Raw genomic sequence first — 576,716 nt, 5'->3', positions numbered from 1 at the left:
TTCTGACCCCTGCAAAAGGGTCTCAGTCCCCATCCAGGTGGCTTAGCACAGTTCCTGGCTGCAACCGATGGCTGTGCTGCAGTACCCAGTCTCCCACCTGGAGCCTGTATTTGAAGTCTCCACAGTTGCTAGACCAGCGTGGTTACTATGGAGAGCAAGCACAAGTGAACAGGGCCAGCACAGGGTCCCCTGCAAAGGGGTGTCTTTGTTAGGCTGGATAATATTATCTCCAGATTGGGAGAAACCAGGCACTTTTCCAAAATAACCAATCAACTTTCCAAGTTTTTACGAGATTCCGATAGGTCCGCCCTCTGGTCCAATGACCCCTTTCCCAGGTTAAACTGGCAGGCCTTTATGGTCACACACCTACCCCTGCGCCATTTTGACTTCTATCACATATGTGCTTATATCCCCTTGTTCTCCCAAACAATCATGTACCAGAGGGAAGGATTTGAATCCTTAAAATGACAGTGTTGTGATCCCTGGAGTGTGTGAAGCTGTGGCTTCCTCGTGGAACAAGAAGGCATATGCTCCTTGGTTGATTAGTCTCAAAAATGTCTTTCTCCCTTTGCTTCCTTACTTCTTAATAACTAGTTAACTACCTACAGGAACACTATGGGGCAGAAATTGTGCAATGTATGTTGTTACACACCATTGTAAAAAAATATCAGTTAAGCACGTATGCCACATTAGGCTTAAGTGCAGACATGTAAAAAGGAACAAAATAATCATGGTTAGGTTGCTGTCTCATCAGTTAGCATGTCTCATCATTCACAGTGAGCAAACAGCTGTTTGGCTTTGTTCTTACCTTGCAAGTCTACTCAGATTCCTATAATGACCACTAGAAAAATTCTTAAAAAGAAACATTCATTGGGTTGAAATGTTTTATAATTAAAAGCATGGCTATAATTTTTAGTCCATTTGAGTAAAGATTCCAAGTCAGATCATTCCGTCATCCAAATAGTCTATAACATCATTGATAGGAAATATCAGCCACTAAATTAACAGCAATATTTCTTAGTTTTGCAAACTATTTTAAGTAGGATAGACTTCTGTGGATGAACATAGGCCATATACTAAGTCTGGCAAGTTCGGGGGAAGCTTGCATGGCAGCCTTACAGACTCAGAGTCCTACGTAACCATAAGTAATGGTCTAAAATGGCCACTTTTTAACTAAAAGCAGTTAATGGTGGGTAGTCATATCCTAGCCTCTCAGTCTTCGTGGACAATGGTTCACCATCACCCCGACTAAGCCTTTTTCTTTTTGCATCTGGATAACATACCTGATAAAATATAACTTTACAAAAACAAAGTAATTTCCCTTTATCCCGATCCCTCCAAGAATGGACACCAGACCAGAGACACAAATCCCTTAATTGCCATTGTTATGTTAATTGCTGATGGTTAGCTACCCTGTAACCACCTGTGTAAAAGAAGTATGTGTCCATCATTTTACTTTTTATCCGACCCCAGAGGATTCCCCGCTTTACTTTCTTCTGCCTCCCTAACAATCACCAGTGGATTCATGTAACTCACTTACATCTTCTCTTTGGATTGTAATATACAAAATAAGATGCATAACAGCCACTCTCTGGAGCTTTTTCTCAATCCACGGAGGTCCTACTTCCCAGCAACTGTCACCGGTTTGGCTCAAAGCAACTTATAGGAATTCTCTACAGCTTTGAACGTCTGTTACACTGACACTTTTCACGTGGCATAAAAGAAGTGTACTTTTTCTTTATAATCTGCATGGAAGATGAAAGGATTGCCTATAATTTGAATTTAACTTTAAAAAAAGAGTAAGTTGATCAGGAAAGTTGAACAGCCTGGAAATTGTGCACACACACACACACAGACACACACACAACAATAGATACAATGCAGGTGTATGTATATAGCAATTTAAAAGGAGTCATCGTGTTTACAGAGCATATTTTAGGGAATCACGGCATGTCAGATAACTTTCTCACTTTTCATTCGTGTACAAATGTACCAGGATTACTTAACCCTGCAGGCCTGAAACATCTGTCTGACTTTCACAGTCATGTTCTATAACCCAAACTTTACCTCTTTCTTTGTCCATGTATTTTAATAAGTCCTGGAGCTTAGTACATGGTTATTCTGTGTGAAAACTATTATTTTATTATTCATATTGAACAACTAAAATGAAAATGCAGTACTATAATAATCACACATAAATTCCAATATCCAAAGAGGAAGTTGTATGTTTGAAACACTTGTTCCAACTGTGCATCACAGTCATTTTGGGTGGTTATGCATCACGGAAACCTTTGGAACATTTCAGCTTTTTTTTTCAAAGCCAGCCCCCAAACTTAACTGAAAGCTCAGACAGTGAAGGACATCTAATTAAAATGTATGATATTCTCATTGATGCTCTGGTATTCATATTAATTTAGAAAACAACATCAGTTCCAGGATACTTTTAAAATTCTATTCCATAAAGTTTATTCAGGATAATTTTACCTACCTGTGCTCCATCCAGTGAGGCAAGCTTTCAGTCGATGTCACATTTAAACCTGTTGGTTTCCAAAATGTGAAAGAAGGTGTGTCATTATCTGAGAGGGGAGCCATATTATTTTAAATGGAACTTACAGGTATTTTTAAGCAAAAATTACTAAATATCAGAGAAGTAAAATATGTTTTCTTTTCAAAAGATAAGGATTAATGGAAGTTCTTCTATATACCTGACATCTTTCAGAATGACTTTGCACTTCATTAATTTGATAAAATATAATCAAAATAAACTACTTAGTATGCATTCTATTTTTAAATAAATTGTGGTACCTACCTTCACAAATGACTTTCTTCCTGTTGTCTATCAACTTCACCTGCCTTCTCTGTGGGGATGTTCCTAAATTCACTTTAAATATAGAGGTGAGAACAGTGACTGAAAAGATAACAAAAATGTATTGTCACTGCTGCTGTGTTTACAGTACACCTGCATGGCGACTAAGTCAAACATTTTTCGTCTCAAAAACAAAGCCAGATGAACTTGAAGTACTTGTCTGTTTTAAGCATTGAGCCATTAAATTTTTAATGACTTTAAGGTTTTAAATTATAAACAACTTTTTCTAGTTTTTTTTAAGATTCCTGCAAAAAGTGGATGGATGTAAGAAAGAACTACAAAGAAGAAAACAGGAAAGTAAATCCTCTGATTTTGGACGTTGTGCTGATATTCCTCAAGTAGCACCAGGTGATACCAAAATGATACATAAGTCTGTGCAAAGGCTTTGACAGTGACTGAATAAAAGAGAAAACAATCTTCAACTTCTAGTGATTAAACACCTTAATTGATCTCGAGGTCATCTTCATGATTGCAATTTCAAGAACAAAGTTGCATATTACACTACTCACTCAAAAGCATTGAAAAGGGATGGCAACAAATTTTAAATCTATTTTCTAATAGAACTATCTGAATTTTTAATTTAAAGGGGTAGAGTGAGGTACACAAACCCCTGTCAGGTAATTTAGTAGAGAGAATTTAACTTGGAAAATTAATTCCAAAAATTTCAGAAGAGAAAAATGACATTATCCCAATGACAATTAGGAGATAATGGCGAAACCTTCATTTTAATAGCTACAGGAGGCTGTTGTCATTTTTAGAGCTGAAGAAAAAAGGAGGAAGTGGTTTTACCAGCCTCAAAAATTTATTGTAAGGATTTAGCCCTTCTAGTGAATGGTGGCACCAAACCAAAGTGAGTTCTGGCTGCCCATTGCCACCAGAAAGCAAACTCCAGCAGCAGAGACTGGTAAAAAAAAAAAAAAAGGAAAAAAAGGTTTTTATTCCAAAGCAGAATGATCTGGGACAATGGGGCCTTCCCATGGCAAAGTTCATCTCCCCCACCAAACGCAAGCAAGACCCAGCTGCTCCCACTGAGACCCAAACCAAAAGTGGTGCCCAGAATTCCTGCTCGATTTTCAAGTACAATCCTTTGGAGCCCAAGGCAGCTTCTAAGTGGTGATCCAGGTAGCTTAGCTTGTTTCCAGCTGCTGTCTAGCTTCAGGCTTCCTCCAGGACGCTGCATGTGGAGCAGGTACTACTATTGGCCATACAGTTTCTTGGGCTATGAGATCCCATACTCCTGGGCCAGAGAGTGTGGAGGCACCAGTGAATACTTCATGAGCTCAGCAAAAGAGAGAGACTCTATCCTGATACTCTATCCACGGGCCATGGGCACGTGGAAAAGACAGGCCTACTAGTATACTATCCAAGTGCAGATATGAAGCCAAAGCCATGAGTAAGAGTGAGATCTCTTTGTTCCAAGTGTGGGATGGACCAGGTGCTTTCTCAGAACAACCAATTAACTTCCTAAACTTTGGGGTACTTTTGGTGGGTCCACCTTTCTTTTCCTATCATCTAATTATCTTGCTAGCCCTGCACATGCTCAGTGTAAGGACTTTCTTCTGCCACCATCTTGCCTAGGGCTCAGGGGACCATGTATTCTGTTACCCTGACAATGTAACCTGCCTTACAGGAGTGCTGTGAAACTCAGTGTCCTTGTTATGGCTCTGGGTGGTAGGAGAAGTTATTATCTGGTTGTATGCCACACCCCATTCAACTCCCAATTGTCTGGACAGCCTGTCTATTGGTATTGGGACCACAGCAGATGTGTCTGTCATGATCTGGGACCATAGAAGCAAAGTCGGTGTGGCAGGAGCAAGGGTATAAGAAAGATATAGTGTCTGCCACATATGCTGACCAAAGAAGAATTTTCTTCTATCCTGAAATCTTCTCCTAGTGTCTCCTATTGACTGAACCAGAGTCAGTAGTCACGGAAACATAGGAAATGTGTACAGGCCCCTTTTACGCTAGGAAGAGCAAGCTCAAGGCTGTAAATGGCACTGGAAGCAAATGAATAANCCTGCCTTACAGGAGTGCTGTGAAACTCAGTGTCCTTGTTATGGCTCTGGGTGGTAGGAGAAGTTATTATCTGGTTGTATGCCACACCCCATTCAACTCCCAATTGTCTGGACAGCCTGTCTATTGGTATTGGGACCACAGCAGATGTGCCTGTCATGATCTGGGACCATAGAAGCAAAGTCGGTGTGGCAGGAGCAAGGGTATAAGAAAGATGTAGTGTCTGCCACATATGCTGACCAAAGAAGAATTTTCTTCTATCCTGAAATCTTTTCCTAGTGTCTCCTATTGACTGAACCAGAGTCAGTAGTCACGGAAACATAGGAAATGTGTACGGGCCCCTTTTACGCTAGGAAGAGCAAGCTCAAGGCTGTAAATGGCACTGGAAGCAAATGAATAACATAGTACTCTTGTATAAGCTTTGGTCTATTTACGTCTCTTGTAATTTTTAAAGCCTCTAATTCTTCCTACTTCTAATAGTCAATAAATTATTTAAGTCTCATCAGCAAGACCTGCAAGTACTTTAGCAGTCTAATGCCAACCTAATTTTCTAAACTGATCTGCCACTCGGCAAATTCCAGTCTTACAGAGGTAAATAAACTAAAAGCGATTCTTTACCCCACAAAGTAACTTCAGGTCTCTACACCTTCACGTTCTTGCTCTACCTCCAATGCCTTTGCTGCCCTTCCCAACCCCAGTGTTTTTCTATCCAGTGATTCTTGATGCCTTGGGATGTTAATTCAAATGTATTGTTTCTGTGCATAGTTTTTGATATACAGTTAGAGTGAATTACTTTTTGTGATTCACGATATTATTAGTGAAACATTGATAATATATATTATTAGTGGCATTTTTGTTTCCATTTTTTAAAAATGAACTCCTTCAGGACAGAGAACTAGGTAACAAGCATAGCAAATTGGTTATTGTCAGTTCTCAGTAAATGTTAAATAAATGAATAAATTATGTTTTCCCAGAAGCTAATAAATTATATTTGTCTAAGAAAATCTCCACTGTATTAAGCATTGTTACGGCTTTCCCATTGTACTTCCAGAATTGATGCTGTGCGATACCTAAGGTTAACAGTGAAATATAAAAATGAAAATATTTAATTTCCTCACTAGCAACCTCATATTACTATTTCTCAAGCTTTCTTTTCAAAATGACACTTTTCACTTTTGTCCAATAATATAATATTTGGGAGTTTACATGGTTGGTTATAATATCATTATGTCATTTGAAAACTGGTCAATAATCAATTATCTCTGCAGGAATTAAAGAAAAGTGATCATAGACTTTGAGCGTTATCAATGAGAGCCATTACTTCTTCGCTACTCACACTCATTCTTTCTGTGCCCAGTCCTTAAATTCAGAAGTCCTATGTACTATGTGAACCCAATTCTCTAGTCCTAAATATCTAAGTTGTTAATAAACTCTTAACTAAAACTAGAAGAAAATATCTCTTAAAAATGTCTGCATTAGTTCTCTTTCTAATAATATATTTACATTTCAGGCAAGAAGAGGGATGAATAGCAAGTACCAATGCCTTTTTCTAAAAGCAGGTTTTTTTTAATAACCCCCTGTTAGATTTCACTTCTTGTTTCACCATACAGAAATGTGTTATTTGGCGATCCTTACATAAAAGGAAGTGAGAAATTATGTTCTTGACTTTTCAATCTCTATAGCAGAGGAAAGAAATGGAGAAAATAATTGAGACTGTATTGTGAATAAGCTGTTTCATAGCATCTAACTGAACAACTTGGGGGTTTCAAATTAAGAAACAGGCAGTAGGCAATGAGATCTATTCCCCAAGCCACATGCAAGCCACATTCTCCAGTGAAGAAATTAAGAATTTTTCAGAGTAAAATGGATTATACAGATGAGAAAAAAGACAGTATAAAGGAAAAATACCGTGTGGCCCCAGAGTAAAGAGTTAAGGAGGACATCTGTCTGGTGTCATTTCATTTGCTAAGTAGCCCAGCAATTATTTACATAAGACTCCCATGATTCATTAGTTTCCTAAAAAAATGGCTTTACTTAAGATGGCTTGAGGTTTTTTTCCTTCAACCAAATTTCCTGATTTATATAGGAGTCAAGATGGAGAGTCACGTAAGTGGAAAGTCTGCCAACATCTGCTCTAGTTCTTTAGTTTATGCTCCCACCCTCTTAGATTCCATGAACTTGCAAGAAAATCCATTCTGTGCATAGATTTTTTTTTCATTCTCTGATTTTATCCATGCAAAATTATTAGCAATCTAGTGAAGAACACTTTTAAAGGAAAGCTTTCTTTAACTTTCTAAACATTACCTAATCATTTAGCATTTAATGGGAATCAGTCGGAAGCAAAATTAAGAAGAATGAAATGCAATGAAACATCTGCATTTATTTTGGTTACCTCATGATACAGTCAGTACTTTATCTACTTTAATTCTTAGTAGTGTCTATATAGTTTCATTTCTTAATATTAAGATCTGTGAAAATGAAATTAGAGATTATCACTAATCATTCTCCTAATAGGATTTCTTCTTTTACTTGCTATGCTTCATTTCTGTTTGCTATTGGACCCAAATCTCTGGAATATTAAAGACTCTAACAGAGGTAGACCTTAACACAAACAGTACTTGATGGATTTTGTTCTCCTCATGGAGTTTCTTTTATCCTCTTATGCTTCTTAGAACACTCTTCCTAAAGTAACATGTTGACTTTAGGAATAATACATCTTTTTGAAAGAAGGCATTTGATTGCTGGGGATAAAAAAAAACAGAAAGTAAACTTTAAGTATATATTAATATATATTAATAAATATCTATATTTAACAAATATATAATAGAATTGTGGAATGACTGAAAATGGATACAAGAAGAACTTTTTATTAATAATTAACATAATTCAATACTTCGTGAAGGGTACTATTGAAAGAGCAATTTTCATTTTGTAGAAGCTCTGCTTATTTTGTTTTTACATTGTATGTAAAAATAAATACCCACATGCAATTTCAGATACTAAATACCCACATGCAATTTCTGTTTAAATTTTTCCCATTAATCATGTGCCCTATGGATATGTCTTTCATATCTGTATATATAATACATAATGCATGTCATACATACTCACACATATGCTTATTTGGTTAAAACATTTTAAGTAAAGCAAATTTACTATAAAGTTCATCTTTACTTCAACTTGTAGTCATGAAACAATTTACACTTAAATACACAGATTCCATTTATATTCAGACTATAATAAAAACTCTCAACACTAACAGATGATAATATACTCAGAGCATCCTTAGATTTTGGATTGTGTTCATCCATTGGAAACATGGAAAACCATGACATTTTCTTGACTGTTTTTATGATAATGAAAATGTTACTTGAGGGTGGATACATGAATATTCAAATAAAGACTATTTTGTAACTAGATCATATGGCTAGTATTTGGCGAGTGGGACGAAGTGGAGATGGTGTAGGCAACTATATTTTTCAATTCTTAAAACAAACAAACAGAAAAAGCATTGTCTTGTTGTTTAATCTATTTCTGCTGGAAGAAATACAGATATAGTGATGAGTCATTTTGAACCATTGAAATAAAAAGACACAACTTATGAATGGATAGCAAAGATAAGCAAGAGGACACTGGATCTTTAACATGCGACAGCTGTGATTCTAGATTTTAGCTGCTAATGCATTGAACATTATCCGAGAGAGAAATGAACGATTTAAAACACTTTGTTGGTGGGTATTTTTTCAGCAGCCAAAATGGTACCCTAAATATTCAGTCACCACTATTACATCAATAAATCTATGGTAATGTATTACATATGAAAGGATTTCAGTGAAGATGTTTGCATATGTTTGTAAATTTTACTAGAAAATTCAGTGTTGTGGCTTTGAAGCTAGCATGGAGAGCAAAGGAAACTTTCAGTCTCTGATTACATAATTGGAAGGACTCTCACTTATATTTTCATTACATTTTCAGTGTTTTCAACATCATATATCAAAATATGAAAATTACTTTGTAGTTCTGTTTTTTAAATTTTTGAATGGCTTTGAAACAAAGCAATAATGATCTGACATCTCATTGAATGTTGCATGGGTAAGTTTCTGAAATCAGCCATTCATCCAGGAGTAAATTACATATTTATCCATATACAGATATAGATATATACAAATATAAACTACATACAGGGCCTGGCACAAATAACGCCTTTTTAATTACAAAATCTTTTATTAAGACATCTTAAGCATGTAATTCTGTAATATAATAATATCTCACTCAAGCACACTATGTGACATTTTAGGTGAAAGAGTTAAATTTTTGTCCATCTCCTGTGAGACATTCACATACCCCACTAACTACACTTAAACAAGTGTTATTCCTGTTGGTCCTTGTATGTATGTGTATATATATATTTTTTAATGTAAAAAACACAATTAAATCACATTTTATTAAATCCTTACAATAACTGCCATTTAGTTAGTGATTTTTGTGTTTTGTAAAGGAGAAATAAAGGCTCATGCAGGTGTGGCAATTTGTCTTAAATTACCACACTAGTATTAGATAGAAGATAAACAAAAAACATTATATTGTTTTTCACTCCTACAGCACATGATAGTTTTTTTTAAAAAAAACACTATAGTATCTGAAATGTATTTAATGGCTTCAATGCATTTAAAAACAAAAGTTCACATTATTTCTCAGTGTCCTTTATCCTAATTGATAATGGCCAGATGATTTATAAATTATGCATTTGGTTCACTAAGTGCCTTTCCAACATGCCATTATCAGGTTATTTAAAGAGAAAGGCTTCAAGGATGGAGTCAGGAACATCCGAAACTACACTATTTGATGTTGTTGCTGAGAAAATTGATTAGATATCAAAATTCCACCGATATTGTATCTAAAAATTAGATTTAAAAAATATGGTTCATTTACACAATGGAATTCTATACGGCAGAAAGAAAGAAGGAGCTCCTACTCTTTCCAACAGCATGGATGGAACTGGAAAGCATTATGCTGAGTGAAATAAGCCAGGCAGTGAAAGACAAATACCACATGATCTCACCTTTAACAGGAACCTAAACAAGAAAACAAACAAGCAAGCAAAATATAACCAAAACACTGAAATAAAGAACAGGCTGAAAGGGACCAGAGGAGAGCGGGGAGGGAATTTCAGGGGAAAAGGGGAAGGATTCTCACAAACAAGTATAAAGGACACACGGACAAAAACTAAGGGGGGTGGAAATGGGAGGCAGGGAGGGAGCACTGGGGGCAGGGCTGGGATGGGAGTAAAAGACAGAAAACTGTACTTGAATAATTATTAAATTTAAAAAAGGAAAAAAATAAAAAAATAAAAATTAACATTCAAGTGGAAACAGTGCAAATTTCAGGGTTCATGAGGAAATTTTTGTGTTCATTATAAATGGAAAGGAGACTCAGATATACAAGGTAGCATAATTAACAAAACTTCACATTATTCTAATTAATAGTTTGATCACATCCTAACATATAAACACCACAGTTTGAAAAACATTATTTCAACATTTAAAAAAATGAAACAAAAAACAAATATTGCATTTCAAACAGTGTACTTCCTGGTGTTGCTTTTGAATACACATATGAAAAATTAGTAATTTTAAATTAGAAGGATACTAACACCAGTGCTCTCAGGTGGCAAATTCAAGAGACACTTTTCCTTTGTGTTTTTTTCCCCAGTGTCCAGGATTTTGAATTCAAATATTAATCTTTCATTTGACATCTGTTTATTTGGATCCTGCTATACAGAGGTTGGCAAAAATAGGTTTACAGTGTGAGTAAGCAAAACAGAATTTATTGTTGTATTATTATTTATTGTATTCTTTTCCATATGAACAACTTAAACCTTCCTTTGCTTGCCCCCTATGTACTTACCCCCTGTTGTTAGGAATTAAAATGTAAATTGGGAAAGACATTGTTCCCACTTTTTTAAGTTGAGCTCATTGGGATAACATTGATAATAAGATATGTTTCAATTATATGATACATGATCTGCATATTGTTTTGTGTGTGCATCACTGAAAGTCAATACTTCTTCCATCACCATATCTCAAATATTTGATCTTCTTTACCCTTCACTGCCCCCCTACCCACCATTCCTCTGGTAAACATCATCCTGTTGTCTGTCCATAATTTTTTATTTGTCTTATTTGTTCATTTGTTACTTTCAGTTTTATATCCTACATGTGAGTGAAATCTTGTGAAGGTTCTTGACTTTTCCTTTCTGATTTATTTCACTTAACATGATATTCTCAAGTTTCGTCTATGTTCTCACAAAGGACGGTATTTCATCTTTTCTTCTGCCTGCTTGTTCCTACTCTTAATGATGCTTATCACTTACTTGATAAAAGAGACAGGTTTGCAAACACTTAGGGTAAATATATAAAAACTATTTGGAACAAAGACACTTTGAGATGCAGTTTCCTATATGAAGAAAATACATTAAGATGTTATGAGAGTGAAAGATGATGAAATGAACTTATTTAAGACTGATGGGGAAATCTTGGAAAGCCATTGTGAGAAGGTGGCAACTGAAGAAGTTGGTCATGTGAGATGCTGGAGAAGAAATTTCTAAGGAAACTAAATAACTTACCCTGGAGCCAGCTTTGCACATTTCATGAACTGAAAGGTGGCCTATGTGACTGACATATATGAGAGAGCAATAGAGCCGTGCTGTGGAGGTCCGAGTGGTAAGCAGGGGCCTGATTATTTAGAGCCTTGCAGGCCCTGGAAAATATCACCAGTTGTATTCTAAAAATAATTGGATATAATTGGAAAAATTAGATTAGAGGAATAATTCAAGAAAATATAGGTTTAAAGTAAATTGTGGAGAAGGTAATTAAATATTCACATAAATAATCTTAAAGATTTCATGTGAAGACAGGAAATGGGCACATAAACTATAGTGCATTTCAAGAAAGATGTAGCAATCTTTTATTTGGTCTGCTGTACTAACCTTCAATTGTTAATATATGATTCATGTTCAAATACCATGGTGACAAGGGGAAAAATATACTTTTGTGTATTTTTTAGAATTTGAGAAGTATTAAGTCAAGTCTGCTATCTGACTTAGTCTTACTAGTTAAGGGTTGCTGATTTCAGAGCCAGAGTTTAAAAATGAAATAGGTTTTTGTCAGGAAGGAAGAATTTATACCATCTTCAATAACATGAAATTCTACAGAACGTCTACTGGTAGTATTATGGTTAATGATTTGCACAATGCCTGCCCTGTGTCATTTCTTCATCTTAGGATAAGAAACACAAAACTCTGAAAGTTTTTTTTTATTCCAAAGTATGCATCTAATAAGTGAGAGGTAGATATCTCATTTTCTCCTTTCTGTTTTTTAACTATGTTGGCCAAAATGTTTACTTTTATGAGTTATAATTTGATGTTCAGAATGTAATGCCAATGTGAATTCAGCAACAAGCATTAAATGCTTTAAAGTAAGCATGCATTTTTCCTTCAAAGTATTACTTCTAGGAATTTATTCTTAGGAAGTAATTGGATATTTAAAGTACGAAACAATCTAATTGTCCAGTGGTGCCCTATCCAGTCATTGTTTATAAGAATCAAGTTGCATACTTATTGATAAAAAATGTATCCTTGCCATGTAGCTATGTGTAAAAGAATAGAAAAAAACACTAAAATAATTCATACTAAAAAAGCTATTTTAAAATCGAATTTTTGTGTATCCTTGTTTGAGGGAATGCATTTTATTTGTCCCCCAATTTCAAACCTTTAAAGAATATTAGAATAACAAGCATCAAAACTCCCTTATCTTACTTGATTGTTAGAATTCCATTTTTACTCCATTTTGTTGCTTGGATTATCAGGGGATTTTTCAGTAGTGCTTAAAAGATACACATATGGCCCTAGCTGGTGTAGCTCAGTGGATTGAACACAGGCCTGTGAAGCAAAGGGTCACTGGTTCGATTCCCAGTCAGGGCACATGCCTGGGTTGCAGGCCAGGTCCCCAGTAGGGGACACATAAAAGGCAACCACATGTTGATGTTTGTTTCCCTCTCTTTCTCCTTCCCATCTCCTGTCTCTAAAAATAAATAGATATTTTTTTAAAAAGATACACATATGTATTTCAACATTTATTTTAGGTAGTAATTTTGCTTTATTCTGATGCTCCATCACTCTTCGGCCACTGTCTTCTGTTTTTGACAGATACCTACACAACTTGTCTGCACAATTTTATCCCTACTGTTAAAACTGTTCTCCGCTTCACTATCTTTCCTCACCTGGGCTATGCTGACAGCTTTCTAATGACCACTCTGTGTGTAGTAGAATTTTCCCACAGCTACCATGATTTTCATAACTACAAAGTTCAGCACGTGACTTCTTAATGTCCCTAAAAGAACTGTTACATATTTTAACATTAGTTTCCATGTCCTCCATAACTTCCACTTAACCCATTATAATTTTCTTTGGAGTTCTATCACACCCTTCTACAGCTCACAACTCAGCCATGCTGGTCTTGAAGTGTTTTGAAAGCCCTCTTTCTATCCCTGGAAAGATTGTTAGTTCATTGTTATTGTACATCCCATTCCAAGGCATCAAGTCCTAGGAAGTGGGATGCAGACTGGGTGAAGCAGAAAGAAAAGTACTCACAGATTATCATCTGCCTGGTAGACATGGCAATGACTTAAGAGCTGGGGCCAGTAGGATTTAAAGTTGTTTCACGTATCTGTGATCAAATCATGCACAGAAACATACTTTAGAGACTTTGATCCTTTATAGACTTAACACTCCATTTACGGTTACACTCTCTTGTTTTAACATTGTCATAACTTTGGTTCTGTTTCCAGTCCAAGCTCTATTTGCTTTTGCTTCTACATTTTGTGTACATTTTCTTAGCTCTTTTTAATAACTCATCTCAATTTTTTCCTAAGAAAATATTTATATTTTATAAGCATTCAGATCACATGTTATAATTTCTCAAGTCTTTTTTTAAAGCTATTGGTTTTTTTAAAAGATTTTATTTATTTATCTTCAGAGGGGAAAGGAAAGAGTGAAGGAGAGAAACATCAATGTATGGTTGCTTCTCATGAGTCCCCTGCTGGGAACTGGCCTGCAACCCAGGCATGTGCCCCGACTGGGAATCAAACCAAGATCGTGTGGTTTGCAGGCCCACTCTCAATCCACTGAGCTATACCACCCAAGGCAATTTCTCAAGTCTTTATGAAGTAAATATTGCTTTGAAAAATCCCAGAACCAAGGTTAAGTTTAGAAAATGCCAACTTGGTCCTTAAGAAACAACATCATATCTAATATTATGAATAACAACTCCTCTTTCTTACATCTGATTTTTCTAATAATGGATAATGTTAAGCAAAAATATAAACTCCCTTAGCTCAACTAAATATATCCCTAGCAAAAGGTAAAATAACTGAACCAAATAATCTATAAAAGATAACAGACTACATTAAGCAGATATTGTACCCTATTCATCATCAGCATACCTGACTCTGAAAGATTTTTTATACCTAATAGCATTGTAATTTAAGTCTCTTGACCTTGCATATTGCTTATCTAACACACTTTTATCTTATTACATAATTGATTTATTCTACTCTTATGTGGCATTCCTTTCCCTGATAAGTATTTTGACTATCTCTAAACCATCAATATGGGCATAGTCCCAGTTATTTTTATTCCCAGTTTACTTTTTAGCTATTTAATATGGACTAGTCAGTGTTATATATTATTTAATTATTGTTCATTTTAGTTAATACTTTATTATTGTTATATGTGTATGCTATTGATAAAGTATATAAATAAAATACTGCACCCTTGAATAATTAAGAATAAGACAGGATAGCAAAATGATACTTTCAATTAATAATATTTAAGGTTGACAGATAAAGTGGAATAAAGTGGAAAGTGATCTAAATCAACCTTGGAAACAATGGGATTCTTTAAAAAGAAATAACACTAAAAGGAATATTTGGTGAGAATTTGACATTATTGAGGGCATATAAAGTTTCATGTTTCATGATCACAATTACCCCAAAATTACATTTAGCTGGTTATAGGTATAATTAAAGATGGAGTAAGTAAGGTGTAATGAAATATAAATGTAAGAAATCATTAAAGGATTTTGGAGAGAGGCATGATAGGATTTATAATAGGAAGTTTAGAAAAACAGTGAATGGTGAATCATGAGGAAGCCACTACAGTAACAAGACCTTTAGGGAACCACTTTAGTAATTCAGAAGAGAAGGAATCCAGGTCTTCAGGGAAGTACAGAGGAGGCTTCCATTTGAAGAAAATTTATGAAGTTGAATTGAAGGCAGTAAGACTCCGAGTTCCTAATTAGACATAAAAAAGAGACATAGATAGAGATAGAGAAATACAGAGAAGAAGAAATAGAGGCAAAAAGATGGATAATAGATACTATCTATCTATAATAGATAGTAGATAGATAGATAGATAGATAGACAGATAGATAGATAAAGAGACAGAGAAAATCTGAGACTCCATACAGCATGAACTATTACATGGAATGTGGTTTCATTCAATGAATGACATTCCTTTAGACATCTTTCTACAAGAGGTCCATAAGTACATCTGTTGAATGTCCATAAGTACAGCCTTAGATAAACTCTATCTTTATTGTTTTGGGGAAATACACAAATCTATCTCCTTTGGCCTACAATAAAGTGTTATCCTTTCTAAAAATGTCCTTGAAGTATAATTTCATTTAGAATGTTATTCAATAAACAAATATGGATTCAATACTAAATGGCAGAAACTAAGTTTGACTATGAAGATACAATGATAGGTAAGAGAAATATAGTTCGTATCTTCTTTCAGATTTTTCACAGGTCATAAGCACATAAACATACAAGCATAGTCAATTTGTATGCAACTTGAAGAAAGTAAAGAGTATATTCTGTAGAGAATGAGTTTCAAGAATATGAAATATAGGAGTGAGAGATACTTCACAGGCTGTTCATAGAATACTTTTCAAAAGAGAAGATATAAAAGAGACTAGGAAAGGGGGAGGTGCTATATGTTTTCTTTAGGAACAAAAATGAAACCTCATCCAAAATTTGGTTCAGTTTTCAAGACTGATGAGGCCACACACACACCAAACGGTATGAAAGAATTTATGAGGTACCTGACAAGCCTCCCCAAGAGCAGAGCAGGCCTCCAAGTTCCAACAATGTCTTGAGAAAACGAGGAAAGGAAACTAATTTGGAGTTTTATTGTGGTCAGTGGGTGGGGCCATGTAAATGTCCCTCTGAAAGGACTTAACAGTGGTTTGAAACTCCTGTTGACCCCAAGGGAGAGAGAACCTGGGCTTTTTATCAGCTATCAGCTTGTCCAGAAGAGAAAGGGGTAGAGATGAGGCTGAAAGGTTGTGTGAAGACAAATATTAGAAAACATAAACTCTTTTACAGAAGGCTACCTTTAGACAAGGTTGGAGGATGGCTGAGAATAGGGTTGAATTAATTCCAAGAAGAAAAAATAAGCATGTCGACCTTACGGTCTGAGATGGTCACCAGGATCAATGCATGATGCTGATGGAGGGCAGTAAATAAATGTGAAAACATCTATCATTTCCTCCAAATAGTTCTGTATTTTCTTTCCAACATCTTAACTAGGATGTCATTCAGAATAATGTAACCAGGACAGACACCAGCTCTAGGGCAGGATCCTATAGGCTCCCTCATGAGCCATGAATTAACTATGGCCAGATCCCAAAGAAGTCACTGAGGTCTTGCGGAGAGATGAGAGCAGCAGGCACGTGGGTAGCTCAGCAGCTCCTTCCCAATGCATGCAAAGTATTTCTTTCAAAACAACACGTTGTATCATCTGTAAAGCCAGAATTATTCATGACAGAATGAGAAGAGGTTCTATTTAGGACTTGTGTCCTATGCTTCTATGCGTTCCCTAATCTCACTTGGTATGAGATAAATTTAAGAAGTTCCAACAATACACTATAGCCTTCAGAGAATGAAAAGTAGACTGAGGGCAATAGGTAAATAGTTGTAGACCCATTTTCCTCTTAGAGTTAAGCAACTTACCTAATACAATGCAATAATATAGTATACTTACATTTCTTTCTTGCAATACATTTCTAAATATGAAAGAATACATTGGTGAATACAGTAGACAGAAGGCTTCCTTTTAATAATATCATTATAGTATAAGGCCATTCACATTGTATTAGTTGTAACCCATGGAGTTTTCCAGTAGCTCCTCAGAGTATGGTCCATGACTTGTTTGTACTCATTGGAAAACAGAGTTTTCATTGGTATACAGACTGTATTAAAGAACTTGATGTTAAACCTACTTTCTATTAGAAACAAACGCGAAGTTCTACTCTGGATGCTACTTCACCAATACCAGCTTCAACACAGATGACTAAACAAAACATTAGAGCAAAACAGCCATTATCAATGTCCTAACACATTTCATTCATACCGCAATATCCCTCGCAATGTTTACTTCCACTTGAACCATAAGCTTAAGAATAATTGCAGTTCTGATGTTATTCAGGAAATAGCAGTTCAGAACCTATAATGCAGAAGTTCATGTTTTGTTGCCATGTAAATATTACACTTAAAACTATGCTGTCTCTACTTTTGCCCATCTACTAACATTCTCCTTGGTAGAAGTAACCTGAATTTTAACTTCCAGTGGATTTCCAATCCTATATACTCTACCATGAAACTAAGCCTGGATAAAAAGTTTTACACAGACTTAGAGCTTGTTGTAGCACATTTTATTTCAGAAGCTATCCAATATTTTTCAAAACATCTTTTATCGTCTGTAAAGTCAGAATTATTTGTGACATAATGAGAAGAGGTTGTATTTAGGAATCATGTCCTGTGCTGATATGTGTTCCCTAATCTCACTTAGGATGAATTAGAGGTTCCAACAATGCACTGTAGCAGCATCCAGTGAATGAAGCAGGCTGAGAACAACAGGTGAACAGTCGAAGGCATGTTTTCCTCTTAGACTTAAGCAGCATACCAACTACAAGTCATGTAATACAGTAGTACACTTCAATATATTTTGCCCTGGCTGGTGTAGCTCAGTGGATTGAGCACAGACCTGTGAACCAAAGGATCACGGTTCGATTCCCAGTCAGGGCACATGCCTGGGTTGTAGGCCAGTTCCCAGCAGGGGACACACAAGAGGCAACCATATATTGATATTTCTCTCCCTCTCTCCTCCTCTAAAGATCTTGAAAAACAACAACAAAAAAATTGTTTTCTACAAGTAAAGGAGCTGAAAGTTGAAACTTATTAAAAGTCAGAATGAAAACACAAATTTCAAATGATAACATTTCTTAAATTAAGTGTAACTATAAAGTATAAAAATGTAAGATATTTAATATATAACTTGCATCCCCTTAGCTCTAAAAACATACATGATACTATATGGGGATATGATTAACCCATAAGAAGCTTGTGTAAATTTTAAAAAGATTTCCACTGGGTACAAACATCCTCATTTCTATTCTCCTGGTTGGATGAGGAACACAAGCTGTATTTCAGCTCCTATATGCTGCTCTTTGAGTGCTGTGTGTGGTGCAGAGCTTGAAACAGTGTATAGGCTGACATTAATGCTATAATTCTTGAAAGACAATAATCTAAATGTTATATTTTTTCTAAAATTATGGAAGAAAAAAGTAGTTGTGTTGCACATAAAATCAATGAGTTACTATATAGATATATTATAGTTTCTAACTTTAATGAAATTAGAAGAATATTTGAATATTTTAGAATATTAATATCCAATTTTGTAAAGTCTCCTGTGAAGAAAAACAGAAGAAAGTCATTGTCTTATGATATGAAGAAAAGAATTGGTGAGGAAAACATCTTTCATGTCTTATTCTTTTCATTTATTGATTGATGGTGAAATTATCTCCAAGAAAGGAAGGACTCACTCTTTTGAATATTTGCTTTAAAATATTACCAGAAAAGTCTTCATTGCATTTTTTCATACTTGATGGACACAAAGCAATGACATGCATATATGTATAAACAAATTCACCAGCTGAATGAATTTTCATTTCCCTGAAGAAACATGACAGGAAATAAGTTGGAATTTCTTTTTCTTTGCTACTTTTTTTTTCCTATGAAAATACTAATTATCTTCAGTAGGTGCTCTGGTAATACATTATTTAATCTTTCTTTGTTGAAATAACCCAAATGCTGTCAGGCTACTCAAAATGGTTTTGTCAACTTAAAAAAGCCAGTTTTTCTATCAAATGTGGGTGGAGGAGTTGATAAAAATTACCTGACATAATTCACTGGTAAATAATAATTCAGTTTGCCTTATTAAAACATTTTTTTCATTTTGTAGTTGTGATTAAGTTCCAGCTTTTTCTTTTGCATTTTATAATGTTCTGGGAGTATATTAGCAAAATTACCAAGCTACTTTTTTCACCCATTGAAAGACTATTTTACCTAAAGCAAAAAGTAAAAATCATTTTCATGGTTGATTTTTCACAGTGACTCACAAAGACAGACATTTTACTACAACTGCATAGCATATTTATATTAAGGAACTCTTCTTATCTAAGAATTGGCTTTCTATTTTTTTCTCCAATAGTTTCTGTGACTCCTTTAGCTGTCTGTATTTTAGCAAAAATGGTTATGACTAAAGAAACATAGGGATTAAGGCATGCATTATAAGCCATTTGAAAGGAAAAAGCAGATGTCTTTTAGTACAACTGTTTGCCCAGAATGTGTAAATAACTGAAGAGTTTTAGTTAAAAAATACTGACTTATCCTAAAAGTCCACCTTCATAAATCTTCTCTGCTTAAGATTTTGAAAAACTTCTGGAAAGAACATTGTAATAACTGCGCTGAGACTATTTTATTTTATTATTTAGCAAAATAATTTAATTGGTCAAATGTTCTTTTAACAGAATAGAAACACATAAACATAGATATACATATTTGAATATAGTTTCTCAAGATACATTTACAAAGAATTTGTAGTAAAAAAGGACTGGCTCATCATAACTGCTTTTTGAAAGTATTTCTAATGTTGAAATTTTTCATTGATAAATAGCAGGCTTGATGCATTTCTTTGTGTGAACATGTTACAAAAGGTTAGATTGTATCTGATAAAAACATATAACTCATCTGAAGAATTTTTCTAAATCGGTTGCTTTATAAGGTGTTTGCTGCACTGGCTGGTGTAGCTCAGTGTATTCAGCGCCAGCCTGCAAACCAGGAGCTCACTGGGTTGATTCTCAGTCAGGGCACATGCCTGGGTTTCAAGTTGGGTCCCCAAGAGGGGGCTCATGAGAGGCAACTGTGCATTGATGTTTCTGTCCCGCTCTTTCTCCTTCCCTTCCCCTCTCTGAAAATAAATAAATGCAACATTTAAAAATAGATATTTGCTCAATAAATTTTTACATGCTCTAATCTTAAACAACTGTATATAACTGTCATTACCCATGTATAGTTATAAATATATAACTACATATGTACAAAGTGTAAACTCCTAAATGAAAATAGTTGTGTTAAATATTTTACAGTAGCATTCATTTATGGAATAATGAAAATCTAAAAATAATGAAAATAAGGAAGAAATAAGTACATTTGTTTATTATTTAAAATAGTAATTTTGAATGTGGGGCAGGGAAGGGGAGAGCAATAGGGGAAAATAGGGACAACTGTAATTGAACATTTGTTTAAGCACCATATACAAAGTTGTTTTTGAAAATAATAAAGTTGCTTCAATTTAAATTTAAGAGAAATGTCACATATTTTATATGAAAATATACATATAGTAAAGCCTTTCTATATAAAATGTTAAAATAAAAACAATTATTTTTTCTCTTTCAATGAAAATTATACTTTCCTGAGTCTCAAAAAAGAGATGCAATGAACTTAAGCAAAACAAAATGTAATAAGAAGATTGCATTTATTTTATTGGAGTTTCTCCTTCACTAAGTCATCCTTTTTTAATTTATCGAGTATTAAATCTACATCATTAGCCGTGAATTTGAAAGGCAGAAGAGAATAAATACAGAAGAATAAAAACTAAAAAACTAGAAAGGGAATGGACATTATAAAGAAGTGCTTGGATATTTAGGCCAAGTTGGGCCTAGATATATTTTGGTTACAAAAATCACAGTTACAGTCTTATCTACCTTCAAAACTATCGTATCATTCCCGTCTTCTTTTGGCATTTTAGTTAAGTAGGGCTTGGGTAGCTCTTACTTTAGCTCCAACAGCCATGCTGATGATTTGTTCCTATGGCAGATGGCAGATGCTATCCTTGTCCCCTGTTTGACTCACACTTTTCTCGCTGTGCAACTTCCAAATGCCTAGAGCCTTTTGTTTCTGGAACCGTTGCAAACTGAAGTGCCAGCCTGCAGTGCCAAGGAATGAACACCGTCAGCAGCCTCTACCAATAATCTTTCATCTGTGTGTCAATAGATTCCATGGATCCGTAACATCAAATAAGGTCATTCTGACTTGCCTTCTTTGGAATTGTTTCCACAAACTGTCTGTGGGGTTAAGGTCCTTGTTCTTAATCAGTACACATGAGCCTAAGATGACGGTGCCTAGCAGCCACCAGAAACACAGGGATGCAGTCAATTATTTCACAACATACAATGTTGGTCGTGTACTTTTGAATACTTCATCGGGTTCGCAAATCCATTCGTGTTAAATCGACTCATTTTAATTCAACAGAGTGCCGCTGCTGCAAAGAGCTCACTGCTGCGTCAGGTACGGAGAGCGGTCCAAGGCCTTCCTGGCCACCCTTCGTGCTCCAGTTTTCTAAAACGATTACCCTTCTGTGAGCGTTCATGAAGACAAGCCCTATTCCGGGACATAAACCTCGCCTTAACCAATTGAAAACAGCAGACGTGATACAAAATATGCCCTGAGACCACTACGGAACTGCACTAGAAATCAATAACAAAAGAAAGCTAGAAAATTCCCTAATATGTGGTGATTAAATAATAAACTTTTATTTAACATGTGTATCGAAAAGGAAATTTTAGGAAAAGTCTTTAAAAACACTTAGAACTAAGTGGAAATGAAAATATAGCTTACCAATGTCTGTGGGATGAAACAAAAGCAGTGCTTAGAAGAAAATTACAGCACCGAATGTATCTATTAGAAAAAGGAAATCTAAAATCAATAATCTCAGAATCCATCTTGGAATAGAAAAAGAAGAGCAAGTTACATTCAAAGTAAGTAAAAGAAAATATATGTATATATACACACATATATCCTAAGTAATTATATATATATATATATATATATATATATATATATTGATTATATGTGTGTGTATATAAAATTGCCCTGAGTTCCCAGCTCAGAGTCCCTAAAACACTTGAAATTTCCTAACTGACAAGATCTCTAAGAGCATCTTTATTCTAATATCAATGTTTAGTCTTAACCCTGGTCTCTGACACAGAGCTCTTACATCCCTTGGCATTTTGTGGGTAATAGGAATGTCCATTCAACTGAGGTGACTCTTGATGAGCTTCCAGATGGATTCAATAGCAAGACCAAGGTGTGATTAGAAGTTTAGAACTTTGAGCTCTACTCCATGTCCTAGGGGAAGAAGAGAGGACCTAGAAATGGAGTTAATGATCAATTGTGCATACATAATTAAACTTTCATAAAAGTCCCCAAAATACAGGGTTTAGAGAGCTCCGGGGTTGGTGAACACATTCATGTGCCAGAAAAGTGGTAGACCCAGCTCCATGGGGTCAAAAGATCAAAAGTCCCTGTGCTCAACACAGTTCCAGAGCTTGCCCTATGTATCTCTTTACCTGTTCATTTATATATTTATCATATTTTACTACATAATAAACCAGTGAACATAAATTGTGTGTGCATATATATATATATATATGTGTGTGTGTGTGTGTGTGTGTGTGTGTGTGTGTAAATATAAACTGGTTTACATAAGTGTTTCCCTGAGTTCCGTGAGCTGTCTTACCAAATGATCAAACCCAAGCAAGAGATCATGGGGACTTGTGATTTATAATTGGAAGGTCAGAAGCACTTGTAACAATCTAGAACTAAGACTGGCTTTTGGGTGTGAAGATCAGTCTTGTGAGACTGAGCCCTTAACTGGTGGGGTCTACATGAACTTCAGTTAGTTCATAACTGAACTGAAATGTAAGACAACCAGGTGGCCTCTCGGAGAATGTATGGTGTGGGGGAAAAGTCCCACACATCTTGTGTCTGCAGTGCTGTGTGTGTGGGAGTAGGGTGTGAACACAAAGAAACAAGGGATTTTTTGAGGCAGGACAATGGTTACAAATATAAGACTGTTGATAGAAGTAGTTTCATTAGGACTGGTATTTAAATGATTTATAAGCCTTGAGTAGAAACTACACTTGCTCATAACACTATCCTTAAAATCATAGAGACATACATTGGTTCAAATAGGGTTTAAAGAAATTTGGACCAGGTGGACAAGAGAATGGGAGTAAATGTGTGTACTATTCCAGAAGCAATCTGCATCATTTATAAGGGGCATAGTTAAAAGGTTTGGGGAACCACATTTATGCTTTGTGTTAACAGTCACACCCTATTTGCAGATCATAATGTATTGCCAAGTCTCCCAGAACTGCTTACTTCCAAAATCAACAGGGCATAGTGTAATAAGTACCAAACTATTATTGAGAAGAATCCCTCTTCCATATGTTCAACATATCACCAAATAAAATTGTGTTTTTTATATAATTTATATATAAAGGGGAAAGCACAAAATGCATACAAAAATACAACGAGACAATTGTATGTTCACTTATTTCTTCATGAGATACATTTTTGAACATAAATATGGACTAGATAATATAAAGAATAGGATATATATTTTGTAAGCGACATTAAATTATAATCCTCATTTTTGTGCATACATTAAAACAGACATCAAGTCTTAATGGTGAAAGAGCAAAATGAAAACATTAAAACCATGTCTAAAATAAAAACGAAGAAAGGGAGAAATAATACATAATTGTCGAAGATAATATGAGTAAAAAGCATTGCCTGTTGGGTGTCAAGCAGCAAGCAGATTTCATAGTCGGCAGATTTTCGCCCAGTACTAGAAGACAAAAGGAAGCAAGTAGAAAAAGGTGGGACGATGTTCCCGAGAAGCAGAGATTCTCCACTTTTAATTAAAATTCATTTCTTTGCTCCTACAGCTGTCCTCATTTCGATCTGATCTGATATACTTCTCTTTCCAGCACAGCTACTTAGCACACGCGTCTAAGCTTTTCAAAAAGATAGAAGCATTCAACCTGGAACCATCAGTGCTTAGCACTGTAGTGTTAAATTTTCCTAATTCGAGTTTAATGAATGCATGCATTTAGGGAACTCAAAGACCTTTTAAATAATTAAAACCTCACTAGGAAGTTACATTTGGGGGCTAAAATATCATGTAGTGAATTCCTGATCATGTATAGATAGCTTTTGAAATATTCACTACTTTAAGTTTCACTCTAATTTGCTCTTAACACTGTTTCACATTGAGCAAAATTATATTTTACTTTATTTCAGAAGAGGCAAGAAGTGCATTATGAAGGAGCAGGGCAGGCTTACTGCAGATGTATGAGATGTATTAAACTTTTAGCAACAAATTCCTGAGGTGCTTTTTATACTCCTCCTGTTTGATTTAAGAAAACAGTTGCCCAGGGTGAGCAGTTACTTGCCCAAGGTCACACAGTAAGTAAACGGCAAACAACATTCCCATTTCTCCAAAGAGTCTTCTTTTCATATATCACAGTAACTGGTAAAGAATAGCAGAGTGGGAAAATGACTTTTTCTAAGTCATGGGAGTATTTTGTGTCACTTTGTATGACAAATTGTCAGCCATATTTTCCAACTCAGAGTCATAAGGAATAAAGATAAGCCTCTAAAATAGCACCAAATAGCAGAAGAACATGAAATTTCTTGTGCTCAATTCCCAAGTCTATCAATCATGAGTTGTGTAACCTTATATAGGTCATGTTAACTTCTCTAAGCCACCGAACTCTCATCTATAAAATGGAGATTTAAAAAATCATATTCGTAGTGTTGTTCTGAAGATTAAATAAAACAATATTTTAACATGCCTGTTAGTTTTCGGTACATAGAAACCTTCCCTGGGCATAACTGATGTCCTCTTTTGCTTTTTGCCTGTTTCTCTAACCCCTGAATACATATTCTATCATTGAACAAAAGGTCACAAGTATTTGTGCCACATACCATATCTAGATGCTTGATATACCTTGATCTACAAAGGACAGAACCTTAACCCTGAATCTTTAGAAAACAGAGCCTAAAGCACGTGAAACGGTTGATGATTTATTTAGGGGATGAAAATCTAGGAAATCAGGATAAGAAATGATAGAGAGTGAACTAAAGAAAGATGCAAACAAGTGTGTATGGACCAAGTCTTTTGCTGGCTGCTATCTTACAGACAGTTTATAATGGACTTGCTTCTGGAGGTGGCTCAGCAGGTGTGCCGCTTGGTCTGTAGGAGGTACATCTCTGGACAGGCTGAAGGTAAAGCTATGGCCCAGAATGGTCAGTCAGAGAAAATAAAAGTTACGTGCCAATTTTCTTTCTAACTTCTTTTTTCATTGGCCAAAGTTTACCCTACTGGGAAATTCCTCACATTCCGTTCTGAAAGGCAATACCTACTGACTCTGTGGTTCCACGGAAGGATCCCAGATCTCAGCTCTGTGTTGCGCTGCTTTAGTCCGAGGTATCAGGTGGGCGAGCAGTCAGAAACTCCATGCTTTCACTGGCTGACCAGCTCTGCAGAAATGGCCTCAGGGAAAGGCTGTAGACTCTTCTGGAAAGTGAATCGCTGACCCTCAGAAATGGCGACAGATTACAGGGGATGAAAATAAACTATGTGGTTGTATCACGGGCATCAAGAGAGAAAAATGCTTAGAAAAGAAGAAAATAGTAAGATGTGCCCATTGCTGCCAAGAGAGTTAAAGCCAGAAAACTTTCACTGGATTGAATAACAGAGACAGGCGGGTTCATATTTGAAAAAGCACATGTTTTGGCGGTGTCCAAAAGACAAATTAGAGTGGAAAAGCAACACAAACAGTCTCCCTCTATTTAATATTCAATGCCAGACAAGAAACACAAAAAGCAGTATCACATCATGAGGGACTGGAGGGCCAGCAACAGAAAATACAAATGGTATTTTGGTGTAGCCAAAATATTGAAGCATCTCCTGCGAGACTGAAAACATTCCAGCTTGGGTTGAAGAAACACTGCAATAGAAGCCATTAATTGCAGAATATGTGGAATACAGTAATAAGAGTATTTCTAGTCTTATCATAGCAATACGTACTATAAGACTAGCAATACTGTTATTCCTGAGAGCAGCAATACTTGAAGCAAAGGGACAGAATTATTGGTAAAAACCTTAAAGACATAAAAAATACAAGGGACAAATAATTCCCTGTCGGTCTGTCTCTATCTCACTCTCTTTCTCCCTTGGTCTCTCTCAAGTCACGAGAGAGAAACAGTTGCCAACAGTGAGAGTCTGCAGTCGTGAAAAACACAAGAATCAGACCTAGAGTGAAAAATGAAAATGTATACAAGTTAAAAAAAGTTAATTTAAGAACCAATAATAAATGCTTAATATAAAAATTGACATATTGAAAGTCAGTATCTTTCCAAACAATAGAGTAGAAATATATGATTAATAAAAGCAATGAGTACAAAAGAAGGCCAAAAAGGAATAAAAAACAATAAAGAAAAGGCAGGAAAAATAAAGCACATACTAAAGAATGGAGATATATGTATATATCTAAAATAGATTTTAATAGATTATATATTATACAAATAAATTTGTTAATAATCATGATAAATATAAGACTTTGAACATTTTTGTTAGAAAACAGAAATTATCAGACTGTACTGAAAAAATCTGAAGCTATTTATGAAATGCAGACATAAAAGAGGACAGAAAGTTTAATGTGAACAAAAGATAGAACCAGCAAATGATATTCAATAGAGATGTAAGTCAAACAAAATAACTTTGTTGTTAAATATATTATTAGGGATTAAAAAAGACTTTCACAATAAAAATTGAAATATCCAAAGTGAAGTTAAAAAGCCAGGTAAAGAAATTAAATTAAAATACCTATAAGTTAAACATGACCTAAGTGAGAGATTTTATCTGTCGACCAGTGGAACGAAGAACTTTATTAAATCCCAGTTTCAGATAAATAAATAACTTTTTGCACCTGTGCGCTTGCAACTTGACATTTATACTTACTTATTCAGATGGATACAATCTTATCATTCACATTTAATGCATAAACAAAACAAGGTCCACCGTGACTTACTAACTTCTCACGACTGCAAAGCTTGAAAGCTCTATGGCCAGAATTAAAATGGTTCTGGAGGATTCCTGGGCCTACGCTTTAAAAAGCTGTGTCCTCTCAGAAGTTATTCATTTTCTTAGTGAAACTAGCTGATTTTGGGGGGGGGGGATCATTCTGTCAGCAGAATTATGTTAATAAACACTCATATAAAATGTACATATATACACATGCATAATTTGAGGGTTTTTTAAATAAGTGCTTCATATATTTTCTCACTTGTAGTTCTTTTCTTTTTTAATCGTTGTTCACTTACAGTTGCCCCCATTTTCCCCTCATTACTCTCCCCTGCCCCGCCCATTCCCACCTCCCACACTCAGTCCTCTCCCACTTTGGCTTTGAGCATGGATGTTCCTTGACTTGACCCTTCTTCCCCTTCTTTCCCCTGTTTTTACCCTCCCTCTCCCTTCTGGCTACTGTCAGTTTGTTCCTCGTTTCTATGTCTCTGATTCTATTTTGCTTGCTTATTTATTTTGTTGATTAGGTTCCACTTATAGGTTTGTTAAAAATAAATAACCAAAACAAATTTTAAATATGTTTTTGAAATGTATTAGAAATTAATTTATTATCAGATTAAAATAAATAAATCGATATATCCTTTGCCCAAAATATTATCTAATGTTTACCTCTGTGGGACTTTGAGACAGTAGTTTTAGAAATCTTAGAATTAGAGCCCTGGCTGGTGTAGCTCAGTGGATTGAGTGAAGGCCTGTGAACCACACGATCGCAGTTCGATTCCCAGTCAGGGCACATGCCTGGGTTGCAGGCCAGTTCCCAGCAGGGGACTCACCAGAGGCAACCATACATTGATATTTCTCTCCTTCCTTTCCTCTCTAAAGATAAATAAATAAAATAATAAAAAATAAAAACCTCTCTTGAGTCTAAAATGATAGGCCAAAACCAATATTCAAAACATTTTTTTTAAAAAAAGAAATCTTAGGGCCCTGGCTGGTGTAGCTCAGTGGATTGAGCGCGGGCCTGCGAACCAGATGATCGCGGTTCAATTCCCAGTCAGGGCACATGCTTGGGTTGCAGGCCAGTTTCCGGCAGGGGCCAGTTCCCTGCAGAGGATGCGCGAGAAGCAACCATACATTGATGTTTCTTTCCTCTCTCCTTCCCTTCCCCTCTAAAAAGATAAATAAATAAAATATTTTTTAAAAAAAGAAAAAAAAGAAATCTTAGAATTAGGGAGCCCAATAGAATGTTGTAGTTATCCACAGGTTACTCTTGGCTCCAAATGCACTTGCTTGGCCTGCTCTACCATAAGAAGCTTTATTGGAAGCACAGTGGGAACTTTTATCAGCAGGGAGCACTGGGCAGACAGTGCAGTTGTAAGAGGCTCCTCTTCCTACATCTATTTTGTTCCTATTTTTGTTTCTTTTTGCTGCTGCCCTGCCCCTGTACCAGAGACTTTCTTGAAGCCCAGAGCACTTAGTTTCTCAACAAGCTTGCAGCCCCTGCCCTGGTCTAATGGCCACCTTTTGGTTTCCTTCCTGAAACAGGTACAGGTATCCATGATCTCACACTATCCTAGCAGCCATCTGATTCCCGAAGGTCCAACTCCACCTCCGACTTCGCTTGACAGCCTCACTCAGCCTATACCCTTGGAGGTATAAAGGTACCTTATGCAAAGCGACCAATAGCACACTGGGCACCCTAGACTCCTGATACTCCAACTTCCTCCTGAGCTCCTCTCTCTCTCCACTCGCCTGCACCCCTTATGGGGTGTTTCCGGTTTGCAGGGAGACTGTGAAGAACTCTTGCGGGGGCTGCAGCTACACTTCTCCAGAGGAGATGTGTATGCCAGCCTTGGGGAGGAAACACACTCGCCCAACTTTGTCCTTGCTTCCTCGTGTACTCTGAAATTCTCTTTAGCTCTTTATCATCGCTTTGCTCTTATTGGTAACAGTTGTTTATATTAAACTTTTCCTGTTTCAATTATACTGTGGTTCCTGCCTCCTGATTAGATACCGACTGATACAAGGAATATCAAGTAAATGTGGAGGAAATGGAGAATTGGATGTAGTTATAATGAGTTGTGTTGATTGCAATTCAACAGGGTAACAATGGGGATAATTTCTGAGACTGCGATTAAGGAAACTACAGAAATATTGTTAGAATACTTATTTCATTGCCTAATAAAGAAGCAGCTTGATAAATACTTGACTGCCTGGCTGAATAACTAAGTTAATGAGGTATATAATGGCAGCCACCACAGTCCTTGTTCCAGCCTCATTTTCTAGTTTGAAGCTGTTAATGTATGCCAAAATGATTACTATCTTACGTTAATCACATTCCCAATACATCTGTGTCTAAAGAGACTTGAATTTATTTACAACAAAAACATAACTTTCCAGGATGGCATCATGTTTTTGACAACTTATCAAATACATGTTAAGTATAGGTTTAATTAGTTTATCTGTGTGTCTACCAGCTTTGAAACTACAGAGAATTTCCAGGTAAAATTTTGCTCCTTGCTTTCTGTTTTGCTAAGCTCTATTGATTATCCTGTTCTTTTATAGTTTTCTTTCTTCAGAGGACAATGTAATTACTTAGGTATGCAGTTATTTATTATGTTTAGCCTCTAGATCGGATCGATTAGAAACTGGGTGATTCTCCATATCTTCAACTATTTACAAATTGTTCCTTTGGTGGGATGATTATTACAGATGGTTGATTGCATTTATTACATATATTCACTTGTAGTGTATATATTAGTTTCTAGGGCTGCTAAAATAATTTACAACAAAGTGGGTCGTTTAAAGCAATGAGTATCTATTCTCTCACAGTTGTGGAGGCCAGAAATCTGAAATCAGGGTGTCAGCAGGGCCATGAGTCCTCTGAAATGTCTGTGGGAGAATTCTTCCCTGCCTCTTCCAGCTTCCGGTGACTCCAAATATTTCTCAGCATCCCTAAGCTTGTAGCTGCATAGTTCCACCTCTGCCAATTTCTTCACATGCCTTCCTCCTGGGGTGTATATGTGTTCCCCCCTCTTCCTCTAAAGACACCAGTCTCTGAATTTAAGTCCTATCTGACTTCAGTGTGACCTCATCTTAACAAACAATATCTGAAAACACCCCATTTCCAAATAATCTCACATTCTGAGAATTCCCGAAGGACCTAACTTTTTGAGGTACCATTCAACCCTCCACTGCAGGGATATTTAATTCCAAGATTGGAGATAGTTTCTAGGATGGTTTCTGAAAAAATACACACATACCAGAGATAATCCATTTTGGTTATTTAGCCCGCTTTTATATTGGGAAGGTATTCAGCACTCTTATACACTAAACCCTTAAAATGGAGAGAAAAATAAATGGGTTGGCTACAGTGAACACCATTCACCCAAGTTCCCAACCCCTCATTTGCTTCAGTCTCTTTTATTTTTATTTATTTTTTAAAATATATTTTATTGATTATACCATTACAGTTGTTCTATTCCCCTCTTCATTCCCCTCCACCCTGCACACTCCCTCCCCCACCATTCTCCCCTCCTTAGTTTATAACCACGTGTCTCAAGTTCTTTGGATTCTATATTTCCCTCACTATTTTTGCCCTCCCCCTATCTATTTTCTACCTACCATCTATGCTATTTTCTGTGCCTTCTCCCCCCTTCTCCCCCTCCCACCCCCCTGTTTCTAACCCTCCATGTGTTCTTCATTTCTATGGTTCCACTCCTGATCTAGCTGTCCTCTTGGTTTGCTTTTGTTTTAGGTGTGGTTGTTAATAACTGTGTGTTTGCTGTCCTTTCACTGTTCATATTTTTCATCTTCTTTTTCTTAGATAAGTCCCTTTAGCATTTCATATAATAAGGGCTTGGTGATGATGAACTCCTTGAACTTGACCTTATCTGAGAAGCACTTTATCTGTCCTTCCATTCTAAATGAAAGTTTTGCTGGATAAAGCAATCTTGGCTGTAGGTCTTTGGATTTCATGACTTGGAATAGTTCTTTCCAGCCCCTTCTTGCCTGTAAGGTCTCTTTTGAGAAATCTGCTGACAGTCTGATGGGTACTCCTTTGTAGGTGACTGTCCCCTTATCCCTTGATGCTTCTAGGATTCTCTCCTTCATTTTGGTCTTGGCTAATGTAATTATGATGTGCCTTGGTGTGTTCCTTCTTGGGCCCAACTTCTTTGGCACTCTCTGAGCTTCCTGTATTTCCTGGAAGTCTATTTCCTTTGCCAGACTGGGGAAGCTCTCCTTTATTATTTGTTCAAATACGTTTTCCACTCATGGCTGTTTCTTTCCCCCTTCTGGTACCCCTATAATTCGGATGTTGGAACGTTTGTTCTTCCTTCTGGTCCATTCCATTGGTTTGAGTCCCAGTTTCCTTTCCATCACTATTGGTTTCCTGTGCATCTCCCTTCATTTCAATTAGTTTAGCCTTCATATGTTCCTCTAATTTGTGACTATGTTCCTCTAATTTGTGACTATAATCTACCAGTTCTGTGAGCATCCTGATAAATAGTGTCTTGAATTGTGCTTCTGACAGGCTGGCAATTTCTCGGTCTCTTAGAGTTATTGGCTCTGGGACTTTGAGTTCTTCTTTCACCGTCTTTTGGGCTGTTTGTGCCTGTTTCATAGCAGGATCAGAGCCCTAAAGTGTTCACTAGAACAGGGCATCTAAGTCGCTGGGTTGTGACGCTGTATGTGGGGGCGGGGTCAAAGAGGGACTATGGCGTCCTGTCCGCCGCCTGCTGCCACGGCCCTCACCGGTGCCGCAGTTGCTGCCATCACCTGGCCCACGGGTTTCATCCCACTGCATGCGAGTATGCCACCGCCGTCAGCCCTCGCCCCCTGGGGCCTGCGTGGTCTGTCTCACTGTGTGCAAATAAGCGCCCGTGGTCAGTCTGTCCCGAACCCCAACTGGTTCCGGGCTTCCTGCCGCGTGGGTCGGGGGACCTGTCCTGCCCGACCCTGCTGGCTGCTGGCTCCGCACCTCTTACCGTCCCCGTTGAACGGTTGGATGTAGTCGGACTTCCATATAATTCAATTTTCTGTGCTTTGGTTGTGTCTTTGTTTCTCCAAATCTTTGTTGTATTCAAACTTGGTTGTGGGAGAAGGCACAGTGTTTCCACCTGTGCCTCCATCTTGGCAGAATGCTTCAGTCTCTTTTAAAAAGGATGTTGCTTTATTTAGAGCCTTGATACAGGTGGGCTAAATGCTGCCATGGTTCCTATGGGAATCAGGGTATATTATGCTAATAAAGAAATAAGTAGTGTGGTTTTTAGATAATAAGAACATGGACAAAAGCCCTGGCTGGTGTGGCTCAGTGGATTGAGCACGGGCCTGCGAACCACTCGGTCGTGGTTCGATTCCCAGTCAGGGCACATGCCTGGATTGCGGGCCAGTTCCCAGCGGGGGATTCATGGGAGGCAGCCATACATTGATATTTCTCTCCTTCTTTCCTTCCCTTCCCCTCTAAAGATAAATAAATAAAATCTTAAAAAAAAAGAACATGGACAAAAATAAAAAAGGGAACGGAGATAAAAATTTCAGAGTTATGCTCATTGAGAAAAGCAGTATTTGCTTAAAGGAGGAGAGACAGTTATCACAAAATGAGAGTGCTAGGTACGTTTTCAGGAGAGAAAAGCAGCCAGTGTCAATGGCCTGAGACCGGTGTTTCTAGGCTAGCACAGGGGTCACAGTGACTGCAGCAGAGTGAGCAAGGTGGCCACACAGAGTTCTGAGGTGGCTGTGGGGTCAGGGAGCATCTTCAGCACAATAAGGACTTTTCCCTTCCATCTGAGTAAGATCAGGTCACTGGAGGTTTTTGTCAAGAAAAGTGAGGTGGTGTCACTTATATATTTCAAGATTACTAACGTTGCTGTGTTGTAAACAGTCTGGGTGCAGGGGAACAAAAATAGAAGTGGAGATATTAAAGAGAAAGCTCTTTGCAATGATGCAAGGGAGAGATGATAATGGCACTGGTCAGGATATGAGGAGTGGACGTAGTGCGGTTTAATAGCACTTTATTTTTTAATTTAGTTTTTATTGTATTTTCCCATTAGCATTTAGTCCCCTTATACTCTCTCCCCCCCCACAGTCACCACACTGTTGTCCAGGTCCATGAGTCCTTTTTCCTTTTTGCTCAATCCCTCCACTTCTTAACCACCCCCTCAAGTGGCTGTCATCTGCTCTTCCTCTATGCACTCTATCTTTATATATCCATGGGAGAAACTCACTGATTTTGTAATCCATAGATATTTCCATAAACTGTCTCTTGTCAAATTCAGCAATTCCCTGTACATCACTAAATCGGATGGTCAAATCCCAGTGCCTATTACACAGGTTCTGCTTCCTGATTAAACAGTAGGCTATCCATACAGGGTGGTGGAGAAGCCGGCAGACACAAATGTTGGGTGAGGGTAACCAGGAATTCAGGTTCAGCCATGTCTCTCTAACCTAGGAAAAACGGATAGCCCTCCTGCATGGACATATCATGTAGATGGTCAAATATATAATTCCAGAACAGAGGGAGAAGACTGAACCTAGAAAAATAAATGTTGGAGAGGTATGGTTGGTGCTTTTCACAAAGATGCAGAATGAGGTCAGCCAGGAAGTGAGTACATTTAAAGAAGCAAAGGAGGCATTTGATGTTAAAGAGTTAGAAGGAAGAGGAAGGTGCAGCATGAAGAATGCAAAGGGGAAGCCCCTAGGAAGGAAAAAATATTAAAAAGAAAGTGATGCCCTGGGAGCCAAATAAAGTCACTGTTCCAAAGATACGGGAGTAAACAGTGAGCTGTGGTAAACACTGCTGCTGGGTCAGGCGAGGTGAGACTGAGAATCGGCCAATGGCTTTAGCATTTGGAGGTCATTGGTGATTTTGACCAGAGGCTGTTTACTTAGGTAAACGTGTACAAATCACAAAATCTGTATGTGTCTCTGATTGGATGTATAAATGATAACATGAAGTGACCCATGTATCTCATTTGGCTGTGATGCAAATAGGAGATGATTTACGCCAGAAGTGCCTTAAAACTGGTCAAAGAATGCATACATGTAAAGCACTGTCTTTTATTATTTTTAATCATTGACATTCCATGAATCCATTCTCCTTGTCCATTAACTCTATTGAGTTAATTGAACCATTCCAAGAACCATTTGCTGGGTTATTTTTCTTTTCTTTTTTTTTAACTTCTTTATATCTAGATGCTTTCACTTTAAGTCTTAAAAGATAGACATTTTTTGAGGCAACGGATACTGGAAATTCTTTACTAACTCTTTCTTTTTTGAACCATGCCATATTTGTGTTTCCGCTAAAAGTTCCATTGCACTTAGGTTTAAATCTTGTTTTTACAGTATTCTAGTACATCAAAAAGGAGTTTCCAACACAAGGCAGTGAATAAACCATCTCTTAGAGAGTGATACAGGTTTGCATCATCTCGTAAATACAGATGTGAAGTGCATTTGGTGTGTGATCTATTTTCTTTGAGAATATAGGTTTATGTAGAGTGTGTAAGGACCCAATTTTGTCCCAGTTATTGAACATGTGGTCAGAGAATAAGACATTTAAAACTTTCTATGTCAAATCTTCATTTTTTCAGAGATGTAGTAATGCAGATGTTTCTCTATATTTCTTTACAGCTCTCGATTTTTATAGTTCATTTCTCAGAATGATGCCCAAAGATTATTTGCTTCCATATTTCTAGTCACTTCAATTCTTCCAGTTTTCCTGGATATCTCATTACAAATAAAGTTTTATGTGTACAACAACACCCCTTTTCCATAAAATCTTTAAATGTATCTCTTAGTCTTATTTAAAATCAGTGAAAAAAAACAGAGACTGTTCCTAAAATATGTTATTAAGGCATTCAGTGCACTGGTTGGGAAAACTATTAATATTATAATACTAACACTAAGGATTTAAAATAAAATCCAAATGTTTCATTGACATAGCATTTAATATCCAATTCTGAAAATGGTATTATTAATATTTGAGGCATGCTCAAAACTTATCAAAGTGAAGAATATAATAACTACACTTTGCATCATTACTGAAGGAATCAAATTTCTATGGTGTTTCAAAAATGGACAAAGTATTTTAAGAAATTATTTATTTTTTTTAAAGATTTTATTTATTTATCTTTAGAGGGGAAGGGAAGGAGAGAGGGAGAGAAACATCAATGTGTGGTTGTCTCTCGTGAGTCCCCTGCTGGGAACTGGCCTGCAACCCAGGCATGTGCCCTGACTGGGAATCGAACCACGATCGTGTGGGGTTCACAGGCCCGTGCTCAATCCATTGAGCTACACCAGCCAGGGCAAGAAAAATTATTGAAATAAGCTTGAACCAGCCATTATTATACCCCTATTATTAGATAAACAAATTTTCTAGATGTTATGATATAAAAAAAGTTGAATAAAGCACATACTCTACCTTCAGGTAATTAATAACATAAGAAAATATATAAAAATAGTATTATTTATGATTAATCTGATCCATGTATGGTGTTTTGCTAGATCCTGGGGATGTGATAATGGAGAAGACAATATGTCTTTCCTTCTAGAGTTTCCTTTAGGAGGAATCCAATGGGAGAAATAAATGAGTACTTAAATAATTACAATAACATCTGATAAGTGTTAGCAGTATGAATGAAAAGAGTATAATGGGAATTCAGAGAAAAGCCACTTAATTCAAATATATATATATATTCATATATTCATAAATATGAATATTCATACACACATGAGAGAAATGTGTTCTAATAAAAATGGCATTGAATTCCAAGACCAAAAGAAGAGAGAAGAGGGAGAAAAGGTAATTCAAATCTTTCAAGGCACATTTGCAGAAATAATGCTTTTCATCACATTTCAAAGGTGGTGTACATTATAAACCAAATTGTGTGACTCCTTAAATTCAAATGTTTAAGTCCTAATCCTCAATATCTCAGAAGGCAATTAAATTTGGAGATAGGGCCTTTGCAGAGGTGATCAAGGTTACATGAGTTCATTGTAGGTTAGGCCCTAATCCAATATCAGGGGAGTGCTTATAAGAAGAGATTAGGGCACAGATGCTGGAAGAGGAAAGAGCACACAAAAACAATGTGAGAAGTCAGCCATCTATAGGCCTAGAAGAGAGAGTCCTCAGAAGAAATAATCTCTGCCAACAACCTGACCTTGGACTGTCAGCCTCCAGAACTGTGAAAAAATAAACATCTCTTATTTAAGGCACCTGGTCTGTGGCTCTTTGTTACAGCAGCCCTAGTTTACTAATCCAGCATGTAACGACATCAAAGACATAAATTAGACATGCCACAGGGCATTTTCTGTAGCTATTTTACAAAAGTTCGATTTCATCATGATGTATAAGCGTTTTACATTGCTTTAATGAGTAAAACAAGGATTTATCAATGTCACTGTATCTGCAATACTTAATAAATTGACAGGAAACATGACGGAAGGTGGGATGATAGCTAGGAGGATGGTACAGGTATCTAGGTAGGAGGTGATATTAGATATAGTGAGGATAGGAAAAGAAGTGAACAGCTTCAAGAGATATCTGAGAGGAGTAATGGCCAGGATTTGATGGATTGTATCTGAGTAATGTGAAAATAGTCAAGTATGCCTCCCACAATTAGGAGGTGAAACACTGATTGGATAAAAATATCATTCACTGAGTGGATGATTATAAAAAGTTGTCATATGCAACTAACAACCTGTGCTCCAGGATGGAGGCACTTATTTTCTTAGATCTGGAGAACATTGGTAGCTGATGGCTTTCCTCTCAGTTACTTCTCAGAACTGCCCTCAGCTAAAAGGGTATTCTTCCTCAAATGTATACATTTTCCTAGGAAGCAGTCAGTCTCCAATGGCTGATTAATGCAGTGATGTAAGGTCTAGGCTGTTTTCCCTCAAGGAAGGCAACCCTGGGAGCCTCTGGATGCTGCAGAGACTGCTGGGTGTTTGATGGCCCATATTCTACCTACACTGTTCTTGAAGGTCATCTTTTTCCATTGACCAATTCTATTTCCCTTACTCTGGGTAGAGTTTATTTCTTAGACACTGTCTTGTTCATTTCTGCCTCTTCATTTTCTCTCAAGTTATATTTCCAACTGGCTTAATAATTTTGAACCAGAAGTTGTCTTAGGGAGGTTCTATATAGGATTTTCAGACCTTCATCATTTTCTCACTGGTTAATTGGCACTGAGGACCAGCATACTGGTGGTATGTGGAGCAGAGATGGCCACTGGATATAGCAGTGGTACAAATTTACTACTGAGGGATTCAGATGGATATCTAATGGAAGAAAATATACTGAATGGTACGGTAGCTTAGACATTGGCAAGTGGTGGTGGGAATTGATGATCAAATGGACCATGGGATTAGTTGCCCATAACTAAGTGCTATCAATATGTCAAAGAAAGACAAGGCTGCGATTGTTAATCACCAACCTAAGTGGCTGTGAAAGTCAGAATACCAATGCACTTTTAAAAAGACCTTTATCTTCTATATTCAAAGGACAGAAACTTAAACATCAAGCCCAGGAATTAATTGCAAGTGTAGAGTAATCCCAGGAAAGGTTGAATTTTCAATGTGAAAATCATGCAATTCTGAGGTCAAAACACTGATTGGAAAGACAATAGTTCTAATGGGGAACCTCTGAGTCAATGTACTTAAGATCCATGAGAACCAACACCTCCCAGAGCTCCCTGAGTCTAAAGAAGTAGCCCACTTCTCCAGTATATTTTATGATTAGCCTTGCTTATAGAATTATGGGGGTGGGGTGGGGGTGGGCAGGCTGCCTTCTTTGATAATACAATCCACTCATTCCACCAGGATCTGTCCAATCATCCTGAACACCAGATTCAAATGAGAATCAAACAGAATTAGTGCTGAATCTTCTAGAAAGATACCAATAAGAATCTTGTAGAAAAGCCGGAAGGTGAAAGACAAATACCATATGATCTCACCTTTAAGTGGAACTTAATCAACAAAACAAACAAGCAAGCAAAATATAACCAGAGACATTGAAATTAAGAACAAACTGACAGTAACCAGAGGGAGGTGGGAGGGGATAATGGGGGCAGGGAAGGGGGCAGGGTTTTCGAGGACATCTATAAAGGACACTTGGACAAAACCAAAGGGGGATGAGATCAAGGATGGGAGGTGGGGATGACTGGGGTGAGCAGGAGTTGGGGGGATGGAGCCAACAATAAAAAAAATAAAATGAAATAGAATTCAAGATAAAAAGCATCTTGCTGAAAATATGACAAGCTGGGTTGATTCATGAGTTCTAAGCAGATTCTTTGTTGAGGCACCAAGATCACCACCATTCAGGAATGAGGCAATGACTCATCCAGTTACCAGAATGCTACCAGCTGCTGAGTTATAACTGTGGCTTTTGTAAGGAATTGCTCTTGACCAAAGGAAATACCTCTCCTGAGGTTACTAATTCTCCTTCAAAGGTCAGCCCATATCTAGTAACAGGGGAATACCATGGTAAAAAGTTTCAATTCCCTTGTCTGAATTTCAAAAACCTAACAGGACTATTCCATCTCCAGAGTTTACTGTTACTGGCTAAAGCCTGTAATACAACTATGTCTTAGTTCAAATATTCTGTGCCAACTTCACTGCCTTTAATCTTTTATAGATATTTCCAAAGTACTTCCCTTGAAATTTCTTGCAGGTAAGTTCTTATGCAGGAGTCTATTTCCAGGGATACCTAAGATAGTAGTCATGAGGAAAAGCAAATTAAAAGATATGTATATGTATATGTATATGTGTATATATACACACACACACACACACACACACACACATATATATATATATATATATATATAGAGAGAGAGAGAGAGAGAGAGAGAGAGAGAGAGAGTTTAATTGATTTTTATAGTTATCTGAAATTTGCTGGAGCCTGTTAGATACATGAACTTGGAGCTTATTAAGGTGATCTATGCTAGAAATATATTTGAGAGTTAGACATAGAGACATAACTGGAGTCTCAGGAATGAAGGAGGTCACCCAGGGCAAGTCTTCAAGTGAGAAGAGAAGAAAGCCTAAGACAGAATACTGAAAACTAGCACATTTAGTAGGTGGTCAAAGTGTCAGAATCTAGCAAAGCAGAAGGAAACACTGAGGAAGCAAAAAAAATATTAAAGAAGAGAGAACTTCAATGAGTACAAGGGATACTAAGAAGTCAAGACAGCTAAGGTGTGAAAACATACCTGCACAAAAAGGTTAGAGCTGATGCTCTGGACAAGAACCAAATTGAGTGGTGAAGACAGAAGCCAGATGACAGTAGTTTAAACAGCATGTGTGGTAAAAATTGGGAGATGTTTGGTTTAGATATGTCTTCCAAAATGTTTAACCATGAAAGACAAGAGAGAGATGACTACAGTAAGATATGGGCTGAATGAGGTTTTTTTATTTTATTTTATGTTTGGTAATGGGAAAAGTTGTGAATGCATAAATCATACATTCATAAGAATGTAAATAGTTCTAAAATATTAGTTAAAATATGTAAAGAAATGGCTATGGTAGTTTGGATATATCCTCCCCTCCAATAAACTCTAACAGCTTTGAAAATAAAGTTCTGAAGTGGCAAACTATGTCTGGGCAGTCTGAATAATCTCTACTTCTTTTACTGTTTCTCTATTTAATGTCCAAGTTATGGCTTTATGGGAGCCAAAGAGCAAAAGTGACATTAGCATTTTGCTGGTTGTTAAAAGCTATGAGAATATACCAGTTAGAAAAATATATAAAAGTGAATACAAAAGTTAAATTTTTATGTTTAATAAATACACTATTTAATATTCTGTGTGTATTGAAGTTAGCAATTACAATACTCTTTTAAATTAACATAGACAGGAGATCTATGTACTAGCTTAATATATTTCATAATATATCTTTCAGTTTGTCTATAAATAGCTAGGAATGTTGCATTATGTTAAAAAGTTTTGGCCCTGACTGGTATGGTTCAGTGGGTTGAGCATTGGCCTGTGAAACAAAAGGATGGAGGTTCAATTCCCAGTCGGGGCACTTGCTGAGTTGTGGGCCAGGTCCCCAGTTGGGGGTATGCAAGAGGCAACTGATTGATGATTCTCTTGCACATTGATGTTTCTCTCCCTCTATTTCTCCCTCCCTTCCTCTCTCTCTCAAAAGAAATAAATACTAAAATATTTTTTAAAGTTTTGATGTTCACATATGAAGGAGGAAAAGAAGTTTAGCAATTTTAAAGACTTTATTCCATTAAATGTTTGACTACTTGAGCTATATTTGTTTTAAAGTCCTGAGATGTAGTTAGCAGCTACTTTACTTTAATGTCCTGGGCAAAGTGTTAGTACTTACATAGCTGTCAATTATTTGTATGTAGCTTTCTAACAGCTTATTTCATTTCTATTCGTTGCAGGAGCTAACTTACCAGCGAGCTAGTAAGAAATGCCTGCCCAAGTGGTGAGGGTGAGGAGGAGAAAAAAAAAGTACTCAGGCTGCCTGATGGAGTCTTTCCTAAGGGTGATGCATTCTATAAACACAAATGATATGTTTAATAAATACCAAATCACTGACTACAATATGAAAATCTGTAGATTGTCCTGAAGATGAAGACTTCATGGTGAATCGAAATAAAAGACTGTCAATGGTGTTAAAAAGTCACTTCCGAACAATACATCCTAAGTATTTAAACTTGTTTGGAAAATATTATTAAGACCTGAACAGACACCTCTCCAAAGAGGATATACAGAGGGCCCAGAGACATATGAAAGGATGCTCAGCATTACTAGCCATCAGAGAGTTGCAAATTAAAACCACAATAAGATATCACTTCACATTGGTCAGAATGGCCATTGTTAACAAATCAACAAAAAAAAAGTGCTGGCGAGGTTGTAGAGTAAAGGGAATCACTTTTCATGGGAATGCAGACTGGTATAGCCACTGTGGAAAACAGTATGAAATTTCCTCAGAAAACTAAAGATAGAACTGCCTTTTGATCCAGTAATTCCACTGCTGGGATTATACCCTCAAAATCCTGAAACACCAATTCAAAAGAATCTATGCACCTCAATGTTCATCAGAACATTATTTACAATAGCCAAGTGCTGGAAACAGCCTAAGTGCCCATCAATAAATGAGTGGATCAAAAAACTATGGCACATTTATACAATGGAATACTACACAGCAGAAAAAAGAAGAAACTCCTACCCTTCACAACAGCATGGATGGGACTAGAGAGCATTATGCTAAGTGAAATAAGCCAGGCAGTGAAAGACAAATACCATATGATCTCACCTCTAAGTGGAACCTAATTAACAAAACAAACAAATGAGCAAAACAGAACCAGACTTGGAATTAAAGAAGAAACTGACAGTGACCACAGGGGAGGGGTAAGGAAGATGGTAGGGGAAAGAAGGGGAAAGGGCAACCCAAGGAATATAAACAGAGGGCTCATAGGCATGGACAATGGGGTGGAGTTGACTGTAGGAGTGTGGGAAGGTGAGACAGGGGAAGGCAGTGGGAAAAAGGGTGGGCAGACTGTAACTGAAAAACAAAAAACAAAAAAATAAATAAAATAAAATAAAACCTAAAAAATAAGAACACTATAAATGAGAGACTACATATCCATTTAAAGTTCAGTTTAATAGTGTAAAATAAATGTGAGAACAAGGGAAAATCATGTCACTATTCCCTGTTTTGATTGATAAACTAAAGCAGTGATAGATTTCTGTGCACATTAAATTTTCTTATAAATACTACAAAAATAGTGAATTGTGGCCGCAACTCTTCCAGCTGCAGACAATTGTTGTGGAGGTATAAATTCTACTCAGTGGTAAGCATTCTATAGGTAACTTTGACTTTTAGCTTTTACTGAATAGATAGACAATCTAGACAAGTTGCATGCTATTCAATGCCCTTGACAATCTAAGAAAATTAATCCATCAGGTGACAGGTGCTGAAGCTGTAAACATGTACTTGGTCAAGGGAATACATACTGGACCGTGTGTAAGTTAGAAAAATCAAAGGCAGATGATCAAAATGGAGACACTCATGAAGGGAGAGATGGGGACCAGGGAAGACAAGAAAAAGAACCAGACAGCAAAGGGCATTTGGTCTTCAGAACTTCCATGGCTTCTTCCAATATTGAAACCCATTTTTTCATCTTTTCTTGAGTGATTAGGCATCTGTATCTTTTCATAAAATATTTTCTTATAGTCAGTCAAATTGAGAAATCCTATCATTTCAACCCAAAGTGCCCTAAAGAGAAAAAAATAGTAATTCTGTATAAAAGACAGATAAATATGAATTTGAAGTATATATCAGAAGAATAAAAGTAAACAGGATGGGAAAGCAGGAGGACAGGGCAAACTGAAGCTAGTAAATAATGAACTTTTTATAAATATGAGTTTAAAAGTAAGTCAAGAGTACTTACTTACTTTTAATTTAGTAAAAGTAAACAAAAGATATGTGAATTATGACCTCTATTAGCATATTTGGAAATATTTTCTTCCTTGAACTATACCTGTCCAGTGATGTGATGGAGATATTTTTCAATGTTGATTCAGAATTTTCAAATACTGCTGTTTATAATTCTTTGTATGATGATATAGGTCATGTTTCCAATTTTAAATAACTAAATATCAGAGTTTCTGTGCCTCTTTTACTAGAATAAACTACTAAAAATAAAGTCCAACATTTCTCACTGAAACTCAAAGGAAATATTCTTATGATCTTTGAGCACTTTTTATTTTTGAGGGGTCATTTCAGTAATTTATACTTTTGATCCTGGCCATTATATTTCTTCTCTGTTTACCACAGTGCAAAGATAATGGAATAGAGTACTATAGGATTGTAGGCTGTATAGGGAATATATTCTGAATGCTACTAGCTTTTGCTACATCTACTAGATGTATTCACACTTGGCACATGAAACTATGCTCGCGAAAATGATGACCTCAAAAGAGAAAGTAAGACATGAAACTCTTCCCCATGCAATGAAGATCAAAAAAGGCAGGGAGATATATACATACGTATTTTTGTTACACTGGATAATTGCACGGACACCTTCAATTCTCTAGCAACTGCGAGATCTCATTTTTGTTTCATTTTCTGAGACTACTCCTCTGTTCTGTGTTAAATCAGGACCTCCCGACACATGACATGTTTGCTGCATCGCATTTTGTAATATTGAAACATAACAAGTCAAGGGGTATTACATGCCCCAAAGTAAACCAAACAAAAGAGCGAGGAATAACAAGTTGGCTCCATGGCCCCAGAGGACATACTTCTTGGTGGTTGAAATATTAGTGACCGGTTCAGTGCACTTCAACTTGAAAAAAATGAAAGACTAATAATGCCGTTATCCTAGGTTCTGCTCCTACTTAAGGATTACCTTGGACTGCACAATAACAAGCAAAATGAGAAAGAAGAAAAATGTGGAAGAAAATGCCAAGTAATCTCACTATTGACACATTTTTTTCATAAACCTTAAAAAATCACAATCTAAATATTGGCCTGAGCTCATATTCTATTGTATAAGGCTGCATTACTAATATTTATAATCAATTTACCAACATGTGTTTAAAATATTATACATTCACTCACTCAAGCACTTAATGTGTGTTTGAATATGTAGATAAAAAGACCAACCCTAACTTGTCAGACCAGTGCGAGAAAAAGCTGTACAAAGAGAACCCAAATCCATCAAAGATTTCAACATAACTGTGTGTATGTGTGTGTGTGTGAGAGAGAGAGTGAGAGAGAGAGAGAGAAATGTTCCCAACACATTTAACAGGAAGACTATAATTTTCAATCCATTTACTTCTTTAGATCATTAATGCCTAACACTTAATATTTCACCTCAGTATGAGTCTCATGTGTTTTTCTCAATGAAACATTCATTTGCCCCTGATTGAAACATTCTTCATGTTAGGCATTGATTCTGTTATAAAGCTGAACCTGCCAATACAAGTAGTATTTTTCTGTGGCAAGATTTTGACCTCTTTATTGGACAAAACTGTTCAATCACCCATTTGTGCATTATTGCTTGAGAGTGTTATACTTTACCCAAGGTTAGGTCAACTACTGCAAGTTGGTTTTGCCATAATTCCATTCTAAACTTCCGGGAGGTATCTTGCTTTGCCTCTTAAAGTGATGAATGCCCTAATAGAGGTAGTGGAATTGACCAGTGTACTACAGAAGAGGAATATATTCTGAGTGCCATTATTTCTGATGGATTGCACTAACGCAAGACTTTCCTATGCAGAAAGCTTAAAAAACCGTGATGTCTGATCTGTGCTAGGGTATTAAGTAAGGAAGAGGTAGCAAAAGGGTTTTCCAAGCAGAAAGACAAACATAAGCAAAAGCGTTGAACCATGAAAGTGTATTCTGCCTAGAAACAAAGACAAGAATCACTTGGAAGACACATAACTGCCTCCTTGGGAGTCAGAGTACATGATTTTCCTCTCTGTCTGCCCTTCCTATTTATGACAGTTTTGTCAATATATTCACACTTTTCAATAAGCTCAATTGTGCACCTAGCGCCATGCTATAAGAAATTAAACCTATAAAGAACATTGCCTACTTCAAAACACCAATATTTCAGGTAATTATAATAAATATAATAGAAGTAATAGCAGAGATAGCTTCCAGGAGCAAAGGCACTCATCAGCAGCTAAACCAGCCTGGCAGAACAGGGTAGGATGAGTGGGGGAGGGAGCGGACAAGCAGGGCTTCATGGTGGAGAAGCCAAATGCCAGATTTATTTTAAAAGATCAGGAGGAAATTAAAAAGAAAAGACTAAATGAGAAAGCCCTTTTAATTAGAGAAATAAACAGAGATGCAGAGATTGTTGGTAAATCTAGAACAGAGTGTAAACCTAAGAGCAGTGAAAAATGTGTGGCTGAGATACTGTTAGTAGGCGGTACCAGGAAGGCTGTGAGGTCCATGTTAAAGAATTGCATTTTGATCCAGAGTAATATCAGCAGTGGTTGAAGGATTTTAAAACAGAAATGGCACAACCAGCCATTCATATGGACAGATTACGCCATAGGTCTGTTGGATTTGAGGATAGTGGATGATGGATTTGAGGATGCATTAGTAAAGGGAGGGGGACTAGGTCACACAGTACTTAACTGAGGACGGACGAGAAGCCTAATTAAGGCATTACTCTTAGGGATAGAGATTAGTGATTGCACTGATCATAAATACACTATCAGGCAAATATGCCTGACTTTGTGGTTGAGTGGTGGAGGAGCAGAGGGGGAGGAAACAAATTTGAATTCACTTTCACCTTTGCATCTCTGGTAAATTTGTGGACAGTGCTGTCAACAGAAAGAAAAAAGAAAAAGGAAGAGAATTATTATGCAACTTTCAGACTGAAAAAAAATCACCTTTATTGCATTTCAAAACACCATTAAAATTGCAAGAGGCATTACGTTCACAAGAACCAAAGCATGGAGAGAAAGAAAAAAAAAGTCAAGAAACATTGTAGCTGAATATTTTAAAGTAAGGGAAAGGGGTGGATATTTTAGCAGAATAGAGAAAGAAGAAACCTAAGTTTTAGGACAGGTAACAATATGCATAAAACTTGTCTAATTCTTCTGAATCTTTTAAGTGTTTAAGGTTTGAAGGGACTGGGGGAGGTGGTGGAGGACTAGGGACTGACATTGGAAGCAATGGATGAGCAACAATCTCTCTCTCTCACCCAGGGTCCTAGAGGAAGTTTATCCTCTGAAAATACTGGATTAGAGTGTGCCAGGCTCCAGGGCATCAGGCACAGGCGCAGACAGAGGTGAAGCAATAGACAGAAAAAAGAAGCATTAATGAAAATGTTCACTCTGGACCTCACAGTCCCCTATACACTTCCAGATCATTGCTGGACTCTGCTCCCAGAAAGCTTTCTAACATGGACATAAAACCTCTTACAACACACTGGTTGCAAATTCTTTCCAGGTTGGTTTGGGGGCTGGGGAACAAAAGAACTTTTCAGCAACAGAGGAAATATGTACCCATTAGAAAAGCCCATTCCTGTTTAAATAATTTTAGACTAAATTCTGTCAGCTAGAAGCTTCCATTGCCTATTCCCCTTCTGACTCTATATTAGTTCCCCAGGGCTGCTGTAAAAAAAAAAAAAATACTGCAAACCAGGTGGAGTAAAGCAACATCAACTTATTCTCTCAAAAATCTGGAGGCCAGCAGTCTGTAACCGAGGAGTTAACAGGGCCACACTTCCCAAAAGGCTTTGGGGAAATTCCTTTCTGGCCTGTTCCAGGTTCTCCTGGCTCCAGGCATTCCCTGGCTTCCGGTTGCATAACTCTAATCCCTGACCCTATCTTTACTTGACTTTCTTCCTAGTGCATCTGTCTTCTTTTCTTTTTTTCTCTCATAAAGACACTTGTCATTGGGTTTAGGGGCCACCCTAATCGAGGTGGTCCTCGTGCAGAGATTCTTGACTTAACTACATATCTAAGCAAAAAGACTTTTTTTCCCAAATGAGTTCACACACACACAGGTTCCAGTGGTTAGCAGGTGAGCATATAACTTTGGGAGCCATAATTCAACCACTACATACCCAGCACTTCCAGAGCAGAAAATGCTGCTGTCATTCTTAAATATGAACTGGTGGCCATGGAACACTTTGAAGCAAGTTGAAAAGGGGTGGATACAGGAGCGAGAAAAGCAGGAAATGAGAAGCTATGAGATGAGATCAATGTCTGTGCAGAGGAATTTTTGTTTCGTTTTGCACCATTTTGTTTTGTTCTAGAGAAAGAAGCAACTGTCTGATATTAGAGACATGGAGATGACAACTGATGGACATGCATGATGGTTTATGGACAGTAAGTGGGGAAACATGACTGCTTGTCTCACCATTTTTGCTGATGCAATGTGTCAACTGGATCCTCCAAAATGCAGACACTAAGAGAGAGTTAGGAGTGGAAGTGACTCATGGAGAGACAATGCCTATAAAACATGAATGGGGTAGGAATCAGGATTGGACAGAGAGCCTCAGAACATACTGCACGGTGTCTCCAGAGCCACGTAACAGTAATCTATAGTTTGGCAAAAATGCATCGGCAGTAGTACACCCACGGTGTTCAGTCGCTCAGAGCAGGTGGCCCAGGAAAAGTACAGTCTTCAGTTCGGACTCTGGGCTGTCAGCTCACGGCACTCCTTCAGCTCCTCCTTGGCTTCCATGTTTGGAGGAAGAGATACCTATTACAAGTGAAGAAGAGCAAGGATTTCTAAGAGCAGTTGTAACCCTAACCTAAATTTGCCCTATACTCTGACCCACTGACTTAATTTTCATAATCCTGGGCTACTTTTCCTTTGGGAGCATTACGTTTGGATATGGCATATAAAAACTCATGGGCATTTGTTATCGTTTTGTTTTCTTATACAATGTAACTTAGCAGTGTAAAAAAGATAGTATTTTGAAGGAAAGACTAAAGACCTCCAGTCCCCAGCAATGTTATCCCTGAATACTCAACCCACAGAATCTTTACTAACTGAGGGAAGAAAAAAACAGTGAAATTTCCAAGAAACCTGAGAAGAAATTCTAGAGAATACCGGGACAGCAAAAGAAACATGCAAATGTAACCAGAGATTACCAAGAATCTGATAGTAACCACAGTAAGCTGCAAAATGGGAAGGAAATACAACTGTATAGTCCATTCAGATTTTTAACTGAAAAACATTTGTAACAGAAATGAAAAACATATGGCTGACATGCCTGCTGGTGAGCTGAAGTTTTTGTTCTGCAACCAGTTATGGTAATAGCTTGCAGTACAGTCGCAGACTTTCACAGGTGTCAAATGTTGAAAACCAATGAGTTCTGTTGACAATGCAAACATAGTAAATCAATTATGAACATGACAAAAATATCTCGAGGTTAAAAAAAAAAGTGGGTCAAAAGAGCAGTATTTGTGTGTTTGCTGTTGTAAAATGTTCAGAGCCTTCAAATGCAAGGGGAAATGAATCCCTTATACTAGAAAACTTAACAAAAACTCTCACCGACAACTAAAGCAATCTAATGTAGCTTAACATTACTGGTAAAAATATTTTATGTACATATAAATCATATATGTATAAATGTGTGTACAAGTTCACACAGTTTTTTTCTTACATGAAATAGAAAAAATAATTAAAATTGACTAAACAGCATCCACATGCTATTGAGGATAAGTGTATAACTATGGAAAACAATTTTCCATAGTTATAACTATGGAAAAAATAAGTGTATAACTATGGAAAACAATTTTTAAAATGGCATTAAACCTTTCACAAGATAGGTGTTAATAGCGTTACTTAAAAGCTACTCCCTTTCTCTCGCAGTGTATCACTTCCAGTCCACCTGTGTGGCAACCCTCCAAAATGTAAATGATTCTGCAGAAACAATAGTGAGCACCTTCCCGGGGAGTGTGAGTGAGCTGCCAGAGACTCACACATGGAATCTAAAGGGGATTATTGGCTATAGAGATAATTATAAGTCTTTAATACCTGCCCTTTTGAGTCATCAAACTGTGTAACATTGTTCTTTATGCTTGCAAGTGAGAAGTAAGAAATAACTTGTCTAAACACGAACTTCTGCAGGAGAGACTCATAGAGACAGTTCTGGTCATCCCCAAATCCACTGCTTAAGCAAGAGCACTCCGGTTTCCCTCAAAGCTTGAACCTCAATCCCAGTTGACCCAGGGACAACAATATGGCAAGGAGGTTGTCACATCTTATAACGGCAGGCAGCTGCATGTCTTCTTCCCCCAAACATACCACATCGAGGAAGAGGTTTTCTGCTGCAGACCTCAGCCCCTACACTGAGCTGCCAGTAAGGCTCCCTAGATTCAAGCTTCTGAATCACTACAACGAGTTTACATGCGGGTCCCCCAGGCCCTGGAGTAGAAATCCACAGGGTATTATCTTTCTTTTTCAGAAAGAAAGAAATCCTTTCTTTCTGAAAGCATCACTGTGCTCCGCCTCCTTAACTTGCACTCCAGGTCCTGCGAGCTCACCTCGGACTTCTATCAGCTGCCCCAGAACAGAGCAAAAGCTTGCCTGTCACTTATCTGTATCCCCACAAGTTTTAACAATAAGTGTGGTTCCAGCAAGTCTGGTATATCTGTGTAACTATTTGTCTTTTTTTTAGCATGAGAGAAAGAAAAAATAATAATTTGGAAATTTGGACACACAGAGAAATCAGGGTCCACAGCTTGATTCCCTAATCAGAATTCCACCTAAGGACAATTTAGAATCTTAGCCAAATTCTGGCAGAATGAGAATGTTCTTTGTTCACCTGTCATGGAGCTCACAGTGCATTCACCTAAACAATAATATAAAAATATAAATAAAAATTCAAAAACATATGTGTTTACTGATATTCTGTTTCCTCAAAATGGTTTACTCCCAGCTACCATTTTTTGTTTATAAATAGAATAGGAGGAAGTTGAGGTTTTTCATATATTAACTTCCTTATTTAACATTTACCCCCTGGAAGGCAAAACTCTCTTACAAACATGTGATAAATGGGAAAAGGAGCAAAAGACATACTAGTATGAGGCTGAGAGTACGGCTATGCATGTAAACTCATCACATTTTGTTTTCTTTTCCCAAACTGCATTCTATGCAGAGTTGTTGAAAATAGAAAGCTAAGTGGATCTAAAAAACAGCATGTAACATTTGATTTATAATCAATATATGATATTTCTGACAAATTGAAAGAAATGTTCAGTTTAAAAAGTATTCATTGAATGTAGGATTCTAACGTAAGGTGCAAGCAAATCTTTAAACTCTTCATTAAAACAACTGAACCACTATATCTAATCTAACCAAAGTCTCCAATGAAATATTAAATAATATAATTTATTATTTAGGAATTACTGTACTGTACTGAAAATGGATTTAAATGACACCATTAAAATAATGTCACCAAAGAGAAGCACTATAAATGATCTTACTCTCAGTCCCTTCAAATACTTGAAATTAAGGTGGAATAAATCTTCACTTTGGGAAGATTTTCCAAATTAGGATTGATATTTTAGGAATCACTACTTTTGGATGCATTATATTTTGGGACACTCGATTTTCTAGGAGAAAAAGCAATTCTAGTCCCCACAATCAAAACCCTCTAACAGAATTCGGGTTTGCTGAAAAAGTACTGATTCCCAAGTAGTCACTCAGTAAGTGCTTGCTGAGTGAATTAAGTTAAGACTACGCAACATAGCTGGACGAGAAGTCATGACATCGTTAATAACTCTTAATACAATTCCTTCAAGAGAAACACAAATGATTATATAGTGTCAAATTTGTGCCATCACAACAGCCCAGGATGTTGTGATGCTACCCTCTCCACCTCCTATCCCTCCTCATCTCCACAAACACACCCTGCCCTGCCCTCTCTTTGTTGTGAGGGGCCGTCTTTATATAAGCGTCCTTCTAATCTGGATCTCATTAATGTATTCATTCTTCATAGTCATCCTTCAGGTTTCATTAGAGAAAACTTTCTTCCTCTAGGAAGAGCGGTACTGAGTCAAGTACTTCTCTTCCCTCGCTTCTTAGCATTAAACATTTTTCCATCTCCAACTTTCAGTTACATATTCATTTTTGTCATTTTTGAAGCATTGTTGCCTCTTCCCTAAACTGGAAGCTCTGAGAAAGTCAGTGGTATTTCAGTTTGTTCAAACTTGGACTGCTAGAGCACAGTATAGTATGCGTTCAGAGAACCAAAGAATATACGGCTGAATAGGAATGGACCACAATTTGGACCACAATTAATAGCCAATTAATTATTACAGATCAAATGATGTATCTGTAAAATTGGGCATGCTTATCTTATCTGATACAATTATGTTTATTTGTAATATGGCAAAGAGATGTTGAATGGGGTACATTCTGTCCAGCTTCAATCAGGACAATAATGGGGTAATAGGGTCCCTCCTGACTCTGCCACCAGCATATATATATATATATATATATATATATATATATATATATATATATGTGTGTGTGTGTGTGTATTCTGCATTCTGTTAGTGTTGTAACATGATACCTAGATACTAGGACTGGGGTAGGTGCAATGTACCTGTACAAACATTACAGTGAAAATGAGCATCTGTATATAGAATATATTACTTGAATTCCAAAGCAAAAGATTTAGTTGTCCTTGTACGGTGTTGGTTCACAGTTGTTCATATGAAAAATAATACAATAATTAATAAATAATAACGCAAAAAAAAACTCTGTGTTTTGCATACTCACAACTGTAAACCTACTTTTTCCTCACCCTTTATTTTGATCCAGTTAAAATTATTGTATTTCCATCAAGATGGGAACTTTAATTTTCATAAATAGCTAGAAGTACATTACCCTATCATGCTAATGTCCATGCACTTTTAGTGTCCCCATCAGTTTTAGCTTCACTGCAACCTTTATGGTGTACAAGAAACAAAAATAAAGTACATGTAAATAGAAAACAAAAACAAAAACAAGAAAACAACACAGTAGAAAAACAAAGGATAAAAAGAAAAGATAAATCTATATGGATTGACCTATTTTTTTTCTGGAAGAAACTCCTAAATATATTTAAATGTTTAAAAATTTCAAGTTATAAAATACAATTTAGAAAATAGTACTCTGGATTTTCTAAAGTTCTTAAGAGGACAAAATCAGTAAATTTTGTATGTAGGCTTTAAAATGCTAACATATAATTGAAAAAGCTGGTCTCTTACACTTGAGTAACTTTTACTATTGTATTTTCAACAAATATTTCCAAACAAGTTAAAAAATTTAGTCCATCTATTTCTTATGATTATGTATACATTGCATATCATGAGAATGATCCTTAGTAGATGATTTTATAAGGTGTAATGGATATCACATAACAATTAAAACATGCAATAAAATTTAAAAACACTGAAATCAAAACCAAGCTTGTTTGATAAAATAAAACACAACAAATAAGCACTATTAAAAGTAACTATATGCTATTTATTTAACTTGAAGTAAATCACACATAAAAATAAACACTGTAAAAAGTATGCATGATCAGTGATGACGGCCTACTTGACACCATTACAGTCCATCAGTCAAAGTTATTTTATACTCAAAACCATGTTAAATCAATTTTAGAAATAACTTATTCACTTATCTTGGCAACAACAAAAAAAATGTTTGTACTTACAAACCCAAAAGTAAAATTAAAAAAAAACTTGCACAGGAAATCAAAAGATATAGATGTATACACAACTGCAAAATACTTAAGGTTTTTCAAAAAAAAATTATATATTAAGGATTATTTTATAACAGTTGACTTCTAGCTTGACTAGCAATCTAACTTTGGACTGATTAAAAATAGAGTGGTCTAATATTTTGCTGTTAAGTTTAGGTAGACTTTCTTAATGAAAATATAATAAAAGCTGATCATTCATTCTCATACTTTAAAGTTTGAAATTAATTAGTCTAACGGAGTACTAATATTCAACCATAAACACATATTATTAATTTTATCAGAGGAAATAAAATTCAAAAACAAGGATTAACAGGATATTAAATAGCAAGAAAGGGAAAAGATGTATATTGACCTTAATCCCGTCTCTGATTCTGAGTTAATCTACCAGTTACAGTGTGAAGTCAATAATAAAATCATTCTAATTTATTCAGAGAAAAACTGACTTGTCAATTTTAGATTAATTTTATTGCTGTGGATGAACTCTGGTTTAAAATCTGAAGAAAAAAAATTCCTGGATGAAAGATTATGAAAAGTAGGGCTCCAACAAAAAGCACAGAGTCCCAGCACTTGCAATGCCAAATACAGTCTAATAAAAAACAAGTATTAGCCCTGGCTGGTGTAGCTCAGTGGATTGAGCGTGGGACTGCGAACCAAATAACCATGGTTCGATTCCCAGTCAGGGCACACGCCTGGGTTGCAGGCCAGTTCCTAGCACGGGACGCATGAGAAGCAACCATACATTGTTATTACTCTCCCTCTCTCCTTCCCTTCCCCTCTAAAGCTAAATAAAATCTAAAAAAAAAACAAACAAACGAGGTATTAGTATTTTAAAACCAGTATTAAAATACTAATGCTTTAATCAAGTATTAGTATTTACTATGTCTTTTTTGTTCCCCTTAAACACACAGTTTTGCATTTATACAGAGGAGTCTAATTCAGTAAGTCATTCACTTGAGCAAAATTAATATTTAAGGATGGATTGATTATGGAAAAAACTTATTATGAATCAAATGTCTGTGAGAAAATACTGTTTAGCACCCTGATGGGTTTGAACTTGATTAAAGCACCAGCAGAATATGAGTGTACATTTTCCTACAGATCAACCTAATATTGTGATAAATGTTTGAAAGTGGACTTTTCCTAGACAATTGTTCAATCCCATTTGAAAAAAAAGACGGTATTTGCCTCTTTTCCTTCAAACTTGTTATCTGAAAAAATGCTGTACAACAGAAGTTAAATCACTTATCTGACCTATTCCCTGGAGTAATTTTCTGTTTTGTTATTGGTTCATTCCTTAGCTGTTGCTCAGCTGTATACACAATCATTGATGTTCTAAATTAGAATCGTCATGTCCTCAAGATTTAAGTAGCATAATTTTGTACAATCAGTAGTCACCAATTCTCGTTTATTTAGAACTCCAGTTTTTACTCTTTTGATATATTTTGGAGCTCTCAGTGAATTGCCTTAATTTTTTTTAAGATTTTATTTATTTATTTTTAGAGGGGAAGGGAATGAAAGAGGGAGAGAAACATCAATGTGTGGTTGCCTCTGGTGTGTCCCCTGCCAGGAACTGGCCTGCAACCCAGGCATGTGCCCTGACTGGGAATCGAACCATGATCATCTGGTTCACAGGCCCACGCTCAATCCACTGATCCATGCCAGCCAGGGCTGCCTTAATTTTTTTATTAAATATTTGAATTAAATTTTTATTTAAAACCTTTCATCTTCTAGTCACCTTACAGCTTGACAAATATGAACTTCTTTTGTTTTGACCTCAAACAATTATTTTTTTAAAGATTTTATTTATTTATCTTTAGAGGGGAAGGGAAGGAGAGAAGGAGAGAAATATAAATGTATGGTTGCTTCTTCTGAGTCCCCTGCTTGGAACTGACCTGCAACCCAGGCATGTGCCCTGACTGGGAATCGAACCACGATCATGTGGTTCACAGGCTCTCGCTCAATCCACTGAGGTACACCAACCAGGGCTCAAACAATTATTTTTAATATTTTACCAATAAAACATTTTATCCTTTAATCACACATCATTTATATGAATATATGTTAAATTATATGGAATTAATTTGTGTATGTACAGAAATTGGAGTAATTTACAATGTAATTATTCTTTTACATGTATGTATGAATTTCCAGAGCAGAAAATAACCAGTTTATATAACTTTCAGCTTGAAGAAGTCAGATAAAGCTGTATCTTTATATATTTGTTCTGTATTGCTCTTCATGTTTTATCATTAATAGCCACTTTCTCAAACAGCATGTTATAGGAAACATTCTTAAAGAATCATTTAAACCCCCTGCTCTTTGGTTCCTGCTATAAATTGACTTTATACACAGCCGTCTATTGAAACCGTATAAAACAGTTTTGTGATTCTAAACCATAGAAATGTATGTGTTATTTTGCTAAAAGATGAACTTAAAACCTGGTGTGATGCTTTATTCACAGTATTTTCCATGAACATAATAGCAACATCACAAACCCCAGCTACAGTGCTTGGGTTAAGTGTTTGTATACCTCTTTCTCTCAGTATGTAATTTCTTCTTCTTTTATATTTCTTTAACTGACTCTCTTAGTCTGGCCTCATTATATCTTACTTTAGCAGTACTTCAAAATGCTGGCATTAGTGAAAAAGCTCTTAGCTCCGAGAGCAAGTGATAAAGGTATAAATTACATGGGTAGATGAAGAAAAGATTTGCCCTAAGAATTTAAACCCATTTTTGCCATCATGATTTGGACAAATTCATTCAGCAAGCTAATGAACTAGGAGAAGCGGGCTACATTTTAAACACATTGTTTGATAAAGAATGTTTTACTAAGCTTGGTTTTATCATTGGAGAGCTGTGGTCTCATACACCGTGCTAGGGAATTTTGATATGTTTAACTAACCTATCTTGTATTTTTGGAAAGAGTAACAAAAACAGTGAGAATTATCGAAAAAGCAGCTTGGTCCCTCTGTTGAGAAATCTGATCTATTTAACATGCTTTTGCATGGCTAATAGTATTTTTCTTTCTGTGTATCTCTTTGTACATAATTTGATTTATTCAAAACAATTTATTGTGGCCGACAGACTTTATGAGGAGAGCCTGCTGGAGAACTGAAACTAATAATGTGGAGAAAAATAATTGCTCTGGACTGACAGTGAGACAGAGGCTCAGCACCACGGTGAAGAACAGGTCCGATCGAGTGCTGGACCCCACGGGTTAATAACAGTGTGGATCAAACACAGGACAATGGGAAGGATTACACAAAGTCTTTACCAATCATTTCACGCAGGCCCAGAAAGGAGCTATTTAGGATTTTAAATATCATTTTACAGAAGCTCGGTGAAACAGCTGCTCCATGTCTTCTGTAGAGTCCAAAAGACAGAAACCATCTTCTTTCTGCAACAGGGAGATTTTTTAATCTTTTTTTGTTAAAATAAGACTATCTGACTTCATAGTAACGTGATATGCTACCATTCCTACTGAACTACTGTGACTATAATATAGGTATAAAATGTATAAGTAAGATGCATTTTAACCACAACACATTTTAATAGCATTAAATTTTTTCTAGTTCATTTCCAAGTAATTTATAGAACACATTTTTAAATTAGATTTTTTTACAGATTTTATTTATTTATTTCCAGAAAGAGGAGTGGGGAGGGAGAAAGAGAGGGAGAGAAACATCAATGTGTCTCTCCCATGCCCCCCACTGGGGACCTGGCCCGCAACCCAGCACGTGCCCTGACTGGGAATCCAGCCCGTGACCCTGTGGTTGATAGACGAGGGCTCATCTACTGAGCCACATCAGCCAGGGCGATTTGTGGAACATTTAAAAGACATACCTTCCACCTTCCCATTCCTAATGATTATGAAAATGATCAGTGAATGTAAGGAAAAGATGCCTTGTTTTTATCTCCAAGTAATAACAAATAATACCCAGTTTTAGTATTGCCTTCATTACATTAAGCATGTGGTGAGAAAATGCTGAGAACACATTATACTTAAAATGCCACAAAGAAACCTTTGATTTTTCTATTGTAGGAAGAAATAATTATTTGTTTTACAATTGTGTTAAGCTAATGCAACATTGTTCCTTTCTCATAACCTTTTTTTAAAATTTGGTTAAAAATAATAATAGTAGCTGATATTTACTGAACATGTACTTGTCCTGTAACAGAATTGTTTGTTCAGCTCTCCAATAAATCCATTCTCCTGTTCTTACCAACGAATAGGGTTACACCTAAGCTTACTAGCTGGAGAACTGATGTCTCAGCCCAATGTATGGGTGGATACAGTTTGTGTGAGTAGAGTTTCCCCAACAGAGAGAATGGCAGTGTGGCATTCAGGAGCCCACCTATGCGAGACTGTGGCCTCTCCCCTGAATTCTGTTTTCCCAGGCTTGCTGGGCCACACTCAGCACTGCGTGCCGATTGCTACACTGCATGGAAAACTGTTCTGTGAAAGGAATATGCTCTTTGTTTCTTTTTTATGGGGCAATATCGCCTTGATTTTAAAAATGTAATAGCTGACTGAACCTTTTGTTCCAGCTAATAAGTTAACCACACATCATATAACCTTCTATAAACTATAATTTAACCATCAAAATACTTCAATATGTGAGTACTTTTACTGTTACCCTTTTTAGAATAAAGAACCTTGGATTTGTTGAGATGAAGCAATTTGCTCCTGTTAACTCTGCTAATGCCATATCAACTCTAAAATGCACATTTTTTCATATAACATCTCTGATAACAAGATGCATCTTGAAATAATTGGTATCCTACAGGCCATTTACAGAAGTGGTGTGTGTGTATGCATCTATGGTATGACAAAACAACAATGCATATTTATTTTTTTAAATGAAGTCTTACATTTGATAAGTAAGCCTGGTTGCAGGTATTCCAAACCTGGGCAGGCCTTAAAGAAATGATTTCAACATAACACAGAGCAGTATTTAGGAAGAGTAGTTTTGAGTTTCCAAGTTGATTTGATTCTGTTCATTTTCAGTTTCCCATAGCTCTTCTAATTTTTATTTTAATGAGTAAATGACTTTTTAATCTTCCAGCATAAATAAACTACTCTCCTGAAATTTAGAAACACGGCAGGCGGGAAGGTAGCTGCACATTTTTAAAAATTCCTTGTTTCCTGGGATATGTCCTGCTGTGACAGAATTGACAAATAAGACAAAATGTACGTCTCAAAAGTACGATGTGTTTGAAAAAGAACCTCTGTCAAGCGGGCACAGCTCCCCAGCTAAGTTCCTGCCAAAGCAGTGATGCCTCCTTCTTTTTCTGCCCCACGTCCTCCAATGTCTCTCCCTCCCTCCAACTCCCTCTCTCTCTCCCCACTTTTATATTTCAGAGGGAGAGAGAAAAGATTCACTCTTTTTGTTTGAAAGATTTTGAAACAATCAGAGGTGATAAGAGTAGGCAATACGCTTTATATATTGAGTAGGTTAGGCAATCCTCGAAGAAAATGGTTTATGATTTTTGTCTCCGTACTCTAGACTTTGGTATAGAGCCTACTACCTACTAAGTCTTGAGAGTCTGCTAAATTTCACTGCATTTTGAAATATCTGATTTAATTCAGTAGTATTGATCATCTAGTAGGTACCAGTCCAAATTTCTGGCAGAAGGTGGGTACTTGCAATATCCTGGGGACCATTTGTAAAGTATTTGATCGTATGATCACTATTTTGTGCATTTCAAACTGATACAAAATAATATTAAATGTGGACTTCAATTAAAAAATAAAATTAAAAATAACAAAACTTTTCTGGCAAAGTTCAAGTATAAGGGACACAGACACACATACACATTAGAGTCTATCCTAAAGGTAACGGTTATTCTTATAATTATATTAAAGAAAAAAGACTAACATTCTCCATTGTATATTTCTCTTAGCGTTATTAATTTCCTTCATAAACTTGGACTGTGCTAATTAAAAAGCAAAACCCCTAATAATACATTTCATGTGACTCACACATATAGACACATGATTTCAAAATAGCCATTTTTTACTTCAGAACATCACTTCTAAAGACATTATCTTGAAAATACATTAAAAACCAGGTTTTAAACATAAGTGTTTACAACTGGATTTTATGAAGCAAAAAAAGGGAAACAATCTCTGATTATGTAAATAGAAGTAACTATTTACATAATAGTTACTAAAGGGGTAACTTTTATCACACAAAAAGTGTCACACTAAAGGGGTACTTGTGTTTAATTTTGGCAATGCTGTTTTTTTCTCTTAAATTTATTTTTTTGTGATCATAAAAGTCTGTTATGTATAGATCTTTCTACTGGAAATCATATAGAAATAATGAAATATGATATAATAATGTTTTTGAGGATTTATGAAAGCCCATTACAATGCAACACAATTTATAAGAATTATTACTTTATTACTCATTACAAGCCTATGAGCTATTGTGCTGTTCTTCCTATTTTGTTGCTGAGCAAACAGCCCAAATGGATGAAATTATAAAAATGCTACAAAGTGGAGAAACCAGGACTGGAACCCAAGTAAGCTCAGAACTCTGTCTTGACCAATAGATTACATTATTTCCCCTGATAAAGATGAACAATTAATGTCTCTATTTTCAAACAGTAGGAAAAACAGTATATACGTATGGGGCAGTAGTTACACAGTAGTTACACAGTAGTTACACAGACAGTAGTTACACAGTATATACATGTGTAACTACTGTCTCCTAGTGAAAGTAAGCATCAATTTTACCATCTCTTGATCAATTTGGACTGGAAAAGACAAAAGATTCCTTTCAGTCAGGCTAGGGGAGGGAAGGTGGGCTGACACAGAAAATGAAAGCTACTAAGTTAATAGGAAATGTATTTTCCAAGATCCTAAAGCAGCTTTAAATGCCCCGATGATCTCCTTTTTGAGTGTCTGCTGCTTTCTCACTAACTGCATTCTTTGCTGTTTGTATTTGTAACTAGAGATACCCGGTTATTATGTCATTTTCACTTTATGAGAACACAAAAATGTCCACTTAACCTCCACTTTTTTTTAACGTTGCCTCAAACCAGTGCCTACTTTTCCTTGACTTCTTGAAATCATTCCATGTGAAGCCAAACCTTACAAAGGACACTCCCCTGAAGTGTCATCTTCCTGCACCAAAAGCTCTCACTTAGATTATGGATTTGTCCTTGTGGTCTTTTGACCACACAGATACAAACTTTTCCCCATACGACAGACTGCCTTCAAACAAAGCAGAAGGTGGTAATGCTGTTAAACGAGTTGAAATGTTCGGTACTGGGAGCCCTGAAGGAGTGATCACATTTGAGCGAGAGGATCATGAGAGTTTATGTAGACTGCTTCCTGACGTAGGTTAAAGCCGACATCCAACTTAAGAGCCGAAAACCCGTTTGATTGTGTCAGTATATTTCAGAATCAATGAATAGTTTGAACTTGAAAAGGCCATTGTTGGAAAACATCAAAGCATTGTGGTTGGTTTGAGTTAGGTTTAAGGACACTAGACCTGGAAAGGAAAGGTGGAGCCACAACGTGGAATGTCTCAATTACTACAAAATAAAAGGTAGACAGAAGGTTAGTAGTTTATGAAGTTGGGCACAGAGGCCTTTCAAAAGTGTACAATGGGCAGAACTTTGGATTAGGACCAGAATGGATTGGACAGGTGGAGTGTAAGGGGGAGAACTTTCAGCCAGCTCTTGCAGTACGGTGAGTGAATGCGCAAGGAATGGGCCAGTGCCAGAATGGTAAAAGTAAGCAAATATATGTGTGTGACAATATTTGATAAAAAATAAAAGAGAAGGAACCCCCAAAATGTGCTAAGATTTTTAGTAGAAGACCAAGGTCAGAATTTGCCAATATTACCCAAGAGGGGAAAGTGATTATCTTGTTTGATACACTGGTTAGGAGCAAGCACTGTACTCAGAGCCAGGAGCTAACATCTGAATGTAAGTGTCTAGAAGAAGAGGAGAATGTCTAAATGAGAAAGGACAATTTGAAGGCGGGCTATATAAAAGTGATTTTGAAAGTATATCAACAGAGAATATTAACAAAAGAAATAGGATGAAATGAGAGGAATAAATATGTTTAGGGGCCACCGTTTAGGGGAAAATGAGTAACAAAAAAACTGGTGAATAACAGAATAAAAATGATATGATAAAGAACAAAAATATATATTGCCTATAAGGACTTTGAGGAAGAAAGAAGTTGAAAACAGTATTATATAGTGCATTTAGCATAGGGAAGAAGAAAATGAGATTTGTTGGTTATGAAATCACCGATGCCCCATTTAGAAAGCCCTAAGGTATCCTAAATTTTGTTCCAAATCTCTCTTTGCATTCTGCCTCCCCAGGAAAAAATGCCAACAAAGGATTGCCATATTTAAATATATAGAATTTGTCCCAAAGCATACCCCATCCACATTTTTCACTTATGTTCTTTAAGCACTGTAGTTCTTTGAAGTTAGAATTTCCTGTGAATAATGGCCCTGGAAGACTGTAACAATTCCGTGCAATATTAAATGAACACAGACATGTGTCAGAAATTAAAGACCAGTGGTGATTGGTAAGATCATGTGAAACAACTGCCTGCATTCAAAGCACTGTGCTATGCCCACTGGTGTATGAATTCACTACCTAAGGACAACAGATTTCCTATTTCAGCTTAAACTTTCGAGGTCATTTCAATCTAAAGAGTATGTATCATACAGTTAAAGACCATGGATGACCTCAGTGACTGTTTCATTTATAACCTCTCCTCAGCACACACATCTGATTTATTGTACCTTTATTGCTGCTCACTTACCATATAGGAGAAATGCCAAACAGGTTAATTTTTCCCATAAATGTGAGCACTTTTCTCTTTTGTCATATTTGCCAGTTTTTCTTATTCCTAATATAGGAATGCCATTTTTGACACACGAGCCATGAAACATTAGAAAACTTACCTTTTAGCTGCAGTCATTCTAGGAACTGCCGAGAGCCCCTCTAAGGACAATGCTGTGTCAATGACAGCAATCACGTCCTGCCTCTCGCAGACATTTGCTATTTAAGCCACAGCTTAGTTCTGAATGGTCTCTTGATTTTAAACTGCTTGTTGAAGGATTCACTGACTTCTCACATAAAAGCCAATTTTACTAATTTTTCCAGAGCTTTTGACATGTTTGAGAGAGTCAACTTCCTTTCACTTTAAACATCATTTTCACCAGGTAATCGTTACGCTATTAATTTAAGTGGGAAAATCCTCCTTGATGTTCTTTGTACACTTTTAAAAGTATTCTTCTGTAGCCTTGCCCTAAGCATGCTACACTCTACAGCATTCTCATTGCTGTATTCCTCAGTTGATCTGCAATACATTATAATCATCTTCGTTTATTTCCTGCTGGCTGCTCTTTTCTACTTCAAATACTTTCTTACAAGTCACTTATTGCTTACATTCTGAACTCTCTTATGGCAGCTGCATAATTGGCAAAAAAAAAAGTAAAACAAATAAAATAAAGTAAAGGCCCATAAGTTGGGTCCAGATTAATTTTCTATTACCTGAAAATGAATAACAATGGGAAAAATCTTATCTTCCAAAACACATATGAAGAAACTGCTCTTCTAAATATCTAATACATTTTTTTTTTAACTCTGTGATGAATTGTGGAGGAGACTGTTCTATGTGGTGTAGGCCCAGCTCCCACTTGGAAAGGCCAGTGGAAAGTGAGGACCAGTACACAGGATCCAGGCCCACAGATAGGTTCTACCACAGGGAATCAGGCCTGCATTATATGTAGGCTGCTTTGAGACGTGTTTTTTGGTAAAACTCCCTCACCCTGAGGCAGCAGGCATTTACTGCATAACTTTAAAGTAACTTCTTAAAACCTAAGCTAAACTTTCCAAGGATGAGTGTAACCAGTTCAACCCCTTTCCCTTTACATTTGCAAACATCCTTCTTTTTCACTGTAATTAGGAACATCCTCTTCTTTGTTTTCTATAAAAGGTAACCACCTAAAGTGAACCTGTGCATAGTAAGTGAGGACGATCTTCAATGTAGTATCCCCAGAAAAATAGTAAAAGCTTGCCAAGGCAAGGGTCTTGCCTTGCCTTGAGAGAGAAGCCATGCCATCCCTTTTCCTCCACAGGACTCCATGTGAATTTATCTCATCTCATCCAGAATACTGTGGACACTGCTGGCTGGCGTCCACATCAGAATTGTGTTACTCCCTCTCCATACAAAACTATTTTAAATATTAACAAGACAATGATTTTTTCCCTGTGCCTTTTCATTTTGTTTGCATCAAATTGTGCCTACTTCCCTGAACATACTACTGGGAATTTCCTTACATTTCTCTAGAAAGTTCTTCTCAAAGCTCCCATGACTGAATTTTTATATTTATATTCTGCTATGGATTGAATACTATCACCTTGGAATACTACCAGGATGATAGTATTAGGAGGAGGGGTTTTGAGGGGGCGATTAGGTCAGGAGAGTAGAGTCCTTACTAATGGGATTAGTGCTTTTATAAAAGAGACCCTGAAGAGATCTCTCCCCATCTCTTTTCACCAGTTAGGGATACACTGAGAAAATGCCTGTCTGCAACACTACAAAGGGCCTGCACACTGATCTCGCACTTCCAGGCTCCAGAACTGTGAGAAATAATTCGTTTATTTTAAGCATAAATTTGTTTTTATAAGCACCGATCTATATTTTGTTATAGCAGCCTAAGGCAGTAGGACATTTTCATAACTGTGTATCTAACATGCCAAGTCTCCAAGAAGACTTTCCAGCCTTCCAACCTTTGTTCTCAATCCTGTCATGAGTCCCTACTGTCTTTTTTTTTTTTAAGTTTCCATAGTATCCCTCTTGCATTAAGCACAAAGAACAACGTTATGAAAAACGTGAGTGGCCACACAAGGAACCCAGATATTTTAAAACAATATCCTGTCTCCCCCATCAATTCACAGTCCCTTAAATTGAGATTTATCTCTCCAACTATCAGTTTGCTGTCTGTACTTTTGCCCGAACTCACATTGTTATCGTGTCTAGTTTGCTATAAACATCGACGGTACCATTGAAGAATATTTTCAACATTTCTTCAGAAGGAAAGAAAATCTACTTTTTCTGCTCAATGCTCATACCACCCAGGGAGCATGATTTTTGTCATACCTGTTATTTGGAGAGCTGTATTCTCTCAGGATAATTGGTGTCCCTTGGGTAATTTCTACCTATAACCTCTCCCAACAATACATACTAAAAAAACAAAACAAAATACACACAGTGTTTTTGAACACCTGTATTCCTATAGAATCATATCACTTTCCTTACTACACTCATTCATGCCTTTTTCTTTTCAAATATTTTCCCAAACAACTAGTAAGGAGGACGTGGATGTCAAACACAGGTTTACTGTTTACTGGTGTGTCTGCCCTTTGGACGATAAACTTTGTGAGGGGTCAGTGAGTTGATTTGTCTTCATATGCCTCAGTAAAACTAGCAATAGGATTTCTGTATTGCTAATTATTCTTAATTTTTGTATTAATAAGTTGCACCTTTTCAAATCATTGTAGAGGCCTCTATGTTGCTGAAGAAACCAGGACAACATACGGTAAACTCTACTGCAGGCTGTATAAACATCCAGAATCTTTGGCTCCTAAGAAGAGGATTAACGAAGCACATTGATGACTGATCTCAACTGATAAGCTGGCAATGATGTGTTAACATACTGGAATTCAAAAATCCAGATTTTTTCTCCTTAACCTGCAATTTAAATCTTACCAATTTTACCAAGGATCTCTTACGTAATCTATTTATATCTGAAGTTACATTTTAATAAGAAAGAGGGACTACCACAGTAAATACCTGTCTGATGGTTTTATACTAATAGAGTCCAAGGTGTTGAACTTATAATTCAGTGATTCTACATACTGGTGAAAGCTATGGAGAATCCAAAATATCATGTGAGTTTTAATGAATGGGCTTGTTAAAGAACCGAGGTCCACGGGGGGCACAATATTTAATATTTGGCCAACCCAGGGATGCCAAAAAGTGTTACAGAACAACAGGGGCCCCTCCCAAGGACAGTATACTAATACCTACTGGGCTCGTCTGTCTGCCGCCAAAGGAAAGACACCTCTCAATGCCAGAGATTTGTGAAAAGGAAAGGAAAGGTTTATGTAAAGCTAAATAGATTTAAAGTGGTGATCCAATGTCCCCATAAAAATATCAAGGTCCTTTAGGATAACCACAGACACCCACAGCCCTTCCTTCCCCCTGCCCTAGTTTTGGGTACGTATCTCAGGAAAAGAAGTACATGTCTGTGTTTCAGGCTGCTGGCACCATCAGCTGTGTCACCATCCCGGCAGGATCTCTAATTACTCCAAAGCTATATGGCACCTTCTCATGGTCTATTGGCAAAGTCTCTCCTTTTTCCCAGGCCAGGCGGCCAAAGGGAGCACCCCAAAGCCGCGTGGGCCTCTTCTACCAAAGCTACAGGGGTCCGAACTCCACCCAAAGCATGTGGCTTTCTTGTTCACCTGACTGCAGGGGTCCCCACTCTAGCAAAGGCTCGTGGCCCCCCCTTCCACCTGGGCAAGAAGGGGTCCTCACTCTGCTAAAACCGTGTGGCTCCTCTCCAATGGCTGTCATGTCTGCATTTAAATCCCTGCACCAGTCCTCCTTTGCAGCCCCATTTCTGACTCCTCCCACAATTGGTTACACCTGCCAGGACTCCCACACCCTCCCAGCTTTACTGGGTTGCCATAGTGAGTCGGGGCAGGTGTGGCTCCTTGGTGAGGAACCAATCAACTCCAAGCCCTCACATAGGCACTGTAACCATGGATGAGAGTCATTCCCATCCCTCTGACTCAGAGCATAGCCACAGCTATTTAACATATCTATGAAACCAGTTAAAGGTTATAGATATGTTAAATGACTGTTCCAGAGGTTAGCTGAGAAACTTTTGCTATGTAAAATAGCTCTCAATGGCCCTGCTCCATTTGTCCCTTCCCCCAACTAACACCTGTGGGGGAGGGGGGTAAGAGGTGAGGATATCTTGTGTGTCTTTCTAATATTTCCTGAACACCTTGAGTTGTGGACCCCATTTCAAACTCTTTTTTGTGGGACCCCCTCTTGGCGCTCCCGTTACAGGCTTAGCCAAGTTAATCTTGTTTTGAAGTTCAAATTCAACAATTTTAGTATCTAACAATTAGAGACAGCTCTTCTTTTTAAGTAATATACAGAAAGAGTCAATCCCCGCTTTGGTAACATTTTGTATTTAAAAATATTAAACTGTAAATAACACTTTAAGGTCACTGATTTCTTGAGGTTCTTCCTTCCTTTCATTCATGTATATGAAAAACTCCAGATGATATAAATCCATCTATGAGTAAAAGGAGATAGGGATGGATTGACAGGCGATTAGCTCATTTCAGGGTAAACAAGTGGAACCTTCGCCCTTTAAGCCCAGTCTTAGCTGCTTTCTTAAACTGCTGAAGAAAAGATAGGATCATCGATTTCCATTCGCCCATTTCCTAATCTCCCTACCACTGGAGAAGGGTTCAGACTAAAACATGTCTGAGTATATTTGGTATTCATAAATGCTAATATGAGAATCACAACCAATAAACACTTGCAAATAGAAAGAAACAATATGAGATACCATAAGAAGATGAGTTCATTTTTTTAAAGGTACATTTAGATTTTCTTTATTCCTTTTTAACACACCAGTAAGGAATCTGGTAGACAGATGAAATCTCAGGTGTTTTCTGAGACTAAGGAAAATTCTACCAAAATAATTGTGGCCAATTTATCTAAACAAATAGTGACATCTTATACCTTACTGACACCTTGAAGTCAGAACCACATATCAACTAAACCTTCATAAAATTGAACTAAATCTCAGTGTTGTTCATTTGGCAACTCCTTCCATGCTTATGCTAATAGAAATTTAAAACGTTAGTAAATATTCAAAACAAAAAGACGTGATCTCATTTTTATACTTTATGTAATGACCATTATATAACATTTCTTCTTGGCATTCACTCATTTGTGATTTTTAAAAATATTTTATTTATTTATTTTCAGAGAGAGAGGAAGAGAAAAAGAAAGAGTGGGAGAGAAACATCAATGTGTGGTGGCCTCTCATGTGTCCCCTACTGGGGACCTGGCCCGCAACCCAGGCATGTGCCCTGACTGGGAATTGAACTGGTGACCCTTTGCTTCACAGGCCTGTGCTCAATCCACTGAGCTATACCAGCCAGGGCTGTGATTTTTCTAATTGAATAACTTCCCACATAGAGTAAATGGTTTTACGTAAACACTTCCCAACATTCTAAAAGATACTGTGGTGAAAAAGCAAGAAAAACACCAATAAAACTTTGATACTTAGAAAAAGTTTACCTAAATTGTTATATTTTTTTGCTCTATGTCTTTTCTTTGATAAGTTTTAGGAGCAATTTGATTACCTGTATACCATATTGTTTTTTCTCTTGTTCTGAACAGGGTCAAGGTTGGAAGCAGGCCATGGAAGAGTTCATGAGAGTACAGGTGCGTGCAGCTAATATCTAGTGTGAGCCATGAGCTTATCCCTTCTTACCAGCCGATGTGCTAGGCAATGTTCTAAGTGTATCATGCACATTTCCGCATTTCCTCTTGATCTGGAACTGTAGAGTACAAGTGCTTATCCTCATTTTACAATCGAAGAGACTGAATAGAAGAAAAATTAAGACATGTTCCCAGAGGTATACGCAGACATAAGGTAGTATGAAACCAGAGTCTATTATAACAGCCACACTATCCATTTGGCAGAGTTAAACAAACACACAAAAACCCCAAAACCTCCCCCAGGAAAGTTTGCATTGTTGAAGTTGATACTAAATGTTTCTGTGAATTCTCAGGACATTTACAGACCTCTGGTTATTTAAACTTATATACATTAAAAAACAATATTTGACATAGTTATTGTCAAACTATTTAGTCATACTACTTAATATTGTATAATGTTTAACTGTAATTTTACTTAGTGTATACTACTATTTATAAGTGCAAATGAGTGTATAGCATAGTATTTATATATTAAAATATTTATTATATAAATAATATAGAATTACATTTTATACAAACCCATCCTAATATATAGAAAATATAAGCTGTGCATAGGTGTAATTACAGTAGTGTAAATATGAGAATAATGCATAAATTAATTATTGATTTAGACATCTAATGGTTGCATTTTTTTACCTTTTTAAAGATTTTATTTATTTATTTTTAGAAAACAGGGAAGGGAGAAAAAAGACAGGCAGAGAAACATCAATGTGTGGTTGCCGTTCCCATAGCACCTATGGGAGACCTGGCCCACAACCCAAGCAGGTTTCCTGCCTGGGGATCAAATCGGTGGCCCTTTGGTTTGCAGGCTGGAATCAATCCACTGAGCTATACCAGCCAGGGCTGCATTTTGATTTTATGTGATAACATTTATCTGTTAATAAAGTTCTTTGAAAAATGTTGAAATCATTATGAATATCTATTTTGTGTTGTGATTATTCTATACATTCATAATTAACTTCCTTTCATTTTAATTTGATACTATAAAGGGTCAGGCAGAAGTAATGCCTGCTTGAGTGTGGTTGGTAGGGTAATAATATGGGTATAATAATTTATAGTTTTAATTTGAACATTTCATCTAAAATGTCTTATGGCTTGCTTGAGTGTGATATTGTTATGTTGTTACAGAATTGCATGCTTATCGATTTGTAATAAAAAAGGGCCATTATTGGCCCTGGTTGGTATAGCTCAATGGATTGAGTGCAGGCCTATAAACCAAAGGGTCACCAGTTCTATTCCCAGTCAGGGCACACGCCTGGGATGTTGGCCAGGTCCCCAGTTGGGGGCATCTGAGGGGCAACCTCACATTGATGTTTCTCTCCATCTCTTTCATCTTACCTTTCCCTCTCTCTAAAAAAGAATCAATAAAATCTTACCAAAAAAAAGAACCATTATTTATGCCAGAACCTGTATATAATAGCAGCATAGCTTAAGTAAATGGCATTTTATAAGACATAATTTTAATGAGGAATCATTGTCATCATGACCAATAGAAGTAGATGATTATCATTTTTAACTTTCCTATTCACAAAGTTCACACTTGATCTTTTGTTTTTAAGATAGTTTAAAATATTTATGTTGGAAAGTAAAGAAAAAGACATTTAAATAATGAATACTGGAAAGTCTATGTTACAAAAATATTGTGTAAATGAGTCATTTACAATATTGTGTAAATATCCTTGGGAAAGTGTACATTTTCCTACTTTTCAGTTTTTAGAATGGTTTATTTTTGCAGAATTTTCCTTCTCAAGATATTTCCTCTCAGCTCAAAACAAAGTAAGCCATTTAGCCTGTGTTCATCATAGATGAAATAATTGATGCTGTCGCAGATTTCTGTGCGTTCCTCTAACTTATCCTAATTTCATTTTATATTGCATTTGTAAGATAAATACAGAGTTAAAATAAGTGTATATATACAAAGCAAATGTTTTCAACTTATAAATAATTCCAATAAATATTTTATTACTAAACATTTTTATTTAAATTAGTATTGAGGAAAGGAGGACAAGAATAAAATGAATCAAATTATTTTCTTACATGTATTAAAATTTTAAGAGTGAGAACTATATTAATTCTATTTTCTGCCATTATAGAGTACTGTATATATTATCTAATTGTTTTGTCTAGTTAATATTTTGTAGAGTTTATAGATCAAGATTTAGAAAATCTAAATCATTACCTTAAAACAATACAGCCCTTAATCTATATTTCAAACTTTATATAAAGTTGCACACATATTAAGTGGCATTTTGAGTATACACTGGAAATTATTCCTAAAGGAATATGTTAAATTAGCATTGCATGGTAATCAAACCACCCATTACCCTAACTGCATTAAATATGTTTTAGCTTTAAAACCTAATAAAAATAAGTAAATATTAGGTATGCATAATTTGACAATTTAAGTCCACAGATTTGGAAATGTATACACATTGAGTAAATGGAAAACTGTGATTCAGCCCCAGACTGTGATCTCTCAGCCTCTGAAACCAATATCATTTTCTTTTGCCTATACTGAGTATATGATTCTATAATATTCATTTCTGAATTTATCTCTCTGCCTCTTCATGTAATGCCACCTTCTCCGGCTTGCACATAATTTTTTGTCCTGTTTAGTCCATTCTGATCCTCCTCCATTTTTCTTCTGTTTTGCACTTATTTTTCATCCTCTCTATTTCATTTCCCTAATTTTTAAATATGAAACTAAGTATATTTTATAAAACAGTTACATGATTTATTAATTATAAAATGATAATTCTCATTTTTAAAAAATCTAATATAGGTCCATAACTTGTTTTCTTGTAAACCTATGGTTTATCACTTTCTGTTATTTATTCTTATAGGCTTTACAATAGATGAAATAAAAATGACTGAATTAGTGCATAAAAAGGAAATTGGAGATCATTAAGTCTCATCTATCTGCCCACATATTTCTCCCCTTAATTCTTTCATGACATTTTTAAGAATCTATAGTCTTTGTTAACAATTTCCAAGAAGTATAAATATAAGTTTATTTGTTATGCCCAAGAGAAGATTTTTGGAGATATTTGCAAATATCTATCAAAAACTAAATTATTTTAATAAGAGTCCATTGGTTTTCAGGGAGGATATACGTCTCACAGGTGTGAGTCATTCTGAGATGAAAAAGGACAAGGGGTTATTAGGCAAGGGCACCTGTTCCCTTTCTTGTAGTAAATAAGAAATAAATGCACGAAAATTAAGGAGAAAAAGAGAACTTGTCCTATGCTTCCTATCATCTTTATCACCTCTTATCAATTTGATAACATAAGATACAATTACGACTCTTTATTCTTTTTTTCTCAGTTAAGAGTGAAGTCTCTGGGTTTGAACACTGAGTGATTTTCTAATTTTCTGATAGTAGGCACTTTGTTTAAACTATTTGTATTTCATTGTTACCTTCTGAAAAATGGGGCTATCACCGGTATCCACCTCTAAGTTTCTGTGTGTGTGAAGTTCAAACATATAAATATGTGGAAGATGCATTAAAAAGTATATGAAATAGAGTAAGTACTCCATAAATACAACCTATGTTTAATGCTGCTATAGTGTACCTATGATCTGTGAGCATTCTTAGGAGCATATTACTATTATGCACATTTCCCTTTTATTGTAGTTGTTGTACAAAATTAGTTAAGATATATTCAATTATAAAAATGCTATTTTTATGTATTTCAATGTAACTTTATTCCTGCCTTTGTTTGTTTGTTTTCATCTCCTGTATTTCTAAAGGGCAGTTCCCCTGCTTCACCACAAAAATAATGGAAATTGACTTTCACTCATTAAACTTTCAGCCTTATTTCAGTCACCACCATATTGTCAGGCATTTCGCCCAGAGTCAAAATCAGACTAGAAAAGCATTGCACTTAATGTTCATAACAGTCTGAGAGCTGAAATACCACTGTATTTAGTAAGAAATTGTCAAATATTCTACTTTCAATGCAGTAAAAGACGTTTAAATAGTTAAAATAGAATATAACAAATAATCTAGCTATTTGAGAATGTATTGTGTTTCATTTTCACAAGAAATATATATTTGGAAATTTATAGTTTTGTTCTTTGACAATCAAAGCATAAATAGTAATACCTTTTTTAAACCAGTAATATTCACATCCAAAACACAACCATATTTACTTTAGATGTGATTTTTATAAATTTTTATTTTGCAATTAATCATTTTTAGTAAATCTACTGATGTCTACGAGATGTACATAAAAATTTCATATAACCTTCACCCACATAACTTAAATAAATAAACAAATAACGTGATGTTCCTTTCCCCTGACATGACTAAATATTAAATTACAGAATAAATATTCAATTCTAGAGAAGGGACAACTATAATGACAGAGGAGTGGTGGTCAAGAGCTGAGGGTGATGAGAGAGGAAAGCTACAAAAAAGGGCACAAGACAACATTTTGTGATTAATAAAATATATTGTATATTATGATTTAATTGTGCTGGTAATTATTATATATATATATATGATACACATATACATAGTTATAAAAATATGTATATGAACAATTTAATTAATTTTAACATATATATGACCAAAAATAATTTATTTGTAAAAAGTTAAATGTTTAACTTAAATGTTTAAACTCCACTCACTTTCAAAGTACTCTCCATTTGATGTAATACACCTATCAGTGTATTTTCCCATTGCTCAAAGCAGTTTTTTAACTCATTGATTTTAATAGCTTTTAGTGTTTCTGCCATTTTTTGGTTTCACTTCTTGGGGCAAGATCAGGTGAATAGGGAGGTGGGGCACAGGGGTCATGATGTTTTTGGTCAAAAACTGCTGAACACGTAGCATGGTGTGAGTAGGTAAGCTCATAAATCATGAATTATGAAATGGGCAAATGAGTTGAAAGTCTTTAAATAAAATTAACTGAAGCTGAATGCAGCCTCTCACAACAATACCAACTGGTACATGGATACAGATGGGTTCCTAGAACACTCACCGAGCAGGAGAAGCATGTACTATAGAGGCCCGCCCTCCAGAAGCTGTTTGAAGAAAAAAATTATATGTATGCCTGTATGTCAAAATTCATTAAAGTGTATACTTAAAATCAGTGAGAGGTAACATTTTGTGTGTATAGTTATTAGCCTCAAAAAAGGCTAATAACAAAAATCATAATGTCCACTACGCAATTATTTAAAGGAGAACCTGCTCTGCTCAAAGTCCTGTGGAGGATTCAATCTTAGGTGATCAAGTTCTTAGTACAAGTTCTTAGCACAAGTTCTTGCCAAAATTTGCAGACAGACAATTCATGTAGTACAAAGACCTTTATGTTGACCTATCTATTCCAAGCTAGTAGTTTAAATCAGATTATTTTCAACTCTCAAATCTGGCTAGCAAGGGAATAACAATTTAAATTCAAAAGCAGGCCAGAGTCAGAGTGGCTGAGATGGAACTTTAAACTTTTGTTAATCTCCATAAAGGTTATTTCTGAAATTCTTGGAACTGCTTTAAACACACATCAATGTCTAGGTTCCTTGAAACTTTCCACTCCTATGATTCCTGTTCTTCATTTTCTTGTCTTTGTTTCCTCCACCTTATCCAAAACATATCCTTGAACAAATTCTGTTTCCTCTTACTTGAGGTGGCAAAAATAAATTTACCTTTTTGCAACAACAAAAAAAGGGGGGGTGGTTTAAAAGAATTTGGATTATAGGGGGCCCGGCACAAATAATGTCCTTTTTCTATTACATAAAAATATTTTGTTACAAAATCATAAGCATGTAATTCTGTAACATAACAAAATCACAGTAAAGCACATCTTTTGACATTTTAGGTGAAACGTTCGAATTGCTTTCCACCTCGTGAGAGATATTCACATGCCCTACCAACCACACTCAAGCAGTTGTTACTTGTGCTGGACCCTACATACTTATTATACAATCTAGTGTTCATGTCAATTGTTACCTAGATAAATCCATCCTAATACTAGTCTTGGACAATGTTTTGGAGATTATTTTGGGATGGTATGAATAATTTGATAATATTGTACTGCCTGGTTTTATCTCATAGAACACATTTTCTAAGAAGCTAGTGGTACCAATTCTACAAAGCAGGGACAATTTCTATGCCTCTGGAAATTCATTATATGACCACTGAGAACAGCTCAGAGGTATTCCATTTGTTGATCTGCAATTTCCTCTCCCATATTAAATAAAATATAATTCTCTGATATTAGTCATTTATAATAGTTGAACAATGACAAAACTTATGTTCTAATTATGTGCTAAGTTTTACAAAATTTACTGCTTTCCATGCTTTACAGATTAACTTATTTAATTTCCCAACAGTCCCTATAACACTTAGGGAAACTATGGAAAAAGGAAGTTCATTGACTTGTCAGAGAACTACCCCAAAGAAAATAGTGCAACCGGTATTATTCTAAAGCAAGATGTAGAATTCCAGAGTCCAGAGAAATGTACAGTATTTCCGAAAGTGAATGTGATTTAAATGAAAAAGTAAAGTATAATATGACATATATTTCTATAAAATAAATTAGTATTTGAGTCAACACTTTTAGAGTTTAGCTGCTTATTTGTTACAAAGCACATATAAATTTATTGTTGGATTAACATGTACATGCCCATAAACACATTTCCTCTCCCACATTTACTGATTTTTAGGGACATCTATTGAGATCTCTAAAGATCAACAGTGGTTTTCTTCAAAAAGAGAAAAAGAGAAAAATCGAGACAGTAAGATACAGGTAAGACAGTAATTTTTATTAAATAGTCTATATTTAAAAGGAATAAGAGCAGAAGAAATTTTAAGTAAAAATTTATTTTCTTCTTCAAAAACATTTGTGTACTTTATATGTTGAACATTCCCGAGGACACACAAACACCAGCTAGGATTTATTTCATTCTGAGACACTTTTTAGTTGCACATTTATGCTGTTCATTTCCAGTATGATTTTAAACTTTGTGTTTTCACTCTTAAATAAAAATTCTTCCTACTCTTTTTGATATGCTGTTCCCCTTTTATTCAAACTATAGTGAATACTTCCTCCCTGGTCTCCTTCACCTTTTTTTATTCTCCCAAAGGCATGTCCTTGAAATGTAATACACGACTTTAATACATGCTTTTTTCCCATAAACCATCAAATTTAAAATCCTTTGTACTTACGATCTGATTTCTCTGATTCCTTCGCACTTTAAACAATTACTGTATGGTTACGAAACATACATTTAAAATAATTTCTTTTTGTTGAATTTTCCAGTTTAGAGAATGTAATTGACCTCTCGCAACCAGGAAATCTTTTCAGTTTATTTTTAGCTGTATTTGTCACCTCTAGCTGTCAAGGAACTTACAAATTTCCCTGGAGAAGGCAGTTAAACAGTGTCAGTGAGTGTTGCGTTTCAAGCACAAAATTTCACAGCATTGGAACCGGTGCTGCGAGCGTAGTGCTAGCATAGGTCCACATGCAGATGGGGACCAACACTGCCTTTACTCTGCTCTCACTCGAAGAGAAAGCTGTTAGCCAACTATGATCCATATCATATAAATATGACCTCATCTTTTATTAAATGTAATTATGACCAATATTTATGGATAATACAAAACAACACGCCCTGGCTGGTGTAGCTCAGTGGATTGAGCGCAGGCCTGCAAACCACACGATTGCGGTTCGATTCCCAGTCAGGGCACATGCCTGGGTTGCAGGCCAGTTCCCAGCAGGGGACTCACAAGAGGCAACCATACATTGACATTTCTCTCCTTCTCTCCTTCTCTCCTTCCTTTCCCCTAAAGTAGAAAAAAATTAGGTCAACATGTAATGTAGACACTTTGTATTTCAAGTAGAATACTGAAGTAAAAAGAATGAAGTAACCTTAATTTTTAAAAAAGTGAACTAAAAATAATTTATTTATTTGGTACATAAATATTCATAAGCAGCCTTATTCATAACAGCCAGAACATTTCCTTCATTGGAAAACAACCCAAGTAAATATTAAGAAGAGTAGATAAATAAGCTATTATTTGTTTGCACAGTAAAACACAACTCATTAATATAAAAGAATGGACAATTGATACCATGCAGCAACCTGAGTGACTCTAAAAGACAAATGATTTAATCTGTAAAAATATTTAAATATCTTTCTCTTTTCACATAAGACTAAATACTGCTAAATTAATTTTTAGAACATCGTTTTAAAGACATTCTCTCATAATTTATTCATAGCGACTCAATTTCGTAAAAATTACAAAGGCGAACAACATAGAGTTTTCGGCTGCTCTTCTTCATACACTAGCATTAATTGAGCATAAAGTTGGTAGCAGTCAAACACTGAAGTGGGATGGAACCAAGGCAGTGGCCCACATTATTTTAATGAACAATGATGTGTGAAATGAATCACAGCGCTGTCAACAAGATAATGGTGAATTATAGCCTATTTGTGGATGAAAGGCTGCGTGACAAGCCCATGGACTAGTGTGCAGACGATGCCTGTTGAGGCTTACATTTGAAAAAAGGCAAAAATAAAGGAAGCTCATCGATTTCAGGACATGCCCATGAAACAAAAAAGTCACTGAAGTCCGGTGCTGAGGGTCTGAGATGAAATGAATGTTTTATCAATTTTCTATTGCTGCTGTAACAAATTCACCATAAGCAGCAGCTTATCACAACACATTTGTATTGTTGTACATGGCTAGAGTTCAGAAATTAGATATAGGTGTGGCCAAAGCTGCATTTTATTCTGGAGTCTCTAGGGGAGAATTCACGTCTTTTTATTAGGACGGCCAACAAAAGTCAGTTTCTCATGGGCTAGAGGTCAGCTTTTGCTCGCTGTCTGTCAGCTGAGGGCAGCTGCCGGCTCAGAGAGGCTGCCTCTGTTCTCTGAAGCATGGCTCCCTTCCTCCATCATGATAAGATGAGTCCCTCTCATGCATTGAATCTGCCCCTCCCTCCCATCTCTCTGACTAATTGAGGGAAGTTCTGCTTGTAAAGGCTCATGTAATTTAGTTCTGTGCCAACAAGGATCTCAAGTTCCCCTCCCCTTAATCCCACCTACAAAGACTCTTTACCCATGAAAGGTAGCAAATTCACAGGTTTCAGGTATTAGAACATGGGCATCTATGGGGGCAGATGAGCATAACTCTCTGCCTATCATCACTGTTGGCATCGATTACTTTACCCACCGTATTAATAGGCAAGGACTTCCAGAACAAAATACTATAGACCAGCTGGCTTAAGCAATAGAAATTTATTTTTCTTACTTCACGGTTCTAGGGGCTAATGGGGATACAAGTCCAAGATCAAGGTGTTGGCAGGTTTGGTTTCTTCTGAGAATTCTCTCCTTGGCTTGCTGTGTCCTTACATGGTCTTTTTCTGCATGTCACCTGTTTGGTATCTTCTTTTGTGTGTCCACATTTTCTTTCCTTTGGATTAGGGCCCACCCTAAAGGTCTCCTTTTATTTGAACCACACCTCCAACCACCCTGTCTTTAAATAAAGTCACTAGTTACTGAGGATCAGGACTCAAGTGTTTAAAGTTGCGGGAGACACAATTCAATCCATAATGGACAGCGATTTTAGCATTTGTGCAAGCCAGAAGTAGTCTAAAAAGCTACTTCTCCAAAGAGTGATTGAGGAAACCTGTATTAGATAAACCAAGTAAATGAAGGATACCCAAGCAATTATAATATGACAAGAACCCCAATCCAGTATACCACATATACAGTACAGACTAATTTTCCCAATATGCCATTTTACCTATTCATACTGTCATATAATTTTAATACATATGAGATCTGTCCAGAAGTTACCCAGCTATGTAATAGGAAAAATAGAGACATTTATTGAAGAAGATACAAGATACAAGAAACAGTGTATGCAGGATATGATACCTCAGTGCCCTTCAAAGTGGGCATCTTGGAACCTCACCCAGTTCTCCCAGTCACCATCAGCTGCCCTGTCATATATTCCTGAATGTCATCGATGGTCTGAAATCTCTTCCCTTTCAAAGGTGACTTTAGTTTGGGGAAAGTTCAGAAGTCTCAGGGCACAGAATCTGAGTTGTAGTGGGTCTGAGTCACCTGTGTGATTTGATGTTTTGTCAGAAAACTCTGCACTAGATGTGATGCATGAGTGGGTATGTTGTCCTGATGAAGCTGCCAGTCACTTAGAGTTTTGGCCTTCTGAATCTTCAGAGTAATTGCCACAGAGGGAAGTTCAAACTTAACCCAAAATTTGATGCAGATTCATTGCTCTACTGTCTCAGTCATTTTGAATGTGACAACCCCACAGTAAACACGCTCACTCCACAGAGTTTATCACTCCCACTGACTAGTACAGTGAAGTCATCGTTGTTTACCCTTGCACATTCTATTCCACTCTCCTTGGATTACATTAATGTCATGCAAACCATTCTTGTTCTGATAACAATGGCTGGGCTTTTTCTGAATAGACCTCATATATTACCAGATTTTAATAGCAGGGCTTGATTTTGCAAAATAAAAACATGAAAAACAGTAATGTATTACTACATACTGTGGCTTCTAAATATTAAATATTTTTAACAATTTATGTTCGTTACTGCTCTTCTTTCTCTTTTGTAACCAAGGGCATTTTTATCAGGCCTCAGGAAAGACACCACCTCTTTACAGATATTCTAACATACAGTCATGAAATGACTCTAGTTCTGACTTTAAATAGCTTTCAGTGAATTGACAAGGAAGCTGGAAATCCCAGGCACTGTGGTTATATGCTATGATTCGGGGTAGTCCAGGCTTCACTCAAGAGGCACAGCCAGCAAAGAGAATAGTACATTTGAGGGGTACAATTGAGACAGAGTATTGGAGAAGAGAACAGTAAGTTTTTCAGGTGAAGGAATAGAGGTGAATGGAGAGATGATGGAGAAAGTGAGAATTTTGCAACTTTAAGGCTTGGGAGAGAGAGAGAGACAGAACTTTGCTAATTCAAAGAATTGAAATGGAATTGTGCTCAGAGTCTGGAGCACCAGTAGTGGATTTGAAAGGCAGGAAGGAGAACGATGGCTGGCAGATGGATTCATTAGTAGACAGGTATGAAGCTAGATACACAAGCAAGGTCCTCAGGATGGATGGCCCAGCATGCTCTAAAAAAAAAAAAAGTCACTAAAACTTCATCTGGAAAGCAAATGGGAGATCCTGAAGAACTATACATAGATAAATAGAACGATCATATTTACACTTTGTCAAACAAGTCAAGTTTATGGGAGAAGGATAAATAGAAGTGGAATCTGAGAGCAGGAAACAAATAAAAAAGCTTCAGCAATAATACAAAATAATTAACATATTATTACGCCAATTATTTTAGTGGGTGCTTAAGTAATGCAGGTCTTTCCAACTTAACTTTTTAAATAGTTATCCCTTGTAGCCTTATTGTGCTAAAGAGGAAATACAGAGGATTTAAGTCATTTTCCCCAAATAAAATGTCTATTAAGTGATAGATGTATGATTTGAGCTCTGGCGATTTGATTTCTGAGCTCATTCTCTTAAATGATAGTACACAACACATTCTTAACAAAGGTGAGATAATGGAATACAAAAAAGTCCAAAGGACTCAAGACATGGATTGAATCCAAAAAACCTGTAGACAAACTGAATTTAGAAAGTGGAGGAGAGGAAAAGGTGTGACACACAATTATTTGGCTCAAAAAAAAAAATCTTTACAGAAATCTGTGTTTCAATAGCAATTTGTGTATCCTTTAATTGCAAATGCTTTCATATTCATTTTTAATTTGAGGGTTTGCTTTATCCCTTCTGTACCTGACTTCAAATCCTTTGTGGGTAAGGATTAAGTTTTATTTTTCTTTGTAAACTCCAAAAAGCTAGCTTCTAACATAGTTCTTTGCATTGTGGGGAAGGAACAAGATTTCCTCTACCCTCCAGATCCTTTTGGCTAGCCTAATCAAATAGAAATGAAACAGATTAGCTAGAGAAAATAACCAAGTTTAATACATACACATGTATGGGGACCACAACATGGGAGAGTTAGAGACACCCACTGCCTACATGTACAAGAGTTTCAGAGATAGAAAAGGAACAGAGAGTGCATGAGATCCTGAGCTAGGGATGAAGTAAGGTGTCTTGTGAGTTTCCAAGGGTCTTTGAAGGATAAGAGTAGATGTTAGTACTAGAAGATTGTCTTGCCCTACAGCTAGGTCAAAAAAGGTGATCTCTGACAATCTCTTATTATAGACAACCTGCCCTTAATTCAAGGTTTTCTAGGTAGATAAGGGAGGGGCATAAGTTTCTCTTGAGCCAGAGGCTAAAGTTGACTTCAGTTCAAAATTATCTGTATACTATAGAGTCATATTTTGGGGTGACTCATTTGAACCACCATAAAATAGAGTGGGAATACAATAATTTTCTTAATGAGAAAATAGCCTGAAGTCTTTGATTTTGAGGACTAAAACAACATTGTTTACTCAGAAAGAAAGAAAATTTAGTAAATTTAACGATTAAACTTTGAGCAAAACAGAAATTTAGCAGGGTTATTCAGGACTAATATATTCCTTGATCAAAAAAACAAATGCAGCAAAAAGAAACAAAAAACCCCTCCAGGAGCTGCCTTTTTCTCATCTTTTCTTGTGCTGGTTAGTTAGGAGTCACAAATATACTTTCTCTGGGCTGGTTTTTTCTGTGTAACGGGTATAGTGACCCTGTGGGAGAAATAAAGTGATCCTGCTGACAAATGACCCCTCCATATCTTATGGTAAAAATAAATTTCCCAAAGAAAGAAGAATCATGTTCTTTCTTTTAAAAGGAAGGAAAAAGATGTATATAAAAATGAATATGTTAGCTAAAAAGGATTGTTACCTACACCTACTATAATAATAAGTGAGAAGACATATGCATTATTCCTTGATAGATATTTTTATTTCATAAAGAAATAAGAGCTTAAACAAATCTCTTGTTAAGTACTTATTAAAAAATCACTGAAGGAACAAATATTCAAAAATGAAAAATTAATTTGACATTCACCAAAATGTCAGGGGATTATCTTGTCACCTCACCTAGTTGACAAACTTGTTTAGACACTTAAGAATATATTTGCAGATAATTTATTCCAAAATATACATCATGATGTATATTTTATATCATATTTTACTTGAAAATAGATTTTCTACTATCATCTTGCTCCTCTATGGACATAATGGCCAATTTAGAGCACCTGTTCTTAAATATTTTTAGTTCCAGATGGTCTGTTCTAAGTTTTATGGGAATAAATTTTAGATCTTAAACTGCACGTGTTGAAGTACTTAACTAAAATCAAAAAATTTTTGAGGGAAAATATGATATATGTTGTCCAACTACATGAACTCCTATGTCCTATTTCCCTGTAAAAATGAACTTGCCACTGCTTGGAAGGAGAATTCAGGTCAAAGTCCTAAATTTTCAGGACAGTATATCAATAATACTCCCTAGATATTTCTTCCATAAAGCACATGAGTTATCCTTTACTCACCAAGATAGATATTGACTCATCAAGCTCTAGGAAAGGATTTAGCCATGACCTTGTATTTTCTAATGCTTGCTTGACACATTTAAGATCTTAAAGAAACTCTATTTCTTTAAACTTTCAAATTCTAGCTCTTGATTAGGCTGGATTATTGGATTATTATTGTGTTTTTATGTGTCTCTATAGAAACATACTCATTGAGTGATGGTTAATGTCATATTTTTAACTTTTAAAGAGACACACGGAACTAAAATATTTGCCAAATTTGTCATATATGACCAAATATAGCTTTTATGAATGTCAAATTGATACAGTTCTTCCAGAAATAATTTCTAGTTGAAAAGGCTTAGCTTTCCTAATGTAATTGACTTCTTTAACGAGACAGTTCAAACTCTGAAATTCAGTTATGCTTCTCTTACTTATTTTTCACAATGATTGTAAAGTTAACCTTAACAATCTTATACTATGAAATTTTCAAATAAATAGTTTTTCTAATTAGTTTATTTCAAATGCACATATATTATTTACAATATTTTATTTATTTACTTTCAGAGAGCTGGGAAAGGGAGGGAGAAAGAGAGGGAGAGAACATCAATGTGTGGTTGCCTCTTGCACACCCCCTACTGGGGGCTCAGCCTGCAAACCAAGCATGTGCCCCGACTGGGAATCAAACTGACAACCTCTTGGTTCTCAGGCCCATACACAGTCCATTGAGCTACATCAGACAGGGCTCAAATGCATATATGTTTTTTAAATTAGTTTTTTCCAAAAAATATATGTTTGAACTTGTAATGGTTAATTTAATGTGTCAGTCTGGCTGGGGTAAGGAATACCCAGATAGCTGGTAATTTAGCAGGGTTATTCAGGACAAATATATTCCTTGATCAAAAAAACAAATGCAACAAAAAGAAACAAAAAAACCCTCCAAAACCTTATGGTGTATGGGTGAGCCTGTTACTAAAAGAGATGAACAATTGGTTTACTAGACCGAGTAGAGATTCACCATTCCCAGTGTGGGATATATGCACATGAATGTGTGTATGTCCGTATATGTATACAAGTGTGTGTGCATGTGTGCATGTTTATATGTGTGTGTGTGCATATATATATGCACACACATATATGAATATATATGCACATATGTATATATGAATATTAGGCATACAAGCTTATATATATAATTTAATAATATATACACACAAATAATATTCATATACATGTATACATAGATACACATACACAATATATGTATGCATATATAATATATATTGTATATTTATCATTATATTTCATCAAAATATATGTATGCATACATGTATTATTTAATTTAATGTGTTAAATTAAATACTATATTAATGTAATATGTATTATTTGATATAGTATTTAGTTTAATGTGTTAAAGTAAATAATCTATATTAATTTAATGAATTTAAATTTTAAACATTTTATTATATCAATATGTATATAAATATAATATATATTATTAAATTATGTGTGTGCATTATTTAATTATATATGCATATATCCATATATTAACATGTATGCATATCACATATGCACACATTATAATATATTGCTTACATATAATATATGCAAGTGTGTGCATATATATACACACATATGAACATATGCCCACATGCTTACATCATATTGGTTCTGGTTCTCTAAAAAGTAGTGACTAATACAGAACATTTTCTAATTATTATCATTGTTGTTTGTGTCAAATGGGGTGTACTTTGTAGTTAGGCACTATGCATGCATTATCTTATTTAATTCTAAAAACAAAACTGTGAAATTGGTATCAGATACTTCATGGATGTTATAATAGACTTAGAGGCATTAAATAAATTGCCAAACATCACTAGTAAATTTCAGATCCTATTTTGAATACAAGTCATGCCAAACTTAGAAGTGTATGACTACTATACCTCTAAAGTATTAGAAGTTAAGGATGAGATTGAATGCTATGACTGAAGACCCAAAAGCCTTAAACACTACCCTGTCAATCATTCCATTCCTCCAGCTGAGGACTGAAGATACAGCAACAGAAACAGGTCAAATACCGCTTTACAAGAACTTAGTCCACCAATGAAAAGCTCATTTAAGCAAGATTTAGGTTTAAGTTCAAGTGGGGTCCCTCAATGTGTATCTAAATCATAGTGTCTGAATGCATAGTCTATTTAAAGAGAGTTAATCATATCAAAACAAATTTAAACACACAATAACAACAGCTACACTTGGCAAAGGAAAAATGAGGAATGTATGGATTTGAAGTTTTTAATATACAGTTAAGGTCTTTGGCACTAATTAATCATATTAGTAAGTTCTCTTCCCTTGAGGCCTAGAAGAAGAGATGGCTAGAATGATGTGTTAGAGGAAAAACCAGAAAGTTTCTCCTTCCTTATATTAAACAGACATGGGTGTTGATTATTATTTGATTATTAACCAGTTACTCACTAATAATATTATCCTTGGACAAGTTACTTTATTTTATTATTTGTTTCATTAATTCACATGAATCTATCATGATAACAAAGATTTAACTTTAGGATTAATGAGTATGAAACTTCAGTACCTAGCAATACTAATTGGTTAATAAATATTAACTTCCTCTTATTCTTTTGATCTTTTCACCAGTCAGACGATAATGTTATCATCTACTAGTACCTAATATTAACCTAATTTTTTTTCATTTTCAGAAAAGAAACATAATGTTTCTTTTTTATGAAAGAAATCTGAATCAAAGACAAGCCATTATATTACATTATTAATCAACTATGTTCTTGTGTGAATAGCTTCTGCATCACAAACATTTCCTCATAAAAGCACAGGTCACTGTTCCAGTACATCCCATCCCCCTTAGCGTCACTACTCCCAACTGGGATGGGCTTCACAGGCTTGCATGCAGAAGAACCCTGTCCGTGGCCTAATGCTCTGCTGTTGATGTCTTGACATTCCTAATTTTCGAACAAGGGGTCTGCATTTACATGCAGCCCTGGGCATCGCAAACGATGGAGATGGCACTCTCCCGCTTACTCTTTCAGCATTCCTTGAAATCAAATTCATCAAAACCCAGTTAACTCTGTTCCAGAAAGAAATTGAGAACCCCAGAATCTCACAAACTTAGAAGTATTCATTAACATTGCATACATTTTTAACTGCTCTGTGCCCCTAAGCCAAGGAGTGTTCTCCCAAAATCTAGGCTTCAGAATGTATTTGGTTATTGACTGAAGAAAATGTTCCCCCCAGCAGTGCCTTTATTCACAGCCTGCATACCTCCTCCCTCTGCGCCCTAGGCTTCCTCAGGCCCCTCAGTCAGTTGCTGTTGTGTGGTCTGTAGGTAAAGCCAGGGAAAGTGAGCAATCACTGTGAATTGTTTTCCTGTATTTGTATTGCTTTTCTTTTATCGACAACCTTTCCGGCTTTTTTATGGGATTTATTGAAAAATGTTTAACTCTCCTCCTAGTGATTAAGGACAAATCTATAACTTGTTACATCAGGAAGTTTAATTCTTCCAGTCATTCACTTAGTAATAGTTACTGAATCACTATGCTTAACCTAGAATTCTTTTAGGCATAAGGGATGGAACAGTGGGGAAGCTACAAAACCCTCTCTTTGCGGAGGCTTAAAAACTAGTGGCCATTTCTACCTTTTCAGTAACTAACTCACTTGATATCAGAACCACAAGAAAAAGACAAACATAGCATTGGTACTTGTCCTTCTAAATATAATAAATGTTCCTGTTTTCCATGGGCAAAATTTTAAGATATATTTATCTATTTAGCTGAAATAAAATTATGATGTCACCAATTTTAGGAATGATAAAATGTTCCCTTGAAGTTGAATTGCTTTTTAATGAATCGATTCATTTATTTATTTTACAGTATTTGTTGTACACTTTCAGTGTCCATGAAAGGTACTAAATGTCAATTGAATTTACAACTGAAAACAAATCTGTTGGGAAATACAGCTATGATTAAATCAGTCATCAGCTTAGGTTAGACAGTCTTTTGAGATTTAATAAAATTTATCTGAGTTTCCTAAGATATACTCTATAAAAAATTCAATACCTTTGCCAAATACTCTGTGAGTTACTTCTTCCTTAAATTTTTGTTCTCAGGTCTGCCTCCAGTTCTTTCTGCTGATTCATGCAACTCACTTTTACAACTGTTTCCTCTTCGAGTCTTACTGATTCAGTTGTGAAATACAACTCTCATCAGTGGACACGGCATATATCTTCGATTTGAAAACAGCAACTCACTGGTACTGCACAACTTACAACTAGGTATCAAATATTTTATTATTATTTAGCAAGAATGTTATTCTTTACCAAGAATTGTTCTATATCAATTATTTCGGCCACGCTAAAAATTAAATATTTTTTCTGATCAAATCCCTACATAAAGTCTAGTGCCAGACAATAATTTCATTTCATTTTTGTATTTTCTCCTCTCTGAGTGTTTAATCCAGCCCCCAAATGCCTACTCATTTCTTATCAATATAGTTTTAGATGACTTATACTTTATCATCTTATAATAATCAAACTCAAGCCATTTTACACCAAAAAGTGGAATTTTCTTTCTAAGATATAATCTATAAAAGGTTAAAATAACATGTTCAAAAAGTTCTATAAGCAATCGAACAATATAAGCAATATAATACAGGGTGGGACAAAAGTAGGTTTACGGTGGTGAGAATGTGAAACATAGTTTATTCTTGTATTATTGTTACCGAACAAGGGTCCGAGGGGGGGGGGGCAATACTTGGCCCACCAAGGGATGCCAAAAACTGCTACAGAAAACAGGGGCCCCTCCCAAGGACGATACACTAATATCTATAGGGCTCTTCTGTCCGCCGCCAAGTGGAAAGACATCTCTCAATGCCAGAGATTTGTGAAAAGGAAACAAAATGTTTATTTAATGCTATTCAGGCCTAATGCCTTCCTTAAAATATTAAAGTCTTTAAGGGTATACACCTACACACACACACAGCGCTCCCTTCTCCCACTATCCCAACTCCGGGTACCATAAATCAGGAAAAAAGCACACGTCCGTTTTTCAGGTCGCTGGCACTGTGAGCTGTGTCGCCTGCCTGTCCAGGCAGGATCTCCAATTAATCCAAAGTCATGCTACACCTCCCACTGGCAAGAGTTCTTTGCACCAAGTTCCAGTCAAAGTCTCTCCTGGTTTCCAGGCCACTCAGCCAAAGGGAGCACGCCAAAGCTGCGTGGGCCTCTTCTACCAAAGCCGCACTTCACCAAAAGCGAGTCTTTCTTCTTCACCTGGCCGCAGGGATCACCATTCTGGCAAAGCTGCGTGGTCTTCCCTTTCACCTGGCCAAGAGGAGGTCTGCACTCTGCTGAAACCGCATGGCTCTCCCTCCTAATGGCTACAGGGGTCTACATCTTTCCAAAACAGTGTGGCTCTCCCCCTCACCTGGCCAAGAGGGGGTCTTCACTCTGCTAAAGCCACATGCCTCTCACACAGGCACTCTCAGAGAAGCAGCCCCAGTTCCCGCCTGGTTAGCCGCCACTCCTCCCTGGCCCAAAACTTGGCCACAGCTCTTTAACATATCTATGAAACCAGTTAAAGGTTATAGATATGTTAAATGACCATTCCAGAGGTTAGCTGCAAAACTGTTGCTATGCAAAACAGCTCTCAATGGCCCTGCTCCATTTGTCCCTTCCCCCAACTGATACCTGGGGGGTGGGTGGTGAGGACATCTAATATTTCCTCCAATATTCCTGTACACTTTGAGTTCTGGACACCATTCCAAATCTTTTCTGCCCCCCCCCCCTTTGGCTACACCCTGTATCATTATTTTTTATTAGTTTAATTGTATTTTCCATATGAATAACTGTAAACTTACATTTTCCCCACTCTGTGTGACACAATATAATATGAGTGAACAAAGAAAGAGAAGTATAGAGTACAGTGTAATACACAGGAGCATTGGGGGGAATTAGGATGACACGGTTTCTGAATTAAAGTAGCACTTGAAAGGAGAAGAAATAAAAGTGTGTTATGCACAGACAGTCCATGATTTAAGACAGTTTTGAGACTATCAAAAGACTTCCAATTTTTGACTTTGTGGTGGTAGAAAAGTGACAAACATTCAGTAGATGCCTTATCTCCAGTTTTGAATGGTGACCAAGCAGTATACAACTGTGTCATGACGCTGGGCAGGGGCAGCTCCAGTCAGCCACCTGAGGGCAACTGGCCAATACTCTGCAGTGTACTGTGCTTTGATCATTTGTGTTTCAGTTCAATGCTTCAAACACTCTTTAGGACCAGGCTGCTGTCAGCCATGTATATTAATGAGAAGTAGCCATACAGCCATTCTGTTTTACATTTTCAGTACAGTATTTAATAAATTACATGAGGTATCCAATAGTTTATGATACACGGAGCCTTGTATTAGATGATGTTGCCCAACTGTGGGAACAAATGTGAGAATTCTGAGCACTGCTGGACACAGGTGAGGCTAAGCAATGATATTCAATAGATTAGGTATATTAAGTGCATTCTAAACTTATGACATTTCCAACTTACAGTGGATTTATAGGAAGGTATCCCTAGCATAAATCAAGAAGCATATGTATAGTTAAGGAAAGCATTAAACATGCAAAGCTAAAGTTGATTAGGTATACTTGGGGAAATGGCTGGGATTCAGTATGCCTTGTATGTGGAATGTGGAATACAAGAAAAAGGGTGCAGATAGGAGGCAAAATAGAACAAAAATATGATCACTATGGATATACACTGTTGCTATTAAAGGGTTTGGGCTTTTCCTAAAAATAAAAACATTGGAAGGGTTTTAAACAAATGATACTTTTCTACTTCAGAAAACTGAGTGTGGCTACAATACAAAAAATGGATCAGAGGCAACAAATTTGAAAATTCGGAAACTAGTTAGGAAGTATTGTGGGAACCCAGATGATAAATAATTATGGTTTAAAACAGGCTGATAGCATTGGCAATGGAGAAAAAGAAAGAAGTATAAGAGAGTTTGCTATGAGCCAATATTTATTGAATTTTGAAATTCACTGCACATCGGACAAATTAGTTGATTTATATTTTAGGCATTAAAGGCAAAGTTGGTTTGGCTAAACTGTCTGTTATTTAAGTGTGTTTTATTCCCTGGCCCCAAGGTTTGATCTATGATTGAGAAATGATAGGAAATGAGCAATTTCTCTTATAGTTTGAAATGCGATTTCCTTAGAAAAAAGGCTAATAAAGAAAAACAAAAAAGTTAAACAAGACTCCCTCTAAAGTGTCCTTCATGACAGTCCCATAGCCTGGTGCTTCTCAAATTTCAACGTGCATACAAATGGCCAGAGAGTTTGGTAAGTTGCCAGTTTCAATTCCATAGCTTTGGGAGGAGCATTTCTAATAAGTTTCAATATGATATTTTTCATTTTTAGGAATGTTATTGCTGACATTCTCACCTGTGGACTACCAAGGACCTACCTTATACCTGAAAACAATTCCTAGTTAAGCCAAGTTCACTGATAATCTTGGCATTATGACAAATAAGAGAGTACTGTTGTATCCAGATTGAGGTTAAATGAATACTTATCTTCATGTTTTATTATATACTTTTGCTGATCTCCTAATCAGAGAGCCCACTTAAGTTCAAGTTTTCCCTGAAAAGTGAAGGGTAAATGGGGGTCTATTCTTTCCGTAAAAGTCCTTGAATTAATTTGGGATGACTGATTGATCTTTATATAATTCTCAATACCTTCCGGTGACCAAAATAAGCACCATTTAGTCAAGCTTAAAAGTGACAGTACAATATGACTATATCTTCAAGTGAATTTCTTTTACAATTAATAAAAATACAGATGATTTATAAGAGTTTAACTTCAAATTCAGAAGAGCTGTTCCTATTGTTAAATATAGTTAGAAATGTAAATTGAAAGTCAAACCACAGTGTGCGATTGTTACAAAGACTCACAGACTCACTAATGCTTTTGAATACTTTAACTTTGAGTATAACTTTTATTTTTAATAGTCTTCACTGTCTTTCTCTTATTTTTTGTGTAGTGTTCTTTTGAAACATAAGAAAAAAATACAAGACAAATGTTATTCTTTAAACTTGTTTCTGGCCATAATTTCAAAGGAAAATAAATATTTGGTTTAGTCAGAATATGTGAGTTATTACCAGTGGTGAGGTCACAAATATAAGTGAACTGGAAGGATTCCACATGTCACAAAATCATTTAGGAAGAGTTAGAAAATTACTAGCCATGTAGTGTGAGAAATATTCTTGCAATTTGGTGTATTTGTTTTATACTCAGATTACACTAATTATTTGTAAACTATAAACATTTTTTCTCTTTTCGTTGCTCATTTTCTTATTTCTCTATGCAATGAAAGCAGACACATGAATGAATATAATATGATTTTCCTAAGTATTTGTTCATTAGCAACAATGAGGATTCTGATTTTTCTCTTATAATTGTAAAATTATTGGTTTGATACAAATAACACTTTCCAGAAAGGAGAAATTTCCCTCTACTCTTGTAGGCTCTTCAGTTGGTCTAACAATCAAATTAACATGACAGATTAAGAGGAGAAAAAACAATTTAGCTTTGTACAAATGAGGAACCTCCCTCAGACAGTGAGGCGACAGGCAGTTGGGGAGTTGAGGCACATATGACAGGCCTCCAGGAGGCCAAGAGAAGAGGATAGGGACCTGAGACTTCAAGGGTGGAGAAGACAGTGAACAGGGAGGTGAGAGGAAAAAACTCGGATACTTGAATGTGTGCCATGCCAGGCAGAGAAGTCTTTTTGAGGGAAAAAAAAAGTTATCTTTGAAAATGACTTTCTTGCTTGTACAATCTCCCCATCTAAATTATTTTAGGTATCTAAAGAGAAAAAGTAAAGGGAAACATTTCCGAATATTCTGTTGGTTCACAATAAACAGCTGAAAATCATCCTCATGGCAAGGAGACACATTTTGAAATGGCAAAATTTTGCTCCCGTACATTCACAGTGACCACACTAAGAAAGTGACAATGTAGATTTATCATCTAGTGAAACATTGTGTTCAGGCAAAATTGCTGTAAGGAAAAAGACTAAAAACAAACAAACAAACAAAAACAGCCCCGGCTGGTGTGATTTAGTGGGTTGAGCGCTGGCTTGTAAACTGAAAGTTCAGGTTGCCTGTTCAATTCCCAGTCAGAGCATGTGCCTGGGTTGCACGTCAGGTCGCCTGATGGTGACGTGTAAGAGGTAATTGATAGATGTTTCGCTCCCTTTTTCTCCCTCCTTCCCCATCTCTCTAGAAATGAATAAATAAAGCATTTAAAAAACAAAACAGAAGAAGTAACTGAATAATTGTATTGCCTTTGCACTTCCAAGATTTTTCTAAAATTCCCTGTTGTTATTCTATATTATCAGAAAACATGTCTGTTTAGTTGGCATTGAATTTTCTTTTTTTTGGCATTGAATTTTCAAATACTCAAATTATTAATATTAACTTAGTAAGCAGAGGGTTATTACTTCGTATGAAGTAGCTAAGTCCATTTACACAAATAAAATCCATTTAAAAGTCAGCATGTCCTTTTAGTGTTTTGTTTCCTACACAAACCTTCAATGGCAGTAAACTCACCTCTTATGAAATAAGTAACTTTTTCTAACTTGATGGCTGCATGAGGCAATGCTTAATTTTTTTAAATTGATTTATCTTTAGAGGGTCAGGGAAGGAGAGAGGGAGAGAAATATCCATGTATGGTTGCCTCTTGTGCGTCCCCTGCTGGGAACTGGCCTGCAACCGGGTATGTGCCCTGACTGGGAATCGAACCTTGATTCTTTGGTTTGCAGGCCTGGGCTCAATCCACTGAGCTACACCAGCCAGGGCCTAAAATTATTGTTTTAAAGAAGAGAATCAGTGGCCTTCCTAAGTCTACAGACCTCTCACACAGAGGTGCTGGGAGGAGGGAGCACCTGGAAGGCACCTGGAAGCTCCAGGATCACTCTTTCTCATCATTTGTCCTGTGCATGTCTTTTAATTTGCTTGTTCCTGAGTTGTATCCTTGATAATAAATCAGAACATGTGTATAAAGTGAACCATGGGGTGTATTGATTTTAGACAGTTTTCCAATTAGAAAAATAGGTGTTGTTGGCATGGCAGCACAGATGGTAAAATAGAAATGAGAAGAGTAACACAGCCCTCGTGCAAAGGTGACATCCAAACTTGTGAAGCATTCGTATTTCTCTTCTGTGCTAAAAATTAAAGTAACTAAGTTATCTTTTTAAAAAAGACTGAACTGAATGACTTCTTGTTAGATTTAAATAAAGGAGATATAAATAAAATGAAAATAATGTAATTCTATTACATAAATTTATATTCTAAAAAATCTTGCCTTGATATACAGCCAAATGTTAATTTTTAACTAATGTGCTTTTGCCTCTTTTTCACTTTGGAACTCAGTTTATAAAAAGCACCTTTAAAAAAGCTCTTTCATAATTCACAACATTATCCAGATTACCTAATTTGCATTGGCCAAATTCATGGTAGAATTGTTTAATTTTTAGTTTCATTTTGTCTGGGTAGACTTCATACTGATATTGACATCTGATATAATTATAGCATTTATTATACTTGGCTTCAAATAAAAGTAAATCCAGATTTTACATAAGGAGAGACTTTATTCAAAAAACCAAGACAATAGGGGGAACATTCAAAGCTCAGCACAAATCTGAAAGTGTCTCAAAATAAAACAGCAAAATGCTTTTCTTTTTGGAGAAAGACAAGCAGAGCTTAGCAGAAACTTATGAGGGGAAGTTGAACAAGCCAGGAGAAGTGAATAAGAGTATAATAGAATCCACCTGACAGGAAATGTGTCTGTTGGGTCAACTGATTTGGGATAGCTGACAAGGTGGGCGTATTCTGCACCTCTGTCCTTGCCCAGGTCTGGGGATAAGCTAATTTCAGGGGCCTGTGGGAAAGAAAGAAGTCTGAACACAGTTTGGTCAAGGCAAAATAGAGGGTAAGGAATTGCAAAGTCTTGGCCAGGAACTATAACAGTATAAATGGTGTAAGTATATAACCTGATGCCCTAGTATTTGACTTCACTTACAATTAATTAATTCAATAGGTTAATATGTAGTTGTGGTATCCCAGAAAGATATTTGATTTTTATCCTCCTTCCTAGCACCTGAAAATGGAATTCATAAAAACCTTGGAATTTCCTGGGTAATAAGTATGATAGCTTTTTGTTTCAATGAATCAACCCTTTGTGAATGGGACCCTAGATAGCTTCAGGATGGGGGCTGCTTGGCAGCAAGATCGCATCTTAACTAGAAGCCCAGAATTTTTTGCCCCACCCCCAACTTTTAATGAGCATGGAAGGGCTAGTGATCGAATTAATCACCGATAGTCAATAAAATCTCCATAGAACAAAATGTAAGTGATGGGGTTCAGGAGCGATCTAGTTCATGAAGCCACAGAGCTGCTGGGAGGATGGAGCACCTGAAGAGCGCATGGAAGCTCCACGGTCACTCCTTCCCCTTGGTGCCCTGTGCATGTCTTTCATTTTGCTTGTTCCTGGGTAGTGTCTTTTATAATAAACCAGCAAATGTGTACAAAGTGTTTTTCTGAGTTCTGTGAGTTATTACCAATGAAAGGGTAGTAGATCTAACGTCCAGAGAACTTGACTTGTTGGATACCAAAGAAAATGCAAAATAATAAAGAGCATGCCGAACATACAGTCTTCAGGTTATAATAATTTGTAAAAAGTGAAATGAAAGGCGATGCTGAGTTGGACCTTGATGCTGGATAGAGCTCAGATTTCAGGCAATCTGACTTTCAGCCACTAATCTCAAAGACCCTTAAAAGGAAAAACTGTGCCAGGACAACAGAAAGTAACTAAAAATGTCTGGTGGCCAAGAAGATAGTCAATGAGGCAGAAAGGCAAAACCAAGAATCATCTGAATCCAGGGGTATGTAGACAGGGGATGTCTCATTTTGTGGGTCAGTATTGCCAGGTTCCCAAAGCATCTTCATTGAAATGGATTAAGAGTGACTAAATTAGGGTCAGTATCTTTGTAAGAGCTTCAGCACGGAAGGGCGGTTTGGGGGTTGCCACAGGACCCACAGTCAGCTCCTTCGGGAAAAATCACAGATGACGACCTATGATCCAGACATACAACAGGTTAAACCCTGACATGATCACTGGCCCGCAGCGTCCACAGCATTATGGGTGAGATACAAAACAAATTCACACAGACTACCGAGTCCTGTGGAGGAAAAGGGATGGCAGGGCTACTCTCTCAAGAGGAGAGCGCCCCCACCCTTTCTGGGACAGGGTTTTATTGGGTTCAATTAGCACAGGATTACCAGTAAAGTTCACTAATCATTGTCAGGCAGTAAGGATCAAACAATAGACAGCACACAAAGAACTAAGAGGGCCTATTCTGAGTCAGGATCTATTAGCTAAAGGGCTACAAAACTTTGGGAAACAAACTCATTTCCTGCTCAGACCCTTATTGTTTACTTGAGAACATTCTTAGCAAAGCAGGTTTCACAGGATTTTACGTATTCTTTCTTAGACCTGATCACCCTGGAAACCCGCCCTTCCCAGCACAGGGCTGCACCACCCTTTGTCATTGTTCCAGGCTTGTGTCAGGCAGGGGAAGTAAGGTAGCCAAGAGATTAGGAGACTTCTCGAAGACAGAATGAGGACTCAGGCTATGTCAAAGCCAAAGGGTGAGGCTCCATCACTCCCTTTTGCTATAGTCCCCCAAGTCCTTCCCTGGGGCCTCCTCATGATCGTGCCTGTCTTAGGTCGTTCCCCCCTTGGGGAATCTTACCCATCATTGGCTAACTGATCAAGCATTGGGGCCCAGTTATGGATGAAGTACAGCAGCAGAAGTGGTGCTCCTGCCAGGGAGATAAGCTTTGTCTCCTTAGTGGCTATGGTCTGCAGTTCACTCACTCGCCTTAGCCATGGGGTGGGGTTACAGCTCCTGAAACCAGGCAGGATGGTTCCCAGCAATACCCAAGGAAAGAAATGACCTGATGTTCTAAAGAGAAACTACTATAGTCACTGTTTACCCTGAGAAGGGAGCTGTTCAAGTCCTTCTATGAAAGCCAAGTGGAAAACCCCCAGATGAAAGAGCTGATATGTCTCACATGCAAGCCCTCTGGGGTTGGCTTTATGATAATGCAGTTATTCATCCACTGAATATGCCTGTTACACAGGGTTTGGTACATTTTATGATTAATATGACCCCTTTTTCAAGGGCATCCCGTGTAACCTTATTGCTATAAAACTGAGCAAAAGTTCAGAAATTTATTTAATTTGCTGTATCAGCTTCCCCTCATGGGTCTCACAGAAGCTGAGAAAACATTAATTTAATTAATGAGAGGCAAAGGGGAGAGTCAAGGAACTTGTCCTATCTATGTGGAAATCTTTAGATAGTTATTTAAAAATGAGATAAATAAAATGGATATTGATGGTGTTGAAACAGAGGTCTTCATATCGCTTTTGAAGGTCAAGAGGAAAGCAGGCCCCTGCAGGTCTCCTAACATCTAAAGGCCCCAAACAAGTTCATCCTATTTCACCCTGTTAGGAGTAATGCTTTTGGGGAGATAGAAACATCAGAAAAGTTGTTTATTGAGGGCAAGAGGATGCAAACAATATAAAAACTAAAAGCTCATGTGGCTTTAATTGGCTTCTTTTTCTTTTATCGAATGGGGTGAGATTTTATTTGCTCATGAAATTGTTATCCTGGGGGAAGGTGTGGGGCAGAGATTCCTTAAACTGGCCCATTGGGGGAAATCTTATTACGGCAGGAGAACTGCTCAGTGCTGCCCACTTCTTCCCCTTCTGCTCCACGTGTCCTACCAACTAGTCATTTCCTGCGATGGTGAGCTCGTCAATCAGGGAAGAGAAACTCTGGGAGCCCATTCTGCTGCCTTGGAACTGATCCAGGCCCCTCACTGTTTTATCCATGGCCAGAGGGTCTTTTTGATGTTTGAGGAAGAACCATGTGATGAACTCTCAATAGAGGCTACAATTAGTGATGTGGAAAGATTGATGTGATTAAGGTGAAAATTTAGATGATAGTTCCTTTGAATGGGCTCCATTTGAAGGGTTTTCATCTTTTTCATGAACATATTATCGATGGACACTATGTCTGGCTAAAGCCGTGTCCCCTTCCTAGTGTTATAAAGCAGAAGGTGAGTATATCAGCCCTTCAAGTGATATGCTAAGTGGAAAACAATAAAACTGCCTAAGCCCCAACAGTATAGAATGAAGTGCCAGTACACAGCTGGAGTGCTGCTATAAACATGGTCTCTGTGTGATATCTCTATGTGGAGGGTGTATGAAGTCTTATGTCAAAAGCCTGTGAGTGACTCCCAGCGATGGTCACTGAGAGTCTGGTTATGTCCATTTAAGGGACACTCATTAGCTTATTACCAGCTGTGTTATAACTGCCCCTGTGATTGAAGAGCACAAAATAATCTCAAAACCCGAAGTATCCAAGACATACTGGATAATGTTGGATAAATTTTCATATGCAAAGGGCGGTGCCCAGAAAAGTTCCATAATAAAATAAAAATTGTATCCGTAAGACCTTTATACTAGGGGAGTCCAAGGAAAATGTACTGTGAGTTGGGGCCTCTTTTCCTCTATGACAGACTCGGTGACTGTGTGAAGAGTTGATGGACTATATGATCCCTTGGTGAGTGCCCTGTAAACAACAATCAATTGGCCAAAGGAGTTGCTTGGTTTGTGGATGGTAGTTCCAAGATTTGGAAGGCTACTACTTGGAGAGAAGAAGGTAAAAACAAGTCAGCTCAGTGAGAAGAATTGCTTGTTGTCTGCCACAATGTTTCCATTTTTCCTAATTTGTTGATGCAGGCCATGTAGTCAGACAGAAGGGCAGTGGCAAACTAGCCTATCTAATGCACAAACTAAAATAAAAAGCAAAATAGAGACAGAAACATAGACTGAGAGCAGGATGACAACTACCAGCAGAGCTGGGTAGGGAATGGAGGGATTGAAGAAAAAGGAAAAAGGACTCATAAATATGGACAGCGGTATGGTGATTGCAGGGGAAGAGGGGCTATGAGGGAACTAAATGGTAATGGAAAGAATACAATAAAAAATAAAACAATAACAACAAAAGGAGGTTACTGTGGGGGTGACTTTCCTCACAAGTCCCCCCAGCCGCCATGGATGAAAATAATCATGACTGAGACATGATGCGATCTGCTTGGGGAGAAGTGGCCAGTTTCTCAGGGGAAAAAGGCGTTGAGCTCCCTCCTCTAGGGTCTTTCATTGGGTTGTAATACACAGGAATACAGGGGGGCAAGGATCAAACAGTAGATAACATTTCAAAGAAATCTGAGGGCTTAGTATGAGTCGGAGTCTGTCAGGAACAGAGTTTTAGAGTTTCCTGCTCGAACCCTTAACATCTAAATGAAAGCACTCTTAGCAGAGCCAACTTCACAGGTTTATCAGGAAGTCCTTGTGATGCCAGATTTTTCCCCAAGACACGCTCTAGCAAGGCAAGGAGCTGCGCCTCTCCCCATCAGGTATTCAGGCTTAAGGGGATTAGAGTCAGGAAGCACTTCTTCCAGAGAACATGGGGACTCAGGCTATGTCAAAGCTGGGGGTGCGAGAGTCCATTCCTCTTTGTCCTTCCATGAAGGCCTCCCAAGTGATGGAGTCTGGCTTAGGTTGCCCCTCACTGTGAGGGGTCTTACCCATCATTGACTTCCGAACAAGCTTTGGGGGCAGGGAGAGGAAACTGAGGCAGCATTTGCTACCAGACACAAGCTTTGTTTCCTGTGGCTCACACTCCAGAGGTCACTGACTCCTCCTTAGCCACAGGGAGTAGAGTTACTTACTCTGAGGGAGTAAGAGCTACTTACTCTGAGTGTGTGAAAAGCTAGCAAGATAATTGCAGAATGAAAAAAATTCCTTCACCCACCTTCCATTACCAGATTGGGAGCAGGGCCAGAGGAAGGCGGCACAGGAGCCTAAGAAGTCAGAATGGTGCAGGGGAAGGTGCTGGGCCAAAGAGACCTGTCAGTCCAGCCCAGGGAAAGAAGGGATTGGTTGGGAGTTTGACCCACCTAAAGTTCGTGAAAGTTTGGGAAGTTGATTGGTCGTTATGGGAGAGCTCCTGGTCCATCCCAAACCCAAGCTAATAGAATCCCAGTGGAGTAAAAAGCATTCTCTGTCTCTCTTTTGCTAGTGACCTCGAGTTGAAAGGTGCACTCACCTGTTCTCTCCATGGGCCGTGTGGCTTTAGCAGCCATGGCATCCAGGAGGGAGCCTCTCTCTCTCTTGCCTGCCTGGCGATGCTCTCACTGGTGCATTCATGTAATTTCTTGTTTAGGAAATCATGACCATGAAGCCTGGGAAGTCACATGGCCCATGGTCATGTGGGCTTTACACACAGGCTCCAGGAGGGAGCCTGAAATGTACAGCAGCCAGGAGCAAACTAAACTACCTGGATGGAGACTAAGACTGATTAGCAGCTGCCTGTGGGATCCCATGGTCTGCATTTTAAAATGGAGCTTTCTCTTGGTATTGCTGAGGACAGCTGGGCTTTTTTTCATGGCAGAAAGAAGGGGAGATGGGCTTTGAAACAGGAGTCTGCCATTCTCCCAGGTCACACAGCACCTGAATAAAACCTTTTCCATTGCACCAGCATCTGCCTCACGGATTTTTCTTGTATGGTGACAGGCAGCCAGACCTCTGATTTTTGTTCAGTTATAGCATGCTCACTTGTGGTCACCACTTGGGTCCATGGAACAAGTGGACATGGTTAGAGGGCTGCAGAAATGCAGACATGGACTGAATCAGTGCATATTCACCCTTTTGCACCCTCTGAGGCGCACAATGACAATGAGAACTGTTCTGTGTGCCAGTGAAAAGATCATGGACTGCAGATGGCTAAGCAACAGATTCTCTGGGGTCAAGGATGGCAAGTCACATTGATGTCACTGGCCTGCAGGGGCTACAGAGAAGTCCTAATGTTACCGAACAAGGGTCCAAGGGGGGAGGGGAATACCTGGCCCACCGAGGGATGCCAAAAACTGCTTCAGAAAACAGAGACCCCTCCCAAGGACGGTATACTAATATCTATTGGGCTCTTCTGTCCGCCGCCAAGTGGAAAGACATCTCTCAATGCCAGAGATTTGTGAAAAGGAAACAAAATGGTTATTTAATGCTATTCAGGCCTAGTGCCTTCATTAAAATATCAAAGTCTTTAAGGGTATACACCAACACACACCCACACACAGCGCTCCCTTCTTCCACTGGCCCAACTCTGGGTACCGTAAATCAGGAAAAGAGCACATGTCTGTTTTTCAGGTCGCTGGCACTGTGGGCTGTGTCGCCTATCCAGGCAGGATCTCCAATTAATCCAAAGTCATGAGGCACCTTCCACTGGCAAGAGTTCTTTGTACCAAGTTCCAGTCAAAGTCTCTCCTGGTTTCCAGGCCACTCAGCCAAAGGGAGCACCCCAAAGCCGCAATCTACCAAAAGCGAGTCTTTCTTCTTCACCTGGCCGCAGGGATCTCCTTTCTGGCAAAGCTGCGTGGTCTTCCCTTTCACCTGGCCAAGAGGGGGTCCTCACTCTGCTAAAGCCACATGGCTCTCTCACAGGCACTCTCTCAGAGAAGCAGCCCCCATCCCATCCTGGGTAGCAGCCACTCACTTCTCCCTCACCCAAAACTTGGCCACAGCTATTTAACATATCTATGAAACCAGTTAAAGGTTATAGATATGTTAAATGACCATTCCAGAGGTTAACTGCAAAACTGTTGCTATGCAAAACAGCTCTCAATGGCCCTGCTCCATTTGTCCCTTCCCCCAATTGACACCTGGGTAGGGTGAAGACTTCTTAATAATTTTTCCTCCAATATTCCTATACACTTTGAGTTCTGGACACCATTCCAAATATTTTCTGGGCCCCCCCTTGGCTGCACCCTGTATCACTAATAGAACTTGACCCTGACTCTGGGCTGAACTTTGCTGACCTGGCTATAGAGTCAGATACTGTATTCTCTCAAAGAATGGGAACAAAAGATGCTGTACCAGTTTGAACCAGAGTCACATTTCTTCAGACCAAGAAACACAATTTATAGCACATGGTATCCAATAATGGGCATCAAGTTATCTTCCTTAGAGTAATAGTTTGACAGAGAATTGGAACAGTCAACAGAAATGTTGATTGTTTTAAATGGGGCTAGATATGGACCTTCGTTCTGTACTCCCATTTAACATGAGGGTGCTTAAAGAAGTGTCCCCAGTAGACAGGTTACTGTTTTTGTGGTGGATCTTGGGAACAGAGGACCAAGGAAGGCGATGTTCTGACTGTGTAGTTCTTTCTAAGCAGGGAGGATGCTGGTGTGGTGACTTTTTTCTTCCCCAAATCACCTCTACTTCCTTTTTCCTACCAGATGTAGGGGCATCACAACCAGGGCTGAAATGATAAGTGTTGGAAGCAGAGATAATTCTTAAGTAGGAATGCATAACTGTGTCTTTTTTTCTTTTTTTAAATTTATTTAATTATTTTTCAAGTACAGTTTTCTATTACTCCCATCCCGTCCCACCCCTTCGTGCTCCCCGCTCCCATTTCCACTCTTCTTAATTGTTGTCCATGTGTCCCTTATATTTGTTCCTCTAAATCTCTTCGCTATATACTGTGTCTTTTAAACCTTTCTCTGGGAATTCCTAAGAACATGACGAGACAGAAAGTGTCTATAGCCCACAGGGCAAGATTGGGGTTAACAGTGAATGCAACTATATTGCCTAGGAGTAAAAATAGCTGACTAGTTCTGTTTGTCCATAATCCCACCCAATGTGAATAGGAGTGGATAAGGGACAGTACTTGACTGATGAGTATTACTGCCTATAATGTAGATTAGTACAGTGGTAAACCCTAATGTCCCTTGCAAAAACAAAAAAAAAATTAGGCATACATGGAGAGGAGGAATGGTACCCAAGGATAAACCAATGAAGGAATTCCAGTATTACACTGTTAAACAGAAAAGCAGGCCCCAAATGGCGTCACTTGTGCTAGAGCCCTTGGCTTAATTGCAGCTTTGACCTTCACCAGAAATATAATCTTATTAATCAATCTGGACTTTTCTGATCAATTCTAAAGAGTTGATCTGTGACCTGGGCCCTCTCTATACCCCATAGGAAGAAGAGGCCATTTGCACAATAAAGCCCTTGCCCTTTGTCTCTCTTCCTTACCCCTGCCCCCCCCAAAAAATGATGCCCTGGGCCTGAAAATAATCCTTTTATTTTGACAATAGCTTCCTGCCCCACCCTTCTTCCTACAAAAACCTTCCATTCTATGCAACTCACCCAGAGAGCCTTTCTATTTGCTAGATGAGGTGTTATCAGATTCATGAACCCTTAATACAACCAATTACATCTTCAAATTTACTAGGTTGATTATTGTTTTTAATAACATTAACACCTGGAACTTGGCTTAAAGTGAAAGATATTGTCCCCAAGCTCAGTTAGCGCAGGTCCTTGTTCAATGACGTTTTGTTATAACATTGACAAGATGCCTTAGGAAGTTAACTCTTGTTTTTATTAATAAACCTATGATAAAAGTGGCTTGTTTTACCTTGTTTTCCTTTAAGTCACTGAACCAATCAACAATGTTAAGTGAGGACTTGCTGTACATCAGATGCCTGAAAGGGGGAAGCCATATATCACTGAGACCACTCCTGATTTTGGAGCCTGACAAGGTCTAATGGAAGCCTTCAAATTTGAGTGCCTTGCTCTAGGAAACATTTTCATATAATATGATATTGAACTAGACTAACTGTTTATGACTGAATGGAACTCTAGTAATGTCTCAACATTTCTTAACCATTAATTATTTTGCTTTATAAGGGATCCTTGTTCTAAAACAGGGAGTGACTTGTGGTACCACAGAAAGATATCTGATCCTCATCCTAGTTCTTGGCACAGAGCTCCTAAACCCTTTGGATTTCCAAAGTAACAGGAGAGTCTTTTGTTCTAATGGGGTGGTTTTTGTGCCCCTAGATATCTCTAGCTTCGGGATGGGAGCTGGTTACCTGAAAGATCACTTCTTGGTTGTAAGTTTGGAGATATCAGTTCTACTCCCTAACCTTTGAGAGTAGAGAGGGACTGGAGATTGAGTTAATCATCAATTACCAATGAAATCTCCACAAAAATCCCTAAAAGATAGAGTTTGGAAAGCTTTTTGGCCGAGGAACACATAAAGGTGCTGGAATGATATCGTGCCCAGGGAGAGGGTGGAAGATCTTCACCTTCAACCACCACTTCCCCAGATCTATGCATCTCTTGCATGTTGGCTGTTTCTGAGTTGTATCCTTTTTAACAAACCAGCCAACACAAATAAACTATTTTCTTAAGTTCTGTGAGCTGTTCTAGCAAATTTCAAACTTGCTGAGGGAGTTGTGGGGATGTCCTGATCTGCAGGTCAGATGTATGCATGACTCTGGACTTGCAAATGTCATCTGAAGTAGGAGCAGTGTTGAGAGACTGAGCCTTTTAACCTGTGGGATCTGATGCTAAATTCATGTAGATAGTGTCAGAAGTGACTTGAATTATTGAACATCCCGATGGTGTCAAAGAATTGAAGTGATTGGTGTAGGGGGATAAGCATTCAGTAGTGTAAGAGTCAGTCTGTATTAAAGTTAGATAAACCTTTTTCCCATTTACAAACACATCATTAATTCTGGCTCATTATATGAGTCTAATTGGTCATAAGAGGGATTGAATGAAGGAGACTGTTTAAAATTGTGAAAAAGTTATTCTCACCACTGAGAAGAAGAATTTAACAAAGTTCTACTGATGGGCTAGTAGTTTTAAATTTGATTGTAAAGGACAGCACATTATTTTCATCTTTCCAAGGACTCGGAGACTATCACTTAGGCAACTGATGCTTAACTAAACAATCCATTTTCAGTTGCTGCAATTTTTCTTCCTAACCCAGTGAGTTGATTCCATTAATCATCGCTGCTCTTCTCAGAACTCATTCCAAATCCCTGTGTGTGTACAGTATTAAGGTAAATAAAGCAGAAAGAAACAAATCTGGTGTCATCAGATTCACAAGCTCTAGGTAACATATTCATTCTTTTTCTTGACTTAGGAAGCCACAGCCATTTTATCGTTGATGATCAGGAGCTTTATGTTTTGCAGTTTAGCTCATAGCGAGTGTGGAATAAAAAGTACCATCTCTGTGGGCTCAGCTGTGGCTTCACAGAAATCCTAGTTCTCACCCTTCCATGATACCTGAGGGGAGCTCTTGTCTCAGAAGACCAGTCCTGACAAAGACAGTCTTGCCATCAATACCTCCAATGCATGAACTCAACTGTTCTCCAGAACACTGTGTTTTCTGTTTTCTTCCTTTATCTAATCTCAGGAATTAGGTTCTAAACCCTCCCCTCTAATTCTCTGGCTGGACTTCAAGCTCTTATATTTATATTCCTATTCTTAAATTTCAAGTTTTTTTTCCACAAAACAGACAAAAAAATTATAAGTTGTCAGACTGTTAAGCTCCATGCACTGTATAGTACCTGCTATGCATACATCTTTTCATTTAGTACTCAGTGCAAAAATATGGCGTCATTAATATTTTCCCACTTTTTCTGGAGAAGTTAAACAAAGTAACACCTATGATTAACAGCTACTAAGAACCAGCTGGACAACAGGATCGAATTGGATTGATTCTGTTCTTAGTAACCTACCACCCTGTAGCATTCTGTGAATGGATCACTTTCCAAGATGTTCTTAACCATCCATTAACTTCATATGGCTGTACCTCTTCACTTAGCATAATGTTTTCAAGTTTTATCCATGTCATAGCATGTGAAAGTACTTAATTTCTTTTTAGAAATAGTATTTAATAGTTAACTATCTACCATTATTTGCCTATCCATTTATGAGTTGATGATGGATATTTTATTAGGCATTTTGCTTATAGCTGATAACGTTGCCATGAATGTTTGTACCCTTTTTTATTTTTATTTTTGTTGCATGTGTTTAAGGGCGTGTTTTTATTTCTGTAGGGATCTTTATGTTTACCTCCATGCCAGTACACACTGATTGATGTGTTTGTTCTCATGCCAGTACGTACTGCCTTCATTACTATAGCTGTACAGTAAGAAATAAGAAATCCTCCACTTTTCCTTCTTTAAACATTGTTTTGACTTTTCTGCATTTTCATATGAATTTTAGAATCAGCCAATCAATTTTTGCAAAACAAAAATCTAGTTCGGTTTTTAATTGAGATTATGTTGAATATATTGACCATTTTGGAAAGTAGGTGGGCTAAGGCAGTTAAGTCTTTTGATCCGTGAAGACTGAAACTTTCCATTAATTTATAGCTGCTTTTATTTTAGCAATGACATTGTTTTCTAATTTTATTTCTAGATTGTTCGTTGTTAATGTGTAGGAATACTACTGAAATTTTTATATTGATCTGGTGGCCTACAAGGATTTTGTTGAACTCATTTACAATTATAATATTTTAATGAATACATTAGAAATTTATATATATATAACATCAATGTGGATGCCTCATATATTTTTATTGCCTAATTTCACTTTATAGAAACTCTAATTCAATGCTGAGTAAAAGTGGCAAGGGTGATTACCTTTGTCTGGTCCCTGATCTAATGGGAAGTAATGCAGGTTTTACAAATAAGAAAAATTTCGCTATGAAATTTTACAGATGAACTTATTTATCTAAGTTCCTTACTGTTTCTAATATGTTCAGTTGTTTTTATTATGAAAATCTGTTGGATTTTGTAAGCTTCTTTTTTCTGCTTCTATTGAGGTGATTGTTTTTGTCCTTCAGTCTAGTTACTCGGTGTATCATAGTGATTGATTTTGGATGTTAAACTATCTTGTAATCTGAAAATAAACCTCACTTGTTCAAGTTGTATAATTTTTTAAAAAAATTTTGATTAATTTAATTCATATTTGTTGAGGATTTTTTTATCTTATAAGGAATACTGGTCTTCTGATGTCTTTATCTACTTTTGGTTTCAGGATAGATTGGCCTTAAAGAATAAGTTAAAAAATGTTTCACCTTTTATTTTGTAGAAAATTTGTGAAGGGCAACTATTAATTATTGTATAAATACTTGGTTGAAATCCCTACGCAAGCCATGTGGGCCTGACCTTTTCTTTGTGGGAAAATTTTAAATTACTAATTTAATCACATTTACTTGTGATAGTTCTATTCATATTTTTAAGTTCTCCTTGAACAATTTAAACAGTTTGTATTATTATAAGACTTCATATGCAACTTCTAAGTTATTCAAGTCCTTGACATATAGTTGTTCATAATATTTTCTTATAATCTTTAATTTCTATATAAGTTATATTTATGTCCCCTCCTTCATACCCAATTTTAGTAATTTGAATAATCTTCCTTTTTTTCTTGGTTATAACTGTTTTTATACATGATTCTACAAGGGGAAAAACAGTAGGTCATGGTTCAAATGCCATATTCTCCTTCTATTAGTATTGAGATTGAGTTGACTTTCCCGAATGAGAATTTTTCCATTTGCTTTATGCCCTTAAAACATGTCAAGAGATTTTAAATTATTGTATTTTTAATTTTCTGCTGTTTAAAGCATTGTTTTGTGGGAAGTAGCATTCACTGAAATATTCACTCTGCCATTCCCAAAATACCACTCCCTTCATTGTAATTTATTTCATCAATTCTATATTGTTAACATTTTAAAACATATTAAAATTTATTTCTTATTTAAATTTTTTTGTTGAACTTAAAAAATTTTGCTATTGAAAAATGATAGTGGCATAATGAAATTCACTTACGAATCTGTCTACCAAAAACTAAGTACATGTAAATCTTGGAACAGATTTCCCAGAGTTTAATACTTATATCAAGGCTTTCTTTGAAATTAGTTAATATAGCATATCTTTCTTCATTTCGGTCTTAGTGAAGCATATAATTATTCAACTCTATAATAGAGAAAAATGCTAACATATTTTCTTCTACAATCATTGGGAAAAGTTAAGAATACAGTAGTAGAGCACATTAAAAGTGCTTTCTTTTAGTAGCTTTTAACTCATTAATAATCATTAGAATGGGGGCAAAAGTTTTTAATGGCTAATTTTATGTAAATATCATGTAACACATTGAAGAAAGTTTTTCGTGCGCATTAGCTATTTATACATTTATCTGGGCTCCAGACCAGTCGTGGAGCTTTTAGTTTGTTGCTGTCATTCTGCCCCGATTCCTCCTTTCATGGGTCTCTGTCTTGTTGAAACAGAATCACAGAAACTAAAAATGAAAAACAGTACTATCATCTCTTCCAACTGCTTCATTTTATAAATATAAAAACCTATGGTCTGGAGAGACAAATCAGTGTCTTATGGCTTGTAATGCCTGTGTGAAACTCGGACGCACTGAATACCTCCCCAGTGCACAGTCCCCCCTGCATGCAGCTTCTTCCAAAAAGCAGCACCGAAGGGAACTAAACTCAAGCCATCAGAATCATCACGGCACCTTTACTTCTTTTATTTCCCTATCACGCTGCTGTACCAAACGCAATATCCTGGAATGGAGGTAACGTCCAGAATGTGTTATTTCCATGTTGGACACTGCTTTTGCTCACATCTGAATGTTCCATATCTTTCTTGAAGATTATTTTCCACTAACTTTCCTTAAAGAGAGAGAGAGAGAGAAAGAGAGAGGAGAAAGTGAAGGAGGAAAAGGGAAGAGAATAAAAGCTTTGTTTTTCCTAGGACATATGTGATTCTGAATATGAATTGCAGGCAAAAGAGGGAGAAGTAAGTGTTCTCAAGTGAAGGGTATCTCCCAAAGGTCACAAGGTCAAGTAAAAAAACGGTAATGGGTAAGATTCACAGAGGACAAAATGTTTTAAATTGGGGGCATGCCAAAACTTTATGTTAGGATTACAATAAAAGTGTATCATTGTGACAAGTTAAATTTCTTTCCACAATTGGAAAGAAACTTAATACCTTTGATACAGAGAACTACTTTTCATTAGTGTTTCTAGTTTCTATAGTTTTATTCAACTATTTGGAATAATATACATGTTTTACATAATATAAAATATTTATATAGATAAAGACTATAAAAACAGATTGACGGTGGTACATATCATTCACTGAAAATTTAATTTCTTTTGGTATTTTTAAAGAGAAAAATTAAACAAATAATTGTTAAGCAATTTTCCATCTACTTTGGGGCCTTTCTTAATGTGAAATTGTGTGCCGCTTGTCTCCTTTCCAAAAATGTCGGCAGGAATCCTCGGTCAATTGTTGCAGTGATTAGATCTTAGTCTTGTGGCATATTGAAACACTTTAAACCTAGACGGAGGAACAGAAAGCTCTTTTAATTAAACAGATAACTCGCATACCACAAGGCATTCTTTTGTTTATGAACTTCAGAGAGAATTCTTTGCACATTACACAAGTCCACATTGTGAAGAACAAAGATGGAATTTCAAAGGCTTACCTTCTTTGTGATAGAAGAAAAATCATTTTCCTCTCCAGGTGAATATTTCTAAGAAAGATTAATAGGGAGAGAAAAATCATCTTCAGAAAAATCAGAGCTTTGAGCTGTGCTGTTTGTGTCTCGTGGCTTTATATGGCCCCTTTCTCAGTGGCCCATGTGTGGAAAAAGTATCTGCCTTTCTCCAAACTTTCCATTGCTAAAATTAATTGACAAACAGAGCCACGTCTGACCCTGCCATTTGCAGTTTCGTGGGCATACACATTATATGCATTGTACCTTGTGCTAAGATTTCCTTGCTGATTTCATTTTGCTGTTAAGAACATTTCCCCTTTCGCTGCCATTCCCTTTCATTCTTCACGAAGTCATTTTTGTTCCCCTATACACATGCTTTCAAATGCTTCTGAAGAACTGTATATGCCATGTCCCGTTTCCTTTCCTCGACATGACTTCCCCCAGACTCTACAGTCAGACCCAGACTTCCTTTTGACCATGCGCTTGTTTCCTTTGTCTGTGAAGATGGTTAACTGTTGTACCCTGTCATTCCACACTTCTGTATAACCTATTAAATATCAAGCTTCTCCCAAGAAATTTCTTCAACAACAATATTCTGTGTCAGCTCTTCTAAAATAATCACCAGTATGAGTGATCTCATGTCTGACATTTGCACTGTACAATGTTTGTCTATCAGGATTGAACTTTTAAAAATATACATTCTCTCTGTAGAGTGGAACTTACTGTAAAGTAAGCTGCTTAGCATTGTCTTTGCATTTTACTTTATAAATAACACTTGTAAACAATCATGAAGAGCATGTCTATAGACCAAGGACAATTTACAGGGTTTGGGAAGGACTTCAGTGCATAAATAATATTGTGAATATCTTATAAAATCAGCTTATGTGCTCTTATCATTTGTAAAATAGGATTCTAGTAATTCAAGGAATTCAATGAAATGTCGTATATGGTTCTAAAAATATTTCAAACTTAAATATTTCTCTGATATGTTTATTTGTGTAAAACAATTGAGAGTTAGAAATAAGTTCATTATTAGGATGTAGCAGACTTGTTGCTAAAAGAAAACAGGCTAAATAAGTAAGTAACTAGATACACAAAACTGAGTCACATTTGCAAAAGAGAAGTGAACACATTATATTATTGTAGGGCACAAGGTCTTAAAAGAAAGGGGCTGGAAGTGAAATAACATGTAGCAGGCTGTTTTTTCCTTGAGTGAATAAAATGATTTTCACAGGGGGCCTCGTTTTTCCTCATTTTAAGTGGTGATGGGCAATTGTCTCAGCAGCAGACACTTAAACCATAAAAAGGTTTTGAAACAAATCACTATAATAAGTAAAACATATAAATTTTTAAAAATATTTTTTGGTTAAATGATCCAGGCAAAGATTTGTAAAATAAGAAACAGAAGCTGGGGGAAAAAAAGACTAATATGCAAAGTAAACAGTTTATTTGCATAGTCAGGTCACATGGCATTCAGATGTGCAGAGAATAAGCACTTGATCTCAAAATTTTCTCTACTATTTGGCCCCTTCACACAACAAATCTTCTGGGTATAGATGAAATAATAGGAAAATAAATTTAGCAAAAACAAGTGAAAATCTAGTCAGACTCAATAATTTGAATGGGCTCTTGAAGTCAATGTCCTTGAGATCGTTCAAACTTAAATTGTCTCCATTTCCTGTTGCTGCTCTCACAGTTGGCACTAGGGATCTGAGGAAAAGGCTTACATGACTTTGAGGCATTAGGAGAAAGGGAATCCTCCTTTCTTATTCCCCAGGCTAGTCTTTGGATGTGTACTGTCAAATAAAAACAAATCTGGACTTCAGTAAGAAGGAACTTATTCCAAAGGATTATTGCCATATGAAGGGGGAAACTACTGTGATTGGGGACTACTGCAATATGGAAAATCTCCCAGAAGGTCTACAAAGGTATTGATACAGGGTGAAGCCAAAGGGGGAGCCCAGAAAAGATTTAGAATGGTGTCCAGAACTCAAAGTGTACAGGAATATTGGAGGAAATATTAAGATATCCTCACCCCACCCCCAAGGTGTCAGTTGGGGGAAGGGACACATAGACCAGGAACATGCAGGGCTGTTTTGTAAAGCCATAGCCCTGCAGCTAATCCATGGCCTGGTCATTTAACATATCTATAGCCTTTGGTGGGTCACTTGGATATGTTAAATGGCTATGGCCATGCTTGGAGCGAGGGGAATGAAGTCACTTCCCCCCAAGATGTGACTGGGGGGCAGATCCCCTGAATTACAGCGCCTGTGTGGGGGCTTGGAGGAGATTGGCTCTAGGACATGGGACCATACCTGCTCAGACTAACAATGGCAGCCCAGTAAACTTATAATAATACAGAAATACTGGCAGGTGTAACTGATCGTGGGAGGAGTCGGAAATAGGGGTACAGAGGAAGATGGGCACCGGGGGATTTAAACCCAGACACGGCAGCCATTAGGGAGAGAGACACGAGGTTTCAGCAGAGTGAGGACCCCCTGTAGCCATTAGGAGAGAGAGAGAGCCACACGGGTCTCAGCAGGGTGCAGACCCCCTCTTGGCCAGGTGAAAGGGAAGACCACGCAGCTTTGCCAGAATGGTGATCCCTGCGGCCAGGTGAAGAAGAAAGACGCGCTTTTGGTGAAGTGCGGCTTTGGTAGAAGAGGCCCACGCAGCTTTGGCATGCTCCCTTTGGCTGAGTGGCCTGGAAACCAGGAGAGACTTTTACTGGAACTTGGTGCAAAGAACTCTTGCCAGTGGGAGGTGTAGCATGACTTTGGATTAATTGGAGATCCTGGCTGGATAGGCAGGCGACACAGCTCACAGTGCCAGCGACCTGAAAACGGACGTGTGCTTTTTTCCTGATTTATGGTACCCGGAGTTGGGACAGTGGGAGAAGGGAGCGCTGTGTGTGTGTGTAGGTGTATACCCTTAAAGACTTTAATATTTTAAGGAAGGCATTAGGCCTGAATAGCATTAAATAAACATTTTGTTTCCTTTTCACAAATCTCTGGCATTGAGAGATGTGTTTCCAATTGGCGGCGGACAGAAGAGCCCTATAGATATTATGTATCGTCCTTGGGAGGGGCCCCTGTTTTCTGTAGCAGTTTTTGGCATCCCTTGGTGGGCCAAGTATTGCCCCCCCCTCAGACCCTTTGTTCAGTAACAGTATCAAATTGTTACAGGCTGTAGCTAAGAGGGAGACCCCCAAAAAAGACTTGGAATAGGGTCTGGGGTCCAGAACTCAAGCTGTCCAGGAAATATTAAGATGTCCTCACCATCCCCCCACCCACAGGTGTCAGTTGGGGGAGGGGACAAATGGAGCAGGGCATTGAGAATTGTTCTGCATAGCAAAAGTTTTGCGGATAAACTCTGGAATAGTCATTTAACACATCTATAACCTTTAACTGGTTTCATAGATAGGTTAAATAGCTGTGCCCATGCTTTAAGCCAAGGAGAAGGGAGTCACTTTCACCCAGGATGTAATTGAGAGGCAACACCCCCTGGTTCCAGTGCTTGTGTGAGAGCTTGGAGTTGATTGGCTCCACGCCATGGGGCCACACCTGGCCAGACTCACAATGGCAGTAAACTTGGAATAATACAGGGATGCTGGCAGGTGTAACCAATTGTAGGAGGAGTCGGAAATGGGGCTGCAAAGAAAAACTGGCGCGGGGATTTAAAAACTCAAATACCTCAGCCACTGAGGGAGAATCACGTGGCTTTGCCAGGGTGGGGATCCCTGCAGCTGGGGGTAGGGGGAACCACCATGGGGCTTTGCCAGAGTGGCAACCCTACCCTCTCTGCAGCTCTGGTGGAGAAAAGAACCACGGGGCTCTGGCAGAGTGCAGACCCCTGCAGCTCTGGTAAAAGAGGACCACACACTTTAGGGTGCTCCCTTTGGCCTTGTGGCCTGGGAAGCAGGAGAGACTTTGCCTGGAAGAAGGGTGAAAGAACTCTTTGCCAGTGGACCATGAGAAGGTGCCACATGGCTTTGGAGTAACAGAGATCCTGCCTGGATGGCAACACAGCTGACGGTGCCAGCAACCTGAAACACCTACGTGTGCTCTTTTCCTGAAATACAGTACCCCGAATTAGGGCAGGGGGGAAGGAAGTGCTGTGGGTGTCTGTGGTTATCCTAAAGGACTTTGATATTTTTATGGGGACCATGGGTCACTATTTTGTCTGTGTATCGCTTTAAATAAACCTTTCCTTTCCTTTTCACAAATCTCTGGCTTTGAGAGATGTCCTCTGGCAGCAGACAGACAAGCCCAGTAGGTATTAGTATACCGTCCTTGGGAGGGGCCCCTGTTCTGTAACAGTTTTTGGCATCTCTGGGTGGGCCAAATATTGCCCCACCCCGGACCTGTGTTCTGTAACAAAATGGCCTCAGAACAGGGCTTAGCGCTTTTCCTTTGCAGGGGAAAGTAAGCAAAGCCAGAGTCGGGGGGTGAGAAGTGGTGGTGTAAAAGGACAGTCGATCAGGAAATGTTTGCCCCTAGGTTAGCTGTTCCCAGAGAGGCTGTGAAGAAGAGATTCAGTATCTCAATAACCCAATATGTAACCACGGAGAAACTCCAAATTTTTAGTAAGACCTTTTCCTACTCCCTTTCCTTTTGATTCAAACTGGCCTCATCCAGCACCCCAACCTCACCTGCCGCCTTCTCCCTTGCATGACTACTCTCAATCATTGAACCTTGGTCAGCATTACCCAATCTTAGGAAGAAAGCCTTGGGTCTGTTGACCACAGAGACACATTTTAACCAAACTAAGAAGAACTTTTAAGCCTCAGCTGTGTTTCAGTTTCAGGCCCACAAAAGCAGTGAAACCAGAGGCAACACTCCCATGACTGACGTCAGACAAGATGCACTGATCAACGACCCCCTACCCTAGCACTGAGCAATCAGTAGGCGGCGTGACCCTGACCACAATCCTAACTTCCTTAGTCACCACAATGAATGATTTCCCCCTGTGTAACCTTCCCCTGGAAGCTGTGGGGGGAGCTGGGTCTTTGAGCAGCTTTTCAGCTATAGCTCCAGGCATGGGCCACTTTCTAAAAATAAGCCTTCACTTTCTTTGCTGACAACTGTTCTAGTCTTCTTGGGCTCTGATGCATATAGGCTAATGGACCCTTTGAGTTCAGTAACAGAAGTGTGTGAAAAAGTTCAGGAGGCCGGAGATGGAGAGAAAACTGACTAAAGTGTGACTAAGTTAGTGGGCATTTTGCCCAGATTGCTCAGTGGGGATAACCAATGCAACTGATATATATTTCTGGAGACAAAGAATGAGAATTTGGAGAGTCTTAGTTTACCATTGTCAGAGGAAAAGTGGGTTACCTGTGAGTCGTATTTAAGTCATACAGGGAAGAGCAGTTGTTTGCGGACAGACATTTTGGGGAACACAGAAAGGCTGGGAAATCTCTTCACTGTGGCAACGTTTTGGGAGCACAGACTGTGGTCAAATTCAACGTTATCACTACCAAGTAGAACTTTGCTGGCAAGCTCTGCAAAAAACCCCGGTTGGTGAATTTGTAGTCTCTTCTTTCTCAGCCCAGTCAGGGTAGACAGGCTGATGTCAGATACCTCAGTCTCCTATGCCCTCCCTTGCTGTGGAAATGCCACTGGGAGCGTGCTACCCTGGTGCTGGTACCAGTTCCAAGGTGGGGTGGGAGGGTTTTTTCATAGAGCTAAGCAATCATTGATATCTGCTGGGTGTCCTACAACTCAACTCAGTTCTGACACTGTCTACCTGGAGAGAGTGTCAAGTTTCATAGGTGAAGAGCTGAGTCCCACTGGACTATTTCTCTCTTCAGAGACTAATCAAGAGCCCAGATTGTTGCCTGCACTTCTGACCCACCAGCTACAGATTGAAGGTTCCAGGCCCCCGTCTTCAGGTTGATGAAATTGCTAGGTCAGCTCACAGAGCTTGGAGAAATATTTTACCACCTGGATCACCAGCTTGTTTATTGATTTAAAGCATATTTTATTGATTATGTTATTACCTGTTGTCCCATTTCTCCTCCCCTGTATTCCCCTCTGCCCTGCACCTCCCCTCCCACTAGCATTCCCCACCTTTTAGTTCATGTCCATGTGTCATACATATACGTTCTTTAGCTTCACAATTTCCTGTACTGTTCTTAACCTCTCCTTGTCTATTATCACTGGTTTACTTAAAAAGGACACAACTCAGAAATAGCCAGATGGGAGAGATATATAGGGCAAGGTATGGGGAAAGGGTGTGAAGCTTCTATGCTTGCTCCAAGCTCACCATTCTCCGCCCCCCCATCTCCACCTGTTCGCCAACCTGGAAGCTCTCTTAATTGTGTCCTTTTGGGTTTTTATGGAGGCTTCATACATAGGCAAAACTGATCTAATTATTGGCCATTTGCAATGGATTCAACTTCTAGCCTATCTCCTCTCCCGTGAGGTCAATGGGAGGGACTAAACATTCCAACCCTTTAATTACATGGTTGGCTCCCCTGACAATCAGCCCCCATCCTTGGGTAGCCTAGGTATTTGTCAAAGGTCACTGTATTAACATAACAGATACTTTGTTTATCTCATCACTTAGAAAATTGCAAGAGTTTGGGGTGTGCCAGAAATGAGGAAGACCAAATCTGTATTTTTTTTTATTGTAAATCACATTATCGCATTGACAAATGCATGCATTCACTCTTGGTCTAGATGGTTCTCTCCCCAGCAACAATGCCTCAAATATGCACACCATGAAGGAAAGAGACAAATCTTTTTTTTTTCCCCAAAGTGTTAACCTAGTTACTCTTACAAAGTATATATTTAGAAATACAGACTAAAAACAGATTTGATACCTATCAGCTTTAGGTAAAAAAGAAAAGTAAAGGAATACAAATAGTCTTCAGTGAAGAAAATTTATCAGATGAAAGGGAACTATATTTATTATACAGCAATAGTCAAAGAAATAATCAGACACTCATCTAGAAACAGCTTTAAGGTAGCCACGGTACAGAACTTGGAGGTAGCATGGAAACTGAGCCAACCTGACATCTTACTAATTAGGAAAAGATCTCTGTTGTAAAAAGCAGAGGAATTGACATGGGTGGCTGAGCTTCTTTATTTGATTCTTGTGAACCCAGGAGAACTACACGAGGTAATCTGCACAAAATTTACCAGAAACTAACAAAGCTGAGAATTACCAGGAACTGACAAAAGCAGAATGAGGGTGGAGGTTCAGCTATACCACTCTGTTTCCAGAAGTGTATTTAAAGAGGCTTAAGGAACAAGTTTCTTGTTGTTTCTTTTTGTTGTTGTTTTAAGTCTCATAGGATGGAGAAATTCAAAAGACAGCGAAGAGACTGTAGATACTTACCTATCTGTACAACAGAAATGGTTGACTGCACAACAGAAGGAAGCAGATTGAGAGTGCAATGTGTTTACACTTACTGGTCACTTGTGTGATAGGTGCTGGCATTTTTTCTTTTTTCCTTCACAATGGACCAGCGAGTATGGGGGAGGTAAAGGAGAAACAACATTACCTTCTAAACTTATGTAGTTTCATGAGAACTTATTGGGTGTCCATTGTGGTTTACAAACACATTGCCCACTAGGCTATAATGCCAAGCATCTTCTTTTAATTTTATTGAATGTATTAGGGTGACAGATTTTAGTAGAATTATATAGGTTTCAGGTGTACAATTTTGTAATACATCACCTGCATATTGCATTGTGTGGTCACCACCCCAAGTCAAGTCTCCTCCCATCTCCATCTCTTTACCCACTTCTGTCTCTCCCATCCCTCTTTCCCTCTGGCAAGCACCACACTGTTTTCTTTGTCTAGGAGGTTTTTAATTTTCTTAAGCCCTTTGCCCTTTTCACCCAGTCCCCCAACCCCCTCCTCTTGGATAATATGAGTCTGTTCCCTGTATCTATGAACCCATTTCTATTTTCTGTTAGTTTATTTTGTTCCAGTAGATTACACATATAAATGGAATCATATGGTACTTGTCTTTCCCTGACTGATCGGTTTTATTTAGCATAATATTCGCTAGGTCCATTCATGCTGTCCCAAAGGGTCAGATTTCCTTCTTTTTTTAACAATGGCAAATAGGATTCAATTTGTTATATCTAGCACATTCATTATAAAGAGATCTTCCTTCTTTCTAAAACAGTTACAGACCTTCTACTAAAATCTTCCCACATTGTCCGTAACTTTGGGGCTAATGTCTGGAGTCTGTGCTCTGCAATCCCAGTTGATTCATAGAGGTATTCTTCGGGAATCTTTTCATCGTCCTATATGGACACCCTCTGCATTTACCCACACACCTCAGCCGTACCAATTTCATTTAACTGCTTGACTCATGGCATGTGCTGTGGTGGCCAGTCCCCTTGTACAAGCTGTCCTCTAAGTTTGTAATGCCCTTTCTTCCATCTTTCCTTTGGCAATTCCCTGCTTGGAGTTTTTTGTTGTTGTTGTTATCTCTGAACCAATGGAAGTGTTTTCCTCAAGGCTCTAATTGGAGAATGGCATGTAATCCAGGCTCTAATTGGAGAATGGCATGTAATATGTGCCATATTAGTATATGTACCACACACAGTTGTAGGAGTGATCTTCTTAGTTGGGTTTCCCAGTAGCATGTGAGCTCCATTAGATCAGGGCCTTAATCTTGCCCATCTCTAAAACCCACTAACTATTCCACTACCTGATATAAAGTAAACCTTCAATTTTTCTGAAAAAATGAGTGCTGAATGGCATATGAGCCCTGAGTAAATGATGCCACTAGTGTGCACTGGAATGAAGATTCCAGGTGCATGTACTGGCTCCATTCTCTTAATACAAGTCTAGGGCTGCAATTTTCAACTGGTGTGCTGTATACATTTTTAAAACCTGAAATACCTGACTAGTCAGGGGCACTGACCTCTTTCCCTTACGCTGTCAAATTTTAAAAAATGACATCAGCCAACACAACAATGATTGTGTGAACGTCCTATTGTGAACCCTATATGTATAGTTCATAAAATAGAGTTGCATCTTATTGGTGAGGTTATGTGATAAGGTTGCCTCTGATTAGTTAATTCTTCGTACCAGAAATCCTTATATACATGTATAGGCATCTGATTTTTAAAAAAAAATCACTGTGGAGCAAAAAGTGTAGGCACTTTTTTTTGGTAAATCAATCAAAATTATACATCATTTTTCATATTGGCAAAAATATTTTTGGTATGTCACAGAATTTTGGTAATTAGTTCATATGTGCCATGAGATGAAAAGGTCAAAAATTATGGGTCCAGGGAAAGAGAAGGTTTTATCTCATATTCCCCTTGAGTTGAGAATATCCTGCTTGGGTGAATATACACTAAGCAGTTGCCTTGAGTGCAAGTACTTTTCTCGTTCCAGCCCAGGCCTTTCGTGTGCCCACTTCTCACCTCTCTGTCCTTCACTTGAACTTCGGGATAGACTATATCACAGTGCTACTCTTTCCCAAGGGGGGTTAATAAACATGAGGAGACCTATACTTCTTTTAATAGATTTTCCTCTTGTATCATTATTAGAAGGCTATATCAAGCTTTGATGAACTTATGATTACATTTAATTTAGAAAACGAAAGATGAAAGATGGAGAATATTGTTCAATGTTGTGAAATACAATTATTTATACATACATCTTTATAAAACAAAGAAATATATCCTGGAGGGTAACCTTGGGAGATGCAGTCCCTCCTGAGGGCATTCCCAGTTCTTCCCTGCACTTGCCTCCTTTTAGGACCATGCCTCATTCTGACATCTTACGCTACATGTAACATCAACTATGTGTCTCTTCACTCGTGGAAAAGCTACTTTCTAAACTTCTCTCTCTAGAAGTTCATCCACTACCTTGAGCCCTCAATCTAGCCATCAGCTGAGCTGTATACATGCTCCCTTCACCACTCGAAGCTTGAAATAATACATGGGTTTACCAGTCAAAAATGGATGAAATATTAATCAGTTTATATTAACCCCTTGCTAACATTCTTCAATAAATTCTGTTTTTACTTACGTAAATAGTCAGGGGTATCAAGGTACAACTCTGTTCTCATCCTGAATTTCTCATGTATCAGCAGCCACCCTGGTCTTGTTTTTGCTCATCAAACCTGTTAAATTCCTTCCAACCTTCGGGCTTTTGCACTCTCATTTCCTCTGCCTGGAACACTTTTCCTCATGGCCTTTATCTGTAGTTTCTCCTTTTGCATCAACTATCATCTCAAACGCTAACCTTTTGTGAGTCCTTTCCTGAACCTCTATCCTAAAAAAACACCTTAAGTAAAATGTGTGAGATTTACTCATGGCACTTGTCATGAATCCAAATGATCTTGCCTAAATAATGGCTTGCTTGTCATGCATTCTCTCCCCACAATTAGAATGTAAGACTCAAAGAACACAAAACTTGTCTCCCCTATTCACTGTTATATCCCACAGTATAAAAATGTCTTCTAGCCTGTTATAATTATTAAATGGATGCATGAGTGGATGAGGGAATGGTAGTCAAAGGAAATTCATAGCCTATGGACATTCTCATACTCACACTCTTTCTAGGAAGAAAGTAAAGCTTAATTCTATTTTTCTAGTAACAACGATAATAGTTCTTAAATAATAGCTCTTAAATTGATCAATCATAATTGTCACCTTTCCTATAACAATGAAGTAAGAATTATTTTGTGCTGTTAGATCAATGAGTAGGCCTATTTTTATGAGATTTAAAGGTGATGTGAAGAACATTTAATCAGAAAGTTGTATGAGAAGACTGAGTCACAGTGTTTAACTGAGATTTATAAAATCAAATCTTCTTGCTAAGGAGACTGTTCTTAAGATTTTAAATCTGTTAAGAATAGCAAGTCAGTTGACAAAAGAATTAAAGTGAAGCAAATTTTAAAGACCATCAAACATTCTTCTGTCACAGCCTGATGTAGGACATCTAAATGAGCGGCGGTTAATCGGAACCTATGGATGAAAGGCACAGGGTATCCGAACTACCAGCAGGTGTTCTGAGACATGGCTCCATTTAAAATGCAGTGTCCTGTAGACTTGAATAAATCCAAAACTAGTATAATGAAATTTAAGATTTGCATCTGGAACACAGAAAATGAACTTTTTAGTTGATCACATAATCTCAAAATAACATGACCACTTACAGAGCCAACTTTATCCATAGACACATGGATACACAATGCTATTTCTTAGTTTCCCCAGTGCCACAGGTTGCTAAACCTACCAAAGGAATAAATTAAAGCAGACATCCATAATGTGAGAAGCATTTCTCTTGCAATCTTTATGAAATTCTCCTGAGCAGGACAGTTTCATGAGTCTTTTTCTAGAAAAGCTGTCTGTATTGCCCAGGTTTGGCCTTTTACCAGGTTTTACCCAAAGATCTTCTCTGTGTCATTTCCTTCCTTTGACATAATATCTAGTGGCCAAATCACTATTGATTTTTGCTTGTTCCTTAGTAAAAAAAATCATGAATTTATATAAAGTGTCAGTGCACTTAAAAAAATATTTCATTTAAAAAACTTATTCTCTTTGCTACATGATGATTGAAATATATTTAAAAATTTTTTGAAGTAATTTTCAAGAAACCTCTGGAAAGGGGTCTAACTCAGCTCATAGGAAATGACCCTTTGCCCTTTAATTCCCTCCTTCTTCTGGCTCCATTTACAACCACTTGACTTTGCCCTTCAGCATACAAGTCAACTACTCCATTCTATACTATCTAACCTCCTGGAGAGAAGGCCCAGAATGATAATGATAAAACAGATACAAAGAAGAAGCCAGTGTCCTAGTGATGTGATAGAGTAGCTATGATGGCCCTGGATAAACTCTTTACTTCATTTAGGTGAGAAAGAACAAACTCCTGGGTTTTCAGTGTTTGTTTTGTTCTCTTTTTAATCCACTATCATTGCGTCTTTAATTTTGGCAGCCAAAAGAAAATCCTTATGGATATACAGATTTATTTCCATAGGCAATACGAGGTTGCCCTATGATGACACATAAAATTAATAAAACCATGAAGTCATAATGAGGAAATATAAATAATAAGAATGAGATAGTAGTGATATTTACAGATATATATAAGACTGAATATTAAAACATCAAGATTTAAATATAGTTGCTCTTTGAGCTTTGTGAAAATTAAGAAAACATGAACAATTTGATTAGCATTATTAAAATTTCACGATCAAAAAGAAAGCCTTATATCAAAAAAAAGATACAGTACTATTAAGTTCTATTTTATTGAGTGCTAAACTATTATATATAGTATTTACATTTCATTCAATTTTTATAGTAAATCCATGTGCCAGAGTCACTTCTATTTACATTTTGTAGTTGATACATAGAGAATTTGAAAGATTAGAGTCATTAATGAGTAGTTTTCCAAACCTATAATGAAAGCACTCATTTAAAAGTAAGATTATTTTTTTTTAATATTGGTTGTTTTAGTTTGTTGAAGGATTCCTAGCTGTATCTTTATTTGTCATGAGAATGGGGATAATTCATTACCTAAATTTTTATATTTTTGTGAAGATTAATATACTTAGTATAAGTGAGAGGCATATACTAAGCCATAATATTTTGTATATTATTATATTTATTATAATTATGTATATCATAAGAGCTTATTTCGTTAGAACTTACAATCTTGTTCTTTATTGCTACACCAAGTGGGTTGAATTTTAATCAGTGAAGCAGAATTTTATCATTGTAAAATTATTATTTATAGATGTTTATAAATCCAAAAGGTTTTGTTTTTACCTAATATGTAGATAAGTTCTATTACCATTCTTAATTTCCTCTAATTATATATGTGTATGGTATATAAGATAAAAATAAAGACCTAGTATTAACAGTATCCCAATAGATTTAATTAAAATTTTCATGTAATTGACATTTTAAACCTTTATTGTTTTCATCTTGCTCTTATGATAATGAAATGTGTGTCACTGAAATCATGAACGGAAGTGAGCCTGTAACATTCATAGGACACTTTTGATAAAATGAAAATGTTAGAAATATTTTTCTTCTTCCCAGTCATATGATTTGAAAAATTCTGCCTGGTCTTATATATGGCTCTGGCACAGGTTCTTTCCAGTGTTCTGTTTGTGTTTTAATGTGTCATTTACCAAAATGCTTTGCAAAAGGACATACTTTTGAAGATAACAGTGTATTCTTCTTTTGTTCTTTATTTTTTTAATTTAATCTTTATTGTTTTTAAAGTTCATAAACTTGTAGTTCACAGAATTGAATGAACACTTCCTGAAAAATGATTCCTGATTGCATCTCAGTGCTTATGAACCAAGACACCCTGTACAATTAAATAGATTATGTTCTTTACCTCGTTGGTGAATTGAAGCTGACATTTCATACGCATGTGCTTTGATGATTGTTCTGCCAAGATCTGTGCACTCAACAGCAGGAATATTTTAGGTTAAACACTTCAGTCAATGACAATGATAGTAGTATATTTTTCAGTAGAGGCAAAAACAGTATCATTTAAGGCCAATTTGAAATATTTCACAGTTATAGTTACACAACAAATATATCTTAAATGCAACTGTTCAAAATATACTGTGTTAGAAAATAATCCTAGGAAATTATGCTGGCCAGGATAATGAAATAACTCTTACCATTTTTCAAGATTTTGTAAGTTTTCTTTTATAATCTAAAGCAATCTTTAATATCAGTAGCAACATTGGAACATACCAATAGTCTTAATATAAAATAATCTGTCCTCATTTCCTTGTTTATTTAATAAAAGAAAGAAATTTTAGAAATATTTCAAAATGCATACTACTACTGTTGTGAAGATTTCTTGAGAATATAAAACCAAACAAATGGAGTTATTTTCTATTCAAGGGTAGTTTATTGCCAAGTGTATATTTTTGGTCAGCCAACATTTTTAGGCGGTGCTGACAGGCTTTGGGAAAGAAGGTGTGGTTATGTGAGAAGCAAAATGCAGAGGAAAGAGAAGTGGACAGTGTTGAGAGAGAAGATACGTCTTTAGTAATCCCTACAATTTCCAAATGCTCTATTAAACACTAAAATGTACTATCCTCCCTTTTACATTGTTCAAAATATATATATATGTACATATGAACAAACACATTGCTTTTAATTATTTTAACATTTAAATTGGTTATCAAATGAGACACCATTTTGAAACTAAAATACAATTACCACTAATTATTTTTAGGTTTACTTATACTTGCCCAAGATATATGTCTTAATACTTATCACTTTGGTGATATCATTTTTGGTATTGTTTTGCAAATCTTCAAAACACCGTGACATAAAGAAATAACAGGTAATCAGTATCGAATTTATTATTAGTGAGGTAATTCTAATCCTATTTCAGTACTAAATCTCCAAAATTCCACGTACATTTTACGTCTGCAGCACATCTCAGTTTGGGCGAGGCAACCCACACGAGCTCCATGGCTGCGTACTGCTACTGGCTGTAAGTCGTACTGTAAAAATTTAGACCATTTGTATTTAATGCACTTTTGTTAAGGAATAAATCTACTTTCTGTCTGATTACTCATTGTCCAGTCTTTGTTTTTTCTTCTTTAATCTATTCCTGCTGATTTTAGATAAATTTTAGTACAGCTTATGATTCCCAATAAACTTATTAGCAATCATCAATAGCGCTTAAGTGTCTGTTTTGGGGACTGCTTTAATGTTTACGGCACATATTTTTAAGTTTTCAATTCTAATTTCAAATATTATTACACTATTTCATGAATACTTATACAATAACCCTCTATAAACTCCTTTGTTATTTTTCATATTTTTTCTACACTTATGTCTATGTATACTATAATCCCCCAGAATACACCATTAATTTTGCTATAACAAAGAAAATAACATTTGACAAATTTATTTTAAAAGACAAGAATATTTCATATTTACCCACATGATTATCATTTCTGGTACATTTCATGCCTCTTTCTTGATAGATATTTTTCATTTTTAACCATATCTCTTCTACCTAAAGAACATTTTTTTCCAAAAAATTTTATAGGGCAAGCATACTAGTAATGAACTTTTTCCGTTTTTTTTCCCACTTTTAAGAATTTATTTTTCTTCATTTGGAAATACATATCTTGGCGGTCTGAAGAAATATTTTTTCTTTCAGCACTTCAATGATGTCTCCCTTATTTCCTTCCCTTCTATTATCTTCTGGATTACCTGCAAAATTCTGGATTCTTATAAGCAGTCTACTGTAATTCTTGTTGTGCCAAAAATACTGTGTGCCTTTTAAAATATTTTCCTGGTTGTATTTAATTTTTTAAAATCATTTGTTTTCAACATTACATGCTCATGGAATTTATGTGGTTACCTTCATGAAATTCTCATTTGGGTTCATTAATCTTGTATATTTATTTCTCTTTTTCATACTTTTTAAATTGTATTTGGAAAGTCTTCAGCCATTTTGACATCAGATGTGTTTTTCTCTTCCTGCTTCATTGCCTGCTAAGATTTCAATTACATATTCCAATTACTTTATGTACAGAAAGTATCCAGCCATGTAACATTAAAAATAGAGACATGTATTGAAGAAGTTATAGGATACAAGAAACATTGTACATAAGATAATGATGCCTCAGTCACCTTCAAATAAGCACATTGAGACCTCACACAGTTTTCCCAATTGCCATCAGCTGCCTTGTCATATTTTCCTCAATCTCATTGACTGAAATCTCTTCCCTTTGAAAGGTGATTTAATTTTGGAAAAAGCCAGAACTTGCAAGGTGCCAAATATGGGGTTGAGTTAACTGAGTGATTTAATGTTTCATGAAAAAATTCTGTGTGAGGTGTGATAGGTGAGCAGGTAGGTATGTTGTCGAGATGAAGCTTCCAATCATTTTTCCCATCACTGTGGCCTTCTAAAGTATCCAAATAGTTTCCATGGAGGAATGTTCAAGCTTAACACAAAATTTGGTGAAGATTCATTACTCCACTTGTGAAGTTATTTTGAATGTGATGAGCACAGAGTACAAAAGCTCACTGAAGGACATCTACTTCCCTCACTGTCTAGTACAGTGAAGTTGTCATTGTTCACATATGTGCATTTCAGTTCATTCTCCTGGGCTGCCAGGTTACATCAATTTTAAACCATCCTTATTATATTAACAATAGCTGGACTTTTTCTGGACAGACCACATATATTTAATCCTCACCTGAGGATGTGTTTATTGATTGAGAGAGAGAGAGAGAGAAACACTAATGTAAGAGAAAAATACCTATTAGTTGCATCTCATATGTCTTCCAACTAGGGGACTTGAACCTGCAACCTAGGTGTGTGCCCTGATGGGATATCACACTTGTAGCCCTTTGGTATACAGGATGATCCAACCAACTGAGCCACCTGGCCAAGACCAATTACACATATTTTATGTGGAATAAATTTTCCTATTAGTCACAGGGGTTCTGTGTTTTTTTTTCTACTTCTGTATTTTCTGTATAATTTTGAATAGCTATATCTCCAATTCATTGATCTCATTTTTGCCACAGTATCTGATTTGCTATTATTTCCACTCAGTATATTTTCTTTTATGATATTTTATGTCTTTTTCTGGGCATTCGATTTGGATTTTACTTTAATGTCTTCCATTTTTTTCTCATCAGGCTCACAGTTTTTTTCCCCTATCTACAGGAACATATTATGTTAATTGTGTTGATTGCAGTTGGTTTAACACACTTCTACACTAGCATATTATTGAGGAGAGCCTTCTGCAAATCTCTGGGTATCTTCTCAATTTAGCTTTGTCTTGATTCAGCTGCCTCCTTTCTTCATTTTGTCCCAGAGTTTCCAGTCACCTTGGTCTCTCTGATCTGTAACGCCTGTCGCTCAGCTCAGAGAGAATATCATCCCCTCCTTCACAGAGGCTTGTGAACTCTTTCCGGGAAGTCATTTGGGACGTTCACAGGTCTCCCTTCGTTCCGTCACCTTGTTCACGGATTATTGTTTTGCACTTCTTATCCAACATAGGGAAATTTTAGTTGCACACATTTTCCCTTATTTTTTGTTTGTTCAAGTCAGAAGGGTATGCCAATCCAGGTCATTTCTTAAAATTTATCTTGTTCTAACAATGTTTTTGTACATAATTGTTCCTCAGTTCCTGGGGTAGAGAAATCCCAATGAACAAATGCTAAAGTTTCTAATTTTCATGGCTGTTCACTGCTTTAAAAAAATCTATACATACTGGTATCATATGTGTCTAATAGTGTAAATTAGTGTGATATAAAATTAAATACCTCGGCCAAGTTCCCTAATCGTGATATGAAATTCACAATCTGTAAATTAAACACAAGATCTTCATTTCTGTAAATGTAGCTAGAAATCTAGTACTATTATATTTTTCCTTTTTTAATTTTTTTTTTAAGATTTTAAAATTTAGTTTTAGAGAGGAAGGGAGGGATAAAGAGGGAGAGAGACGTCAATGTATAGTTGCCTCTTATGTGCCCCCTACTGGGGACCTGGCTTGCACCCCGGGCATGTGCCCTGACTGGGAATCAAACCAGCAACCCCTTCCTCTGAAGGCTGGCACTCAAACCACTGAGCCTCACCAGCCAGGGTTAGTTCAAGTCATTTAAATGACTGTACTTATTCTATCAAAAATATGTTTTAAAAGGATAGAGAAATTAGAATTCAGTATTTTTTAATATGACATGATTTTTTTCTTCTATGTGCAATGCACAAAAGTCTCATTGCTACTTTATAAAATTTCAACCATTCCAGATTTAATTAATTTTAGGATGAATTTACCCTTGATTGCATTCACTTTCCTTCTGCACTTCTCTGCCAAGGATGAAGTAAAGTTAGCATTTTCAAGCTACACGAGACAAAATAACATATTCTGATGTCCACTTAAAATGAGTAAGTGCAAAATTTATAACTCATCGGGGAAAATTTAATACTCTTTTACCCTTTAGCAGTTAATGTAAGAGGATCACGGAAAACAATTTTCCAGCATTTCGTTTAATGAGTAGAAAATATTCCCTCACCATTTTCACCCATTCAAATATTTCATCAACTGCAGAGCAGTTGTTCATATATGTCAAATGCTTCTTTGGCATAATTGCTTAAAAAATTTCCAAGATTCCATGAAAATCTTAATTTACTATTAGTACTTAATAGTAAATAAGTATTACTATTCTTTTTTTAAGTATTACTATTCTTATTATTAATTACAAATACTTAGTTATCTATAAATACATATAATGGAATAACCATAGTGTTATTCTGTAAGGCCAGCAATTCTTTTTATCTGCTACACAGCAATATATTGCACTTAAATGTCTCCAGATTACTCCTGAATAAATGATTTCAGTTAAAAATTATCTTCTTAAACATTTGATAAAGCATTTTATATAACTTTATTAACCCAGTTCTAGCAAATTATGATTTATATGTAGTCATATCAGCCAGTATTTAATAATAAAAATATGGATGGTAAATAATAAGTTTAATTTAGTTCTTGTTTATCTACGTGGGTAGGAACCATGTCTTTTCTCTATTTCTGCATATAATTTACTACATAAAAAGCCTCACTCTATGCCACTTAAATGCGTTGAGTTGTCATAATTAAAACATAGTCAAAGTATTTTTATACTGTACTACTGCTACATTTTTAAAGATAAATACTATTGTTTCTTATTTTAATATTGAGAGAATGTATAGAGGAGTTTAGAGATAAGCTTCTGAGGATGAAAGTCAGAAACAGGACAAAGATAAATAAGTTTTACAGAACAAGTGTTGTGGCAGACTTCCTAACATGATGTCACTACATCACAAAGCACCATTGCTTTGCCAGAATCATGTTTTAACTCACGCAACTGTCCTGCAAACTCAGGAGCTGGCTCAGTTGGAGTGGCCTTTCCACTAAAATATAAAATGACACGAGGCATTGATAAGAAATCCAATCCCATGGAGAACTTTGTGAATTTTGTGGGCTTTTCTAAAGATGTTTGAGGGCAAAGCAGCTATGCACAAGCAGAACACACGGATAAATCTGCATAGATAGACCTTTGTGTTTTGCGACCATTCTTGGCAAAGTGTACCTGAGAGCTCTTCCCCAAAGGGACTACACTGAGTCTCCCACAAATTCATACATTGAAGCCCCAACTCCCAGTACATCAGAATGTGACTTTATTCAGAAATGTGATCTCTAAGGAGCTAATCAAGGTGAAGGGAAATCATTACAGTAGCTTCTAAGCCAATGCGACAGGCGCTGATTGGTATATTTATAAGAAATCAGGACTCTCACACACACAAGAAAGACCAAATGAAGATACAGAGAGAGGATGGCCATTTGCAGGCCGAAGAGAAAGGACCAGAAGAAAGCAACCCTGCCGACACTTGAACCTTGGACTCCTCACCTCCAGAGTTGTGAGAAAACAACCTGTTGCTTGAGTAACCCACTTTGTTGTGGCAACCCTAGGGAAGTAAGTGGCCACCGTACCCCATCCAGGACCCGTCGCTCTCTCTCCTGCCTCTTAGATATCACAAGTACATGACTCAAGGAACAGAAGGCTATTTTTCCTAGAGATCCATAACATGTTACCATTTTTAGTTTTTCTGTAGTAACTTGGAAATAGAACTGATAGAATCTGTGACAATTAAATGGAATCGTGAAACCTGTTTGATTAGCTCCTTGAATCTACAGGCCTGTATGTTTCTAACATGTATAATGTAAAGTTTATTTTCATTCTGTTTTTTGCTTTCATACTGAAACACAAATAAAACTTTAAGAGAAACTTGTATTTGTGTGCCTTTAGCTAATAAGAAAATACATGTGTGTTGAGATTGCCAGATGTGACTTTAAAACAAAATATTTCTAATAGAGCCATCATTCAAAATATCATCTAATAAAGTTTACACATGTTAAAACAGAAGAGCAGTCCCCTAAACATATTCTTAAATATATATCCTCTGAAAAGTTTTGTGATTTAGGATTATTTTCTACTAAACATACAGTAATGCTATTGCTTTTTTTAAAGACTGGAAATCCACAACCTGTTATATTCCAATTTTGTTTGTTTATGAGCAAGTATGTACATAAAATAATGCACAGATTTTAACAAATACAATGACAATGTTTTACTGATATCAGAGCCAAAATGAAAGCTTACCTTTTCTTAGTGATGTATGTTCCCACGGACTCCAGGGAACAGTTTTAATGCTTTCAGTCAGGTATCAGCCGTCTGTGCTATTTCCAAGCTTTCTAGTGACCTTCCCACTTTCTGTTTCAGCATCATTTGACTCCACATTCATACACACTCGAGTGCTCACTGACACCACACATGCACACACACACATGCACACACTAGCTGTAATAAAGATGGTTAAACTCACTAACCCTTCTAATGATATGTTGCCTCTGAAACACAAAGGAGAACAAGACTTTATAATTAATTTCCTAAGGAACAAAGCATACCTCCTCCTTTACATCCATTTTCTCTTTGTAAAGGCTGAATTTCATTATGAAATTGAGAATCCAGTTCCTAATTCTTGAGACAATATTTACTTAGGCATTTTTGCCTCACTGAAGTTGATGGTGAACTTCCTACACTGTTGCAAGGTGCTCTAATTTGAACCAATGAATGTTACTTTATAGGAAATACAGAGTGTATATATATACCTTATACACACATGTGTGTATACACACATGCACATAAACACACATACATATGTATAGAAACTTTTCTTCATTTTGCTTCCTAATCTTTCTTTCTTTCCTTGCTATTTAGTATAGAGTGCTATGTATGTGGGAGTTTCTACCCTATGATGTGTACATATAAAGGAGGTTCTATGAGAAATACTCAGAAGTGTATTCACTTACCTTAGTGAACAACACTTAAAGGTAGAAAGCCATGTTAGACTGGGGTTTGGTAACCACCTGATCTGGTTAGGAAGGGGGCATACGGCCTATCTTTGGTGGCCTGCAGTGTCTTAAATTCTCAGGCTGCTTATCCTGTTGGAATAATACTAAATGGCTCTTTAACATCATCTTCTACTTGTGATCATGTTCTTTACATTTAACAGTGGAGTGTTTGGTAATATGGTACATGGTGAGGCAGATCAATCTTGTTTTCCCAAATTTGTACTCATAAATGCCAGGGCTAACAAGCAAAAACAGGCTAAAAAGGTTACCTCAATCTTTCCTGAATTCACTGAAGAGGGTGTTGAATACCTCAATAGTTTCATATTAAGATAACTTCTCTTCTTTGAAGGGAGGACCTAAAAGGTTATGCCGATACTCATAAGTTTGTAATTGTGAAACAAAAGAGTGTAAGTTCACATTATACTACGTAAATCACATAAAAATAGTACATTTTAGTCAATTCTTCAATATTTTTCAAAACATATGTTTTCTTCTAATTGTAATTGATGTTTTTGTTTCCATTCCAATTGTAATTAGAAATTGCCTGCCAGTAGTCACCCAACAGATCTTTCCACTAGACAAGACAGAAGTAATAACAGAGGAAATGAACAGTATCATAAATCTAGTTAGTGACATTTCCTGTGGGATGATATAGAACTCACAGTTCTATTCAGATATTTTAAAAATATTAGGCTGAGGGAACCAAGTCAAAGTCAGCAAATGATTATCGATGATATCTTCTAGACTTCCTTAATTCTGTTGACAGGTGAAAACTGAAAAAGTAAAAGCTATATCCAATAAGAAAAAAGAACAAGGAAAAGATATATATCATGCAGCCCAAAATGACTGCCAATGTGAGACATCATTCTCACCTGGCTACACTGCAGTGTTGCACTGGGTAGCTAGGGAGGGAATCGAGGACACTTGGCAAGCTAAAGATAAGGAAATTCAATTTTCCAGTTAAGTAGACGAGAAGAAATGAGAGGTGCCTTGCTATTTGGATTAGAGTGATATACACGTTTTTTCCTATTCATAGGATGATATGGAATCTGCACAGTGTAGCGTGAGTCCTCTCCCAAGACCGCCATTAGCTAGTTGTATTTCTGTGAACAAAGCATTTCTGTAGACCTTGATCTCATCTTCCATAAAATGAGTGAGAGGTGGGCAACGGGCAGTCTTCCCATTCCATCCATCACACATACTTTGGCATACATGATGATCAGAAACAGTATGTATGGCATTGTCTACATTGAAAGGGAGGTAAGAGATTGCATGCTATGTACTGCTAACGACAAACAAATTTTTTTCTGTTTTTTTTTTGCTGATAAGGAGACTGTTTATTTATGTGTTTCTGTCCAGGAGGTGAGATACCCGATTTATTGATTTATCTACACATATTTATTGCATGTCTGACACTAGCTGCCTGATGCTGTCCCGGACATCAGGACACAGAAGTAAATAAAGCAAAGGTCCTGCCTTCATGCACCTCCTGTGACCTCTTCAGCATGGGTTGTCTCCATGGAATTCTGCTTAGTAAGATGAAAGTGGGGTCCTATGAGATTTATTCTGTCTTTGTTAAAACAAAGAAATGTTCAGCTGGAATTTTCCCTTCACCATTCTCTCTTCCAATCCTACCTAGGAAGCCAGTAAGTGCATGCATAGAGTTGTAAAAGTCACATTATAGCTTGGGGTAGATTGCTTTACCTTAAAATTATATAAACATAATTATATGCATATAAAGAAAAAAAATAATGATCAAAATATGTGTGTGTATTACTCAGCTAGGGCTACCATAACAGAATACCATAGACTGGTGGCTTAAACAGCAGAAATTATTTTCTCACAACTTTGGAGGTGAGGAGTCCAAGATGAAGGTGTCAGCAAGGCTGCCTTTTTGTGAGCGTCCTCTCCTTGCCTTGTAAATGTCTGTCTTCTTGCTGTGTGGCCTTTCCTGTGCGCGCATGTACTCCTGGTGTCTCTTCCTCTTCTCACAATGACACAAGTCCCTGTCGCATTAGGGCCCCCACCTTACGACCTTGTTTAACCTGAGTGACCCCCTTGAAGGCCCTATCTCCAAATACAGTCATATTGGGCATTAGGGCTTCAACTTATGAATTTCAGAGAGCCACAATTCTGTCCATAACTGTGGGACAATTATTTTTCTTCATGCTTGCTTGCACATGTTTTCCAAGATCACTTAAACAAGGCAACATCCTTCTACGTGCCAGTCCAGCATTTCAATCACTGACTGCCAGTCAAAATTGTAATCCCTTTTACTCCAGTTTACTCCATAGTTTAATTGGAGTAAAAATTGATGTATTATTTGATTATACATAGCCCGCTATCCTCAAAATTGTTGTTCATTTCTGCTTCTAAATCCCTACTAACCCTCAAAAGTTTTATCCTCTGCTCTTACGGCCAGGTTGCTAAACACTCCACAAAATTACTGCATGACAATAAAACTGCTGTGCCTTTCACGGAGCCCACCCATCCCCATGCACATGCGCACTGCAGTCTCACTCATTGATCAAGACCGGGGCAAGCCAAACCACTACTGTGATACATTTCCCAGCTAACCCCTAAGTAGAATTAGACCCTCCAGTCTTTCTGCCACCTCTGTGCCTAGTGGATGCTTCTATTATAGCGACTGTGATTTCAGTGCGTTTACATGTTTAAAAGTCCATGACCTCTAACAGAAAGTCATTTTGAAAATATGCTCTAAATTCAGCACGATATCCAGTACATTACTGAGCTCTCAAGAATGTTACGTGTTATGACTTACTTTGCCTCTCTCTATTCCAAAGACGCTCTTGTTCTGTGATATTGGAACAAGTCACTTCAACTCACTGAGCCTGAATTGCCTCATCTTGAGAATGGGATTATCACATATTCCTTGTAGGGCTAAATGAGAAATATGTAAGAAACTCTTGCATGTGTTTGGCAAAAGATAGATAAATGTTTGGTTAATTACTTGGATCTAAATATATACTTATTTTAGTTTTCTATTAAATCGTAGGCTAGAAAGAAAGAGATGTAAAGATGTCCCCTATTTGAATGGACAGGGGTGGACCCAGGTATTATGAGACCTGAATCTTCTACATTTTAGAATCTTAGTTTAAAAAGTACAAAATTAAGAATATAAGAATTAGATTAAAATGCAAGTCTTTATCTTGTGAGAATAAAGGGGCCTTAGTGAACTTCACATTAAAAAAACTGGTAATAATTACAAAATACAGAAATACATCCTTCTATTTTTGTTAACCGCCTGGCACCTACCTTCTGCTTCTAGTTCATACGCTGAGGTCTGTCCAGAAAGTATCCAGCCACACACTATGGCAAGTAGAGACATTCATTGAAGAAGATACAAAAAACATCATATGTAGGACAATGATGTCATTCAAAGTAGGTGCCTTTGAACCTTACCCAGTTCTCCCAGTGTCAATAGCAACTGCAGCATTATGTCCCTTCTGATCTGGGAGTAGAAGCCACAGAATTTTGCTACAAGGTGTTTTCATGCAAGATGCTGCATCAAAATCTTGGACACAGTTTTGGGGAGCTTCTAGGCTCACAACGTCTGTTGCAAACTTTTATTGATTGCAGCCCTTACATGTTCAACATTGTCAGGTATTCTAATGTTGCAGGATTTCTGGAATGTGGATCACTTTCAACAGATTCTCGACCATCTTTGAAGTGTTTTTGTCACAGTTTTATTTGCGCTTCACTCATTGCATCATCCCTGAAAGCCTTCTGAATCTTTGGAGTAGTTTCCTTGGAGGAATGTTCAAACTTAACACAAAATTGGATGCAGATTTGTTTTTTTTTATTTGCTCAGTCACTTTGGAGTCACTTTGAATGCAATGGCCACACAGTATATGTGCTCATTCAATAGCTTCTACTAACCCCATTGATTAGCAGAGTAAAGTCATCATTGTTTACACATGTGCATGTCAGGCCACTCTACTCGACTGTCAGGTGATACTGATGTTGTGTAAAGCATTCTCATTATGTTAACAACAGCTGGCTTTTTCTGGATAGACCTTATTTCTGGCTACAAATTCTGGTCTTTTTTATTTGATGAAGATTTTACTACAGCATTTTCTACAGATAAAATAAAAAAATTTAGTCTTATAATTGGTAAGATTAATGTTTTTAATGGACACATTTCATTTATCAATCTTTTATTGCTAATGACATGTAAAATTTGTGGATTGCTGTTAAATATAAGTGAAACTCCTATTGAGTTTTCTTCATCTATTAAATGAATGACTTGAGAGAATTTTCCACAGATTGACTTGTAGCTCCATGCACTTAAAATATTCCATGTTGCATCTCAGCTACCAACAAAAGACACATGCTCACAAAAATTCTCATGCTACATCTTTATGTCACATAGCAAAGGAGTTCACACTACGAGCAGCAGTAACAGCACCTGGGCATCTAATCGTACTTGAACTAAACATGAAAGTGAATGCTAGCACATTAAGCCTAAATGAAAGTACTCCTGTTTCAACTGACACTTATCCTAATCCCCAAAGTACTCATGGCCACTCTTTCATACCAATGCCAAAGGAACAAAAAATGAAGGCTGGAAGTCCAAGTGAAAAGATAGAATAGTGTTATCAAATTCTGTCCATAGTATCTAATTCGTGTAACTTTTACAAAGCATATGACCGTGTAAATACATTACACAGTCTTTTTCTGGGGACATGGAAGGGGCTGGTGCAAATGCCAGGAACTTACTGAGTTTCCTCATTATTGATTTCAAGGTAAATCTCCCTTGGGTTATAGTGCCGATTTCTTGAATAGGAGCACAAAGGCACAAACCATAGTTTCCAAAAGAAGATAGGATTTCAGTATTTTTCAAAGCATGGCTCAAGTAGGAAAAGAGAGAGGGGAATGACAGTAATAAAATCATGTATGAAAAAGCCACAGCAAGTACCTATGGGTATAGTGAATAGAAGAGTAGCTCGAGTAGCCATTGGAGGAATTGACAGGCTCGGACTGAGTGCTGAGGTCTAACTGCACAAAACTGAGAGGCAAGGGGTTTAGTCTTTGCCTAGCAAGGAATGAAAGATTTTCTACTGCGTCCCTATGGCTGGGATGATGCCCTTTGTTAGTTCGCCCACCTACAAAATACAATTGCTTCTAATGCGAATTAGATGATTGCTTCAATAGAATCAAATAGCAAGGAATCTATTTTTGTTAGTTTGTAAAAATGTTAACATATTTGCAGAAAACGTGAGAAACACTAATTTTCTTTATTTTAGCAAAATTTGATATAAATATTAACATAAATTTGTCTACATTTTAATTTACATTTAATATAACATTAAAATACAGAAATGCCCGCTCTGGACAGTGGCTCAGTTGATTGGAACATTGCTCCATGCATCAAAGTGTTGCGGGTTCGATTTCCTACCAAGGTATAGATCTAGGTTGTAGGTCTAATCCCTGGCCATTGTATGTAGGGGATGCAACAAATCGATGTTTCTCTCTCACACTGATGTGTCTCTCTCTTGATCTCTGTTTATCTTCTCTCTCTGAAATCAATAAACATACCCTCAGGTCAGGATTAAGATGTAAAATGAATTAAAAAACAGAGGAATGCCTAATTAAACAAAATGTTGAAAAAACTATAATTCTGGAGTAAAACTTGTATTTAAAAGCATTGAATGCATGAGGTTTGCTCGCATGTGAAATATGTAGTAATATCTATAAAGACACGGGATTGTCCTCTATTTTTTCCTATTTTCTCAATTTAATTTATCAAGTATGCTTACAGCAAGGAACACTAGGTACATTTCAAAAATAATGGCTCAGTAAAGTGAATTGAAACAAAGTTAGCTCTCCTAATTATTTTACTTCTATGTTTTTGCCAGCTTTATTTAGATATAATTTACAAAGACCAAAATAAACCTTAAGGGGACATTTCAATGAATTCCAATATACCTTCAGTCACATAACTACCACCACAATTGAAATATAGATTATCAGCTCATAACAGTCTCTTATGCTCTTTGCTATCAACTTACATGCATCCCCAACCTTTAGTCACTGGTAACCATGATGTGATTCCTGTTTTTATGACTGTGTCTTTTGCAATATATCAGATAAATGGAATCATACCTGGACAGTGATTTGATTTGTTTAGTATTTGTTTTGTATCTAGCTTATTCAAATTACTATAAAATTTAAATTAATCTTTGTCGATGCATACATAAATAATTTGTTTTTTTTATTGTTTAGTAGTATTCCACTGCATAGTTCTATCATGAATTGCTTACCCATTTTCTAGTTAAAGATAATATCATTATTGCCAGTTTGGGATTTTCATGAATAATGCTGCTATGAACATTTGATGTACAAATATTTGCATGGTCATGATTATTATTTCTTTTGGGTTTATAACTAGGAGTGTGATTTCCTGCAAAAAGATAGTATTTATATTTATAGGAAACAACTACGATGCTTTTTAAAATGGTTGTTCTATTTTGCATTGCCATCAACAATTTATAGAGTGCCAATAACTTTGTAACCATGCTTCTATTTTTGATTAGGTTTTCCAAAATGTCAGACTATTACTAGCTTTCTTTTAATTTGTAGAAGATTTAGATTTGCCAATTTAAAGACTGATTATTGAGCATATACACAATGAAGGAACACACAGTACTTGTGATAAAATAACCATTCTATAATTCTGGAATACCCCTCTTGGTAAAATAAAGAACATTTGCAGATAAAATTAAAAGTCAAAACCCACTGATTTTGAGTTAAATAAAAGGCCAGTTACCCTCAGTGGGCCTGTATTAATGAAAGGGACTCAGCACTGCCTGAAGTCAGGGTTTTTCTCCTTGTTGTTGGCTATGAGGAGAAGCACTCCTGTGAAGTAAACAGCCAAGTTGGGGAAGCCTTCACTGCAAAGAACCATGGGTGGCCAGAAACGAGGCCTTGGTCCAACAGCTAGAAGGAAGTGAAAAATGTCAGCAATGCGAGGGAGCACACAAATGGCTCCTTCCCCATCTAGCCAACCCACGGTTGCATGCCTGAGAGACTTGGAAGCATAGAGCTTGGTTAATCTGTATCTGGAATTCTGATCTACAAAGACTGGTACGGAATAAATGTGTGAGTTTTTCAAAAAATGTTTGTTCATTCATTCATCCATTCACTCATGCATGTATGCATTCACTTAAGAGAGGGGAAGGAAGGGAGAAAGAGGGGGAGAGAAACGTCGATCGGTTGCCTCTCTTGCCATGATGGGAAATTGAACTGGTGACCTTTTGCTCAGCAGGATGACACCCAACCTGACCTACCACTGGTAAGGGCTGAGGTTTGTTTTCTTTTCAACCATTATGTTTGTGGTGGCTTGTAAGACAGACTTACCATTACCCTTAGAATCTTTGAGATTTATCTGAGCATCTCAGTTCAACTGTACCACCAATGTGATTCTAAGGGCTCAGTATCTTATGTGTAGATGTTGTAACATACATGTTACAGTATGTGTCCTTGATGTTTATCCACAGGGGAACCCCATTTATCCTACATTTTTACTGCTAATCCTGGCCTTTTTTCTCTCTGTCTCCCTGCCTCTCCCTCTTGATATGTATTATCTTTTATCTGTAATCTAGTTAATGTGCAAATAATAGCAGAGCTATTGTATTAATATAACAATATATAATAATATAACAATGTATTAGGATATAAATAAACAAACAGCTATGTGATAATGAAACAAATCTTCAACTAGTTTCATTCTTCATCTTCAAAAGACAAGTATCCAAATAATAAAAATTCTATTTTTCAAATATCAAAAAATAAAAATGAGACTTTTGAATATTGTACCTGTGCTCAATTTTTCAGTAAATGGTACTATAAATTTAATAAAGCACAAGAAAAATCAACTTTCCAATTGCTTATGTCTGTAGTTACTCTGAACGCTCTGGTTTTAATCTGTATTTGCTTGTCTGTCCTCTGGAAACTTCTACAAATCTAGTCTAGCATGAGGGCTTGGGTTTGTATATTTTTGTATTGCTAATACATATCCTGAACCAAGACATCTTAACCATTTTACTCTTCATATTTGATATAAGGTATTTTATTCCCTGAATTGACTATGCTAATTCAAACTTCAAATATAGTGTCCCTAAATCTCAAATCACTAAGTAGAGTATGTTCAGTGGTATTATTTCACGAAAATTTCACTATTGATACTCCTTAGCAAATAGATCTCATCAGAATTGATCTTTCCCTTATGAAACCTTGAGTTCTGAAACAAAATATAAAGTTGAATAGAAATGTACTTTCTGTATACCTGCAGTGAATTCAAAGTATGTAAAATTTCAGAACTTAAAACATTCATAAATATCAAATATAATCTTAAACTTGTCTCCCTCTCTTTCTAAGTCTCTCTCTTTCTCTCTTTGATAAAAATAACATCCACAGAAGGAGATTCAGCAGGATGAAGCCAAGGCCAAGGCATAGAGAGTGTCATTTTTGTTCCTTTGCTATTTTAATAAGAAACATAATAAGACTAGAGCAGACTGTACATTTCAACTTTAGATTTTTTCAAAATCAAAATCTTTATAAAATAAAAATAGCATTTTGTTCAGATTAAGAATCAGTCACTTAGATGATTACATGTTGAAAGAAATGACACATATGAGTCATGCTACATGACAATTAAAATGTTTCTTCAGCTGCTGAAATGAATCTTAAACCACAGAGGGCTTGCACATTCAACAAAATGCTCTGCCTGAGCAATCCTGTCAAAAAGGATAATAATGTCTAACTGAACTCTGTAGGCTCCTTTATTAATAGAAGTCCCCCTATGATGGAGTAAGTTACAACCTTAATGTACAAATAATGAACCCCTATTTAAAAGAAGTGTATCATAAATCAAAATACTGTAGGAAAACCATAAACCTGTGGCAACATAATGGCCACCAGAGCTCAAGCTATATTAATCTTGTAGGGTACGATATCATTTCTGTAGGAGAGACAACTAAATATATCCCATATGAAAGTGAATATGAATGTGATAAAGGTTCTGGACTATTCATTTAAGTTAATGGAAGGTTCATATTGAGATACACCCTGAATAACTCCTCCTCTCCATCTGCCTTGAGCTCTGCTTCTGCTAAGACAAAGACTTGCTCAGACTTCGTTTTACACCTTCCATTTGTTTGAAATGTGCTCTGAAAGAAAGGAAGAAAGAAAGATAGAACACTAAAAGTAAACATAAATGATCTCACCTGAAAAATAATCTGTGCTTTCTTTTTTTTCAGCTAGTGCACTTGATAATTTTATTTAAACCTTCCTGATATGAAAGGTCTTCCCAGAAGGTATCCAGCCATGTAATATGAAAAGTAGAGACATTTATTGAAGAAGATAGAAGATACAAGAAACTTGGACATATGTACAATGCCTCAGTCCCCTTCAAACTAGGCACCTTGGGGGCCTCACAGAGTTCTCTCAATTGCCCTCAGCTGCCCAGTCATATTTTCCTGAATCTCGTTGACAGTTTGAGATCTCTTCCCTTTCAAAGGTGATTTTTATTTTGGGAAAAGCCAGAATTCCCAGGGCGCCATATCTGGGCTTTGCTGATTAGACAAGGGGGTGATTTGATCTTTTGTACAAAAACACTGCAGGAGACATGATGCATGAGTGGGTGCATTGTCATGATGAAGCTGCCAGTCTCCAGTTGCCCATAACTGTGGCCTTCTGAATCATCCAAAAAGCTTCCATGGAGGAATGTTCAAGATTAACACACAATATGATGCAGGTTCGTTGCTCTACTCACTTCAGTCACTTTGAATGTGATGACCACACATTACACATACTCACTTAACAGTGTCTATAGCCCCACTGACCAGCACAGTGAAATTATCATTCTTCGAACATGCATATTCCAGTCCACTCTCCTTGGCTGCCAGTTTACACCAAGGTTGTGCAAACCATTTAATTATAATAATAATGTCTGGAATTTTTTCCCACACAGACCTTGTATATATGTCTCTACTCATTGTTACATACTTTTTGTAGCCTTTTAGTACTGTTTGGCATTAAAAGTTATGCCATTTGGCCTGGCTGGTGTAGCTCAGTGGATTGAGCGTGGGCCTGCAAACCACACGATCGCGGTTCGATTCCCAGTCAGGCCACATGCCTGGGTTGCAAGCCAGTTCCCAGCAGGGGACTCACAAGAAGCAACCATACATTGATATTTCTCTCCTTCTCTTCCTCTCTAAAGATAAATAAATAAAATCTTTAAAAAAAAGTTATGCCTTTAATATGCTCCTTGAATATTTTTCTATTGCCAATTGTATATGGGAATTAAACTTTCCATATGAGTTAAGTTATAATGAGCAAAGAAAATATTTAACCCAAAATATCTTAGCATAGCATTTGTTTGGAAACTTTTTTCACTTATAGTTCAATGTAACAGACGTCATTTTACATTAATATACCCTTATATGACCTGATTTATAACTATTTTCTTTGAATAAGACTGATTCTAGTAGAACAAAAAATCCAAGTCATTTCATTGCATTATTTATGCTTGTTAAAATATTTTAATTCGCTTTCTTTTTCTAGAAATTTCTCGTGATGTGATCCGTGTACTTCAACATCACCCGCAAGATCCAATAGTCTCTCCCGCTTTTGGGGGGTGCATGTGTTCTTCACTGTAGCAATAATGTATTTTAATTATTTCACTATTTATTTGCCTATAATGAATGTATATTTTGTTCTGGAACCTCGTGCTTCTGTATTGAATACTTTTACACTATCAATTCAAATCCAACTCACTCGTTTCCAGATCCCCCCACCCCCCTGAGTCTCCCTTGGCAACTGAATCCAGTCTCCCTTGGTAACCGAATCCAGGATGCCATGTCTGTGTCCTTTCACTTTTCACCCCAGTGGTCCATTTTTCTAGGCTCATGCTTGTTGGCATCAGTTCACCTTGAATTCCACAGTGATATGGAATTCCAGAGGGTCTTTGGTTGTTCACAACTATCTGTTTTAATAGTTATGAAGCTAGTTCCAGCACGCCCCGAGATAATAAACCTATAAATCTTAACCCTTACTGTCTGCATTTGAATTCACTATAAAATCCCTAGTGTCCTGAGGTACAGCCAGGAGTAGGAGTAGGAAATGAGGGAACGGTCCTGCTTGGTTTTATGACACAGAGGTCTGAAGGAGGTGATGGATATTTTATGACCTAAATGTATAATAAAGAAACCTGCTATATCTAAGTTTAATATAAACAAACCAACAGGATAATTCCAAAGAGTGATAGCATCACAGAAGATGCAGTAGGGCCATGCAGAATGTGTAAGTACCCAGTTGAATCTTTGCCTAGGGTCACGAGAAGCCCATCCTAAAAATGGAACACCTGAGATTGCAATTAAATTTAAGAGAGTCAGGCATGCAAACAGATGGGAGATTTTTCAATCAGAGAACGAACTAGCAAAACAGAAGCTGAAATTACCTCTCTGCAAGAGAAAAACCAACTGAAAATGTTCCAGAAGAAAGAAATTACTTTTATTTTTGAGAGACAGAAAGAAAGTTATTCTAGCCCTGTCTGGTGTAGCTCAGTGGATTGAGCGCGGGCCTGCGACCCAGAGTATCGTGGTTCAATTCCCAGTCAGGGCACATGCCTGGGTTGCAGGCCAGTTCCCAGCAGGGGACGCATGAAAGGCAGCCATACATTGATATTTCTCTCCCTCTCTCCTTCCCTTCCCCTATATAGATAAATAAATAAAATCTTTAAAAAAAAGAAAGAAAGTTATTTTGGGTACAGCACCACTCATCAGGTAGGAAGTATAGACAGGCATAGCCAGATAAAATTCAAAAGCCAAAACTGTAGGCCATCGTAGGAAATTTTGTATTTACACTTTAAAAATTCTATATGATTATTGTATGGAAAGAAGATTGGATGAGACCAAGTGGAGGTAGAGATACTGTAAGTTGGTAGGATAGAGTTAGAATTTTCTAGAGGAGAACTGGCCATAGTTTAGGACAGAATTGTAGCCCCAGTGAGAATAAGAACTACTGAAAATAAAAGGATGCAGGCCTAAGAGTGTCTAAAAAATTACTTGTTCAAGGCATGAATAGTGGAATTATTATCTTAAATGGAGAAGATTTAAAAACAACAGATTTTTATCAGCGGAGGGAATCAGAGGCTTTGTTTTCTTTTAGGCCATGTTAATTTTGAGTGATGATTGCCACAGTTCTTGTGGTAGGAGCTCAATAATTTTATCTGAATAATAGAATAGTTCAATAAATCAATGTGATGCCTATAAAAACCCAGTTGGAGAGAGTATATATGTATGTATGTGTGTGTATGCGTGTGTGTGTATATGTATATGTGAATGAATGATGTTAATATATGCATTTTCTATAAAATGACAGAGATGCAATAAATGTTTCTAAGTAGAAATGGGTGGCACTTGTCAGACTAACAGGTCTGACTTCTTTGTTGTGCCCCCATCTGCCACACAACAGTGACAAAAGCTACAAAGAGCCCAACAGACTCTATCTGTTTTTTGGATTACTGACCGTGGCTTTCTGCCAAAAACAACAATTCAGTTCAGGGTATATATTCTAAACAATTTCAAAGTATCTGTCACTAAAATGCACTTAATTTAAAATATTTAGTGAAAAAAATGAAAATTAAATTTGCCTCCAAAATCATGTTAAAATATTGTCACAATATTTTAGCTAACATTCATATGTATAATTTAAATGTTGAGAGTAAAAATTACTCTCCTTGTTTATAAAAAAATACTGACAGGACTTGTTTAACAAAACCCCTCTTTAACATCACTAGGGGTTAAGAATTATGTTCAACTAATACATAAAGACAATGTAGGGATGTATACGTTTTTATCTAACTACTCTCCTATTGAATATTTAGGCTGTCACTTATATTTTTTTACTTAAAACTGTGGTTTTTACTTAAGCTGTGTTTAAATAAAAATACTCTAGTATTTTTTAAAATACTAGCATGGGTTTGCAGAAAATTAGACATGCTCTCATATTCTCCAGTTTTCTTTTTATTTCTTTAATTTCATTGTTTCTATATTATTTATTTAGTTAGTTATTATTTTGTTTGTTTATTTTTAGAGAGAAGGGAAGGGAAGGAGAAAGAGAGGGAGAGAAACATCAATGTGTGGTTACCTCTCATATGTCCTCTACTGGGAACCTGGCCTGCAACCTAGGCATGTGCCCTGACTGGGAATCAAACCAGCGACCATTTGCTTCACAGGCCGGTGCTCAATCCACTGAGCTACACCAGCCAGGGCTCATTTTTTTCTACATTATTTAAAAGTCAACCTCAACCTAATAAATCATTCTACACAAACTAGTAGTTGTGGCATTAGTGGTTCAGAGACGTAAGAAAGGATCAGGCTGAATTCCAGGTCAGAGTAATGTCTGTTGCTCTCATATTGGGTATAGCATCTAATTTATAGCTTCATGTTAGGAAATATACAGTTGATTGACAAGCAAATTGTAGACAAGACAAGACTGTATTATACGAAGGGCTGTGAGACATAGAAGAGTTCGGCTTTCAATCTCCTTCTACAACTTTATTAGAATTTAAAAACTCCCTGGGTCTCAATTTCCTCATGTGCATGAATAAACAGAACTATAATACTCCTTAGAAAATGGCATTAAGAAAACATGAAAGGAGAAGCAAATTTTCTACTAGAGAAAAGACATTCAGTAAAAGGCAAAAAATTATCATTCTGTGCTCATTTTATTCTGCCCAACATTTGGAGAAGTTTTAAAATCACTCCCAGAAATGACAGACTAAAATAAAATAAATATATACAGTTTTTAATGAATACGTATTACCTTTTTTACTAGAATTTTTGGACAGATGGATTCCTTAATATAGCAAATGATTATCTAAATTATTTGAGGTCCAAAAATATACAAGAGTAATAGAAAAAATCATATGTTTAGGACAAATTACACACTTGGTTCTTGCATATGTAGTGAGCTACTTGATGGTTTGGGAGCCTATGATACAGACTTTCTGTTTTAACCATCACTTTATAGTCACTTGAAGTGAAAACATAATAAAAATAAGGAGGGTAGTACAGTTAAGACTACACATCTTCAGTAATAAACCATAACTTTTTCTGAATTTTATTGTTTAAAAATGGCCAAATGTATAAAAACAGTACAAATTGCTTTGGAATATATACATGTTTAATATGGGGGGAGCAAAAGTTCACACTTTTTTGTTTATGCAAATCTATAATGAAGATGTGACATTTTCAAGAAGGAAAATGTAAGTAATTAGATAATATGTGTTATGCAGAGTTACTACCATGATTAATCTAATTAATTGATGTGTAATATAGTTGAGAGGAAAGAAATGCAGAGATACATCCCAATATTTATTTTTGGTCATTGTGCTCTAAAGGAAAAAAAAGGATAAAAGAAGAAGAGAAATTGTTATTTTACTTCCATTGTAATAACTGGAGACTATTGGAAACACTCATGTTATGTCATTAGAACTTTCCAAGTAATTATAGTATGAAATTAAGCCTATGGTTTAGTTTTAGTTCTTTTTAATTTTTTCAGATGTGATATATTTTATGCCAAGCAAAAGAAACTTGTTATAAATAATCACATAAGTGATTTTTGAATGCTCTCCATGACTCTCAGCAGAGGGCATTGAGGGGGTCTCTGTTTTCCATTTCAACTTATAATGAAATATTTTATCGAGTATCATACAAAATCATTTAAGCAACAATTAAACATCATAGTGTATAAAAATGTTGCAACAAAATTATCTTGAAAAACTAGCATTTTTTAATATCTATGGGAATCTATACAACATATTTACAGGAAAAACTGATAGTTCTATATAGAAAAAGTCAAATTAAAAAATTGAAAATACTCACATTGTAAGAAATCCATAAACTTAAATTGTGATTGGGAAAATAACAGGGAAAAAAATCAAAAAGGAAGAACTATTGTCATTTATGAAGGATAAAGAACTATTAGTAACGGATTCTTTGGCAATAGCTTACTTAGTTGATTTAACTCATCTTTTCTGGACATTTTAGGTTAATTTCTCTCCATACAAGAGTTCTATTATTGAGATTTATTTTGTCTATTAATGTTCTACTTGTCTATTGTGTAGTCACTCTTTTACATGTGGCCTATCAAATTGTATGTGTACAAAAACACACATTACAAAAACACAAGTGATAAAAATTAGCACTAACAAGATTACACAAAAAAAACAGCATAAATGGGAGTAAGTTTTAACTAGAGCATTTACTATGGCAAATGTTGTAATATATAAAATGAGAAACTCTTCTTATGAGAACCTGGAAAATCATACAGTTTGTAAATTCGATGTCAAGTCAATGAATAAAAACTGTTCCTGTCAAGCATGTTATTGAAAGTGACACTACCATACTATCAAGTAAGTGCCTTTGATTGATGGCATTGCCAAATAAATATCATAAAGAACAATGTAGCATTTGACATCTAATAACCTACTGTAAACTTGATTTAAAATTTTAGTTATTCAACTTTAGTTACTGGAATCTGGGAGATTAAAAAGGAGGTTCAAGTGACAGACTACTTTGCCATTTTTGTCAGTAGTGTACAAATATTGTAAATAATGATGAGATGTTCTCGAATACCGTCATTGTCACTATTAATTTATCCCCAAAATTAAATTTCCATGGACAATAAATCTAAATATATAAAAATCATTTCTTTTTCATTCTAATTTTGAATCATCTCATATATTTCTCCCAGAAAATTTTAAGTACCTTATGCTTTTCCTTAATAATTTAATTACCCACAGTGTTCAATAATTGAAGTCTCATATGTTTTATAAAAGTTTATCCCCTTTTATTCTGTTACAATGCACTTTGATTTAAGAACATATTTTAATTAGAGCAATTAAAGGTATAAATTAAATAAGAATACTCAAAAATCATGTAAATAAATCTTGAAGTGACTTTGATCAGCACCTTGCTTGATCTTCCCTCAGTTTTCCACTTTGTGATAATCTTTGATCTTTACATTAGGACAAATGTCATTGTATTTATAAAAGCACTTGAAATCCTTTGAGCTCAAAGTTGCTTTACAAATTAAATATTTTATCATCATTTTATGCACATTTCATGTATACATAACTCAAATGAAAGTCAGTAAAGGTTACATGTCTAAGAGATTTGTTCAGTCAGAATTTATTGACACTCTCAATGGCAGAATGGAAATTGTTACCATGTGTGACAGACTGTAGATTTGGTGAGTATGTCTGTGTGCCTGTATATCTGCCTTAAATTATGTTAAAATGCTGAAAATGCCCATTTTAAAATAACACCTGCTTTAAAAGACAAATTTTCACACAAAATTATATTTGAAATCTATATTTTTATTAGTAAACAAAATATACTGCAACATGGAAGAAAAAATAAAACTGAAATTATGTTTTCTTGCAATGCTAAATTGCCTAAAATTCAGAATATCTTTTGTATTTATTTCTATTCCTATAGATTTTGTTCAAACACAATGCAAGAAGCGTATGTTATACAAAAGTTTCCCCTGGTCCCCCCTCTTTTTAGCAAGCATTGAAAGCTTTTCTAAATGGTACCATGTAGAGGGAAAATAATTGAAATAGTTTTCTAAACACAAGAGTTATTAACACTTTTAGTAGCTAAGCTACTCTCATGGCTAATCATGAAAATTTTTATGCTGATTTTTACACATCCACATAATTTAATCGTGTTTTTTCACATTACTGGATAGTGCAATGAATGCGAATGCTCTTTGGTAGTTCATCCTACCTCTTACTTAAAAGTTATTAGAAATATTTAACTTCACCTGTGGCTTCCAGCAATATTGCACAGATAATTCTACTTGTCTTAAGAAGTTTGTGGAACAAGGTATATAAGGAGGTATAGATATATAAATGAAATTAGATATTTTATTTAACAATTCTTTTAAAAGTTCAGGTCAACTCAAATGTAAGAACTTAATGTTGTAACATATAAGCAAATAAACCAAACCAAAATACCCACATTCACTCCATATATGTTGGTCAACTGTCTTTCACCATTATTTTACTTGTTTTCTTTTATATCTCAGAAGTAAGAAAAAAACATATAAAGACAGGGATGGAGACACTACAAATAAAAATAGTTTAAGGTCTCCTTTGCTTCTTATTGCTCTTCCAATCCCACAGTATTAGCGTTAAAAGAGATTTTGGGGCATGCTTTATGGGGGAAAAACTAATTAAACCCTACATTTAACATTTAAAGAAGAGTATTTTATTCACCAACCTACCTCTCATCATTTATCCACATCTCTGTAAACCTGTTACAAACTCATAGGCATGAAAACTATCCCTCAATTAAACTTAAAAATAAAATTTAGCCCTGGCTGGTGTAGCTCAGTGGATAAAGCACAGGCCTGCGAACCAGAGGATCGCGGTTCGATTCCCAGTCAGGGCACATACCTGGGTTGCAGGCCGGTTCCCTGCAGGCCAACTCCCAGCAGGGGATGCACAAAAGGCAACCATACATTGATATTTCTCTCCCTCTCTCCTTTCCCTCTATAGATAAATAAATAAATAAAATAAAATAAATAAAATTTATTTATTAAAAGACATGAACTATTAAGCAAAGGAATAACAGCTGTAGACTCCAATTAGTTTTACAACAAATTTTAATGATGTCAACCAAATTATCCCTTAAATTACCATATTAAATACTTAAAAGATACCAAATAAGGAACATCTGAAAAGATTCTTAATCAATCCTTTTACTTTAAAAGATATTTAATCAATCAATCAAATCCTGTTAATATTGAAATGACAAGCTTAGGAATTTGAAAATGTGAGGAAACTGGTAAGATGGACATATTAACAAACTAATTATTATATTTGAAAGACTTTACATTAAATTACATTCTTACTCCATTCTGGTTACAGAATGGAAAGATTTTCCTCCTGAGGTTACAGAGGAGGAAACTGAGATACACAATAATATATGATTTTACCAGAGTCACAAAACAAAGAAAAGCTGGGCTTTGGAACCAAAGAGGTTAAATGTCAGATATTGCTTTTTGCTATTAGAATATACAACACAACCTCTGAAGAGTATTCTAGTAGAATGAAATCCACAAGAAGCTAAAAATATACAACACAAACCCTTAAGTGTATTCTGTAAGGATAAAATTCATAGGAGGCTAATGTTTCAAGACTGAAGACTGAGGAGTCCTATTCCTGGTAAAACAAACAAACAAACAAACAAAAAAAAACAACCACGCATAAATTTCTAGGCAAGTCACCTCACAGGGCACGTTGCCCTCCACACAGCAAACTGGGTACCCAACTGGACCACTGTGGTCTCTGACTGGAGTTTTAATCAAGAACTGAGAGCCCCCTGGCTGGTCATGTTCTTATGCTACATAACTTCAATCTCTTCTTTGGGACCCTTCAGCAAAGGTTTCCCGCAGGTTCCTCCAAAGAAGCCTTCTTATCAGAGGAAGAGGACAACATTTCTCCACTCTGACTCAGCCTGCAGTACTTCTCTTTCTTTTTATTTTATTTTTTTATTTAATTCTTATTCAAGTACAGTTTTCTGTTTTATATTCCCTGCCCTGCCCCTCCAGTGCTCCTCACCTGCCTCCCATTTCTGCCCCCCACCTTAATTATTGTCCATGTGTCCTTTATACTTGTTCATGTGAGTCCCTCCCCTTTTCTCCTATGATTCTCTCCCCTCTCCCCTCTGGACCCTGTCAGCCTGTTCCCTATTTGAGGGTCATTGGTCATATTTTGCTTGCTTGTTTGTTTTGCTGTTTAGATTCCTGTTAAAGGTGAGATCATATGGTATTTTTCTTTCAATGCCTGGCTTATTTCGCTCAACATAATGCTCTCCAGTTCCATCCATGATGTTGCAAAAGGTAGGAGCTCCTTCTTCCTTTCTGCAGCATTGAATTCCATTGTGTAAATGTACCATAGCTTTTTGATCCAGTCATTTACTGATGGGCATCTAGGTTGCTTCCAACTCTTGGCTATCGTGAATTGTGCTGCTATGAACATTGGGGTGCATAGGTTCTTTTGGATTGGTGTTTCAGGGTTCTTAGGATATACTCCTAATAGTGGAATTGCTGGGTCAAAAGTCACATTCATTTTTAGTTTTCTTAGAAAATTCCATACTGCTTTCCATAGTGGTTGTACCAGTCTGCAATCCCACCAACAGTGAACTAGGGTTCCCTTTTCCCCACAACCTCTCCAGCGCTTGTTGTTTGTTTCTTTGTTTATCATAGCCATTCTGACTGGTGTAAAGTGGTATTTCATTGTGGTTTTAATTTGCATCTCCCTGATAGCTAGAGATATCGAGCATCTTTTCATGTGTCTCTGGATCCTTTGTATGTCCTCCATGGAGAAATGTCTGTTCAAGTCCTTTGCCCATTTTTTAACTGGGTTGCTCATCTTCTTTGAGTGGAGTCGAGTGATTTCTTTTTATATTTTGGAGATTAAACCTTTGTCTGAGGTATCATTGGCAAATATGTTTTCCCAAACTGTTGCTTTTCTTTTTATCTTGATACTGTTTTCCTTAGCCATGCAGAAGCTGAGCCCAGAAATAAACCCAACTCTCTACAGTCAATTAATATTCGACAAAGGGGACAATAACATAAAATGGAGTAAAGACAGCCTCTTCAACAAATGGTGTTGGGAGAACTGGACAGCTACATGCAAAAAAAAAAAAATGAAACTCGAGCACCAACTTGCACCATACACCAAAATTAATTCAAGGTGGATAAAAGACTTAAATATAAGCCATGAAACCATTAAAGCCCTAGAGGAGAACATTGGAATGAAAATCTCAGATATTCCACGCAGCAAGATTTATACTGATATGTCCTCTAGAGCAAGGGACATAAAGGAAAGAATAAACAAATGGGATCTCATCAAAAGTACTTCTCTTATAGTACTTCCTCATGCATTCTTCAACATCTTGGGTTCATGAAATTGTAAGAAACTTTTGTATGGGGCTTTGTTGGCAGTGAGATGACTCCCATGTCTGTGCTGATGCACTCCACCCTCAACATGCCCTTCCTTGAGGTTAGAAATAAAGCAGGGAGGAGCCAATGATGTTGAGCTTCTTGCTTATACTATTGTAGTATGTGATGAAAGATGTGACTGTTACTTTGATTTTAGCTTACCATCTTGATGAAAAACTAACCCCAGCTCAGCGAAACTTCTGGCAAGAATGTGTACAATCACATCAAATTCTCAGAAAATTACAAAGGAAGATAATTTGAAGATACTAACTAGAGGGGAAAGTGGCATTAGCGGGATAAGACTAAAGAATGAAGAAAACTAAACCATAATGAGAAGGTCTGTGTTTGAAGTTAGTCTGGGAAGTTAACAATCAAACACTGGATTCAGATTACAGTGTAGGAAAAGATATTATTTAAGACAGTTAAAATAATACCTAGGAGAAGTTGTGGGATCAGTGATTTTTTTATTTTAAAATAAGGTGAGACTGAGGTGTTGTGATGTGAACTGCAAAGTAAGTTAAAAATTCTGAAAATAAAGAAACAACAATATTAGTGATAGTAGGGTTCTGAGGAGGTGGTAGGGGTCCAAGTGCAAAAACTGGCCTCAGGGACAATGTCTTGATTACAATAGATGAAAAAGGAATGGATGGATGCAGAGGTGGGTGAACTTGGAGGTGGATATTAGTAAATCCAGACTGTTCTTGTTCTGTAACTGACAATTTATTCCTTTGGATGCTGAAATAATTATTTTCTAAAAGAAATGTAGCTATTAGGGAGGGGGAGAGAGTGGGGGTGGTATGAGAAGCATGAAAGAACCAAGAAAAGTGTGTGTTCTCCACAAAGGCATAAACCTGATACTGAAGAAAGTAAAACACTCAACCCAGGGGAGGTGGGGAGAGGTCAATCGGCAACCGAAACAGCCACATCTCAGGTATTCCGTGCAGAAATATTTTCACTGATATGTCTCCTAGAGCAAGGGACATAAAGGAATGAATAAACAAATGGGATCTCATCACATTAAAAAGCTTCTGCACAGTTAAAGTAAACAGCATTAAAATGAGATACCTCAGACAAAGGTTTGATCTCCAAAATATATAAAGAACTCCCATGACTCTACTCCAGGAAAACAATCCAATTAAAAAATGGCAAAGGGCCCTGGCCGGTATAGCTGGTATAGTGGATTGAGCGCCGGCCAGAGAACCAAAGGGTTGCTGGTTGGATTCCCAGTCAGGGCACATGTCTGGGTTGCAGGCCAGGTCCCTAGTGGGGGACTCGTGAAAAGCAACCACACATTGATGTGCGTGTGTCTCTGCCTCTTTCTCCCTTCCTTCCCCTCTCTCTAAAACTAAATAAATAAAATCTATTAAAAATGGGCAAAGGACCTGAACAGACACTTCTCCAAGGAGGACATACAGAGGGCCCAGAGACATGTGAAAATATGTTCAGCATCACAAACCATCACAGAGATGCAAATTCAAGTGACAGTGAGATACCACTTCACACTGATGAAAATGACCATCCTAAACAAATCAACAAACAACAAGTGTTGGAGAGGATTTGGAGAAAAGGGAACCCTTGCCCACTGTTGGTGGGAATACAGACTGATGCAGCGACTGTGTAAAACAGTATGGAATTGTCTCAGAAAACTAAAAATGGAACTGCCTTTTGAACTGCAATTCTGCTGTTGAGATTATGCCCTAAGAATCCTGAAACACCAATCCAAAAGAACCTATGAACCCCAATGTCCATAGCAGCACAATTTACAATAGGCAAGAGCTGGAAGCAACCTAAGTACCCACTTGTAAATGAATAGATTAAAAAACTATGGTACATTTACAGGATGGAATACTACCCAGCAGACAGAAAAAGTTCCTACCCTTTGAGACAGCATGGATGGAACTGAAGAACGTTATGCTAAGTGAAATAAGCCAGGCAGTGAAAGGCAAATACCATATGACCTCACCTGTAAGTAGAACCTAATCCACAAAACAAACAAGCAAGCAAAATGTAACCAGAGACATTGAAATTAAGAACAAGCTGACAGTGACCAGAGGTGGGGTGGGAAGAATAGAGTGGGGAAGGGGAGAAGGGTTTTCAGGACCAACTATAAAAGACACATGGACGAAATCAAGGAGGGTGTGGCAGCAGGAGAGGGAGGTGGGAAAGGATGAGGTGGGGGGGGAGTGGTGCAGGGTTAATGCAACAACTGTACTTCAACAAAAATAAAGTAATTAAAAAAAAGAAACAGCTGATTCTGTTTCCCAAGACAGCATTAAAATCTTGAAATGCAGTAACTTGCTTCTATAAGTCTCTCATAGGGCAACAGTTCATTTTTCTTTATTCCTAACTAAATTCCAGGATTTCTGGTTCCTGGGATAATAGTCAAAGGAGAGTCTGAGTGGTCACTTCATTGTACACAGGTACCATTTAAAAACCTGACTAATAAAAGCTGAGATCCATACCCTTCTTCTCTAGATCAGTTCTATAACACATAAAACCAGGCTCATACTGTCCAAACAGGATGTCAGAGAATCACAAACAACTTAAAAACTTGAACTTACTCCTAGAAGAGACCATTAGGGGAACACAACAGAAGAGCCCAATTAGTTATTCTGCAATGATGTCCATTTGGGGCGAATTTCCATTTAAGAAACCCTTAAATCAGCTTTTCAGTTTTTCACCAGTATTTATGCATTTGAGGAAAGACTCTAATTCAAGATATGAGTATGGAGGTAAAAAGCTTAGATATATATTCAAACACAAACACACATACATGCACAAGGGTATGTATAAATTATAGTAATGAACAAAATGATATTTCAAAAAATGTTATGCCTCCTGAAATTTAGGAGAAGATAGTGCAAAACTGAAAAAACAAACAGATAATAAGAAAAAATAATGACCAGATAATAATAACAATTAGTAAAAGTAAGAGTTTCTGGTCTTTAGAAAGAAAAAGAACAGAGAAAAAAATGTTAAAACTCAGCAAAGAACTGGAAGATAGGAATACGTATCAGAAAATTAGAAAAGATAAAACTTTATAACTTAAATTTAACCAGCTAAACATTCATGATAAATGAAAAAGATTAAGAAAATTAGATGTCCAATGCTGTAGCTATATGTGTGTGTGTTAAGAGAAAATACAAAGGTAGGAAAAAATACTTTAAATTACCATCTATCATTACCATGAGATAAATCATAAGTAAGGATATGAAGTAATAACAATAATAATAAGATAGATACAAATAATACAAGAAGAAACTGTTTTGCATATTCAACTCTAAACCTAATTTTGCCAACCTCTGTATCCAGGAAATGAGAAAATAATTTGTGAGTTTTACAATCAAAGAGAAGGAAATACTGTAAGAGGAAAAATAACTTGGTGGGGAGGATATCGCCAGTTTTGGGGGGTCCTTGTGGCTTCCTGTTGTCATCTAGACAGCAGCGGATTTGTCAGCTTGCCAGAGCACCTATCCTAAACCACCCAACCTGAAATGAAGACTCTGATCTATTAAAAATCACATTAAAATTATTTACATCTCATTTATCAACATTATATTGATTACTACTACTACTATTTATTTTTATTACCTATTTTCACACTATAAAGTGTATGTCTATGATAACTGGAATGTTATTTGTTCTGTTAAACCATTTAGAAGAATTCTTAGCATATGAAAAGTTACTTAATTTTCAGTTGAATTTTTTGTTCACTTTTGGTTTGTTTCTTTTTCTGAAGTACTTCAGTTGTTTCCTTCAGCTACTTACATCTCTTTAAAAATACTCATCTAGAATTTGAGTGACTTTTGTTTTCTATTTAATATTGCAACACAATTTTCTCTTCTCTGCCAGTTTCAGACAAGCTAGGATTTACTATTTCAGTGTTAACATGTATTCCTAAAAGTCTGCAAATTTGGGAGCTGGCAAGAGTTGTAAGTGAAATTCAACTTAAGCAAGAACTTATTAATAATACCAGAGATGCAGGTAAAGTGCTGAATATAAATTCCCCAAAATTCTTGGAAGAAAACAAATGGAAATTATATTGAAATAGCAATGTATGTATCATTACTTCACTTTATAAAATAGTTTGTTTTATTATTTTGGAAAATAAATTCTTTCTGTGCAACATTTAGAATATCTTTGCATTCAATGCAGTCTAAAAGTTTTGCCCACAATTAATGTATACCTAATTTTTCTGAGAACAGATGGCAGAATTAAATAGCTTTTACCTATTCAGAATAAAAATGCAAGCTTTTAGTTGAAAAATCAGAGTGAGATATTTTAACAGGATAGCCACTTTTCTAAACCAAAATTTATTTTAATGCTAACTTTTAATACGTTTGTCCTCAATAATTTAAATATTTGAAGTAATGATGAACCTTGCTTCTTTTATAGTCATCTAATTTATCTAATCATCCATTCAATCCATCTTACAGTATTTCCAATATCCCAATTATTATGCATGATTATAAATGACACAAGTGTTTGAAAAAACTTTGATGCAGATGGTTAATATCTGTTAATGTGTAGGAATGTGCCTGTCATAAACCTATATCTTGAGAAGAAAAAACAATCAGTTCTTTTGCCTAAGAGACGTATTTTTGTCCCTTGGGTCCTAATCACAAACCTAGTAAACTCTAACTTCTAAAATATTTTCAAACTCTTGGGCTTATTTATGGCAGGCAGAGTAATGATCCCTTAATGGTGCTCACATCCTATTCCCAGAATCTTATGTAATGTATAAGGAGGAATTCGGCTTGCAAATCAATTTCCCTTGAGATGGATAGGTTATCCTAGGTTATCAAGTTGGGTCTAAGGTAATCACAGGAGACCTTACAAGTGGAAAAAAAAAAAAAAGGAAAGTCTGGAAGCCCTTTCCAAGAGCCAAGGAATGTGTGGAGTCTTGAAGCTATGAAACAGCAGGAAACAGATTCTCTCCTAAGTGTCTGCAGAATGAATGCAGCCTAAGGAATGCAACCTTAAGACTTCACACAGTTCTCCCAATCGCCATCAGCTGCTTTGTAGTATTTTTCTGAATCTCGTCGATGGCCCGACACCTCTTTCTTTTTAAAGGTGATTTTAGTTTTGGGAAAGGCCAGAAGTCCCAGGGCACCAAATCTGTGCTGTAATGGGGCTGAGTCACCGGGTGATTTGGTGTTTCACCAGTAAACATTGCATAAGATGTGATGCACGAGTGGGTGAAGATGCCAATCGCCAGTTTCCCATAGCTGCAGACTTCTAAGTTATCTGAATAGTTTCCAAGACAGAATGTTCAAGCTTAATGCAAAATTTGATGCAAATTGGTTGCTCTAGTAGCCCAGTCATTTTGAATGTAACAGCCACACAGTACATATGCTCACCCAACGGCATCAACCAACCCCAATAACTAGTACAGTAAAATTGGCATTGTTGATACAAGAACATTCCAGTCCACTCTCTTTGGGTACCAAGTTACATCAGTGTTGCACAAACCATTCTCGTTATATTAGCAATGGTTGAATTTTTTCCAGACTAGACATACACAGACACACACACATAGGTATTAGAGAACAAAGTCATTCAAGGTTCTCTCTGTATTTTACAATGACCGTTCTCCTAATGTACATAAAATATCATTATTATGCATTAACTCTTTAGTGTGCTTCAAGATGTTTAAAACAAGAATCTAGCCATATTCCTTAATTTACATATGGCTAAAGAGTATTATTGTTGAAAGAGTGATCTCAGCGCACAACCCAGATTCAGACGTGAACAGACTTATCCAAAAAAATCTTATGTAAATCTTTTCCTGCCATCTAAGAACAAACAAGATGTTATTTATTATTATATACACAATAAATCCAACAAAATTATATTGAAATTATTTCTTATTATTTAGGGGAAAATGCATCTCTGCTTTAAGGAAATTTGACTTATGTAAGAAAAATATTCCCTGAATGACGTAAAAAAATTGTATGTCATTTAAATATATTTGGAGCTATTCTCCAGATATTAAAATGTTATATAAAATGACATATATCTACATATATGTATGTGTACACTCACACACACACATACATATATATATATATAATATGAAATTAACAATGTGCCCTGGTCAGTATAGCTCAGTGGATTGAGTGCTGGCCTGTGAACTAAAGGGCTGATGGTTTGATTCCCATTCAGGGCACATGCCTGGGTTGTGCACAGGCCAGGTTGCCAGTACAGTGAGCCAGAAAGGCAACCGCACATTGCTATTTCTCTTTCTCTCTTTCTCCTTCTCTTCCCCTCTCCCTAAAAATAATCTTTCTAAGAAAACTAAAAATGAATATGCCTTTCGACCCAACAATTCCACTGTTAGGAATATATCCTAAGAACCCTGAAACAACAATCCAAAAGAACGTATGCACCCCACTGTTCATAGAGTACAGTTTACAATAGCCAAGAGTTAGAAACAACCTAGGCCCCATTAGTAAATGAATGGATCCAAAACCTATGGCACATTTACACAGTGGAATTCTATGAAGCAGAAAGAAAGAAGGAGCTCCTACCCTTTGCAACAGCATGGGTAGAACTGGAAAGCATTATGCTGAGTGAAATAAGCCAGGTGGTAAAAGACAAATACCATATGATCTCACCTTTAACAGGAAGCTAAACGACAAAACAAACGAGCAAGCAAAATGTAACCAAACACACTGAAATAGAGAACAAGCTGACAGGGACTGGCGGGAGGGGGGGGGCGGAGAGGGGAGGAAATTTTAGGGGAAAAATGAAGTTTTCACAGGAACAAGTGTAAAGGACACATGGACAAAAACTAAGGGGGGTGGAAACGGGAGGGAGGTGGGGAGCACTGAGGGGAGGGTGGGCTGGGATGGAAGTGAAAGACAGAAAACTGTACTTGAACAATAATTAAATAAATAGGAAAAATAATGTGTCAGATGCCAGATTCTGCAAGCTAAAATAACTTAGAAGACAAAAGTTAAATGTCATTAATTCCATAAAATATTCTGTTTAACTAATACACATAATTCAGAACTTCAAATCTCTCAAATCTCAGTATTTATTGTTTTTTGATTTTTCTCTGTATACAAGACACACATTATTTCTAATATATAATTCTTCCTTCTTGAATTTTTTACAGTAATGATTTTGGTTTTTATACTTCACAAATTCTCTGGTTAGATAACATGTTATTTCTTCTTTTCTATCTCCCACAACATGACTTCAAAAGAAATAACAAGTTTCAATGGAAAAAGGTAGTACAATTTAAGAGAGTAGGTGACCTTGAGCTTATCAGACTTCTTTCCTTTTGATGTCCTTTTAGTAGTTTTTCTAAAGTTTTTTTTCTTTCTCTAATTCAAGTTTAGTTTTTTTCTTTAATAATTTGTGTTAATATCAAGTACTACTTTTTTGAAAAAAAAATGAATTTGCTAAAATGAGGAATAACCGACGGCTACAATGTTATTAGTGCTTAATGACTTTCTTTTCACAATTATCACCATAGCTGAAAGGGGAAAAATGAATTATATTGATCACAATATTACTTAACCAGTAAAATGCAATGGTTTTATGGCACACTACAGTATTTAGCTAATGTTACTTTTTCAACACAATCCTTCTTTGTACTAATAACATGCCATACAAAATATACCAAAAGATGAAAAAAAAAGTCATATCCCTAGTAGTAAAAAAGAAGAAGAAGAAGAGACCCCTGTGTTTTGAAATGTTTCTCTCAGTTTAAGTGATAGTTCCCTCTGTGTCCTACGTGTAAACAGGGGGAACAACTTTCTGATAAAATGGATTTCCCAGGTTGGGTGTGCAATGTGAATGCTTGCAATCTTTCTGATTAACAATAGGCCTACTCCATTCATCATATTTATGAGCATATGTACAAATAATATATGCATATTATATATATCAATGGCTAAATACTAGTACTAAAATTGAATCAGATATCACTTCAAAGGCGGCACTATTCTTTGTACTTGCCTAACTACTTTTCATTAAACTGTTAGGCAGTGTAATGGATTGACAATATTTTGAGATGTAATTAGAGTTGGAGGAGGTGATGGGGGCAGGGTTGTCATGACAGGGTTGGTGTTCTTGTTAAAAAGAGACACTGGCAAGTTTGTTCTTTCTCTCTACCATGTCAGAAATAATGAGAAATCTTCAAGCCAGGAAGGGTACCCCTCAGAAATTGACCATGATGACATCATATCTCTGATCTCAAGACTGAAGAACTGTGAGAAATTACATCTTTATTTTTCAAGCCACTCAGTCTATGATATTTTATTAGGGCAGCCCAAGTTGACAAAGGCAGGAACTCAGAATTGTAGACATACCCACTCTCTGTACCACTAAATAGACTCCTTAGAAAAATTTGAAATTTGTTACTCTGCTTTGTTGTTTAAGGTTTACAGATGAAAAGAAACTCAGAGTACAATTTCATTTATCTTTATTTTCAACATCTTAAATATTTANCAGTCAGGGCACATGCCTGGGTTGTAGTCCAGTTCCCTGCAGGCCAACTCCCAGCAGGGGACTCACAAAAGGCAACCATACATTGATGTTTCCCTCCCTCTCTCCTTCCCCTCTAAAGATAAATAAATAAATAAAATCTTAAAAAAAAATAAATTAAAAAAAAAAAGAATTGTAGGCATACCCACTCTCTGTACCACTAAATAGACTCCTTAGAAAAATTTGGAATTTGCTACTCTGCTTTGTTGTTTAAGGTTTACAGATGAAAGGAAACTCAGAGTACAATTTCATTTATCTTTATTTTCAACATCTTAAATATTTATATAAAATGCCTTAAGGAAAGTGTTATAATAGAAAAACATCTAAATTTGATACAATATTAATTTTCTTCTTTTCTACATTTAATCAACATATAATAAATCAAAATAATTTTTGACATGTAAATATTTAGCACATGGTAGTTTTTATCACTCAATTTGATATACTTTTCAAGAAAAAGGCTATCTTTCTGGGAACTTTGCTCCACAAAACAGTTAAAAACTGTGCCAGATGCAGGGTTCAGAATATGTTCTTTCTTAGGAGTACCCAATAATTCATGGAAGGTTCTGGGTTTCTTCTTCAGTTACTATCCATAGTGACACTATATAATGTTGAATATCTTGCAATATAATCATAGATTAATAGGAATGAAATATGAATTAAACTAAAAGTAATAAAATACTTTTGGATTAAATGAGAATGGAAGTTTTGCTTCAAAACTTGGTAGTAAACTGAGCACAGATTTCCTGTTACAGATTTCCAAATACAAACACGAGCATTGTGTTCTTACACACGCACATTTTTAGCTTTTTCAGANTTTGATACAATATTAATTTTCTTCTTTTCTACATTTAATCAACATATAATAAATCAAAATAATTTTTGACATGTAAATATTTAGCACATGGTAGTTTTTATCACTCAATTTGATATACTTTTCAAGAAAAAGGCTATCTTTCTGGGAACTTTGCTCCACAAAACAGTTAAAAACTGTGCCAGATGCAGGGTTCAGAATATGTTCTTTCTTAGGAGTACCCAATAATTCATGGAAGGTTCTGGGTTTCTTCTTTAGTTACTATCCATAGTGACACTATACAATGTTGATTATCTTGCAATATAATCATATATTAATAAGAATGGAATATGAATTAAACTAAAAGTAATAAAATACTTTTGGATTACATGAGAATGGAAGCTTTTGCTTCAAAACTTGGTAGTAAACTGAGCACAGGTTTCCTGTTACAGATTTCCAAATACAAACACAAGCATTGTGTTCTTACACACGCACATTTTTAGCTTTTTCAGACTTTGGTTGGATAATTACTGAGTAAAATTTCCATAGCACAATTCTGTTCTTCAAAGTTTTACAGATGACCTGGGATAACTAAATAAATTCTAAACATACAAGTCACATATTAAAACAGTTTTTTTCTATATTTAAAGCCTATGTTCTTGCCCCCCATGTCCACATAATCACAGAAACATTCAATCATTTATTTTTACATAGAATGTGTTTTCTATACCTGTTTAAAATTTTTCTGTTTTGGTTGTGGAACATTTCCAATTTCTTGGTTTCTCTGAACTACCTTTGTGGAATTTCATGCAGATTGTGGATGTGTCTGTATTTAATTTGTGCTTTTCCTTATCTTTCTATACTTTGAAATAACATCACAGCAGTGAAATCTATCAAAACAGTGCTCACTCTTAGTTTTAAACTTATGCCTTATTTATGTAGGACATGCAAAAAGGAGTAAGAGTGTCATAGTGACTAATTATATACAAACAATACAGCTTAACCAGTAAAAAACTTCCAGTGGAGTTTATGTGCTACCCTCCACTTCAGTGACTATGATTGTCTTACCTCTCCCTCCCTAGAAGTAACTACTATATTTAGTTTCATTGTTATTAGATATCTTTATGTAGTTTTATTACATATATTTCCCTCTATAGTGATACAGAGACTTGTTTTTCATGAATTGAAACTGTATATATCCTTCTGGAACTTTTATCAAAGTTGTGTTTTTGAAAATCTTGTGTGGGAATACATTGAATGAATGTATTATATTTTGGGGGCAATTCTTCATTCCATTGATGGACATTTAGGTGTCATCCAATCATTCACTATTACAAGAGAGTTTACTATAAATATTCTAAAATATCCTTGTGCCCATGTGTAAAAGGAATGGTAGTTTGTAAACCTAAGAGTGAAATTTGTGGGATTTTCCTGACTTTTAATGAAGTGCTTCCAACTTTTCACCTTTATTTATAATTCTAGCTTTAGATTCTCTGATAAGATACTATTTTGCAGACTAAGAAAGTTCATTTCTTGTCTTAGTGACAAGAAATTTTTTAAGAAAAATATTAAATATTATCAAATACATTTCACCAACTTGTAAACAACATTAAAGCTGTTAATGTGCAATGCATTAAGCAATTGAATGCATTAAGCAACATCTGAATGCATTTCAGATGTTTAGCTGCCCTTACTTTCCTCCATTTGTGACAAATTCCATTTGTTTGTATTTTTCATATGTAATACTGAGCTTGATACGTTAAAGTTTACTTGTCATAATCACATTATTTGCCCAAGTGTTCCTTTTTTACATGCCATATTTTATACTAAGATTTGAACTCTCCTTTTTTTTAAGGAATAGATTTTTAAAAAGATTTTATTTATTTATCTTTAGAGGGGAAGGGAAGGAGAGAGGGAGAGAAATATCGATGTGTGGTTGCCTCTCATGTGTCCCCTGCTGGGAACTGGCCTGCAACCCAGGCATGTGCCCTTAATGGAAATCGAACTGTGATCCTTTGGTTTGCAGGCCCATGCTCAATCCACTGACCTACACCAGCCAGGGAAAATTTGAACTCTTAGATGAAATGCAGAAATATTTTGTAATTTTTACTTCAGTGGAAGAACTTGTGTTAGCTTGAAAATATCTAAGTGTTTGTTCTAAATAATGTGCTAAGCCATCTGGGCCCAGATAATTCTCTCTATATGTCGGGCATGGAGATGGAAGTAGATAGTTAATATTGTTATTTTTAATTATTTTAAATGAATTAAGATTATCTGTTACTATTTGAGTACATTTTGATAAATTACATTTCTTTAGGAAACTTAAGATTTCCTTAAACTTTCTAAATTATCGGCAAAATATTATAAAACATAGCATGAAATAAACATTTTAAGAGTCTAAGTTATAGTTTGCAGACAAACAGGTCACAGGCTTTTGAAGGATAGACTTCAATTTCTTTAGTAATACACCTCTGTCATAAACATAATAAGATAATTATCATTTTCCTCTTGTAAATTCCATATTTAAGAAACAACAGCTATTCTATACCTAACAGTGTTTAAGACTGAACATTGTGGTTTTTGTCTACTAGCTTTTATGCTCTTCCACACCCTGCCCCTCCGTGTAATGCTGGCTCTCCTGAGGATGTCTGCAATGATGACTTTGAGTAGGAAAGCAACACCCCTAACATGTCTTTGCAGCGTGGGGTCAGAATTTCTCTAACAATATTTGCATCTTGCTGATAATTTGAAGTCATGATTCTTTAATGCCAAAAATTGGAGTCATAAAACATTTGTTTTTTTATGGCTTTTTGGCAGGGGTCCTTACACCCCACTTTGAGAACCACACGATTATATGTAGTGTAGGACCCTGATACAAATAGGAAGAAGAATCTAACAATATTCAAATCTTGTCTACTATATTCGATAATGCTGTGAAATTAACATATTGAATGATAGCTTTAATAATATTTTGCCAAATTTAATGAGGATCACCATTGTATACTTTCTTGTGTGCATTCTTTTGTTGAGCTCTCTGTTTTCAGTGAAGAAAATAACAGTGGTCGTGAGAATGAGGATTGACAGTGAGGGGAAAATCAAAACCAAAATACAGTGGCTTAATGAGACAGCTTTTTGTTTTCTCACACAAAATTGAAGTCCAGCTTGTAGACAAGGCTCAGTGGATTAGTTCTACTTCAAGAAACCATCAGGCCCTAGTTCATAATGTTTCTCCACTGAACAGAGCCTTCCACCGAAGGATTACACATGGATTCCTACCCATTCCAGTTGTCAGAATGGGTAGAATATAAAAAAGAGATCATTTGCCTTTCTAATGACACTTTCAAAAAATTGAAAACAACACTTCTGCTTCTATGTAATTTGATTGTATTTAGTATTTAGCATTTGCAGAATTTCTGTCTTTATTCAGTGTTACCAAATTTGTAATACAATTTTGCATTCTATCAATGAGAGCAAAGGGATACAAACTTTTATAGGGATAAGTATCATTTCTTACACAAATATTAATTACTTCTCTTCATTGTTGTCCTACATTCTACGTTGTCACTTCAAAGTCTCCAAGGGGATTCTATTAATTTATATTGCTTGTTTCAGGAAATTCTTAGGTTCTCTTTGAATATGTCGTTTTCTATATTTTTAAAGTGACTATATCTGGAACACCAAAGAGTATTTGCTTTGTTTTTCCCTGGTTAGTTTCCCATCCAGAGATTTTTCTGAGCCATACATTTTTTTTGAAAATTTAACTCATAATCCTATCTCATGAGGACTGTGGAAAGGAAAGATTTAATGGTAGGATGAGTCAGACAATATTTCTTAGGGATATTGTTTTGCTAAAAACCAGAGCTTTTCAAGTCCACCTTTTTCCTGCTAGACTTGCTAAGTAATGATGTGGAAAGCTACTTCATGTGTATGCATTTTCACATGTATATATGTATTCAATAATTGTAAATCAAATATATTAATTCTTAATTTATTTTTGTTGGTTATTACTACAGGTATAACTTTATAGGTTTCTCAAACTAATATGTAAAGTTTTCTATTAGAAGGGGAAGAGACTAGTCAAAGATTATGTATGAATGACCCAGGGACATGGACCACAGTGTGGGAATTGAGTGTGGGAGTAGGAGAGGTGGGGTGGGCCAAGGAGGGGAAAGGGAGAAAAATGGGAACAACGATAATAATAAAAAATAAAAAATTCTATCAATTTTTGATTATGCCATAATCTCATTTCATTTTATCCTTCATTATTTTGTTGGAAGACTGCAAAGGTTTTTAAAGTTAACATGAAAACATAACCTTATGAGAATAAGCAGAAATACTAGACAAAATAACAGTTCTATGAGGACATTTTTACTGAGATAAAAGTACAAGAAATTAAGTTGCTAAGATAAAGTGAACATGAACATTTCAGATGCAAATCAGATCTAATTGTTTTGAAACCCAATTAAATTAAGATAAGGTAAATATTAATCAATCATCAAATATAAATATAATTATTAAAATTCATAATATATCCAGAATACACCAATTAAAATGTCATTACAAATTCTGTTAAGATAAACAATTAATTTATATTATTTAACTAAAATATATGTAAATCTTAATAAACCATTATAGTCAAATTACATATGGCTTATAATTGGTTTCCATTACTCAATATAATCTACATCATAAATATGTGACCATGTGTTTATTAAGAAATATTCAGAGGCAGCTACAAAGGAAGAAATAAGGTAGAGCTGAGTAAACTTACATCAAGATGTCAGGTAGAGATTTCCATTATCATTTTGTCTGGGGAAATAAATAAATCTATTTAACCATGTTTACTTAATGGCAAAGTATAAGAGTCTTTCATATCTTTATTGTCATTTGAATGATCTTATATTTTTGCATATGGCAATTATGTACCATATGAACACACTCAAATGTGTTTTTATAAGTTTTATGCTTAATTGTGGGAATGAGTGCTAATTGTGAGACTAACATGGGAGCTCATTTGGATGATTGAGTTGATTTGTTGACTCATTTATAGAAACATTCTTAAATCACTAAGATTTGAATCCATTATTAAATTCATGTAGTATGCAACAAAAAATTCCTATATTATTAGAAGTAAGAAATGAGAAAATTTAATGGAGTAACAGGCCACAGTAGGTATTAGAATTCTCCCCAAGGTGGTCTGCTTTCTGCAAGTTGGCATTATCTCCTGGATAAATGTCACTACGGAATTTTTACCTTCTTTAAGGAGAGTACCAAACCAGACCAAACCAAAAGAGCCACATATACAATGCTTGACTAATCCATAGTAGCAAAGTAATTAAGCATTATTCCTGAATAAAAGCTCATATTATTATTCTTCTTTATCACTCAAAGACTAAAATCTACACTATGGAATAAAATAGTCTCTTTATAATAGAAACCTGCCAATATAAAAATATTATGTTTATATTATATGTATATATTATACATTGTATTATAAATACTATACTATAGTATATACTATGTGTAATTGTGTTATTAATAAGCATCTATTTGAAAATACTTGCTTACATATCCAGATTTTTAGCAAAAATTTAACTTTTTCACTCAAATAGGTTTATCTTTACTAAATTCAGCTCTACTCCCAATGCAGTGGTGAAGAACATCCCAGATCTAGTTAAGAAATTTGGAAAGAAATATTCCATAAGAAATATTCATATGGAAATCCAAATTATACTTTGCAATGTCTGGAATTAAAATGCAGAATTAATCTCAATGGTAATATTATGGCCTTATTTTTATTTTCTGTTTCAAACTATATTTTATAAAGAAGTACATTGAATTATGTCTTTGTATATAAATGATATTAGTATCTATAATTATTGTTATATCTGATATTAATTTTATTATATCTGTATTACTTTTAAATATTCCTATTTTTAATTATTTCATTATCTCTTAGATAGAAAATTATTTTTCCTATCTCTTATTTTTCATCTATTTTAATTGTTTTTTGAAATATTTACCTTCATTTTCCTGAGCAAACAGTATTTTTCTCTCAGAGAAAATAGTAAAGCTTAGAAACCTATTTTCAGATTATGTCTGGTTGTAATTTATCAACTGTCATGGTCTGACACACCCTAGCAATTCTGCAGGTGTCCGGGGACCTGCTTGAGCATCTATAATAAAGAATGAAATGCCAATAACCAGGTGTTCTTCTGTCACTGTGGTTACTGTCACTCCCAAGAGTCTTAGAGTCTCCATTACATGACAAAGGTTAATTCAAGAACTAGTTCAGACATAATGGTTCTGACAAATTCCACACTGGCTAGACTCACTTGTTATAGATTTGATCACATTTTCAATAGAACAATGACTTCTCTGATAATAAAATCATTCAAAGAGAAAGAAATAGAGAGCAACTTTCTGGACATTTAAACATAAAAAATTATTAGAAGTATCTAAAAAATACATTTACTCTGATTTCTGTTCTCTTCTCTCATTCAGACCTTTGCATAAATATATGTGTTTATTTCTTTGTTTGTTTATTTATTTATAACAGTCTTAGGTACTAGCCATGGCAAAAACAAGGTAACCATTCCTATTGTTGATTTATTGGCAAATGTTTAAACATTAATAATTTATTTAATAATGTTTTGTTATAACACTCCTTTAAACTACTTCTGGTAATTGGTAATTATATTCTGTAAGGTGACCTTTAAGTTTAACAATATTAAAAAAAAGAAAGTCACAGCACATCATAAACATATTTTAGTTTTACTTAACAAAATATCACCATACTAAATTGCTTTTTCCAATGACAGTAATTAACCTCAGAGTGTTGCATTTTCAACACCTCACAGAAAAGTGTATAAACCATTTCATATTCTGTAAATACATTGTATTATTTAATTGCATAATCCTGTACTAACAGGGGTTCAATAGAAATTAATTTACTAAATCAATGCCTTTATGTGCTTATATAATGCAGCATAAAGCAGGTTTCCACTGTTGAGGTATTGAGTCCTGGAGAGAAAACCTGTGTTACATATGTATACTTAGCTTAGAAATTTCCTGCAGGCACAGATACTACATGTCACTTGATAAAAGTCAGAGCTATAGAAAACATGAAGAAGGAGAAATTGGAAGGATCAAGTGGTTTCAAAGTAGAAAAGTTTCACAAAGAGCCTCAAATCTCTACTACTGAATGCACTGCTTTGTGACTATTGTTGGCATATCTTGTTTTGACTGCTTAAGAACAAAAGCTTCTTTACTTCTCGTTGCTTCTGTTTCCATGAATAATGAGGGTTGTACTAAGCCACCTGCACAGCTTTCAGTGGGTGATGGTTAAGTGAATGGGACAGTAAGCGGAGGGAGATAACAAATTAGAAAACCAAAGAAGAATGGTATAAAAATACTTCACTATTGATTAAATGAAACTCAAATATTTACTCAGAACATTTGAATTTCTTATTATTTTGAATTAAAATATGTGCTATTTAACTACAATAATCCTAGTCAACTTGGAGTCGCCGAAATAGCTAGGAAAAAAAAAAGCATTGGAAAAGATGTGCACTTTCTGTACAAATAGTCAGTGCAGAAAAATACGTAATATGGTAGAGTGTCCAAATATGTGTGAAAAATCACTGACTTTAATTTTAAGTTGTGTTGTTAAGCAAAATTCTGAACAGGCATTTTAATTATCAGGAATTTTTAATAATGAAGTTTTCATAATATGTTTTCTAAATATATTATCCATTCAGAGCGAAACTGTGTCTACTTTTTCATACCTATATATTTCTTTAAAAGTTTCATTGTGAGTAAATCAGAATGCATTCATTCATAGATTATCTTTTTTCTTATTGCCTCCTATTCTGCTGGGGCCTCTTTTCCTTGGGACTTTGATATAAGGAACTAATTTAAAATAGAGAATTATTAGGTAAATATTATTAAAACATATTATGTCAATTTAAAAATATCCTGTTATATTCCCAAAAAGGAAATGCATATGTTATTAGTTGAAATCATGTCTTTAAAGATTTCTATTTATAGGCACTCATGGAATTGAATGACTTAAAATTGAAAATAAGCCCCTTATTCACGTTCCAGAATACTATCGAAAAAGGGTTGGCATAAAAATAAACAATAGTATCTTTCTGCTCCTTGATATTGCATCAACATTTATTTAAAATGATGTTCTCATTGTCTCATTTGCCCAGATGAACATATCTATGACTAAATTCAGACAATTTGCAAATCACATGTTTCACAAATACATACTTATTTTTTCGTGGCTAACATTTGAGCACCTGCTCTTGTTTTCAGTTACCTCAGAATGTTGAAGAAAATAGTGTTTACTCATTTTCCATGTTATTTTTGGTAATGCAATATACTTCTGTGTTTCTGTTTTTTCTTTAATTCTTCTTTTGTTATAGTAAGAACACAAGCTACAACCTGTACTCTTACATTTTTAAGTGTAATACATTGCTGTCTATAGGTACAGTGTTTTTCGGAAGATCTCTAAAACTTATTCATCTTGCTTAACTGAAACTTTATGCATATTGATTAATGACCCCATTTCCTCCTCCCCAAATTCCCTAACAATCATCATTCCACTTTTTTCATTAATGAATTTGATTATTTTATATAAGTGGAATTGTACAGTATTCATCTTTCTGTAACTGGTTTATTTCACTTAGCATAATGTCCTCAACATTCATCCATATTATCACATATTGAAGAGTTTCCTTCATTTTTTAAGGTTGACCAGTGTTGCATTTTTACAGTCTATACCACTTTTCCGTATCCATTCCCGTCGAAGGACATTCAGGTCATTGCGACATCTCAGCTCCTGTGAGCGGTGCTGCTGCAGGGGACAAGGTGGTGCTCTCATCTGTATGGTATCCTGATTTTAACTCCGCTGAACACATTCCAGGGGTGCTGGGCCATGTCAGTTCTGCCTTTAGTTTTGGGTGGAACCACATACTGTTTTCCATAGAGGCGGCACCATTTGTCCTTCCCACCAACAGGGTGGAAGCATTCAGATTTCTCCACATCTTCACCAATGCATGTTTTTTTTTCATTAATAATAACCATTCTGACTAGTGTGAGGCAGTATCTTATTGAGGACACCACAAAAAAAGGAAAACTACATGCCTGATGAATGTAGGTACAAAACCAATAACTTGACTGAAAAATGGGCTAAGCACTTGAATAGACATTTCTTCAATTTTTGACATTATATTTTCTGATTTATCAGTCAATTCCAAGGAAATATGTGTTAAAATGTCAACGTGATTTAGTTTTTTTTCATTACTTGGAATTCTGTTAACTATTTTACCATTTACTTTCAAGCTATGTTATCAGGCATATTCCCACTTGGAATGGCTACATATTCCTGTTAAATCAAATATTTTATCTATGAAGCGATTTATTTTACATATTTTATAATTTGTCTAATTTGTTTCATATCAACTTAACTGTGCCTGCTTTAGTTGATTTATTATTTTTAAATATATCTCTTAAGCAACATAGAGCTGGGTTGTTTTTTGATACTAGAAATTAAAAAGTAGTAATTTATCTTTCAATATATAAAAACAATTTATTTCATGGTATATTTCTTTTTAAAAATTTTTATTTATTTACCTTTTAGAGGGGAAGGGAAGGAGAGAGGGAGAGAAACATCAATGTATAGTTGCCTCTCGTGTGTCCCTTGACGGGGGGAACTGGCCTGCAACCCAGGCATGTGCCCTGACTGGGAATCGAACTGTGATAGTCTGGTTTTCAGCCCCGTGCTCAATCCACTGAGCTACACCAGCCAGGGCTCATGGTATATTTCTAATAAATTCAGTACCTCCTAGCTGAAGTGATTGTTTAATGTTCCCATTATCTCTTTAACGGTAGCTTCTTTCTGCATGCACTTTGTAATTTATAATTTGTCCATAATTTGTAAACACTTTTAAGGGAATTTTTTGAAATCTATTTTAGGTAAATTTTACTTTTGTTTCTCTCAGGAAAATAGAGGCATTATGTAATTGAGGCCTGTTTGTTTGTTTGTTTATTCATCTATATATTTACTTATTTTAGATCCAGCAGAGATTTTTAAAAAACATTTTTATTGTACCTTTTCCATTACCATTTACCTCCTTATGCTCTCCTCATCCCCCACCCCGCAATCACCAATGTGTTCCTTGTTTGTCCATGAGTCTGTCTTCCTTGTTGTTGACAAAGGTCTATTTAAAACAAATTATCCACTGAGGTTTCTTCTGAAAGCAGATGTATTATATAATCTAGTCACACACCTGTTTGAGCAGTCACATACTTACAAAGTTTAGAATTTTGTTTTCCCTTTCTTTTTCAAACTAAGACAGGCATTTTTCTCAGTACCTGCCACTGTGAGATGGATACTTTTATTCCCAGTTAGCGGGACCTTGGGTTTGTGTGCTATGTCCAAGTTCTAAGGCACAAAGGAATGTAGAAGCCCCAGGACCTGGGCTTTGGGTATGGCTAAATTACCTGATCTCTTTGAGTTTGTGCTTTCTCTGAACTTTTATCTTCTGAGGATTTTTCTTACTTTCTTGCCATCTCTGATAGATGCTTATATGTGTATTCATATCCATGCTGCCATCTCCAGTTTAATCACAAAGCATACATTTTCTAAGAAAGCATTCTCTTAGTACTAAATTTTCAGATGTATACATTCTACTCATGAAATCTTTAGGGGAATGCTTTCTTATTCTTATGCTACATTATATCTCTTTTAGTTTATTATCTATTGTTGTGGAACAAGGCATGAGTAGTTCCACAAAGTCAAGTTTCACTTTCCCATTAACTACTTATATTTACTTATATTTCCTATTAGCTACTTATATTTATTGAATCTCCTCCTCAGATTCAATGCTGGAACACAGAATCCTATTCTGAACAGTCACTTCAAATTCACATGGCTGGAATTTCTCTCACATATCTCTACCGTGTCAAGAGATATGCAATTACCTAGTTAGACTTGAACAAAAAATACAGATATATCCAGAGTATCCTGATCTTATGCCTTTATATTCAGTGTCTACACATGCCTAGCTAACACAACTTTCTTTCTATCAAAGAATTGATGTCCTGATATTGATTTTTAAATTACTTTTATTCCAGTGTGGAAAGCAAATTATTTTGGTTGGCATGTAGCATTTGTCCTTGAACTAAATTTAGTTTTTTTGCACAAGGATGGGTAGACTTTTACTCCAGTCTTCGGGATAGAGTATTTAAACTCCAAACCTTTATTTTAGAAACTTACATGCCTGACCACGTTTAAATGTTTTCCAGTTGATCTCGCAATTCCATTATAATGGCAATGAGCATTGTCACAGCAGCTACACCAAGTTTTTTCTCTGTTGCTGAAGAAACTATGGCCCGCTTACATTTTCCTTGGCCCTTTCTCCTTAACTGAGCCCTGCAGATTAGAAAACCTGGTAAGAAGGTTCTATAATGCTAAGTCATTGGAGAATTATTTCTCCTATTATTCTCTCACTTCTCATAGGCAATAAATTTACTGAACCAAAAAGAGATTTAAAAAGTTAGATTTCAGCTTTAAATTATGCCCTGAAAGTCACAGAGCAGTAAAACATACTTAAAGCTAGGAAGGTACTGAGGGAGTCATCATGATTTGATGTTGCTAAGAGCAACCAGGACATTAAAAAGGGGAATTAAGGTTAGTATACTTAATGTGCATAAAAATTAAGATCACAGTTAGAGAGAGAAAAATGTTGAAAAGAAGGATGAAGATGTATCGGTGAGGCTGCCCCCCTTTTTGCTGGCTAATTCTTCATCCATTTATGGGTGCTGTGCCCTAATGTTGTGCTATTTATCTTAACTCTGAGATAATGATCTTGGGAAAAGAATTGTAAATCTAAGGAAAATTTTTAACTTCTTCCCTCCAATGTTTATCTCTTCAGCAATCCTAATAAAATGTCATGCTAATAAAAATGTGTTTAAATAGTACAAAAACTGTTCTGCAAAGATTTCAAATATTTTTTGGCTGTAATATTTAATTAAATCATCCAAACATTGAATGACTTTCAAAATTTTGGTACTAAATTCTGTAGCATTTGTTGCTTTGTCTTGATCATCCACAATTTTACAGAGAGAGAATGCATCACGTTTAAAAAGCCCCCCAGTCTTAAGGAGTTACATTGGCTGCCCATGCACACGATACTCCAAGGGGTCCTATGTGAAATGGACTTCTTTTAATGGTTAATATCTTTGTAAGAAGCTTAAACTAGACACAAAAATATATTTTATACTCATGTTAAGTCTGTTTTTACTTTCTCTGAAAACAAAGAATGCTCTCTAAACCTCACATTCTACTCCTTTGTCCTGCTTCCAACTTGCATGAGAATATAGTTGGTAAAGTGGGCATTTTGGACTCAGGCATATCTAGAATTACATGTTAACTCTTCAACGAGCGCACTGCATGGTCTCCAATAGTTTTGTTAATATCACTAGGCCTCAGTTGATTATGTTTCATTAGTGTTCTGGAATGAAGTATTTAATATGCCTAGCATAGAGAAGGTGTCATATAGAGGTACCAGTATTAATACAAGCATTTTTCGTCTTCATTTGTCTAAAGTTATGCACAGGAGCTAAATTACCCATGAACTGCTCATAATATATGTGTGGATTGAAATGATTAGAAAATAATTAGGTATATTCTCTATATCGTCAATTAGAGGCCTGGTTCATCCACTGACCTCACTGCTAATAACTTTCAATATGTATGAACAAATTAGGCAGTATCATATAGAGATAACACCACTTTATATTCAATATTCCACTTAGAAAATATCAAAAGCATTTTTTCTTAACTAAAACATAGTATTTGATTTTCTGAATAGATGTAATAAATATAATTTGAAACTAAAATATTTTGAACAACTAATTGTGTTCGTGTGGTTTCAAGAACAGTGACTTATTAATGTCACTAATGAGTACTTCAGTATAAATATATAACTGTGGCATTTAGGAATTCCAGGATGGCACACTAATTCCCCAACAGAATCATGGCACAGAGTTTCCTTGTGAGAATCTGAACGCGCCTGGGGGTCCCAGCCATAGGAAGACATGACCGCAGCTCTAGGACACCACAATTAATGCCAACGTTTCTTTTCCAGTTTCAGCAAAACTATTTAATACCCATCAAATGGTAACTTACGTATCTCTACAGGGTACAGATTGTTTTGTATTCCATTGCTCTACTTGATAAGATCTAGTTTTACAGTGTGTCGGTGTAAACCCTTACTCTACCGCTTACTACCTGAGTGAACTTAGGCAAAGGACTTGAACTCTGTGTGCGTCAATCATCTCAACGTTGTAGTTGAGGTAGTAATAGTACCTCCTTGGAGAGATGTTGGGAGGATTAAATGAGGAACTATAGGTCAGAAAAATAAAAATGGAATGTAAGCCATGGAGGGAATTTGGGCATAGCTTACACTATAGAAAGGATTATTCACAAGAACTATTATGTCTTTCTCCCTGGACTTCAAACATTGTTTGATAAATTACTCAAAGTAAGAAATATATTTTACATCACGATACTGGAAAACCATTCATGTCTATGTATCCACATAAACAAAAGTATCATAAAACAATATTTTAATTCTATGTGATGCACATTGATGTTTTGATTATTCTGTTTTTGTTTATTCTGGTTTATATGACAAAAAATTATTGGCCATCATTCATTAATTAATGTTACAACCCCGGAATATGTTGTTACAACATATGTATTGAAAACAATAGTCTATGGGAACTTTAGATATATTAACTGCTTTTCACATGCTTTCTCTTATATTGTTTCCCTCTTCTCCCTGATCTCTCTTTTTCTCTCTCTTACCTCCAAAACCAGCTTCAAAGAAAAGAGCCTGTTAATTCTGGTGTTAATCAAGCAACCAACTGGCTATTTCTAACCCAGTTCCTGAAGAAGTGGTTGCCTCTCTCTTGTTATTATCACAAGGGAAATGAGATTCTGAAGATGAATGAAGGGTGATTGTCACAGTCTATCCTTAAGAGGCCATACCTCACACACGGGCTATATATTCAGACAACAACTTTCACTTATATACAAACACTCAAAAATGTCTAACCCAATGCAGCTGGCCCAGTAACAAACATGTAAGTGAGGATGTAGCTATTATGCTTATAATCATATTTATGATCTTATTACACAATATAAAATATGTTTTATAAATATGACTTCACATACAAAATATAATGGTGAACAGAAAAGCAAGGCTATCACAATAAAAATTCTAATTTAGAAAGGTTTACAACTAGAAGGTTGTATCATTGGTTCAGGTGATCATTGGTTCAGGTCGCGTACCTCATTCTACTGGACAGGAGTATTTATGTCTTAACACATCAGTGCTTCATTTACAAGCCTAATGATCTGCAGTCTGCCAAGTCACTGCTGATGTGAGATGACTATGCATCCCCATCCCACCTGATGGCACAGCTCTAACTGCCTTGAAACCTTATACCACTGAGCAAAGATGTCATTGGGGACAGGGAGCCATCTTATTAATGTCCAGCAGTAGAAATTTTGTAAGTCACGAAATTTTAATGTGAAGCCTACTCTTGGACTCTCTTTTTGCCATTGTTGTATAGGACTCAGTCTATGGTTTCACATTTGGTATTTGATTCTAATGAGTGAGAAACAGCGGATAAAACTAGTCAGTTGTGTTCCTTGTCAGCTATCTGATGGACTGTGGCTACAGAGGGGATTAATGTTATCTTTGGCAAACACAGCACCCACTGAAGTTTGTTAGAGAGGGTATAAAGAATTAGGTTCTATGATATACAAGGTGTGTCCAAAAGAAGCCCAGCCATTGTTAATATCACAAGAACAGTTTTTGTGACATTGATATAACCTGGCAGCCAAGGAAAGTGGACTGGAATGCTCATCGGTGAATAAGGACAACTTCATTATACTAATCAGTGGGGGCAGTAGATGCCATTGAATGAGCCTGTGTACCACGTGGCTTTGGCATTCGAAATGACTAAGCGAGTAGAGTAACAAATCTGAGTCAAATTTTGCATTAAGCTTGAACATTCCTCTGTGGAAAGTATTTGGATGATTCAGAAGGCCACAGCAATGGGCAACTGGTGACGGGAAGCTCTATCTAATAATGCAACTGCTCAGACACCATGTCTCTTGCAGAATATTTTGGTGAAACATCAAATAACCCAGATGACTCAGCTCCTCTACAGCCCTGATTCGGCACCCTATAATTTCTGGCTTTTCCCAAAATTAAAATCACCCCTGAAAGGGAAGTGATTTCATACCATTGGTGAGATTCAGGAAAATATGACAGGGCAGCTGATGGTGATTGGGAGAACTATGTGAGGTTGGTCCCAAGGTATCAGCTTTGAAGGGAACTGAGACATCATTGTCCTACGTACTATGTTTCTTGTATCTTGTATATTCTTTAATAAATGTCTCCATTTTTTCATATTGCATGGCCGGATATATTCTGGACAGGTTATAATAACCTGTCCAGAATTAAATATATATATATATAATTTTATTTATTTTAGACTAAAGGGAAGGGAGGGGGAAAGACAGGAAGGGAAATATCAATGTGAGAGAAAAACATTAACCTGCTGCCCCTTGTATGTGCCCCAACTGAGGACCAAACCTGCAACCAAGGCACATGGTCAGAAGTTGAACCGACGACCTTTTGCATTGCCGGATGACAACCAACATACTAAAAAACACTGGTCAGGACTTCATCGTGTTTTTCTTGTTATTTTAATTTCCCATCGGCTGCCAAGCTAATGTTGACATTTCTGACTTTCTTTTTTTTTTTCTGGTTTGACATCACTATGCCATGAGACAGAGAAGTTACTTTGGCAGTTTCAAATTGTAGATACTTAGGAGTGTTGAACCTCTGGCAAAAAGCAGAAAGGTTCCCTTTTTTTCACAACTGTGTACATGTGCCTTTGCTATTGTCTCAGACAGGGAAGCTTAAATTGAAGTTTCTCGCTTTAGCAGCACTGATATTTGTTTTGTTTAGCCCTTTACTGAGGAGTGAAGATAAATCATCAACACACACCATTACTTAATATTTTTTTGGAAAATCTTTTTTTTTTTCTAAAACATCCCCTATCCTCCCAGAGCCTCAACTGTGAATTCTAAGAAGCAAAAGTCGAGCCCTGGCTGGCATAGCTCAGTGGATTGAGCGCGAGCCTGCGAACCAGAGGATCGCGGTTCGATTCCCAGTCAGGGCACATGCCTGGGTTGCAGGCTGGTTCCCTGCAGGCCAACTCCCAGCAGGGGACGCACGAAAGGCAACCATACATTGATGTTTCTCTCCCTCTCTCCTTCCCCTCTAAAGATAAATAAATAAAAAATCTTAAAAGAAAAAAGCAAAAGTCAATATTTTAACCAACCAGTTAGGTAACATACAATAAGGTTATGCCTCGTAAACCTAGGGTTGCTAGGTAAAATAGTCAGTAGTCAAAATTTAATTGCAGATAAACAAAAGATCCCTTTTATTATATCTGTGTTCTAGAAAATATTTGGAACATAATTATACTAAAAATGTGTTTATAAAAATCTAAATGAAACTGGGTGTTGTTTGTGCTACTGCTATTCAAGCACAAAATTGAGGAATCCTTTCTCCCCGTCACACCATTTGGATTCTGACAGTTTCACATCCAAGATTTATCATTTGCAATTCTGAGTGCTGTGAGCTAATTACTGATCCATATACACACTCTGTATACACTCTCACAAAGTCCGGGGAGAGGATCCAAAATGCTCCAAGGATTCTAAGAACTGAAATTTGATAGAAGTGGTGATCTTCATCCATGAAGCCATCTTTTCTCTCCATCCTCTCTAGATGTGGGCACTGTTCTTTCAGGCTTTTCCACAAAAGTTGGAAGGACATGAATACAGGACATTTACCACAAGTTCCCACCCACATTTAATTTTGGATTTCATATTTCTGTTTGTACTTATTCTAATCAAATGCCCCTTAATATCAGTAATTCAATATAAGAGCAGGGTATCCTGGTCATCTTTTACAACATACGTGTACTTTTTTTTCAGAGCAATTTTTTATTTCTGAAACTTTTTGTTCATATGTTTGTCTGTCAATGGTCTTTCTGACTAGAGTTTGATAACAATAAGAATGATGTCCTCATAGTATGAAATCTGTCAACGTGTTTGAAACATGAACAATACAAAAATTTTTTCTCATAGGTTATCTACCACATACATATTTTTTACTCAAGCCAACTCCTAGCTTGATTTGTCTTGGGTTACAAATTGATTTTTTTGTCTACTCAAAAAATATGCTCTTTGCATAGAACATGACATCATAGCCACATAGACTGGAGGGTCCAATATTCATTGACATTCTCAGAAAGTCAATGTCCGATATATCCCCAACTCAACTACTAGATTTACTAGTGGCTTCATAGTTATGGAAATTATTTATAAATATTCTAATAATTTCTAAAAATCAAAAAAGGATTCCTGTGGTAAAAGTTCCACCTTCACAATGTGGTGCTTCTTGAGGTACATATGGAAGTTAGAAGAAACCAGAATATGTCACCCCAAAATATGTCTGACAGGAAAATTATTTTGAGCTGAAGGCAATTTAGAAACAGCAAACCCAGAAAAGAACTCCCTATTTTCTGCCTAAGGCCAGATACAATATCTCTTTTTACTGGAGGCAAACTCTTGTCAGGTCATAGAAGGGTGGGAATAAAGAAATCCTCAAACCTCACTCCAGTAGTTTCCTTCCATATATTTACCTTCCCACAGTTTGCTCTGCTTGAAACCATAGAACTGCTCAATTTGTGCTGCCATTTGCTACAGGTGTATTGTTTTTTCCTTAAAAGGCAGCAGGAAACCTAAGTTAGGTAAAGTTTTTCTTCCCTCTGGAAGGTGCTTTCTGCAATCTACAATAAGATAATTTATTTGCCTGTGACTTCTAGATCCAGTCACAATGTTTACAGCCACAATTCTTATATTTTCAACATATGATATTTCATTTGCACATACACTGTCACCGAAACCAAATACATATAAAACCAAGGCCATTATGCTCTTACCAAACTCCGGCCATGTACTATTAAGTTGACCTTCACAATCATATTTCTTTTAGGATATCACCAAATCCTTCAAAGTCTTTGTTCATAGATTTTCTATGTGTAATACATTCCTTTAATCAGCCCACCACAATTTAAATTATTTTCAATAGCTATAAATGGTGCCATAGCCTCTTTACAAGGTTTCCTGACTAATAGTCTATTTAATGTATATTAAATAAGAAGTAATAGTCAGCTAAGGGAAGTGTCCTTTTGATCCCATTACTCAGCTCCTTACAGCACTATCGTGTTGCCAAATGGCCACTTATATCAAATGAAAATTACTGACCATGGCCTTTAAAATATGACACCAATTAACACAGAGAGACCCTGTAATACACAGATATACTTTACTTGGATGAGCTCATTCCATTTCATCAGCTTATGTTCCATTGCAGTCCCAAATATCATTTTATAGTTTAGTGTGTGAACTATTAGCTTTAGTAAAATATACCAGGTGAATCTCTTTCTGTTCTTTGAGGTACATACAATGGGGGCATTAACATCAGAACTATATTAAAATCCTGGTTTTACCACTTCATAACTGCTTAGCAAGAAGTAAGGCTTTTAAACTTTTTGTTTCCTCATTACCATATATGTTTTACAATGTAGATGTTACTTATAACCAATGTAGAAAGATAATAATTAATGTGATGTACTTTTTTAAAACAATACTAGAGGGAAAATTCAGAGCTAAAGCAGTTCATAGAGCATGCATGGTACCTTATAAACAATAATTTATTTTTGTTTTTTTTTAGATTTTATTTACTTATTTTTAGAATGAGGGGAAGAGAGGGAAAAAAAGAGGGAGAGAAACATTAATGTGTGGTTCTGGGGACCTGGCCTGCAACCCACACATATGCCCTGATTGAAAATTGAACCGGTTACCTTTTGGTTTGCAGGTTGGTGCCTAATCCACTGAGCCACACCAGCCAGGGCTAAACAAGAATTTTTTAAAAAATGCAACGAAGTTCACAAAGGACCAAATAGGTCAGTTCTGAAAATAAATGTAAATGAGATTAAAATGTCTAATACTAACAATAGAATTTTTCAGGTTACATTAGAAATAAACCATCAAGAAAAAAAATAAGAAAATAATTTGCATTTTTCTAAAGGCTGTAAACTATAAACTAACACAAAGTGAACTAAATTTCTTGACAGTAAAATGAATCTCAGACTAATTAACAACAACATCCTGATAACCAGGAAACAATATGCTTATATCAAGCATTAGAACTCAAGATAAATAACATTAAATAAACAAATTTACTCAAGAAGACCAGCTAATAATTATGGATTATAACACAAAGAAAAAAATAGTATAAATATATATTTTAAATTATAATAGCCTACAAAATTAACTGGAACCGTTGTTTCAAAAATCCCTTTAGCTGTGAGCAGTCATGTGGGCAAAAGTGAATGATCTGAACCAAATGCAATATGATTAATGTCGTGGAATTATTAAGTTACTAGAACTATAAACCATACAGAAAACATGACACTCTTAAGTGTCTATGAGGTGGTTCCAACATCATAACTGTTTCAGATTTAAAACACAAACATATCTTTGGGTGAGGATTAAAAAATAAAATAAACAATAAAAATAAACAATAGACCAAGTAAAAGATATTTCAATTTTATATGACAATATCATATTAAAACATTACTACATAAAGTTCTGTGGTATAGTACAAGAATACTAATTACTAATGTGAAGACAGAAGATTGTGAAATGCATACTTTTTTGTTCTGAGTACTACAACTGAATTGTTTCCTGAAACTCAGGAACTTGAACCTTGAATTAGCACCCACTCCAGAGGACTGGGTGGGGAGAAAGAGATTGTTGACTCTGGATTAGTGAGAGATAAAGCCTTGGCCTTAATTACTGTTAGATAAAGACAAAGTGTTAAAATATTCTTAATATACTGTACTTTTAAGATATTAAAATATATACATATTAATCCAAATAGGTTGAAAGCATCTTTGGTCAAAATTATGCCCATTCTGGTCCAGTTATTAATATTTCTCAAGTAGTTTGTCTAAAAGTAGCCCCCATGTATTATCAGAATTAAACACTAAACTGATTTCTTGTCATGGGAAAAACCCAATTATAGTAATTTTTTGTATTTTCTTTTTCTATGCATAAACTCTATTTGGTAACCATGCCCTTTCTGAAAAGTTTCCAGAACAGATTCACAATAATTTTAACAAGTTTATCTTCCCTTTCATTCTTTTCAAACTGCAAATACTCAGCATTCATTACATGTATTGCTTCTGGGCTCTGCCTTGCAGATCTTTATTACCTTATATTTAAAAATAATCAATCGCAAGCTCATCATCTAATCTATGAGTATTATCACATTATGAGGATTTAAAAGGGCAAAAATATTTACATATTTAGAAAATGTGAAAAAAACTGTTCTACTTTCTGTGGAGAAAAGGGCTAACAAAATGGCATTGGTCCTATCAAGATAGCATAATATATAAAATAAAGAGAAGTCACTCATGCCAACCAAGATGGCTGCCAGTCACACATGACACTTTGGTTGAGGAGGGAGCAGACACATCTGGCAAGGAGACGCACTTAGGATATCTGCACACGTGGTCAGAGCAGACACATTTGGCAAGGAAAGACACATAAGATATCTGCACATGTAATCAGAACAGCCACGTCTGCAGAGTGAGACCTCCCATGTTCTCGGGGGTGTCAAGCAGAATAGCCATATACAGACCCATAAGCTCCTGGGCAAATTCCACACTTGGCATCAGGGGTGCCAAGACATTTGTCAAAAGACCCAGGAGGGTAAGATGCACCACTTTCAAGGAATAACCGAGGCAGGCTCAAGATCAGGGCTGAGTCAGCCAAGCTCCACACACATTACCACACTTATCTTCCTTGGTGTGGGCCACCAGAAACTTGCCCTGCTGTACTGAGGACTTTGTCTGCCCTGCTGGCCACCTGACTCTAGCGATCCTCCCTTATGAGACACCAATAGGTCTTGTCCACCATGCTGTCTCCCGGACCTGCAGGCTGAGACTCTGGGACTGGGCTCATTATCCCGCTCTGACTGTTGTGTGTGTTATATTTCTCTTAGATTGTTAAGAGTGTGAGTCAGGTATTAATGTATGCTGATATTCTACTTTAGGAAAATAGCATAGTTACTCTGTATGACTGTCTATTCCTTGGTACCAGGATGGCCAGCAGGCAGCTAGCCGAGCTCTTGCTTGGCTGACTTATAGGAAAGACTACATTATGAACATAAGCTCATGACAGTTTTTCTTCCCACTTGTAGACAAAGTTGAAAGTCGGTAAGACTGGACAAAATAAGAAAACGAAAGAGATAAAGAATAAAAATACAACAGAAGTTCATTTAAATGACCTCTATTTTGCCAACATACCACATAATAAAAAGCTACCCAGTCCTTCAGCCACATATTTATTGAAGTCTATAGCTGGTTTTATGCTTTAGGCTTGTGTAACTTCTGTCTCTCACATTCTGTTCTCTTTGTTTCAGTAGTATGTATATACCAAGTATCAGATGTGTTTAGCCCTAAATCTGTTTGCACCAGTTGTTTTGCTTTGTTTTGTTTTTTACTTACATAATGTATTTAAATGCTACTTGCACTTATGAAAATAGGAGGCCGAAAATAGAGTTGTTTCTATAAAACTAAGTTGCATGCTTTGAAAACAACTCTATGAAGGTGAATTTCTTGAAATATGTTTCCAAAGTAAGTGCGTCTGGATAATTATAAAAAAAAAAACTGGAGGAGAAATCACAGAATTTTAAAAGGGTTCTGCACACAAATTGCTTACAAAAATGTTTGTAATTGCTCGATGTGCTTTAAAGAGAAGAAAGTAGAAAATTGCAACGAGTGAATTATGAAAATGGTTTATTTAAATTTAAAGAAAGAAAGAACAGAAAAAGAAAGTACACGGGATTATCCATCATCTGACTTACAAGCAAAGCCCTTGACCTTAATTAATAATATATATACAACTATATATATAAGTATACACTTTCAAAGTTTAAATGAAATGTACAAATTTTATGCAACCTTATTTTAAGTTTTTTGTCAACTGAAATCATTTGGGGTAAGGGGCTTCTTCCATATTTTGCATGTTATTGAAAAAAAAAAACTAACTGCCCACTCCTTTTTCTGATAGAAAATGTCTCGGCACGGCCCATAATGCCCCCTCAGTGACTATGTGCCTCTCCAGCTAATTGGAAGAAGAGTGAATAGCCTAATCAAAGAGGCTAGCAAACACTAACCTGCTCTAAAAACCTCAAATAGAAAAATCAAATTTCAAGAAATGAAAAAACTGTAGCTGTTAATAGCGGGGATGGATGTAAATCAAAGTTCCCTGGAGGCACATTTAGGATCCAGATACCTGGAGCCTGTGTGTAAACGGAAATTTTGAGGGAAGAATCGTGCCTAGGCATTAGACTAGAAGGGATGTGCTGCTGAGAGAAGAGCAAAAGTATATGAAACGTAATACTTGTAGTGATTTAAAATGATACATCTTAGTCCCTTTAACAATGCCTCTCCCCTTGTGTTTTGAATAAGGAGCTCCATATTTATATTTTGCACTAGGCCCTGCAAATTATTTACCCAGACCTGGAAGTAATGATCCTGATCATTAATGTTTATACTCATCAGGTGTTAGTTTCTTTGGTAAGTGATTTCTTATGAGTTGGCTCATTTACTTCTTGAATTAACCCAATTTATGTTGCCATTTTATAGATAAAGAAGTTAAAATTGTAATGATTAACCAATTTCCCCAAGAATAAACGTAATTTTCAGTGACAGAATCTGTAAATAAATCTAGATGTATCTGATGTCCATAATTTAAATGGTTACCTCCTTAACCCCTGCCCAATCCCATCACTCACACACTACTCTTTTCAGCGATATGTTAATAAACATTTTTTCTGTAAGTAAAACTGCCTTACAATTATCGGAATTCTACAATACTGTAAAATTATTTAAAATTAAAAAAAATTTGTGTTTTGGTGTTCTCTGCATTAATATTAATACGAGCATTAACACAGAAAACTAAGAATTTCGCATATATTACTATGTGGGTATGTGAGTGTATGTGTGTATAAAATTGTGCACAGGAGTGTGTAAAACAATCCAATTTTTTATTTTATTTTTTAGTCTTTTAAAAAAGATTTTGTCCATGTACTTTTAGACAGAGGGGAAGGGTGGGAGAGAGGGAGAGAAACATCAAAATGTTCCTCTCACGTGCCCCCTACTGGGCACCTGGCCTGCAACCCTGGCCTGTGCCCTGACTGGGCATCGAACCAGTGACCCTTTGGTTCACAGGCCAACACACAATCTACTGGGCTACACCAGCCAGGACCCAGTGTTTTTTCGTATATTTAATTTATTATAAACATAACCCTGTTAACATTAACATTGGGTTTCTAATGTAAAAAACTGAAGTACTTATTTGGTAGCACTAAGCTACAGTACTCAATTTATATATGCATATAAATAATCAATTTTAATAATCAATTAATTTACCTATGCATCAAGTATATGTCCCTTGCCCCATATAGATTCAACAATTATTCATTATGGAGTATAGTCATGTCAAGTAAATTAAATATTATTAGTGATTACTTTTTAATTACAGCATATTTGTCGTTTATTTGTGAACTACTTATATTTATAGCATTAAGTTGAATCACCATTTATGTAAGTTTATTTAGTTAAGTAGTGGCTGTTTCATATGATTCAACATCTATCCTGCATATCAAATATGCCCATGTTACTAAATTCATTAATTTGCATCACTCCTTTTAAATAGGAGTGTCCTGTTTGTGTCCTGTTTGTTGTTACATCTCAGTCTTGATATCTGGCATAAAATACATTTTTTGCAGTCAAAATCGCAATCCTATTTTTATGTGGATTCACTCCTGTCATTTCCTTAAAATATTTATAAAAAGAGGACACTCGGAGGTAAATATAGAAAGAAGTGAATGCCACTTTAATTTTGAATTTTGATTTGAAAATTATGAAGTTCAAGACACATGCATGTATGCATATATACACTCACACACACTTTATATATATGTGTGTGTGTGTACATATATATATATATATATATAAATCTACATAAAGTCAAGTACTTTAAGACTCTCCAAGTAAAAGGTAACCTATGAATAAAAGCAGGAACAAATGTTCCACAATTTTATTGCAGAGTGATTGCTAAGATATGCAAATGAATTTCAACTATTATCATATCAGACACTGTACTTAACTCAGAAATTACTATTTCTCACTACAGATCTTTTCAATTTTTTGATTGCTATTTTCAGATGTCTATCTAGCTACAATGGTAAGTAAAATGGTATTCTTGCAATTTTATTTACTGTTATAAGCATATTTCATCTTGATCTCATAAATTGACCACCTCAGCTTCTCAAGTTGGACAATAAGTGAGAAATAGATGCCTCTAAATACTAAGAAATACAAGAAAGAAGTCATCCAGAAAACAACATATAAATATTGATGGGAGAATGGAGCACACAGCAAAACCCTTTAAAATAACAGGTTCTGCCTCAGTACCAAAAGCAGGCTATAATTATTTTCTTAAAGCATTTTCAGATATTGACATTCAACCAATGTGACTTTCTGAATATCTCATTTACATTGATGTAGTTGGAGAGACAATGCTATGTTTACTGAATCAAATTTTGTGTGTGTTACTTAAGAAAGCAGATTTCCAAAATTCATTTTTAAAGGAAAAAATCTGTACAACCGTTTGCCAGTGATAAAAAAAAATTGCTTCCTGTCCTGGCTGATGTAGCTCCGTGGATTGAGCATGGGCCTGTGAACCAGAGGATCACAGTTCAATTCCCAGTCAGGGCACATGCTTGGGTTGCAGGCCACTTCCCAGCAGGGGACACACGATACATTGCGTGTCCTCAGCAGAGGCAACCATACATTGATATTTCTCCCCCTCTCTCCTTTCCTTCCCCTCTAAAGATAAATAAATCAAATATTAAAAAAAAGATTTTTAAAAATTGCTTTCTAATGATTAATTCCAGGAACAACAGTAGATAAGAACAAGTGTGATGGAATGGCTTCATCCTGTATAAAAATGGAATTATTTTAAGAGCAAAGAATGAAAAATATCTATTCTAACAAATACAAATACAATATATTCTCTAATAATGTGCAAGTAGGTTTTCATTAATGCTGAACACTGGTATTTAAGTAGATGTTAAGTTACTCTATATTTTGTGTCATCATCTGTCAGCCTTATCACAGACATTTTATGTCTCCACGAGAAAATTATTTTATATATTTTAATTTGTGGTTTTCTATACTATAATAATAATATCAATACACTTTATAAAATTAGCCATGATTACTCATTATTATGGAGATAAATGAGTTGGACTTTGTGTATCTTGTTGCTCTGTTTCCCTTTTTGTTTTTATGCTGCTTCATTAATGGTAACAGCAAATAAAACATTTTTTAAAAAGAGGTTACTATGTTTTTCATCCAGGTTGTTTTTGCAGAGTACAGCATTGGAGGGTTCTCCGAGGGCTTGCACTCCCCTGGGACAAAACAGAACGGAAGACTTCAGCATCCCTTCTGACCACTGGGGACATCTGCAGGTTGGCTGCCAGGACCTGGTAGTCACTGAGGCTGACTCCAGCTGACTTAGCTTCCTGGAGTCCCTTAGCTGTCTTCTCCCTGGGGCTGGACCTGTACCTATGATGAGACTTGCCCTTACAGGCCTAAGTGGTCTCCTACTCCTTGCTTTCCAGTATGGGATGTCACAGGCCTCACCCAGGGGCCTGAAGATGCCACTGCACTGTGCCTGAGGCACTGACACTCAGGTTGCAACTTTTTTTCTTCTCTTTTATTGTATTTTTTCCATTACCGATTATGCCCCTTAGATCCCCCTCCATGTCGTATCACCACACATTATCCATTTCCATGAGTCATTTTTCTTCTACCCACCCCCAGACTTGTCAGCCTAATCTCCATCTATGAGTCTGTCTCGATTCTGCTTGTTAGTTCAAAATGTTCATATGAGTGAAATCATATGGTGTTTGTCTTTCTTTGACTGGCTTATTTCATTTCGCATGATGTTCTCCAGGTCCATCCACACTGTCACAAGAGGTAAACTTTTCTTCTTTTTATATAGCTGTGTGGCACTCATAGTGTAAATGTGCTACAGTTATTTTACTTAGTCATATACTGTTGGACACTCGGGTTGCTTCCCCACCTTGACCATTGTAAATGATGCTGCAGTGAACAGAGGGCTGCTTATGTTCTTTCACATTAGGGTTTCAGTTTTCTTTGGACTGGAATTGCTGGTTCATAAGGCAGTCCCATTTTTAATATTTTTGAGGTATCTCCACACTGCTTTCCACAGTGGCTGCACCATCTGTACTCCCACCACTATGCCTTAACTTGTTTTTTTGTTGGTTTATTGATAATATCCATTCTGACAGGCAATATCTCATTGTGGTTTTAATTTGCATTTCTCTGATGACTGGTGATGTTGAGTGTCATTTCATATACCTATCAGCCACCTGTATGTCCACTTTGAAGAAGTGTCTATTCAGGCTTTTGTCCATTTTTAAATTAGGTTAGTCATTTGTTTGTTTGCTTTTCGGTGTTGAGTTTATAAATTTTGGATTTTAACCCTTTATCATATGTATCAGCAAATATGTTCTCCCATTAGTGGGTTGTCTTTTTATTTTGTTGATAGTTTCCTTTGCTGTGCAAAACCTTTTAATGTAGTCCCATTTGTTGATTTTTTCTTTTGTTTCCCTTTTCTTTATATATTTCGAGAGATATATTATATATACTTTCTTTTAATCAAATATATCAGATAAAATATTGCTATAAGCAATTCCAAGATTTACTGCCTATGCTTTTTTCTATGATTTTTGTGATCTTGAGTCTAACATTTACATATTTATCCCATTTTGAATTTATTCTTGTGTGTGCCATAAGAAGGTAGTCCAGTTCATTTTTCTGCATTTTTAAGTGTCTGTCCAATTTTCCCAACACTGTTTATTGATTAAACTACCTTTAGCCCATTGCATGTACTTGTTTCTTCTATCAAATATTAATTGCTTATAAAATGTGGGTTTATTTCTGTTCTCTTTATTCTGTTCCATTTATCTATATGTCTGTTTTTATGCCAGTACTATGCTGTTTTGATTATAATGGCCTTATTATACAGTTTGATATTAGGTAGTGTGATTTCTCCAACATTGTTCTTTCTCAATATTGCTGTTGCTATTTGGGACCATTTGTGGTTCCATGCAAATTTTTGTCCTAGTTCTATGAAATACATCATTGGTATCATAATAAGAATCGCACTGAATCTACAGATTACTTTAGGTAGTATGGACATTTTAATTATGTTAATTCTTCATATCCATGAACACAGGTTGTGTTTCCACTTCTTCATATCTTCTTCACTTTCTGTCTTCAGTGTCTTATAATTTTCTGAGTACAGGTCTTTTCCATCAATGGTTAGATGAATTCCTAGGTATTGTATTCTTTTTGAAACAGTTGTGAATGACTTACTTTTCTTGATTTCCCTTTCTCATACTTCATTATTGGCATATAAAATGCAACTGTTTTCTGGTTATTAATTTTGTATCCTGCTACTTTATTGAATTCATGTATCAGTTCTGATAGTTTTTTGGTGGAATCTTTAGAGTTAACCTGCAAACACAGTTTTACTTTTTCTTTTCCAATTTGAATATCTTTTAATTCTTCTTCTTGTCTGATTGCTATTGCTAGGACTTCCAGTACTATTTTGAATAAGAAAGTGAAGGCAGGCATCAAAAATTCATGCACCATGATCAAGTGGGATTTATTCCAGGAATACAAGGTTGGTACAACATCCACAAATCAATAAATGTGATTCACCACATAAACAAAAGAGATGATAAAGAGTCACATGATCATGTCTATAAATGAAGGAAAAGCATTTAATAAAATTCAGCACCAATTTATGATAAAAATTCTCAGCAAAGTGAGAATAGAGGAAGCATACCTCAACATAATAAAGGCATGAGAAACCAGGTTGCAGGTTTCATTCACCATCATTGGGAATATGCTGCCCCCTCCTGTCCTAAATCCCAGCTTTGAACTGCCAGTGCCCTTCTCCAGGACCACACTGCTGCACCATGCACCTCTCCCTGGGTCCCACCATCACCAGCTCTGTGCTGCACGCATGGCTCTGCACCCTGCACTTGGGTCCTGAATCAAAAAGAGAAGAGCTAACAAACATTGGGGGGGGATGTAGACAAGGATACACTTGTCTACTGATGGATATATGAATAAAGAAAGTGTGCCTATATGTGAGTGCGTATGTGTGTGTGTGTTGTGTGCCTGTGTGTGTGTATGCATACATATATATACATATATACACACATATATACATATATATATATATATATATAGAGAGAGAGAGAGAAGACTTTTCTTACTGAGTCCATTTTACTAAAAAATACAAAACATAGTTAATATATCTTAGAATATTAGAAAAAATTTAAGAAAATTAAACATATTATATTGTATAATAGACTAGAATATTTGGAAATTACACTTTGTTCCCTTACAATACAGCATATCTCAAAAAAATTAAAAATATTTTTTCATGTATAACTCCTACAAATGATATTCTTTATTTGTTGAGGAAAAAGTGTGATTATCACAAGCATTCATTCACTCCTGAAATTTTCTGTACAGAAACCAAAAGTAAAATCAAGGGGTCTGTCAGCCCTTCAGCAGTTGAAAATATGTTAAATATTTGGAGGAATTCAGTCAATATCAATTATATAAAATATAATAAATATATAAAATATTTATGGATAAATATTTATGGATCAATGGAATATAAGGAAATATATATCATAGCATCTATTCCAGACATAAAAAAGAAGGAAATCTTGCCATTAGGAAAACACAGGTGAATCTGGAGAGCCTTATGCTACTTGAAGTGAGCCAAACGGAGAAATACAAGTATTGTATTATACTATTTATTGGTGAAAACGTCCTTAAAAAGCTAATCCAATAAAAAGAGAGCATGAAAATGTGGTTGCCAGGGGCCGGTTGGTGGTGGAGGAATTGAGGAGTTGTCTATGAAACAAGTTACGAGGACGTCCTGTAGAACATGGTGACTCTAACCGTATGGTGCTCCGCAGTTGACCCTTAGAGAGTGGATCCTGCGTTCTTACCACGCACACGCAAGTGTTAAGGATATAAAGAAATATATGTATTAATTAACTTGCTTGTGGTAATCACCACACATTGTATATTAAATTACCACATTTTATGCTTGCTTTAGTTATACGTAATTTAATTATTATTTCAATACAGCTGAAAATAAATTTTAAAAATCAGACTAAAATGTAAATCATGTGGAAACTAAATTATAAAGGTGAAGTCACGTTTCTTGAACTGCATATAGAAGTTTCTTATGGTGAATTTTGAAATATTTATAAATCAGACTAGATTATACTGAATGTGAATATTCTATTATTGTTCTCATGAATGTGGTTATTTTGCTTACTTTAAGCATTAATGCTATTAAAATGTATCCAAAGGAAAGATAGATAGGCACTAGATTGTGGTAGTCAAAGTTAATTAAGAAAATTACGTTTTACAAAAAGAATAGTCAACCAAATTCTTTTATTTTTAATATTTAGAAGCATTTATATTTCTTTTTTAATATTCTCTTTTATTTTTTAACATTTAGAAGTAAATTCTCTTTTATTTTTTAATATTTCTCTTTTATTTTTAATTATTTTTTAAAGATGTTATTTATTTATCTTTAGAGGGGAAGGGAAGGAGAGAAGGAGAGAAACATCAATGTATGGTTGCCTCTCGTGAGTCCCCCTCTGGGAACTGGCCCGCAACCCAGGCATGTGCCTGACCGGGAATCAAACCATGATTGTGTGGTTCACAGGCCCATGCTCAATCCACTGAGCTACACCAGCCAGGGCTCTCTTTTATTTTTTAATTCTTTTATTTTTTAATATTTAGAAGCATTTATATTTCATAATCACAGAATATGTGTTATAATAATTAGGACTACTCTCTAAATTATTGCAAATATGTATAAAGTGTATCTTGACTATATGTATAATTTATTGACTATCTCGATGTGTTTGGTACACATAATAATGCTTCAAGGTTACAATTTGTATTTTAGTGAAAATAATGTTAGTTATTTTAACATTGTAAGTGATCAGATACAATATCAATGATTAAAAACAACAAAAAAGGATGGTTCCTTGTGAACTTCACCATCCATTGGACAGCAAAGGAATGTCTGTACTGAACTGGCTGTTTCAGAGACCAAGGCACTTTCTGACATGCAAATTTGCATCTCTGAGGGTTTTTTTTAACATTCTGTAGGTATAGGGGATGGAACATTGCTGTCCAAAGCATTTACTATTTTGAATAAAACATAACATAAATTAATAAAAAACAATGCTGAGTTTCAAGTTAAAAATTCAAAATTAAATACATAATTTAGGGAAGATCAGTAGTGACATTTCACTGAAGATGCAAAGAAGGATGTGGCCTCCAATGGATAGGTGAGGGAATTGGCCTTCAGAAGGTTGAGATCGTCAATATGTGTTTGTATTTTGTAGTATTAAAATATCTGTAGCTTAATCTTATGATTCCTGTTTGACAAATAGGTGGCAAAGACATCTGTTAGAGTGAAGGAGACATGCAGTTATCAAAATCTGAAAAGAGCAGAAAAGATTAAAAGATTTTATAGAGAGCCCTGGGTACGTGGCTCAGTTAGTGGGAGTGTGGTCCAGTAAACTGAAAGGTGGTGGGTTCAATTCCTGGTAAGACACAGGCCTGGGTTGCAGGTTTGGTCCCCAGGTGGGGCATATGTGAGAGGTGACCAATGGATGTTTCCATCTCTCTTTTTCCCTTCCCTTCTTTCTAAAGTCAATGGGCATTTTCTTGAGTAAGGATGACAAATAAATTATGGAAAGTGAGATAAATGGGTGGTCCCTAGCACTGTCTTGTAAGTGAGGACAATACATTTCAGAGGGCAAATATGACCTCACGTTGAAATTATTAGCACTGTTCAGCTGCTTGGCTTAAAGGCATTCAGCATTATGATAGCTGCCATTCAAGGTTCCTATTTTGCTTCATAGCTTCAATAAAAATAACAAAGGAACAAAGGAGTTTAGGATGTTAGCAAGGATATTGTTGAAATCCTAGACCATGGAACTCATGCTGGATAATGTTAAGTTAAAAAAAAAAGAGGCAGATGGGAAGAAGTTCACAGAGGTTTCTGATGTTCACCAAGAGTTTCTGACCAAGGAGCTGGGCATTAAATGGGCCTGTGGTCACAGCTGGGAATCACTGAATTAGTGGTATCTACAATTGGACTATTTGCATTATAGGTAATGGGAAGGCCAAAGTTGAAATTGTAGAAGCGGATTGCTGAGTGAGAGTCTAAAAGGTCATGGCACATAAAAAATCATAAAACCAAGAACACGGTCATTTTCCTGGAATTTCTGAGTGACGAAACAGCATCCAGGGTTAGAGACAGTGATTGTGAACCAAGTGTCAAAGTGTTCAAGAAAAAATTGAAGTGATGGAAACAGAGAAACAGTGATGAGAGAGAGAATATTTTGAAAGCAAAATAGTCTTAAACAGGAGAACATCAACCTCCACCTCTGGCCCTGAGAGCAAATATACTGTACTTTTTTATTATATTCAAATGCTTAGACTCCTAGACATGGAACGAGTGGAATGGCCATTCGCAAATTCCTATTTGTGAGTTGATTTCCAGAAAAGTTACATTAATTTACATTTCTAGCACCTGTCAATGCCAATTTCACTTACTGGCGTTCTACATGACCATAGTTGAGCAATTTATCAGTTTGAAAGATGTAAAGATATCCTCCCTCCTTCTCTTACTTCTCTCTCTCATTTTTTATGATTAGTAGGCCTGAATATATCATAACATTTCAGGCATTTGTATATATTATTCCATATTAACTTAATTTTTTCATGTTTAATTTTGGTTTTATTTTTTATTTTTATGTTTTATTATCCATTTACAAGCCTTTTAAAATGTGTGAGCTAATTATTTATTATACCTATTTTTCAACTAATTCTGTCTTTTAACTTTTTCATATATCATTAAACAAAACACTTAATTTTCATACAAATATATCGATCACTTCAGTTAATATTGGAGACACATTACATATTCTGTGATCAATGGAACATTTTACTACCCTAATGAGAAACAAATATTATAATGACAGGCATTCAATAAAAAATGAAATACCTATTTAGAAAACTATAAGAAGTAGCGAGTATACAAAATAAATTTACATTTTCCTATTTCAAAATAAAGAAAGAAGGGAAAAGTAAAACAAGCAAACAGTTTTACACTGAAGTTAAAAAGGATCTGAGAGAACATCGAATGTCCAGTGAGATAATAAGGCAGCACTGTCTTGGGACTTAAACGAGGAGGCCTTGATTCTTGGACCAGGGCCTTAGAAACGTTGAACATGACCCATCGGTCCAAGTGGCCATTGCACTGAGGGGGTGGGCCCCTCTTCCAAATGGTGACTTGAGACTTTGGAATCCCCTGCCCAATAGACCAATCCTACTCTCTGGACCTCTGTCTTCTCTTCAGAGAGTCCCATGGTGTGTGTACTCTGGGGCCTAAGTGACCAAAGAGATCGTACCAGGAAGATATAGACCTTTCAGAGGTTGTGGACAGAGCCTGGCAATGTGGATTTTCTTGTCCAAATTCGTGCTCAGGAAAAGAGTCAGAGAGCAGGTTGGAGCAAGATGTAAGAAGTAAAGATGGGCCCTGGCTGGTGTGGCTCAGTGGATTGAGCACGGGCCTGTGAAGCAGAGGGTCGCTGGTTCTATTTCCAGTCAGGGCACATGCCTGAGTTGCATGCCAGGTCCCCAGTAGGGGACACATGAGAGGCAACCACACATTGATGTTTCTCTCTCATGCTTTCTCCTTCCCTTCCCCTCTCTCTAAAAATAAATAAAGAAAACATATTTTAAAAAAGAAGTAAAGATGGGCACCCCATGAATTGGAAACATTTCTTTATAATTTTGTTAGGCCCTAAAAACATTAGCAGTGGCCTGCACTTAAATTCAAGATTTCTATGTCATTAGCTGGATTCTGAATAGAGAAAGTGTTTTTACTGCTCTGGACCTTAGTTTCCTCACTTAAGAAAGGAAGAGGTTTAATTTGTGGTAATATTCCATAGTTGGCTAGCACTGCAAAAATGATAATACAGTAAGTCCTCACTAAATTTCATTAACAGATTCTTGGAAACTGTGGCTTTAAACAAAATGACGTGCAATGAGTCAGTTTTACCATACGCTCATTGATATAAACAAAAGTTGAATTCCTGTGGCTTATTTCCGGTCACAGAATCTTGTTTCATTGTTCATCCCATAACCATGAATCCCATCTGGGGTCTATTTAGTGCCACGCTGTTTTGCATTTCTGTGCTTTTTGTGGATAATTTCAGAATGCCCTCAGATGTAGTACCGAAGGGCTATCTAGTGCTGCCCTGCACTAGAAGACTGTGATGTGCTTTACAGAAAACATAGGTGTGGTAGACATGCCTCCCCTAGGCCCGAGTTACACTAAATTATCGGCTCAGTGTTAATGAATCCACAATATAACGGTATCTTTAAGTGGAACCATGCCTACACATATTGATAGATTTGATAATAATGCAACCAGACACCCCCAGGAACCTAACCCTGTTTCTTCCCTAGGAGCCATGGTTCTGCCTTTGCTCATTCAGAGTTTGAGTGGTTTATAGAATACAACTAACACAAGTGGCAAGAAATCTACTGTGCTTAGTAATAAAACACTATCTGTCTAACTATAACACCATGTTTACAATTTTCTTGAAGCTACTTGAGTTATACTATTAAATTTGTTTGTTTGTTTTCTTTTTTAAAATTTATTTAATTATTTTTCAAGTACAGCTTTCTGTCTATTACTCCCATCCCATCCTACCCACCCTTGCTCCCCATCTCCCTCCCATTTCCACCCTTCTTAAATTTTATTAATACAATCAAAGTGGAAATTTTGTTATAATTCCAAGGAGCATTTCCCAAAGGAAGGGGGTAATGTTTCCCACATGTGTGTCATGTATCTAAGCTGGAATGCGTGATAAGTGGTCCTGCAGCCATGTTGGGTGATGTGGTGACCTGAAATGAAAGGGGGATGCTGAGGAAGGTACAGTGGAGGCTGGGACACTAAGGCCTACAGACAGCCACACAGTGCCTTCCATTCCAGCCACGGAATGCCTACTACTTCAAAGTATGTATACTCGGAGACATAAACTGCTATTTTGTTTAATGCACTTTTAAAACTCAGCCTATATGGCCTGAATTTTCATTATAGCTGCTGATATAGAATATAAACTTGTCAATCAATTAAAATAATATCACTCTCTCTATTTGATTTTACTCTAGTATTACTTGGTTCTTATCTGTGGGCATGACCCATTTCTAGTTCCTGTTACGGTGACCACTCAGTATACCCTACATTGTTCTACATCTGCTTTTAAAAATTGCAAATTCCTTGTTTCAAGCATATTTTTGTACATTCAAATATTCTCTAATTGCTTGAATTGGTATATAATGCTATTTTTTATCTCAACTATTTTGTGTACGTTACTTACGTCTATATAAGTATCAATGTGTTGTAAAAATTTTAGGTGGAAATATATTTTAAACTTTCCTCTTAGGTGATGACTACCAGTTATTACTTAAATTACTAGAGATTAATTACATATACATACATATTTGTCCTTTGGATACTCAAATTGTATCTAACCCTTTCAAATTGTCACATCATGTGCCATTTGTATCAAATATTTGAATATACATATCAATATTTTTATATATAGTGATTAACAAAGTTATAAAAATTGACAATGTAACTAATAGTTCAAAATTTCCTGATTGATAATTATGCAATTAAATTAATATTATTTATTTTGTTATTTTAAATGCATATTTTATGTATTTATATATAATATTACTTACTTTTACTTTTTTGTGATATTAAGCATATCACAAAATTATGGTGCAAATGCTATCTAAGTCTTCATTAACGTGAGGGTATACAAACTGCCTAACCTGTAAATACTCATTTTAAAATAGACCAGGTATGATGATGTCAAATATGTATTGTTCAGATCTAGTCAATGACTGAAGTAATTCACGTATCAACTTGATTCTTCATCCTTTTTCTTTGTTACTTTTGTTCTCTAGTTATCATTGTGCTTATCTTTGTATTCCGGTGGGAGTTTCCTGCTGAGAAAGGGTGTCACGACTTATGCGCAGGCTTTTGACAGAAAGTTAGGATTTTGTAGCACATAAAAGCATGAACGCATTTTTCCTCAGTGCAGAGTTTACTTCCCTCATCTGATTTCATTGCAGAACAAGGAGGTGGTAAAACTGGGGAAAGCAGTGACCCACATAAACCTAATTCGAAATTACTCTGCATTTTTTTTTTCTTAGCGGAATCCAGGCCTTAATGTTATTTATTAAATACACTCAGCTGTAAAATTTAATTTGGTCATTTGCAGTCACTCTGTATCCTTAAGGTATAATTTCAACTAGAGTACTCTTTTCGAAACAAAATTGCTTGCTCATTGGCAAGCTTGTTCAGGAGTGTCAGGTACCTGCCCCACCCCCTTCATCGTTGTCTACCAAGTAGCATTATCTACACCCCACAAATGCTTGCCATATGTAAGAAACATATGGCAGAATTTTATAACTGTGCCAAATACGGGCAAGGCAGGTTTTCTTTGAAGAACAATTCTGCCCTGGCCTTGCTATGATATTACACGTGGTTTCTTATATAATTCTTGTCAGGAAATAGTAACATTCTATATAAGTGCTAGCAGTATTTGTTATAAACACTAAATTAATTACTCATTTTATCTCCTTCTTAAAACTAAGCACACACTAGTTATCTATAACTATTTAACTTTAATAAATGATTATTTTATTGCTTTAAAGACGTTTAAATTTTATGCTGGTTGGGTTGAAAAATGAATGTTTTGTATCTTGACTAAAGCAATTATTTCTACAATACGACTGTTTAAAATCACAATAATATTCTCCATCAAGAGAACTCTGTTCCACTCCATAAATAAATGTCTAGATTTGTAATATAAGCTGTTTTTTATAAGAACTCATTTTTCTTCTACATAATTTAGTTGTTATTCCACATTGCAAAAATGGAGATTCTGGAAATAGGAAAGAAAGAAGGAAATCATGGCCAGGAGGCAGCACTACATCTTCATCCTTTGTGAAACGTGCGCCTTTTCAGTGTTATAAAAAATGGAATAAATAATTGAAAAAGTAATTCGAATAAATGGTGGGTCATATAGTATTACTCTTCAGGGTCAGTTTTATTTAACCAAGTGACTTTTGTCATTTTGAATGATGCAGAAATTATAAGGCAGTGGAGGGGGAGGGCACTGTATGTAGCCTTTTCTATCAGGGCAAGCGCTGCCTGACTGACTCGCTGAGATTGTGATTAGGCAAGAAATAAGAGCATCGTGATTTTTCCTTTTTGCCTGAGTCTAAAGAAGAAAATAACAAGATGATTGCTTCTAGATGTGGTCAGTTAGTAATTAGTTAAATTTTTTAAAAGGGACTGTATCTGGCAAAGCAACTAACTGCACGTGCTTTCTTCCTCCGCCATGAGCGATAGTATGTGAACCTGCATGGCCCCCCATCACAGGTGGGGAACGCCTCTCATCCTACCGGAGTAATGTCGTCTGTCTGAATGCTACTCACCCTCACTGTCACAAACACTTCCTTTTGGGTAGATTCCCTTTCTTTCTTGTCCTTCATATGGGTGCCTTTCTTCCAGAGTTTACACACCTCCGATATTAAAACCGATAATCAGACAAACTAATTTTCTTTTTGGCTTTTCTCTCCATCTCCATCTTTTCCCATACGCTAGTCCATATGCTCTTCAAACTCAATAATGAAGTTATATCTATCAGGTTTTCAAAAAGTAGCCTCTCTTTTTATGTTGTATGTATTGATTGATTATAATACCAGTTATCCAATCCCCCAAGCCAGAGAGGGAAGGCTTTCCTACTGACTTTCATGAAGCATTCTCCAGAGTCAAAACCCCTGGATGTTTTTGTTCTCATGTATGTTAATCATGTGGATATCAGTATGTTTTCTTCTCTTCACTATCTCTAAAGTAAGCTGTCACTGAATTATTAACTTTCCTATATGAAATTATAAAGTGGAGAGAAAGATTTAGTTACAACCTCTGAGAATAAAACAAGATAAACCAACAAGGAGAAACATAGAACAATTTGAAATTAACATAATGTCCTACTTGAAACTGAAAGTCAGAAATGTGTAGCAGTGTAACGTTTTTCCCTAGAATATCTTAGTAATTTCATTTTTCCAAAACAAATTTGCCAACTGAGATACATTCAGTTCTGCTATAACGTGGTACCTGAATTGTTGAAAATCAGTATGCTATGGAAAATCACACAACAAAAAATTACAAGGTTTACAGGGGAAAATGAAGATAAAGGTCCAACGCTCCAAAATTTGCCTGTTACACTGAAAAAAAATCTGATAGTAGTGCAGGTTCACATTTGTCATATGGTAAAGAAATTAACACTGCAATCAATAGGTCAGTTTGCCTTGGAAAAGGCCTGAAGTTTGCTTGTAGAAGTAGGCACTGGGATGAATGTAGCTTTTGTGAAATAGTGAATGTGGAGTTATATAAAATTAGATGGAAAGTTATAAGCAGACATGGATGGGTATGTCTCATTATACATGGAGGAAGCAGATAGATGTCTGAGGTGTGTGCACACATGTATTTTTGTACATCTCTACATGAGCTGGTTCAGCTGGATGAAGTTTTTCTGTCCATCTCATGTTTTTGTTTTCTTTTCCTGACAAAATTATGCATAGCTACTTTGGACAGAGAAGAGAATGAGTCAAAAGTGATACCATCTTTTAGATTCTCAGAAGTTAAAAAAATGAGAAAAGATAAATATTTGTAAAGCAAGAGATAAGTAATTTTCTATCTACAGAAGGAAAAAAATGATAACAATGCCTCTCCCATGTTGCATGTAGACTATTTTGCAACTGGCAATTTAGCAAATTATAACCTTCAGAGACAGTCAATATATATGTATGACAAGAAAATGCAAACATTTGATAAGAAATAGAAAGATGAGGACTTTGGTTTCTTATTTTTCATGGAGGAACTTGGAGGTCTCCACTCTGTCTTAAGGAAACAGATTGCACAGACTAAGAAGCATACGGAATAGACTGAAAAATCAACACTTCTCATTGGATCTGTAAGAGAGGGGAGGACACAGGGCAAATCAGCACCTCCTCACACCCCTAGACTGGAGAAACAAACAGGCAAAAAGAGGGCATGTGGCTCATCAGAGCAGGGATTCAGGAGAAGAAACTGATGTGGGAAGCAGTAATGAAAGAGGGAAACCTAAAGTGCAATGGATGAATTACTAGACCTTCAGTATGGGCAGTTCTGAGAGTGAGAAACTCCACGGGCGTCCTGGCAAACAGGAGAACAATATCGTGGAATTATCTCCAGAAGCTCTTCTAGGCTTGCACATTAAATATCAGAGAAAAACTTCCTTAGGCTTCCAGCACGGGAAAGGAGAAAGGGAAAAGGAACATTTTTAAGAATCTGAGATCACTCTGTTCTTTAAAAAGCCTGCCTCCTCAGGGGGAAGTAGTTAGGCACAGTCTAACATTCAGGGATATATCAAAGCCTAACTGATCTGCTCTTATATGATCCAGCAATCATTCTCCTTGCTATCTACTCAAAGGAGTTAAAAAAGACAAAGGACCTGAATAGACACTTATCCAAGGAGGACATATAGATAGCCAGGGAACATGTGGAAAATGCTCAACATTACTAATCATCAGAGGTACAAATTAAAACCACAATGAGATACCATGTCATACTTTTCAGAATCAACAATATATATATGAATGGCTATCATCAATAACTCAACAGACAATAAGTGCTGACGAGGATGTGGAGAAAGGGGAACCCTTTGGCACTGTTGGTGGGAATACAAACTAGTATAGTCATTGTGGAAAGCAGTATAGAGACAACTCAAAAAATTAAAAATGGATCTGCTTTTTGACTTAGCTACCCCACTTCAGGGAATATATCCAAAGGAACCCAAAACACTAATTCAAAAGAATATAAGCACTCCTATGTTCATTGCAGCATTATTTACAATTGCCAAGATAGGGAAGCTCCCCAAGTGACCATCAGTAGATGAGGGGATAAAATAACTATGGGGCATTCACACAATGAAATACTACTCAGCCATAAAAAAAAGAAAAAAAATTTACCCTTTGTAGTAGTACGGATGGGCCTGGAGAACATTATGCTAAGTGAAACAAGCCAGTCAAAGGAAGACAAATATGATATGATTTCATACATATGTGAAAATCTAATGAAGAAACTGAACTTACAAGGAAACTGGGGGCTGACTCACAGATGGATAACAGGATGAGAATTGAAGTCTGGGGAGGTTGGTGGGTAGAGGGACTGAGCAAAACGGAAAAAGGACTCATGGACCTGGACAACAGTGCAGTGATTGCTGGGGAGAAGACAATATATGAGGACTAAATGGTAATGGGAAAAAAACACAATAAAGATTAATTTAAAAAAACTTATATTTACACAAAAGCCTTCACAAAGATGTTTATACCAGCTTTATTCCTAATTGCCAGAACTTGGAAGCAATCAAGATTTCCTTTAGTAGAAAAAAATGGATAAAGAACCTGAAACATTCACGTAATATGATATTATTCAGCACAAAAAAAGAATGAGCCATGAAAAGACATGGAGAAAAACGTAAATACATATTACAAAGTGAAAGAAACCAATCCTAAAAAGCTACATACTATATGGTTCTAACTCTATAATATTTTTAAATAGTACAAGTATGGAGAAAATGAAAAAGATCAGTGGTTGCTAAGGGTGAAGGTGGTAAGGGAGAGATGAGTAGGCAGAGCACAGAGAATTTTTAGGGTCATGAAAGTGTAATAGCCAATAAAAAAATTATAGTACTCTGACTAACCATGACATAGAATTAGAATAAAATGTACTAACAAACTGATAAAAAGGAGTCCCACACTGACGGTTTCCGTATAAGTGTGTTGCAGGCCTCAGCAGTTCCAGTTCCTGCTTGTACAATGAACAGCCTTGACCATGACCTCAGGTGATGCAGATCACCCAACTATAGAGATTCGGCTGGCACTGACAAGCTCCAGGAAGCTGACAGTAAAGGTCCTCACCAGGACCAGCCAGGACACTTCTGTGCATATCCACAGCCTCTCCCCCTGATCTCTTTTCCTACTTACCCTCTCCCTTCCTCTAAAAACCCCTGCCTGCACTGACATGTTAAAAACGGCTTTGGGACAACAGTCCCCCATCTCCTCAGGTGGCCAGCACCTGAATAGACCACTTTCCTTCTCACCAGCATCTGTCTAATGATTAGTTTGGCTTTCACTGTGGCAGTCAGCCAGACCTGGACTTCCTAATAAAAATACCATGTATGATATTATAATGATGAATATGTGTCATTGTGCTTTGCTTAAACTTATAAAATAACACCAAGTGTAAGCTCTAAGGTAAACTACAGACTTAGGGTGATTAGGCTGTCAACGTAATTTTTTTTGTACTGGGACTTTTACTGAGGCCCTCAGTATTCTGATCAGTGTATCATGTACTTAGACCTGGCAACAACATGAGGTAGATATTATCTCCATCTTACAAATAAAGACCCTGAGATTATTCAGCTTTAGAAGACCGCACAGCTAGAATGTAGTACAACGACCCAAGTCTCTTTCCCTAGTCCATTTCCCTTTGACATTGAAGAAAACCATTGCTTATAAGGGATAATTATGCTGATTTTTCAATCTGTATATATTTTTTGCTGCTGCTATGTTGTTTTGTTTATTTGTTATCCATATCCATGAGGCTTTTTTTTTCTATTTTGGTCAATCCCTCCCCCACCTAGCCTCCCCTTTCACTACTTGTCATCTTGCTCCCCATCCACGAGTCTGTCCCCATTTCCCTTGTTATTTCAGATCCCACTTCTGGGGATATATCCAAAGGAACCCACAATACCAATGTGAAAACATTAGCACCCCCATGTTCATTGCAGCATTATTTATCATTGCCAAGATATGGAAGCAGCACAAGTGTCCGCAGTAGATGAGTGGATAAAACCACTATGGGACATTTACACAGTAGAATATTACTTGGCCACAAACAAGAAGAACATCTTACCATTTGTGACAGTATGGGTGGATCTGGAGAATATTATGCTAAGTGAAATAAGCCAGTCAGAGAAAGACAGATACCATATGATTTCACTCATATGTGAAGTTTAATGCTGTCAATGAAACATCATTCTTGATTTAAAAATCTTTAATTTTTTTAAAGATTGTATTTATTTATTTTTAGAGAGAGAGGAAGGGAAGGAGAAAGAAAGGGAGAGAAAATCAATGTGTGGTTGCCTCTTGCATGTCCTCTGCTAGGGACCTGGCCTGCAACCCAGGCATGTGCCCTGACTAGGAATTGAACCTGCGACTTTTTTGGTTCATAGGTCCACGCTCAATCCACTGAGCTACACCAGCCAGGGCAAATATTCCAAAACTTTAAAAAATTATTTTAAAAAGTAAATGAATATAGGACATAGCTTTTAGAGAAAAGAGAGGGTAGGTTCATGGAAGAAAAAGCCCAAAGCACTCACAAAGACTAAAGATAGGAGTATAGGAGCAGAGTAAGTAAACTGACCAGCTTACTTCTTGAGTAATGATGTAGTTTAACAAAAATACATAGCCCAGAAGATTAACCTGTTAACAGGGATTCTGTCAGAATCAATCCTAACTGTCTATCTTCAATGAGTACAGGCACAATTTCCTGCAATCTGTAGTAATCTGTGTGGTCATGTGTGTAAATGTAAACACATGCGTGTTTAAAGCCCTGGGCTAGTATGCTTGTGAAAAATCAGCTTATTCAATTAACCACACACTACATACACACTGTCACCACTGAAATGATGAAAATGAGAAACTGGAATGAAAATTGTGAGATTATTCACTTTACACTTTCGTGAGAAGATTGTGTTTGCTTACTTTCAAGATTTCCTTCTTTTATCTCCATAAGAATTTGGATAATGTGCCTGACTTTTGGTGGAGCTCGAATACGGTAGCAATCCCTTGAATTCCTAATGATTAAGTGAACAAAAGCCAGGCTTCCTGACACGTGTGCGTAACTCCTGAGGGTAGTGGGTCACATAACTGCTGTAACTCAGAAACTTAAAAGGGTACATAGCTAACAGAAGTTCTTAGAAAACATTTATTGAATTAACAACAAGGATATAATACTAGACCTATCCATGATGTATTTTAGTCAGGTACCAGGTAACATTTTTAAGGGCATACTGTTGGAAGGCCCGATTTTCCATTTGTGTGCAGGATCTGAAAGGCCAGAAGCACTGTCTTCATAACGGGGGTGGGGGGGAACTAGAGCAGAATTAATTCCAGGAGAATGTGCTACATAATTTCTCCCACACTCAGAAGTATTATATATTTCACTTAGCAACTCCTTGACAAATATGGAACAACCTTAATTAATAGAGTATAAGAACTTTGAAACATTAGGATACAATTGCACATTAATGTAGTGATATATATATATATATATATATATATATATATATATATATATATACACACACACACAAAGGTTTTACTATTCAAAGAAGGAACCGTGTTAAAGTGGTAAGTGCTGGAAGGTCAGTTCTGTCCGTTTACTGCCCATCTCTGTTCATTCCAAAGCCCAGAGGAAAACAAAGAGAAAGATTTCAGAACACTTTCCAGAAGCAGTGAGGCACCCTTCAGGCTCTGCTCTTTGACGCTATGGTTAAATGCATAGCTAAGTGCTCTTCTCAGGCAGTGATTTCCCATCACTTCTCCAAACACTTCAGTTATATTTACCTTTCCATGAGATTAGAGTTTGGTTAGTACACTCTGGAGAACAAACTGAGAAATGTTGAACCATGTCTTGACACACAAACGGTATTACATAAACCTTGCAATGCGTGTGGTTCATTGGCTCCAAAAACTCAAGCCTCCGCTTAGGATCACTGTCGGAGCATGCAAGTCTATCCTGAAAAAGATTTTCATATCAAGAGCATTTGTAAATTCTGAAATATAATGATAAATTTACATCAGCAACTGTGTTGATTTTTGCTTTCTTAAAGTACATAATTCCTTTTATTTTCTATAAAAGAGCTAAGAAGTGAATGATAGTGTTTTTGTTTGGCTTGGTTTTGAGGGGAGGGAGCAAACCAGCTGAAAGGCCCCAAGTCAAGATTAGTAATTCCTGTGGATAATTGGGGATATATGTAACCCCCCCAAAATCGGGGATTAAATTTCTTTCTTTTTTTTTTTTAAAGATTTTATTTATTTATTTTTAGAGGGGAAGGAGAGAGGGAGAGAAACATCAATGTATGGTTGCCTTTTGTGCATCCCCTGCTGGTAGTTAGCCTGCAAGGAACCGGTTTGCAACCCAGGCATGTGCCCTGGCTGGGAATCGAACCGCGATCGTCTGGTTCGCAGGCCCGCGCTCAATCCACTGAGCTACGCCAGCCAGGGCCTCTTTTTCAGGTGTACACTGAAATCCTTCAGTGATACTCAAAATGTTTAAAACAATAACTTTAGCATTTTATGTAATATACAGAGTAGATAGTTATTTTTTTTAAATGCTAAACTTTCTGTACAATTTTGCAAGGCAATGTTAGTTGTGGTTATATACTGAATATGCAACTGTACAATTGATCATTTTAATCTAGTTTAGATGTTATATTTTATGTGTTTTAATAAGAAATATATTAATTACATTATGGAAATGGCCTATTATGAGAACTTCATCAGAAAGACTCAACTGGTGCCACTCTAATGAAGTAGCCTCTTTTAGTGGTGACTTAAACAAGAGACATGGTTACAGTTGTTTTCTGGGTCAGTCCTGTGGTTTGTGAGTCAGAGCTGAGAGAGCAGCTTCCATCTCCAGGTCCAAGGATTTGTAACCATTTCAACATCCGCCTGAGACTGGAGGAGAGAAAGGGCTAAAGAAATGCGCATGTGTTACTTTTAAGAACATGGACCAAGATGGCTCGTATCAGCACTCTGCACACACCTTCAGCCAGTATTTCCAGAGGAAATGAAATTAACCATTTCCACAGGATATTAAAATATATTCTTTAAAAAATTAAATGTATGGGTATACTAAATGTATATTAAATGTATATTAAATGTATACTGTATGGGTATATCTGTATGTATATTTATATTTATTTTTATACTTTCATCTTATTGGGCAAGGTGGGACCCTTTATGGTTATCATCAAGTACCAAGTTCAAGGTCAATTCCACAACTTTATGCTGAAAACAGTAAAGAATAAGAACCATTGAGGAAAATGAAAGTTTTCAAAACTGGATAAGTAAAAGAATTCACTGGGCCTCCATTATGCCCCAGAAATCTGTCCAGTGGCTAAGGAACTCCACTGTCTGTACAGCGTGGGTTCATGTTACTACAGGGATATCATTCCCCTTCAATTTCTTCTTTTTTCATGGAACATGGTGAGAAAGCAGAAATTCCCTGGGAGAATCCCAGGCAGTTTGATTCCAGACAAACCTGTATTTGGAATCTTACCTTTATTCACTAATCACACGCACACACAAAATGTCTGCTAATTAGCTCGACAACTTTTCTTCTTCCAGTACAATCAGTTGCCCCCTCTGAATAAAAAGCAACTGTACTCTACATGAAATAACTGCTAACCGACATATTAACATGTCGGTGTGGGTATGGAACACATACACATTCATCAGCACGTCTGTCTGAGGGAGTACTTAGGTCACAGCCTCATCTAGGTGTTATGAAAACATGAGAGCTTTAGGAAACAACAGTCAGTTCAATCAGGTAATTATCTATACCAGAAAGCTATAAACGAGATCCTCATGTAAAGAAACTTCGTAAGTTGCATCAAGGTAACCCTGCTTGTTATTTAGATGCTTAACTGGAACTGTTTGGGAGAATCTTTCTTCCTTATACTGTACCTTTGTTTTATTTCTCCATTACAACAATTTCATAGTGAACGTGCCTGCTTGTAAAGTAACTTTAGCAACTGTTTAAACGTATCTTCCAGGCTGAGGGTATTAAGTTTTATATAAGCTCTGTTTGAGATGTTCTGCCTTATTGCAGCTGTGTCCATGGACCCGATAGTGTTGATGTAAGCTGCAGGCTACTGCCATCATCTTTAGAACACCCAGCCAACTGCTTTTACGTCTTTAAGATGCTCCGACAGCTAAAATAACATTGGCAATAAGCACATCGGGAAATAAAGATGCATTTCAGGAATGGACTTCCCTAAAATCCTGCCTAGCTTATGGTTGAATAGGCCTGTAAGTGCCTTGTAGCTCCTGCAGATACACAAGAATGGGATTTCTGTGCAGATATTTATTCTTGGAGGAAGGTTATCTTCACTCAGGAAGGAGACTATGTGCTGATACAACCATATGTGTGATGTTTTCACTGTATAATTTCTATGGCAGCACTCAGACTGCTTTGATTCTTTTCGGAAGGAGGGGGAAATTCCTGGTTCATTTAAACAGCTTATAATTTAGTTAACAATTTTATGAGTTATTCTTCCTATAATTCACACGAAATCAAGGCTATATACATGTTTTGTATTTTTCTTTCTTTTTTTTACTTCCAAACCTTAAAATCCATACTATTAATTGAATCATAAATTCAAAATAATGAACGCATTCCAATTTAGAAAATAAATGCTTTTGGAATTTGAAAAGATGTGAACACAATACAATTATGGCAATATCCTGAAGCATCCAATTGAAATTTAGAAGACTGGAACAGGAGAACATTAGAACTGTTTGTGTGTGTGTGTGTGTGTTTTCACTTTATAGTCCTCCGCATTTACTGCGTGTTTTTTTTTTAATTCATGTTGATTTAATTTGTAACTGGGGTAGAATTAAGTAATAAAATTAGAATTCTTTATCTTTACATTTTTTACTATTTAGATTTTATCAAAAGAAACAAAAATTTGGAAGAACACTTTTGTATCTGACAAACACCCCAGAAGCAAACTGCAGTTTACTCTTTTGACAAAATGGGCACTAATAAGGACACTGACATAAAATAAATAATTCGTTTGAGAAAAGAGAGATGTTCCAATGTTCACAATTATACAGCAGTATTTGGTTGATGTGCTTATAGGTATGTGCTTTTAAAGTTCAATATTCTAGTTTTACCATCCTATTATACCAAAAATATTATTTCTGGGTTTTTTGGGGGGAGAGGGAGGAGAAATAAGGGTATATACTAAATAAAATTAAAGACATCATAAAAATATACATCTTGATTTATGGCTAAAAAAGCAATATTTCTAACAAATATTACATACATAGAATATAATCCTTAATGAAACATTTTAATATAATTGTCAAACAGTGAAGGTATATGTTATTAGGAAACAATACTTATCTTAAAATTAGTTTTATCATGAATCTAGATAAAGTTAAAATAGTTTCCAAAATTACACGTTTTTATTTAACTTTATATATACATTGTGGTCTTTCATGATATTTAGTGAAGACACAGACAAAAGAAAAAGGCTCTTAATATTCACATCGTGTATTAAATATATTTTTAATTTTATTTATTGATTTTTTTAAAAAATATTTTATTTATTTTTTAGAGGGGAAGGGAAGGAGAGAGGAAGGAAACATCAATGTATGGTTGCTTCTTGTGCATCCCCTGCAGGGAACTGACCCCTGCTGGGAACTGGGCTGCAACCCAAGCATGTGCCCTGACTGGGAATCGAACCGCGATCATGTGGTTCACAGGCCCGCGCTCAATCCACTGAGCTATGCCAGCCAGGGCATTATTTATTGATTTTTAGTGAGAGAGAAAGTGGAGGTAGAGAGAGACATCAATTTGTTGTTCCTCTTTTTTATGCATTCATTTGCTGATTCTTATATGTGCCCTGACCAGGGACAAAACCTGTAACCTTGGCAAATTGAGATGACATTCTTAACGAACTGAGCTACACGGCCAGGGTTACATGCTAAAACATAATTTTTATAATATTCAAATCAGAGGCACAAAAGAATACCATAAGGGGCCCTAGCTGGTGTGGCTCAGTGGATTGAGTGTCAGCTGGTGAACCAAAGGGTTGATGGTTCAGTTCTCAGTGAGGGCACATGCCTGGGTTGCAGGCCAGGTCCCCAGTTGGAGGCAAGAAAAAAGCAAACCACATACTGATATTTCTCTCCTCCTCTTTCTCCCTCCCTATCCCTCTCTCTAAAATAAATAAATAAATACTTAAAAAGTTATTACATAAGGGATAATTTAGGAAAGAAAATGATGGAATGAGCGCAAATAGAGGAATGGCATTTAATTTATGACTTGGTCTTGATAAAAAGCTATAAATAATTGAACATGACATTATTTGCTTTACTTTTTGACAAGTATTACTGAATACTCAGGACTGTATTATTTCAAATTTAACCAACATTTTCTCTTAATGTCAGTTTTTCATAGTCTTTTAAAAGAGTAAAACAAATGGAGTCAAGTAATCTGAATACAGTGGTAAATTCTTAACCATTTTTTTGCCATACATTGTATAAGACATTGAAAATAAAACTAAGAATAAAGTCCAGGACTTAAAAAAATATTTTAGAGTAAATAGTATTAGTGACAACAATATAAGCTAATTTTAATGCTAGAAAATATAAATGCACATTACATTTATTAGTTAGCTCTCCAACTTGTGAGAAGACACCATCAGTATATATTTTAAAGATGAGAACCCTTCATTGTTGAAGATTTTATGGAGCTGGAATGTAAAACTAGGGAGCCTTTAAATCTCTTTTAAATAACTCTCTAGGAAGCAAGTTAATTCACATAACAGCCCAGTTTTCTGAGCTAGGCTTTTATGTATATTCTTACCTGAAATTCTTTTCGGTAAATTTCAATGACTATTCATTTTCCCTATTTGAAAATGTAGAGTCAGGTCGTCCAAACCTCAAGATTATTTCTTCTAATTGATGCAATCAAAGGGGTTCAGAATACTATATAAAAACTGAAAACATTGGTACAATAAAGAGATTGAAATTTGGCATATGTAAAGCAAAGTGAAAAACAGGTGTGCAAAAAAGAGGACGAGACATGTGAAGGAAGAAGGTCTACTCGAGAGAGCCTTAAAATAAGAGAATTGGTAGAGTGATCGCAACACCCACAGACCTCATCCCTTATCACACAGCCTGGTCTACGAATGGCGGGTCTGACTTCTCCATGGTGGATATTTTCTTCAAGCATGGTTTCACCCCAAGCATGCTCAAAATACTTCTAGTGAGGGGTAGTGGACATGTCTATGTAGTCTTATAGATACAACTTCATCTAAGTAGGCTTCAGTTTTTTGGTTTGTTTTTAAATGGAGTCATCTTGGATCTTCTGTGCCAGCTGCTGTGCTAATAGATAAAGGTGAAGGAGATGAACCTCCAGGGTAAGCAGATGTGTCTTTCCACAGCTCCCCGAGCTCCCAGCACTTTGCCAAGCCAGGTGGTCTAGAGAAGGGCACATATGTCTATAAAGGTCCATTCCAGCCTCCTAAACTCTTTCTGGTTTATCCTCAATTCTAGTCAATGTCATGAACATTTCTTCAGTTGCCCAAATGAATCTGAGTCATGTCACTTTTCTCCTCCACCCCTCAGAGAACTGGCTAGACCCTTTTCAAACTGGGCAATGCCTATTTTTCCCTATGATTATTATTTCTTAGTTCGTGCATTTTCCATATCCCCACAATAATTGCAACATGCCCTTAAATGATATTTCTGCCCTATCCTCCTAGCATTCTATATGCCTGTCCACTCCATGAAAACACTTGCGTCTCTGAGTAATGCTGTTTTGGGATGTGTGAGACACACCTTTAGCCCAGTAGTACGCACTTTCTGAAGGAGGAAGCAGAGAGAAGCATATTTAAAAATTCCACAGAATGTATTATTAGGTGATCGTTTACTCAGTTGGAAAACAAAACCCAGACGTGTTTTTGGATAAGCAGATTCAGAAGAGGAAGACATTTCTAGCTCTTCTATCGTACACTTCAGTGTCTATTAATTTCTGAAACCAATCAACAGGAAAAATATAGCCAGGCCTTGAAGAAAGCACCAGAAGGTTGGTTTCTGCATTAATCCCAAACCAATGCCACACCCTCTTTTTTTGAGACACAGATTTAGACAAAATAGGTCCTAAATAGAAATAAATTTTATTTTAGAATTTTTTTTCACTGAAACAGTATTACATTTTTATAGACTTTGGTTGAGAAAATACAGTGTGCAATTTACTATAATAAAAATGGTAGTTTATTTGTATTGATATATATTTCTCTACGGGCAGCCTATGAGATCTCGAATCAAATGCATCATTAATAGAATCTGTATTCTATTTGGCAGCAATTTGTTACCTGTTTCTGTTGCTAAAGTTTATCTATGGAACTTGTTGACAAAATGAATATCAAAAGTACATTTACTTGAACAAAACAGATGTGGTTTTGGTACCAGCATCGGGGTGGGGGCGGGGGGGAACAGGAAACACTGAGGCAGCACATGTGAAGCCACGCCGCTACCTGACAATAGATTCCCCAGCCCCGGGCAAAGTCGTGCAGGAGGCCTTGCATGAAGTATGTGTGAGGCTATGAGCATGATGGACAAAGGGAAAAGCCTTCCTCTCCCCTTCTGGTTTCTGGGGAAGGGGAGACCAGAAGACACGGCAGCAAGTGCACCCTAAAGATCAACATGACCACAGAGGAGGTGCTGTTCTGTCACGCTAGCCTGGGAAAAAGATGGGACTGGCTGGGGTGTGTGCAGAGGTTTGGGATCTGAGATTTAAATGGAGAGAAGGCAGGAATGCCTGTCTTCTGGTGCCCATGTGCAGACCAGGGTGCTGGTGGAACCGTGGGCTCTGGAAACCTGGAGGGCAGGAAGCAGGCTCCAGGCCTCACAGCCAGCAGGACAGAGACCCCACACAGCTGGCTGCCAGGGTTGGCAGCAGCCTGGGCTCCCAGCATAGAAAGTGGTGGTAGCTACATGGCTTTGCTGGCCACACACACACACAGTACAGGAAGAAGCCTGAAGCTAGGCTGCAACTGGGAGCAAGCTGAGCTACCTGGATAGTTGTGCTGCAGCTGCCTGTGGTTCCCAACGAATGTTATGTTTAACTGGGACAGGGAGCTCTCTGTACAGCCTTGGAGCAGTTCAGTGGACAGTGGCAGGGTTTTCGTTGGAGTTTTCTGAAAGGGATGTTCTGAGGCAGAAGCTTACCATTCCTCCAAACTGCAGTTTTTTGACTAAAAGACCTATTTTCTTTTCCACCAAACCTCTGCCTCTGGGATTTGCCTGTGTGTGACAGACAGAAAACCCCAATTTCTGTACAGTAACAGAATTTGGGATTACTTTTATTACAATAATTCAATAATATTTTAACCAAACAACTAGTGGTATCCTATCACTTGCCGCCCACAGGCAATAACTCCAGAGACAGAGTCCAGTGAAAAGTAAATGGAAAAATTTTAATTTACTTAAATTATACACAGCAGATTTCTTGATGCCCACTTCTGCCCACCAGAGAAGCACGCAGGTGGCTGGTGGGTGGCCCTGGTGTCGGCCTCCTGCTGGGGCTTGGTATGTGGAAGAAGGATGTGGGGCTTGTCTCCAGGCTGCACTGCCTCCTGGGACCTGCCTCACAGGACCGACCAGCCCAAGCGTCCTCTTCCTCACACTCTTCCCTTCTTACCAATCTAGCACCCAGCACCTTCAGTGCTCCTGGTCAGCCTGAAGCCCTCACAGAGGGGTGCAAGGCCGGACACCCTCCAGCTGTGCTGGGGCCATAACCAACAGGCCCAAACTGGTGTAGGACATGGATAGGCGGCAGCCACCATAGCTTCCAGCCTGGAAAGAGGCACCAGGCTTGCCAGCCCAAACCCCCTAGAGCCCACCAGACTGAGTCTCTCCCTTCCCCTGCTACCTGAAACCTGTGGCACTCCCAGAGAGGTAAGTCCCACAGTACTACAGCAGGCTCACTGGGAATCCCTCCAGCTAGGTCTCTGGCTCAGGGACCTCAGCTCTCAGCTGTAGACCGACTAGCCAGGGCGTGAGGGACCAAAAGCTCACGGCATTTGTGTGCACTCTGCTGTTAAAGAACCCATGATAATACCCCCTGCGGTCAAAGTAGATGGGAGTGTATATCCAAACACCTTCCGGGCTTTTGGCACCAGCCCTACATGCTTCTTTTCTGCTGTGTCATGCACACAATGTCTGGGTCACCGACACATGAATGTTCCCTCTTAGGTGCTCCTCCACCCATCCCTAATTCCAGGGGGGAGTCCCTGCCATTACAATATTGTTACAGTTCAGTAATATTGTTAAATAGGGTATTTCCAACATCTATCAAATCTCTGTGTGATAGACTCAGCCTGCTATTTAATCTGTTTTTCTATTTCAGGGTAATTCTCCTCGACTTCCCCTTCCTAATTTACTTAATGAAATATGTAAATCTATAATGCACCATCATGACTTTCCTGACCAAGGAGAAACATGTTTCTAGAACAAAGCAGATCATTTTAACTCTCAAAGTCTTGTTTTTTTGCATTGCCACTGAAAAATGGCAGTTTTGTAGGAATTTTATGCACATCATATATTGAATCTTTTAACAGTAATAAATCACATAATACTAGTGCCCATCTAGTCCAATTCATTATTGTACAACTAAGAGGTACATCAGATCATTTTGAATTCTTCAAGATGCCAAAACTGTACATTACCTCTACTTAACAATTAGAACTGGTTTCAGTTCTGTTGGCTGGGACTGAGAAGAACGGAAGAAACAAGAACTCCAGGAATCAGCAGAGGATGGTGACTTGTGACGTGCAGGAACCACAATGGAAGGCTGCATTAATACAGTGTGAGGCCAATTGGGAAAATCAACTGATTTGGATAGAGTACCCACATTTCCAGACTTTGTATGAAGACTGATCTTTGAACTTTGTAGTAGAGTTCACTTATCGAGGGCCAAACTAATTTACGTCAAAGACAATATCATAAGGGAATCAAATGACTTGTTTCTAAGCATGTAAAGAGGACAAACGCCCACCAAGTGGACTTGTAAAATTAAAGAGGCGAAGACAAACCGGAAATCAGAGTCTTATTGTAACCCCACAGCAATTCCATTTTCTCAACTTGACATTTTTCTCTTTTCTGTCTGTCCACTCCGTGTCTCTTAATCATTAAGCCCTTAGGATATCAGGTTGTGGGTAACAAACTTTCTTTAGAACAAAGTCTGAGGTGTATTGTCCACAGAAACAGCTTCCCTTAGGCTAAAGATAACATCTTGACTTCAGTTGTGTTTCAGTTCCCCACCTGAGAGCAGAGCAGCTCTCGTGAAACTAGACAGAACAATGTCATGGTTGACATCAGGATTAGACACCAGGAGAGAGGAGTGATCACCCACTCCCTACCCTGACCCCACCAGTCAGTAGAGCCCAGGACCCCAAATCATTTAACTACCATACTTAATGATTTCTGTTATATAACTTATCTCTCAGGAGACACCAGGGAGCCAGGCCTTTGAGCATTAGTTTACCCATGAACCTGAGCTTAGTGCCATTTTTAAAAACTAATAAACTACTTTTTTTGCTACAAAATTCTGTTCACGTTTGATTGGGCTTTGATGCTTGTGGGGGAACAGACTTCTTTCGTCTGGTAGCATCATGAAGAAACATGCAATGAACATGTCTTTCCAGATCAGGTGCAAAATGCACAACAGATTTATTGCCCATGCGCTCATAAATCTGTACTCAGAATCTATTCAAGAAAAGAGAGCAAAGATGAATGTATAATTATGTTTCATTACTGGTGTTTTGGCGACAGGTGCTACACCCAGTTGTGGAACACTGAAGAATAGGAATTCCACATCATTTAGAGTAAAGGTAATGACTTTCAAAGGTCTATAGGCTGTACCTTTCCTATCTTAACTTCTGTAATGTTCTCCCCTCTATGTCAAGAACAACAGCCTCTTTGTTATTCTTCAATGTGCTAAAAACAGCTTGAACATGGACCTTTACACTATTGTTTCCTTTTTCTAGACTGAGTTACCAAATTATATGCATAGCTCACACCCTTACTTCCCTAAAGTTTCTGTTAAATATCACCCTCATAGTGATATCACTAATGATACCACTGGTTCTCAATGTAACCACAAATAAAGGAAGGATACTGATTCATATTAGATTTTATACAAATGAGGAAAAACAGATCTTTATTTAGTTAAGCAATTGAAATTTTAGGCTTGCACTAAATGTTCAACTAGTGTCTTTCTCCTCCTTCATCTTTTAATATAAAGTACAAAAATGGCTGAGTTCAACCACAATAAGAATTGATTTTGAGTCCAGCATCTCTAGTAGAATGAGTGTATACCTTTTCAAGATATTTAATTCATTTGAAAGACCTTTCCCTTTTCTGGGAAATGCAGGGTGATAAAATATTTGAAGGAATGTGCTTTCATAGACTTATAGACTAAGGTTTGATTCGTGGATCATATTTTTACTACCTCCTTCTCCTTAATAGTCAACATCTCTTGGTAGCTCAGTTGTCACATTTTTATAACCAGACTTAACCCTGGTGTCATAAGTGTTTAGTGGAAATGAAGTAAAATAATATCTACAAATTTGTTACTATGGTCCGGTGTACATAGGTATTTAAAATGTTTCCAAGGTGTTCTTTCATAAAATAAAGAAGTAATAGCAGTACCAAAATGACAATAACTATAATTGCTGAACTTACAAGTTGAGTGTTGTGAATAGCAATTCATGTGCATGAAAGTGTTACAGGAAAGAGGTCCGGGGTAGGGGGGCAATACTTGGCCCACCCAGGGATGCCAAAAACTGCTGCAGAACAGCAGGGGCCCCTCCCAAGGACTGTATACTAATACCTACTGGGCTTGTCTGTTCGCCACCAGAGGAAAGACAACTCTCAATGCCAGAGATTTGTGAAAAGGAAAGGAAAGGTTTGTTTAAAGCTATGCAGACTTAAAGTAGTGACCCAATGTCCCTATTAATATACCAAAGTCCTTTAGAATAACCACAGACTCCCACAGTGCTTCCTTCCCCCCCTGCCCTAATTCCAGGTACCATATTTCAGGAAAAGAAGCACACGTCTGTGTATCAGGCCGCTGGCATCATCAGCTATGCCGTCGTCCAGGCAGGATCTCTAATTAATCCAAAGCCATGTGGCAGCTTCTCATGGTCTACTGCCAAAGAGTTTTTTGTACTCATTTTTCCAGGCAAAGTCTCTCCTGCTTCTCAGGCCACATGGCCAAAGGGAGTACCCCAAAGCCGCATGGGCCTCTTCTAGCAAAGCTTCAGGGGTCCGCACTCTGCCCAAAGTGCATGGCTTTCTTCTTCACCTGGCTGCAGGGGTCTCCATTCTGGCAAAACTGCATGGGTCTCTCTTCACCTGGGTAAGACGGGGTCCTAACTCTGCCCAAACTTGTGTGGCTCTCCCCCCTCTCCTGGCTGCCATGTCTGCGTTTAAATCCCAGCACCAGTCCTCCTTTGCAGCCCCATTTCCGACTCCTCCCCAAATTGGTTACACCTGCCAGGACTCCCACATCCTCCCAGCTCTACTGGGCTGCCCTAGTGAGTTGGGGCAGGTGTGGCCCCGTGGTGTGGAGCCAATCAACTCCAAGCTCTCACACAGACCCTGTAAATCAAGGGACCAGCCCTCAGTTACATCCTGGGTAGAAGTCACCTCCATCCCCCTGGCTCAAAGCAAGGCCACAGCTATTTAACATATCTATGAAACCAGATAAAGGTTATAGATATGTTAAATGACCATTCCAAAGGTTAGCTGAGAAACTGTTGCTATGCAAAATAGCTTTCAATGGCCCTGCTTCATTTGTCTCTTCCCCCAACAGACAACTGTGTGGGAAGAGTAAGAGGTGAGGACATCTTATATGTCCTGGACACCTTGAGTTCTGGACCCTGTTCCAAATCTTTTTGGGGGGCACCCTCCTGGCTGCACTCTGTTACAAAAGCATCCTTAAATACATATAATTATGCATTTAGAAATATATCCTTTGAAATTTTGCCTGAAGGTTGTAACAAAACTTGGTCAATTGTTCTGGCCACTTATGTACATGCATTCTTGATAGCATTTGCTTCCTCCCAGATGTATTCATTATTTGGTATACATACATTATTTTCAGTTTGTTTATGGCAACCTAGAATTTTGAAGGACTACTCCCTGAATTATTTTGTATTATGTATGCTTGCATTGAAAAAACAGGATTCTATTCCCATGTCTTTATTCAACCAGAACACTCCTGATATATTTTGTGTCAGTATAAATTTTAATTTAAAAGGTCTTCAAGTTTAAAACCAAATTTGGGATATCACTTTCAGTAATGACAGAAAAGCTTATATAGACAAACTATCTCATAGATAACACCTATAACATTTGTATAAACTGTTATTTTAACAAAAAAGTTTTAATTAATTATTGACCTAATACAGGAATAATCTTGAGAAGGATGATAACCCCTGAGAGTTAAGAAGAACGCCTGGTGAAATTTACATGATCTCAGAGTTTTGCTGGAAGGTTCTCTCCAGTCTCTATGGTGTAGGAGGCAGGAGGTCAGCATACTGATTTTTGAGGCTGGGAAATTAAGGGGGAAAATTCTGGAAATGAAGAACCTGCACTTGGAAAATGGGGCAAATTCTGTATACAAAACCTGACAAAGGCATGCTTCAACATTGATCTAGTCAAGCATTAATGAGCTACCGCAGAGCCTAAGAATTAAAACAGCAAGAAGCTGGAAGGGTACAGATTTTTAATTGCTGTCCATTGTAAAGGAAACAAAGTTTGGAGTTGGAGTCAGACCAATTTAATCTCAGTGCTTGAGCAAATAATATATTTCAGAGAAATATAACTAGAACCAGAAACCTGTGATATATTTATATAGCCCAAAACATAATAAAACAATTACAAGATATGTGAAGAATTGAAAGCCAACAGAAATGACTCTCAAGAAGACATACATACTAAATTTATCAGAGAAGGGATTTAAACCAGCTATTATAAGAGGAGAGGGGAAAGAATCATAGGGGAAAAGGGAATGGACTCACATGAACAAGTATAAAGGACACATGGACAATAACTAAGGGTGGGGGTGGAAAGGGGAGGGAGGTGGGGAGCATGGGGTGGGGGGCGGGCAGGGTTGGGAATATAAGACAGAAACCTGTACGTGAACAAGAATTAAATAAAAATTATATTAAAAAAATAAAATAAACCAGCTATTATAAATATATCCAAGATCCAGAAACAGAATTTAGTCACAGTGATTGAACATTTGGGGAACATGAACAGTAAAATTAAAACTAGGGAAAGGGAAAAAAGCATTTTATGAAAACTAAATGAAACAATATAAAATAAAAAGACCCTCCCTAATGGGCTAGACAATAGGGAAAAAAAATCAGAGAGTTTAAAGGCAGATCAATAGAATTTATACACTATATAAAATAGAGAAGAAAATAAATAGAATTAACAGAAACTCAGTGTTCTATAAGGCTACAAGACAATATAAAAATAGAACTATACAATATGTAAGAAAGAGGGTAAATAAAAATTAAGAACTATTTAATATTTGGGGACTATATTGATTATTCTAAGATATTCATAAAAGAAAAGAAAAAATGCACATGGACTCAAGAATACTAAACTGCAAACAGGATAAGTACCTTTGCACCAAACCACATATGAGTCAAAATGACGACATCCAAAAGTAAAGAGAACATCTTAAAAGATACATGAAATTGTCATATCACCTAATATGAATAATGATATAAAAATAACTGATATCAGAGGCATTAGAGGCCATTCTCTAGTAAAAGCTACCAAGACTTTTTTGGACAAATGGCTGATTCCAGGACTGGTGCATGTAAAATAGTGGATATTATTCTTATACATTTTTTGGTCAGGAGTGTCAGAAATTCTCATGAAATGATGGGGAATTCTCAAAAGCATCAAAAAGTCAACTGGAAATGGGAGAGAGGTGGGGAGCCTTGCGGGGGTGGGCTTGGATGGGAGTAAAAGACAGAAAATTGTACTTGAACAACAATTAAAATAAATTTAAAAAAATAAATGAGCTGGGAAACAAACAAACGAAAAAGTCAACTGGAAGAGCACTGACTAGCCATACTAAGGAAAATTGAAAACCCCATTGAATAAAATACTGATAGATATCAGATGAGCTGATCTCAATATACATACATATACACATATACATATAAAGAATAAAAGTTTCTTTGTTGGCACCCAGAATGAGTCACCCCAGGACGTGGCTCCGTGGTATGCCAAACTAAAGACAACAACTTCAGCTGAGAAATTCCCCCCACCTATCAACACTAGTTGACAGTGTTTAAACGCCTATCAACTAGAAGATTTCAGGGAGAGGCCTTACCTTTAAGACATTTTCAGAGAGAACTTCTCTTGACCTGTCTATAGGGCTGGTCAAACTCCTGTTTACAAAAGATCTCTTCTTGTTATCCTAAATGACTTTGTGATGTCCCTACGGCACCTTACCTCATCCCTAGCTCAGGAGGTCTTATATACCCAGGTTTCCTTTAAACCTCTTGTACCTGTTGGGAGCAGTGCGGGGCCAATCTCTGACTCTCCAGGGTATGTGGGGTTCCCATACATATGTATGCATTAAGTTAGGTTATTTTTTCTTGCTAATTTGCCTCATGTTTATTACCTTATGCTACTGGCCAGAACAATCTTGAGGGGAGAAAAAAGTTTGTTCTTCCCCGACACTTCCTTACAGAAGAATTCAGCTAAAAATATATTTACAAATATAGTACAAAAAGCATAAATTCAGTAACAATGGAATTAAAAAATTATCAATGGTTATTAAGAGCAGTTGAGTGAAAATTTTGACAATGAACAAGACATTTACATAATTGTTAAAGATACACCACAAATTATTTAGTAACTATCAAGAGAAATATAGAAACTTTATAGTGGAGAAATAGGGTAGATACCATATCTACCAGCTCACTGATCTATTTAAATTTACTAATTTCAATTGGTAAATATGATGCATACTATTTGGTCTCTACAAGTAATCATGATATAACAAATGTCTTTATATGTATCTTTAAAATTTACATTTGTCTTCATTGAGCTGTAATATTCTCATAAATGTCACTACAAATATTATTACAGTAATCAAAGGAGAGATTATTTACCAAGGAAAAATGCTTCTTCCAAAGAGACTAGTTGCTAGAGAGTAATCCACCAATATATCTTCCAATAAAACTCCCAGCTTCATGAAGAGTTTAAAAAAAAAACTATTAATCTTTTTTTTTTAAGCAACCATGATTCTAGGTAAAAACAAGAAGCCTGGTATATTGAAAATAATCAGTGAATAAATGCAGGCTTTTTTTAGGTATTATATTTTTATTTATTAGTTAATTTATTTTATTTTATTCTTGTTCAAGTACAGTTTTCTGTCTTATACTTTTGTACATAAATAAAATGCTTATGTTTTTTGAAGAAGCATTAGATTTTTTCTGTTGGGTAGTTCATTAGGTAGAAATACATTTCTCCCATAACCCTTCCATTTTTTCCTTTGTGTGGGCATGTGCATTTACTTTTGCAACCTTTCATAGTACATCAAGAGAGTTGGAAGACTGACAGGGTTTTTATAAAGTGTCACAATAACAAGGCTGTATGGAAATGCCAATTTGTAGAACACGCAGGAGAACCCCAGGGCTCGATCATTTAATATAAGAGCAGTAATAAAACCAAGGGTTAGGTTTCAAGATGTTCTGTCATTTTTTTTAAAGTGGGAGCCCAATAAGCTTCTTAAGATATAATATCCCAAATATTATAGTGAATATGTTATTATTTCATTTAATAAATCCAATAACACCCTAAGTATTATGACACATAACTTTAAGATGACAAAACTGATATTCAAAACATTTAAGTATCACTGTCTGTGACAGAGAAGTCATGTAACCAAAGGATTCAAACTATGGCTGACTTTACTGGAAAGGTAGGCACCAACATACTGTACTATTTCTGACTTCCATATAAAATGGGTATATTCTCTATTGCCTCGCCTGTAAAAGAGGTTAGAGTAGACACTTTCTTGTTTTCATCAGTCAAATAAACATCTTCCTGCCTATCTCTAGAAGGGACATTTTCAACCTTCTTTATCTTGTGGCACATAAACTAATTACTACAATTCTGCAGCGCATCCCCAAAATATATTTTTTGCCGATTTGACAAAAATAGGTATAATTTTGATTTAATCTCACTGTTTGGTTATTGTTGTATTGGCTGTTGTTATTTTTGTTTTACTTGACAATCTAAGGGGAAAAAGGTGAGTGCACTTAACTATATAGTCAGGTATTGCATGTTTAAAACAAATTTGTGCCACACTGGTGGCAAATTGCTGCTCTAAAATATACCCCAGGTTGTAAGCAGTAGGGAATTTTTATCAGTGTTCTATTTCTCAAACTCTTGTTTTGCACAAATTCCATAAAACTCATTTTCTTCCTATGTCTAATTACTGTTCTTTTGATCTCTAGGTTTCTGAATATCACACTTAATCATTATATGAACAATGAATGTAGCGGTTAATGACAGAAGTTTTCATCAGGCACTTTGGTCAACAAAAGAAATAATTAAAATACTAATTTATATTGAATCTTTCTTCCAACACTTTTCCCTCTTTTATTTTACCTGGCAATTAAGGTTTAGATCACTGGCTTTTAGAGGTTGGAACAGCTGTGAAGTTAGAACACTGTGCCTTTCAGAAAATAACAGGGAAAACAACAGTGATAATGTTACATTAAACCTCAAGTGTCTGTGAAAGAAACTGAGCGCTGGAATTAGAAAAGGTAATAAGAGGGAAGTCAGTGAAATGATGGTCCTTAAAAGAAGAGGCAATACACATTCTGTTTTTCCTTTAAAAGATAAGAAGTAAAAGTAGCTATAAAATTTTAGTATCATTTTCTATCAAAGTTGCATGTTATATCATAGAGTAATCTAATCATCCTTAAACAGAAACAGAAACACAGCCCCTAGGCCACTGCAGCGGAAAAACCCTTGATTCACAGTTCTAAGAAGCAACCCACTTAAACTTCTTCAAGTCTTGCCTGCCTTACTTTTCCCCCAATTCACCTGCATATGTGGAAATGTCATACTTATCACTTGCTTTCTTAAATGTTCAATTTTTTAGCCCTCGCCGGTGTAGCTCAGTGGATTGAGCTTGGGCCTGTGGACCAAACAACTGTGGTTCAATTCCCAGTCAGGGCACATGCCTGGGTTTCAGGCCAGTTTCTAGCAACCATACATTGATAGTTCTCTCCCTCTCTCCTTCCCGTCCCCTCTAAAGATAAACAAATAAAATCTTTAAATAATAATAATAATTCATAAAAATGTTCAATTTTTCCATATTATCTACTTCCTAAAATGAATGTTGGCATTTATTACATTCCTGTAACTCAACTTTCACATGTACTTCTCTTTGTATATGAATATTCCAGAAAGGTTCTCTACAGCTTTAGTTTAAGCAATTCATCTTCAAGGTTCATGTCTTTATGTGTGCACTTTTATGAAAATGAAAGTTCAGTTTTTAATTTGCATTTTTTATAATTATGCTGTGGTCATATTCCCTTTCCTTTCCAACTTCTGTTCTTTTCCTGGAGTAAGCAAACTCCTCATTTAATTTTTTAGCTGTCTATGTCGTTTTTTTTGTGAATTCATCTCTAGTTTCTGGAGAAAAGTTCTCTAGTTTATAGACCACAGGGAGTCAGGTTAATTTCTTATTTTCTTCTCCTTGGATGGGATTTGCCTCAGAATTTTAAACACATTGTTATAAACTCTTGCTCTCCTATTGAGAAGCTCCGTGTTGTTCTACTAACTATTCTGTTGTGTGTAATCCCCCCACTGCCTTCCCATTCTCTCTGTAAAGGTATGATATCTCCCTTTCCCCTTTTTTTTTTCAAATTTCAAAAATGATATGCCTCAGTATGTCCTCGAGGAATTTTCCTGAATTATTTGTTTGATAATATTCCTCCCCATATTTTCACCATAGGATTTCAAGGTCTAAACTGTTATCAGGGTATTGGATTTTGTGAACTGAATCACTGAATTCTTAGTTGTTTTATATTGTATATCAAATTTTCCTTCTATTTACAAAACTGACTTGAGAGCGAGAGAGAGAATTTGTTGTACCACTTATTGATGGATTCACTGGTTACCTCTTGTACGTACCCTGACTGGGAATTGAATCCACAGCCTCGGTGTATAGGGACAACACTTTAACTGAACCAGCTGTACGGGGCCAAATTTTCCATCTTTTATAGTAAATTCCTTTACTAGACCATTCCTTTATCTTCAAATTCTATTGCATTTTTCTTTATTGCATTCTTACTTTAATTTCCACGAGTTTTTTTTAAAGTACTTTTTTAAAATGTATTTTTTAGATTTTATTTATTTATCTTTAGAGGGGAAGGGAGTGAGAGAAGGAGAGAAATATCAATGTGTAGTTGCCTCTTGTGAGTCCCCTGCTGGGAACCGGCCTGCAACCCAGGCATGTGCCCTGACTGGGAATCGAACTGCGATCATGTGGTTCGAAGGTCCGCACTCAATCCACTGAGCNTCCTATTGAGAAGCTCCGTGTTGTTCTACTAACTATTCTGTTGTGTGTAATCCCCCCACTGCCTTCCCATTCTCTCTGTAAAGGTATGATATCTCCCTTTCCCCTTTTTTTTTTCAAATTTCAAAAATGATATGCCTCAGTATGTCCTCGAGGAATTTTCCTGAATTATTTGTTTGATAATATTCCTCCCCATATTTTCACCATAGGATTTCAAGGTCTAAACTGTTATCAGGGTATTGGATTTTGTGAACTGAATCACTGAATTCTTAGTTGTTTTATATTGTATATCAAATTTTCCTTCTATTTACAAAACTGACTTGAGAGCGAGAGAGAGAATTTGTTGTACCACTTATTGATGGATTCACTGGCTACTTCTTGTACGTACCCTGACTGGGAATCGAATCCACAGCCTCGGTGTATAGGGACAACACTTTAACTGAACCAGCTGTACGGGGTCAAATTTTCCATCTTTTACAGTAAATTCCTTTACTAGACCGTTCCTTTATCTTCAAATTCTATTGCATTTTTCTTTATTGCATTCTTACTTTAATTTCCACGAGTTTTTTAATCCTCTAAATATTTCTATTATATTTGTTTCATAGATAAAATGTTCTCCCTAAATTGTAAAAGGAAAATGTTTTCATTAACGTTTTCTTATCCCTGTATTTTCTTAAATTTATTTGAGTTTATTTATTTTTATTTATTTTTCACTGCCTTTCAAATTCAGGCCTTCCTTGAAATGTAGAGTGAATACTGAGTGACTAATATTTCTGAATGTGCCAACAGTATACTGTAAGCTTCGCGGTGTGCAGAAATTAGCCAAGCGGTTACTCTCAGTGGAGGTGTATTATCTGGACCTTTTCAACTATTAGAAGGGAACTACAACTAAGAATAGATATGTTTCATGCATTGGGCTAGATGGCTTCATCAGAGACAAGTCTTTCGACTTCTTTACTTAGAAAAATGTGCTTGCTTGCAATAATTCTGGAATTTTATCTTTAGAAATATGTGTAAGTGCTTGGTTATATTTGGTGGACAGGGGGAGTCTAACTGCATTTTCATCCCATCATCCTGTTTCCACATAATTTCATCTGGCCACATCTCAAGATACCGCCATTTTCTGAATATTTCTGGGGTTCTTGGAAGATAAATACGCTTCCATGAAGGTTATGCATAAATTCTCTCTAGCACTTGTTCAGAAATAGTTACATATAATTTTGTATATCTTATAAATGTATTACTGTATATTTTATGTGTTTTCTATAAAATGTAATATACTGGAAGTAGTGTTTGAGGGCAAAAGGATATATACAGGAGAATTTAGAATTTTTTCTGAGAAATTGTAAGAGTGGCATTATCAATGAAATAAGGACATCTGTATTTAGTTCTAGTTTTGCTGGGCAGTGTCAGAGTTCAGTTTTGTATGTTGAAATTGCAGTGTCTGTCAGGTATACACAATTGATAGCCAGATGAAGTACTCCAGAGTTTGGAAGTGAGCTCTGAACTAGAGATTTATTCAGGGAATTACCAAAATCTGTATAGTATTAAAAGTATGAATTAGGAAAGGATCCTCTGATCTTCATAGAGGATATTTTCAAACTGTAGGTTCCAGAGAACTTCAATGTTAAGGGCAAAAGAAAAGAATCAACAAAAGAGCCTCAGGAGAAAAAACTGGTAGGTGTGAGGAAAAGAGAGAGTATATAGCCCTGGAAGCCTTGTGAAAACTGATCAATAAGGGAGAATTCACCTGTGTTAAGTAAGTTGAGGATGGAAAATTGAATTGTGGAGGTCGCTTTGATCTGGAGAGGATAACGCCAAGTTGAATGGTTAGGAACAAAAGCCTATGTGAGATAGTTTTAAGAAAGAGGGATTGTAGAGAAACTGGTATCAGAGAAGAGAAAATTTTCAGAAGCTTTTTTCTTGCTTTGGTTTTTGTTTGTTTGTTATTTGAGATACTCATAGATTCAAATTAACTTGTATAAAATACAGAAAAATTCTATATATGCTTCATTCAATATCCCCCATGACATCTTTCATAACTATAACACAATACTGTAAAGACAGTGACATTGGTAGATTTAAGATATAGAGTGATTCAATGAGAATTTCCTTTAAATCTCGAAAATTCTAGTTTCTGTTTTCTCAGGTAATTGCAACAGAGAACTGTAATATTTGCTATGGTTGAATCTACATAATCATATGATATTTTGAAAAAAAATAATGTGATAGGTTAAATATCCTAAAAGTTCTAAGTTGGATTTAAAAAGAGGAAGATTTAAAAAAATATAACCATTTGACTACTTTTTTTCCCCAAATTGGCTACTTTTTACTACAAAGAGGATATTACATTTAAAACATTCTTTAGGAAACTGAAATTAAAAAGTTGTTCAAAATGATCAACTGAAACATTGACTTATGAAATGCTGAAGTGGTGATTATTATGTATTAATTTAGTTTCCTAAATATTTTTGAGAAATTAAACTATGTTACAATTTTCAATTTTTGGTAATGCACTTTTGAAATTACTGTTGCAAGGGAATAAATGAGAAACAAATGAAGTAATTACTCTACAAGTATTTTCAGAAAACCTGAAAACCATTCCACCCCATTCTATTAAAATCACTGTAAATATTACAAATATAAGAAAAATTATCTTTGGTTCATGTGTTGGTAAATTTGATGAGTGGCCATTCATAATACTGGATAATGAGCAAATTATTTTCTTGGAAAGCAACTTAAAGACATTATGCACAATTGAAAATAATGTCAGTGTATGATTATAACAGCTATCTTATATTTACTTGTTCATGTAAACCACATTTATGGAGCTTTTATGGTATGTTTACCACAAAACAAATGCTGAAATACAAAGAAAATTAAGATATATACTTTGCTCTTGAAGTTTGTGGTCTAGTAAGAGAAATGGTCATGTTAACATATGATTCACAATAAATGTGCTGTAAACTATACAAGGCAGAAATAAAAGTCCAAAGACATACAGAACTGGGAGTGAATTGTAGTTGTGTCAAAGGTCACTGTGGAAGACACACAGCAATGTCGTCTTGTCTGGATATTGTTACTAAATTTCTGGTGAGTAGAGAGTCGTGAAAAAGCTAACCTGAATATATTATATAGAGGGTCTGATATTGTACAAGCACATTACAAGTGCACTTGCTATAAGTGTGTATGTGAGCTGTGCTATAAAGACCTGAGAGAAAGCTCTCATTGGCAGAGGAATCTCTTCGGTCAAAGAACGAGGCACCAACCAGAGGCCAGACAAAAAAGATAACAAGGAAAGATTCCAGAGATGTTTTTGAGGGAAGAGCCACAAAAGCCATGGACATGATGGAGTGGAAAAGATTGATGGGAGGAAAAGGGAAGGATAAATTCAGGTGTTTGGGTGGTTTGAGATCATTAAATGAAGGTGGTATTCAGAGTAAAAGAACAGGTTAAATTGAGTTTCAGAAAGTATATGTTTGCTATATCAGTGGGATTTGTGTTAGAGATATGCACAATATTCTGGGGATATCTGGAAGGTATTTAAGAAAAATATTAGCCCTGAGAATGTCAATTCAGTTGTTTTAATTTTCTGTTGCTGCATAATAAGTTAAAGCAACACCCATTTGTTATCTCAGGTTCTGTATGTCAGAAGTCAGTGACTGACCTAGTTGACTTCAAGTTCTCACCTGCAGTGAAATCAAGCTGTCAACCAAGTTTCATGCTCACCCGGAGGCTTAAGGAGGGAAGGACTCATTTCTAAGCTTTCTTTGATTGCTTGCAGAATTTCCTTGTAGCCGTAGGTCCTTGGTAGCTTGCTTTTTAAAGCTAGCAATAGTGAAAAAGTTTAATTGTCTTTGATTCTCTAATGGGAAAGGGCTTTGACCTACTTTTAAATCAGGTATGCATCGAATGATCTCCTTTTTGAGTAACTAAAAAATAACTTGGGAACTTAACTGCACCTGCAAACCCCTTCAACATTTTTTAAAATTAGAATTGAGTCACAAGTATTGCCTATAGTCAATGGGAAAACAGTTTTACTCACTGAGGTCGTTTTAATATGTGTCTTTTACAGTTATCTATGGTAATTTTTCCAGGCAAAATATGAAAAGCAAGAGTAGTTGGAATCACATAAATGAAAATGCTCTCCATAAGTGAGCACCATGAAAATAAGACAGTCTAAAGTGATTACATAGCATTATATATTAATAATATATTAACAAAGTTATACCTTTTAGAACTAACTAACCATCTATATATATAATCACATTTATTCTCGCTTTATAAGTGAGATTAGACTGACAATACCTTGGAGTTTGGAAAGATTACATTATAAATTTAATCTGCTTACTGAAGTAAATATCAAAGAATGAGCAAATTGTCATGATCTATACAGTTATTTAAAAGTACAAATACAGGACAGAAAATTTATTTTCCTGACTTCATTCTAGTATTATTTCTAGTAAAACTTCAAACAAATAAACATTTTAGGAAAACTTACAATTTTATAGAAACTTATCCATCTAGTAAAAGGTCTCTGATGAGGAAAAAATGTGGTTATTTGGCCATTGATACTGAGCGCTGCTTCAACTCATTGTAAAAACTCTAGAAGTTTTGGCTAGTGTAGCTCAGTGAATTGAGTGCAGGCCAGTGAACTAGAGGATCGAGGTTCGATTCCCAGTCAGGGCACATGTCTGGGTTTCAGGACAGTCTCCAGGAGGGGACGCATGAGAGGCAACCATACGTTGATACTTCTCTACCTCTCTCCTACCCTTCCCCTCTAAAGATAAATAAATAAAATCTTAAAAAAAGAATAAAACCTCTGGATTTATTAAAAAAAAAACACCTCTAGAAGTGTATCTCATTCTTATTCTGATAGCAAAGATTCAGAAGACACCTAAGGCAATTCATCCTACTTTCATGGTTGATGTCAAAATACCCAAGCTTACATTTGAGGTATGTATGGAACACTGGTATTCAATAAAAGATTATCTGAAAAATTGTAAGATTTTATCTGTAGAGTGAAAAATGTCTACATCTATGCTGGATTATCATTTTTCACAGATGTAAAAGTCACCCCAGCTTCTGCAGCTATAAAGAGCAATTCACTTCATGGATTTCCAATGAAGCCACTCCAAGTCAAAAATCTGAAGGTTTAGAATAAAAAGCAGATGCCAGAAGCACTCTACAGTACCGGGTTCAAGATACAGAAAGAAATAAGGTCAATGCACCCTGTTAGTATATAGATTTAGAGTTATTTTTGAGTAGTATTATCTCATCTAACAAAGTTCCCTGAGTTTGTAATGCTCTCTCTTCTCTCTTGTCTCTGTTTATAAAGTAACTGTAATTGTTTTGTGTTGCCACAGAGAAGTCAAGATGAACTTCAGAGAGTTGAAACAATATGCCTTCATTTTCTCACACTTTTCTGGGTAGGGGTCTGTGTCTGGTGGAGGTGGGTCCTCTGCTCTGGACTTCACAAGGCATTTTTCTCCCCACTTTTTCCACAGAGCCCACTGTCAGCTCCACTCCCGTGCCTTTACTCTGAGGCCCCGTCACTGACCTTCTGACAATGTGACAGCTTGTTTCTCCCAAACCAGAACGATGCTCTCTTTGTTCTTTTTAATCTCTCACTCCAGGAAATTCCTGAACTCTTCTTTGCAGGTCTAACCTGATTAAATCACATGGGATAATCTCCCTTTTTATTAAGTCCAAGTTAATTCACAAGGGATACTAATTACATCTGCAACCCCCCTCAACTTTGCCATATCTGTTGGTTGCAAGAATCATCAGGTTCCACCTACCCTAAAGAGAAGGGGACACCAGTGAATGGTGATTTCAGGAGCCCTCTCAGCATTCTGCCTACCCCCTTACTCCAACCCATTCTCAACTGTATGTCCATAGCAATGACTCTGAAATTAAATGAAGCAACAAAAGGCTACTATATAAAATATTTCATTGATTCTATATTGACTGAAACATCAAGTCAAACTTCAGTAATATAGTTAGCATCTTGATCTCCCACATGTACACATCTAAACCTGTTTCTGCATCTGCCCCGCCTCTGCGGCTAACCCTGTACCTGGTGAAGCCCAAAGAAACAGTCAGGTGTCTTTGTTCAGAGCAATTTCTACCAAGACTCTGTACCTAAGAAACGCTCGTGAACTTACGCGCCCTTGCATTTAGAAATACTTTTTTGATTACTAAGTTTTAAAAACCTTATCATAGGTGATTATAATATACTTTGAATATAGTAATTTAGTAAATTATATGTGTACCATACCTTGATCTAGGCCTACTATTAATATCCCTATTTATAACTAAATAAGTATATACAATTATTCTTTTTTACTTGTGGCTAGATGTGCAATTTAAGAAAGTGAAGATACTCTTTCTTATCTGAGAATTTACTGTTTTATCTTTCATATTATACTATGATGAATCTGGAATTGATTTTTGTATATTCTCTAAAGAAGAAGTTGAGGATTATTCTTTTTCTGTATAGATATATAATTATTCTATCACTATTTATGGAAAGCACTTTCCCCATTTTATGAAAGTAATAACTTTGTAGTAAATTACATGGTCAAATACCAAAGGATGTTTTTTATAGACTCTCTACTCCCCGTTTTTTTTTTATCTATTCTTACACCAATGCCACACTTTTTTCACTTACTATAACTTATTTTATGTATATCTAGTATATGTATTTCAACCTTGTTCTTTGTATTCATTAATATTTCCCTATCATTGCCTGTGTATATTTCCATATATGTTTAAGAGTCCATTTGCTGACTGGAATTTCCATTGGAATTTAACTGAATACATAGAACAGTTAGATGAGAAATGTCAAGTATTTTGTTTATGTAGTTTGGTTCAATTACTCTCCATAATATCTGTGCTTTCCCATAGAGAAGACTTGCACAATTTTTTACGTCTATTCCTCTATTGTGTTATGTTATGCTAACTTACAAGGTATCATAAAGAGAAAACCCAAATAAAGGTGAGAAAATTATTTGAAGAGCTACTTCATGAGTATGAGTATCAAGTTGATCAACATCACAATGACAGTGTTCTTGGCATTATTACTATCAGGTAAATTCCTTTTAAATCTCTGATTGAGATACGATTACCTAATCACAGGAATAATAAAAAATGAAGAAAAGCAGACTTGCAATACCTTTGTAATATAGTGTTTTGCTTATTTTTGTGTGTGCTACCTTAACCCCATTTGAGCCCTTGCTAGAAGCTGGTTGGTTCTAATGGAGCAGCTGATCAAGTTTGTGCTCACAACCACTTCCCTTGTGGGGTTCTCACACTTTGGGCCACTATACATTCACCGTCATACCCCAAGACCAGATATCCTCAGAGGTAGCTCCTATGCCCTACACTTGCAAAAATCATTCTGATTAGCCAATGCTAAACCTGTTTCTCCTATCTCTTTCTCACCTTCCTACGAAATCCACACTATAGACATCTACTTATTGTCCCCCATCTTTCTCTGTACATGGTGACTAACCTCACCGAGTATTTCCGTTAAGTTCCCCGGTGTGGAGAGCTGTGTTATCCCCAGGGAGCATTGAGTATAAATAAAATGTAAACCTCTCTGGTTTCACTTTATGTAACAAATGAATACTAAATATTTTTTAAAACTGTAGAAGACATTTTCACGGTGTACTTTTTCCTTGGTGCTTTTTAGTTAATTTATATGTTTAAATTAGAGATTGGAGCTTAGTTACTTTTAAAAAATCTAACCAAAAAAACTTTATTGACAATTTTATATCTAATAATTACTGCTAGAAATATATGGGCTTTTCAGTGACTTGTAAAATATGTATTTTTATAAAGTAATTACAGGTATAATTTCCTCCTAAAATGTAGATCTTCACAATGCTGTCATTATAATTAATGTTCTTGGCTTTTTCATTCACTCTTAATTTCAATAGTGAAGGAAGATTGTTGAGGTACCTAAAGGTGGTGCATCTGCAAAGGAGGCTGAGATGGTGTTGCTTTAGGTATCTTACATCAACAAAGAAACAGAAACTGGCCCTTCTTTTCCATACATAGTATAAACATGCTCAGTCTCCAGGACATACTTGGAGGTGTTTAGGAAATGGTACAGACAAGTTCATGTAACTATGCAGCGTCACAAAATTTTAGTGGATATTTCCTCACTAATACTTGCTCTGCCATCAATCATTCTCACATGTTTCAGAGCGGGTATCAGTGAATATAAAAGGGCAAAGCATGGATTACTTTTTAAGCCATTTTTATGAACATCAAAAGTATTTTAACTAGATTTTTTAGTCTTTTATGCAGTAATGCTGTAGATAAAGCAACAATTTCTATGGTTTCAACTTCTAAAGCCATAGCAATGCACTTTCTGGCTCCTTCTCAACTTGGGTGAAGCATATTCCATTTGGCCAGCCCTACCTTTGGTGTCGACTTTAGTTGTTTCAATTTCCTTCATAAAAGTTAAAAATATATTGTAAAGATATCCATGAATTTAATGTTCAGGAGCTGTTGTTATAAAACTATGGTTGTTTTATTGTTGTGCAAGTACAGTTGTCTCCATTTCCCCTCTCACCACTTTCCCCAGCCCAGACATCCCCACCTCCCACCCTCGATCCTACCCCCCCTTTGTTGTGTCCATATGTCCTTTATAGATGTTTCTGTAAACCCTCCCCACTTTCCCCTCCATTATCCCCTTCCCACCTCCCCTCTGATTACTGTTAGTTTGTTCTTAATTTCAATGTCTCTGGTTATATTTTGCTTGTTTGTTTGTTTTGTTGATTAGGTTCCACTTACAGGAAAGATCATAAAATTATGATTTTGCTTGCTACTAAAATAGTATTAAGTTGCTCTGATATGGCTATTTGCTTGAAGATTTAGTCATCTGGACTCTATTCCCCATTCTACTTCCCCAGTTCCAATTTTATTCACTCTCTTCACCATCTGTTCAGTAGCTAGCTTACTTTGTCTTGTATATGTGGTTTTTAAGAGTTGGATTGGGATAACTTTCATATCATCAAGGTTACTTTTATTAGCTATTATTCAAACATTCTCATTAGAAATTATATATTCTTAACTGAGCACAGCCAGATTATCAGAATTGACCAACACGGTCTTATTTTTCTCTTCTTCCCAACTAAAGAGAGAACTCAAGGTTGATCTTGCAAGTCCCTTAACAAAAAACAGCCCTTGTCAGTCATCTTGCAAACTAGATAAAATTTACTGAGAATTCTTGGGTTGACAGAATGTCAAATGAGCACTTCTAGTTTGAGTAAGGCCACTTGGTCTGTATTAAATAATTAAGGACTTCTAATATTAGTACTGTGCTTTTAGAATTTTATAGTAGCTGTTTTCAATGTGGCTTCTTCTTAAAGTCCTTTTTAGAACAGTGAAAAAATATTTGTTTACCATTAATACAGTGAAGGAATTAATCATATAAGTCATTTCAATTTTATCAACTCTTCTTGATTTATTAACAGTGATTAAAGAACAATTTACTATAAAGATGAATAGTAGAACATACACATTGAAAACATATTTGTTTAAGTTTTGTATCATACAGGCAATTATAGTGAAGAATATAGAAGTTGCAATCAAATTTCTTTCTTTTATATTTACTACATGTGTTATGTGTGGTCCTTCTAATATTCTTTTATATTCATGTACAATTTTTGATGAACACTTACAGATTAGATTTTAAATTAGTCATAGTAGTTTACATTTTTTCAAATAGTGTTATATAATTTAATTAACTACAAGAAAGTAAGAAGCCAAAAAAAAAGCTCACTTATATATACATTTAAAATACAGGTGCTAACTACATCCAGAAAAGGGTAATGCCACATGTTTATTTTAATCTTCTGACTATATAAGTATAATTTTAAATACTTTGCAATCCTAACTGAAAAAACAATAACTATACCATTATATGCATATTTAAAGGAACTAGCAACTTGCCTCTAAGAAAAGGTTATGATACTGAATGTTAACACCTGCTCTTGTGTCCTTACTAAGGATGTCATTAAATATTGCATAGTTCATAGAAGTAAAACTATTTTAATGTTGTGTACCACAATCTTTAATTGCATAATATTATGGAAGCTTGTACTTTTTTTTAAAGTTCTATAACTGACAAGTAACATTTGGCACTATGTGATAGATTTCAATACAGTTTCTACTGTTCATGAATGCACATAAAGGAACACTTCATGTTATATATCAGTGGCTGTAGTCTCAGTAGAGAAACTGAGGATTGAAATCAGACAGATGCATAACTACTCTCTCACTTTAAAGCTGTTCCCACCAGGTTAAGTTTTGTATACCCCATACAGGGAAGGTCAAGAAAGTATGAACTATCTTTGGCCAAGTTGCTAAACCGCATAATAAATGAAACAGGCCCTGAGGCTGTCTACACGAGCTTCTTTCAAGAACACAGAATTTCAGTAGAACCAATAATATGTACTGTGTTTGTGAAGTTTCTCCAGAGAAATAGAACCTATATATGTTATTGTTATACATCGGCATATCTATCTTTATATTCACATATAAATATTATATATGTATATATACAAACACACATTAAATATTTATATATACACACATATATATTCCATGCACTATTATCCAATTCAGGCATCTTTTGAAAGCTTTAATAGACATAGTACATTCAATATCTGTTTGAATATTTAAAAAAACATGAACTATGTTTTATTTTTCTGAAAAATATGCCATTTGACTTTCTTCATTAAGTAGAGCCAGTTCTTCCATCTGGGAGTTCATAAACAGCGAAGCAGAGTGACTTCTATGTATCTTTAATGATATAAACCTTAAAGACAGATACCCAAGGGACACTAATGTTTTAGCTTACCCATTCAAAGTGCTCTCTGACCACCACCACCATCTCTGGGCTTTGATTGACATTATTTGATATCTGATTCACCTTGTTCTTCAGCAAGATGTGCAACTCCTTTCTGTGGTCTATGAGTACTGAATACATGGTCTTTCACCTCCCTGTTCAGGCACGCTGAAGAACATGTGAGGCTGTCATATGTGTCGACATATGTGCAAGGCTCTTTGCCCTCCTGGGGTCTTTGTACCTGAAGTGCTAATATTTTTCTTTTTTATCTTTTTGTTTTTTGGACTACCTTTCCAATTTAATCTCAATAATATTTCGCAGGATATTTTTATCTCACTATCCCTCTCTTCTAGCAGCAGGGGTCCTTTTTCTCAGCATCTTTCCCATATCAAGTGGTACAGATTGAATTTTTAAAATGTCTGATATCAAAAATACATTGTTGCTTTTAGAGACATATCTCTAACAACATCTTATGGGCTCAAGAATTATGCTTAATTCTGATCAGCATTACACTTACAAATTGTATCTTGATTAGAATTTGCATGATTGAATGAGTGCATCTAAAATACTTAATCTGAGAATAATAGTATATTGTTATACATCCTATTAAGTTTTAAAAAATACTTCTTAACATTTGTTATGGAATGCTTTTCTCAATTGAGAGTCACTGGTTAAAAGAATCAATACCTTTTGAATAGAGCCTTTTCTGATAAATAAAATGTATAACAGTGCTTAAGACCAGGGTCAGTGTTCAGACTATTTGGATTAAATTCTGAGTATGAACTTGAAACTGGTGAAACCCTGGGAAAATGATATAAACTCCCTAAACTTTAGCTCCTTCATCTTTAAAGTGGGGATTATAATAAATTGGCACACAGATTTTATGAGGACTTACAGGAGATAATTGACACACAGTGCTTAACATGTGCTTGAATCTATAGTTATCACTGAAACAATATTATTCTGTGCAATGATAATTTTAAAATATTAAAATACATGCATATTGCACATTTACATCTATACCATCGATGAAGTGTTCTGGAACTGAAATGTAATTCCACTGCTCTTAAGTCCTTCTAGGCTAGCAAATACTCTAGCCATTTATGGAATGTCTCGTGTGCCATACAGACACTTTCACAAAAAACTCACCACAAATGTCTTTTCAATGAGTAAATTGATTAATATTGTGATTAAACATGAAATAAAGGACTTGAAATTGAAAGATGTCTAAATAAGAACTGCTAAGTACAATGTGAATTATCAAAATAGATATTTCCTTGTTAGAGTATACATAAAATATGCTTTCTTTTCATATTTAAAGAGTAGCTTTGAGGTAGACCCTCCTCAAATGGATAAAATAGATAATTACTAAATTACTTCTCAATTAAATAAGATATTCATTCCTCAAACAATTATAGATTTTTAAAAGATTTTATTTATTTTTAGAGAGAGGGAAAGGGAGGGAGAAAGAAGTATTGTTGAGAAAGTATTGGAGAGAAATGTCAATGTGCAGTTGTCTCTAGTGTGACTCCTACAGGGGACCTGGCCAGCAACTCAAGCATGTGTCCTTACTGGGAATCAAACTAGCAACCCTTTGGTTCACAACCCCCGCTCAGTTAGTTCATTGAGCTACACCAGCCACGGAGCAATTATATATTTTATTGAACATTATGTATTTTCCTCTAAAAATCTATACTTGACCCATAATTGTTGCAGACCCCAGCCCGCAGAGTCTGCCTGTTGTGGAATGCACAGGCGACAACAATCCTGTGTGGAAAAAGGGAACAGGCATGACTACTCTCTCAAGGGGAGAGTGTCTATGGTGCCTCGGCCACTCCCTCAAGAGGGGAGTGCCCCGACCCTTACCTAGACAGGCTTTTATTGTTTTCCTGGGGTCTTACATCATAGAAAGATTTATTATCTATCACATAGAACATTATTGTCTACATTTTAGGTATAAACAAGGAAATAAAAATAACATGCAGAGGGAGATGGCAATGAGCTGATTAGCTTTGTCCTTGGGAGAGCTCACACAGGCTTTGGAAGTTACCTTGAGGATAAAAAATATACATTTGTTGCTTTAGATCAGGGTGAGGGAGTTTTAGCAAAAGCAGGCCATAACAGTTGGTAAGTATTTTCTAGGACTGATTCCCACGGGAAAACTCAGTTTGAAAATCTGGCTCCTGCCCACCACTTTGCTTCTGTAGGTTTTCTATGCAGAGCTGAATCACATTTGCCAGGCCAAGACAAACCGGTCCCCTATACATAATATAGTTAAATACTTTGAATACTTACCAAGTATCATAAAATATGTTCTTAAGATTAAAGGCATAAAGATTATTTCATACTTAACTACCCTGAGTATTCTAAATACTCTGAAAGCATGTTAATTTTTTCTAACATAATCATAAGTAATCAACCACAGTTTTTGAAGGTTTCTATATAAACTCAGAGGACTCTTATGTTAGTTATCTTCCCATACTCCAAGTGATTCAGTTTACTGGTTTTTGAAATCCATAAATCTAATTCTTTGCCAGCGCCACACTCAACATCATGTTGACTATTATTCATGAAGTTTCTTAAAAGTGAGATTATGAGCTATCAGACACAGTTTTCAATTTATCTGCTGCAAGTATTGTGTGCCACAGTGAGATTGCTGTACCGCAACTCAATCTGATCTGTGAGCTTTAAATATTACTCAGAAACAAAGTCACTTAACTACTGAATTAGTGGTTTGAATGTCATCCTAAGACTATATCTGTTTCAAATGCAAGGGCATTTTATACATTTTTTACTTCAAGTATTTGTGAACAATTAGGTCACCTGGTCCATTAACATGTAATATTTTGATATAAAATAGTCACTTATTTATCACTCAATTACCTCATACTATTTCATAAAAATATGTGAAATTATTTTATGAAATTTATCTGAAAATATGTATGAAATTTAACTTATACTATTGATGTTTTATACTTTTACTCCCATTTTGAATTTGTAATTTGTCTGAAATCTGTGAAAAATTTTAAGTTGAAATACATCACAAGAATTCCTCAATGATCTAGTATTATTAGTTGGTATGTATTTAATAAATAATGGTAAGCATTACCTTAATTTTCATTTTCATTGCTAATTACTTTGGTTTATACTGCCATTCTTGTTTTTGCTAATAAAATTTTCTTCTTTACCATCACTCTTTTGAATTTAAATGACACTAGTCATTTTCATTCTTTTTGAAAAGTTGGACATATCCTTCCTCTTTTAATTTTTCTTCTGTTTATGTTTACTCACTTAGAATATCCTTGTCCAGTTTGTGTGCACACAAGGTTTGGGTACAAAGCCTGCCAGTTATTTCTCTGTTGTATATTGGAATTAAAATACACACACACATGCACACACATGTTCTTGTGATATGTCAAATAATATTCAATTTATTCAAAATGTAAATACATATAGTGACCTCCATTATAGAGATTAATGACTTTAACAAAATGACAACCCTAAAATGTGAAATACTTATTTCTAGTTTTCTTCTCTCTCAGGTTATGAATTCTGTAGAAAATAAAATTTGATATTTCATTGTTTTCAAATACAATGATTATTATGATTATGATTACCATCCCCGTTCATAGGAAGCCAAAATGAATTTTGAGTAGCAAGAAAATTCACACATTATATGTGGAGTTGAATGAATTAGTACAAATAGCTAAATGATCAGTTTTGATTTCTTATAGACAATATTATATGGTCAAGACAATAATAAAATCTCTCGTACATTAAATGCTTGAAAAGTTTTATGGTAGTTCTAAGCTCGGTGACATATCACTGTTTTCCTAGGATACAAAAATTATAGATTTTAGAGTGATGTTTTTATCATATCTAGACCTTGTCTTTCTTCTTTCTCCTTTCTTTCTTCCTTCCTTCCTTCCTTCCTTCCTTCCTTCCTTCCTTCCTTTCTTTCTTTCTTTCTTTCTTTCTTTCTTTCTTTCTTTCTTTCTTTCTTTCTTTCTTTCTTTCTTTCTTGTCTCTCTCTTTCTTTCTCTCTTTCTACAGTATTTCTGTGGTCATTGACATATTAAAGTCACCTAAAAATCTCTTCCTTAATTGCTAAGAGTGGTTACTTTCCATATAGCTTCTGCGTGCCTCTGCCAGTCTAATTTTTCTTTTAGACACTTTTTATCAAAATATAATTATAACTTTTGTTTCCATCACTAAAGTCATTCCAAAAATTTAAAATTTATGTATTTTGATTTGTTCACATCAAAGTAAGAGAAGAAAATTGTAAAACAGAAAAGCTACAAAACAACTAAATCATACAATGACTGCAAAAAGAGGCCATTTGAAATGAAGAACATTAAAAAAAGGAATGAACCTAAAGCTAATAATGAATACAAAGGGTGACAACTTACTATATTAGCATAAGTTAAGTTATTAAGAAAATAAAACATTTTGAGAATTTATTATTATTGCCATCATCATCATCATCATCATTGTATTTTATTTTATTTATTTATTTTTTAGAGATTTTATTTATTTGTCTTTAGAGAGGAAGGAAAGGAGAGAAGGAGAGAAATATCAATGTATGGTTGCCTCTCATGAGTCCCCTGCTGGGAACTGGCCTGCAACCCAGGCATGTGCCCTGACTGGGAATCGAACCGCGATCTTGTGGTTCGCAGGCCTGCACTCAATCTACTGAGCTACACCAGCCAGGCCCATTGTATTTTAAATAAAACATCAAGAACGGGAAGAAGCATTTTTGAAAAATTCAACTTCCATGGAAAAAAATGCCAACATAACTCATTTCACATATATTCAGATTACCATACTGAGTAATAGTGTTATTTAGGTTAGTAAAGAGCATTGTCAACATGGAAACTTTATGCAAAAAATATTGCTTTGTTATCCGTACCTACAAAATTTAACCGAATCAACAGCAGAAAACAAAACTGTAAGATGTTCACAGTGCGGAAGGAAGAAGAAAATGGCTTCTGCTTTTACTGCATAGGTCAAATCTTGAGAGAAGACATGCACTTTTACAAATCAGATTAAGAGACCAAAAGACAAGGGATGACTGGAGTTGTAGTTAAGCAACTTCCAGCTCAGACCATAAAAGGGGAAATGGAGTAAGGGTTGAGTAACAAAAATGATTGCTTAAATAAAGGAAAACAAATTCACCATAGGCCACAATCATTTGTACCTTTAGTGCTCTCCCTTCCTTCCTTCCTTCCTTCCTTCCTTCCTTCCTTCCTTCCTTCCTTCCTTCCTCCCTCCTTCTCTCCCTCTCTCTCTCTTTTTTCTTCTCTCTCTTTAAAAAAAATGTCCCTCCCCAATTTATATCTAACACTGTCTTTGCACCAGTCTCAGATGTACAGCAAAGTGACTGGAAAACCATACACTCTACTGTGTGCTGCCCCAGCTGCAACAAGCACCCACCTGCCTCTACACCGAGTTATCTCAACATTATTGGTTATATTTCCCGTGCTGCAATCTGTATCTTTATGGCTATCCCACAACGATCCATTGGAACTGCTTAATCCTTTCACCNCTTCCTTGCTTCCTTCCTTCCTTCCTTCCCTCTTTCTTTCCTTCCTTCCTTCCTCCCTCCTTCTCTCCCTCTCTCTCTCTTTTTTTCTTCTCTCTCTTTAAAAAAATGTCCATCCCCAATTTATATCTAACACTGTCTTTGCACCAGTCTCAGATGTACAGCAAAGTGACTGGAAAACCATACACTCTACTGTGTGCTGCCCCAGTTGCAACAAGCACCCACCTGCCTCTACACCGAGTAATCTCAACATTATTGGTTATATTTCCCGTGCTGCAATCTGTATCTTTATGGCTATCCCACAACGATCCATTGGAACTGCTTAATCCTTTCACCTTTGCTAGAATAGAATCTTCCAAAATCTGTCCTAATGACATACTCAGGGTACCATGGATCTGAGAGCCAGTGTGGTGAATGGAAATAGATGTTTCCTCAGTAGAATTATTTTTTATACAATACTAAAAACCTCTGATAGTGGTTTATAGTATTCTATAAAATCTAGAATTTTATAGAATAAATACAATCTAGAAAGTTCTTACAATTCCTTACAAGCTAGAATTTCCTCATTCAATCCTTCAAGATATTAAACATACAAAATGTTATTAGGGTTTGCAAAAAGAATATACCCACTTTTTGTAAGTTACTTTTAACTCAGCATTTTTACAAAAGAGAAAAAATAGCAATAAAATTTACACCAAGTTCAGACTTCAAAGAGAAAAACAAGATTTAATTTCAGAAAGGATTATGAAATGATTCATTTTTAAGAATAACCATAAAACCACCAAGACTGATTATTAGAGAACATCACTGTACTCCAATGTTGCCAGGAGGTAAATAAATTCTATAAAAAATGGCTTATTGGGTTAGAAAAATAATGCTATGTAGCCTTACAAATCATGTAAAGAAAAACAAATAATAAATATGTTGATATAAACATTTGGTTTCTAAGACAATTGCATGAGGAGAAACACTGCAGCACACAAAGCACTATCACCAGTTCTGTGATTAAAACAATTTTTTTTCTTACTTTGGTTTTTTAAATGTCCTAAATATTTTATCACTCAATTTTCTAAGACTTTTAGGAAACAGAGAAAATGGGGAAATCTCAAACTAATTATTATTTAATGAGAATAGCTTGTACTCTATTATTTATCCAACAGCTCTCACTCATACAACTTATTACACATTAGAAATATTGCCTCCTCAACCATCATTCAGTGAGGGGAGAAAACATGACAGGTTTTAAATAATTTTCAAGAGCTTCGAATGTTAACATCATACGCTATCTACAAAACAATAAGGCTGAATCCTTGCTGAGTGGTCATGCTGGCTTTCAGGGAGGATACCAGCACCAGTCTGGATCCTGAAGGGAAGCTGACAAAGTACAGTGCCCATGGCTTCTCGCAGTTCGGTTATAAACAGCACATCCAGCTCGTATTGCTCAGGAACCCACGGGGATTGAGAAAAGCATCCAGTGGTATTGTAGATGTACGAATAAAATTAAAACGTATTTTAAAATTGCTGAAGAAAATTCTTAATCATAGACTAATGTGTTATTAGATGTTATTCCCCCAGGACGTTATTTTTAAATATTTATATTATTTTTAATGTTTTCACATGTATTGGGAGAACCTATGTAATTTTGTTATTTAGGTTTCTGGTGTACAATTCCATAACGCCACCCCGAGTCAAGCCTCTTTCCATCACCTTCCATCATGGTTTATCTCCTCATATCCCTTTCTACCTCCCTCCACTGCTTTCCCCTCCAGTAACCGTACTGCCATCTGTGTCTATGAGGGGCTTTTTAGTCCCTTTCCTTAACATTTTACACTCAGTCCTGCAACATCTCTCCTCTCTGACAGGTGTCAGCTTGCTCTCTGTTTATCAGTCTGTTACTGTTTTGTTCATTAGATTCCACATATGAATGAAATCATACAGAACTTTTATTTTTCTGGCTGGTTCATTACACAGAGCATAATGTTCTCCAGGTTCATTCATGCTGTTAGAGGGTAAGATTTCCTTCTTTTTTTACACTGAGTATTTTAAATGTGATGTTCAAGTTCTTATTTTCTAAGGATGTTAGCAACACTGATTTAATTTATTAGTTATAAATCAAAAATTTATAAATTAATAGTTATAACAATTCATGGACTCAGAAGAGCAGAGATGATTGGTTATATTTTTCAGCTGACTAAATTGATGTCAGGACATTTTAAGTAATTTTTTCTTTTAAGGTCATAAAACCAGTACATTTCTTTCATTTTTCTTCTTTTAAATTGTTTTCTGTCTTATTTAATCTTGGTTGATATTTGAAAATATGGATACAGTTTGTAAAATTTTTGTTTTAATCTCCTGGAAATCCATTAAAACCTATCAACTGTATTCTGTTCTTACTGGGTTAACCCCAAAACTCTCCCCTGCCCGACCCACCCCCCACCCCGACCTTTATACATGTTTCTTGACAATCCTCCTTCTTCCCCCCATCATCCAGCTCCCCATCCCCTCTGTCTACTATCAGTTTGTTCTTTATTTTAGTGTCTTTGGTATATTTTGCTTGCTTGTTCATTTTGTCGATTAGGTTCCATTTATAGATGCGATCATATGGTATTTATCAGCAATATTTTTACCTGTATGTCTCTTAGAGCAAGGGACATAAAGGAAAGAATAAAGAGATGGGCCTACATCAAATTAAAAAGCTTCTGCATGATTAAAGAAAACATCAGCAAAATGAAAAGGAAAGCAACTGTATGGAAAACTGTATTTGACAATGATACCTCAGACAAGGATTTGATCTCCAAAGTGTATATAAAGAACTCATAGGACTCCACTTCAGGAAGACAAAGAATCTAATTTAAAAAGAGGTGAAGGACCTAAACAGACACTTTCCCAAAGAGGACATGGAGAGGGCCCAGAGCCACGTGAAAGGATGCTCAGCATCACTAGCCATCAGAGAGAGGCAAATCAAAACCACCATGAGGTACCATTTCACACCAGTGAGAATGGCCATCCTGAACAAATCAACAAACAACTAACGCTGGTGAGGTTGTAGAGAAGCGGCAAACTTGTTCCTATTACACTCTTGGTAGGAATGCAGACTGGTGCAACCACTGTAGAAAACAGTATGGAATTTCCTCAAAAAAAACTAAAAATGGAAGTGCCTTTTGACCAGGCAATTCCATTGCTGGGATTATAGCCTGAGAATCCTAAAACATCAGTTCAAAAGAACCTATGCACCCCAGTGTTCATAGCAGCACAATTTACAATAGCCAAGTATTGGAAGCAACCTGAGTGCTCATCAGTAAATGAGTGGATCAAAAAACTGTGGTACAAACTGTTTATACAATTGAATACTATACAGCAGAAAGAAAGAAGGAGCTCCTACTCTTCACAACAGCATGGATGGAACTGGAGAACGCTATTGGAGTAAGTTTAAACAATTCCATAGTATTTAAGATGATAGAAATTCTGTACATCCTTTAGTGAAAATTAACATGACAAAAATTTAGCAACTTTGAGCAAGAGAAACTTCTGGGTTAAATATACTTCTCTAAACTAAGTATCTAAAAATTTTAGATTACCCAACATAGACAGCAACCTAGAACTAAACAACTGGACATGACCCGGGCCATTGGTTTATGAAGATTCATGCATTTGCTGTATCCATCTGAAGTTTGCTAGTCAACATAAGAGATGAATCAATTGTATAAACTATCCCGCTATTTGCAGGTCATTGTATTGCAGGCCAAATGATGACTATTCTAAGTGGGCTATTCAATTGGCAAGGCCTATTTACTTTCCATGGACCTTTACATGAATGGTCACTTTTAATGTGATGATGGCTACAGGACAGGTTGTAACTGTCACTGTTCCTTATGCTCTAGTCTCATAAGTGGGTGTCAAAAATTATTTGGGCAAATGGGATAGCTGATCATAACACCAATGTTTAAATTCCATAGCACCATATATAGCCAACTATTCACAAATGTAATAAAACAGTACATTTCTATTGCCACACATTTTGTATTCAATAGTTTAACATATAGAAAAAAAGTAGTATGTTCTCTTTGTCACTGAACATAGATTAGCTNAGGCTATTCAATTGGCAAGGCCTATTTACTTTCCATGGACCTTTACATGAATGATAACTTTTAATGTGATGATGGCTACAGGAAAGGTTGTAACTGTCACTGTTCCTTATGCTCTAGTCTCATAAGTGGGTGTCAAAAATTATTTGGGCAAATGGGATAGCTGATCATAATACCAATGTTTAAATTCCATAGCACCATATATAGCAAACTATTCACAAATGTAATAAAACAGTACATTTTTATTGCCACACATTTTGTATTCAATAGTTTAACATATAGAAAAAAAGTAGTATGTTCTCTTTGTCATTGAAGATAGATTAGCTGATCTGAGTCTTAATGCAGTTGAGAGACAGGGTAAAATGAGACTCTTATGGCTAAAAGATGTTTAATCAATAGTGATTTAATTTTACCTTCTTTGTTCCTGATCTGACCTAGAAAAACAGCTAAGAAAAAGAAATGTCATTTCTGTGACAATTTGCATTCAAAGAGTTACATATTTTGAGTTTTTAAAGCAAAATATACTTTAATATTAAATTTCCACAATGGTTCATACATTTAATAAACAACAAACAAAACGATATAGGTAAACCAAAAAGTTGTCTTTACATATTTAAAACTTCATAGAAGAACACTGTTTCATAGAACTTTTGTGGGTTTTTAATTTTTAATTTATTGTTTTATTTATTTTAGTTTTTAAAATTTATTTAATTGTTCAAGTACAGTTTTCTGTCTTTTACTCCCATCCCAGCCAACCCCGCCAAATGTTCCCCACCTCCCTCCCAGTTCCACCCCCTTAGTTGTTCTCCATGTGTTCTTTGTACTAGTTCCTGTAAATCCTTCCCCTTTTCCCCTGAAATTCCCTCCCCTCTCCCCTCTGGTCACTGTCCACCTGTTCTTTATTTCAGTGTCTTTGGTTATATTTTGCTTGCTTGTTTGTTTTGTTGTTTAGCTTCCTGTTAAAGGTGCGATCATATGGTATTTGTCTTTCACCGCCTGGCTTATTTCACTCAGCATGATGCTTTCCAGTTCTTTTGTTTCGATAGGAATGTTCCATGTCCGTGCTGTAATATATGGTAGCCAACGCTGGTCTGGCACTGCTGCTACTGACCACCACAGTGGATAGTACACTTCATGAACTTACTTTCAATTGAATAACATGCTAGTTACATTTTTAATGAAATTGCTGGAAATTTTTGACCATGTCCAAAATTTTAATATCTCATTACATTATGATAGTTAATTTTACAACACACTATAATGTTACTACTTTTAAATATTTTTGAAATGGTAAATGCATAATTTTGCATTTGATGGACTCTAAAAGTCCATCCTTTTCACATTTATAACAATAAGTAATTGATTTCTTCATTTTTTTATGGTTATGCTCAGTCATGATGCTTTGCTCAGTAGTGAGAACAGTTGGGAGTTAAAATACAATTTTATATGACCATTTAAACAATAACCAGTTACTGAAATGCATATCTTTAAGTCTGAAACCTTTTAGAAATTCAAATGTAAAATGTAAAAAATTAGCTTTGCATTTCTAATGGGGGAATAGAATTAACTATTAGTCTCAAGTTGTACTCTCTCATAATGCATGGTTTTATGTTAACTTGTTATTCTTTCTATATTTTATGCTTAAACAAGCTTAATAAAGATATCAATATTAGAACAATAAAATTAATGACATCTTACCTGTCGTTAGTAACCATTCATTTAGAAGCCAAAGGCATTGCTTCCATAGTATACCAGCTCAAAAATATCTTCCGATAAGGGATTTTGGAGGAACATTAGTTCCCACATACGTAAATTAATTAGTACCTTCCTTGCATGTGCTACTGACTTTCTATAATAAACATTTATTTTGAGCAGACTGAGTTATTGAAACCAGCTGCTTAGAGTGATCAATTCCACCCATCTCTCCACTTCTCTTAGCTTCTATTGCTGCAACTTTAAAATTTCGTAATTTCCTTTTCACAGTAGAATAACAATAGTGCTCTTTCTCTTAATGTCTTCCTGAGGAAGACAGATATCTATTAGATAACACTGAGACTGGTTCATTTGTTCTTATTTCTTTTATAACCATTGCCTATTCACCCTTGGTAACATAAATATAATTACCACATACCTAGTCAGTAATAGAAACAGATTAGTTTTTTTTATATCAACAATCTTTCTAGCTCTACAATGGCTTTTGCAAAGCCATAATTAACTACCTGTTTTTATGATCATATTTTATGTGTTTCAGTTCCAGATTTCTATATTCTTTCTTTTTATATAACAAGTTTTCTTTTTTCTTTTTAAAATATTTTATTGTTGTTCAAGTACAGTTGTCTCCATTTTCACCCCACCACTCTCTCCTGCCTCACTCACCCACAACACCCACACTCAATCCTCACCCCAAGTTGTTTTTGTCCATGAATCCTTTATACATCTTTCTTCACTTGACACTTCCCCTTCTTCCTTCCATTATCCCACTTCCCATCCCCTCTGGTTACTGTCAGTTTGTTCTTTATTTCAGTGTCTCTGTTTATATTTTGCTTGCTTGTTTGTTTTGTAGATTAGGTTCCACTTATAGATGAGATCATATGGTGTTTGTCTTTTACCACCTGGCTTATTTCATGCAGCGTACTGCTCTCCAGTTCTATCCACGCCATCACAAAAGAAAGAAGCTCCTTCTTTCTTTCTGCTGTGTAGTACTCCATCATCTAAATGTATCATAGTTTTTGATCCATTCATTTACTGTTGGACACGGAGGTTGCTTCCAGCACATGGCTATTATAAATTGCGAACTGTGAACATTGGGGTGTGTAGATTCTTTTGAACTGGTGTTTCAGAGTTCTTAGGGTATAATACCAGCAGTGGTATTGCTGAATCATAAGGCATTTCCATTTTTAGTTTTCTGAGGAAATTCCATACTGTTTTGTACAGTGGCTATACCAGTCTGCATTCCCACAACAGTACACTAGATTTCCCTTTTCTCCACAACTTCTTGAGCTGTTCTTGTTTCTTGATTTGTTTATGATGGCCATTCTGACAGGTATGAAGTGGCATCTCATTGTAGTTTTAATTTGCATTTCTCTGATTGCTAGTGATGCTGAGCATCTTCTCAGATGTCTCTGGGCCTTCTGTTTTTCCTGGAAAAGTGTACTATTATTTTTTATTGTTATTCAAGTACATTTGTACCCATTTTTCTTTTACCACTCCCCCTACCCATCCTCACCTCCCACCCCTGACTCAACCCTTATTTAGCTTTGTCTATGTGTCCTTTGTACATGTTCCTTGATAACGCTTTTCCTTTTTCCTGCCTTTGCCCCTCTTCCTCTGGTTACTGTCAGTTTGTTCTTTATTTTAGTTTTTCTGGTTATATTTTGCTTGCTTGTTTGTTTTATTCATTAGTTTCCACTTATAGTTGAGATCATATGGTATTTGTCTTTCACCACCTGGCTTATTTTACTTAGCATAATGCTCTCTAGATATTATTTTTCTAATAACAGCTACATGATATATTTTGACTCGGAGTTAGAATTATACTTAATTTGCAGCACATGCTACAACAGCCCAGCACATTCTAGGAGAACATTAGTAAAACCCACAGTAGGTTAAGGACTATTTTCCACTGAGATAATGGTGGAGATGCATGTTATGAAATAGTAGGGAATATTGCGATGGAGAAAGTAGTTCAAAATATGAATTTAATTAGTCTCAAATAATTATTCTCAAATACAGTAAATCAAGGAATTACATATTAGTTCATCTCTAATTGCACAACCATTTTCATAAAGGTGGGTTCCAGCTTGAAGAGACCTTTAATTTATAGACAAGCTGTGATGGCATTTAGGTGTATTCTGGATTGCCTTCTATCAAAGCTGCAAAACTAGCCAATAAACAAATCTTATTGCAGACCAGGCTTAATGAGGCTGTATTCAACCAAAGATGCTGTACGCATTATTAATGTTTTGCCAAATGGCTAATTAAGAGAAATAAAATATTTTATTTAAATAACAAGAATTTTAGAAAAGATTAACAATAGTATCAGAATTCAAATAATATCTTGGGGAAAGGAGACAAAAATAATGAGTAAAAGAAACAATTCAGAAAACTGCACTTAATTACAGAAGCAAGATTTGATCATTTCAAGAAAGAAAATATCCAAGTATAATAAAATAAGAAAACATTATAAAAAGTAAAATAAGATAAAAGCACACATAGATTTTTTAAAAATTGTGATGTTGTTTTTATCGTCTTTTCAGCCCTGTAATCCAATGTATCAGCAAATCCTGTTGGTTCTATTCTCAAAATATACTTTGTATTCAACTGCTTCTTATGAACTCATAACTACCATTCCATTGCAAGCCAATAGCTGTTTCTTTAACTCATAACTCCCAAGTTGATTTCTCCAATTCCGCACTTACTCTCTAATTTCCATTCCATACAAGAGTCAAAACTATTATTTTAAATACAAATTATATGTATCTCATTTTTTCAAAATTCTCCAATGTCTTCCCATTTTACACAGGAAAAAAAATGCAAAATTCTTTTTATGGTCAACACATTTCTAAGTACTCTTATTATGGCTACAGCTCTGACCTTAACTGTGACCATTCACTCTACCACAGAATTATTGTACCACTATAGCCAGTTTTCCATTGAAATTTATATGGCTTATTATATCTCTTCATGAGGGCTGTGCTCCAGTTTCTGCTTATTAGAAAATACATTCTGGCCCCGGCTGGTGTGGCTCAGTGGATTGAGCACAGGCCTGTGAAGCAGGGGTTGCTGGTTTGATTCCCAGTCAGGGCACATGCCTGGGTTGTGGGCCAGGACCCCAGCAGGGGACACATGAGAGGCAACCACACATTGATGTTTCTCTCCCATTCTTTCTCCTTCCCTTCCTCTCTCTCTAAAAATAAATAAAAAATATTTTTGAAAAAAAACACATTCTGGACAATCTTTTAAATAATATCTTTTGCAAGGACTCCATTTCTTCATTACTTAATTAATGTTTTATTTATTGATTGATTGATTGATTGATTGATGTGAAAGAGAGAAAGAGCTTGCATGCTCAATTTGTTGTTTCACTTATATATGCATCTACTCACTTGTTGATTCTTGCTTGTGCCCCCAGAAGAGACTGAACCTGTGACCTTGGTGTACTGAACCAATAATATAGAACTAATATAGTCAGAAATACGGATTTTTTTTAAAAAGTAAAATTTGAATTGAGATGTGAGAAATGAGTAGACATTAATTAGGCAAAATAGAAGACTGGCTGACAAAGGCTCTGGTGGGCAGAGACATCCTGTGAGAAATTAAGGAGGCACTCAGGGCAGGAATCTGAAGGTAATACTACTCATGGGAGAAGCAGATAGAATACAGATCATATAGAACTTCTCTGGCCAAATTTAGATGTTCCACATTTATCCTAAGCACAATAAGAATACGTTGACTGGATTCATGCAGAATGTCAGCCTGAGTAGTTCATACTTCTGGAAGAGAAACCTTGTCACAATATGAAGAACATATTGGACTAAAACTATTTTAGTGTCATTTATCTAATCAGAGTCTATGGCAACATGCAGGCAGAGATATAATGAGGACTCAGACTACAGCGAGCAGGTGAATAAGTTCAAAGGTCAGAGATATTTCCCAAGTAAGGCTGGCATGACTTGCTGATCGGTGCAAAGGAGACAAGTATAGGCATGATGGCAAGAATGATGTTACACTGCTGGCATGTGGAACTATATGAAAAGTCATGCTATTCAGTGGAACAGAAAGCAGGCTGCTTCATGTGGGCAAGAGCATCAGTTCCCGGTTGAACATGTTGAGGTTGCTTGAGATAACACTAACACATTCCAAAAAATCTGCCAGTCAAGTAGTTGGATATGAGGGTTTGGTGAATGGAGGGATGATTCAGGAATTAATTTGTAATTCATTTCAGAATTGGAAAATGTCAGTTTGTGTGTGTGTGTGTGTGTGTGTGTGTGTGTGTATGTGTTTAAAATTCCCTAGGTAAAGGTTTCAGGAGAACAGATAGCTTCTAAAGAGCCTTAAGAATTTTCCAATTTTAATATCCAGACAGTATAGTATTAACCAGCAAAGGAGCCGGGAAAGAAAAAAGAGAAAACTGGATCATATAAACTAAAGAATGGAGTGTCATGGAAAAGACAGGTATGTAACAAGCACAAAATTTGCTGAGAAATCAAATAACATATGAACTAAGAGTCTCTGGAAAATTACAGAAATGGAGGCAAAATTATAGTAGTTTTTGGAAAGTGATGTAGGACTGAGTAGGAAGTAAGAAAAGGAGATGGCAGTTAAATAAAATATTTTGACAAATGTGAATATCAAGAAGAATAAATAAATATATTATATTTGGAAATATCCACAAAATTTTAAAAGAATTTTTTTTGTATTTTTTACAATAAGTGAAAAAACGCAGTTGCAAAAGAAATGTTGAATGTCCTTTATGGAAATGTGGTCCAGACATATAGATTAGCTAGCAAGAAGAACAGCTTGTGTATTTAGGGAAGAAAGATGATCAAGAAATAGTTTTTTTTCCATATTTTTCACTGATAAATTTGTAGCACAAAATATGTTCATGTGTAGCTATATCCAAATCATCAATTTTTATTTATTTATGTCAATCTCTATATTGATATATATAACCTTGTTTTATTTTATTTTGTTTTTAATTAATAGAGACTGTGATAAAGCAAACAATCATTACTTTACTTACAATAGCTTCAGAATAACTGGTGCCCATGGAATAAGGCATGTTTTATTGTAATTTGTAGGGGAAGAATACTCACAGACACTGAGGATTGGACGTTATATGAGATAGAGAGTGGTAAACTCAGAAGTCACAGTAAAATAATTGGGGAGGTTAATAGAGGGAAAATACTGAGGCAAAAATATGGAGAAATAATATAAACATTTTAGATTAGTAGTACCGAAGATCACTGCCTCAATTATAGGATAAAATGCAATGTGAATAAAGTCTCAAGAGTCACTTTTAGGTGGATGTATGGTCATCGTATTTGCCTGTTACTAACATGGGATGTGACTGATCCAAAAGCTTTAGAATCCCTGTATAATGCTAAGGCAGCCCTGACCTAATGTAAACACTATTTTGGGACAGAAGAATCACATAATGAATCCGATTTTGTTTTGTTTTACAAAACAAAAGTCTTTATTTCAACTTCAAATAACTCTTTAAATGTTTTCAATTATAGTTGATATACAGTATCATGTTAGTTTTAGGTGTACAACCCACTGGTTAGACATTACATAGTTAAGTGATCAACCAGATTAATATGATACCCATCTGGCACCATACATAGTTATTACATACAATATTACTGACTATATTCCCTAAACTGTACTTTACATTATCAGACTGTACTTCTTTATCCCTTTACCTTTTTCACCCATTCCCCAAACCTCCTACCCATCTGAAAAGCATCAAAATGTTCTCCACTTCTCTGAGGCTGTTTTGGCTCTACTTGTTGGTTTACTTTGTTTTTTACATTTAGTTGTTGATAGATATGAATTTATTGCCATTTTATTATTCATGTTTTTCTTCTTCTTCAAGACACATTAACATTTCATGTAATACTGGTTTGGTGGTGAGGACCTCTTTTAGATTTTTGTCTGAGGAGCCCTTTATCTGTCTTTCAATCTTAAATATCATCTTCTCTAGGTAGAATAATCTTGGTTGTAGGTCCCTGCTTTTCACCAGGTTAATTATTTCTTGCTAATCCCTTCTAGCCAGAAAAGTTCCTTTTGAGAAATCAGCTAAAAGTCTTATAGGAATTCTTTCATAAGCAACTAACTGCTTTTCTGTTGCTGCTTTTAAGATTCTCTCTTTGTATTTAACTTTTTGCATTTTCATCCTGATGTGTTGGTGTGGGCCTCTTTGGGTTCATCTTGTTCAGGACTCCATACTTCCTGGACTTGTATGTCTATTTTCTTTACCAGATTAGAGAAGGTTTCTGTCATTATTTCCACATAGGTTTTTAATTTCTTGTTCACTCTCTTCTCCTTCTGGTACCCTTGTGATTTGAATGTTAGTATGCTTGAAGTTGTCCCTGAGGTTCCTAATACTATCCTCACTTTCTTGGATTATTATTTTCTTTTTTGCTGTTCTAATTGGGTGTTTTCTGCTTCATTTTCTTCAAATCTATGATTCAAGTCTCTGCTTTATCTACTCCGCTACTGATTTGCTATAATGTATCTTCATTTCATTTATGTATTCTTCATTTCTGGTGTATATTTTATGTTTTCTAGTTTTGTTTTTATTGTGTCCTGTCTGTTGAAGTTCTAAATTCACTGAGCATCCTATGATCAGCATTTTGAATTCTTCATCTAGTAAATTCTTTGTCTCCATTCTGTTTAGTTCTTTTTCGTTTTTTATAGCTTTCACTGTNGTTCTTCCTTCTGGTCCATTCCATTGATTTGAGTCCCAGTTTCCTTTCCATCACTATTGGTTTCCTGGACATCTTCCTTCATTTCAATTAGTTTAGCCTTCATATGTTCCTCTAATTTGTGACTATGTTCCTCTAATTTGTGACTGTAATCTACCAGTTCTGTGAGCATCCTGATAAATAGTGTCTTGAATTGTGCTTCTGAGAGGCCGGCAATTTCTCGATCACTTAGAGTTATTGGCTCTGGGACTTTGAGTTCTTCTTTCACCATCTTTTGGGCTGTTCGTGCCTGTTCCATAGCAGGATCAGAGCCCTAAAGTGTTCATTAGAACAGGGAAACTAAGTCGCTGTGTTGTGACGTTGTATGTGGGGGCGGGGTCAAAGAGGGACAATGGCTTCCCTCTGCCGTCTGCCGCCTGCCACCATGGCCCTGGCGCAGCAGCCACCACCATCACCAGGCCCACGTGTTTCGTTCCACTGCACGCAAGTGTGCCACCGCTGTCAGCCCTCCACCACGGGGTTCGCCCCCTGGGGCCTGTGTGGTCCGTCTCACTGTGCTTGAATATGCGACTGCAGTCAGTCTGCCCCACACCCCGATTGGTTCCGGGCTGCCTGCGCGTCTAGGTCGGGGGATCTGTCCTGCCTGACCCTGCTCGCTGCTGGCTCCGCCTCTCTTACCGTCCCTGTGGAACGGTTCGTAGTTGTCGGACTTCCGTATAATTCCGTTTTCTGGTCTTTGGGTGTGTCTTAGTTCTCCAAACCTTTGTTGTGTTCAAACTTGGTTGTGGGAGAAGGCACAGTGTTTCCACCTATGCCTCCATCTTGGCGGAAGTCCCTGTTTAGTTCTTTTTCTGGAGTTTTGTTATATTCTTTCATTAGGGACATGTTTCTTTATCTCCTCATTTTGGCAGTATTCCTGTGTTTGTTTTTATGTATTAAGTAGAGTTGTTATGTTTCCTGGGCCTGGTACATGGACTTACGTTGTAAGTATCCTATAGAGGCAAATGGCACAGCCTCTCCGTTTACCCAATCTAGGCACCCCAGATAGGCACCCCACGCCTGTATTGGCTGTGCACACCCTCCTGTTGTAGCTGAGCCTTGATTGCTATTGGCATTTCTATGGGAGGAATTTACCTGCAGGATGATCAGCTGCAAGGACTGGCTGTGATCATTGTGGTAGATCAGTTGCGCAGTGGCCCACTCCACAAAGCAGTATTTATTTCAGTGGAGCTATTGGGCTACTGAGTTTGCCCCTTGAATGTATCAGTATGGAGGTGGTTGGATGTAGCTTTACCATTATCTGAAGTTGTCCGTTTTGTGTGCTAGCTCTGAGGCCTCCCGAGCAGTTCAGGCCAAGGTCAGTTGCCACCTATGTCCTGCCTGGGGCAACCAGGTATGAGCTACAAAGCAATATACAGATGACTGCTACTTGTGCTAGGCTTGGAGGTACCCACAAGAGGCCAAACTTTGGACCAGAGACAGCTACCCTTAGTGCCAGTCCTGAAATCAATTAACAACAGATAACGGAGCAGGCCCACTACAGATGCTGCTTGTTTGAGAAATTTTAGGGAAGTCTGAATCATGAACCAAGACAGGCCATTTGTATGTAAAATCTACTGGAAACAGTTTGGGTGAGCCTGCAAGTTGGGTAGGTCAGAGACTCAGGTAAGTCCCAAGGGCAGAGAAAACAGGGTGAGACTGGTTGATGGAGATTCAGATATGGTGCCTGCTTGCCAGCTCTCAGGGTGTGTGGGCTCTGCAAAGAAACAATGGCCTCTTCCAGCACTCCCTTCTCTCGCCCTGTTGCCAGAGAGACCAGTTCCTCCCCATATGCCCCTGACACGTTTGAAGCTCTGACCCCAGTGCTACAGCTCAGAGAGAGTGGGTCTGAGTGAGTACATGCGGGCTGTTTATGAGGAACGGCCTGGGACTCCAGAAGCCTCCATCTCTCTCAGCTCCCATCTCTACTAGTTTTTACAAGCAGAGGTTAGGAGGACTTCTCTTTCTGGCACTGGAACTCTGAGCTGGAGGGCCTGGTGTAAGGCTGGGACCCCTCACTCTTCAGGGGTACCTTGGCAGTTGAGATGCCCGTCCCAGCTTTTATATGTCACATGTGGGTGTGGGTCGAGTCTGTTTTTAGACCGACTCTCCTACCATTCTGGATATGACCCAATATCCTTGCTTGTAGCACTTATTTATATCCTCAGTAGTAAGACTTCTGTTCAGCTAGATTTCAAGTGGTTTCAAAAGATGGTTGTTCTGTAGTTTAGTTGTAACTTCGATGTAATTGTGGGAGGATATGAGTAATGTATTTATCCCTGTTGCCATCTTGACAGGAAGGTAAATCTGGTTCTTTAAAATTTAGTGGAGAAACAGTTGGTGAATACAAAAGAAATGGACTTTTTTTTTTAAGTGGAGTTACCTGAAGTTAAGGTTTTAGGGATCAGAACTCCTACCTCAGCCAACATTCAACTGTTTTTATGATGCCTCTGGAGCCATTAATTCTCTGGGTAAAAACCTGCCCAAGGCAGATTGTTACCCATGGAAAAAAAATAACTAGAAAAGAAAACAAATAAGCAGTAGGGTACCTTTCAAACTTATGCAAAATATGGCGCTATTGCAAACACAAATCACTGAAGGAGCACGTTTCTGCACATAAATCGCTACAGAGTTAACAGGATTCTTTAGGAGACTAGCAGCAGGTGGACTCCTGAGTAGAAGAAAACCCCATTTCCATGACGTGATAGGAAAGATGACACGGAGAGTTAACAAGAAGGAAACTTGGAATTTGGGACGAATGCTGCAATAAAAATAATTATATTTGTTTAGCTAATTTTGACCCCCGTAGAGAGGTCAATTCCCCCTTTGAAATCTATTTCAAAATACCCAAAATAAGATGTTTTCCAGTCATTTTATTTTTATTGTTGTTCAATTACAGTTGTCCCCATTTCCACCCCCCATTACTCTCCTCTGCCCTACCCACCTGAGGAGTTCCTTCTTTCTTTCTGTTGCCTAGTGCTCCCTTGTGTAAATGTACCAGTTTTTTTAGCCACTCATTTACTGATGGGCATTTATACTTTGCTGTTGTGTACAGAAATGCTTTTGATTTCTGAATATTGGCTTTGTATCCCGCAGTTTTGCCTAATTCATGTATTAGGTCGAGTCGTTTTTGTGGTGGAGTCTATAGCGTTCTCTATGTACATTATCATATCATCTGCAAACAATGACAGTTTTACTTCCTCTTTTCCAATTAGGACCCTTATTTCTTGTCTGATTATTGTGGTTAGAACTTCCAATGTTATGTTGAATAGAAGAGGGGAAAGCGGACACCCTTGTCTTGTTCTTGATCTTAACAAAGCTTTTAGGTTTTGCCTGTTGAGTATGATATTGGCTGGAGGTTTCTTGTCAGAAGGGAAAGGGGAGAGGGATACAGGGGGAGGAGAAGGGGAAGGAATCCTAGTACACTGTCAGTGGGAATGCAGACTGGAAAACAGTATGGAATTTCCTCAAAAAACTAAAAATAGAAATGCCTTTTGATACAGAGATTTTATATAACACGATTAACACTAATGAACATTTAAGTTATATATTTGTCATTATTTCTTAAAAATTGTGTCATATAAAATTAAATGGAGTAGAGTTTCTTCTAACCAAATATGGCTATAAAATTAAATACTATTTAGAAATATTAGAGAAAAATAATTGGTAAAAAGTTGTAAATTATGTTTTAAGTACTGATATTTATATATTAACTACTCTCAAAATTCTATCTTAGGACAACAAAACATAATTATTTTCTAGTAGAATTTTATTTAACTTTTAATGTTCATTTTCTTAAAAATTACACAGTGTTTAAAAATTACCACATCAAAATAAAGAGGCCAGGAATGTTTTAATTTGAATAGAAGTATTTTTCTCAGAATATTTGTTAATATATTGCATATAATATGATTATATATTTTCATATGGTTCATTGGAAACTCATGTGTTCTGACCTACATGACAGATTTCCTCTTTAAATTTTGAATATTTAAATATCCTATGAAATTGACTTGGTTTAGTTAATAACATCTTTTTAAAAAGTCTATTCTCTTGCATATTCCCTGGTATTTAAATTGTATGCTAAATTTTAAAATTTTTCTAAACCAGTGGCAGGATGGAAGCAAGGGAGGTAGGTGGGTTAGGCTGAGGTATGGGGGAGTGGGGGGAGTCAATTCAGACAACTGTAATTGAACAACAATAAAATAATTTAATATTTTTTTCTATAATTGCGTTTAATTATTTTTTCTCATAAGTAAAATTAAACTTGGTCAGATCAATGTAATGGCTTATGCAATATTTAATTTTGTCTCAGTTAAGTACTGAAATAAATTAGATTGTTTTAATTCATCATTTTATTCATTGCTCTTTATTAGAAATCTATAAGGAAACAAAATTGTACCATTTCCTTAATAATCAGTGCTTTAATCAGTTCCAGAGATTCATTCTATGGCTGGAAACTGTTTCACTAATAGGAGTAAATGAAAACAAATTAATGTGTTGATCATTTCTTCAAGTTGTAAATTCATCAAGTTAGGGGTTAATTGGACATCAGAGTCAATTTTAATTTATACAACCAAAGAACTGCATATCTTGTATGCTGTGTATGTTTTTCATACCTTGTTTCTCACTTCAACTTTGCACTTTATATTCACTGAAGTATATGACCACGTAAAAAGTATTGTAAGTGATGGAAAAGTCAGGATACAGTATCCCATAAATTTATAGTAAATTTATAATGTTACTTTAAATTGGGCATCTTATGACCTTATATCTCTTGTGGATGACTTATTTGTAATTGTAAAAAGTGTATTTTACTCTGTCATAGTTTTAACATTTTATCCTAATATTATGTAGCTTTAACTATAAAGCATTCTAAATGTCACATAACATTTTCTATAAGAAGTCTTTCTAAAATCAATGCACTCTCTTTTTAACTGCTTTCAATTATCTAACATGATTAAAGAAAAAATGGGAAAAATATGAGAAAAAGCAGGTATATTACAATAAATGTTAGCATGCGCTATTTATAAATTATAAGATAAATAACAACTTCCAACGCATTGATGACAAAAATAAAAATGGAAGTCTATATTCTAGGCCGTATTTCTACACCAAGAATATGTCAAATCTTGGTCATGTTTATTTACTAAAGATAAAATGAGTATGTACAGATATATCAAACTAGTATAATTGACAGCTTTATATTTCTCTGCTTTTAAAAGTTGAATCAGTGTTCTGTTGAACATTTAAGATGTATACATTGATATGCAGTATATTATCTCTAGGTATCTAGTTGCTAGATATTTTAATTATAATATTAATATTGTTATTAGTATAATTATAATAAAATAAATTGTTATATTAATTATAAAGACAATATACCTTTTATATTTAAAATAAACATGTCTTCATTTTATCATATGATTACAGTTAAAAAACCAAATATAGACTTAAATAAAAATTCAAAAATTATTGTCTAATTAAAGAGAAGGTACTTAAACATTAAATTTATATCAACTGTTTTTGATATGATTTATCTAGAGATAGAAAAAATCAGTATCATATTTTCTCAAAATGATATTTATAGTCAAGCTTTAAAATTAATTTTTCTCAAGATTATGCTTTAAAATAGCGATAGAATTCATTAACAAAGGTTTTGTATCTGACATTACTGAGATAGGTAATTATCTTTTGTAAATAAAAGTTTTCCATATTCATTATTTTTAAGTCACCACACACATGCACACAGACAACACACCCCTTTAGAATGAATAACACATTCACTAACAATATATATATGGGTATCTGATATAATAATATAGATTTAGTATACTTTATAAAATAAAAGTATGTATAAAATTTCAAGAAACAAGCTACTTAAAATAATACCTGTGTATCTATCTACGCACATACACAAGTACATATCAAACTTTACTTAACATTTATAATAAAATCATTCTTGATTAACCATACACTGGGAGATTAAATTTTTCACATCATCAATCTTCAAGTTGTTTGTTAGTGCAACAAGTACCTATCAATATGGCCATGTGTCTTTTTGTTAATATGCAGGATAAAACAATGATTAAAGCAAATGAGTAAAGATGCCAAGAGAGAATATAATCATGCATTTCCCAATAAAGTATCTTATGCCAAGAGAACAAAACCCTAAGGTGTCTCTCATTACTGTGATATATTCGTGACTTATGCTGAGAGACCCAAACTTTAAGATTTATGCAGAGCCTCTACATGGATCATTTGGAGTCTACCAGGATAGTAACAGATTGGAGTTATAAATTGGGTCACATTTTTGTGCTGTATTTGTAATATTTATTTCACAGATATCTGCATTCTTTTGTAAGATTTTTTACACATATTTTGTAGGGTTTATAATATTTGTTTAGTCTTGAGAGACAGTCTACTTTTGAGTCATATCATGTGTATGTCATTGGTAGACAGGTTGGTAACAAACAGCTGAATCTTTCTGACTCCGTTTACCGAGATGACACCCTTGGATAGAGGGAGGCACACTGGCATATCAGAGTCTACTTTGTTGTTGTGACTACACCAAACTAAAAGCAAATAGAACACTATGTAAACAGAAGTTTATGTAATCAGAATAATATCCAGAAGTGTGAATATTGACATCAAACAATGGGCTCATGTCACTAATTCCTCATAACTAGAAAGATAAATAGGGGAAGTCCTCTGTCATATTTATAATGGACTATGCTTAGCAGTTCAATATGCTCAACCTTCAGTCCAGTGGACAGACTAGTTTTGAATGAGTTTACAGCTGTTCTGAATTGTACCCACACCACAGACACTTGGTGGCAACAGCATGAGTGGTGATATAAGCTGAATAGACACCCACTGGATGGCCTCAGAAATCAGAAGACCACTTTAGACTTATGCAGATGTGGTTTTCCTGAAGCCTTACTACAGATTAGTAAAACTTTTGAAACAAATTTGGGACACTAAGGGAAGTGTTTGTTCTTCCAGAACAGTGACTGAACTCATATTACAATCAAAGATAATGAAGCAATGTGTAAGTGGAGTAGGTATGTGATTAATCTGATAGACCAACCTGCTTGCTAAATCTCTGCAGGTCATCATAGGGACTCAAGAGGTCATTGATCTATTGCTTGCAATGAAAATTGCTATATTTAAATTGTGGACGACTAGGTGTGCTGAAGGCTGACATCTATGGGAGCCTTATGGCAATCTAAACTATAATAGATTTGATCTTACAATAACTGTCTCACACTCAAATTGCCCCAAGTTAAAATGAACATGTATCGCATGCAGTTCAATTACTTAGGATTACAGAAATTAAGAATCCTCATTGTGTTACAATTATGAAAGAGAAAAGGACTATAATACAACATGATACAGGGAAGAAAAGTTATGATATTGGTGGAAAGTTATGGTTTAATTGTGGGATATGGTTGGGACTTTTGGTAGGTGGAATTCAGTGGATTTTTTGTGCATTAGCCAATATTATTCTACCCAGGAATGGAAAAAATATATGGTGTTTTGTAAAATACTATTTTTGCTGGTTGATGAAATGATCTAGTAGTCTTCGTGTTTTAATATGTCTACATTTTTGTGCATCAAATAATAGTATAGACATGGTTGTAATTAGAGTTACATTGTTCTACCAGAGAATGTATGCCAAAAATATTGTCAAAGGTCAGACATTTATTTGACAGAAGGGGTGAATAATTTAAGAGTAATCATTTCCCCAGCTTCAGGGATATATGAGGATTAAACTTTTGATTACATCAAGGAATGTATAGCTATCCATGATAATTTATGCTCCTTCTGAGTTTGCTAAATACTGATTACAGTTACCAAAGCATATTATATCTGGTTCTAGGAAAAATTATATTGTGTAAATAGCGATTGATATAATTGATGATATTTTAATGTAATTTTTCTATAATTGATGATATGCATCAGAAAATGGGAGGTAGTTACATTCTCTTCAGAGTGCTCTTGGATGAGAAAGACACAATTGCTGAACAGATCCCCCTCTGATCTCTGCTGGTCCACTCCTACTCAGCCTCATCATTGTGAACATGAATGTCTCAATGTGAAGTGATCAGGAAAACTAAAAGCTATGTCTAAAGACTTCCAGTCAAGATGGAGACTTAGGTAAACACAACTTGCCTCCTCACACAACCACATTAAAATTACAAATAAACTACAGAACAACCATCACTCAGGACATAGACGTGTTAGTCCAGGAAATGCAAAGAACTCCAAACAAGATGGATACAAAGAAACCCACTTCAAGGCACATTATAATTAAAATACCAAAGGTCAAAGATTAAGAAAGAACCTTAAAAACAGCGAGAGAAAAGTAGTTCGTTGCCTACAGGAGAGTTACCATAAGACTATCAGCTGATAGTGATATAAACATATCAGATATAAACATATCTGTTTAGATATGCTTATAATTTTTTAAATATAATGGAAGAACAAGGCACTGTTAAAGACTTTTGAAAAGCAAAAGGAAAGATTCAAATGGATTTTAGGGGAATTCAATGTTATCCTTAGAGGGAAACCATGAAGTACATGAAATTCTAATACATTTAAGTTTAGGTTAGGAATTAAGATATACTTATGCATATTTATATAATAATAGCATGTCTGTTTTATGTCTCAATTGTGTAGGGATTCACTGTTGAAAAAATTCTTAAATTACCTTTCGATAATGGTAACACATCTTTGTCAAATGCCCATTAATGTACTAATGAGCTTAACATCACTTCTCTATTAAAAAAGCACAGTGGGAACTAGATATCAAATGAATAAAAAAGAAATGATATATCTTTGTTACTAAATAGATGATAGCAATTTTAATTGATTGTTATTGCTTGGTGATTTCTATCCCATTTCTGACTACCTCACTTGTAAAAGATGCAGATAAACCTTAGAGAGTGATTCTAGATTATCACAACCCAATGGTGACACCAATTTAAGCTATTGTTCTGTATGTGGTATATGCATTGAAGCAAATCAATAAAACCTGTGACCAGCCGTATGGCTGGTGACTTAGCAAATAGTTTTATCTCCATAGTTGTTTGGAAGAATGGCCAAAGCAGTTTACCTTTACCTGGCAGACAGCATTATTACTTCAGTGCCACACCTCAGCTAGAGGTCAATTCTGCTTCAGCAACAGTCTGCTGAAATTATTGATCTTCTTGACATCCCACAGAATATCACACTGTTTCACTGCTTTGTTGATACTGGAACTGATGAGAAAGGAAAATATGTACTTTAGATCCTTTAGTGGTTCACATTATGTTAGCTGTCGAGAGAAAAACAAAAAAGATATTCAGGAGCTCACACTCTCAGTGAGGTTTCTAGTGGACCTGTGGCCGACAGCACGTCAGGATATCCCTTCTAAAGTGAAGGAAAGAGGGTTTGCAGTTTGCCTTGCCTGGATCTGTTTCTGTATCATTAATACAGAAACACAGCTCTCAATGGGCTTCCTTGGATTTTGGAGGTAACATTCTGCATTTGAATGAGCTTTCCTGGCACGTTTACTGGGTAGCCATGAAGGCTGCCATCTTCTTGGAACTAAGGCAGCTCTGCAGTAGATCCGAAAGCTGTAGGCAGCTACACTGCTCTTGGAATGCATAGAACAGGTAAATAAACAACACTCAGAGGATTTGTTGTAACTAGGAATACTCTAATGAACTCTAGAGACTTCCATCAGTGAATCACAGTGGAAAATCCAAGGGTGTGGAAGTAAACTCATGCCCTCTTCTACAGATGGTTGTTATTGTTTTGAGATATAGCATCTAGGCCCTGTCTGGTGTAGCTCAGTGGATTGAGCGCAGGCCTGTGAACCAGAAGATCGCAGTTCAATTCCCAGTCAGGGCACATGCCTGGGTTGCAGGCCAATTCCCAGCAGGGGACACACCAGAGGCAAACATACACTGATATTTCTCTCCCTCTCTCCTTCCCTTCCTCTCTAAAGATAAATGAATAAAATCTTTAAAAAAATAATGATACTGGGATCTTGGAGAAAATGAAAATCTGATCAATGGATATTAAGTGCTTTTGGAACTTGAGGTGTTGACTATGAACTAACTATCATCTTACCCACAAGCATGTTATTGTACTCTGATTGACAGGAATAGCTAAGGTTGCATAAAGTATTTTTTTCTTGAGAGATGGAAGGAGTTTTGTGGATTTTAGTTTACTATAATTCTAACCTGGTAAATGCTTTCTGTTTAAATATATATCACTCAAAATATAGAAACTATGCACTCCTGCTTTTTGTGGCTCAGTGGATTGAGTGCTGGCCTGTTGAACCAAAGGATTGCCAGTTCAATTCCCAGTCAGGTCCCCAGTGCAGGGGTGCACAAGAGGCCACCACGAATTGATGTTTCTTTCCCTCTCTTTCTCCCTCACTTCCTTTCTCTAAAAATAAATAAATAGAATCTTTAAAAATATAGAAACTATGTCTCATCATTGTATATTTCACTATGTGTTTATTATAGGTAGCTTATAATATAATATTTAAAATAGAATACAATTAAGATAAGCACTCATGAAAACACTGTTCATCATTATATTGATTGTAACATATTATTTATTTCACCTGAAGTTTTCATTGCAAAACAATTACAGTGGTATTGCTTGCATAACAAGAATAAAATATGTGTTGGTATTTTAACTTTGCAATTTAAAATTTAAAAAAAATTGCTATTCTGTTTAGAGGAACAAGAAGGGTGTGACTTCATGCTTTAAGCTAAGTGTATCTTTTTTTTATTCCCAGATCATGAGATTCTACTCAGATGTCTAGGCAGAGATTATACATTTCTGAGGTAAAAGTAATTGCAGAAATAATGCAGTTTATTTTCTTGATTACTTCAATGAGGAAACTAAGACATGTATACTAAAGACCTCACTAGATTCATGTAGTTAAAATGTGCAGAACTGTGTTAAATTCCTATCTCTGAACCTATTTTAATGAGCCTTCATCGACTCATCCTCTCATGGAAAAGAAAAGCAATTTAATCTTTCTTTTTTGTTAGAATTTGATAGATCTCATACACCAAGTACATAATTTATGTCAAAAGTAATTAAAAACATTCAGCTGTTTTGAGTGGGATACTTTTTATTTTTCCTTTTACAGTGTTTACAGACAACCACAGTAATAAATTATCTGTTTTAGCACAGTCTACAATTTTAGCAACAAAGTGAGTATTTATAGAGTGTGTATTATTTGCCAATTCTATGCTCATAGTTCAATAGAGTTATGATATTTTCTTTATAGGTATATGGAATCTACTTGCTTTGAATACATGGAAGGCACACACAAAATAGTTAAACTGCAATATGAGCAAGTATGTCAATTCATTAGGGTTTGTAAAAACACAGAAGCCCAAAGATATGCCTTCCCTTGAAGGAGGCATAAAGATTACATAGAAGGGGAGAGATTTCTAGAGTTTATAGCACAAATTTGCATAGGAACATATGGTTTCCCACAAAATATTTATTTCCCATTAGAATTTATTCTTCCCCAAGGAATAATTATTTTAGACACAAAAATAAGTAGAGGTGATTCGCTCAATATGTAGCTAAATTCAAAGTGGATATATTGCTATCAGTAATTTGTTTAATAATAGTATCCAAAGACACATTGTGTACCATCTGCTTTATCCCAGAATTCCCTTCTTCCCCTGTCACAAAACATGATAGAGATTTCAAAAAGCATTTCTGTTTATCTACACTCATCTTGAGAAGAAGACCATGATTACGCATGCATGTTAGAACAATTATCATTAAATAGCTGTATTATTGGACAAGTCTCTTGTGTTCTTCTTCATTAATTTCCTTATTAGTAGACTAAAGTGAAATTATCACTAAAGCACTGTTGTGGATGTAATATTGTTTCCAAAGATTCTTAGTTCCTTCTGCTCATGGCTCACTCTGCGGGGTTACTACTTATGCCTACCATGCTGAACTTGAAATATTCATATGACGTCCATTAGTGTGCACCAGGGTGTGATTCTCTATCTCTCTTTTCCATTTTCTGTGATGACTAGAGGCCACTTTGCCACTTGAATCCTGGATTATAGATGACATGGAGCAGATCTATTGTCAATCTAAAAGTGACATGATCACCAGCAAGAAATAAAAAGTCATTACTCTGACTAAAGATATTCAGGAAATTTTTATTTCAGCAAAATATACCACATCTCAGCTGATACAGCTGCCCTCAGATAATAAATGCATAATGATGCCAATTATTTAAAGTTTACATCTTTATATGTAAATGTGCCTAAGTTGTTTTACAAATTTATATGTAAAAATAACCAGAGTTGTAGTAATAGATATACTGTCACTTAATTATTATGACTGAGAATGCTGGAAAAGACGTTGCTCATAAAGTAAATAATGTGGCAGAGAACATCCCTAAGACAATTTTGAATTCTTAGAAATTTGCAAGTTAATAATCTTTTCCAGTAAGTATCAAATTTCTTTAAGGAAAAAAGGTGGTTCATTATAGGCTTTCCAAATTATCACATCCTCTTTGGATGAGTACGTTTTAGTGGTGCATAGTGAAAAAAAATGTGTAACAGAGCAGTGAAAAAGGCAGGCTCCTACTGCATGAAAAAAGATGGTGTACTTGTCCACTGGTTGCTAAAGACTCATTTTGCCTATCTTATATTTTGCCTCGATTCTCCTGAATAACAGATTTTTCTTTGTTTCTGCAAATGAAAAAAAGATAACACTATTCTTATTATAAGGCAAGAAGCATTTTGAATAGTATAATTCACACCCACATTATACTTTAAAATCTTTTAAAGAAGTAAGCCAGTTAATCACTTCCATATTGAGTTAAAGCTGCTACTCATGTAATGTTTGAAACTATCAAAAATAACACAAATATTTTGAGTTTGTTTTTCAAGCTACATGAAAAATATGATGGATTCAACATAAAATTTTCAGCAGGCTGAAACTATAAGCTCTTTTTTAACAACCAACTAAGGAATTTTTCAAATGATTTTAGTTTTTATTATATCACATCCTTTGTTTGAAGATCAATAATAAACACATATAGAAATATTCTCTTGCTTGGAAAACTATGTTTCTTTATCCCATTTTGCATCTTAAATATGAGAGGATTTAATACATTCTCTTTAATTATTCTATAAATTTTATGAAAGTATCTTTTCATATATTAGGATCTCAAATTCCTCTATGATTGTAATTTTCCATGGAAAATAATGAAAAGTAAAGTTCATGTTGATTCTTTTTACTTTTAGAGTCCTTGGTGACAGAGAATATGCTTTGTACTCCATATTGACAAACTACAACTCAAACTCCATCATTATGAGTGACATGAAAAACATTGAAAAGACTGAAAATTTGATAATGGTGAAATAATATTATATGGGTCCTGGCAGCTTTTCATTATCATAAAATTGACTTCAAGAAGATTAATGCTTTTAGGGATTTTTTAAAGTACATGAATTATATTCAGATTATGATTCTATGCTCATATATCTGTTTGGTTGGTTTTTATGAGAATTTTCTGTATCAGTCAAAATAACTCAGTTAATTTTATACTGCATAAAATGTTAAAACACATAAATGCTAGTTGTTTAGTTGTTTGGCTGACAACAGTATAAGAGTTGTCAGCCAAAGCTAAGGTTTTTGTTTTAAATCTAAAGACAAAAATAGTAACTTGACTTCATTGTACTCTTTGCATATCCACACAAATTAATAAATACTCTGTATTATCTATTGAGGTATTACATAAACTCTGTGATAGGAAATTTCACTATTCTTACCCTATGTAGCCCAGAGATATTAATTGTGATTCTCAAATCCACACCAGGAACATAAGGCAGAACTATGTATAAAATAGGTCTAACCAAACAAATAAACAAACAAAAAACCTATGCCACTGAAAGTTATACTTATTGTACCTCCCAGTTTACTAATGAGAATATTTTCAAAGGTAACTATGTCACAGTTGTTACTACTATTGTTGTTTATTTTACCCTGACATACTACTTTACTTTTAACTGATATAAAAATTAACAGTGTGCACAAATCTTGTGTTCACTTCATCACTTTCATAAATCTACTCACTTACGTTACTGTAATTACCATAAGTTCAAGATGTGGAACTCAGCCATCAATCAATGGGCCCAATGTGCTCACTCCCAATCAATGTCATGCTTTGACTTGTTTTTACATGTCATATATGTCCAGTTCAAAATATTTTCTATAAGACTTCAATTTGCAATGTATTTGCTCAACATATTCAAAGAAAAGGTATTGGCCATATCAAGAATAACAGGCAATTTGTGGCTGGGGTATACAAGAATTAGTAGTTTACTGTGATGACTGCTGGCAAAAGAAGGGAACAGTGGACTCATAATACAAGTGGGGGTAATTCTACATCCAGGACATCATCAGGAACATGAGGCCCGGACATCATGGTCTCTATGATGGGATCGGACACTGGTGTCAGAATAAACTAGTGTTTATTCGTTTCTTTGATTCCTTTGAAAAGATGTTTGGGTAAGGATGAAATGCAAGCAAGAATGTATGAAAGATCTGGTGCAAACCTGTGCAAGGCATGGTTCCTGTGCTTTAATAACTTGTTGTTTGATACATGGGGTAATTCCAATGAATGCAAAACTTTTAATGCAAATGTCCTCCTTATAAGGTGAGAACAGCAATGCTGCCAGGAATTCAGAGAAGAGGAAATGTAGTGTGTGTGTGTGTGTGTGTGGGGGGGGGGGTGATGAATAGAAGTATTTAGATATTGTAAATTCTGTGCTAGTGTTCCCATTCTGGTCTCCTAAGATTTATATGTGAAATGAACCATGCAACTTTTGTTTCTGACCTTGCCTTAGGGACGTGGTTATCTAAAGAAAAGATAAACTTTTTTTCATCTAATTTTATGTTAATGTACCAAATTAGAAATAAAATGGGGCCCAAAAATTTCTTCAGAAAGAAAATTTGAAAAACCAGACCTGAGAAGCAAGCTTATTTCAGCATTATTTTACATGAGAAGGAGAATGTTGGATTTGGACGGGAGGGTGGTACTGCAGGATGAAAATGAGGAAGTGGGATCCTGGCAAGAGGACAGGGAACCTACATAGCTAGAAGCAAGTGTCCTTTGCATGTTTTTTGCTATTCTCTCATTTACTCGTATTGTCTCACCAATTTTGCCACCCTGTTCAATTCCACTTTCTCTCTATTACTCATGTTAAATGTTGTCAATTTATGATCAAGAACTTCATCTGAGCACCATTTACACACTTTCTTTCTCTTCAAGTCCTATGGCTTTAACTCTTACCTGTGTACAATGTCTCCATAAATTATATCTTCCATCCAAACCTTCCTAAGCTCCAAAGTTGTGTATCTAAATGTGTCCTTGAACTCTCCACTTAGATATCTCTAATTTGGCATATTTAAGGTTGTGTTGTTTTTCATCCCCCCAAAGAAAACCATAATTATTCCAGAATTTCTTAATCTGAATTAATAGCATTCAAAAATATTAATAAAGAAAAGCAATAAATAATACTCTCTTAATATACATTTTTGTCAGTCCCTTCATTTTGTTCAATCGAAAATGTTATTGTCTCTGTCTTCAAAATACATTCTTTGCCTGACCACTTATATCCACCGCTACTACCTTGGGGGAAATCACTAAGTCTTCTCTCCTTTATCATCTAACTGCCCTCCGGATCGGTTCTCTAGTTTCTCACTCTACTCCAGTAGAATGTAAATTTGACACATTACCTAGGGCATTCTTTAATATGGCTAGTCATTTTTTACGAAGTCCTTTGGAATTGCCTAAAAGGATCTATACAGGCTTTCATCTCCGCCCTCTCTGCTGTCTGACCTCTTGCCCCATTATTCTCGTTTCCTTTGCTTCAGGCCAACGGCCATGCTTTGATTGATTGTTGTTAACAATTCTAGGCCTTAGTCAGTTGGCCTTTGTTCTTTCTAGTACCTCTGCCTAATTTGAGGTTCTCCCAGTATCTACATGGCTAATTTCTTTACCCGATATATACTTATTAACAAATGTCACCTACACATGAAGTCCAGGTTTGACAGTTTTTTTCGTTCTGTAGACTGCTCATTTCACAGCCCAGGGGCTCCCTGTCCCCTTATTTCACTTTACTTTCCTCCCCACTGACAACATCACTTTCTAATCTGTTGTATAATCGCTTAGAAAACATGTTTCTTTGTGTCTGTATGTTCACCATCTCTCTTTGCTTACTGGAATAAAAGAGATGCATATATGTTTTATTACTGCTGGAAAAAATGTCCAATGTCTGGTGCATGATCAATAATTATTTATAGGATTAATGAATGAGCAAATGAATAAATGTTTTATTTTAAAAATTACATGATTGATGAATAAAAAGAATTTTAGCATAATATCAGGGACACACTTACCTTTCACATATTGTAGTTCCTAAATATATATTCAATTTGTGTACTTGTTTCCATGTCTATTAACTCAATCTTGGTCCAAGGCTCCATAATTTTTTTTATCTGGACTACTTGAAGTAGTCTTCTTTCTTCATTTTTTTATTCTTCATTCACTTTTGCAGCTAAAATAAATGTTTCAAAGTGTAACCAGAAAAGACACCAGCATTCAGGCTGCCTGTCACTACCAAACCCAATAAGCAATGACAGTGATTGAATCTTTATGGGCACTTTGTTCAGATGGCCAGTGATCTGAGAAGATGGCGGGTTCATACCCTAACAAACCATCTTCCCTTCCCTTTCCTGGCCAGACCTTTTGTAAGTGGGGTGTTGGGGAGGACAAACGAGGTGCAGCGAGGGCTTTGCGATTCAGAAGCTGCAACACTCCTGCCCTGGGCAGTGAGCTGTTCCCAAAGGGGTGCATGGTCATCTGCTCCCCTGGAAGACAAAAGGCCTGGGTGCCTCCAACTTGTCCCCAGGTGGCCATCTTTAACAGTGCCCCAGGAGGCCAGCTGTTTCCCAGGGGCCAGGATGGCCTTTATCTGTAGTTTCTGAAACAAAAGCTTTAACATACACATTACTTGCTAGACTTATAACTTTACCTTAAGCTAAAATTTTCCAAGTCTTGAGTCCCCTATCAAAAGCACACTTCAGAGTATGTCAGATTTTGGACTTAGTGTCTTTTAACAATATTCACATTCCAAATTGAAAATACTCATTTCCATAATATCATGACCAACAAAATTTGGCACCTGCCTAACTCATCCACCCCTTCTTATAACACTCTTCCACTTCCACTTTTTATTATGATGCAGATATTCCAGTTTTCTTGCTATTTTGTGTATCAGACATTTTTCTCTCCTAACCTTTTACATGTCCTGTTCTTGTTTTGTGTTGTTGATTTTAAAGTTATACGTTCAGCTTTATCTATGGTCAATCTGGTAGCACTGATTTAGTGTCTCATCCCATGGTCATATTTAGTGCATGTAAAGATTTTCTATGCATGGGGTAGATATATGGGGAATTTAAAATTAGTAACAGCAATGACATATGTGTAGGCCTTACAGAAGTTTTAATGTCATGAACTCTTTATTTTTCATCTCTTTTCCCCTGATAATTATCAGTTATGATTTTTTCACAGGTAATCCAATGAAGTAATCCTGTTTCTATTATCTTGGGAATGTCTTCACTGAGAATTTAAAATTTACCTTTATAGTAAATGTACCTGTTGTTGTATCACAGAAAACAACCCAGCTGCTTTCAGGTGTACGGAGTGGAACTTAACGCAGGCAGACCCAGAGGAGGCAGTCTCCAAATTCTGGGCCCTGATCAGTGGGAAACAATTGCTTATATAGGGTGAGGGGTGGTCTGTCGCTCAGACCATTACTTCTGGCGAGGAAGCAGGAAGCAGCTTAAGGAAGCAAAAGAGGAGAACTGCTGATAGGAGTTAATATGAGTTTTGTTCTTACTTCCCAGTTACTTAGTTACTTGCTCTCCCTGATCCTATTGACTCAGCTGTGAGCCCCCTCCTGGGCAGGCTATTAGCCATTATATTCATCCTATTGATTCAGTGGCTAGCTCCCCTCCTGGGCAGACCACTACAGTTGGGTTTATATATATTGTATAAATATGCCAGCATTTTGGAGATTGCTGATGGGGGGGGGGCAGCATTTAAGGGGACTAAACAGTAATGGAAAAGTTATAATAAAGATACTGGAAAGCATTATGCTGAGTGAAATAAGCCAGGAGGTAAAAGAAAAATACCATATGATCTCACCTTTAATAGGAACCTAAACAACAAAACAAACAAGCAAGCAAAATATGACCAAAGACACTGAAATACAGAACAGGCTGACAGGGACCAGAGGGGAGAGAATCACAAGGGAAAAGGGGAAGGATTCACAGGAACAAGTATAAAGGACACATGGGCAATAATTAAGGTGGGGGGGGGAAATGGGAAGGAGGTGGGGAGTCCTGGGTGGGGGTGGACAGGGCTGGGAATATAAGACAGAAAACTGTACTTGAACAATAATTAAATAAATCTAAAAAATGCATGATGAAATAAAAAAAGATTAAATGAAAAAAAGAGGAAAACCTAACAAAAGGACTCTGTCTGGGTAACAGATGTCCACTTGCCCATTTGTTCTCACACTCTCTCTCTGTAGCAACCACTGGGGCCCAAGTGTGGGCTGCAAGTATGGACCTGGGTAGGGCAGCACAGTGCTGGCCAGAACGCAGCTGGAAACAGACTAAGCGAGCTGGACAGGGACAGAGAGTGAACGGCACAAAGCTTTGACATGGACTGAAACAACAACACAGAATTTCTGACCCTTCTTTTGGGCTTGGTGAAGACAAGGCTGGACTTTTCCACAGTAGATGGATGGAGATGATACACAAGTCACCTGGTGGCAGTCTTTTATGTCCACGCCAATAAGTCTTACCATTACTCCTCTAGATAGATAGATAGATAGATAGCATTTTCTCCCATTAGCATGAGTTTTTACTTTATCTTTCTAACCCGCTGGATTTTTAAATGTTATGATATCGGAGAAATTATTAGACACCCATATGGTCACTGTTCAGTTTTTGTCATTTACCCATTTGATCAACTGCTTAGTCTGTGTGTGTGCACCTGTGTGTGAAGCCCATCACATCTACAGCAAAGCCCTGTCCAATATTCCTCTCCATCCCATATTACAAAACAGTAACTTCCAAATGCGTGTGTCTTTTCCGTGAACATTTTACATCTTTGTCAAATATGTTTTATTAATAAAATACCTACAACTTTTAGTTTTCCTCTATCCTTTTTTATCTGAAGTAGGAAAAAGTAAAATAATGAGTGGAATAAATTAAAATAATATTTTCTCATCTTTATCTGACCTCTCCTAGCATCCTGCTGCACTTCCCAATGTGAATGTGTATTTTTGCATGCAAGTTATTTTGGTAGAGTTTTTTCCACTAGATAAAGAGGTCAGTTTTACCAAAAATAAATAATAATAACTTAGACCTTAAAATAAAGGCGTGCATTGAATATGTATGAATTCAGTCAACAAATATTCAGCAAGTACTAAATAGTGCTAGAAATATGATTTAGAGTATATTGGCATGTATTAAAATGGGTATGTATACCTATATATTAGTCATACTTTTGTTAATATAGCTTTACCACTGAAATATAATAATTGATATATTTTATAATCTCATGAACGGAATATGATTATGCAGTAGTATTGAATTTTTATATTTAGCTCAATTGGCCAAAATACATTTTTTGACAGTTAAACAATATTGTGATATGTTTATGACTCAACAATGAGAACCAATTTGAGGCTGATAGAAATGCAAACTAGTCCGCAAGGACACATCGTTCATATCGCATGTTGATATTTTCAGACTCTGTGTAGTTTATTTTACATCCAAGGAAAACCAAGAGTTCATCTATCACCTGCTTAATTGTCAGTGGCAAACATTCAGGCCAAGTGAGTGAGGAAAGCACATCATTAGCAGAGGAAGAACAAACAGGCTGTTCCATGCAATGCCTTTCACACCTCCTCTCCTCTTTGTGAATGCAAAAATAAAACTATACAGGAAAAGAAGTAACCGTAAGAAACACAATAGCTGATGGTGATGTTGATACGATGAAGTAGAAAAACCACAGGTGTTGATTACTTAGAATCTTGGGTTTTGATACATATATTAGAATCTTATCCCTATTACTTATTAATCACATTACTTTAGACAGACAGTCTAACTTCTTACTGTTCAGTTTACTTATCTTAAAACACAGATAATACCGAGACCTTTCTTAAGGATATACAATGTATTTGTTTAGTACATTGCCTGTAGTCAGTTTCCCTGTAACTCTGTTAAAATGGGACTCTTCTTACAAAGTTAAAGAAGAATAAGGAGTGTGTGTATTTATGAGTATTCTATATATGTAATTTTCTGTTTTTGAAAAATAAAAGCCCAAAAGGCCTAAGTATTTGATATCACTCTCTTCTTCCTGATCATAGAGTGTGACTGTATCTGACTCTTTTATTTTTATTTCTGTGTAATGCTTGCTAAACTGAGAGTGTCTTTTCCACTTGGACATACATAATTGCTATTCTAGATGTTTCTCCTGTATTCAAGATAAAACTAGTTTGATTTAGCATCTGAGAACCAAAAATCAAAACTTTTTCTCATACACTAGATTTAATACTCTCTGGTTGTTGAAGTTATAACTTCACTGCAAATTAGTATTTTTTATTTGTTTGAGTAGCAGCTGAAAAGAATCTAAATATTAATGGGAACCATTCTTTCTCAAATATATATATATATAATCTCCCACCCTCTGGCTCAAATATTAGGAAGATTTCAGCCTTCATTTTAAAGGAACATCAGAATAGGAAAATAATTTTGAGTATTTTCCAGCCCCATTCAAGGACCTTTGAATTGTCTTTGTTCATAGAAGGGAACACATGCTTTACTCAGAAGTCATGTGCTAAACTCTAACATCATCATAAAAATTATTGGACACTAATAAAATTCATCTGCATTTCCACCATAAATTTCGAGAAAAAAAATGAACCTCTCCCTCTGGAAGTGAACTACTGAGATACAGTTTGTGATGTCTCCAGCAACTTGGAGCACAGTATGTAACAGGTGTGGTGGATGTCTTTGCCAGTTCCTGAGCCGAATGAAGTTTCTTTATTTCTCAGTCTGCTTTTCAGATCCCTTAAATCCTCCAGATCACCGTCTATCTGGGGTGTGTATTTGCTATCTATCTCCCAAAACTTTTGAAAACGTCCCTAAAATTAATGCCACATTTTCTAAGTATTAAACAAATAAAAGGGAAAAGGAAAGAAAAGCTGCATTAAAATAATTTCGTGATTGTCCAGTTGAAAGGCAAAACCAGAATACTCATTTCTAATGCAGAGTTTGTGATACAAAAAGAATTATAGATCCCTGATTTGTGCAAAATGTATGGACACAAATTATAATCTAAACTCTAGTTTCTATCTAATTTAGTAACTACCTTCAGGTTTACAGAGGGGAATTACTCAAAAATAGAGTGCATCCTCAAACACTTCTACACATGCTAAGACAAAAATCAAGTGTTCAGTATGTTGTATAGTTTACAAAATGAAAGCAAAAACAAATGAGCTGAACTTTCCTATACACTTTCCCAGTCACCACCTCCACACCAGTCAGGGAACAGGTGCAAATCCAGACCATATAGAATGCTCAAGTTGTAGTTTGATGGGGTTTTTTTTTGTAAAACATTAACAGTATACCATTAAATCTACCCAATTAATAAAAGTGATTCATAATTATCCTTCTGTTTTTTGACTGAATTACCTTAAAATGTCAATGATATTCAATACATATGTGCTGATATATTTAAAATATATGTGTGTTCCATATTACTTTTAAAACTGAGCAACAGTAACAAGTTAAAGATAAGTTTAAATCAGTTATTAAATTTAATTTGGAGTTTTCATACTTTACTAATTATAGCCAATTTTTCTTTTGGGGTAAAAATATTTATTCCATAAAATAAATTGATTGCATATGCTTAGTTATTATTTATATAACAAAATTAAGAAACATAATATTTTAGATTTGTTTTTTTGCTGAAGTGTTCCATTAAAATGTCAACCTGTCATAGGATTAAAATTCAAATAACACCTTCTGTAAACAAGGATTTTAAATTAGTCTAAATATTTTGTTGCTATGAATTTATTTTTCCCAGCAAGATTTATTTCTCAATAACATCCTCATGTCACTTAGATGAGAATCCAAGTGCATTCAGTAAGATAAAATACTAATTGATTGAGTAGGAAAAGTTTATTTATTTCTTGGAGCCTTCTATTTTAATGTTGTTCTTATTATACTGCTATAATATGTAGATTTAAATAAATATCAGATAGTCTGCAGATTTTAAATAAGTCATATTCAATTTAAGTAACAAATTTCATATTAAATGAACTCATGTCACTCAAATGTTTAATATTTTATAAATTTGACTTTGTTATCATATAATAAATTTTTTCTGATTTTTACTTAAGACACATGAGATGAAATTAAATGTGTTTTAAGAAATACATTTAACTGATTTTCATTATGAATCATTGACATTTTATTTCATTTGAATGCTATTAAAAACATTTCTTCAACTTAACCACACCAGTCAGGCTAAATTAAAATATTTAAGGCAACTTGTTTTAATATATATGGAGGGGACAGAATGCTCTACTGAACATAAATCATCAAAAATTCTTTCTCCTCTCAAAATCAATTATTTAAGGAAAAAGCTACTACTAATTAAGTAACCCAACTTATGACATATTTCCAAGTTTCTATTTTCCAGAAAATGTTATATATTTCTACCTTTGAAATGTATTGTGCTATTTTTTAAAAGTATTGATGATTCACATTTTTGATGGGAAAATAATAAGTTTCTCTTTTAATCTCTTTTTAAGAGGAGACCCTCAATAAAAATATTGGTGCAAGAGAAAAGGAGACTGACTTGCAAAGGAGTTCCCATAAGACCACTGACTGATTTCTCAAAAGAAACCTTACAGGCAAGAAGGGTCTGGGAAGAAGTATTCAAAGTCATCAATGGCAAGGACCTATATCCAAGATTACTCTATCCAGCAAAGCTTTCATTTAGATTGGATGGGCGGATGAAGTGCTTCCCAAATAAGGCAAAGTTAAAGGAGTTCATCATCACCAAGCCCTTATCATGTGAAATGTTAAAGGAACTTATCTAAGAAAAAGAAGATTGAATTAGAACAGTAAAATGACAACAAACTCACAACTATCAACAACTGAACCTAAAAAAAAAAAAAAAACCAACAAAACCAAAAACAAACTAAGCAAACAACTAAAACAAAAACAGAATCATAGAAATAGAGATCACATGGAGGGTTATCAGCAGGGAGGAGGAGTGGGGAGAATGGGAGAAAAGACACACTTTTGATCACATGCTCACTTAGGGACAATTTAGACATACCAATTGACCCAAAATTACACATCTTCCGGTGTCAGAGGAAACTATAGTACCTGGAGAAAACCCACAAAAACAAGAGGAGAATGTGCAAGCTCTACATGTACTGTGACCCTGGCCAGGAACTGCCTTTTATTTTCCCCATCACTATTATAATGAAATGATGTTGAACAAAATGACTTTGTTCAGGGATGTGTAGTACATCCCAATCTTCAAGAAGGGAGATGGGAAGAAATACATTTGCTATAGGACCACTGATCTTACTCTTCATGCAAGTAAAGATATACTCGCGGTGATACGACAAATCTAAATTATATGGTACATAATAGCATAAATATTTAACTTGGATTCAGAAAAGGAAGAAGCATTGAGACCTAGATGCCAACATTGGTTAGATATTGCAGTATTCCAGTGAATTTCAGAAAATGATTGCCTGTGTTTTATAGACTTTAGTAAAGCCTGTGTGTGTGCTCTGAAAGGAATGAGTGTGCCTCAATATTTGATTGTTCTGATGTGTAACTTCTACAGTGGACAGGAAGCCACTGTCAGGGCAGAAGCTGGAGAGAGAAGGGTTTCTTATAAGCAAAGGTGTCAGACAAGGGGCATTTTCTCTTCCAAAATGTGTGATCTCTCCATAGAACATGTCATACAAAAAACTGGACTACACTCAGAGCAAGGAGGAGTAAAAATTGGTGAAGGAAATAATTCAAGATATGCAGATGACATCATCTTGCTGGCAGAAAGGAGCCATGATTTTAAATATCTTTTGATGAACTTTAACAACAATCAAAAAAAAAACAAACAAAAACCTTCTGATGAGCGTGAAAGAAGAAGGTGCCAAAGTAGAACTGCATTTGAGCATCAAAAAAGACAAACATCATCCCTACAAAAGAAAGGCAGAATTCTAAAATAGTTACCAAAAACATGGAAATTGCTAAAAATTTTATTTACCTTGGTTCGGTCCACTCAAATGCAGACAGCAATGAGCAAATCATAAAGGATAATGGCAAGACTTGGAAGGGCAGCTATGGAAGAATTGGGAAAGATCACCAAGAGTGAGATGTGTCATCAAAAACCAAGACTAACCATCATTCAAATTCTTGTATTCCTAATTACTCTGTAGACAGTGAAAATACCTGATAGAAAAAAAATGATTCATTTGAAATACAGTGTTGGAGAGAGCACCATGGATATCTGGAGCCATCGCCAAAAAGACACCGAATCACCACTGGAGGCAAAAATGACAAAACCGAAGCTGTCTTGCTTTAGACACATTATGAGAAGGCAGGGTTCTTTAGAAAAGACAATAGCATTGGAAAAGTAGAATGCAGCAGGAAAAGAGAAAGACCAAGTGAGAGATGGATTGACTGCATGATAGAAGCCGTAGGCAAGCATCTGCAGGAGTTGAGCAGGGCTGTTAGCACAGGATACTGTGAACATCGCTCATGCCTATGGTCACCAGGAGTCATAGCCAACTCACTGTCACCCAACACACAAACACAGTTCATGAAGACTATCTCTCCAATTTCTTGCCTGCTTCAGTTACCTATCATCACTCACCTAAAGGACGTGTATGAAAAACTCCCTCATCTTCCCAAGGTCATGTAAGCTCAAGAATGGAAGTTTTAGTTTAGTAAACATAATTCATTTTAAAACTGAAACTCATTTAACCTTAGTCAGTTCAAATTTATTTTAATTATATTGAAAGTAATTGTCTGCTGCCTGCACCTCCACACCCAAATTGATCTAATGTATAGTTATCTTGATAGTTGATAAAGACATTGGAATAATTGCTACATGAATGATATAACACTTTGAGATATTATCAATTAACATGCTAATTTTTTAAAGTAAAATGTTGAACCTTTACGCATTATGACTACAAATATAACTGCTGTTCTGGCTGGTGTGGCTTGGTGGATTGAGTGCCGGCCTGAGAACCAAAGGGTCGCTGGTTTGATTCCCAGTCAGGGCACATGCCCGGGCTGTCGGCCAGGTCCCCAGTGAGGGGCATGTGAGAGGCAACCACACATTGATGTTTCTCTCCCTCCTTCCCTCTCTAAGAATAAATAAAATAAAATAACCCGTTAATGCCCAAATAGAACTGCTGATGTTAGTGTGTAAGTAAAATGTAAATGAGCTAAATAAAAGTAATTACAAAAAAGTCCTAAATGTGCACAGTTTGTAGGCATTCCTTTTAGATCTTAATTATTTTGCATTTGAAAGGGCACAGATAATATAAAAAATATTTTATTTCTCTGGACATATTGATACAAAATTGTCTTTACTCAGTTCTCAAAGAAAATGAGCCCTTATTAGTGAATAATTTGCATTCTCTTATTTTTATTTACCTCAACAAACTGCAGACTAATGGATTACTTCCAGAAGACAAAATTGATCTAAAGTAGGAAATAGGAAATAGGCATAGGAAATAGTTCTCCATAATCTTTGAACCAAAAATGCTTAACACTGGAAAGGAATGCTTGAACACTGTGTGTAAATCAAAGGCTATCAGGAGAGTGATGTTCCCAAACAAGTTCGGAAATATTTAACTGCCACTGATAATTTATAGAATAGGTATGTCAACATTCTCCTGATAGATCTAAGGGGCATGTTAATGGAGTACAATGAAGACAGATCACTCCATTCTGGTACCACTGAGAGGAGAGCCGCCTCATGAAACACTTCTCAGCCAATGTCCATCAATCTCGCCCTGATGGCTGCTCAGATTAGACAGAAAGACACACTCCTGTGAATCTTAAAAGGCCACTTCTGTCTCTGGTGAAGTTGTCTAACTTTGCTGTAATGTTATGGAAACTAGCTGAGCTCCAACAGATACAGGATTTGACAGAAAAGCTTTTACCAAATACCTAGGAAAGAAGGCTTTTTGTCACTGAAACATACGTGACAGATTTCACAGAATAAACTGAACTTGGCATTAACCTGAAATACTGTGAGGTGGAATTTATTATTTATTACTTTTTCTATGTAATACTTATAGGTAGATCCATGGGTTTTTTGGTCATTGTTTAGTTTGTTACATGTTGGAACAACAGTAAGAAGGCAAACGTTATAAAGCACACAACACGTGGGTCATTATTTTAAGATCTAATTCCCATGGCTGTGGAGGCACTCAAAATTGAGACATTGTGAGGACAACATCAAATAACCATTATGGGATAGCCAGTAAGATGATGCTGAGCCCTGCTGAAAGCGACCTCTCAGAAGCTTTGCTCTAGTTCTGTGTTCAGTATCAGGCCCAGCAGTGGCATACCACACGCAACCATGGTTTCCCCTATTTTCCCAGAATGATTTGTTTCTAGGATTTGTAAGTCTGCAGCAATGCCAAGCCAAAGTAAACAAGAGCAGTGTTCAAACTATGTCACTAAGTGTATGTCTAAAACCAAGTAGTGCAATCCATTACCGAAGATGCCATCAGCCGGGCAGCAGACACCGCTGCTCAGGAATCTTGCAATGTCATTTGCTGGTTCGTTTGGGCTACTAAACATGAGTGGTCACACTAAGTCAGGAGAAGCACTCTTTTTAAAAGATGGCTAAACATTTTCAACATTTCCAAGAAATTGAGGTTCTTTGCCATAATTATTGTGAATCTCTCAGATAACAATGGTTTCCGGCTGAATGATGAGGAGAGGAGAGAATGAACCTCGAAGGATGATTTTTGTGTTTCACATCTTTTCCCCCATACGGACCGAATGTCATTTTTCTAGCCCCAGCCTTCACCATCGCCCACGATGTGTGCAGGTTTCTTTATCTTCCAGTTTCAGACCTGCTATTGTTCTCAGTGTATCTGAGGTTTAAACCTCTAAGCGCCTAAGTTCCTCATACTTCCCCTTCCCAGGCAGGTCATTATTGCAACCTCCCTTCTTCTGTCCTGACTGGGCCACAGGACTCCAGGATGACAAGTCTTCCTAAAATGACATAACAATGGCAAAGCAGATGCTGGCTACTGTCCCGCAAGCTTCAGTCCAACTCCACTTCAGCTCCTCCTTTCCTACTTGGATCTCTTAATCCCCATACAGAGACCCAAGGAAGTCCTATTTTCTCATCAGTCTTCAGGTTGCTATTTTGATGATCTGCACAGGTATCTAAATTCATGCTTTAGTTTCTTGTTAATGTCAGATCCTGTCAGGTTTTTCTCTATTTGCAATTGCTAGAACACTGTAATTGGCAATGACTACCTGGGGATGACCTCCAAATTTCAAATACTCTCTGACAAGACTGCTGCACATCACCCAATCCACTAATTTTTACCTGAGGGAATGCATTCAAGAGTGGATCATTAGTATTTGAAGCACATTTGCTTCTCCACCCCCCATCCAATATCCGCCTGAGTTTGCACTTTATATGATTCATGAGGTAGTTTCTCTGATGGCCATCTTCTTTATGAACCTAAGGATTTATGTGTTTTTCTGTTTGTCATGTTTTTCCCAGAACTTAGCACACACAGTACTCTGCAAATGGTGGGTGTTCCATAAAAGTATGGTGAAATAATAACTGTTAACTCTACGAAGAAAACAAACTCTTTTTCTTCTACCCACCCTGACATCACAGAAGAATTAATCAGAATAAATGGAGATTAGATTCTCAAAGAAGAGGATCAGGGTAATTTTATGTTCAAAGACACCAATTAGTCCGTATTGTCTAGAAGTTAAGTTTAAATAGAATAATAATAAAAGAAAAACAATAAAAGTCTCACTTCCATTTAGATATAGAAAGCTATTAGAGAAAATTGCTGCCTTTCTAATAATAAGTTAAACCTGGATAATTCACAGAATTGTATATTTTCTTGAACTTATCTGAGATGATTAAGGAGACTATTTTTCCATGTAGTCTATTCCCTTATACGTGGTATCTTTTGAATAAATCCTATTTTATAAATATACTTTGTTAGAAAACTAGTGGCATGTGGAAATGTATTTATTCAACTGAGTATCTCTCATCTCTCAGGTCACTTTTAACTTGTAAGACTTAAGAAGTATTAACAGCCAGTCAAGATAATTTTGGGCATGTAGTTTAAAAAATAGAATTAGCTTTCTAGTCTCTCCTTCTTCAGGATGTCAGTGACCCCAAAACAGTTCTCTAGAACTGTGAAGTTAAAATTCACCCACACTCTGTGAGCAGATTCATTTTGCTGCCAGGTACTCCTACAGAGGACTTTGGAAGACTGCCCCGCTTCCCAGCCACAGATGCACCCTGAGCTGCTACTACAGCCAGATCCTGTGCCTTTTGTGCTCAGTAGCTGCGCAACACGTATGCCCAGTAAAACCTTATTCATCAGCTAGTTGATTCATTGAGGTGTGGTACCCTACGCTACTTCCTCAATGCAATAGGACATCTCTTTCCACTTTTACTGAATCTACAAAATAGCATAAAGGTAAAAGATTAATAAAAATGTCCCCCCACCCACTTCAAATACTCTTAAAAATAAGTATCTTCAGTAAAATTGTTTTCCGTGAAAATTTAAGTGTAAAAAAATCAAATGCTCCATATTGCTTAAATACATTCAAAATCTCTAAACATTGGAATAATTTTACCATCAAATTTTATTTTTAAAAATCACAGTTTTTATAGATTTAGTATTGAGGCTGATGATTAACTCTAATAAATTAACATAAACTTTATATTCCAGGCAAAGCTATTTACAAAATATACAAAACATCTGGGGATATTAGAATTTATAATTATTGGGTTGGCAAAAAATTCCATGTTTTTTCCCCATACAATAAAAGACACATTATTCATGTCCACCTATAACTTTATTAGGTTATTTTGAGTATGTTGGCTATCTTTCGAGTGGTATAATGGTGATTGTTTTTAATTAATGTCTCAATGTGATTGCTCTCCACTTCATCTGAATTACTGGACCTGGGAGCATCATCCAGCGAGAAATCTCCAACATGAAACTTCACAAACCATCTTTGACAATTTCAATCAGTCACAGCAACTTCTCCATACAGTGCATAATTGTTTTTGGCTTTTCAGTTGTGTTTTTCACCTTCTTTAAATAATAAAGCATACTATGCCAAAAATGTGGCTTATTTTCTTCCATCTTCAATATTAAAATGGCCACACAAAAATTCACCAGTTCTGGTGTTGCTTTTTAATGTGTGCTGATATGACAGCTGTCACAACACAATCATACAAAATTTGTTTTGTTGTTTTTTTTTTCATTTAATTCAATTTTATTTTATTTTTATTTAATTCTTGTTCAAGTACAGTTTTCTGTCTTATATTTCCAGCCCTGCCCGCCCCCCGCCCGGTGCTCCCCACCTCCCTCCCATATCCGCCCCCCACCCTTAGTTATTGTCCATGTGTCCTTTATACTTGTTCATGTGAGTCCATCCCCTTTTCCCCTGTGATTCTCTCCCTTCTCCCCTCTGATCCCTGTCAGCCCGTTCTGTATTTGAGTGTCATCGGTCATATTTTGCTTGCTTGTTTGTTTTGTTGTTTAGATTCCTGTTAAAGGTGAGATCATATGGTATTTGTCTTTCACCGTCTGGCTTATTTCGCTCAGAATAATGCTTTCCAGTTCCATCCATGATGTTGCAAAGGGTAGGAGCTCCTTCTTCCTTTCTGCAGCATAGAATTCCATTGTGTAAATGTACCATAGCTTTAGGTAAAGACAAAGGAGCACTCCTAGAGCAATGTAACGGGAAAAAGAAGTTTTAGCCAACCCAATATTTGTCTATTCAACATAATTTTGTACTCCTATGAAGTATAACATTCTAAGAGTCTAAGATAATTCTTGTGGCAGTGAAGTTATCACCTGATCTGCATGTTTATTTGAGAGAAAGGGATAGCCTACAACAATTACCTCCTTAAAAGTGCACGTTCAAGCTTTCGTTATCTCCATCTGATCTTACCACTTAATTCATAAACTTTTACTTATATTATCTCACCTGTAGCATCAAGCACACTGAACTGCACACTGTCTGTCTTTTGACGACTTTTGTATTAGTTTGATCACAGACCTCAAGACATGCTTTTGAAAACATGTCTTTTAACACCTAAAGATTAATCTGAAAGTGATCTACTATATCTGTAGCAAAGAGAAAGACTTCCAAAAAATTACTAGGTTTATAACCATTTAATTAAAACTTGTTATAAGGTTACAGAACACTGAAGAAACAAATTAAGGAAGACACAAATAAATGGAAGTGTAAAATAAACCATGTTCATGGATTGGAAGAATTAACATCATTAAAATGTCCATACTACCCAAAACAATTTATACATTCAATACAATCCCTATTAAAATACCAATGATATGTAGCACAGATATAGAACAAATATTTCGAAAAATTTATATTGAACTATAAATAACCCCAGCTAGCCTCCTCCATTTAGAGAAAGAAAAACAAAGTTGGAAGAATCACAATAGCTAATATTAAACTATATTATAAGGCTGCTGTAATCTAAACAGTCTGGTACTAGCATAAGAACAGACACAGAAATCAATGGAACAGAACACAGAGCTCAGAAATAATCCCATGTCTCTATGGTCCAACTAATATTCAACAGAGGGAGCAGCAACATAAAATGGAGTAAAACTACCCTCTTCAGCAAAAGATTTTGGAAGATCTGGACAATTGCAGGCAAAAATAAAGAAACTGAACCACCAACACACCATACACAATAATAAACACAAGGTGGATAATAGATTTTAATATATAAGTCATGACAAAAATCCTAGAAGAGAACATAGGCAGAGAAATTTTATATATCCCACACCGCAATATTTTCACCGATATGTCCCCTAGAGCAAGGGACACAAAGGAAAGAACAAACAAATGGGACTACATCAAATTAAAGAGCTTCTCCATGATTAAAGAAAACATCAGCAAAACAAAAAGCGAACCAATCATATGGGAAAATATATTTGTCAATGATACCTCAGACTACAGTTTGATCTCCAATATTTATGAAGACTCACACAACTCCTCGCCAGGAAGACAAACAATCCTATTTAAAAATATGCAACAGACCTGAACAGACATTTCTCCAAGGAGGGCATACAGAAGGCCCAGAGACATATGAAGGATGCTCAGCATCCCTAGCCATCACAGAGATGCACATTAAAACCACAATGAGACACCACTTCACACCAGTGAGAATGGGCATCATAACCAAAACAACAAACAACAAATGCTGGTGAGGTTGTGAAGAAAAGGGATATTCCCTTTTCTCCACAGAGTGGGAATGCAGACTGGTGCAGCAACTATGGAAAACAGTATGAAATTTCCTCAGAAAACCAAAAATTGGACTGCCTTTGACCCGGCAATTCCACTGCTGGGATTATGCCCTAAGAATTCTGAAATAATAATTCAAAAGAACCTATGCACACCGATGTTCATAGGGGCACAATTTATAATAGTGAAGTGCTGGAAGCAACCTAAGTGTCCATCAGTAAATGAGTGGATCAAAAACTGTCGTACATTTATACAGTGGAATACCAGGAGGCAGAAAAAAAGAAAGAAGGAACTCTTATCCTTTGAGATAGAAGGATAGATAGAGCATGGATAGAACTGGAGAGCATTGTGCTAAATGAAATAAGCCAGGCATGAAAGACAAATACCATATGATCTCACCTATAAGTGGAATCTAGTCAACAAAACAAACAACCAACCAAAACAGAACCAGAGGCATGAAAATTAAGAACTAGCTAACAGTGATCAGAGTGAGGATGGGGGGCATAATGGGGGAAAGAAGCACAAGGGTCAAGTCAAGGAACATGTATAAAGGACCCATGGCCAAGGACAATGGTGGGGGTGGGCAGGCAGGGGAGAGCAATAGGGAGAAATGAAGACAATTGTAATTGAACAATAGAAAAAAATTTAAAATGTTTATAAAGCATTTAACACCATCTTTCTTATAATTTTCATTTTTTCAAGTGTATGTACTATCTCTCACACTCCAGACATTGAATTAAATTCCTCCTGAAATTGTCCATACACATACTTAACATAAAACATCACATTTTAATCACAATTAGTTAGTCTCCGTGGTACAATTCTTTTACTGAAGATAGAACAGAAACTATTTTCCTAGCATAACTAATTCTCTATAGAGCTTATTTTTGCATACTTTATTACAGTTGTCAAAGACTATGAGACACCCGAATTAGATTGCTATTGTTACCTAGAACGATATTACCTCAGGGGCTACAATTAATTCAGGTCTCTGTAAGCTATCTCCATACTTCATTCAAAAAACCATACAAACATACTGATCTCTTTTTTAAATCATATGTCAAGATAAGAAAATGTGCCTGTTTTTCACTTTGTATATATGTTAATGCATGTATGTGTATAACTATATACTATAATGCAAAAGAAATAAATCCTACTATGAATGTTTATTAATGTGTTATAAAACCAATTAAAATGATATATTTTAAACACAACATAGGCCTTATTTCTTGATACATACATTACCTATATTCTTAAAAGTTATATATATTCTTTGGCTAATCCCTTCCAGTCTGCCCTCCTGACATTCTCCTCTGAGATTTGTCACTCTGTTCCATGTGTCCATGCTTCTGGATTTATTTCATTCATTAGACCCCACGTATGAGGTCATATGGTATTTGTCTTTCTCTGACTGGCTTATTTCATCTAGCATATTGGTTTCCAGATCCATCTAGGCTGTCACAAAGTCTAAGAGTTCTTTCTTTTTTACAGCCACATAGTACTTCATTCTGTAAAGGTACCACATCTTTTCCATCTACTCATCTACTGAATGGCACTTGAGCTGTTTCCAGCTCTTGGCCATTGTAAATAACACTGTTAGGGTCAGAGGGATGCATATATTCTTTTTAACTAATTAGAATATACTTTAGATTTATACTAATTTAGTTCCAGTGAGGAAAATCAACATGTAGAAATATATAAATAGCTCTATGCCTTCTTCCACCCTTTGCTGTTATTATCACTCTGCATGTTATATTCACAGAGTTGCAGAGTAAGCAAGGTGCTGATATAATTATTAATCCATAAAATTTAATTTTACCTTTAAAACATTTTATTTATTTATTGCTTAGAAAGGGGAAGGAAGGAAGTGAGGGAGAGAAATATCAATGTGTGGTTGCCTCTCGTGCTTACCCTACTGGGGACCTGGCCCACAACCCAGGCATGCAAATAGAACAGGCAACCCTTTGATTGACAGGCTGGCGCTCAACCCTGGGCCACACCAGCCAGGGTGCATTAAATTTAATTTTTAAAGGAAAGTGGGAATATAAGACAGAAAACTGTACTTGAAAAAGAATTAAATTTAAAAAGGGCAATAAAATTTTTTAAACATTTTTATTGTTGTTCAAGTACAGTTTTCTGCTTTTCCCTGACCATTTGTTTTATTAAAAATATTTATATGCTTATATGCACATAATAGATTACATACGTAGGATATTTATGAAAGGATCCCCCAGAGACTGTTCACAGTAGTGCCAGCCAGGAAAGGGATTGGAAGCAAGAGGCCTGAAGTAGGAGGAAGGTAATTTTAAATCATGTGTGTACTTTTGGAATTCTTTCCCTTGTGCATGAATTACTTCCTCAAAAATAGTCAGTATTAAATAAAAATTAATTTTAAGAATAAAAAAAGAAACTGGAATAGGAAAGAAAAGCAAATGCACATTTATTGAATTTATCCCATTAACCTTGCTAGTTACAATTTCTGTTTCTCATTTGTTCCCTTTCTCACCCTCAGATGGCAGCGGTTTTAACAGGACTCCCTTTGTGTTCTTTCCTGATCTCTCTGTTAGCTGTCTGCATCATACCCAGCCCCCCCATGGCAGTAATTACATCCCATTTATTATTATTATTTTTTAAAATGTCCTTGTGTATGAATTGCTTCACAGTGTGAATCAAATAAATGTTTCTTTGTCATTTATGTAGATTTTGAGGCAAGACTGAGTTTTTTTCTAACTCCAAGGCTGTTTCTTTGATTCTTTCTAGTAAACAAGCCGACTTAAGGAAGGAAGAAGGTTGCTGTGAGCTACCAGTTCCCCCATAATTGTTTACTACTTGTATCTGTATTGTTTGAAGACCATTTTTAGATTTGAACTTTTCAAACTAACTAACAAGGCTCTCCTCCAACTAACTAATTCATTTGGAAAGAGCTTAGAGCTCTCTGTCATTCTGGCCTGCCTCTGTTCCCCGGGGAAGTATTTGGACGCTGTCCTCCAGGGACAAGAGTGGGGATGGCAGGCTGCTTCTCTCTCCACGCGACACGCCTGCATCACAGGCAGGGCGCTGGGCAGCAGCGGTGTCCCTTGCGGTCCTGGTATGGCCTCGCCGCCTCATGAGGGAGCTGCACGGGTGAGAATCTGCTCCCCAAGATTTCCAGTCTGCCATGGCTGGGGCGGAGCCTCTTTCCTAATCCAGGGGGTCAGGTACAGGAACAGAGTCTCAAACTTCGCAGCTGCAATTGCCTAGAATGTAGGCTCCTGACCAAAAGCTGGGCGATGAGAAGTGTTGGCTTTATTCTCCTCTAGACTGGCAGCCGTGGAAAGAACCTTATTTTTGTGACCACTCAGAATGGGGCTTCCGTCATGTTTTGGTTGAACTGCGGCTGGGGGAACGTAAGTAGTGGGTTATGACTCAAGAGTCACAAACTTTTTATCTTCTCACCAAGATTAAATATGTTTTTATTAAAATATGTCTATTACTGTGTTTTATTCCTTCAAAAAATTCCTGAGGTTTTACAATTATTCTGTTTATTTAAATTTTTTAAAATTTATTTTTTATTTTAAAATGTTTCACCACCTAAGAGTGTTTCACTGGGGTATGGTCCATGAAATGCCTCACTAACAATTCCTTTCTTTTCAATTCCATGCTCCCAGTCTCACAATATTTTTTAAAGATGAAATCCAGATATTGTATATATCTAACGTCTTTATTTTATTTATATATGAATATATATATTTTTGCATTGTGAACAAGTATATCGCTTGTGGTATAATATTATTAAATAAATTGATGTTGTAGTGACTTTTCTATAGCTTGTTGTGCTCAAGAGAGAGAAATCTTAGCAGAAGTAAAAAAAAATATTGAACTTCAGTCAAGGAAGTGATTAGATCACACAAGGTCTTCAGTATTCAGGTAGCTACAGAAAAGTCATGTCCCAAAATCATAACTCACAAGAAATCTTAAAAAATCCTGTTTGGCTACTCTCGCTTTTCCCTCTAGCATTCTTTCTATAGTTAGCAAACTATTACATCTCATCTTATACATAGGAACTAAATGACTTTTTTGAAATTCTCTTAAAGAGCTCTATTATTGGTTAGAGACAACTAAGAAAATACGCACTCATCAGAATTTTGAATATGTTTCTTATCAATAAAAAGTGAACACCATTAAGACTTCTCAGTTATGTTGATGAAAATTGAATAATACTAGGTTGCCAAATACATCAATACATGCATAAATGCAGTCGTTCCTATATATTTTAGTTCTGGCTTCCTAGAAAATGTTAATAGGAAATGGTGTGTCTTAAAAATGGAGTTCACATCACTTCAGTCTGCCCTGGAGTTTTAACAGTAGCCTTAGTTAGTAATGGTTATGTCTCACAACCTGTGATGTCACTGTATCTTTCCTGTAAAGGACTCTGCAGTAATCTGAATTTCATAAATATTATAGCAACAGCTTCACCTTGCAGCAGATGAATTTTACAACATAAGTTAATGGAGAAATAGAAACGTGTAGTCATGTCTCTATCTTGTTATGCCTACAGCTTTCAAATAAAATGAGATTAAAAGACTTCAAGTTCAGGGTATTTTGGCCTATTATAACTAAGGTATTCAATAAATATGGGCAACCCTCAAATAGGATAGTGGGGGCAATAAGATAGCAATTCAACAGAACTAACTGACAACACTGGAGAATGAACAAAAACAGATTATAGAGGAGCATTGCCCTTTATTAAAAGGAAAGTACCAGTCAAGTTATTGGTTTGTATGGGTTTTTGCCCAAGGGTAAGACCTCAATGTATTTGTACTCAGTGGGCTACTCAAATCCCATATGAATACCCTATAGTATTTTTTTTTAAACTAAGTCTTCAAGAGTTTGTAATGTCCACAGAAAGAGTCGGTCTTCGAGAAGAGAAAACCATAAAGATATCCCAATTGTTTGTATAGACTGATCCTGCCCAGATCTGCCCACTTACACATTCTAAGCAGCCCAGGTCAAGCTAAAACAATTGTCCTAAACATTGTAGGTTAGGGACTACATGAAGCCTATAATTTTGGGAAAACAGAATACAAATTTTCTAAACCGTATCATTCAAAATATCTAGGATAAAATTCAAAATTGTTATGCAAATGAAAAAACAGCAAAGGAGATCCATATTGAAGAAAAGGACAATAAACATATACTTCTCTAGATAAACTAGAAACTACATATCTGTGCTTATGGACACAATGGAAAGTATGCTCATTGCAAGGAAAATAAAATTAAGAAATTAATGATACAATATGGGAAATTGCTATCGCAAAATTCCTGGGTGATCCTAATGTATGGTTGGAGATAACAGAAAAACATAAATGGAAGAAAAATAGGTCAATGAAACAGTGATCTAATAAGAAGTAATATTGGAAAATCAATAAATAGAATATCAAGCATTTGTGAGACAGTATGAAAACACTTAACGTAGTTGTAATTGGAACCCTAGAAGAGGAGGAGAAATAAAACATTCAGGGAAAATCTTTTCTTTTTCAAAAAAGATTTTATTTACTTTATTTTTTAGAGAGGTGAAGGGAGAAGGAAAGTCAGGGAGAGAAACATCAACGTGTAGTTGCCTCTCACGTGTCCCCCACTGGGGACTTTGCCAGCAACCCAGGCATGTGCCCTGACTGGGGACTGAGCTGGCGACCCTTTGATTCTCAGGCCAGCACTCAACCACTGAGCCACATCAGCCAGGGAACACTCAGGGAAAATCTTATAAGAGATAATAGCCAGCATGTACCTCAGATTATTAAAAGATGCATACTTACATAGTGAAGAAAATCAGAGAAGCATCAATAAAAAATAAAATTACACCAAGCACATTATAGGAAAAAGTTCTAAAACTCCATAATAAATACAGTATCTTAAGGAGACGGAGGAAAATAATACAGTGTATCCAGGGAAGACAAATTTGAATAACTACTTAGTATTTATGAGACACAGTAGATGCCAGAAGACAGTGGAATGATACTTATAAACTACAAAAAAGGAAAAATAAGCAAAACAAATAAAACAAAAGATAATTATGTATTGTGAATATACCTTTCAAGAATGTAGGTTAAACAAAGACATTTTCAACTATAAAGAAGAAAACATGTATAGTGAAAAGTATTAAAAGAATTATCTCCACCCAAAAGGTAATTAATAAAATGAATACTTGAATATTCAGGAAGAATGAAGAAAACAGAAAATGTGACACATTTGAGTAATATAAAAGACTATGTTTTTCTTATATGTCTCTTTAAAATATGTGTCACTGTTAAAGTGGGATTTCACATAAAGGGGAGGTTTAATACATATAGTGACATAAAGAATGACAGACAGACATGGTAAGTGGTCCTGCATCATTGTACTACATTAAAATGTACTATACTAACTGTAAGTTGACTGTGAATAGTTAGATGTATATTATAACATCTAGATCAATGACTAAAATAATGCAAATAGATGAATATAAAAATGCAAAGAAATAAAATATAATTCTAATTAAATGTTCAATGTTCAAATGAAGGCAAAACAGGATGAAAAAATAAAAGTTGAATTAAACAGACATGCTAGACATAATAAAGGCTAATACATTAGCACTTTAAGTGGTAATAGACTGAACACTCATATTAAAAGACAAAGAATGATAAAAATGAATAAAATTAAGAACTTCATCTTGATACGTGTTCTCTATAATGTACATATTTTAAACATATAGATACACAATATAAATATAGGTAGAGTGAATGTAACAGGATAGAAAGAGGTATATCATGCAGAGGGTAAACATAAGAACAGTGAAATAGATTATTGGACACAGAAGTCTTCCAGGCAGCGAATACTATCAAATATAAAGAGTCATTTATAAAAAGAGTGAAGACATCATGAAGACCTAGCAATCATAAATATGTGCCTAGAAGCAGAGCTTAAAATAAATCAAGCATAATTTTACTAAATTGTAACTAAAATTCTATTTTAGAAATATTAACACCCTCTGTAAGCATTTGGTGGAATTAAACATAAAAATCAGAAAACCCATAGGTGGTTTAATGCACTATCAGTTACCTTGACCGAACTGACATAGGAGATACCGAACTGAGAAGACACTCTTTTCAAGAGCAAATGTGATAGGGAGTAAACTTGAACACTATCTTAGTCAAAAAAGAAGTCTCAACAGTCCAAAGACTGAAAAGTACAGAAAATATTGACTAATCAAAAAGGAGTTAAACAACATGAGGACGGGGGGGTGGGATGGGATGGGAGTAATAGACAGAAAACTGTACTTGAACAATAATTAAATAAAAAAATTGGGGAAAAAAACAAAAACAAAAAGGAGTTAAACTAACAATGAGTAACATAAGTTATCGAGGGAAACCTCAAGTGGTTGGAAATTAGACTGTGCACTACTAAATGACATGTGAGTTAAAGATAAATCACAGAGAAAAGCAGAAAACATTTAAACATGCATGTTGATGAAAATTATATTATTATAAATAATTGTGAAGCAAAAGTGCACTCAGTAAGTAAACTTGAAATACTTGGTGTAGATATGAAGTGCACCTTCCTCTCAATAAAATCTAAAGATGTCAAATCTTAGCTCACTTTTCATTATTTGTTTTATTATATCCAAGACATCATTTACATGATATTTAAAATGCATATATGCACACAGTTAGTTGATATGTGTTGCAGGTTATATCTTTATAACCTGAATTGATTATTCCTCACGAATGTCAAACTATTTTCTGCCTTTTTATTCTGAATTTGATGGTGCCAGAATTTTTTTAGGTATAATCCATTGCTCATATATCTCTTCAGATTCACATATAAATTTTTTGGTTGATGAGGTATTGCACTTTAATGGAAATAGAAGCTTACTTTGTTATCTATTGCATTCATTTCATTTGGGTATGTACCAAAATGTTATGTAGCATAAATATGGGTAAGGGCAAAAATATTTTTTTAGAAAAAATCATTATAGAATTCACTGGAGCAAATGAAGTACTCCATCAGAACAGCACTTTATAAAAGAAGACAGGTTGGACGACATTAAAACCTAAATATTTTATTGCCTCTTGTATGTATAAATGTTATCCCGTGAGGCTGGCTGTGGACCCTCCACCTTACGGCTCCACACAGTCTGTGCAGAGTGTCACAGAGACCGTGGCATCGCTATGTAGATCCCCAGATCTCTGTTCTCAGTGGACATGTCTTGTGTTCTATATTTTCTCATGCACCCATTACAATGGCAAACGATCATGTTTCCATTATACATAATTGTTGTTGACCCCGTGTTCCCTGCTGTCAGGCGGATTCTGATACAGCACAGACACAAAGTTGCACAACCCCAGTTCAAATGTTATTCCCAGGAATTTTAAGGGCTATTGATATATCAAAACATTTAACTGACTGCATGTGTTAAATATGTTTGCCATTAATTATAGTTGTACACATACATATGCACTATATTTTATCCTTGACATGGGGACACAGGCAAGTAGACAATTGTAAACATGTTATAATATGTCAACGTGTGTTGTGAGAAATGATGAGAAAAAGTATTTTAGAAAATGTAATACATAGTGAATACACAGAAAACTAAAAAGTGAGGATATTTTAAGATGATCGTATGAAGGGAACTGGATAAGCCAGAAGTGAAAAAATGTGTGAGCCAAAGGAACAGGATATGCAAAGACCCAGAGGTAAATGGGAGCACGGACTTTTAGGAAAGAAAACATAATCTGGAATATACTTGGTAGCTCCTTTTCTCTGATGTCATTTAAATGGCATGATATAGCATGTAGCCTTTAGATTTAATCCTTTTCACTAAACATAATGCATTTGAGATTAGGGAAATCTGAATTCTTTTTGAACTGTGCTGGCAATTATATAATGTCATTTTTTTGATCTTTCATTAATTGAAAGTTAACAAAAAAAGAAGCCATTTAAAGAGTAATGGCTTTGGGTTTGATATAAAATCTACCAAGTTATATTTTACATTCTTCAATATTATATATAGGATTTGTTTCAAGAAAGTAAATTACATTACCTGGTTTCTAAGCATTCTTTTTAAAAAAAATAAACCTTTTAGCTCATTATATTTACTTTATGCTCTGGCAACTACAAATCTGAGTGAAGCTTTGTTTTCTGTTTCTGCAGATTTCCCCAGGCAGTAATTTTCTGCTGTAATTGTGCTCTTCTTTTTGATTATTATGTTTCTTGTTTCTCTTTGTTATGGTCCTTAGTATATTCCACATGTTCTTTAAAGTGATCTTTCTATGTGTTTTTATAAATGCTGTTTTATATTTTTTCTACTAATATAAATGCATTTTTAAAAACAATGTTGGGTAAATACCTGAGTGATATTGCCAAGTCATAGTTTAGTACATTCTTAAAAAAGAGCCAAACACTTGCAAAGTGTTTGCATTAGTTTACCACAGCTTCAAGCAGTACATGAATGAGGGTATTGGTCTCCACGCCCTCATCAAAATTTGGTATTATCAGTTTTTTAAAATGTAAGCTATTCTAGTGAATGTGCAGTTCAATATATCACATACCCTGATGACTGATGATATTAATGATGTTGAACACATTTTCATACAACGGAGGCCTTGACAAATGTGTCTTTTTGTGTCGTCTGTTCAATGCTTTTATCAAAATCTTCTCAGCTTAAATGTCTTTTTGTTACTGATTTGAAAGGTTTCTTATATATACAAGCCCTATCAAAGTTTATGAATATATTCTATGTTTTCTTCTAGGAGCTCATTATGTTTAAGTTTTATATTTATATTTATAAACAATTTTTGCATTAATTTGAGTATGTGATGACATATTGTTTAAAGCTTTTTTCTACACAGTTGTTCTTAGCACCATAATTATTTCTTTTCATATGTTATACAAACCATATATGTGTGCACCCATTTCTGTCTTGTTAAAAGGTGGAATGGGCCACATTGCACTTGCAAGAGTCTGTTTGAGCACATATCCATTTGAATGAGGCGGCGTCAAACCGAAGTCCTTCAGGAGCACGCGAAGGACAGGAGCTAGGGACAAGATTTGTATAGAGAAGATGTTGCAGCAAAGCAAATAAATGATCTGACTGGTTATAGGTTACGTAGTTGTTTCATTTGAACTAAAAAAAAGCCACATTGGTTGTCTGTGTTCTGTTGTTCTTAAGTTTTATTGTATTGGATTTGGGTACATTGAGTCTGGCTTAGGTTTTGGTTTGCATGTGTAGGCTCCCAAAGCTTTAAGGCCACCGCAGCCTACCCACTTCCTTGTTTAATTAATTAAAAAATCTCTAATATCTCACTTTGATCGGTTTTTCTATTTCAATGCTGATACTACTCTGGCTTGATTATCACTGCATTGCAATAAGTCTGGAATCCAGGATTACGAGTCCCCAACTCCGTACTCTATGTCACAGTTAGTTTACCTCGCCTCTTTTTCTGCTTTTTTCTATACATTTTAGAATCAACTTGTTGTTTTGATTAACAGAGCTTATTTGGGATTCAATTGGACTTACATTTATGATTATAGATCAATTTTAGAACAATTAATATTAGGATATTAGTCTTCAACTAATAATAATAATATTTTACTTACATAGTATAAAATTTAGCTCCAACATTTTATTATTTTCAATGGAAGATTTGTACATGTTATTTGTTTAACACTTCCTTATTGTTATATTCTATGATATTATTGTAAATTGTTTTTATTTTGTTTTCTAGTTTTGAGCTGCAACTATTTAATAATAAAATGAGTTTTTTATTACCAATCTTGTATTCTATAACCTTTTACAATGAATCTGTAAATTCCACTAATTTGAAATTTCTTGAACTTTTCTATGGCCCCAAATATGAGGTATCTTGTTGAATGTTTGGTACTGTGTTGGGTATTATATTTCATGGTGTTTACTGATAAAATTAGTAGAGAGTTTCTATTTAAAGCTTATATACCCTTAGTGATTATTGAGTTGGCTTTCTCTATTAGTCACTGGGAGAGTGGGGGCAAACCTCTGTGATTACAGATTTGGTTTTTACTTCCTTTAACACCATTTGATTTTATTTCCTATAATTTGAAGCCCTCTCTCTAGATAAATTCATGTTAGGTTTCTTACATCTTTATTTATAAATTTTTTGTCTTATGAAATTCCACTTTTGAATATTAACTTATATTCTTACCTTGACATCTATATTGTCCAATATAAATACAGTCAAACTTTTTCATTTTTAGTGATCACATAGTATTTGTTCTGTATTATTTTTATTGTCCATCCACATTTAAAAATGTGTTTTCATATTTAAAGTATACCTTTTCAATCTTACATTATATACAAAAATAAACTTAGAATGGATTAAAGTGTTAAATGTAAGACCTGGACCATAAAACTTTGAAACGAAACTGCAGGCAGTAAACTCTTTGGCATCAATCGCAACAATTTTTATTTGGTTATGTCTGTCTGGGTAAGCGCAACACAAGCAAAAAAATAAACAAATGGGACTACATCAAACTAAAGAAGGTTTTGCACAGTGAAAATAACCATCAGCAAAGTAAAGAGAATCTACTGAATAGGAGAAGGTATTTCAAAATGACATAACCATTAAAGGAATTACATCAAAAATGCATGCATAATACATACAATTCAACATCCACAAAAACATGGCTTAAAATGGTCAGAGAACCTGTAGATAGATCTCTCTAAAGACATATAGATGTACAACAGACATGAAAAGATGCTCAGCATCATTTTCAGCAAAAGATGCTCAGTCATCAGGGAAATGCAAGGCAGAACCACTATGAGATATTGCCTCATACCTGTTAAAATGTCTGTTACCTAAAAGACAACCAGTAACAGGCATTGGAGAGAATGTTGAGAAATGGGAATCCTCATTCACTCTTGGTGAGATTGTAAACTGGTGCAGCCATTATGAAAAATAGTATGGGACTTCCTAAAAAAATTAAAAACAGAACTACCACATAACCCAGCATTTCCATCTCGGGGTGTTTATCTGAGGAGATGCAAAAACGATGTGAAACGAAGAAGACCCAGGCACCCATGCACTGCAACATCACCCACAACAGCCAAGACAGAGAGGCAAGCGAATGGCCTATTGATGGGTAAAGGGTAAAGAAGGTGTGAAATGTTACTCAGCAATTAAAAAGAATGAAATTTTGTCCTTTGCACTGGCATGGATGGACCTAGAGTGTATTATAACACGGGAAATAATTCAGACATAGACAAATACCATATGACTGTATTTATATGTGGAATCTAACAAAAAGGAAACAGTTGAACAGAAAAACAACACTGACAGACACATTAATAGAATAAACAAAATGATGCTTGCTGGAGTTATAGGAGGTAGCAGATTGACAAAACAGGTGAAGGGGAATAAGAAGTACAAACTTTCAGTTCTAAAATAAATAGGTCAAGGACCAGCCATGTTTATCACAGAGAATACAGTCAATAATATTATAACTTTATATGATGATAGATGATTACTAGACTTACTGTGGCAATCATATTGTAAGGTATGTAAATGTGAAATCACTATGTTATATACCTAAAGTATAGTTTACATAATTTAAAAATCAAATGTGCCTATTGTAGACAGCAAATAGGAATTTTTTATTCATTTTAACTTTAAGATAATTCCTGAGCTATTTGAGTTTAGAGCTGCATCTTGCTCTTGGTTTTCAATTTGCCTCATCTTTTTTTCTTACCCTTCTCTTGACTTTTTAAAAATCTGTTTGGTGTATTTGAATAGAAAATCAGGCAGAAATACAGATACAGATATACTGGTTTATTTCAAGGTTCTTTTTATCTACACGTTTTTCTGTTGCTTTTAATTGTTGCTATAATGATTAGAGTAGGTTTTCTTACAAACTCAATCTGCAGAAAGAGAACAGTGTGCTACTTCATATGGCCCCTTCAATAAGGTATGAAAAAAGAAATAAAAATCCATAAAAATAGAGAGAGAAATAAAACTCTTATTTATTTTCAGTTGGGATACCTATGCATGTGAAAAATCATTAAGAACCTAACTAAAAATGACTAAGTTTACTGATAATTTTCTTCTTCTTTTTTGCAGGTCTTGTCTCTATATTATAATGGTGATTTGCACATTGCATACATTTATTTTTATAGCTTTATATCTTCAGGTTATACATTGCCTTTACGCTTTTATGGTGTTGAGTTTGTCCTGGAGGATAGTTGGATTCATGCTGAATTTTTTTATTCTATAAGTCTTAATTTTATTTTTAGAGTAAGCATGTTTCCTTTCTAACTTTAGTCTGTGTGTTGCATCTACTTACTGTTCTTTCTCTTAAAGCATGTACTTTCCAGAAGCTCAACTAAAAGTCTTCTGATTCTTTTCAAAGTCTCTGCATTCTAGATGGTCTAGAATTCCAGCATTTTCCTGAAATGCCTTGCAATTCCTCTCTAAATCTCACTGCACGGCTCTCTGGAACGTTTTGTGAAATCTTGCACAGAATATACACAAGGATCACCAGGGAAATCCTCCAGCTCCACTCAAATCCATCTTCTCCAGCACTCTGGTCTACAAATTCTAACAAATGAAGCAACTCCCAACTGTAATTTTTGCCTTCACAACCCAGTGAGACTGTCCTTTACTTGGGCTCCACGTAGCCTTGACAGAATGTCCAGTGATCATATCACCTCATCACATCGTGTCCTCTCAGTGAGGATGATTCTGTGCCAAATGCTGTGCCCGAGTCAGTAGCTTCAGATGTTGTTGAGGTTTACTGTACTTTTTAATGGAAAGAGGGTAAATCTGCCATCAACTACTCTTCAGTGGCTGAAAAGAATTTCCCCAAGTCCTGCAAATAAATTTTTGACTTCTGGAAATATTTTTTTGGCCTTACTTCCATGAGAACAGGATCTGTGTTTATCTCCCTCAACAATTTTTCTCCAGAACCTTCAAAAAGCATCATATGTAAAATATTCTCTCTGAATATTTATTAAACATACTAAAATAATGAGATCATAATATATTACTGGGAATCTATGTATTTTACATTAATACAATATTGATAAGAGTTCAAGACTAAGTAAAATATTTTTTTCTCTATTTTAACACAAAAAGTAAGTAGAACACAAAAGCAACAGGGAATATTTACCTAAGTTTAAGGTTCCCTAAGAAATCTCAATCACTAGATATCAAAGTGCTCAAAATAGAGATAAATAAATTAGAAAACTAGAATCTGAGAAGATCAGCAGTCTGAAGTATAAGATATCATGAAGCAAAATGTACAATGAGCATCTTGTACAAAATGTACAATGAGCATCTATGATTTCATTGGACAAGTGTTTTTAACTGAACATGTAACATTCATTTTCCTGGACAAGTCAAATTGCAGAGCTGCCTTTCAGTGAATGAAACCATATGTAAAACAGAAATGTGGAGCTGCTGAGAAAAATAAATGAGAAAGCCACCGATATTATCAAGTTATTTGTGTTAGGGTTCTCCAGAGAAAGAAACAAAAATCAACGGAGATCATATATAGATATGTAGGTATAGATAATACAGATATACCTATATAGAGACAGATAAAATGAAATGTACTATAATGAATAGTGGCTAATGCATTTCCGGAGGTTGAGGAGTTCCCCCATCTGGAGCCTGCAAGCTGGAGGCGCAAGACGGTTGTGTGGATAAAAAGACCGGGAGCCACACAGCCAACAGTGTTGACTGCAGTCACGGAGTCTGAAGGCCTGAGAACTCGGAGCACTGAGGGCGGGGGAGGATCCATGTTCCAGGTGAGTTGGGCATGTAAAGAATTCAACCTATCTTTGCCTTTTTACGTGTTTCTTCTATTCAGGCCATTTGTGGATTGAATGATGACCAAACACATTGAAAGGGGCCATTTGCTTGACCTAGTTTACCAATTCAAATGCTAATCTCTTCCAGAAACACTCTCACAGAAGTACCCAGAGTAATTTTAACCAGATATCTGGGCACTCTGGCCAGATAGCTGGTTCAAGCTGACACTTAAATTCAACTACCATGCTATTCCTATTTCTCCATTCTTTGCTTCAGTTAATATTTTGTTCTTAATCTTATTTATTACTGCCTTAACTGTGCAAATGGATTGCCTGTTTTTGTGTGATCTGTGATGCTTAGGATAAAATGACCACTCCGTTGTGAGAACAGTCACCTAATAATCTGTTAATTTATGAATGAATATCTAAGGGGATTAAGCTGTTGTTTGAATTCTTTTTTTTCCAGATATCCTGAGTGAAGGCTGGATATCCAAGATCCACCTGTATAACACTGCCACCAGGTGGCCGACACCAGCATTACAGTTACATTGTCCGTAAGGGTCAAAAAAACGGTCCTTCTCAGAGGAGTGCTCCCTCTAAGGCAGTGTCTTAGGATGTTCAAACTATTTCGAGCCTTCTGTAGTTAGTGACTGATTTAACTTTCTGTAGTTAGTTAGTTAGTTTTCTGATTTAACTTTAAAGAGACTGTATGCTTTGGAGAAGGTTCTAAAATCATATTAGGTCCCTGGTGGAGGTCCATTTCTGGGACTACTTTCAGTTCTGGTGAGGAACTACAATGTTCATGACCCTAAACAATATTCTTTTTGTACTGGATCCACAGAGATGTGTTAGAGTGAAGTCAGGGCATTAGTGCATAAAGGTTAGACCTGTATATCCACCACTTAAATATTATAGTTAGTTCTGATCACAGAATTCGTTCTAGGATTAATTCGTTAATGGAGACTAAATACTGCCAAGTTATAGTCAAAAGTAACATAATTTCTTGGTTTTTGACATAAAATTATATGGAAGATGCAAGAAAAGAATGTGATATTTGGATTAGGGCATAGAATGGAGGAATCATTTTAAAAGATATTTATAGTCAAAGTGCCCGATTGGAAAATATATATTACATGCCGTTATTTCACACACGAATACAAAAAGAAACTTTTACTTTTTTAAGATTTCACTGATTTACTTTTACAGAGAAAGGAAGGAGAAAGTGAAGGAAAGAAACATCAACATGTGGTTGACTCTTGCACATCCCCTACTGGGGACCTGGCTGACAACCCAGGCATGTGCCCTGACTGGAAATTGAGCCTGTCACCCTTTGGCTTGCAGGTCTGTGCTCAATTCACTGAGCTACACTAGCCAGGGAAAAATACTTTTAAAGTAGTTTCTTATATCTAAATAATGGATGCAATATTTAAGTAGGCTTAAATGCTCAAGTTTAAATGCTAAACGTGTAAGTTCAGCACAAAAATAACCCCAATGATTTACTAATATTATTTTTAAGTTTTAAATAAAATATATAAATACATGGTATCTTTTGAGTGTCAAAATCGTTATGCATATGTTATTTTTGTATTAGAATATTGTATTTCCATATAAATGATTTTCATAAATATGTTTTAATATAAAGGATAACATAATATTTCTCCATGAAGACAAAGCCTGTGTAGGTAGAATAATACTTAATACAAGAAAATGGTTAATTTTTTCAAATATGTGACTAACAGTACATCTAATTTATAAATACACACTTGTCACAAGATTTGTTACTTTGGGGAGTTTTTAATGTGTATTTCAAAAGACATCACAGCTTGAAATTAACTTTTAAAATATGTATTTTCTCTATTTTGATTTTTTACAAAATGCTCTCTCAATTTGAGGAACATATTGCTCACTTTTTCTCCCTATTAACCAGCTGATTAAGCAATGAAACATCCAAAACATTCAAAAATGTATAATCCAAATGTTGTAACAGAGCGTTCCATCGTTTTAATGCACCATAGTTTTCTGATCCACTCATTTACTGATGAATACTTAGGTTGCTTCCAGTACTTGGCTATTGTACATTGTGCTGCCATGAACATTAGGGTGCACAGGTTCTTTTGAACTGGTGTTTCAGGATTCTTAGGGCATGATCCCAGCAGCAGAATTGCTGGGTCAAAGGACAGTTTCATTTTTAAGTGGGGGGATGGAGATAATTGTACTTGAACAATAATTCATATATCTATATCTATAGCATCTATATCTATATCTGTACACACACATACAAAACAAAACAAACAATAACAAAAAAGACAAATGCTGCAACAGAACAACGAGGTCTGAGTGACTAGCTGGGTCTACAGACCATTGCAGAGCTGGTTAACTGCCCCAATGAATGTGATGAATATAACTTAAAGAATGGACCACAGACATGCAACTGAAAAGAAGGAACACTCAAATAAAGAATGTGTCAACATGCCACAAAATTGAGGAGAACCCATGCTCTTAACATTCTCAGGTTTAGTGTCACAGAGTGTTTTCATATTTACAAAATATATACGTCTTCTCTTCCTGCTTTCTATCCTGCTTTAGGTGTCTCAATAAATCATAATAAAATAGAATCAAGCTAGAAATAAAAATCAATGTGATTTATTCTTACAACAGTACATGTCTTTCAATTAAAATATCGACCAGAAGAAATGCTAATAATATGACTTAAAATACTATAGTAGAAAATTCACCTTCTTGCTCTTGTTATTCATCCATTGATGCTTCTTACCCACTCAATATCAGAAAAGTTCAAGTGCATTTTAACCTGTACTCATAATTTTACAAGGAGTTATAAGGATATGGTCTTTACCTACTGATGTAAAACTTATGATGATTCATTACACCCCAAATTAATTTTTTCCAAAGTCATTTATCGTCATCAAGCTTCTTCATGTGGCAGGTCAGTCATGTCACGGCGACTGCTACATCTTCTGTAGATTGACTTCTCAAGGACAAGAAATGCATTTTCTCAAGGTTACTTTATACCCAAGATATTTAAAACAGCATTACTCTCTTCAGGAGATACATATGAAGAAAAAATTACTTGGCTTGTTTGAAACATATGTTATAGAGATGGGAGGGGAGAAAATAAAATCTTTGTTCCTAAAAGTGGTTTTACATAGTGTATAATCCTGAGTCCCTTTATAACGATAACACAGTGTGCAGGCAAGTGACCAGGTCGTGTGTATGGGGCAGACTGATAGTGGAAACTGTCCAGGCCTTGAGTGCCCTGCTAACGGTCCTTTCTACTTCAGTGATGCAGAGTTTAGCGAGGTGTTCCCAAAGTATATCCCTAATAGTGGTCTCTTTGTGATTATTCCCTATGACATATACCTTCTCTACCTATCCTAAAAAAACCCCAAAACATTATTTTCTGTTTCATGAGCTGCCTTGTACCAGAACCTTAGTCAAAGAAAGAGTAATGGTTAATGAATAGAAACTGTGAGATAAACATGGAACCTAAGAGTGTCACTTCAGCTGGAGGGAAGGGAACTTGACAATGATATAACTAGCAGTAGTTACTGAAGAGAATTAAGACAAGAAACAATAACTGGGGAATATCATTATTCTAAAATTATAAAGATCCACTGGTTTTAACAAAGCATTTTCAACAAATATGAGACTCTCAACCTTTTGTTTGTTTAATATGATATAACCAGCGTAGTTAATTATAACATATATTAAAAAGATTAAGCATATAGTACGTCATTTTGGTAGACTAGGTCATTTGGCCAGGCAGTTATATTCTAAGGAAGGCACTTCCATAACAAGAAAAACAAGCACAGTAAGTCATAGTATCTATTCTGCGATTTACAGGTTACAAAGCACTGTGGTTCTGAACCACATTGTGCCCCATCCCTATTTTATATGTTTAAGCCCTAACTTCAAATATGACCCCATTGGGAGACACGGTCTGTGAGAAGGTAATAGATGTTCAGTGAAGTCAAGGTTGGGGCCTTAATCCAAAGGGTTGGTGTCCTGGTAAGAAAGGGACAAGAACCACACGCCTCTCTTCCTCTGCAGGCAAACAGCAGAAAGGCCGTGTGAGGACACAGTGAGAAGCTGGCTGTCTGCAAGCCAGAAAGAGAGGAGTCACCAGACACCAAGCCATCTGGCACCTTGATCTTGGACATACAGATGCCAGAGTAGTTAAAAAAACAATTTTTGTTGTGTAAGCTACCCAGTCTGTGAAATTTTGTTACAGCAACCTAATCTGTTTAGTCCAACTGTCATATTTATCTGTGCTAATAATAAAGAAAGGTAGTTAACTAGTATTGTTATTCTAACAGTTGAGACAAAGAAATTAAGTGTCAGGAAGTTTGTGTGATTTGCTTTAAATCACCTAGGTAACGATTGATGGACTCATGATTGAGGATCTATTCCTTCTCCTGTAGGTAAACTTCATATATTACCAAGCGGTCCCATAAAACCCATGAATGAAAAGTAGCCATATAAGGTCACGCAACACTAACATTTTTATACATGAGGGAAATAAATATTTTGAAAGTAATTATTTTTTGAAATTAGAGGAAAACAAAAGTATCAAAAGGTGAAGTTGTAATATAGTTCATTTGTCAATAGCTTAAAAATTACCTAGGTAATGAAAATGGTGTGATATCATTACAAGAATGATATAGAACTTACCTTATTTACTTCAAAGCACCTAAACATTACAAAAAGAGAAGTGTTGCTACGGATGTCTTTTTGAATAAATTTAATAAACATCATGCACCCCCTTGACCTAGAAAAGTCTAAGACACAAAATACATTTCTTTAACATACCCATATGTCTTGAAAAATATTTCCATACTAATTCATAAATCCAAAAGATATCTGTATCAGTTCCAGTGTCATCTGAATTCTCTTTTTAATATATTTCATTTTGGATTTCCCCACACTTCACCACTTACTGGGGGAATACTGTGCTTTTAAAATCCGTGTTGGCAACATTTATGTCTAATTAACCACCATATGCTTCAACTACTCCTAAAAATTATATGGATAGATATCCTTTTGGGAAATACAAGTTCTCATAGCTACACCCCCACAAGGCCTATTTTTGAAGAAATCACTCAGTGGAACTTTGAAGGAGAGTAGTTAGGATAGAAACTGTTTAAAGAGCACAGTTCTGTTACCATGGGGACTATAATCTCACCAGACTAAATCCAGAGTTTATATGGATGCAATAAAATCCTGTCATTGATTTCTCCAGTCTTATTTTCTTTAAAAATAAAGAAAACCACTACAGACTAAATTAATGAGAAATATATATTTACTCTTTGTATTAACCTGTTTAGGCATGAGCCCCCAAATCAGAAGTTATCTTACATGTCACACCAACCAAACAAAAAATATCTTATATTAATAGCCAGCCCTTTTCTCTCTAATGGTACAGACACTTTAGTGTTTATATTTTGAAATTGTAAATTTAAGGTAAAAATTAATTCTAGTAGTATTGCAGGCAAGATTTATTCATGATACATGGGAATTATTCATTTGCTCTATGCATGCTTTATATGTCTTAAATAAGATGCATTGAAAGTAGATAAATTCATTAAAAAATAATTGTTACGTTTCAATTATCTGATGCTAAGGAAAGTCCAGATGGATTTTGAAGTATCTAGCTGAGAATTTTCAACAAAGCAATGATACAAAATAATGAATTCAAATACAATGTGCTAGACAATTTGGGGGGGCCCAAATTTTAGGGGGGGCCGTGAAGGACGTGGGGTGGTCAGAAGTAAGAGAAGAGCAGACAGAAACATTTTGAACAATTATGAGAAAATGTTTAGTGTTAAAATTCATCTGTAATACAAGATATAGTAATTCTAAATAGCATTGTTCAGCATTAATTAACCACAAAGAGGGGGAAAATACCAGAATAAGTTAGGAAATGCTTCCATATTTTGCATACATTGTACTTATTTTAATATACTTTTTCTTAGCTGAGTTACAATTACATAATCTTACATAGCTTTCTATCAGAACTGTGAAAAATGCATCCACCCATTTTCACATTCAGAAAGCTTGATAACAGCATGCAAGTTCCAGCAGTTAATCTGTAATAAATTGTTTGGCATATGTTAAAAATTCTAAAAGAATAATTTATATCAGGCACAACATCTGCTTAAAGAGAACACTTGCTATCAAATTTCCTTTACTCTTTCTGTGCTTATTTCTCAGGATGGCAATGGGATGAGCACAAGGCTACTCGAGGGTGTGCCACCTGCGTTACAAAATCTCATCTGGGCCAGAATTAAAGCACACAAATTTATATTTTTATTCCCAGGAACTTTGTGGCCCAAAATCACAAATGGCAGGTGGACTGAACTGATGCGAGCCTCTGAAGGGAGAGGTCTCTGTCCAGTACTGTTAAAGTACTAGGTGTGAACACTGATTGGACTTTTCTTATTGAGCAGGTTTACGTTCTATCCCACTGTACACCTACGGCAACCAGTACGTACTTATGTGTTTTTGTATAAAACATGTATAAATTTAGAATATTTTCCCTCCTTACCAGCTGCAAGCTTCCATGAAGGCAATAACTCTTCAAATATATAAGGCCTGTTGCAGACTGGCATAGAGTAGAAACTCAATCATTATGTGTGGCCTGAATGTATATGACCAAATCATGGGACAAAAACATACCCTGCAAAAAAGCCCTATCTATTCATTTTTGCACCCCATGCATTTACTCCACAGTCACACATTAGGCAGTTAGTGCTTCCATGCGTGCTGACGGACAAAGGATTTCTATGTGCCATCCGGGCAGCGATTTTCATAGTAGGAAGAAATAATTCCAAGGCATCATGCATATTTTTTAACTGCTACTTCTTGTCATTTTCTTGTTCTTTGAAAACCAACATCAAGAATATTAAGTTACCCTTTATGAGAAAATGGTGTGAAAGAAAGGCAAGCAGAATTTAGTCCTCAAAAACTATCCACATCTGAAAATATTTGCTTACTATCAGGAGAAAGAAACAGAAAAATGCTTGCATGTCTTGAAAGAAAAGATTTTTAATGAGCTGACATGTTTTTAAATAAAGTAACTGGAACTGGGATATGCAATAAATAAAGAGCTCATTGGGCATAGATTATTAAATTGCTTCAAAAAATGCCTAAGGCAATGTAAAATTAGGTATAAATCATATTGCGCTATATGGCATATGATTGCTCTAGGCTTTTGGCTTATTTTTCCTCTGAAGCCTATTGACATGTAAATAGGCTGATTTTTTCAAATAAGACCTTGAATATCAAATTCTAGAAATCATGGAGAAAACCCTTTTTTCCTGTGTTATTCCTTGAAGTATTTACTAAAATAACATTTTAAAAAATTAATTGGGAAACTGTCACAATCACCAAAACAAGGAAAGTCTGAGAAATTGCCACAAGAATAGCCTAAGGGAAAGGACACGTGACCGTTAAATGGTTTCCTGGGTGGGATTCTGGAGCAGAAAACACTCAGCAGGCAAAAATTTAGATCACAGTATTGTATCAAATTTGGTGTGTTAATTTATTAAAGAACTTTATATACCTATCAAGGCTGAAAAACAAATGAGTAAATATTAGATCATTGAAGCTGTATTTTTTACTATCAGGGAAAGAAGCTACAAATAAGCAAAGAAAGGCTAGAATAAACTGCATAATATCAGACTAGATTGGAAACATCAGTTTATGCTCATGTTTTATGAATAGGTAGAGAAATATATAGATAAACAAACAAGTAAATGGATAATTATAGATATGTGCACATGCATGGGTTAGGCTACAAACAAATATTTCTTTGTTCTGAGTGCTGAGTGAGCATGGAAGCAGCAACATCCCAACAGAATTTCATATATAAATTTTATGCCTTTTGGGAATTTATTGATTAGAGGGCTAAGACATAGAATATGCAAGATGAGCCTGGATTATCTGTGTCAGAAAATAAAGACATGTTCAAAAACCAAAGGGTATGGCACATGTCAAAGCGACCTAAAGGGCAAGAGGTCCTGACTGGTATTGGATTTTTCAATGTAAACAACAAAATAAATGATGTAGCATTGGATTAAAACCCAAAATATAAAATAACATACTGATATAAGTGATTTAAAAGATAAATGAGGAGAAGAGACTCAATTTTTTAATGGAATTCTACATAAGGTACAGAGGCTGGCCCGTTCAGGAGATGAGTTTTAGTTATTCACCCATCCCTGAGTGTGGATTATTCTTAGTGAGTACAAAAAGAAGACAACATGGAAACTTCAGAAAGAAGGGACCTGGCTGACCATCTCAGCCAAGTGATCAAGTTTAATCTCCCCAAATGATGAGTCCTGTTGATGTCACGGGCCCCATCCAACCAATGATGTACCCCATCATGGGACAGGACGAGAAGGGTGTTTAACCTTTGTGGTATCTTCTGGAAATTCAATTGCCCCAAACAACACACGAGCAAAAAGATCAAGTACACTCCAATTGAGGGATACATAAACATACCTAACTGGTTCCCTTCAAAACTGTCAAGGTCATGACCAGCAAGGAGAGACTGATCATCTGTCACAGTCCAGGAGCCTGAGGTGACCTGGATGACTGAATGAAATATGATATCCTTAATTGGATACTGGAACAGAAGAAATATATGGTGAAAAAACTGATGAAGTCAAAATAAAACCGGAGTTTAATAAAAAGTAAGGTGCCAGTGTTAACCTCTTAGTTTGACATGCATACCATAGTTATGTAAATGTTATTATTAGAGGAAGCTAGGTCAAGGTTATATAGAAACTCTGTTCTATCTTAGCAACCTTTCTCTAAATATGAAAGTATTACAAAATAGTAATTATAAAACACAGGAGAGTAAACCTTGTATCTATTTAAAACTCATTTTCCATGCATTTGATATTCTATGTGCTATAAAAAATGTACAGGTGCACATACAGAAACAAATATTTTAAAAATAAATAATCTTTGATGTAAAATAATTTGGCATTAATTAAGTTTTAGGTTCTATGTGGTTTTGTTGTCATAATTCACACAGTTCTTATTTTCTGTAAGTACACTCTGAACTATATGTAAATGAGCCTTTCTATTATTCTATATATTCAAATGTTAATGTTTGACTTTTTCATATTTTAAAATCAACCAGAAATTCTGTAGGATCTACATTTTTTAAAACCCTCCCATTCTGAGGTGCTCCACAGTGCTTCAAACCTCCTGTGTATTTCTCACTCATAAGATTCTTGACTATTTCTTTTGGAAATACAGACAAATTCTCCTTAACTCTTAAACTAAACATTACTGTCCCAAAGCATGTCCTTTGTGTATTTATTGACCTCAGATAAATGAAATGCTAGAGAAACTTTACCACAGAGCACACAGAGTTTTTAGCTGCTTAGAAAGTTGGCAAAAATCCCGTGCAATGTTCCAGGGAAATAAAACTCGGTCAAAGAAGAAAAATGAATGTCTGCAGATGGAGAACAGGCAAATGTGTGGGTTCACTGGAGCCTCGGGAGATTTCTTCACACAGGTAGAGGACACACAGTAACAGCACTGCCGGCCTCGTTTCCCAACCTGTTCCATCAGAGTTCAAGTTCCTTAGACAGCACGTAGAAGTCTGGTCAGCAACTAGCAGGAAAGTGCCACTTCCTGAAAAAAAACATTTGTGCATCCTGCAGATTTTAGCGACTTCCTTTAATTCACGTTAATACTCACCATCAAACAAATCAACATTCACTTGTTCTTTCGAGTCCACAGAGTCACAGATGGTATTTGTATGGTGATTTAAAACTTCATTTAGCTCAGTTTTATCAAGCATGGTTGCTCCAGCTTTCTCAAAAGAAAGCACCATTGCCATTTATCTTTTCTGTTGATAAAGTATTTCTAGATGGATGATTGTTGTATTCTCCATCATAGTTGCATAATGAAAACAGCTGTCATCAAAAAGCATGAGTCATGCTGGCCGATGGGATATACACCCCTAGCAAAGGTAAGGCTGCATCAATTCCTAAGGAAGAATTACTTTTTCTAATGTTTATTTATTTCTCAATAATTATTATCCACATGCACATATTTTTTCTCAAACAGAATAGAACATAATGATAAGAGAAATGTGAACAAAAACAAACTTTTATTTTCTTCTATCCTTCTCTGAGCTATAAAATGTGAGCTTTAAGACATATTTTAATAACCTAGGATGATAATTCCCGATGAAATCATCAGAAAACAGTCAACCTGGTAAATTGCCACTACTTTTGATTATAGTTCTGAAATCCACCAGAGCATTAAGCAATTACTATTTAAAATAACGGTGTTAATTTAGGTGGAAAACTCCACAGCAATTAATGACTCTACCTATGGATTTTTAATAGCCAAGGAAAAAATTTCCTGTAATTTAGGTCAGGATAAAATTTGATTCATGCATTTCAGTTAATTACGTTAATTTTTTAAATATTTTCCAAGTAATATTCTGTAGTTTTCTTACGTAACTTAATATATTAGAATGTCTCTTTACATTTTGGAAACTTTGGATAGGATTTTAGAGTAGAGATATCTGAATCACCTGTTTTATAAAGGTAACCCAATGACATAAATACTTTCACCATTACACACCTTAGAAAACTGTCCAGGTACCCACCAGAAGGCAGATACATTTAAAAGAAAATGAGCCCTGGCTGGTGTAGCTCAGTGGATTGAGCGCGGGCCTGCGAACCAGAGGATCACGGTTCGATTCCCAGTCAGGGCACATGCCTGGGTTGTAGTCCAGTTCCCTGCAGGCCAACTCCCAGCAGGGGACGCACAAAAGGCAACCATACATTGATGTTTCTCTCCCTCTCTCCTTCCCCTCTAAAGATAAATAAATAAATAAAATCTTAAAAAAAATAAAAAATAAAAAATAAAAGAAAATGAACTGTGGCCTCATGAAACTTATAAACATATTCTACGTGGGGAAAAAACATAGCCCTAGAACTTTCCATAGAGTATAAAACATTTTTATAATGACTAAATATAAGTAAAACTAATATATTATTTAATACATACATTGGTAATAAAATCAATTTTGAAAAAAGCAAGAAAGTAGGTTAATAATACAAATAATTCATATTAGTGTTTTTTTGGGGGGGGTGATGCAGGGATGGTGCTACCGTGGGAAATGGAAGAAAAACAGAATTAATTCAATGATATTAAAAACTGTATATTTTTGTGCTCCATATAAGTGCAATTCTATCTTATGCTTCATGTCTTAAAATGCGTTTTTTAAAAAGCTTTGTTCATTTGGATTTTTTATTCTAAGTACTGGGCTACTAAAAAAGATAGCACTTGACCTCCAAACATATTAAAACACTTCCTATACTCTCTGAGTCTTTAAAAAGATTTTCATCATCTTTTCTACTTAGGAGGTCTAGAATACTGGGTATACTTGTTGCCTCAGAGAAGAGGAGTTCCTTATTGATAAGAGCATTGTTATTTTTGCCAATTCTAACGCTGTCATTTACCTATGCACTTCCACCAAATAATAACTCATTCTATCATCTCTTTAGGGATGAAGAAATATCCATGCAAATGCTTATGGCTTAAATCTCCAAAACACACAGGACTGGTTACCTTTCTTAATGGCCTTTGGGGATCTCCACAATCCAGTCATTTATTTTTCAGGGAATTTCTACTTATTGATTTTCTATTTCCTGTTGTGGTTCTCTTATTTTCCCTTCAGAAGTTTTTCTACTGAATTGTACCTGCTTATATTTGGGTCATACTTGGACAGGAAATACGAATACTTCTAAAAGAGAATATCATTTAAAAAATTTCCTAAACAATTAAAATAAAAAAGAATTGCAATTTGGAAGTAGACCAGACAGTCCATACTCGTATAACACATGTTAGTCAGGAAGGATAACAGACAACTTTAAACTCTACACTGTACTTTCACATTCTCCTTGTTGCTCATTACACCTTCCATTGAAGTATAGGTATTCATGTACGAGCAATGTAATTATCATGTCATTGGCCACAATGAAGCTGAAATTAACTATACTTATCTCTTTAACAGGTAGATGTGGCAAGCCCTGAATTAATTTCATATACTTGAAATATCGTATGGTCCGGGCTGGTGTGGCTCAGTGGATTGAGTGCAGGCCTGGGAATCAAAGGGTCGCTGATTCAATTCCCAGTCAGGGCACATGTCTGGCTTGTGGTGCATGACCACACACTGGTGTTTCTCTCTTACTCTTTCTCCCTCCCTTCCCCTCTGTCTAAAAATCCATACATAAATAATCTTAAAAATAAAAATTAAAAAATGTACTTTATTTAAAAAAAGAAGAAATATCAGATAGAAGAGAATTGACCATAACTATTTTGTCTTGTGGGACTTTTTAAGCTTTACTTCTGTAGTATTTAAATACACAAAAGACAACTCTACTTACCTAGCACCTGTCTTACACAGAAGATACTTGTTATCTAACTCTATATTTTAAAACATTTAATAAGAATTTTAAAAGGAACCTAAAAAGATTAAAGGTCTTAAATATGTAAAATGAATCCTTATAAAAATGTTTATTCTGGGTCGCTATTTATGTACATCCACCAATGTTGTTAAATATCCTAGAATTCCTAATCATTACAGATCCTTGTCATTTTCATGTAACACAGAATAAATCACTTCATTACCATGAAGATCTTCATTACTCGATTTGGTACAGGAATACAAAGAATGTTTCTCTTTGTTGTTGTTGTTGATTTTCTACAACAAAATTACTATAATTCCAGTGCGATTCAACTCGTGGGGTTTTTCGGAACACTGAAAATCGTGGCTTTTTGAAGCATACTGGTTTTGTAGTCATTAGGAAAAAATGTATAAAGCTAAGGCTTGGAGCCAGAGAAGAGTTTTGAATGTCAGGGGATTTTATTGAATACTCTGAAAATACGGTCACCTGTTTAAAAAACAGACAACATCAACATATCTGAAGAGGGTTTGTTTTTCTTGCATTTCATAAAATCAAAGAATAAGAAGTTACTTGTACTGAGTCAGGTACTTAAAAGTGTTACTACGGACTCGGCTGTAAATATATTTCCCTTTTGCTATGCTTAGGCACTTCAGCAATCTTCCTGATTTTTGTCTTATGGAATCAAGATGGCTGCTGTGATTATGTACATTGTGTTTGTACAAATAAGCAGAAGTGTGGAAGGGTGACATCAGCTCCAATCACTTCCATCCCAGAGAGAAATTTACACCTTTCCCCCAAATTCCCAGTAGATTTACGATTATATGTCATTAACTAAAGGTGTCACAGAGATAAAAGCACTGAAGTATTTTGCTCCCAAATTAATATGTCCTAAGGTACATAAGGGGAATATAAGTACTCAAATGTAAGTTGGAACCTATTTTCAGTTGAAAGCTTTTATTTGAGATGGAGTTTTGGGACACAAGGAGTAATGATTGCCAGAGAGTCAAGAAATTATTTCAGCAGGTAAAAATCAGTTATAGAACTGAGAGAGGGGAATTGTAATCTGGTAGCAGAGTGGTTGCTTTTGTTTCATGCTGATGGCAATGATAACTTGTCAAGAAAATGACCATAAAAATGAAAACTAAGACAAAGAGATAGTAACAATTAGTAGCTGTTAAGAATTTAAATGATATGGAGAAATGAGAAGAGTAGATGTTAAAACATACCTCTGAAGTTTGAGCCTCACTCATTTGGAGGCTTATTTATGTAATAATAAGGACAATAAGGAAGTGTTACGGGAAATGATGATAAAGAATGATTAAAAGCTTAGCTTATGAGAGTATATCAGTTTACATTACAGTCCTCCTGAAGTGCAGAAATGGATCTTGGGACTAGAGATGCAGCCTTCAGCCCATTGAATACAAATAACAGGTGAAAGTGTGGCAATAGTTAAGTACATCAATGAAGAGAGTACAAAAGAAGGTATGAAGTTTTGTAAAAACAATGCACAACATTTTAGTTTGTAAGTGGTTTGGAGTACCAGAGAAGCAGCAAGGATAAAAGCATAAAGAGGTGACCTAGGATCTTTATGCAAAATTAAATAAAGAATTACCACACACCTACTCTGTGTGTGATACTTGGCATCATGGTAAGGGCACGCCACAAAATGAGACCCCATTTCAATACTCAGGTCAGTTGTCACTTAGATGAGAAAATTAACAAATCTCAATGATGATACGAGAAAGAGGCCATTATTGCAAACACACAGTGCTCCCTTAAAAGGGAACTTCATCTAGATACAGGGTCACTGGAGATACAAATCTGTGGAATTAGAAGAAGAGTCTCTTTGACGTATTACATGAAGGTTTTAAAAGTAACGATAATACTCAGTTGCATGTGTACACCACACTACCTTTATTGGTTTCTCTTTTGATGGACACAGGTGAGTTTCATATCTTGGCTATCATGAATAATGCTGCAATGAACACAGGAATACAAGTATCTTTCCCAGATCCTGATTTCAAATGTTTGGATATGTAACCAGAAGAGGAATTGTTAGATCATATTTAGTTCTATACTTAGTTTGTCGATGGAACGACACTATTTTCTGTAGTGGCTGTATCCTTTACATTCTAACCAACAGCATGCATGGGTTTTGAGATTTACTTTTGTTTATATCTAATACATTAAAGTTATTTGAATAAACAAAATATTGTGAAAAAAGAAGTAATCTTATGAAAGCTGTTTCAATGGACAGAGGTGCCAAGAGAATGAGGATTTAATAGCACTTGTGTATGAACCTAGGCCCTTACTGGTGTTCCTTCAGGAAGCATTTATGATTTAGTGCAGAGGGAAGGAAGATAAAATGCAAAACAATATTGAGGGCTGTGTGGATAACAGGAACACAGCAAATATAGAATATTCTTTGGAGAAGCATGTCATTGAAGAAAAAGAAAAGATTTTAAAAGTAAATGTGAATATGGAAACCAAGAACAGTTTATACTTTTAGATGCAAGTGAATATTATTTTAGATGTTTAATATATTTACAAAAATGTCATGTGAAAGCCTTTATTGCTTTTAATTTCTTCCTTGTGAAAATTAAACTCTCAAATAACCAAAGTGATATCCATTTATTTTTTAACTTTCTGAAAGACTGAAATCAACTCCATTTGTCAAACTAACACAGATTGTAGAAACACCATTTAAGGTAATATAAACCTGTATTTTTTAACAGTTTTTCCTGGGGACAGTGTGATGTCACACAAGTATACGAGTTAAATAATTAGTGATTTAATATAAGGGAACATTCCACATGGCATGGGAAATGTAGCCCAGCCCCTACTCAGAAAGGCCAGTGGGAGCCAGATTCAGCACACAAGACCCACACCCACAGATAGGTTTCCCTGTGGGGAATCACACCTGCATTGTGCCTAGGTTGCTATGCGACTTGCTTTTGCTAAAACTCCCTCAACCTGGATTGAGGCTGAAAATGTTTACTGCCTATCTTTAACTTCCTAAAGTCTGTGCTAAACCTCCCAAGTATGCAGTATAACCATTTCAACCACCTTTGCCCTTGATCTTCAACATCCTTCTCTTTGAAGTAACTAGCAACATTCTTTCCTTTGTTATCTGTACAAGGTAATCACCTACAGCAAAACTGTGCATAGTAAACGAAAACCATCCTCAATGAAATATACCCAGAAAAGCAATAAAGGCTGGTCCAGGGAGGGGCTGGGCCCTCTCTCACTCAGAGAGTGGCCACACCGTCCCTTTTCTCCACAGGACTTCTGCAGTCCATGTGAATTTGTTCATTGCATTCACAACACACAGAGCCTTCCNCAACCACCTTTGCCCTTGATCTTCAACATCCTTCTCTTTGAAGTAACTAGCAACATTCTTTCCTTTGTTATCTGTACAAGGTAATCACCTACAGCAAAACTGTGCATAGTAAACGAAAACCATCCTCAATGAAATATACCCAGAAAAGCAATAAAGGCTGGTCCAGGGAGGGGCTGGGCCCTCTCTCACTCAGAGAGTGGCCACACCATCCCTTTTCTCCACAGGACTTCTGTAGTCCCTGTGAATTTGTTCATTGCATTCACAACACACAGAGACTTCCAGACGGTCCGCATCAATTTAACAATAGATTAAGTGATGACCCTCTCAACTAGTATCATGTATAAATGGTTCAGAATACTGAGCCTAAGCTTGACTAGAATAGACACTAACACCCCGCAGCTCCCCTAGTAATTTGGCAGTAATCTACAGGTAAGCAATATTACATGTACAACAAGCAATCCAGAGAAATTAAATAATTTCATTTGTGCTTGTTTGTTATTAAACTTCTGGTAGCCTAATGAGTCAGGCTGCTTTTAGAGAGCCTAAAACTGTTTGTCTGTGTGGGGGGAGGTGAGGGGAGGCAGACTGTGGTGTCCCAGATGGTACCCACGCAGTCCACCTGGCACAGGCTTCCTTGTACCTGTCTGTTACTGACAAACGCCTGAATACATAATTCATAATACACTTTACTAGTGTTGTGCAAAACAATTACATCTTTTTTTAAAGATTTTATTTATTTATCTATCTTTAGAGGGGAAGGAAGAGGGAGAGAAACATCAATGTATGGTTGCCTTTCGTGTGTCCCCTGCTGGGAGTTGGCCTGCAGGGAACTGGCCTGCAACCCAGGCATGTGCCCTGACTGGGAATCGAACTGCCATCCTCTGGTTCACAGGCCTGTGCTCAATCCACTGAGCTACACCAGCCAGGGCCCAGCCAGGGCCCAAAACCATTACATCTTGAATGACAAAAAAGTGCAGAAGTTACAAAATAAATTAAAAAGTAATTTTAAATTACTTTTTAGTTTCACTAATTTGCTACTTCTAGGAAAATGTTACCTGCAATGTGAGAAGTTTCTATCTGATTTCCCCCTCCTAGACTCCATTAACTTAATCAAATCATTGTAACTTGGTGCTTGCCAAACTCATTACCATGTATTATGTAGTTGTCTTTTAAATTCATCAGACAGAGACCTTCCATTTAAAGCACATTAGTTTCTCACTCTCCTGAAACCTTTAGCCAGAGGTGAAAATTTATAACATCTATTGCATATTCAAAAAAGAAAGACATTTGATAGGGGATTTTGTATTGGAGTAATAGCTGAAGCAGTTTTACTAATAAAATGAATAAACTTTATTTCTTAGAGTCTCTCACTTATTCCTGTACCTAGTTTTTATATTTTCTAATTGGTTTATTTTCATTAAAGCCACATTTTTCAACAGGATACTTACTACTTGCACTTTTGGGTGGCCTGGTCCTTCTCATGTGGGGCCTTGTGCATTGCAGGCTATTTAGCAGCATTCACACCCTCTACTCACTAGATTCCAATAGCTGTAACACTTTTACAAAATGTTCAGGTAACTTTGAAACCCCCAGCTGGATCCTGCAACTGGCCTAGAGAGCAGTTATTAAAAGAAGCATCATAGAAGTTAGAAGATTGCTTTAGTTATAACCCAGGATATTACGGAAATGAGGTTTTATTTTTTAATTCATGCAACATTGTGACTTTTAACTAGCAAAATGTCATAGAAGTTTCAAGTGTTTAACTTGTAACTGAAGAGCTTTATAACTTAAAAGTGATGCAGTTTTAATAAACTTCATTTAACTAAATAGCACACTTTATACAGAAAATATCATTAAAATGACTGTGGACTATGAATTCAGGGTGCACACACCATTTATGTGTTAGGTGCAATGAAGTGTAAAGCACGTGACTAGTAAGTAGATGCTTCTATAATTGATGAAGTTAAATGTGAAATTCAAGGCCCTTTGTGCTACGTTATAAACTTTCTTCCACAAATTGAAAACTTCATGAAGAAATATACATTCTTGAACCTAATAGTGTATTGCTATTTATGCATTCAGTAGCTATGTTTAAGAAGATTATTTTTCCTTTTGCAGAGAATTCATTAATACATAACAGATTCTTTTAAAAAATCAGTGTATATGGAAGCACTATTATAAAAGCGGCTGTTTATAAAGAGACCTTTCTATGCATTAAGGGATTCCTTAATTTAAACCATTTTAATATTTGTACTATTATTTTATTCCTAAAAAACATATAGCATTTGAGATAGGATGAATGGATAGCATGAATATGTAAACTATGGCAACATGAAAATGCTAAATTATTTGTATCTGAATTCACTGAAAAAATCAATAGCAGTTCAAGTCAAGGTTTCTGTTTTGTTACTATCTCTTAAAACATACCACAAAGTATCACTTTCAAATGGACACATTAATTCAAATATAGTTATTTAATTAAATAACTAATATAATAGGAAGTATAAATAAATATATACAGTAAATGAAAACTTTAGGTATTCTAGTTTTTCTTTCTATATAGCCTAGAATTTTCTTAACCTAAAGTATCAATAAGTCTTTTAAAATATCTACTTTAGGATAATATATTGATTCTGAATATCACTGCATTAAAATAAAATGCTGTTAGTTTAAAAAGGAAATGTAATCACAAAAGCCAATTAATGCTATTGTATTGATTAACTAATATCATCAGCAAGTGTGAAGCTGCTCTTGAGATGTCTCAATAAATATTTTCTTTATAACAATGGAGGAGATATCAAGGGAAACCATTAGCTAGACTGAAAGGTGAAAAATGTTTTTTCATCATAGAATGGACTCTAGATATGGTATGCATCTAGATTCGCATTTAGGAAAAAGATTGTGTGTGTGTGAGAGAGAAAGAGTGATAGAGACAGAGACAGAGAGATTTAAAAGGTGATAGACAGGGAAACAAACACAAGGAGAGAAGGAGACAGAGAAAAACAGAGAGAGAAGAACAAAGCACTTAGGGTTTATGGCTGAAACATATTTTCCACATAAGGGCTCCTTGATCTGTTATCTCAACTTCATTGGCCTCTCGAGTCCTCGGGTCCTACACATTTAGAGAAGAGTGTCACAGTGGTCAGGAGTGCTTTTATAAGAGAAGGATAATGTGTTTTCCCCCAGTTGCCAAAATATAAAGGTTCAGTGGTCTAGAGATGTATATATAGCTTATAATTAACTGCTTTTGGTTCATAATTAAGTAATGGAAAAAGCATTCAATGAAATAGAAGGAAGAGATTCTACTTAATTACAGAAGTCCACAACTACTTAACGAGTATACAGTTGATTGACTAACTGGTACATCTCTGAACCTAATGTAATTTTGTTCCAAGTGATTTAAAGAATGATCTCTCAAAACTTGTCATTATTTTCACATGCCTTGAAATACCACAAAGGTGGTGTTTATTTTCAGCAACATCATACTTCCTAACATGGCTCACTGTATTGCCCAATCCGGGTTGAGTATTTTCAGTGAGATCTCGTGTCTCCTTTAATCTTCGTAACAACCTAGTGAGGTAGGAACGGTTATATGCATTTCATTGATCAGAAAACTTAAGCTCAAAGAGATTGATTTGATTTCCTAAAATTTAAGCTAATGCTATAAGAAAAGTAGCATGTTTCCAGTGTCGGATACTTTCAAGTCCTACAGTGCTTTCCCCGTGTATTATACAAGTTAGTGTGGGATTGAATTACTAAGTGATTAATCAAAGGGAACCATGAAAAATGCATCGAAACTTATATTTGCTATTGTGCCAAAAACCCTTTTATAGACACACATCCATGCCAAAAATTTTCTCCTTCCAGAGTTTGAAACCAAAATTAGTAATAAAAATAATTTTCTATGACCTTACACTAGAGGATTTTTGAAGTTATCAGGTAGGATTCTGTTCACATACAGAAATATTTATCATCAGTCAATTGCCCTTAGATGGAAAAGGACTTGTAAAATAATTGGCATTTTTTTTCTAGTTTCACCCAATGAAGAAATTGGCTTCAAAGCATATCCCAATAAAATACTTGCTTTTCACATGAAAATGACTTAAATAATCCAACCTGGTGGGAAACACCAGCAGAATGTAGAGATTAATGGCCAAGAATCACTAAAATCTCAGAATGCAGAGATACACCCAAACTGTTACACACAAAGACACTACAGAAGTTGCAAGGAGTCAGGACTTCAATTGTTCTCACCACAAAAAAAAAAAAAAAGAAATGTAATTCATGTGGAGTGATAGAGGTGTTAGCTAATGCTGTGGTGATAATCACACTGCAGTATGTATACATATACACATGCATATACATACATACATATACGTGTGTCTCAAATCAACACACTGTACCCCTTAAACTTATGCAATGCTATATGTGAATTATATCTCAATAATAAAAAATATATCCAGGTCTGTAGTTTCTTTTTCAAAAGACTGACTAGACTCAGCTAACTTTTCTATGAATATTACCGATTGAGTATATGATAATTTATCTCAATTAATTCAAACCAAGTTAATCTATGTAAAATCTATGTGAAGTACATGCTCCTTATTTTATATCTGAAACAAAAGAGTAAGTATATCAAAACACTTGCTCAAAAGCTGTTTCTTTGATGCCATCAACTGTTCTTATTTTTCTTTTAGCCTACACTAAATTCTAACGTGGCTCTCTGGGCAATAGATCTTAATACACTCTGATGTTTAATAATGTAAATTAAATCATATAATTTCACAGTCAATGTGACTTAGAGCACACATAACTGAAAATGATAATGAAAAGATGACCTCACCTGAATACTAAGTTAAGACCTCTAACATTCATTAGCTATTTTTCACAGACATGAAAAATACATCAAAGCAGATAGATAAAATAGAAAATGAACTTATTTTACATTATTTCAAGAAGCAAATCATAAAATGCTAAATGGATTCAAGTGAGAAACAAAATTTGGAAGAATTTTCCAGGAGCCAGATAAGTTACTTTTCTTGTGAGACATTTAGGCCCCTAAAGACGGCCGGCCAGTGTTCCAGCAAATAGACAGTGCCCGGAAAGATTGCACATGTAGTCAACTGTGGAGTCTAACATTTATTCTACTAGGTGATACTTTCACTTACACCCAAGTCCAATGTTTTGGGAGTCATTTTGTCGCTGTTCCAGTTCAATGAAAACGAAGTGCCTGCAGCTGTGCTCACCTACAACAGCCAACACAAAGCCTATCCTACGCACACATGGGATGAGAATGCGCATTATTTCTTACGTGAAGCGCTCCAGTTTGAATTTGAACATTTCCTGATATATAATTTAAGATTATTAATTGAAGAAATGTTGTCTTTGGCATGAAATACTTTTGCTCCCTGTTTTTTTCACCTAATTGGATGTTTTTAAATTTCCTGTCAGCTTCTTTGTTCTGTTATTAATCCTGGCTGAGGCAATCCGTTCCTCAGCTAGACAAGTTCTCTGTTGTAAACATGTACTTTCAGGTTTGCTTAATTTACAAAATAATATGTCCCATGGAGAAGAAAACCAAATGTCATTTCTTGCTAGCCTTTATTCTCAGCTGCCTGGTACAATATTTTGCAAGCACTGAATTCTTGTTGCTTTCAGCTTTAATGTGAATTTATGTTACGCCTGCATGTTACTTATGAATACCCTTTAAGTTACTATTGGATACTGCTCTGAGGCATTGAAATTGCCTGATTAAAATTTCAACGAGCAGATTTAAGGTCTCTCTGATTACAACAAAGCATGATATTTCTAGAGTGAAGATACTATTTTAAGAGGGCCTCTATGCTAGAAAATGCATTTAAAGTGTTAAAATCCAGGAAATAAGGTATGTTTGCTTAATTAATTCACGTTTATAATACCAATAATATCATTATTTGAAAAGTCAGCACATTAAGATGAATTACCTTAGATATAGAAGTTTTTCTTTTTCTTTTTTATTTATATGCTGTAAGCATTCATTCAAAAAATAGATATAAATGTATACACAATAGCTATTGTAGATGGCTATTTTGTTTAGCCAACTAAACAAGAATGAAATCACTTCAGTCAAAGACAAAAATGGAGACAGCACAGACATATAAAGGAAACTCAATGTAACCTTAGAAGATTCTACAGCTCTTCTTAGAAATTAGCAAGGACCCAGGCATTCCAGAAATACCAAGTCTGTTCATGCTATTTCTTAACTTTCTTGTTTCCTTGACTTAGTTATTGCCTTGACCCACAGAAGAAAGAAAATCATTAGACAACCAATCAGGTGAAAAATTCAAATAATTTTCATACTTATCTTGTCTATCAACATCTTCTGACTGATTGCTCCCGTAGTCTTGAGTTTCTTGACTTGCAGATCAAAAGCCTCGCAATGAATTCATCTTTCTACTTTGTTTTATTCAATATGCAGATTTTAAATTTTGGTGGCACATAAGCACAGGTTCAAAGATCTTTAAGGACCTTATTGACAAAATGTATCATCAGGTTCAAACAAGCTATTATAACCTAGTGATCTAAAACCTTCCTTAAATTCCCAGCCCTGCCCCCTAATATAAGACAGAAAACTGTACTTGAACAAGAGTTAAATAAAATAATTTAAATTAAATGCAAAAAAACCCTTCCTTAATATTGATTTATAAAATTGTTAATACTATTAAAGAGCAAGTCATTGCCGTATGTTAAAAATTATTTGTTTACCAATCAGTTCAATAATAGTAAATAGCAAACATATTAATAAGATATACATCTGTGAAAAGTTTGCATTTCTATACATTACTGAGTTAATATAACCATTCAAAAAAGGGTAGGGGCAATGCTATTTGTAGCAAAAAGAGAAAGTTGAGAAAAGATAATAAGGATTAGAGTTTTGACTCAACCTTACATATTTATATTTTAATATATACTTTTTCTTTAGTTCAAATTTTTAACTTTATGGCTTACCAAAGTTTAGCTAGAAGTAAAATATCTTCCATGTAGAATAAAAATATTTTCATTTACACAATGATAAATTTATAAATAGGCTTAAAGATGAAACTCAAATTGGCATATACTTTTAATTTTAGGAGCATAATTTCAAAATGTCTTTAAGTGTCCTAAACAAACTTCCTGATTCAAACATTCCAAAGCCAAGTCATATTTCTCAAAGACCAAAATTAAAATGCATGATATTTCTAAGGAATTCGGTGTATTTAGATTGATTTATATATATTTAACAACTATGTGTTAAGTGATAATAGAGTGACTTGATTCTGCAGAAACAACACAACTGCCTAGATTTAAGTCCTTGCTTCATTATTATATCTGGATATAACAAACGATGAATTCTTCCTCTAAGGACCTTAAAATGGTAGTGATAATACTCAAATATAATTCGAACTGCCAACATGAGAGCACATAATAAGGGTCTTAAGAACGAGGCATTTGAGGAAGGTTGTAGTTGCTCCGTAGACAAGGCGTGGATTCCTCCACCGCAAATCGGCTGAGATGTTGGCACTGATGACACCATATGCACCGATGAGGAGGATTGGAAAAATTACTCACTTAGTGAGACGTTTTGTGGAGAGTAGAAAAGGCTTGCAAGAAGGTTTGAAAGTGGCTCCAGAGCTGGAAAAAGAAACTAACCTGGAGTTACAGTGAGGTTAGAGGACATGAGGGAGATGACCGTCCCTCCATCCTGGCTGAGGATTGCATGAGTTAAACCTCCCCCACCCCAGAATTCAGGGAGGGAGCACGGGGCTTTCTCATCGGCCTAATCCCATGTGGATGGCAAAGAAAGGGAGTGCGGGAATTTAAAGATGTTAGAAGACACACATTATACATAGAGTTAGACTCATTATTCCAGAAGCAAATCTGATTTTCTGTAGAGGAGTTGCACATTTGTTAATTAATGATGTCAGCATCATTCATCATCGTCATTACCAGAACTATTCTTATCAACACATCATCATGATCTCCGCTGTCACAATCATAGCAGGTTTAAAATGATATGAATTACAGATTAATCTCAGGGCATTCTTATAAATGCATTTTTAAAAATAACTAAAGATTGACACAAATTTAACATGTAAAGGTAATAATAAATTTGGGTGTGGATGCCATCCTTAATGCACTTGAATTTTTCTGGTTCATACTTGAATAAAAATGAGTAAATTATTACTTGCTTGATTATTTAGAATCTCTTTAAAACATATTTCATTTGGTTTAATTCGGAATCTGCTTAGCGTGTAAAAAATCTTACATTTTTAACATAAATTATATTTTTAAATTTGTTGTAAAAAATAAAATGTATTTGTATGCTATTTTGACTGCTAAATAGACAAATTTTTAAAAAATAGAGAAGAGCCCTGGCTGGTGTAGCTCAGGAGATTGAGCGCAGGCCTAAAAACCAAAGGATTGCAGTTTGATTCCCAGTTAGGGCACACGCCTGGGTTGTGGGCCAATTCTCAGCAGGGACCAACGAGAGGCATTGATATTTCTTTCCCTGTCTCCTTCGCTTCCCCACTAAAGATAAATAAATAAATAATAATAAAACTTAATAAATAAATAAAATGGAACATTTAAAAAATAGAGAAGAATAATGCAATGTATGTGATGACTAGATTTAGATTTTGTGCACAAATGTATGCTAATTTTTTATGTATTCAGCCCCATACTTACTATTTTTCTTTCATGCACAAAATACTAAAGAATTTTAATTTAGACACTATATCAAGAAAAACTGTTTTTAGTATTCCTTAAAATTATACCCTTGAAACATGTGGACAAATACTTTTAATTTTTTTCATGAATTTTGGTGTTTTACATTTTGAATTGTATAACATTTTTTGGCCAAAATTTGTAATAAGTCACGAATATTATCATACATTTAAGATTATGAAATCTGAAATGCACTGCTACATAGAAATTTTAGTTGATTATATAAAATTGCCAAGGCCTATTCTGAGTCACTTTAATAGACTCATATTTTCCAGTGTTTAGTTATTTTGAAAACAGTAAGATAAATATTTGGGCAGCTAACCAGTAGGAGTTATATCTATGCATTTCTTTTAAGTAATTTCATAACTACTCAAAAGGTAAACAAACCTAAATCAGAGTGTTTTATGCTGAATTAAATAAGCCAGATGTTGAAGGACAAATATCATATGATCTCACTTTTAACAGGAAGCTAAACAACAAAACAAACAAGCAAACAAAATATAACCAAAGACACTGAAATAGAGAACAGGGGGACAGTGACCAGAGGGAAGAGGGGAGGGAATTTCAGGGGAAATAAGGGAGGGATTTAGAGGAACAAATATAAAGGATACATGGACAACAACTGAGAAGGGTGGAAATGGAAGGGAGGGGGGGGCACGAGGGGTGGGATGGGATGAGAGTAATAGACTGAAAACTGTACTTGAAAAATAAATAAATAAATAAAATTTAAAAAAAAGATGTACTGTGTGCACAAAATAGATATTTTCTTCCTTTTGCTGCAGTTGAAATGCATATATATATTTTTTTACTCCTTTCATTTTGTAATGTGTCATGGGTTAGCCCTTTAAAAGTATATGGCAGGTTTACCCTCTGCATTTTCATGGCCTCTGTGTAGGAAAAAACAGGTTGTTGTGATTTTTTTTTGTCCTCTTAGTTTCACATGGCCTAGTATGCACATATCAAAAAATGTAATTCAGGAAACATTTTATTCATTAAAAGCTACTGAACTTTTTAATTATCAGAGAAAAAAATTTAGGTGATAAAGAAAAATTTTTATTTGGATATTTTATATTTTGACATATTTTACCACAAGTAAAATCATTGTTTTTCAGATTTTACATACTTTGCTTTTTAGTTGCATTTAAAATAAGCTGCTCATTTATAATTTTATCCTTTAACCCACTGTGGATTTTTATAAGGTTTTATAATTATAAGAAGAATAACAATAACAACAATAACAGGTTTTAAAATAATAATAATGAAATAGAGATTTTTTTTACAATTAAAAACATTACAGAAACACAAAAATGTGTGTATTGATGACAGCCCTTCTCAAATTTCAAAAATTAACTCTACCCATTTGCTAATGGTGTGTAATGAACTACCCCAAACTTATGTTAAGAAGACACCCATTCCCAGCACACAGTTCTAATGATCAGAGGTCTGGCATTGAATGGCTGCCTTCTCTTTTTAGAGCACAACAAGATTGACACCACCAGTTGGCTAGGCTGAATTTTTGTTCTGAGACTCTAGAGGAAAATCTTCTTTCCTGCCCATTCTTATTAATGACATTATCAACTATTAAGCCAAAATAATAAACTAAGCCATTTAAATAAAAGTGTTTTACAAGATGACCTCTGCAACAAACAGATATTTTCTCTATTTGCTGAAGTTAAAATTATACTCCCTTGTGGTTGTGTGACTGAGGTCCCCATTTCTTTGCTACTTGGTACCAGACGGTACTCTCAACCCCTTGAGGCCTTCCTTGTTCCTTGACAACGAACAAGTGTAACCCTCTATTGTTAAGCCAGAAGCATTGTTCGGAATTCATATTGTTCAAATATCTGACTTCTTTGATCGGCAAAAATAAACTGTTGTTAAAAGGATCGTGTGATTAGGTCATAGCTACCCAGATAATTTCCGTATCACAAAACTAACTGGGTTGTATAACATGAGCAAACCACAACAGTAAACGTCATCATAGTTACAGTCCTGGAGGTAATGCAGAATGTTTTCACCAGACAAGGGTGGGAAACTTTGGAGGCCTTCTTAGAATTCTGTTTACTAGGTCCTTACCTTATATCTTTAGATGTGCAGGATGCATCCATCCAGTCTGGATTGTCTGGATTGTCATGGATTGCATCATCAAAGTCCAAAAACTATCCTTTAAATGGCTTCATGCCCAGAAGTTAACAATTTCACTTTCTAAATTAGTCAGGAGCAGATGAAGGAAACGGAGTTTATTGAGAATGCAGCTGTGGTTGGTGCAATAGAAACACACACACACACAAGAGGAATGTGTTCTGTTTTTTTCCTTCATGATTGCTTGAGCAGGGACTAATCCTCAGGCCATCAATCGTCGACCAAATTGCACCACTGTTTTTCCTGAGTCTCATTTTACAGGGGGCAGATTGTAGGTCTTCTCAACCTCCATATTGCATGAGCCAATTACACATAATACCTGTTTTTCTATACATATGTCCTATTGATTTCCTCTGGAGAACCTTGACTAATACAGCCAGGAGATTCTCATTTCCAAGCTAGGTCATTATCTGTAAATTCATCAAAATTACCATTTAAGAGCTCCTATATTGTTTTAGTTCCAACAAGTTTTACTCTAAGTAATCAGATCTTGGAAGTGCTTCACTAAATACTCTAGGTCTGGAAAGCTAGATTTTTGAGAAAGTGGTTTGCCCTACAACCTCAATATTCTAAGAAGCCAAGAAAAAAGCATTTATTTTCAGGGTATACAGTGTTTCTGTCTTTTAAGGTTGGAAGTGATGACTTCTAAGATCTTAACATTTTAGAGGCAAACCTGGAAGTATCATTAGTTTTCTTCATTATACCTCTATACAAAATTCAAAATGTATGCAGATTATGAATGTATATCTCAATAAACAATTATAAAGTAATTACATGTGTGTAAATGTGAGCTTGGTATAAAGTTATTGAATATGGACAGTACCCCAGAAACATCCCCAGTGTCCTGACCAGTTACTATTCCACCCTTTATTTTGAAAGGTAACCATTATATTGACTACATTACACTATACATTATACTGCTGCATATTTTTATAAACTATGTAAGTGGCATTATTCATTATTTACTATGTTTTTATTTCATCTTTTTTTAGATTTTATTTATTTATTTTTAGAGGGGAAGGGAAGGAGAGAGGGAGAGAAATACCAATGTATGGTTGCTTCTTCTGTGTCCCCTGCTGGGAACTGGCCTGCAACCCAGACATATGCCCTGACTGGGAATCAAACCACGATCCTTTGGTTCACAGGCCTACACTCAATCCACTGAGCTCCACCAGCCAGGGCTATTTAATCTTTAGTGTATTTTTTCATTACCATTTAGTCCCCTTATACCCTTCTCCCCCTAGCCCTCACCACACTGTGTCCGTGTCCATGAGTCCTTTTTCCTTTTTGCTCAATCCCTCCACCTTTTAACGCCCACCCCACAAGCTGTCAGCTGCTCTCCATCTATGAATCTGCCTCTGTTTTGCTAATTAGTTGAGTTTATATTTCTTAGTTCTTTTTATTTCAATTTCTTTGGTATATCTGTGTCATAAAATTATTTGTTATTTTATCTGTGGCTCTTTCATTTATTCATTTGGAGATTTATTCATGCTGTTGTATATAGCAATATGTTATTTGATACACAGTTATATACAAATCCTTTGGCATTATTTAGGGGAATAACTGCTAGGTCAGTTACATGATTATTTTATTTTGCCCATCATCGTGCCTCTGTGGACTGTGGCTAGAAAGCAGCTCTTCTTAGCACATGGGGACCTGGCATCAAGGTGACTTCCTCCTTGCTGCAGCAGCTATGAAACCCTGATGCAGCTGGAGCATCCTCTGCTGGCCTCTGAGAACCCCTAGTGCTTCAGTTGCCCTGTCCCAGCCGAGGACTATGTTCCAGGAAAGCTTTGGTCCTTGCCTTAGGGATAGGTGTGCTCTGGTATCTGTTAGTTGGTGCAAAAGTGGAGGAAGCCACTTCCTCTCACTGACCTGGACAGGGCTGGATCTGGTGTCCTGTGTCCAGAATGTTCCGTGGAATCTTTCATCAGGGTGATTTCAGTGTCTATGGCCCACTTCTGTTATGAGGTCATGGGGATAGTTTGTGGTGGCCTGACAGGTATTGTCCATCGGTTTTCCTTCTCGAGAGAGTGGGGCCTTGAAAGGCCAATCTTTTCTTGGGTGGGACTCAAAGTTTCTTACTTTATGTTTGTGGTACCCCCCACCCCAGCACTTTAATGGGGACTCAAGGGGTCTGAGTGTGTGGTGGCTGAATGTGAGACTAAAGAATTGCACTCCCCAAAATATCTATTTCAGAGGACAGTCTACTCTACCGTGTCCACTGATATAAGTACTAATCTAAATCAGAAACATCCTCATAGATATATCCACAAATAATGTGTAACTGAGCTCCTTGTGTCCAGTCAAGATGACACAATCACCAAGATCCCCAACCTTTCAGGGTCTTTGCCTCCAGCAATCCTTCATCTAAAGATGAAGATTCCGGGCAGACTCCCTCTTGCCTCTGACAGGGAGCAGAAGAAGAATCATTTTTAAATCCATTCAGGCATTGTTACGTAACAAGGACCCACTTTTCAGTGTTAAAAAACTTTACCAACATCTTATCCCCTGAATGACAAACATTCCACCCACTACAGCCCTCTTCACACTCCTAACTCACCAACTGTGGGAATGAAAGATATCCCACTGGACAAAGACTTGTGAGGGTAACACCCTGAGGACACAGGCCCACAAAAAGATGGGTATTTACTTATTTATTTATTTATTTATCTTTATTTTTTTAAATTTTATTTAATTGTTGTTCAAGTACAGTTTTCTGTCTTATTTTCCCAGCCCTGTCCACCCCCAGTGCTCCCCACCTCCCTCCCATTTCCACCCCCACCTTAGTTATTGTCCATGTGTTCTTTATACTTATGTGAGTCCATCCCCTTTTCCCCTATGATTCTCTCCCCTCTCCCCTCTGGACCCTGTCAGCCTGTTCTGTATTTGAGTGTCATTGGTCACATTTTGCTTGCTTGTTTGTTTTGTTGTTTAGATTCCTGTTAAAGGTGATATCATATGGTATTTGTCTTTCACCGCCTGGCTTATTTCGCTCAGCATAATGCTTTCCAGTTCCATCCATGATGTTGCAAAGGGTAGGAGTTCATTCTTCCTTTCTGCAGCATAGAATTCCATTGTGTAAATGTACCATAGCTTTTAATCATTGGATATCCTCCCACAAACCTTAAGCACACAAGCAGGGATAAAGTATATTCAGTTGTCATTTTTTGTGGATTCTATAAATATGTATGCACATATTTCCTGAAGTTTATTTGTAGTATCAAAGTCAATACTCATGGGGGCTTTGTGATCATTTAGGGATATGAACAGAGTGGGGGAAAATCTGGATGATTTTTCATGCTTACCCCAGTGGAGGCTGAACAAGACACAAATGGTGGTGGACAAAAATGAACTTGGGGTGGTAAACACACAATACAGTGTACCGATGGTATGTTGTGGAATTGTGCACCTGAAACCTGTAAAATTTTGTAACCAGCATCACTCCGATTAACTAAATAAAAAAGTTAAAAAGAAGACTGTTTTCTTATTTCAGCTCTTATACTATAAACATGACCTTTTTTTTTGTTTTGATCTATTTAATACTACCTTTAAAAATTTTTACTTCTGTTTGGTAATTTTGCTTTTGCAAATGTCCTCCCAAGTAAGGGGCTAAAATTTTGTTTAGGGCTTGTTTCTAACAGCTAGAAAGTGTGACATGTCTTTCTGAGAAAATATGTGTTTAGATGAGCTTTGCTCAGGCATGAACTACAGTGTGGTTGGTTGTGAGCCTAATGTTCATGAATCATAATACGGTATCTCCATAAAAAGGAAGAGGAATTTAACTGATTTGCTCATAAGCTGCTCTGGAAAGTGCTAAATAACACTTTTAGTCTGTGACAAAACTATTGAAAATATTAAAAGACATTAAATATTTAGATTCATGATATAAAAATTAAGCAATATTGTGAGAATGAAAGCCACCGAAATTTAAGGTCTTGTTTCCTAGGGTCAGGAAAATGCTAAACCCTTCTCCACTGGTGCTGACTAGCTTACGTATTTCAAAAGGCAACCTGGCATAACCATGCTAAGCTTCCAGATGTCTGCTGCCCAGAAACTGAAGAATAAATTAATATCTACCAAATGTTATACAAGAAAAGGTTCGTGTTAACAGAGTAGGGTTTCAACCTTGTGATACTGACTTATGTTTAAGGATTTGGCAAATGCATCTATGTAGCACAAAGAGAATTTTAGTTGTTGAAATGTTCTGATCAGAGAGTCACAGGAACCTGGCCTTGTATGTCTCTTCGCAGTAATGGTTCTGTATTCCTTAATAGAGTGTTCCTGGTGACTCTACAGAACAAGAGTAATGGTAAATAGTGAGAATCGACTGTACAATACAATGGTACAGCTGGTGCAGCCCTAAGATACAAAATGTCTCAAGGGAGGAGTGCTCAGGAAAGACGGCAGGCAAAAGGGTAAAAATGAGGACACGAGAGGAGTGTGATGTTTTCAGTATTTAGAAATACAAACATTAAATGCAGCCCAGGTCCTAGTCAGACTCCTGCAAATCCTTACATGGAATGACCAGTTGGATATTATGGAATGGTTTAAAATAGAGAGAAATAGAAAAGAGAAAAAAGAGAATGTATTCGAAGAATAATAGCTAACATTTTTCATAATTTGAAAGACAACAGAAAAGCTCACACTCGAAAACCAGAAAACTTAACAAGCTGTTAGCAAACACAAAATTAATACAAAGAAAAACACCCAAATATACCATAAACATATATCCTGAAAATAATTATAAAGATGAAAATCTTAAATCTTATTGCATATCCAAAATCCTAATATCATCTAAACTGAAGAAATATGAATAGAACAACTACAAGGAAGATCATTTTCTGGAAAACAATGATAATAGCCACAGGGAAAAAATGACACATCATATATAAAAATTCCAAAAAAAGAATTATGGTCAACTTCTTGTCAAAGATGACTCATGCCGAAGGACAATAAAATGACACTTCAAAGTCACAGAAGACAAATAAACAAGCAATAACACTAAAATTCTATATGAGATAAAATGTATTTCAAGAATAAAGCAAAAATAAAATTTTCAAAAATGTGGAGAGAATTCGTCACCAGCAGACCTGAAATGCAAAACATGTTGAAAGAAGTTCCTCATGGAGAAATTCAATTTGGGACAGTAACATTTTGCAAGCTTGTAGAGAGTCCATGATTCAAATTTAGGAAAACAAGCCTACTAATCACATTATGAACTGAGTATCCACCCCAAAGCTACTAATTTGCATTATTCCCAGGAGCAAACTACTCCAAAATGTAGTGGTTTAACAACTATAGCCGCTAAAAAGAATGCCCCTGGGTTCTATGGATAAGGAATTTGGACAGGGTCCTGTTGAGTTTTATCATCTCTGCTCCACTGGGTCTGTTCCTTCAGCTCCTAAGACTTGAAGACTAGAGTTAACACAATGGTTGGAGGTTGGTATTAACTGGAAGGTCCCCCACCCATATGTCTGTCACCTGAGCTATAATAACCTGAAGACAAAGACTGGCGGCCATCACATCATTTCTGCCATACTTTCTTACAGTCACAGAAATTAAGTTTTCCAAGTTCATGGGTAGGGATGTTGATTCTGCCTCTCAAGAGTATCAAATATTTTACTGCCATTTATTTTATTTTTAACATACATGCCTACCGATACTCCCTGATTCTCCTTCTGTCTCTGTTACTGTTTTTTCCCACGAAGTCTGTAGTCTGCAGCTTCTTTCTGAACAACCTGCACCTCTTCTCTTCTCACTCTTTCCCACAAACAACCAGCTTCCTCTTCTCCTGAACAAAGCTCAGATGACTAGCAGTGGTCCTCCCACACCTCAGCACAAGGCATACTACCACAATAAGAGAAATGATTCTTTCAGACTCCTTGAGAGAGTATGTGACTGGCCACACACCATTTTTAAATAAGAATACTTAATTCATGAGTCAGTGACCAGCCCTGAAGTAATCAAGGGCCAGGAAAGGGGGACAGAAAATGGAGTGCAGGAGTTCCCTGTCTTCCCCTGACTGGGGGCGGGGGGTGTGGAAGGATATGTTTGCTGTTTCTGTGAACACTAACCTGGAATGCATGTAACTAGACATTGTGGTAAGTGTTTTATCAACACCATCTAACATTTGGTTTATGAGAGTACATCACCAGGCAATAAAAGTCTTGTTATAACAAAAGTTTTACCAACACGAGTCAAAGGCCACTTATTTGAAACAGTGTCAAATATACAAAATATGAGTTAAAGCCATCTATATAAATTTATCTTCTTTAAATGTCAAGGCTGTTACACATTTGGAAAAACTATAGACAAAGCAATGCTGATACAGAACTATTTTTCTGATCTTTGAAAGAAAAATGAAGGATCCAATATCATGCTTTTATACTACAATAAAACCAATATCCTCAACTAAGAGAAAGGGGGGAAAGCTTCATCTTTTTTTTAAAGCTTAATCTTAAAAAGGATTTTAAGTGCTTTTTTCAAAATTTCAAGTTGAGAATAAATTAGAAAAAACTTCTTTTATATTAAAATAATAATAAAAACTTTCCTTTCCAAAATTTAATTAAAATCCATCAAACATTTACCACCTAACAGCCACTACATAAAGAGTTCACTTCTACTTTCTACAATAAAAGTCACAAAAATCTAGGAGGCAGCTATTATTACCTTCATTTTACAGATAATATTACTGAGGCTTAAGGGTTTAAGTAACTTGTGCAGTATATCAGTAAGGGCAGAAAAAAAGATTACATTCAAACCTGTCTCATTCCAAAGGGGGAGAATTTTTAGAAATATGTTAGAGTAGGCATTCTATCAAACTGGTAGATGAGAGGCTTAAAACCTAATTATAATTTTATTTGGATAAAGAAATTTGATGTTTCTTATAGTCAGATATTAAAAAAACAAATAGCTTGCATAAAATAAGTTTATTGAAGCTCAAGAAGTTTATGTAACTTAGCGAGTACACACAACTTAAACCATGGGCCACATCCGGAACCCAAATCTCATTTCTCCTATGCTGCAATGTTCTCACATTTTACTTTGTCATAATATTTCATTCATTTAGAATACCTATTCGACCACTTTCACAGTCACTACAGATCTCATTTACCTACCTGAATCCCTGCTTCTCCACAGATCTTTTTATATTATGCTACATAACCATAAGTTCCCAGAGCACTTATTCATGATACTACCCAATAATTTGTTTGTAGTGACATGTCATGTATTACTCTAATATCATAGTGACATCACTTTGATGAGTTTGATCATTTCAAGAAGATATGAAGACAAAGAAGTCATACAGATGACCAACATGTACATGAAAAAATGCTGAACATAATCACAATTAATGGTTAGAGAAATGCAAATCAAAACCACGATGAGATATTGTGTCCTATTTATAGAATAACTATTTTTAAAAATATAAGAAGTAATAAGTATTGGTGACAATGTGGAGAAAAAGAAACCTTTGTGTACTGTTGGTGGGAATGTAAATTGGTACAGACATGAAAAAGAGTATGAAGTTTCCTCAAATACTTAAAAATAGAATTACCATATAATACAGCAATTTTATTTTTGAGTATTTTACCAAAGAAAATGAAAACACCATGTAATTTGAAAAGATATGCACTTCCATGTTCATTGCAATATTTACAATAGTCAAGATAGGATAGCAACCTAAATGACATATACAGCAGGTGGCCATTTTAACATATATGTCATTTATGTCATATATGTATGATTCAGCTATAAAAATAATGAAATCTTACCATTTATAGCAACATGGATGGACTTTCAGGACATTATCCTAGTAGAATAAGTAAGACAGGAAAAGATAAATATTGTATGATCTCACTTATATGAGGAAAAAAAGAATTCAGTTTGCCAGAGGTGCAAGGTCATAGGTAGGCAAAAAAGGTAAAGAGGAGTCAAAAAGTCAAAGAAAATATGATTAATATTACCTATCTTTTACTTACCATAGCACTTATGAGTGTGCCTTGTATGTGGAAGCTTATTAATGCAAGAACAGGAATGCTGATTTAAAATTGCCTCAAGCAAAAATTGCCTCAAGTACACCATGCATTAGTTTCTCAAAAAAAAAAATGCTGCAAGAGAAAAATACATATGTTCAATTAGACACAATTATTTAAATGTCTTATTTACACAACCTATGCTCTAATGTGCCATAGATTTCTTTTTAAAATACATTCAAAATATGTATATAAATCATTGCAACAATATTAATTGTAAAATACATATTTTAATAAATATATCTTCTCAGTGTTCTTCCCTTAAAGATTGCACTCAGCACAAGTTATGAACAAATTTCATCTAGTGTAAACAGTATATTAAAGCAACTACTAAAATTCATTTCAAGACATCAATTCGGTGCTTTAGAAAGGCCAGCCTATGAACAGAGTTTCACCATGATCATTTTAAGTACCTAGTTGAAGTTATTAGCCTACCTCATCAAGATTTTACCAGACAATTTACTTTAAATTGTTACATACATACTTCTAGGAAGAACCAAAAACTATTTAAATGTATTGAAAATGAAATAGATCATTTCATCATCACTCTCAAATGAAAAAAAAATAGACATTTCATCATTAAAAATGCTTGCTTGGAAAATATTCTTAAAAATCATATGATTACTTTTTAAGTATGTCAAATTAATGCAATCTATTATTTTTTTTTAATATTTATTTTAGACTAACTAGACACATGCCAAAGTTCAGGATCGCCCCTTGGGTGCACATAAGTAGGTTTGGGAATATGTGCACCGGATGCACTTTTTTAACTAGATAACAATTCATCCTTTTAAGTGCATGTAACTCAAAACTACTTAATGTTTCATGGGAGTACCCCTTGTAATCTCTAAGGAACTTGACCACCATGATAGTTTTAAGAGCCATTTAAATCATCCCCAAATCAGCATTCTTAGTTCTGCTCTATTTGATTGGTATCTTGCTCCTAGCTAGCTTCTATTTGCCTATGGAATTCAGTTCCTTTGCTTGGATTCTTTAAATTAAATATTCAAAAAAGTGAAAAAGGCACATCCTTCACCCTGCAACATAGAAGAAATAGTTAAGGTTTTGTTCTGTGGAAGCATTACTGAAATCATGGATGAAGGGAATCTGAATTACAATACAACAGAAGACATAATATAAAATTGGATGTTTTGACAGTCCATAATTCTTTTTGTGTGTGTGACTTTCTAAAAAAATATTTAATTATTTTTCAAGTACAGTTTTCTGTCTATTACTCCCATTCCAACCTACCCCCCGTGCCCCCCCTCCCATTTCCACCCTTCTTAGTTATCGTCCATGTATCCTTTATATTTGTTCCTCTAAATCCCTCCCTTATTTCCCCTGAAATTCCCTCCCCTCTCCCCTCTGGTCACTGTCCCCCTGTTCTCTATTTCAGAGTCTTTGGTTATATCTTGCTTGCTTGTTGGACAGTCCACAATTCTTTCCATCCTCCTACTGCACTGCAGTCTGCCTGCAAAAACACACCATCTCCTTCCCAGTCTCTACTATTCCCCATCACACCTCCATTATCACCACCGAAATGGTCATTTCTCCTAAAGAAATTGATTTTTTTAAAGGCTAAATAGAAATAAAGGGACTTCCGCCAAGATGGAGGCATAGGTGGAAACACTGTGCCTTCTCCCACAACCAAGTTTGGATACAACAAAAGTTTGGGAAAACTAAGACACACCCAGAGGCCAGAAAACCGAATTATACGGAAGTCCGACAGCTACAAACCGTTCAACGGGGACGGTAAGAGAGGCAGAGCCAGCAGTGGAGCAGGGTCGGGAAGGACAGACCTAGGAGCGCAGGCAGCCCGGACCTAGTCGGGGTGCAGGGCAGACTGACCAAGGTCACACATTCGCGCACAGTGAGACGGACCACGCAGGCCCCAGGGGGCGAACCAGTGGTGGAGGGCTGACAGCAGTGGCACACTCACGTGCAGTGGAGCGGGGCGCGTGGCCCTGGTGACGGTGGTGGCTGCGGTGCTGGTGGGGGTCGCGGCGGCGGCGGCGGAGGGAAACCATTGTCCCTCTTTGACCCCGCCCCCACATACAAGGTCACAACCCAGCGACTGAGTTGCCCTGCTCTGGTGAAAACCTAGGGCTCCGATCCTGCTACTTAACAGGCACGAACAATCCAAAAGATGGTGCAAGAACTCAAAGTCCCAGAGCCAATAACTCTAAGCGACCAACAGATTGCCAGGCTCTCAGAAGCCCAATTTAAAACACTATTTATCAGGATGCTCACAGAATTGGTAGAGTACAATCACAAATTAGAGGAACATATGAAGGCTAAACTAATTGAAATGAAGGGAGATGTCCAGGAAACCAATAGCGATGGAAAGGAAAATGGGACTCAAATCAATGGAATGGACCAGAAGGAAGAACAAAACATCCGACCAGAAAGGAATGAAGAAATGAGAATTCAATAAAATGAGGAGAGGCTTAGAAACCTCCAGGACATCTTTAAACGTTCCAACATCCGGATTATAGGGGTACCAGAAGGGGGAAAGAAACAGCCACAAGTGGAAAATGTATTTGAACAAATAATAAAGGAGAACTTCCCCAGTCTGGCAAAGGAAATAGACTTCCAGGAAATCCAGGAAGCTCAGAGAGTGCCAAAGAAGTTGGACCCAAGAAGGAACACACCAAGGCACATCATAATTACATTAGCCAAGACTAAAATGAAGGAGAGAATCCTAGAAGCAGCAAGGGATAAGGGGACAGTCACCTACAAAGGAGTACCCATCAGACTGTCAGCGGATTTCTCAAAAGAGACCTTACAGGCAAGAAGGGGCTGGAAAGAAGTATTCCAAGTCATGAAATCCAAAGACCTACAGCCAAGATTGCTTTATCCAGCAAAACTTTCATTTAGAATGGAAGGACAGATAAAGTGCTTCTCAGACAAGGTCAAGTTCAAGGAGTTCATCATCACCAAGCCCTTATTATATGAAATGCTAAAGGGACTTATATAAGAAAGAGATGATGAAAAATATCAACAGTGAAAGGACAGCAAACACACAGGTATTAACAACCACACCTAAAACAAAAGCAAACCAAGAGGACAGCTAGATCAGGAGTGGAAGCATAGAAATGAAGAACACATGGAGGGTTAGAAACAGGGGGGTGGGAGGGGGAGAAGGGGGGAGAAGGCACAGAAAATAGCATAGATGGTAGGTAGAAAATAGATAGGGGGGAGGGTGAGAATAGTGGGGGAAATATAGAATCAAAAGAAGTTGAGACACGTGGTTATAAACTAAGGGGGGAGAAGGGTGGGGGAGGGAGTGTGCAGGTGGAGGGGAATGAAGGGGGAATAGAACAACTGTAATGGTATAATCAATAAGCTATATTTAAAAAAAAGAAAGAAAGAAAGGGAAAGTCTTCTACTTTTGTAAGCAAAGCAGTTTAGCTCTTACGGAAATGTTGTACTTCTCTTCCATACAATGCCTAGGTCCAATCCTCCCAACACCTAAAGAGTATAGCAGCTGATTTCCCAAATCAATAATGTGCCTCCACTAGTGGGATCAGCTATTAAGACAATTAAATATATTTTTCTCAATTATATATATTGAAATGTACATTTTGTATGTGACTATATTAACAATAAATTAGGTATATTGTTTCTATATGGATTTATAAAAACATTAATCACATAACTCATTTCTTTAAATGTAAGTGAATTTAATTCCTGTTATTGGTGGTGACACAGTATGCTTACTTTAATAGATTTCTCTGGGTTGATTGAATCTTCAAATATTTAATTAAATTTTTCTTGTGTATAGAGATATATCCACAGGTACTTAGGTGAAAGATAATGGTTTTTCATTCATCAAATAGGGTTTCAAGGAAGAGAGTAATGGCTTAAAGTCCTGTTCATTGTCCAGAAAAAGAGAAGTATGTGTTTCAACCCTGAAATCAGAGGAGTATTATCTGTCCAATGAGGAGGAATATGTACAAGCTGGTCTTTCTTGCATTTTAGCATCTTTTGTGCACAATATCTTTGACTACATGTGATTTATGCAACACACTAGCTTTTTTTTAATGACACATGTTACTCTTTTCCTCTTTCCATTACCTGAATATATCAGTATGTTTCCTTGTTGAAATAATTTGGGCTACTGAATTTGCAAATTCCTTCTGACAGCACTGAAGTCACAATACATTTCTCAAATCAGTAGGAGCCCTTGAAATGTATTTTCACTGTGCCTGCTGAAAAGGAAACTAGGGAGGGACAAATGTGCAAATGCCCAGAAAGTCAGAAAGAATGACTTTCCTTTTTTCACTTGCAGAGCGTTGAGTGTTTCCTTCGTTATTTGTAACCAAGGGCTATAAGGAAGTTTCTCATTTTATAATTATATATCACAATCAGATTTTTTTCTTCATGTTTCGGTGCTATATTTAATGAATTTGGACTAAAAAAGAAAAAAACTTAACCAAAACTACATAATCCTTTTAAAATAAGTTTTAAAGCATTTCCCATAAATAGCGTTACATCAACATATAAACCTAGACCTCAGTGAGTGCACGTGGAATACAATAACAAAAGGCTCTGCTCAGTCGAAGTGTGGAAGTGTAGTAAGTATTTTATTTTGTGACTAATAATGACAATGGCAGGTGCATGTGGCAAAGTATTCAATATAATTTATATTTTTAGAATTCTATAATAATATTTCATGATTTTGGGCCTTCAAAATTTTTGTGTTCTTGAATTCTGCCCTTGGGACATGTGCCGTAGAAACTAAACAACAGATCCTTACATCAGACAATTGGGCAAATTTCTGGTCTTCTGCTTACTAATTTAGGCAATGAGCTACTTTTATTTTAACACATAGCCAGGTTTAAATTTTTCAACATTGTAATAATAATGTCTTCAGTGCCTAAGTAGCTACTTTTTTTCATATTGTGTAATCCCAAAGGTCAAAGACCTTGAAATGCTAGGATGACTCAATGAGTCATCAAGAAACCATACACCTTCCATCTGTCTGTCTGTCTGCATATTATCTATCCATCTATCTATCATCTATATGTCATCTATCCTTCAAAAATGAACTGAATTGCAAGAGGAAACATTCAACATAAAACCAGCAAAACCTGCGTGCTCTTTTCTAACCTAGGATTGTCAGAGAATATCATTTGAATGCAATCTTCTCCTGCAAGCGTACTGAAATCTTCCCAGATTAAAGAGAAGGGAAATTAGATTCCACAATAGTGGGGTAGTAACATGTTTCTAGAAAATATTATGCTGGGGAAGATACGAAGTTATCTTTGGAAAATTCAATCCCCTACCTTTACAACTGAGTTGCAGAAAATCTAGTCCTTTACCTGGGTACATTCTACCTTTGTAAAATTTGTGATTTGACTGCTTCTAAGAAAGACGAAGGGAACAAATATTCAGCAATCTTCAAGATGCCTGCTTTCCCACGTGTAAACTAAGGGATGTAATGATATCTCTCTCTAAATGTTATTTTCAGTGATGTCACCTATAGTTTTGGGAATATTGTACAGTAAGATGGAAACTAAGGTGGTCCCCCACAGCCCCATGCTTTACTCCACAGGAATATCATTTGGTGACACATTGATTTTTCGTTTCCATGTACATCTGCTAATGTATTACCACAACGCAGTGATTTCCAACCTTCTTCCTATCATGACTCATATAGAAAATGGTACTATTTATGGAAACAGGAGTGTCAAAAGCTAGTTAATGGCCTGATGTGCCAGAGCAAAGAACTTTGGATCACCCAGAGCCAACCAGGTCCACCTATCTGTTGAGGAAACCCAAACTTTTGTATACCATTAACATACTCTACCATTTATGAACCCTTAATGAGCCAAGAGCCTTTAACCCATAATTATTTTGTATTATTCTCCCTTCTACCTACAAGTTAATGAGCTAGTTCATCAAATGTAAAAATTGTACTTAGGAATTTATGTCTCCCTCTCCCTCTCTCTGCCCCAAGGAGACAGAGCAAAAAAGAGGCCTGGAGCTAAGTGCACCAGGTCTGTTGCTGAGATGTAGAGCAAGTGCCCCTGGCCCAAAACTCCAGTTTTCCTGGTGTGCCGAGCAGCTGTTCTTATTAACTGCATTTCTAGGTTCTAGGGGGAGAGCACTCTAGAATTCCAAATGGGGCTACAAGTGTCACCAATGGGGTTCTGATTTACAGTTGATTGATGATCAGACTGGAGTGTAGAGTTTGTGCTTATTCATAATTTTGGATTTACATGTTCCTTTCATTCTTTTGTACTTAGGACATTCTTCTTGTGCCTTTATGTAGACCATTTATTCTATCTTTTACTCTAAATTACTCTATTCATAACACACCTTATGAATTCTTCTGTCTCACATGCTACTTACTTTCTTTGTTTAACATCCTATGAGTTTCAACCTTTCTCTTTTTTCATCTTTAAAAGAATTGAATATTTTTCTATAATATCGTAGACTAACACAGCCCTTCAATAATTGTTTGAAATATGACTACTTAATGAAGGAGGATGTGGGAACCAAAAGGATCCTGAAGTTCTCAGATGGCCTTTTCTGAAATTCAACAACACTCATCCTGTTTCACTTTCCATGGAATTCCCGTGCAATCACTTTTCAGTAACTAATGATAAGGAAAATCTGTGTACTTACTCCAAGGGCACTTCCTTGGTTCCTTAAAAAAAAATCACTAACCCTTCTGTGACGTTTGAGGGAGGGCCAATGCATCCTGTTGGATAAGTAGTCTGTAGTTCTAGATTTCCATTATTTTTGGGCAGAAAGCTAATGCGCAAGAAGATCCTTCCAGAAACATAAACACTCATTATTTTCCAGCAACAACACGTTCATCCCTACACATGCATTGACTACTACTCCTAGCACAGTAAACAAAGCTACTGAGTCCGAATAGGCAGAAGCAGCCTATGGCAGGCCTGAAGATTGTCTCTTGGATGCCATGAGATCTCCATTCGGGAGGAGTGAAACTCCCACCTACGGCTGGTGCACTCCAAGATCTGGCATTGAATTTGTGACATGTGAGGCCATGCTTTCTGTGCGAATAAATTTTCTTGTCAGAGACTGAGGCTGGAGTATTCAGGTGCACCCATTCTTGGAAGATTTGATGCTGTGCTAATGAACATTTTGGTCTAAGGCCTCCATGAAGGTTGTAACAAATTCTCTTACGTATGTTTGGCAGTCTAAGATGTTTTTACCTCTTCTTCCCTCTTTCCCTCCATCCCCCTTTCTTCCTTCCTCCTCTTTTTCCTTTACTCAAAACCAACTGGCATCAAATTCTAATAACCTTTCAGATTCTCTGAGTTCCTTTTTGTTTTTTCTCACAGGAATTGTCCCTCATAGACATCCAGCAAGACTATTTTTGTCTTGTCTGTATCTCGGAAGAACCAGACTAATCCACAGAAAAACAATAAAGAGACAATGAAATGTATATAATCTGTTACCACAAATAACAGGTATTGATAAGAACATAGAGAAAAGGGAACATTTGTGCAATACTGGTGGGAATGCACATTATTGTACCCACTGAAGATAACATTATGGAGGTTTTACAAAAAATTAATAATAAAACTGCCTATGACCCAGCAAATCCACAGATAGGTATATATCAAAAGAAACCCATGGCATTAATGTGAAATAACATATACACATCTATGTTCATTGCAGCATTGATTTCAATAGCCAAGTTATGGAAGCAATGCAAGTGCTCATCAGTAGATCGGTGGATAAAAAAGTTGTGGCACATATATACAATGGAATATTAGTCAGTCACAAAAAAGAATATGGATCAAACCTAAAAAGAATCCCAGGCTCATGCTGCCTCAGTAAATGCAAGGGAGGGAAAGCCAGTAAAGGATAGTGACATTACATCAGACAATACTATCATTTCCATTCCATATACCAGAATTAGAATGAAAGAAATTCATTGTGTGACCATGGCAATTTATTGTAAATGAAGTTATTGTAAATGATGTAGTGTATGTGTAACAGATAGGGACAGCATACCTGTGAATGCGGAGATGGTCCCCGTTTATTAAGCTATTCCAAGAAAAGATTTTTCCTTAAAGCCAGAGGCAGAATTTTGAAGCCTGGACCTACCATGCAGATGAGTTACTCAATCCCTTTTGTTCTCATTTTCCTAACTTTAATAAAATGGGATTTGTTCTAAATGCTTATATACTACATGTGAAGAATTTTGAACTATACCTGGCATATTATAAAAGCTAAACATATATTATCAAATATTATTTAAATCACATGACTTTTAACAATCATGGACAAGAGATTTATTAACATTTCTAAAAGTATTGAAAGTTATTACTTATTGAATAACTTTCTTTACAATACAATTGGTTCTTCAGTTGAGTTTAATAACCAAACTCAATCCAAATGTAGATAAAAGGTGTAATTTTACTGTTTTATCCATGTTTACTGAATTTATTAAGGATACAATGGTTAATTAGTTTTGAAGTGTACAATTCAATAACACATTCTGTCTATTGTATTGTGTGTTTCCACTCACAATCTTACTTGGCAGAAACTCTCAGAAATAGAAGGAAGAAACAAGAATTCAAAAAAATGAGGAGAGGCTTAGGAACCTCCAGGATGCCTTTAAACATTCCAACATCCAAATTATAGGGGTACCAGAAGAGGAAGAGGAACAGCCACGAGTGGAAAACTTATTTGAACAAATAATAAAGGAGAACTTCCCCAGTCTGGCAAAGGACATAGACTTCCAGGAAATCCAGGAAGCTCAGAGAGTCCCAAAGAAGTTGGGCCCAAGAAGGAACACACCAAGGCACATCATAATTACATTAGCCAAGACCAAAATGAAGGAGAGAATCCTAGAAGCAGCAAGAGATAAGAGGACAGTCACCTACAAAGGAGTTCCCATCAGACTGTCAGTGGATTTCTCAAAAAAGACCTTACAGGCAAGAAGGGGCTGGAAAGAAATATTCCAAGTCATGAAATTCAAAGACCTACAGCCAAGATTGCTCTATCCAGCAAAGCTTTCATTTAGAATGGAAGGACAGATAAAGTGCTTCTCAGATAAGATCAAATTCAAGGAGTTCATTGTCACCAATCCCTTATTATATGAAATGTTAGAGGGACTTATCTCAGAAAAAGAATAAAAAATAGGAAGAGTGAAAGGACAGCAAACTCACAGTTGTTAACAACCACACCTAAAACAAAAGCAAACCAAGAGGATAGCTAGATCAGGAGCAGAAGCATAGAAATGAAGATCACATGGAGGGTTAGAAACAGGGGGGTGGGAGGAGGAGAAGGGGGGAGAAGGCACAAAGAAAAAGTAGCATAGATGGTAGGTAGAAAATAGACAGGGGGAGGGCAAGAATGGCATGGGAAATGTAAAAGCTAAAGAACTTATGACACACAGACATGAACTAAAGGGGGGAATGGTGGGGAACCGGGTGTGCAGGGTGGAGGGGAATGAAGGAGGGGGAATAGAACAACTGTAATGGCCTAATCAATAAAATATATTTTTAAAAAACTCTCAGAAATATTGTATTGTGTATTTTTTTTGCTTCTACTTATTTTTTAAATGGCATTATAGTCATATTGTGTGGATGACATAAGGTGTTCGAGATAGTTAAGTTACAAAATTTTGCTAACAATCTGAGCCATAGGTGAAAGATAATAAAAGATAGAAAGTCAACATTTTAATTTCTTGTAATCAGTTCCTCAGAAAATCAGTGGTGTTCTCAAGTAAAACTACTTTTTAAAATACACATTTAAAAAGGAGAAGTTTTAAAATGGAAAAATGATGTATCTTATGACCATAAGTTTATCTTGAGTATATATTTATAATGTAAAGAGCAAAGATAATTCCAATTGTAGGAACATTTCCGCTATTAATTTGTAGGACTAAGAAAAAATAGTTTAGTTTTATTTTATTGTTTGCAACATACATGTGGTATCACTGAATGAATTTTAAGAAAAAAGAGCTGTCACAACATGATTCACTTTGCTTTTATTTTTAAGATTCTAGACAGTATTTTAAAAAGCTCAACTAATACTCTATGTATAGGAGAATATACTCTCCATACTAGAAGTTGATGACTTTTATTTTTAGAAGTTTCTGGATAACCTGGGTAGATATAATCGTGTACAATTATAATGAGCTAAATTACTATGAGTCTTATTTTCTCTTAGTAACTGGTACTATTTTAAAACATTATAAAAATATACAAATATCGATTTAAAATACATTCAAGAAGACCTAAAACTGTAAAACTCCTAGAAGAAAACAGAAAAAAGCCAATCGACAGAGGTCTTGACAGTGATTTTATTTATTTTTTAGATAAAACAAACAAAAATAGAAACAACAAAGGCAGAAAATAAGTAAGTGTGATTCTATGAAACAAAATAGAAACAATCAACAAAATTAAAAGGCAACACATGGAATAGGAGGAAATGTTTGCAAATCATACATCTGATATTGGGTTAATTTCCAAAATATATAAAATCTCATATAACTCAACATCACATATAACCTAATTAAAAGATAGGCAAAGAAACTGAATAGACATTTTTTACAAAGAAGACATCCAAATGGACAACAAGGATATAAAAATATGCTCCCCATCACGAGTCATCAGGGAAATGCAAATCAAAACACGTAGATGTCACCTTACACCCGCTAGACTAGACATCACAAAAAAGAGAATAGACAGTGAGCATTGGCAGGGATGGAGAAAAGGGAGCCCTTGTGGACGGTGGGTGGGAATATATTTTGGTATGGTCACTATGAAAAATAATATGGAGTTCCTTCAACAAATTTAAAGTAAAACTGCCATATGATTCCAGCAATCTTACCTCTGGGTATAGATCCAAAAGAAAATGAAATAGTATATAAAATAGATATGCTCATGCCCATGTTCGTACATGTTTACTGCAGCGTTATTCCTTGTTTTCAAGAGACTATCATTTCTTTGTGAATGATAATACTCCTAACAAGTATAAATGGTTAAATATAACTTTATTCTTAATAGTATTGAAAACCAACTCAGCGTCTGTGAGTGGATAGAATGACAAAGAAGATGTGTTATACACACATAGCCTGGAATATTATTTAGCCATGAGAAAGAACAAGCTCCTGCCAGTTCTGACAACAGAGATGACTGGAGAAGCCCCTGTTCTAACTGAAATCAGCCAGGCAGAGGAAGACGAATACTGTAAGATATCACTTACAAGGAGAATCTAAAAAAAGCTGACCTTGTAGAAAAAGACAATAAATTAGTAGTTGCCTAGGGCTATGCAGCCGGGCAAATATGGAAATGTGGGTCAAGGGGTACAAACTTTCCAACAGAAGATGAATAATGTCCAGGAAAATGAATACATAACATTGTGATTATGGATAACAAATTTGTACTGTACGAGGGAAGACCCCCCCAAAATCATCTTTTGGAGGGCAGGCCCCTTGTAATACAGACCTCCTTTGCTAGATGAGTGTTCTGCAAACCTACCTGTATCAGTGAACCAGCCAGCATTGTTGAGAGACTGCACTCAGCCACAGTGACTTTTTTTTTGAAGATTCTCTCAGTGTGTTTGCTCATTTTCTGATGGGTGATTTACAAGTGCACCTGCTCATACCATGCTGAGTTTTCAGCAGTTTTTTTTACCAAAAAGTGCCTGATTCTTGTACCCCGCCTTCCCTATCATCCAATCTTGCCTAGGGCAACTTTGTTTTGTTTCCCTGATGAAAAAAGCCTTCAATATAAGACAGAAACCTGTACTTGAACAAGAATTAAATAAAAATTATATTTTAAAAAAAGCCTTCAAACAAAAACACTTTGTTGATGTGGAAGAAGTGAAACAAACACCAGCAGAACCACTGAAACATATCAAATCAATGAGATCTAAAACTGTTTTGAGCAGTGAAAAAAAATGTCTCCATGGGTGTAGTACATCAAATGGAAAGTAATTTAAAAGCACTTAAGTTTAGCCCTAGCTGGTGTAGCTCAGAGGACTGAGCACGGGCCTGTGAAGCAAAGGGTTGCTGGTTCGATTCCCAGTCAGGGCACATGCCTGGGATGCAGGCCAGGTCCCTAGTAGGGGACACACGAGGGACAACCACACATTGATGTTTCTCTCCCACTCTTTCTCCTTCCCTTCCCCTCTCTCTAAAAATAAATAAAATATTTAAAAATAAATAAATAAAAGCCCTTAAGTTTAAACATGTAAAAATAAATACACATTTTTAAATAAATAAATCTCTTTTTATTGGTTCCCCCCTCGTATACTTGAAAGTTCCTAAGAAATTAGATCTTAAATGCTCTCTCCACACAATACAGAAATGATAATTGTGTACCATGATGTAGATAATAGCTAACACTAAGATGGTAATCATACGTCAATATAAAATCAGTACCACATTGTACACCTTAAGTTTATGCAATGTGATATTTCAACTATGTCTCAATATAGTTGGGGAAAGTGATATGAATAGAAACATACTCTGAATAACCAACTCATCACTGAAGGAGAAGAACAATGGAGCACAGACACTATATGACTCCCAGACTTATGTACTATCTAGTTACAGTAATCAAGACAGTATATACTAGCAACATGATAGATAAATACATCAATGAATAGAAGAGTGAACCCAGAAGTAAATCCATATAAATAGTAATCAATTAATCTTTGCGAAGGAGGGAAAATAATACAGTGGAGAAAGATAGGAAGTTCCACAAATGGTCTGGTACAATCAAACATGCACATGCAAAAAAAATTTACTAAACATGACCTCAAACTCTCCTTAAGTATTAATCCCAAATGTATCATAGACCTAAATATAAAACACAAAACTATAAAACTCCTGTAGATAACGAAAGAGTAAATGATCTTTAGCATTATGTCTTTTTTCATATAACATAAAATGCATGATTCAAGACAAATAATTGATAACCTGAACTTCATTAAAATTAAAAACTTCTCTGTGAAAGACACCAAGAAAGAGAAAAGACAAGCCATAAACTGGGACAAAATATTTGGAAAAGACATATTGGATAACAGACTTTCATTCACAATGTGCAAAGAACTCTTAAAACACATAAGAAAGAATAAGGAAAGGAGCAGCTGATTTAGATTTTGGCGAAAACCATGAAAAGATACTTTATCAGAGATGATATACAGATGGCACAAAAGCACAAGAAAAGATGTTCCACATCCTATGTCACCATTGGGTGAGTGCAAATGAAAATGATGAGATGCCGCTCTACTTCGATTAGAAAAATCAAAATCTGGAGCCCTCTTATCACCCAATGCTGGTGAGGTTGTGGAACGAGAGCAGCTCTTATTCATTCCTAGATTTTGTAAAAGCACAGCTGCTTTGCAAGACAGCTTGTGATTTCTTCCAAAAACAGACTAGTCTTACCATGTAATCCAGTAATTGTGTTTCTAAATATTTACCCAGAGGAACTGAAAACTTATGTCCATGAAAAATACCTGCAAACAAATGTTTATATAACAGCTTTATTCATAGTTACCCAAACCGAGAAGCAACAAACATGTTTTTAGTAGGTAAATACACAATGATAAATAAACTAGGATGTACATGCAGTGGATATTATTGAGGGATCAAAAGAAATGAGCTACCAGTCAGTCCATGCAAAGGCATAAAGAAAACTTAAAACCACATTATTAAGTGGTTTCATGTGAGCTGTACCAGATTCTCTACTAACAGAAAGTGAGACAAAAATATGTGATATTTTACCCCGGTGAATCTGTGGTACTTTGTCATGCAGCAAGTGAAAATGAATATAATTGTTCAAAAGCACAGGAATGGTTTAAGAATAATATGAAATCCTAATAAATAGACTTTTACAAACCAAATCAGAAGTAAAAATAAATCCCTCTGATAACACAGGTGTGCCACATATTATTATATTTTAATTTTAGGAAAATATATAGGAGAGAGGTAATTCTTTTTTGAAGGTGATTTTTATTACTTTTTCAAATTTTATTTACTTATTTTTAGGGAGAGGACAAGGGAGAGAGATTGAGAGGGAGAGAAACATCAATGTGTGGTTGCCTCTCGCTTGCTTCCCCCTGGGGTCCTGGCCTACAACCCATGCATGTGCCCTAACTAGAAATCGAACTGGTGACCTTTGGTCCACAGGGCAGTGCTCAATTCACTAAACCACACCTGCTAGGCCAGTAATAATATGGACAAAGATTAAATATTGAAGCAATTAAATTCATTACCTAATATAATTTGCCATGGGAATGCAAGAATGTTTTGGTATTTAAAATCATAATTGTAAATCATCACACTAACTGATTAAAGAAAAACTCTCAGTACATCCAAAAAATACCCCTGATTAAAATGTACCAATTATGACAAATCCTAGCAACTTGAAAAACCTCTGCCAGGAGTAAAGCAACAACGCACTTAAGGAGGTAAAATATAGTCATTTCCTCTACTGTAAGCATAGTGCCAGCTTGGTCACTAATATAACTCATAATCAGCATAGAGCTGGAAGAACTAGCCAAAAAAATGTAACCAAAAATTTGAAGAACAAAACTGGAAAATGAAAACAAAAGTGATTAAAAAAACCTCCCATAATGATGTGAAAATTCAAGAAAATAAATATTCACTTCTCTATAGCTAAGATGTACTTAGCAGAATAATTGTGTCAAAATATAAAAACAATAACATTGAAATGAATCTGGAAAAACAAATAATACAGAATTGGCAAAAGTAGGTTTACAGTTTTATATAAAACTAATAGAATAATTTAAAAATATTACAAGAATAAATTATTTCACAATTTCACAACTGTTAACCTATTTTTCTATACCCTATACATACATACATGCAAAACAAGGAATTGTTGATTATGACAGGTAAATTAATATATTGTGTATAGATATACAACATTTTCAAAAGTTAATGAACAAATTTGCTAAATCCCATTACATATCACAACTTAACTATTAAAATTGTAAAATTTTTGTGATGTAAAAAGCATAATGAGTAATGTTAAAATAAAGAACAAGGAGTGATATGCACATATAAAAGTACAATTGTCTAATTTAAATATAAATTTTAAAAACAGCCAGCTATATATTAAAAAGAAATGGACATCAGAGTAAGAGAAAAACAAAAACAAACAATATTTAACATAAGAGAAAACCAGAGGTTAATGAACATGCTAATTTATTATATATACAAAGCATTGATATTTTATTCTAATATGGTTAGTAAATATTAGATGTTTTCCAAATTTCATATTTTGGCCCGGATGTGGGAAATGGGAAAGGTAATAAACTGCTAGTGGGATTGTGAATTTTCTAAATATTTAAGAGATCATTTATTTAATAAATAGTGAGATTTCAAGTGCTCACTCCCTAAATCCATCGAGAGTGCGCTATGAAAATGAAGATTCCATGCAGCACTGTTTTAAAAGCAGATATTGGCCCTGACCAGTGTGGCCCAGTTGGTCAGTGATGTCCCGCAGAGTGGAAGGTCACCACCAGGTCAGAACCTCAGAGCCTATGTCGGGGCTCTGTCTGATTGATCTTTCTCTCCAACATCCTTGTTTCCCTCTTTTTCTCACTCCTTTTCCCTCTGTCTCAAATAAAATCTTAAAGAAAAAACCCTGGAAAGAATCAGTTTTACAAATGGAGTAGAATAGAGTGATAAATAAATGTACATGATAATCCCATAATCGTCATATACTATTTTACCTTTATATTCTTCTGGATAACTTATGTACCCCATAATATGCCTATAAATAAATAATAAGAGTGAAAGTCTGGCCATGAAATGAAGCAGCCATTTTTGCAAGTGATAATCTAAAATATTCATCTAAACATAGAAGGCTGAAATGCTTCTTGAAATCTAAAGTTACAAATCCTCAGGTACAAAACCAAACCAATTCTCCTTTAGTAAAACAAGCAAGCTAACATTCAAGCTTTCGAAACTAGGAAATGCATGTTACTAAAGAAGAGCATAGCAAGAGACATGAGACAACTATGGGAAGTCCCTCAGAAATAGATATGTCAGAATTCTTTAGGAAGAGGGAAAGAAGCAAAGTTCAAGCTAAACTTTAAAAGAAATAATAACATTTTTTTCTCAGCAAATATTTTCTAAAAATCTTCTTGGGCAAGGGAAACAAAAGAGAAATAAATGACTGAGGCCACATCAAACTGAAATATTTTGCACTGTAAAGATAACCATTGATGAAACAAGAAAAAAAAACATCCTACTAAATGAGAAAATATATTCGCCAATGATACATTTGATAACAAGTTAATATCCTATTTTATTTTTTAAATGCATACAATTCAATACCCAAAACACAAACAATTCAATAAAAAATGTGCAAAGGAACTAAATAGACATTTCTCCAAAGAAGACATACATATGGCCAATAGACATATGAAAAAATGTTCAACATCACCAATTATCAGGGAAATGCAGATTAAAACTTCAGTGAGATACCACACCTGTCAGAATGGTTATCACCAATAAATCAATAAACAAGTGTTGGCAAGGATGTGGAGAAAGGGGAACGAACCCTTTTGCACTGTTGGTGGGAATGTACATTGCTGCAGCCACTGTGGAAAACAGTATGGAGTTTCCTAAAAAAAATAAAGATGGAACTGCCTACTGCAGACACAGTGATTCTGCTTCTGGGCACATAAATGAAGAACTCCAAAGAACATACACACCCCTATGGTTACTCCAGCAGTGTTTACAATAGCGAAGACATGGAAGCAACCCAAGTACCTGTCAATGGATTTTTTAAAAGTGGTGGTACATACATAAATGAAATATTATTCATCCATAAAAAGAATGCAATCTTACCATTTGTGACAGCATGATGGATCTAGAGGGTGTTATGTTAAGTAAAATAAATCAGTCAGAGAAAAAACAAATACCATATTATTTTACTTATATATGGACTCTCAAAAACAAAAGAAACAAACAAGATTGAAACATATTCATAAATACAGGTAACTGACTGATGGTTGTCAGGGGAGGAGGGTGAAAAAACTATGTGGAAAAAATGAAAGAATTAAGAAGTACAAATTGGTAGTTACAAAATAGTCACAAGGATATGAAGTACAACATAGGGAATACAGTCAATGATATTTTCATAAACATTAATGTCGCCAGGTGAATCCTGGAAATACTGAGGCAACACTTTGTAAAGTATATGATTGCCTAACCACTATGATGTACACCTGAAACTAACATAAAAACACTGAAGATAAATTGTCACTGAAAAATAAAATTTAAAAAAGATCATAAATTGAAATCCATCAAGACAAGTGGTTTTCATAAAAATAACAAAGATCTGAATGAAATCTGTAGGAAAACCTAATTTTAAGGAGTGTAAGTAAAAATAGATGGTTTGAAGAAGTAAAAGATACACTCATTTTTCATATGTCTATCCATGTGCTTGGCCCTTCATACATATTTATTTCCTTCAAAAGTTTTTAAGCAGATATTATCTTGTATCAAAATAAAACATTAGGCTTAAATAATTTAAAAGAGTTAAATGAGAAACTCTTGATGAAAAGACACAAACATAGCCTTTCATATAAACTTATCTTTTATCTTCTAAAAGATAAACTTTTATAAACATTACAGAAGTGTGCTTTACAGAAGGCAATAAGGGAGGATACTCAAAAGGATTTTAGAAACAACAGGGATGTGAAATGAAAATTATACGGTTTGAGAGAGTGACGGATGGCATTTACAGTATCCCCGAGATAGGCGGGAGGAAGTCAGGACCTGCTCAGTCTTAAAGGATTGAAAAGTGTGGACGAAGAAATGCTAACTGTGCTATTTTGAGAGACGGCACTATGAAAAAAAATGAGAGAATGTTCATTATAGAAGCATTATATGGATTTTTCATCTGAGAGTATTTTATGGACATTTAAAAAACAATATTATGGTCTCCAAACATTCTGAAGGTCATAGCCAGTGCAATAAGGAAATACAAATTTTTTTAAATGTGGTGTGTGGTATGAGTACTGGAATGCCATACAAAACCTGTGTTTCTTATACAAATGACATCATTTCATACATATTAAAGAAAATGTATAAATAAATTATAATACTAGAATTTATCAATGGCAAAAATACAAATATCAAGTTCTCTATATGAGAAAAGCAATTAGAAAATGAAAGGTAAAGATCATATTTCTGATTGCATAAGAAAGATAAAATGCATAGCAATAAATCCAACAGAAGAGAAGCAATAGTTCTCTCCTAAGAACTACAATATGTGAATAACATTAAGGAAGATTTAAATAAATATGGCATTCCAGGTTCAAGGTTTGGAAAAATCAATATTATAAGCATGTTAAAATCTATTCTAACGGATACATTGATTCAAAGCCATCCTGTAACCCGGCAGCCTGGAGTCCAGCTGCTTACTACCACGTGGATAAGGACAGCGGTTTTTATTAACAGAGGGGGCAGTGTGCACGCTGGTCCGCGTGCATCTTCTCCGGCAGCCTCCTCCTGCTGGAGCGGTGGTAGTCTGCCAACTCGGTGTTTCTCCCTGCCCTTCTCCAGGGAAGTACGGCCTCTGTGCAAGATCAGGGGGTTCTCCCTGGCTGGGGCTTCGTTTGCTCTCCAGCTACCTGACCTGACCACCCTGTTGCAATCCCGATAAAAACCCAGCAGGTGTCTTAGCAAAACTTGATCTGCCAATTCTAAAATGTATGTGAACAATAGAATCAAAAAGAGCTTGGTCAATCTTGCAGAGGTATAAGAAACCTTGAAGAGATCTTTTATTCTCAGATATAAATATTAATTATAATTATATAAAAGTCATTATACTATACAATTAGCTCAGAAAAAACTGACAAGCAAGGAGAATATAATAAATTGTCCAAAAATCTGACATAAAAAGTTTGATATGCAATTAAGTGGGGAAGAATTTGGGTTTGGTAGTGGGCCAATTGGTTATCCATTTGCAAAAACATGAATCTTCAGTTGTTGGTGGCAGTTGTGCTCTCTCGGAACCATGGGCCTCACTCTGCCGTGGGCCCCCCTGTCCCTCACCCTGCTGTAGTCACAGTCACATGAATGAGAGCACTGGGACCCACAGACAGAAACAACAGCATTAGGAAGCTCCAACAACAACCCAGAAACTGAAAGCAGAACTATCTTTGGGTTAAGACAGGCCCAATGTTGTATGTCTATCTATACAGAGCTCCTCCCTCCCAATAGTCTTGAATGACATTACGTTGCCTGAAGCCTTAAAATGGCTCCTTATGGCCCTGGATGGCTGTAGGTCAGTGGATTGAGCACAGGCCTGTGAAGTTAAGGGTCGCTGGTTCGATTCCCAGTCAGGGCACATGCCTGGGTTGCAGGCCAGGTCCCCAGTAGAGGACACCTGAGAGGCAACCACACATTGATGTTTTTCTCCCACTCCTTCTCCTTCCCTTCCCCTCTCTCTAAAAATAAATAAAGTATTTAAAAAAAATGGCTTCTTATGTATATGGCAATTGTCACTGACAGTTAATTTTTCCAGAGAATCTCCTTTTAAACCTCCTCTTATTTACACAATTTATCTCCTGATAGATTTTCCTGCGATAGGAGGCAGTGACTTTCCATCCAGGAAATTCCTATTTCCACCCAGAAACATAGAAACTGGCCTGATTCATCCCCACAATCCCAACAGGGTATCTTAGCTTCCTGGTGAAGAAGGGTCTCACCCTGGCATTACAGAGAGGTTGGACTTCATGAAAAGATAAAATGACAAAACAAAGATTAACAAAGTTATTTTTTTAGTTATCTTCTGAAATGGTGGGAGAAATGAAACAAAAACACAAAGCAAAAGACCCCAGGTTCTCTACTTGCCTACCAGACGTGGTTCCGGGCTGGAGCCATGCCAGGGTCTGAACAGGCTCTAGCTCCACCACAACCCATGCCTAACACTGATTATTTTCTTAATCTGATGATGAACCAGGCTGTGACGTCAGAAGATGATTCGATCAAGATCTAAAAAATTTGAATTACAACACATTCGATAGTGTGTGTCTAGTTGTAGAAAAGTGTACAAAACAAAGTATTAGGAAGAAGTTACTCTAAAAAGTGGAAGAGATGATTTTAAGTAAAAGCCAAACATCTGCTTAAGTTTAACTCAGAAAAAAATTAAATAAATATATGCTTCATCTTTCATATAAAAGAAACTGTGTCATATTGCTTTTTACATTTTGTTTGGGGCATAATGACATGATGTCTGATATTCATATTTGGAGGCATTTCTTCCCTCCTGATATTATCCTTTATATTAATTTCCTTAAGAATAATACTATAATGAATTAAACAGAATACACTTATTATCAATTATCTCATCAGTAGAAATTATAGTGATATCTAATTGATAAAAATTGTTAATCCCACAGGAGGAAAATATTCTTTGTAATTTTGTGGTTAGTGGGTTGCCTCGTATATATCATTCACTGATTCCTACATTCATCCAGGCAGTCATTTGCTCTACTATTTCTTAATTTTCAATTAATTCCATAGCATGTTCAGTTATTTTAAAACTTTTTAGTGCCTATTTTGTATTTATTCCTATATGCACAGGCATTAAACATGTTTACTTATATGTAGCAATTCAGAGAAAAAGTACCCTAAGTGGTGAAGGAGATGGTCATCCAGTTCACTTACATCTGCACACACAAAAATTGGACTCAGTATTAATTTTGGAAGTTGTCAGTTTGAGATATGCTAACCATGGCAGAAAAAGCAGAAAAACAACATTTAAATGAATATGGAGGACGAATAACACTGAGTAAATAGACTGCACAAATGGACACAACTTTTCACCAGCATTTTTACTGTTATGAAAATAATAAATGCTTTGTGTTTGAATGTATCTGATGTAGAGAGAAAATGAAACAAGTCACCTAGAAATTGCAAATATAAAAACAAAAAGCAATAAAAAATTATATAAGATGTTTTTATATATTAAAATATTACTCTAAATTAAAGGCTTTTTAACATGTATTTCTGTTTTCAAAAATGGTTCTATATTTCCTTACAAGTAACGAATTCAAAAAAAGTTAAAGTACATCACTGAAGATTATTAAATTTAAAAGAAAATTAAGATTTCTTAATATTAAACATAAACGATAGTTATCCTTTACTTCACATTCATTATACTTATTGTGTAGAACTTTAAGACATTAAGTTTCTCTTTCCAAGTCCCTTTTTCATTCTGTGTTTATTAACCTCTATTCTAGCAGTCACTTTTGATAACTTTTTGATGACATGTACTCTTTTTCTAGAAAGACCAAGCCTTCATGTAACAGTAAATGTCTGTGATAAAACTCCATTTTCACTCAACCGTTGGTTTCTTTCTTCAGATTGAGGTTGAAATTACTTTTCAGGTAGATGGACATTCGTAATCTAACTGTGTCTATAGAAATTGTTTGTGTTATTTCCCGCCTTTTTACTACAAAGTATCATGCCTCTCTATATTTTTGATATTTATAATTATTGTCTATATCAGTAAGACATACCACTTTGTAATATCCCTTACTGCCAAGATGGTATACTGGCACAATTATTTTTAAAATGTTACTAATTTTAAAACTAACTTTTATTTCAATGTAACACAGTACTTACTTTGTGCCCTTTTTATGCCTCAACATTTTTTATTTTCCAATTGAAAAATTAATGTTTTGAACTCTAGGCCTTTCATCCTGATTGTGAGATAGGTTTTCATCCCATTTCATATTCTATCCACAACTTTACACAGCGACTTGTAGAGAGCATTTGGGGAAAGGTGTTCTTCAATTCTGTAGTTAGTTGAATTGTGTCATTCCAAGACCTAAACACCTGTCCTTCTGAGGTGATTTTATTTGGGAATAAGGTTGCTGCAAACGTGATCAAGTTAAGATGTGCTCATAGAGGACTGTGGTGGGACTCTAATCCAATACACCTGTTACACTTATAAATAAGAGATAATTGAGCATCACACACAGCCATGTGGTGATGAAGACAAATTTTGCAGAAGCCAAAGAACACCAGAGTGTCAGTAAAGCAACAGAAGCTAGACAAAGACATGGAGAAAATTTTGCCTCACAGCCTCAGAAGGAACCAAACATGCCAACACCTTGATCTCACACTCTTAACTTCCAAAATATTACAATAGTAAAACTTCTGTTGTTGATGTTACTTATTTTGTGATACTTTGTTACAGTAGCTCTAGCGAACTAATATAGTTGTTACACCTTAAAATCCCTTGAAATCTTCCCGCTTAGCCATTTATAGAAATGTCATTTCAAAAGGTGAGTATTAAATCAACCCACATCATGATTCTTACTTTGGTAGTTTGTATGTGTGTTTTGTAATTAAATTTTTGTCCCAGATGCTCATTTCAATATCATACATCATTCTACATAAGTATAACATGTGGCAAAAGAGGTAAATCTAAAACATGATATGTATCTTTTTTATCAGCCAATCTGCATGCAGTGAATTTATTACAGTAAAATATTTTCCCCTGAGGTAAATGCTCCTGAGCAACAGTGGAGGCTGGGGAGCCAGTCAATCTGTTCACTCAGAAACAGCAGAAGATCCTGATGTTCAGCTCGCAGGTGATGCCACGGAACATCTGTGAAATAATTTTTCAAGAACCCGCAAAATACTTGTAAAATCTCTACAACTTTTGAGAAAATATTATACATACCAAAAATAAAACAATAAAAGTAATCATGAAAATTAATAGCATTAGTTATTAAGATAAAAACATGATTTCCAACGTTAAGCAAATACCAACAAAAGCAAATAAGGTTGTAGATATTATATAGAAGTATTTAGAAAGAACCTGCACATTAAAATGCTATCTTGATAAAATACACCAAAAATAGAAGCATATATGATAACAATTCTGGATAAAATTTTAGTATGTGTAAAATATTAACATGCCACTGGTTATTTATAAGTTATACATGTCCCATTGATATGAATTTCAGCAAACACAAAGAAATGAAACAGTGGATATCTATTCGTGCCCTGTGAACGTACGTATGTACACATTAGCCATTCTGAAGGGATGCTGATTTTGCCACCGAAGTTTCAGACGTCTTACTATTGTAAAATAAGAAGAAAACAATTGTACTTGCTTTAATAGTATTTGGGTATAAATCTATTTACCAATCACCTCACTGTTGTGATTGTTGCTCAGGAATATTGAATTCAAGTTCCGTTATCTCTAAAACAGCAGTTAGTAATAACCAAACTAGAAGACAATTGTGATATTTACATGAAACAGCACACATAAAAGTATCTGGCAATTTTTTTAAATTAATAAATACATGTGGAAGCTAACATGTTTCTGCAGGAAAACACATCTATTTCTATATCCATTCATGTCACTTCAACCCAAAAAACATGAAATAGCATATAATTATCTTAAGGCATTTTATTTGGTAGCATTGTCTTAAGGCAAATATTTGATAGCATTTGCCTTATCTTAAGGCAAATATTTGATAGCATTGTCCTTGCCTGTTTAGTAGGTAAAATTATTTGATAATTGTCTATAGGCACTTTTTAAAAATAATTTAGGAGTTACATTTACGGAAATGTATTTTTGAGACCTGGCTTTTTAGGTTTTAGTAATAAGTGATAAATATATCTTTGAAGTTTTATTTTAAAATTAGTTTAGTATTTGATTTTTCTAATGACTATGCCTTTGCCATTTAGTCTTTAATTCCCCCTCATATTAATAAAGTATAGTGTATTTTATGTAATAATTCAAGGAGGCATTTGTTTTCTACACTTTGTAACTACAGATGTATTTGACACATGAGAATATTTGATTAATTCATCAAACTGAAAAATAGATTTCTGCTCTGAAAAATTTGTAGTAACTATGCTTTTACATAATATTAGAGGTTTTTAATGAAATATTTAACTTAACATTTTATAATGACAAGTTATAGTGTACCTAGTAATTGGATAGAGTATAAGTATATTATGACGGGATTACTGAGTAGAGGAATAATTATTCAACACCTTGAAGTTAATCTGTGGTCATTTTTATGCAGAAATAGAAAAGTAGTAGTTTTTTGCTAACTGAATGTGGGTGCTGCTGAAAGAAATATCTAAAATGTTGAAGTAGCTTTGAAAATAGAGTGTGTGAAGGCTCAAAGAATTTTGAGGAGTACGGTACAGTCTGGGTTGGCTTGACCAAATTATTAGTTAGAACCTGGAGGTCGAAGATGTTTCTGGTGAGGGCTCAGAAACACGTGAGGAACATTATAGACACATTCGTAGGCACCTTAGAGAAAGCTTGAATTGGTATGAATACACTGTTGATAGAAATCTGAACTCAGAAGACATTGCCAGGGAGATCCCTGGAGTAATGAGACACATGTTATTTCTTCTTGTGAAAGGAGAATTGTTTTTACATGGTTGAGAAAGCTTAGTGGAATTGTGTGAACTTGTAAATGTCAAATTTGAATAAAATAGCTAAGACTTCTAAGAAAAGTATTGAGTGTATTGCCAGGTTTTTTTATTTGATTGCAGTCAAATATGAGAGGAGAAAGATGAATTAAGCCAATACTTATTAAAAAATAAATTAGGCTGATGATTTTAGAAACTTTAGCCTCCCCAGATAATGCTAAAAGTCGGAAATGCCAACTGAAAGTGTGGCATAGAGCGTTGTCACAAAAGATGAAAGATGTACCCCTAATCTCAATAAAATCCTAGGGACTCTAAGAAATTTAAAATTATTGTTAAATAGCTATGATGGTAGAAGCCAAAGATAAAGAAAATATCTCAGAAGTACCTGTGAAAATGCCTTTTCTCTAATGGAGTAACACCTAGTCCAATTCACACACAACCAAAAAGTTTTTGATAAAACTGTATCATCAGAAATACTGTCATCTGTCATCTCGTACTAAATAGGATAGAGAGAGTACCAAAATAAATGAAGTATGTGGAATCTCCAAAATCATGCTGGCAGATATGGGCCGATAAACCACTCTTAAAGACATGTGCTCCTTTTTTAGAAAAACAAAAGAAGACACAGATGGCAGAAGCTAGAACTCAGAGGGAAGAACCAAGATCTCAGAGGGAGAAACAGAACCACAGAACACTTTTCCTGGCATGAAGTGAATGCCACCCTCTGGTAGAGAGTTGCCAAAGAAACAGGGATTTCACTACTACAAACACAGACAGCTAAAATCTTCCTTAAACTTGAATGACTTTGGAAGTAGATTCTTCCCCAAAGCCTCCAGATAAGAGCCCTGTTGGGTCGACATCTTGATTTTAGCTTTGAGATTCTAAGCATGGAGTACAGTCAACACTGCTTGGATCTGAGAAAAATAGTTGCTATTTTAAGCTTCTATATCTGATGCAATTTGTTATGTAGTAATAGAAATCTGAAATAAACATCTTCCCATTAGTGGTATGTTTGTTTGTAGAGCAACTGTACAATGTAGAGCAACATAAAGAAAGGCCTAATTTGTAGCATTTGCTGATTTCCATGGTAGTAATACTGCCAATTATCAAAAGTTCAGGTAAAACACACACACACACACACACACACACACACACACACACAGAGGAGTAAGACCAATGAATCATTAAAATAGTAGTTCGTAAAAATTTATTGTGCAAGCACCAAAAAAGACGGTTTGCAAATTGGGAGCGCTCAAACCAAAGCATGAAATGGGCTCAGGGCCATGAAGTTACAGGCTGGCTCATAAAGCAAAAATGAGAAAGTTGTTAACCTTTACAATGATTAGTTACAATATCAGAATTTTCCTAAATACAAGAGAATTACTCATATCAATTTTGGGAAACAATGTATGTTTTGCTTATGATTTCAGAAGCATATGCAAAAATTGATCTATGTCAACTCAACCTTGCTTAACTTGCAAATTACACTACATATGAGCTTTGCTTGTGCGACTTAACTATCTAGTCATGTTTTTGTCTAGTCATGGACTTTTCAAGTCTGGTCCCTGTGTATGTTTGATTTTGGTACAATGAAGGCTGACTTTACACTGCCCACTTGACTCCATTTAACTTGGAGTTGGAAGAGTTATGCATGATTGTCCCCGATGAGTCCACAGAAGCCAGCAGAAGCAGAATACAGTGCGATACTGCTGCCCACCACTTATGTATTGGGGTACATGGAAGCATGTAGGCATTTGGTTGGGTTTTAGGTTTAGTCCATGTGCTTTAACTTTTGTTTTCATGATTTCTCTTTTTTGAGGGGAGGGTTAGCTGTGAGTAGTTTAGGGGACCTTCAAAAAATGTTCCACTGCCATCAGTATATTGCCTTTGCTCCTCTTTTTCATTACGCTAACCAAACTCTAACGGTATTTAACTTACTATTTCTATAGGTAAACATTAATAAAATAATGGAATGCAATTTTATAGGACATATAAGTATGGGCCATCTAAGGAAACATAACTATATACTCAACTTATAACTTACTTATCCATAGCAATAAAAAGTATTTTAACTTTCTATATGAAATGTTTTTGTTTTGCTTGATTTTAAGTTTACACACATAATCCCAGAGAAAACTATGCATTTGTCATTTAGTATTTGCAAGTATAATGCACTTGAAAACATGAACAAGTATGTTGTATAACTTCCCTATTTATTGGAAAGTAGGAATTTAATAACTTTATAAAGGTTCAGGAGAATTAACCTAAATAAAATATGGCAAGGATGGTAACCAGTAATAGAAATAAGCTTTTTTGAATTATAAGCAAAGACCTAAGGGAGCGTGAGTGTGCATATGCATGCATGTGTCTACAGTACAAGGTATGGCTTTAAAAAATACAAATATTGAAAGTTACCTTCTATAAATTCATATATAATGTTTAGTAAAATGTTAGTGAATATTGTACTCTCAAAATAAGATATTCTAAAAATTTAAACCATTTTCATAATTAAGCCTTTTCTACTTATGTTTATCCTCGATTTTAATCAATTATTCACACTCACACACACAAGCAAATGCACAGAAGTACTGTCACATGGGGAAATAGATAAAGACATACACCCAAAGAGAGCTTTAGAACCAATTGCTCCCATAAATACCAGGTACAAACATGTTCACCCTGAATTTTTCTCTCAAACTCGAAAAAATAATTTGTTCTAGTGGAAGCACGTTGTCAACCTTTTCATTTAATTGTCCAGATATGAAAGAATAACATATTTAGTTTATTTCAAAGGAAAGTTCAAGTTCTCTGGTTAAATAGGAGATTCTAGTTGTTATTCCCTCTCATTATATTGCATTTAACAAAAGCTAGGTCTCTAACCCAAGTAGTCACAACCACTACCTTTGGGGCAAGGGCTTTTTTTTCTGTAAAAATCATTGTAATTGTATAGTCTGTTAAGACTATATTTATAAAAATAAATGAAGAAAATGAGTATTTTTCTTTGAGTAGAATTTTTTCTATAGAGTGCTGAGGAATTCTTAGATTATAAATAACCATCAAAGGGGCCATAATAGCTTAGCAAAAATTTACTTAATTTATTTCTACTTCATTTGAGTAGGCTATGTAATTATTCAACTGAAACATATACAAATGCACAGTGATAGTTCTTTCTTTTTTAAGATTTATTTTATTGTATTTTATTTTATTTATTTTATTTTAATCTTTAGAGGAGAAGGAAAGGAGAGAGGGAGAGAAATATCAATGTATGGTTGCCTCTCATGCGTCCCCTACTGGGAACTGGCCTGCAAGCCAGGCATGTGCCCTGAATGGGAATCCAACCACGATTGTTTGGTTCACAGGCCCCCGCTCATTCCATTGAGCTACATCAGCCAGGGCATGATAGTATTTTAATATTAATTGTCCTCTAGTTTTAATAGGATTAAATATGTGAAAGGCACTTAAACACTCATGTATGCAAATCTCCAAGGTTCTCCTTCACTTGATTCTTTAATATTTCTAACACTAGGAAAAATAAGCTCTCCAAAAACTTTATGTGTGGCTAGAGGATAGCAAAGTGCTTTCACTGAAAATAGATACAATGACCCATTTGATCTGCTACTAACACTGAATAAAAATGAGTTTTAAATAGGAAAGTAAATCTTTACCTCTAATTAACAGGACAGCAAAAATTAGATCCACATCTAAATCAATTCAATCATGATGTTGTATAATATTATGGTTAGGAAATATAATAATTAAATTAGTTCACAACTCTAAAGTGTTTATATGTTTACTATGTTCTGGGCATTGTTTTGTGTTTGTTATATACATACTTTTTATTAATTTAAATATTTTATTTACTTATTTTTAGAGATAAGGGAAGGGAAGGAGACAGAGAGGAGGAGAAACATCAATATATGGTTGCCTTTTTTTTTTTTTTCCAATATGTGGTTGCCTTTTGTGCACCCCCTATTGCAGACCTGGTCCACAACCCAGGCATGTGAACTGACTGGGAAAGGAACCTGAGACCCTTTGGTTTGCAGGCCAGAACTCAATTCACTGAGCCACACCAACCAGGACTGTTATATACATATTTAAACCTCCCAGTAAAAAAATTGCTTATGAATATATTTCTCAAATTTATATAAAAACAATAAAAATATAATTTCATTCTTAAGTCAATGCACAGAGAAACTATGAAAAATATTTATTGTCAATCATTATATTTTTAATTTAAAATATTATAAAATTATAGATGTCATTCACATCAGTGTGGAATCATTTACTTATGAATAGTTAATGCTTGACCATAAGCAAAAAACCAAATTCACAATTGTTATTAAGACTTCTTGATAAAATGGACTTAAAAATATCTAACATGAGTCTAATTTTAATATGTAATTAATTTTAGGTGATGATTTTCCACTCATTTTTTAATGGATGTCCATCCAAAGGAAAAAAATATTATGAAATTCAGTGATTAGTATGGTTTCCAATTGAATGGACAATTTTTGCTAACTCTAATAGAGGCCTTATTGGAACTCATATAGTTTATACTAGCTTATATAGTATAAATGTTTTTTCAGTAAAATGGATTATTTGAGTAGCATTATGGTCCTAACAACATTATTAGCACTCATCACACCAAAAAATCAATTTTGCAAACAGAGAAAATATTTTGAAAAAATTTTTAAAATAATTTTTTAATTTAATTCTTATTCAAGTACAGCTTTCTGTCTTATATTCCCAACCCTGCCCGCCACCCCATGCTCCCCGCCTCCCTCCCATTTCCACCCCCCACCCTTAGTTATTGTCCATGTGTCCTTTATACTTGTTCATGTGAGTCCATCCCCTTTTCCCCTATGATTATAACAGATTTAACACCTATAAAGAAATGTAAGAGTTTATATGCAAACTCTGTCATGAAATGATCATGTCTTAGAGCACAAAAATCCTACAATTCCAGGACCATGGAGCATGTAATATGTAACAAAAGTGTATAGGCCGGTTTTAAAGAGTCAATATGATGATATAGTATGTTAAGGGTATATTGAAGTGAAAACAATAAAAAGGCACAATTATCCAGCTGCTTATACAGTGAAAAGCATTCTAGATAAAGACTATAGAGGAGGAACATGCTGGAATCTGGAAGAAACAACAAGGAGGCTACTGTGGTTAGAACAGAGGGGAGAGGGAGGAAATTAGTGGGAGGGGGTAGATGTATGCAGGAATCCTGACCACACAGGCCCTTATAGAAGTTTATGTCAGGATTTGTCTCTGTGAAAGGGAAGCTATTGGGGGGGTGGTAAAACAAAGGAATGTTTAAAAGGGGGTCATCATTTTGACACTATACAGAAATAAGGGGAGAATTAGAGAGAAAATTTATGATTATCTCTAATCACGCACAAGATAATGGTGAATAAATCCAAGGTCATGGTCATGAAGATGGGGAGAAGTAGCTGGAATCTGAATATATTTTCCAAATGAACATAAGTCGATTTCAGATTATATTCAAATGTAGAAATAATTAGAAACATCAATTACCAATGTTAAGATATAATTTAACTTAGATATTTAGTGAATTGTTGAATATCTTAACAACCACAGGATTCTCAATTAAAACTAATAGTTTCCCCAAAATCTATCATTAGAATCCATCCTTAGTTCCTACACCAAAATAAATTCAAGGTGGATAAAAGACTTAAATATAAGCTGTGAAACCATTAAAGTCCTAGAGGAGAGCATTGGCAGGAAAATCTCAGATATTCCACGCAGCGATATTTTTACTGACACATCCCCTAGAGCAAATGACATAAAGGAAAGAATAAACAAATGGGATCTCATCAAAATAAAAAGTTTCTGCGAGACTAAAGAAAACATCATTAAAATAAAAGGACAACCAACTGTATGGGAAAACATATTTGCCAATGATACCTCAGACAAAGGTTCAATCTCCAAAATATACAAAGAACTCACATGACTTCACTCTAAGAAGGCAACTAACCCAATTAAAAAATGGGCAAAGGACTTGAACAGACACTTCACCAAGGAGGACATACAGAGGATGCAGAGACACATGAAAAGATGCTCAATATCACTAGCTATCAGAGAGATGCAAATTAAAACTACAATGAGATACCACTTTACACCGGTGAGAATGGCTATCATAAATAAAGCAATAAACAATAAATGTTGGAGAGGGTGTGGAAAAAAGGGGACTCTAGTCCACTGTTGGTGGGATTGCAGACTGGTACAATCATTATGGAAAACAGTATGGAATTTTTCTCAGAAAACTAAAATTGGACCTGCCTTTTGACCCAGCAATTCCACTGCTGGGATTGTATCCTAAGAACCCTAAAAAACACCAATCCCAAAGAACATATGCACCCCAATGTTTATAGCAGCACAATTTACAATAGCCAAGAGTTTGAAGCAACCTAGGTGCCTGTCAGTAAATTAATGGATCAAAAAACTATGGTACATATACACAATGGAATTCTATGCAGCAGAAAGAAAGAAGGAGCTCCTACCTCTTGCAATAGCATGGATGGAACTGGAAAGCATTATGCTGAGTGAAATAAGCCAGGTGGTGAAGGACAAATACCATATGATCTCACCTTTAACAGGAAGCTAAACAGCAAAACAAACAAGTAAGCAAAATATAACCAAAGACACTGAAATAGAGAACAGGCTGACAGTGACCAGAAGGGAGAGGGGAGGAAATTTCAGGGGAAATAGGGGAGGGATTTAGAGGAACAAATATAAAAGATACATGGACAACAACTAAGAAGGGTGGATATGGGAGGGAGGGGGGAGCATGGGGCTGGTGGGATGGGATGGGAATTCTAGACAGAAAAATGTGCTTGAAAAATAATTAAATAAATTAAAAATAATAATAAAATAAAATAAGGGCAGGCTGAAAGAGAAGGGAGTCTGGTCTGCCATGAGGTCTGGTGTATTAGAAGAAGCCATGTAGGTTGAGAGAGAAAGAAGAAGCCACATGGTTTGGAGTAAGGGCATGCCATGAGGCATGCCAAGAAGCATTACCAAACACAGTTTTGTGGGAGCACTTGCAGGTGAATTGTGACTGGGAATGCTGAACTGCAGATTCCTGCTTCTCTGAAGACATATGGAGAAGCCACTCTACTGGGTCATGTGCTCCCTGGACTCCACCCATGTAACATGGCACCATGTCTCCCTGAACTACTACATGGAGGCTGAGAACAATGTACCCCAGAACCTGAAGGAGAGGGCTGTGACGAGAGGGTGGTGACTCTGAACCCCACAAGTGCACATTCCAGAGAGGATGGGGTTCTATTTGTGCAGCTGGCTTGAGAACAGATAAGGATATGGGGAATTTCTGGACATGGTTTTGTCTTACAGCATTTTGGAGAACAAGGGAAGTGCTGGGTTTCATAGGAGAATAGGGCTCTGAGCAGGAGTGTTCCCAGCACTCTGGAGGTTGGAATCTTATAAAGAGAAACCTGTTTCCTTCAACACTATTGTTGGGTTGCATGTCAAGGTGCCATGTGACCCAGCCCTGGTTTGCTTGGTTACAAGAACACTTGAGATTTACCGCCCTAACAAAATGTAACTATATAACCCATTGTTCTAAGGCTACTATGCTGTACGTTAGGTTTGCAGACCATTCACGTTGTTTCTGGAAGTTCGTACCCTTTGATTAATATTTCCCTTTTGGTAACCAGCATTCTAATCTCTATTACTATAAAATTGACTGTATTTGAATATTGACTGTATTTTAAATTGAATACACACACAACACATGCATCATGTGATATTTTTCTTTTAGTGTTTGGCTTATTGCATTTAGCCTAATGCTCTCCAGGTTCATCCATAGTGTCACAAATGACAGGGCTTTATTTAGGGCTGAGTGATATTCCATTGTACCTATCTCAATAGTTTTGTCTATACACGTCTTCCATTCCCCCTTTTCCATCTCTTTTGATTTTTAAGGGGACTCAATATCAACAATTATTCATTATAGCTATATATTATTAATAGTAAGCTAAAGAATTTATCCCAGAAGGCAATTCTTTATTCTGACCAATTCCCATATTTGCTATTTGCTTGTTTATGCTCTGTACATTATCGCATTCTAATAACAAATGAAGGAACTTTCCTTTACCAAATACCAATGATATGACAAGTGGTAATTTGTACTAAAAATAAATCTATAAACCAATTGTAGGAGACAAAGAGGACTATAACTGCAGAGCGTTATGAAAAAAAGGACTAGCACTAACCGTTATTTAAAAATCTAAGTTCCAATTTCATCTTTAAATGCATTTGAACATATATTAATACGAACTATGAAGTAACACCACACACATTAATTGTTTAAAATCTTCTTTGTATTCAAGTGTCATGCAATGCTTATTAGTATCATTCAATAGCAAGTCTTTAGCTAAAAAGAAAAAAAAACTAATTTAAAAAATGCTTTCTAGTATTAAAAAGTACCCAAGGTTCTTAAAATACTTTGCTTTGCAGTCAGTTTGTACTAGTCTCTCTCTCTCTCTCTCTCTCTCTCTCTCTCTCTCTCCCTCTCCCTCCAAACCCCACCCTCACACACTCATACGCAGACACACAGAGAATATTCTTAAGTTTGGTTTTCAGGAATTTTCTGATGACTGGCAACAGATACCAAGATTACTGGTACCTACTTGAGTCTTTGAATACTTCAGCTATTTATTCTAAGCATTATATGATCAAAATGACTCTTGGCATCTCCTTTCCTAAATAGTCATTTAGTGCACTAGGTAGGCACTTAGAGAAATAAAAAATAATAATCAGACTGTGATCACTTGAATATATGGTACATATAAATAACAGAATACTACTTAACCATAAAATAACAGAATACTACTTTCCTTTTGTGGGATGAAGCTCAACCCACTGAACTACCCTGTCAGGGCTCCCTTTTGTTCTTCACTTACATTTTGCTCAATAATCCTCACTTTCAAAGATGCAAATATTTCTTTCTCTATCCCACTTTTACTCCAAAAAGAATTTTATTCAGCAAACTCTGCATAGTTTAATTGCTACCTGAGATATGAAAATAATAAGAGACAATTAGGGTCTTGTGGTCTTTAGTAAATCTTAATATTAGTAAGGTGGGAAATATCTGAATAATTAAAATGCTGATGAAATTAACCTTCTTAGAGATTTTAAACTTTTTCAAAAGCACCTAATCTGTCATGAATTTTGCATAGCCTGAAATAAGATCAGGCTATTAAACACAACCACATTAAAAATGACATTATTTACTCCAGTTAAAGACATACAACTACTGTTACATATGTGTATATATTTAATATGCCTACCTGCACTGATATAGTATGGACAAGTTCAGTAAATTACTCATAAACACATTTAGTTATAGACACACANTAAACTTTTTCAAAAGCACCTAATCTGTCATGAATTTTGCATAGCCTGAAATAAGATCAGGCTATTAAACACAACCACATTAAAAATGACATTATTTACTCCAGTTAAAGACATACAACTACTGTTACATATGTGTATATATTTAATATGCCTACCTGCACTGATATAGTATGGACAAATTCAGTAAATTACTTATAAGCACATTTAGTTATAGACACACAGTTAGCATTTACATAGCCACATTTCTGTGTGTGTGTGTGTGTGTGTGTGTGTATATATATATATATATATATATATATATAATTTATTCTTTTTGATATATTAGGGTGTGTATGTGTCTCTCTGTGTGTATATGAAATGAATGTGGTTAACTTTACAGGGTACTCATTTTGAACATTGTGCTTTACTTTATACATCTGCAATATGAAAAGAGAATAATTTGGGCTAAATTTATGCTTGTCTCAGGCATACCCGGGAAACAAAACTTTATTTTATTTCCTTTTTCCTAAATAAAATCCATGATGTCAACTTTTTTTTATTTTAGTCTTTCTTGTTAAATTATTGAAAGTCAAAAATAAACTATTATGTATGAAGCAAGAATTCTAATTAAGTTTAGATACAAGTTATCCATTAAACTGCAGCTGCAGGAAGAAAACATGGAACGAAGACTTCTCCAAAGCAATTGCTAGTATTCATTGTTGAATGAGTATTCCTCAAGAATGACATATAATCATTTTAACAAAGCTGTCATAAGGGAGGACAATACAATATTATCAAACAAAGGTTTATCCTGAAGCAAAACTATACAGGACAATTTTAAACTATGGAGGAGGAGAAAATTGCAATTGCTCATTCAAGTGGACATCGACTTCTGTTCAAATATTTTTCTTGCATTTAAGTTTAAACTTGAGTAAACTTTATTATTACTGCCTTTTAAAAATGAATTGCCAAGAAAATCGCAAGAGACAAAATGATAATCCCAAGCTTTTGCTCAGGGAAATACTGTGATATATTTTATTCTGACAATTGACAAAAGCAAAATAAAGTGTGCCATTTTCCAAATGTGAACAGCAAGAAAGCTGCATGCATTGACAGGATGGCATATTCACAAGTTGCTAACAATTTTTAGCATCCTCAGCAAAATATTAGAAGTGGCTATAATAATACCAGCAAGCCAGTGCTGAAAGAAAGTTAAACATTTTTTAAGATTGTGATCGCTCTTTCATTATATATTCCAAATCAATTCTTTTGTATGCAGGGATTTACTGTCATTAATGAGTTTGAGGGCATTTGAAAGAAAGCAGGAATGTGAAGTAGCAAAGTATTAAAAACATACAAACCCTTTCATTTGAAGTAAAGTTATGTTGGATCAGTGTGGTAGTATATAAAACAAGATTTTTATTTATATATTTTATAAAACAATATATTTCAACCACACATTGATGTTTCTTTCACTCTATTTCTCCTTCCCTGCCTCTCTCTCTAAAAATAAATAAAATCTTTTTAAAATTTCAAAATATATATACATTACAAAATATCCTTATAACCCCAATAAATCCCACATAATTCTATAATCCCAATAGATCTCATTTGTTTTTATATAGCTTCTATTATGCTTTTGTCTTTTTTTTTTATCCACAAGGGCTTTTGTTTGAGTTTCCTGGGTAAATGGAATCAAACACTGTAATAACTTGTCAGACTAAAAACATATAAAATAATTTATTTCTCTTACTGTTTTATTTCACTTAGCATGATATTCTCTAGGTCTATTGATGCTGTTGCAAAAGGTAAAGTTTACTTCTTTTTTACACCCGAATAGTATTCCATTATATAAATGTACCACAGCTTTTTTACATACTCATTGTCTACAGATGGGCACTTGGGTTACTTCTAAATCTTGGCTATTGTAAATAACACTACAATGAATGTAGGGTGCACACAGTTTTGGGTTTCTTCAGGTAGTTCCAGAAGTGAAATCTATGGGTCATAAGGCAGTTCCAACCTTTTCCCCACAGTGGCTGCACCAGTCTGCCTTCCCCCCACTAGTGCACTGGGGTCCCCTCTCCTCCACATCCTCACTAACACTTGCTTTTTGTTGATTTTTTGACAGTGGTCATTTGGATAAATGTGAAGTGATATGTCATTGTGGTATTCATGGGCATTTCTCTGATTACTGTCATTGAGCATCAGTAATCAAAACATGTCTGTTGGCCATCTACATATCCTCTTTAGGATAAGTATTTACTCAGGTCCTTTGCATGTGTTTTCATTGAATTGTTTGTTTTCTGGGTGGTTGGGTTGTATAAATTTTTTATAAATTTTGGAAACTAACCCCTAATTAGATGTATCATTGATGACTATGTTCTCCCATTCGATAGGCTGTCTTTTTATTTTGTTGATGAATTACTTTGCTATGCAAAAGAGAAAGACAGGTACCACATGGTTTCACTTATGGAACAGAACAAAGGTGGGTATATGGTGCCTGAAAGAGACTTTACTTTGGGTGGTGAGTCCATGGTGCAGTGTGCATATGATGTGTTATGTAGAGCTGTACACTTGAAACTTGTATGATGTTATTAACCATTGCCAGTGATTCTGTTTCATCATAAAGTTTTTGTCAAATATATCATTTATAAATATTAAAAATTTATTTAAGTTTTATTTTTGAAAACACAGAGTGTTGCATTGGATTAGAAAATAATTAAATTATTCTCACTGCAAGAAATGATAAAATTCAAAAAAACCACTAACAGAGTCCTCTCATGATCCATAGAACTAATGTACAATATCATTACAATAAATCTCTTACCCAATAAAACAATAAATAACCCAAAAGAAAAAATGACCAAATGCATAAATAGGTATTTCATAAGTGAAAAAATACACATGGTTGGATAAAATTCCAGGGATGCTATGGTTTTCTAAAATCAATGTGAATTAGAACAATATTGAGAAATATTGAGATATATTTTCAGTGTCATTTATTCAAATGTAAGCATTATGATGTGAAAAAGTAATAAAATCTAGACCTGACCAGAATGAAAGAATTTAGTGTTTTAATATGCTTTTGTTTGGATTTTAAAGTGGTATATATTTTTGCAGATCTATTGGACTGCGTCCCTATTTAGCATGTTATTTCCTTTGTTCCACAATTTTACTTTTAAGAAATCTGTTCTGCATTGCTTTCATTTATTACATCATAAGTTACGGTGACGAGGCTGTGGGTGTGCTCCAGCTTTTTCACACTGAAATGTCTATCATGTATTGTGTATTGTATTGTACCCGTAAAAACAAGAGAGGGAGTTCAGAACTAAACAACAGAATTGCTTCAGGATCTTGCTAAACTACTGGAAATTTGCATTCCAAGATGCTGTAGCAGAAGTAAAACTTAAATACACTCTGTGAAACAATTTAATGTGGATTGGGGTTATAATTTTATCATTTAGATAAATCAGATTTTCCACATGTGAAAAACTGTACTCGTATAGTACTTCAATAGAATGTCTTTAAAAAAACTGAAAAATGACAGGCAGAAGAAAGACAGGCTTTGTAGCAGATGAAGAGGCTTTTGCTTCATTGAAGAGCCATGAACTCTATGGTTCTAATGTGATTTCCTAAGTAGCTATTCTTAGGAAATATAACATTTCTTCAGGTTTCAATGTTTCTTTCTATTCAATTAAAGCTTTCTAGAAATCTGGGAGAAATAGAGGCTTCTACCACTTATCATAGAAAATACTGAACATTTTGAAATGATGACATGTTCTATATATTAATAAATAGTTCTTTGAAAATTCTGAATATGATTATCTCTTAACGGCCATATTTTCCTTCAGAATTATTATATTTTAACACAGAAAATTCTGAATTCTTTAAAAGGGAGTCAAAATACAAGTTTCACCTTCATGAATTGTTCTCAGTAACAATTTTATGAATCATTTTACCAAGTTTTGCGTAGGTAGGAAAGATTATGCACAATACCCTGTGTTTTTTTATGATAAAGATTAACATTTTCCTTCAGTGATGAAGTAATGATTTATTAATTTATAAAACTCTTTAAAATATCAAGCAGAATACATTTAATTTTGTTGGAAACCTATTGAATTCATTTGTTTGAAGCTCATAGAATGTGTCCCCCCTACCCTTATTCTTAAGACTCAGTTCCATAATAGAACGTGAACGATTTCTTTTCAATTTCCTTTACGCTGTTTGCCACTACAGCTATTTATGACACTTCAAGCAACACAAAGAAGAAACATGCTATTAAGCTCAGGCACCAACTGTTCTCATTCTGAAAATATTAACCGCAGAAGTCCTTCAGCTGGGAGCTCATACTGGTTTCTCCCTTGATCTTATTTACTATGACACCAATGTATTCTCGTCAGAAGAAAAATAACCTATAGTCTATATATTTAGAAAGGTCCATTTCTGATTTTTTTGCTTTGTACTGTGCTCTTTATCAAATATTTCTTTTTTGATCCTTACGATTTTTCTGTTTTGAGATTTATTATTACACAAATAAAAATATAAGGGTTATTTGCAGTAGAATCTGAAAAGTAATACTTGCGTCTCAGGCCATACCACCCTGAACGCGCCCGACCTCGTCTGAAAAATAATACTTGCAATTTCCACTGATAACTTCACGTTTGCATTTTTACCTGATTATGCTAATAATGATTTTAAAAGTTTGATGTAGTTCCCAAACCTGTAAGAATTACTAATTAAACCTATAAGAATTCCTTTTCTCATATACATAAAATTCAACACTTATGTACACATAGACACACACATATATCCCAGATGTTTTTACTGTAAATATTATTTGGTGTACACATGTTGTGAACTTGTGTATTGCAGTTTCATAAAATCAGCCTTACACATACAAAGTTTGTCCAGAAAAAGTCCAGCTATTGTTAATATAACAAGAAGAGTTTGTGCAACATTGATGTAGCCTGGTAGCTAAGGACAGTAGACTGGAATGCCTATACCTGAAAACTGACACCTTCACTGTACTAGTCAGTTGGGCAGTAGACAACATTGAGTGAGCATGTGTACTGTGTGGCCATCACATTTAAAATAACAAAGCAAGTAGAGAAATGAATCTGCATCAAATTTTGCTTGTTAGGCTTGAACATTTCTCCCTGAAAACTATTTAGATGATTCAGAAGGCTGTAGCTACAGGCAACTGGTGATTGGCAGCTTCTTCACTACAATACGCTCACTCATGCATCATGCCTCCTGCAGAATTTTTGGTGAAACACCAAATCACCCAGATGACTCAGCTCCTGTACATTCCAGATTTGGCGCTCTGCAACATGTAGCTTTTCACAAAACTGCAATTACCTTTGAAAAAGAAGAGATTTCAGACCTTCAGTGAGATTCAGGAAAATACAGCAGAGAAGCTAATGGCAATTGAGAGAACCTTGTGAAGTCCCAAGGTGCCTACTTTGAAGGGGACTGAGGAGTCATTGTCCTGTATACAATATTTCTCATATCTTGTATCTTCTCTGTAAATGTCTCTATTTTTCACAGGCCTGTGCTCAATTCACTGAGCTACACCAGCCAGGGCACTCTGTTTTTCATATTGCATTGCTGAATACCTTCTGGACAGGCCTTGCATACCTTGAAATGATCCCCAAAGGTTCTACATTCTAGAGATTAGTGATTACACAAAACCAACTTAGAGAAGATGATTTTGCTTGATTACATTACGATCTTAATATTTTTACGAGGGTATTTTTATTTCACTAAGGAATGAAATTCCAAATTACTACTTTTGCTAACCAGTTGTTTTTTTCTTTAGCTCTTACTATATTTCTTCACAACTAACCAAATAATATTAACAGAGTGTTTGAAGATTTCAAACTTCACTTTGGTTATGCAACTGTGTACCATCTCTTTTGCTCTCTAAAACACATTGTCATAAAATGCATTCCCTTGGAGAGCATATCTACGTAGTATAAAACAACTTTCCTTTTTTATTGTTATTATGAGGCTACAGGGAAGGAAATGTGTCATCACATATTGTTGGTTCAGTTGCAACTTCAAATGTTCTATTTTACAAGAATTGTTTACCTTTTTTGCCCATCAGAGTTTCAAATCTGCACAGCCGTGAACTTGACATAAAGCTTAATCTTGCTCCACTTTCCTGTTCTCACTGTTGCATAGGTAGCTGTGATGTTCTAGTAAAATCTTGCAGCATCTATAGAATTCCAAAGAATGTTAACTAATAGAAAATATCATTGTTACATAATTGGGTGATAAGTATATAAGAAAGTTATTTTAAAATATGTTGTATCACAAATATAGTTTAGAATACCTTTGATGATATTGCCTACCATGTTAAAAATATTTCAGTTTTAATGTCAATATTCTTTATAAATTACATTTATAATAATAAAACTTGATTTAATTATTTAAATTAAAAATCCAATGTTATCAACATCAGATAATTCTTTGTTTTTGGTAAGACATAAGATTTAACTTCCTCTCCATCTGTAAAATGAGACCACTGTACACTTAATCAACACACTGGGAAGGTTAAACAAATCCATCTATGTAAATCAACAGCAACCATGCCGATGCTGTTTTCTCTTACTTGTTCCGCACACAAGGACTGTTTGGTTTAGAAAGACTCTTCAGTCACGAAGTTCTGTGACCTAGAAAGTCATCAAATGCCCTTTTGGATTTCACAGTCTTTGGGAGAACAGACTTATTTGAACACAAAACAATCCAACTTGAATTATTAACAAAGGATATAGAAGTAAATGGAAGCAGAATATAGCTATTCACAAGAGGTGGCATACAATATATACCTATAAAGATGAATAGGTATTATTTTTCTTGACAATATGATGTTTAAGTATTCTAAATAAAAGGAATATTATAAAAATATGGAGCTACATTTTGATAAATGATTAGATATAGAAGATGTGGTACAAATGTACAATGGAATACTATTCAAGCATAAGAAAAGAGAAAATCCTGCTATTTGAAACATGGATGGATCTTCAGGGTATCATGCTAAGTGAAAGAACTCAAACAGAAAAAGACAACAAACATGATTTCACTCATACACAGAATATAAAACTGAAAGCAACAAATGAACAAACAAGGAAAACAAAAACTCAGAGAGACAACAGTATGTGGTCACTGGAGGGAAGGGAGTGGAAGGCAGCAAAATGTAAAGGGGTCAATTCCTTAGTGAAAAGATTTCGTTTTGTGAGGCACACAATGTAATATACAGATGATATATTATATAATTTTATATTTGGAACCTATATAATTTGAGTAACTAACACTGTTGTCATGAATTTATTTTTAATGGAGTTTTAAAGAATATGTTAAATATCTGAAACAGTGAAATTTTTCATCTTGCACCCTGGAGAATTAATGAAAGTTAAATTGGAAAAGGCCAAGAACATTTTAATTAGAGGAAAATAACTCTGTTGCTTATTAGACTGGCTGGAATATAGAAAGCCATCAGTCTTTATCTTGTCCTATATTGCCTGTTCTACCCCCTAGACACTTACTTAACAGTAATGATCATTCTATAATGCGACAAAATACACCATTTTGCCCTGGCTGGTGTAGCTCAGTGAATTGACCATTGTCAATTGACTAGTATTGACCATTGTCCTAATAACATGTACTAATACACATATCTTTTCCCACATCCTCTCCAACTCTTATTCTTAACTTTTTGTTAATAGCCATTTTAACAGCTCTGAGATGATGTTTTATTTTGGTTTAATTTGCATTTCCCTGATGCTTAGTGCTGTTGGGAATCTGAATGTCTTTCTTGTAAAATTGTTTATTCAGATATTTTACCCAATTTTTAATCAGGTTATTTTTCTGCTCTTGAGTTTTATGAGATCTTTATTTATTTTAGGTATTCATGCCTTACTAGATATACAATTCACAAATGTTTTTCCCATTCAGCAACCTGCCTTCTTATTCTATTGATGGTGTCCTTCACTGTGCAAAACCTATGTTCCCTTCTAGGAGTTTTAAGTTATGAACATAAGGTCTTATGTTCAAGTGTTTTGTCTATTTTGAGTTAATTTTTGTGTGTGGTGTAGTATAGTAGTCAAGTTTATTCTTCTGCATGTGACTGTCCAGTTTTCCCATCCCCATGTATTGAAGAGACTGTCCTTTCTCCAACACATATTTTTGACATTGCATTTTAATCAACATTGAATCCTAAAAATCATTTAGTATATTTATTTATGCATAGTAAAAATAAAATATAATTATTTATTGAATTGATTAATTAGTGATCAATTATTTCTCCCTAAAACCAGAATCCTTCCAGGCATATCAAAGATACATTTGTTCCAAATAATTATTTTTATGTTTGTCAATGCCAAAATAATTAGTAAAAAGGCAAGAAACGGTCACTGTATTTTGAAGAAAATAATCTCTTAATTATAATATGGTTTTCCATCACAAATGAATTGGCTACTAAACATTTTATAAGGCACTTAAAAAATCCCCATTCACTGTTGTTCCAGGGTTTTAATTAGTTCCTGCCACTTTTGTTTTTCTCAGTTAATTTAATTCTCAACATATTGCAGCAATTATCACTGCCTACTCAAGCACATTTGTAAAATTGCTACATGTTCTGAATATTCATAGTGAAACATTAAAGTTAAAGTAAAATCGGCCAGCAAAGGACTTGTACCAGAACAGACATTTACTATTAGACTACTCCTCATATGTAAAATGTAATGATTGACTATAACACACATGCACACACAATTTGTGTATGCACAGAGATAACTAAAATTTCTAAATATAAAAATATAAATATTAACATAGCCATTCAAACATAGCTTTAGGACAATGCAATTTATTTAATGCCATAGCATTAACTGAAATAAATATTGTTAATTATCCTCTTATATAGCTGCTTTTTCTATTGAATAATAGATTGGAAATCAGAGTAATTTGAGAAAATACTCAGATGAATTAAAAATATTTAAGAAAAATCTGAAATGTGAGCAGATATTTTGAAGATTATAATTTATCATAAGACTATTAAGAAAAGGTTCAATCAAATCTATTTTTCAAAATATATGTTCTCCAATAGAAGAATTGTCATATCTAATCAATAAAATTATATATATGCTTATTTTAGAAAGATTGATTTTAAGAAGGTATATAAATAGTTGGAAGAATGAAAAAAATGGTTGTGTATAAAAAGATCCCTAGAAAATATATAGGAAATTGTTTTAGCCTTAACAAAATAGAAAATACTTGGTGTGGAGATTTAGGAAGGAAGTTTGAAGGCAAAATATGGAGAATCATGTATATATTAAGGTTGTTTTATTTGTTGATGGGTAAGCATTTAAAAGTGGGTGTAACTTAACAACATTAAATATAGAAATAAAATTTTATGTCCATTTTAGATGATAAGGTTTAATCTGTAGAAAATATGGAAGATGAAAAACAAATGAAGAAAAGCTTGCAAATATGGCAATATTATTAAACAATCAAAATAATAAATGGTAAATCACTATGAAACTGTCAAGTAGAAAATGGCATTATAGTTTGAAATGGATAATTGTGAGTTGATAATATATTCAGCAAAATTATTTTTAACTGGATAGGAAATTGGGACTTAAAAATAAGTTTGGAGCTGGAGGAGTATTATTATTTCCTTAGTCTTGTTGAAATCTTTGCAGATCATCAAGACAGAAATGTCTGAGACATTGTTAGAAACAGAGGTTTTCTGCCAATATGGAAAAAAAAAAGAAGACTAGAAGTATAGTTGTAGGAATGGTAGCCAATATACATTTAATATATAAAGTGTTAGTATGGTTAGATTTGAAGTTATGAGGGAAAAAATCTTAGGGTAGAATTCTTGGGTTTATTGACATTTAGATGAAATTTGGAAAGAAACAAAGGACAATTGATACTCCGTAGTACATCTGAACAATGGAATATTATTCAGTGCTATAATGAAAGGGGCTTTTCAAGCCCTGAAAAGATATGGAGGAATCTTCAATGCATATTACTAAGTGAAAGATACCAATTCGAAAAGGCTACACACTGCATGATTCCAACTATATGACATTCTGGAAAAAACTGGGAGACAACAAACAGTTCAGTGGTTGCAGGTGTGGGGGGTATAAATAGATGGAACACAGAGAAAGTTAAGGGCAGCGAAAATAATCTGCATTTTGTTATAATAATGGATACATTTCATTATACATTTGTTGAACCCCATGGAATGTATGAAACCAAGGGTGAACCCTAAAGTAAATTGTAACCTTTTATTTTAAAGCATCAATGAATGTTCTTGCTAAAAAATGTTCTGTTCTGGGGAGTGATCTTGATAATGGATGAGACTATGCATGTGTTGGGGCAGACTGTGTATATGAAATTTCTGTAGCTCCAGCTCAGTTTAATTATCAACCTAATATTGCTCTAAAAATAAAGCCTAATTTTTTTTAGACTTACATTGAATTTTTATGAGTCATTACCTCTGAGTAGGAATATGGAAATGGGAGTGTCCAAGGGACACATTTCAAATGGGGAGAATTAAAATAAGAGTAATGATTCAGTACATTCTTTCTTTTAAATTATCTGTTACATTGTGCAACACAAGGGTCACAAATACAAATGTTTAAAGTGTAAAGTAATATACAAGTGACCTGAGCAGAGAAGCTAAGCATACAGTTTTAAACAAAGATAGTCAGCACGAGTTCCAGTTTCAACTGTCTTAGCTTTGCTTCAGTGGGCAAATGGTTAGCTTCTGTGAGTGTTTTCTCAAATACAGAATGAACATAATAACCACATTTATCTCATACAGGTGACCTGAACATTAATGACTAAATCATGGAAAAAGGGTAATATAAAATACATATCCAAAAATGTTACTTCTTGTTATTTATAATGTAAGGTAAATGTTTGTATAAGGTCTTAAAGATGTCAGCATTATTGTAATGCATAAAGTATTCTTCAGACTATTTAAGCCTGTCATCATTCACTAAAATTTTTATTGTTATTCTATTACAGTCATCCAAGCCCATCCCCTGCTCCCTCAGTCAGTCCCCAAACTCTTGTAATAGTGTCTTGTCTGTGGCTCATTCATACATGTTTTTTGACTAGTGCTTAACCCATCTTTCCACCATTGTCCCCCTCTCCCATCTCCTCTATTTGCTGTTAGTATGTTCTATGTTTCCATGCCTCTGGTTCTATTTTGCTCATATTTTTTTTCATTAGGTTCCTCTTATAGGTGAGATTGTATGATATTTGTCTTTCACTAGCTGGCTTATTTCACAGCATAATCCTATCTAGTTCTGTCTCTGCTGTTGTGAAAGGTAAGAGTTCCTTTGTTCTGCTGCCTAGTACACAATTGTGTAAATGTACCACAGTTTTTTTAGCCCCTCATTTACTGATGGGCACTTAGACTGTTTCCAGCACTTGTCTATTATACATAGCCCTGCTATGAACATAGCCGTACATAAGTTCTTATGAATTGGTCTTTTGGGATTCTCATATGATCATATCAATAGATGTTGAAAAAGCATCTGTTAAAATCCAGCACTCATTTATGATAAAAACACTCAGCAAAGTAGAAATAGAGCATTCCTCAACATAATAAAGGCCATATATGACAAACATACAGCCAGCATTATACTCAATGGGCAAAAGGTAAAAGCTTTCTCCTTAAGACCAGGAACAAGACAGGGAAAGAAAGTTCTAGCCACAGCAACCAGACAAGAGAGAAATAAAAGACGTCCAAATTGGAAAGGAGGGGGTAAAAGTGTCATTATTTGCAGATGACATGATAGTGTATATAGAAAATCTTATAGTCTCCACCAAAAAACTACTCAACCTAATAAGTGAATTTGGCAAAATAGCAGTATAAAAAGTCAATATTCAGAAATCAAGGGTGCTTTTGTACACCAACAGTAAAATATCAGAAACAGAAACTATGGGCGGGGGGAATCCTATTTACTGTAGCAGCAAGAAAAAAAAAGTACCTAAGAATAAATAAACTTAACCAATGAGGTGAAAGACCCATACTTCGAAAACTATAGAACACAGAAGAAAGAAATTAAGGAAGATACAGATAAATAGATGCATATACTGTGTTCATGGATTGGAAGAATTAACATCATTAAACTGTCCATACTACCCAAAACAATCTATAGATTCAACATAATTCCTATTAAAATACCAATGACATATTTCATAAGTATAGAACAAATATTTCAAAAATTTATATAGAGCCAGAAAAGACCCCAAAAGCCTCAGCAATCTTGAGAAAGAAAAACAAAGTAGGAGGGATCACAACACCTGATATCAAACTATACTACAAATATACTACAAGGCCACTATAACCAAAGCAGTCTGGTACTGGCATAAAAGCAGACATATAAATCAATGGAAAAGAACAGAAAGTCCAGAAATAAACCCACATCTTTACAGTCAATGAATATTTGACAAAGGGAGTATGAGCATACAATGGAGTAAAAATAGCCTCTTCAATAAATGGTGCTGGGAGATGCAAAAAATTAACAAAGCTAATTGGTACATGCAAAAACATGAAACTACACCACCAACTTACATCATAAACAAAAATAAACTCAAGATGGATAAAAGACAAATATAACTCAGGACACTATAAAAGTTATAGAGGAAAACATAGGTAATAAACCTGTCATCATTTAACAAACCGATCTAGAATTTTCCTTTTATTACTGAAGTATGTGTTTGCTCTCACGGTTCTTTTACTGTATTAAGTATTTGTAACTGCAGCAATAGAGATTTTAAGTAACTTCCCAGTTTCACATACTTGAAGAGTAAGGAGCAGAATTTAATTTCAGTATTTTGATGCCTGAGCCATGCTCTAAGCAATACACACACACACACACACACACACACACACACACACATACCCCACCATACACACATTCCCACTGTATCTGTGTATACCTGTGTTGACACTCTTCTGCCTCTTCAGTGTTGACTTTTTCTTACTTGTCTCCCTTTATGTATCTCAACCAAAACACCAGCTATCTTGCTAAAAAAATTAACATTTCTTCAAAATCACAACATTCTACTTATCTATTTGTAATACTCATCATACATTGTACATTTCCCTTATTTTTTAATTATTTAACTCTTCCACCTAAATATGTTTTTATAAAAGAAGAGAGGAAAAACAACTTGCCAGTATTTATACATGAATCTGGCATAGAGGGCATATTTGGTATATTTGTTCCATGAATAAGTGCAAGTACACACGGGGAGGTGAAATTATTCTTTTAGTGGATTGCCCTTTGTCCTCACTTATTCTAACATTCCAGTCTATACCCCTTTCTCATGAAACTGCATAGAACCTTCTACAACAAGGGCGAGGTAATCTTTCCATGTCACTCCTTGGTATGCAGCTCATGACTGGCCCGGGCCATTAAAATAAGACATGTCTGACAGAATGCCTGTTTTCAGCTTCTTTCCTAAGAGACCTTACAACCTTTTACTTTCAAGTGAACGGTCTCTGCCATCACCTAAATCTTCTTTAAGAATATATATTTTGCAATCAAGGCAGACTTGAGGATCTGGGTTTGAGCAAATGGAAATAGGGGGTTACCAGTAACTGAATTGAGAAAGACTGTTAGAGAAGCATGTTTTGGGGAGGAGTCCTGGGGCTCCAATTTGGAGATGTTATATTTGATATACCTGTCATATATCCAATGGCAATGGAGAGAAGGCAGTAAGATCTATACGAGTGAAGTACTTGAGAAAGGTATTATCACTACACCTTTCCAACTGTACCTTCCAACAGTTTTTCCTCTTCTTTACTAATCTCTGGAACTAGGTTCAGAATTTCATAGCCCATGTGCTATAATAGTGAGAGATCATTACAACTGTCATGTAGTTTTGATCTATATGACAGTGCTACTAAGAAGTGGAGCAAAACTTTAGCTTTGGTCTTTTCATTTAAGTTTTCTCTTCTCTAAATTCCAAGAATTTGTGTGATAGAGATTGCTTTCGGTTGTTGTCACTGTTGTTTACGTTATTGCTTATGTCGTTCCTACTTTCCCCCTTGCTATTGTTCACAAGTCTTTGCGATAGCCACCTGGGAGGCTTCTATAATCATGAGAGTGCACTGTGTGACCTTAAGTAGTGCCAAGTAAGCTGCATCTCTGGCTTTTGTCCTGATATCTCACTCATTTGTTACAGTAATTATCCATGAGTGTAGTGATCTATTCTTGAACCTCAATTGATGAACTTACATGCACTTAAACGTTTCTGGCCCCATATCTTGAAGCTAGACTTGGTTTCAAAATCTTCCTCCATGTTTTCTCACTTACAAATAATTCTAGTAAATGGCCAGTATCAACTAAAACTAGGACACAATACACTTAGAAGTCTGAGTGTTGGGTTTTGTCCCTATATGGAGACCCTCTACAATGGTCCCAGTTAAAAATACATCTAACTTTGAAGACAGAATAACCTAAAGGAAAAGGGAAAAACACCCACTTGTAGGGACTGTTGGGAGTTTAAAAGGAGATGAGATGCAGTGTTGGTGGAAATGTAAAATGGGACAACTGTGACCCAGCAGGGGTCAAAGGGGTGGGGCAATATTTGGCCCACCCAGGGATGCCAAAAACTGCTACAGAACAACAGGGGCCCCTCCCAAGGATGGTACACTAATACCTACTGGGCTCGTCTGTCTGCCGCCAGAGGAAAGGCATCTCTCAATGTCAGAGATTTGTGAAAAGGAAAGGAAAGGTTTATTTAGAGCTGTTCAGACTTAAAATAGTGACCCAATGTCTCCATTAATATATCAAAGTCCTTTAGGATAACCACAGACGCCCACAGCGCTTCCTTCTCCCCCTGCCCTAATTAGGGGTACTGTATCTCAGAAAAGGAGCACACGTCTGTATTTCCAGGCCACTGGCACCATCAGCTGTGTCGCCATCCAGGCAGGATCTCTAATTACTCCAAAGCCATGTGGCACCTTCTCATGGTCCACTGGCAGGAGTTCTTTCACCCTTCTTCCAGGCAAAGTCTCTTCTGCTTCCCAGGCCAGGCAGCCAAGGGGAGCACCCCAAAGCCACATGGGCCTCTTCTACCAAAGCTGCAGGGGTCAGCACTCTGACCAAAAGCGTGTGGCTTTCTTCTTCACCTGACTGCAGAGGTCCCCATTCTGGAAAAGCACGTGGTTCTCTTTCACCTAGGCAAGAGGGGGTCCTCACTGCACCAAACTGCATGGCTCTCACCAATGGCTGTCTGGTCCGGGTTTAAATCCCCGCACCAGTCCTCCTTTGCAGCCCCATTTCTGACTCCTCCTATAATCAGTTACACCTGCGAGGACTCCCACATCCTCCCAGCTTTACTGGGCTGCCATTCTGAGTCTGGGCAGGTGTGGCCCATGGTGTGAAGCCGATCAACTCCAAGCTCTCATGCAGGCGCTGTAACTCAGGGGACCAGCCCCCAGTTACATCCTGGATAGAAACCACTCCCTTCTCCCTGGCTCAAAGCATGGCCACAGCTATTTAACATATCTATGAAACCGGTTAAAGGCTATAGACACATTAAATGACCATTCCAGAGGTTAGCTGTGAAGCTGTTGCTATGCAAAACAACTCTCAATGACCGTCTTCCATTTGTCCCTTCCCCCGACTGACACCTGCAGTCGGCGGGGTGGGGTGGGGGGGAGTGGTGAGGACATCTTAATATTTCCTGGACACCCTGAGTTCTGGACCCCATTCCAAATTCTTTTGGGGGTCCCCCCTCCTGGCTGTGCCCTGTTACATAGCTGCTATGGAAGACTGAATAAAGGTTCCCCTCAAAATTGGGAATGGAACTTTTATATGACCAGCAACTTCACTTCTGGGTGGTGACCCCAAAGAACTGAAGTCCAAATCTCAAAGAAATGTCTGAACTTTCATGTTCGCTGCAGCATTATTCACGATAGCCAACACGTGAAACTGCCCTAAACGTCTATCAGCGAACAGATGGGTAAAAATTATGGTCGACACTTACAATGGGATATCATTCAACCTAAACACAAAACCAAATCAAACAAGAACACACTCAAAATAATCTCAGACCAGCACAGTCTCATATGTGGCAACGTGGGTGAAACTTGAGGACATTATGCTAAGCAAAATAAAGCAGTCATAGAAGGAAAATAGTTGTGTGATTCCATTAACATGAGGTATGTGAAGTAGTCAGGCTAATAGAATCAGAAAGAGGATTGGTGCTTGCCAGAGGCCAGAGGGAGGGAAAGTGGGGGTTTGCTGTCCAACTGTATGAAGTCTCCGGTATGCAGGATGAATAATTTCTAGAACTCTGCAGCATGGTGCTTATTGTTGACAATGCTATAGTGTGCACTTAATTTGCTAGGAGGGTGGTCTCATGATAAGTGTTCTTCCCATCACAACCATAAAAAAGAGCCTGTATGGACAAGGGCAAGCATGTTATTTGTGATTTTAGCTTCTTTTGCTCCTTTGTTTCTTGTGGATTTTGGTTAGTACTGTTTCCACAACTTGAAGAGAGAAAATGGCACCCTTACTACTTTGATCAAATTGCACCAGCCATGTGCAGAAAAATCTGATCCCAACTGGGCAGTATGTTACAGTACAATTTACTATCTTTAAAAAGCAAATAACAAAAGAAATTTATGGAAACAGAGCAAAACATGCTTTGCATTACTATCTGTACCCATTGTTTAAAAAACATTTAATCAATTATTATTACATCATTTAAATACAGAAATATCTAACGGAGTCTAAGGAGGACAATTTATTTATCTTTAGTTTTGTTATAACTGTATTGGTAAACCTGAGGGTAGAAATAGGTAAGTTAGTGGAAGGTTACTTTAGCTGACAATTTCTTTGTACTCAAAAAGCGGGCCCTTAGGGAATAAATTCGTAATCTGACTTTTGATGGACATTTATTCAATCAAAGCCCAAACGTAGTAAAAAAAGGCAAAATCATCATGGAAGAACAAATAGCCTTAGGCAAGTTGTGAAGTCCCCAAAGAAGCTGCAGTGTCCGTGAACACCTGAGAGGGCTATAGATAACTTTGTTTCTGTGTTTACTGTTGCTTAAAAATCATCATCAGTTCAACACCTGCTACTAATAAAAATGATTATGTTGGTTCCTACTATAAAAGTGTTCTTTCATAAATAAACCATTCACTTTTGCTTCTACTTTTGACGGAATATTCTAGAGAGGGCACTCTTCCCTTATCCAGCAAATCCCAGTCTTTGTTGAACCATTTTTAGCATATACAGAACTGTGAAAATCTCATTTTTGAAAAAAATGTGTACATAATTTTGAAAATTATAATGTAAAATTTTGTGTTAGGCTACCTTTTATTTTTAACTTTTACAAAATGATACCAAATGATAAAAATTTAAGATTTCAGGAATTTCCTACTTAGAAAATTCACTATTTGTTTATAGATAGTGCTGTTTTATTTACTTATAATGTATTCTAATTGCACTTACACATTTGAATCAGAGCTTTTCCATGATAAAAATGTTTACTTCTGGAATAAGTTACTTCTATAAATTACATTATTCTTATAGTTTTGTGCTAGATAATTTTTTTCACTTTACTTTTGGAATACAATTTATTTCTGGATATTTTCTTTTCTACAAAAAGCATATTTTTCCATTTTAATTTAGGAAGAAGAAAAAAGCTAATTGTGATATTAGATATTAGATATGCACTTATATGTATACTTGTATGAGATATATACACACATACACACATATGAATTGTTAGCTAGTAGAATAAGGTATAAATTAAGTATTGAATTTTTAACACCTTTGATACAAGATGAGTTAGAGATATTTAACTGATGCAAACTCTGCATAGTTATTACTAAAGAAAATAGATTTAAGTTAAAACCACTTGACATTGCCATTTTGGAGAAATATGTGTGGGTACTTCATTAATATCCATACATTTAAAAAGCATAGCTGTGATAAATCTGTTACTTACAAGATTTTTTTAGTTGTTCAAAATATTTTTTTCTCTTGTGATGGAATTGGGGTCCAAAATTTAGGATTGTTTCTGGTCTTCAGAGTTCCCAGAAGAGCCACATGGTCCTGGGTGGCTTTAAGATACTGAAATGCCTTGGGACTGATTTTTCTGAGTACAGATAAATGTCACAACATATAAAATTGGCACTCGACACCCTTTGGTATGGTTTTCCTAGCTTCTGGGCAGGTTGGAGAGGGTCGTTTTTTTTTCTCACGTGAGGTGATCTGCCATCATCAGCTTTAGCATCTAGCATCTCAGTTTCCGTGTCTTAAACTTCATTTTTATTATTTTTTCCAGCTACATAATTCCATTTCTTCATCTGTATAGATGAGGTAAATATTTCAGCAGTGTTAGGCTTTGAATTACATATTCTATGTAACCGAATAGCTTGTATGTTAAAGTGATTTTTAATAAATGCTTAATGTGCTTTTATATTTATAAATGAGAAATTAGCTAAGAATAGTGAAATAATTTCATTTATGTTTGACGAGATAGACGATTATCACTCTTATTTTGTATATGTTCTCAAAAAATTTGTGGGCAAGTGACATTAAAAATATAGAACATTACATCTTCGTGGGGTGATCACATTTTAAGATATATCAAATCACTATATCACATACCTGAAACCAGTGTAACTAATATAAGATTGTATACAAACCATATTTAAGTAAGAATAATTAAATAATAACAGCAATTAACAAAAAATGTGAATGCTTTAAAACATTTGCTGGTAATAAGTTATTATGAAAATACTTAATCACCCATTTAACCAAAATGCCAATAAAAGCTTTCAAAGACAAATTTTAAATTAAAAGATTATAAATCATATCATAGATAGTACAAAATAAGTTATACAAGTACAAGAAAAATAAAAATAACATATATGACAAGTTCAACTACAAAAATCAACATTTAATTACAAACAATAAATAGATGAAAACCGTAGCCCAGTCAGTGAGATTCAAGAAAACTGTACAAATCAACATATAAAAATATGTAAATAAAAACTGATTTGAAAAATAGCGAAAGATAGGGAAAAGAAAATGAGCACTGTTGCTAAAGAATGATTACAAATATAAGAAAATTTATATTAAAAGAAATATAAAAACTTTTCTGAAAGACTCAACTAATAATAGGGAACACTTTATACCCTTTTTAAAAGACATATTTTAATAATATACCTCTAAAAAAGTAGTATTGCACATCCTCACGGAGGAAGAAAATGAATTATCTTCATGGGTAGATTATTCATGAAGTAAAATGTTAGCTTCATATTTCTCCAGAATAACATTCATTGTGAGGACAAGCTGAGTAAGGTCTATAAAGTGTAATTTATTTTGTTTTATTTATAACGTCTTATGAAAGGACTAAATCCAGGACTTCTAAGGGAAGTACAGAAAGTCAATGAGACAAATCGTGTTCATCAACCACAAAGCAAAAGGTAGAGAGTTTCCAGTGAGAAACACTGATGTACTCGGCCCGACTTTTGGAGACATGGAAGAGGGTGCCGACCACAGAAAAAACAAAAGGGAACTTTAATCATATGTGGAAGAGAAATGTTCTGAATGATCTTCTGGGGGAGATAATTCAACTAAACCAAAGTTCAAGCTCAATATAAGGCTAATTGAAATGCCTAGCGAGATTGGCAGAATCAATACAGTAAAATCTTTCTGTCTTAGACTCGGTTATGAGGTTTTTAAAATGCCAGGGGACTTTTACCCAATTATTTTTAATCTAGTTCATACATTAATCAAGTGAAAAATGTTCCCAAGAATAACCTATTTCAGGAACTACTGCTTCGATACATGCTTCCAGAAACAACAACAATGATAAGAATAGCAACACAAGCCTATCTATCCATAACAACTCTAACCAATCAGGTAACAGAAAGAACCAATTGATTATGGCATCTACATATGCACACACATGCACACAAAAGAAGCAAAAGATAATTCAAACTAAAAACCTCAGAAAAAATACCTTTCTGAAAACACTTTGTTCTGAGTCCTATGGAATTTACTTAGTGATAATGAATTAGTAATTAAGACCCTCATTTGTTTTTGAGATTATATAGCTTTAGGGGGACAGAGTAATTGGCAGACTAGAATTTGTAGGACAAACTTCAACTTATCTATTTTTTTCTCAGAGATAGTAATATTTATGATAGTAAAATTGTGATTGTTGTTAGTGGAGGTCATAATGGTTTGTGGAAAAACAAAGAATTTTGTATTGTCCATGCCAAGTTAACCTAATAAACATTAATGCAACAATTCAAGTGGGTAGTTTAATATATAGGGCTAGAATCCAGGGGGGATCCCATTTTTATTATAGATCTAGTGTTTCTTTAACTAATAGGTTTTATTTTTCAGAACGTGATTTTCCTATATTATCATTTTAGATTTTTGTGTTTTACTTTCTTGGAGGTTTCATTTAAATTCAGTGTTTCCTGATTTGATAAAGTTAAAATTGGTTCTGAACCAGCAATTTGGCTGAACATATTTGGCAGTAACAATACGTAACTAGATCTGCTTTTTTTTTTTCATTTACTTTTGGAGAAATGCATTTTAAGTGTGACTTAACACTGAGGAAATTTTAAAATAAAAAATCCAGAATCATTCACAGAAATTATTACTTAACAGGTCAGTTCCTGAGATAATATACTTGCTGATATAGACATGAAATCATCTTTAGAAATTTGATTTCTAAATAATTTTCCCAATTATTTATTTTACTACAATAGAATTTTTATATTAATAGAATTGTTTCTAAAATGTTTTGCTCAAGACAATTTTAAGTAAACATTAGTGAAGACCTAAAATAAATTTTAAATTTTAGGACGACATTAATCAATATTCACCATTTAGAGATTGAATATTAAATATTTATATAACAATTTAACAAATAACCATAATATAATCATTGTATAAAGTGACATGCATATGAAAATTACTATTTTTCCAATACCAATATTAGCAAGAAGAGCGGCATCATTTAACATTTTCGACCATGTTTGTTTTAAAACCATTAAATTATGAACACTATTTTACTTTGATCTGCGATATCACAAGTCATGTACAATATGAAACACCCTATATTCTTCTCTTGAGACGAGAGTGAATAATATCTTAGTATTATTAGAAAATTAATTTGAACTTGAAGGACTTCATAAAACCCTAGACTAGCTTTGAGACCTGAGATTTGTAATAATAAAGCCTTCTCTCATTGCTACTTCTTCTTATTTTATCTATTTTTCTTTACTTACCTCTTTTATTATTGTTTTGTTAATTTAGTTCAGCTTTAAGCTCTCACACGTGCTTGAAGTGATCGTATCACTTCTGAGCCTACAACCTAAATCTGTCCATGGACTTTTCTAGTACTGACCTGAATTGAGGAATTCATTTTAGGAGGCTGTCAAGAACTGGGATATTTTAGAATTTCTCAGGAAAGGATGCTGACTTGTACGCTCTCTATTTGTGTGTGTATACGTGTCGTCTAAATTCTAAATAACGGCATATTATCAAGCAGAGAATAATCATACCATATATCATAATAATTTAATGTTCTAAATTGTATTCAAGAGGGAGGGAACATTTACCATGGAACGAATAGATGCTCCATGAACAAACAATGAAGTGTCTGTAGTAATTTTTTTCAGATTCATCTATCTCTTTAATTTTGTCTCTATCATCACTAATTTCTTTCATTTATGAAAGAATTATAAGTAAGAAAATTTCAACAGCAGGCAAGTGATGCACTGTGTTGATAATTGTTTTAGAAGCTGCACAGCCTTGAGGCAATATGGAAGGAACCAAGATATACACACAGAGTCAGTTCTGCTGAAGTGCTTTTATTAAAACCCCAAATTCGTTCCCTCATGATTGATATATTAGTGGAAACTCTGAATGTAACGAGAATTTTGTGTTGGATTATGCATGATTTAATATGTGAGAAATATTTGATGAACAGAGAATACTGCTCCCAGCTGAACCAAACTGTGTAGAAAAGTTAAAATGAATTCAACTCAAACAACTACCCACTACTTCATTGAGCCACATATGGTATCTTACAAGCTCTTTTCTATGATTTCACATTTACAAATATATGTAATTTTTAATAACCCAAACATGCCTTAGTATCCTGACTCAAACTGCTAAAAACTGAAAAAATTAACAGGAGACTAGAAAGGCAGATTGTATTACAAGAAAAAAATGCAAAACATTTTTTTTGCAAAAAAATGCAAAAAAAAATTCTCGCTCTTCAAACATTTTGCTGTGCTATTTACATAAATTTGTCATTGTTCTGTATGTGTGCATATGTGTGTCTGTAGGCTAGTGCCATCATATTTGTTTTCCTTATATAAATAATCTGTGATTTAAAAATGCATAATAGATGTCATTCTCATTCTAGACCACTTTTATGTTTGCTATTTACCATTTTAGAGGCTATTGATCAGAAGAAACAGGCTGCCAGCATTTCCAATAGAGTAACAATAGCCCTGGTGCCTTCCTGCAGCTGATCGCCTATTGACTAGTGTCACATGACATTGTGGTTGGAACCAGTGCTCTGTACTTATAGTGAGCTACAAAAAGTTATTTTTGCTTGAAAATAAGTAAACTTTGTACTTTTCCAGAGTTTTTACTTACGTTTTTAACTGGTTTCATGAATATATGAGGTCTTTCCAGAAAGTATCCAGCCATGTAATATGAAAAACAGAGACATTAATTGAAGAAGATACAAGAAACATTGTACATAGGACAATGATGCCTCAGTCCCCTTCAAAGTAGGCCCCTTGGGACATCACACAGTTCTCCCAGCCTCTCTTCCACCATTCAAAACACTGCAAAATCCTTCCTTGGAATCACCATCGGCTGTCCCATCGTATTTTCCTGAAGTTCATCTTTGAAGTGTTCGTGCCACACTTTTTTTTTGTGCTGAACTCATTGCATCATCGCCAAAAGCCTTCTGAATCATTTGAATAGTTTCTGCAGAGGAATGTTCATGCTTAACGTAACGTGCGATGCAGATTCATTGCTCTGCTTGTTCAGTCATTTTGAATGACATGGCCACACAGCGCACATGTTCACTTAGCAGCATCAACCGCCTCCACTGACCAGTACAGTAAAGTTGCCATTGTTCATGCATGTACATCCCAGTCCAATATTCTTGGCTTCCAGGTTATAAGGAGGTTGTGCAAGTAATTTTTGTTATATTAACCATGGTTGGACTTTTTCTGGACAGACCTCATATTCATGTATCTATCTATATGTAGTAGACATATATGTAGATATGAAATGAGCAAGCTTGATAGAGCTTAACAGATAAAGAGAGGGAACATTCTTGACTTATTTTCTTTGTTATTGCATTTGCCCATTGCTCTCTCAGTTGTAAAATACTTCGGGAATATTGGGTTGCCTACTACAATAAAAATTATCTCATATTGATTTATGCTGATATTTATCATCTTATTTTGCAAATGAAAATGCCCTGTAACCACTCTCAAAGACAAAGAGAAAAGTGAACATCAGTAAATTAGGAAATCATGAGTTATCAACATTGTGACCATGCAGCATAAGATTCTGCTCCCTTCTTTTGTTGATACATGACCCAAAGATTTGTGTTGAAAGAAATAGGTTTTTATTAACAAGGTTCCAATTTTGGTGGGGGAGGGGGAAGGTGAGAGCACTCCTGCTCTGAGCCCTCCTCTGCCAAGAGACCCAGGACGTCTCTTGCTCTCCAAAAGACTACAGGCCGTACCTATGCCCAGAAGTTCCCCATTTCCTTATCTGTTCTTTTTGGATCTAAAGCTGGCCAACACACACAGTTCTCCCTCCTTTCTGGAATGTGCACCGACAGGTTTCAGAGTCACCATCTTCTCACAGCAGCTCTCTCTTTCAGAATCTGGGAGGGCTGCTCTCAGTCTGCATGGAGCAGTCCAGGACCCACGACACCGCATCACAGTGTCCTAGAGGCTGGAGCCAAGCAAGGCGCACATGCCAGCATGGGATCCTGCCTCCAGAATTGGCCTTCCAACTATGTGGTGCTTGAGCCCCTGGTGGGCCAGGCATCTTGCCTGGTCCCAGGAACAGTCCTGTCCGTGCAGGGCACAAGGGCTAGAGACCCAGAGCATCCAAGTACACCTGTGACCAAAAGTCCCAAATCCAGTGCCCTGAGCCAATAGCTAAGATGCCAGGGCTGAGAGCCAAGAGGCAAGAGAGAGCCCAAAGCCTGCATCCAGCGCCAAAGGAAGAGTACCAAAGCCTACGAGCTGAAGGAGACAGCTTCTCCCCGCCTCCTGTTTTAAAAGTCCTCTGTCCCAGGAATCCTATGTGCACTGGAAGCCAGTAGGAGTATCCAGTTTTCCAACCATGGAGGGCTATTGCAGGCCACGTTTGCCTTTGCCCCTCCTCCTTCAGTGCTGCTAGCCAGGTCTCCTCCCAGAGCTTCTGGCTGTTGGGAAAGCGGGGCAGCCTGGATTTCTGGCTTTTGCCTGCTGGTTTGTTTACATTGGTAGCTGTCTTTGTTATGCAATGTGCCTTAAGCACTGTGCGTTTTACTCCTTGAGCTCCTCCCTGCCTTGGATAAGGCCTTGTACTTTTCATCTGAAGCCTGGGCACAAGAGGGGGAACAACGTTTTCTGCTGGCTCTGTGAGATTCTACTGGATCCCCAGTGTCCCCTACTTTCTAAGAATCTCTGTTCCCTTCTTCTCCATTACCAAATGACTGATTCTCAATACATGTCTGTTATTTTAGCATTGCAGTAGTATCCAAAAAAAAAAGCTCAGCATTCGTGAATACAGTGCTAAAGAATCTAGCTTGTCTCATTCCTTATGAGACATAGGGAATGTCATTCCCTCATTTTACATGTTGTTTTTTCTTTTTAATTTTTAAATTTTGTATTTCTTTTGAAATTTTTAAAAGATTTTATTTATTTTTAGAGACAGGGGAAAGGTGAGAGAAAGAGAGGGAGAGAAACATGGATGTGTGAGAGACATATCGAGTGTTTGCCTCTCGTACACCTCCCCCCCCCCCATCACAATGGGGACCTGGCCGGCAACACAGGCCTGTAACCTGCCTGGGCATTGAACCAGCGACATTTTGGTTTGCAGACCAGCACTCAGTCCACTGAGGTACACCCACCAGTGCTTATTTCTTTTTAAATTTATTGGAGTGTTGTTGTTTAATAAAATTATATGGGTTTCAAGTATACTATTCTAGGATACATCATCTGTATACTACACTGTGTGCCCACCTTCCAAGTCAAATCTTCCTCTACCACCATATATTTGACCTTCCTTATACTTTATTCCCCTCACTCCCCTTTTCTCTGGTAACTTTCTCTCTTTGGAGCATGATTCTCCTTATGTTCTCGGCCCATTGTTGGGTACAAGAACATAGAATAATTAACCACAATAATTAAACACACAATAATTAAAAATGTGTTTGTTGAATGATGTAGTGGAAACACTGATCACTATTCCTGACCCCGTCACACACTCCTAATTATTATTATATTTCAAAAATAATCATAACTTCTGGTTTTGACATCCTGTTCTCTGGGTAACCAGGCTGCTCTTCCCAGCATGGCACACCAGAGTAACGGAAACTGCATCTAACAAACATTGTTACCTCCTAACATAAGTCCTGCCCGATAACCAGGGTCTTTTGGTGTAACCCTATTGATTTTGACAACATTAAACAATAAAATGCATGAAAAATTTTAAACCTAGTTATATTTGAAACTGCCCCTCTGTCATTTTCAAAAGAAGTAGCAAACTGTTCCAGCAGTCATTTCAGTAGTTATAGATCCTAAGTTAAATGACTGTAACGTAACACTAACTAATGTCTAGAGTCACAATAGATAAAACAAGGAATAGTATCAACCTGAAACTTTGAGTAAGTTAGAACATGGAATTCAGAAATCGTGGAGACTACTGCAAATATAAAACTTCCATATTGGGCTAAATCTTGCAGTTAACCTGTGTTTCAGGGCATGATTTATTCTAGTCATTTTTTCCTGTGCATTTCATGTTTTAGTCACCTAACTAAACTGAATTTGGGCTTCAGTTCTTTCTCAATTTTAGTTTGAGCCATTATAGAGAAAAAAGAGTATTTAATGACGGCACAAGATCAAATTAAAATGTCTCAAAAGTCCCAGGCAAAATAATATGGTAATTGTGTAACTTTACACATAGGTTTCCAGTTTATAATGATACAATAAAGGACAAATTTATGTGCAAAACCCTTAGATAACTGACGGTTATTCATTGTAGGGAACAGAAACTCTCTCCAGTACTTTTGATCTATCACCAGGGAGTGACACCATAATGTCTTACTTGTTAAGGAAAAGAAAAAGACAAAGGCTCAAATATCACTTTGGGACAAAAGTGTAACTGTTGTGTTATCTAATGGGTGAGATTTTATCTTCATTTGTCAGTAATGCAGACAATTTAATAACACAATGACAATCATGCCATACAAGGTAAATAACTTCAGTCTCACTATATGAGAACAATTAGCCTAATTATTTTGGAACCATATCCAGGAATGAAACAGATGCTCTAAAGATACGTTGATGTTCCCAGTCAATTCATTTTCCTCCTATTAAGAAAAGGCATATTTAAAGTTTGACTCAGCAAGTCAACACTGGCAAAACCTGGTCAGTATATTTCATTCTGATTGTTTAACCTTTGCTATAGACACATTTCTTTGTCATATCACCACTTTGGCATGTCACTTTCTTCATCATTCACTTAGGCAAAACTGTGCTTGTTAAGCAATCATCAGAGTAAAATCGATATTAAACATTATGCTCCCTGTACTGTAAAAAGGAGAGTGGTGTAGAGCTAATCAGCACAAAACCTGGTGATGTTCTGACCTTTACTCTAGGTTTTCCAGGGCAAAGCAAGCTGCTTAAAGGTGTGGCACTAGATTTTCTCTCTCCTTATCTTCATTTGTGACTCTCGAGGCTTTGCGCTCTGTCACCCACTCACATAGGCTGTGCATCCTCGGGCACTTCTCAGTGCAATGAGTGGTTTGAGACTTACAGTTTTTATTTGCTTCTCACCCTTCAAAGGAAGTTTAATGGGATGAACAAATACAGGCAAATAACTTATATTGCTAGGTTCATATGAGTAGAATAGGAATTAAATAAAAACAAAAGCACACAAAATATAAACTAGGAATGAGAACTAGCTGAGTCTTGTAGGCCTGAACCAGCTAAGATAAATGTATGTATAAGTAAGCTTTGATGTGCAATAAAAAATGATTATTGCCACAGAAAAATAGAAATTATTTGTTTCAAACATGGAACCATAGAATAGACCTGAACACAAAACAGGATACAAATTTAGGTAGAATAGACAATTCATTTCCATTTAATCTATCAGGAAAATAGGAACAAAACTAAATTGTCAATCTCATAAGTTTAAAATTTTTAGGTTAAATTGTCCATATAAGGTGTATTGAAATCAGATATCTCAGATTCAAGAACTACAGGCTGACAGTGACCAGAGAGGAGAGGGGAAAGAATTTCAGACAAAAAGGGGAAGGGTTTACAGGAAATAGTATAAAGGACATATGGACAACAACTAAGGGGGGTGGAAATGGGAAGGAGGTGGGGAGCACTGGGGGGTGGGCTGGGATGGGAGTAAAAAACAGAAAACTGTACTTGAACAACAATTAAATTGAAAAATATGTAATAAAAGAACTACAGCAAATGTTGCTATTCTCTTTGGTTCCCAATATCCACCCGTAAAATTAAAGTAAAGCTCATTAACTTGTAGAAAAACATGATGTGAATGGAAACAGAAGCAAGGCCAGTACTGGCACACAATTTCTCTTTAGACATCTTGATGGGATTAAATTCTTTGATGATATCCCCTCCTGTCTTCTCTAATTTGCAGGGGTTTTTTTACCTCTGCCACTTCACTGATTATAAAATTCAATTCGATCTTATTATTGCATTTATTTTAAATTTAAGTGCTAAAACACACATATGTAAAATATGTACTTATACAAATATAATATACACATAAAACTTCTGAGAGTAGAATTACATAGAAACTTAAGATGAATTATATTTAAAATTTATGGTCACAAAGCAGACAGATTTGATATTTCATGTGAAATTAACCACCAACTAGTTGTATAATGTTGGAAAAATTGTTCGAATTCCATAAAAATCCATTACTTCATCTGTAAAATTTTCAGAATATCTTTCTCCTAGGAGTGTTTTGAGGATTGAATACATTGATTTCATTAAATAAAACCAGAACAGTGTCCAGCACATAATAAACCTTCATCTTAGTCTATTTGGATTGCTATAATGAAAATAACATAAGCTGGGCAACTTTGAAACAAATGAAATTTATTTTCTCAGTCCTAAACACTGGGAAGTTCAAGATCAATGTATGGGCAGCTTTGGTAATCTGGTGAGGGTCTGCTTCCTAGACACTGCCTATATTCTGTAACTTTAGATGGTAGAAGGGGCAAGTGACCTATATACCTCTGGGGTCTCTTTTATAAGGTTGCTGGCCTTATTCATGAAGGATTCATTCTCATGAACTAATCATATACAAAGGACCTACCACCTAATAGCACCACTCTGGTAACTAGGATTCAACAGACATATTTGAGAGGTCGGAGAGGGGACACTAATATGCAGTCTGCTGAAGACTAACAATTTTTCATATTATTATCATCATCTAAAATGTGGTCATTACTTCTGTATATTATAATATGTTATGTTACCATTCACTATGATATGATATCAACTACATATAATGTGTCACCATGTATGAACAGGAATTTCCCATTGGAATAGCATGATATATAGAAGAAATGTAAGAGCAATACTATGGTTTGGGGGTTGTAAAGGTGAAGAGTAAATCCTTAGTTATCTAAAAATGTACAATTTATTTTACTTTTACACTTGATACAAGGTGTCTTGACTACTCCTGCTACATCTGCATGTCTCGTGCTTTTCCTAGTGCCCAGAACATGTACTCATGGCTCTCAGCCATAACCTCTTTAATCACGCTGCCACCAAAATCATCTAGCTTCCTCCTATCTACCCTGCTCCATCGTGGGAATCATATCTGTCCATTTTAGTAACCCTAAGGGCAGACTGACAAAGTAGATGACTATACAACACGTTTGCTTAGAACCTTCTCTCTGTTTAGGCTGCTAAAATAGGATAACCATAGAGTGGGCAGCTTAGAATGAGAAATTTATTTTTCATAGACCTGGAGGCTGGAAGTCTGAAGTTCAGATGCCAGTAACATCAGTTTCTGATGAGAGCCCTCTTCTGGGATCCTGAGAGTGGACCTCTCATTGTATGCTCACATTGTAGAAAGAGCTAGCTATCTCTGTGAACTCTTCTTATAAGGGTTATAAGGCCTTCGTGGCCTAATAACCTTCCAAAGACCTCACTTCCAAATACCATCCCGTTAAGATTAGGGTTTAAACACATAACTCAGGGTGAATGGGACATAAGCATTCAGTTCATTCCAAACCCCAAAGCACTTCTCAGAACAATGCTGCATTATAATCCATACATAGTGATACCTACTCCTCCCTGTAACCGTACGAATATATCCATTTTACATTTTCCTAAATGCAAACAGTTCTCCAGGGAATAGCTAAGTACTCATCTCTTTGTAGAGAGGAGCCAATAGTTCCACTGAGTGTATTTCTAGGAGTAGTTTAGGTAAAAAGCAAATAATCAAACTTTCAATTTTACCGAGCACTGGAAAATTGTTTCCTGGAGTGGTTGTAATGTTTTCATCCCCACCTTTAATGGAAATTTTGCTCTGCTTTAACATTCTCAGAGTAGTTTCTCAGTACCTTCCAGTTAAATATTAGATAGAAATAATTTTGTGAATAAAGAAGTGGTGACATAAGGATGGTGGAGTAAATTGATGCAAGATTTTAATGTCAAAATTATAAATATTGATGCTAACTTATTGATTTATACAATAGAAGTATGTAATATGTTATTGTGTAAAGTGGACTGTAAAATAAAAATGTAACACAAATAGGTCCAAGAGTTTATTAACAAATACACAGTAACAACAATCCAAAGTGAAAACTAGAATACCGTGGACAAAACTATTCTGTGCAAAAGAACATGTGCCGAATAAAAGCGTTTGGGCAAACCTGTTGCTGGTGATGGTAAACGTGTTTTTGATATTGACTAATATTTATCAATATCTACCACGTTGCACCACCTTACACTGGTTTCAAATGGTGTTTCATTTCTAATATCTTATTTCTTTAGATAAGGAAACTGAGCCTCTTTCAGGTAACAGCACAAAGAAAAGAAAAGAAATAAGACATTTTTTTCTACAATAGTGCCAATATGGTAAAATAAATGCTGTTGCCATTGACAGGGATGAGGATTCGAAGAAGAGGTTCAAGATTAGATACGAAATTTAGCTTCTGAGAGGATGTGTTTTCAGAAGAATCTATTTAATTTCACATTCAATGAATTCCCCTAAAGGATTTAGATATGTCCATTCAGCTTTGAGCATTCTCATTGGAGAAGTACAATCATATTTATTTTGAGAAAGATTATACTCAGTTCACTGTTTCTTATCAAAATATTAGCAATCTAGAAAGATGAGTGAAAGAAAAATGAAGAATAGATGAATAAACATCAAGGTATTTAATATTTAAATGATAAGAATTATGCTTTCAAAAAGAAATAATTCACTTCTATTAACTTCACTGTATAATTCTTATTCTTGATTTCAATGCTAAAGAGATTCTTCCCATATATCATGCCTATAATTGGAACTACTTTCTCAACATTGTTAACTTTTGAAAGGCAAAACTCTCTTTTTCTGGGATCATTAATAACACAACATATCCAATTCTATTGTTAAGTTCATTTAGCATTCAGTATTTATTAGAGTATTAATTAAAAATTTCAAACTTGGGTAAATAGTTAAAATTTATTTTTTCTAAATATATATATAGAGAGAGATTAAATTAAAAGGTTCACATGATAATTCAGCTGTACATTTTTACTGGTATTAATACTTGCCACAAAATCTGTCATTTGAATAATGTTTTTAATATATATATTCTTATTAGTTTATTTGACTCATTTTAAATGAATAATTTCCACAAAAACTGCATTCTCTAAGCATTCTGAAAATGAAATCCCAACATTTGCTGATCCTTAGATGTGTATTCCACTTTAGTTCTATCATTTAAATCAGTGATTTCTCACTACATAAAATTTAATATGTTCCTTATTTTAATCCATTTTTAACACATTTATTGGACCTAGTTTTTAAGCTGAAAACCTTTCTGAGCACTTAGACTACTCAGATGACTAACATCCCTAGCCTTTAATGAACAGGCTAAACATTTTTTAAAAGATTTTATTTATTCCCTTTTAGAGAGAAGGGAAGGGAAGGAGAAAGAGAGGGAGAGAAACTTTAGTGTGTGGTTGCCTCTCATGCATCCTGTGCTGGGGACCTGGCCCACAAACCAGACATGCGCCCTGACTGGGAATAGAACCAGCAACCCTTTGATTCACAGACCCAGCCTCAATCCACTAAGCTATATCAGCTAGGGCATAAACATTTAATAGAGTCAATACATAAGCCATTAGTAATGATAAAATATTATAAAATTTGAATTAGATATAAACACATGTTGCAGTGGATACATAGTAGAGAACTGAGTCTGTCTATAAAGGAAGTAATAGGAAAGGCACCAACCAAGATTCAGTCTGAGATAGCAACCACACAACCTTTGTGGTATCCCTTCTCTCTTCTGTGTCCTCCATGCTAACGCAGACATGTATTCTCAGACCAGGGCCCACACATGCTCCACTCGAATGAATTTGACATGCAATATACAACCTCTCTGTCATTTACAGAGTGAGAAGCATGAGAAATGTGGATTGAAAGTCATTAAATACTATAATAGATGAAGGCTAACTGTACCAGCCACTGCACAAGATATTTAAGTTAGGTGTCAGGGAAATTTGTGAAAAATTTTTGGAAACTAGATTGCAAAATATTTTATTATTAGGCAATATAAAAGGAAGACAATATAAGCATCAGTGGTTAATGTCTTGTAAGTAGTGTGATAGGGGGCAGACCCTTTAGAATGAGGCAGTAGAGTCAGCTGCGTTATCAGGAACCATGGTAGACAACCATATTCAGAGGTTGAACACACTGCTAAGGACTGTGTGAAGAAAAGGCAAATGGCCTCTGGAAATTCTAAGAAAACCCAATTTATTCTGAAGTCATTAGAGGCTGCTAAACACCTATTAATTTTTTTGTTATATAATCTATATTTTAGTTTTATTATACGATATCAATACATAGAACTTCAAGAGCAAAACAAAGAGGGAATGAAATATGTTCCAAATTTTAAAGTTAAATGCATTTGCTGTTACTTAGCAAATAAATGATAAACAAATAGAAAATATTTTTCACCAACTTTCATTTTAATCTATTTTAATATAATTAAAAGCGAATATTCTGGTTGCTTTGTATCTTTTTTGAAGTAAAAGGACTCTAGTGAATAAGTCAAAGTGATGGCTGGATGTGCCTCTCTCTTAATATTTTACAAGCATGTGGAAGAGTGCAAAATACACGGATCTGTCGATTTGTGAGATGACCATGTAAAAGAAAATGTCCTGAAAAATATATTAAAGCTTTGGTAATCTGGTCGAATTGGATTTATTATAAAAGAGCTCCAGACTAAGACTCAAGACTCCTGGTCTTGAAGACAGAATCAATCACTGGGTAGGAACATCGCTTACATTGAATGCTCATGATTAGTAAAGAAAAAACTCCTAATTGAATACGTTTTGTGGTTTGTTTGTTTTTTGTAAATGAATGGTTTCAGTTTACAACCTGAAGGCTATTTTCATTCAGACAGTGTTTCAGAAGACTGAGAAGGATCTGAAAAAAGAAATTAATCTTTAATAATTGAGTTCAGAAACCATAACAGGTTGCAGGGTATAAATTTTGCTCACTTGGTTTTCCTGGTGCTCATAAAATAGCAACGTATAGATGGTCTCTGGGTTCTGCCTTATTTCTAAGGTCATTCATAATCATAGATTAAGCGTGGATCATAAGTTAATGAAAGCAGTCGCTGTCAGCTGGAAGTTATTTTCAGGTATATGTTTAATGCAAATTATTTTTTAATCTCATAATGCAATTATTATTATTTTTCTCTTTTTTCAATTTTTATTTTCTGAACCTCCTTATTGGTAAATAGTTAAATGTTTTTCCTTTACCACACTAAGAAAATATGAATGCTAAGCTATTATTACAAAGGCTTTTATATTGAAAAAGTAATACACAGATGTCTAGCAAATACTTTCCAAATAACTGTGTAAATACCATCAGTATTAACTCACATTTTCTACTTTTCCTTAAAATATTAACAGAACAATATTACAGATAAAATGGTCCCTTTTACTTGCATCTCCAGAACTATTACATCATTTTAGAACCAGAAATAAGTTTTGTTAATAATTTTGTCATGTAGCTAATCAGCTCTTATTTTTATATTTAATTATCAAATGTCTAGAAACAGACACAGGCATAAATAGAATTTTGGTATACTATGTTTGGTATATTTTATGTCTTACAAATTGAAGGGAGAAAAATGGATTCTACATGAAGTCACATTGGCACAACGGTCCTGCTGGGCAGATAATATGTAGATCACTATTAACAGCCCTTAACTTGAACTACATTATCAATATATATTCAAAACAGAAAACTTTACTTTAAACTTTAAAATTATTCAAAACAAATAGTAAAGGTAAAGAAATTAAACAATGCAACTTATTTCTGCATTTGCAGATGTAAACATTTTTTTTAATTCAAGTAAAGTAAAATTCAACACTTCATAAATATGATTGTATAGAAATTTAAAACTTTGATTTTCAACATTAGTTTTATTTAAAATATGAAAAAAGAAATGATGGTAAGGAAATTATGTAAAACTGTATCTTCTGATAATTTAATGACATCTTTACACAGAATAAAGTAAAGCTCTTTTTCCATTACGTACTAAAAGCACTGTAGAATTCACAGTGGGAAATGGAATAGAAGAAGTAAATGCCTTCTTTGGTTTAGATTTCTACTTATATAATCACTGATTAAAAGCTTAATTCTTTCAGATATTTTTTAAAGATTTTATTTATCTATCTTTAGAGAGGAAAGGAAGGAGAGAAGGAGAGAAATATCAATGTATGGTTGCCTCTCGTGAGTCCCCTGCTGGGAACTGGCCTGCAACCCAGGCATGTGCCCTGACTGGGAATCGAACCGTGATCATGTGGTTCACAGGCCCACGCTCAATCCACTGAGCTACACCAGCCAGGGTTCTTTCAGATATTTTTATATTCTTATTTTTCTGCCACTTGGCTCAGGTCTCATGAATTGATTTAGAATGCTCTAAGTGTTCTTTTATTAATACATCTAAAAACTATATTGTCAAACTATAGAAATATACATTCAAAAATGTTAATTTAGTCTATTAATCTATGTGTCTATCTACCATATCCACCTTTCTACCAATCATCATCTACCTTAGTAATCTACATACAAAGAACAAACCAACTTTTGTAGAGCAGGTAGACCAAATATGGTGAACACAAGCACAATATAATATTTTTGAACCACCAATATTAGAGGCAATTGATCTCCTAATTTTCATTCTGCTCTTTTCTATTTCCAGTTATTTTAATTTCTGGTCTACTGTTATCAATACTAGATATCAATATGACATTAATTCTAATTATGAATAACTCTAGCACTATTTATTTTCATGATTCTCAATGAACAGAATTTATTATTCAAAATGTACATAAGAAAGCCATGAATATAGTTGATTTTTTTCAACTGTGCTAAGTGTTACAAATATTATAATTAATATTGCCATTTTTCATTTGTATAACTTCTTATTACTGTTTATTTTGGGGGATTCCTGATGAAAAGGCCCTAAGTTGCATTTAAATTTTTGATCTTATTAATTAATGTTTTAAACATATAACCTATTTATATCTTCTATACTTTAGCTAGTATTAGCAGAAATATTATTTAAGAAAATAATAAAGGTACATAAACATAAACAGTGTCACTAATAGCATCTAAATTTCATGATTAAAATAACCCTAGTAATACTACTAATAATCCATAGAAAGTTGAAGGTGAAAGAGAGGCATGTTTCATATCATGTACAAGATATTTAATCCTCAAATTTCTACCAATACAATAGAAATCCACCAATGCTGATAGTTGGACTAATTATTTTTTAATACATCTCAATATTAATTATTGGCACTTGAAGTGGATAATATGAAGCATTTAGAGATATGCCAATGGAAATCATAGATTGAATTCTGCATTTAATAAGAATGGATAATAAGGATGACTTTTATTACACAATAGTTTTGCAGAATATCCCTCACATATTCAAACAAGAAAATAAAGAGAAAAGAACAACTCTAATATCATCTTTTTAAACATTGACAGATAAAATAAATATTTTTCTTAAGATGAAACTCACAGATTTTACAAAATCTGCTTAAGAGATCAGAATCAACTAACTGTACAATATAAATAGTAATACACAAAGCAAACAAAACTGCTAACACATGTCTGATTTTTCAGAGCTTTATAAATTTCAAAGTCATGTTTTGCCTTAAAGATATGATCAAATATATTTCCACAGAAAATGTAACAAGTTTGTGTATTGTGAACCAAGGCACATGATAATTACATTACCCAAGATTAAAATAAAGGAGAAAATTCCAGAAGCAGCAAGAGATAAGGGGACAGTCACCTACAAAGGAGTACCCATCAGACTGTCAGCTGACTTCTCAGAAGAAACCTTACAGGCAAGAAGGGGCTGGAAAGAAGTATTCCAAGTCATGAAATCCAAAGACCTACATCCAAGATTGTTCTATCCAGAAAAGCTTTCATTTAGAATGGAAGGGCAGATTAAGTGCTTCTCAGATAAGGTCAAGTTCAAGGAGTTCATCATTACCAAGCCCTCAACATATGAAATGTTAAAGGGACGTATCTAAGAAGAAGGAGATAAAAATATGAACAGTGAAAGGACAGCAAACTCCCAGTTATTAAGAACCACACCTAAAACAAAAGCAAACTAAGAGGACAGCTAGATCAGGCGTGGAGCCACAGAAATGGAGATCACATGGAGGGTTAGCAACAGGGGGGTGAGAGGAGGAGAAGGGGGGAGAAGGTACAGAGAATAAGTAGCATAGACAATGGGGAGAGCATAGACAAAGGGAGGGAAAGAGTAGGGTGGGAGATGTAGAATCTAAAGAACTTATGACATGTGGACATGAACTAAAGGAGGGAGTGTGGGGAGAGGAGGTGTGCAGGGGGAGGGGCGTGAAGAGGGGGAAATGGGACAATGGTAATGGCATAATCAATAAAATATATTTTAAAAGACATATAGAATGGCTTAATCATTTAAGGCAAATGATGAGTCTACTCCATTAGCTTAAAATCAACATATAGTTTTATCTCAGATTGTAAAGATTCTGTGTAAATTTCTATTTCCTTTACTTTTCAGTTAGAATTTTAATGAATTCTCACATGCCAAGTGTGGGCCAAGATAGCCATTTAAAACTTCTAGAAATTTGGCCCTGGCTGGTGTAGCTCAGTGGATTGAGTGCAGGCCTGGGAACCAAAGCATCGCTGGTTCGATTCCCAGTCAGGGCACATGCCTGGGCTTCAGGCCATATCCCCAGAACAGGCTGTGCTAGAGGGAACCACACACTGATGTTTCACTCCCTCTCTTTCCCCCTCCCTTCCCCATCTCTCTAAAATAAGTAAATAAAATCTTTAATTTTTTTTCTAGAATTTTCATGATTAAAGCCTGGCTCTATTTCTTGCTTACTCTTTTCTACAGCCACCAATAATCGCCCAGAATGTTGACTGGGGCAGGCAGGATGTTGGGAGTCCTCTGTGGCAGAGGTATTCACAGCCAACCGGCGTGCAAGGAGAAAGCTTAACAGTGTAGAGAAAGTTGTCTGAAATCCAAGTCCTGCATTAGTCCAGGTCTTACTGGAACCTCACTAAGCACTTCCTCAAAGGTGGCAGGGAACTATTCCTTATCCAATATGATTTAAAAAGCTGGGCATTTCCAATGAGAAAGAAATATGTTTCCCACTTGAGACATATAATCTTTTCCTTTTAAAATGTTTCTAAGAACATGACCTGGATAACTGGACAGATAGTTCTCCAGAGACTATCAATTATCCCAGGAAGAAACATATGGAGAAGAGTAGTACTGGGAAAATAAAGAAAACTTGCCTTCAGCTTGAAACTTACTTTTCTAATAGTAACAAATGTTACCACAATGAGGAAAATATTAATATTCTCTTAACATTGAATTTTCATCCTTATCTATCAGTGGAGAATAGGATAAATTATATAAACTCTCTAATGTCATGTTACCAGAATTTGAAAGACTGCTTTACTTTTCTGTGAGATTCAGATTCCCATAAACCCAACATATTACTTTTTGCAAAGTGTATTAGATACAAATGTGGAAATATCTACACTTCTCATAGAAAAAAAATGTAAATACCTGAATGCATAGCTGCTGGATTTCTTCATTCCTGAATGAATGAACTTTCGAGTTCTTTTGGAAATGATTTTCTCATTTGGGAAGCCCCACCATTAGTCACACAAGAATGCTGAGTCAGTACTGTCTGCAGTTTCGATGAAATTCACCACATAGGGGTGCCTTGCTGTCTATGCAACAGACCAAATAATTAAACTACTAACAGTCTGTAAGGTATACTATAGTATAAATAATGGGAAGGGTACCAGGTCTTAAGTCATAAAGCAATGATTCACAATGTTTTTGCGGCATATATTTCAATGCCAGAATCTGATGAAGGTACAGACATCTTATTAAAATATGTGCTTTTCTATATTTACATATAATTTGCCTTAAAATTCCAATTTGAAGATATCTCTGAAGCCTACTTACTGACAATAACAAAAAACTTTCCCACAAGGCACATACTCTCAAAACTATTCCAGATTTGATTATTAAAATGGAAACCAGGGTAACTCATTTTACTCATTCTTTTAAAATGTGACTCCAAAACGAGATCCTGTAAATTTTGTGCTATGGTCATAGGAGTACTATGAAAATGCTAATGACTATAAATGCTTAAAGAACTTTAGAAAGTACCATTCTGACTTGTTATATAACAAATTAGACTTTTACTTCTCTAGAGTTCACTATGGTTCTGCTATTATAGCAATAGAATTATATACTAGGGAAATTATTGTATATTTAAAATAGACATCATTATTCTAATACTAAATATACTAGCCAACAATTAATTTGCATAAGCAATCCCCCCAAAGATAATTTATGTTTCATCCTCTTCCTGACAAAGCCACATACCAAAGTTTAGGAACCGTGCCCTAATGTAATTAAAAAAATATTACGTAATATGTGTTGAAATAATTTGCTAGGGACAAGATGGGGGGCCCTCCTGCCTGAAGTCCCATGTCCAAACACTCAAAGTTAGATAATTTATGTGCCCCCACAAATGCTCCCTTTGACTAGAAATACAGAATATCCACTCAGCCAATCCTCAATGATCAGGTCAACATGCCAACCAGATATTTTCTGTCTGTCTCCTCCTTATTTATTCTTTACCCTATAAAAGCATCCTTTCTTCTGCCCCATTTTGCAGATCTCCAAAATAAGAAAGCTGTCCACTGTATGAAGTGTTAAAGTGTGTGTGTGGTAGGTGTGTGCTGTGCGTATATGACTATATATATATATATGGAGTGTGGAATGAGTGGCAGCCATTAGAACTCTCACAAAGCCTTGAGATAAGTCCTTAGTGTAAACTGCTTGTAAGCTGTCTTTAGGTTGTCCACCACCATAAGGAAATCTCATGAAGAGAATAATAGATATATTACTAATGGGAATCTGGAAAGCCAGAGTTTTGGAATTGGTAGGCACAGGTTGGGCACTTAACTATGTTAAAGCATTTGCCACCTAACTCTAGGGTTCCTGTCCTCAGATGACATGATCACTGAACAGCTTAGTTTCAGAGGAGGTAACACATTAACCTCAAGGAAGTTTCCATACAGATATACAGTAAAATATCACAAAATCCCCAGCCCAAAAGCATATGCCTCTTAGGTATTCATTTACCTTTGAGAGGGCCAAGACTCAGCTTAAAAAAAAGAGATCCTCAAATTTCAAATAATTCAGTAAGTCACCTTCTAGTATACCTGCTTACTTTATTCTTAATAACTGGTCCCAGGGAATACAGACATATACAAAAATTGAAAAATCTCACTAAAACAACTTAGAATTATACTCCCCATTATAGGGTTATTCAAATTAGACAAGCTTGTTCATTTAAGAAGTGTACTTGAAAGCAAGGATTCCCAGACCAAACAAATGAAATGAGTTCCTTACTATCATTGGTGTGCAGAAGCCTCCAAAAGGTTTCAAGATTCCAAAATGGCTTCATTGAAAGATTTGTTGCAAAAGACTAATGAAAATTAAAGACACAGGAGCTACCCCCAAAAAACATCTGTAAGACTGATGTGACCACTACTATTTTCCTGTTCTCTAAGGTGGCTGTGTATCTAGCAAGGATGAAGAAAGGTTCATAGGTTGTAAAATCTCTTAACTTATGAATTTACAAACATATAATTTAAGAGTAATAACTACAAAATTATTGATATTAGCACTAGATTGGAGGTATTTACACTTTTATCTCATTGGCCCTTTTGTATATGAAGTTTTATAACTAAAATTGCTAAGGTTTTTTTTTCTTTAAAAATAAAATTCACAAGTCATATAATGAAAATCCTTGTTTCACTGACATAAAAAGTGAGATGATTTTATATTCTTTTTATATTTTATTTCCATTTGTTTTGTTTCCCTTAAATATATTATGGAAAATGCCTTATGTTGATACTCATAAAATTAATAGAAGATTTCTAGCTTTTTAATTTTATTTTGTTTTTATTGTGTAGTTATAGTTGTTTTATTTATTTTGTTTTTATTTATTTGTTATAGTTGTTCCTGCTTTTTCTCCCTTTCCCCACCTCTACCCAGCCTCACCCTCTCCTCACCTCAAGCTAATCCCCAAATTGTTGTCCATGTTATGTCCATTGTTATTCATAATGGTCTTTGGTTAAACCCTTCACCATCATTTATCCTGCCTCCCCTCCTTTCCAGAAACTCTAAGTCTGTTTTATATATCTAAGCTTCCATTCCTATCTTCTTTATTGGTTTATTGTATTCATTAGATTCCACATATAAGTGAGATTGTGTGGTATTTTTCTCTCACTGATGGGCTTAATTCACTTAGCATATTTTTCTGCAGGTCCATCCACGCTATTGGAAAATGTAAGAGTTTCTTTTTATTTGCTACTGTGTAATATCCCATTGTGTAAATGTACCACAAATTTTTATCCAGTCATCTACTGATGAGCAATTAAGTTGTTTCCAAATCTTGGCTATTGTAAAGAGCACTGCTATAAACATGGGGGAGCACAGTGTTTTTGCATTGGTATTTTGGGATCCTCAGGGTATGTTCCCACAAGTGGAATCACCGAGTCAAAAAGGAGGTCCCTTTTTAACTTTTTAATGATACTCCCCATTGTTTTCCATAGTGGCTCCACCAAACTTTGTCCCTACCAAAGAGATTGAAGAAGATGTAAATAAGGGGAAACTTGTACCATGCTCATGGATTGGAAGAATTAACATCACTGAAATGGCTGTTTTACCAAAAGCGATTGATACATTCAACACAATTCCTATTAAATATCAGTGGCATACTTCCCCAAACTAGACCAAATAATCCAAAAACTTATATGGAGCCTCCCCAAAAGATCCCCAAGTAGATTCAGCAATCTTATGAAAGAAGAACAAAGCTAGAGGAATCACAACTCTTGATATTAAACTGTATATCAGCCCACTGTAATAAAAATAGCCAGGTATTGGCACAAGAACAGGCGAATAGATCAAAGGAACAGAACAGAGAGCTCAGGAATAAACTTAGGCTTATAGGAGCAATTGATACTTGACAAAAGTGGCAAGAGCATACAAAGGGGCAAAGACAATCTCTTCAGCAAATGAGGTTGGAACAACTGGAAAACAAAAGTGAAACTAGACCAACAAATTACACCATGCACAAAATAAACTCAAAATGGATAAAAGACTTAAATGTAAGTCACGGAACCATAAAAATCTCAGAAGAAAATATAGGGAGTATAATCTCAAACATTCAATGTAGAAATATTTTTGCCAATGTATCTCCTAAGGCACTGAAAACAAAACAAAAAATAAGCAAATGGCACTACATCAAATTAAAAAGTTTCTGCACAGCTAAAGAAACCATCAGCAAGATGAATAGGGAACCCACTGTATGGGAGAAAATTTCTAGCTTTCTGATCTTCATCTATACCTAATATTCTGAGGGAATGATTTGTAGTGATTTCAAGCAATTTATTCTCTGCACAATATTCAATATCATACAGGGAGATGCATTCAGTGATTCTATGATTTATTTTTTCTTCGATATCCCTTGCTCTAAAATAGAATATCAATGTTTTTCTCAGGCAGGCTACCTCAGCATGTTTTTGTTTTTTCTTTAATCTGATATTTGGATTTTAAATTTGTAACAAATCTCTGTGGCAAAAAAAAAAAAATATTTCGAAGCATTAACAATTATCTTTCTCCAGTATTTAGTTTTCTTTTTTGATCTTCATTTGGCTATTCTGAGGTTCCTATCTCAGAGAAACCATGTCACAACAGAAATGAGAGGAGGGAGAAAACCAAGTGTTGGTTGGAGTCTTTTAAAAGAAAAATAACAACAAAACACTTTTTTAAAAGATGAGGAAAGGCAAATGTCAGTAAGAGCAAGGCTTCCCTCTGAGCTGTCTTGCCCCTCACCAGCTTTTCTACACACCAGGGGAGGAGGAGGGATGAGTGGGAAAAGTAGTAGATTGGGAAAGAGGCTCAGAGCTGGCATGGGCATATCTGATCTTCAAGAGGTGGCACTTTTCCTGAACCTCTTCCTGACCTGGATAATCACCATGACCCTGCAGAGGGGCAGGGACAACTGAAAGCTGTCAGACTAAAGTAGTTTAACAAGGTCATTACAAATCAGAAACAGCATCTTCCTAAGAGTTACTACAGTATTAAAAACAAGTCCCAGAGTAAACAGAGAAAAAATGGTGAAATGCTATGGATTCAGACCACAATTTAATAAAAAGTTCCTTTTTTTTCTACTTAAAAAATAAATTTAAATTAAGAAATGGGATTTTAAGGGTCAATCGGTGCAACCACCTATTTCTTTAATTTTTTTCTAGGCTTGATTTTGAATAATTTTAATAGGAATATCTTGAGTCTTAATTTTATAAAGTAACAGTTTTTCATATTAACTGCATGTAACAAGTATTTTTATTATGCCTAAACTAGACACTAAATTTTCTATAAGAAATATTAAATTTTCCATTTACGTAAAAGGATGATAATGATACTAATATCCTGTATATACTTACTTAGTCATTTATCAATGTGAACTTAACCAGCAATTTCTTAAATGTGCCTTGTTCCATTTGGAATTACTGGTAAATCTGAAAGCATGTAATTTACTCTGTGGCTTCTAGATGCCAATGACTGGTCCACTCACTTAAGCTTAAATTCCCGTCATCCACTTGAACTGCTCTGTTTCTTCCCCTCAGGAAAAGTGGAACTGCTGTGAACACAGAGTCCAGGCTGCTTTAATATCATAATAAAGTGCTTTGTAGCTGAATTAGGAATCTCATGTCTTCTTGCAGTATCCTAGAATCTTTGGCTTGCTAACCTATTGTTAATCAGCATCTGTCTTAAACAGCAGCTGCTTAAAACTTCTTGACACTGAATATATCAATAATATAGCTAATACCAATGCCCTTATTTCCCTCTGAGGACCTCTCTCCCCAACATTTTGTCAGTAAATTCTGCAGGTGAAAATATTCTATTTAGCTAAATAAAAATATATGACTCAGATGAGAAAATTCAGAGCACTAGATTTTATTTAACATAGAGATTCAGTTAATAATAGAATTATAACACAATTCGAACTCTTGAGAGTGAGATTTAAGACTTTTTGTTCAAATACTTTGAAATTATATAACCTATTATATTAAGCGTATATATATATATATATATATATATATGTTTTTAACTTTTTAGATTTTATTTATTTATCTTTAGAGGGGAAGGGAAGGAGAGAGGGAGAGAAATATCAATGTATAGCTGCCTCTCTTGCATCCCCTGCTGGGAACTGGCCTGCAACCCAGGCATGTGCCCTGACTGGGAATTGAACTGCGACCATGTGGTTTGCAGGCCCGTGCTCAATCCACTGAGCTACACCAGCCAGGGCTCTATTAGGCGTATATTAATAGTGGTTATTATAAGGCATATTAATATCCTGTACATATATTTCTTTACCTATAAAATGAGGATAGTATGCATTTCTACTGAAATCATGGGATAATTGCAAAGATGAAATGAGTTAATTCACATAAATTCCTTATAGGAGTGCCTGGTACATTAGAAGCACTTGAAGATTGACTATTGTAATTATAATTGTTCTTGAAAATGTAGGCCAAGAACAGTTGGCAGCCACGATGTTACCACGTGGATCTTGACAATGAACCTTAAACTGAGTAGAACTGGAAAAGGATTTGTCCTGGGGAAATTATTTGAATTTCAGATTTTATTTCTGCTTGAAGCTCATGAATTGTGAATTATGTATAGCAATAAATACCCCGCCCACTTTATTTTCAAAACATTTTGCTGAGATTTTTCTGTCACTTTCATCTAAAAATAATATTTGATACTATAGCATAAAATGAAAATAACTATCCTTACAATTCAGAATGAACTGAATAAAAGCAGAGGGAATAAAAATAAGACCCCTGAATCTGGAATAATAAAACAGATGTCTAACTGCTCTGACTTGCACATTAGAGGTAATATCATGTAGCGTTCATCCTTGCTGCCTAGCAAACTTCTCCAAAATCTATGTGACTTACAATAACACTAATTTCTTGCTCACACTACAGATTGATGATGAAAGTTGAGATTTTGTCTGAGTTTAGCTTAAATTGTCTTCATTTCAGGACTTAAGCTGACGGAGCAGCTCTTAAGAGGATCACACACTTTCTGTGGCAAAGAACAAAACAGAAAGAGTTAGTTGAACCATACAATAGTTCATAACTATGGTATAAACCTTACTTGTCCAAATCTCATGCTAATTTCAAAGCAAGTCGCAATACTGAGACCTCATCAGTGCCACAGAGGAGTAAAATCATCACTAAAGGCACGGACAAGCCATTTGGCAATGGCAGTGTGTATAACCATCTACAGAGCTACAGGGAGTGAATGTCTGAATGCAATTATAAATGGAACATTAAAGTACTTGTTAGAAAAAATATTTGGGGTGTAGTGCTTTGTATTTTCAGCTTCAATCACATTTATGGAAGATATATCAGACTTAAACTACCCTGTTTAAAAGCAGATGTGTTTGATAGGAAGTCCTTTCTACCTATTGCCTATAATTTGAAATAGATGATAGCATGATTTTCTAAACAGAGAGTAGGAAAATGTGAAACTGGAGATAGATTGGAAACTATAAAAATTTTTTCTTCTTTGTGCTTTGATACTTCTCTTTTAAATGTACTTTCAATGTTAAAAGGAAACACTGATCAGTTTTAAAGAGGCAGCTATTAAGCAAGGGCCAGATTGCCAGGGGAGACCTAGGTATGATTAATCGAATGCAAATAGTTATTGAGCATTTAATATTTTAGGCATAGCACAATTCTATACACTTTATATGCATTAAATAATATATTTAGCATTGCAACTTCATAAGGTAGGCATTATTAAATCCTCCTTGTGTGGATAAGGAAAAGCAGATACAGCTTATTTACATAATTTGCTTACATGTAGTCAGTTTACAACTGGTGGAGCTGGGTTTCAAGCATAACAGGCTGACTCCTAACCTAAATTATTAACCAGTGAATATTCTACTAACTTTCAAGATGAACTATTATAAGTATCAGCAACGTATTGCTATGTTTCTGAAATCTTCAAGGAGTCTCTAGATTTACATATTGTACAATTCCAAGAAAATTTGTAAAGTAATGAATTCAAACAAAAAACCGAATAATTATTTTTCCCTGTGCTTTCATGCAGGTGTTAAGAAGATCCACATCTGTGCTGATTCCCCGCCTCCAGGCTTCATTCTACAGTCAGAAGTTTCAAGGAGATAACTAGGAGCTCAAGAGAGATGATTTTACTCCAACTTCCACACTTTCGTGTGCAGAAGTCAGGGGAGTCTTACTGAATCGTTCTCCTATGGGTCAACTGTCTCCCCCACACTATAACTAGTGGGAATGGAGAAGGCTCCGGAACTCAACACCATCCACCATCACTAGTTCTCAGAGATTCTTTCTATCAATACAGCATGCCTCGTCTTATTGTGCTTCACTTTGTGCTTCACTGATATATATTTTGCAAATTGAAGGTAAGACACTCTACCAGCAAAAAGATTGACTCACTTTATTGCAAAACTTGCTTTATTGCAGTGGTCTGGAACCAAACCTGAAATATGTCTCAGGTATGCCTGTATATGCTTAGGACTATCAGGATTATTCACAATATTCCAGTTTGTTTTAGTCAACATAAGAAATGTAGTCGTTTTAGCAATTCATGATCCTTTGAAGTTAGACCCACGTGATTCCCCCCCCCCCACCCCCTCTGGACTGGATCAACATGGTACAAGTCTCCAGCGTGAGCTCTGAAACTCATATTTGGTCTTCAGTAAAATCCTCTTGCCTGTTCTCCTTCCAGTCCATTCTTCCATTGCTATGTTTCCCTAGGAAATTAAACTCCTCAATAACTGCTGCTCTCTGTTTCTCTTCTACAATGTTCTCTTGAACTCCCTCCACTGAAGCCTGTTACTCCCTCCTGCACACATGTCTTAGGGAAGTTATGCTGGTCTACACTACACTTACTCAAATGCTGCATATTTACATGAGCAATTCTTAATCTTCAAATTACCTGACCTATCAGTAATTTTTGCTGCTGCTCATCTTTGACACCATTTTTTCATTAAGCTTGTAGAGAATATAATCCTTTCTGTTCTTTTTTAAAATTGTATCTTCTGGGTCACTTTTGATGTTGCCCTTTTCTCCACAAAATATTAGCCATTCGATCTTATATAGTCATATGGTTTTAAATACTATCTTTATACTAATAACTCTCAAATGTGTATCTCTGAAACAGATATCACTCCTGAACTACAGACTTGTGGATGCTCATTCCGAATCAACATCTCCATTTGGATTTCCAAAAGGCATCTAATAGCTGGTGCACTCAGAGTATCTTCCACTAGAATCTGCTTAAGGATAATCTTTCCCATTCAGTTCATCAAAATTCCAATTCACTAAAAGTACTCTGAAATCATCCTTGAATTATTTTTGTTTTTTATTCTCCTGTGTCCCATATCCAGTATGTCACAAAGTCGTATCAGTTCTAACTTCAAGTAACAACCAGAATTTAAGACCTTCTCCAATTAAAGATACAATCCTGCCTGTCTACAGGAAAGCCAAAGCCTCCTTACTTATCTCGCTGTTCTTACCCTTTCCAAAGGTCTGTATTCATGAGAGCAACCAAGTAAGATGCTCTTAAAATCCTTTAATCATATTACTTCAATCCCTCCAGCAGCTTCACAATTAACTCTGGATAAAAAGCAAGGCCATTTAAATGGTTCCCAAAGCCATGTATATTCAAGACTTCCATTATCTAAGTCATTCCCTGCAACTTCCTACTCTTTCATCTGATCCAGTCCCTTGGCAGTGATGAGACATTTTCTTGATACTTTCTATTTTACTTCCTGAATGTGTTTTAGTACCTCATCTGGGTTATTTCAAAGAATCCATTTACCGGGTAAAAAGAAAATGAAAATATTAGTAAAAAAAGAGGTGGTATTCAGTGGGTAGTATTTTTCTTTTCTTTTTCTTTTTCTTTTTCCTGAGCTGAAATACTGGAAGCCATGGAGCTGGGTCTGCTGGCAGCTGTCTGAACAGTACTCATACCCGAGAATAAACCACGTGAGGGAAACGTGGGGATGAGGGTTACAAGGACAGGTTGTAAAGCTATAATTTGAGCTCCTCTATTTACTACATTGTGAACATAGATTATATTCATATTAATAGGTAGTATAGCTTGGGCTGGGTTTGTAAACTTGTCCATAATTAAAAAAAGAAAGCAAAGTTGATATAAAAATGTAACACATATTTTCATGAAAAAATATAATTTACACTATTTTTATGTTGATATTGAAAGTTATAGTACATGTCAAATAGAAGTTAACACTAGACAGAGAATGTTGTCATTATTAGTTGAGAACTATCTGCAAAGAAAAGGTAAGTCTAGCTTCTTTCTGAGGATTAGATAAAAATAATTTGTTAATTTTCCAAAGTAATTCAAGGTAAGTACTCTGCCTCGTGAAATCAAAATGGAAAATGTTCACAGTAATGTAAGAACTGAACAGAAGAGTAAAAACATAAATGAAGAAATGAAGCCTCTGGTGAATATGTGGTTATGTTTGGATTTCCTACATCTCCAACAATAAGAACTTCTGCAAATGAGCTATGGTGTCAACAGTTAATATTAAATCTTAAAATGAGAGACATTTGCTACATTCCAAGAACAAAACATAAATAAAGGAAAAACATAAAATAAGAATGCAAATTTTAGTTTGTCGTTGAAGGTATATGATCAAAATATACATTTGGAAAAAATGGTGCTTGATTTAATATCTCCATAGAAACAAGATAAGATCTCTAATTCAGGAGAGGCAGAGAACTGCAAAAGAGAACACAAAGTGACAAGTATCTCAGTAGATTATACTGTTCATAAAAATAACCTAAAAATAGTGAAAGTGAAATAACACATAAATTAGACAAATAATGAAAGGAACTTTTCAGGAGATATTAGAAGTTTACAAGAGTTAGAGTTTATCTTTCAGTACAAAGAATACTGAACCCCCAAAATAAAAGAGATACAAAGAAAGACAATGCCAAAAAAATGATGCATATGGAGAAGTATTGTATGATACTAATTTGTTGTGTGTAGCACACTAATTTAGTTGTATAAAATAAGTTAAAGACAGGTAAAAGTTAAATGATAATTTCTCACTTTTAGAGATATCAGAAGAGCAGGTATACAAGTAAATATTTTTTAAATTGTACATTGATTTTGAGAAGAAAAAAATTAGGAAAAGTACATAGTTTTAGCACACATGTTAAATGTTTCAAGACATTAATACATGCCTTTATATTTATTTGTTCATTTATTTCTCGTCCTAGCTGTAGATGGAATTGAGGATGAAGGACATGTAGGTTGCTTTCATTGCCTGGCTATTACTGGTAAGGTTGCAACAAATATAGGTGTGCTCAAGGTGTCAATCTATACACATAGAAATAAAATATAAACCATTTAAACAGGACAATGGAACAATTGAGAGGATAACACCACTATATCATTCAAAGTCGCAGGATAGTTTGTCTAAAATAGCAGTCATTAGTCTAAAATGATTAATAACTGTATATATATACATATATATTTCCTTGTTTTAGGTTTTTAAACTGCATTTATAAACATACTCCTTAAACATTAAACTGTAGAAAAACTGTACATAAAAGCGTAAAAATACTAACCAAACTTCAAAACTGACAAGATTTTGCCAAAATGTTAATATCAGACACAATGGATCATTTTATAAAAACGTTTATGAGAACGAAATAGCCATTGTTTAATCACGACAAGTAATTAGTACTAAGAAGATAATACTATAAGTGGTTATATATTTCACCTAGCTTCTACACTGATCTATGAAGCAGAAAATGAGAGAGACAAACATAAAGAACATAGGATTTAAACAACATAGTACCAGTTTAAATCTAGTCTTACATAATCATACTTTATCTAGCAGTCATAATATCTTTAAAAATCCTAACCACTGGTTACACTAAAGAACTAATTGTTTTTTTATTTATCCTTAGAGGGAAAGGGAAGGAGAGAGGGAGAGAAATATCAGTGCGGAGAGAGGGAGAGAAATATCAGTGCATGGTTGCCTCTGCCGGGGACACACAATACATTGTGTGTCCCCTGCCAGGAACTGGCCTGCATCCTCACTGGCCTGCATGTGCCCTGACTGGGAATCGAACTGTGATCCTTTGGTTCTCAGGCTGCTGCTCAATCCACTGAGCTACACCAGCCAGGGCAAGAACTAATTTTTAAGATACAATATAAATATACAAAACAATCTGCAGTCATATTTCTCTGGGCATAAAAATAAAATAATATTAGAAAATATTACATAATATATTTAAAGAAATAAGCCAGTCTGAGAAAGATAAGTACAATATGATTTCACTCATATGTGGAATCTAATGAACAACTTGAACTAACAAGCAAAATATAGATGGACTCAGAAGGATGGCGGCAAAGCAGGTGGAAGGATTAAGTAAAAAGAAGAAGTACTCATAGTCATGGGCAACAGTGTGGTGATTGTAGGTGGGAGTATAAGGGGAATAAATGGTAATAAAAAATGAAATAAAATATTGAAGAAAGGCATGTTGAACAAACACACACATAAAACCTATACTTTTTTAATAATTAGAAAATATAGATTTAACTATAACATGGTTAAAGAAATTATCTCATTGCCTATTGTGAAATATTAAAAACTGGAAAGCATATAAAATGCATTCCCTAACTACAGTTTGCGGTCAATTCACCAAATGGATGGAAATTTATAGCTTCAATGTTCAAGTTGGGGCCAGACATTTTCTAAATTACATTTTTCAGTTAAAAAGTTAAAAATGTGGGAAGAACAAATAATATAGCATGAATGAGACACTAAGAGAGAAAACCTCAGGCAAGGGTATTCAACACAAAATTGAAAACAAATAATGTTAGAAATAAAAAAAGAGAAACACTGTAAATAAGAAGAGATTAATGTATTAATCTCGGTCCAATATTCTAAGAAATGATTACATTTTTAATCTTGCAGAAATATTAATTTCTAAAATTGACTATTTTTAAATAACCCACAATAAAATAAAGACTATAAAACAAAAAATCATAAAAATTTCATAGAAAAAATACAATAAGAAACACCACCCCCAAGCAGTTTAGGCATTGAGTTTTATCTGCTCTGCAAGAAGTTCACGTTGCCTGTCTCTCACAGTCTATATTACGAACTGGAGGAGGGCCGTCTACTGGAGCATTCCTGTCAATAATACATAAAGATTCAACTTAACTTTATCTTGTTGACATTTGGATATCTTAGATAAATACCTTACTAAATTCAAGTGCTTAAATTATCTTGTATGTGTAATATAAATACAATACATGTACTTATACTGTATGTCTTCTGATCATTAGAACTGTTGCCAAACAAGTAATGAAATTTTATCATGAGAACATCTATAAAATGTTCACTGCATAAAAATTCACTGACTAAATTACAGAAGAAAATAATTATGATTTCAATAAAAAATGCATTTGTTATTATTCTCATCTATAACAGATAATATTTAGGTAAACTTAAATATTTTTTTAAAAATTATATTAAGTATAAAATGAATTCTACAAAAATTATAGTCAGTGGAAAAAATCTTAGAAGTATTTCTTTTACAAATATCTAGAACAAATAATGTCCACTATAAAATATTTTATTCAAAAGTGTGATATAATCTCTAGGCAGTGCAAAAGAAAAGGAGGTAATAAAGAGAAGAATAATTGAAAAGAAATGAGGAAGGTGGGATAGTAAAGAGTAAAGAGGGTCAAATATGTGGTGTTGGAAGATTTGACCTTGGGTGGTGGGCACACAGTTCAATATACAGAGAATTGTATCTTTAAACCCTATGTGATTTTATTAGCAAAAGCCACCCCAATACATTTAATTTAAATAAGAATAAAACAAGATCACTTTTGTTGGCAAATATAAAATGCATACAGTTAACCCTTGCAACCTCTACAGAAAACAGTTAAAGTAGGGTAAGAATGTTATTGGATCAATTGTGCAAAATTTTAAAACAAACCATGGTACATTTACTTTGTGGACCCGTTTTGTGCTTCACTTTCTGTTGTCGACTTAAGCACAATCATCACTATGCTGAAACCTGGGAACTTCATCTTTCCAGAATAGCCTTCCCTTTAATGTGTCTTGTTAAAGTACACAAATGAGAGGAGCTCACAGATTTAGAAGCTACAACGAAGTGGTAACCAGAAGCTTCCCGTTGCCTAGACAGGGGTTCCTGCTGGGCAAGACCAGACTGGCAGCATCACCGCTGCCCTTCTGGGTTTCCCATGACCATACCATCAACCTCTCCGTCCCTGCTTTTACTCCAGAGCTTCAGGCTAACTCTGATTATGATTGTTTTAAGACTACTTTTTTAAGAGCAGTTTTAGGGTGACAGCAAAATTCAAAACAAGTTAGAAAGGATAGATTTTTTAATTGATCCTTTGGTGTCCATTCTTCACGTACTTCTTGCCCTGTTTTCTATATTAAAACTCATTTGCATAGCATGTGAGAGTGATTCCATTTTTCTGTTTGATTAACACAGATACATAGTAAAAGTATTTAAAAAATGGTTTGGAAAGATATATACCAACATCAAGATGTTGGTTATTCTAAGGCAAAGAGGAACAGAAATTAGCAAAGGATGAAGAGGTAAATTTCAACTGACTTACTTTATTCTTCAGAAAGTATAGACAATGAACAAGGAGTGGTTAAACCTCGCTTACAATAGGTAAATAAGAATAAATAGAATCTTCAGAAAGTATAGACAATGAACTAGGAGTGGTTAAACCTCGCTTACAATAGGTAAATCAGTGTGTGTTAAACATTTTATGCATTTTTCCAGATTTAAAAAATATTTCTTTAAAAGAGCAAGATGTGTGCCTTGGCTGGTGTGGCTCAGTGGATTGAGCACCGGCCTGAGGACCGAAAGGACGGCAGTTTGATTCCCAGTCAGGGCACATGCCTGAGCAGTGGTCCAGGTCCAGATGGCCAGTTGGGAGCATCGGAGAGGCGAGTAATCAATGCGTTTCTTGCATACCGATGTTTCTCTCTCTCTCTCCCTTTCTTCCCCTCTCTCTAAAAACAAACAAATAAATATATTTTTTTAAAAAGAGCAGGATATAAATCGGTCTCTTCACCTGAGATGTTTCTCATATTTCCTTGTAAGTCATCAGATTTCCTGTTTAACATGCTCAATTATATCCAGAAAGTATAATTATTATGATGAATAAAATTGATATAAAAGCACTGAAATTATCATCATCTTGCCTGGCATTAGGTGTCTAGACACTTTGCTATTAAAATGATATACTATTTCTGTAAGAGGATTTCATGAATGAACTTAATTTCCATTTCAAATTTAAATTTTTGTCAACCATGAGATATGAGAGCAATGTTTACTCAATAATACCTCTGAAGTGCTATTTTACACTGTCTTTGAAGAAACTTGAAATCTGAATCTTGGCTGAGAGAAGAGAACGAACACATCCCCATCCCTTTCCCAAAAGGATGCCACTAGGTTCCTTCTCCTCACCATGCTCACTTTACAGGGCAAGTGAAGAAGGCGAACAGAGGAGTCTGTTCAAAGGTTGAGCTGTACTTTATCCTAGAGCTATCCAATAAACTCTTCACAAAAGAAAGAATATGAACTTTAGTGAAATGAAGGTCTTGTATACCAAGTTTTAGACTATGTATGAGTTGTGGCTGTGTTGTGGTTTTGTTGAAATAAGAAATATTAACACAAAATGAGGGCATCAAACACCACTTGAGCCATGGTCCCCTGTGCATCCCATGGTGGCCTCAGTTCTTACTCCCACTCTGGCTCCTACCATGTCCATTGCCGTTTCTAATAATTAGCATCTCTGTATCTTAAATAGGTCCCCAAGAAGTCCTGCATGTTGTTTTGTCAACTAAATTTGCAAACAAGCATCTGATTTTCAAATACCTCCAGTTGAAAGACTTGTAACACTTTGAGTGTTGCGTAAGAGTTTTCGGTCTTTAGTTATATATTGTCCCTATCCGGGGAATCACATTTTATTAAGGACATGCACGCAGTCATACCTCTTGGGAAAACACCCGGGTAATGCCAACCTATTCTTAAATGTATCTTTCATTACTGCCATTAGAACTTGTTCTCTCTATGCTTTGGGATAGGAGAGAAATTACCCCCACTCCTGCATACATGCTCCCAGGTAATTATTTTGACAATTGTCAGATGGGGAGAATGAGATTTATGGTTTAATCTTTGAGAGAATCTGAGAATTATGTTTGGCCCCTTCGCCTCTCTACTCTCTTCCCTCACCTAGTGCAATCGAACCAGCATAGGGCCACTCACGTCATCCTGCATCATTCCAAATGTCAGGTGTCTTAGTTGGGACTCCATGGTGCAGCTGCCTCCCAGAATCATTTCACTTCATAGCCTGAACATAGGAACTCGTAAGAGCCATTCCAAGGAAATCTGATGGTTGAAAGAATGGAGACACTAAGAATTTTGTTCCTTAGAGACATGAACAGGATTGAAAAAAGATCTTGAAAGAGCTGAAAGATTTTGTGTGGAAATACTCTGAGCTGAGAAAAAGGATTGCGCTTCTAGTAAATAATATCTGGCCTCTGACTGAGTAGAAATGAGCACTAGGAATTGGTGGATGCTCACTGAGTGTGCTTGGTGTCCCTGTCTTGCAGTGACAGGAATATAGCCTTAGTCATTTCATGGATATAGTCATTTATAGAAAAGTACTTTACGTGATGTGTATAGTGTCCTAAGCACTGTTTTAGGAGTCGAAGCTTATTGAAAAAAAAACTTGTGAAACAGTACACACAAGTAAGAAAGCAAGAATAAATACTCCCCCAATGCAGTATGACTATACCTAGAGAAAGAGAAGTTTGAAAAATTCCTTTTAGTCTTAGAATTTAAGTGAAAAACTCAGTGTACTATTTCTTCAGACTATGGTTTTAATTTGAATATCAAGTGGAGGAAACTACTGAATACATTTGAGAGTTTAATTCCACTTGCGCTCTTAATAAATTTTAGACTGTTTGGTGTGTAGGATGACTGGAGACTTTGGAACAGGGATAACTAGCACTAAAGATTCAGGTATTCAGTGTGGTGTGGAAGATGCAGAGCACAATGAAAAGAACCAAATTCTCCACTTAATAACCCAATTAATTGCTCTTCTCTTGTTTTTAACCATTCCACTAACTACTAATTTTATGGAGATAAAAAATTCTCAAAGTCTCTGACTTAACAATGTGTGAGGCTTTTGATTTCTTGGACATATCCATTAATATAGTGGGTGAAGTAATTTGTGACAATTAACTTCTATAATAAATGTCTCCAGTGGAAATAACCGTCTTTCCCTCCCACTAGTCACTAAATGCGTGACTGCTGTAGGTCAGGGAAAAAAGATCACTTCCTTGTGAGAGACCTACAATGTCTTTCACAGATGAGTAATTTACTGCTACTATTCTATTCTTACTGTGAATATTATTCTTCTTGGTTCTGCTACTGAGGCCATTGCTGCTACTACCTACCAGTGGTACTACTACTAAAGGGGTTGTTACTTTATTTCCTAAGGAAAGAGATAGAAGTGCTCAAACAAGTGTTTGTTCTTTTTTTGCCTTTGGTTTTCTTTGGGTTTTGTTTGCTTCCAAAGCAACAATATAAATGTTCCTGGTAATGTGTGGTGTTGTGTTTCTCCTTCTCTTTGAGAGAGATGGGTGGTTGGGACACAGATCTGTGTGGTGGGGCTCTGTTAGGGTGCTTCAGAAAACATTTGAGAAAAAAAATGTCTCAGGCTTCCCACAGTTCTAGAAGATGAATAGAGGTTCTTTGGTTTCCCAGGAGCCATCAGGAGAAGCAACGCACATGTTCTTCTCAGAGTTTCCTCTTTGTGACACCTCCTGAAGTATTCATTTACCATCTCTCTGTGTGTTTCTCTCTTTGTTTCTCTCTCTCAATGTCATCCTCTCTCTCAATGTCATCCTCTCTCTCACATGTATTTATTTTCCAAAAATCAATATGCAACTTACATAATGACATTGAGTTTTCTTCTATAAACTGATTCGACTAGCATTTTGACTTTCAAAAAGTATTTGTGCAGTGGACCAGAGATAAACCTTCCGGGGTCTGTACAGATAGTGATTCATACTTAGCCCCTAGTATCAACCTTAGTATTTCCAATTCTGGAACTTGTCTTGAAATATTTGTGGGGCATTAAGTATTACACTCCTCAATCGCCTGTGTTTTTCTTCATTTATAATATCTTTGTCTACTTGCATCTTGTTATTTGGGCTTCCTAGCACTTCATCTTTTACTTATATCTAAGATAAATTGTGAAGATCACAAAATGGGTAAGCAGGGATTTTAACTGTGAATAATGTCTTTAGACAAAGGAAGCAGAGTAGCTACAAGGCTTACAACTGTGAATGAGGCTCAGAGCCAATGACTGTGAGGTTAACCTGAGCTTATACTGAGGTTTGGATGACAGTGCATGACCTGCTGTAAACTTTGGGCTTTAACCTTTTATAAAGAGCAGCCATATAATGATTTCGAGTTTTTGAGTACAATAATGATTACATTTGAGTTACAGAAAGATACATTTAGATCCACAAAGAAGACTACAGAGAAAGGCTGTCAAAATAACTCCAAAGAGAAAGTGGTAGTTTAAAATAAAGGATTCTGTTATGGATGTCAGATACAGAGTAATTAAAATGATCATGTAGTCATCGCCTTACCCTAGGCTCCCCAGAACACAAAGCCTGAACTATAATCTACATACTCTACTGTGTCAGGTAGTGCAATCATAGGGTGCTGTGTTGAGGGAAAAGAGGCCAAGGCAGAAGGGAAAGCAGGAGAGCCAATCACAAGGGGTTTTAATAATTTTGTTGTGTGATGATGCTGGCAGAGAGACTATGAAATAGAAAAATGAATTCATATTCAGAATAAGTATAGATTCAAGTGAGAATGTATTGTTCCCCTTTTCAAGAGGAAGATGTTTGCGGCCCTGGCTGGCGTAGCTCAGTGGATTGAGCGCGGGCCTGCAAACCAGAGGATCGCGGTTCGATTCCCAGTCAGGGCACATGCCTGGGTTGCAGGCCGGATCCCTGCAGGCCAACTCCCAGCAGGGGACGCATGAAAGGCAACCATACATTGATGTTTCTCTCCCTCTCTCCTTCCCCTCTAAAGATAAATGAATAAATAAAATCTTAAAAAAAAAAAAGAGGAAGATGTTTGAATTGGGTGACGTAACGTGACTGGTTTTCTTGAGGGATGATGTCGTCCTGAGCCCCATCGTGAGTCTCTGCTAATGACAAGGATGGTGATGCAGAGTAGCAGTTAGTTAGATGGGCCTCCGAGTGCTAGTACATGTTGTGTGGCACCCATGCATCAATTCCCTTGTTCACCTAGTTGTGCAGTTTATGGACCCTGACCCAAACTTGGGTGGGATGACAAGAAATTCACAGTCACAGCATTAGTCATTCTGGCATGCATTAACGTAAAAATAAAGGGCCAGATGTTTCGTGCTCACTCACATGGGTCTATCCACAGGTTTCTTCCCCAGAAATCCAAATGTTTACCTTCTAGGATTTTTTTCCCAATCCAGATCAATCAATCAAATCTTTTAGCTCTATGTTAAAGTCCATGTATACCGATGCTTCTGGCCACCTCTCACCCACAGAAAGTGATGACTCAGTCATTCCAGGCAACTTTGCCCACTGCAGTGGTGTCCCCCTGTACTTTAGCTCCATCCCTGTGCAGACCTGTAATGACCCAGCAGTCTCTTTTCACCTAAAAAACACAGGGCAACAATTTATCTATAAATTCAGCTAAGATGATCTACTCCCTCAGTTGGTCATAAGAAAGCCCATGAGATGGTAAGTATGAGTTGGAAGAAGGCATTTGTCCAAAGGCACAGGAGACATGAGTGTCCTGTGCTTTAAATAAGTAATCTACTTGGGACAAATTTTTACTGTGGCATTCCAATTTAACAAGAGACCCTTTTTACTTTGCTGTATAGATACCAAAAATCGATATACTAAAATATACCTCAAATGGACAACTCCAGTCATACAGCCATTTGATATCTTCTGGCAAGGACCAATATGTATTAGGACCATTGAACCCCCTTTAAATTTATTCCTTAGTATTTTATTTAAAGGAGTATTTCTAGGCAATTCTAGGGATAATAGACTTGTGGTGGGTTCATAGTTCTAAAGTATTAAATCTATTTTACTTTCCTATATTCTCTGAGTCTTCTGATTTTATCTTTGTACTATTTCAAGGGTATTTTAGTAGTCCTTATAATAGATTTCTCAAAGTAATTAAATTGTCTCCTATTAAACCATAATTTCCAACCCTTGGATAAACACACTAAAGATCTATGCATAAATATTGTCCAACCAGTACTGCCAACAAATATTTGCTAGGTTCCATTCTTTGTTTGATGTGTAAGCTGTTTCTTTCTAGAACTGGGATTTTATTTATTTATCTTTATTATTTGGACTGTGCTTAGTCCTGATGCTTGTAATTGTATTAGAGGCAATAAGAGGAGACAGGGGAAGATCTTTTATGGAAACAAGTTCCATCTCTATAAGCATTTGAGTCAAGTAAAGTCATATCAAGGTCACCATTCAGGGGGAGACACTTTCTCCTAATAAGGGAATAAAGCTGAAATGCTGAAATGAAGGATTCAGTAAAATTTGGGATTCAGACTTATCAGACTCGTCCAACCATGTTCTCTATCACAGATATCAGATTGTGATGCTATTCTAAGAGTCTTAAAATTGACCAGTGAAATGTGTTGGGATTGCACACTTAATAATCAATGATAAGTATGCATATAAAAAGTTATTTACATCCTATGTCATCAAGCAATTGCAAATTAAAACCACGAGATACTATTACATACATGCTAGAATGGCAAAAATCCAAAACACTGACAACACCAACAAATGCTGGTGGGGTATGAAGCAACAAGAATCCTCACTTGTTGCCGGTTGGGATAGAAAACGATACCACCACGTTGGAAGACAATCTGGCGGTTTCTTGCAAAGCGCAACATATTCTTACCATATAATTCATCCATTGTGCTCATTGGTATTTATTCACAGGGATTGAAACCTTATGTTCATACAGAAGCCTGCCTATAAATGTTGATAGCAGCTTTATTTATAGCTGCCCAAACTTGGAAGTGACCACAATATCTTTCAGTAGGTGAATGGATAAAAAGTGGTAAATTCAGACAATGGAATATTATCAGTGCTGAAAATAAATAAGCCATCAAGCCATCTAAAGACATGCTGGAACCTTGAATGTATATTATTAATTAATTGAAATTATTAATCTGAAAAGGCTACACACTGTGTGATCTCAGTTAGATAACATTCTAGAAGAGGAAAACTGTAAGAACAATAAAATATTAGTGATTTCCAGGAGTAGGAGTGGTGAAAGGGAAGAATAGGCAATTTTCAGGCCAGGGAAGCACTCTGTATATTATCAAAGTGGATATATGTAATTATATGCTTCTCCAAACCCATACACTGTGCACCAACAATGCACCCTAAGTAAGGTAAACTGTGGACTTTGGGGGCTTATGGTATCTTCGTGGATTCATCTTTGGTGTCAAATATGCATCGTGTCGAGTGATGCTGAAAATAGAGGAGTCTATGCATGTATGGGTACAGAGGACCTATGAAAGTTAATGCTTCCACACATTAATTCCCTAGTGGGGCAAACAACATCACAGTCAAAGGCTTGGACTTGACGCCTTATCTTCTGAACACACTGAGGCAGGACGGATAATCCCCACCCCAGTAGATTTGCTGAGCAAAGCCCACTCCTCACCTCTTAATGGTTGGGGTCATGATCCTTTGTCTCTTCCAGAATTTGCGTGTCTTGAGTTAAAGGGATGATTCTATACCCAAGGCTTCACTAGCACTACCTTGGTCAGGGTTCTCCTTGATGGGCCCACTCCTGCATCAGGCCACCACCATGGCTTTGTGCCAGTGACCCCTGGAGGCTCCATCCTCTGAAACCTAGATGCTAGATGCCGCACAAAGATACCCCAGGCCTGCTGGGTCAGTCCCTGAGGTGGTGAAGAATGTGGCACAGGAACACAGAGAGTAGGATCCTCATTGTGAGGCTGACCAAGCCCAGGCAGCTCTTCTTTTAAAATCATTCTGCCCTACAGGCTTTTGCTCCTGGGCTTGTGACAAGAACAGCCCCAGGAAACTATGAAATGCCTTTGATTCATTCTCCCATTGTCTTTGACAATAGGTCCTAGCTTCTGTTGAGACAGCTGAAGGATTTATCCACTGTCTTGATGAGTAGTTTCTAGCTTCTGTTGAGATGGCCAATTCACATCCTTATCAAAGTGGGACACACCCTTCGTGTTCTCTTGCTAACAGTATTTTCTGTTCCTTTCCTATTTCCTTTCTGTTGGCTAAGGATTTGCCATGTTCTAAAGTTCTGCTTCCTTTTTTTATTTTTAAAGATTTTTAAAATTACTTTACTGTTGTTCAATTACAGTTGTCTGCATTTTCTCTCCACCACTCTCACCCAACCCAGCCAAATTCACCTCCCTCTCTTATTTATTTATTTATTTATTTATTTATTTATTTATTTATGTATTTATTTATAGAAAGGGGCTGGGAGGGAGAGAGAGAGAAAGATCACTGTGTGGTTGCCTCTCATGTGCCCCCTATTGGGAACCTGGCCTACAACCCAGGCTTGTGCCCTGACTGGGAATTCAACCAATGACCCTTTGGTTTGCAGGCCTGCACTCAATCCACTGAGCTACCCAGCCAAGGCTTTCTACATCCTTTTTAACAATTTCATTTTTAAATCATTTCACTGTTTATATTTTACTACAAGCATTCCAGAGAAATAAGCTGCTTCATCAATGCTTTACTTAGATATTTCCTCAGCAAAATATCTAATTTCATCACTCACAATTCTATTTTCCACAAAACACTATAAATACCATGTAATCAGCCAACCTTTTTGCCACTTTGTATCAAAGGATCATCTTTCCTCCAATTTCCACCATGTTCCTCATTTCTGAGATCTCATCAGAATAGCCTTTACCATTTCATATGTCTACTGACATTCTGTTTAAACCACTTAAGCATTCATTAAGAAAATGGAAATTCTCTCTACAGCTCTCCTCTTCTTCTTAATTCTCACCAGGATATTTTCAATGATCCATTCACTGCAATATAGGCTTTTTCTAGCCTGTGCCTCAAAACTCACTAGTCTCTACCCATTACCCAGTTTCAAAACAATAGGAATATTTCCTTAAACAATATATCAGAAAGCTATGTCTCAGCCAAATAGAAACAACAAATGCAAACTGAGGCATCCGACCATAACGGGCCATGGGCAATCCATTACGATAAAGGAGAGGCCACTGTTTTGCAACGAGAAAGGGGAAGTTGGAAGGGCTACCCTGGAGTTCTCCCTGTCTGCTTTGAGATGAGACAGCAGTGAGAACTCTCCCGTTTGAACCCTCTACTTTATTTTAAGTGAGGTTGCTATTTACTAATTTTCTTAATTTTTAATGATTTTATTTATTTATTTATCTTTAGAGGGGAAGGAGAGAGGGAGAGAAACATCAATGTATGGTTGCCTTTTGTGCATCCCCTGCTGGGAGTTGGCCTGCAGGGATCCGGCCTGCAACCCAGGCATGTGCCCTGACTGGGAATCGAACCGCGATCCTCTGGTTCGCAGGCCCGTGCTCAATCCACTGAGCTACACCAGCCAGGGCTTCTATTTACTAATTTTCTAACTGATATTTGCTACAGAGCACCCCCACTCCTCAGTATCAACAATTATATTAGTCAGGATTTTGCAGAGAAATAAGATCACTAATTTACATATATATAGTTTATATACATATAATATATATAAATTATGTAATTTATTATAATATAAATTATATGACCTATAAATTATATATTTGTATATTTATATATTTGTATATTTGGACTCTGACTGACTAAGTAAGGACAGCAGATTTGCTGGGGGCAGAAAGATATCCATAAACGAGACTTTGAGATGCCATATGGGACCATAACATGGTCCCATACATGTTAGAAGCAGGAAAACAAGCAAAATAAGCATTTTTCCTGATTTCTTTATAATAATAATGCAATAATATATATATTTACATAAATGCTTTAATTCTTTGGTCAAAGTTAAGTTTTAGAAACAGTATTTCATATAATTATAATTGACCATCAAAGAAGAATTTCATCCACATGTTAATATGAATTTCATCCACATGTTAACTAACCTATTCTAATATTCACCATTTAATGTCACTCTTCTTATTGACAATTTTTTAAAAATCTATTTTTCATCACAATAAAGAGGAGTTTCAGATTTTTAAATATTAAATTGCATAATCAAATTATATATATATTTCCATTTTTTTAATTTTGAGGCATTTATCCTTTGAACCTAAACCAAAATTTAGGGCAAACTGTGCCAAGCATTCATTTTCTTAACCGATTTGCTAAATAATTGTTCAGTTGGTGTCTTCAAACTATTCCAAACTGAACAAATAAATTGTATATATAATTTTTAAGAGACCTTCAACTACCACAGCAGTATCTTCACACTTCACACACACATGCACACACACACAGATCTGAAACATGAATATTCTATTAGAATAAATACCTTCACAGACACTCAAGATAAACATAATAAATAAGAAAAACTTGTATTTTGTTCCTCATACAGTGTGTATATTATGTAAAAATGAAATGTAAAACGAAGTATTGTTAAGGGATTACATCAGTATCCTTAGCCTACCTAGGCAACCCAGGCTCCGAAAACCTCTCTTCGATGACAGATTGCCAGTTATAGTCTGAGCTAAGCAGTTAAATTTCCCAAGCAGTGGAAAACATTGTGGAAAACATTTCCTAACATTGCCTGCTCTCATACACGTCCATTCAGAGCTATTAAGCAAGAGAATATCCTATGAAAGGTTGTTTTAATTAGTTTTCCAACATAAACATAATTGAAGTTATCAGGTCTTTTATCAAAAATTAAGTTGAGTTGCAGTCACAACCTATTTTGTCTATAGTATCGAAGGTCCACAAATAATAGAGTTTCGTTCAATGTCATTTTGTAAGAAAGAGGACAAATTGATATCCAACTCGAGCCACGCTGCGTGGATTTTCTCTATATAAGTTTGTTTCCTCCTACATCCCAAAGAGGTACGTGTTAGGTGAACTGAAGTGTCTAAATCGTCCTAGTCTGAGAGAGTGTGGGTGTGTGTGAGAGTATGCCCTGCGCTGGAAGAATGTGGTGTCCAGGGTTGGTTCTGGCCTTGAGCCTTGGGCTGCTGAAATAGGCTTCAGCCTCCTGTGACCCTGAATTGGAGTAAATGGGTTGGAAATTATTATCTTGCTTCTTTTTTTTTAAGTCTTTTTAAAATGTATGCATGGTGCACATTTATTTTACTGTTTTATACTGGAAGTGTTTTTGGTCCTTTACCTGGGAGTTTAATAATGCTTGTTGTGACCAGAAAAACAACACAGGAACTTAATTCTTGTTTATATCAGTTAACCTATGGTAAAAACGGTTTCATTATATATATATATATATTTTTTTTTTAAGTCAGAGTTTCTAAGAACCTAGCAACAAAGTTAAGTAATTTACTTAACTTTGATTTACTGTGTTTGATTAGAATGCAAGTGAAATTTTAAAAAAATATGTATTAACAACTTGTTTTCCTAAACATATTATTAAAAAGTAAAATCCACATTTAGCATATTTATGAAATATGCATCCTTCCACTTCTCCCAGTATTTCATTTAAAAAATCTAGTTTTCTGAAATTTTTTCATGTACCTGAAAATGTTATATAAAATAGAATGAGCTATACTATTATACAATTTAGTGCTCATTATTTAAACCTTAGAACAAAAGTTATTTAACTGAAAAAATAAAAATTGAATATTACCAATATTACAGAGAAAAAAGACATTTTTCATGAATTCTGTCTAAATTAAATATTGTACTTAAAGACAGAAGTGACTTTTGAACATTTCAACAGTGTCCTTAAATTTTAAACATCCCATATCTTAACTTTTGGCCTTTCTATATGAAAGGTAATCTTCCTTGTTGCAATAACTTAGTTGTACATTTATTCTTGGCTTTTGTTTGAACTACTTCCTATCAATAATTGATTCATGAGGATTCTAAGGTGAATTGCATTTAGTTTTAATAATATTGCTTAGAGGAAAACCACAACTTTATAACACTGATTCCAATAATTCCTTTCTCTTGCTTTCAGGTAGAAACCCAAAGAGTAGTTCCCTCAAGTTGCCAAATTTGACCAGTTTCTTAACCAATGACTCACCAAATGAATAAAATCACAAACTCCTGGGTGAAAGTTGAAATGTAGAAGACTAGGACTACATGCAATATCCTTATTATAGTCATACATCATTTCTTTGCTCAGGATCCAATCATAAAAATATAGTTCTCTTGGGAAATTTATTTTATCTGTAAATTCATAAAACTGCACTGACAAATTTATACCCCAAAGAAATTAAGATTGTTGACACATTAGAGAAGCCAAGACCACTGCTTGGGAAATTTAACTGCTTAGCTCAGACTATAACTGGCAATCTGTCATCGAAGAGAGGTTTTCGGAGCCTGGGTTGCCTAGGTAGGCTAAGGATACTGATGTAATCCCTTAACAATACTTCGTTTTACATTTCATTTTTACATAATATACACACTGTATGAGGAACAAAATACAAGTTTTTCTTATTTATTATGTTTATCTTGAGTGTCTGTGAAGGTATTTATTCTAATAGAATATTCATGTTTCAGATCTGTGTGTGTGTGCATGTGTGTGTGAAGTGTGAAGATACTGCTGTGGTAGTTGAAGGTCTCTTAAAAATTATATATACAATTTATTTGTTCAGTTTGGAATAGTTTGAAGACACCAACTGAACAATTATTTAGCAAATCGGTTAAGAAAATGAATGCTTGGCACAGTTTGCCCTAAATTTTGGTTTAGGTTCAAAGGATAAATGCCTCAAAATTAAAAAAATGGAAATATATATATAATTTGATTATGCAATTTAATATTTAAAAATCTGAAACTCCTCTTTATTGTGATGAAAAATAGATTTTTAAAAAATTGCCAATAAGAAGAGTGACATTAAATGGTGAACATTAGAATAGGTTAGTTAACATGTGGATGAAATTCACATTAACATGTGGATGAAATTCTTCTTTGATGGTCAATTATAAATTATATGAAATACTGTTTCTAAAACTTAACTTTGACCAAAGAATTAAAGCATTTATGTAAATATATATATTATTGCATTATTATTATCAAGAAATCAGGAAAATGCTTATTTTGCTTGTTTTCCTGATTCTGACATGATGGGGTAGTCATATATGTGGACACTAGGCAATCAGCTGTTTTATATGAATGGGTATTCTGCCTCATTTTCCTGATTATATGCCAAGCATCTATCAGAGACCTCAGGAAAAAAATATATTTTTTAAATATTTTTATTTATTTATCTTTAGAGGGAAAGGAGAGAGGGAGAGAAATATCAATGTACGGTTGCCTCTCATGTGTCCCCTGCTGGGAACTGGCCTGCAACCCAGGCATGTGCCCTGATTGGGAATCGAATCGTGATCCTCTGGTTCACAGGCCCATACTCAATCCACTGAGCTACACCAATCAGGGCAGGAAAATATATTTTTAATAAATTATCAGAATACATAAATGAAAAGAACAAAAACAGAAGCATTTTAGATATTATTGTTGCAAGAGAAAATGGGCCTTTATGGAGTCCGAAGAAAAGAATTTCAAATGCTCACAAGTGAGGTAAATTTAAGAAAGTGGCAAGATTTACTGGGGCAAAAAGAAATAATATGCTCTTGGGAATGTAGACAGCTGGCAAACTCTAGGAGAAACGACTCTGGGGTCCTTGTTAATCCTCCACATAGTGTCTTGGTTTTGGAAACAAGCAGGCTGTCCTTCAAACTGCCCAACCTGTTTCACAGGTTTTCTTGTGCTTGTTTCAAACCCTACCCCTATTCAATCACTTTTCTGGTTCTTCTGAGGTTTCTTGCCCTTATCCTATCCAATCTTTTCCCAGATTTTCCCAGACTAGACTCCTCCTATTTATGGTCACCATTTTGGCTCCTTCTGAGCATGCATTGTCGTTTTGCCCAGTCATCTGTTTTCTATTGTGCATGCAGTCAGCGAAAGAATTCCCCTACTGTTTACTTCCTATCCCCAGTAATCCCAGCAAGTGGTCCGGTTGTCCTCTGGAGAAACTGGAAAACTGGCCTTTCCTGTCGGCTGGGATTAAGTCCCTGTGGTGGGGGATGTGACCATCCCCTGGGGTATGTGTAAAGCTTCCCCTTCCTAGTTAATCCATTTGTTTCCTCCCTTTGTTGACACCTAACTGCTGAAGCATTACCTTGGCTTATACTTTATAAAATGGTCATATATTTTTTATTGTTGTTTAGGTACAATTGTCTTCATTTTCACCCTACCCTACAGCCCACCCCCTTTGGCTTTATCCATGTGTGCTCATATTTTTAATGATGGAGTGATTCTGTGCAATTTGTAAAGCAGCTTTTGCCCACCTACACTGGTGTTTTCCTTATGTGGGGCCTGCCTCCCACATCCTGCCAAGAAGGAATAGTAAAGAAGAAAAAGCAAGAATGTGAAGGTGGAGGATGGCATTTCCTGACAAAGGATTCCAATGACCCAATGTGTTACCACATCCAGTCATTGCAATTGTGCCAAGTCTTGCTCCTCAACAAAACTGTACTTTCTTCCATAATTCACATAATAAACTTTATATGAAAATTTTAAAAACTACTTGCTTAATTGATGAGTTTGTGACAGTTTCAGAAAATATGCCAGTTAAAGAAAAGATGAAGTTGCTTTGATCTTTTTACTAAGTACCTAAAGATTCTAATGTTATTCGAAAAGACTTAAAGGGATTTTCATATGAAAAATAATTTTTAGTATCAAGTTCTTATTTGCATGTTATTTTAAGCTCACAGCAATCATTTTTATATTATTTAAGGTCATAATAAATTTAAAATAGTTGTGACATCATTTTATCAAAAGGTTTAGTTCACATATCTCTTTTTTTGGTGACATATTTTTTCTTAGTTGTTTAGTTTTTATTTTGAGATTTAAGTTCATGGTGGGTATTCACAAAAATAATATGAAAAGAAGCATAGCGAAAAGCAATATGGAAAATGTTGATTGTGGACAGATGAAAGAATGAGATGATCTCCTATACTTGTTGAAACGATAGATGAAATATTAGTACACCAGATTTAGTAATACTCTACCCCTTTGAATCAAAACTATTACATGCAAATTTTTAATGTTAAATTAATAGGCAGAATAATTATGTTATTATTGTATTACATTCTTACCAGTATTTTGCATTTAAAAAATAAAATTTTACCTTTTTATTTAAAAACTAAAACTAAAATGTAAATAATTTTACAGATTTATAATGTTTAAATATGTGAAATATATGTAAAAAGATGTCACATGTTCAACCCAATTTATTAATTAAACATTTCTTAAATCTTTTTTTTTTCATTTCTTAAATCTTTATACTAAAACATTGATGGGCTATTTGACCTTTATCTTGACAGCAAGTGAATGTCTGCAGGTGACATTTTTAAAACAAACAGACATACCCACATTCTTTTCACAGGTTGACTATTGAAGACAGATTTAGAAAAAGAAAAACAGAGTTCAACTTCTATTCCAAACGAGCAGTAACTAAGAACAATTAACATTATTTAAGTGAAAAATACAGTTTATTAAGATTTATAATAAAAAATATAGCATATGTTTAACAAAATTGTTCACAAACAACCAAATAAAACAGTGTTTTCAAACTTGAATAATAAGGGGATATTTTCGAGACATATTTTAAAAATATAAATGCAAATAAAAATATATATTGGTCTTTCTCCATGTATTTATAGCTCCCAATTTGTAAAAACTAACTTATGAAACTAAACCGTTCTTAGGTAATTGAATCAAATGAAACTAAAATTAAAACTAGAGGTTTGTCTTTATACTTGATTAAATAACAGCAATCATGAAACTACACTGTCCTAAGAGATACAATACAAAACACATTTACATATTGGAAGTCACCTGACTTCAAGGTTGTTCTTGTGCTCCCTGGAGTAAGATTCATGCCTCAATGTTATCATCAAACCCTTAATTAGATCTAATTAGTTAAATAGATCATGGGGGTTCTTTCTCACCTTAGGTAAGACACCTTTTACCTGGTGAAGACATGAAGAAAAGTGTGTGTGTGTGTTTGTGTGTGTGTGTGTGTGTTGGCTGATTCCTTTACAATGTGCAATTTTACATGTTGAGATTAATGTGTTGTTATAGCCTGAATATCAACTCAGAGAGAGCATAGGGTATAGTTCACAACAATGACAATTGTCCGATTGTTATTCTGAGGTATTTCCTGCAGGGTTATGGTGTGTCAGAGAGGGTGCAGAGCAGGGAGAAGCAAGTACATGAAGAAGAATAGAAGTTAAAGGAAAAAGTGCCTCATTTTATGTGCAAGCAACAAGTCTATGAAATAGAAATAATCAGTTTTTGAAAAATGAAACTAAAGTTCATGAAGATTAAGCCATTCATCTAGAGTCGTAATGCAACATATCAGAAGCAAATTTTAAATCTTTAACATCTGATGCCATTTAAACAAATCACACGTTCAGCAAAGTTTAAAAACAAACTAACAAAAAAATCTATAAAAACAATAAAATTTCCCTTCAAATTGGCTTTGCTTCTCTACCCTGGAAACACGCTTTTTATTGTTTATTGAAAGCAGCTCTGAGATCATAGGAAAATATAAATTGGTCTTTGACCCTGGTTCCTGACACATGGCTCTTGAAACCCTGGCAGTAGCAGGTGTGATAAAGCACTGGGAGCGTCTTTTGACCTTTGACCTTGGTTCCTGACACAGGGGTTCTGAATTTTTTTTATTTCTGGGTAATAAGGGTATTGTTCTACTGCGTTAATTCTGGGTGGGCTCTTGTGTGAGGGCTGGTCTCCTGAAAGTCCAAGCCATGACTAGAAGCTTAGAATTATCAGGCATGCTCCAGATTATGGAGAAGGAAGAAGAATTAAAAATTCAATTAATGATCAATCATGCCTATGCGATAAAAGCTTCATAAAATCCATGAAGTCCAAAGATCAGAAAGCTTTCAGGTGAGCAAATACATCCACAATGGGAAAGTGGCACCCCAACTACCCAGGGACAGAGAGACCTCGCCCTATGTATCATTTCATCTGCCTGTTCCTCTGTATTCTTTACAACCTTGTAAATACAAGGAAGTGTTTCCGTGAGATGTTCTAACAAGTTCATTGAAACTCTAGAGGGGTTCATAAGAAACTCCAGTTTGTAGCTAAATCAGACAGAAGTTGTGGATTATCTGGAGACTTACAATTCAGGTGATTGGCATCTGAACTGTGATAAGAGCAATCTTGTGGGACTGAGCCCTTCACCTGTGGGATCTGCCACAGTGTCCAGGTAGATAGTGTGTCAACGTTGAGATAAAAGGTGGGACACTCAGCTGCTGTGGAGGATTGCTTGGCATGGAGAAAAGCCTCTTCACATTTGGTGACCAGAAGAGTGAGAGTGAAGTCCTTTGTGTGAGTGGTAAGGGAGACACATAGGGAAGAAAACCATAGTAGCAAAGAAGTGTGCAGGAAGAAAAACTGTTTTTACTTTACAGCAGACAACCAAATGCGTTATTCCTCATTTTTATTGTCAATCTAATCTTCTCCATCCACTTTTAAAAACAAAGACTGTACTATTTATCAACAGCTAAAAACATGCATTCATTTGGAGTTGTACACAGGGTAAGGAATTATAGCTTTCAAACAATTAAAGAAAAACCACCTAGAGGAAGTAGTAGTTCCAGGGAGATGGCCCATGTTTCTCAATGATATATATTCTTACACACCCAAGGGAAAGAAAGGGAAATACCAACATTGTAAAATTGTTATTTCTCATATCCATTCTCCGGTTTCCTCAGTTAGATTCCTCTTCATGTTTCATAAAAATATAAAAATACAAACTATAATAAATATAAACTTTAGGGAATTTGCTAAAAAAAGAAGGTGTTAGTTATGAAGAAAGTATAATAAAGTCATTTCATAAAATATTTATTTGACTGCAGTAGCTTAGCAATTTCACCATGTTTATTGGAGCTTGTTCGGTGGCCAGTTCTTTCTACAGTGGGGTAGCAAAGAAAGGATCTGGAGGCTTGCCACCTGAAAGAGGAAAGGTGGAAGATCTTTAAATCACTCTTTATTATCAAGGCTAGAATGTATCAAATGACTTCCACACTCTTGGGTAAAACACACATCACTAATTACCATTAGACACCCTCTTGCAGCTATGACTCACTCACTTGAGTTCTCACTGTGCCTGACTCCCTTGGCCAACCTGTTTTTCCCAGTTACTCACCATCCCTATTATTCCTCCCCCACTGATTCTTTAATTGACACATTTTCATACTCACCATTATGCTTACAAATACTCTTGTTAAAAGAGTCCAGCTCACTGCAAACGGCACTTGTTACATCGAGCATGGGGCTGACATTAGACTCCGTCCTCGAGGGACAGTATTCAAGTGTTTTAGTTGAAATATACACTCATTTGCAGATGCTTCTCAATGGCTAAGCATGTAGCCACATTATTGAGATCAATTATTGTCCTCCTGAGCTAGAAAACAGTTTACAACATGTCGAGAGGGTGAAAAGAATAGTGCTCATTAAACCGGCCATTGAGTGAAATATCAAGTACCTCTTGTATCAGGGTGCTAACAACTTATAACCTAACAGAAATAGTGTTTTAAGATCATATGCTGATTACCTAGAGGTATTGATTCCACATAATATGATAGATCTGTGCAGTCTTTGTGACTACGGGGACCTGAAAGTCCCAGTCTGCAGCACAGCCAAGAAATGAAAAGAAGACAAATGCTTCAGGATTACATTTCCATTTCCCACTCTCAGTTCTCTGTGCCATTTGATCCATTTTCTCCCTACGCACTTTCATATCAGGGGAATTAGATGCACTTGGAAAATGATGAGTTCAGTTTGAAATGAAAAACACACCCACCAACAACCATGGTCAAACAACAGCTGACTATCAAAGAAAGGGACACACACACGTCCTCACGCAACTACCTCCCGCCTGGAGAACGGGGGCTCCCTGCCCGCTTAGATAACTGACCGACGCACGGTGCACACGTGCTTCGGGAGAGTGGGAGGCGGCAAGGAGAGAGCAGCAGGAATGGAGGGGGAGGTGGGAAGGATTCTTGATGGAAGGCCCCTTGGGCAGGAGGGTCAAGAGAGCGGTGCTTGGCCCATTGCGGAGTGCGCCTCCACAGGGCCCGAGTTAGTGGCAGGAGGAAGAATGCACAATTCCGGTAAACTTATTATTTCCTGTATAGTGCAGTTGTAAAATTACACAAAAGGACATTTTACTTCATAGATTTCTGCTGCCTAATATTGATTTTGGTTCCCACGCTCAAAAACAGAATTCTTCCTTTCATTAAGCTGGTACTTTCAATGTGGAGTAACCCTTTTTATAGTCTGAGTGTCACTTGAGCTTTTAAATACAATGAGTTTTCTTTCCAGGAAGAGACAGTGACATAGTGTCACTTCTTTTCATTTCTTGGCTGTGCTGCAGACTGGGACTTTCAGGTCCCCGTAGTCACAAAGACTGCACAGATCTATCATATTATGTGGAATCAATACCTCTAGGTAATCAGCATATGATCTTAAAACACTATTTCTGTTAGGTTATAAGTTGTTAGCACCCTGATACAAGAGGTACTTGATATTTCACTCAATGGCCGGTTTAATGAGCACTATTCTTTTCACCCTCTCGACATGTTGTAAACTGTTTTCTAGCTCAGGAGGACAATAATTGATCTCAATAATGTGGCTACATGCTTAGCCATTGAGAAGCATCTGCAAATGAGTGACAAATAAGATAGTGGTGAAATTATTTCAGCACTTAAACATGTGAATAAAGCCAAAGCACTAGGCTGATTCCAGCAATCTCTTTCTTAATAATGTAAGTGGAGAGGTATATATTTTTTGTGAACACACCTGGTTATCTTGAGGGAGTCCTGAAATTATACCACTATCTTAAAGCAACATTTAAGATTAAGTCTATGTCTCATCAATAAGGCAATGTTAATTTAAGGCATATTCTTTGCAACAAATTAAAGTCTGACAATTAGCAAAAGATTTTCAAAGAAAATTTTGAATTGATAATCTTAATATTATGTTTGTAGAAAATGATATACAGACGAATAAGCAACTGAATATAAGTTTGAATACTAGTTTGAAAAGTGGATTGAGCTCTTTACTTCCTATGATTGATGAGTAATATTTAAATAACAATATCTTAAATATTATAAAATACATTAAACTCTGACTTTACATCTAAATTGTGTTAGCCTACAAAATTTTTTACAAAGTATAGGACAATCTCCAAAACAAGAAAGTAAATGAGTTAAATTTGGATAAGAAAGAATGATTACTCTCTTTTTCTCTAGTCATGATTTTTTAACTTTAAATGGGGATTTTTTTTTTACAAGAACAATGGAACTTACAGTCTATTAATTAGTTAGTGGCTCTGACAATACCACTTGGTAGTCAGGTTTACTCTCTCCTAAGATTGTTAGGATTTCCCCTAATGATTATTCAGGAAAATGGAGCAATCCCAAGCACATTTCTCTTCCAGAAGAAAACCTGCAAAGTTTCTCCACCGAGAATGCTCAGAATGTGGCAGAAAACCTCAGGCACAATTTGAACATATACCAGTGTAAATCCTAGTGCACGTAAGCATTCATCATTCCCAGTGCTCTTCAAAATTCTGATTTAAAACATTCTATGAATGGAATGACTGTGAAATCATGGTTTTTCCTTTTAAAATCACTGCTTTCACTCAAAAATTCATTTTAACAGAATAATAAATCTATATTGCTTCTAAGTTCAATGCGATAGTTACATAATTTTATCGAAATTATATAATTGCATCTGTACTTATTTCTATAATATAAAATACATTTTAAGTTAAAAAATAAAAATTATATTTTTGTTGACACTCAGTAATTTCACAAAATTTAGAATCAGGAGTCCAGTAGTTCCTGGGAAGATTGATCATAACCTACCATGAGCACAGTTGGGCAGCACCTGCCGCTGCAGGGCACCAAGCATGTGCAACTGCAGTTAGTGTACTGCTCAAATGCACCTCTGGGGCAGGCTGTCAGGGCCTGGAATGCAGTTTATGTCCTGGCCTGATGTGGAATTCGGCCTCTTTCATTAAATACAGATACCTTCGCCTCTTCAAGCCATGAATCTTTCTGACTGTCTCAGATGCAGAAGGTGGAAACTTTTCTTCTGCAATTAACTCAAACGCTTATAGCAGCCTTGAAGGAGGGTGATTATGAAAGACACTATTGTTTAGTACGCCATGATTTCAAGATGTTAGAACCAGCAAGACTGTTAAAAAATACATCAGTGTGAGTAGTGTGTGTGTGTGTATAATGTACTTATGCACATGAGGGAGGACCCCCCCCCCAAGAAAATGGAATTATCTTCTGGAAAGCAGGCCCCTTGTAATACTGGCTTTCCCCACTAGGTGAATCTTCTAGGAACCACTCTGCACCAGTGTACCAGGTGGTGTTGTTGGGAGAGGCTACGCTCAGAAAAAATTCAGAGAATTTTTGTTTGAAGACTCTATCAATGCATTTTTTCCACTTTCTAATGGGTAACTTATAAGCACAGCTGCCCACACCACACTGAGTGGTCAGCAGATTTTGACCCAAAATGGCTTGATCCCTGTGCCTCACCCTCCCTATTCACCCAATCTCACCCCAGTGACTTTTTTTGTTTCTCCGGATGAAAAATGTTTTCAAAGAGAAATGTTTTACCCATGTGGAAGAGGTAAAACAAAAAGGAGAAGAAGCACTAAAAGGCATCAAAATCAACAAGTTCCAAGTTGTTTTGAGCAGTGGGAAAACCATCGGAATAGGAGTAATGCATCAAATGGAGAGTACTTTGAAAGTACATGAAGTTTAAACATGTAAGAATAAATACCTAACTTTTATAAATTCTGGGATTTTTTGGGTCCCCCCTCATAAGTATATTCTGTTATTTCCTACCAGAATACAATTTCCTTGAGTTCAGGGTATATATCTTTATATTGGTAGGTTTTACAGTAGTAAGCTCAGGTTTAAAAAGAAGTATGTATGAATTTCTGTAAGTAAGTATAAATTAAAATATAACATTTTTAAGTACTCTCATATGCTCTCACATTGTAAAACTATATAGTGAAATACAAATTCCTAGAATGATAACAATTACTTTCATCATGTGTCTTGTTTGACAGCTGTGTAATATGTATGTATAATAGTAATGCAGATTGTTTATAGTTTCATGTACGTTCTTAGCTATGACACACACCTGTAACAATGCATCAGTGTCAGTTATGCTTAAATCATGCAAACTGTCTTTAAAAAGAAAGAAGCATTAGATGCATTGCTAGGATACAAACACAGAAAGAGACGGATCATTCTGTTTCTAAAATGAAGTATAATTTTTAAACATTTTTTACATTGTAATGGCCAACAGTAATCGCACATTGCAAATAACAAAGAAATGAGTTCATAATAAATCCACCATATCATCCCTTTACCAGTCCACTCATTGTTAGCATCTTGGATTTGTTTCTTTAAAAAATTTTCTCTGTGGGTTACCAGAATAACTGTGTCATTGCCAGCAGTGGGAGAATGGGTTAGAAGCAGAATGAAAGCAAGTAAAATAATTTTGTGAAGTTGGGAAGGATCAGTGCATTTAAATTTGTAACCAATGTTTATCTAACATTGTTTGTAAAAATTTCTTAAATTATTAATCTTCAAAAGTAACGTTTTACAGTGATAATATCTTTTTAAATATTGTTTATGTCATCATGGTTATTTTTGAGCTCAAACATGAGTTGATAATATTTCCTTGTGATTAATTTATATTCAGGAAAACTATAGATTAAGAGACAAATTTGTTTAGAGTTTTGGTATGTAGAGTTAATTCACATCTTGAGAGATGTGAGGGATACTCACTCACTGTTTTAGAGAAATGAGTGGGAGTGTCACTCACACCTGCCACATCCGAGTGCTGTCACTGTCATGTCACCCAAGCAGTTTCATGCTCAAGACTCAGTGTGTAACTGTATTTTATCTGGGATAGTTTTGTGGATTTCTTGCTATTGTTATTGTTTCTTTTTCATAAAGAGTATTCCACACTGGGGGGAATTATTTTGTTATTGTGATGTAAACTGCTGCTTAATATAATTATGTTTTATATGTGAAGAACCTATTCAAATCCTACTTACTAAGAATAATTTAAGCAATAGCTTTCACTACTAATGAATATACTTAAGGAATTTATTAATATTATAACACAATAGATTAATAATTGTGTCATATTTTTTTACTCACCATAGGAGCTCTGTATGTATGTGATGTCCAGATTTTTATTTTCTAATGTTTTAACAGTACGTCTACATAGAATTTTATGGCAAATTGTTCTAACTTGGTAGTCTTTTAAATGAGAATTTTGCCCATTCAGAAAATAAAATAGAAACTTTTATCATTTTTCTAGGCTGTCATCCTATGTAATATTTAGCCAAAATTAAAGTTGGACCAGTAAAATGGGAAAATGTAGGTCTTGACACTTCAAATGGCATTTTGATACCCCTTTTTCCCCATACTTATCAGATATTCAGATATTGAGCTAACTTTGGTACCAGAAACATGTCCCAGGAAATGGTCTGTTTAATTGACCATTTAAGAGTTCTCAACAGAAATGTCAGGGCCAGGTTCATTTGTTCATTACCTTTTAAGAAACTGCTTCCATTATATAAACTTTCTTTTTTTCTCTCTATTCTTGCCATTTAAAAAGTTCACCACAGATTTTCTAGATGAATATGTTTGTATTCTTTTTCTCATAGAGTGAGAAAAATGTTTAACCTTTGTATATACATATATATACATATATATAGACATATGTATGTATATATATATGCTGATGAATAATATCTAGGTATTTATTTAGAAATTATTTTAATATATTTATTTGAATGTATATCTTTTTAAAATTTGTTTAATTGTTGTTCAAGTACAGTTTTCTGTCTTTTACTTCCATTCCAGCTCACCACCCCCCACAGTGCTCCCCACCTCCCTTCCATTTCCACCCCCTTTAGTTTTTGTCCATGTGTCTTTTATACTTGTTTCTGTAAACCCTTCCCCTTTTCCCACGAAATTCCCTCCCTTCTCCCCTCTGACCCCTGCCAGCCTGTTCTCTATCTCAGTGTCTTTGGTTATATTTCACTTGTTTGATTGTTTTGTTGTTTAGGTTCCTGTTAGAGGTGAGACCACGTGCTATAATATTTTGAGGTGCTATTACTTTAAAATGGACAAGATTCCCATGGCCAGTTAGAATTCTAAAGTATTTAACAAGCTAATATTAGATTTTTGAATAGTTTAATTAAAATGCAGTTTATTTGCACATTAAGTTTGAAGCTTATAACAATAGTATATCCTTTTTTCCTTTGTAGGTTGTTAACTAAATAATCTTGGTAAACTTTGTAAAATGTAACAATTGCTTTTGTTTCCACTTTTAAGTATGCACACAACATTTAAAAAATATCTGTTTATATAGCTATAAACAGCTATATCTCCCAGAAGATCTATATGAATATATAACATTTTAGAGAAATATGCTATATATAATAAGTACCTATATATGAGATAAAATGCATAGTATATGTCATACATTACATGCTTACACAAGATATTCATTGAGGACTGCATTTACACTCCTAGTTATGGCATTGGACAAGTCAGGTAACCATATGGTACCTCAGTTTCCTCTTCTATATGCGAGGATAATAATACTATCTAACTTACAAGGTTGTTGCTAAAGTCCAATGTTTAATATTGTTAGTTTTGTACGGAACAATAAGTTCCAATAAAATTAATGGTGTTTTTCCATTAATTTTATTTTTGTGTCTTAATTACTTTACATTAGTTGCTATATTTGGTGAAATGATTAATTCAGTAAACCCATTAATAAGCAAGTCACTATTTTTATGAGTAATAAATATATTAAAGTGAACTTTTCTTATATATTTTACAGAATAAAGTATATTCTTTAAAATAAGGATACACTTTAATATATTCTTTATATAAGTATATTATATATTTTAAAGTATATTCTTTAAAATAAGAACATATTTCAATGTCTTTTTTTTAAGATTTTATTTATTTATCTTTTAGAGGGAAAAGGAAGGAGACAGGGAGAGAAATATCAATGTATGGTTGCCTCTGGTGTGTCCCCTGCCGGGAACTGGCCTGCAACCCAGGCATGTGCCCTGACTGGGAATCGAACCGCGATCGTGTGCTTCGCAGGCCCACGCTCAATCCACTCAGCTACACCCAGCCAGGGCTCAATGTCTTAAATATACTTAGTGTAAAATGAGAAGTCCCCCACCCAAGGTTGAACCATCTGAGGTCACCATATATTTGACCCCCCTTTACCCTTTACTACCTACAATGCAATGTACAAATCAAGTGTTCATCATAAAAATGTGCATTTGAGCCCTGGCTGGTGTAGCTCAGTGGATTGAGCGCAGGCCTGTGAACCACACCATCGTGGTTCAATTCCCAGTCAGGGCACATGCCTGGGTTGCAGGCCAGTTCCCAGCAGGGAACTCACAAGAGGCAACCATACATTGATATTTCTCTCCTTCTCTCCTTTCCTTCCCCTCTAAAGATAGATAAATAAATTCTTTAAAAAAAAAGAAATGTACACTTGAAGCCTATGTAATCTCAGTAACCAATATAAGTCCAATAAAATTAATTTAAAAAATGTAACAATATAAGTCCTTCAATAATTAATTTTTACAAATGAATTTTTTAGAAGAACAGTAGCTAACTCAACAATGGCAAAAAATAGGTTTAGGTATCATTTAGGAAGACTGCATCAAAAGGCTTACAACATGAAGTGTCTAACCTCATATGTAATTAAAGACATTTTAATTTAATTTAAAACTTGTACCTATCATAGTAGAACAATTAAAAAGGATTGATGATAATGTTAGTGTGGCTGACAGGAGGTAGATACAAGCACACAAAGTGCAAGTTTTCATTACTGAAGCATCAGTGATAGCGAATCACAAATATATTTCTAAAATAAAACATCAATACCTCTTTTTTTTTTTATGACAGAGGATCAACTTTATTTTTTTTTCCTTTGTTAATGTTTTTTTATTTTTTTTTTAATTTTTTAATTTNGTGTCAGACGCCCCTGTCGCTGGGCGCAGGGGGAAGCCTCTGGGCCCCAACCGCTGAGGCAGCCAAGGCTCCAAGGTCTTTATGCGCCGGCCAATGGCTGCCGTCCTTCAATACCTCTTTTTTAAAACAAATTTTATTTTTAGAAATTTTAGCTTTAGAGAAAGTTTCTTACATTTATTTTTAATACTTAGCCTTTAAAAATCTTTAGGGTAGACAGGTCTCTCTTTTTTAATTTAAAAACACCTCCAGTAAATTAAAAATATAACTATCCTATGATTTGGCAACCCAATCTGGGTATCTACTCAGAAGGATAAGATATAAGCACCCAATTTTCACCAGAGCACTATTCACAATAGCCAAGATATGGAAAAACCTAAATGCTCATCAGTGGGTAAACGGACAAGGATAACGTGAGTTGGATATATGTGAATCTGACTCACCCTTAACAAAAAAAAAATGTTGCAGTATGTGACAGAATGATTAACCTTGACGATATTTTACTGAGGAAAATAAGCCAGTCACAGAAAGACAAAAACTTACATGAGGTATCAAAAATAGTCAGACTTGTAGACTGAGAGAACAGAATGCTGTCTACCAAGGGGTGGGGGTATGGGGAAATGGTCAATTCACCAACACAAGCTTTTGGTCATGCAAGATGAATAAATTCTAAGGTCTGCTGTACAACAGTGTACCTATACACAGCTAACAATAGTGTAAGGTGCACTTTAAAACGTGTTAAGAGGGTAGATCTAAGGTTATTTTTACCCCAATAAAGTAACATTTTTTTTAATTGGCAAGAAAAATGTATAGCTTTTCTAGAAAAAAATGAAACAAAAGGAACATAACATGATCATCAGAAAGAGTCTGCTGTTAATTCTACCTGGATAACAGACGGGGGGGACAAATGGATAGCTGAAGGGAGATATGGTTGAAGAGACAAAACTCAAGTTTCTAATGCATTTATGATCATGCTATTCTTAATAGGGCATATCTATTTTTTAATTATGTGGTGAAAATTTCCCAATGTCAATGAAGTATTTTTTAGATGATAATATTTTTGGCTAAAGTATATTGCACCTGATAGATGTACCATAATTTCTGTATTTGAGGTAAAAGAATAAACTTTACCAATGATCATGTCAGGGAGATTATGTGAATCTAAAATTCTTGTTGTAATTAAATTTATTTGGGTGGCATTGGTTAATAAGATTATATAGGTTTCAAGTGTACAATTCGATGCTACATCATTTGTATGTGGCATACCGTGCCCACCACCCAAAGTCTACTCTTCCTTCTATCACCGTATAGTGGACCCTCTTTACCACCTTCCCACCAGCCTTCGAATTGGTAAATGTAATAAATTTTAAACTAGAAACAAGTTTATGAAAATACAGTTATAGTTAAAATATGTTTTTTATTCTAAGGCAAATTTAAGGACAAAATAATAATGATATACGCAGAAGATACAGGTAACAGATGAGAGAGCCATATTTGAGTTATATAGAGAGGGACTACACAGAGAACTGGAACCAAGTATAAATTAACTTGAACCATGGTTATGTTAAGTGCTGCTGTGCAGGAAATGTATTCCCAAGGGTCACTGAAACGAAATCCGAACAAAAGCTATTGGATGTAGGCTCATAACATCTGGACATGCTCCAGTAAAAGTTTAAACACTTCAGATTCTCATTTATCTGGCGATATTGACTGGTTTCATTGCCATTTTACTAAGGCAGTCAGAGCTATGCTTTTCAATGACCTTCCATGCAATGTGCATGTGGGATTATTGCATCTGAGCATTGACAGGGCATTTTAAATGAATTTACACCTTGCCTTTGCTAAATATGCAAATACCCTTTGACTTCTGAATTTTGTGTACACATTATTTGCAAGTATACGTGATTTTTGAATTGAGCTCCTCTGTATTTAATCTCATGTAGTACTATTGACCATCAACTCAGTCTTTTAGTGAAAATATATCCTCTAATATAAAAGGAATTGAAAATTATGCTGTCAGTCCAACACATTTCTCCAGTGCCTTGCATTTTTGTATTTACTTAGAAATATTTTAATATATTTTATTTTACAATAAATCACTATTGAATACATCGATGAGACATATAGGGTAAGCAAAATAACAGTATAATAAATAAGAAACATCACCTCTCGGACTTTTGGCTGAGATCAAGTGTCATATCTCTTCTTATCAGTTTAATAAATAAGAAACAAAATCTCAAAGATATTAAACTTGCTTTATTCTAAATGGCTAAAAACAAGAATCAACAGTGATATTTATTTCTTCTAACATTTAATCTTAATTTTTATTAATCAACACATTTACTTGTTTTACCTTTGCTTAAATGTTTTAATTAGTTATGATAAAAATAACTATTATCGCTATTACTGTTATTACAATTAAGAATAACATAGCACACTCTATTTTTACCATTTCACAAAGTTTGTAATGGTCTTCTTGCTGACAATCCATCTTTATTGTTTATCATTTCATTTGATTTTCCCAGTCATGCTCTAGTCTCCAGTATTATGGAGCAACTGATCATACCACTTCATACTTTCTCAGGCTGCTACCACCTCTGACTCAAGCCCTCCCTTTCAACCTGTTCAATTCTGTATGTTGATTATTTTTAACATTGAAAGCAAAATATTTCCTCTAATAGAAAATCTTGATTTATCTCTCCTAGAAAGGTCTTAATTTGCATCACAACTCTTTCCCTATAGCATCATATGCAACCTATCAATACTTACAGAGCATTGGGACATTTATTAAAATATTTATGCTAATAACAGCTGGATTCATTGTGAAGTTAATAAATCCATAATTTTTATGCCTCCTTCCTGGCAGTAGAAACTTTTGGGGGACTGGATGGATCCTAGCAATGTATTTACACAGTATTTTAAATTAATGCCCAACTTTGATAGATAACTCATTGTCCTGATCCCAGTGTTATGCTTGCTGCTTTTTCTGTTGGATAATATGACAACTCTTCTCTTACAAATGATGGAGAAGAGAGAAGCTCCTATGCAAACAGACCACAGGAGTGACCACACTCACATGCAAATTAAAAGTGGTACCCCCCCAACTTTTTATTATTCTAGAATATAATGTTCAAGAGCTTTCATGGAAGTAGAAGCAGAGAAGTGAGTCAGGTACTTGGGTTTCCGATGGATCACCTGAAGGACATGAGGTAAATAGCCAAGTAAAAGCTGAAAATAAAAAACCTAAGGCCAAATTTTCAGCAGTCATATGTGGCTAAGGAAACAAAATTAGAATTCATAAATCTGAAATGAAGTTGGTCTTGAATATAAACAAACAAGTAAATAAATAAATAGAAAAATAAAACATGCACACACAAAGCAAAACTGAACAAAACAAATCAAAACTAAGTTGGGGCCCGCCGGGAAATATTTAAGAAGTGCAAATGAACCAAACTACAAAGATTGTACTCCAGAAAGAAGTCATTAAAATACGGTGACCCACTCCTTTGCTGCTTGACCAAAGATAGTATCGGGAGAATGCTTCAACCTAAGTGTTGTACGTGGGCATATACATTTTTCATGCAGAATATCTTGCATTCATTCAAAATTTTTAGGATTTACTATGCATGCCACGAGAGTAGGAAAGATGATGGAAGCATACCCAAATATATTAAAGATATTGAAGTTATAAAAAATATACTTGAAAAGAAACAAGTAAATAATTAGACACCTTGAAAAACTGGAGAATTTCACCAGAGGACACAAATCAACAGAAAAAAAATCAAATGAAAATTCTAGAACTGTAAAATAAAATAAAATAATTTAAGAAACATCTAAAAGGAGAAAGATCATGTCAAACAAAAATTTTATTATACTGAATGTTGTATCAGCAGAAAATAACCAGAGAAAAGTACAAAGAGAAAAAAGAATGCATATACAGAAAAGAATGTAAGAAAGTAAGTTACAACAGTGGGCAACTGTGACATGATTTCACTGGGCTACTTAACAACTTCAGGTAAAACAAATTATTCAGAGCTACTCCATCTGACAAAGATTTTCAGTAATGTTGGCACATCCTTCTCTAATGCATTTTTAATTTCACGAAGAAAATAACCTTGGTCCTTCTACTTGAACCTGGTTAGCAGTTGTGTTATAGAAGAAACCCATTTCAAAATTTCCACCTTACTGAATCACTTGACCTCTACTCAACATTCTACAGAGACATGCAGTGGTCTGATTGGGGCAAGATTTCAGTAGCTAGACTTTCTCTTTTCAAATTCTTACTTGACATTTGCCACTTCCAGGATCTCAGGAAACTTACTTAATAACCTCTGTGCATCTCAGTGTTTTCACTTGTATAGAAGGCATCATAATGTAACCCATGCCATACAGGTTTTAGAAGGAAGAAAATAAGTTAATGCCTGTGATGTGGTTAGAGCATTACTTGCACATACGAAGTGCTCAATACAGTTGTATCATCACCACCATCATTGTCAGATTTTAGCTCCAGTACTATGCACACTGATTAGAATCTAAAATTTAATAACAGTAAAGACATGCAGAGTCCTAATTACATTAAGGCATTTTTCTAAATAGTTTGCTATATTAACACATGTAGGTCTCACTATAACGCACTGCAATGAGGCCAGGAGAGAGTAGAAAAGTAAGGAACAGAAAGGAATTGTGCTCATTGTGTGTTTATACAAATGAAGAGAATGTAATTGGAATAAAGAATAAGAGAATTAATCCTCTACTGCTTAGCTCTGATTGATCATTTAAAAAAGTATATCAGTATTGGAAAACATAAATGCACTGGTGACAGGGTAAATAAGTACAAATTATGAATCAGTTCATTTAATGTATTAATGTTACTGGAAAGGCATTTTTCATTCCTGCACTGTGGTTGTTTCACAGTAGTATTATTTCCCAGTAGAGGAGACTGGTACGTATACAGGGAATAAAGTTGTATCAGAGGAAATAAACATATTTAGCTTAGGAAATGTAAACAAATGGAGAAAAGTAAATGCAGATCTTTTCGTTACCACTTTAGCCATCAAAACAATAGCTTCCTAATGCATTTGCATCAAAGATGTAGCTGATGCTTCTCATCTCAGGAGAGCCAGTTTGGGGTATCTCTCCATAACTCTGCAGAGTTGCCAAACTGGTAGCATGAAATTGGTATTCTTTGTATACATAAAATGGATACATTTGTCAGAGCAATGCTGGATGCAACTCTTGATGATTTAGAAAATATGGACATGCATTTATCTTCATTAAAGCAACAAATTACAAACTAGAAGTGAAATAAATAAAGAAAAAGTAGCCTTTCAGTTTGTAATTCTATTGGAAGTTACATGATAATGTGTTTTCAAACTATTTTTGAAAATATCGCCATAGCTAAAACATTGTTTTCATTCTAAGCCGAACTTGTGTTTTCTAGGAATTTGCCTGTACATAGGCTAGAAAGACTAGAAGTGTTCCTGGCGTTGTTTACACTATATTTCTGTTGTGTATCTAAGTTTTTATGTGATTGTTTCATATCTGCATTTTCAAATATTCCCTGTGAACCTATTTCATACTATGCCCAGTTTATAAATTTAACTCGGTATATAAAAAAACAAGTCAATATGTTCACTTTAAAAGTGATTCTCGATATTCCAGAATAGGAGTTTGTGTACACAATCTTTAATTTCTCACAGCTTTAGCTAATTCTAATTGTTTGTGACTTCACTGTTTATGATAATATTCATTGCAGAAGATGTAAATTTGTTCTAAAAACATACTAATTTCAGCAGAAGAATGTAAAGTTTGCATGCACTGTTGGAGGAGTCGAAGTTAATCTCAGGTAAATTGAGAATTCAAGTGTGCAACATTACCCTATTGATCTAGAGAAATGAAGAAGGTCTGACTAAAGTTCAGGAAACAAAGTCAATAGAGGGGCAATGCTTTCTCAAGGAAGAACTTGAGACCTAAGAAAGCATTAACAGAGGAAGACACTTATATCTGCACCTCAAAAACTTATAAAAGTCTCACCCGTTATTTAGAGCTTATTCCTCAAATACTATATGGCAATTCTTCCTTTAAGATGTGCATCAAAGTGTAGCAACATAGAGCAAAGGGTGCTCAAGTGTGTTGAGACTATTAACAATTTTTCCACAAGAATAAATGCTTTTCACCAAAGTGCATTCTACTTTTATTCAGGGAATTCATTCCTGGAAAACTATGTGTACTGTAAAGAATTATGGGACCGGGTCAATATGGTTTTGGAGAATAGCCCAATAAGAAGTTGATCATTTAAGAAAACTACAAAGAGCATTTAATGTGATAGGCCAAGGGCTCACATTAATATCAGTATGTACTAGATATAAATAAATATTATCCAAGATTATTTGTAGCAATATACAGAGAAGCAATTGATGGTGACCTCTGTAATAAAATATTAAAACAAAGCTGAAAATGTTAAAGGAATAAACTTTGTTATTGTATTTCAATGATGACTATACAAATCTTACAATATTACCTGGCCCCAAAATAGCATAAGAATTAGATCCAGTTACTAATATTCTCTAAAAATATAGCACGCCATTTAAGAATAACAGTTCAGTTGACTATACACTAGAATGTAAACAACACCAACACTTTAATCAGTTAAAGTATAACTATATAGAGTAAGCTAAAAGTAGATTCACATATTTTCTAAGTAATATACTCTTCATTTTCCTGGAAGTGTGATTGCTTTTCTGTGAAAGATTATAACACTTGTCTGATTCTAACAAAAAGAAGTATGTGATACCATAGGAATATGAAATTAAGCTTTGATCACATCACTGTATAAATAAAATTACAAAAGAAGTGTAAGGTAATTTTATAAATGGAACTAAATGAAAATTTTAACCTGGACTGTATTTTTTAGAAGAGCTGTAAGCACAGTTCAACATTTATCAAATTTAGCCTTTGGTATCTCTCTTCACAGACAATTAATTTTCCCTCTGAATATGTTTATACCATGTGAGAGGCTAAGCCTTAAACTGTATTGTTAAATATATAATATGTTAATTTATCTTCATAAGAAATTTATATGTTTTACAAGTAACTGAAGAGTTTGTCAACTTTACCAAGTTTCTCAGGAAAACAAATGAAGCTCTCTATTTACTTTTAAGCGCTAAGTTAAAATTTACCTGACTATATCACATACAATGCAGTTAAATATATCTTCAATCAATGGTAAAAAAAAAATCTAACAATTGGATGCAATAATTAGTTGGGCAAAAAAGAGGCAATTGAAATTTATTTGCACATAGGACACATTCAAGATATCATATGTTTTAGCGGGCCTGCGAACCACACGATCGTGGTTCGATTCCCAGTCAGGGCACATGCCTGGGTTGCGGGGGAGTTCCCAGCAGGGGATACACCAGAGGCAACCATACATTGATATTTCTCTCCCTCTCTCCTTCCCTTCCCCTCTAAGGATAAATAAATAAAATCTTTTAAAAAAAGATATCATATGTTTTAAATACTTAGGACAAATGTAAGATAATGTGATTAATAGATTTAAAATAAAAATCATTATTACAGAATGGGGAGATTTATTCTGTTTTGTGGCAATGTAATGATCTCCTATTGAAGAATAAGGTATTTAAACTTGAGAGAAAGTATGAAGTATATACACAGATTCTGAAATGGACCAGCATTACTAAGGTCACGATCAGGTAAATGGACCCAGGACATTACTAGCTAATGCTAACCCCTCATCAGAGAATGCAGGTGTAATCCACCCATCAAAGTAGTCCCTACAATTTGTTGGAAAAGGGAGTGTTGATAAAAGTCCAGCTCCTGTCATATGGTTCGTGCTGGTACTTGAACCCATTGTGTTCATTCATCTGGGTGCATGTGTGTGTGCTTCCCCATTTGGCAGATGATTTCAATTCCTTCGCTGCTCCTTCGAATGAGAATTGTAATGACCAAAATAGCCGTGAGAAAGCTCCTGGAAGTTCATTTCCTATGCAGGTGCAAACTAACAATGATGATTCCTGAGATCGACCAGATTGAGAATTTCTAATAAAACTTTATTCTGCTTGTGTGTTTAGCTAGTGCAGAATATGTATGTGTCCTCAAAAATATCAGTGGGCTTTTTATAAACTTAAAGAAAAGATGAACCCAATTGTAGCTGTTTCATAGTGTGGCCTATTCACTGGACTAAATCAACATAGACTTTGTCAATTGGTATATAACTGTCAATGTGGAAAGTTATCTTCAGTCTGTACCAGTGATTTTCAAACTTTTCATTTCATGGCACATATAACTAACTGGTAAAATTCTGAGGCACACTAAAAATATATTTTTGCTGATCTGAAAAAAAGATATAGTTTTGATTCATTCACACCAACCTTCACTATAGTTGTGTTGGCTGTCATCTTTATTTTATCTGACAGTCTAAGAAAAAGGAGCCAATGCTCCGGACTAAATACTCAGGTATTGCATGTTTTAAAAATTCTAGTAGCACACCATTTGAAAAATCACTGGTCTACACTAATGGTCAAAGAGCACGAAAAGCAAATTGTGTTCAATTGGCAAGTTTAACAGCTTTCCCTGTTTTAGCTAGTGGCTATATATTCTCTCCATTCTGTCATAATTTTGCCAATAACAACCTAGATTAACTCAATGTCCCAAAGAAGGACATTTTCGCCCACTGTATAGAGGACATAATTCAGTTAAGAATGGGTAAACAAAAACTAGAAACAGCCTAGATTTTTAGGAAAGAGACACGCTTACCAGAAAAATGAAAGATAAATTTGCAAAATGTCTATGTACCACCACATAATAATATTTTTTAGGCTTCATCATCTGCTGAATAATGGGTATGATTCCCAAATTGAACAGCTAGCTGCTCTGAAGAAAGAGGTACGGCATTAATGGTATACTGTAGATTTCTGGAGGCAAAATGTATTATATCTAGCATGCTGTCTGCTATATGTAACCTGGGCTTATAACTTAATCTGAACTAAAAAGGCTGTCAGGACCTTAGCTGAGCTGGGAACAAGAGAGCTAAACTGTCAAGGGCTGCAGTAGCTAATTAAAGTAATAGGCTAAAAATGACAGAGTCCAGCCTTTAATATGTTGCTGCTATAGTACAAGCAAGAGTCTAAACTAGATAAAGTGATGTCTCTCTCTGTTCCAAGTAAGCATGGATGCAGGAGGTCAGGAGCCATGCCACTGTTGAGGCAACTAAACAAAGAGGGTCTGGCAAATTTTTTTTTATGCTAGGATTAAGAGAGAGACTAGAAGGGCTGGGGGCTAAGTATGGAAAAACCCTGTCTGCTGAGTTAGAGTGAGGAAAAGTATTTTCAAGATTTTCTCCCCCTTCTCCCTTAATGAGGCATAGGCAGAGGCAGGTGCCTAAAAAGGATCTCCATGCAAGGCGTCAAATAAAGAGGCCTTGGAAAAGAAGGCACCTGGCCCTGGAACGTAGGTATGTGCAAGAGCATGGCCAGCCAGGATGGCCTGAGTCCTTGAGCGCCACTTGTATTGGAGGCTGCAATGCTTAAACTGGGTGTCAAAACTGACCTGGTAAGGCAGGTGTTCTCTTTGAGGCTTACCAGGCAAAGCCTTTGGAATGGCCTATAGTCAAGCTTTGAAAGTCACATACAAGTTTTTAACTAGGAATCAGACTCTTCAGTATCAAAAAAATTCATTGTAATTTCAAAACAAATGTAATTATTGCTATACACTGATTACCAATAATATTATTGTCTCTGTTCCCTTAATTTGGTCAATAAATATATTTAGAACGTTATTATATTTTCTTAGATCCTTATATTTTCAAGATTTTTGTTTCTTGCACTTCATGAACTAAGCCATGTTGTATTCCTGGAAAATTCCTTTTATATCTAAGACTAAGCCTTAACGATATTCACTCTGTAGAGCGACTACTGACCTTATTAGAAAAAGTTAAGCAGCTTACCATTTGGGTTCACAAAATATTTTGTTATTATGCTTTTAAACATATTATATAGTGACTAATTAGTTACTCAATAAGTTTTACTTCATTCAGACAGAAAAATATTGTAGAATAGAACCTGATGACTAGGAGCCATATAATATCTAAAAATCCCTAGTATAAAGAGACATATACAAAAAATATAAAGGCTAGCAGAACATGCACCCCAAAATATGACACTTTGGCATAAAGATTATTTTGACTTGAAGGCAATTAAAAAACACAAAACAAAACAGAAAACTTTCTGCTTCCCTTCCCCACATCTCTACCAGGAAGACCAAGAGGATTCCTAATCACCAGAGACAAGTCGAGACTCAGAAACAGCACCAGAGGCATCTCTCTAACAAATTTTACTAAGTAGTTTTCCTCTATTTGCCTCACCACAATTTGTTCTTCTAGACATTTTGTCTCAGCACTTTTCAAAAACTATTGTTCTTTTGTGAGATGCTACATAAATCTAAGTTCTAGGCACCTCCTTCAGCTATTCATCAGTAGGTATGCCCATGGATGGATATCCAGAACACACGTAATAAACGTGTGGTTTGTTGTTGCTGTTAATTTGTTCTTTGTCAGTTTTAATTGAAGGGCCCAGCCAATGAACCTAAGCTGGGCAGAGAAAAAACGTCCTTTACTCCCCTACAAATACAGTCATTTAATCTACAAGAAAAACACTTTTAAAAATGAGTCCTTCTGTATTAGTAGACAAGCTGGGTTATGCAATAGTAAAAGATGAACTCTAAAACTGTTACCGTAAGTAGTTAGCTAAGTATTAATAAGAAAATGACAACAAAGGGACTTAGACATTGAGCTCAATAAACTCGGGATCATAAGCCTGTTTGCTTCACCTGGAAGCTACAGCTTCTCACTCCAGGAGATCACAGCATTGCTCCATCAAGCTGGGGAGTGGGCATGCAATGGGAGATGCTTGACTAACTAGCTAGTGGACCCCGCAAAAAAACATGAAACCTTGGGAAGCTGATTGGTCATTTTGAAAAAGCACCCACTCTGTCAAACCCAAGCAAATGTACTCCTAGAGGCACAAAAAAACTGTCCCTCTCTCCTTTGCTCCTGACCCGCACTTGCCCCATGCATTCATGCATTCTTTCTTGCCCATGAGCGTGTGACCCTGTGGGTATAGCAAGTACCAGAGACCACAATAGATTATGTGGGCTTTAAAAGGACTAAGCTTTAATATGAAGCAAAAACCCTGGACACTGGCTTTTGTTTTGGCCTTGCAGGAAATACAGTTGGGTTTTTCTTCCTGGTGGGACAGAGGGAGATAAAAAAAAATGGAAATCTATCAAATATTTCCATTTGCCAAAATTAATCCAGTTTTATGTTTTAGCATTGAGTTGGGCTAAAATATCAGCTGTTAAAATTATTATCAGTGTATTTAAAAAGATCATTCCCCCCCTTGGCTGGTGTAGCTCAGTGGATTGAGCACAGGCCTGCAAATCACACGATCGCGGTTCGATTCCCAGTTAGGGCACATGCCTGGGTTGCAGGCTGGTTCCCTGCAGGCCAACTCCCAGCAGGGGATGCAGGAAAAGAGACCATACATTGATGTTTCTCTCCCTCTCTCCTTCCCCTCTAAAGATAAATAAATTAAATTAAAAAAATTTCATTCCCTTCTGAAATGATAAACTATAGTTAATGGGGGCAGAAATGTAGTTTAGTAATGAAAATATATACTAAAAAGTAAAATGAATAAATAGTGACCTAAAATATATAACTTATTATCTTAAAAATAATAATCTGAATCTTAAAAATATATGTTCCTATTGCCTACAAGAATAAGGTTAAGCATTAATGTCACAACCAAACAAAATAGAAATATCTAACTTACTATGCATTTATGGAGCATTTTATCATAATGTAATAGATTGAATGTCTGTGAAGATTTTTCATATACAGTTAAATATGCAATAGCTTTGATGTATTATTCTCAAGGTAGCCATTTATTGATTTCGTTAAAGATGTATTGAAATATTGTATTTCTGGGTCATGCAGTCAAATCAATTTACAAAGATCACAATTAAGAATTATTTGTCCAAAAACTTAGAAATATTATGTCAGAATCATTATATTGTAGAATAGACAAAAAATAAATTTCATAATATATAGCTCCATTATTATAATGACAATTATAATAACATCAAAAATAACATAGGAAAACATCAAATTGTAGTTATTGCAACAAAAATGAAGCGAAAACTATGTTTTGTTGGTTTGTTCTTTATATATTTCTTATTTTCTCTTATTTTAAATGTACTGAGACTTTTGGTTATTTTCAAAGATGATAGAAAAATGCCTTTGGAATAAGGGTCCAATCTAATGAAACGTAGATTAAATAAGGGAAATAAACACTAGAACTGACCTGATTATAACCATGTGTCCTCAGGATTTTTGCCATATCACAAAAATGAATAATATATAAGTGTCTCATCACTATGGACTTGTAAGTGTCCCATTCTTAGGAGATGAATGGAGGAGAAGAGAGAGACACGCATAGATAACTCGGCAAATAAGGGACCAGAAGAGTTGTTTTAAAGTTAAATTTGAGGGTGCTTTAAAAAATAGGAATAGTTACATATCAGACCAAACAAGAAATTCGAACAACAGGGAAAATCTCAACCTCTGACATCAATCGACGTCTGGGGAGAGAAGGCAGAGTGTATGAAAGGGAATTTAAGCAGCTCCCCGAAACTCCCTTAAACAAATGAGAGGGTGGTGAGGCCCAGGGAAGGGCGCACTTCAAGAAAAGAAGTAAGCAGTGTAAACAGAAAATGGTTTGCAACCATTCCAGAAGCATATTACAGGTATCAAAGGGAATAATGGGATGTGTGTGGCCTCAGTAAGTTTATTTAAAGAAATGATATCCGGCAAAGATGGCCATTTGCAGGTAATTCGAGGTCTGCAACATGAAAAGAAATATTCATGATCTTTATAAAATGTAAGCTCCCAGTTTTAAAAAGCCTGTGAATGTGGTGAAAGATAAGTCAGACATATGTGCATGACTTATATATACATATATACATACATACAGGGCAGGGCAAAAGTAGGTTTACATGGTTCATATGGAAAATAATACAATAATTGATCAATAATGTGGGAATAAATTCTGTGTTTTGCATACTCACAGCTGTTAACTGTTTGTTCCCAACCCTTTATATCTATATTACGTACATAAGCTTACATCAGGGATTTCCCATTTGGCTAAAGTTACAGTTTTCCAAAATACAGTCATACTTCAGTACATGTTAACTTCAGAACTCATCAAATCCTATACTAGTCACATTTTGACAAGAATAAGTGTTTTGCTCCACAATACTTTCTGGGGACTCATGGCACTTTCTAGAACTTGTAGGAGTCATAACACCACCCACCCCATGAGAGAAAATGCTTCATCCTTTGGTACTTGTTGATTTCGGCACTCCTTAAGAGTTCTAGAATGAATTAACAAGTACAGAGATACCCCTGTCCCATGGGTTCTACAATTTTTAACATGTAAATTATATTTGAAAACCTTTTCAGAAGTCAAATGTTAAATATAGCTTCACAGAAAATATCTAAAAGCCAAATTAAAACAATGGAAAATTAATTGCAGTTACTCATTTGTTTTAAAATAAGATTAAATTTCTCTTTCAATATTTACGGGTTATTAAAAGATCATGCTTAACAAATGAAATTGTGTTTTCATTTTTGCTTTGCCTCATGCTCTGGTGATTCTGAACAGGCACAAAAGGCTCCCTATTTATAAACAGATTATGACCTCCCTGGACAACTCAATTAAAGCAGTAGGGAAATATACGAGTATTGAAATTCGTTACAGAAAACATTTGCCAAGGTTAGAAAGTAAAACTCCAGAATCTGAATACACAGCTTATTTAAATACCTTTAAACACTTAACAATGGATCCGACACTCCCACCCACTGTATTAGGCAGTTAAACATTCAAACCACGTTTGTAATGAGATTCCCAAACTTTATGGTCATTGCATTTATCAGCATTAAGATAAAAATTATATTGAAAATAGAATTTCATGTCTGTGTGCCTTTTTGTCCCTTTTTTGCTTTCTGAGCCCTTAAATATAAAAGAATGAGGATGTATAATCCCACACTGTGAATATCTTTGAACTATTTAATAAAGCACATGTGTTTGCCAGTTAATGATGAAAGACAGTTATTCACATTTCTTTTTATCTCTTTATCAAATTTCAACCTATCAGTCTATATAAGTTTTTCCTCAGACAAGAAGGAGATGATGATGATGAAGACAATAATAAGAACTCTCCACTGCCCTGGCTGGTGTAGCACAGTGGATTGAGCACAGGCCTGCGAAACACAGGATCATGGTTCGATTCCCAGTCAGGGCACATGCCTGGGTTGCAGGCCAGTTCCCAGCAGGGGACTCATGAGAAGCAACCATACATTGATATTTCTCTCCTTCTCTCCTTCCCTTCCCTTCCTTTCTAAAGATAAAAAAAATAAAATCTTAAATATCTCCACTAATGAAAAAACAAAGCACTCTCCTGATCAGGTTCATCACTCTCAATACTCTGGTTTGAGTAGTTCCTTAGTAAGTTCAAATGTTGCCTTGTTGTGCTCCCCACTTTGCAGTTCCACTATCTTCCTTAGGCCATTTCTAATCTAGGAACCGTTCTAACATGCATCATCAAACATGAGTTTCCTACCCCTTGCTACCTTAAGGTCTCCTAGTTTCATACCAAGATGAACATCCATCTCTATTCCTACCCACTGCTTGGGTATCAGAGTATTTATTTTCCTACATATGTGAGTGACAACAGCAGCCAAATAATGGGCCAAATGAAAAGTGTTAGTCAGTTTTAGGGAGACTGTTACAAACTGCTTAGTTGTTGCCACACACAATAGAGAGCCATGTTTATTTCCTATACATCAACATAAACAGGGTGAATGTTTTTCTTTGAAAATGTGGACTAGGCAATCTGTGCTTTCTTTCTCAAGCAAACAGTTCCTGACATTCCAATGAAGTGCGGTTTAATCCCACAGTTTGAGGGCCATGATGAGAATAATCTTAATTTTTGTTAAATTAAGAAATACTCCTCCTTCAGCAGTGTGGGGCAGGTAGAGGAAAGTTTTAGGGGGATAATGGTGATAGATTAAGGCTTGATTTGAGTGGTGAACACACAGTACGGTGCGTGGGTGGTGTGTTGTAGAACTGTGCACCTGAAACTTGTATAATTTTGTAACCAGTGTCACCCCAATAAATTAAACACAAAAACAAAAAACAGAAGCACTTTCAGGCTTTTGGATACTTATCAGTTGAGTTACTATATTTTGTAATGAATTCTATCATGCCTGCATCACAAGAGACAGAAACAGGCAATCCATAAAGTGAAAATTTTTGCTTACTCCACCAAAGGGGCTCCTTAATTCCTCATAGGATATGCATAGGTCTTACTAGAATATTGTCGGATCAATGTGGATATATTAGCTAGTTTGGGGCTGTAAGGATCTAGAGACAAAAAATAGAGATATACATATGAGTTTCTTGCTCTTATCTGTCAAACATTATTTTCGCTGATTCCATTAATATTATTTTTCTAACTTTACAAAAATAAAGACTAATTTCTATATTACTATATAGAAATATACTATGAGTGTATTTCTATATACTCATAGTATATTAGTTTCAGGTGTAAAACACAGTGATTTGACATGTGTATAGACCGTACACTTTGATCACCAAGATAAGTCTGCGTTTCACTATCTACCTGTTTACTAAATAGCTCTTGGATATTCCCTAAAACCCCAAGTTTAGTACATCACTCTCAACAGGACCAATTGTGAGGCATAATTATGAGGCAGTATAGTTCTCTACACCAGAGCTCATCAATAAACTCTCACTTCTCTATATCCAGGTAAAGTTCTTATTCCTGTGAGAAACCACTTTCTCTTCACCTGATGGATGACATGTTCTTTTTTTTTTAGTTTTTTTTTAAAATTTTTTAAATTTATTTAATTATTTTTCAAGTACAGTTTTCTGTCTATTACTCCCATCCCATCCCACCCCCGTGCTCCCCCCTCCCTCCCATTTCCACCCTTCTCAGTTGTTGACCATGTATCCTTTACATATGTTCCTCTAAATCCCTCCCCTATTTCCCCTGAAATCCCCCCCCCTCCCCTCTGGTCACTGTCAGCCTGTTCTTTCATTAATTCCTGTAGCTCCAAATCTTTTATTTTTCCTGAGCACTGAGGTGAATCTACATCCCAAAGTGCAGTTGGTTATCAAAATCGTTACTTCTGTACAAATTCTCAGGCAATAATCTCCAACTGTCAGTCACTTTCCTCCTTCAGAGATTTGGAACCTTCAGAAATGCTCACCTCCCCCTGATAGATAGTATTTTCCTGGCTGCCTTCCCATAAATACTCACATGGAGAAGAACAGGGAGAAATAGCAAGCTCTCCAGTGTCTCTTCTTATAAGGACACCAATCCCATTATGATCGTTCCACTCTCAGGACCTAAGTACCTACCCACATCCTTACTTCTTAATATCATCACACTGCGGGTTAGCATCTCAACATATCAATTTTAAAGAGATACAAACATGCAGATAGTATTCACATTATTTGTGCACTTTATAACTATTACCACTAGTCTTTTAGCAAAACATATTTGTGCTATTATAAGGAAACACTTTTATCTTTTGGAGAGACGAGAAATTCTGGGAAAACCAATAGCCTTTTAGCCACACTTGGATAAATTTTTGTAGTAAAATAACCATTATTTTTCCCAGTCTTACCAAAAATGAATCATTATTTTACCTTATTTTCCAAAGCTCTGGTGCAGGATTGGGAATACTTATCATAATGAAGCAACTAAATTAATATTTCCTGTTATCAATAGTGTTACACATAACATCATATGTAAAGAAATGTATTGTTTATACTTTGAAACACAAAATACTTTGATAAAAAGTAAAAGTTATAAAACTAAATATAAATTAAATACATTTAATTATTTAAATTTAATTAATTCAACATATGAGAACATTTATATTAGCAGCGAAACTATCTAGAAAGGTCATAAACTGTTATCAAAGAGTTAAAAGTAAAAAAAAGTCTTGCGAAGAATGTGCATTCTTTGGGGATTTTTGTTGGGAATTAAGGTAGTGTGATTGAAATGTCCTACATTCATACTAGATTTTAATGTGCATGAAATTCTCAAAGGGCTAATTCATTATTTTCTACTTGAACTAAGCATAGGCTAATTCTTTTATTCTATGCTTTCACTAATGTTTTTATAAAGAAAAGGTCTTTGTTTCATGAAAAAATCAAGGAGTTCATACCAGGGATATTGACTCTATACAAGAGAACTTCCTGCTATAATCCATACACACTTTAAGGAAAATATAATGGATAAATTATGAGTTCCATAATGTTGTAAAGAGAAGTTTTTCAACATTTGAAAGTTGATTCAAAAATCAATCTAAAACACATTCCCATCTAGCTTCAGCTTGCACTTACCTTGACTTAGGAAACATTAGTCACCTACATTCTAGTAAGTCTGATTTACCATAAACTAAGAAAACAGAAAGAAAGGATGTAATAAATAAAAATTCAATGTGTTAAACAAAAATACTGTGATTTCACATAAAGGGAAAAAGCTAAAGCTACTTCAGACAAATATCTCAGTTTCAGAAATTTTCGTCTGTAGTATAACAGATAAATTAATTTTACAGTGTTATTGTATCTATTGACCTGGGAAGGATAAGACACTTTACATGAGGAAATTTGCTTAACAGAGAAATCTATGACAACATTAACCACAGGCTAGCAACTGCATCTGTCAAGACTTAGCGAAACATTCTGCAGTGAAAGCAGAAAAATATGAAATGCATCTAAACACAAATGAATTATTTTATTTTCCCTAACCTGACAATCCCTGCTATTTCTCACAAAATTGTGAAGAAAACAAAAACCCAAGAAGAGTGACCTTCATCTAATCTCAATGAGTTAATAATTATGTCTTAGAAGAAACATGTAATACTTTATATATTTTTCACATCATATGCATTAAGCATGCCCTAATTGTAATACAGGGCACTGCATTGTAAAATTCAATTAACTTTTGTTGCAGCACACTATAAAAAACGTGATGACAAATTAAACTGTTTATACGCTTTAGCACATGAATATGTATACCACAGTAGTGAATACATGTTATTTAAAATGTATATCAAAATGTTAAATGTATCTTTCTACTTAATGTTAAGGCCAAACATAAAGACATGTGGAGGTTACCTGTAATTCAAGTCAGTGTAATGTTATCAAGAACACATTGTGTACTAGGCTCTTTGCTAAATCTTTTCAATAAATACTGATTTTTATTCTCACGGTTATATTGAATAAAATACATATGGTTTCAAATACAGATAGAGGGGCTCGGGGAAGATCCTCTGTCAGATGACAAAGCTAAAAGACCCAATTGAAAACCTATGAGTCCAGGCTCAGCACACATTTTGCTACAAATGTCACCCCCTCACCCCATAAGCACCCACCATCCTGGTTTTTAGGTACTGGACCTGTTTAGGACTGTGCCACCAACTGTGCCCATGGAAATTCACATGTAGATAAAGGTTCCAGTCTATTCATGAATGGAATTAATTTTAAAGCTTTAGTGAATTACTTACTTGGTTTTGTATTCTTACTTAATGTCTAAGTAATATTAAAAATGTTTATACTTATTAAGCATTTACCAAAGAGCTTAATAAATGCCTATTTTCCTTATACTCTCCCTAGCTTTTTTTCCCTGTACACCAGATTTTAACTGGTATAATCCTGTGGTTACTTCTTTATATAATCCTGTGGTTACTTCTGTATTCATATCTCAAATTGATAATCTCTTTGGTAAAAGGCAAACACATTCGTCTAGCTCTAAATATATCTCATTTTATTCACCTCTGCTCTATCTTATACATGTTCCTATTGTTTTATTCACCTATAGTACTATAATGCCCTTTAAAAATGCCTCTCCCCTCAGCCTCAAACACCCCTGAGTGCAAGGTTTATGGACTTTTACAAACATCTGGACTTCCAGTCCTTCACATTGAAATAGCACTGTGTTTGAGGGATTAATGAACTATTGTGGTTTATCTTATTTAAAGTTTGACTATGATAATGTAATGTGATTCGCAGAAGTTAAATAAAATCTGGATGCTGCTGGTTGCAGATCTCAAATGGGATATTCTCATGGATTTATCACACTTGCCAATCATCTGTCACCCCAGTGAGTGGCATTTTACTGTCCTGCATACGAAGTTGAGAGTGAGGATTGCCCGAGACCTTCTCTTCTTCGGTGGCCCTGTTTGCATTGCTGCTGCTGTTCACAAACTAAACAAAATCAAAGTCAGATACATGATACACTCTTCTCTTTTACATTTGGAACTATTACTAAGTTTTATTAGAATTATACAGTGATCCCTCACCTACCATGGGAGTTACATTCCTGAGACCTTGCAATAGATAAAAATCCACAAAGGAGCGGCATTATACTTCTTTTATTATTTATATATCTTGAGGCTTTATCCCACACTCCTCTAAATCTTTCCTACTCTCTTATTAACCTTTCCCACACTCTTATAAACACTTCATATGCTCTTAAACACTTTCCACACTCTTAAACCTACGCAATTTTAATAACATGTAAAATTCTATATGGGTACTCACCAGTGAAATATAAAGTCGCCCCTTGCTATATTACGGTTTGAGGTACAGTGACGCCACAAGAAGTGAACTGTGATATAGTGAGGGACGACTGTATTTTGTTGATATTTTAGTAAGATACTTGAGGTGTACATTTATGAACAGGAGAACTCTCTTACTGAAAATATTCACTTTGATACACCATAGCTGATTTACTTAAGATATTTGAGTTAAATTAAATAAACTACCATGGCAGTAAAATTATACTGAGATTAATGTATTTTTTCTTTTGAATCAGAATGTTTCCAAAGTTAAGGGTTTTCTTTTTTCTCCTCAACATGCTGACATGCCAATTGTGGGTTTTTTTTGCATATGTGATTAATACCTTATGAATTAATTTAATGTTGATCCTTCATGGTGTATACTCCAGAAGTTTGGGAAGAATTTCAGGCCCTCTACAAAAATCATTATGAATATATAATATGGTTTCCAGAATACATATTGAACCTAAACTTTTACACTGGCTTATATTTGGGTTTTACATGGGTGGAAATGATTTTATTTTATTTTTATGATAGCATGAGGGTGCATTTAAATTAAATATCAATTTCACATACAATTTACTTTACTCCTTGATAAAAAATATGGGTCCCACAAAAACTTCATCTAACTTTGATCATAGATCAATAATTGGACAAAAATTAGTCATTTGGACAATTGATAGCATTCAAACATGTTGTCAGAGACACTCATGCAACCAAGCATGTATTCTAGTACCCAGGGAGATACAATTGTCCGTGGTGATAGACCAGAGATCTTGCCCACTAGTTTCTAATGCCATGTAGACTCAGCTGACTAACTGATCAGTCAGTCCTACCAAGTATTTCTAGTTAGTAGGCCTTCCTTCTAAGAGACACCAGTGTGACATGATGGCTTGCTGTATGGATTCTGGTGCTAGAATTTCTGGGACTAAATCTCAGTAATTCTATTTGCTAGTTAAGATATACTTAACTTTTTTACTGCTTTGTTTTTTTTTTCTGCTTCCTTTCCATGAAAAGACACTCATATTGTACCTACCTCAAGAATTGTTGAGAGTTTAAATAAAATAATTCCCATAAAGCACCATAAGGATTTCAAGTACAATAAGCACTCAAGGTGCCTGGGCTAATACATAAACATATTCTTGTCTGGCTTTCATTTACCTCCTCACCCTAATGATTGACAATACCCAACTGCCATTCAGCCACAAGAAACTACCGAGAGATCCCTGATTCAAAATGTGTTGATGATTTAACTTGACATTAGTTTTGTAAATTCTTATTTTTGAAATTTCTCAGGCTGCTTTTGAGCTATCTAATTTATTTAGCTCAACCATGCATTTGGTATAAAAAGAGTTACAATATGCCTCTTCCCCTTAATATGCCTACAACAGAGTAAAATACTACAAATATTTCTTAAATGATTTGGAATGTAATTCAGGAATGATAAGAAAAGTATAGAAAATGTGTTATCCTATATTCTCATAATTCTCTTCTGAATGTACTACATGCTTTCTTTCATTTGTCTTTGTTCTAATCTGTATCTAAACATAAAATATCCTGTTAATTTTACTTTTGTTTCTATTTTTTCAAGTACAAGTTGAAATTCTTTATCCAAAAGGATACTTCATGCACCTATCAGTACTCTTTTTATATTCCAATATCACTTATTATCTGAACTTTTGTACTTCTCAATGATTTTTTAAAGATTTTTTATTTATTTATCTTTAGAGGGGAAGGAAAGGAGAGAGGGAGAGAAATATCAATGTGTGGTTGCCTTTTGTGTGTCCCCTACTGGGAACTGGCCTGCAACCCAGGCACGTGCCCTGACTGGGAGTCGAACAGGGATTCTTTGGTTTGCAGGCCTGTGCTCAATCCACTGAGCTACACTAGCCAGAGCACTTCTCAATGACTTTTAATTCATATTTTAATATTTCACATATTAGGTTGGACACAAGTGAAGGGACTATACTTCACAGGCCTTTGTTATTTGCTTATCTAACTAAAACTTAGTAATGTGACTTGTAGTAGGAAAATGCTTCAATTGGTGGTTTATAGATAATTGTTGTGACACACAAATTATTTTATGGATAATCTTCATTAATTACTAGTATGGTATGAACACCTAACACTACTGGGCAAAGGACTTTGTTCTCCTAAGCCTTTTGTAGCTTAGCACTGTTTTGGTAAAACAAAATATATTTTGGTATTCTGATAGAAATTAATGTATTGAATTCTAAAACTGTAATTAATAATTTATATGACATACAACAGTGGAGCCTTTGAGATATGATTAATTTAAAGGTTTCAAGATGGGGAGGTTGACCTGGATTATGCTGGTGGGCACTGTGTTATACTTGCCCATGTAAGAGAGAAACTGAAAAAAGACTTTACACACAGAGAAGTTAATATAAAGATGGAGCATGGAGAGACTTGAAGACATTGACTTTGACCATGAGAGTGATGTAGCCACAAGCCAAGGAACTCCAGGAAGCACCAGGAAAGCTGGAAGAGGCAAGGAAGGATTCTCCCATAGAGCCTCAGAAGGGATCAAGGCAATGCTGACATGCTGATTTCCACCTAGAAATATTGGTTTTAGACTCCAAACTCTAGAACTGTGAGAACACACATTTGTGTTGCTGTAAGTCACCATGTTTGTAGTTACTGTGGTAGCAATAGCAGAAAACTAATATAGACAGAATTTTGTCAGAAACGTCTAATCAACACATTGATATCCATAAGTATGTTACCCTACAGCTAAGGGAAAATTTTCTCTCAAGAACGCAGTGATTACATGAGTATTTTCTCTTAGTGATTACTTTCTATTTTAGGTTACTTGGAGGTAAGAATACTTTAATAATTTGCATTGGAAGCTCCAGTTATTAAAATTGAGAAATAAAAAAATACAAATTCTTAGAACACTGGATTCACAAAATGTTAAAACATCAAACATAAATAAAAGGGCACTAGAAAATACTTTTCAAATAAACCAAGGAGTTAAATCAGTAGTGTATATAGAAATGATGGTCTTTAAATGTTACTTGAGACTTTTTAGTGATTAGGTTTTCCAAAAATGAAATTTAAATAATAAAAAACATTGTCAATTCAAGCCCATATACATAAATTTAGCTGCAATGATTATAATCAAATCACAAATGGAAATTAAATTAAATCTATTTTGACTTATACCTGAGGTGTCTCAATCGGAACATTTCATCAGACTAATCAAGCTAATTTTCACCTCATGTTTTGAAGATAATTGGTGCCAAGCAATCGAAAAACAAATTTTCCATAAGCATTTTAGTAGCTAATTTCTATTACTATATATTCAAAATCAATTGAAATAGATTATATCTATGCATATGTATATTTATTTGTTAAATATATTACATTATCAAGCCATGATTCTCTGATATCTTGAGAAACAACGCAACAACTCATTTTAATCAAATTTTAACAATGAATACTTCCTTTTTAAAAATAGAACCAATCATTATATTTATGTATTTAAGTTATTAATTTTTTATTCATAGAGATTTAGTTTTGTTTTCAGGAACAACTATAAAGGACACATGGACAAAACCAAAAGAAAGTGGAATCAGGGGAGGGAGGTGGGAATGGCTGGGGTTGGGGGGAGAGGGGGAGGGATAAAGCAGACAACTGTACATGAACATTACTAAAATTTAAAAAAAAAGAACCAATTAAATAAAACACTCCAAGGTTGGAATTTTTTTTCTTTTCTTTTTCTCATTTGACTTTTCTATCAATAAATATTAATACATCTTGTCAAAGAGTCATGCAAGTGTTTCCCATTTCTTACTTTAGCAATAGGTAGAGGGAGTAGTTTCCTATACCTTTTAAACACATGAAAATTGGACACATATTAAATCTTTTCTTCTTAATTGAAATTTGAAAATCAATATTAAGTGCATCCTGTTTAAATAGTCAAAAGACATGGTAAAGCTTCTTTCACAGACACATTTAAATTCTTGAATCACCAGATCCAAGAAATTTTAATGTGTTTTCCTTATGCTACTTACTTATTTTTATCAATTTATTTTTATTGTGGTTTTGCTTGATTCTTAACTTTTTAATGCTATCTAGTGCCTAAACCTTGTAAAAGAAGAAAGTGTAGGCATCTTACAATACCACATAAAACACCACAGATACTGTCCTCCTCTTCTATCCTTCCAATATCTTTATGCTAGAAAATTTATTTGAAACAATACTGTTATTATTATTATTATACACGTTGTTCCTGTCATTTTTATTATATTTCCTAATTCTAAGTTATACAGTGTTCTCACATACTCAGCATTAATAATTTACTTGTTTTTTAGATTTTCCTTACATATAAGCATTTGTTAATCTGAAAATTTCCATTGCGCTGTAAAACTGAAATGCTTCTTTTCGAGGGGAGAAAAAAATACTACATAGTCCTGGCTGGTGTGGTCCGGTGGATTGAGTGCTGGCTTGTGAACCAAAGGCTTGCCAGTTGGATTCCCAGTCAGGGCATATGCCTGGGTTGCAGGCCAGGTCTTCAGTAGGGAGAGCACAAGAGGCAATCACACATTAACGTTTCTTTCCTCTCTTTCTCCCTCCCTTCCCCTCTCTCTAAAAATAAATAAATAAAGTCTTTCTGAAAAACACACTAAATAATTTACTAGTTCTGCATTTCTTCTTGGTGACAACTCCCATGTTGTCACCATTTTAGAATCATTGTACACTTTGTCCACAGATTCCACAACTTCTCTTTGCTTTCACTTAGTGAAGAATATTTTCACACAGCTTTAAAAAACGGTTCTTGAGAGCTAAAATTGCTGTGCTGTTGAATTTACTAAAAATCTTTTATTTACAAAAATGAGTAGCTAATGTTAGATATAAAATTTTAGATGGGAAGTCATTTTAGTTTGGGATTCTAAAGTTTGTGGTAGTTTTTACTAAATATCTTAGGAGGTTTCTGTACTTTTTTTTTCTGTTACTGTGATTTTCAACTAAATTCATATCCGAGTAAATACATATATAGCTGTAGCAGCATTAATGGACTAAGAAAATTTCTGGCTCTGCATTCCCAGTTTTTGCTAACATATACAAATAGGATAAAAAAGAGCACATCCTCAACATATGCAAGATAAAATCAAGATATGTCAATCAAAATACTGGTGAAACAAGACAGATATAAATGAGATGCAGAAGACTTTACATGGGGCATACAACAAGTATCTTTGACTTTATTCAGAAGAAAGAAATGCATTATACTGCTCTTCAAACAAGTTCCATCATCCCTGAAATAGACATCAAAGTTAGTATAACCTGGTACCTACTTTTCTTTCTAGTCCCATCTTCTTACTCTGGGTGCCCTGTTTTCCATTCCTTTTTCCCATGGACTTTTCTTAGTTTTCTTGACCCTATAATCTCCTTTTGTACATTTGAAACTTAATTATTCTTTATACCATTGAACAATTCTCTCTCATAGACACCTCTAAGGTTAGTCTGGGTCTTATTATAAAAGCCTTGATATTCATTTCTGAACATTTTATATACTTATTTATTTAAGTTATAGAAATGAAAAGTACTCACTTCAACTCTGCCTTATGTTAGAGGAACTCATTTTTGTTCAATATCGTGTGCCCAGGACTCTACACAGTGCTGATACATTGTTGGGGCCAATAAAATTAACCTCCTAATTCCCTGATTTTTAACAAATATTATTAAGCTCCCACATACTATTAAGCTCCCACATACTATTTTTAACACATACTACATAAGCTCCCACATACTATTTTGCCATATATGAAGTATTATCATTGTGATCCTATCAGCATGAAGTTTTTTTAAAATATAAAATGCTTTTTTATATTTTATTGTATAAAAGTGTCACTATTATTTTAAAATTTATCTCTGCCTCACAGTAAAAGCACAGCAGGATTTATTGCCATTTACTAATTTATTTGTATTTGTTTGAATACTCACTGTGCTTCAATAGCAAATCAGTTTTGAATCTGATTTCCAGGAAATGCCCTGAGCCTCTGAAATCCTGTTTGACTTACAAGGTTTGTTGTTTCTAGAATCAATCATAAGAGTAGTTAGGTGAACAGTAACAATACGAAAATCATGTCAAATTTTAAATTGTTGAGCAAAACCCAACATGAGTCATAATTTCCAGACCATGAAGATAGGGGTGTAGGTAGACCTTTCTTTTAGACTTCCGTGATATATCTATGACAAATTTAAAATATTTTTAATTTTTTTAAAAAAATAAAGTTTGCGATGTTATTTTAAAAAAACGAAGTTGATTCATTTAGCCTACAGGACATAATCGCCTAAGTTGAAATTGTCAAGTCAGATAAGTACAAATGATAAACAAACCTATTGAAATTATTTTGCTGAAACAGAGATAGTCTATCAAATTGAGGGAAGGAAAAAACAACATCTTAAAACATCAAAAATACTACATTATTTAAATTTTATTCTACTGGGGGAAGAAAACAAATGAGTAAATACAGAATTATATTAAAACAATTATCTTGTTCTTCCCACCAACATGCCAGCCAATTCATAAATGATACTTATTTTCAATCTACATTTTGTGAATTCAATGAGAGATACTATCTCCTATTAAACAAAATAAGTTTATTTGCAGATAATTGAATTAAAGAGAAAAAATTAGAGATTATAGTTTTCTTTAGTTATTTTATTTAGTCAGTACTTATCTCATAAAATAGGTTATATTATTTGTTTTCTAAAAGAAGTAATTTTCTCCCTGATAAACTCTATTTTATACTCAAAAATTAATGATACATTTGGCATAGAAGATGATTTAATTCAATTTCAGCAATTTCAACTTAATGTCAAACACTTTGATATACATATGTTTGTTTAATAAAATAAATCTCTAGAACTAAAATTTTAGTAAAATTTAACATTTCAAAATAATCCTTGTTGGCTGGTCCCATGGTAATGGGTTATCAGAACTCAACTAAAGTTAGTGTCGAAATAAATCATTGTTAAATTAGAATAATAAATGCCTGGTAAATATATTGAAATTTTTTCTCATAGATTTAATAGCTATTTTAACAAGTGATGAAGATGTTTATTCTGGCAAAGAGGGCTTGATTTCTTTAAACTTCTTTAGTCAAGGTAGAGATATGTGGCTATAATCAATGAGAAAATCTTATTGGCTTAATACTGTGGTTATGTTACAGAGCAGACACACAGGGGCCCGGACTCTGGAGGATGGTATACTAATACTGTCCAGACCACCTCCTGGGCTCAATTGTCTGCTGCCAACTGGAAAGACACCTCTCAATGCCAGAGATTTGTGAAAAGGAAAGGAAAGGTTTATTTAAAGCTATACAGACATAAAGCAATGACCCAATGTCTCCATTAATATATAAAATCCCTTTAAGATACCCAAAGATACCCACAGAGCTTCCTTCCTCCCCACCCTAATTCAGGATACCGTATCTCAGGAAAAAGAAGCTTACGTCTGTGTTTCAGGTTGCTGGCACCGTCATCTATGTCGCCATCCAGGAAGGATCTCTAATTACTCCAAAGCCATATGGCACTTTCTCATGGTCTACTGGCAAAGAGTTCTTTCACCCTTCTTCCAGGCAAAGTCTCTCCTGCTTCGAGGCCACGTGGCCAAAGGGAGCACCCCAAAGCCACACGGATCTCTTCTACCAAAGCTGCAGGGGTCTGCATTGTGACTAAGCCTCGTGGTTTCCCCTTCTTCCATCAGAGCCAAGAGGGGGTCCTCAGTCTGCCCAAAGTGCATGATTCTCTCTTTTTCTTCTTAGATGGCTGCAAGGGTCCCCACGCTGCCAGAAGCACATGGCTCTCTTTTTCAATAGCTGCCGTGTCTGGGTTTAAACCCCCCACCAACCATCCTCTATACTCCCATTTCTGATTCCTCCCGTAATCAGTTACACCCGCCAGCATTCCTGTATTACTCCAAGTTTACTGGGCTGTCATTGTGAGTCTGGGCAGGTATGGCCCCATGTCCTGGAGCCAATCTTCTCCAAGCTCCCATGCAGGTGCCGCAACTCACGGGACCTCTTGGGGGGAAGTGATTTCCATCACTTCCTGTTACATCTTGGGGGGAAGTGATTTCCATCCCTCTGGCTCCAAGCCTGGCCACAACTATTTAGCATATCCAAGTGACCTGCCAAAGGCTATAGATATGTAAAATGGCCATGCCATGAACTAGCTGCAAGGCTGTGGCTGTATAAAACAGCCTTGCATGTTCTTGCTTCATGTGTCCATTCCTCAAACTCACACCTGTGGTGGGGGAAGGAGTGAGGACATCTTATATGTCTTTCCAATATTCCTAGACAGCTTGAGTTCTGGACCCCATTCCAAACCCCTTTTGGGGGCCCCCTTCTTGGCTTCACCCTGTATTAATTATTTTTCATTTTTTATTCATCTAGAGACAAATATTCTGTACATCTTATGGCTCTCTCTTTCCTTATGACCTTGAGGTCTTCACCTAAAAAAAAGTAAGATTGCATATGAGCATTCGTTTTCTGTGTGTGTGACTGGCTTGGACGTGCTATTAACATATTCATGTAATTAGCCAGAACTCAATCACATGTCTATATTGAAAGCAAGGAAATCTTGTATAAGTGGGTACAGTGAGCAAATTGCACATATCTGACAGAAACACAGTTATTTGTATATTAAATATTTTTCCTCTATTAACATAACCCTGCTTTCAGAAAGTAGTGTGATGTGCCAAAATAGACAGCTATCTCATTTGCCTGTATAATATATTATTTCCACAAATATGCATCTAGTTTAAGCAAAATAATTATTAAACACATCACAACTTTATGCAAATAGCAAGACATAAATTTTATGTATCCTATTTCTTTTGAAAGATCTCGACATTTACAATAATACAATTTTTCATTTCTCTTTTATCTTATTAATAAGGGACTGAAATTAACAATGAGAAGTTATGCTAGCTTTTAAGAAAACACAGGATAATTATTGTCAACTTATAACTTAGATTAAATTTAATATAATTCAATAGCATATTCCAATTAAGACTAAACTTTAGTTCATATCACTGGTGATTGTTCAACTGGTTAGAACATTTTGTTAAAATAATGAGTAAATCATTATCTTGATTTATAGTTATTTGATTCATCCTTATACTAAGGTAATGTAAATTGAAATAATACATATCATCTGTGCCACCTTAGGAGAAACCAATATTTAGCTAAAAATTCTGAATTTTATTTTTTGAAAAGGATATGTAATATAAAAATATGATTATGGTGAGAAATTATGAAACTTACACTAAATCAGTGTGTAGGATAAAGCTAAGTAGCTTTCCTGATGTCATATTAACAAGTGAATATTTATGTAGTAACTATTAAGTACAAGATTAAAGTAGCAAATCTCTGACTTTGAACAAACCATTGAATTTCTCTGTTCCTAACCCAGTTCCTCATCTATAAATGTGGGTACTTTTAGTACTAATATGATAGTTTGGGGTGAAAATTGAATTATTTAACTAAGATTAACTACATAGAAATGTGCCAAATTCTAGTTGTTTATATGCGCATGTGTAACCTTAAAAAATGTGTACAATCCTAGAAATCCGCATTTCCTAAATGGTGTTACAAACGAGGAAAACAAGCCTCAAAGAGTCCTTCAATAAATCACTTACCACTTCTGTAGCAAGAGAAAGAAAATGTTTTATCAAATTGAATTTTAATCATATAAACTAGGATAATCCAAATGATATAAAATGGATAGTATAATAAAATATTTGTGCCCTTTCGCTGGCATAATATTTCAAGTCATATTTAAAGTGGTAACTATTATTGTATTACTGGGTAATATTGAATATTTTATACCTACAGAAATTGAACTTGTCAAAAAAGTTCAAAAGTGTATGATAAGCATTTTTGGTAATTTTACATTTTTTAAATTTTATTATTATATTTTATTGACTATGCTATTACAGCTGTCCCGATTGTTCCTCCTTTCCCCCTCCATCCAACACCCCCACTCCCTCAGGCAATCCCCACACCATTGTTCACATCCATGGGTCTTGCAAATAAATTCTTGGGCTACGCCATTTCCTATGCTGTACTTTTTACATTCCCATGGCTGCTATGCAACTACCTATTAGTACTTCTTAATCCCCTCACCTCTTCACCCATTCCCCCACACCTCCCTCCCATCTGGCAACCATCCAAATGCTCTCTGTATCCATGATTCTGTCTCTTTTTTTGATTGCTTAGTTTGTTTTTTTAGATGTATTTTTACCATTTTATTGTGCATAGTTTTGCTCTTTTTTTTCTTAAATAAGTCCCTTTAACATTTTATATAATAATGGTTTGCTGGTGATGAACTCCTTTAGTTTTTTCTTGTTTGGGAAGCTCTTTTATCTGCTCTTCGATTTTAAATGATAGCCTTGCTGGGTAGAGCAACCTTGGCTGTAGGTCCCTGCTTTTCATGTCTTTGAATATTTCTGGCCAATCCCTTCCAACCTGTAAAATTTCTTCTGAGAAAGCAGCTGACAGTCTTATGGGAACTCCCCTATAGATACTAACTTTTTTTTCTTGCTTCTTTTAAGATTCTCTCTTTAACCTTTGGTATTTTAATTATGATGTGTCTTGGAGTAGGCCTCTTTGCATCCATCCTGTTTGGAAATCTGTGTTTCCTGGATTTTCATGCCTATTTCCTTCACCAAATTGGGGAAATTTTCTTTCATTATTGTTTCAAATAGATTTCTTATTTCTTGTTCTTTCATTTCTCTTTTTGGCACCCCATGATGCAAATGTTGGACCTCTTGAATTTGCCCCAGGGACTGCTTATACTATCCCCATTGCTTTGGATTCTGTTTTCCTTCTGTTGTTCTGATTGGTTTCTTTTTGGTTCCTTATGGTCCAAATTATTGATTTGATTTTCAGCTTCATTCACCATACTGTTGTTTTGTTATAAATTGTTTTTTATTTTAATTATTGTATCTTTCACTTCTGATTGGATCTTTTCTCATACTGTTGAGGTCCTTGCTAAGTTCCTATAACAAGTGTTTTGAACTCTGCATATGATAGATTCCTTATCTTCTTTTTGTTTAGCTCTTTTTTGATTTGTTTTTTCATTTGAACATGTTTCTTAGTCTCCTCATTTTGGCAGCCTCCCTGTATTTGTTTCTATGGATTAGATAGAGCTGCTTTGACTGTTGTGTCTTGATGATGTGGCTTCATATAGTAATGTCCTATAAGGCTTAATGGCACCACCTCCCCTATCACCCAAGCTGGGTACCCAAGGTGTTCCCTAATGTGGGCTGAGTACACCCTCCTGTTGTAGTTGAGACTTGGTTGCAGTTGGCAGATCAATGGGAGAGATTTACCAAGGCCAGTCAGCTACAAGGATTGGCTGTTACCACTGACAACCAACCTCTGCCCTCCATGGAGTATCAGCTGTGCAGGATGCTCTGATGTGCTCTGTTACTGCCGACTGGGTGAACCGGCCCTGGGGTGTCCTAGGTGATGCAGGTCAAGATCAGTACCCACCTGTGTTTTTCCTGGGGCCACCCTGCCTGAGCTATAAAGCAATCTGAGATGGCTGCTAATTGTGTTGGGCTTGGAGATTTCCAGAAAAAAAACATCTATGAATTTAAGCTGGCTGCTCGAGTACAACTGGGACTCACTGAGACCAGCTGTTGCTTGTTGGAGAGGATTTAGGAAGTTGTGAAACATGAGCCAAGACCAGCCATTCATATGGAAAGAAATCGCATGGGTGGGCCTGCAAGGTGGGCCGGGGGAAGGTTTGGAAAGGAGACCATGGTCTCTCCTTGCCTTGATGCCAGACACTTCAGTTCCTCTCTTTATGCCACTGGTGGTTTTCAAGCTGCTACCCAGTGCTGGAGCTCAGAAGGAGTGAGTCTGAGTTGGTGAGTCCATGTGTGGGATCTTTAAAAGGTACTGCTTGGTGTTCCACCAGGGTCTTTCACTGACTCAGTCTCTGCTGGTTTTTGCAGCTGGAAGTTGTGGGGACTTAACGTTCCTGGCACTGGAACCCTGGGGTAGAGGGCCTGATGTGGGGCTGAGGCTCCTAACTCCTGAGATATCCCTCCCAAAATTTTAAATGAAGAAAAATAAAGTAAAAAGAGTAATTGTATTATATTACTTAAACTCAGTTACTGATTAGTTTTGCATAGGGATGCTGTGAAGATTATCTTTCCATCAAATATTGTAATTTAACTGGGAGGAAAGATCAAGATGAAGATGGTAGAAATATTTAAAATTTATCACAGCTCTCATAAAATTATATATAAATGTATAATCATGAAATAGTGTCTCAGTCAGATAATACAGAAATATAGAGATAAAGTGTATAAAAATTTCCACATGGATTTAGGATGGCTTTCTTGAAAATGTATAAATATCAGAGGGCATAGGAAACCTAAGTAAAATTTTTATTATAACACATAGACCTATACTTTTAAAACAATGAGAATATATTCTACCAAAGAAGAAAGTTTAAATCTTTAAAATGCATTGTTGTGTGAGAGGTTTTTCTGATTCATCAGTATATATGTTTTAAGGAAGAAGCTCTATTTTCAAATTAGAATTGCATTCCACAGTGTGTATCCCTCCCCTGAATTTATACACAAAAGCTTTTCCAGCTATTATTCTTCAAAATCATTTTACACATTGACTGACATAAAAGCATCATTAGTCCAGCAAAATATTCGTCAGATTTAGATTTCAGATTTGAAATGTTTAAACACGAACATGTGTGTATGAATGCGCATATATTTTAGCTAGCTGCTTGGTTTGCAGACAGTCCTGAGTACGCATGTGTCTTCTCAACCTGTAGTTTGGAACTACAGTCCTATGCCTAAGAATCTGACAGAACGCCATGCACTCATGAGAAAACAGTGTATCTCTAATCTCTTACAGTTAGAGTATTTTAAATTTCATTTGTTTTCTTCATATCTCTTAGTATCTTAGAGTATCTGTCCTGTTAAGTCCAAACCATATGAAAACACGGCAGATAAAATTATGCTTCTTTAAAATATGCTAGATTTTAATCCCTGCGATTAAATGCCTTAATCAGCATTGTTTAAAATGAGTCAGTTTACCATTTTAAGCAGTAAGCATATTAAATTTGGCAAGGAAAATGACTCACACCTGAGCAATAGTTGTTTCATTAGAATTACAAACAGAAGGACCATAAATATTATTTTATACCATCTATGATCCATCTCTTTTACAGAAACATAACCCTTCAAAAGGCAATAGGTAACTAAATGTTCTTCAAGTCATGTCATTTATCAGTGTGACTATATAAAATACTATCTTAAAAATTCAGATTTATTTGCTAAAATATAAAACTCTATTAAAGGAAGACATGTAAAAAGTCAATTATTCTGAAGTAGAATATGTAAAAAAACCTGAAGCTTGAGGTCTTAAGATTTCAGTGATGAGATTAATATGATGACATATAAGTGTATAATATTTATTAGCCTCATAATTTTTGGCTGATGCATCTGAAAGTGAACGTAACAGAAAATGAAGCAAATAATTCCTAGACACCATTAATAGATTTCTAGCCCATATAGATTTTGAACCATTTCTGTTATTTTTCTCCCTTTTGCTATGCAGTCTTATTAATGCATGCATAATTCAATAACATTTCAGGCTGTTGAACTTTAGAACATAGCAGAGATGTGCAATTATGTTTGGGTAATTCACTCTGAGAAATTGCTAGCATGTTCTATAATTCTATCATTTAAACCTTCTCCTTTAATTTTATCTGTTGATAATTTCAATTATTTTATATTGCCAATAAGTCACTGATGACTGTCCCAGTGAGATTTTGTTATAGCTGTTAGTCAGAGGAGCAAATTAGTTTAAATTATGTACTGCGTAAAGCCAGTGAATTTTTTAACACTGAGAATTGGCATTTAATATTAGATTTTTATACGGATTATTTGGGTGTGCTATTTTTAGAAGTTAATTTGTGTCAGGTGCCTCTCATCAATTTGGTACACACAAAGTTGTACATTCCTGAAAGACATTTTTAAGCCCTTTCTCTCGCTTGATCTCTCAGTGGTTTTATTTTGTTTTCTAGGTTGAAGAAAATTCTTACAAACATAGCAGTGGGCCTGAATATATATCATAAGGTTCTCTGTAATATCTGGTCAGTATTTACAAACCTATCGCTGTGTCCTTTCCATAATTTGCAGCGTTCTATTTTCTCTAGAGACCACCTGACCACCAATGCCTGTCTTCAACATTGTCTGCACAGTCTCCCCAACATGGCTTTTTGCAGGTTCTGATTCTCTACACATATCCTTTAAATAGTTCATCAACTGTTTGATATACCCCTGGAATACAGTGTCTCTTTATTTTATAAAAGCACACCATCATGTATATCCTTATTTTGAGTAATATAAGATAGAAATTTACAGTATCATTAAGTAGCATTCACAATGCTCATTAGTGTTTTGTGTAATAAAGATTGATATATTCAATGTAATTTAAAAGTTGCTTGTAGGCATGAGCTCTATTTTGTCTTTTAAAAATTTTATTAAATTTTATTAAACATGTATGTGACATTGATTAATAAAAGTATATAGATTACAAGTAAGTACATCATTATATACTGCATTGATAAAGTGAAGCACTGTGGACAGCAAAACTGAAAACATATATATGTTTTCATATATATATGGTTCATATATATGTGTTTTCATAAATGTGTGCATGTGTGTATATGTGTGTCTATGTGTATATGTATGTATATATGTGTGTGTGTGTGTGTGTATACACACACAGAGATAGACTGTCTGGAGAAAGCCCAATCATTGTTAATATAACAAGAATGGTTTATGACACATCAATACTACCTGGCAGACAAGGAGAGTGAACTNGTGTCAGGTGCCTCTCATCAATTTGGTACACACAAAGTTGTACATTCCTGAAAGACATTTTTAAGCCCTTTCTCTCGCTTGATCTCTCAGTGGTTTTATTTTGTTTTCTAGGTTGAAGAAAATTCTTACAAACATAGCAGTGGGCCTGAATATATATCATAAGGTTCTCTGTAATATCTGGTCAGTATTTACAAACCTATCGCTGTGTCCTTTCCATAATTTGCAGCGTTCTATTTTCTCTAGAGACCACCTGACCACCAATGCCTGTCTTCAACATTGTCTGCACAGTCTCCCCAACATGGCTTTTTGCAGGTTCTGATTCTCTACACATATCCTTTAAATAGTTCATCAACTGTTTGATATACCCCTGGAATACAGTGTCTCTTTACTTTATAAAAGCACACCATCATGTATATCCTTATTTTGAGTAATAAAAGATAGAAATTTACAGTATCATTAAGTAGCATTCGCATTGCTCATTAGTGTTTTGTGTAATAAAGATTGATATATTCAATGTAATTTAAAAGTTGCTTGTAAGCATGAGCTCTATTTTGTCTTTTAAAAATTTTATTAAATATGTATGTGACATTGGTTAATAAAAGTATATAGATTACAAGTAAGTACATCATTATATACTGCATTGATAAAGTGAAGCAATGTGGACAGCAAAACTGAAAACATATATATGTTTTCATATATATATGGTTCATATATGTGTGTTTTCATAAATGTGTGCATGTGTGTATATGTGTGTCTGTGTGTATATGTATGTATGTATATATATATATATATATATATATATATATATATATGTGTGTGTGTGTGTGTGTGTGTATACACACAGAGAGAGAGACTGTCTGGAGAAAGCCCAATCATTGTTAATATAACAAGAATGGTTTATGACACATCAATACTACCTGGCAGACAAGGAGAATGAACTGAGATGCACCTGGGATGCACATGTATGAACAACAATAACTTCAATTGTACTAGTAAGTGGGGGAGTTAGACACCATCCAGTGAGCATGTGTACTGTGTGGCTGTCATATTCAAAATGACTCAGCAAGTAGAGCAACAAATCTGCATCAAATTTTGTATTGTTTGAATATTCCTCCACAGAAACTATTTGGATAATTCAGAAGGCCACACCTATGGACAAATGGTGATTGGCAGCTTCAATACACCAATGCACAAGCTAATGCATTGTATCTCCTACAGAGTGTTTTTGCAAAATATCAAATCACCCAGGTGACTTTAGCCCCCCTATAGCCCAGAGTTGATTTCTGGCTTTTCCCAAAACTAAAATCACCTTTGAAAGGGAAGAGATTTCAGAGCATCTGTGAGGCTCAGGAAAATCTGATGGGGCAATTGGGAGAACTGTGTGAGGCCCCAAGGTGCCTATTTTGAAGGAGACTGTGGTGCCATTGTCCTATGTACAGTGTTTCTTATTTCTTTTATCTTCTTCAGTAAATGTCTTGGTCTTTCATATTACATGGCTATATACCTTCTGGACAGTCCTCATATATATGTATTCTTTGTCAGATTGTAGCAGACTGTGATAGTTAATTTTTTGTTTCAAGTGTCAATTTGGGTAGGCTAGAGTATCCAAGTATTTGGTCAAAACCCAGTTTGAATTTTTCTGTAAAGTTATTTTTTCGATGAGATTAAATTTAAGTAGAATTTGAGCAAAGCACTTTAACCTCCATCGAGTGTACGAACCATATATTATCTGTTGATGAAAGCCTTCAGATAAAAAAAAAACCAGATTCTTCAAGGAACAGAGAATTCCACCAACAGACTGTGTGCAGACCCTAGCTGCAACATCAGCTCTTGCCCAGATCTCTGGTCTGCGGGGCGACCCCACAGAATTGACTGGTCAGTTCTGCAACCATGAGGTAATTCCTTAAAAGGAATGTATCCTCTTTCCTTTATCTGCATCTATATCAATCTACATATCCATCTCTCTCCATCTGCCTAACTATAGATAAAGATCTAGAGATAGATAGAGGATAGTTAGAGAGATGACTGATGGATATTTAGATGGGTGATGGATAGATAGATGATAGATGAGATCAGAGAGAGAGAGAGAAAGAGAGAGGTTCCAAGATGTTGCTCTTCATCTTCACAGGGAAGACTCCAGGAATGGGCAGCAAGAGAACAATGGTCTCCTGGGTCAATTTTAAACTCTCTGTGGCTGCCAGCAGGAACTGGCCAAGGACGTGCAACGGAACATGTTCAGGGTTCTGAGGCCTTGAACTTCAGACATCATATTGGGCCTCCAGGCTTCTGCACCAGAGACCTGCATTGCTGCCCAGGACCTTTGGGCTTCTGAAAGTTTGCAGATTTGCAACCCACCAAAGCGCACTTCACTCCAATGTTCTGGGCTGGGGAAAACCCTCCCCGGCATATTGCAGGAGCCCGTTACACAACCTGACCAGGTCTCTGACCCTGGTGCCACAGCACAGTGACTCTGCGCTGTGAGGGACTTGGAGGAATCCACAAGTATTGGAGTTTTCATGATAACTAGTAGGAGCCAGACTTCTTGCTGACCTACAAGGCACAAGGGGCCTATGGAATCAGAGAACCCAGCTATTTCTCATGTCAGGACTCCACTCTGGCCATTATAGAACCCCAGCGATCTCACAAGATCAGGTTTCATCTGAAAAGAGCATTTGTGTCTGCAGCATCTCAGGCCTTTTTCCACCACTCTCTGACCTGCGCCTGAGGCTCAGCTCATCTTGCCCATATTCTCTCCCTGTTTGCTGGTTCACCACCTCCGCACTGCCCTGCTGAGTGTGGAAACAAGTGACTGTATGGGGAGAGACCTAAGAAAGAAGCAGACTGTTCCAGATTGGTGGGCGGCAGTTTTAATAAGCAAGGGAACTTTGGAGATGTGTTTTGGCCCAAGACAGGTAGATCTCCTTACCTGCCTGTCTGAATCTTAAGAGCTTATATACGAGCCTTCATGGGGTTCTGTGGCAGACTCTGACCAGCAGAGTCTGCATGTTGTGTCTGAAGGTGAGAACAAATGCACACAGACTCCAACGGTCCTGGGGAGAAAAAGGGACAGTACAGGTACTCTCATCTCGGCCACTCTCTCAAGGGGAGAGTGCCCCAACCCTTGCCCGGACAGGCTTTTATTGTTTCTCTCAGGTCTTATTATCTGTTACATAGAATGTCGTTGTCTACATTTTAGCTACAATCAAAGCGACGAAAAGAACAAGTGCAGAAGGGACAGGGGGTGAACGGATGATGCTCTGTCCTTGGGAAAGGTCATACAGGCTTTGGAAATCACCTTGAAGATCGGCCATACATTTGTATCTGTGCATTTACTGTTTCAGACCAGGACGAGGGAGTAGGAGAAAGCCGAAGCAGTCTGGATACATTTTTCTGGGCCTGGTTCCCACAGGAAAACCGGGCTGAATGTCTGGCTCCTGCCCATGAGTTCGCTCCTCTATCAGCTTGTGATACAGGGCTGAGTCGGGTTCACCAGTTCGAAACAAACTGGTTCCCTACAGGGTTCTCACAGGTATATTGTCCAGGTGGTCTTCCTAGCACATTTGCCCCTCATGATCCTGTCTGTGAAGTGACTCCTAGTGTGAAAACAGGGGACAGGATGTACATGCCAAGGACAAGGGGAGGCTGTAAGGAGGCTCACTGGTTCACTAGAAGTTCAAGTCCTCTTGAAGATCCCCTCCAGAACTGCTGTATACTGGCTCATCCACTGTTACACACATCCTGTGATCCCTAAATAGTCAGCAAAGGTTATTACCACGGAGGTAGCTTGTTTGGCAGCTACCTGGATGCATTGGGGGCAAATGTCATAGCAATACTATAGGTAGGGGCAAGAAAAAACATTGATTAAAATAATAATTGCCCAAATTAGTGACAACTTTTTCCACCAAAAGCCTGATCATCCAAAAACACTGATTTATTAAGTCCCATAGGTTGGGGTACCAGATACCTCAGGGCCTGCACTCGTTCCCTTGTCTAATCAAGATGATCCATTAGTAGAGTCATGCAACATTCTGTTTGGGTAATGGCGCATTTTGCCTCCTTGCGAGGCAAAATAACGTTAAAAGCTATTCTATTTTTGAGGACAGCCTTTCTCAACAATGGGGCACAATTGTCAAACTGTGGGACACAATCTGTCAAACTGTGGGACAGGTTCTCCCGTGCCTGGGGAAACCCCAGGGTGCAGCAGCCTAGCCCTGCAGGCAGAACTCACAGCCAAAGATTTGTGTCACACAACCACTGCGGCCCACTCAGGACCACCCAGTGAATACCTGGGCTGCTCCACCAGGCGGTGCAAAAGCAGTCATCTCCTTTGAGTGGCAGAAATCCCTGGTGCAGTTGGGTTGGTTCTGTTTAGAGCAATTTTTCTGTTCCTGACATAGGAGTCCTCACCAGGGCTCGAATGCCTGCCTGTAAGCCAGCGTAAACCACAGGAACCTACCCCAACTCTGAGTGCAGCTTCCAGTGGCTCTGATAATGGTATGTTTAGGACACTTTTGGTCAGTGCTTTGATGGGCTGCTTGTGTGGTTTTATTGACAGACATCGAAGAAGACCAGTGCTCAGTGCTATTGGTGGTGTGTGTCACAGGCCAGGCCAACTTTAGCAATATCAGTGAAATTGAGTACTAGTCCTAGTTTGTTCTTCTGTAATGCACTGTTTTAGTGTCTTCCAATCTCCTCCCTGAGGTGGGGAGACCCATGGTGACCACCTCATCATGCCAGAGAGGGGCAGCTGTCTGCATACATAACAAATGGATTGATTCCTTCGCCAGGCATACGAGTGGACTCCCTGTAGAAATGCATTTCTAGCAGGTGCCAATCCCATGCCTGGACACTGTAGTAACGGCAGAAGTCTGAAGTTGAGGAGACAGATAGCTGGTAGGAACCTGTATGGGGATGTTCCTCTTTAAGAACTAAACTTGTAGCCTGATCCTTAGGTCTTTTTTAAAAAATCATCTTATTTATTTGCAGAGAGAGGAAGAGAGGGAGAAAGAGAAGGAGAGAAACATCAATGTGTGGTTGCCTATCACGCAGCCCCCACAAGGGACCCTATCTGCAGCCCTGGTGTGTGCCCTAGACTGGGAATTGAACCAGTGACCTTTGGGTTCAAAGGCCAGCACTCAGTCCACTGAGCCCCACCAGCCAGGGCCTGATCCTTCGATCTTAATGTGGCTACAACTTTAGGAATTTCACAAGGTTGTGCATATCGTACATGTTGTCAGGGGCAGGACTGTCGGGGTTGTTTTCAAATGACTGGTAGCAGCACTATCGGGTGTGAGAAGATGTATTGGGAGGGGATATGCCAGACCATGACCCCCACCTTCTCTTTTTGAGTACGTTGTGTTCCATACCATGTATAGCATGTTTCAACAGGTCCGGCTTGTAGCAGGACAAGATCCCATTGGAGATTCAGTAGTTCCTCCTCACCGAGGAGTTCAAAATAATTCACCCATCCCAGTAAGATGTGCTATTGTAATTCCTGTCGATAATGTCCTTCCCTGGTGTGATGGGGCTTGATGTTCTCAGCAGCATAGCACTTTGACCCACGGTAAAAGTCAGGGCAGTGTCTGTCTGCCTCCCCTGCCTCCCCTCCCTCAACATTTATGATATTGAGTGTCGTGACCTGGGTCCCTGGCCAGGTGTATGTGGTAACAGACCCTACTAGTTCATCATCCAAATGTGTCAATATACCTGGCCAAGGTGATTTGACCTCTTAGGGATATGATCTGCTGCTTTAATATTGCAATTATTTATTTCTACCAACCCTGTTGCTTGCAGTTTATAGAGGAGATTAAACCACCATTCAGTGCCATGTTCTGTGCAATGCCCAGTCTTACATAGCATGACCTTTGGAATATAACCCCCAGATAACTTTCTGTTTGATGAGGGTATCCATACATGTTACTCAGTTCCTTTAATCTACTGGTTTAGCCTGGTTTTCATGGCAACAAGCTACAGCTCGAATTATGCCAGACACAGTTTCTGCTCCAAACCAAGGCCTATTTTGCAAACCTTGCTCTGAAGGAGAGACCCAATATAATCTGTTTGCCAAATCCTTACTGCTGGGAACTCAGGTGGATGGCCTCAGACTCTTTAGGTATTGTTCGAACACCAAAGACATACTGTTACTGCACTGACCAAGGCACTGCATTTCAAGTGCAATATGGCGTCTTTGGCACTATGCCATCCACCTGCCATCTGCTGTATCTAACGGAGGGTTGGTTGCTAGGGTTCATACCCAGGCCGAGGCATCAGCTTCCTGATTGTTCAGGAGTGTCTGCACCTCATGAGTGGAGATACAGAAAACAGAGAATGCCTCAGGCTCTTGCAAGCAAACCCAACTGTCTTTCCACAAGTCCTGACCCAATAAGGGCTTATTTGTGTACCCCTTGGCTTCCCCTCATCCAAAGCATAGTCATTTTAGAACAGCCCAACAATCAGGACAAAGGGTTGATGGCCAGGGTCCCTGAGTGATCACTAACCAAAGCACTCCAAGTTCAGTCCACTGACTATTGCAGTTCATTTCTGTGCCCATTCAGGTGGTATCAGTATTGAGCTGAACAGTGACTGCAGCCCATGTGGGAATGTTGCCCCGACTAGACCCATCTGTATACTTCACAATTTCTCATTTTGAAATAGATATCATACCACACGATTCAATATATTATATAGTAACAATAATAATAATAATAGAACTATAAGCCTCATTTGTGATTATGAAGACACAGATATTATAATAAATGTTTCTTTTCAATGTGAGCCATTAAAATACAGAAAAAAATTAGAAATTTTAATCAAGGTTCTGATTAAAATTACACATTTAGGCATTAACAAGCATATAACATTTTCTGTCTGAAACCTGAACTCTTCCAGGTTTTCAGTTTTAATCTACTTACTACCTTCAAAGGAACCTGAGGAGTAAATGATAATAAATTTGTTTTTATCCTTCATAAATACTTTAATGTAGGGTTGACTCATGAACAAAAAGATATGTAGTTGAGCCTATCGTGAATATAAATCATTAAAAGGCTCTGAAAATAAATAGCTTTCACTCTGAAGCAAATTAATTTCTCCAGGACAGCAGGTAATTTAGTTAATCATCCTTTCTACCCATGCACACAATGCCCTGCTCTTCTGAAACATTTGCGTTCACTTTCAGGAGGAAATTGCTCATGGGCAGAAACCTTTGCTCATTTGAGTCACTGCACTTACATCCAAGGCTCATTCTGGTTGAGAATTTCCTCATTCTAAAAAACAAATATGTATACCAGTGTATTTTCAACCTTTCAAGATATTTTACTTTTGGCTCACAATACCTTGGCATTTATTACAATGAATCCATTATTATGCTACTACAAATACATAAATACTCACTTTATCTTCAGATAGAATGAACTGCATATTATACTGAGCTGCCAAATTTGCATTTCAGGAGACTCAATGGAAAAACCAGATGCCATTAATGTAATTTAAGATGAAAAACAAAAATCAGTATGAAACACCCTCCTGCTTTTGATTTAACTTAAAAGACTTTAAGAAAAGACGAGCACTAGAAATATGTGATAACAACAGTCATAAACTGCTCTTTGTTTTACTTAATATAGCATTACAATCTGCCAGTTTATAAAGGACAGTTACACTCTTAACACCACAGTTTGATGTCATTGATTAAATAATATGACTGTTAACACCTAAGCCAGTGGGAGCTTATGCAATTCTATAATAAAAAGATGACTATGGGCACAGTAGGTAAGCAGAACAATAAATGTTTCTGAGGCTCTCTAAACATTGTAATTTGGAGAAAAATACAAATGATAGCCCATTGATTTCTAAATAATATTTTCTGCTTTATGCATCAAGAATAAAACAAAAGTATTGCATAAACAAGTATTGGAGTGCAGTAGTAAAATATTGAAAATATGAAAGAAATTTTTATTTTTTTACTAAGAAGGGTTTATTTTTAAACTCATTGCTTTATGCATATAAATTGTAAGGCAATGTTATATGGGAATAAAATACATAAATACATTGAAGAAACTTATTAAAAAATAAATCTTGAGGAGTGCCTAAATATCACAGTGAGTTTTAAAAGGAGACATTTATGTAAGTGGGACTAAAACATTAAGAGCTCTGCAGTAAAATGATTGTTTTATCTTATAATTAAACAACAGAATTTATCAGGGGTTTAAACACAATGAAAAGAAGTATTTCTGTCAGACCAGGCAAGGATTAAGGGTTTTTGAGTTCTACATTTGTCTCTAAAAGGATACTACTCTCCAACCTGCATCTCATTATTTGTAAAATGGCCAATCGTATGACTATATTTTCATTAGCATTTTGAAGGAAAGAGTATGGGTGTACTTCCTTTTCTGGCTATAGTGGCACAATTGTTTTTTATGCTATTCTAAAATATAAATCTCTAAGTGACTTTCAACTGCTCTCCGCCTTTAACATAGTAAATCAAAGACCACTTCCTTTTGCTTCGTTCCGAAGCATGTCATTTTATTTTATGTTACCTCAAAAACACAGCAGGAAACAGAACTAGGGCACAGGTAGTATGTGTTAGGGGTGAATGGTGTGGAAGGAAGAGAAAGTCCGAGAGGGACAGTAAAAGAGCAAAAGAGATCTGCAGATATTTTTTCATGAAAAATTTTAAATTATTTCATTTATTTATTTTTAGAGTGAGGGGAAGGATGGGAGAAAGAGTTGTATATGGGAGAAAGGATGGAAGGATGGGAGAGAAACATCAATGTGTGGTTGTCTCTCCTGCACCCCCAGCTGGGGACCTGGCTCATAATCCAGGCATGTGCCCTGATTGGGAATTGAACTAGCAACTCTTTGCTTCACAGGCCAGCGCTCAATTCGCCAAGCCAAACCAGCCAGGGCTTACAAAGCTTTTAAGAATTCCATTTTTCCAAGATGTCTGAGCATCAGAGTTCCCTCCAAAAATTGTGGAAAGAAAGGCTTTTGTGACGTTTCTTGCTGGTCTTCATCCCCCCAGTGGTTGCTGTTGTGGGGAGGAGAGGTGATAACTAAACTTACTTCTCAACTGAACTTGTTTGTGTTTCCAGTGAAGAATCTGGCAGAAGAACAAAATGCGTACTGTGAACTTGATACGGCACGCTGAAAGCAGAGACCGGCCCTGAGGTGGGATGCGGAAAAGCAAAGGGCTCTGCCACCCGAGTCCCATTTTCCTAGAAGTTTGTAAATGAAGACAGACAGTACGGGCGTTATGCTGGGCCACCACCCCACCCCATATGAGACTACACCTCACGTACGATTTAAGATTTATCATAGTGGGAAGTGTTACACTTAGAAAAGCCTTTAATATATTCAATAAATATATAACAAGTTAAAGAAGAGACTTTAGGAGAATTTGTGAAAATTTTAGGAGACAAAGGAAAGTACATACTGTTTTTTTAATTTTTTTTTCATATACTATGTTTTGTTGTAGTTGTATATGACAAATATTCCCTTTTTACTTAATTATCCCTTTGACCTATGCAAATGATCCAAAACTTTTCATAGAAATGTTTGCTGCTTTACCCATTCAGGTCATTGTAGTTCTAAAATATTTTCCAAATAATGGTTGGAAAAATATCTTTATATTAAGTTTTTATATCTAATAATGCAAGTACCCCAACTTGCATCCTCTTTATACATGTCTCTTCTATTTATGGCCATTACACACACACACACACACACACACACACACACACACACACACTGCTGTAATTAATTTAAATTCATATCTTATTGGCACTATAATTGAGGAAAAATTGACATTTAAAGTATTGAGTTCCGTGTATGTAATTTGTCCTATTTATTCGTATTTAAAGTTTTTTCTTATAAGTGGTTTTCTATATTATTCTGTGTGGAGATCTTCCATATGTTTTGCTAGATTTAATGATTTTGTTGTGATTTTGAGATTCACACAAAATAGAGCAGAAAGTACAGATGATATATCAGTGCCTTCACCCATCTACAGCCACTCCTACTATCCACGGCCCACTGCACAGTGGTCCTTTTGGTACCATTAATAAACCAACATTGATACAACATTAGCATCCAAAGTCCTGAGTTTACATTAGGGCTCTCCCTTGTTGTACATTTTATAGGTTTTGATCGATATCTGATGGGATATATTTACCTTATAGTATGGGTCAGAATAGTTTTGCTGTCCCCAAATCCTCTGTGCTTGACCTTCATTGCCGTTCTTTCTTCAAACACGGGCTACCACTGATCTTTTTACTGTCTCCATAGTTTTGCCTTTCCCAACATGTCACACATTTGGCATCATGTTGTACGTGGCCTTTTCAGATTGGCTTTTTTCATTTAGTAATACACATTTAAAATTCCTCCATGACTTTTCATGGCTGATAGCACCTCCTCTTTAATGCTGAATAGGATACCATTGCCCAGATATACCATAGCTTATCAACATATTGGTTGAGTCTATGTTTCGGCAAATCTGAATAAAACTGATATAAACATGTGTTGATTCATTTTTTAACATTAATTCAACTGTGCAATGAAGTAAAGTTGTTTATTATACATTATCTTTGCATAAATTGCCAAATTCGGTTTTTTCATTTCACTTAAAATATTTAGATATATATTCATGATAGAAATTTGGTATAAATCTTTCTTGTACATTCTTGTTAAGGTTTTATTACTAATGATATGCTAGCCTCAAGAATATCTTCCAAATATTTTCTTTTCCTCTATTATCTAAAACAGTTGCTTTTAAATTGGCATTAATGAATTCTTAAAATATACAGAATTCACTATTACATTATTTTGACAATATTGTCAGGTATTAATTCAAATATTTTCCAGATATAGAAGTATTTAAATTTGTAATTCTTTCAATTGAAAAAATGTTTTTTTTCAGTAAATTTATTCACATAATTCAAAATATCATTGGCATAAAATTGTTATTCTCAGATAACATCTTAAGATCTAATAGGAATAATTTTTTTATTCTAATTAACTGTATATTGTAGTTTTGATGTAATATGGGACAATATTTCAAGAGGTACTTGAAATATTGGCACTTATCACTATTTTTCAGAAAACTAGCTTTCAGCTTCCTGATTATTCTTTAATATGATTTATTTCTAAATCACTGCTAATTGTTGTTACATTTATTATATTCTTTTTACTATTCCATGTATCAGGGGAAGTTTTACCTAATCCTTCTGATGAATGCTTAATGTATAGATTTTCAGCCTCTATTTTATGTATTTTATGTATTTTTAACTATAATTTTTTTCATAATTAATGTCTTTGTCTAATTCACCAATTGTGCTGTCATATTTTTTACTATATAGCTATTCAAAGTATTTTAAAACTTGAATTTAGATTTAATCTTGTAGGTTATATTATCTTTTAGTGTTTATTTATTATTTTTTCACATTTTTTGATTGTTGTTCAAGTACAGTTGTCTCCATTTTCCCTTGATCAATCCCCTCCACCCCAGCCATCCCCACTTCCCACCCCTGATCCTACATAACTTTGGCTTTGTCCATGGGCCCTTACACATGTTCTTGAAATCCCTTCCCCCTTTTCCCACCATTATCACACCTCCCACATCCCCTCTGGTTACTGTCAATTTATTCTTAATTTCAGAGTCTCTGATTTTATATTGCTTGCTTGTTTTGTTGATTAGGTTTCACTTATAGGTAAGATCATATGGTATTTGTCTTTCACTACCTGGCTTATTTCCCTTAGCATAATGTTCTCCAGTTCCATCCATGCTTTTACAGAGGGTAGGAGATCCTTTCTTTCTGCTGCATAGTGTTTCATCATGTAAATGTATCATAGCTTTTTGATCCACTGATTTACTGATGGGCACTGGGTTGCTTCCAGCACTTGCCTATTATAAACTGTGCTTCTATGACCATTGGGGTGCATAAGTTCTTTTGAATTGGTGTTTCAGGATTAAGGTATAATTCCAGTAGTAGAATTTCCAAGTCAAAAGATATTTTTATTTTTAGTTTCCTGAGGAAATTTTATACTGTTTTTTACAGTGGCTACACCAGTCTGCATTCCCACCAATAGTGCGGTAGGGTTTCCTTTTCTCCACATCCTCTCCAACATTTGTTGTTTGCTGATTTGTTGATGATGGCCATTCTCACGGGTGTGAAGTCGTATCTCATTGTGGTTTTAATTTGCATCTCTTCAATGGCTACTCAAAAATTTTTCAAACTAAATTTAGATTTAATCTTGTAGGTTATATTATTTACATTATTTGTGTATATCATATATTATTTCTATACATCTATTTCTTAATGTCTAAATATTTGGTATTTTAGTTATAATATTATTATTAATTTTCAGTTTAATTCTACAGTGCTGAGACTATATTCTAAATAATTTTATTATCCAAACTCTGCTAGCATGATTTATGGTTGTTGTGGTCTACATTTGGGCTATACAGATTATATTTTGGTGAATGTCCCAGTGACCTTGACAATAAAATATTCTGTTGTTGCATCTATGATGCTTTATATATGAAAATAAAGTTCAGCTTACCAATCATATTGTTAAATCTTATTTTCTTTCTTATAATATCATCTTATTTTTCTATAATTTACTGAGAAAGTGTGTTTAAAATCTTTATTATATTTAAGAATTTGTACTAGTATAGTTATCCATTTTTATGTATAGAGTAAATAAAAATTTGGGGGGGTATTTAGCTTTTATCAATGTAAAATATCATCTTTTTATTATCTAGTAGCACATCCTACCTAACACTTTATTTTATTCAATACTGGAATAGCAATGATAGCATTATTTAGTGCTAGAATAGTGTATATTTTTCATTTTTTTTCACTTCAAATGCTGTATATGTTCAGGAATAAAACACAGTTTGTAAGCAGTATATAGTCATTGGTATATTTTCCTCCCAGTATACCTACAGTATATAGTTGTTAGTTATTTTCTAATATGCCTAACTGGAATATTTACATTTAAAGGAATACATATATTTTTTAGATTAAATCTTCCACCATATTTTTGTGTGCTATTTTATCTGTTATTTGTTCTCTTTTCTTTTTTTAGATCTATTAAATGCCTATTCTTTTATTTATTGCTTTATCCATATTATGATTATAATATTTATCAGTTTTATATGCAAGAAATGATTTCATTATGTATCTTTTAATTATCATAGTATATCAAAAATTAATTCTTTAATATTATTTAGAATAACAAGAATCTAAGAAAGTTTTTTTAAAAAATGACTTAAATTCTATTTGCCCCCTTGTATCTATCCATGCTGATGATGAATATTTTAATGCATCCTTATTCTAAATGCCTAAAGTCTTTAATTTTATTGGTTTTGGCAGTTAATATTTATTTTTTATTTATCAGTCTACTTAATTCCTTGAACCATTATTTTTTTTCCTGTATGACCATGCTCAGGAATAGTTCCAATGGGATCTTTACCATTTTGCCTAATGAGTGCCATCAATAATTGGTTTAGGGTTTATACTAATACTGATTTCACTCTATATTTTGCTTGTGTGTATTGTTTTCTTTCTTTTTTATCAAGGAAAACATTACCATTTTACTTTAGTGTGCTTGCATATATTTTCTGGGCACTGAGTTGTCATTAAAAAAATTCTTGTTGAGCAGTATTATTTCTCTCCTTAACCTTTCAAGGATGTTATTTATTGACTCCTAACTTTAGCCAGGCTCTAGGTTTTTCTGGGAAAATATATGTGTATATAAAAGACCCAAATGACAAAATTGTGTCTCTTCTTTCATTTGTAGGTAGGCCTAGGCAGATTTTCTGTTCATCCGTTCTTCTAAAGAATCTCTCTCAGTAAACAGTGTGCATTGTTACCCAGGCTCTCCACTCCCATGGACCCAGAACTGTAATTTCAAGAGCCTCAGCCTCATCAGAATGACAGTGCCTCTGCCTACACTTTTTAACCATCTCCTATTTCAGGACAGACATCTATGTACATAGATGCATATACATTATGCATGCATGTATCTATGCACATAAATACCATAAAGGGGCTGGCAATTACCTTAAGAGAAATGCATGCTCAGTTCAAACTCATTTTTTTCTGATCCTCTTCTGCCTTGGATCTTGCTCCCACCAACTCAGGGCCACTTTCAAAGTTTCATATTTCCAATTTAGTTACAAAGATGCAAACCTCAGGCTGCTGCTTCCCACTTGACCTCTATTCTCTCTCTGCCTACAGTCTCTTGGCTGACTTGATTTCGCTCTCCAGTCGAGAGAGTGATGCTGGGGAGGAAGTAGGGGTAGTGTCTCACTGAATTTTTCTCAGTGAGAAGGCTATTGTAATATCAGCTGCTCTGTCTTGTCCCAAAACAGAAGTTTGCTATAGTCTCTTCATGGGCCATCCTGACATTTCCTTTCATTCCAACATAGTTAGTGGCACACATACTTCCTCAATAAGGAGTTTAATGCAGCATCATATAAACTACTTTTAAAATGTAGCCCCTTAAAGCCCATTGTAAATAAGAACCACGCAAATTCTACATGTAGAGGTGCTTTTGAGAACTCTCTGACATAGGGAGTAAATTCTTTTAAGTGAATAACAATGGAAAACCTTAACTGTTGTATAAAGCATTTGTAGAGAATCTGACCATAGAATAGATAAATAAAATAATGATCATAAAGTATTTCAATAAATACACTTATAGTGAAGAATAATCTGTGAACAAAGAGGAACATTTAAGTCATACTGTCCTGAATGGACAGTTTGAGAAGATTTCCTTGAGGTCAAAATGTCTAAAACCTGAAGGCAAATTCATTATCCAAGTAAAGAATAAGGAAAAATTATAAAGAAGAAAAATGGCACATGTGAAGGCCCAGTGGTATAAAAGTAAACCCCAAACATAAGAAAGGTGCATGCAAATATACCTAAATGCTAGGGGCATAATTGAACTCACTAAATATTAGTCAAGTAAATAAATGATAGAATTATAAATCCTTCACATTTGTTAATCCCATAGTAATTAACCCCTCTACAAGAATAGCCTTAAGAATGGTTCTGATAAATTATCAAAGTTATAAGGATACAGAGGAAGGTTGAGTTATTGAGAAACAGAACTTTAACCCGTATTGACTCATGTGTTAGAGAAAGACCACTGTGCCTCCTATAGCATATTCACTCCTACCACTCTTGGGGACTCTGTCCTTCATTAGGTCAACCATTCTGCTAAACCCAGAAAGTGCTTTCCTATATAATGGGCAATCTGGATCAAGGCCCAGAACTGCTTTGAAACCGAAAGTATCATTAGATCTCTGTATTTATTAGTGCTACGAGTAGTTTAAAATACAAATCCCATTTACCTTTTTGAAATAGAAGTATTTATGCATTTTCTAAAAACGCAATGTAAGTGAAAGTGTTTTCCCCTGTAGGGAATGTTTTAATTAAAGAAGAGTAATATATTATGGCCATACCTCAGTTATCAGTGTTACCAGATAGTAGGAACTCATTACATTTTAGTTAAATATATGAGAATGAATCTCAACAGAATGGATAAAAATCATAAGTTTGTCGAAAATATTTAAGTTATATACCCTGCCTCTAGAAACCTTCTTGTTCATTTAGACATATTAAAATATAATGGATAAAATTTCTCAGATCCTCATTAAAAGCTTCAGAATGCTAAACATAAGTATACTTAATACTATATTGTATCTTAAGCATACTTAGTACAATCTCAAAGATGAATTGTTAGAAATCAATTATATATGTATAATGTGTTTAACATATAAAGAAGGAAATAGCTGCTCAGATTTTTAAATCAACACTTAAAAACTGTATGAGAAACCTTGCAACTGTCCACTTAAATTTGTGATTCAAAGCTAGCATTAAGGACATTGTCTAGCCTTATAAATGCCATGTGGGATATCTAAGAATAAAAATTAAAAAAAGAAATGTTTAATTGCCAATATGTTACAAATGAGTTTCATTTTACTACTTTAAAGTGTTGCACTATTGTAACATCCTTTTTTCTTTTTTTATTCTTTATACATTCTGTTCTTTTTTTCTTTTTAAACATTTTATTTTATTTTTTAATTTAATTAGTTTTCAAGTACAGTTTTCTGCCTATTACTCTCAATCCCATCCCACCCCCATGCTCCCCCCTCCCTCCCATTTCCACCCTTCTCAGTTGTTGTCCATGTATCCTTTATATGTTCCTCTAAATCCCTCCCTTATTTCCCCTGAAATTCCCTCCCCTCTCCCCTCTGGTCACTGTAGGCCTGTTCTCTATTTCAGTGTCTTTGGTTATATTTTGCTTGCTTGTTTGTTTTGTTGTTTAGCTTTTCTAATTAAAAGTCTCATTTAAGAGCTTAAATGTTGCTACTACTTCACCCTCTTACTTTAAACTATTAATATTCATAGTCTGAATATACACTTTTCAGCATACACACTTCCCAAAAGGTATTCAGTGCCTAATTTTCTAGGATAAGGGCTGCTCTACAGACCCATAAAACTCGAAAGCATGGGATGCTGCATCAGCAATCGTTCAAACTCACACTGGGCTTCATAGGCAAACAAGTCACATATATCGGAAGTTCTCTGAAAAGGCCCTGCAACATTTTGTTATATTCATGAATTACTATAAAATCACCTTGATATTGATTAATCTGTGGTCACAGCTATACTTAAGAGAAAATTAGAAATTCTTTGAAATGGTCTACATGATGATTTCCTTAATCTCCAAAAATGTACATTTTTTAAAAGTTTAACTTTTCTAGTATAACATTTGACATTGTTGTTTTGGTATATTTTTAAATGTTACATGTGTTACTGATAAACAGTAACTGTGAAATAATTTAAATGATAAAGATATGTTAATTATTTTTAAATGTTCATATATTAGATAGTACCTTCATTTTTAAATCACTCAGCACCCACTTTTTTATAACTGGGTGTTAGAGTTAAAACAAGCACCATAAGAGCCCATTAGTTTCATAACTACTAACTTCATAAAAACACCTCCATGAGTGCTATCTCTTTATTTTGTATTTTTTGATGTTTTTTAAACAATGTTTCTGTTCCACACTTATTTTTGACTAAAATTTGGTTTTGTTCTAAAGCGCTTGAAGTCCGTATGCATCCAAGTGTGTAGTGTCTAGACTGAGAAAAGCAGCCCAATTATGTAAACCTGAAAAATCGAGAAGAAAAACAATTTTCTCTGCCCTTCCTGCATTACTGGCTTTATTTAGCAAAATGAAACTACACTAACATAAAACATTTGATCTTCCAGAGTAAAGCCTAATAAATAACAATAAAAATGTTTCAAAATGGATGTTTCCTCAATTACAAAATTGCAAGCAAAAGTAATGTAAGACATGTTTTGAATTTTCAATTGAGCCTTGCAAATAATACGGAAAAAAAAAAGGTTCTTATAAAACTATCCAACACTTATTCTGGCCGTGAAATATTTTTCAAAGCGTATCTAATGAAAGCAGAAATGGAAAGCAGCGGAAATCATTTGAAGTGTCGCTTTGAGGAACTTACTTTAGATATAGTTGTGCTTTTATTTTTCTTTTGCTTCTAAAAGAAAGGTATTGAGGAAAAATATGTTCATTCTCTTTCACGTGTGAGTAAAATAAATCAACAGCTTACTTTCAGATTGTGAATTGGTTCAGATTTCATATTATGGAAGGGCTTTGTACGTAATGGTTTGAACAGAAGCAGTGCCTAACTCTGCTTTTCTTGTAATCTTTATTCATTATAATAGTACTGTGTATAAAAAATAATTACGATTTAGACATTGTGCTAGAAGTTTTCTGGAATTTTCTCCTTTGCTCCTCATGACAACTCCATGAGGTGAGAATTAATCATTATCCTCATGCCGTTGATGAGGACACAGAATCTTAGAGAGCTGAGGAACTTCGACAGTGCCAAACAGCTCCAAGTAGCTGAGGAGGAATCTAAACTCATGTGTGTTTGCTCCCAGAACCTAGTTCTTGTTTTTATATTCTACAACTTCTGTCATATTAGAAAAATGTTTTTGATAACCCCTACTTTAAGCAGAGAAACTTTATGATGTTAGAAGTTAGTGGTAGAATAACATCCACTGAAAAAAATAAAATCGTGTCTCATCATGGGTTGACAAAACAAAAATTTAACCGTACAGACACATTTGAGGAAGAGGTAATGATGGTTATATGCTTAGAATCTATAACCTATAATGTGTTAGTTTTTAACTGCTTGTTTTTTAAAATATATTATTTATGTATTTTTAGAGACAGGGGAAGGGAGGGAGAGAAAGAAGGAAACATTAATGTGTGGTTGCCTTTCATGTGCCCCCTACTGGGGGCCTGCAACTCAGGCATGTGCCTTGACTGGGAATTGGGAATCGAACCAGCAAACCACTGGTTTGCAGGCCAGCACTCAGTCCACTGAGCCACACCTGTCATGGTTATAATGGTTCCGTTTTCTTTCATGTTACTTACCTATATCATTTTTATAACCAAAACTATCTCATTTTGGAGTGAATACAATTAGGGTCATAAGTGTTAAAGACTTTCCCATTTTGTAACTTTTAATTTTCAAATACTTTAATACTTATTGTAAAGCTGTAAAAATATAAATAATTTCCATGTACTCTTCACCCACACTTCCTAATTTTAATATCTTGGCATAAATGCTTTCTCTATATATGTATATGTAAACATATATACACAAGCATATATACATACATATATATATATATAATGTTGTACTCTGTTTTTCATGAGACCTTTAGCAATAAATCTAAACATCCATTGATGAATCTTACCTGATGTAATTATGAATATGATGGTTACTGAGTGACAGTTTTCAAAAATCTCTGTTATTCTGTCATTCTTATGATTCTTTCTACCTGACATTGCCAAGATTATAACATATTACTCAAGGTGCAGAATTCTGCCCTTACCACCTCTTGGGTTTTTACTGGGAATCATAGACGGAGCTCACATGCAAAGTTTGAGGAATCGTGCAAAATGAAGCTCATCTCCAGTGAATGAAAATAGACAGCAAAGCTCTTTCTATGAACCCAACCCATGGTACTTCTCTAAAGCCAGTGATTCTCCAAATTTACGGTAGTGCTAGGTATTTACTTGCCATACAAATGGAGAGCTTAAGGAGCCGACTGATGCATAAACCTGAGCAGCGGGCTACAGCGATCTCCGGGTGTCAGGCTGGCAGTCCGCATTGGAGTTGGTGATGGACTTAATAAGCTTTTCCTGGTTAGCAGATGGCATCCCGAGGTCCAAAAGCATTTTTTGTTAATGACTTCAAAAATAATTAAGAATGAGGCTTTTAAATTTCCAGCAGGAATCAGACTAGATTAGTTTGATATTTCTATGATTAGATAAGAAGACATGATTTGAATTCTACCAGGTTATACACATGAAGATTCTTTAAATGGCCTGGCGTGTAGTAAGCACATATAGTAAATGTTATAGTAGCTATTGCTATGGCTGCTGTTAGTGGAGATGTCCTTACTATAGAAGGAAACATTTCCCGGCTCATCCAGAACTCTGAGGCTGCTGAAAATTTGGTCCAGTTGGTGCTCACATACATCATTTAACTGCAGCCCACTGGATGACTCCTCTACTACCTTATGATTCTCTGGTTACAAATATAAGGGACCTGGAGAGTAGATAGATAGATAGATAGAGATAGAGATAGATGTATAACGAATCAAATTAGTTATGCATTTCTGCTACCTTCTGTCCATCTCCTCAAAAATATATTATTTTTCTCTGGTTATAAATATAAGAAGCCTGGGGATATGCATATATATATACACACACATTTATAGATATATAGCTAATAAAATTAGTTATGCATTTCTGATACCTTCTGTCCATCTCCTCAAAAATATGTTCCAGCAGTCCTGGCTGGTGTAGCTCAGTGGATTGAGCACGGGCCTGGGAACCAGAGGATCTCGGTTCAGTTCCCAGTCAGGGCACATGCCTGGGTTGCAGGCCAGTTCCCAGTGGGAGACACATGAGAGGCAACCATACATTGATATTTCTCTCCCTCTCTCCTTCCCTTCCCCTCTAAAGATAAATAAATAAAATCTTTAAAAAATATTAAAAAAATATGTTCCATCTTTATTCTGTCTTGATCTTACATGACCCCAGAAATATTCCTGCTGCTGTTATTATGACCCCATAAGGCAAGTGCGACAGTAAAATATGGAAAATGAAATTGCAATCCAAAAATATTGCTAGACCAAAAGAAACATGAAGCATAATGTGTACATGCATTTTCTGAGTGACTGATTTAGCAGTACAAAGTAAGTAAAATTTTAGACTTGTATGAATTTAACAGGCTATTGGGTCCTCAAAAGAGATGCTCTGTTTAATTCAGTGATGTAGGCAATTGACTAAAGTACCTCTCATTTGTTGATTTAATTGACATAAACATGGGTCTGTATCGGCAATCACTGAATGAGAAACATTCACTCTTGGAAACTCACTGGTGTGTATGATTCAAAAGGAGGAGCAAACTCAGGAGGAAGCGATGCACAAAACAAAGAGGTGATTACAATTCTGGAAGAGAGAAGGAAACTGGAATTGGGAGGACACGAGAAAAGACAGAGAGGAGAACAAGGCAAGAACTTCACATACTTCATGAAAAACCCGAGCAAACAGGACACAAGGACATTTAAGTAATTCAGGGAAGAAACCCCCCCCCAAAAAAAAACTTAAAGCAGCATCATACTTTTAATAAATATGAGTACAAATATTGAGAAGTTTCTATATTTGAATAAGGATGCCAAATCTGGGCTGTAGAGGGCTGAGTCACCTGGGTGGTTTGATGTTTCACAGAAAACCCTGGATGAGACATGATGCATGAGTGGATTTATTGTTGTGACAAAGCTGCCAATCACAAGTTACCCACTGCTGTGACCTTCTGAATCATCCAAATAGTTTCTGCAGAGGAATGTTCAAACTTAAAGCAAAATTTAATGCAGATTCGTTGCTCTACTCACTCAGTCACTTTGAATGTGATGACCACACAGTCCACATGCTCACTTAATGGTGTCTACGGCTCAAACTGACTAATACAGTGAAGTTGTCATTGTTCACACGTGCACATTCCAGTCCACTCTCCTTGGCTGACAGGTTACATCAATGCCACACATAATAACAATGGCTGGACTTCTCCAGACATACTATGTGTGTGTGTACATATATACGTACATATTATATACATAAAAGAAATATACTAGAGAATGACCAGTAGATAAAAAGCTTGAAATGTTTCTAAATGTAAAGAAAAAAAGAGAAAATAAAAATACAAAAGTGATATATAGGAACAGATATATAATACAACCCCCCAGAAGAGCAAAGAAACCTAAAGAAAATGGATCATATATATATGAAATCTTTCATATACATACACCACACACACACATCACACTAACATTGTAGCAGCTGAGATGCAGTCTGGATCTTTAGATTGAGAAGGATCAAGTGGCTCAGAGAGTTTAAAAATGATTAAATAGGGAGTAATTTCATACAATGATTTAACACTAAAACACCGAAGATAAAATAAAAATGAGGTTGAATATTGATAAATTAGTTAGGCCTCCTCTAAGATGCCTCTGAGATTCCTTATCAGAAAATGTTGCAGGCTTAAATAAAATATAAATATCAGCCCTGGCTGGGGTAGCTCAGTGGATTGAGCGCGGGCCTGTGAACCAGAGGATTGCGGTTCGATTCCCAGTCAGGGCACATGCCTGGGTGGCAGGCCAGTTCCCAGCAGGGGACTCACGAGAGGCAACCATACATTGATATTTCTCTCTCTCTCTCCTTCCCTTCCCCTCTAAAGATAAATAAATAAAATATTTAAAAATATATATATATATACATATAAATATCAAAGTCATTCCACCAGCAGAACCTTGTCAGCAGTGCTGGATGTGACTATTATACCAGTATGTAAATATGTCCTCTGGCTTTCCAGAGGGGCCAGCATGCACACTGGGTAAGCACAGTGCTGGTTACAGAGGACAATTGATGTTACGTGTCAACAAAGGTCATGCCGCACAGTTATGTTCTTCAGCTTGTCATCCTTTTGGCGTGTCAGTTAAAATGTGTGAGCAGTGACATTGGTCACACTTGTTGATTTTGTTTTAAATTTGGATCAAACACACATTGTACAACTTGAGGGAATACAGTAAGTAGATAAAGAAAGCAAGTAGCTAAAAAAAATGTGTGACAACAGAACAGATCTTCCCATTCAAGAAGCTTGAACAGCCTCGGGCAGTCTGTAACAATTGCATTGATTCAAAATGAAAGTTCAGACCTGTTGGGGGAAGTTGTTTGAAAGTATCAATGTTTACATTGATGTGAGAAAACAGAAATTGTAATGGAAGTTATACAACTGACAAGTAGAATTAAAAATAGAATTTTGTGCCAGGAAAATATGCTTTTTTTCTTATGGGTGGCAGTATGTTATATTCAAGTTTAACTAACATAATCCAGAAAAAAATTCCTGGTACTGTGTTTTATAAAAGGAAACGTTGATCTTTTACCACTTCCTATATGCCACTCTGAAAGCTCAGTGAGTTTAAATAAACAATAAGTTTAAATATATATATGAGATGTAACATATTTTATATTTAATTCACTTGATGCTTTCATTTGCATAATGTGGTGCTGATTCTCCATGCATTCTTATCAAAGTATGGTGTTGATTATAAATGACGTTTTAAAATAAATGTATTTCTAAAAATACATTAAAATCAATCAGTGAATGAAGACGGAAAAAGGGAAATAAAATATATTGATGATATTCTCGCCTCAAGGTGAATTTTATTTTGAAAGAAAATGTTCAAAATTAACACTCTTTTCTAAGAGTTTAGTATGTGTTAGAACTTCTCCATTTAATTCGATTGGAGTCATCATCTTTGACTGAAAAGTAAAGGGGAAAAGCCACTTTTTTTAAGGGAGAACATTTTCATAGAATGGGATAGAAAGTTCAAAGGCATTAAAAACATGGAAGTTTACTGAATTATATTCATTTAAAGTTGCTGCCAAGACCAAATTTACATATTTAATGGGGAAAATAAAAATAAATTAAATATAAAATCAATATTCCATGGGAAGAAAGAATAATGGAAACATTATTTGTTACTTAGGTTAGGTAGAGCTAGGTGTAACTGAGTATGTTACACAAACACTGTCAGTGATTTTGCAAAAAGAAAATGTGTGTGTATATAATATATCAAAATCACGTGTATACTTGCTAAAATGAATAAAGTTCCTTCATAAAGAACTTTAATTTTTGCTAACTTACACAACTTTTCTTTTTACCACTTAGTTTGATATTTTTTACTGTTCATCTATGTAAATATAATAGTATAATATAATTATGCATTATCAAAGACTTTCATTTCTTAGATTGGATTTTCAAGAAAAAGAGAATACACTTTAATTCCAAAGAGGTATCAGAATATAAAGATATTTAGAAATGAGTATTGAATTCAGATCAGTTGAACAGCAGTAACACATTTCTCAATGTTTAGAGCTAATGTTTACTGAGAAGGCAATAACTTATTTAATCTTCACAAAAATCCTATGAAGGACAAAATATATGCTATATGTTATAAGCAAGCAAAATGTTATTGAATAGAATATTAATAAATTATTTGTCTGAATGCCACAACTAAATATATGTGTGCATATGTATACACATATGGCATATTAATAAAATTATATATGTGATTTACTGGAATCTAAGACAATTCACCTATTAAGTAAAAAGATTATGTGAATTCCAAACTTACTCAGTACCCTTACTGAAATAACTTTGCCAAATGACTAAAGCAAAAATGGCATGATAGTAAAGTAGATGTAAGTATTGGGGAGAGAATGAACCTTCAGCCGTGAATAAATACATGTAAATATAGTCATGTAAATGAAGTATTGATAAATATTGTCTAAATGTAATCTTAATGAAAGCACCTGCAACTTATGCATCACTAAAAGGGAATATGAGGTCACTCTCCCAGTTGAAATACCAGAGGGAATAGGAAATTTGGCAAGTGGGGTTAATGTGCAGGATTTATCTATGAACCTATAACCAATGAGGAATTTAACTTCTGGAGAATTAAAAAATGTAAGGCAAATCTTTAAAGAAATTATGTGTAAGCAAAGGTTTTTGCAGGGCAGTGGGTCAATCAGAGTCAATATTTATGAAACCCCATGTGTAAGGGAGAAGGCTCTGGTTTTTTAGTGAGCACTCTTAAAATGAAGCGGTTCAATTAACATGCAGCTCCATCTGAAAAAATGTGCCCGTCATTTTTGCTTTGTTTTTTATTTTATTTGTTTATCTTTAGAGGGGAAGGGAAGGAGAGAGGGAGAGAAATGTCAATGTATGGTTGCCTCTCCTGCCTCCCCTGCTGGGACCTGGCCTGCAACCCAGGCATGTGCCCTGACTGGGAATCATCTTTGGTTGTTCAGTTCACAGGCCCGCACTCAATCCACTGAGCTACACCAACCAGGGCCGTTTTTGTTTTCTTAAGATGCTACTAAGGACAGAGACTGAGATAGTAGACTAAAGCAAAAGAAACAGAGCCTACTAATTTAAAATAAAGAATCCAGAACTTTATTCTTAAATGTGAGTGGACAAACAAGAACACAACTTTCAGCACAGAAAAATGAAGGTAAAGAAACTATGTACTGTTGGAGACCATCAGTTTATATGTTATTTTATGTAGGCATAGAGCCTAAAAATCAGATCAGGTAAGGAAAGAAAAATATATTTCAAGTATATATTTTATTGACTTTAGTAAAAAAGGGCAGTGACCAAAAATAATGGATACTGTCAATTAGTCAAGAATTGTTTGTGTAATGATAACAATCTGTCTTGTTCATGAGAGATGAGACAGTTTTTTAAAGCAAATTAATGGGTGACTTTTAATGAGTCACTTAACCTCTGTTGTTTAAATAACTTTTGTGTATAAAGCCTGATGATTGGTACTAGTTAGTGCTGTATTTTCACTGTTTTTTCATGATTAATTAGCCACATGGATACATAGATAATGTAAACTTATTAAGATAGTGGTTAATAAGTACAGATTTTCACATGCTGTTTGTTACAGTGGGTTATTCAGACCATTGTTAGCATTAACATTGGTTAATTTATAAAGTATTTTATTCCATAAAATAATAGGAATATTCTGATGAAGGAAGAAAGTAATTTTTGGACTATTTCCCCAACTATTTTTAAAAAACAGCTGAAATGACAAATGAAAAGAAATGCAATTGATATTGTATTAAAATTTTGGCTGAGTGCATTTGATAGTTCAATCAAATCATTTTGTCAGTACCAATTTTTTATAGCACTTGATATTCTAATAGCAATTAAAAGTTGCCATAATAGTCTGAACTTTTCTAAACTAGGAATAAACCCGTGTATCAGTTCTAAGAAAACAAGTGGCGATTTGGATTGGTTAGTATTTTTTCATTTCGTTATTGTAATTCTATAAGAACAAAATCACATTTTAAACTTAATTAGACTTGTTATCAATAAGCGATACTTTTTATTTTTAAATATACAATTTCACATCTGCTTTGTATCAAGATTTTATATATGCATAGACATGTGGCTGGGCTCTCTGTTCTCTCCTCTGAGCATTTTAATATCCCCAATACATAATTTTCTAATCACCATGGTTGTTAGTTATCTATTGCCACATATCAAATTCTACCCAAACTTAGAAACTAATGACAACAAACATTCATCATCTCACACTTTCTTTGGCTCAACAGTTTAAACATGATTGGTTTTTGTGCCTCTGAGTCATGATCTCTCATGAGGTTGTAGTCCTAGTATTGACTGGGCTATAGGGTCACCTCGGGGAACCCGGCTCTACCCCCAAACTTGGCTGGCCTTGGTTCTTCACCACCTGGAGCTCTGCACAAGGCTTCCTCCTGACATAGCAGCAGGATTCCTATCCCAGCGTGAGTAATGTGAGGAAGAGTGAGACGGTGCACAGCCAAGACAAAAGCTGCAGGGTTTTAATTACCTAATGTCTAAATTGGCAGAACATTATCTGTGCCCCATGCTATTTATTGCATACGAGTCAATAAACCCCAGTAATACTTAAGGGGAGAGGATTACATAGTGTGTAGAGACCAGGAAGTGGGACTGTCATGTAGGTCTCACCATCTAATCTAATATAAAGTGTTGGGGTTTTATTCTCACTGCTTTGAGAAACCTTTGAACTAATTTAATAAGAAAAAATATACAAATGATTTTCTTTGAATACATTTGTAATAACATTTGGAAAAGTCTGTAATAACTGGCTATGTGAAAAATGAATTGTAAAAGCCAGGAGAAGAATTAGAGAAGATATTAAGTGTGTTGTACAGTAGTCTAGGGGACAGACCATGGCGATGTGAGTAGTTGTACTAGAGACGAAATGTTTTAAAGATCAAGATTGAAGAACATGGCAATGGAGGAGATAGGGCTTGGGGAAAAGGAAGAACCAGGAAGGTGTTGTTGATTTTCATGTTGGGTAAATGTGATACAATAAACAGAATCAGGGGGAACTGAGGTGGCACGGAGAGCTTGGCAAGGCGGACATCAACAATTCAGTTATTTGACTGTGTTAACACTAAGATGTTTTAGATTTTCAAATGGAGATGTCAAAGGAATTTGCGCATGAAATGCCAGAGATCTGTGGGGATAATGGAACTGAAAATCATGGATATGGGCGTCAACATTATTTATAGACATGAAAAAAATGTGTTCAAAATGGAAGTAAAGTTGAAGAACAAAAGCAGACATGGGCCAAATTATTCTTTCAAAAATCAAAAGAACGTATGTATTCAGTTAACTTGAAGTGAAAATGCTTTAAAATATTCTAGTAGCTATATTAAAGAGAGAACATCTTTACTCCTTTACGAACTTGAGGAAACTTTAAATACACTTGCTTATATCTGCAAAGCATAATACAGCTAATACTGAGTTTCTAACACATTTATATTTATTTATTATTGTCAACTTTTATTTGCTCAGTCTTTCAAGCTACACTTTTTGTTACAGGTAATCTCTAATGTGTGATGTTTTTCTCTAACAAGCTGGTCTGACATACTAACATGGTATAATATCAAATATCCTATGCCATCTGCTTTGTTCTTACTTTGTATTAATCACTCACCCAAAAGGTTCAAAGACCTTTAGATCCATTATTATTGTTCCCATTATCATTAAAATATGATAACGAATTAGACTACATGGATATTTTTAAAAATACCTATTGAAAACCTCAAAATCAGCTTATATAATTGAATTAATTTTGAGCATGTTGCACTGAAAATGCATTTATCACTAAAGGGAAACATTGTGGGTCAGAATTAAGTTAGTCGGAAATGTTTGGAGGCAGAGGTTGGGAGAGGAGGGATTGAGTAAGAGGGAAAAGGACTGGTGGACATACATACACAGCAGTGTGGACATATTGCAGGGGGCAGAGAGTATAAGGGGGACTATATGGTGATGGAAAAATAAAATAAATATTAAATCAAAAACATGTCATAAATAATTAGCATTCTAATGTCAAAAAGAAAAAAGAAATGTGAAGGAAATCAAAGGACAAAAATGTTTTACTTGTTTTTTATTAATTTCCTTTAGAATGATCATGTTGGAAAGTACAATTGGCTATTTCACTTTCCTACCAAACCAAGGCTAATCTACTTAGCGTCAGCTAAATGGGTTACGGCACTTCACACTTCCCATTACTGAACATATTTGTTCGGTTTTAGACAAGCAGCTCTTTATTTGAGTTTTACTTCTTCTCTAAAAGAAGCTTTTGATGTGGAAATGTCCAAGATTTACAATTTAGCCTTAGAAATGGAAGATTTAATTCTTTTGCATACATAGCACTTCTAATAATTCATACATACCACAGTGAGAAGCCAGAAACTGATCCTGCTTTCAAAGTAAGTAAAATTCCAACAGTGTACAGGCTACAATCTCAACGTGACTTAATTAGACTGTCACATTAACAAATTTTCTTTTCTAAAATTAAATTTAGGGAAGAAGGTAAATGTCACTCTTTGAAAATCTCTTTCTATAACATCAAAGTTTTGTGTATAAGACATTGTGAATGAAATAAAGTTGGGCATAAAATCCGTGCATTTTTTTAACAGAAAGTACACAGTGAAAAAGTATATCTGATCATCTGCTGCTCTGCTGCAGACTGTAAGATTTTGTATGTATTTGATGCTAAATTAGTAAAAGCTTTAGCAGAAATTATGCAGGTGAATATATTGATGAATTATTAAAGTTAGTTCCGTGGAATGGCAACAAAAAACTATATTAAAACATGGGCTAGCTGTGAACAGTATTTAAGTGGTTATAATATTAAATCAACCAAACAGTTATAATGTAATACTATTTATAAAATGAGTAGGACAGACATAGTGTGTGTGTGTGAGCATATGAGTGAATTTCATGTGACTGTATGTGTAAATGTTGGATGTGGTAGTGTGATACAAGGAATACAATGGTCAGATTCAGAAGAGGGTCAAAAATTAATGCCTAAAAATATTTTTCAAAGAGGGTAAAAAGAAAAGCAATAGTAGAAATGAGTTATTGTTAAATGGTTTTTAAACACCAATAAGTATGTCATTTTAAAAGTATTGCATTAAATACCAGAAGGAAAAGCTACAAAGAGCTTCAAGTGTTGCCTTTGGGAGGTAAGAATCAACAGGGCAGGAAAATGTTGAGAAAAGAACTTTTATTTTTGTTGGTTTCGGTTTTGGTGTAACGCTTTTGAAGCTACTCAATTTATATTATTTCATAAACTTGTCGTTGACATGTGCATGGAGATCTCGCCAACTTGTCTGGCACCAACTAATTGCTGCAACAGTTGCTGTTTTGTCTCCACAAGGTGGGGTCCCCAGCACTGGACACAACCCAAGGTCACTTTACCTTACGTCCACACCAAATGTTCCTCACCTCCCCCTCAGGGATCCTGTGATCCCAAGATTTTCAAAGCCTGAGTCACTCATGTCTCCCTCATATGTCTCCCACTGAGGAGTTGGGACTGCTGAGAGACAAAAGCAGGTGTATCCTCCTTCCACTCCAGGGCTGGATTGTTCAGAGGCAAAATAACACATACTGTTTCTCTGAAAAGAAAATGGTTTTACTTGATATTAAGTTTGCGATAACCACCCTGGTTACACTTGGTTCTTGGTTTTATTTTCTCTCCGACACTCCCTGCATCACATTTTCTCTCTCTCATTCCTCTTGTACTCCATTTCCTGATAAAGTAATGGCCTATGAGTGTTTACTTTAAGTTCTGCTTCCTGAAGGACCTACAGTAAACCAGCTGGTCCCAGAAATGAACTGATGATAAAATGTGACGTGTATTCACCCCAGCAGTGTTGAGGATTTCACCTTTGATGAATAAGGTGGGATGTATGTAAAGTGGATGGGGAGGTATATTGGATCTAAGGGGATGGGGGCACCTGAACAGCGGAAGGGCAATGATAACAATAATGATTGGAGGGTACATCACCTTTTTTTGGTAACACTGGAAGGCCTACAGAAGGAAAATTATAGGCTCAGGCTGGCCAACTGAAAATGGAAGGTGTGCTGTAAATCCATGAGAGTAAAGAGCTCGGCGGCCCCTTTCGAGTTGCCTCTCATCTCCTATAGGCTTCTGGCTGCTTGTCTTAAAAAGTAAGCCACAGACCCAACTGAAAGGCAACAGAGCCGATAATCAACATTCATAGCCAGTCTTCAAAATTGTCCTGTATTATAATGTCTCAAATAAATAAATATTAGGGGCTTGTTGCCAGGCAAGGGGAGGAGGGAATTGAACCCAGAAATACTGGAACATTATATTCCCTTGAACCCTCTGGTTCTAAATACACAGAATCTTCCTTCTGTATTACCTGTGAAGAATGTCTTCATGTATAAATATGTGTGGTGACCTCCTGGGAAGCAAGTTCCTCACAAGGTCATGCTATTTATCCCCAATATCTGTCTGCATTGCCCCTCAGTGCCTCCAGCCTGTTAACCTGGTTTTACTCTTCAGAAGAGCTTTGGTGGTTCACTCAGCAACATGTGAAATCCGGTACTAGGTCCTGCAGAAACTGTGTGAAAACGTTATGACTTGACTGGAAGAATATAGAAATGAGAAGAGGCATGTGAGCTTGGACTGTAGAGAAGATGACATTGCTCATGATTCTATGCACTGGAAGGAGAATTGGACCTAGTTCTTATAGTTTTCTGGGACATCTCCATGAACATTAAACAACAGTCTAGATAGAGTAAGGGGGGTGAAAATGATATAAACACTTGGTTGAAGTATTGAGGAAGGGGCAAGAATTTTCAGAATATTTTTTAGCATGTAGTATATAAGAATTCTGTCTTCAAAGACACTCCCTTTACTATGGAAATAAGAAATGCTCTGGTGAAGATACCAGTGGTGTTTGACAGACTCCTAGGTGGTTATCTTCTATTGACAAGAGTTGGTAGAAGGCACTGTTGCCATGGAACCTGAATCCACAGTATTACTGAATTTGGAGATCTCCAAATGGCAGCATTTAACTGTCAAAAACAAGACAGAAATGATTTCCATAGAAGACCGGAAGGCTAGGTAACAATTAGGATGATTCACTATCAGCTTAATACTTCATGGTGCCTCAGAGGCATAATACGTACATAGGTAACTACAGTGTTTCTTGAATTGTTTAAATTAAACAATAATTAAAATCAACAAATAATAATTAAATAATGAGAAATGGTGAGCAAAATGCTAAAGTCACTGTAGTATGAAAAGAAATCTCCCACTTAATGCTGAGATGTGATTCACAGTTTCTGATCTAAAGGGCTGAGTCTTCTTAAACAAAGACACTTAAACCCCACTGCACGTATGTTACAGACACTTCTTGGATCCTACCTGAAATACAAATAGCCAGTTGTATACTGTTAGATTTTGAATCTTAGCACTCTATAAGCATACTACAAATATTATATATGTTGGATAATTAAATGGACTTGTTAAACTACATGGAACATACTGTTATATAATGGCTTCACTGAAGGTGAATGATTTGATTGATACAAGAGGAAAAAATGAGTATAGAAAAGTTTCAAAGCCCAAAAGATTCCTGGGCATATCCCTCAGTGTTCTTTTCCAATAATTTTTCCTTATCTCCAGATTTTAAATAACTAAGATTTGAAAGAGAAATTTTGTATTTAAAAGAACTCTAGAAGTTTTCAGCAAGTGAAAAGTTTCAAAGCCCAAAAGATTCCCGGGCATATCCCTCAGTGTTCTTTTCCAATAATTTTTCCTTATCTCCAGATTTTAAATAACTAAGATTTGAAAGAGAAATTTTGTATTTAAAAGAACTCGAGAAATTTTGTATTTAAAAGAACTCTAGAAGTTTTCAGCAAGTGAAAGTTTCAAAGCCCAAAAGATTCCCGGGCATATCCCTCAGTGTTCTTTTCCAATAATTTTTCCTTATCTCCAGATTTTAAATAACTAAGATTTGAAAGAGAAATTTTGTATTTAAAAGAACTCTAGAAGTTTTCAGCAAGTGATTATAAGTTTTCTACTTATAATCACTTGGCCATCAATAGACAAGTCAGACATGGGAGCCATTGTGAACATTTAGAAATTTAAATAGCATATTATAAATTAGTATTTAGCTCATTGGACATCAATTTTGGCTAAATATAAGTATCAGAATTTCAGGTTTCCTCAGAGATAAGCAGGGGGCAGCCCCAACCCAACTATAAAATAGTATACTGCACTAGAACCTACAACACTATTACATTTTCTAGTATGAGCTAATGAGTAGAGTTTTGGTTCAAACCTATGTCACAAAGGAATAAACTTGGAAGGAATACTTAGTATATGATAGAATTTTCATTTCTATTCTTTATTTGGCCATGTCTAATCTACTGATGGAAACCATCAAAGATACTCATTAATGTTAGAGTATTTTCATTTTCTAGCATTTCTTTTTTATTCTTTCTTATAATTCTTATGTGCTTATCTCATTATTTCTATTATGTTCTTGGAGGTTGTCTTTTTCCCATTTAAGCTCTTAGTATATTGATTATGGTTAATTTAAACCCTGTAACTGATAACTCCAAAATTTGTGTCATATCTAATGTAGGCTTTGTCTTTTCAGGCTGGGTATGAGGTTTTTTGTTTGTTTGTTTGTTTGTTTGTTTTCATTCATTTTAAATGTCTTATATTTGTTAGGTGAAACAAACTTAAAAAAGAAAAATTGAATTAGAGAGATGAATAATTCCATCTTAAATTTCCACACAAAGAGAACACAAGGCTTGAAATTCTGTTACTTTATTTAGCCAAAATTGATGTCCAATGGGCTAAATACTAATTTATAATATGCTATTTAGATTTCTAAACTTTCATAGTGGCTCCCATGGCTGACTTGTTTATCGGTAAGCGTGTGATAAGAAGGACATAAAACCCCTTGCTGGAAACTTTTAGAGTTCTTTTAAAACCATTAATATTTTTCTCTTTGTTCAAATATTTCAGAAAATGGTAGATATTATTCCATATAATAACCTAGTTTCTCCAATTTACTATACACATGTAGATGCATTCAAATATACTGAAAAGAGGAGAATTCCAATTTTATTTCACTGTCTTGAAAAATGCAGATAATTTTCACATGCAAATATTTTATGAACAATTATATGTTCAACAAAATGAGTTTGGCTCTTTAAAAACCCTGTTGCAAATTGGTCCTTTAGATCTCCACATAATTATTAGCAGTCTTTTAGAATAACTGTATTTTCTCTTTGCATTTAAAAAGAAGTAAAAGTACCTGACTTTCTCTCAGATACTCATAGGTATTTCTCTAGAGGAGAACAGGGTTTGCGAATGACCATGAACCCATCATGAGACTATTTAAAGGTATTCAAAGAGATAACGTTTTGATTGTATACAACAGGTCTAGCTTTAGTTATTTCTAATAGGTCTTTCTTTCATATATAGCAATGGGAAGAAAGGTACAAAAGTGGTAGGTTATCAACCTAATTTGCATTACTGTTTCTATTAGTATTATTTTTTTATAAAAGGAAGAAACCAGTGGCTCATAATTAGATAACTTTTCAATGTTTACTTCTTTTCTAAATACATTTTATAGAGAGAATTACAGTTTATACATTAATGACTGAAGAGGTTCCAAAATACTAATGCAGTTATGTTGGGGCCCTCTCTGCCTGCTTTCAGGAATTGCAACTGCCCTCCATGGCTAAGGATGAGTGAGCGACCTCTGGAATGCAAGCCACTTAGGAGATAAAGCTTGTCTTTGGTAGCAAACGCTGCCTCTGCTTCTTTCCCCTGCCCCCAAAGCATGGTCAATATTCTATGACAGGTAAGACTCCTCACAGAGAGGGGCAACCTAAGCCAGACATGATCACTTGGGAGACCATCATGGAAGGATTCGGGGGGCTGCAACAAAAAGGGAGTGATGGACCATTGCCCCCCACTCCCACCCCTGCTATTCTGACATAGCCTGAGTCCCCATGTCCTCTAGGAGAAGTGCTTCCTGGCTCTAATCCACTTAAGCCTGAAAACCTGTGATGAGGAGGGGGTGCAGCTCCTTGCCAGCTAGAGTAGGATCTGGGGTAATTAAGCATAAGAAAGAATTCCTAGAAGTCCTGTGAAACCTACTTTGCTAAGAGTGCTTTCATTCATATGTTAAGGGTCCGAGCAGGAAATGAGTATGTCCCCCAAAGTTTCTGCAACCCCATTACCTGACAGACACTGACTCAGACTAAGCCCTCAGATTTCTTTGAAATGTTATCTACTGTTTGATCCTTACCACCTGTATTCCTGTGTATTACAACCCAATAAAAGCCCCTGGAGGAAGGGGCTCATGGCCTTTTTCCTCTGAGAAACTGGCCACCTCTCCTCCCCAAGCAGATCATGTCTTGGTAGTGTTTACTTTCATCTGTGGCAGACGGGGGCACTTGCGGGCAAAGTTGCCCCCACACGGTTACTTCTCTCAAGACATGCTATCACAGCCTTCTGTTGAGTTCACAATAACTGAACTGCTTGCATTTTGTGAGGTAACGACACTTTAGTTAGTAGAAGTTTGAGATAGGAATGATGAGGCTGGGAGACTTGGGGTAGAAAATAATTCCAGGGTGGAACAGTGAGACTTACTCTGAATTACAATTCCTAATTAGGACACTTAGCATTCTCTGAATACTCAGTAACTATGTATACTACACCTGAGCAAGAAAATTCCGATGAAAGGCATGAGTCTTTAGCCTGAGTCATTTCTCAGAGCTACTGAGGTTTCAAGCATCTCCAGGGCAAGGTCTGTCCCACCATGGAGACAAGCTCTTGAAGGCTCCTAAGTGACATTTAGTTGTTGCCATGCTGGTCTAATGTGTCCTCTACTCTGTTTGGGATCCTCAAAACCTTAGGACATCTCTACACTTAAGCCTTTGGCTTGGAATAATTAAAATTTGAATGGGACGTTTTGATGCAGATAAAATCAGCCACCCCACAGCCTCTGATGAAAAAACCCTTCCTCTGTAACTGCTTGTGCCCTTTTTTTGGTGAGAAATGAATCCACATTTTAATAAAAAGGATATTATTAAACATTTAAAGTAGAAAAAATTAGATATGATATTTTATATTTTAAATTTTATTTTCATGTGATACCTACATTGAAGCCTTGCATTACAACATATTTGACCTGTTTGACCAGGCCAGCAAACCAAAGCATCACTGGTTTGATTCCCAGTCAGGGCACATGCCTGGGTTGCAGGCCATATTCCCAGTATGGAGTATGCTAGAGGCAACAACACATTGATGTTTCACTCCCTCTCTTTCTCCCTTCCCTACCTATCTCTCTAAAATAAATAAATAAATTCTTCAAAAAATCTGCATCTACCGCAAAAAAATGAATTAACTACTCACTCCTCCGCCCTAGATATCTAATTACATGAAATCATTTCCCACTAAAACTTCTGTTAGAGAATGATTGCTTCTTACTGATATTTTAAAATATTGATATTATATCATTAAGACACAGTTTACATATGGTATATTTAACCCTTTTTAGCATAAAGTCCTGTGAGTATATTGATACATGGGCACAATTCTGTAACCAGCATTACAATCAAAATAAGGATGAGTCTATCAACCCAACAAATTTCACTGTTTCATTATAGTCAGCTATGTGACCTCTTGAATGTTCATCATAACACAGGAGAATTGGAACCACTACACATTTCTTTTACCAATTCTGCTCTTACATATACACCCAAGGGAATGGAAAACATATTGACACAAAAATATTGTGCACTAATATTCTTGAAAACATTATTAGTATAACCTGAAAATTGAAACAACCCAAATACCTATCAAGTGGTGAATGGATAAACAAACTATGTTATGTCCATACAGTAGAATATTCTTAAGCCATAAAAGAGAATACAGTAATGAGCCCTGGCTGGTGTGGTTCACTAGATAGAGTGCTGGCCTGTGAACCAGAGGGTCTCAGGTTTGATTCCCAGTCAGGGCACTTGCCTGGGTTGCGGGCCAGGTCCCCAGTAGTGAGTGCATGAGAAGCAAGCAACCACTGGTATTTCTCTGCTCTCTTTCCCTTTCCCTCTCTCTAAAAATAAATAATAAAATCTTTTAAGAAAAATAGAAGGACAATAAAAGGGACACTTGCGGAGCACTGCCCTAACACCTAATCTCCCCTACTTCTGAAGTAATCATGTTCCAGGAAAGGGACTTGTGAGAAATTTTGTTCCAAAGAACACAAGCTAGTAGAGGGTCCATTCTGAAATGACTAAGTCCCAATCAGCAGTTAGACATGCTGTGACGGACAATTGCATAATATTCAAACAACAACATGAGATCTAACCTTACTCTTTGCTTTTATTGAGTTAGCAAATACGTGTAAAAAAATTAAAAGAGAGCAGAAGAAGGCAGATATTTCTGCAAAATGGGTTATATTATCATTCCTGTAATCATTCACTCTCAGTCTTCATGACTGAAACTATAAATTTCTGTGCTGGAATCAGAGGCAGAAAACTAGGGTAGGTAATTTATGGCTGTTGACCATCTTTCCCACTGCTAATTCTAGCAACTAACATTTTGGCTTATGTATTTTATGTTTGCAGCTCTTTCCACTGCCCCCAGAAACTGGTATTAAAACTGCTTAATTTCACTGGACCAAGTGGATGAGATAGACTTGTAATTACAGTCATTAACCAAGAATGCCTTTTTCAATGATAGTGATTGAAATGTTGCAACATCAGCACTGAAGTGATCATACTTCTTTATAACTTCAGGTCACAGAGAGCTGAGCACTAACAAACTATTAATTTTGCAAGCTACTTGATAGAGCAAAAATTAAATTATGCATTTTACTATTTTGATGACCTGAAATCAACTTTATATACTAATCCTACAAGATTTTTTTAGTTATATTTAAATCATTTTAATCAGCAACAAATTTTATTTTGAATGCAGCACTTCATGATTAAGATTATAGACCTTCAGATAGTAATAGAAGTAATCAGTGAGTAAATTAACAAAAATAATTCATAGCTTTTAAGATTTCTTAATATATGGATGACTATGTTACTCTTTTTTTAGATGAAACACTGCATTGTTATTGTTATGACATCAATAGAGATTTGTTTAAGTGAAAAGCTATTCACAATATTTGAAGCACTTAAGATAAATAATTTAAAAAATGTAAAAGTGTGTCTAGGTAAATGCTATTGCATTAACAATATTTAGAGATGTAATTTGATTAAAATAAATATTTTTTATCTTTCTATTCTGTAACAGCATGTTTATGGTTAGCAAATAGCAAATGCTTTCAACATCTAGAGCAAAGGAATTTTTTAGTTTATAATTTTTGTCATATACCTTTCACAATTAAGGTAGTAACCATAGATTTATTAACTGCAACAATTGTCATTTATATTTTTCTTATTTTAAGTATTTATGATTCATTGTCAGTATTATACTAATCCTTGTATAAAACATTATTATAATTCAAAACCCCTTCTGGTATAAATTAAACAAAGCAGTTGGTAGAATTTGTTTTGGCAAACATTCACTGGGCCTATAAAACTCAGTATTTATCACGTGTATAAGACATTGTACTAGGCTCTCTGGAGATTGCAAGTAAAAATGTAACACACATCACCTCTGTTATAATCCTATGTTTAAGTGAGTTTTCTCCATGATGGAACTTAATGCCATACTCACTCCTAAATATGAAACATTGATGAGAAAATTTCAGATAAAGAGTTCTAGAATAGTTTTTACTTTTGGTGTTCGAAAGCAGAGCTCAAGAAAGACTTATACATGAGCAGTGTGTTTGAGAATGTGATTTGTAAGAGACATAGAAATAAAACAGGATTTGACTTTAGGTGGTAAACATACAACGCAATATACAGTTGCATTTTATATTATAAATGATATATTATAGAAATGTACAACCTATATATAATTCTATATAATAGAATTCTATTATAGTTATATAATAGAATTATAGAATTGTGCATGCAGAATATGCACATACAGCTTTATTAACCAATGACAGCACAATAAGTTCAATTAAATTTTTATTGAATTTATTGAAGTATCATTGGTTAAAAAAATTATGTAGGATTCAAGTATAAAACTCTTAAATACATCATTTGTATATTGCACTGTCTTCACCACCCCAAGTCAAGTCTCTTTCCATCAACATTTATACTCCTATCCCTTCTACTACTGCCTCCACCCCATTTCCCTCTTCTAATCATCTTTATGGTTTGTTATTTTTTATGATTTTATTTATTTATTTTTAGATAGTGGAAGTGAGGGAGAAAAAGAGGGAGAGAAACATCAATGTGTCATTGTCTCTCATATGCCCTCTACTGGGGACCTGGCCTGCAAACCCAGGCATGTGCCCTGACTGGAAATCGAACTGACAACCCTTTGGTTCACAGGCCCACGCTCGGTCCACTGAGCTATACCAGCCAGGGCTTTTGTCTATTAATTTTTTTAAGGAACAAGAGAGGAAGAAGAACCAGGTACAGATTTATTGTGAGCCACACCTTAAACCACAGAATTCTCACATCCATGAGATGACTACCTTAATGAGATAATATCACAACTACAGGATAATTTATATGTAAATTGTTTATTTAAAGCAATGACAAATTTATTATTAAAAGAAATGAAAATAATGTAGCTTGTGACCATATACATAGATCAAAAGATTTAAAAGTAAATGTAAATATAGAAGTAGTTATGAGTGTGAAAACCATATATGCCAGTGTTATAGACTAAAAAAGATAAGTATTAGTTCACTAATAAATTAATTTAACAAATGTTTGTTGCACATCCACTATATATGTACATAATCACAGAATTTTATTTATTTATTATTTTTTTAAAGATCTTATTTATTTATCTTTAGAGGGGAAGGGAAGGAGAGAAGTATCAATGCATGGTTGCCTCTCGTGAGTCCCCCGACGGGAGTTCCCTGCCAGGAACTGGCCTGCAACCCAGGCATGTGCCCTGACTGGGAATTGAACCGCAATCGTGTGGTTTGCAGGCCCACGCTCATTCCACTGAGCTACGCCAGCCAGAGCCATAATCACAGAATTTTAAAAAGCCACAAAATGTTCTCTTTATCTAGTATATTAATATTTGTTTACATATTCATTGGAATTGTATTGTTTATGCTCTATCAATAATTATTAAAATAGTAAAGTCAACATTGTGTCCTTTACATTTAAAATTTTTTGAATTTTATCTTATAACTGACCAACATCTCTAGGACAGAGAGGAGAATACCAGGTTTTTTTAGTAAGCATTTATTTTTTCAGTGATATCTGTTATGCTATGATTTGTTCATGACAAGTAAAACTCTTGGGTAAAACATATTTGCTTTGCATGTCACCCTGAAAATATCTCAGCAAAGTTTTGACAGGCTAAGTACAGTATTCTTGGTGGTCTATTATTATTCTGTCATTTTTATATTACCTAAATTCCTATTTTGAAAAAAGTTTTACCTTAAAAATAAAATAAAATAACTTTTTATCATTAAAGTTTTGGGGCCACATATATTTTAGTTTTTATGACTTTACAGTGCCACATATTTTCAAGGTATTTAATCAAATTAATAAATCACAACTTTCCCAGTTTCACAATTACTTAAAAATTCTCATCTATTTTAATATATATACATGTATAGTCACACCACATTTAAAAATAATATTATATATATTTGTATATATATACAAATGCCTGAGTACTTCTTCACAAAAAGAAAACAATTTATTTTAAGTTTTTCTTTCTATTGAATTTATTGGTGTGACACTGGTTAACAAAATTATACCAGTTCCCAGTGCACAGTTCCACAACACCTCACTTGCGCTCTGTATTGTGTGTTCATCCCAAGATAAGATTTCTTCCATTGTATTTTATCCCCTATATAACCTCCTTTACCTTCCCCCATCCCGGTCCCCAAATAGCCTTACAGATATCACTGAACGCCTCTCAGAATGCGCATCATCAATACATCAACAAACAAGTGTTGGTGAGGATATGGAGAAAAGGGAACCATTGTGCATTATTGGTGGACATGCACGCTGGCACAGCAACTTTAGAAAGCAGTATGGAATTACCTCAAAAAACTAAAAATGTAACTACCCTATGACTCAGCCATCCTACTCTTGCAAAATATCCGAAGAAACCTAAAACATTGATTTGAAAGAAGACATGCACCCCTATATTCATGGCAGCCTTATTTACAATAGACAAGATTTGAAGGCAGCCCAACAGCCCATCAGGAGATGAATGGATAAAAAAACTGTGGTACATTTGCACAATGGAATAGTATTTGACCATAAAAAAGAGGAGAGGAGAGCATTATGCTAAGTGAAATAAATTAATCAGAGAAAGACAAGTACCACATGATTTCACTCATATTGAGACTCTAATGAACAAAATGAACTAACAAGCAAAATACAGGCAGACTCATGGATGGAGACCAGCTGACAGCTGTCGGGAGGAGCAGTTTGGGAGCTGGATGCAGGGTGGAAGGATTGAGAAACAAAGAAAAACAAGAAAAAGATCCTATGAGCATGAGTTATTTAATTTCCCATTGTTTTGATAATTATCCAAAAGTATTTCTACATATTTGATTGGTAATATGTTTTGATAATAGTATGTAGGTTTTATGATTTTAATATTTGGGAGTTATTATCAAAGAAGTAAATAATAAGCATCATTTATTATCACTACCTGTGCAGCTTGCAATTTGTGAAATGTGTGACTTAATGAAAATTATTTAAATTCTAAATATCACAGTTTTCTTTATTTGTAACATGGTGATAATAATTGTTTTAGATCAAACTTATGAGAAATAATATATACAATTTATTAAAGGGCCCTTCTAAGAATTTATATTTATACGATAGAGATAGCACTTTGTCATCTACTATACTTTTATTATTACTGCTTTATTTTTGTTGTTTTTTAAGAATATTTTATTGACTATGCTATTACAGTTTTCTCCCCCTTCCACCTTTCTGCCCTGCAGCCCCTACCCACCAGCATCACCCTCCTTCATTCATGTCTATTAGACTGGAAAGAAAAGCCAATAATTTTTCCCTTTCTGGGTTTGTATACCATGTTTCACTTGCTTTTAAAACCACAGCCTCTCCTAAAGCAGTGTCTTCTTTTAAATATCTTTTTTATGATAAAACACCATGCCATACTCAGTCAGTGGGACTTAATCTGTATAAGCAATTGGGGTTATCCTTTTGGTGAAAAGATTTTTGGTTTACATGTGTCTAACATGTTGTCATATAAATGACACAAGTACATTTTAGAACAGAAATCAAAGTTGGTATGATAATATGTAGTGGCTATAAAGATGGGAGGGAAAAAGAAGTAATGGAAAAGAAGAAACTTTATGGATGGCCAATCATACAATGCTTCTTATAAAAAAGCAACAAACTTGATTATTTGGAAAATGCTAAAATGAAGGATTACTACCTTAAATTTTTTTGTAACATTTTTAAAAGATTTTATTTATTTATCTTTAGAGGGGAAGGGAAGGAGAGAGGGAGAGAGATATCAATGTATGGTGCCTCTCATGTGTCCCCTGCTGGGAACTGGCCTGCAACCCAGGCATGTGCCCTGACTGGGAATCGAACCACGATTGTCTGGTTCACAGGTGCTCAATCCACTGAGCTACACCAGCCAGGGCACTACCTTAAATCTTTAAAAAAGTTATTGATTTACAGTTAAATTACACAAAAAATAGTTAAATACAGTTTTTTTAAAACTCTGTGATACAAATGAGAGACACTCTTCATGATACCTGCAACATAAAATCTTGTAATTTTATCTGTGTAAATTTTAAAATGAAAACATTATTTTTTTTACCTCTGTTGAGCACTTAACAAATAGTCTTATGATATTTCTTGATGAAGCTCAGAACGGAAAGACATATCTAAGTATGAGTAGCCAGATTTCAATTCTACATGATTAATTGAAGCTATAGTTTCTTTAACATTTATCGATTCTGCCAAGAAATAAAGTAATTTTTCTTTTTATTACTGTACTTAAAAATAAAATCTTCAGTAGTAAAACCTTATAAATGTTCAAGAGGACACTTTATGGTCCAATGTCAGTGCTCTTAATTTTATATAAATTTTCATGAAATTCTTTTGAAAATCTTGCTAAAAATGTAGTCTTTTCCCCTCTAATATTTTCAATTATGTACTAGTAAAGAATATTAAATTTATTTTATTGGTGCGTTGAAGAGTTTTTGTATGTTCAAGCTGTTAATTATATAATGCGGGAGACTGTATTTTTAAATTGTGTTAGCTAGAATACAAGATTCACTCTTTCACTCTTAGGCTCAGACTTAAAGTACTCTTAAATTATTCAAAAATATTGCTAAATAATACATGAACTCATTATTATTGGTGGTGATATTTGAAGAAATATGTTATGTTTCATTTGATATCAAGTAAAAAGCATGCCATGGCAAAGTAGTGATGCATAACTTGTAGAGCAAGCAACGTTAAGTAATAATATACATTATTGATATAGATTCTATTGTATTGTATTTAAATGAAAGTTGTGAAAATGAGAGGGAGGTGGGGAGCACTAGGGGGATGGGCAGGGATGGGAGTAAAAGTCAGAAAACTGTACTTGAACAACAATTAAATAAATACATTTTTAAAAAAGAAGAAAAACTTACAATCATCAAATAAGTTGTTTCTGACCAACATAATTTTCTTATATGCACATGGAAGGCCTTATGTATAATAGTAAAAACATTTACAATATTTACAAATAGCACTCCCAAATTGGGTTGTAACTGAATAATCTCTATCAAACAACTTTCTTCTGAAAAGCAACAAAACCTAAAAAATACACAAAACACTCTTTATAAGTATAATAGAACAAAATAATAATTGATGTTCTACAGGGAAGGGAAGTGAACTGAGATGTGTATGGTTTTTCTCAAGAGAAGTTTTCTAATGTACAGGAAAGAAACAGAGGCATAGAAAAAAGATATTGCTTTGGACACCTCGTAGTCCCGTCTTTCAGCGTGGTCGGGTTGAAGTTAAAAGTTACAAAGGCAATTGGGTCTTAAGGAGATGAAAGCCTTGTTCAGCCAAAACATTCTGCCTGCGTACAGTCCCCCTTCAGTTCTTTGTCAGCTTCTCAGTGGTGCATGTGTAAATGGAAGCTGAGGTATGAAGCAGAAAACAATAATTTGAATGCAGGAGGCCTAGTGGAGACTTCCATAGTCTTGTACTGAGGAGCAAACACTAAAGTCTGGAGCCCGCCATGGCACGGTGGTGGTGCACCGTGTGGAGAGCCACCACGGTGCACGCTCTCACAGTGTAGGTTGTGTTCCAGGGGTAAAATCTCCCGGTACCTCCTGGACCTAAGATGAAACTGTAAATAAACTGGACACAAAGAGTAAAAGTTATTGTTTTTTATTCTCAGTAATACCCAGAAAAAAACTAAACCATTCTGAAGGAAGAAGCTATCAACCAATGCCTCATTTAAAAAATAAAACTGAAGAACTTTTCATATAAATTTCCAGATATGCCAAAGAAATGAAAACAAATAAACAAACAAACAAAAGATCTACCGGGACCAAAGTACTATAATCTAAAGAAGAAAGAATGTAGCAATGGATTATTAACACCAGGTTTTGGTCAGCCTTTCATTTCTCTGGATTCCAGACTGGATACTTTTACTTATTTCTGTCCTGATTTCAAGCATCAGAGAAAAAGCATTCAAAATACATTTTAAAAACTCATAAGGGGAATATGGGAACTTACACAAAGTTCTGACAATAATTTATTCAGAGAAGGCTAAAATAAGTTTTTTGTTAAAATATAAATTATCAATTTTCAAAATAAGTGAAAGACTAAAGACTATGATTTTAAGAAAATTTTAACTGCAAGTGGGATAATTAAAAAGAGAACAAAATCACATAATAGCACAGTAAAACTGCTAAATACCAATTCAGAGGGAAAATCATGAAGTGGCCATATTAAAACATGCACACATACTATTTTCAGAAAGAAAAAGGAGAGTGACAAATGACAGTGCAACCTAGGGCATGGAAATTAGGAGACAAAAGGATGGCATTTTAATGTGCAGAAGGGAAAAAAAAGCTAATCTAAAATTTTAACCCGTGAAATATTATCCTTTGGAAATTAAGGTAAAGTAGATAATTCTAGACAGACAAACACCTACCCCTGAGGCTATATTAAAGTATTGCATCAATGTTAAATCTTCTGGTTTTGGATACCGTACTATAACTAACTATGTTCTGGTGACATAGGAAATTAATCTAATATTTAAGAAATCCATATGGAAGTATTAATGAGTTAGGATATGCTGGAAGCAACCTACTCTCAAAGTTTCAGGAAAAAAATGCGTATCTTTTTTCAAAGAGAAGACCTGAACTCATGTAAGGGAGGCTACTAGTTTTCTACCAGTACCCTGTACCCTACCCTTAGAGGGCACCTGCAGACATTTCCAGCACTTGCCAAAATTTTCCTGAATCTTTGCCCCTGAGTTACTCACTACAGGATTGGCTTTCATTGGTAAAGATGGGAAAAGACAATGTCCAGATGTGACCCTTCACTAATGAGGAATGGAATAGGGTGGATAAAGGCCCTGTATTAGTTCCTACTGCTCCTGTGGTTTAAAATAATAGAAGTCTATTATATCATTCTGTAGGTAAGAATTTTAGTATGCATTTACTAAAGTAAAATTAAGATGTTGGCAAGTCTGTGATCCTTCAGGATGTTCTGTGGGATAATCCATTTCCTTGCCATTTCTAGATTCTATATATTGTCTTCATTTCTTGGTTTGTATAACCTTGTGTCTTCATAGCCAACAATGGCTGTTTAACACATTTTCATGATGTTATATTTGGTTCCATCCTTATTTCAATAATCCCATTTTAAGACTTTTTTGATATCATTGCCCTCACCTGGATAATCTAGGATAATCTCTAATTATAAAATCACTTGATTAATAAACTCATTCCATCTGTAATCTTAGTTTTCCCTTATCATCTAACTTAAAATAGTCAAAGACTCTGCAACTATTGGAACATAAACACTTTCAGGGAATACTATTTTGCTTTCGCAAAATACCCCAACCATACCCCAACTTTAGTTTACCCTAATTGTGAAATTTTGGAGTGTGTTCTCAATCCCAGTGGGTTATTCCTCATATTCCCACAACAACTCATTCATTTACACAGTCTTTATCATCTTCTGTTCATCCATCAATTATTCTTCCTTTCCTCACAGACCTTCCTTGAATTGCTTTCCAAATAAACTGCTTGAACTCAGGTCTATCTCAGGTTCTGCTTTTACTTTTGATATTAAAATTTAATAAAATGCTTCACAAAATGGAATACTATTATATCCCAAGAACTTCTATGTATGACCCATGGGCATGAGCAGTGGTGAGGGGATTGCCTGAGAGAGCAGGGGTACTGGGTAGAGGGGGAAAAGGGGGAAAAATTGGAGCAACTGTAATAGCATAATCAATAACATATAATTTTAAAGGAGAAACAAGTATAATACCCATAAAAAGAAGTTGCAAATTATCATATATAAATTATAATCAATAATAAGAATAAATTAAAATTGACATAGCAAACTAAAATTTGTATTGCATCACACTTGTAACGTTGCTATCATTTATAAATATCTAGGTTCCATGTCTGTTATTTTGCCAAATAAAGTTTTTTACATTACATCTTGATCACTTGTACTTTGAACTAACCTCAACATTCATGTTTAATATCTGTGATAAGGTTTAAATTCAATAATTGCTTCTCTTAAATCTCTCCACTTGCAAGATGTCACCTACCTTTATTCATTTTTTGTTTAAAGTCAGCCTTACAAAATACTATCTGATACTCAAATTCTCATTAACTTCCTTTTCCACAAAATGTATACAGCACTTATAATCCAAAGAGCCGATTTTCGAGACAAAATTCCGCAAAGATTATAGCTTTATTAAACTTCAAATTCATTTTTTGCACTCCCTAAGTTGCCAAAATAAGAAAGAAAGAATAGTGTAGCTCAGTGGATTGAGCGCGGGCCTGTGACTCAGACGATCGTGGTTCGATTCTCAGTCAGGGCACATGCCTGGGTTGCAGGCCAGTTCCCTGCAGGCCAGTTCCCAGCAGGGGATGCACGAAAGGCAACCACACATTGTTGTTTCTCTCCCTCTCTCCTTCCCTTCCCCTCTAAAGATAAATAAATAAAATCTTTTTAAAAAATAAATAAATAAAAGAAAGAAAGAAAGAAAAATATACTCTACAGAAGGAAGCATAAAAAGTGTACTTCACATTTGCTTATTCATTGGTGTAGTTACGGGAGAATATGATGAAAGCCTAGAAGTATTTATATTGGCACTACTAATATTTTTAACACAAATTTCTCTGTGCTTCTATTGTTATATCACACAGTGAATTTTTTAAGGCAAATTATATGGAATTACTTAGCTTCATAGTGTTTTAAACTTAGCCTCTAAAACTTTACTCAAGTGTTTTGTTATGAAACTATTGGGTTGGTCAAAAAGTTTGCATATTTTTTTCATAAGAGACACATTTTTTATTTTCACCAATAACTGTATTGATTTGAATATTTTGAGTATGTTGGCTATCTTCCACATGGTGCAGCAGTGATTGATCCAAATAAAGGTATCAATTTGGTCACTATCAACTTCAACTGGTCTACCTAATCATGGAGCAACATCCAGCAAGAACACTCCAGCATAAAGCTTTGCAAACCACTTTTGACATGTTTTATCCATCACAGCACCTTCTCCATACACTGCCAAATCTTTCTGGTGCATGTTTCAGTTGCATTTTACCTTTCTTGAAATAATAAAGAATAATACGCCAAAATGATTCCTATGTTCTTCCTTCTTCAATATTAAAATGCTTACACAAAAAGTCACCCATTTTAATGTTTTTTTCAATCTACAGCTGGCATGACAGCTGTCACAATACAATCTAACAAAATTGTTTCAAATGAATTAAAGGCAAGTAAATGCTACTAGAACCATTTTGTGGAAAAATCCAAATAAACTTTTGGGCTAACCCCATATAATCAGTGCATTAATGTACAAAGGATCTGACTTATTGGGTCATTCCCTAAAATCTAATAGAAGCATAATTTTGGTCCTATAATACTTCCATTAGCTTATTATTCAAACTTTCAGCCTGTTTAGGGTGTCTGACAATTTTCCTTTTGTGTTACCTGATTTAAATATAAGTATTAGTTACTGTTCTTCAGTCAATGCTTTTGCCAAATGCTGATCAGTTTATTGTATAATACCTGTACATTTAAATATTAGAATTGACCAGTTTTTTTCTGGGCATGATGGAAAGCTTTAGCAACTTTTCTCACACATACATGTTAGTCCTCTTTGACCATCACCTAGTCTTTCTGGCCACCACTGGGACCTGCTGCCGTGGGGTCTGCGCACTAAACATTGCCCAGGAAAGGTGTCCACGTTTAAACACTGTGTGTTCATTAAAACTGGTGGAAGAGTGATGCTGTTTCACAAGAAACCAAATGCTCTTATGGAAATACATAAAACAAAAATGAAAATACTATTAATATAAAGTAAAAGAATAAGAAAGTGTTATTATGTTATTCTCTAAAATATAGATATGACACTTTCAAAATTGAAAATAGCACAAAACAGTAGGAAGAGAGAAATAGCAAGCTATAAGTCTCTTGAGTATTGTTTTAAACATACAAGAGCAGAGAATCTGGTGAATTAAACTGTTTTACTGCTATACTTTTCATCAAGAAATGATACAGAGGTCAAAATTTGAGAATGAACATTATAAAAGTGAATGGGATAGAACATATGCCACCTAATTATAAACATTATTAAAGCTTTGTATATATTTTCTACTTTTTTCTATGTATTATTCTATATACACATATTTTTAATATTTTATTTCACTATTTTAAATAATATTTTGGTTAATAGACATTTATTTATAATTTATCTCTAAATAATGATACCAACCAAAGTTTTCCTCAATATAATCTTACATAATTTTTGTGAATTGTTTCAGTTAGGAAAAAATATGTAAATTGCCTGTGAAAATTTATCTTAGCTTCCTAGTCCATTGTTCACCATGAGTTCATAATCTTAGTGAAGAATACTGCCATAAACCCAGTTATAACTCATGGGGAAATCTAGAAGGTGAACTTGACCCTTCCCCCTCCTTTGATGAGAGGAGGACTTGGATTTAATTAGCCTTCTCGACCCACAACGGCATTAGAGTTTTCAAAAACAACTTCCATTTTAAATTGCTACCATAACTTAGTTGGTGTACCATCTAACTGTGCTCCAACATATGTTTCCCTGGGCAGCTAGAGAAAATTTTGTCCTGGCATTCTCTTGTTTAACACCTTCTATTGTTTCTCTTGATTTTGGAATAAAACCCAAACTTCTCAAATATGGGTTCTAAATCTCCTAGTCCATTATGGTCGCTATAACAAAATACCACCAATGGGTATTCTGCAAATGGCAGAAATGTATTGATTGAAGTTTTGGGGGATGTAAGTCTGAGATAATGCTTCTACCATGGTCAAGTGAGGGCCCTTGTCCAGGACTTAACCTTCTTCCTATACTCACAGGTAAGGGCACTAATCCTTTTTTTGTGTGTGTGGTCTCAGCCCTCATGGCCTAAACACATTCTAAAAGTCCACCTCCTGATACAATCATATTTGTAGGTTAGGGTTTTAACAGATAAATTTGGAGGGAGGAGAGAAGACACAAACATTCAGACCTAAGGTCCTTTATGACTTAAAGACTTAAGGTCCTTTATATTTTCTGGTCACCTCTTCTTTGCCTGGGGACCTTCATACATGTTCTTCTGTCAGACTGAAACTTGACAATCTCACAAGAGTATTGCTTCTGCTGAGAAGACTCCTTGAGCTTAATTAGCTTCAATGAGCTGATCAATGGCATTTGATGGATATTGCTAATTGTGTCTTCTCTGCTAGATTGTCAGGCCAGAAAAGACAGAGTGCACATCAGACAGCCAAGGACATGCCCAATAATATCTTATAGAAAATTTAAATTTAAATGCATGTTTTAATCAATAAAATTCCTATTATTCAAACACCTATTTAAAAGACTTTATAATTTTTTTTTCCTTTTGACTGCTATAAACAATATTCTACTAGTGTTATGTGCACATATGATCATTTCTTTACTGTTTTCTAGAACTTAGTTTTGAGGAAAAAAACTGATGTTTGACATTTTTAAGGTAGGCAGGTCATAGTGTGCCTGTATTACCAGGATTCATACCAGTATGAGTGTGTGGTGGGAGGGGACTCTAAAAAGAAATGCAACAGTGCAAATACAGTGTTACATTTTGCATTATGATTGTTCAAAATGACAGTATCTTTTCAAAAAGAGAATGAGTAACTTTGTATTAGAATTCGGAACAAGTGAAGGCTATTCAATATGGAGAAAAGAAAAGAGGGCCTTGAGTTAAGATTCTGCCTTTTCCTACTTCTAATTTGTATGTTAGGAAAGGAACAATTTTCACACCAACTAACCTTTCTAAGATGGGTCTCAGTTTTCACCTCTAATAACTAGGACATTGAGCCTGTGACAGAAGTTTTCCAAAAAGTACAAAGGGTTGAAATGGCTATTTAAATAGGAAAATTCTATTACTTGACAAAGTCAAGTTCTACATTCACTTGAGCAGTTTTTTCACTTCTTTGCCTCATGGTTGTTTCAAAATTTTGTTTCCCTAGTGGCATGGTGGGGTTAAATTTCACACACACACACACACACACACACACACTTTAAAATTAGCAGCATTTTCAGTTTTTCTGAAAACTTCTGACAGTTACATTAGTAAATTCAATTACTCATAGTGGGGTAGAGATGTGTTGATTATTTCATACTAAAACTCTGTAAATTGTATAAATATAATGGATATGCAATAGAATATAATATGTAATTAGTTAAATTATAATTATTTTATATTCTTATGAAATAGCACTAGTATAAAGTAACTAGAATAAAATACAACTACAGAAAAAATTTAAAAATAAATTTTAAAACTCTGAAATTTAATTCATTCTCCAAATAAACTATATAAATATATGTATATATACATATATATCATAAACATAAATTTTAGATATTCTTTCTGTAGTTTAAATTTATTTTTTCAATAAAACATTAGAATAAGTAAATGTCTAAGAATAGATATATGAACGTATAAGTATATTTTTAAAATATATCTTAGTTAAAATTTATTAAATCATAATAATGTAGTACTTACATTAAATATTGAATTATTTAAATTAGTGCTTTAAAGGTCCCTGATTTTGGTAGGTTCCAAAGTTCCATATCTTTTTAAAAGATATTTTTAAATAGTAAATTGTGTTGTTTTTATACTGCTAAGTTTTTTGGTAATTTTTTTACATGGAATTAGATAGCTAATATTTCCTTGAAAGATACATATGTTATACTATACATTTGCAAAAGCAATTAACCATGTATGGTTATGATATTTATTTATGATATTATTATTAATGTAACTAGTTTCACATACTCCAAATTTAATGCTTATTATTCATTCAAATTTTCGTCATTCTTTTACTCCTCAATCCACTACCCTGATCCCTACTGAAATAATGAATGGGAGGAGGAAGAGTTTGCTAAGAAAATAATGAGAAAGGGAAGAAAACAAACCTTAAACTTCTACTTATATGTCTATGATGGTCAGTTTATAAACATATTTCCCCCTCAATATGTATATTAAAAGTAGGTCATAAAACAGTAAATTTTAAGAATAAATTTAGTTACAAATGTATGTAGGTAGGCAAACATTTGTACTGAGTGCAGCCTGAGAGGCTATGCAATGAAAATGTTAATGGCGGTTATCCTTTGTTTATAACTTAAAGTTGAAGGTGTTATTCTTTGTTTATTTACACCTTCTAATTTTTCTGGCAATGGAGTACTTACCTGATTATAAGCTAAAATAATAGAATGGAACAGTATACAAACCGAATTTTCGCTCCTCAAATACTGCATCCTATTTTTGTTTAATTTGCTAAGGAGAGCTCTACGACTGTGCTTTAATTACACTCTTTGTTTCATTGTGAAAGCATGTTTGTAACTATCATTCCAATAATGCAGTCAAGATATTACACTGAATATTATGTAAAATGAATATGAAATCCAAAACAAAGATGAAGTAGAAGTCACCTGACTCCACAGGGTTTGCACACTTATTACACTTATCCTTCCAAAAAAATTTTAAGTCATGAATTTCCCAAAAGTGTATGAAAAGAAGTACTTGTTTTTCTTTCGAAGCAAAGTATCCTACTCAAATATCTACATTATATTTTATTATTTTTACAATTATACATTTTGCTGGTTTTAGGAATATTTTTGAATTATATATCATTTCACATTTTGTATGTTTCACATTTTGCTCACTAAGATTATTGGCTTCTATATTAATAAATCTATTTTCTTCTCCCAGATTCTCATCTGTGCTTTTTCAATATTCTATCAATAGAAGAGAGTAGAAAAGCAATTCATTTGGTCTATATTATAATGTTTACCAAAGGCTTAATTTAATCAAAAAGTACACTGCTGAGATATTTTATACATTTTTGTATAGTAAAGGCTTAATTTGCACTTCTGAGAGCAAAAGATATTTCTTAAATATCATGTGATGAGTTTAACATGTTTGTCATATAAAAGCAAATTGTAAAGTCATAAATTCAGTTTGAAATGAGTAGATGCTAATAAATAACAAAGAAAATGTTGAATATAGATTTTTAAATTTATAATCAAAACTATAAGTAAATCTTCATGCTTTTCACAAATTAAGTATCATCTTGACTTCTATAAGTACTTCAGTTCTCTCTCAAAAAAAAAAGGAAAAACATTGTTCTAGTGAGTATCAGGGAATGCGATAATTTTTTTATAATGTATTAAGGGAAAGACGAAGTACTTTGAATGAAACACCCAGATCTCTTATTTTTAATAAAGTCACATGAACACGGGAAGATTACATTGGGTAGACATTTGTAACTCCACTTCCTTATTTATAATGTTTGCCATAGGCAGCTTCTGAAGTGGCCCCCAGTGGTTCCCACCCACTAACAGTCGACTCCCTTCTGTGCGGCCCTCCATTTGAATATAAGCAATAGCTAGTAACTAGCTTCTAATAAACACAAAATGGTAAAAGTTATGTTATGAGATGTTACTTTCAAGATTAGTTTGCACAAGACTGATTTCCATCTTGCTCTCCTGCCGTCTCCCTTACTCCCTCTTTTGGAACCAGCATTCATGTTGTGGGTACCCTACGGTGCCCACATACTTCATAGCAAGGAGCTGAAGGAGAATTTTGGACATTTTCTTGCAAAGAATTGAACCTGCTTTCAACCACACGAGAAGACTGTTGGTTTAGCTGGTACCTGGGTGGCAGCCTAGTGAGTGACCAGAGTCAGAAGACCCAGCTATGAAGCATGTAGCTTTCTGCTCCATAGAAATTGAGATTATAAATGATGTTATTATATGCCATAAAGGTAGGGGATAATTTGTTATACAGTGATTCATATTTAACATGACATTAAAAATGTTCTGAATTTGTATAGTGACAGATACAACAGATATAATATCACAGCAAATAAAAATATAATGACACCTATTCAGGCAAATGGATGTACATAGTTGCTTGCAACCTGTAATAAGTAGGGAGTGAAGAAAACAAAGGGATTTAAAAATGTGAAAATATACACCATATTTTGCTGTATATAATGTGCACCCATATATAATGTGCACCCACATTTTTAATCCAAACATTCAGGGAAAATTTTTCATTTTAATTTTTTCAGATTTTATTTATTTATTTTTAGAGAGAGGGGAAGGGAAGGAGAAGGAGAGGGAGAGAAATATTGATGCCCAATTGGGAACTTGGCCTGAGACTGAGGCATGTGCCCTGGCTGGGAATAGATCCTGCGACCTTCCAGTTTGCAGTCCAGCCAGCGCTCAGTCCACTCACACACACTGGCTAGAGTTCATTGTATTTTTAAAATTCAATTTTTCATTACATTTATTACAAAATGATTATTGCTTTCCATGCCAATATTTTGCATAAAGATATCTTTACAACTTTCTGGAATTATACTTTTAATGCATAAGCATAATAAAAGAATTTAAAACATTTATGTAGATATGTAATTTCTATTACCCATGTATAATGCACACCTTATTTTTCCCCAAAAAACTTTGGGCAAAAAAGTGTGTATTATTCATGGCAAAATATGGTATGGCTATGCCACTAAATTAAAGGGATAAGATTTTAAAATCATTTATAACTATTAATCTATATCTATCTATCTACCTATACATATATATTTGTACATTTATATAAGAAAATCAATGAAAGTTCAAGAGTTGCATATATTTTGAAAATTTGGTATTCTACATTGACTGCTTTAATGTTGCCGTTATAACAGTTCTCATCACCAGTCTGCTAATTACTAGCAAGGGTCTTCCTGTAACCAGCCTCTGTTTAATGGATAAGGGGCTGGATGAGATGATTCTAAAAATGTATAGTAACTATGCAGTTCTATTATTATAAATTCTAGCTTACACTTTTATACTTTTGTCACACTCTTATACTTTAGTGAGCCAAGGTAGAAGTTATCATTGGAAATACGCACCAAATACAGGTTAGGGAAAAATTAAAACAAAAGAAAACAAAATTACTAGACTTTCAAAAAAATCTTAAGCAGTCTTTACAGAAAATATTATACAATTAAAATACAACTACTATTCTGGCTGATTATAATATTTCAAGTTCTGTGCTAATTTATATATGTACCTTATTATTCTGAATTACGGATAAAAAAGGATATTAAGTGAGAAGCTTATGGGCACATATTTATAAGGGAGTGGATATAATGTTTAAATGTCATTCCCAAAGCTTATCATGATAATAGGCATTGAATATGTATTATTTGAGTATTTTAATTTATTAAAAATTAATTTTTGTTAGGAAATGACATATGTCATGAAACCTTAGTTAATTACATTAAAAATGATTCCTAAACAGCCAGATAATCTACACCAAATAAGGACTAAAATAAGTTTTGTAATAATAAATATAAAAGTCGTGTTTATACTGGAAATTAATACAGATATTTAATAAAAATGTTTAGATAATTTGCAAAGCAATTGCCAGGATACTTACATATTTATTACTAATAAGCGAAGGTAAAGTTGGATCACCTCTGAAACAGGGGGCATAGTGACAGCTATATTTTCCTCTTGTAATAGTGAAACATTGCCTTTTCCCTTAAAGTGTAAGTATAATTAAGATCATGTTTAATTTAATTATCAAAGTTGTTTAAGCCAAATAAATCTAACTAATTTTAAAGAGCCATTTATGTTCTGGATAATAAGTATGACACATTGGCTCCACAGGTGAGGCGGCAAGATAAAGATGGCTATATTTCATGTGTAAGAGATGCCGCACATAACCTAATAACTGACCTTAAGTAAGACATCTCTGCAATTATATAAACCAGAGAACTTCTAATATGTGAAATAAAGCCTTCTGAGTAACTAATATTCTGAGAGTTTTATTACCGAATTGGAGCAGGCAAAGCTGACAGGCAATGAGATGAAGCACAGGGCACAGAGTGCACGTCCCAGTGCTGTGCATCCACAGGCAATGTGATGTAACAGAGCCCTCCTTTCTGAGAAGCCAAAGGAACTCGCACTCACGGTTGTACTGGTTCCAAGTATGGTTTCATAAATGGAAATAAGCTCTCATTCTATGCATTGTAGCATGTTGACATGTTTGAAATTCACCTAAAAACCCACAGGTTCTTAAAATTATATTGTGTTCACTGTGTTCTTCAAGAAACAATACAGTAGGTATTACGTAATTGCTATGTTTGTGTTTTGCATTGTTCTATTTTACAGGCAGTTAAAATAACTTCCAAAGTCTTGTTTAGGCATAAATGGGGTGGCATGTGTAGGTAATTGAACCGTTATAAAAATTGACTGGTCTTACAGCCCTGCCATCATCATTTTTACCTGATCTTTACATGGAAGGGTGGTTGGAAAGAGTTGTAATATAAACTATGGATCCAAAAATCATTTCAGTGAGTTAAGACTTCATACATGTAAATAAATTAAGCACATAAATATATTAAAACTAGAGCATCCTACAATCTCCAGAATATTAAAACATGTAATCTTAAATAAAACAGAAACTTGAATCGATATAATCAAATCATATTAGTTCTTATAGGCTGTAGTTTCTAACTGCTGACCTTTTTCATAATTAACTAATATGTTCAGCAAAGTAAACAATTAAACAATCAGGGCAAATATATTTCAACTACTCCATGCATTCATTTTCTAATTTTAATATTTTACTAAAAAGTTTAATTAAACATATTTCCTTAGATTTTAAAGTATGCAAATGCATATTTCCATTGAGAATTTTAGATCAGTTTTTATTATAATTTTCCATAACTCACTGTTATTCTCTTATCATTCAATAATAGATCTTCCCACTTTTATTACTAATAAATGTGTCTACTTATGTTATCAAGTATTAAAATTATTTCTTTAAGGTTATGCCTTAACAGCTCTAAATCTAGCCAATCATTCTATGAAATTGCCAACTTAAGGCAGGTAAGGGATATAATTCAGGAACTACAATGGCTCTATATTTAGACTGACAACTTGGTTCATTCCTCACATAAACTGAGTTTATCTAATAGTTCACACATTCTGCTTTCTGAATAGCAGACAATTTTTGACTGACGTGTAATTGACTGATAATTTACATGTAAGTACCTAAGTAGAGATAGGCCAAATATTACACATAAGTTAGCCCTCAAGGGCTAAAGCAATGGTTCTCTTACCACTTTTAATAAACCTATACAGGCATTTTGAACAAATTTAAATGCCCTTAACTTAGATATTTAATGATACAATACATTGTTGGGCAAAATAAAAGTTAAAATTAGTTCATTTGTTACTTTGCTGGATGAGTGTAAGTTTTCACTGATAAACTTTTGAAACAACCTTATGATATTTTACAGTTGAATTGATTTAACACATAAATGAATATCTGGAATATTTAACTATATTGACTATAAACTACCAACTACAAATTTAAAGATTATCTACAATCATTCAGAGAACTATACTTCCTTTTGCCCCAATATATAAACACATGCAAATGCAAATCTATCACTACATATGTATATACAAAAAAACCCTGGAATTCATTTATTAAAAAATTGTTTGTTTACTTTTATATATATTTTTAAATATTTTATTTATTTATCTTTAGAGGGGAAGGGAAGGAGAAAGGGAGAGAAATATCAATGTATGGTTGCCTCTCACGAGTCCCCTGCTGGGAACTGGCCTGCAACCCAGGCATGTGCCCTGACTGGGAATTGAACTGCGACCATGTGGTTCACAAGCTCACACTCAATCTACTGAGCTACACCAGCCAGGGCTACTTTTATATTTTTAAACTTCAGTCACCTTTAAATTACTTCCATTTGATGCAATACACTTATTAAGACATTTTTTCAACTGCTCAAAAGTTTTTGATTTTGGTACCTTTTAGTACTTCTGCCATTTTTGGACTCACCTCTTCTATATCAGCAAAATATTTTCCTTTGTGAACTTTATTCATCTGGGAATAAAAAAAAATATTTCTTAGGGAGAGATAGAGCGAATAGGAAAGGTGGAGCAAGGGGGTCATGCCATTTTGGACAAAAACTGCTGAACACACAGTGTGGTGTGGACAGGTATGCTTGGGAATCATCCATCATGAAACGTCTTTCCCAGTTCTAGCTGGTACTCTGGTACAGATGGCTTCCTAGAACACTCACCTAGCAGGGGGAAGCCTGTAGTGCAAGGAGCCCATCCTCCAGAAGACGACTCTGGTTGTTTTGGGGTCTCCTCTTGTATAGAAACGTATGTGTATACAAACACTCATTTATATATTAAGACACAAATTAGGATAGAGCTCAAATAAATCACCAAATTAATATATATTTCACTTAATACTTTCAGTTTGATGATATTTTATACTTTCAAAACATACTCAGTACCACTTTATGTCTTTTATATCTATTCTAATCATTTTTCTTAGAAACAGGCACAACTGCAAATCCATATTGTCTACATAGAATAGCACAATGCAATAAACATGCAGCAATAATAATATTGAGGATAAAATTTACTTCTGACAAATATGACCTTTGTGTATTAATTTTACAATTAGCATTTGTATAGTCATTGTTTTAATTATGCATTTCACCAGTTTCATCTAATTTTTACTACCAATAAGAACTTGAATGAACTTGGGAACTCGAAACTCTAATCATTAGGCAGGTATTAAGTTTTATGATGCCATTCAAGTTCTGTGGTTAATTTGGTTCCTTTATTTTATTTCTCTTCCTTTTGTTGAATTTATTGGGGTGACACTAGTTAACAAAATCATAAAAGTTTAAGGTGCACAATTCTTCAGCACATCATTTGTATACTGTATTGTGTATTCGCCTCTCCAAGTCAAGAGTCCGCCTATTACTATTTATCCTCATTTCATTTTTCAAGTGTATAAAGATGCTCAGTGACCTACATAAATATTTGGTACTACTCAAAAATTATATTATCTGTTTATATATATATATATATATATATATCTTCAAATAATATAGATTCACTATTGAATTTATCAATAGATAAATTCAAATAATATAGATCCAAATAATATATAGATTCAAATAATATATCAATAGATATATCAAATAATATAGATCCACTATTGAATTTATTTATAATAACAAAAATCTTATTTCTGATAAAATATCTTTGAATTAACCTTTTTGCTAAAGAGTTTAAAAAGTAAATATTTATCAGTGGCTAACAAAATTTTAGTTTTTTTGAAATAGTTTTATTTGAAGGTAGGTTTATTTCAAAGAAAATATTAATGTTTGTAATTCTTGAAAGAAAATGCTGCAGTCTGTTTAACTTGCTATGTTTGAACTTTCCTGTACAACTGAGATTACTTATTTACAACCCTCTAAAGAACTGTAATTTTAACCAAAAACTACCAAATATATAGGGTTAAGTGAGGATGGCAAATCATATTACTGATATTTAATAAACAAATTTGAGGGAGAGGGGACCAGGAGATGTTTACATATTCATTATAAGATCAGTTTTAATCTCTTCAGCTATCTTTCTAAGGTCTATAAATTAGGCCTATGGATCATGGTTTACTACAGTAGTCCACCTTTATCAAAAGTTTTACTTTTTGTAGTTTCAGTAATCAGTGATCAACCCCAGTCCAAAAATACTAATGGAACATTCAAGAAACGAACAATCCCTAAGGTTTACATTCCATACTGTTCTGAGTAGTGTGATGAAATCTCACCTTGATGCACTTGGTTCTGTCTGGGGTTTGAACCATCCCTTTGGTCAGTGGACCCAAGATGTACACACTCCACCTGCCTCCGTCACTAAGTAGCTTTCTCAGCTCTCAGGCGGACTGTTGTGATGTCGCAGTGCTTCTTCTGAAGTAACCTTTGCTTTACCTGACAATTGTGCCAAAGCAGTTCTTATAACTTTTATTAGAGAATATTATTAAAATAATTTCATTTTTATTAGTTTTTACTATGAATACCCAATGGTGTCTAATTTTTAAATTAACCTTTATTATCAATACAAATGCATAGGAAAAACATAGTATGTATAGAGTTTGATATTATCTGAGGTTTCAGGAACCACTGGGGTCTGGAACGTATCCCCATGAATAAAGGAGAACTTTTATACTGCATTAGTTTCCTTATCATCAACATGGGAGTGTTTTTATGCTTTGAAAGTTATCAATTGACATCTACCAAGTTTGCCTGTGTCTTTTATAAATGATGAAAATCATTGTTTATGAAAGAAACAATGATTGTTTAATCATTTTTCTTGTACAGCTATTAGAGTCATAATGTTGGAAAAATGAATAAACATTTTTTCCAACATCTATGCAAGTGTGTAAGAAAATGTAGAAAATTTAACCTGTGTAACATGTGGAGAGGATCCAAAAACTAAGAAAAAATTTTCCTAAAGAAATAAAAATATGATGTCAAGGAACATGTATAAATGACACATGGACAAAGCCAAAGACAGTTAGGATTGAGATGGGAGGCAAGGATGGCTGGGGTGGGGGGTAATGAAGACAACTCTACTGGAACAACAATAAAAAAAGAAAAAATAATAAAAAAGTAATTCTCAAAAAATAAATAAAAATATGATTGCTTTAAGGGTAAAATAGTTTCAAAGTGAATATAGAATTCTGCCATTTAATCAATTTGAACATCAGAACATGTCTGAAAACGCAATTTGTTTGTATTGGGTGGAATTTTAATTCAACCTTTGCTGAGCACTATGCCCCTCACCGTTCTAATGGCATATTTACAGAAATAGAAAAAAGCAATCTTAAAATTCATAGAGAATCAGAAAGGACCCTGAATAACCAAAATAATCCTGACAAAAAGTAAAATATTAAAGCTGGAGGTCCCACACTTCCTGATTTCAAACACATTACAAAGCTAACAGTTATCAACTGGCATAAAGATAGACATATTATCAGTGGAAGAGAAGAGTGAGCCCGGAAATAAACCCATGTCTACTGAGTTTGCCAAGGCTGCCAAAGCTACACAGCTGGGAAGGGTCAGGCTTTAAAATACATGATGTTGGGCAAACCAGAAATTCACGTGCAAAAGAACTGGATTGATCCCACACGACACAAAACTCAGCTCAAAATGGATTAATGGCTTACATGCAAGACCTGAAACTTGAAGGGTCTTAGAAGAAAGCAAAGGGAGAAAGCTTCAGAAGTATTGGCAATAATTTCTTAAATAGGACACCAAAAGCACAGATAGTACAAGTGAAAAAAGACAAATGGGACTACGTCAAATTAAAAACCTTTTACAGGGCAAAGGAGGAAACAGGATTTGAAGGAAACTTATGAAACATCTGATAAGGGTTTTATCTTCAAAATATATGAGACTTCTCTAACCCAGCAAAAAAAAATAACTCCCTTAAAAATAGGTAAAGAATTTGAATAAACCTTTCTCCAAAGAAGATATACAAATAAATGGCCAATAGATACACAAAGAGGTGCTCAGCATCACTAATCATCGAGGAAAAGCAAACCCAAACCACGAGACATCACCTCACAGCTCCACTACTCATTCTATTGATAGATCGAAGTGATCTCTAGTTCCTTTAAAACTTTATGATTCTTAATGTTGTTTCCAATTATTTTACCATTACTTTCCAATATTACTTGATAATACCTTAATGACAAAAACAAAACAAAACCTTGAACGTTATATTTCCTGGGATGTGCTAGCATAATGAAAAAAAATGGCAATTTTCTTACAGTCCTCAAAAAAAAGTTCTTAATTAAAAATGGCTTTCTAAATGTAATCCTACACATATATAGATTATGTGCCCAGGGATACAAAGATATGTCTGGCCTTAAGACAGAGCATTGAATATGACTATTCAAAACCACTAGGATTATTTATTTTTAATTATACAGAATAAAATTAACAAATTTTGCCATGGCACATACAGCTGCCTGTGTCTGTCTCATCAGAGCAAACGTCTCAGGGCATTTTCTAACACTTTTTGGTTGATCATATTAGAATTTAAAATATACTATACATAAAAAAATAATTTAGCAAATTTGTTGATTTAGAGCATAAATGTTCTGGGAATACCAAGAACTAGTTAGATAAAATAGGTTAATTATGTGAGTTAGAGATTAAACCAACTTCCCAGCTAAACAAGTTAAGTCTGTCTTAAAAATAAGCTTCTTTATCCTTGGTCTGAAATTTTAATCATACTGATTTCTATGATGTGTGAGTAAATGAGAAAATTATTTTTGACACTTTCTAAAAACCCAAGAAACCAGACTGTCTCTATTTGTTAGAGAAGGCAAAGAAGAGGTGTGTCAACCTATATCCCTGATTCATACCCTTAAACTTCATAGTAGACCATGAATAATTAGACATATGGGAGATGCTCTCTTACCTTTTCTGAAATCTGGAGCTTTTATTAGATGGCATGGAAAAGTGCTTATTCAATTAGTTTAAGGTTATTCCAATATGATTAGTGGAGATACAGACTATTTTTGCATTTCTAAGTTAAAAATGAGACTATTTTCTATTGATATCTTAACTACATTGTTAAATAGAAACACAACTAAACAAAATATTTATATTAACAGAGATAATAAATAAAATAAGTAAAAAAGTTATAAGTTGTTCTATATCTATATGTGAATTGCTAGAGTGATGATATTTCATGCTTTGAGAACACATTTTTATTTAAGAACCAAGACATTGCCTCTGAGAGTGGCTAGACATTATATTAAACTTGTAAATAAAATCTTAGTTTGCTTTTGAAGTTGCCTTGGTGGGGGGGATGTGTTGGGGGGGAATAGACACAACTGTACCTGAACAATAATTTAAAATTTTTTAAAATAATAAAATAAAATATAGTCAGACTTTATTTTTTAATCAAAAGGAATAATGAGCTCATCACATCTTAGGATGTCTTGTTATGACTCTAATAACTGCAAGAAAAACACAGTATTACATTTTTAAGTATATTTTATCGATTATGCTATTATAGTTGTCCAATTCTTTTTTTCCCCTTTATCCTCCCCTCTAACCTACAAACCCTCCCACCAACATTTCCCCCACTTAGTTCATGTCCATGGGTTGTACATATAAGTTCTTTGCCTTCTCTACTGACTACACTATTCTTAACCACCTCCTGTCTATTTTGTACCTACCATTTATGCATCTTATTCCCTGTACCTTTTCTCCCATTCTCCCCTCTCCCCCATCCTCCTGATAACCTTCACTGTGATCTCCATTTCTGTGATTCTGTTCCTGTTCTGTTTGCCTAGGATTTTTTTTTTTAGGTTCAGTTGTTGATAGTTGTGAGTTCGTTGTCATTTTACTGTTCATAGTTTTGATCTCCTTTTTCTTAGGAAAGTCCCTTCAACATTTCATATGATAAGGGCTTGATGATGATGAACTCCTTTAACTTGACCTTATCTGAGAAACATTTTATCTGCCCTTCCTTTATAAATTACAGCTTTCCTGGATAGAGTAATCTTGGATGTAGGTCCTTGTCTTTTCATGACTTTGAATACTTCTTTTCATCTCCTTATTGCCTATAAGGTTTCTTTTGAGAAATCAACTGGTATATCGACCAAAATGCTTACAGATCCTCAAATTGGATTGGTAAATATCTCTTTTTGTATGTAAGTATTTGCATACATATATGATTCCTGGATATTTTCTTTAACAATTTGAAAATATTAAAGTCTTAAAATCATATGCTTTAAATAAATCTGTATCTTATCTCACTTTTATGAAAATGTTTAGAAACTAGTACTTCAAAATATGTATTTACAAATTACTTACATTTAATGGTACCTGCAGAAAGATATTTTATTTTAATTTTAATAAAAATTTAATAGCAGCTACATATTTAAAATATTCTTCTGAAATGTCTGTTAAAAACTTTGTTGTTTCATCGCCATAAGTTATATTTTATACACTATACAAATGGCAACTCTACTCATGCATTCCTTTTTTATTTTCAATGATATATGAATGGTTAATACTTTTATATTTTTATATACTCAGTATTAAAATATTTAAAATTGGTAATACATAGTTTAAATATTACAGTAAAATGTTTTCGTTTGCTATGTTTAAGAGCAGTGTGACAAGGAATTATTTATAGTTTCAGAAAGGTTTCAGGGAAAGACTTGAGTATGAAATAGTTAGACCTCATGAGGCTGAGTTTTGGCTTTTTTAAGTTTATATACCTGACTTTTCACTATAGCTTAAATTGAACATCCATTCTTTCCACTTAGCATTTAGTGTACTTTGTTTCCCATCAGGCATTGTAAAAATTTTAGCTGAAGTACTGTACTTCTCTATGTATTTTTAAGTAGGCATAATAGATACATTTCTAAACCTTTACCCTGTATTGCAGTCACCTGTAAAGCTGGCTAAGTAGCAGCCCTGGGAAACTGATTGCTTGGCCCATGAGGCACAGCCCAGTCTTTGATATTCAAAAATAATTTTCCATCTTGACATAAGGTAGCTTTATTATGTAAAGTAACTTTTATTTTCCATATTTCTATGTACTCAAGATAGGAAAAATAATTTGTCCTTTGAATACCAATATATGCTCACATATAATTAATAAAATAATTTTATCTATTGTGATGTATTACAATGGTTAGCTGAAGGTGTCATTTTCATAACAGCATTTCTATTTACAGAAATTCAATAAAAATCTGTTCTATTTGTAAGAAGACATTATTGAAAACTGGTTATATTAGCAAGGATTTCAATGGAATCCCATATTTGAGGAGACATTCATAGACTAAGATATGACCAGGCAACTTTAAGAATTAAGATAACTTGTGGAGGCTATGGAAATATACATCTGTTACCTTTGTTGCAGGGTTCCCAAGAGCCTTATAGGGTGAGTGAAAAAAGTCACTTGCCAGCAGTTGCAGAAACCTCAAGATATTTGGGGGACCTTTAGAAGAGGGGGATTCAACCAAATCTATGGGAGCTCCAAAGTCTAGTGGTGAGTTCTTGCCTTGGCATTTCTGGCCTTGGGAGGCTTTTTAAACTTTAATTTGAATATTTCTTACAAAAAAATTCTAGCAAAAACATTAAAAGTGACTATATGTTTAATTATTGTTCTTGTTGAATTTATAGAAATAATCAGCCATATTTATTAAAATGCAAATAAATTAGTCTTAGACTATCTTTGGTAAAAATGAGGGTAGGCTTTTGAGAGAAAAATTATGTTTCAATAATATACCTTTATATTACTGAATATCTAGATTCAGTAATACAATAGATATTAGATTCTAGATTATTATCTTTGGAAGTTTTTGTTTTCTCTTTGTAACGTATAATGGATGCTGAATTCTAGTTTTCTCCAATGTCTGGCTATGACACCCCAAAACAACCTTACCAACATTTCTCCCATTCTTTAGCTTGGATTAATAATGACAACTAAGACTGTACCTTTCCCCAGGCCATGAAAGCTGCAGTTGGACAATTTGATGCAAACTTCTGACCTGATGAGCTTGGCTCTCTTCATTGGACATTGCCCCACAAAGATGAAGGTCCCTGGTTTGATTCCCAGTGAGGAGTCAGGGTCTGTACCTGGATTGTGGGCTGATCCCTGGTTGGGGCATTCATGAGTTGCAGCTGATCATTGTTTCTCTCTTGCGTAGATGTTTCTCTCCCTCTTTTTCCCTCCCTTCCCCTCTCTCTAAAAAATAAATACAATCATTTAAAAATTAAACTTCAGAGATATTAACATAAGGAAGACGAGGTCTTTGTTCCTGTTGCAGAAAAAGCACCAGAGACATTGAAACCTGCAAACCAGAGGAATCTATCAGATTGTTACTGGCTTCCTTCACTCCATTTTGAAGGCAGACATCTAGCTATCATCTTGAATGGCTGCTGTAATTACTCAGAAACTGGGATTCTATTCTGCTTAATCATTAACCAATGTTTTTCTTCTATTTCCATAAAGATGCCTTGTATTAAATACCTACTTGCTTGTACCATAGGCCTAACTTCGGGAACCTACCTTCATTGCCACTTCCTGAAATGAGACACAGCTGTTTAACTGAACTGACCTGTTCTCAAGATGGAGAATGGTTTAGTGAAAGATGAAGCAACCTACTGCCAAACCTTTGGAAGTTTCAAAGGAGGGAAGTGTAGAGGTTCAGAACAGGCTTCCCCAAATGAATTATTTTGAGCAGAAGACAATCAAGTTCCTGCAGGCCCACAAGAAACAGTTAACCTCTCCTTTATATAATGTAAACAAAGGGCTTTGTCCATAATAAGAATTATCCCCAGAAACAACTTTTTGTTTGATTTATCTATATGGCAGAGCAAACTGCTAATTACTGGACATCACACTGGCCTGCAATGGCTTTCTTGCCCTTTGAAGCCTAAGGCAATGTCCCTCACTCTTAGCTTGGAATGTGGTCTATGCCTCATTTGCCCTTCCTGTCTTTGAATCTCTCATGTTATGTAGGGTTCCCATGTGCGTGTGTGCAATTCAACTCGATTATTTTCCCTTGTGAATCTGATTCATGTGCTGGAATTATTAGGCCGGCTAAAAGAAGCTTGGGGGCAGAAGAAAGATGCTTCCTCCCCTATATAGTAAATTGATTGATATAACAGAAGTATTTAAAAATTAGGCCTACTCATCTATGTATGTCTAGATACATCTTCATCTATGTAAAAATTAGATTTCAAAACTTAAAATTAAGAATTAAGAATAATTTAAGCACCTATTTAAAAGTAAAAACATATAAAGGGGACATTTTATCTCCCATGTTTTAACCATTACAAATATATAATGTAACTAAATGTAATTATTTTTGCCTGAATTATATACCACAAAAGAATTGGATCATTCAATAGACATACATTTATCAGAACTATTAACTAACTTTGAGCTTTACTAATAACCACTCACAGCACACAAGAGCTACAAGAAGCAAAGAATGTGGGGAGGCTTTGGTTCAGCTCCCATGTCCTTTCTCCTCAGACTTTCTCCAGGCCCGGTTCGTAGATGAGCTTTCTATGGAAACTGTGCATGCCCAAATGAGCAATTCAGTTCATCAAACATTTTCGTTTTACACCCAGATTGTTATTCAGTTTACAGGACGAATTTTGGGAAAGCATGCAGGTCATTCCAGAGATTCTAGGTTTGTTTGCATGAATCCTAACCAACTAGGTTTATTCAATAAAAACATTTTAAAGATAAATATTCCTTTTCTGCCAGGACAATTTCCTTTGTTTACCAGTATAGTTGTCTTTAATGTTCTTTAAGGGATGTAAATTCTGTAACCAGCCATCTTTTCTTCCTTAAAGTGCTCCCATCCCTCTATAATAGGATTAAAAACTTTATAGTTCAGTTGCTTAATTCTTTCCTTCCCAGAAATATGTGAGAACTTTAAATTCCTTTGTGCTCTTAGCACATTGTAGAAAACTTCTGTTCAGCCTTCAAGGATGGTATCGAGTGGTCAAGAACTGGATTTACTCACTGTGTTACTGATTTATTCGTTGTGTGTGTTTCAGTCATGCAACATTTATGGGGTTTACTGTAAGGTATAATTATTTACCATGATTATTTTGAAGCTAAAACAAATTTTCCCCCTAAAGAAAGTGATCAAAACTCCTAAAAAGTCAATGGCTGGAGAAAAAAACATTTATTCCATACTTAGAGTTATCCATGTTAGTTGAGATTAAGCTAATCTCATCTGAACTCAGGTTGATACATTTGTCTAGGTTGATTTCCAGACTTTGGACTGAGTCCAAGTCAAATCACCTCCATGCATCTTCATCATGGGACCGTGGCTGCAAGTAAAATGCAGGCTGAAGCTGCCACGTTCACTGGGGGACTCTTTTTTCATGGCACATAGTAAAAGCTCCAAATGGACTAGGAGAAGTTGGCCATGCCCTNCAGTCATGCAACATTTATGGGGTTTACTGTAAGGTATAATTATTTACCATGATTATTTTGAAGCTAAAACAAATTTTCCCCCTAAAGAAAGTGATCAAAACTCCTAAAAAGTCAATGGCTGGAGAAAAAAACATTTATTCCATACTTAGAGTTATCCATGTTAGTTGAGATTAAGCTAATCTCATCTGAACTCAGGTTGATACATTTGTCTAGGCTGATTTCCAGACTTTGGACTGAGTCCAAGTCAAATCACCTCCATGCATCTTCATCATGGGACCGTGGCTGCAAGTGAAATGCAGGCTGAAGCTGCCACGTTCACTGGGGGACTCTTTTTTCATGGCACATAGTAAAAGCTCCAAATGGACTAGGAGAAGTTGGCCATGCCCTCTTACGGCTCTCTGTAGGACTTGGTACACTTTCCTTTCTGTCTTTCCGTCTAACAAGGTAAGTTTCTTGTTTCATCAGTGAAGAGTGTGGCAGTATAATTAACCCACAAAGAAACCATGGCAGAATACACAGTTTTCTGCAAATGATACAGTCTACCACATACAGCAGTAGATACTCGTTTCTTGCCTGAAACTTTAGTGCAAAATAAAATGCAAATTCACCAATGACATCTTTAGCATACTAGTTCATTTCAACCTTTTACAATTTTTATTTCACCAATGGGAAAATAAAGTATTTGTTCTTGATGGAGTCAGCATGTATAATATCTCTAGAATAATAGAATGCTAATAGACATAGAAAACAACCATACATTAAAGTCATTGTTGTGACCTCCTGTGGTATAATTATAAAAGAGGTAAGCATTCTTATTTCAAATAAACAAACCTTAAGATAATTATCTTCAGAGAAAATCATTTGAGGATTGTTTTAATTTTCTATTGCTGAATAATTTGTTTAAATTATCATAATCTTAGTGGCTTGAAACAGTACCCTCTTAGTTTCTCAGATGAGAATTAAAGACAGGATCAACTACATCTCTGCTTAGTTTCTCACAAGGCCAACTTCAAGATGTTGAATCAAGATACTGAGTTTTTTGAGCCCCGGCCTGCAAACCAAAGGGTCGCTGGTTTGATCCCCAGTCAGGGCACGTGCCTGGGTCGTGTGCCAGGTCCCCAGTAGGGGACACACGAGAGGCAACCACACATTGATGTTTCTCTCCCTCTCTTTCTCCCTCCCTTCTCCTCTAAATAAATAAATACATCTTTTTAAAAATATTGAGTTCTTATTTGGAGGCTCTGGGGAAGAATTCTCTTTCCAACTTTTTAAGTTGTTGGCTGCATTCAGTTTCTCATCACTGTAGGACTAGAGTTTCTCTTCCCTTTTTTGGTGGTCAGGCAGGAACCACTTTGGGTTTCTAGATGTCACTTGAACTTGTTTCCATCTGCTCCCTCCATTCCCAAGCCTTAGATGGTGTGGTAAATTCTTCCTGTGCTCCAACTCCCCCTGGTTCCCTCTTCTGCAAACAGTGGGAAACTGCTCTAAAAGGACTCCAGTGATTAGACTAGCCCTACCTGAATAATTTCTCTATTTTATGCAACTTCTTCACAATCTTAACTACATCTGCAGCATCCCTTTTTCCATGTAGCATAATGTAATCATTGTGCTAACACCTGGCGCAAAGGTCACAGGGGACATCTGAAGCACAAGGGAAATTCTTTTCAGATACATTTGCTATTCAAATTCATCTAGTAGCCAGAACAGAGATGAGCTTTTTAAATATTTTTTTCTCATAGTACTATCAGATTTCCATTTCTCTGGGGGATTTCCTCCAATTTGCTCTTCAATTACACAAGTTAAGTTTACTTCATTATTTTTAAGAATTGCATGCATAATAGAGAATTTGCCATTCATTAATTTTTCACCATTTTGAGAAGACATAAGCCAAATTCACATATGAAAACTTGAACATCTAAAGGCACAAAAGCCCTGGCCAGTGTGGCTTAGTTGGTTGGGTGTCATCCTATAACTGGAAACACCAGTTTGATTCCCTGTCAGGGCACAGGCCTAGGCTGTGGGATCCAGCTCGGGTGAGGGCATGTAGGATAGGTATCCTGCCAGTGTTTCTCTCTCACATCAGTGTTTCGCTCCTTCTCTACCTTCCTCCATTCCCCGCTCTATGAAATGAATAAGCATGTCCTCAGGTGAGGATAAAGAGGGCACAAAATATTACACATTGTTTTTCATGCAATTATAAGGTAGACACTCAACATATTATCAATGCAAATATCTTTGATGTACCTTGAAGAAAAGTGCTGAACTACTTAAAATTGATCATGCAAAGAATATCTAAGGTAATGAAATCACTACAGAAGGGCCTTATTTGGATAATTAACCTGCGTGCTTACAAAAATTATGAAGTTCAGCTGAAGACTACAAGCCCAGGGATATCTAGTATAGACTTTCCCACAAAAAAGGTATTTTATAACAATGTCTGGGCCTTTAAAACAGAATGCTAAAATTGCTCCAATTCCAAAGCATAGTGTTATATAAATGTTGATCTGTCTAGACCAAATCCTGTCGCAAAGAGTAATGTTGAGGACACAATGAACACAGATGTTTAAAAAAACCCAAACAGAGATTATTTGTTAGACAATTTATTAAAGTCTATCCTCCCTTCTTTTGAAGCATGAATAACTATAATTGATAAATTAACAGCTTAACAAACACACAATTTTCCCATGAAGATTTAGCATGGGAAATATTTAACATTGGTTTAGAAAGTATGCAGAAAAATAATATTTACGAAGATGGGAAAGGGTTCTAAAAGAGTCACTAACATGACCAATGTCAATATAAACAGCAAAATTGGTCATATCCACAATATCTAGAGGCCACCTACTTCTCATGTCATACAGCTGCCTTCAATTTTCAGTCAGCTATGGCAGGGCAAATGTTCCTTGTGCTACAAACCTCGCAATCTTTCTTTGTTTACTGCTGCCTCCCACTGACAGCAGTGTAGCCTGCAGCAACCATTCTTAAGACATAGATGGCTACTCTTGAGTTGGAACAAATAGCTGATCTTCTATAGTGAAGGAAACACGGGCTCTTACATTCCCATACTCATTATACAATGCCAAGTATGGATGTTGAGACTAGCCAGCATATGCACTGCTTTCTCCCCGAGTGAATGCTTGCATGCTACTTCACCAGTATGATCTTGAGCTGTATTTGCCATCAGGACCCAGGTATCACTAGTGAGTAAGCTCTGGGCACACCTGACACCCTTTATTTGCATTTTGTTTAAAGAGCTTTAACATTCTGTATGTGAGTAGGTTTCGACACAGGAAGATGTGTCAGATGAGCATCCAAGATGGAGTCTGGTGCATAATTTCTTTTATCCTTCATTCTTACTAAGTATCAGTTCCTCATAATTTATTTTAAGTCACAGGTTTACTCAAGACAACTATGTCAAAGATTTGACTCACTTGCCTTACATGCTTCTATTTCCAAACAAATTCTCTTACCACTCAGCTTTTTTCTGACAGTGTTTTGTCTTCCTCCTGAACAGATAAAATATAGATGCCGTGGTGCTGAAAATATCTCAAAATGTAACCTTCCTTCCTCCAATACTTAACTCTGTTCTTGCCTATGTTTAGTTTTCCAGTCTATCAGAAAAAAGTTTTTATCAAAATGATGATTTATAACCACTTCATCACTGAATCAGATTTTTAATTTACTGCATTTAAGCATCCATTTTTACTATTCCACCGAATGACTCATAAATGTGACCCTCATAAATCTACTACTTGCTCAATCAAATGAAAATATTTCGATTCTTAGTAAATATCTCTGAAGCAGCACAATTTACAATAGCCAAGAGTTGGAAGCAACCAAGATGCCCATCAGTAAATGACTGCATCAAAAAGCTATGGTACATTTATACAATGGAATTCTATGCAGCAGAAAGGAAGAAGGAGCTCCTACCTTTTGCAACATCATGGATGGAACTGGAGAGCATTATGTTGAGTGAAATAAGCCAGGCAGTGAAATACAAATACCATATGATCTCACCTTTAACAGGAATCTAAGCAACAAAACAAACAAGCAAGCAAAATATGATCAATGACACTCAAATACGGAACAGGCTGACAGGGTCCAGAGAGGAGAGGGGAGATAATCATAGGGGAAAAGGGTAGGGACTCACATGAATAAGTATAAAGGACACATGGACAATAATTAAGGTGGGGGGCCGAAATGGGAGAGAGGTGGGGAGCACTGGGGGGGCAGGGCAGGGAATATAAAACAGAAAACTGTACATGAATAAGAATTAAATAAATTAAATATATATATATCTGAAGCACTTTATACCATTGGCATGTTGTTCTGCATAATGATTCTCTCTCTTTCTCTCATTTATGATTCCAACACATCAACATTTTTCTCCACATTCTCTGAATCTTCTTCCTCTGGCTTTCCTCTCATCAGCATCAATTCCAAGAATCCCATTACCACACTACACCTTCTCACGTTGTCTGTGAACACACTACACACCCACTTCCAGTTGTTTTATTTTCATGTATACATTTTTATAATTATCATCTCTAAAATTTATGAGTTTCAGATANGGGGTGGGGCAGGGCAGGGAATATAAAACAGAAAACTGTACATGAATAAGAATTAAATAAATTAAATATATATATCTCTGAAGCACTTTATACCATTGGCATGTTGTTCTGCATAATGATTCTCTCTCTTTCTCTCATTTATGATTCCAACACATCAACATTTTTCTCCACATTCTCTGAGTCTTCTTCCTCTGGCTTTCCTCTTATCAGCATCAATTCCAAGAATCCCATTACCACACTACACCTTCTCACGTTGTCTGTGAACACACTACACACCCACTTCCAGTCGTTTTATTTTCATGTATACATTTTTATAATTATCATCTCTAAAATTTATGAGTTTCAGATATGTACTTCTTTGTCAACCATATATATACTTGCCCCACATCAAGATATTTTAGATTTTTGCATTCAACATGATCAAAAACAAATGGATACACAACAAAAAAGTACAAAATTTTAGTACTTCAGTCTTTTTCTTCCAGAAAAAAAGATATTTATATCTCTATTTATCTATCCATATCAAATGGGATAAGTTAAAATTTTGAAAGTGAATAAGTAAAGATTGAAATTTTAAAATATTTCAAATAGCAAATAACATTGAATAATTAAGGACAAAATATTTTGTATTTTCCTTAAGGTAGAGTTAATCACTGATAAATAAGAATGAATGTTACTGGAGAAATCATATACAAGGCTGCTATGCCAAGGAAAACAGTACAGAAATATTCTTACACTAACAAAGTGTCATCATACTATTACTATTGCCCCATTGAATTTCCATTCACTTGATTCCAAGAGAATGCATTATGGTTCGATAATATCATCTGAGAATATTTGTTGTAAGAAAAAGTAAATTTTTAAGTAATATTATCTCATAAATACTTAGACCGTTTTTAGGAAAAAAAGCTTTTTAATGAGGCTAGGTTGATTTGAATAAGTAGAAAATTTAGAGATGTTACAACCAAGAAGTGTTTTGAATGTATGAAAACTAGAAAACAATATCTAAATTATTAGTGGCATTTAAACTTTGCTCTTCTACAGTCAGAATACAATGGCTCCGGTCAAATCTCATTAAATGTATATAAGTTTTTCATATTTTGGAGAAAGTTTTATTTCATTATAATATTTCATTATGTAATTATATATATATATGTATAAAACTTTATTTATTTATTTATTTATTTATTTATATATAAAGCTTTAGTAAAATTCAGCACAAAAGCCACATAAACCTTTCTCTAAGCTTACATATTCTAGTATTGTTTCTAGAAGCAATGGAACAAAATAAGATTTCAGAGACAGAAACAGAACAATCCATGATAACTCAAAAGAAAGCAGATAGTGTTAATCTCTTCCTTGTGCTATGAAATCAGGCAAAAGTAAAGGACAAGAAATGATGATTATGACTATGACCTGTGATCAGCGCAATGATACAGTGTTTTCAGTCTACTCACTAACCAGGTACATCATTCATCTATCAGTTATGACAGCAATCCCTCCCCCCAAAAAAGAGAAGCAGTGAGCATTGAAAGACAAAATGGACATTATTCTTAGTTAGTCTAAAGGCCCATTGCATGATGTATCAAAAGGGTATGGCTTATCATCCTTGAATTTACAAAATTATACTATAAACATTTTGATTGATTAAAAATGTACCTTTCAATCCAATAAGTCTAATACTTCTTTGAGGAGTTATGTCAAGATTGTATATAAATGGATGAATTACCTTTTGAGATTCTCTTTTTATGTTGCCAAACAAGGCTACCGAGAGTGAAGAATCTGTGTGCGCAGTGTAATAGAATTTAGGGGAAAGACAATTCTTTTTTCCTGCTGACTAAACTTTAAGTGGCCAATCTGCTTAGATACCATTGCAGTACATATTTTAGCAATCATCTAGGGAAATACAAAAATAATTAGGTTAAAATTCAGCATCTCTGATCTTGAAGTTGACATAAAATTTTAGTATGAATAATTTATTTCAGGGGTGAAAAATCAAAAGGCTTAAAGTCAAATACAATCTGAATTATCCTTAAACTATTTTAAGCCACCATGCATTTGGGGTATGGTAACCACTGCTATTCTTCATATTTCTAGAGATTCACCTTTTTTTCTTTAAGGTAAATAATTGAATAACCTTTACTTTGCAAAGGAGAAAAAAGAGTTAAAATGGTGATGTCTCATGCTGCCGTGGAAATATTTAATTGCTATTTTTTAAAACAAATTAATTTCCTCATATGCTCAATTTGAGTATCATCCAATTTTCCTCTCTGCGTCCTTTTGCTTAAGGAGTAATTACATTGCTGACATTTTTAATTAAAACTGTGCTATCTATTTTTAAAAGCATTAAACCTTCCACTGATTTCAGATCTTGACTAAAATTTTGGTTGATGAATCAGGATATGTGCCTTAATATTCTATGAATCCCATATATATTAGCATATTATTTAAATTGCATAGTATTGAAATAAAAAGCATTTTTTAAAATTAACATTATTTAAAATTAGGGTCCTAATAAAGTTATATTTTATTGTATTACAAAAATAGTATGTGTGTGGCTCATTGCAATGGAATTGATCTCTAAAATTTTTAATTTGCTGTTGGAAAACCAGAAATTTAACATATTAGCAATATTTGGAGCTCTGAAAAATAATCTACAATTTTGCTGTATATTTATTAAACATATTTCCAAATCTAGAGACTATATCAACTTTTAATGAAGAAAAAAGCTGTTAGCTACTTAGTGAATACATTGAGAGTGTTGGTAATATTAGGAAAAATGTTTCCAGACAAAATGATGGAGGGGACATGCAGTCTAACTAAATGGACCTATGAATTCTGATAGTGAGGATGATAATCTTAGTGGACATAAGGAATCTCAGTGATCTATAAATGAGGACAAACCTGAAATTTAACCAAGCAAGTAGCAAAAAATCTCACTTAGAAATTCTCCAATCCAAGGCTCTGAGGCCTAAATGAAATCGGCTTCTATCTAATGCATATGAACCTATATTAGAAAGTAAGGGAGTGACTATGATCCATCCTTCATCGTTAGTTCAAACTTAGAAAGAATCATCTTACTCTTAATATTTTACACAATAAACAACTGAAGTTGGTAGGCATATCTTCATTGAATATCATGAGGGAGAAGATAGTTCTCATTTATATTTACTATAGAGAAGAAAAAGGCTTTAAAATCAAGGATATCCATATAATATCATTTCTATGGTTACCTGCTTATATCTCTTCTAGTGTATTCTTTGGACTACAACCTTCACATTCTCAAGTTATATAGTCTGCCAAACTCATTTTATTTATGTATTTTCATATGTATATATAAAATATATATAAGTGCTCATTTCATATATATATTCATATATATATGCAGGTTATATTTCCCTATTACATTGTTGGTAGGAATACAGACTACTGCAGCCACTGTGAAAAACACTATGGAATTTCCTCAAAAAACTAAAAATTTGACCCGGCAATTCCACTACCGGGATTATACCCTATGAATCCTGAAACACCAATTCAAAAGAACCTATGCGCCCCAATGTTCATAGCAGCACAATTTACAACAGCCAAGTGCTGGAAGCAGCCTAAATGCCCATCAGTAAAAGAGTGGATCAAAAAACTATGGTATATTTGCAGAATGGAATACTACACAGCAGAAAGAAGGAAAGAAAGAAAGAAAGAAAGAAAGAAAGAAAGAAAGAAAGAAAGAAAGAAAGAAAGAAAGAAAGAAAGAAAGAAAGAGTTCCTACCCTTCATGATAACATGAATGGAAATGGAGAGCATTATGCTCAGGGAAATAAGTCAAATAGTGAAAGACAAATACCATATGATCTCACCTATAAGTGGAACCTAATCAACAAAACAAACTGGCAAGCAAAATATAGCCAGAGACATTGAAATCGACAACAAACCAACAGTAGGGGAGGGGAGAGGGAAATAATGTGGGGAAGAAGGGGCAAGGATGTAAATGAACATGTATGAGGGACCCATGATGGAGACAAGGGAGCTGGGACTGAGGATGGGAGGTGGGCGTGGATAGTGAGGGGGAAAGTGGTGGTGGAAAAATGAAGACAACAGTATTTGAATGAAAATTTTTTTAAATGTTTTTTTTAACCTATCTTCCTACAGAGGGAAGAAAAAACCCTCTTTAACAGAGAAGTAAAACTTCCTGGAGACTCTGGTTTTTAAAAAAAAAATGCAGAAAGGCACATAAAAGATGACTAGTAATAAATAGAAGCAAACAGAGTGAAAATCTAAATAGTGAAGGGAGTAAAGTCAAGGGTGCATAAATATTATGCTCAATACTATATAGCAAATGATAGACAAAATAGATGAAAAGTTAAGAACTTCACTATAAATTGTAATTTATGAAAATAGAATCAGACACATTTTATAAGTGTAAACCACAAAATTTGAAAGACAGCATTCAAACATGCTGAATGATATTTAAGAAAAGACTACACACAGAAGATAAGGCTTGTTCACTTTATATTCACTTGTATGAAATACACATATCATGTATTAAGTAAAATGTAAATATTGTATGTAGTATACATATATAAGTATAATAGTAATCATGTCTAGAATTGCTGCTGATTCTTTTTTTCCTTAATTTTTATTCTTCCTCTTTCTGTTTTTATTGGTATTGATTATTATTTTAGACTGGATATTGAAATTAGGTACTGAAACAAACAACTTCCAGATCTCAGAGTACTAACTCTGGAATTTCTTTTCTTTGCTGTGGTACGTAAAATAGAATATGTAATATCAAATGGTCTTCCTCGTCTGTTCTCTACTAGGTGGTGACAATAGAATCCAGGTTACTTTCATTCATGATTCCAGAATCCCCTGCATCTAATAGTGTGACAAGAAAAAGAGAACATTTTCAGTATTGCACAATCAACACCATAGCCCCTCCATGACTTCTGTCCACTTCCTAGCATGCAATGGTATCACGGTTCCACTGGGAGCTGGGAAGTGGAGTGACTGACTGGTGGACCACTTCCCCACACAGCTCCGCACAATGGAAGGAGAGCACATTTATGTGCAGTTCAGCAAGCCCTCTTTGCCACAACTAATGCATGCAATGGAGCAAATTACAAGTACCTTGTAATGGTAATGGTACTTGTTTCCACTTTTAAACTACCTAATTGTTAATACAAATATTTTCTTCTGTTCTCTAAAGTTCACTCTTATATTGTGCCTATTTGTTTAACTGAGCAAGTAAATTTTTCACAGCTTCAGTGTATAAATAAATAGTCTCTGAAACTTTAATTGTTTGTAATATATATAAGAAAAAAGGGATAATTTGTCTCTTTCATCTTTACCTGTCTCTTTTAAACATACAGATTAGATTTTGTGTTTTCTATACTTTAAATTTAAAGACAAGAGAGAAAAATTAGGAAGCCACTATGTAAATTTATATGAATAGATGATAAATCTCTCATTACACCTCATTTTTAATTCCAAAATAATTGTTTATAGAACAAAATTTATAATTTTTAACAATGCATTATCATTTAACCACTATTGCTTTGAAAGGTATTTATTATTTTTCCTTATAATAAAAATTATAAGAGTTTTCATAAAATATATTTGCAGCAGTTTTCCTAAAAGTATAAATTAGTGATCATGCATCTTCCAGATAGCTTCTGTTGCCTTCCCAGTTTACAGCCCCATTCCACTCCCCTCCCCTCACTGTCTTGAAGCCTGACTGATATGACCACTTCAAAGGACTCCCATGAATCTTCTCCCAGATTGGTTCAGTCAATAGGAACCCCAAAAGAGATAGTACAAGGGAGCATACTAATGTCAGGGTACTTATTTTGGGGGGTTCATTCATGGCTGGCTGTTTCTCTGGACTGAAAATAACTGCTTCTTTCAAGGTGATTAATCTCTTCTACAGGAATCTCTCCTTATAGGTTCTGGTACATGTCCTTTTTCCTTCTAATTCTATTTACTGCCCTACTCTCTATGTATACTACTTTGTATCTAAAAAATAACATTATTTCACATTAAGTGAAGAAATAAAAATATTCATTATAATTTAAAAAATATATTAGATAACATATATACCCATGCTGGACTTCATTATTAGTTGGCCATAAAATATTTAACTGTATTATCACTATAATTTCATGCATAGTACTATAAGGAAAGACTATGATTTTTCTGTCCTTTTGTTAAACATTAATATTGACTACAAAATATTCTTTGTAAAATTGAAATACCAGGATAATATGTAGAATTAAAATACTAGTGTATTGAAGAGCCAAAGGTTGATGTGCAATTAAAAAACACTAATTACATTAAAAATTGCATTTTGTGTTTTAATGCTTATCATAAAGATGTACTTTAGAAAATTTGTGAAACAAAAACTCTAGGAAAGTACATCCATAGAATGTCTTATTCATATCTTGGAGATAACCAATATGATTACACTTACATATATTTTCCAGCCTTCATTGTATGCAATAATAGTTAGATGATAGACAACTATAGATGGATAGAATAAATGAAGAGACTTTATAAAATTATATTCTTAACATGTTTTATAAACTGATGATTTTTTGTAACTGTATCTGTCTTCCTTTTCTTACTTGCACTGCATTTTTAAATAAAATACACCTTTTGATTGAGCAACACATGATCACAGCTCAAAGTATATGTTAAAATGTGCATTTTCAAACCTGGTACTGCTCATCAAGATATCTGGTCTCCTCCTATAGACATGGGGGGACCTGTGTTGTCTCAATTCTTCAAGCAGTAGGCATTTCTGTGTTATTTAGTTTGTCCTATGAAATAGACACGATGAATATAAGTAGACTTGTGAGTCACCTCCATGAAATAGCATGAAATAGTACCTGCTCATGTTTAGTCTTTTCAAATCTTTCTTCCCTGGCAGAAAAGAAAATGTAAACAGTGTTTCTATATCTATGGATTTGCCTATTCCAGACTTTCCATATAAATGGAATCATGCAGTATATTCTCTGTTATGTATAGATTCTTGCATTTAGCCTAGTGTTTTTCAAGTTCATCCATACTGCAGCATGGATAAACTTCTCACCCCATTTTTAAGTCTCCATCAGTGATCCAGGTTTCTGAAATGTTTATTAAAAACAAGTGATGTAACTCTTCATAAGTCATATCTTTACATTGATTTTTTTCCATTTCATATCATCTATCTACTTTTTCAGGAGTAGAAAATATAAAAAGCAAAATACATTTACTTCTAAAGCTGATCATTATCTGACTGAAATATATTAGCCCAATGACTGCTTTGGGTCTTAAAGAAAAATATAAGAACTGTAATACATTATTCTAGATATTTATAAAAATACATTGGATTAAGGATTTATCCACCTTCTGTAACTCAATGGGAAAGGAAATATGAACCACATAAAAATATAAATAGATATGTTTTATTAACAAAAACAATAAAAATATTCATTTTGATAACTGGTAAAAAGTTTAGACAACTTCATGAAATTTTAATTATGCAGAAATCTTTCTCTTTCATAAATTAAAATAAACTACATCCTAGCCTTAGATCAAAATGCGCTACAATCTACTTCGATATAGGTGGATCTAAGACTCAAGTCAGCACCAGAAAAGCTACAAATGAATCTTCATCCTGGGTATTACTGACAAAAAGGATTAAATAAGTACATTTGATTTCTTTTCTCTCTTCTAAAGCATAAGCTAGCTACAATAACAGAATAAAGCTTCAGATTTCTTTTCTGCACCATATTGCAAAACTCTTATCTAATGTAAATTGATATTTAACAGCTTTTTCTCATCCCTGGCAGGATTTTGCACCTTAAAAAAATCAGTTCTTTCAACAGCCCTAAAGTTAGTTTACTTACTATAAGTTTTGCTCTTGCTTAAAAAAATGTATTTTCAAGCTATGTTTTCACCTCTCTCTTCTACCTTTTTATCATTCTATCTCTGTATTCCCATGGATTCTTCAAAGTTCTAATGATTCATTTAATCCTCTAGTTCTTCGTTATTTTAGAACATCTAGCGTTTGAAAATAATTTTTTACAGAAAGATTGCATTGTAGAAAGAGTTTGGATTATAAAGTGAGACATAATATAAAGTATCATTTTCAATGATTCAGGATGTTCCATCCAGGTCCTTTGTTGTTTTTCCATGGCCATTTACAAAAGCTTTTCTGTAAATACAAAGACCTTTGAACAGAGAGACGTAAGCTGCTACCAAGACAAGTCTGTGCCCTCCAGCGGTGTTTGTAGGGGGAATGCATTCAGTTTCTGAAAGATAAAGGGCCAAGTGCCCAAACCATCATCTGCACAACTGTCTGTTCCTCCCATCAAGCCGTTCCACAGAATGTGCAACAGGGAATTTCCGTTCACTTTTGAAAGTTTACCTGGAGACACAGTGACTGCCAGTAGTGTTGTTAAGCACCCGTGTTGGGCATGTTTTACTCTGCGAAGTGTCTAGGAGGCCGACATGGATTACCAATGTGTGCCCCATTGCCATTTGTTTTTGTGAATATTGCACACTTGAGTTAATTTAACATACCTCCTTGTCAAGGCCACAGAGCTCGTTTACTTAGTCCATCAGGATTCTAGGTGCAACTGTGCAGCTGTTTTGTAGATGGCGGTTATCAACTACAACAAACTGAATGTAAGTAAAGGAGATTGCCTTGCATAATGTAAGGGGGCCTTATTCCTTCCGTTGAAGGCCTTCAGAACAAAAACTCAGGTTCCAGAAGAAATTCTGCTTTAAGCCGGTGACACGATTCCCTCCCTGAATTCCTAGCTTGCTGGACTCCCCTACAAATTTCAATTTTGCCATCCTCACAACTGTGTAAGCCAATTCCTTAAAATAAATTTCTTAGCACATACCTGCATGCATCTACTTGTGTATCTGTATACACATGGATGTACGTGTATGGAAATAATCTCTTATTGGTTGTGTTTCTCTGAGGAACCCTGCTTGGTGCAATCCTTACCTTCTTCTCTTCTCCTACTGCCCTTTCTCATGCCCTCCCCTCCCCTCCCCTCTATGCGTGGGGATGCTTTGCTGCTCAACATGATTGTAGCGATATGGTGGAGGGGAAGCTAAGTCGAAGACAGACTGAGTTGGGTTTGGTGGTTATAGGATGTGGTTTTGCAGTGACTTCCCTCCACAGTTCTATTTTTATACATGTTTTCTTTTTCTCACTATAGCCACACCATTATAGCATCTTTCAGAAATATCCATTTTGCCTACTGTGTTGATATTATGAAATGACTGTGCAGGATTGGAGATTGTAACATGGGGCGAACGTGACCTCCAGAACTTCTCCCTGGAATGTGAGTAGTAGTGGAGAGAAAAAAAAAACATTTGAAAGAGTGACGCAAAAAACTAGTCTTTGGAAAATTCTTACATATCTTATAGACCCCATAAAATGTTCAACATATCCTGAAATTTGAATGAATATATTTTAAAGGGAAAAATCAAATCTGAATAATGAGAATACTGTATACTTTAAATTTCCCCCAAGTGTACAAACTTAGGTGAAAAATCCCTACAGAGAGGAGTCCTTTGTTCTTATTTCTGCTGTAACATGGTCAAAAACTGTGGCCGCTGTTCCAGTCACCTGGGACACTCTGGGGACAGTTGCAGTCTGTCACCATCCACTAGTGAATACCCAGCCTTTAAATCCTGCTTTGCCGTGGCCAAGCGATCAGATGCACAGCACTTTCCACGAAGGCCACTGCTGAGGAAACCCACAGAGTCACGCCGCCTGCGTGTTTTGTCTGCTGTAGGCAGAAAAAAAAAGAAGTGAAACAAGTGTCACAGTTCCTCGGTCAGTGGCGTTGAGGCAACATTGGTTCTTCGAAAACCAGAGTGCATGAGGCTCTTGGTTTTTATACGAGTTTCCTTTCTCTCACCATAAACAAAAGAGTTGTCATTAAATAAAAGTAATTTAATGCAATATTATTCAGCCTTAAAAAGAGAAAGATGTCTTGCCATTTTTGACAACCCATGAACCTGGAGAGCATTATGCTGAGTGAAATAAGCCAGGCACAGAAACATGAATACTGCATAATTCCACTGGGCAGTGGCATCCGAAGACGGCAAGCCCGCAGAAGCACAGAGTACCACAGTCACCAGTGGATGGAAAGGGAGGGAAATGAGGGGAAGCCAGCCAAAGGGTACCATTCTCGGGAAAGATGATTAGGTTCTAAGGATCTAATTACAATGTGGTGACTATCATTAATTAATAATATTGAGTAGTATGTTTGAAATGTGTTGAGAGTAGTTCATATTTGTTTTTTCCCACAGATGTACACATACAAAGATAACTGTGAAATGATGCATATTATCTGTATTAATTACCTATATGTGGTAATAATTTCATAATGTATACAAATACCAGCACATCACATTGGATACTATAAATGTACACATTTTTATTTCTTAATTATCCACCAACAAAGGTGGGAAATAAATTTTAAATTGTGTTAGAGACAAAAGAGAAATAGCACCAAGTTGAGAATTATATTGGTCAAGAAAAGATTTCAACACCAGGAGAGGCATCAGTCTGCCAACCAACCTGGATTAATAGAAGAAAATTAGTTTCTGACTCATGCAAAGTTCCCTGCAGGAGCACATGATTCTCCAGGACACGTATCTGCATGTAGCGACTCAATGAACTTGGTAGCTTCAATACCATTTGTGGCTCTGTATTCTGCACACAGTGCCTCCCCCCAGTGAAGAAACAAACTGCAGAACCGTGGAGCCTCTTTCTTCACTGCCTCAGCTCCCAAATGCCACAGACTACTTATGTTCATATTACAATGGCCATCCCCGTCTCATGCTGTCTTCCACACAGACGTAGGAATAAAGAACTGGACATGGGTGACAAGCGGATACTCGTTTACATCAGAGACTGAGAAGTAAAGCTTGTTGTATCAATTATTGAGATGTAATGCTAGAAAGAATATCTTCTCTGTAAATAAATGCAAAAAGTAATGGATTGAGTCCTGGTAGAAATCATGGATTCATCTTTGTAAATATTTAATCTCTTACTACATTCTAAATTCCCTGTTTTTGTTTGTAAACCTATACTGTGTTGAGAATACACAGCCAAAATACGGAGACCACCAAGTTTACTAAGTCACTTCATGTAGAATAGGTGTTCTGGAGAATTATGTTGTTGCAGAGAACTTTGCATAAGTCAGGAATTAATTTTCTTCTATTGGTCCAGGTTGGTTGGCAGATTGACTCTTCTCCTGGCATTAAAACCTTTTCTTAACCAATACAGTTCTCAATTTGATGCTATTTTTCTTTCATCTCTAACACAATTTAAAACACAATTTAGTCTTATTATTATAAAACATATATTCAGTATAAAATACTAAATGAAAAATAGTAACTTAAATATATGCTTTGTCACAGGGAATGAAAGAGGAAAAATGAGTCTGCAGGAGGCAAATAGTTTATGACCAGGGATCATAATGTTCCTTACCTTTTCTAAACCTTTGGGATTCCTCTTAAGGGGCAGAACCTTTAAACTCCTGAGGCCTTAACATTTATGTCTTCTCCTTAGACATGCAAACATATAATCCATCTAAATCTTTCAGATCCAGTCACACATATGATGTGCAACAAAAACAATCACTTTTCCAGAAAACAGATAAAACTGAATAAAATGTATATCACTTTGCATTCCAACCAACAGTGTACAATTTCCCTTTTTCCACATCCTCGCCAGCATTTCTCGCTCATCATTTTGATGGGGACCATCTCAGCAAGTGTGAGGTGATATATTGCAGTTATGATTTGCATTCCTATCATGGGTCAGGAGTCTTGATGATTCAGATTTGTGTATCCAGGTCTATTCATCCATCTATGCTGGAGAACTACACAAATACATTTAACTAGAATCCCCAAATTAACATATGTAAAGGAGAACCATAATTTTCTCCACCTCACTCCAGCTCATTCCAGGAAACTGAATCGGCATTGGCATTTATTTATTTGTTTGCTTGCTTGCTTCTTTGTTTATTTATTTTACCAATAGCATGAATATTCAACAACTCTCATTTCATCACACTTCTCCCTATATGATATGGATGTCACATGAATCATCACTTCCTGAATCTTTTAGCTTCTGTACTGATGACTTTCTTTTTGCTCCTGTCCATCACTACAGCCAGTGGCATATTTCAAGTTTTCACCTTGTTCTAACTAACTAGACTTCTACAACAACTACCAAACTTATTTTTCTGTCTCCACGTCTAAACTCATTTAATCCATTCTTCACAGGAATCAGCTTTATTACTTTTAAAATGCAAATCAGTGTATTAATCCCAGTGTTTTAAAACTTCCACTGGGGTTTCTATTACAAATGGACTAAACCACAATTGTTATTAGGATTAGGAAGATCTGCATAAGCTCTATCTTCCTTGCTCTACCCTGCTGGTCCCACTGGTGGGGTACCTGTACCAAAAGAGAACAAAGGTAAGCCCATAAAGTACTAGAAGAGAAAGATTTAACTTTTATGTCTTTTCTAAAATATTATTTAATGAAATATATGTAATATATTTTCTAAATTATATTCAATTAGTATCACTCATATTTAATGCAAAAGTTCCTGTTGTCTTCTTTACTTGGTCTATGTGTCAGACAAGTTTTCTGGGAAAGATCAGATGGGCATTGGAGGGGGGGATTTCATGATATTCACAATGAATATTTTACTTGTGAAATGTCACAGTGGAAATATAAAAAATAAATTAACATAGTACTGAAGTGGTAATCTAAAGATATAAATTTGGCACTCAAAGAGCATACATGATCACGATTAAGATAAAAACAAAAATTACTAATGTATGAAAACCCCAGAGAAATTCCTCCCATGGTTTCTGTTTCCTCTTCCATTCTTCATACTATATGTAGGCTTTATACTAACCTGTTAATTTCCATTTGTAGCTGATCCTGGAACTTCTAAGGTAGATCTACCATTTCCAATTATTGTGTACAAGTTTTACTAAAGGAGAATCTGAGGACCAGAGTAAAGCAAACAAAACTTCAGGTGAAAAGAAATAATCATTGGAAAATAGAGGGTATATGGGTAAGAAGTATTTAGGCAGAAGATATGCCCCAACAAGTTAAATGGTATAAAGAAAATGAATGAGAAAGGAAAGGAATGTTAAATGTTGCTTAGATCAAATTCTTCAACATTTGAAAATTATTTTTCCAAGTAATCTACGCAATGAGAATCTCTGGAGAATTATTTGTATGTGCTTTTGAATTATTTATTTGGCAAAATATTATTCTGTGATTGAAACAAATTCTCATAGATTTAGGAGCATTTATAATGCTTTTAGTACAGACAATTGAGCCTTTTGGGAGGTTTTCTCATCTCTAGTCATAGATCTTAAATATCTGTTAAGGGTTAAGAACCTCAAATGTTGGCCTACTGGTAAAAGGCACAGTAACTGAGTTCCTATGAAAAGTGCCTTGGAGGTAAAATAAATTGGAGTCAAAAATATATTTATTTTTTTGCGCCCTGGCTGGTGTTGCTTAGTGGATTGAGTGCCTGCCAGTTATCCAAGTGGTCTCCAGTTCTATTCAAAGTCAGGGCACATACCTGGGTCGTAGGCCAGGACACAATTGGGTGTGTGCGAGAGGCAACTGCACATCAATGTTTCTCTCTCTTTCTTGAAAAGAAAAGAGAAAGAAAAAGAAATTTATGATTTTCCTTGATACAGGAAAAGGCATCATTTATTTAAGTGGAAATTACATTAGATTGCAACTGTTTTAATTGCCATTCTCTCATTTAATAATACTCTTTTGAACAGGTTTCTAGCCTCTCTCTCTGCTTTGATTTTTTGAATTTATTAATAGACACCATATCCTTTTATCATTTGCATCCCTCATATCTTTGGAAAAGATTGTGGATGGTAAATTTTTAATGTCAGTTCTTTTGTTGTTTGGGGGGAACATTTTGAAAGGTTGTTCTAGAACATCTATGAAGAATTACACAAGCTTGAATGGCATTCTAGATTACCATTTTAAGCTGTCATAAATTGCCAGTTTACTAAAATATTTACCAAGGTAATAGAAATTTCAAATAATTTGACGGAAAATACTTATTTCAGTAATTTTAAGCACTGTTATTATAAAGAAGGTGTAATTATTCTAGTTGGTTTTCCCAAGTTTAGATAAATTATCCTTCCTCTCTTATTGAGTCTGATGTGATACCAGACCTGTTATGGTGACCAATAAAAATACTAGGGAAAAAAATGGAAGTGAAAACACTAGAGTTGTTACTTATATGATGTTCTGGGTATTTAATTATAAGCTTTACAATGTATTCTTAATATCTGCTTATGATCTGTTAAAAGTGTTTGTGGATGTGGAGGATTTCTTCTATTTGTAGAACTGCCATTGTGCAATTTTTCTCTATTTTTCACAGCCTTGATTCCCATGGCCTTGATAGTGTCAATACGCTATCAATGGGAGTAATAATGAGCATGCATCCCTGCACATTGCAATGAGAATATAATGAAGATGTACAGTTTCTGATAAATAATAGTTTGTTTTATGTCATAATAAGCATAATGTGGTGTTAAGAAATCAATGACTCTTTATGTTGAAGCTTGGGTTAATATACAGATATCTTAATAATAAGGTCTTGGAGCTCAAATATACACCTAAATGTACATAATTACTATTGGTAATGATAGTATTATCATTAAAGCAAGAGGTTGCTGTAGACTGAATGTTTCTGTCTCCCTAAAGATCAGATGTTGAAACCAATGTTAATGGGATGCTATTTGGAGGTGGGGCCCTCGAAAGGTGATGAGGTCAGAGGGTGCAGCCTGCCTGAATAGAATTAGTGCCCTTGTAAAGAGGGCCCAGAGACTTCCTTCTCCCCTTCTGCCATTAGAGGACACTCAAAAAGACACAGTCCATAAAACCAGGAAGCAAGCCACCAGGGACTGAATATACAGGTGACTTGCTCATGGATTCCCCAGCATCCAAACTATGCAAAACTATGCAAAATATATCTGCTGTTTGTAAGCTTCATGCTATTTTGTGGTAGCAACAGTAGACTAAGATATTAAAAATGGATGCATAAAATCCGGAGTTATCTCTCCTTTTTTAAAAAACAAAGTTGATCATCTAAAAATTACTACACACAAAAATAACAAATATTCTCATATTCTAAAGCAGAAAACATTAAATCTGTATCATCCCATTTAACAATACTTTCAAATTATACTTGAGCATCCTTAAAACTGAAGAGGCCCATAGACATTCCAGATTGTATAGCAAGTTCTCTGAGCCACAATGTAAATTCTTCATCTCTACACAAAATAAATAAATAAATGAATGAATGAAAACATTAAGGAATGTGTTTCTAACTAAGAACCAATTACAAACATGCTTTCAATCATGCTTGAATGATGGTTAACTAATCTTTTGTTTATCTGCATCGAACAAATATTTTTTGAACACACCAGTAATTTGGCATACCAAACTAAACAACATTTAAATTTGATCACATTTGAGTATTAAACACACACAATCATCTAATATATTCTTCCAAATTTAACCAATTACAGTTAAGCCAGTTTGATCTTGACTAGTCTGCAATTCCAGCAGATAAATGACATAAGCTACTAAGTTCAAGTAGCTATTTAAAATAAATTCAGCATGTTATTTTTTTCTTATGGAAGAGTCTGACAATATATAGTTAAAATCAGTATTTGTTTCTTAAGAAATGTTAGAGAATATATAACAATGATTGAATCTATTCTAAATCTTCCTAATGCAAAACTTGTTCTAAATAAAAAATAAACTCAGGGTCACTGTTCATAAAAAATAGTTTACAGTACCAGTTAAAAATTAGTACAATTTGATTATTCCATCAATTATTTATTTTTATTAGCCCAGATATCTACCTTCCCAATTTTACATTGTATTTTGTTCTTAACTTTACTAAGGATTTTGTATAATTATGCATTTTCAAGCATTCCCGTTAGCTTATGGAGTATGATCACGTAGATATGGCCAAAGTCTTTGTAGCTTTCTGAAGCATACTTACTGATCTAGTAGAAAATATATTATTTTAAATAAAGAATACAATATAATTACAGTGAGACGTATTCTTTTTAATTTACTTTCTCAAAGTGAAATACAACAAACTGGTTATAAACCTGGTGAGGACAACTACAAGCTGAATTAATTTGTGTAAAATAGAAGATGGGAAAAATGAACATTCTTCTGGATAGAGTGCAGTAGCACAGGGGGAAAATGGGATGAAATAGAAGGATCTGACGTTTGCTCTCTTGCATGGGAACTGCAGACTCTCCTTTCCTCTGGTGTGGTGGCCATGGAGTTTGGCTGTTAATAAATAACACCCAGGTAAATTCAATTTTCACATGCAAACAACAACAAAGTTAGGAGGAGTATATTCCAAATACTGCATAGAACATACACTTAAAAATATCTATTCTTTATGTGAAATTTGAGTTTAACTAGTGCTCTTTATTTTTATGTACTCGATCTTGCCTTCTTAATCAAGCCTTCCTGACAGCGTATTACAAGACATGTAAAAATGTTGGAAAGAAAAATAAACTTACTTATTTAAACCATTTAATCCTGGCGGTAAAAGACAAATACCATATGACCTCACCTGTAAGTGGAACCTAATCAACAAAACAAACAGGCAAGCAAAATATAACCAGAGACATTGAAATAAAGGACAAACAAACAGTAACCAGAGTGGAGTGAGGAGAGTGATAATGGGGGAAATTGGAGAGAGAACATCAAGTAATATTTATAAAGGACACGTGGACAAAGCCAAAGGGGGTAGGTTCCTGGGTGGGACACAGGGGAAGGGTGCGGAGGGAGGAGTGGGGGTGGGGGGAATGGAGGTAATTATACTTGAACAATAAAACAAATAAACAAACATGAGATTATTGCAAAAACGTCTAGCTAATTTAGACTGGTACATTCACTAAAGTCAAGCATCTATTTATGCCAGATAGGATGATTATAACCAATCAATTTTACTATTTTAGATATACAAATTAGAGATATTTACATATATAGGTTTTGGAGTATTTGATTATATATATTGACTTTTCCTCCAAATTACAAGGTTCATTTTGCTTCTCATTTATCTAACAGAATTGCGCTACTTTATGTCAATATAACATTAAACTCTTCCACCAGAATGACAGAAAATTATTTTTATATTTAAATGTTACCTATGCAAATTTAAGTTTATCCCATTATATACAGCATTGAAATTCATATTTCTACCATTCCCTATGTCTTGACAAACACTGTAAAATCACTATTACACTAAAGCACTGACAAACAGCCATTCAGTAAAGAACCTGGTACACTGTAGCAAATTTTGAAGAAAACTTACCCAAGGCCAATATCGAAAAGCAATGCTGGAGATGCTTACATAATTATTTTGAAAGCTTACAAGGAGATAGATGTCAAACGCATAGAATTGCTTTTGCATCTTACTCTTACTGTGTTTGGATATTCACATTTTCTATGTAACCACAGGGAATCATTCCTCAAAAAGGCAGAAGGAGAATGAAGAAGTAGTTTAAGAGATAACACATATGTATACTCTGCATGCTTTTGCTTTGTATTTTTACATAAGGGTAATAAGCTTGCAGAGGGTAAAATTATAGCTAGGCAGAGTATTTAAAATTAGTTCATCGTAAACGCAGAAAAGTTCATTTAAAAAGGTACATACTGTTTTCTGCTAGCATATACATAGGCTTTAGCATTGGCTTTAAAATATATCTCATAGGAACAGGGACTGGCACTGATTGATAAAATAAAAAATCTTACCTCTAACTTGAGAAAAATACTAGTTTCACTACAGGTTTTCAACATTGGTTTATAAAAAATATATAGTAGTTGATCAAAGAGCAATTTTAAAAAGAGAGTTAAATACTAAGAAACAAAGAAAACTGTATATTATAAAGTCTTCAAAAATAGCTATGTTGTGAATATAACACTTCATTTTTATAGGATATAGGCAAAAATTTAGAGCAGGGTATTTGCAAATGCTCATTATATTATGCTTATTATACTCAGAAAGCAAAGAGCATTTAAAGTAAAATTAGCGATATTTCTGTTCTTCTGAGGGAAAATGTGTTATTGCAAATTTATTTTTTTAACTTAAAATATGTTAAACTTCAACTATTCATTCTACAAAGTTGGTACACTCTATACTAGACACAATTTTATGTGTGGATTTTCAAACAGCTAGATAACTGAAATATAACACTTTATGCAGTTTTTGTTCTAGTGGGAAAACATAGAAAGTGAACAAAATAAATAAAACATGACATACAGTAATCACTGCTAGGAAAACTAGTAGGGTAGGAAGACAGCCAATATTGGAGGGGGAACGCCATTATAGACAGGCTGGCCTCACAGAAGAGGTGATAGGTTCACAAAAGATTGAAAGAATGTGAGCAAGTGAGTTGTGTGGACAGGATAGGCAGTAACTCTAAGACTTTGGGTTTAGGGTGGAGTCAGTAAAGTTCAGAAGCAGTGAGACCAGTGAGGAGTCTAGGAAAATTCAGAGGAAAGATCATAATGACCTGGATCAAGATGGCAGTAGGGTTGTGCAGAGAGATCATTGGGTTCTGGAAATACTTTAGTGTGCCTAGGTAGCACCAACCATATTCACTGATACTTTGGATGTGATATTTAACAGAAAGGATGAGATTGAGATTTATCCCAAGGTATTTATGTGAGTAAAAAAGTAAAGAGATGAATGAAATTTCCACCCTTAACTAAAAAGGAAGCTAAGCAAGAGCAGTTTTGAAATAGTGAAAATAAAGACAAGGGGTTCACGTTTGCACAGAAGTGTGAGCTGCAAATTAGACGTCCAGTGAAGGTGCTTAACAGGAATGAATGTGAATATATGTATCTGGAACCTAGAGGAGGGCAATGGCCTTAAGCTGTAAATTTGGGAGTAGTTAAGATAGCTCCCCATCTCAAGATCTGGAACATCCCCAGAAGACCCTTGGGAATTTTCCTGGTGACCCCCAGAGGAACCCATACTTCAACATTCAGGAACAAGGTGAGAATTTGCTGGCACTTCTCATCCTAACAAACTAACTGTGGACCCTTTGAGAATTATCTGGCTTTATTTCAGATCATCTGAGACAACTTGCCTTTCTCCTTCAAACTGAATTTCTGTCGTGGCACCTCCTAGAACCAGGCTACACAGTATTGGTCCTGTGACTTATAGAAGTCAGGGACACATTCTCTAACAGGAAGGAGTTTATGTAATCAGTTTTTATATTGCTTTCAAATGTATACTTGAAAATTTGCCAATTATCTAATTTTGGAGGCCAGGATTTTACACACAGGCAAACACAAACACAGACATGTGAACAATTTGCTAAATGCATTGTCATATCTACCTTTCCTATCAAATTCTAATAATCTGTGTCAAAAATCCACCCCCCATGACCATGCTATGACCTTGCAGGCTGTGCTTTGTAAAATGGAATTTATGACCGCAAACATATTTGAGATTTAGTTTGCTCAATTGTCCTATTGCTTCTTTTGATAACCTTGATCTTTTCTCAAAACTGTAGCTCTTCGAGGAAATTACTTCCATATAGACTATGTTGATAAATCATTTTCCACTTCATTATTCTGAGTTTTTTTTTCAGATTTCTGACCATGGCTTTTCTCTGAGCTGCAAGTTCATATCTCTGTTTTGCCATAATCTTGTTAAGGATGTTCCAAGATAAAACCAGCTCCCTCTACTTAAACCTGCAGTTCTTCAACCATTTTTGCTTCTAGAAGTATTCCAGACACAGCTTCAAATACATTCCATGGTTGTTCAGGGTGAGGCTATCAACAGTGCAGAGAAAAGGAAAATAATCATTATGAAAATCATTATTTTTTCAGCAGTATCAAGTCCTTTACTTGTGAATTTGTAGTTGTAATGAATATTTGGTACTTGATATTCACATTTGGAGTTCTATCTGTTTTTCTCCTTTTCTTTAATATATTTCTAAGCATTTAAATAATTAATGAGTGTAAATGTTACTAGAGATAAGCATAAAATTCAGAGACATAATTCATGTGAGAAATGTAACAGTTTAGAAAGAAGAGAAAATTTTTCACTAAGAGCAATTTTCAGTTGAAAGTTCTTTCTTTTTTTAGTATTTCTACTTAATTTCTTAGTAAGAAATATATATCACACTCTAAAAATGATGCATTATAACTTTTGATTGGCTTTCAAATACTCAGTATCATTATTATCTAATATTCCAAATTATTGACCAAAGAAGAGTTTTCTTTTAACATTCTCTTTCCAAACAAAAATGATAATAAGGCTATTGTCACTTTTTCTCTGGTTAAATTGGTTCTTTAGTCATATCATACATTTAATAAAAGTTATAAATAGTTTATTTCAACTAAAATATTCAATGCCAAGATTTACTTTCAATTAAAAGATATAGTAATGGAACTCCCACACCTCCTATAAAACTGCAGGAAACCTCATAAATCATGAGCTGACATTAAATGGTTGGTCCAGTAGTTATTCTAGTGTGAACTTAGCCATTATTAAGGTTAAATTTACACAAAAGTAGTTATGGAATGTACGGCATTAGTGTGATAAAGCTGCGTGGCTAAATACACAGATAGCCTTCTGCTGACAAACCCCACAGTTGTTAAATAAGTTGTATATACAACACAAGCATATTCTGATATAAGCTGTTAATTTTATTGATCATGCACAGTTCATAAAAAACTTTCTGGTCTATTTTACTTTTCTCTTATAACTCAGAGATTTTTCCCTCACTACACAACATGTCATGTTTTCCTCTAAATTGCCCCACAAAAGATTATAGATATATACAAAAAAAAAAAACCCACAAAACACCTTCCTGTCCTAAAGTAAAATACTGTCGTGAAAAGAGTCACCAAGAAGACAGAGACTCTAAGTGCACATCTGTTTGGTATGATCTGAATGTGTGTGTCTTCCCAAATTCATATATTGAAATGCTAACTCCAATATAATGACATTAGGAGGTAGGGCCTTGGGAAATTCTTAGGTCTTGAAGGCGGAGCTCTTATGAATGAAATTAGTGCTTTGATAGAAGAAAGCCCACAGAGCTCCCCAGCTTCCTTCTGCCATGTGAGGACACAACTGAGATGTCAGAGATCTAGATGAGGGCCCCCACCCAACCATACTGGCACCTTGATCTTGGCCTTTCAGCCACAAGACCTGTGAGAAATACATTCCTGTTGTTTATAAGGTACATAGTCCATGGTTTTTCATTAGAGCTGCCTGAACAGACTAAGACAACATTTAAATATACATGTCTTCATTTTAATGTGTTCATTCCCAGTTTTAGAGAGTTAACACATAGTTTTCCAGTAAATTATCTGTAAATTGAATAATATAAAAGAAATAAGTAAGGGGAAGGGAAATTTGATGAAGATGAGTAGCAATTACAAGAGCAAACAGTAAACTATTAGATCATAAAACATAATGCTGAGTTTATTTTTTGAAAAAGAGTAACTACACACACAAACAGTGTGTAGGAATAGATATATAGGTATGTTTTTACATGTCTCCAATATTTTTCTTTCTACAACACAAACCACTATCTTTAAAATGTGAGTTGATAACTATATTTGGAAAACAATTTAAATTCATATCAAGTAGTTGTTAATTTCAGTGAACTAATTTCTATATAACATGGGGGATGGGTATATATAATATGAGAGATAAATAAGTAAACTGTGGAAAACCCATAGTAAAAGAACTATAGTTTGAATCATAGAAGAAAAGCACAAATGACTTTACATATTTAAAATTAAATTACCAGTAATAAAACTGAAACATTTATGATACTTGCTTCCATAGAAGGATGACTTAATTATCAGATTTTACAAGGTAGTGATATCTCATTCTCATTTATTAGCTATGAGTGTGGTATTCTCTTCCCAATGGTAGTACAAACTATTTATTTATTGAAATAATCTATCAAGTTTTACCTGTTAAGAAAGAAAAAATAAATACAAACTAAAAGTGGTTTACCCCACAGCTAACACATTCATGATTGGAAACTGTAAAGCACTGTGTTTTCATTTAATAATGAAGAAATACATTTGAAAATTCTAGCAACATTAATCTTGATTAACATAAAGCTCTTGTTAATTTATAAGATTTATATTGAGGAAGAATAAATATGATGCTTAACCTTGCTTTAGTCAATAGAATACGGGTATAAATGATAGTATGTAATTGCCTTGAAAGGAATGCTATGTTCCTGCTTGTCTCTCTTGGGATTCTGCCATCGTGTTGAAAAGGACATGCATTGCATAACTGGCTAGATCAAGGTGGATTAGGGAACATTCATTCACTTGTACCTCATGATTCTTCGCTGAGAAACTTAGAGAAAAATCTAACGCATTGTTCAGTGGGTGTGTGGAGCCCACCCACACTCCACCAAGAGCCTACTGCAATCAAGTCCATCTCTGTTTAATCTAAAGGAGCCACACTCAGCTGACCTGAAGAAAAATGTCCAGGTTAAATACTTTTTGTTTCAAACAACTGAGATTTAAGATGGTTCTCATATAGAACCATTTTCAGTCAATAATTGATACTACGATGTCAAGAAAATACTAACAGCAGCATCTTTCCTGCAATTTATTTAATATTGTAAATAAGCATGTAAAGTGTTTAATTAAGAAAATGATTGATAAATTGATCATTTATTGAATATGTGAAAACCAGATGTAAAAAAAGTCAGGACAAAAAATGATAAAACACATGCTCTAAAATATCTAATAATGGTTATTGAAATTTATATATACAAAATAAGGAATATACGAGCTTGGACAAACAAATCTACAGGAAGGTAAGGGAGAGGTTATACACCCTAAGAAATCTTATTTAATGCTAAATGTTTATACTCCTCAGAGATAGTCCCTCCTTCCTTAGAAAAAAGTGGCATTGATATCTATCTGTCTTCCTAATCTCACCAAAAGGATTATTCCCAGGACTCACAATGGCCTGGGAAGTGATGATGTGACTTCTGTAATCTCTCATTGGATCGTCTCCGATTTGCAGGCTGGCACAAACAGCATCATTTGCTTATGCTCCAGTATTACGCTATTGTTATTATACAATTCTCTCTTAATTCCAATATTTTTCCAGCTTTTACTTCCAACACTTTAACAAGTGTATGCTCCTGGAAAAGCTTTATATAGCCTTAACCCTAACCTCATTACTTTTCTGGAAATTTAACATTTACCTTCTTTCAAAAGCAAATCTCTGTGCTTTGGAGGGTGGGACTGGATTGGGCTCCCTAGTCAGCTTGTTGGTATCTACTATTTCTTCTTATCCAAGTTACAGTCCCCTTGGTCTTTCAGTTTTTCCCTTTAAGCCAACATTATAATTCTTAAAGGACAGGGACAAAATCTGTTCAATTTGCCAAGTATATTTGACTCAATAGAACAATCACAAGGCACATACAATCAATATTTTAAAAGCATGTTTCAAACAGCACATATTGAACTTACTGCACTTAATTGAATATGATATAGTCAGTGGAAGTAATTGAGGTTTTTTGTTTGTTTGTTTGTTTGTTTTTGTTTTTTTAATCATCCTGAAACCTAATTGCTGTTCTCTCTGTAATTATTCTCATGAGATTGGGAAAGGTATTAAACTTACCAAGCTTCGATATCCTTATTTATAAAATTTAGTTTTAAAATACCTCTGAGTTTTATTGTGTCTACTGTTATGAATAATATTAAATTACCTAGCACATAGTAGGTACTACTCATTTATTTAAGGTTTTCTTGTCAGTAAAAATGACAAGAAAGTCATTTGAAGTCTTCATTAAAAAATGAAGAAATAATGTAGAACATATAATTTTACAGTTGAAAGACACAGATATCGTCTGCTCCAGCCCCCTCATCCTATAGATGGCTTACCTGAGGTCCAGCGATGTTTGCAGTTTAGTCCCAAATCTCCAGAAGACAGTGGCAGAAAGAGGATAACTAATTCAAAATTACATAGTGCATCTAAGCGCTGAGAACGGAAATTCAAAATATTTGCATTTGTCAATATTTTGTTGAACCTCCTCATTGAAATCTTTAAAAATTGGTTGTGCCTATTGACTGTTATGCAGTAGAAACAAATAGTGAGAAATAAATACAATTTATTCAAGATTTCTTTCTTTGACAACAGATTTTGAGACTAACCCCACTTTTTCTGTCAAGCTACTGCATCTAGATCACTGAAAGGGACAGATGACAGTTTTGAGATAAGCACTACCATCTTATTTCAATTAGAAAATAAGACAGTAAAAATATTTTCATTTCAATGTAAAAATCATGGGTTGGAATTATTTCCCTTTTAGTCTTTAAATTCTAATATCAGGTGCAATGAATTTGATAGAAGCTGAAATTGCTTAAGGTAAATAAAATTTTAACATTACCAAGCATGCACATTTTAATCCTTCTTACGTTATGGACTCTGAGAAAACTTTTCTTGCTCACTTGTGAGTTTATATTTCTGTGGGTTATGTATCTCCTGGTCTTAGCTGAAACCGTAGAGACACCGGCTCCTGTCATGTTTTTTCTTTCCCAGACACAATCCAGGATTACTAAAAATCTCACAAGTTATCTTGTTTCTGAAAGATTTCGAGCAAGATTTTCTGACCAGATAAGTTGGATAAGTTAACTCCAGATCTGTATCTGAAATGAACTCCCTTACTATTTAAGGTTTATCATGGGTGATACCATCAGCAAGTAGCTCACACAGCTTATGTTCCCTGGCAGGAAAGGGCTTTGGCAGGTGGCCTGAGGAGAAATACCTGCAATTCAGAGAATGGTGATGACTTTTTTTAATGCTTCCTTAGCTTTCATAGTTTTCACTGAATCAGGGTCATTTAGCTCGACTCTCTACTTTCAATCAACTTTAACCTTTGCACATGAAGCTTGCCACAAAAAAAAGAAGCACCCAGTAATAAGGATTTTTAATTGTCTTTCTCAGGTTCAGAGTAAGGTTGTTGATATTGTTATGCTGCTTGACAATAACCCTCTCTAAAATGAAGGTGTAGGCCCAGAAGGCAAGGATTTTTCAAATTAATGCTTTTTGTTCCTTGCTAAATTGGCTAACACCCAAATGTATTTGTTGGATTTCTGAAAATTACTGGGGTTTTTTGCTTTTGTGTTTGAAGAATACAGTAGCAGTCATATGCACTCGAACACACATTTTTCATCCTATTATCTTCAATTTTCTGTGGAATTAATATTTTGGAATTAACGATTTTACGAATCAACATTTTCTTGTTTTTCTTTCAGCTAGCCAGTGCCTTCTCAGCCCCTTACTGAATGATGGAATTATAAGTACCAAAGAAGGCTGGAAAGTACCTCCTTGAAGCAGAGTCCCCAAGTATAGGACATAATCATAAAGGCTGTCTTACAGCTCTGCCCTTGCCTTTCTTTTTTTTTTTTAAATTGCTAGAACATTGTACATTAGCTGTTTTCTCTACTTTTCACATGTGCGCACAGCAGGAAGCTAGACTTGCCTGGATTTCTACAGGCTGGGAATGTCACTTCCTCTCTCCATGCCTGTTTCCCATATAAAATAAGAGAAATAGTAGTTCTTACATGATAATGTTTTTAAAGATGACAAAAAACACTATATAGACATAGACTACTTTCTGTTATTGCATGCCACTTAAAAGTACAAGTTAAATAAATTAAAATTACCCCAATTTTTAGAGATGCTGTGGAGAGCAGGTTCGATACAATGCCATTGGTCTGGACGAGATAGGACAAAGCTTATAAAGCAAAATGAAGTCACTCATGGCAACCAAGATGGCTGCCAGTCAGCCATGACACTATGGGTCAAGAAGAAAATTACCTGAGTCATGCTAGACACATCTCGAAACACACCTAAAATATCTGCACATGTGACCAGAACAGCCATGTCTGCTAAATGGGACCACTCATTAATAGGCTTCTGAGAAAATTCCACACTCGCCATCAGGGGATCCGAGGCACTTATCAAGGGAACATGACAGTGGAGTACACCACACTCAAGGGTATAACTGAGGCAGGCACCAGACCATTGCCAAAGCAGCCCAGCTCCATACACGGGACTGCTGCTCCACACTGTGCCAATCTCCCTTGTCATTGGCCACTGGAGGCTCCGCTCTGCTGGATCCAGACCATTCCCTCTCTGACCTGTGAGACCAGCTCTTCCTTGCGAGATGCGGACAACTGCCTTGCCCAATGTGCTGTCTCATGGATTGATAGACTGAAACTTGGGGGCTTGAGTTCATTATCCCCCACTGATTGTTATGTGTATGTGTGTGTTACAATTTTCCTAGATTGTTAGAGTGAGAGTTGGATATTAATGTATGTTGATGTTCTACTTTAAGTGAACCCACATTCAATGGAAAGTTAGTGAATAGCGTAGTTACCTCATGTGACTCTTATCAATTCATTGGTGTCAGGTTGCTCAGGAGGCAGCTGGCCAAGCAGTTGCCTGGCTGACTTATAAGAAAGATTGTATTGTGAAACATAGCTCGGAACAGATGCAGCTTGGGGAAATTGAAAGGAAAGTGAAATACAGTCATGCCTCGGTACTTGTCTGCTTCAGAACTAGTCATTTCGGGGTTTGAAACCCCAGAAGTCATCACATTTCAGGAAGTCACACTTGCTAGAACTTACACGACTCCCGAAGTTGCCCCACAAAAAAAGAATGCTTCATTGTTTGGTACTCATCTGTTTCAGCACTAGTCACAAGTTCTGGAACAAATTAATGACAGGCGCCACTGCATAGCTTTTTAATTCGATCCTTCAATTTGATTTGGCCTGACCCACATGGAGTTTGTAAAATTGGAAATTGTTGCAAACTAACGCCATCCTTCCTAGGGGTTCCTGAATTTCCAGGCCTAGGGGATCTGAAGAGAAGGCAGCAGCAAGAGTAAATTATCTGGATTCATCAGATTTACAGTTGTAAATTGCAGCAAAGAAAAGAAAAGAAAAGAAAAGGTAAAAATCATATGGCTGGATTCAGGAAAAAGAATACATTAATATATGCATAAAAAAGAAGGAAGAAGAGGGAGAAACCTGAGTAGAAATGAGAATGGGCTCTAGTGGAAACAATGACATTGTGAGCTCTTTCAGAATAAGCCTTATTGTGATTTTTCATCTTGTTATCCCTACAAAGTATATGGTACATTTTAAATACATTTTGATTGAATGAATGCATTCATCACGTGTTTTTAATAGTTTGCATTACATGAAGTCCAGTGCCAGTGATTTCCAATTGAAAGAAAACCTGACAGTGAGTTTTTGTATTATTTCATTCATTTCTCACTAGGAAATATTTAAAGTACTTCTTTAGTCAGGGGGCAAAAAAGAGGATTTTCATGGGCACTTCTAAAATAGCTGTTTTGAGGTATAATTAGTATCAAATTAAACTGCTCATATTTTACAATATATAATTTGTAAATATTGACATGGGAAACTACTAAAATTCAAGACTGTGAACATACCCATCAATCATGTCAATTTTTATCCTGCCATGCTTCTTTTCTGTTTCTGTCCCCATGCCCTGCCCTCCTTAAGCAACCACTGATCTGTTTTGGCTAAAGAGATTAGATGACTGTATCTATAAGTTATATAAACGCAATAATACAATGTATACTTTTTATTTTTTCCATACAATGTAATTATTTTATGTCCATCTACATTTATGCAAATATTAATGGTTTGTTGTTTGTTCTTACTGAGTATTGTCACATTACACCCATACACCAAAATTTCTTTGTCCACTTAACTTGATAATGTACCTCTTATTTATTTATGTTTTATGCTGTTAGATATAATGCTCTTATGAGCATGAACATTTATCTACAAGTTCTGAATGAATTAATGCTTTCATTTCTCTTAGATAAATACCTAGTAATAAAATGCCAACATGATGGGGTATGTGTATATTTGAGATTTTAAAGAAACTACCATTTTTTTTCCAAAATGGGTGTATCCTTTTACATGTTCACCAGAAGTTTATGGGAATTCCATTTCTCCCTCACTCTTCACACCACTTGCTATGGTCAAATCTTCACTTTTAATCCACTGGACAGCTGTCCAATGTTATCTCATTGTGGTTTTGATTTGTCTGTCCCTAGAGACTATGGGTCACTTAGTAGCATTTTTTATGTGTCTGTTTGCATTCTATATCTCCTCTTTGGTGAAGATTCTGTTAAAATAATTGTCTTCTTTTTAAATGGAATGTTTGGTTAAACAGGAAATGTTTTATTTCAGAGAATTATTTCATCCAGTACTCAATATTATTTTTGCTTTCTGGAACTCTATAGACATATTTGGCCCCTTGAAATTTTCATACATGCATATTAATGACTTTCATTTCTTGAAATTAATTTTCTATGTATTTGATTTTGAACAGTGTTTGTTAATTTAATGTCATATTCATTAATCTTTGTACTTTCGTGTAAAATGTGCTATTACACCCATCAAATACATGCTTTTTCTTAGATATTGTAGTTTGAAGCTAAGTTCAATTTTAGATTTCTTTTCTTTTGCTTTTTTATATCTTGTAAATCTTTTTAACTTTTGGACATATTGAATGTATTTTTTATAAACTTTAATAATATTTCTACTTATTTAACCTCTTTTTCAGTTCTCAGCTGGATTCAGTTGTTTAATATTCTTTCTTATTATTAAGTAAATTTTTCTGCTTCTTTTTATGCCTGGCAATTTCTTACTAAATGCTATGAACTGTGAATTTTGCCTATTGGGTGCAATATTTTTGTACTTCCATTTGAGCTTTGAATATAGTTTCTTTTGTTTTTTTCTTCTATAGTTTGGTCCCTTTAGGTGTTAATTTTAAAATATGTAAGGCAGGACCAGAGTATTATTTAGTCTACAATTGGTTTTCACTACTAAAGCAAGATATACCTGGCTACTCTCTAAATACCTATGTATTATGAGGTTTTCAACGGGGGCTATCATTGGGAATAGACTTTGTTCTCCGTACTGTGTGAGTGTCAGAGAATGTTTCCTCTAGTCTTTTCTGATGGCTATTTTCTTAGCCTCAGGTAATTACTTCACAAGTATTCATTAATACATGAATAGTCTGTTGAACTCTTGAGTAGCAATATCTGCATAACTCTAGAGAACGCTTTCTGTGAAAGTTTCTTCTGACCATTACTCTGTCCTCTGATCTCTACTTTTCTTGCTCTCCTTCAAATACGATCTTTTTATTTTCAACTCATAGCTTACAGAGTGCCATCTGTCTTCTTCCTCTTCATGTAATGGCCTAAAATGTCTCTCAAGATTGTTGTAATCTGGCACAATCACGCAGTTTACCTATTTTTTATTTTTTATCCCTCACATATGTATTTTTTGTTGCTTAATATGTGGAGGTTTGAAGAGATCCTTTTTATATACAGCAGAAGTAAGGTCTTCCTGAATGTGGTTGGTAGGGAAATAATGTGGGTATAATAATTTGTAGTTTTAATTTGAGCATTTCACCTAAAATATCATATGGTGTGCTCAAGTGTGACATTGTTATGTTACAGAATCACATGCTTATGATTTTTTAAATTTAATTCTTATTCAAGTACAGTTTTCTGTTTTATATTCCCTGCCCTGCCCCCCAGTGCTCCCCACCTCCCTCCCATTTCCACCCCCCATGCTTATGATTTTTTAATAAAAGGTTTTGTAATAAAAATGAGGGGTGTTATTTGTGCTGAATCCTGTATATTTGTATTCGTTGTTGTTATTTCAAGCAAGTGTTCACACTGAGTTCTTGTTTCTACATCTCGGTCAGAAACACAAATCCTCTTTTTAGATTTTCATAAAGGTGGAGACCACCTTGAATAACAACCATGTGTTGTGTGTGCTATGTGATGATAAAACTGACCATAACACTTCTGGAAGACGTTTTTCTTCTCCCGAAAGATAAGAGCATGAACGAAAATGGAGTGAAAGACTAAGAACTAAATTTTTGGAAAAGATGCAGGAAATTTAAAAAGAAAGAGAAACTAGTGGAAAGTAAGGAAAATGTTTGTTAATAAAAGAAAGTAAGTAGATGGTCATTACATAAGTAAAACACACTTCTGAAAGGCTGTTCAAAGCACAAACTGATGAGTTTAAGTAAAATGAGTATTGAGAATAACTCATTTGCCATAGAACCTATGAATTTATTTAAAAAATTGTTTTCATCAGCATGGTGGTAGGATTTTTATTTCAGGGTCTTAGGGTGGTATAAAGAAAGAGTTGGTGAAGGCGGTGGCCCCTATTAGTCACAAAAGCATTCGAGTAAAATGAAGGCAGAAAGTAGAATGTCATCAAACAATAACAAGAAGATAGAGTAAAGGTTTTCACAGGACTATACCTTCTCAAAAGAGGAAAAATCTATAGATTTATTATCCTAAGTAATTTAATGAAAAAGTAAATGAGTAATATTGCTACATTTTTGCTATTTCTATTATGTAAGATATTGTAGAGTCCTTAAAATGTTTGGATTCCTTGACATGACATTTAGAGGTAGTCAAGTTTTTCCTAAAGAGCAAAAACTACTGTAACTGCTAAGCTGGCTTGTTACACTTCCATAAATTTGGCCAGTAAGAATGCAGTGAACTCAAATAGATTGAGAAAAAAATAAACAAGGTGTCTATGTCAGCTTCCTGCACCCACAAGATGACTGCAACCTGGAAGGGGCAGAGATTGACAGCATGACTGGAAGGCAACTCTGTTATGGAAGAACCCATTCTACATTGCAACTAAGCAACTGTGCTGCCTGCAGCTCCACCTTGAGAATGAGGTGGATGGATCCATGGCTTTGTATAGACCTCCCACAAGATGGACAAGGAGTGGAAACAGCTGTGTGGCTACTCTTCACAAGACTGCTTACTTTACAATGTTCCCAGAAGGGTTACATACAGGATGTTACATTGGGGTCAAACTGCTTATCAGACGTGTCCACTTAGCCTGTGTGGATTCAAGGTAGTGTATCCATGGTGTCATGGGGAAGAGGTTTGCCTAGAGTGGTTTGCTAAATTATAGAATAGATGGAAAGTAACCCTGGCTGGCATAGCTCAGTGGATTGAGCACAGGCCTGAGAACCACACGATCGCAGTTCAGTTCCCAATCAGGGCATATGCCTGGGTTGTGGGCCGGTTCCCAGGAGGGGACTCACAAGAGGCAACCATACATTGATACTTCTCTCTTTCTCTCCTTCCCTTCCCCTCTAAAGATAAACAAACAAACAAATAAATAAATAAAAGAATAGATGGAAAGTAAATCAAGTCAAGATTTTAAAAACGTGAAATAGAGAATGTTAGAGATTGAATGGTTGTGTTCTCAAAAATTCATATGTTAATTCCTAGTTCATTGGAATTAGGAATTAATTCATAATTAAT

This window comes from Sturnira hondurensis, unplaced genomic scaffold (genome assembly GCF_014824575.4).
Source record: "Sturnira hondurensis isolate 20B ecotype Veracruz unplaced genomic scaffold, ASM1482457v3 Scaffold0008710, whole genome shotgun sequence".
Classification (NCBI taxonomy): domain Eukaryota; kingdom Metazoa; phylum Chordata; class Mammalia; order Chiroptera; family Phyllostomidae; genus Sturnira; species Sturnira hondurensis.
The sequence above is the reverse complement of the archived record's forward strand: the minus strand, read 5'-3'. Positions refer to the sequence as shown.